Source organism: Podarcis melisellensis (genome assembly GCF_964234715.1).
Source record: "Podarcis melisellensis genome assembly, chromosome: 4".
In the NCBI taxonomy this organism is placed as follows: Eukaryota; Metazoa; Chordata; class Lepidosauria; order Squamata; family Lacertidae; genus Podarcis; species Podarcis melisellensis.
This window is the reverse complement of record NC_138531.1, coordinates 97,947,893-98,518,434: the sequence shown is the minus strand read 5'-3', so window position 1 is coordinate 98,518,434 and position 570,542 is coordinate 97,947,893. Positions and strand designations below refer to the sequence as shown.

The 570,542-nt window shown below is 46.6% G+C and overlaps 17 protein-coding genes and 4 long non-coding RNA genes across 31 annotated transcripts; 12 read left to right on the top strand and 9 right to left on the bottom strand.

Annotated features, from left to right (window-relative positions):
• The first annotated feature begins 8,344 nt into the window (after positions 1 to 8,344).
• Positions 8,345 to 92,405, top strand: LOC309369367. Its single transcript, XR_014168044.1, has 4 exons — positions 8,345 to 8,603; positions 10,678 to 10,792; positions 13,088 to 14,276; positions 92,391 to 92,405. It is a non-coding gene; the product is annotated as an uncharacterized lncRNA (long non-coding RNA).
• Positions 16,175 to 39,047, top strand: POLD3 (DNA polymerase delta 3, accessory subunit). Its single transcript, XM_081909971.1, has 12 exons — positions 16,175 to 16,376; positions 17,641 to 17,696; positions 17,945 to 18,047; positions 21,570 to 21,609; positions 24,312 to 24,444; positions 25,664 to 25,931; positions 26,460 to 26,532; positions 28,140 to 28,290; positions 30,258 to 30,364; positions 35,294 to 35,382; positions 36,729 to 36,807; positions 38,324 to 39,047. Exons 1-12 carry the CDS (start codon positions 16,317 to 16,319, stop codon positions 38,512 to 38,514), a joined length of 1,350 nt encoding a protein of 449 aa, XP_081766097.1. The 5' UTR covers positions 16,175 to 16,316; the 3' UTR covers positions 38,515 to 39,047.
• CHRDL2 (chordin like 2) lies at positions 72,643 to 117,959 on the bottom strand. Its single transcript, XM_081909983.1, has 11 exons — positions 117,513 to 117,959; positions 105,801 to 105,913; positions 103,678 to 103,771; positions 99,498 to 99,643; positions 98,291 to 98,384; positions 95,399 to 95,448; positions 92,015 to 92,183; positions 89,114 to 89,308; positions 85,000 to 85,173; positions 79,359 to 79,451; positions 72,643 to 73,118 (listed from the first exon to the last, which is right to left on the bottom strand). Exons 1-11 carry the CDS (start codon positions 117,586 to 117,588, stop codon positions 73,039 to 73,041), a joined length of 1,284 nt encoding a protein of 427 aa, XP_081766109.1. The 5' UTR covers positions 117,589 to 117,959; the 3' UTR covers positions 72,643 to 73,038.
• Positions 117,960 to 132,770: 14,811 nt separating this feature from the next.
• On the bottom strand, positions 132,771 to 294,116 carry LOC309369379. 2 transcript variants are annotated; one of them, XR_014168071.1, is made up of 5 exons: positions 294,055 to 294,116; positions 136,877 to 137,481; positions 135,472 to 135,576; positions 134,263 to 134,420; positions 133,446 to 133,712 (listed from the first exon to the last, which is right to left on the bottom strand). It is a non-coding gene; the product is annotated as an uncharacterized lncRNA (long non-coding RNA). The 2 variants fall into 2 exon arrangements; XR_014168070.1 differs by lacking the exons at positions 133,446 to 133,712; positions 134,263 to 134,420 and adding an exon at positions 132,771 to 133,433.
• RNF169 (ring finger protein 169) lies at positions 150,539 to 171,871 on the top strand. 2 transcript variants are annotated; one of them, XM_081909893.1, is made up of 6 exons: positions 150,539 to 150,719; positions 157,201 to 157,277; positions 160,153 to 160,299; positions 163,077 to 163,189; positions 163,945 to 164,041; positions 165,322 to 171,871. In XM_081909893.1, exons 1-6 carry the CDS (start codon positions 150,716 to 150,718, stop codon positions 166,525 to 166,527), a joined length of 1,644 nt encoding a protein of 547 aa, XP_081766019.1. In that variant the 5' UTR covers positions 150,539 to 150,715; the 3' UTR covers positions 166,528 to 171,871. The 2 variants fall into 2 exon arrangements, with proteins under 2 accessions (XP_081766019.1, XP_081766020.1); XM_081909894.1 differs by lacking the exon at positions 150,539 to 150,719 and adding an exon at positions 156,378 to 156,964.
• Positions 173,419 to 215,672, bottom strand: XRRA1 (X-ray radiation resistance associated 1). Its single transcript, XM_081909586.1, has 18 exons — positions 215,458 to 215,672; positions 204,834 to 204,946; positions 202,642 to 202,799; positions 201,121 to 201,192; positions 200,346 to 200,418; positions 197,479 to 197,576; positions 195,896 to 196,029; positions 194,766 to 194,864; positions 193,326 to 193,555; positions 192,191 to 192,231; positions 190,835 to 190,945; positions 187,668 to 187,761; positions 186,728 to 186,846; positions 179,778 to 181,382; positions 179,158 to 179,320; positions 177,620 to 177,735; positions 175,845 to 175,950; positions 173,419 to 174,048 (listed from the first exon to the last, which is right to left on the bottom strand). Exons 2-18 carry the CDS (start codon positions 204,928 to 204,930, stop codon positions 173,753 to 173,755), a joined length of 3,612 nt encoding a protein of 1,203 aa, XP_081765712.1. The 5' UTR covers positions 204,931 to 204,946; positions 215,458 to 215,672; the 3' UTR covers positions 173,419 to 173,752.
• SPCS2 (signal peptidase complex subunit 2) lies at positions 218,753 to 228,219 on the top strand. The gene is given in 6 exon segments (XM_081910052.1): positions 218,753 to 219,076; positions 219,078 to 219,170; positions 222,237 to 222,320; positions 222,533 to 222,693; positions 224,302 to 224,436; positions 227,961 to 228,219. Coding segments are annotated over 6 exon segments (969 nt in total). The 5' UTR covers positions 218,753 to 218,767; the 3' UTR covers positions 228,148 to 228,219.
• Positions 241,792 to 250,886, top strand: LOC309369220 (sialidase-3-like). Its single transcript, XM_081909998.1, has 3 exons — positions 241,792 to 242,093; positions 248,684 to 248,889; positions 249,852 to 250,886. Exons 2-3 carry the CDS (start codon positions 248,689 to 248,691, stop codon positions 250,833 to 250,835), a joined length of 1,185 nt encoding a protein of 394 aa, XP_081766124.1. The 5' UTR covers positions 241,792 to 242,093; positions 248,684 to 248,688; the 3' UTR covers positions 250,836 to 250,886.
• Positions 255,093 to 266,792, top strand: LOC309369207 (sialidase-3-like). Its single transcript, XM_081909978.1, has 3 exons — positions 255,093 to 255,425; positions 259,469 to 259,699; positions 264,559 to 266,792. Exons 1-3 carry the CDS (start codon positions 255,387 to 255,389, stop codon positions 265,606 to 265,608), a joined length of 1,320 nt encoding a protein of 439 aa, XP_081766104.1. The 5' UTR covers positions 255,093 to 255,386; the 3' UTR covers positions 265,609 to 266,792.
• LOC309368545 (sialidase-3-like) lies at positions 273,315 to 279,069 on the top strand. Of its 2 annotated transcripts, none has more exons than XM_081908690.1 (3): positions 273,315 to 273,425; positions 275,675 to 275,886; positions 277,183 to 279,069. In XM_081908690.1, exons 2-3 carry the CDS (start codon positions 275,680 to 275,682, stop codon positions 278,263 to 278,265), a joined length of 1,290 nt encoding a protein of 429 aa, XP_081764816.1. In that variant the 5' UTR covers positions 273,315 to 273,425; positions 275,675 to 275,679; the 3' UTR covers positions 278,266 to 279,069. The 2 variants fall into 2 exon arrangements, with proteins under 2 accessions (XP_081764816.1, XP_081764815.1); XM_081908689.1 differs by lacking the exon at positions 273,315 to 273,425 and adding an exon at positions 275,145 to 275,406.
• Positions 279,822 to 287,291, bottom strand: LOC309369412. The gene is made up of 3 exons (XR_014168107.1): positions 286,955 to 287,291; positions 282,565 to 282,688; positions 279,822 to 280,773 (listed from the first exon to the last, which is right to left on the bottom strand). It is a non-coding gene; the product is annotated as an uncharacterized lncRNA (long non-coding RNA).
• A 533-nt stretch (positions 294,117 to 294,649) lies between the features above and the next one.
• On the top strand, positions 294,650 to 333,709 carry P4HA3 (prolyl 4-hydroxylase subunit alpha 3). Of its 2 annotated transcripts, XM_081909900.1 has the most exons (13): positions 294,651 to 295,290; positions 299,907 to 300,049; positions 303,297 to 303,520; positions 305,958 to 306,107; positions 308,816 to 308,867; positions 310,949 to 311,112; positions 312,690 to 312,866; positions 320,867 to 320,931; positions 325,471 to 325,630; positions 327,080 to 327,142; positions 328,409 to 328,477; positions 330,003 to 330,099; positions 332,723 to 333,709. In XM_081909900.1, the coding sequence occupies exons 1-13, from the start codon at positions 295,106 to 295,108 to the stop codon at positions 332,791 to 332,793; spliced, it is 1,620 nt and encodes a 539-aa protein (XP_081766026.1). In that variant the 5' UTR covers positions 294,651 to 295,105; the 3' UTR covers positions 332,794 to 333,709. The 2 variants fall into 2 exon arrangements, with proteins under 2 accessions (XP_081766027.1, XP_081766026.1); XM_081909901.1 differs by lacking the exons at positions 308,816 to 308,867; positions 310,949 to 311,112 and having other exon boundaries at positions 294,650 to 295,290.
• On the bottom strand, positions 328,089 to 328,419 carry LOC309369457. Its single transcript, XR_014168151.1, has 2 exons — positions 328,365 to 328,419; positions 328,089 to 328,248 (listed from the first exon to the last, which is right to left on the bottom strand). It is a non-coding gene; the product is annotated as an uncharacterized lncRNA (long non-coding RNA).
• Positions 333,710 to 342,834: 9,125 nt separating the features above from the next.
• Positions 342,835 to 380,728, bottom strand: PPME1 (protein phosphatase methylesterase 1). The gene is made up of 14 exons (XM_081910000.1): positions 380,543 to 380,728; positions 376,648 to 376,741; positions 376,195 to 376,287; positions 368,219 to 368,276; positions 366,339 to 366,390; positions 362,973 to 363,127; positions 360,775 to 360,865; positions 359,198 to 359,263; positions 355,310 to 355,439; positions 353,384 to 353,513; positions 350,906 to 350,950; positions 348,483 to 348,547; positions 347,395 to 347,462; positions 342,835 to 345,519 (listed from the first exon to the last, which is right to left on the bottom strand). Exons 1-14 carry the CDS (start codon positions 380,641 to 380,643, stop codon positions 345,501 to 345,503), a joined length of 1,167 nt encoding a protein of 388 aa, XP_081766126.1. The 5' UTR covers positions 380,644 to 380,728; the 3' UTR covers positions 342,835 to 345,500.
• Positions 380,729 to 382,033: 1,305 nt separating this feature from the next.
• Positions 382,034 to 440,851, top strand: C2CD3 (C2 domain containing 3 centriole elongation regulator). Of its 5 annotated transcripts, XM_081909506.1 has the most exons (34): positions 382,034 to 382,192; positions 383,571 to 383,840; positions 384,776 to 384,933; positions 385,145 to 385,359; positions 387,665 to 387,903; positions 388,070 to 388,199; positions 389,011 to 389,133; positions 389,374 to 389,518; positions 390,853 to 391,010; positions 393,331 to 393,549; positions 393,951 to 394,063; positions 395,422 to 395,540; positions 396,879 to 397,001; positions 398,956 to 399,441; positions 401,190 to 401,341; positions 403,705 to 403,948; positions 405,474 to 405,651; positions 406,813 to 406,999; positions 407,848 to 408,020; positions 409,127 to 409,250; positions 409,474 to 409,742; positions 411,188 to 411,277; positions 411,428 to 412,048; positions 413,389 to 413,688; positions 415,966 to 416,104; positions 417,777 to 417,841; positions 420,793 to 420,998; positions 421,372 to 421,502; positions 422,510 to 422,674; positions 423,893 to 424,101; positions 427,562 to 428,480; positions 428,577 to 428,591; positions 432,813 to 432,921; positions 440,686 to 440,851. In XM_081909506.1, exons 1-34 carry the CDS (start codon positions 382,129 to 382,131, stop codon positions 440,836 to 440,838), a joined length of 7,011 nt encoding a protein of 2,336 aa, XP_081765632.1. In that variant the 5' UTR covers positions 382,034 to 382,128; the 3' UTR covers positions 440,839 to 440,851. The 5 variants fall into 5 exon arrangements, with proteins under 5 accessions (XP_081765632.1, XP_081765631.1, XP_081765629.1 ...); XM_081909505.1 differs by having other exon boundaries at positions 405,477 to 405,651; positions 427,562 to 428,591; XM_081909503.1 differs by having other exon boundaries at positions 427,562 to 428,591.
• Positions 440,852 to 448,320: 7,469 nt separating this feature from the next.
• On the top strand, positions 448,321 to 466,981 carry LOC309369285 (putative mitochondrial transporter UCP3). Of its 2 annotated transcripts, none has more exons than XM_081910096.1 (8): positions 448,321 to 448,517; positions 452,758 to 452,974; positions 455,031 to 455,235; positions 458,317 to 458,514; positions 459,151 to 459,252; positions 462,042 to 462,222; positions 464,181 to 464,664; positions 466,769 to 466,981. In XM_081910096.1, exons 2-7 carry the CDS (start codon positions 452,849 to 452,851, stop codon positions 464,293 to 464,295), a joined length of 927 nt encoding a protein of 308 aa, XP_081766222.1. In that variant the 5' UTR covers positions 448,321 to 448,517; positions 452,758 to 452,848; the 3' UTR covers positions 464,296 to 464,664; positions 466,769 to 466,981. The 2 variants fall into 2 exon arrangements, with proteins under 2 accessions (XP_081766222.1, XP_081766221.1); XM_081910095.1 differs by having other exon boundaries at positions 448,321 to 448,522.
• An 8,738-nt stretch (positions 466,982 to 475,719) lies between these two features.
• Positions 475,720 to 492,568, top strand: LOC309369283 (dicarboxylate carrier UCP2). The gene is made up of 8 exons (XM_081910093.1): positions 475,720 to 475,875; positions 478,310 to 478,464; positions 482,357 to 482,592; positions 484,055 to 484,262; positions 485,958 to 486,152; positions 486,592 to 486,693; positions 488,581 to 488,761; positions 491,755 to 492,568. The coding sequence occupies exons 3-8, from the start codon at positions 482,467 to 482,469 to the stop codon at positions 491,867 to 491,869; spliced, it is 927 nt and encodes a 308-aa protein (XP_081766219.1). The 5' UTR covers positions 475,720 to 475,875; positions 478,310 to 478,464; positions 482,357 to 482,466; the 3' UTR covers positions 491,870 to 492,568.
• A 1,973-nt stretch (positions 492,569 to 494,541) lies between these two features.
• Positions 494,542 to 506,989, bottom strand: DNAJB13 (DnaJ heat shock protein family (Hsp40) member B13). The gene is made up of 8 exons (XM_081910082.1): positions 506,829 to 506,989; positions 503,615 to 503,718; positions 501,412 to 501,573; positions 500,940 to 501,097; positions 498,828 to 498,941; positions 497,764 to 497,877; positions 495,599 to 495,675; positions 494,542 to 494,782 (listed from the first exon to the last, which is right to left on the bottom strand). The coding sequence occupies exons 1-8, from the start codon at positions 506,894 to 506,896 to the stop codon at positions 494,629 to 494,631; spliced, it is 951 nt and encodes a 316-aa protein (XP_081766208.1). The 5' UTR covers positions 506,897 to 506,989; the 3' UTR covers positions 494,542 to 494,628.
• A 5,774-nt stretch (positions 506,990 to 512,763) lies between these two features.
• On the bottom strand, positions 512,764 to 528,218 carry PAAF1 (proteasomal ATPase associated factor 1). The gene is made up of 12 exons (XM_081910136.1): positions 528,062 to 528,218; positions 526,110 to 526,150; positions 525,444 to 525,547; positions 524,722 to 524,811; positions 523,305 to 523,403; positions 522,051 to 522,201; positions 520,345 to 520,539; positions 517,833 to 517,924; positions 517,086 to 517,201; positions 516,110 to 516,192; positions 515,447 to 515,529; positions 512,764 to 513,427 (listed from the first exon to the last, which is right to left on the bottom strand). Exons 1-12 carry the CDS (start codon positions 528,106 to 528,108, stop codon positions 513,350 to 513,352), a joined length of 1,179 nt encoding a protein of 392 aa, XP_081766262.1. The 5' UTR covers positions 528,109 to 528,218; the 3' UTR covers positions 512,764 to 513,349.
• A 69-nt stretch (positions 528,219 to 528,287) lies between these two features.
• On the top strand, positions 528,288 to 531,201 carry COA4 (cytochrome c oxidase assembly factor 4 homolog). 2 transcript variants are annotated; one of them, XM_081910235.1, is made up of 2 exons: positions 528,288 to 528,450; positions 530,689 to 531,201. In XM_081910235.1, the coding sequence occupies exon 2, from the start codon at positions 530,699 to 530,701 to the stop codon at positions 530,960 to 530,962; it is 264 nt and encodes an 87-aa protein (XP_081766361.1). In that variant the 5' UTR covers positions 528,288 to 528,450; positions 530,689 to 530,698; the 3' UTR covers positions 530,963 to 531,201. The 2 variants fall into 2 exon arrangements, with proteins under 2 accessions (XP_081766361.1, XP_081766360.1); XM_081910234.1 differs by having other exon boundaries at positions 528,289 to 528,445.
• A 778-nt stretch (positions 531,202 to 531,979) lies between these two features.
• MRPL48 (mitochondrial ribosomal protein L48) lies at positions 531,980 to 556,727 on the bottom strand. Its single transcript, XM_081910170.1, has 8 exons — positions 556,571 to 556,727; positions 550,948 to 551,000; positions 548,092 to 548,135; positions 544,614 to 544,699; positions 541,162 to 541,328; positions 536,006 to 536,108; positions 532,843 to 532,932; positions 531,980 to 532,217 (listed from the first exon to the last, which is right to left on the bottom strand). The coding sequence occupies exons 1-8, from the start codon at positions 556,589 to 556,591 to the stop codon at positions 532,143 to 532,145; spliced, it is 639 nt and encodes a 212-aa protein (XP_081766296.1). The 5' UTR covers positions 556,592 to 556,727; the 3' UTR covers positions 531,980 to 532,142.
• Between the last annotated feature and the right edge of the window lie 13,815 nt (positions 556,728 to 570,542).

Here is a 570,542-nt window from a genome sequence, read left to right as displayed (position 1 = left end):
AAAATGATCTAAAAGTAGCTTTTACTGACCATTTTGCAGATAATAAAACTTCACTTGCGGAACTTCCAGTCTAAGCTGGTTCTGGGGTGAGCCTCACGCATGCCCTGATGGTGCTTCTTTCAAGAGACTCACACTGTGCACTCCAAGATAAAACAAACAGGAGCTAAGCCAGGGGTCAGTAACCTTTTTCAGCTGTGTCCCTCAGACCTTGTGGGGGGCCGGACTATATTTTGAAGAAAAAGAATATGAACAAATTCCTATGCCCCACAAATAACCCAGAGATGCATTTTAAATAAAAGCACACATTCTGCTCATGTGAAAACACGCTGATTCCCGAACTGTCCGCGGGCCGGATTGAGAAGGCGATTGGGCCGGATCCGGCCCCCGGGCCTTAGTTTGCCTACCCATTAGCTAAGCAGTGTTCATTATCCCATGCCGTACTGTGGCTCTCTGGGTCCCGTTGATTCTTCCAGTCTGCAGATAGCGCAGATTGCAGAAGGGCAATAGCTCAGCAGGACCTTCTGCATCTGCTTTGCAGGCAGAAGTTCCCTGGTTCAGTGCGTGGCATTTCCAGGTAGGGCTCTAATGTCCCCTGTCTAAAACCATGGAGCCCTGCTGCCTGTCAGTGTTGACAGTACTAAGCTAGATGTTAAAGGTAAAGGACCCCTGAATGGTTAAGTCCAGTCAAAGGCAACTATGGGGTTCCGGCTCTCATGTCGCTTTCAGGCCGAGGGAGCCGATGTTTTTCCACAGACAGCTTTCCGGGTCATGTGGCCAGCAGGACTAAACTGCTTCTGGTGCAATGGGACACCGTGACGGAAGCCAGAGCGCATGGAAACGCCATTTACCTTCCCGCTGCAGCGGTATCTATTTATCTACTTGCCCTGGCATGCTTTCGAACTGCTAGATTGGCAGGAGCTGGGATAGGGCAACGGGAGCTCACCCTGTCACAAGGATTTGAACCACCGATCTTCCGATCAGCAAGCCCAAGAGGCTCAGTGGTTTAGATTATTACGTTTCTGTATACATCTGCCCTGTGCCACTAAGAGGATTACTTGCATCATAGAAGCCATAGGATTGGAAAGGGACCCCAAGCATGGTTTAGTCTAGCCCCTAATCACAGCTAAAGAATCCCTGGCAGATAGCCATCTAACCTCTGCGTAAAAACCCGCAATGAAGAGGCCTTCACCACCTTCTGAGGTACGTAGTCTGTTCCACTGTTGAATGCAAACCTGGAAGTAGTACCTCGGGTTAAGAACTTTGCCCCAGGATTAGAACAGAAATCGTGCGGCGGCAGCTGGAGGCCCCATTACCGAAAGTGCGTCTCAGGTTAAGAACGGTTTCAGGTTAAGAACGAACCTCCGGAACGAATTAAGTTTGTAATCAGAGGTACCACTGTACTTCCTAAAATACGTAAACCGTGTCGCAGACTGCAACAAGCATAAAGGAATACGCTTCTGTCCATTGTTTACTTTCTCACTCATTAAAAAAAGTAGGGGAGAAAGGACCGTAAGAAAGACTGTTAACTATGTTTATGAGAAAAGCGTTGTCCAAGACAACACCGGTAAAACTCATTGTTCCTAGTCAAATCTCACATAATACAACCAGGGCAAGGCCTCAGATACATCATTTGACACCCTGTTGAGTTATGGATCCAGATAATGTTCGTCAGCGTTTCTCACAATAAACCTTGATGACCTTTGTGCCAAGAGACAAATTGCCACCTGCCCTGCGGAAGTCCTGTTGGGCGAAAGGAAACTCTTCCAAAGGAATTTTCGCCATTCATTTGTATAGAGGCAGCGGCACACCCCTTTCCTTTCTTCCTGGTTTCTGCTTCTTGGTCAGGCTGTAAGCAAGGTGGGGGCCTTAAAAATCTCTCCACCTGGGGGCAAGGTCTGCTTAGCACCAGCTTTGGACAGGTAGCCATGATTGCGCAGGGCCATTCCAGAGGGTCATCCTGGCTTTACGTGATTTTGTAAGGATAGCCAGGAGTGTAACCTCCACATAAGATGAGATCTACCTATAATAAGGTGTTGGATGGCCGCAGCTCTTGGCTGAGACACCTTCCAAGCTTTGCTTAGTAGGAGCAGCGTGGGGTAGAGTGTGGGGGCATTGCCTGGGAGCTGTCCAGGGTCCTGATATGCTTCGTGCTCTGCCCTTTTGTCTTGTTTCCACTTCTCCTGGGAATCCCAGGGCAGCCGGGTGCCAATTTACCGTAACTGCTATCATGAATGAATAACATTTCTTACATCAGCCCATGGATCACAGCAGATTGAAACAAAAAAAAGCAAACCCAAGTGTCCGATTTCCCCCCCCAAAAAGTGCAAAGGTTGCTCTAAAACGAATATATAAAATGTATTAATATCCTTAGAATAAACAGAACTTTTAAAACAGATAAGCATTGCTATGAATGTTAGAAGGATGCTGGAATGAAGTTATATGGCTTTAGCAGAAATGTTATAAAGAATTAAGTAAAAATAGATTGTTAATGGGTCAAAGAGGAAAAAAAGTAAGGTTAGATTGTGTTAAGATAAATTATAGGACAAAAACTGAGAATGAGGGAAAGGATTTGCTGAAATAGCTAATTGAACTAGAATACAAAAAAGGGAGGTGCGAGGAGGTCGATGAAACAAGTAAATGAAGGATAAGATATGGAAATATTGGATGTGTTTTTAATTTTTTTTGTTTTTGCTTCTGTTTTGTTAAGATAAGTAGTGTTTTTTTGCTTTTTTATGTATTGTAATGTATTGTTTTGTTTAACTTTGTTTTCTTTCTTCCTTCTGTAATTCTTAAACTTTTAATAAATATTACTTTAAAAAAAACAGATAAGCATTGCTATTGCATAAAAAATTTAAAAAAAACCCAGCGCAAGATCAGGTGGCATTCAGGAATTGTTTCCAGGACACATTTAATACTCTCATGTTATACTACCAGTTTGCAGAAATGGAGTCCCAAGAATTTCCCTGTTATCCGGTGGCCTTTGCTGCAAATGAAGTAAATGAAACAAGCGCATCCCGGCTTGTTGCTTGCAACAGAAATCCCACTTTCTCCTTCTCTCCCCTGTACTTCATTCTCTTTCAAGAGGGCTCCAGAAAGTGTTCTCTGATATCAGCATAAACACACAAGTTGGTGTGCTGTGGAATCTTCCTGACTGCAGTCACTGATAACATTCATTCGGAATGCCATTTTGTTTGAAAGCTTTTCAATATTCCAGCTTCCTGAAGCCAGGAGGAAATGAGGCCACACACACCTCATTAGGCAGAGAGTTCCACATGCAAAGAGTTTGTTTTCTCCAGCTCAGATAAGGTTTGTGAACACGCACAAATACGAGCCAACCCGCCTCGTTTCATTTGCGTGTATTTATCGCCCAGTTATTTTCCTCCTTTCTGGAGGAAGCACCACATTTCATTTCCAAATATCAAAGGCCAACGCTTTTCCTCCCTGGCTGGCCGGGGGGGAAGCAAGGACCGGACGCAGCAGCAGGAAGGTTGCATGATCCAAACAGGTCAGGGTTCCTGTTCAGAATAGGAAGAGGGGAATGTTGTGGTCAGTTTACTGCCAACATCCTGCTTGCTATGCAGAGAGAGGTCTTGGTTCCAAGTCCTGCCGCGAAAGAGGCAGTTTGTTGTTCCTAAAAATGTAAAGGCACAGATAGGGCTGTGATGAGTCCCTCCATTTAGATAAATATTATTTTAAAGGCATCAAGGAGAGGCAAGTTCCAAAGATGACTCGGTATGCATTCTGCAGCCTGCTTTCCCCCTACCTTTTATTTCTAATAAAAGTTTCACTATTTGACCACCAAAGTGTGTACAATTGCCAGTTTCAGGGTTCTCAATTAGGAACCAGTGTGGTGTAGTGGTTAAGAGTGGTGGACTCGTAATCTGGTGGACTGGGTTCGATTCCCTGCTCCTCCACATGCAGCTGCTGGGTGACCTTGGGCCAGTCATACTTCTCTAAAGTCTCTCAGCCCCACTCACCTCACAGAGTGTTTGTTGTGGGGGAGGAAGGGAAAGGAAAATGTGAGCCGCTTTGAGACTCCTTAAAGGGAGTGAAAGGCGGGATATCAAATCCAAACTCTTCTTCTTCTTCTCAATTCCTTGCCTGTCTAGATGCTTGAAATCCAGCTTACTGAATGAAATCTACTCGGAGTCGAGAGTGGATTTCATGCTCTTTATTCAGCTCATAGTGGTGAGGAGGAATGGATGTTCCCCCAGAATGTCTGCCTTATATACATTATTTACACAATGGGCCCCAGGTGATTGGCTAATTCTGGGATTCACCTGTAGGTCAATCAGGTTGCGGATTCCCTTCCACCTGGAGCTGGATTGGGTGGCTCCTGTGGACCAACAAGGCTGCTGCATTCTGGATCCTATTGTTTTAGGACCAATCAGACTACTGCATTCTAATCTTATTCTAGGACCAATCAGACTGCTGCCTTTTGGATCCTATTCAACTCAGTACATAACACTGAACGTATAGGATCAGAGTTGTGGGACACCGGCATGCTCTCCTGAGCTCTGGATGAGACTTGGGGAACATGGGCTGCCTTTACATTCTGTGTAAACTGTCAGGGAGCTGTCAGGAAAAATTCCAAACAACTCTCAGTTCCCAGGATGCTTTGGGAGAAGCTACAATTGCTGAAAGCAGCGCAGCACTGCTTTAAATGTCCCGTGCAGATGGGGCCACACCAACAAGGATTATCCATGAGAAAAATGTACTTGGCACCTTCTGTAGAAAACAATATGGGCCAAGGAGCAGCTGAGGCTATGCGCCAACATGAACTGTGCAACTGTGGCCTCCATGCCTTGCCAAACCACCAGGAGGAATTCTGGATCAACTTCCTTCATGGTTCTTACAGGGCATGAAGATGAGAAGTCGGACGCAAACACGAACTTCCTCGCATTTCCTCTCTTCCCATCACTGTCTCAGGAGTGTAATTTGGGGTCAGCAAATACGCACATGGACCAGGGGGCATGGTGGAGAGGAGCAAAATCATCATAATTATTCTAGTAAGGAATCCAAGGGCTTCCGCAGCCCAGAGGACTGAATGACCCTTCTCTACCCAAAACAGAACAGCATGATGCACAAGGCGTTGGCAAAACGGTGTGACACCCCTCCTTCCCGCCTAGCTCCCCTAAGCAGATGGTTATCTTGAATGGCAAGGTGCCATTTTGCTGGTATTTCTCAAGCTAGTTTGCTGATACAGTGTTTTAGAAGATGCAAACGATTGCTGCGAAGTACGTTTCTAGGCACAATTCAAAGTGCTAGTGCTGACCTTTAAAGCACCAAATGTCCTTTCCCCTGTATACCTGAAGGAACATCTCCATAGTCTAGCCCAGACACTGAGGTCCAGCGCCAAGGGCCTTCTGTTGGTTCCCTCAGTATGTTTCCGGGCACAATTCAGAGTGTTGGTGCTGACCTTTAAAGCCCTAAACGGCCTCAGCTCAGTATACCTGAAGGAGCGTCTCCACTACCATCGTTCTGCCCGGGCACTGAGGTCCAGCACCGAGGGCCGTCTGGCAGTTCCCTCACTGCAAGAAGCAAAGCTACAGGGAACCAGGCAGAGGGCCTTCTCAGTAGTGGCGCCCGCCCTGTGGAACGCCCTCCCACCAGATGTCAAACAGATAAGCAACTACCTGACATTTAGAAGACATCTGAAGGCAGCCCTATTCAGGGAAGTTTTTAATGTGTGACATTTTAATGTATTTTAAAGCTTTGTTGGAAGCCACCCAGAGTGGCTGGGGAAACCCAGCCAGATGGGCGGGGTACAAATAAATTATTATTATTATTATTATTATTATTATTATTATTATTATTATTATTATTATTGCAAGAAGTGAGATTACAGGGAACCAGACAGAGGGCCTTCTCAGTAGTGGTGCTTGCCCTGTGGAACGCCCACCCATCAGATTTCAAGGAAATAAACATCTATCTGACTTTTAGAAGACATCTGAAGGCAGCCCTGTACAGAGAAGTTTTTTATGTTGTTATTGTTGTTGATATTTTGCTGAAAGCCACCCAGAGTGGCTGGGGCAATCCAGTCCGATGGGTGGCATATAAATAATAAAATGTTGGACAATATTGTCGGACAATAACCTCCACAATCAGGGCCGGCCCAACACACTTTGCTCCCTGAGGTCAAAGAACAAGATGTTGCCTCTCTCCATTCCATGTGCAAAAGCTGACTAGACTGGCAACTGCGGTTTCAAGCACATGACTCCCCCCCAAAGAATCCTGGGAACTGGAATTCACTGAGGGTGCTGGGAATTGTACTTCCGTAAGGGGCAGGTGAGGGACGCGGGTGGCGCTGTGGGTAAAACCTCAGTGCCTAGGACTTGCCGATCACATGGTCGGCGGTTCGAATCCCCGCAGCGGGGTGAGCTCCCGTCTTTCGGTCCCAGCTCCTGCCCATCTAGCAGTTTGAAAGCACCCCTAAGTGCAAGTAGATAAATAGGGACCGCTTTATAGCGGGAAGGTAAACGGCGTTTCCGTGTGCTGCTCTGGTGCCGGTTCGCCAGAGCAGCTTTGTCACGCTGGCCACGTGACCCGGAAGTGTCTGCAGTCAGCGCTGGCTCCCGGCCTCTAGAGTGAGATGTGCGCACAACCCTAGAGTCTGTCAAGACTGGCCCGTACGGGCAGGGGTACCTTTACCTTTACCTTTAAGGGGCAGGTGACACTTCCTAGAATTCTTTGGGGGGAAGTCATGTGCCTTTAAAGCATCGTGCGGATGTAACCTGAATCTCACTTCGGCATCCACCATTGCCTCTGAGGGGAGCAGGGGAGCTTCAGGGGCCCAGGAAAGACTTCATGGCACACACTCAAGACCTCTGTCCCCTCGCCACCCTTCAGCATTTACTGCCTGAGGCAGCTGCCTCACTTGGCTTCCTGGTAGGGCCAGCTCCATCTACAAGTTAGAAGAACACCTTGGTGGACTTGGACCACATTCTCCATGCATCTAAAATGATACAGTATGATACCACAGCATCATCGAGTTGGAAGAGACCCCAAGAGGAATCTCAGCTAAAGCATCCAGGACAGATGGCCACCCAACCACCTGAAACTGTCATGCCCCACCCCTCAAGGATCCAAAAAATTGTTAGGAGACTTCCTATCCCCTCGCAGAGCTGGAGTTCCCAGAATTGCCTGGGTAGAGAGCTTGCCTATTCAACCATAAAGGCTTCCAGTGATGCAACTGGGCAGGTGCCCCAGATTCTGAGCTTTTGCTTTGAAAAAAGCATGTCTGTAGCCCTGCGAGAAATAAAAATTTGAGCCAAAGTGTGCAGCATCTTCTAGGCCGTATCTGTGAAAGGAGTGTGGTGTGGGAACGTTGTGATTTGTTCCTGGTACTGAGGAATGCTCCCTGTTGTTATTACATACACAAAGTATCAAATGTGGTGACAGTAATAATAATTCAACAAGACAACAACACCACAAACTGGCTTATAAGTATAAAACCAAATTTACTAGAATAATAGCTAGAATAGAGATAGACTTGTAAGCATTCAAACAACAAACATACTAAGGTGCCATGTGCAAGACAAAGCCTGGAGATACTGTAAACATGGAGTGGATCAATGTACAACTCTATCTTAACAAGTTACATGTGCAGTAAACGTTATACAGACTGGGTAAATGAACCCTTCAACAAGTAGCGTAAGTCCAGTCACAGGACGGCAACCCCGTGCCGCCACAACGGAAATGAAAAACTGCTTTGAAAAACTTTTTCATATTCTCCAGTGTGCTACCCTTGCTGTTGTGGCTTTGTCTTGCACATGACACCTTAGTACTGGTATGCTTGTTGTTTGAATGCTTACAAGTCTATCTCTATTCTAGTTATTATTCTAGTAACTTTGGTTTTATACTTATAATCCAGTTTGTGGTGTTGTTGTTTTGTTGCCCTGTTGTTCTTAGACAGCAACATCACCTATGTGTGTGTGTGATCTCCATAATCAGGACATAGCTGTCTTCCCATTGTAAATATAAGGCTGTCAAGAGTGGTTGTCTCTCTCATTTTGGGTTATGCCGTTCCCCACAGCCAGCCATTTTGCATTGTGCCATGCCTCCTCTCTGGAAGCTATTATGTGAGGGGCGCTCCCAGCACTCTCAAAATTCAAAATGGGTCCGCTCTTCCAAAAAGTTGGCAGCCCTCGGGCTGATCCATAGGGACTCTAGTGTATGTTTCTAACACTAATTGAAATCCTTACCCACCGAGTCAGGCAAAACCTCTTCCTCGCCTGACCCCAAACAGGGGTTCTCTTCAGAAGTCTCCAATAGGTTTCTTGTGACCAGGCCAACGGGCCAGCTTTTTAATTTCATTAACTGTGTGTCATAAGATACACCACCCGTCATTGGCTCCTCAATCCATACAGCTCTTTCCCCCTCTACACACTACAGATTTGCTCTCCTAGGGACTCCCTTGTCCTGTGGGAATACCAGTTCAAAGGGATCCCATTGCAATTGTCCCCAGTGGATTGCTAAGCAGAAGGAGTTTGTGGAGCCAAGTCGGTCTGCTTCATCTTGAAGTCTCTCCAAGGAAATGGCTGCCTTTGTGAACCTTAATTTCTTTTTGCTGGTGCTGTTCCTGGCTATAGCTGCTGCTGTTTGTGAGTATGGGGCAATATCCCTCATCCCTTAATTTGTAGAGGGGTAACTATCAGTATCCCTGATCCCTTGACCTTAAAAAAACAAATCAACCCCCTTTCCTCAAAGGAACTAGGAGTGGCACGCACAATTTTTAAGCAGAGGCTGGTAGGGGGTTGGACTGAGGACCCTTAGGGGTAGCTTCCCACTTGACAATTCTATGATTCTGCCATTCCTATTTTATCCCCACAATGTGAGATAAGTGAGGCTGAGGTGGCCCAGGTCACCCAGTGAGCTTCACCGCTGTCTAGATGCAAAGACTGTATTGCTTTGAAATATTTTAATTGCAAGAAGGGTCATTTAGTCCAACCCCCTGCAATGTAGGAATGCGTAGACAGAGTTTGTCCCAGAGTTTGTCATTGGCTCCCAGTACGTTTCTGAGCACAATTCAAAGTGTTGGTGCTGACCTTTAAAGCCCTAAATGGCCTCTGTCCTGTATACCTGAAGGAGCGTCTCCATCCCCATCGTTCAGCCCAGACACTGAGGTCCAGCGCCAAAGGCCTTCTGGCGGTTCCCTCCCTGTAAGAAGGGAGGTTGCAGGGAACCAGGCAGAGGGTCTTCTCGGTAGTGGCACCTGCCCTGTGGAACGCCTTCCCAGCTGATGTCAAGGCAATAAACAACTATTTTACATTTAAAAGACAACTGAAGGCAGCCCTGTTTAGGGATGTTTTTAATGTCTGACGCTGTATTGTTTTTAATATTCAGTTTGGAGCCGCCCAGAGTGCCTGGGGAAACCCAGCCAGATGGGTGGGGTATAAATAATAAATTATTATATTATTATATGTGTACAGTGGTATACCTCGGGTTACATACACTTCAGTTTATATACGCTTCAGGTTACAGGCTCTGCTAACCCAGAAATAGTGCTTCTGGTTAAGAACTTTGCTTCAGGATGAGAACAGAAATCGGGCTTCGGCGGTGCGGCGACAGCAGGAGGCCGCATTAGCTAAAGTGGTGCTTCAGGTTAAGAACAATTTCAGGTTAAGAACGGACCTCCGGAACGAATTAAGTACTTAACCCGAGGTACCACTGTACAGTGTAATGTGTGTGAAGAAGTCTGCCGAGTCCCACTGGGCCAGAGATGTGGGTTATAACATACAATTTGAGGACTGGGAAAAACTATGGAAGGAAGGCTTAAAATTTACTGCATGTATGACGTTAAAAGAAAATGTTATGAAACTGTTTTATAGATGGTATATGACACCCGTAAAATTAGCAAAAATGTATAAGACATGTAATAAGTGTTGGAAGTGTAAAGATAAAGAGGGTACTTTTTATCATATGTGGTGGGAATGTTAGTGAAAGACTTCTGGGAAAAGATATATAATGAATTGAAGAAGATTTTAAAATATACATTTATAAAGAAACCAGAAGTCTTTCTGGGGGAAATTTGTGGAATATCTGGAACATATAAGTGAGGGACAGATAACGCTAAAGGGATTTAAAGAAGCACTGTGAAAAATTAAAAAATATTGTCTAAAGGGAATAGAAAGAAAGATATAAATAATGTCAATATAAAATGAAGAAATGCGTAATTTAAATAATAACTATGGATGATTTGCGGAAAAGCTGAAGGAAGTCCTGAAAAGGAATAAGTTGTGAAAAATTTGATGTGAAACTAATATGTTTTTTGTTTTTTTGGATGTAAATTAATAAAAAAATATTTTTTTTAAAAAAAGAAGTCTGCCGAGTCCCGCCAGTGGTCCACGCATCCCAGTATTGTCTGCAATGACTTGCAGTTTCCCCCTTCCCTGCTTGGAGATGGCGGGCATTCTGCACACAGTTCGGAACCTTCTGCACACAAATGCTCTGCTGCTGAGCCACAGCCCTTGCCCAACACCTGTGCATTATGCTTCCCCAAAGGGAGAAGATATAAAGGGAAGAATGAAATTCCCTGTTGCTTGCAGCAGACAAAAAGCATGCCACAATGATTTAGCCCCCCAAAAATCTCCCTCTCTGGGCAAACTGCAACAGAACCTATCTTTTCAGAGGGCATTTATGTGCTTGGTTTTTCCTTTCTGCTGTTGCCGTTCACAGGTCTGGATGTTCGCACTGGAGAATGGGGTTGCGGAAACTTCCGAGGCTACTGCCGCAAGGACTGTTTCCCCCAGGAAAAATCTCTGGGACCCGAAGACTGTGCTGAAGGCTTGGTGTAAGTCTCCTTTCTGTGCCCCCTTCCCTGTTTTGATCTTTCTGTCGTCGAGATGATAAATAATTCTCAGAGCGCAACAGCCTGGTGGGAAATAAGGGAAACCAAACTTAAATGGCAGTGAGAGATTTTACTTCCTTGGGTTCCATGATCACTGCAGATGGTGACAGCAGTCACAAAATTAAAAGACGCCTGCTTCTTGGGAGAAAAGCAATGACAAACCTAGACAGCATCTTAAAAAGCAGAGACATTACCTTGCCGACAAAGGTCCGTATAGTTAAAGTTATGGTTTTCCCAATAGTGATGTACGGAAGTGAGAGCTGGACCATAAAGAAGGCTGATCTCCGAAGAATGGATGCTTTTGAATTATGGTGTTGGAGGAGACTCTTGAGAGTCCCATGGACTGTAAGAAGATCAAACGTATCCATTCTTAAGGAAATCAGCCCTGAGTGCTCACTGGAAGGACAGATCCTGAAGCTGAGGTTCCAATACTTTGGTCACCTCATGAGAAGAGACTCTGATGTTGGGAAAGATGGAGGGCACAAGGAGAAGGGGACGACAGAGGACGAGATGGTTGGGCAGTGTTCTCCAAGCTACCAGCATGAGTCTGACCAAACTGTGGGAGGCAGTGGAAGACCGGAGTGCCTGGTGTCACGAAGAGTCGGACATGACTAAATGACTAAATGACAAGAAAACTTAAATGGAAACTAGGCAACAGAACCAAACTTCTGTAACGCGATGGCCGAAATGTTCTTTATTTGTTACTATTTATTTCTTGCGTTTATAGCCCAACTTTTCTCTAAGGATCTCAAGGTGGTGTATGTAATTCTCTCTCCCCCCCTCTTTTAATCCCCACAACAACCCTGAGAGGTAGGTTAGGCTGAGAGTGAATGACTGGCTCCAAGGGGAGCCCCACAACTGAGTGAAGATTTGAACCCTGGTCTCGCAGGTCCAGGACTCTCAGCGCTACACGGCACTGGCTTTTGGTAGGGTGTGCAAGTGTCCCACTTGACAGAGTGCAGTCCTCTCGTTGTCTGATGCAAGTCCAGTTTAAAAAGAGAGAGCGCTACATGCCTGGGAGAACTTTCATGACACACTGAAAACCAATTTTCAGTTTCTGCCAACATCCAAAAAACTACAGAATTGGGTAGAACTTCTTAAACTGCATGTCACTTTGTGGTAACGGAAATCTAAAATTCTGTGAACCACCCTGAGACCTCCGAGTATAGGACGGTATATAAATTCAATAAATAAATAAATAAAATAAAAATAGTAGTTGCCCATCGATAGTTTGAAAGTGACCTGGGTTGCCTTGCCCGGTTTGGTGAAATGCATCATAAGCAGTTTAAATCCCAGCAATCATTTCTAAATTTGCATCTATCTATCTATGAATTAGGGACACGGGTGGTGCTGTGGGTTAAACTAGAGCCTAGGACTTGCTGATCAGAAGGTCGGTGGTTCAAATCCCTGCGACAGGGTGAACTCCCGTTGCTCGGTCCCTGCTCCTGCCAACCTAGCAGTTCAAAAGCAAGTCAAAGTGCAAGTAGATAAATAGGTACCGCTCCTGCGGGAAGGTAAATCGTGTTTCCGTGCGCTGCTCTGGTTCGCCAGAAGCGGCTTAGTCCTGCTGGCCACATGACCCAGAAGCTGTACACCAGCTCCCTCGGCCAGTAAAGCTAGATGAGCGCCGCAACCCCAGAGTCGGCCACGACTGGACCTAATGGTCAGGGGTCCCTTTACCTTTTATCTACGAATTAGCACGTGCAGAATGTATTCAAATCTGTAAATCTTTTGTCCTTTTTGGCAAACGCACAGGTGATCACCCTAAACTCCTGCGATGTCTCAGTGTGGTTTTGTTAAAAAAATTAATGCACTAGAGGACCATCTTTTGTCACTACTAGCTGTGCGCACACACCATCCCTTTAAAGCACATTCTTTCCCTCAAAGAATTCTGGGCACTGCAGGTTTGTTCAGGGTTGATGGGAACTGTAACTCTTTCATCGCTAAACTACGGTGCCCAGAATTCTTTGAGGGAAAGAATGTCATTTGATTGAATTTTAAAGGCATAGTGCATACACAGTCTTCTTAGTATTGTGTATTGTGTTTTTAATATTCGGTTGGGAGCCGCCCAGAGTGGCTGGGTATAAAAAATAAATTATTATTGAATTATTATTAGTCATGATGACTATATATGGTACGTATATCTTGGACACTGAAGTTCAGGTTTGCTAATAATTTGCTAATAATTTGGTGTGCTAGCATTGCTTTCTCTTAACCATTTATTCTTTCTGTTTACAGCTGCTGCATATCAGGCATGCTGGGATAGCAATTTGGATTAATAACCGAGTGACTGGGCTGTGAAGAGAATTTCTTGAGGATGCTTGCAGGAGGGCAGGCAACAAAGAGAACAAAACGACAGCCCCTTCATTGCAGCAAACAGCTTGCAAACAATAAAATTATTTCTCCTCGGCTTTTGCTCTGACTTATGATGAATCGTTTCTTTATCATTAGTTATGGTAGCTTCGCTATCCAGACCTGGGAGCGGCCAGGAAAAGACAAGATGGTTGGGGGGGGTCCCTTCTGTCGCACTTTTGAGCTCAGGGCACCTACAGGTGCTTCCAGATTATCAGTGTTTTGCAGGACAGACTTGGGTGCATGGCGGCACTCTAGATTTGCACATTTAAAGTGGATTAAAGCACTCTAACACAACAAATACACTTCTTTTAAGGTGCCTTTTTGTTTTTTGCTCTTTGGAAAGTAACAGGGAAGTGCATTGAAAAGTCTGGGTCGAAGAAAGATTAACAGGAAGATGTGCAAACACTCCCACAGAGAAATCAGAATGGGTGACCGTTCCGCCCAGCACACTGGGCCGTTTTCTGAACCTCTTCCGACTGTACATCCTTTAAAAAATAAATAAATAAAATTATGCATTTCCCATAGTTTGATAACATCCAGTTTATAATCATTTATCCTACATTATTTTACTTCCCCACACACCGCTCCATGGGTTCATATTTAATCCTTGTTGAGCTGCATTTCCTTAATTACTACCCCTCTTCTGGTTGTTTTTAACTGCTGCTCATATGTCTTGTCCTACTTGGGAATTTATCTGGCTACTGTAATTATTTAAGTATTCTCCATTTTATTCCCACTCCTCAGACTCATCCTGATTTCTTATATTTACAGTCAACATTGCTAGCTCCGCATATTCTATTCACTTATTCTGCCAGTCTTCTTCTGTCCTTCCACCTTTGTGCACAGATTATTCTGGTCGCTGCCATTACACACCCTTTTGTAGGTGAGGCGACTGGAACTGTACACAATACTCCAGATATGGTCACACCACCGATTTACACAATGGCATCATGATATTGGCATATTTATTTTTGATTCATCCCGGACACTGAGGTCCAGCTCTGAGGGCCTTCTGGCGGTTCCCTCCCTGTGAGAAGTGAGGTTACAGGGAACCAGGCAGAGGGCCTTCTCAGTAGTGGCACCTGCCCTGTGGAACGCCCTCCCACCAGATGTCAAAGAGAAAAACAACTACCAGACTTTTAGACGACATCTGAAGGCAGCCCTGTTTAGGGATGCTTTTAATGTTTGATGCATTATTGTATTTTAATATTGTGTTGGAAGCTGCCCAAAGTGGCTGGGGAAACCCAGCCTGATGGGCGGGGTATAAATAATAAATTATTATTATTATATTATTATTTCTAACGAGCCCTAGCATGGGGCTTGCCTATATCATAGCAGCGTTTCTCGCTCCTGGACTACAATTCCTACCATCCCTTATCAATGGTTGGGACTGATGCAAATTAGAGTCCAACAACATCTGAGCCCCAGTCCTGGGAAAAGGCTAATACAGTGGTACCTCTAGATGCGAATGGGATCCATTCCGGAGCACCGTTCGCATCTAGAAGCAAACATAACCAGCGACAGCACGTCTGCACACGTGTCGCTTTTTGCCGCTTCTGCGCATGTGCATGACGTCATTTTGAGCGGGTTGCCATGGAGCGCAACTTGAACATGCTCATCCTGAAGCACATTCAACCCGAGGTATGACTGTAGTAGTACCTTGAGATATATTAAAATATTGTCCAGTAGCACCTTAGACAGAGACCAACTAAGTTTGTTCTTGGTATAAGCTTTCGTGTGCATGCACACTTCTTCAGATACGTACCTTGGTTTTCAAACACAATGTGTTCCAGAAGTCTGTTCGGCTTCTGAAATGTTCTGAAACCAAGGCATGTCTCCTGATTGGCTCCCAACTGCGCAAGGGCACAGGAAACAATAGTGGAAGCTGCATCAGACGTTTGGCTTCCAAAAGAAGTTTGAAAATCGGAACGCCCACTTCTGGGTTTTGATCGTATCAGTATTAAGGCTCTGTATTCAGGCAGGTAGCCGTGTTAGTCTAATGCAGTAGAAATAAATAAATAAATAAATAAAATTTAATTTATTTATACCCCACCCTGCCCAGCCAAGACCGGGCTCAGGGTGGCTAACAACCAATAATAAAAACAAGTTGATTAAAATACAACTTAAAAAACAAGATTAAAATACAGCATTAAACATTAAGATGCAGCCTCTTCAGAGGAGGAGAAGGAAAAAAGAAAGAGAGGGGAGGGAATTAGAGAAAGAGGGGGGAGGGAATTAGAGACCAACTACGTTTGTTCTTGGTATGAGCTTTCGTGTGTATGCACACTTCTTCTGAAGGTGCTACTGGACTTTGTATTATTATTTTATATATATATATATATAGAGAGAGAGAGAGAGAGAGAGAGAGTACCAAGGCGTTTGACAACCAAGGTACGACTTATACGCCACCAGCCAAGCATAAAAAACTAAATGTTTCCCAATACAGGGCTGCCTTCAGATGTCTTTGGAAAGTTGCATAATCAGATGTCAGAGAGGCAGGGATGGCGCTCCACATATTATTATTATTATTATTATTTTGTATGCCGTTCTCAACACATAGCACGGGCTGCATACTGTGGAGGAAATGACCATGGGGATTCCTTGGTTATAAAAGCTACCGAATGGAGCCTCCATGTCCAGAGACAGTCTACCTCTGAATTACAAGCGGCTGAGGGAGGGTTCAAAGCAGCAAACCTATTGGGAAGGCATTATGGCCTGCCCTAGCGGGGGCAAAAATCTACGCCAGCAAGACGCCACAACCTCGATACGCCGAGGGCCGCCTTCCCTGGAGACCCGGCGCCCTCCCTGGAACCTTCTGGACTACAACTCCCGTCAGCCCCCGGGAGAGCGGCCGAAACGCGCGTGCGTGCGCGCGCAGCGGGAAGCGGAGGCTCCTCAGCCGCCTTTGGCCCGGTGCGGCTTCCGTAACGCGCGCGCGAGAAAGACCGCGCTGAGCGTGTCCCCGCGCGGCCGCCGTAGCGCGCTCTTTCTAGGGAGGCCTCAGGTTGCCATGGCGGCGGCGGCAGTGGCGGTTTCCTTCGTCTCCGCTCGGCGCCTGTGAGGGGGAAGTGGGCGAGTGGGGCCTAAGTTGGCGCTGCCGACCCGGCCGGCCATGGACGACGAGCTGTACCTGGAGAACATCGACGAGTTCGTCACGGACCAGAACAGAGTCGTGAGTGGGGGAGGGGTGCGAAAGCGGGGGGGGCTCGCAGGTGCTTCAGAGGGGGAGGGGCGGGAGGAGGGGGGCTGTTGGGGGAGGGGAGGGGGGTTGGGCGGAGCGGGGGGGGCCGAACTCACAGAATATTTTATTATTATTTTTATATATAATTTTTTATTAGTTTTTTTAACATATCATTTTCAACAGTAATTAAACATACTTTTACATCTTATTCGAATTTTTGACTTCCATCAGTCTTGTCTGATAATTTTCCAATCTAATCTCTCAGTATGCATTTCTTATCTTCCTCATTACATTTCAAACTCATAACCAATATCTCTTATCTTTTTCTGCTTTGTAACACATCATATATTTCTCCTTGCAAAACTTCTTGTAGTCCTACTGGCGTGATTTGTCGGTGACAGTTGCTCTGCAAATAGTTGGTATACTTCTTCCAATCTCCTGTAAATCTCTGGTCCCGCAGGTTTCGAATCCTTCCTGTCATTTTGTCCAATTCTGCATAGTCCATTAATTTCGTCTGCCATACTTCTTTCGTGAAGGCTCCCCGCTGCCTTGAAGAGGCTTCGCACGGCTAAGCCAGAAGCTAGAACAGTGAGAGGGATCATTGCGCAGCGATCCCTCTTGCTGTTCTGGCTTCTGGGATAGCTGCGCAGCCTGCATTCGCTCCATAAGACCCACACACATTTCCCCTGACTTTTTAGGAGGGGGAAAATGCGTCTTATAGAGCGAAAAATACAGTACAGTGGTGCCCCGCAAGACGAATGCCTCGCAAGATGGAAAACCCGCTAGACGAAAGGGTTTTCCGTTTTGGAGGTGCTTCACAAAACGAATTTCCTATGGACTTGCTTTGCAAGACGAAAATGTCTTGCGAGTTCCTGCGGGTTTTTTTCCTCCCCCCCCCTTTTCCCCAAGCCGCTAAGCCGCTTATCAGCTGATCCGCTAAACTGCTAAGCCACTTAACAGCTGAGCCGCTAAGCCACTTATCAGCTGATCCGCTAAGCCCGCTAAGCCGCTAATGGGCTTGCTTCGCAAGACGTAAAAAAAGCAAGACGAAGAGACTCAAGGGACGGATTCTTTTCGTCTTGCGAGGCACCAATGTATATCCTACCTTTAACCTAATGGCAGTGGGTTAAAAGAAATTGGCACAGAAATTACGACCTTGGCTCTCTATGGGCGATTGCAGTAATGATGGTTGGCAGTTTTTTGGGGGGCTGCTGGCGCTTGTTGCATGTTGAGATTGGATTGTTCTCCATTGCAGGTAACATACAAATGGCTGAGCTATACACTAGGTGTTCACGTCAACCAAGCTAAGCAGTAAGTATTGATATATTGATTGAGAGGAGCAAGTCTTCTCAACTGTAGCTTCAGTTCTCTTAAGGCTAAATAATTCTCCGTGGGATTTTTTAAAAAAAGATTGAGTAGAATAATTATTTGTTGGACTCTTGACCCACCAGGCCACCTCCAAGGTGTGTGGTCTGCATTCGCTAATAATAACTTTATCAAGGAACGTAAGGGATTAATCTTCATTTTAGTGTCTCTGTCTCTTGCCCTCATTTGCACAGAATGTTGTATGACTATGTGGAACGAAAGCGGAAGGAGAATTCGGGAGCCCAGTTGCATGTCACCTATTTAGTGGCCGGAAACCTCGTTCAGAATGGACACACAGTGAGTGCACAGCTTTTTCCATTACAAGTACAAATGCAGTGGAGTTCAGTGGGTTACACAGGGAAACAGAGCTTTCTGTTTGGATTTTCATTTGGAAAAGAAACCAGAATCCTTTCTCCTAGGTATCATGTCAGAGGAAATAAAAAGAACAGTCAGACCAATATTTATGTATGCAACTACGGCGGCAAGGTTATTGATTGCCAAAAATTGGAAAAGCAGCAGTGTCCCAACTAAAACAGACTGGTTATCTAAAATGATGGAATACTTCCATATTGCCGAAGTAACAGGGAGGATAAGAGGAGATATGGTACAAAAAGTGAATAAGGAGTGGGCTATCTTTAAGGAATCCATCAGAATTTATGTGGAAAAAGTAGAATTTCTGAAAGATATTGAGTGAATCCAGAAAATGATTAGAACGAAAGGAGAGTAAAGTTAAGATAAAAGAAGAGATTAAAGAAATAATGAAATCCATTTAAGCTAGTTGGGAAAATAGTAACAAGAATGGCTGGAAGTCAAGTCACTTAGTGGGTGTTCATGTGGGGTAGGTGTGTAGGTATGTTGATATGTATAGTATAAAGGTAAAGGGACTCCTGACCATTAGGTCCATTCGTGACAGGCTCTGGTATAGTATAGGTAGGTATTATATAGAGTATAGTATAGTATAGTATAGTATAGTATAGTATAGTATAGTATAGTATAGAATGTATAGTATAGGTAGGTATTATATAGAGTAATGTAGGTATGTTTTATGTTATGAAAATTAGGTAGTGTGTTGTGTACGTGTATTGTGTAAGTGTATATGTATGTGTTTTATATGTTAATAAAATAAATAAAGTATATATAAAGGGAAACAGAGCAGATGGGGCTTATCAACCTGGGAAGGTAGCCCAACCAGGAGAAGGAAGACTCTGATCCTAAACATCCACTGCCTTCTGGGATATCTACCTTCTGGGAACAAACCCTACACAAATCTGTAGTGGAGTCCCTAAGATGGTTGGATGGCACCTTGGGCACTTCCTTCCAGAGACTTCGGCAGCCAAGCTGGTGCCAAACATATTGCTCTGTTTTTCTTTGGACCCCATCCATGAGGGTGTGTGTGTTTCTTGTCGTCTGGGAGGCCTCGGACCTCCGTACACACGGCCCAGGCTTGCACCCCGAGGAGGTCACCTCAGTGCTGCTAATGCAGCTGTTTGACCTCACCACCGGAGGCACACTCCATTGTTAGGACAACGGGCTAAGGAAAGCGCACATTGCTTCTGTTACTGAACAGTTACTGAAATTGTGTCTTACCGAAACATTAAGTGTTTGGGTTAAAACCAAAGTGGCTAAAAATATTTGCACTTCCAACCAACTTCGCTCAGTGTGTTAAGTGTGCTACTTTCCCATACATTTTAGAGCAGCGTTCCATGCAGAAAAAGTACGAACGCTGTCATGTCTCTACAGGAGGGGTAACCAACACAGTGCCCTCCACATCAGGCACTTCCACACTCGGCCCTCCAGCTGTTTTGGGACTACAACTCCCATCATCCCTACCTAACAGGACCAGTGGTCAGGAATGATGGGAACTGTAGTCCCAAAACAGCTGGAGGGCCGGGTTTGGGGTTGTCTGCTCCAGATGCTGCTGGACTACAACTCCCATCATCCCTCACCATTGGCTTTGCTGGCAGGGGCTGATGAGAGTTGCAGTCCACAACATGGGACTGCTCTTACTCTACAGCATCTGAGGTCCATGGTCATAATAGAATCATAGACTTGTAGAGTTGGAAGGGACTCCAGGGGTCATCTAGTCCAACCCCTTCCAATGCGGGAATCTCAGCTAAAGCATCTATGACAGATGCCCATTCAACCTCTGCTTAAAAACCTCCAAGGAAGGAGAGTCCGTCATCTCTTGTGGGAATCTGTTCTTATTGTCAGAAAGTTCTTCCTGATGTTTAGTCGAAATCCTCTTCCTTGTCACTTGAAACCGTTGGTTCAGGTCCTCTCCTCTGGAGCAGCAGAAAACAAGCTTGCTCCATCTTCCATGTTGAACCTGATAAGGACTTGAAACAAGGAGCCTATCCAACTGAACAAATAGAGAAAACGGAGAGCTTTGACAATATGGAGCAGGTGACAGATGCTGTCCCTGAAGAAAAGGAAGGAGGAGCTGAAACTTTGCAGAAGTTAAAGGAGAACAGCATTTTGAAGCCTGACATGATGACAAAAAAGGAAAATAAAAATCTGATGTGGAGAGCCTGGCCTGAATTGGAGGTGGAAGCTGGAGCTTGGGGGACATTTGGACTTGAAAGGAGTATAAAACAAGATTTGAAGTACCCCATAAGCTTTATCTTTAAATATGGAGGCCTGGCTGGTAGAAATATGGATCCTGTTGAGCTGGAGCTTCTTCGAGATTTGGAGTTTAACATTAAAGACTACCAAAAAGACCGGCAGAGAGGAACTGAGAGAGAATTGAGAGCCTCGGATGTGAGATCTCCAGGCTAAAGAGTATATTGAGACTGATGGATTTTTGCTGAGTCCTCTTGGTTCCTTTTGGCATAGTAGTCCTCTTCAAACTTCATTCAATCAGATGATTTATTATTTGTGAGAGGGCAGCAGGGAAGAGCGTGCCCTCTATGTGTGTCTGTTTTCAATACCTTCCAACAGTGAGTCTTGTATCCGAAGGCTTTCCACACATTTTGGAATCCTGGACAATGAATGAGCAGAAGGTGATGAAAATGGGCACTGGGGGCGGGGGCATGCTTACTCGGCTGCCCTCCTCATGAGTTGTTAACTGAAGAAGAAATAAATGAAATGGCAACTTTCTTGTAGTAATGAGCTTGGTCCAGCAGAGGGCACTACTGTGCTGCGAAAGGAACATTCCTGAACCCTGGGTGTTTGAAATACAGTATAGGCTTTTCAAGGTTGTGGGAGGTGTTGAGCTGATACTGTTGTCTGTGATGATTTATAACTGATAATTTTAATTGTTTTGTACAATACATTTTGCAGTATGTTGTAACCCACCCTGGGAGCATAGGGTGAATGGTGGATAGTTAATAATAATAGTAGTAGTAGTAATAATAATAATTATATATATATATGTCTGGCATGCTATATGAGAGGGCAGGCCCGCCCGCCCCCCCGAAATAGGATCACTGCCTAGTACTACAGTGGTGGGCAAGGGAAACCAGAGCTTATGGCACCTAATATCAGGTATCTTATTATTCACACAACAAGAGAAATTCACACAAGTCCTTTTGAAATACTTAAGCTAGAAGTTGGGGAACAAGACTGAGGCTGCAGTCCTAAGTTGCTTTCTTAAAAGTGAGTTTTACTGAGATCTAAAAGATTTTGTTGCAGGTTAAATATGGTAAGGATCAGAATATTGCTTTACTAGCTAGAACAAAGATCTCAGGGTCATGAGTTTGAACCCCACGCTGGGCGAAATATTCCTGCACTACAGGGGGTTGGACTGGATAGCCCTTGTGCCCCCTTCCAATTATATGATTTTATATTTTGCTTCTTTAATAAGTTGCCATTTCTTTACAGTGCCACAAGGTTGCAGTAGTGAAAGAAGAAAAGCTGGAAGGTAGGTCTATTGAGAGCAGTGCTTCCAAAGAAGCTTGCTCTGTCTTTGTAAATAATCCTAACATCACTTTTTTTCCGTTTGCAAATTTATGAGTTTGGGTAGTATTGCTGGTTTGTCTGGAACACCTTGCTTCCATGCTATTTTCTAAGGATGCTCCCACATTTGTTGCCAACTCACCTCTGTGTCGTAGTAATGCCTCTAGAGGGAGGAACGGAAAACACAACATTTAACATTGGTTTGGAATACTTAATGCAACTATGGTGTGAGAGTGAGGAAGAGAAATTAGACAAGGCTACATAGGACTTCACCTTCACATACCTTTGGAAAGGTGTCTGCCGCAGCATACTTTGTAGCTTTGTATTTAGGCACTTTGTATCTGAGGGAAGAACTGTAGCCTAGTTGTAGGGCATCTGTTTTGCGTCCAGAAGTCCCCAGGCACCTCCAGATAGGGCTGGTTTTTAGATCGCTGTCTGGAAACATGGAGAGTCTCTGCCAGCCAGTATAGAAAATACTGAGCCAGGGGGACCAGTGTTCCTACTCTGTCTAAGGCAGTTTGCATGCAGGTGAGGGAGTGGGCTGGAAAATAATGCAAATAGCCACCTTCCCCCGCTGACCCTCTGATTGCTCTTGGCGCGGAGATTGGTTGGCTGAAATGTGAGAGGGTTAAGGGAGCTTGTACGTGTTGGAAGTCAATTATAATAAAGAGGTGGATGAAGGTTACCTCTGGAGAGGCTCGGCATGTCTTGCCTTACATACTTAACCATAAACTAAAGGTAAAAGTTAAAGGGACCCTTGACCACTAGGTCCAGTTGTGGCCGATTCTGGGGTTGCGGCGCTCATTTCGCTTTATCGGCCGAGGGAGCCAGCATACAGTTTCTGGGTCATGTGGCCAGCATGACTAAGCCGCTTCTGGCGAACCAGAGCAGCGCACAGAAACACAGTTTACCTTCCCGACGGAGCGGTACCTATTTATCTACTTGCACATTGACGTGCCTTTGAACTGCTAGGTTGGCAGGAGCAGGGACCAAGCAACGGGAGCTCACCCCGTCGCGGGGATTCGAACCGCCGACCTTCTGGTTGGCAAGTCCTAGGCTCTGTGGTTTAACCCACATTGCCACCCGTGTCCTGTGAACCATAAACCACTGTATCCCAAAGACTTGAGGGAAATAACTTAAAAGAGCACAAACTCCTTTAATGCAGAATAGAACCTAGACTGAATGTTAACAAGCCACATACCTGGTTTAAACTCTAATTTCTGAATGCTCAGTCCTTTTTCATTCCTAAGGGGACATTGCCTACATGTCAACTTTCCCCTACCCTGTTCTACTTGCTCCTTTCATCCAGTTAAACCTCTGTGTTGTCTGACCTTTCTCAGGGGGAGTTGTCATGCTTCCTGTCCCCTCTTGCCTTTTCCTCTTGACGGGCTCCCCTTACCCCCCTCAAGCCACACAAACAGTATTCAAGGACTAGACTCTCAAACAACTTCCCAACAATTGTCAATTTGGTGCTCCAGTTGCTGCAGTCCCTGAGGTCAAGCACGGAGGAGACAGATGATCAGGTGTTCCCTGAATGAGTTGTCCTGAAGCACTCTCCTTGGAAGTCTCCTCTTCCTGGTTTGAGCACATGCTATTTTCACTTGCGGTCGGGACAGTATCCCTCCCTGCTTTGAGGACTATGACAAGCACCAGACCCAAGCCTGGGTGGAGAGCTAGGCTTGTCTACATTGGGCTGTGCTGTCCTTTGCAGGGACATGAAGCACTTCTGAAGCACAGCGTGATTGCAGGGAGAATCCTGCCCCATCTCCAAACACAGGCAGTTAGAGCTTCAGAAGCGTGGTGCAATGCGTACTAGTCCCAGCCCTCTTCCTGAGCTTGGAAAAGGGGATCCATTCCCAGTCTTGCACTTAGACAGCCTCTGAGATCCAGCGCGACACCAGAGATAAAGATCCCATCCCAGGCAACAATTCTGGCCAGAATCAATGTCTGTCCTGCAAAAATTGTGCAACCTCAGCCAGTTGTCCGCATGGGGTGGGGGTGGGGAAGTGTGATGCAGAAGCGAAAGCATCTGAGATTACAGCCAGCTACTGTAGAGGTGAGGCAGACATTCCTCCAAACTTCTGTTTCGACCAAACTCTGCTTCGTGTGATCTGATACAGCCTTGGCAGAAGCGCTTGGGCTGCAAGCCCTCAGATTGTTATCGCAGGGCTAATGTTTCTCCTTCCCAGGGGAGAGGTATGTGGGCTAGACATTTTGACTACAAATGCTTTTGTAGCCATAATTCAGCTGTATGGTAGACAGTCTTACATTGTGTGTCTCTTGACAGCCAAACGTTCAGCTGCCAAGAGCATGATAGTTTCAGAATAGCCGCTTTAGGTACTGAGTGAAACTGGCAAGGAGCAATGCAGGCTTCTCATGAGAGTCTTCTAAGGTGTCCTGGGATCGGTTCGTTTGTTGGGTTTCCATTCTCGATTTTAAGAGTTATCCCCTCCCAATATTTACCCCAGTTTTGTGCCATGATCATACACATATTGCCATTGTATATGGAGGCACCAGTTTGCACAAGCTTCACCTGAGCATACAAGTGTGGCCTCCCAGCAGCCCGGTGCACTCCCAGATCGCTTGTCGAGTTGCGAACCATCCCACTGAGAAATGGTTGCTTTTTATAAGGTCCTTTCCATTTCACAGACCTGTCTTCCTTTTCAGCAATGAAGTCGAAGCTGTCCACCATTGCCAGCGTGCATGTCTACAGCATCCAGAAAGCCATGCTCAAGGACAGCAGTCCGCTCTATAACACGGACTATGATGTCATCAAAGCAAACCTGCAGAACTGCAGCAAGTGAGTTCTGTCTTGGTAACTGATCTGCTGGTCATCCAGATAAGCCCACCTCTATCTTGCCATCATTGTAGATTGTGCTCAGGCTGTAAGCGATCTCCAAAACCCATCCCAGAGGGTTCCTTCTTGTGCCCCTGCAGTAGTGGTTTCCCCCCACTCTGCTAGGAAAAGTTTTGAGCTGTTTCTCCCCCCCTCACAATGCTGGTTTTTCTTTTGCTTACTGTTTCAATTCAGAGTCGGCAACATGCAAAGTGTTCCAAACTTTTCCTTTCTGACATTCCGTTGAAGTTTAATTGCTATGTTCTCATTTACCGTATTGGCCCGAATATAAGCCACACTTTTTTTCCTAATTCCAACCGTGAAAAATTAAAAGTGCAGCTTAAATTTGTTGCCTTGCAAAAATTGACTTTTTTACAATATCGCTGCTGAAACAGACATACAGTAAAACGGAACGGGTGTGAGTGCCTGCAGAATTTTAAGGGAGTGGCTTATATTTGGGTATTGTCTTTTTTTCTTCCCCCCCCCTTGAATTTTAAAGGTGCGGCTTATATTCAGGCCAATACAGTATTGCTTCACTTGGATTGACTGAGTGATTATTATTTATTTAATTCATAAAAACTGAACATATCTTAATTGGTAAAAAATCTCAAAAGATGTTTACAAAAGATGAACAGTAAAATCAAGAAAAAATTACAACCCTACTTTAAGGCATGCAGAAGCTAAAATACTAAAACAGGTTAAAATCACCTCAACTTTCTAAGCAGCTGAGTAGGCTTGTCTAAACAGGAATGTTTTTAGCAGGTGCAAAAAGAGTACAGTGAAGGCACTACTTGATCTCAATAGGCAGGGAGTATTTCATATATTTATATCCTGCCTTTCCCCCAAGTTGGCATGAAAATAATTTTGTTCTTCTGGCCAGTTCTCTTCAGTGAAAAGAGATTCCCTTGCTTCCTGTCCACACTGCTGTGCTTGGGCAAGTGACTCTTAGGACAAGTTTAAAAGACATTTGTATAAAAAGGAACAGAAACCTTTCTTGGTCTACTCCCATCTTATTGGTCAGTATGACATAACGTTGCTTAAGGAATGCATGAGAAATGAAACAGGAATTGTTTTCTCAGGAAACACCTTTATCCCAAGGCTCTTTGAGAGTTTTTGGCATGGACGTCAAATGATAAAACTTCCATGTTGCGCTAACTGAAGTTTTTCCCCTCCTGCTACCCAGGTTTAGTGCTATTCACTGTGCTGCTGCAGTTGCTAGGACAGCCGCTGAAATGTCTCGCGTCGAAACCCCGGCCCAGGTGGATCACCAGCCACCTCATGGCATGGATAAAGCTGCTACTCCTGTGGTCAACGGCCATGCCCCAAGCGCTTCTTCAAAGCAGATCTCCCAGCAGGCCAAGGGCATTATGGGAATGTTTGCGGCCAAGTCTTCCACCAAGTCCCAGGAGACCCCGAAAGACACCAAAGTGGAAGCTAAAGAGTTGTCAAGTGTAAGTTTCCAGGCTTTGGCACCCTTTGTCATTAGCTACCCTCTCCCCCCCCTTCGGGACGCGGGTGGCGCAGTGGGTTAAACCACAGAGCCTAGGACTTGCCGATCAGAAGGCTGGCGGTTCGAATCCCCGCAACGGGGTGAGCTCCTGTTGCTCGGTTCTGGCTCCTGCCAACCTAGCAGTTTGAAAGCACATCAAAGTGCAAGTAGATAAATAGGTACCACTCTGGCGGGAAGGTAAACGGCGTTTCCGTGCACTGCTCTGGTTCACCAGAAGCGGCTTAGTCATGCTGGCCACATGGCCTGGAAGCTGTACGCCGGCTCCCTTGGCCAATTAAGCAAGATGAGTGCCGCAATCCCAGAGTCGTCCGTGACTGGACTTAACGGTCAGGGGTCCCTTTACCTTTACCTTTTTACACTCCCCCCCCCAACTTCATCTCAGGGCTGCACCGTAAAGTGCAGCTTTGGACACAAAGGCATGAAAGGGAGAACAAATACAGTTCGCTTTGAATATGTTCATTCCTTCCAGGCCTCCGCAGCAAGTAGCAAGGCACCTGCTAAAGGAAATCTGCTGAACAACTTCTTTGGAAAAGCTGCTCTGGGTAAGCTCCTGCTTGTGTTGCCTGCCCCGTTGTCAAGGGCTAAATACAGCTTACGGCATTTACATTCAAATCCTTGGCTCCAAAGGGCTTATTATAGCTAGATAAAGGATAAACTAGCAATTTGTTCTTAAGCATGTCTCTTCATTTGCAAATCTTAAGGAGTTCAGCGGGGAAATATAGGTAACAAAGGCTTGCTGAAACAATTACAGATAGGTAGCCGTGTTGGTCTGCCATAGTCAAAACAAAAAAAATCTCTTCCAGTAGCACCTTAAAGACCAACTAAGTTAGTTCTTGGTATGAGCTTTCGTGTGCATGCACACTTCTGAAGAATACACTTCTGTATCTTCAGATACACTTCTGTATCTGAAGAAGTGTGCATGCACACGAAAGCTCATACCAAGAACTAACTTAGTTGGTCTTTAAGGTGCTACTGGAAAGGATTTTTTTTGTTTTTGCTGAAACAAAACGTTTTCAGCAGGCTCCTTGAGGATGCCAGCATAATGTCAATAGGCAGGGATTTCCATGGCACAGGTGCTGCCATTTTTTGGCTCCTCCACTGAAGGTCTGGAGGGTGGCAACACGAGAAGAGGCCTTTCCAGTGTTGGCTTCTCACTTGTGCTCTACCCAGAGGCTCACTTGGTGCCTTCATTACTTATCTTTAGGCACCAGGCAAAAAGATGTAATTTCCCCAGGCCTGTGGCTTTTAGTTATCTGTGGGTAGGTTTTTTCAACCTTTAAAAAATATGAATGAGTTTTATATTTTTCTCTTGTTTGAGTTTTATGCTGGTTTCAATGTGTGTGTTACTGATTTGTTGTTGTAAATCACTTTGAATTATTTTGTTGAAAAAAAGCGACAAATAAGTCTACTTAAAAATAAATAAATCCTGCTGTTCATGCAGACCAGGCCTGAGTATGCTCAGGACTGCTGTATTGTGTGTGATTTATTACACTGCTCCAGTAGCATCTGTCCAGATTTTCTTTTGTAGGTTTTTTTTAAAAAGAAATATTTATTAAAGTTTTACAAAAACATAAGTACAAAAATACATGAAAATAAAAATACAACATACAAAGGACAAAGGACAAAAAGAAAATAAGAAAAAATTAAAAACAAATCCGTTTTTCATAACTTTAAACTCATTAGCTTGTTTCCTTGACCTCCTCACACCTCCCCTTTTTGTATTCCCATTTACATAATCAAATCAGCAAATCCTTACCCTCTTTCATTTATCTTAACTCTATATCTTAACATTTTATAACTCTATATTTTCATCCATTATCAATTCATTTTTGCATATTCTTATTAACTTTGTTGCTAATGCCACTTATTTTCAATCCAACATCATTTTAACATTCATTAATTTTACAGTGTTTTTGCAGATAGTCTTTAAATTTCTTCCAATCTTCTTCCACCAACTCTTCTCCCAGGTCTCGGATTCTGCCAGTCATTTCCGCCAATTCCATATAGTCCATCTTTTGTAGTTTTGCCACATACTTCTATCCCTTCCCCACCCTTTGTGAGAGTGGAGCCCCTTGTTGTAGCCAGATCCTACCATAGGGAGCAAACTGGTAAACGGCAGCCTTCCTGCTTTCCCTTGTGACAAATGCAGGCAAAGCGAGTCCTGAACCCGAACAGCGGAAGGAAGAGAAAGCTGCAGCCAAGTCCCCAGTGGAACCCAAATCGCTTCCGGGTGCACCAGAACGTGAGAAACCCAGCAAGAAAGCTGACCCTGCAAGAGGACAGCAGAAGGACAAAAAAAGGTAGCCCTCCCCATTTAAGTTTGTGGTTGTCTAAGGCTTTGGGGGTATAAATGACCAGCTTGGCTCATTCATTTGCAGACGTTCATTGTACTGTAACGGAGTGCCTGGAAGGGGAGGAAGCAGGCACACAGGTTTTTAAAAGGCCGAGTCAAGCACTGAATTGCATAAGAAGTCTTGAACTCCATTGACTTTCTTCTAGACTGATTGCACTTTTAAATGCTCAGAAACTGGAGGCAGGATTGCAAATGACATCAGTATTAAAGCTGGGGCTCGTTGCTGTTTTCCATCCTAATTTTTCCTTTTAAAAACCACTCAAGTAAAATGTGCACACACAATGCAGTGTTTCGGTGTAATACTTGAGTATTACACAAATAACAAACAGTCCAGTGATTCAGCTTTAAACTAGCTGCAATTGTCATCACTTCTCTGATTCTGATTTTGAGAGCAGCAGAGCAAAAGCTGCTAGATATTCTGCAACTGCTAAACCTAAATTTGTGTCCAGAATAAATTTTTCCAATATTGTAGGCTTCTTTGAGTTTCTGGAGCTCAGATACTTCTCTTCAGCGCTAGATTTGTATGTGTATAGAGTGCCTGGAAGGACTGAGGTGCAGGTGGGGAGCATTGTAGGGGCGGGGCGCAGAAAGGAACGGGTTGTTGAAAGATAGAGCAAGACAAGAAAAACGCATGCATGCATGCACACACCCCATATTGCATTTGTATATTTTAGCTTGGTGCCTAATAGAAATCTATCACAGGATGACAGGAGTAGCTGCTTCACCAGAATCATATAATATCCGAATTCTGGACTGGTATCCTTCTGTGCTTACTTTTAATTTTAGCTCAAACATTTGTCTGCAGCCTGGTGTGGGCAGTTTCCTGTTGTGGAGGCCCCCTCCTCGCTTGACTTTTAGCCAATCAGCTGAGTCTAACTAGCTGCCTTGTTTTTAGCCCCAGAGGCCAGGAGAAAAGGATGCCCCTTTGGCAGAAGAGCAGAGGCCGCAGTGCCCAGAGTTGTCTCTGCCACCAGCGCTAGCTAGCTGGCACCTTCCCATCAGTGCTGAAAGAAGCCATTTAATTAATTTTTTTCCCACTAGTAAAAATATGATCGTGCTAAAATGTATTTCAAAGCCACTCCAGACATTTGAGACACTACCTCATAGCGACTCCACTAAAAGAGTATTGATTGGACGTTTAGAACATGAATTCTTGTAAAAACTGTGCTTTGGGGACAAACTTGTTTAGACCCCCTGAGGCAGGATGAGATCCCAGGTCTGGTGGATATTAGCTTTCACAGCTCTGCAGTCACTTTGGTAACGTGGCATTGTGCATCTGAGATGTCATTGATTTTACGTCCTGCCCCGTTCAAGGGTTCAGAACAAGTTGATTCGTTTTGGGGGATCTTGGGTGGGCTGCTGGTCGATGCTGTTTTTAATAACATATTGTTTTGTTGGCCTCAAGTCAGAGGGTGCTGGCTGGTAGTTACCGTGGTGGTACTGTGGTCTAAACCAGTGAGCCTCTTGGGCTTGCTGATTGGAAGGTCGGCGGTTCGTATCCCCATGACGGGGTGAGCTCCCATTGCTCTGTCCCAGCTCCTGCCAACCTAGCAGTTCGGAAGCATGCCAAAAAGTGCAAGTAGATAAATAGGTACCACTCCAGCGGGAGGGTAAAACGGCGTTTCCATGCACTGCTCTGGTTTCAGTCTTCCGTTGTGCCAGAAGCGGCTTAGTCATGCTGGCCACATGACCCGGAAAAACTGTCTGCGGACAAACATCTGCTACCTCATCCTGTAAAATGAGATGAGTGCCACAACCCCAGAGTTGTCCACGACTGGACTTAACTGTCAGGAGTCCTTTACCGTTACCTTTTCCAATTGCTAGGAAACCAGTGTCCTCTGGATAGAATCACTACCTTGGTTTGTTCTGTTCGTTCCAAATACATTTGAAGTGACGAGCCTTATTTGTTTGCAGAACAAAGAGGCTGGAGATGTCAGATGAGGAGGAGAAAGAGGTTGAGAGCCTGAAGAGAAAGAGGCGTCGGATCAAACAGCCTCAACCCGAGAGCAGCGATGATGAGGGTAAATGGAAGATGGGGGTTGGAGGTTTGATGAGATTGCAGTTACATTGAAGCCAGTATCTCTAGTAGATCCTGGTCTTCTTGGAAGTGGGTACAGCAGTGCTAAGCACCTGCCCTGAATAAGTGCAAAGTCACGTCCAACGAGGTTTATCTTTCTATAAATGGTTATTCTTTCTGCTCAGGCATACGACCCTTTGTCTTACCACTAGTGAAATGCAGACTTCCATGCTGAAAAGAGATCAGCTCTTTGCAGGTGTTTTATTTATTTCTGAGTTGCAGAATTCTTCCCCATCATATTGGTTTCAAATGAGTCCGGGGGAGGGGGAGGGGCTTAACAAAGAGCTTCCAATAAAATGCAGCTCATGAATAGAAGATGCAGCAGAAATTAAAAATCAAATATATACGATATGTGATTAGCAAAGGAAGCTTAATTTCTGCAGAAATTAACAGAAATTAAATCTGCTTTGTTAACTAAAGCAGTGGCAACAGAGAGGTTGTGGCAATAAGAAGTCTGTTGTAACCAACTAAGTTCTGCTCTTGAGTAGAGCTATTGAAAGGAATGGATTTAAGTCGTAACCACAAATATAAGTGGATCTGCTCTTGAGTATGGCTAATGTTGGAGACAACCCTTCGTTACGCGAGATACACAAATACCCATAATTCACTTTCTCTATGGAATCCATGATATTTCTTTTGCAAGAAACTTGGATCTTTTTCTTTTTAGCATAACCTTGGAATTCTGCCTGGGTCAGAGGAATGTGCCACAACGTAGGCACCGGCAGATATTCCTTGTCGACCTCCCCGCTGCTACTCCCGGCAGATAAGCAGGCGAGGTCTCGGCGATTCTTCCCAGATGTGAGAAGAACACACCGTTCCTTCTCTCTCCCCTTTGGTATCCCCAGGGAGGGGAAAGAAGCAGTCAGAAATCTATTTACATCCCTTATTTCTGTCTCTTACATCAGTACAGAGAAACATGTCTGCACTCAACAGCAGTAAGAAAAAACTCCACTCATGTACTTCCAGTACGGGTCATATGACACACACACTGAGCTAACATCCGGCGCTCAGTACAGAATGGACTGCCCCTTTGTTCCCATGGCAACAGTCACAAACATCCTGTTTGGCTTTCCAGCCACCAGCAGCTGACTTGGCTGCTATAGCCTTTGCTTGCTGCTGCATTGGTGCTTTATGGTAACAGATAATAGGTAAGCGAAGGGCAATAGGAACTGTGTATGGAAGACAGCATCCCAAATGAAAGGCAGGATGTAATTTAAAAACAAGTAAGGGGAGGCAGGAAGACAAGTACAGCACTGTAGCTCCCACCCCAAATACTGACACCCTCTGCAGGTATCTGCAGTCTCTCTTTCAAATGCATCTCTGCAGCCCTCTGGACCAGCAGCTTTCTGGGTGATTTTTTTTTAAAAGAAAGGTAATATTTTTTAAAAGACATTTCTTGCAGAGTGAGACTAGTTGGTTCCCTCTTGGAGCCGAGTTCTGTTTCTTGGCAAGAGCCTGCTGCCACGAGTCTCCCCAAAGCTTTTGTTCTGTCTTCTGGGAGCAGCAGCATCCAGCTAGGCTCTTGTAACTCACCACAGCTACCTTGTCTCAATGAATAAGCCGGGGTTTGTTTTGTGGAGAGTCGTAGGATTCAAAATTGTTTCTAAAATGGTCCAAGTGATGGCACTGAAAGCCAAGCTGCCAAGACAATGGATACGTCACCAGGATGCTCACCTGTAACAAGGACTTCCGTGTTCCCATTTGGGCAGATGCAGGGCTGCTGTCTGTAGTAAATTGCCATATCGTAAGTTGGGAACCAGATGTAGTGGGAGTAGTAATAATAATAATAATAATAGTAATAATAATAATAATAATAATTTATTTATACCCTGCCCATATTGCTGGGTTTCCCCAGCTGCTCTGGGCGGCTTCCAACCGAATATTAAAAACAATACAGCGTCAGACATTAAAAACTTCCCTAAAGAGGGCCGCCTTCAGTTGTCTTTTAAAAGTAAAATAGTTGTTTATTGCCTTGACATCTGCTGGGAGGGCGTTCCACAAGGCAGGAGCCACTACCGAGAAGGCCCTCTGCCTGGTTCCCTGTAACCTCACTCTGAACCTGCGCTCTGAACACAACAGGCATCCAGCAAGCCAGGCAGCAGAAGAAATTTGGGAGGCCAAAGTTAAAGTGTAATTAGCAGCATCACAGAAGAAAACAAAACCAGATACTGTGTTGGTTTGTCCCAGGAAGGTTGGTAATACACAGTTAAAGCTGTTCTTCTGCCTTAAAGGCCGCATGGTGGAGATTGTCATCGTAACCTTTGCTGCTGCCGTTTAGTATTTGTATACCAACATCAAGGTACAAATGGTACCTTGTCACCTTTTCCAGTTCAGGCATATGAGCACCTGGTGGACTTTTTCAGTAGCACCTTGCAAGTTACAAAGGGTCTTGCTGGAGGGGTGAACCGGATTTTTCACCTCGACCCCAACTGCATTTATTCTCACAATCAGATAACCGCGAGAATTTGGCATTTAAGCCCTTAAAGGAACCTCTTGGTTGCTCCATCACTCCTCATCAATACGAGGACAGCACACCTTGGCTGCTGCCACCGCTTGATCTGATTGGGCAACTTGAGGTGTATATTTTTGTGCAATGCCCCATGCGCTGCCATCTACCTCACTGCTCGTGTTTCCACTCCTCCCCTGACAGAAGAAATCAATTCATTCTTCTGTGGTTGGAAGCCGTCCACCAGTAGATCTCAGCCCTGCTTAACCTGCGAAAGGTCACTTGGCCTGATGCCTGGCCCCGACGCAGCATTCCTGGTATTGACCTAATAAGCTGGGCTGGTTTCACGTCCAAAAAAACACAAGTCGCAACTATGGTATGAGCACAGAGTTGCCGCCAGCCAAATGTGGATTGAAAGGGAAGCTTGGCTGGTGTTCTGTCCAACATTTCCGTTCTTTCTATTAAGCAAGCAGGTTAGCAGGGCAAGTCCCTTCTCTGCTTGCTTACCCTGAGAGAGACTCCCCATGGCAGTTGTTCTCCTTGAACTCAGCAGGGCTTCCTTGCAACCTTTCAACTAGTCAGGGTGACGCAGCGGGGGGTTGAATGATAGAGGTGCCGCTGCTAACGCAGTTTCCGCATTCCTGTCAGCTCAGGGCAGCATTAAAATGAAATCTGCCTTGTGATCATCAGTGGCTTTCGCCATTCTCTTTGGCAGAATAGGTTGTAACTTGCTGCCGTAGCTGAACCCAAATAGCGCAGAGTAATCAACGCGAAATGCCCAGGGTTTAGTCGGGAAAGGATCTGAGGACCAAAACATTTTTGAAAGCATCTTGTGGAATTGAGGAGAGGTTAGTAACCTCTGTATTGATGTGGTTTTTAGACTGCTTGATTGTATCAGGGTTTTTTTTAAGCCACCTCTAGCCATTAGAAGGGATGCGGGTGGCGCTGTGGGTTAAACCACAGACCCTAAGACTTGCTGATCAGAAGGTTGGCGGTTCGATTCCCAGTGACAGGGTGAGCTCCCGTTGCTCGGTCCCCGCTCCTGCCAACCTAGCAGTTAGAGAGCACATCAAAGTGCAAGTAGATAAATAGGTACCGCTCCGGCGGGAAGGTAAACGGCGTTTCTGTGTGCTGCTCTGGTTCGCCAGAAGCGGCTTAGTCATGCTGGCCACATGACCCGGAAGCTGTACGCCGGCTCCCTCGGCCAGTAAAGTGAGATGAGCGCCGCAACCCCAGAATCGGTCACGACTGGACCTGATGGTCAGGGGTCCCTTTACCCCTTTACCAGCCATTAGAGATGCATTTTCCCAAAGCCAGTGTCGATGCTTCCAGTTTCGTACATTAAACTGCATTCATGGGTATGGTTCCAGAGGAACACACTTTTGATAGGTTTTGCATTCCAGTAAACTGAGGATGGTCTGGTGCAAGGACTGGTTAGATAGTCAAGCTGCCAAGAACTTATCTAATGGCACAGCAGGCCTGAGATGTAGTGGGTACATCACAAGGGAAAGCGGAGTATTTCTGGGAGCCTTTAGGAATTCGTCTTCTTACGATCCAGCTCATATAACGCAGCTCCTGCAAAATCTCAAATCAGAGCTTTCAGTACTGAAGGATATGTTTTTATTTGTGCTTGTTGCAGAGAACGTCTTAAATGTGTGAATTTACAGGAGTGTTGGGCTATAACATGAGTTTTTCCAAGGGGGTTGTTAGAAAAGTTGCTTTTGAGTCCATTCTACCACACTTTGCTGTACCCTCTCGCCCAAAAAATCAAACACATTTAAGAGCCCTAAACGGCCTCAGCCCAGTATACCTGAGGTCCAGCGCCGAGGGCCTTCTGGTGGTTCCCTCATTGTGAGAAGCAAAGCTACAGGGAACCAGGCAGAGGGCCTTCTCGGTAGTGGCGCCCGCCCTGTGGAACGCCCTCCCACCAGATGTCAAAGCGATAAACAACTACCTGACATTCAGAAGACATCTTAAGGCAGTCCTTTTCAGGGAAGTTTTTAATGTGTGACATTTTAGTGTATTTTTTGTCTTTGTTGGAAGCCGCCCAGAGTGGCTGGGGAACATTTTTTTTTTTTAAAGAGCCTATAATGTCTGACCAAAATGGAGCGTGTACACTTTTGCTTTTGAAAGGTGCCTCACTGCTTCATTTTCCAAGCTGGCATCAGGTCCCTTATGAAGATCAGGCCTCAAATACGCATTTCAGTGGCTGATTTAGAAATGAGGCAGGTTTGCCCTGGCTTGAACTAGACAAGCAGTAATAAATATCCAGCGTGCCATGTGGAGGCACACGAGGCTGCTACCATTCCTTGGGTTCTGTGATGGAAGCAAGGCAAAATGAACAGAACAGAATGACATAATAATGCTGCAATCTCTCGTTGGGCCATGGTTCCAAACCTGCAACTTAACTCCTCTTTTCCCCTGCAGATGTCCCGGAATCGCCTGTAACTCCTGAAGTGAAAGACCTTTCTCCTGAGCCAGACCCGAACCCAGAGCCTGATCATCTGCCCATGGAGGTAAAGACTGGTTTTGCATGCATGTTTCAGACATTAATGGGCGAAAAACCTCCTTCTGATTAATCGGTCGGAAACCCCACATTCTGAACATGGGGTTGTCTTTTATGCAAACATCGCTCACTTGGCTTACGTAATTTTATGGAGTGGGCAGCGTTTTTGTGGGGTTGGAGGCAGAAGGAATTAAGGAGGAAGTCTTACCTGGGTCTAAACTACATTTCTAAGGTCTCAGTAGAAGCTCCACTTGCTTCTTAATCTTGCTTAACAATATATATATAAATGTATCTCAAGCTGTTGCTTCTCATATACAGTGGTACCTCGCAAGACGAATGCCTCGCAAGACGAAAAACGTGCAAGACGAAAGGGTTTTTCGTTTTTTGAGTTGCTTCACAAGACGATTTTCCCTATGGGCTTGCTTCGCAAGACGAAAACGTCTTGCGAGTTTGTTTCCTTTTTCTTAAAACCGTTAATACCCAGGGAATCCGCGCTTCACAAGACGAAAAAATCGCAAGACGAAACAACTGGCAGAACGAATTAATTTCGTCTTGCGAGGCACCACTGTACTAGATCACTGGCCCAAAGTGGCATAATTTGGAATGTACTGCAAGATGAGTGATTCTCAGTTCAGCTGTAATTGCTTTCAGCGCCTTCTTGGTGACGGATGGGCTTAGTGAGAAGTGAATTCTTTGTGGCCACAGACTCCGTTACAAATGATCCGACCCAGTCATGCAATCACAAGCAGATCCCACTTTGCTCTTAACACTTGGCTGAAAACCCAAAGTTTGGCAAAGAGACAAAACCTATTTGCGTTTTTGTCGGAGCCGGTTAACATCTCCAGGAGCCCAAAAGGTTTCACTTCAGAATCAATTCAGCAAACTTCTCTCTTCAAAGTGGGGTGAATGAAGAAATTGGATGTATTCTGGTTGTTATAAAACGCCGCCCAACTTCCAACTTTCCCCAGTTATGCACTTTGATTTTAAAAGCTGAGCTGAAATTTCTTTTTTCCCCCTTTTTTCTTTTTAGGGGTGCTTATTTCTGAGTAAATATGCATTGATCCAACTTGTAAAATACAAATGAGGAGGATAATAATAATAATAATTTATTATATGCTGCCCCTTGGACTGGGTTGCTCCAGTCACTCTGGGCGGTTTCCAACAAATGAAAACATCAAACACAGTAAAACATTGAAATCTTCCCTGCTTTCCGACCAATGGCTTCTTCCATTGGTAGCACATTGAGCCCCTCCCCGGGTCCCAGGCAGCTACTAGAAAGGGGCAAAAAAGTAGATGCTGTTTGTCGCAACGTTCACTGCACACCATCTTCACAGTCTGCACTGTCCTCTTTTTCAGGCATCGGCAGGAGAGAAAAAACGGAAGCGGAAGCGAGTGCTGAAGTCCAAAACGTTTGTGGATGAGGAAGGCTGCATAGGTGAGGCTTAGCTGTGGAGCTGTCCTGGGATTAACCAATGAACCGTGTTCGTTTTAACTGATCGATTAAGTAACGTAAACAGTAGCAAAAACAGCGAGCTGCTGTTGGATACGGGAGGGCAAATCCCTTTGGGCTCTGTATTAACGGGAGCGGTGCAATTTGTGTAGCATCCTAAGTTACCCTGCCAAGCTCGGGACGCGCTGTCATTTCGTGTAGGACCCCTTTCTCAAGATCCGTTGCAAGTGGGGGCCCTGGGAGCCTGGGGGAAAGTGGGGAAGTCTGTCCGTGTGTTGATGAGAAACCCTTGGTGCACATTCGTCATGCAAGCCTCTAGCCTGGGTTTTGTCAAGGTAGAAATGGATTAAGGATTTGACTTTCCAAGTTTGGCCAAGTGCTCTGGCCTCCACTTCAGGCGCCTCTGAAGAAACAGGCTCTTTCTTTTCTGTCTATCCTCAGCCAACCTTCCCCCACCCCTCCGAAAGGATGCACACAGAGCTTGCAATAACAAAGATGGACCCCCCCCGCCCCTTCCAAAGAAAGTGTGGGTTTTACTCTTTAAATTAACTCTTTTCTAAACATGTCAAGAGTGGGAAGTTTTCCTTCACCACTTGGAATAAATAGTCCTCTGTGGAATGCTGACATTACCGATTTGCAGTCCAGATCCGGCCCGGTTCATTGCTACCCGCACTTCTGGTGTGTTCTTGGCAGGCGGTCTGGTGTAGCAAAGAAAGAACGGAACGGAATCGTGGTGAGAATTGTTTGGGTGGGAGAAGAGGCCTAGCCATACATTCAAGTCAGAGATCTGAATGTTGCCTTTCCCGAACTTCCAGAATGTTTGTATTTGTATGTGCACATCTGTCAGGGGTTGGGATGAGGGGCATTTGGGTCGTAGGTATGTAGAGGATTTCTAGGTGTCCAATCCAGAGAGATTTCCCACTCCTCCCATGTTTAACTTTGGGTTCCTGTTGGGAGCCAAGCTATTATGGCTTGCGTCAGGGGTTTCATACTACAGTCATACCTTGGGTTGAATATGCTTCACGTTGAGCGCATTCGAGTTGTGCTCCGCGGCAACCCAGAAGTAACGGAGCGCGTTACATCCTGGTTTCGCCGCATGCACAGATGCTCAAAATGATGTAACGCGCATGCGCAGAAGTGGCAAAAAGCGGCGTGCGCAGGTATGCAGTCACTGGTTGTGTTTCCTTCTGGATGCGAACAGGGCTCCGGAACAGATCCCGTTTGCATCCTGAGGTACCACTATATATGGATTCAGTCTAAGGGTGAAGAAAGGCCAGCAGGCCCAGGAATATAGTTCTCCAGGAGAAGAACGGTGAAGGAAAGATGGGAGTTGGGTTGGGCAGCAATCAGGAGTCCGTGCCTTGCTTGCCTCCTTTGGTGGCCTTCAGAATTGGGGGGTTGATCTGGGGCAGTTTTAAGAGACTGTTGGGTAACCCAGAGGCTGCAAGAATCAGGGACTTTCCAGTGGTGCAACCAGTTCACGCCACCCTTTTGTTTCCAGTGACCGAAAAGGCTTACGAGAGCGAGTCCTGCACAGACAGCGAAGGCGACTTCCGCTCCAAGCCCTCCGCGGCTCACAAGCCGCCTGCTGGGGCTGCCAAAAAGGAGCCCAAGGAGGAGAAGAGAGGCGCAAAGAGAGCCACGAAGGCCAACAAGCAGGCCTCCATCATGGGCTTCTTCCAGAAGAAATGAGCTCCAGCCACTGCCTGGTTTGCAGAAGCTGCATCAGAGCAAGCCGTCACCCTTTTTGAGGCACAAATACTTACCGTGTAAGTGGGCTTTCTCCAGAACCAGGAAACGAGACTCGCCACGCGCGGGAACCTTTCTGTTCCAAAGCTGCTTAGAAAGCAGCCACTACAGGCAACAGAGCCGCTGTTCGAGAATCAAATTAATTTGCTTTGTGCCGGCCTGTTAAATATGTATATGCAAAGGCCAATTGTTTCTTTTAGCCGCCCCGTCCTGCGGCAAGCCCCGCAGGTGGGCTGGCTTCTCCCACTGGCTCAGGTCAACGAAATGTGATGCGACTCAGTGTCCCCACCAGCTATCGCTGTCCACCCCCAACCCTTTCCTCTTCACAGTGATGCCTTCAGAGAGCTTGATGGAGTCTTCAAGGTTTCTCTGGGGCCAGGCAGCTATTTGGAAGGGAAATCTCGCGGGCCCTTCACACAGTTGCCTGCTCTTGTAGCTATGCGGAAGGGCAGCGATAGCTTAAGAACCTTGGTGGCAGCTTTAGAAATGTCGAAAAGAGTATTCTGGCCTTGAGTCTTGACGCAGGCTGCCTCTGTTGTGATAAACACTGGAAATGAGAAACAATTCAGAACCAGCCCGGACTGCCCTCTTCGCTCCATCTGTTTGTATGGGGCTTTTCCCCAAATTATCTTTTGCCCTCCTCGTCTTCCTCCTGTCATTCAGAAGGGGAGCCCAACCAAAGACCGCCTGTAGCTGCTGCCTTGCATGGGGTTTGTATCAGTTTTAGCATAAACAAGGTGGATTGGGGGAGGTCTCTTGACTGGTTGGCTTCCTTGTTCAACTGCCAAGCAGGGTATGTGTGTCCCGTCCCCCCCACTTTAATGGAGAAACCACTTGTTAACGAGGAACCAAATGACGAGCAACCTCGTTTTGGAAGATCCAACTCTTTTTTTTAAAGTTAGAATGAAAGGAAGGGAGGAGGGAGGAGACTGGCTATTCTTCTCACAATGCTGCAGTTTGGACAGATCCGTTCAGTGAAACATTGAGAGAGGGCAAGAATTCCATTCTGGTTTAGTTTAGGTCTAGCGGTGGAGTGGGCGGTCTTCCACAGCCACTCACTAAACCACAACCATTATAGAGTAGCAGGTAGAGCTGCTGGTGACATTAAAAAAAAAAGTCATTTGCCTATTATAGATGGCGCCCAGGCCAAAGGAGAAACAAAAGGGGTTCATTATTCAAACCCTGTATTACAGAAATTATATTTTTATTTTGAGGCTTAGCAGTGGAGGTTTCTCAGCCTCCCCAAGCCCCTACTGAAACTACAGCCTGGTTTCTGAAGTCCGTTATTTGAAGGATCAGAATCCGTTCACGGCTGTTGCAGATGCACGAACTGGCCTGCTCCTCTGGCTGGCGTCCTTGGGGGTTTCCCGTTCAACATGGTGTTCTTGTGGTTGCTGATTTTATAAGGAAGTGCATTCAAGCCTTAGCCCAGGCCTGCAGCCTGACCTTCCCGCTTGGCCTTCTCATCCCAGGTTTTCCCTACACATGGGAAGGTGGGTTTGGCAGTATCCTCGCCTCCGACCATTCCTTCCCCAACCTTGTACCCCTCAGGTGAATTTGTCTATTAACTCTCACCAGACACAACCAGCAGGGGTGTTCTGGTGAGAGAGTTACAGCCCAAAACATGGAGGGCACAATGTTGAGTGAGACTACGCTAAGGAGTTCAGGCCAACAGCTGAGTAAGGCTTCACATCCTTGGGTTAGCGTTGGTTGTTTTTTAATATGAAATAGGAGGCCTCTGCTGGAAAGCCTTACTCCATTTTTTGCCAATCTTTTTTTAAAAAACTCTTTCCCAATAAAATAACACTTTCCCCTTCCTGTGCTGAGATGTTTATGTTGGGGCGAAAAAGCAAAATGTTAAATAAAGATGCGGTCTTCTGCTAAACATCTTTTTTTTAATAAATAAAAAAAAATCTTGCTGAAGAGATGTTTTTGTGTCTGAACTTGTGATACTACCGCTTGGCTGAAGCATTTTCATTGAGCTTTGAAGGTTTTTCCATGCAACTGAATACTTAAGGATGGAGTCGTCCAAGAACAGTCTCTATCATGTTCAGAAGTACAAATACACATATAATTTAAAAGCCAGCTGGAATTCCTCACCTATCGCAGGGCAGCCAGGGATTTCAGAAGGGGCTTTTGAGCTGCTGAGCCTGCTGTCGACCTTTTCCTTTGGGTGGAGGAAGCAGTCACATGACAGCTGGGCTCATCTTGCTCGCCCATCAGCAACATGCAGGCTGGGGCTGATGGGAGTTGTGGTCCAGAACATCTGGAGGGGCACCAGGGGGGCATAGGTGCCCCAGAACCTGTACTACTCTGTGATTGGGGGGGCGTGGCACTGTGGTCTAAAACACTGAGCCTCTTGGGCTTGCCAGTCAGAAGGTCGGCAGTTCGAATCCCCACAATGGAGTGAGCTCCCGTTGCTCTGTCCCAGCTCCTGCCAACCTAGCAGTTCGAAAGCATGAATTATAATAATAATAATATAATAATATTAGCAGCAATTATTATTATTATTACCTTGCCCATCTGGCTGGGTTTCCCCAGCCACTCTGGGTGGCTCCCAACAGAAAAAAAATGTGATAGAACATCCAAAGTTAAAAAGCTTCCCTATACAGGGCTGCCTTCAGATGTCTTCTAAACGTCAGACGTAGTTGTTTATTTCCTTGACATCTGATAGGAGGACATTCCACAGGGCAGGCACCCATACTGAGAAGGCCCTCTGCCTGGTTTCCTGTAACCTCACTTCTGACATCCCTGACCACTGCTCCTGTTAGCTAGGGATGATGGGAGTTGTAGTCCCAAAACAGCTGGAGGGCTGAGTTTGGAGATGCCTGATCTGGAGGGCACCATGTTGCTTACCCCTGTAACTTCACTTCTCGCAGGGAGGGAACCGCCAGAAGGCCCTCGGAGCTAGACCTCAGTGTCTGGGCTGGACGATGGGGGTGGAGATGCTCCTCCAGGTCTACTGGGCTGAGGCTGTTTAGGGCTCTAAAGGTCAGCACCAACAATTTGAATTGTTCTCGGAAACGTACTGGGATCCAATGTAGGTCTTTCAAGACCGGTGTTATGTGCTCTCAGCCGCTCCCAGTCACCAGTCTGGCATCCGCATTCTGGATTAGTTGTAGTTTCTGAGTCACCTTCAAAGCTAGCCCCATGCAGAGTGCATTGCAGTAGTCCAAGCGGGAGATAACCAGAGCATGCACCACTCTGGCAAGACAGTCCATGGGCAGATAGGGTCTCAGCCTGCGTACCAGATGGAGCTGGTAGCCAGCTGCCCTGGACACAGAACTGACCTGCCCCTCCATGGACAGCGGTGAGTCCAAAATGACTCCCAGGCTGCGCACCTGGTCCTTCGGGGGCACAGCTGCCCCATTCAGGACCAGGGAGCCCCAGGGAGACTTCAAATCTGGTCCAAAATGATTTGACAGCATTTTCTCCCTGTAATGCTGCACAATGTCTCTAGATGGAGTTGTGCCTTTATTTGCCTTTGCATCCCATTCACATCCACTCAGTGCTACCTGCAGCTGGAACATAGGAAACTGCCTTTGCTGAGCAAGACCATCTCGCAGGAGGGCCAGTCTCCGAGCAAAGAAGGTTCCTGCGTTCTTGCTGCTCAGAATCAAAATTGTTTCGGTTTGCAGGCAAGTCGTTAGAACTCAGGACATAATAACATTTCAACCCACAGCTCTGCCTTAGGGCATGTGGAGCTACAGAGTGCCTCTGAGCCTTTGCAGGCAGCCAGGAACCTGTAAAATGATGCATTTTGCCCTTTTCTGTTGCAAACCGTCCTGCGACCTTCGGATGAATGGCGACATAGAACTTTAATTAACAATTAGAAGAAGAAAAAGCATCCAAACTTTGGCGCTTTCTACATCCAGGCCTGCAAGGAAGCTGGCTTTCTCATTAGCAGAAAGGTCAAGCTGTTTTGCTGCTTTGAGGTCTGGGAATGGCTCCAAATTAACCTCTGTGCATGATATTAATAAGGAGAGAGTGAAATGCCACCGTTTCAATGGGGAAGGAAAAAGGCAGGCTGGCAGCTTCTGAACCCCAGGCTGGGAGCAGCAGGTGGCTGGCTCCCTGTTGGCGTCGCGATTGACGTACGCCGACCTTGGCGGAGGTATTGGGTCACAGATCAGGTACCCAGGTGGGTCTTGGGTCAGATCCAGCTCTGGTGCTGATGGGAGGTCAGAAGCGATGCACGTTAGCAGAAGTAAACTTGATGTAAGGAGGGGGGGAAAGAGATCTATTGGTCCAGGTGATGACAGATGCCTTGGAGGAACTGCAGGGTTGCAGGTGGGAAGGCAAATAGGGAAGAATAAAGTCGGCAGCAGCTCCTCCCAATATTGCTGTTGTTTAGTTGTGTCCGACTCTTCGTGACCCCATGGACCAGAGCACGCCAGGCACTTCTGTCTCCCACTGCCTCCCGCAGTTTGGTCAAACTCATGCTGGTAGCTTCGAGAACACTGTCCAACCATCTCGTCCTCTGTCGTCCCCTTCTCCTTGTGCCCTCCATCTTTCCCAGCATCAGGGTCTTTTCCAGGGAGTCTTCTCATGAGGTGGCCAAAGTATTGGAGCCTCTGTCCTTCCAGTGAGCTGTCAGGGCTGATTTCCTTCAGAATGGATAGGTTTGGTCTTCTTGCAGTCCATGGGACTCTCAAGAGTCTCCTCCAGCACCAGAATTCAAAAGCATCCATTCTTTGGCAATCAGCCTTCTTTATGGTCCAGCTCTCACTTCCATACATCACTGCTGGGAAAACCAGAGCTTTAACTATACGGACCTTTGTTGGCAAGGTGATGTCTCTGCTTTTTAAGATGCTGTCTAGGTTTGTCATTGCTTTTCTCCCAAGAAGCAGGCGTCTTTTAATTTTGTGACTGCTGTCACCATCTGCAGTGATCATGGAGCCCAAGAAAGTAAAATCTCTCACTGCCTCCATTTCTTCCCCTTCTATTTGCCAGGAGGTGATGGGACCAGTGGCCACGATCTTAGTTTTTTTGATGTTGAGCGTCAGACCATATTTTCCGCTCTCCTCTTTCACCCTCATTAAAAGGTTCTTTAATTCCTCCTCACTTTGCAAACCCAGAATACAGTTATGCAGGATAAGAAAAGCCAGGGAGAATCTGCTCAGTTTACATCACTGATGCAGGGTGCAGAATACTGTAGAACAAGGATGGAGAAATCTCGAGGCTCCTCTGTCTTGGGACACCCCCAAAACACTCTCCCCTGAGGCCACACCTCTCCCTCCCTCCCTTCCTTCCTTCCTTCCTTCCTTCCTTCCTTCCTTCCTTCCTTCCTTCCTTCCTTCCTTCCTTCCTTCCTTCAACAATAGTGTTTATTAAATATCTTCTGTTACAAAACAAACAAACAAGGAAAAGTACACATTGCGTCTCCATTTTTTATTCATAGTCTTTTTCACCGTTTGTGTTCGGTATGAGACAAGGTTACCTAGGAGGAAAGGTTGAAAATCGTCCCCCCTCCCACCCTCCCGCTGTAGGATTTGTGCTCCACGACTGCGAGATTTTCACTTTAGCGCTGACCGCAGACAGCTGTGGCTACAAAGCACCTCTGTCTATCATGGATTATACAGCCGTGCTGTTTAAAAATAAGTTTTGCACCGTCATACAATAAAGTCCTGCCCGTACCTTGGATGCGAGAAGGGATTGTTTTCTTTCAGGGGCATAAATACATAAATCATTCTCCTCCGCCGCCAATTGCCGTATAAGTCATAAACCCAAATCTCCGAATGGTGTTTGGCCAAGTTTTTAGCAAGGCTCCCCAGAGAACGAGTCATCTCAATGGGGTCCCTCTGTTTTATATCCCCGCTCCCCGGTTTTACAGTCCTGAGAGGTCAAGCTAATATTTGCTGAACAAATAAGGTTTCTGTCTTCGGTTTAATAGACTGACACTCGGGTGAAAAGTGTCAGTTCTGATGAAGAAATCAGGTAATGGCTCATGGCTGGGGAAGCAAGAAGCTGCTGGTGAATGTGCAGAGAAAATATCTCGCACCGAGCCAAAGAAAACACAGAGGGCTATTAAAGGGTGAGGAATTGAGTGGCACAACAGCCGTGCAGAGACGTAACTTTTCATGAAAAAGGAGTGGACCACTTTTCTGGGATTTCTGAGCACCTTGTTATTTCTGATTGGCTTCTTAAAAAGTTTCGTGAAACAAGAAGAGGGGAAAGAAATGGAGCAGATGGAAGATAATGAGTGAAAGCATCACCCAAAGTTATTAGTGGAGATTGAATTTGGTGCTGCGCCCCCTGAGCTACGGTCCTACAATAGATTAGCCAACAAGTCATTTTAATATTTGCACACCAGTTTGACCTTCAACAAAATGTTGCAGCGTAAAGTGCTTCTGGTCCAAGGTCCCGGCCAAACCCTATTCCAGGATACTCCACCCCATTCCTGTTTTCTGTGGCCTCAACAGCAAGCATTTGGCACCCACTGAGCATGCTCAGTCCTGGACTGTTTTGGGTGGCATCCACCCCTTTACGGTGCCCCATCCTTATTATGCCAGGGGTAGGCAACCTAAGGCCCGGGGGCCGGATCCGGCCCAATTGCCTTCTCAATCCGGCCAGCAGACAGTCAGCATGTTTTTAGATGAGTAGAATGTGTGCTTTTATTTAAAATGCATCTCAGGGTTATTTGTGGGGCATAGGAATTCGTTCATTTTTCTTCAAAATATAGTCCGGCCCATCACAAGGTCTGAGGGATGGTGGACCGGCCCACGGCTGAAAAAGGTTGCTGACCCCTGACTTATGCAAACCTTGATGTTTCCCTGAGCCAGCTGATCCCTTCTGCTTGTCCGTGAAAGACCGTGTTGATTGGCTGACGCTCTGGCAGTTGGTCACCTTCTGCTGGCAATGGCTGATTTATTGTGTGACCGAGCAATTTTAGGCAATCCCCCTAGAAAAAGCTCAACAACCCTGCGTAATCCCCTCCCCAAATAAAGCTCAACAACTCTGTGCCATCTCCCCTCATTTTCTTAAATTAGAGTCCCCCCGAATGCATGGGGGAGTGTTATAGACGGAAAAGTACAGTATATTGTTATGCTTGTATAAGGATCCACATATATAGGGCTGGATTCAGCTAACCTGTTCCACTGGCAGAAGTTAGCACAAGGAATCCTGCTATCTTGAAAGAGCTTTCCCCCTCCTCACCCAACACCTTCCCCAAATCCACTCTAGGAGGTTGGGGGAAACCCCAGGACAGCATATCAGGGAGAGATTAGGCAAGCAGAACAATCTCCTTCGCATTTTTAGGATGAAATGGGGTCCAAATATCTCCTGATTCACTCCTGTCCTTTCCGTCCTTCAAACCTCCCAAGAGTTTCCTTCATCTTTTTTTGAAATATTTTTTATTTGATTTTACAACTATAAAATGTTAACAGTACAAAATACATAACCACCTTCAGAGATTTCTCCGAATCTAGGGACCCCTCCATGGGTCCTATTGTCAACCTTTTCAACTGCATGCTATTTTGTCATCCAAACTTTATATCTCTCCATTTTCATCCGCAATATTTTCTACATTCCAAGTGTCACTTTGAGTTGGGCCCGGAAACTAATTTTTAGCCAGTGCAGTCGGTGTAATATGCTCAGACTGTCTTGCTCCAGTGAGCAAACTGGCCACTGAATTCTACACCAGCTGACATTTCCGAACCCTCTTCAGAGACAGCCCTACGTAGAATGCAACGAGAGACTGAGATCCATCCATGAACCGAAGGTCTGGTTCAAGATCAAGCGGCCGCAAGAGTGCAGGGAGAATTGTACAACTTCGGTTTCCTCAGGGTCAGAGGTCCTTAGGGCGGTTCTGCCAGGTTCTGTGAGTCATCCCAATAACTCCCAAGAAGACCACCTGGATCCTTTGCTCACGACATCCCTTCCCAGCCAGCCATAAAACCCTGTTCCGGCAGCCAAACTCTCAGCATCTTTACAAGCTGCCCTGACCATGGTCCGTCGAGCGGCAGACAGACCCTTCCCTTCGCAGCCTCTGCCCAACCTGTTGGGTCTTCTCATTTATCCTTGTCACACATGCACAAAGACATCCCTTCCAAAATCTGGTTGCTTCTCCTCAGTGGAAGTGCTCCAAGCCACAGACCCCCCCCCTTCTTCCCCGTTCCACCTCAAGGCTGACGTTCTCAGCTTGCTTCCAAAGGCCCATTTTGTGCTGGGAGCCCGACTCTCACTTGGCGTGTGATTTTAATTAGATTCTGGTTACGCCGCCTGGCAGATGTGGAATGTAGCGTGCTCTCTCTGTCCAGGTGGGGTAGAAAAACAACGCAACCCTCTTATTAAATCCTCCTGTCGTAAATGGGGAGGAAAGTGTGTGTGGGGGGGGTGTGAGAGAGAAAACTCTTGTTTCCTAAGCCCCTTAAACACAACCACCTTTCTTAAGTGCTTAAAGGTAAAGGTAAAGGGACCCCTGACCATTAGGTCCAGTCGTGACCGACTCTGGCGTTCATCTCGCTTTATTGGCCGAGGGAGCTGGCGTACAGCTTCCGGTTCATGTGGCCAGCATGACTAAGCCGCTTCTGGCGAACCAGAGCAGCGCACGGAAACGCCATTTACCTTCCCACCGGAGTTTTACCTATTTATCTACTTGCAATTTGACGTGCTTTCAGACTGCTAGGTTGGCAGGAGCAGGGACCGAGCAACGGGAGCTCACCCCGTCATGGGGATTCAAACCGCCGACCTTCTGATCGGCAAGTCCTAGGCTCTGTGGTTTAACCCACAGCGCCACCCGTGTCCCTCTTAAGTGCTTAGTGCCTTTTCATTTGATTATACATCCCGTTTGCCACGTATAAGGCCCATAAGCTGAGATACAGCTGTGTTTGACAGGCAGATGTTTGGTTTGCTATCCTAAAACTGGCAGAGAACAACCCAAAGGGGAGTTAAGGTGCTGCAAGGGTACCAAAGTCACTCTCCTCTTCCTTGCGTGGAGGTGAGTCCCAGTATTAGAGGTTACTGCCCACACACTTCCACTGCGCTTTCTGCTTGTGTGGCGACACCTCAGTCAAACCACCTCTTACCGTTTTCTAGCAGAGTTTTCCCTGGAGGCAGAGGGCAAGAACAGGAGTCATACTCAAATTCACAGTCAAAAGCTTCTTTATTGCTTGACTAGTAGCACAATCATTTCTTTTACTATTATATACAAGCTATTTACTTTCCTTCTTTATCTGGTCTGCCCCGCAGAGGACCTTAACGTCCATGAATAACCATAGTTTAGAGGTCCCGGTCCCTAAGGAAGTCAGACTATCCTCCACCAGGGCCAGGGCCTTCTCAGTGATGGCTCCAACCTGGTTGAATGCTCTGTCCCATGAGACTAGGGCCCTTCAGGATTTAACCTCCTTCCGTCGGACCTGTAAGACAGAGCTATTCCGCCTGGCCTTTAATTTGAATTCAGCCTGATATTTTATTTCCCTTCTCTTCTCTTCCCTCCCCCTCCCCTTTTATGAAGACCACCCACTCTGAGACCCCACAGCTAATTCTCCCCTGGCCTCCTCGCTGGCCCAAGTAGGACCAATTCAGCCAGCTAGCCCTGGGGATTATCTAATTGATTTTTGAATTTTATTGTTATTCATGTTTTTATAGCGCATTTCATGCTGCTTTTATAATTGTTTTAAAGTGTTTTAAATTTGGTATTATTGTTGTTGTTGTTTGTTGTTTGTTGTTTGTTGTTGTTGTTGTTGTTGTTATCTCTCCAGCACGGTATAATCTCAGTCCAGTAATTAACAATCCTGAGGCAGCAAAACTCGCAGTATCCGTGTGGCTGTCCCATGCTGTTTTATCAACCTGTGGTTGAGGCTGAGGGTGGCCAGAAGGGGGCACTGCCACCACCCCTTCTGTTCCCGGGGTGCGGGCACCCTGCCCCTCAAACACAAGCCCTGCACCCCTTTGCCAACTGAGTCAAAGCTTTCCATTCCCTGAGGGCTCCTGTCAACGATAGCAAGAATTCTGTTTCCTCCGGGCAAGTTCCAACTATTGGAAAATTAAAAACCCACCCAATAGAATGAAATTAAATTAAAACGTCCCAGAGTGCCAAGGCTTTGTGATTGCACAGTGCGGGAAGATGCTGGTTGAGGGCTTCCAAGAAATTAGAAAGAAGAGTGGCAGGTGCCAAAAACATTAAAGGAAGAATCCTGTCTCTCTCCTGCTTAGCATTACACAACCAGCTGGGGGTTGGCATCTCTGGAGGGTGCAGGTATCACGAGAAAACCTCGTGGTCACAGGCCTAAGGCCCAAACCAGCCCCAAAGCCTCACAGACCCAGAAATTTCTTGCTTTCCTCTGCCCTTGCCATTCATAGCTGTCAACTTACAGATTTGAAAATAAGGGACCAGCAGCCTCGAAAATAAGGGGTCATCAGCCAAAATAAGGGATTTTCCTGGCACAGGTATGTTCAACTTCTGACCCCCTCCAAGCCAAAGGCAGAAAGCCCAGCCAGCAGCCAAACAAAGCCTCATCAATAAGGGACAGCAGCGGGACATGGTGCTGGGATAAGCGACTGTCCCGCCAAATAAGGGACGCTTGACAGCTATGTTGCCATTGGATCCCTTCCAGTGGGGATTCAGGCCTCATCATGGGACTGAAACTGCCTTGGTCGCACTGGTTGATGATCTCCGGCGGGCTAGGGACAAAGGTGAGAGCTGTTTCCTAGTTCTGCTGGATCTCTCAGCGGCGTTTGATACCATCGACCATAACATCCTTCTGGACCGTCTTGAGGGGCTGGGAGCTGGGGGCACTGTCATACAGTGGTTCCGCTCCTTCCTCCTGGGCCGTGTTCAGAAAGTGGTGTGGGGGTGAGTGTTCAGACCCCTGGGCTCTCACTTGTGGGGTGCTTCAGGGTTCCTTCTTCTCCCCCATGCTTTTCAACATCTACATGGAGCCGCTGGGAGAGATCATCAGGGGGTTTGAGCTGGGTGTTCATCAGTATGCGGATGATACCCAGCTCTTTTTTAAATCAGAACCAGTGAAGGCGGTGAAGGTCCTGTGTGAGTGTCTGGAGGCGGTTGGAGGATGGATGGCGGCTAACGGATTGAGGTTGAATCCTGACAAGACAGAAGTACTGTTTTGGGGGAACAGGTGGCGGGCAGGTGTGGAGGATTCCCTGGTCCTGAATGGGGTAACTGTGCCCCTGAAGGACCAGGTGCGCAGCCTGGGAGTCATTTTGGACTCACAGCTGTCCATGGAGGTGCAGGCCAATTCTGTGTCCAGGGCAGGTGTTTACCAGCTCCATCTGGTACGTAGGCTAAGACTCTATCTGCCTGCAGACTGTCTCGCCAGAGTGGTGCATGCTCTAGTTATCTCCTGCTTGGACTACTGCAATGCGCTCTACGTGGGGCTACCTTTGAAGGTGACCTGGAAACTACAACTAATCCAGAATGCGGCAGCTAGATTGGTGACTGGGAGCGGCCGTCGAGACCACATAACACCAGTCTTGAAAGACCTACATTGGCTCCCAGTACGTTTCCGAGCACAAGTCAAAGTGTTGGTGCTGACCTTGAAAGCCCTAAACGGCCTCAAAGGCCTAGTAGACCTGAAGGAGTGTCTCCACCTCCATCGTTCTGCCCGGACACTGAGGTCCAGCTCCGAGGGCCTTCTGGCAGTTCCCTCATTGCGAGAAGCCACATTACAGGGAACCAGGCAGAGGACCTTCTTGGTGGTGGCACCTGCCCTGTGGAACACCCTCCCACCAGATGTCAAGGAGAAGAACAACTACCAGACTTTTAGAAGACATCTGAAGGCAGCCCTGCTTAGGGAAGCTTTTAATGTTTGATGTATTACTGTATTTTAATATTTGGTTGGAAGCTGCCCAGAGTGGCTGGGGAAGCCCAGCCAGGTGGGCGGGGTATAAAGAAATTATTATTATTATTATTATTATTATTATTATTATTATTATTATTATTATTATTATTATTATTATTATTATTATTATTTCCAGCTTTCTCAGGCTCTGGCTGGGTCCTGTCACAACCTTGCAAAAAAATTTCATTCCAAGGTGTTCCGATCACACCCAATATTGTGGGTCTGTCCAGGCTCAGGTTGGCACCTCAGGTTCTTCTGTTTTTGTTACGAATTTTGTGCTTTTATGTTGTGACTGCCCCGAGACCTGTGGTTTAATCTAGGTCGTTTGACATGCCTAACTTCTTACGTATCGCCCCAATCCTTGTACATGTCATTACAACGTTTGGCATGACTCAGAAGGGCACGGCGGAGGTCTGTAAAACCATTAGCTATGCAAAGCGAAGGCGTCAGAAAGAAATTCCTCTCTGTGTGCATTCATAGAGTCGTATAATTCTCACACCTGCAAGATTGCCTTACCCAACATGTGACCCACACAACCACTTCACTCTGCAGAACCAGCAGAACTGTTATAGATGCCACATAATAACCGTTCTGCGTTTGTAAAAACTGGATATTTTAATGTGGCAAAACCTGCCCTCTGGAACTCCCTGCCACTTGACACCAGGCAGGCACCTTCACTGTACTCTTTTCAGCACTTGAGAGAAAAAAAAACTTGTTTAGTCAAGCCTGCCCAGACATTGGTCTATGTTTTAATCTCTTTTTCATTGTTTTGGGTTTGCTTCTTCTGTTAAATTGCTTTTAAATTATTGTTTTTTGAAATATTTTTAAAATATATATTTTATGGTGTTATAACTGTCTTTAACCTACATCCTGTGCCCTTTTAAAATGTGTCGGGGGAGATTTGGGTTGTTGTTGCTCTTATTTGATTACGTACGGTACTTTGTGGATTTAAATTCAGATTTCATCCTGTGAACTGTCCTGATACCTGCAGGTATAGGGAGTAATAATAATAATAATAATAATAATAATAATAATAATAATAATAGTTTTGCACAGCGTTTTTTACAATTTTATTGTTTTATTTTCTTGCTGTAATCTGCCTTGTGTGTAGCTTTTTTTAAAAAATATATATTTATTGAAAGTTCAAAAAGTACATAATTATATGTGCACTAAACATGGTGAGATGTAAATAAGAGAGAGAGAGAGAGAGAGAGAGAGAGAGAGAGAGAGAGAGAGAGAGAGAGAGAGAGAAGAGAAACAGAACTCATGTAGAAGGGAAAATAAAGGAGACCCCAAAATTATTTATTTTGCAGGGTTGTTATTGTAGTTCACCAGATCTTAACCTATTACAGTATTTGAAAGAATGGATTCCGAATAACACTGAATTTGTCCATGGCAAGTCTGCGTTTATATGCAAGTTGTTCATATGTTGCAAGTTTGTATAAGTCTTCGATTCAATCATGGAAGGGAGCTGCATTTTTCTTTTTCCAATTCATCAGCATCAGTCTTTTTGCTGTAGTAAACTGCCTTGTGCGTAGTAATATTGAAAAGGTAAAGGTACCCCTGACCGTTAGGTCCAGTCACAGACGACTCTGGGGTTGCGCATTCATCTCACTCTATAGGCCGAGGGAGCTGGCATTTGTCCGCAGACAGCTTCCGGGTCATGTGGCCAGCATGACTAAGCCGCTTCTGGCGAACCAGAGCAGCGCACGGAAACGCCATTTACCTTCCCGCCGGAGCGGTACCGATTTATCTACTTGCACTTTGAGGTGCTTTCGAACTGCTAGGTTGGCAGGAGCAGGGACTGAGCAACGGGAGCTCACCCTGTTGCAGGGATTTGAACCACCGACCTTCCGATCGGCAAGCCCTAGGCTCTGTGGTTTAGACCACAGTGCCACCCGCGTCTTTGCTGTGGTAAACCACCTTGTGCGTAGTGATATAGAAAAGCAGTACACTACAGTGGTACCTTGGGTTAAGTACTCAATTCGTTCCGGAGGTCCGTACTTAACCTGAAACTGTTCTCAACCTGAAGCACCACTTTAGCTAATGGGGCCTCCTGCTGCCGCCGCACCACCGGAGCACAATTTCTGTTCTCATCCTGAAGCAAAGTTCTTAACCTGAAGCACAATTTCTGGGTTAGCGGAGTCCGTAACCTGAAGCGTATGTAACCTGAAGCGTATGTAACCCGAGGTACCACTGTAATCAAAAGTGGAATGCAATGCAACTGAGATGCCTGCTGGCCACAATGGCTTGGTTCAGAGGCAGGAGTCCTTGAAATACCAGCTTCTTGGAGCGAAGAGAATTGCTGCTTTCTCACTCAGGTCCTGCTTGCCCGATTCCCGTCAGGGCATCTGTTTGGCCAGAACAAGATGCTGCATTAGATGCCTCTGGCCTGATCCTGCAGGGCCTTTCCTGATCTCTCAGGGGTGATGTCATTTCTGCAAAGGATGCGCCAGGGCTGCTTTCTCTTTCCTGTATCTTTGTAGTATCTTGCAGTGGTTTGTTGTTGTTGTTGTTTTGAGGGCATGACAATCCCTCATTTTCAGTTTCCAGGATCTTTCATCCCTGGCACCGCGGAAACCTTTTGACGCTCACCATACGGCAGGATGTTGCTGCGCTGCGCTCAGGAATGACAGCAGAAGCCGAAAGCCGTTCCCCGGAGGGGGAAGGCATTCCAGAAACAGCCACCCACTCAGTGCCAGAAACGGCTCAAAGCGCCCACGGCCGGGCAAGGTCTTCCAGCACCCAAGAGCTGTCTTTTCTCATCCCACCCACCCACCTCGGGCTGCCAAGCATCTTGCTTTTCCTTGCTGGTGAGACGCAGTCAGTTCGGGGAAATCAAAAGGTTGGAGCCGATTATTAAAAACTGGGTTCCGGGAAGCAGTGACAGCTCAGCGAAAAGGTCAGTTCCCCTGAAGGAGGAGAGCAAATAATTAAAGGATAGGAGCAGTGCCGGATTGACGTATAAGCTAAACGAGCTATGAAGGGATGCGGGTGGCGCTGTGGGTTAAACCACAGAGCCTAGGGCTAGCCGATCGGAAGGTCGGCAGTTCGAATCCCCACGACGGAGTGAGCGCCGGTTGCTCGGTCCCTGCTCCTGCCAACCTAGCAGTTTCAAAGCAAGAAGTGCAAGTAGATTAATAGATACCGCTCCGGCGGTAAGGTAAACGGTGTTTCCGTGCGCTGCTCTGGTTCGCCAGACGCAGCTTAGTCATGCTGGCCACATGACCCGGAAGCTGTAAGCTGGCTCCCTCGGCCAGTAAAGCGAAATGAGCGCCGCAACCCCAGAGTCAGCCACGACTGGACCTAATGCTCAGGGGTCCTTTTACAGGGAGTCGCGGGCGGGTGGCCATTCCCCAGTTTTTTAAAACCTCTGCGCATTTATGTTTCACAGGGTGTGAAAGAAGGGCTTTGCACCTTTATACAATATGCACGTTGTCAGAGCTGCCCAAGGTCCCAGCTCACAGAGGACCAACGCCAGTTCTTGTTATATACAAAAGTCTTTATTAAGGTTCAGTTTCGATTCCAAAGCCGCGGCGCGCAGCTCTACATCTCAACCCTAGACCGCTGAAGTTCCGTCTGAATCTCCTCCCCCCAGACACCAGTTCAAGACCCTAGCCTTGCTCCACCTCCTCCTTTGCTCCTTTCTCCTCTGGGTCCGTCTGCCCGCTGGGGTGTTGCCCTTTCTGGACTCTTCTGATGCGGAAGAGTCCCCGGATTCTTCCCCCTGCCTCCGGCATGCTTTAGGACCTGGCTCCCAATCCGCGCTCCCGGCTGTCCCGCGCGCCTGTGCATTTGAACTTGGCGCGCGCGCCCAGCCGGCAACCTTCCTCCTGACCGTTACACTGCTCCTGTCACTGCTTCCCCCTTCGGGGGGGGGGCTAGCTGGATCTGACTTCCCCTCTATTCCCTCACTCAGCGATAGGGGCGTGGTCAGCCCTGACTCATCCTCTCTTTCCCCTGGAGGGGAAGCCGGTCCTGACACATGGGACTCTTCCCCCCCGCTACGCTCCGGTGGGGAAGCTGGTCCCGATCTCCAGCTGCTGCTTTGGGAGTCACCGCTGGCCCCTTGCTTCTGGTGCGTCCCTCCCGGGACCCCCCTTGCTCTGGCTATCGGTGCCCCCTTCTGGGAATCTTCCGAATCACTGGACAGGCTCATGGAATCTCTTGCCCCACTGTCATCCTCACCTACGCTGCCCTCGGATTGTTCCCCTTCGCTCTCCGCTTCCTCCTTCCCCTGTGCCTCTGCTCCTGAACCCCTGACACACATGTGCTCGGGCCCAGGGTCTTTTGCCTCCCCATCCCCACTACTGACTCCCTGTTGCTACTCAGGGGGGGGGAAGTGCCCCCACATTCATTGAAAAAAATCTGGTAACCATACCATGAATGTAATGAAGGAATAAATAAATAAACCCTGCAGTGAAAGGGGATGATGCAGAAAGGGAGCTGCTTCTGCCTCGGTTTTCCCTGGAAGCGGAGGAAAAATCCACTTGGCAACCTTCTCCAATCCACCCCATGCCCCAGGCCTTGCGTTCTGTTTTTTCATTTGCAGGTGCAATGTTGCATAATGGACGCCTTCCTTGCTCTGCCGAACTGCACTGCAGATGGTCAGCATATCGAGAGAAGCCAGCAGGAGAACACTTCAATCTCCCAGGACATTCAACACAGGATCTCAAAGCAGCTGTCTTATTACAAAAGAATTTCAGACTTGAAAGAGAAGTTGCTGATTTGGGAAATGATATGCAATGAACTGGACACGGGTGGCGCTGTGGGTTAAACCACTGAGCCTTGGGCTTGCCGATCAGAAGGTCGGCGGTTCGAATCCCCGCGACGGGGTGAGCTTCTGTTGCTCGGTCCCTGCTCCTGCCAACCTAGCAGTTTGAAAGCACGTCAAAGTGCAAGTAGATAAATAGGTACCGCTCTGGCGGGAAGATAAACAGCATTTCCGTGCACTGCTCTGGTTCACCAGAAGCGGCTTAGTCATGCTGGCCACATGACCCGGAAGCTGTACGCCGGCTCCCTTGGCCAGTAAAGCGAGATGAGTGCCACAACCCCAGAGTCGGTAACGACTGGACCTAATGGTCAGGGGCCCCTTTACCTTTACCTTTACACAATGAACTGGCCTCCACAGTCATTTATGGGCTCCACAAACCGTGTTTATGGAAGACAATCTTACTGGGCTAAGAGTGATCGCCAACGAGAGAAGAAAGAGACCTGTTCAGACACCTTTCGGCACCTGAAAACCTGGCCAATTAAACCGTGCGGAAAACCCGCAATGAGGTGGCCCATTTTATGAAGAAAAAGTTTGCATAATGATTAGCAACATGACCTGTGATGTCAAAGCTGCTGGCGATGACTCACTGTTGCTCAGAAAAGCAAGTTTGGGAACTTAAGAACAGCAGGGAACGTTCCTTCAAAGGTGGAGGACTTGTAAAAGGGTAAAAGAGTATTAGGAAATGATCCATAATGAATTGAAAAAAAATGTTTAAAAGTGCTTTCCCCACCAAAAAAACAGAGTCCTTTTTTTGTTGGGGGTAATTCAGTCTGAAGTTCCCAGGTGTCAAAAAAGGTTGTTTATGTATGCCACTACCACGGACTGTGTTTTGTTAGCCCCCAAATGGAAAATGAGAGAGGTCCTAACTAAAGAAGAATGGCAACTTAAGTTGACAGAATATTCACAACTCGCAGACTTAGCATATCGAATAAGAGACCAAGAAGAAGATACGTTTAAAGGAGATTGGAAAACATTTATTAAATATATGGGAAATAACTGTATGTGGCTGAAAACGCTGGCAGCATTAGGAAAAATTCAACAGTGTAATCAAGTTTTGATTTGATGCAATAATGGAATACTTAAAGGTATAGTTTCTGTAAAATATTCAGGGATTTATGATATGTAAAATGAACCATGGAAAGAGAAGAAGGGAAGTCACTGATATCTTAAGGATGTAAAATGAGTATTTGAAATTGTAAAACAGAAAACTTAATAAAATTATATACAACAACAGCATGAGACGAGCCTGGTGGATCAGGCCCGTGACCCATCTAGTCTAGCATCCTGTTCTTACAGTGGCCAATCAAATGCCTGTAGGAAACCCGCAAGCAGGATTCAAACACAAGAGCAACTCTCTCAGCAACTGGTACCTAGAAGCATTGCTGCCTCCAACTGTAGAGTCAGAGCTGCTTCTCCTCCTCCTCCTCCTCCTCCTCCTCCCCCTCCTTCTTCTTGTAATTTTGTACCTTAATAATTAAACATTCAATCTTATATATCTGCTTAGCTTAGTTTAGCTTAGCTTAACTTAACTTTGTGAAATCAGTCTATACATATCAATACATATCTATACATATCAATAGCTCACTGGAAGGACAGATCTTGAAGCTGAGGCTCCAAGACTTTGGCCACTTCATGAGAAGAGAAGACTCCCTGGAAAAGACCCTGATGTTGGGAAAGATGGAGGGCACAAGGAGAAGGGGACGACAGAGGACGAGATGGTTGGACAGTGTTCTCGAAGCTACCAGCATGAGTTTGACCAAACTGCGGGAGGCAGTGGAAGACAGGAGTGCCTGGCGTGCTCTGGTCCAGGGGGTCACAAAGAGGCAGACACGACTAAATGTGTTATGTACTGAAGTTCTCACCCTGGGCCAGCAGGGGGATACTGTAGATAGTTATGCAAATGAAGGATCGAAAGTGACATTCAGTGATTGGATAGTTTTAGAAAGTTGCTACGGTAACGTTGTACTGGAGCTCTATATAAGCAGACTGACTGAGCCCTTCAGTTCTGTTCTGGCCTGTGAATAAAGAAGAGCTGTTTGAAGAATCGCTGTGCCGTCTGATATGTTCACCCACAACTTAACAAAATGACTAAACAACAACAACAACAACATATCAATAAACTCTTGTTGGAGCATCTTTTGGTCATGTATTCTTCCACAAATTTCCATTCCTGTTTAAGATTCTGATTGGATTGCATTCTAACTGTTGCCGTCATTTTTGCTAATTCAATCGTTTCAAAAAATTTATTTTGCCCATCTTTCAATGTTGGTACTTCTTCTGTTTTCCAATTTTTTGCAATCACTAACCTTGTGGCAGCTGTTGCATATAAAAAGATTCTCTTCATGTCTTTTGGGATGTCATTTGTTATAATTCCTAAAAGGAATGTTTCCGGCTTCTTACCAATTGCTATTTGAAACATTTTTTTCAGTTCCTCATGTATATTTCCCCAAAATTTCCTAATTTTATCACATTCAAACCATATATGATATAAGAATCCCTCTGATACCTTACATCTCCAACACAGATTCGATGTTAGTTTATAAATTTTAGCCAGTTTTACAGGGGTTAAGTACCAACATTAGCCAACATTCATACCTAGAACTTGGCTCCGATGATGATGGCGATTGCCAAAACACCCAGAAACATGCCGTAACTTAAATGCATAGAACAAAACCTCTTTTGAAGTCTAGTTCTGGCAAAATTTGGAGATTGTGCCTTCTGTGCCAGCTTTTGTAGGGATACTAAATCTGATTGAATTGTGTGTTTTTCAAACGTTCTATGCCTAATGGCAGTTCCTGGTACCTGTAGGGGCTGGGGGGGGCATTGAAAACCTTGCCTGGCGTTCTTCTTTTCTTTTGCAAAGGTGCCACCCGCATCCTCGACATTTACTGGCAAAACCATCAGAGAGGTTCCCAGACTCACAGGTGCAAGCAGATCAATAGAGACTCCTGGTTGGTGCTTTTGATCACACAATTCACCATGGGCGAAAAAAGTAAAAAGGGGAAGGGAGAAAAGGAAATCGCAGGGAGGGTGAATAATGACTGCAGAACTGGAAGCGACTCCAAAGGAGAGGTTCAAGGGCTTTCACAAAGCAAGGCTGTTGTTTGGCTGGCAAATCTGGCTTCAAATTCCTCCTGGCAGCAAAGCAGATACAGAGGAGATATCTGGGGCAGGTGTTATAGCTCTGCTTTACGGAAGACACTCCTCTGTTTGAAGGGCTGTTGGAGGCAATCCTCATTTGAAAGCAGCATTAACACATTAGCTTAGGGCCCTCGTATTTACGGGACTGCCTCTCCTGGTCTGCCCCGCAGAGGACCTTAAGGTCCATGAATAATCATAGTTTAGAGGTCTCGGGCCCTAAGGAAGTCAGACTATCCTCCCCCAGGGCCAGGGCCTTCTCAGTGATGGCTCCGACCTGGTAGAATGCTCTGTCCCATGAGACCAGGGCCCTTCAGGATTTAACTTCCTTCTGCAGGGCCTGTAAGACAGAGCTATTCCACCTGGCTTTCAATTTGAACTTAGCCTGATTTTTTATTCCCCTCCCTTCCCTCCCCTTTTTATGAAGATTACCCACTCTGGGATCCCACAGCTAAATCTCCCCTGGTCTCCTCGCTGGCCCAAATAGAACTAATTTGGCAAGCTAGCCCTGGTGATCATCTAATGTTTATTGGATGGTTTATTCCCCTAAACTGATTTTTGAATTCTGAATTTATTGTTATTCACGTTTCATGCTGTATTTCATGCTGTTTTTTGTTGCACCAATTAAGAGTTTTAAATTTGTTGTTAGCCGTCCTGAGCCGGGTTTTCTGAACCGGGAAGGGCGGGGTATAAATAAAAAATTATTTATTATTATTTATTATTAACACACAGTGGCTGACCAGATACCCCAAAGGGAAACCAACAAGCAGGATTCAAACTGCAGAGGCGGATCATAGCCAAGACGATACGTCCGCTCACCTCCCTTGGTGCGGTGGCATTGCGGGACGGAGGAGGCTTCACTGGGGCCCCGACGGTGGAATTCAAACTGCAGTGCCATTCCTGATCAGGAACTGGATCCTAGCCTGCACCCTGCATTGGTGAATGCTTGGAAATGTACTGGGAGCCAATGTAGGTCTTTCAGGACTGGTGTTATGTGGTCCTGGCAGCTGCTCCCAGTCACCAGTCTAGCTGCCGCATTCTGGATTAGTTGTAGTTTCCAGGTCACCTTCAAAGGTAGCCCCACGTGGAGCGCATTGCAGTAGTCCAAGCGAGAGATAACCAGAGCATGCACCACTCTGGTGAGACAGTCTGCAGGTAGGTGGGGTCTCAGTCTATGTACCAGATGGAGCTGATAAACAGCTGCCCTGGACACAGATTTGACCTGTGCCTCCATGGACAGCTGTGAGTTCAAAATGACTTCCAGGCTGCACACCTGGTCCTTCGGGGGCACAGTTGCCCCATTCAGGACCAGGGAGTCCCCCACACCCGCCTACCTTCTGTCCCCCCCCCCAAACCATACAGTGGTACCTCTGGTTGCAAACAGGATCCGTTCCAGAGGCCTGAAAAGAATGCAACCCGCGTCTGCGCATGCGCAGGTCGTGATTCACTGCTTCTGCACATGCACGTGACATAATTTTGAGTGTCTGCGCATGTGTGAGTGGTGAAACCCAGAAGTAACCCTTTCCAGTACTTCCGGGTCACCGCGGGATGCAACCTGAAAACCTGCAACCTGAAGCAAACGTAACAGGAGGTCTTGTCAGGATTCAACCTCAATCTCTTAGCCGCCATCCATCCTCCAACGGCCTCCAGGCACTCACACAGGACCTTCACCGCCTTCACTGGTTCCGATGTAAAAGAGAGGTTGAAAACATTGACGGGGGTGGAGTGGGCAGAGATGCTGACTCTTTTTACCTGAGAGTTACTGATTTTCTTCCAGAGGAAATTGGGTGGAGCAGCGAAAGCAGCCCAGCCTGTGTTGCCTCCCTCCCTCCGGGTGGTAATGTTCACCAGTCATGTTGCCTCTCCCCTGATCAATATGTTTGCTTCTACGCTTTTATATTCTTGCCGGGGCAGGGAACAAGCCCTGAGAGGCATATGCAAACCCAGCGCGTGATCCTCCTCTTGGATCTTCCCAAGAGGACTTTGCATGATAAGACGGTTCTTCGCACCTCTGAGGGCGCAGCTGGCTGTGGCTGGCCCTGTGCCGGCTTCGAACTATAAAGCATTGGAACCTAGAAAGGGGAGAGAAACAAATTATTATTTATCATTTCACGCGGTGCCTCCTGCCATGGCTTTTGATCGTGGGCTTTCAACATTACATAACATAACATTGCACCTTTGATATTAAACGAGCTCTGCTGCAAAATAGCAAAACGCCTTTTTAAGGTTGGAGCCGATTTATTTGGTGGAGCATTGAACTGCTGTTATATAGTTCCTTTTTGGGCCAACCAGAAGAAGGTGAAAAGGTAAATGACCCCTGAACGGTTAAGTCCAGTCAAAGGCGACTATGGGGTTGCGGTGCTCATCTCGCTTTCAGGCTGAGGGAGCCAGCGTTTGTCCACAGACAGTTTTCCGGATCACGTGGCCAGCAGGACTAAACCGCTTCTGACGCAACGGGACACTGTGACGGAAACCAGAGCGCATGGAAACACCGTTTACCTTCCCGCCACAGCGGTACCTATTTATCTACTTGCGCTGGTGTGCTTTCAAGCTGCTAGGTTGTCAGGAGCTGGGACAGAGCAACACGAGCTTTGTCTTTCTGTTATAGTGCAGAACATCAGGAACTTTAAAGCCCTAAACAGCCTCAGCCCACTATACCTGAAGGAGCGTCTCCATCCCCATCGTTCAGCCTGGACACTGAGGTCCAACTCCGAGGGCCTTCTGGCAGTTCCCTCCCTGCGAGAAGTGAAGTTGTAGGGAACCAGGCAGAGGGCCTTCTCAGTGGTGGCGCCCGCCCTGTGGAACGCCCTCCCATCAGATGTCAAGGAAATAAACAACCACCTGACTTTTAGAAAACATCTGTTTAGGGAAGTTTTTAATGCTTTATCGTGTTGTTTATATTCTGTTGGGAGCTGCCCAGAATGGCTAGGGAGGCCTGGCCAGATGGGTGGAGTATAAGTAATTATTATTATTATTATTATTATTATTATTATTATTATTATTATTATTGAGTTGATCTTCTTAGCTGCGTTTCTGCTACCCTAACTTCAACAAGTGTTTCGTCAGAGGCGAGTCATTTCAACGGTATCTCATTTCCACTCCTCCTGCAAAGTGTGCCCTGATCCAAATTGACAGGTCAACCTGCGAAGGGTGGCGTTGCTAAGCCAAACCCTTTTATGGGAGGCAGTTCGGTCCATGATTAATGGGCCCACGTAGGTGGCATGTCCTTTGCTGGCCTTGCCTCGGAGTCCGCTGCCAAAGGAACGTCAGCCAAAGAGGACCAGTTTTACCACTGAAATGCATCTTAAGTGGCATTTGGACAAATGGAAAGCAGATCACAGACATCTGGCACCAAAGTCTAGGCAGGACAGTTGCTGGGGCACCAGCAAGGACAACGTGCATTTTTATTTTTTATTTTTTTGCTGCAGCAGGGGGTGGGGGGGTGGAATCGAGCAGAAATTAGAGGCAGGAAGAATTTGGAGAGAGGGGAGATGTAGAAATGAAGATCTGGGAGGAGATAAGGAGAAGCCTGGCCATAAATGGGAAAGACAGGGAAGGAGATGTCACTTCAGGGAAAGAGATATTGCTGGGGATTGTGGGTGCAAGATTTGGACATTTGGTGGTCATCCAAACTGGATGACATTTGCTTTCGGCTGTGATCCACATGTTTTCGTTCCATCTTGAAACAGGAAAGTTAAGCGGGGACTTTTCTTCTGGCTTGAGGGCCACCTCCCCTCCTGAGCAAAGTATTGTTATAAGAAAAATACTTCTCCTTTTCCCTTATGGGGTATCCAAGAGCCTGTATAGAGTCCTTAAGTGGGTTCCCTATTGGAAGGGGAAATGACAGAGGCCAACCAGAGAATATTGAGAACCAAAGCGGCTACAGTGATACCTCAGGTTACATTTGCTTCAGGTTACAGACTCCGCTAACCCAGAAATAGTACCTCGGGTTAAGTACCTTCAGGTTGAGAACAGAAATCGCACGGTGGCAGCAGGAGGCCCCATTAGCTAAAGTGGTGCTTCAGGTTAAGAACAGTTTCAGGTTAAGAACGGACCTCCGGAACGAATTAAGTACTTAACCCAAGGTTGTTGTTGTTTAGTCGTTTAGTCGTGTCTGACTCTTCGTGACCCCCTGGACCAGAGCACGCCAGGCACTCCTGTCTTCCACTGCCTCCCGCAGTTTGGTCAAACTCATGCTGGTAGCTTCGAGAACAGTGTCTAACCATCTCGTCCTCTGTCGTCCCCTTCTCCTTGTGCCCTCCATCTTTCCCAACATCAGGGTCTTCTCCAGGGAGTCTTCTCTTCTCATGAGGTGGCCAAAGTCTTGGAGCCTCAGCTTCAGGATCTGTCCTTCCAGTGAGCACTCAGGGCTGATTTCCTTCAGAATGGATAGGTTTGATCTTCTTGCAGTCCATGGGACTCTCAAGAGTCTCCTCCAGCACCAGAATTCAAAAGCATCCATTCTTTGGCGATCAGCCTTCTTGATGGTCCAGCTCTCACTTCCACACTACTGGGAAAACCAGAGCTTTGTTGGCAAGGTGATGTCGAGGTACCACTGTAGTAAGTCTTTATTAAACTGTTGCAACAGGGTCGCCACTCACCACACGCAGGAGGGGAACCCAGAACAATGGTGTGCAAGCCCTTATATAGACTTTTGAAATTGCCCACCCAGAGCCCAAGACCTCCCCCCAAAACATCATACATACATCACAGAAGGAGGCGGTCTACAGCAGAAATCCTGTCTGCCAGGATACCTGACAATGTTCACTGATTGCTTTACCAGGGAAGCCTTGCCATTCTTTTGTGATGGCAAATACTTTAATTCCTGAAACCAGGTCATAAGCTCACCCTGTTCACACACAAATACACCCTTAAGACGGGTAAGCAAATGACAATGGAGAGGCATTCCCATTTCCTTCCTACTTGCAGAGAAATATTCGAGGTCAATTTGGGAGAGTCAATGTTATGGACTGAGTTGAATAGGATCCAAAATGCAGCAGTCTGATTGGTCCTAGAACAATAGGATTCAGAATGCAGCAATCTGACTGGTCCTAGAACAATAGAATCCAGAAGGCAGCCGTCTGATTGGTCCACAGGAGCCACCCAGTCCAGCTCCAGGTGGAAGTGAATCCGCAACCTGATTGGCCTTCAGGAGAATCCCGGAATTAGCCAATCACGTGGGGCCCATTGTGTAAATAATGTATATAAAGCAGACATTCTAGGGGAACTTCTATTCCTCCTCACCACTATGAGTTGAATAAAGAGCATGAAATCCACTCTCGACTCCGAGTATATTTCAGTCAAAATGGCTTCAGGATTGCTTTCCTGTACTATTTCGGACACATGGTTTATAAAGTTATGTATGTGTTTGCCTTGTACATTTATGAACATTTATTTTATATTTGGGACCTTAGAATTCTTATAACAGTATCATATAACCCCCATTCTGCTGTTAAAAAGGGGGACACAGGCCTCAGGTTCCTCTTCTTCTTCTTCGGCGTTCCCTCATAGCCCAGTAAGATTGTCTTCCATAAACACAGTTTTAACAGCGAATCCGTAAGTGACTGTGGAGGCCAATTCTGGATCCACACGTCCTTCCACAGTGGGGACATAGGTTTCCAGACAGGAGTTTATCACGGTGAGGGTTTGCCAAGCGTGCCTTCCTCTTGGCACGTTTCTCCCTTGCGTCCTGAGTTTGAGTGTCTTCAAAGCCCACGACACCTTGGGTAAAGGCTGTTCTCCAACTGGAGCGCTCGCAGGCCAGTGTTTCCCACCTGTCGGTGTTTATACCACATTTATTTATTTATTTTTTAAAAATATTAAATAATTTCAACATACCAAATTATCAAACCATATTACCACAGACATTATTTGGCGAACTTCCAGCTGCTTTGACTATTACTCCAATCATTCCCAGCCAGCACGATCAATTGCATCTGGCCGTGGCGGACCTAAATTTTTCGGGCCCTGAAGCTTCAACTGCCATGGGGGCCCCTTCGCAACCAGCAACATTGAGTGCCATCAATATCATCTTGAATGGATCGCCACCCCCTTTACAATATCTGTGCTGCAGCCCTGTTTAGGGAAGTTTTTGATGCTTGCTTTTTTATCAAGATTTTAACACTCGATTGGAAGCCGGCCAGAGTGGCTGGGGAAACCCAGCCAGATGGGCGGGTTATATTTAAATAATAATAATAATTATTATTATTACCGTTGCATGAGAAGCAATGTCTGCAAAAGGCGGAGGTTTCTACATCTTCCCGACGCATCTCCCCCACATCCCTCCAGACGATATTGCAAGTGGCGCTATCCCACATCCCAGCCTGCCAAAAGCCAGACTGCAGTCTGTAATCCGTGCCCACCGGGCAAGCTTAGTGCTCACCTGGCTGTTTTGCCAATTCTCTCTTGTTTGGGGTTTTCCCCAGCACCCACTCCATTTTGTTTCTGCACCGACTGTCGATCCGAGCTGCATTATAATATTGGATTTCTCCTCCATTGATGGGCAGCTCTATCGATTTCTATCCCTGAAGTCATAAAGGTAAAGGGACCCCTGACCATTAGGTCCAGTCGTGGCCAACTCTGGGGTTGCGGTGCTCTTCTCACTTTATTGGCTGAGGGAGCCGGCTTACAGTTTCCGGGTCATGTAGCCAGCATGACTAAGTCACTTCTGACGAACCAGAGCAGCGCACGGAAACACCGTTTACCTTCCCGCTGGAGTGGTACCTATTTATCTACTTGCACTGTGTGCTTTTGAACTGCTAGGTTGGCAGGAGCAGGGACCGAGCAACAGGAGCTCACCCCGTCGCAGGAATTCGAACCGCCGACCTTCTGATTGGCAAGCCCTAGGCTCTGTGGTTTAACCCACAGCACCACCCGTGTCCCTATCCCTGAAGTCATAAATGGGTATAAAAAAGGATGGGACGTAGGTGGCGCTGTGGTCTAAATCACTCAGCCTCTTGGGCTTGTCGATTGGAAGGTCAGCGGTTCAAATCCCCGCAATAATAATAATAATAATAATTTATTATTTGTACCCCGCCCATCTGGCTGGGTTTCCCCAGCCACTCTGGGCGGCTTCCAACAAAGATGAAAGATATACTAAAATGTCACATATTAAAAACTTCCCGTTGCTCTGTCCCAGCTCCTGCCAACCTAGCAGTTCGAAAGCACGCCAGTGCAAGTAGATAAATAGGTACCACTGTGGCGGGAAGGTAAACGGTGTTTCCATGCGCTCCGCCTTCTGTCACGGTCCTCCATGCTCCAGAAGCTGTTTAGTCCTGCTGGCCACACGACCAGGAAAGCTGTCTGTGAACCAACGCCGGCTCCCTCGGCCTGAAAGCGAGATGAGCGCCGCAACCCCACAGTCACCTTTGACTGGACTTAACTGTCCAGGAATCCTTTACCTTTACCTTACCCTGAGATACTTGACAGGCATGATGGCAACTGGATGTTGTGGATTTGGGAGTCAGGATGATGCCCTGCATCCCTCCCCAATTCTTGGGGTCCTGGAATCTAAGAGAGGTTTCTTTTGCTGAACTGGTCTGACAAATGAGAAGTCAATGACCTCACCTGGCCCCCTGAGTGTCCTCATGAGCATCCCAAAAAGATGAGCCAGGTTGGGAGAGATACAGCTAATAGAGGGTGGGCTAATGGGTGGGTTTTTCCTCCAGCCCCCTCACCTATCTGCTGGGTAGCAGAACAAGAGCGAGAGAGTTGTGTGATAGCTGAGTTGAAGGATGGGAGCTGGAGACACAGAGTCCTGGTTGCTCTGTGGTGGTCCCAAAGCTGCGACTAATGGAGAAGCGTGACCTGTTTTGGTGCTGATGCTGTGAGCCTCTCTGTCTTATGCTCAGGCTGTTTATACTAGGGGTAGGTCCAGGAATCAGCATGTTTTTTACACGAGCAGGATGTGTGCTTTTGTTTAAAATGCATCTCTGGGTTATTTGTGGGGCATAGGAATTTGTTTATATTCTTTTTCTTCAAAATATAGTCCGGCCCCCCACAAGGTCTGAGGGACAGTGGACCGGCCCCCTGCTGAAAAAGGTTGCTGACCCCTGGTTTATACAGTGGTACCTTGCTTCTCAAATTAAATTGGAACGGATTAAGTTCCAAAACCAAACTCTGTTCCAAAACCAAAGCGTTCCAAAACCAGGGCGCACTTTCCAATATAAAGCAATGCAAAAGGGAATAATCCTTTCCAGACTTTAAAAAAACAACCCCTAAAACAGCAATTTAACATGGATTTTACTATCAAATCAAGATGAGCAGGTGACAGCAAAAACGGCAAGGTTTTCAACGGGGCAATTAGAATAAGATCTATTATTGCTGTAAACCCCCAAAATGTATTTTCTATAGTTAAGTTTTTACCTCTATCTTCGGTACATTTTATTTTATCATGGCGGCTAGTGGCTGATGCACATAAATATTATTCTGCTTCTTCATTTCAAGGAAACTAAACCTGCATAAGCACCTGAAATCCCAGAGATCAGGGTGGTGTAGAACAATATGATTACAGGTCAAGGAAGACATTATTTTTATTCCCCCTCCCGCACAGTTTTATATTCTTTAATATACAGCCACAGTATAAAGAGTATAATGAGAATGATTGGAAGACTTGTTTTGCTAGAAGTCTTTTTTATTTAAGTGTTTAATTAAGTATTAATTAGGAAGATTTTTTTTAAAAAAATGTACGTAAATTTGCTTTTTCTTCTTTCTTTTTTTCTCTATTTTCTTCTTTCCTTTTTTCTTAATTTTTTTTCTTTAATTTTCTTTTTGTAGTATGAGTTTGTAAATTCTTTGTATAAGTGTGTAATTTAAATTAATAAAGATTATTATTAAAAAAAGGAAGACATTATATATATAAAATAGCAGGAGGAGGATGCTTGGCTTCAGAAACCAGTTTATTCCAGTCTATGAGACAGAGACACGCATCTCCAAATAAATAGATTTCTCCCCAAACACCCCCAATCAAAACAAGCATAAATACATTTATCAGATTGTGAACCTTTTCCCCAAAAAACGGACAGGAGTGAGTGCAAGTCCCTTTGCACGCTCTCCTCTTGTGACAAATGGACCACATTTGGTTCTTGGGAAGAGGCATCTTTCGGTTGAGTTGAGTGCAGCGGAGAACGGTGTGAGATACATTATAAATGTGATATAACCATGTACTAAACCACTACTGTAGTGCACAGTGTAGACAGTCTGCGCGAGACCCGTGGCGCCAAAACCGCCATCATTCCAGGCACAGGCGAGCGATGGGGGGAAGTCTGGTTTTAAACAGCTGAAAGGGTTTTCTAGCAGTCATGAAATTAAAAGACGCCTGCTTCTTGGGAGAAAAGCAATGACAAACCTAGACAGCATCTTAAAAAGCAGAGACATCACCTTGCCAACAAAGGTCCGTATAGTGAAAGCTCTGGTTTTCCCAGTAGTGATGTATGGAAGTGAGAGCTGGACCATCAAGAAGGCTGATCGCCAAAGAATGGATGCTTTTGAATTCTGGTGCTTCAGGAGACTCTTGAGAGTCCCATGGACTGCAAGAAGATCAAACCTATCCACTCTGAAGGAAATCAGCCCTGAGTGCTCACAGGAAGGACAGATCCTGAAGCTGAGGCTCCAATCCTTTGGCCATCTCATGAGAAGAGAAGACTCCCTGGAAAAGACCCTGATGTTGGGAAAGATGGAGGGCACAAGGAGAAGGGGACGACAGAGGACGAGATGGCGGGACAGTGTTCTGGAAGCTACCAGCATGAGTTTGACCAAACTGCGGGAGGCAGTGGAAGACAGGAGTGCCTGGCATGCTCTGGTCGATGGGCGGGTTGATGGGAGTTGTAGTCCAACAACATCTGGGGACCCACAGGCATAGCTGTCAACCTTCCCTTTTTTTGCAGGAAATTCCCTTATTCCAGTGCCGTTTCCCGCTGCTTCCCACTGCTATCCCGGATTGTTAGATATCCCGTAGACTGTCCCCGGGACAGGTGTGGCTACTGATCCCTTATTTTCGAGACTGCTGATCCCGTATTTTCAAATCTGAAAGTTGACAGCTATGCCCACAGGTTGAGAACCGCTGGGCTAGAGGATCCTTGAATTCCCTTCCAACTCTGAAATTCTACGGTTCTATGGTAAAACGTTAGAGGGTTTATTTTAAAACCCGTCTAGCTCGTTGGTTCCCAAAGTGGGTGATATCACTCAGTGGGATTACGTAGTGGCGGAGGAAGCCTCTCAGGCACTGGGGGCAGGGCACCCAGGGATGGGGCAAACCGGCCAGTGGGGTGCCCATATGGGCAGGAACGGACCGAGCTGCATGGTGCCCATAGGGATGGGCAGAGGCAGAGCTAGCGATGTCAGCGCACGCCCCAGGGGCCCGCGGCGATGTTACCCCCCTCAGCGATGGCACCTGGGGCAGACCACCTTCCCAGCCCTCACCCAGCTCCACCTCTGGGATTACGGAGAGGGCGCTAAGAGGCAAAGGAGTGGGGCTTCTGGAGGAGTAAACAGCCACCATCAGACTTTGAAAAACAGGTATCAGTGGGTCAAGGTCATCCATTTTGCTCATTTGGATATGCGGAAAATATTAAAAATAAATTGAAGGGACCGCAGAAAGAGGGGGAAGGAAGTCAGGTTTTGAAATGTCGGACTGATTGAAAAATGAGTGAAATCTGAGAAGTATACAGTGGTACCTCAGGTTACAGACACTTCAGGTTACAGACTCCGCTAACCCAGAAATAGTATCTCGGGTTAAGAACTTTACCTCAGGATGAGAACAGAAATCACACAGTGGCAGCGGGAGGCCCCATTAGCTAAAGTGGTACCTCAGGTTAAGAACAGTTAAGAACAGTTTCTGGTTAAGAACGGACCTCCAGAACGAATTAAGTTCTTAACCTGAGGTACCACTGTATATATATATATATATATATATATATATATATATATATATTTGCTTTCGTAGATTTTCACGGGTACAGGAATGCAGGTTTTGGTGTCCTCGGGTGTCTTCCCGTGTAAAAGTTGGGGTGTCTAGGCGACGTTTCGACGAGGTCTCACTCGTCATCTTCAGGCTGGTGCTTTCGGCTTCTTGTTACTGGAACAGAGCAGGATCTCAGTGTTTGAGTTCCTATAAATACTGTTGAGGGGGTGTGGTGTATAGCCTCCAATGTTCTGGGCAGAGAGGAAGTTCCCAGGCTAGTGTGCCTTTTCTTCTTTTGTTCCTTAATTACTTGAGGGATATCTTGAGTGATTTCTTGAGTGATATCCTGAGTACCACTTAGGTGGGTCATTAGGTGTGGATTAGTTGCTAAAGTCTTTGTGTCTTGACCTCTTGAACTTTGTGAAGAGTTTTTCTGAGAAGATGGCTGTACTGCACTTAGTTGTGCTCTGGCTTGGCTTCGTGTATAGGGGCGAGCTGTGGTTTTGTGGCCTGTGTCAGCCAGATCTGTGTAGGGATTGCAGGGGGGTGCAGCATCCGGAGGTGCCACCATGGTTTGGCTACTGGATGGTGTCTGTAATTTATCTGTGGAGAGGGTCTGGGTTTGGGTCTGGTGTGGTTGATTGGTGATGGCGTTCTGTGTGCCTCTGGATCTGGTGTCAGTTTTTGTGGGGAGGGCTAATTTCCAGATGTCTGGCAAGCGGGATGTGTCGTCATGCTTGTTCATGTTGTGAGGGTGTTTCTCTATCTCGATGGCTTCCATGATTATTCTCTTGTGGTGATGTTCCATGTTAAAGAGCAATTTGGAATCTGCAAAATTAATTTCGTGTCCTGTTTCTTTCATGTGTTGGAAAAGAGAGGAAGTTTTTTCTTCTTTTTTGACGGCATTCTTGTGTTCTGCGATACGTGCATTTATTCGTCTGTTTGTTTGTCCAATGTACGTGGCTGGGCAGACTTTGCAGGGTATTTCATAGACCCCTTGGTTTTCCAACTGGATTTTATCCTTGGGGTTTCTGAGGATATTGGCTATTTTTTGGTTGGTGCAAAAGGCTGTTTTGATATTGTGTTTATGGAGGATTTTGCTAATTTTATCTGTAGTGCCCTTGATATAAGGAAGGAGGGCCATGCCATTGTTTTCTTCTGTGTCTTGGTTTTTGGGGGGTGTTTCTTTTTGGATTAGCTTCGTAATACCAGCAAAACAGGGTTACGAAGCTAATCCAAAAAGAAACACCCCCCAAAAACCAAGACACAGAAGAAAACAATGGCATGGCCCTCCTTCCTTATATCAAGGGCACTACAGATAAAATTAGCAAAATCCTCCATAAACACAATATCAAAACAGCCTTTTGCACCAACCAAAAAATAGCCAATATCCTCAGAAACCCCAAGGATAAAATCCAGTTGGAAAACCAAGGGGTCTATGAAATACCCTGCAAAGTCTGCCCAGCCACGTACATTGGACAAACAAACAGACGAATAAATGCACGTATCGCAGAACACAAGAATGCCGTCAAAAAAGAAGAAAAAACTTCCTCTCTTTTCCAACACATGAAAGAAACAGGACACGAAATTAATTTTGCAGATTCCAAATTGCTCTTTAACATGGAACATCACCACAAGAGAATAATCATGGAAGCCATCGAGATAGAGAAACACCCTCACAACATGAACAAGCGTGACGACACATCCCGCTTGCCAGACATCTGGAAATTAGCCCTCCCCACAAAAACTGACACCAGATCCAGAGGCACACAGAACGCCATCACCAATCAACCACACCAGACCCAAACCCAGACCCTCTCCACAGATAAATTACAGACACCATCCAGTAGCCAAACCATGGTGGCACCTCCGGATGCTGCACCCCCCTGCAATCCCTACACAGATCTGGCTGACACAGGCCACAAAACCACAGCTCGCCCCTATACACGAAGCCAAGCCAGAGCACAACTAAGTGCAGTACAGCCATCTTCTCAGAAAAACTCTTCACAAAGTTCAAGAGGTCAAGACACAAAGACTTTAGCAACTAATCCACACCTAATGACCCACCTAAGTGGTACTCAGGATATCACTCAAGAAATCACTCAAGATATCCCTCAAGTAATTAAGGAACAAAAGAAGAAAAGGCACACTAGCCTGGGAACTTCCTCTCTGCCCAGAACATTGGAGGCTATACACCACACCCCCTCAACAGTATTTATAGGAACTCAAACACTGAGATCCTGCTCTGTTCCAGTAACAAGAAGCCGAAAGCACCAGCCTGAAGATGACGAGTGAGACCTCGTCGAAACGTCGCCTAGACACCCCAACTTTTACACGGGAAGACACCCGAGGACACCAAAACCTGCATATATATATATATATATATATGTAAAGTTCATCCATTTTTGCTGGTTTTGGGGGGCTGGAGGCAGCGGGAAGGGGGTTATCGTTTTGTTTTGCTATGTATTTGCTATTTTTATCTTGTGTTTTTATGCTGTGACCCGCCCTGAGGCTTCTGGATGAAGGGCGGTATACACATTTAATAAATAAAAATAATAAACTAAATCATTTCAATTGACTTTGGAATAAATGTGCAATTGCTACTGTTTTGAATTTTGTTGTGTTATTATCTTCCTTGGTGGGTTGTGCAAACTGCTTTTCTGAAGAACGCTTTTCATAGGGTAAGGTAGCGGAGGAATGGGGATGAGTTTGCAGAATGCCAAGGTGGGGTTAATTTTGGGCAACCTCTGAGCCAGACACCCAAACGAAAGGAAAAGCACTTGACAAAAAGGTTTACATTCAAAATTAAAATGAGAGGCAGAAGGAAAGGGGGCTTTTTAAAGCGCAGTTTCTCAAAGTATCCAGGGGAGATCATTTGAATTTTGGAAAACCTGTTCCAGTTCCTGAATTCAGATTTCAAAGTCCGGCATCGGATGACAAAACTTGCGAGTTTGGCGTTTCATCAATTCTCGGTTGCACCCAAAACCTCGAGCGACACAGAGACTCCGACAGAGCGGCTGGGGAGGCAAATGAAAAATATTCCGTTTCTGCAATGGAAACCCTCTTCCTATTTGCCCTTTGCTATCCCAGAATAGCAAAGGAGGAGACTCTTGAGAGTCCCATGGACTGCAAGAAGATCTAACCTCTCCATTCTGAAGGAAATCAGCCCTGAGTACTGGAAGGACAGATTGTGAAGCTGAGGCTCCAGTACTTTGGCCACCTCATGAGAAGAGAAGACTCCCTGGAGAAGACCCTGATGTTGGGAAAGATGGAGGGCACAAGGAGAAGGGGGCGACAGAGGACGAGATGGTTGGATAGTGTTTTCGAGGTTACCAGCATGCGTTTGACCAAACTGCGGGAGGCAGTGGAGGACAGAGGTGCCTGGCGTTCTCTGGTACATGGGGTCACGAAGAGTCGAACACGACTAAACGACTAAACAACAACAAACAAAAATCCCAGAATAGTCGGTGAAACAGCAGAATCAAAGCTCTGTTATGATGGTTTCCAACGTGCTCTATAGGAAGTGGCAGCCCCTCCGTCTCCCCTTCCCCGAAAAGGTTAAAGCATCTTTCTTGGTTCTCCCCCCACTACCCTTTGCAGATAGCAGGCGAAAGAGCCATCCATTCACTCTTGCAGCATTTGGAAAGGCTGGTTGCATCGGCAGGATCTAGGGCGTTGAAGTCAAGCAGCCATATTGGTCGTCCTCATTCCCATGGGTTAATTTGCTGGCATTGTCACAAAGCTGGTTGTAGATTGTCTTTCCCGCTTCCGCGACGATACTTTACTCAATAATGCAACTTTCCCCCATATATATTAATATCAATAGACTCCACCCCCACCCACCCCCAATTCTTTTACAAGTTCTTAATTTCTCTGTCCGGACTTTCAGAGATCTTCGCCTCTGGGCTTTGCACCAGGAACGTGTTCCAATAAGCTGAGAGAAGATAGAAGGATATTCATTACTCACTATTCCCATGAAACGTATACCCTATAAGGGCAATAAACTATTTATAGAATATTATCTCTCCCCCACCCCCCATCCTCAAAAAAAATAAAAAATGCTAGCAAAGAGAAAGGATTCTCTGGTACTTTAAATACTAATTTATTGCAGCGTGACTTTTTGTAAATGAGAATCTCCTTCTGTCCTCCTTTTGCGAAATGAATCTATTCCTTCACAAACCACACACCCTCTATAAGGAATGCAGGAAGATGACTTTGGCTAAGGTGAAACATTGAGTACGCCTAGCTTGGTACTGTCAACACCAGATTTTGGCAGCCTGGCCAAACTCCAGATGTCTTGACTATAACTCCTATCGTGTCCAGCCAGCATTGTCAATTGCATCTGGCCGTGGTGGACCTAAATTTTGGGGACCGTGAAGCTTCAATTGTCATGGGGGCCCTGTTCGCAAAGTTGGGTGCCATCAATATCGTCTTCAATGAAGTTGTTCCAGAACAGATCGCAACCCCCTCTAGAACAACTTTGCTGCTGGCTCTCAGACTTTGAGATTGTTGAAATCTTCACAACAACAGAAATAACCCATTCGAGTTGCGCGACTCAAATTGGGTCTACCAGCTCCAATTTTTTAAAGCAATGTGAGGTCAAGTTGCTTCTGCGGCCACTCCAGGATTATGGGCCCAGAAGCTGCAGCTCCATGAGTTTCTTAGTATATTCAGCCCTGGCACTTGGCAGGGCAATGGTAGTGCCAAACAGCTGGAGGGCACCAGGTTGCCAAAGGCTGGACCACGCTGGCAGTGGGTTTCCAAGGTTTCAGCCAAGGGCCTCTCCAAGCCTGCCTCTAGATTCGAGCTGACCAAAGACACCGAGGTCCAGTTCTGAGGGCCTTCTGGTGGTTCCCTCCCTGCGAGAAATGAAGCTACAGGGAACCAGGCAGAGGGCCTTCTCGGTGGTGGCACCCGCCCTGTGGATCGCCTTCCCATTAGATGCCAAGGAAATAAACAACTATCTGAATTTTAGAAGACATCTGAAGGCAGTTTAGGGAAGTTTCTAATGTTTGATCTTTTACTGTGTTTTTAATATTCTGTTGGGAGCCAACCAGAGTGACTGGGTAAACCCAGCCAGATGGGCAGGGTATAAATAATAAATTATTATTATTATTATTATTATTATTATTATTATTATTATTATTATTATTATGCAAACATTAAATGGAAACTTGCTGCAAGATATGGGAAGGTCATGGGCATCTGTGGGTTTAAAACAGATTCGTGGCAGACAGGAGGTCTTTCTGCAACACCTAAATCGAACCTCCACGTTAAGAAGGTGAGAAGACTAAACGGTCTTTCTGGTCCAGCGTCAAGTCCTCACCAACTTGACCAGAAGTTTTGGGGTGTGGTGTGGTGGCGCATGCAAAATTTAAAGCCAGTGTGGTGTAGTGGTTAAGAGCAGAGGACTTGTAATTTGGTGAACCGGGTTCGCTTCCCCGCTCCTCCACATGCAGCTGCTGGGTGACCTTGGGCCAGTCGCACTTCTCTGAAGTCTCTCAGCCCCACTCACCTCACAGAGTGTTTGTTGTGGGGGAGGAAGGGAAAGAAGAATGTTAGCCGCTTTGAGACTCCTTCGGGTAGTGATAAAGCGGGATATCAAATCCAAACTCTTCTTCTTCTTAAAAACTCAAAATCCAGGACATTTGCTTTAAAATGCAAAATTCCTCCCAAATGAGAATATAGGACCCTACCCTCCAGAAGAAGACATGTCTGGGAATTCCCCATCAGCCACTGAAGCCAAGCCACACTGTGATCAGTCTCCTCTGCAACAGACTGTTCTCAACATTGACCCCCCACCGCAAATATTTTATGGGGGGGCGGAGGGACCTAGGCCCCTTAGAGTTGGCACCTATGGTTCTCAGAGTGGCCAATCAGATGCCCAAAAGATAAAAAGGTAAAAGACCCCTTGATGGTTAAGTCCAGTCAAAGGCGACTATGGGGTTGTGCTGCTCATCTCGCTTTCAGGCCGAGGGAGCCGGCATTTGTCTGCAGACAGCTTTCCGGGTCATGTGGCCAGCAAGACTAAACCGCTTCTGGAGCAATGGGACACCATGACGGAAACCAGAGCACATGGAAATGCCGTTTACCTTCCCGCCAGAGCGGTACCTCTTTATCTACTTGCACTGGCGTGCTTTCGAACTGCTAGGTTGGCAAGAGCTGGGACAGAGCAACGGGAGATCACTCCGTCGCGGGGATTCGAACCGCCGACCCTCCGGTCGGCAAGCCCAAGCGGCTCAGTGGTTTAGACCGCAGCAGAGAATTCTTACAAAAAAGCCCTCTCCCCCCCCCCTGTATTTTCCAGCAAGGGGTATTCAGGAGCGTTTTTGTCTCCCGGCTCTGGTGGCAGAGCACAGCCACATCATAGCTAGAAGCCATCAATGGTCCTGTTCTCCACACATTTATCCAATTCTCTTTTAAAGTTTGGTGGAAATCGCTGCCTCCCGCAGGAGCATAGCTGTCAACTTTTCCCTTTGCTTGCGAGGAATCCTATTCGGAATAAGGGAATTTCCCTTAAAAAAAGGGAAAACGTTGACAGCTATGCACAGCAGCGAGTCCCAGAGTTTATTGACGCTCTGCGTCTTTCATGCTCCGGAACAGCCATGACACAATCGCTAACCTTAGAGAGGTATCTGTCTGCTGGCCTTTTAAGAAATCTTAACAAATGATTCCTACTGCAAAGCAAAGTGTGTCCTTGCAGTTTCTGGTAACAACACTTACATATCTTCCAGGAATGCTCCAGGAGCTATTTTTAATATGGGGGATTATTTTTAATATGGCGAGGGGGAATGGATTCGTCTGACACATCTTCCGCTTCCCAGAATGCCAGATGGATTGCATATTATTAGACACCAAGCAGCTCTACAGACTCGGGAAGGGATGCGATTCGGCGTGGGTGGGGGTTTCGTAACCCTCGGCCCGCCCTCGACGAAACGCGAGCGGGTGTCTCTGGCAGCTTCTGATGTCCCGTAAAGTGCAGAGACGGAAGAAAGACGTCCAGCAGTCCAGTGACTAAGAGGGTGCAGAACAGAACAAATTGTGAGCTTAAGGCGACGTGCTTTGAGACTGGAGGCAAGTCTCCCTTCAGTAGAGCTACAGTGGTACCTTGGGTTAAGTACTTAATTTGATCTGGAAGTCCGTTCTTAACCTGAAACTGTTCTTAACCTGAAGCACCACTTTAGCTAATGGGGCCTCCTGCTGCCGCCGCACCGCCGGAGCACAATTTCTGTTCTCATCCTGAAGCAAAGTTCTTAACCCGAGGTACTATTTCTGGGTTAGTGGAGTCTGTAACCTGAAGCGTATGTAACCTGACGCGTATGTAACCTGAAGCGTATGTAACCCAAGGTACCACTGTATGGACTTGGCAAATAACTCTTAACTTCTGGTTCCACCTAAACTCAAATCCCCCCGGTTTACTATCCCTAGTACTTCAAGACTCCCATAAAAGTGCCTGGCTTAAAACCGTCTATCAAAAACTTCACTCTTGCGGCCCATCCCCACAACACCTACTCACGATGGGCCCTACTAAAGCAAACAGTCTTAACTGGTCAACGTCTAAAAGATGTTGAGCATCGGAACAACCTGGCCACTATAAGGAAATTCTGCCCTTGGTATGTTCATTTTCCACCTCTCTGGCCCCATATCTGCACAAACCTATTATCCCAAAATACAGACGTGCTTTTACACCTGTGGTACTCGAGGGTCGATTCCAAAAGATCCCGCCTGAGAAACTTCTTTGCCCCTGTGGAGACGGTAGCATCGAAAACAGCGGCACACGTCCTCCTGTCCTGTACTCTCTACAAAGACCTGAGGAACGAGATCATCACCGCACTCGTACTAAGCATGCCAGGGCGCTCAACCACTGCCACAATGCCCTTTCTTCTATCAGATAACAGCAAAGGTTGCTAGGTTCATAGCAGGGGCAATCAGAATAAGGGCCACTAACTGACGGCTGATTCAGGACTTTAAATTGTGCTCTTATATCCAGTTTTCTGCATATGCTGTAATGTTTTACTGTTGCTATGGCCATTGGCTAATGCGAATAAAGTTTTGTCTTAAGGTGATGTGTTCACACCGGGTAAAGTCTGCAAGGGCAGCTGGTTTGAAGCTTGCCCCACATTCCTTTCCTTTACGGCGCTTTTCAGGTTGGGAAAGTGTTTATTTGGGAACAGAGAATGCGGCAGCTAGACTGGGGACTGGGAGCGGTCGCCAAGACCACATGACACTGGTCTTGAAAGACCTACATTGGCTCCCAGTACGTTTCCGAGCACAATTCAAAGTGTTGGTGCTGACCTTTAAAGCCCTAAACGGCCTCAGTCCAGTATACCGGAAGGAGCGTCTCCACCCCCATCGTTCTGCCTGGACACTGAGGTCCAGCGCCGAGGGCCTTCTGGCGGTTCCCTCATTACGAGAAGCCAAGTTACAGGGAACCAGGCAGAGGGCCTTCTCGGTGGTGGCACCCTCCCTGTGGAACGCCCTCCTGGCAGATGTCAAGGAAATAAACATCTGACTTTTAGAAGACATCTGAAGGCAGCCCTGTTCAGGGAAGCTTTTAATGTTTGATATTTTATCGTGTTTTTAATATTCTGTTGGGAGCTGCCCAAAGCGGCTGGGGAAACCCAGCCAGATGGGTGGGATATAAATAATAAATTATTATTATTTATTATTATTTTTATTTATTATTAGGGCGCCTGGACCATAAAGAAGGCTGATCGCCGAAGAATTGATGCTTTTGAATTATGGTGCTGGAGGAGACTCTTGAGAGTCCCATGGACTGCAAGAAGATCAAACCTCTCCATTCTGAAGGAAATCAGCCCTGAGTGCTCACTGGAAGGACAGATCGTGAAGCTGAGGCTCCAATACTTTGGCCACCTCATGAGAAGAGAAGACTCCCTGGAGAAGACCCTGATGTTGGGAAAGATGGAGGGCACAAGGAGAAGGGGACGGCAGAGGACGAGATGGTTGGATAGTGTCTTCGAAGCTACAAACATGAGTCTGACCAAACTGCGGGAGGCGGTGGAAGACAGAAGTGCCTGGCGTGCTCTGGTCAGGGGGTCACGAAGAGTCGGACACAACTAAACGACTAAACAACAACAACAATTAGGGCGCCAGGCTGACTAAGGCTGCCCTATCATAACATTCCCAGGCATCTTCTCCCCGCCCCCCCCCCCAACCAAAAGACTCTAAACTTTCTCTGGCGTGTTAGTGCTCTGTAGGCCAGGAGTTATTTTCCACTGGGGAGCATTCAAACACACAAGACACACACACCCCAACCTGGAATCTCAGTGGCAGACTTCCACGAGGGCTTTGCCTCGCATGGCATGCTTATTTTTACAAGAAGCCCCCGTTCGATGTTGTTAGCTGTACCAGAAAGTAAAGTGTCTGGGAGGGGTGTGCATTAATCTCAACAGCTAAGAAAGCCAAATGTTTCAAGGCATCTTGTCTTTGAATTTTATTGCATCCCTCTCCCCCCCCCAAAAAAAAACACCCCACCACTGGTCTTGCAATCCTACCTCATCTTTCCTGCTTCAACGCATAGCTGTCAACGTTTCCCTTTTTTTAAGGGAAATTCCCTTATTCCGAATAGGATTCCTTGCAAGAAAAAGGAAAAGTTGACAGCTATGCTTCAACGGAAGGGACGCGGGTGGCGCTGTGGGTTAAACCACAGAGCCTAGGGCTTGCCGATCAGAAGGTCGGCGGTTCGAATCCCTGCGACGGGGTGAGCTCCCGTTGCTCGATCCCTGCTCCTGCCCACCTAGCAGTTCGAAAGCACCTCAAAGTGCAAGTAGATAAATAGGTACCACTCCGGCAGGAAGGTAAACGGCGTTTCCGTGTGCTGCTCTGGTTTGCCAGAAGCAGCTCAGTCATGCTTGCCACATGACCCGGAAGCTGTACGCTGGCTCCCTCGGCCAATAAAGCCAGATGAGTGCTGCAACCCCAGAGTCGGCCACGACTGGACCTAATGGTCAGGGGTCCCTTTACCTTTACGCTTCAACAGAGAGGGGAGGGGGAATTAAATACATTTTTGTAAGTTTGGTTGTTCCTTCCGCTGGAGTTAACAACATTTTTACCAAACCACCACCTCTCTGGGATTCTGTGTTGGCAAAGCCCCAAACAGACCCAATCTGAACCGCCACACCACCTTCGAAAGTTCGGCTTGGGTCAGCCATACCTTCATTTGTCCTGGAAACCAGTCGGAAGTTCTGCACTTCTTGCCGGAACTCTTGTTTCTTCACCTTCTTGATCTGGATCAAATGAAAGATTCCTGCAAAAAACAACCACCAAGAACCAGACACAGATACATAGTTTAGAAAATTATGTGGGATGGAATACATAGATAGCAGTCAAGTACAACATTCCTTGTTTTCCTAGAGTGGACATGCAAGGCGATGTTTGGTCCAGCCAGTCAGAACTTCCTGTTTCCTCCAGGGCTGGGACTTACTTCCTCTTACATGTGATTAGAGGCGGGTGTGACCTGTCCAGGTAACAGAAAAGGAAAAGGCACCCTGCATACTCTCTCCTCTTTGACCTCCTCCATCGTTGGAGCAGCAGCTTTTTAGCTAGAGATGCTTCCAGCCAACAGAGGACAAAGGGACTCTCTCCATATGGGATAGATTCCACATGTATATACTTTGTAACTAAGTCTGCCTTCAGGGATCCATCTGTGAACTGAATGTGTGAGTAAAGTTCTTTTATATATACTTTACACAAGATTGTGGCGTGTCTATTCTTTTAAGAGGGATATAAGGGAAATTACCAGGAACTAAAGGGATGCGGGTGGCGCTGTGGGTTAAACCACAGAGCCTAGGGCTTGCCGATCAGAAGGTTGGCGGTTCAAATCCCCACAACAGGGTGAGCTCCCGTTGTTTGGTCCCTGTTCCTGCCAACCTAGCAGTTCGAAAGCACGTCAAAGTGCAAGTAGATAAATAGGTACCACTCCAGCGGGAAGGTAAACGGCGTTTCCTGAGCTGCTCTGGTTCGCCAGAAGCGGCTTAGTCATGCTGGGCACATGACCCGGAAGCTGTACGCCGGCTCCCTCAGCCAATAAAGTGAGATGAGCGCCGCAACCCCAGAGTCGTCCGTGACTGGACCTAACGGTCAGGGGTCCCTTTACCTTTTTAAGGTAAAGGTACCCCTGCCCGTCAGGGCCAGTCGTGACCGACTCTAGGGTTGCACGCTCATCTCGCTCAAGAGGACAGGAGCCGGCGCTGTCCGCAGACACTTCCGGGTCACGTGGCCAGCGTGACGAAGCTACATCTGGCGAGCCAGCACTAGCGCAGCACACGGAAACGCTGTTTATCTTCCTGCTAGAAAGCGGTCCCTATTTATCTACTTGCACTTATCTACTTGCACCTTTACCTTACCGGGAATCTAATATTGAGAAGCTTAAACAAGCCTGCAACAAGCTAACCGCTGTGCGTTTAAAAGGGGAATGTAAAATTCTGCTAAGTTTTAGAAGTTGCCGCTGGCAAACCACTATGTACAGTGCATGTGCGGCGTCACTACGTACAGATCAAGCATTGTACGTAGCGATGCTGCACATGCACCCTACGTAGCGATGCCCTGCACGGGTGTCACAATGCCTTGCTTCGCCCCTGGCCTGGCACACAGCTTAACACCTCAATGGGCCTCTGGTTAGCCACTGTGAGAACCACATGCTGGACTAGATGGGCCTCAGGCCTGATCCTGCAGCCTCTTCTCATGTTCTTATGCAGACTGAAGTGGCACAGGCCATGCTGCCTTGCCAGGATTCGACCACCTCATTCTGTCACGTGTGTGGACAACTCCCCGGCCTCAGGTATGTCGCTGGAAGCGAACCTAAGAACAGCCTCAAACCATTTCCTTGGAGGTTTTTAAGCAGAGGTGGCCATCAGTCATGGATGCTTCAGCTGAGATCCCTGCATTTCAGGGGGCTGGACTAGATGACCGCTGGAGACCCCCTCCAACAATCCTATGACTCTTTGGCTCTATTGTCGAACCACCTGGAGCTCCGGCCCTGCTGTAACACGGAGCATAAAAGGGACATTTATTTTATTTTGCCCGTTCATCCCTTCTCCTATCTAAGAGAAACCTTCTTCTCCTCTCTGCCCTTCCCTTTTTTTCCACAGCTCTGGCCAAACGTGGTACATATTTCATCCGTCCTGGCAGACACAGCAACTGGGTTTTGGGTTTCTGCTAATCCCCCGACGTTTTGAAACGTGGCTCAAACAGGAAATATAAAAATATTTGTCTGCAGATTTATGCGCCTTTCTGTGCCGCTGCCATTGAGTCAATTGTTTAAAGCGGAGAGGAAAACGGACTGAGGTGCCTTTTTTTCTGAGAGAGAGAGAGAGAGAGAGAGAGAGAGAGAGAGAGAGAGAGAGAGAGGGTGGGCGCCCACATTGAGTCACGGAGGCGAATCCTGCCAAGAGATTTAAGCAGGGGCAATCTGCTAGGCACATAAAAGATCTGGGGCTGCAGCCTCGGGGCACAACTTTGCATGGAATTTGCATATGCTAATTCCCACATACACAATACAGATCCATAATTTGAATGCCACAGAAGGCATGCCAATTGATATTTACATCCAGCCCTTTGCCAGATAGTCTCCTATTAATTGGGGCTCCACCCTGGATTACTTTAGTTCAGGTCCTTCCAATTAACTTCACCACAGATCCTGCTCCAAATAAACTCTGTTCCCCTTCAATTATCACCCCCTGAACAACACCCCACCCGCAACTCTAGATAAAATCATCTTCAATTAGTTTATTTCCTCGTGTAAATATCCTACCCGGTTACTCCCATTCGATCTCCCCAAAATTAATTACCTACTGAGAAACATCTGGGGCACTTAGAAATAAAGGTTTGGGGGTCTGGGCCCTGCTCTGAGAGACCCCTTTCCTGGACTTAAGGAAGCCCCCCCCCCATCCACACAGAGCCAACCTCCATTGCGGAGGGTTGGACTAGATGACGCCTTGAGGGCCCTTCCAACTCTACAATTGTGCGATTCTGTGAAATGGGTCCTCAGACTCGGGGTGGATCCAGAGATGATGATGATAATGAAAATGAAAATGATAATAATTTATTGGCAGAGGGGCTTTGGGATTACATCTCTGCACGAAGGCAGATGTAACCTAAATTAACCCGAGAACTTGAAATGTTTTCCACAGAGAACTTTCAGCGAAAAATAAATAAATTGGGAGAGCCCCCGACACCACCCACTCTTCCGAACACACTGAAATAAAAAAAATTAAGGTCTTATATATATAATAAATGTTCATAAATATACCAAGCAAACACATCAATATATAAACCACCTGTCTGAAGCAGCACAGGAAAACAGCCCTGAAACCCTTTTGACTCCCAAACTGACCAAATGATTTCTCTGCAAGGTTAAAGGAAAATGGAAAAGCCTCCTCATTGTCTTTCCTTTCACAAATCCTGTCTTAAGCGTATGTCTGTGTTTGAATAGGGTGAGCCTGTGACCTGGCTCAGGAACGAAGTATTTGTCATTACAAAAGACTGGCCAGGCTCCCCAGGGTATCCAATCAAGTGACCATTAACAGGTAACCTGCCAGACAGGAGCTAAACAACGCACTCAGATTTCTGTTGTAGACCGCCCTTTCTGTGATGTAGGTATGATGCATCTGGGGGGTGGTCTTGGACTCCAAGGCGGGCAATTTAAAATGTCCATATAAGGGTGGGCACACCTTTGTTCGGGGTCCTCCTCCTTCTGCGTGTGAAGGGGGCACCCTGTTGCAACAGATCAATAAAGATCAGACTTACTAGCTGCTTTGCTTCTCAATATTCTCTGGTTGGCCTCTGTTATTTTCTCCTTCCGATAGGGAAAGGACTCTATACGGGCACTTGGATACCCCATAAGGGGAAAAAGGCAGATTTTGTTTACAACAGAAGCCAGGGTTCGAATCCTCACTCGGCCATGAAGTTCCCTGGGTGGCCTTGAGAGCCTTCTCTCAGCCTGACCTACCTCTGAGGGTTGTTGTTGTTGTGGGGGTTAAGTGAAGAGGGGGAGAAACATGTACGCCACCTGGAGCTCCTTAGGGGGGAAAGATGGGGCACAAATGCAATTAAATAAATGTCATTAAAGAATAATAATAATAAAGGTTCTTTCCCGCTCCCCATGAGACTCCCGCATTGCGGGGCTGGACTAGATGACCCTTGGTGTCCCTTCAAACTCTGTAATTTTATGATCCTATTATCTATGGGCAGGCTTCTTAAAGAGACCTAGGCTGCTCCTCCTTCCTCTGTTTTATCCACACAACAACCCTGTGGGGTAGGCTAGGCCAACGGATAGTGAGACATGGAACGCCCCAGGGAGGGTTCGTGACCAAGCGAGGATTTTCGAACCCTGGTCTCGCTCGCCTTAGCCCAACCACTACACCGCAATGTGGCAGGGGGAGAGGGGCCGGTGCTCCATCAGCCTCCTGTCAAGCCCAGAGGGCTGTGTGGTCTAGCGGTTAGAGTGGCAGGATTGAGGAGTCCTGGGTTCAAATCCTGGCTCGGTCTTGAAGTTCGCCGAGTGACTTTGGAACAATCTCTCACACGGCAACCTTCTGCGCATGATTTTTTGGGGGGCCAATTCATTGGCAAGACCTGAAATTCAGTTCGGCTTGTTCCGCTGCCCAGAATCTTTCCTTCCATATCACTCCTTTTGGGTGGCTCCTCTCCTCTGGCCTCCAGCCTAGGGACCACCCAACGAACGCCGTATAAAACAGGCAACCCCCCTCAACATAGCGCCTCCACCGCTGACAGGTTGTAAGCGATATCACTGGTCAAACATGACAAGGAACTGGGTGACCTGCTCTCTCAGTCCAGAAAGCATTTGTTACTCTGGAAGTATTTATTACCCCCTCCTTCCGAGTAGCTTTGAGTTTGGACTCTCAAGTTGTGAAATATACTCGGAGTCGAGAGTGGATTTCGTGCTCTTTATTCAGCTCATAGTGGTGAGGAGGAATAGAAGTTCCCCCAGAATGTCTGCTTTATATACATTATTTACACAATGGGCCCCACGTGATTGGCTAATTCCGGGATTCACCTGTAGGCCAATCAGGTTGCGGATTCACTTCCACCTGGAGCTGGATTGGGTGGCTCCTGTGGACCAATCAGACTGCTGCATTCTGGACCCTATTGTTCTAGGACCAATCAGACTGCTGCATTTGGAATCCTATTGTTCTAGGACCAATCAGACTGCTGCATTCGGAATCCTATTGTTCTAGGACCAATCAGACTGCTGCATTCGGAATCCTATTGTTCTAGGACCAACCAGACTGCTGCATTAAAGGTGCGGCTTATATTTGGGTCAGATTCTAAGTAAGTAAATCTTACTTCCCAGGTTATTGCCTGATTCTCTATTAAAAGCAACATGATGGGCAGAAACAATAACAACGTGAAAAACTTTATGGAATAATTCAAAACATCAAAACTAACAAACTGAAGTCTCTGAAAGTCCTTAAATGAATCACAGTGCCAGACTTTACCCAGCGGAGAGCAGGCTGTGAAGCTTTGTATAATCAGCAAATGTCCAATTCTGATGTCTATAGCTATTCGAAAAAAGATTGGTTAATGAAGAAATTGCATATCTCTCTATTTACAAGTGTTGAACTAATTGGCTGATGAAGAATTCAATGAAACAGGCTTAAATGGAAAATTAATAATAATTATTATTTAAAAAAGAGAAAACGCTTTGGTTGAAAGACTGTGTATAAGTCCTCGAAATAGATAGATGGAACTCATAATACTGTACTCATTGAAAGCAAGGCCAAAACCCAGCTGCACAAAAGCGAGAGTGCTGCAGGTTCGAAAGAGCTCCTCACCTTTCACGAGCTTCCAGATGTAGATCTCAACATCTTCCGAGGATTCCCGCTCGATTGCAATCTTCCTCAAGTTCTCTTTGGGGTTCTCCGAGGCGGAGGACGGAACAAACATGTAGACGGACACTTGGCATCTGGTGGTATCGACCCCGCTGTCGGTGGGCGCCTCTTTGTCCTCTAAAAGCACACACAAACAGAGACGTCTTTACCACTGGGCGTAGTGGCGCGGTGAGCCAGGGTGCCAAGCCATGGAGGGCGCCAGGCAGAGAGTCCGGGGAAGGGAGAGCGGGGAGGTAAGCGAGGCGGAGCGGGGCCTTGGTGCCTGCGCGCCTCCAGTGCCCGTCACAAGCGGGAACGCTCTGGATGTTTTCCCGCAGTCTCTCCGCCAGCTCCGGAACACACCACCTCCTCGGCTGCGTGGTGTGTGCTTGCATCCCAAGCTCTGCACATAATAAACATGACTCTACCACTGCTCTCCCCGTCCACTCAACCTCCCCCGCGCTTGAGGCTACATGCTGCAACTGCTTCCCCCAGCGCCCCTCCCTCCTTCCCTTGCTTCTCCACTGCCTTGCACGGAGCCTGTTAGAATTCCTGCTCCATGATTGCAGTCATGGGATTGTTGTCTATCACATGACAGTATGCGTTTTGACTCCACAGAGTGGGACGTGAAGGAGACAGGATGTTTGCGTTACTGTGTTCCGTGAAGTGGGACTATTGTCCTTCGTTTCTTTTTCTTTTTTTTGCTAGAGAGAGAGGGAGCCATGTTGCAGTGCGCTGTGCGTGTTTATATGTAAATAAAGTAGATTAGCCAAAATGCTGAGTTGCTGAGGTCTGTCACGCAAGATGCGCAAACTCTGCAGATCCCTAAGTGTGCTGGTTTCTGTTGGCATCGGTCATTGTGATGACTGAAGAAAGCTTATGAAGCTCCTGAACGATCGACCAGGAGGGAGGGAACATGCCAGTCGGGTATGTGTCTCTGCCAGGGTCCTACTCGAGTGTAGGCTGAACTCCTGACAGAACCTGGCTCATCCCGCTGCCCACACCGCCTCTGCACTACCTCATATTGTGATGGGAATTTTGAGGTCTTAGATATATGGTAATGTTCATAAGCGTACCAACAAAGCATGTACATAGATCAGCACAGGAAGACCGACCTGGAACCATTTTGATTCCTAAACTGAGCAAATGTTTTCTTTGCAAGGTCAAAGTGGGAAACCTCCCCATTGTCTCTTTCCTCACAAATCCTGTCTTAAGGGCACATTTAAGATATGAATAGGGTGTGAGCCTGTGACCTGGCCCAGGAACTAAGTATTTATCATTACAAAAGACTGGCCAGGCTCCCCAGGCAATCCAGTCAAGTAACCTGCCAGACAGGAGATAAAAAATGACAGGAGAAAAACAACATTCAAATTTCTATTTTAGACCCCCTTTTCTGTGATGTAGGTATGATGTATCTGGGGGGTGGTCTTAGGTTACACCCCTTCTGTGATGTATGTATGATGTTTCTGGGGGTGGTCTTGATCTACAGGGTGGCAATTTCAAAAGTCTTTATAAGGCCTTGCGTGCCATTGTTCTGGGTCCCTCCTTCCTCCTGCGTGTGAGGGGAGCACCCTGTTGCAACAGATCAATAAAGATCAGGCTTACTAGCTGCTTTGCTTCTCAATATTCTCTGGTTGGTCTCTGTTATTTTCTCCTACCAATAGGGAACCTATGTAAGGATTCTATACGGGCTCTTGGATACCCCATAAGGGGAAAAGGGCAATTTTTGTTTACAACAACATGAACCACGCTAACTTCCCCTGCCCTGTTTCCCCACATAGAGCGCATTGCAGTAGTCCAAGCGGGAGATAACTAGAGCATGCACCACTCTGGCCAGAGAGTCCGCCAAAGCCTCAGGTCATGGCATGACCCCAGTTCCAGGACCCAAATGAGTGACACCCCGCTGGCTCCTTCGCACACCCACACTGAGGTGTCATTTACACTCTTCCCGGTTCCCCCTGCATCATTCCTGTTTTCCAGCCGCCTGCCATGTTTATCTTTGGCCTGCCAAGGGGCTCACAGAGAGACGTAGTCTGGCCCTCAGGGTGTTTCCTTCACCTGCCACTGGTAATGTTCTGTTTTTGCTTGCGGAGTAATTAATAAATTAAGTTTGGGTTTATTGTGTCTAGTCGAGGTTCTTGGACGCCCCAGCCGGCTGTGGCCTCTTCCTTCAGATTTTCTTCCTGGGGCACAGCTATAAATAAGTGGTGTTTAATTCAGAGGTGGCAGCTCTCCATACAAGCAACATGTCCCAAAGTTCATCCATCAGGGAACCCTGTGAAATTTCTCTTGGCAGAGATGTGGGAGCCAGATTTGCACCCAGTGATTTGTAGACTTCACATAACCGTGGTGTATCCTTGCATTAAAGGTAAAGGTAAAGGTAAAGGTAAAGGGACCCCTGACCATTAGGTCCAGTCGTGACCAACTCTGGGGTTGCGGCGCTCATCTCGCTTTATTGGCCAAGGGAGCCGGCGTACAGCTTCCGGGTCATGTGGCCAGCAGGACTAAGCCGCTTCTGGCGAACCAGAGCAGCGCACGGAAACGCCGTTTACCTTCCCATCGGAGTGGTACCGATTTATCTACTTGCACTTTGACATGCTTTCGAACTGCTAGGTTGGCAGGAGCAGGGACCGAGCAACGGGAGCTCACCCCGTCACGGGGATTCAAACCGCTGACCTTCTGATTGGCAAGTCCTAGGCTCCGTGGTTTAACCCACAGCGCCACCCGCGTCCCAACCCTTGCATTGGGATGGGCCAATCCATCCATTTTGTGAACTCCCATATTCTAATTTTTCCCACTTTCCCACTCTCCACATTTCCATTTTTAAAAAAATACTTTTTATTAGTTTTCAATTACAATAATCCAATAATAGCCTCATTATAAAAAGGTAAAGGTAAAGGGAACCCCTGACAGCTAAGTCCAGTTGCGAACGACTCTGGGGTTGCGGTGCTCATCTCGCTTTATTGGCCGAGGGAGCTGACATTTGTCTGCAGACAGTTTTTCTGGGTCATGTGGCCAGCATGACTAAGCCGCTTCTGGCGAAACAAGAGCAGCGCACGGAAATGCTGTTTACCTTCCCGCCGGAGTGGTACCTATTTATCTACTTGCACTTTGAGGTGCTTTCGAACTGCTAGGTTGGCAGGAGCAGGGACTGAGCAACGGGAGCTCACCCCATCACGGGGATTCGAACCGCCAACCTTCCGATCGGCAAGCCCTAGACTCAGTGGTTTAGACCACAGCGCCACCCCCAGCCTCACATTGCGAGAAGTGAGGCTATAGGAAACCAGACAGAGGGCCTTCTCGGTAGTGGCGCCCACCCTGTGGAACGCCCTCCCTTCAGATGTGAAGGGAAAAAGCAGCTATCCTATCTTTAAAAGACATCTGAAGGCAGCCCTGTTCAGGGAAGTTTTTAATATTTAATGCTGTACTGTTTTTAACACTTGATTGGCAGCCGCCCAGAGTGGCTGGGGAAACTCAGCCAGATGGGCGGGGTATAAATAATAAATTATTATTATTATTAATAATAATTATTATTATTATTCTGCATTCCAAGATCTTACAAATTCCAATTAGGCTCCAGTTGAAATAGCAATCCTTTATATCGCAGCTGCAGTTTTAACGACTTCCATTTGTATCGGCACATGAAATGATTTATACACCCACACATTAAGTACTCAAACTCTCTTCTGGTTCTTCCTGTGTGTGGCAATTATTCTGTCTGTAATGTTTCTTCCTGTCCTTGTAATATATGATGTCTATCCATTCTCCCTATTTCCACACCAGTTTGCGATCTGAGTGCAAATTCCTCCTAACGTACACATTTTCGTATTCAGTGTTGCCTAAAATTCACATTTTGGCATGCATATTTCCCCTAGTGATTTGGAAATATATGCATTTCTGTGCACGCCCCGCCTTAGTATTCTTCCTAGTCCTAGAATCCTAGAATTGTAGACTTGGAAGGGACCCCTAAGGTTCATTTAGTCCACCCCCCTTGCAATGCATCTGCCCCCCCCAGTCCTATACAGGAAAGGGGTAATACAAACAAGCATGAAATGCAGTCAGTGTGTCAGTTTATTACCTGGGCAGACTTTACAACATTTTCCTTCCACATTTTCGGGTTCCTCGCAGGGGTACTCCTTGGGGCACGTAATCTTCCGGCAATCCTGGCTCCCATCTTTGCACGTGCACAAGATGCAGGGCAGGAGCACGAAGTGGCGGATTGTGGGGTGCCACACTTCTCCGTGCGAGTAGGTCTTCCCGTTGTACACACAAGCTGGAGAGAGAGAGAGAGAGAGAGAGAGAGAGAGAGAGAGAGAGAGAGAGAAGACCACAGGTGAAAATACAAAAAAATAAAGAGTGCAGTTCAAGTTCAAGCCATTTGAGATGTGTGGGAAAGTTAAGGATAGTAGGAAGGTAAAAGGTAAAGGTGCTGGAGGAGACTCTTGAGAGTCCTTTGGACTGCAAGAAGATCAAACCTCTCCATTCTGAGGGAAATCAGCCCTGAGTGCTCACTGGCAGGACAGATCCTGAAGCTGAGGCTCCAAGACTTTGGCCACCTCAGGAGAAGAGAAGACTCCCTGGAAAAGACCCTGATGTTGGGAAAGATGGAGGGCACAAGGAGAAGGGGACGACAGAGGACGAGATGGTGGGACACTGTTCTTGAAGCTACCAGCATGAATTTGACCAAACTGCAGGAGGCAGTGGAAGACAGGAGGGCCTGGTGTGCTCTGGTCCAGGGGGTCATGAAGAGTCGGGCACAACTAAATGGCTAAAGGTAAAGGACCCCTGAATGGTTAAGTCCAGTCAAAGGCAACTATGGCGTTGCGGCTCTCATCTCACTTTCAGCCCAAGGGAGCTGGCATTTGTCCACAGACAGCTTTCCAGGTTATGTGACCAGCAGGACTAAACCGCTTCTGGTACAATGGGACACTGTGATGGAAACCAGAGCGCACGGAAACACCGTTTACCTTCCCGCCGCAGCAGTACCTATTTATCTACTTGCACTGGCATGCTTTCGAACTGCTAGGTTGCAGAAGCTGGGACTGAGCAACGGGAGCTCACTCTGTTGTGGGGATTTGAACCGTTTTGAATTACAAGATTGATTCCTTTTCGAGGTGGAACCGGCACCCATAACAGGGCCAGTTCCTTTGATCGAAACAATCAAGAAAGCATGTACAGTGGTATCTTGGGTTAAGAACTTAATTCGTTCCGGAGGTCTGTTCTTAACCTGAAACTGTTCTTAACCTGAAGCACAACTTTAGCTAATGGGGCCTCCTGCTGCCGCCGCGCCACCGGAGCCCGATTTCCGTTCTTATCCTGAAGCAAAGTTCTTAACCCGAGGTACTATTTCTGGGTTAGCGGAGTCTGTAACCTGAAGCGTCTGTAACCTGAAGCGTATGTTACCTGAGGTACCACTGTACTACGTAAGGCGCTCTCGCAAGCAAACTGGTCCCAAGTTGTTAAGGGCTTTGTAAGATAAAGTGCCCCTGGACGGTTAAGTCCAGTCGCAGACCACTCTGGGGTTGCAGTGCTCATCTCGCTTTCAGGCCGAGGGAGCCAGCGTTTGTCCACAGACAGCTTTTCGGGTCATGTGGCCAGCAAGACTAAACCGCTTCTGGCACAATGGGACACTGTGATGGAAACCAGAGCGCACGGAAACACTGTTTACCTTCCCGCCGCAGCAGTACCTATTTATCTACTTGCACTGGCATGCTTTCGAACTGCTAGGTTGGCAGAAGCTGGGACTGAGCAACGGGAGCTCACTCTGTTGTGGGGATTTGAACCGCCGACCTTCCAATCAGCAAGCCCAGGAGCCTCAGTGGTTTAGACTACAGTGCCACCCATGTCCTTAAGGATAGTAGGAAAGGATATATTGAATAAGTATTATCCCTCCTTCTCTCACGCTAGTGATATAGCAGAGCAGATTCCTGTAGCTGGAAGCTAGTTTGCAGATTTGTCTGAATCTCTTAGTTAAGATTATTTCCTGGTGCCCCCTTTAATCCTTCCTAAAAGAATAAAGACATAAGAGTCTTTCTGAGTAAAATGTAAAGAAACTGAAGGAACGTTCTTTCACCTCTGGTGGACCTGCCCTAGAGTTAAGGCTTTCTGGGAAATGATATATAATGAGTTGAAAAAGGTATTTAAGTATACCTTCCCTAAGAAACCAGAGGCCTTTCTTTTAGGCATCGTCGGCCAGAGGGTGTTAAAGAAGGACCGAACATTTTTTATGTATGCAACAACAGCAGCAAGGATACTTGTCACCAAGCACTGGAAAACTCAAGATTTGCCCACACTGGAAGAATGGCAGATGCAACTGATAGACTATATGGAACTAGCAGAAATGACTGGCAGAATCCGAGACCTGGGAGAAAAGGCAGTGGAGGAGGACTGGAAGAAATTCAAGGACTATTTACAAAAATATTGTAAATTGTATGAGTGTTAAGAAAGATGTAAGATTATAAATAATATGGCACCATTAAGTTAGTTGAAAGGAATATGAAGATAAGTGAAAATATAAGAAAAGATAAATTTTGGATAAATATTATGCTAAAATTAAGCTTTTAAGGTTTGGGTAAAAATATCTAAAATTAGGGACACAATATTGGAAAATTATAAAATAAGAATTGAAACAAGGTGATAAATTGCTGGGTAAAGTTTGATAAACTTGGAACGCAGGATCGAGAGATGCGAGGAAGTCCAAAGAAGCGAAGAAAATATGGCTATTGTAATGTTATATGTTATTTTGTGTGTTTTTTCTATTGTATTAAGAAAATCTTTAATAAAAATCTTTTTTTTAAAAAAGAGTCTTTCTGAGTAAAGTAACAAGAAGTTTACTCCCATTTCAGTTCACGATTTGGTGCCTGAAAGGCAGGCTTTTTACTTAGTGATTACATAAAGAAACTGTGAGTTCATCTCATAGGGAGACTGAACTCACGCGCTGCTGGCTGCGCATCGCAGTGTTCACCTGAACTGACGTTACCTTTTTTGTTCTGCTCCTTCAGGATGATTCTGACCGTCGTTCCGCCGCTCCCCACTTTCTGCTTGATGCTCTTGGGGATCAGTTCCAGCGAGGCCCCCGTCGGGGGATCAACTGCTCCGGCAGATCCTCTGCTCCCAGCGCCCACCGCGCAGTGGTAACGGGGGTGCCTCTGTGGAGCCAGACAACATGGAAATATGCCCAGTCAATTCAGCAGGAGATCTCATTGCACGGGGTCAGGCTGGATGACCCTCAGGGGTCTCTGCCAACTCTGATTCTAGTCTCATTCAGTTAAAGGTTCTTTAGAGTTACAGGGGACTAACAGGGGGGCAATGAAAGCGGATTCTGAGAGCCCTTACGGAGGCAAACAGATTTCAAGGTATAGCTATCAGCTTTTCCCTTTTCTTGCGCTGAATCCTATTCAGAATAAGGGAATTTCCCTTAAAAAAAGGAAAACATTGACAGCTATGTTTCAGGGTTGGGAGGATAAAGATCCACCACCTGTCACTCGGTGGTCTGAAGATCTCGCTGACCTTTCTACATTTGAAAGTACAGTACAGTGGTACCTTAGTTCTCAAACACTTTGGTACTCAGACAACTTGGAAGCCAAGCACTGCAAACCCAGAAGTAAGTGTTCCAGTTTGCGAAGCTTTTTCGGAAGCCGAACATGCTCTGTTTTGAGTGTTATGCTTCCAATTTGAGTGCCACACTTCCGTTTTGAGTGTTATGCTGAGGTCCGTTTGTTTTTGCAATATATTTTGCCTCTTTGCGGCTCTTTTTCTTTCTTTTTTTTTTGTGACTGTGTGGAAGTTCAGCTACTGATTGATTGATTGATTGTGTGACTGAAGTACCGTATTTTTCGCCCTATAGGACGCACCGTCCCATAAGGCGCACCTAGTTTTTTTGGGGGGAAATAAAGGGGAAAAAATTATTTTCCCCCCCAGGCGCGGGGCTGGGGCGGGGGCGGCCCGCCGGAGCTTCCCCTGACCCCAGCCCCCAAACAGGCAGCTCTCTGCAAGCCGTGGGAGCCCAGGGCTGGCTCCCGCCGCTTGCGGAGAAGTCCGCGAAGCCTGGACGTGCTGAGCTCAGCGTGCACAGGCTTCCGCATGCAGGCACCTCTCCACAAGCGGCGGGAGCGCTCTCCCCACTTGCGGAGAGGTCCGCAAAGCCTGGATGTGCTGAGCTCAGCGCGCGCAGGCTTCGGCATGCAGGCACCTCTCCGCAAGCGGCGGGAGCGAGAGGGGTCTGTGCGCACCGACCCCTCTCGCTCTCCAGGCTTCAGCGAAAGCCTGCATTCGCCCCATAGGACGCACACACATTTCCCCTTCATTTTTTGAGGGGGAAAAGTGCGTCCTATAGGGCGAAAAATACGGTACGTTGTTTATTGCTTTCATTTCATGGATCAATGGTCTCGTTAGCTAGCGAAATCCTAGGGGTTGTTTTTAAAAGTCTAGGACGGATCAGTCCATTTTGCATTACTTTCTATGGGAAAGCGCGCCTTGGTTTTGGAACACTTTTGGTTTTGGAACGGACTTGCGGAACAGATCAAATTTGAGAACCAAGGTACCACTGTATACCTTCCAATCATCAATCTCATTCGGATAGCTATTGTGATATATGGGCTGCCTATACTGATATATATTTTTAGATTGGGATTAATGGATCGTTGTGGATGTAGGCCAAAGTTCTTTCTTTCTTTCTCTTCCGTTTGCAATTAAAAATACATAAATAAATGGGACGGTGCTAGAAATCAGTTGAACAGAAAACTAAGCAGAACCTCCTGGATCAGACCAATGGCCCATCTACTCCAGCATCCTTTTTATTTATTTATTTATAATTTTTTATTGGAAATTTTATTTACAACATAACATAAAACCCCCCACCCATCCAATACAGAAATCTACCCTCATTAAACATGAGCATACAGTGAGCATAACATATAGCAATACAAACCACCAAATAAAAGACTTCCTTTATCCTGCATCTGGCCTCCTTATTTACTTCCTATAAACTGTTTCTTTTATGAATAATTATTGAGATTTTTCTAATTATAACTTAAATATCCACAAAGTCTCCTGCAGACATTAATCGAAACAAGTCCGGGTATGCATTTTAGGGGACTGTTTTGTGAAGTGTTCTCTGCATTTTCCCCATGCTTTTTGAAACTCTTGTCTAGTGTGATCTCTCATGGCCTCTGTTAATCTAGCCGTTTCAAGATACTCTAACAGTTTATCCTGCCATTCTGTTTTTGTTGGCACAGTTTCTTTTTCCCAGTTTTTAGCAATTAGGATCCTTGCCGCTCCTGTGGCATAAAGGAATATTTTCTGATCTTCTCTTGCTATACCTGTGTCCGTTATCCCTAATAGAAAAGCTTCTGTATTTTCCATAAAGTTATACTTAAATTTTTTTTAAGCTCGTCATATACTATGTTCCAGAAGCTTTTGATTTTTTCCACAGGTCCACCAAACATGTATAAGTGTCCCCTCTGTTTTACCACACCTCCGGCACAGATTTGTTTTTGTCTTATAAAGGTAAAGGTAAAGGGACCCCTGACCATTAGGTCCAGTCGTGACCGACTCTGGGGTTGCGGCGCTCATCTTGCTTTACTGGCTGATCCGGGTCATCTGGCCAGCATGACTAAGCCGCTTCTGGCAAACCAGAGCAGCACATGGAAATGCCATTTACTTCCCGCCGGAGCGGTACCTATTTATCTACTTGCACTTTGATGTGCTTTCAAACTGCTAGGTTGGCAGGGGCAGGGACCAAGCAACGGGCGCTCACCCCGTCGTGGGGATTCAAACCACCGACCTTCTGATCGGCAAGTCCTAGGCTCTGTGGTTTAACCTACAGCACCACCCGCATCCTTTACATTTTAGCTATTTTGGTAGGTGTTAAGTACCCTCTATAAAACATCTTGATTAGGTTTTCCCTCAATACTTCACAGGCTGTAAATTTCCAGTTCTTTCTCCATCCTCTTTTAAAGCCATCCAGATTGGTGGCCATTGCTGCCTCATGTGGCAAGGAGTTCCATAGTTCGATTGCGCGCTGTGTGAAGAAATCCTTTCTTTTATCTGCCCTGAATCTTCCCAAATGCAGCTTCAATTTCAATATTATGAGAGGGATGCTTCAGCTGGAATCCCTGCCTTGTAGAGACTAGATGGCTCCCTTCCAACTCTATAATTCTATGAATCTATTAAAAAACTATAAATCTATTTTAAAAAAAACACCTCTATCCACTTTCTCTATGTCACCTTTTATTACGGCAAATTCTTAGAACCTGTAACGTTTATTGCACATGAGGCGACCTGCTAGTGAGCGATGTCAGAAGAACATGCCTCTTAATGAATTGTGTATTTTAAAGAAATAAAAACTGAAAGCTTTACTTACGACGCCTCTGTTTAATTGGGGCTCTTCTATCAACCTCTCAAAGGAATTATCTGCAGAGAGAAAAGAAAAAGCATAGATCTAGGTGGGAGCTTCACATAGTAGGCATACATCTTGGTCGATCAGTTTAGCTTGTCCTGTTTATTCATTCAGATTCCTAAGAAGACCAAAACATTATTTGAGTGGTGGTGCCCCTTTGTAACACACTCACTATATTTTGTCCAGTTGAACCCTTTTCTCTCCAGGATCAAGTAAAGTGAAAAACTGGATCTGCAGCTTTAAGGAGAGGGCCACTGAGCACAGCACGGACTGGCTAGTGCCTGTGAATTCACGCACCCATTTTTCACTTATTGGCCTGAAAGCACTATTATGGTCCTTTTTAAATTCATCGAGTTTTCTTTCTTGTCTTTGTTTGAAAGATAGCAAATGAATGCTTCCATCTGAAATGTTTTACGTGTAGTTCTTTAAGAAGCGATTGCTGCATTTCAAATTTGAACGTTACATGTGCATAGAGTTAAGCCGGCTGAAAGTTAACTTTCAAATTGTGAGGGCAGCAAATTTCTGGGATCTCTGGGCTTAACAGGAGCACCCCGAGGTGAAATGCAGTCGACCACAAACACCCCTCCGTCATGACACCCTATTGCCCTCCACTCCCAAGGAAGTAACTATTCACTATATCAAACAGAGGGAGAAAGAAACTTCTTAAGGGAGAGAACTTGAAGAAACATTAGAGCATGGGTAGGCAAACTAAGGCCCAGGGGCCGGATCCAGCCCAATCGCCTTCTAAATCTGGCCTGCGGATGGTCCGGGACTCCAGATGTTTGGGACTACAATTCCCATTATCCCTGACCACTGGTCCTGTTAGCTAGGGATCATGGGAGTTGTAGGCCAAAACATCTGGAGGGCCGGAGTTTGCCTATGCCTGCTCTAGCCCACGGGTAGGGAACCTAAGGCCCCGGGGGCTGGATCCGGCCCAATCACCCTCTAAATCCGCCCTGCGGACGGTCTGGGAATCAGCGTGTTTTTACATGAGTAGAATATGTCCTTTTATTCAAAATGCATCTCTGGGTTTATTTGTGGGGCCTGCCTGGTGTTTTTGCATAAGTAGAATGTGTGATTTTATTTAAAATGCATCTCTGGGTTATTTGTGGGGCATAGGAATTCGTTCATTTTTCCCCCTCCCAACTTTTCCCTTGTCTTGTGAGGAATCCTATTCAGAATAAGGGAATTTCCCTTAAAAAAGGGAAACGTTGACAGCTATGCCCCTGCCATAGAATCCCTACTTCCACCACCCTATATAACCAAATGCAAGGAGTTCAGATGGGATGGGGAGAGGCAGGGCCGGCCCTTCCAGGAGGCAGAGCAAGGCAGCTGCCTCAGGCGGTAAATTCGGGTGGTGTTGGAATGCAGCTAGGAATGGGGGCCACATGGTCTGCCCTGCAGCCCCCAAACTAGCCTGCTGCCCTTAAGTTCTGCCTCAGGCAGCAAAACAGCTCCAGTTGCTCCAGGGTAGAGGAAAAATCATCTTCCTCTAGGAGGAGAACAAAGAGGCTTGAGATTGGCGCTAGAAAAACAACCAATTCCTACAAACGTTTTCAAATGTTTACAGTTTTCTTTCATGTAAAATATAAATTTGCTCCAGTCCTTTTGAAACAGTTCGTCTCGCCGATTCCGGATCTTCCCCGACAGCTTTGCCAACTCTACGTATTCCACCATCTTTAACTGCCAACGTAGGAAGTTCCTGCTGCTTCCATTTCTGGGCCAGAAGTATCCTTGCAGCCGTTGTGGAATACACAAACAAATTTACATCTTTTTCCTGAATTTCCTCTCCAATTAAACCTAACAAAAATGCCTCTGGTTTTTTTTATTGAAATTATATTTTAAAACCTTTCTTTAATTCATTACATATTATATCGCAGAAGGCTTTGACCTTAGTGCAAACGTTTGTAGGTTTGAGTTGAAATATTTTGTAATGTTAAAATAAGGAGCCGTTTTACATATAATGAGGTGAAATGTTAAAAGAAGGTATAAGGTAAAAAATGAGGTGAAATGTTAAAAGAAGATAGAAGGTAAAAAAAGTGGTTATAGAAACGCTAAGAATTTACCATACTTAAAGATGTTTGGAAATCAGAAAGAGGGAGGGAGGTTGATGCTCTGTTTGAGCAATGCTTAACGTTATAAAAGGTAAAGGGACCCCTGACTGTTAGGCCCAGTCGTGGCTGACTCTGGGGTTGCAGCGCTCATCTTGCTTTATTGGCCAAGGGAGGCGGCATACAGCTTCCGGGTCATGTGGCCCGCATGACTAAGCCGCTTCTGGCAAACCAGAGCAGCGCACGGAAATGCCGTTTACCTTCCCGCTAAAGTTATACCTGTTTATCTACTTGCACTGGTGTGCTTTCGAACTGCTAGGTTGGCAGGAGCAGGGACCGAGCAACGGGAGCTCACCCCATTGCGGGGATTCGAACCGCCGACCTTCTGATCGGCAAGTCCTAGGCTCTGTGGTTTAACCCACAGTGCCACCCGCATCCCAGATCAACGTTACGGATTTATGTAATAAAACGTGACTAAATATGGATGGTGTTCTCGAAGCTACCAGCATGAGTTTGACCAAACTGCGGGAGGCAGTGGAAGACAGGAGTGCCTGGCGTGCTCTGGTCCAGGGGGTCACGAAGAGTCGGACACAACTAAACGACTAAAGAACAACAAATATGGAAAACTCAACAAAAATTATTATGAAAAAAAGAAAAACAACCAATTCCTACACGTCAGCCCAGGAAATGTTAACAAAGGGCAGTGTTTGGCGGCAGACAAGATCTCTGGCTGCATTTCCCACCCCTCCAAAGGTCCATGTTGTGGGAGCGAGGGATTCGGCGAGGATCATGGTTCTTACATTACCTCTGCAGACTTGGCAGCAGGAGCCTGGCATGGTTTCGGGAGAAGCACAAAGCACCTCTGGGCAGGTCACCAGGCCGCAGTAAATGTGGCCTTCCTGAGAAAAACACAACAAATCCAGACACTTTGTCAATAGCATCACCTCCCCACTGGATGTGTTTTCAGGTAGCTAGCGTTTCCAAGCCGTCTTCAAGGGCAGGCCCGGCTACATCACATTGCAGTAGTCTAACCATCCGTTTCCCCAGAGCTTGTGTCCAGCTTCTGACTGAAAAGGCTCCTGCCTGTACACTCCTGCCTTCCCAATAATAATCATATCATAATAATTTATTATTTCTACCCTGCGCATCTAGCTGGGTTTCCAAGGTAAGGCGGATCAAATCTATGCTTCCAGGTGCCATAAGAAAGCTGCAGAGATAGTGCAGGATAGTGCGCACCCCAGAAATGATCTCTTCCAGCTTCTGCCTTCTGGAAGAAGGTCCAGGGTTATAAAGACCAGGACTTGCCACCTGAGAAACAGTTTCCATCCAAATGCGATTTTGGTTTTAAACGCAGTGTAAGGAGTCTCTCTCCTGCCAACCTAGCAGTTTGAAAGCACGTCAAGTGCAAGTAGATAAATAGGTACCGCTCCAGCAGGAAGGTAAATGGCATTTCTGTGCGCTGCTCTGGTTCGCCAGAAGCGGCTTAGTCATGGTGGCCACATGGCCCGGAAGCTGCCCACCGGCTCCCTCGGCCAATAAAGCAAGATGAGCGCCGCAACCCCAGAGTCGGCCACGACTGGACCTAATGGTCAGCGGTCCCTTTACCTTTGAGGTAGTCTCTATGGGAGTATATTGTATTTTAAAATGGGGCATCAGAGTTTTTAGGGGGCTAACCAGGCTGGGATAGCAGGCTTGTTGGTTTTGAATGCCTGATGTAGATTTTTTCAATTTCATTGTTCTGTATGGAACAATGACAATAAAGATTATCGTATACCCACCAGGCCCCTACCCTGATGTTAGTGTGTGCTAAGCAAATGCTTTCTTTCGTTTTCCCCTGGGCCTGTTGTCATATATTGCAGCTCCTCAATTTTGATACATGCTTGGGTTGCCCCTCTCTTCTGTCCTGTTCCGTGAGATTTGATCATTTGGGTTTCCCTCTTCCGAACCTTTCCCAACTCCTCAACATCCGTTTTGGGGCGAGGCGACCAGAACGGCCCTCCGAAGCTACTTACCGAGCAACTGCACTGGGTGCACTGGTTTGTCTGCCTGGAAGGGAAGAGCTCGTTGTGGGTGAAGATGTCGCCATGCCGGTAGGCCGTGCCGTTGTAGCGGCAGGAGGAATTGGCTGGCGTCTGGACTCCAGGCGGGGTGAGCAGCTCTGCGGAGGAAGAAGAAGACACAATTGAGGACATTTTCTCTCCCTACATCCCCCTGCGATGATTTTTCCAGGAGTGGCCAGCCGTGGCAAAACACATGTAATGATCTCTGGCAGGCAAGCAAGCCCCAGTAAGAAATAATAACCCTCTGGCAATTTTATGTACTGTGGTACCTTGGTTCTCAAACTTAATCCATTCGGGAAGTCCGTTCCAAAACCAAAGCGTTCCAAAACCAAGGCGTGCTTTCCCATAGAAAGTAATGCAAAACGGATTAATCCGTTCCAGACTTTTAAAAACAACCCCTAAAGCAGCAATTTAACTTGCAGCGAGGTTGAGAGGGGAGTCTTGTTGTCTGGGCAGCCCCAGATAGGTCACTTTGGTGCCGCTAACACAAACCAAGATGGCTTTACACACTGAAATATACTCGGAGTCGAGAGTGGATTTCATGCTCTTTATTCAGCTCATAGTGGTGAGGAGGAATGGAAGTTCCCCCAGAATGTCTGCCTTATATACATTATTTACACAATGGGCCCCACGTGATTGGCTAATTCCGGGATTCACCTGTAGGCCAATCAGGTTGCAGATTCCCTTCCACCTGGGGCTGGACTGGGTGGTTCCTGTGGACCAATCAGACTGCTGCATTCTGGATCCTATTGTTGTGGGACCAATCAGACTGCTGCCTTTTGGATCCTATTCAACTCAGTACATAACACACACACACACACACACCTGCTCTCCCTTCTTAGAGTCCTTCATCTTTAAACTGGGCTTCGACCAGACAGGCCCCCCCAATAGATCTGTGGTTTCCACAGTGGGTGGTGGTACCACCCCCTGTGGGGAATCACCTAGTGGGTGCTAAGAGCCAAGGGGAAAACAAGGGAGCGCTGGAGGTGTCAATGACTATCGGATTTTGAAAAGCTGGTATCGCTGAATCAAGTTTTTCCATCTCGTTGAGTTAATTAAACTAAATGGTTTTAATTGGATTTTGAGTAAGTGTGCCGCTGCTTTGGATTTTATTGGGTTGTTATCCCCCAGGCAAACCGTTGTTCCAAATATTGCTTTTTATAGGATAGGGGGGCACTGAGGAGGCGTTTGTGGGATCAAGGGGGCAGTAGCCCGGAAATGTTTGGGTGAGGACTGTCTACTCTAAACAGGGACACACAGCCACACTACCCACAACACAGAGAAGCCCCTGGGCTGAAAAGGGATTGTAGAAATGTTGGTATGATCAATAAATTTTGTAATGGGGATAAGAAACCTAGAATTAACAAAAAGTAGATGGTATAAACCCCAGAAAACAGGAGGACTCTGTCTCCCCAACATAAATTTATATTATATAGCAAATTGGTTAAGATATATCATAGATGGGATAACAGAGCAAGGAGAGATAGAATGGTTAGAGAGTGGTACAGTGGACCCTCTGACTATGAATTTAATTCATTTCTTTCTTTCTTTTATTTTCTTTTTAAACTTTATTCCAAAACCAAAAAAGAATTACAAACCTCAGATTCAAAATCCATAATCGTTTTGTAACATAAGCCTATTACATACAGTAGTTGACTAGATTAAAATATACCTAATTGCTATAGACTTCCCTTTGCTATATATAAATGCAACGCAATTAGAAATATTATATTAGAAATTTTTATAAAATTCCCCTATACCCCCCACTCCCCTTCACCCATGTGTGATCTCAATATCTTTTTTGTGTTCTTGTTGTGTTCTTGTAGATTAATAATTATTCAATTGATTCTTTTATTATTTCCTTGCTTAACCCCGCACGTTTTACACATTATCTATTGATATTCCAATTCTGGAACCATATTTTCTCATGTCTCCATTCCACTCTTTAATTATTCTCTGATTTGAATGGCCTCTAATGATTGCGGTCAATTTTGCCATTTCCACAAACTCACAGAGCTTGCTTTGCCATTCTAATAATGATGGTATTTCCCCCCCCCCTTCCAATTATTTGCAATCAATATTCTGACCGCTGAATTTAATTCGTTTCAGGGGTCCATGCACACCCAAAAAATCTGTAACCAGAGGTGCCACTTCTGCACATGCACACAGCGCAATACAGCACTTCTGCGCATGTGTGAATTGCGAAACCCGGAAGAATACACTTCTAGGTTTGCCGCTTTTGCAACCCGAAGATTACGTATCCAGATCAGTACGTAACCCGAGGGTCCACTGTACACAGGAAATGAGGGAGAAGTTAGCGAATATATTTTTTTATCAAACCAAGCAGGCAATGGTGGCAGAATATTGAAAATCCCTGATTAAGAAATATCACTGAGATGTGGGTGAAATATAAAGGAAAACTGATATCAGCAAATTCCCTTCTAACCCAGGTGGTGATGATAGAAGACTTCCCAGCAAATTTAAAAAAGGAAATGGAAAAAGAAATGTTGGTAGCAAAGCCTAGTGAGGTTGTGCCAGGGTGAAGCCTATAGTTTAGTGGTAGAATCCAGATGCAGTTTGGGACGTTGTCCAGAAATCCACCCCCAAAATTCAGAAGGCTGGGCTTCTCTCTCAGCTTTCACCAAATGCTACAATTAATGGGGACACAGGTGGCGCTCTGGGTTAAACCACATAGCCTAGGACTTGCCGATCAGAAGGTCAGTGGTTCAAATCCCCACGACGGGGTGAGCTCCCGCTGCTCAGTCCCTGCTCCTGCCAACCTAGCAGTTCAAAAGCACACCAAAGTGCAAGTAGATAAATAGGTACCGCTCCAGCGGGAAGGTAAACAGCGTTTCCATGCACTGCTCTGGTTCGCCAGAACATGGTTAGCTTAGTCATGCTGACCACATGACTCGGAAGCTGTACGCCGGCTCCCTCGGCCAGTAAAGCGAGATGAGCGCCGCAACCCCAGGATCGTCCGCGACTGGACCTAATGGTCAGGGGTCCCTTTACGTTTACTTTATCTGAAAAATAACATTGGCAAAGCGCTCACAAGACACAGTTTTAATCCCATATCCCTATCTTTGAGCAGAAGAGATTGCTACTGAAGTCACATTATCTTGCTTGGTAAAAATGCCTTCTTTATTTCCTCACTTAAAAAAAATAATTAAGTTCACTTTCGGGGGCTGAATTTATTCCAACCCTACGATTTGACGATTCTCCACATTTCCGCATCAGTTTTCATTTTGAAAAGTCATGAAAAGTCATCAGCCTTTTACTGGAAATTTCTCCTAGCAGAGACACTTCTTTTCCAGCAATTTTGTCTCTCTCCCCCCCCCCCCCCCCCGATGAGCATATTTCTCACCAGTGCATTCACACATACATTTCTGGGGAAGGGGGGTACTGCTATAAATAGCAGGATATTGATACGGGAGGGGGGGCATGTCTTCTTCACCTTCTTCTTCGCTACAATATATCAATTTATTTCCAATTGTCAATGTCAAAAGGGACTAAAATCTATAAAATTCATAGAAAATCAACGTGCCAATTTGCTCAATTTCTCTAGGACTCCATGACACCTCCCCTGTCCTCCATAATCCCTCAAGCAAGGTGTCAAGACCCTAATCCTGTCAAATCAATCTGCCAAGCCTTTCCTCCAGGCAATGCCAGTACATGGACCATTGTCTTCTCATCAGGATGTGCTTATCTGCGCATATCTCCAGCTCTGCATATTTCCCCCCTCCCTCCTCCATATGTTAATCCTGTGTAACCCAACCTCTTCTTAATGTATTCATGATGTAATCTGTGTAACCCAACCTCTCTTTAATGTATTCATGATGTAACTGGGATGTATTTTGCACTGTATTCTGGGACATGGAGGGAAGTTTCAAAAGTTTATGTCACCCCTTTCTCGCTGTTCAATCTCGCCTTGAACCTGTTGCACAGTAAACTTGGATCTTCTGCAGCTTGCTCCTGTCTCCGGCTGAGCTCATTTTCCTCCGCAGGGACCCGCGGACTTAGTCCGACGAGCTGGGTGGCAGAGCAGCCTCGCACCCAGATTTTTACCGTAACAATATAGATATGTATAAACTTTTTGTGTGCTGTCAGGGAAGGGGCATTCAAATCCACTCACCTGGGCACCTAGGACAGCATTGGTGTGGGTCGCGGATGGGATTCGGACACTGAAGAGGCGGGCACTGGATTTGGGAGCAGCTGACATTGGTATCCTGCAAAGAAAAGGGAAAAATCAGTGAGATTGAATTTTTGGCTCAATATCTATCAACAGAACAAATCCTCACCAGTTCTGCTCTCTGACCTGGAAGCCTCAGCCTTTTTCAAGAAGACAATTCTTAGTGCAGCGAAAGTCTTTAAACAGCTCCATGCCTTTTCATTTCCTTTGTTTGACTGGTCAACGTTTATCCAGATAGATCAATCAATCAATCAATCAATTGAATTGAATTTTATTATTTCAGTCACAGACCAGTTCCAGCCCACATCAAGGAAGTCAAAAAACATGTTAGGGATATATTTGAATTTGCAATTAGGTATAACCGGGACAATACAGATATAGCAGCAGTTAAAAAATATATAAATTAAAACTTAGAATCAATAAATAGATCGATAGACAGCCAAACCTGTTCTGTATTCAGTGGTCTGAGTTTGCCTGAGCTTGAGTCTAGGCTGAGAATTCTGATTCTGATTTGATACATGATGTCTAATCACAGAATATTTCAGGATTTGGGCCTCTGCCATTGGCCCTCGAACTCTTGAGTCGTGATTCGCAGTTTAGAAGTTTAGACAGCCAATCACGTTGGGAGTGGGAGTGGCCAAGGCTTTCAGGAATGTATATAAGCAGTTGCTTCACCCCCGTTTCTCAGTTATGTAGTTCAATGAAGGCTCTTGCTGTTCTCGCTGTGTCTTGCCTCGTGGGAACCCACCTATACTTCACTGGTGATGAGGATGGGATGCTAGGCTAGGTATGCAGTCCTGGCTAGCTTCCACAAGCTGAAATCACTGCTGGGCAATGGTCACCTCAGCCGAGCTGAAATCACTGACTGCAGCCACAAGGCAGATCTCACAGAGCAGACCCTCCAATCCTTACCCCATCATCTCACACAGTGCTGGATTTACGTATAAGCTAAACAAGCTATAGCTTAGGGCCCCACTCTCTTTGGGGCCCACAGAAAATATAAAGGGGAAAAAAACTGAATGTACATTTCTAAAATATAAGGTAAAGGGACCCCTGACTATTAGGTCCAGTCGTGACCGACTCTGGGGTTACGGCACTCATCTCGCTTTATTGGCCGAGGAAGCCGGCGTACAGCTTCCAGGTCATGTGGCCAGCATGACTAAGCCGCTTCTGGCAAACCTGAGCAGCACACGGAAACGCCGTTTACCTTCCCGCCAGAGCGGTACCTATTTATCTACTTGCACTTTGACGTGCTTTCGAACTGCTAGGTTGGCAGGAGCTGGGACAGAGCAACGGGAGCTCACCCTGTTGCGGGGATTCGAACTACCGACCTTCTGGTTGGCAAGTCCTAGGCTCTGTGGTTTAACCCACAGCGCCACCCGCGCCCCTAAAATATAAGATAAAAAACACATAAAATAAAACCTACATGCAGCAACAGTGTTTTGTGTTGTGTAGGCTCCTAGGATGTAAGTTGTGGGCCCCGCCTACTAGCCTGCTCCCTAAAATATCACTGGTTTCAGTTCAACAATTACTTTGATAAAATGCATATTTTGTTATGTGCATGGACAGGTTGCATGGCAATATGTGCAAATGGCTTTAGATACCTGTGAGGTCCATAAATTACCATATAGCATATATTCAACATGAAAAACAGGGACAGTTTGTTGTTGACAAAGGACAGCTGGACATGCAAAGGGCCTCATTACCTTCAGTAGCTTAGGGCCTCATCAAACCCAAATCCGGCACTGGTCTCACATCAAACACGAAATATCCTCAAGCCTTTGCCTCCCTCTGCATCCCTCCCTCCCTGTTTTCTTCAAACTTCTGCTGTTACTTAAAACCACAGATACATTTATTTGTGTTTTTTTGGTTTAAAATGTTGTATCACCTATACATTTTCATTTTAAAAAATTGTATTACTGTGCTTTATGCAAACCGCTTAGGGATATTGCACATTAAGCAGCATATACGTATTATTGATGGCGATGGTCGCTCAGGTCATCGTCGCTCAAAATATATCATCTGGAGATCCTGCCCCCAAGCCAGTTAAGGATTTTGCAAGGTACCTCAGAGCAGGTGCACCTGATGCAGTACATCACTCCTTGCGGCTCCAGGTAAGGGTGCCAGCTCTCTCCTGGCTTGTACTTCTTGCTGTTAAATATGCAGGAGACATCTGGACCTGGAAATCAAAACATGAGGGTGTCGTGTTCAAAGTGGGGAGGGGAAAAGTAACCAGGAGGTAAAGGTAAAGGGTAAAGGGACCCCTGACCGTTAGAGTTTGGATTTGATATCCCACTTTATCACTACCCGAAGGAGTCTCAAAGCGGCTAACAATCTCATTTTCCCTTTCTCCCCCACAACAAACACTTTGTGAGGTGAGTGGGGCTGAGAGACTTCAGAGAAGTGTGACTGGCCCAAGGTCACTCAGCAGCTGCATGTGGAGGAGCGGAGACGCGAACCCAGTTCCCCAGATTACGAGTCCACCGCTCTTAACCACTACACCACACTGGCATCCCAGTTAGGTCCAGTTGTGACCGACTCTGGGGTTGCGGCACTCATCTCACTTTATTGCCCGATGGAGCCTGTGTACAGCTTCCGGGTCATGTGGTCAGCATGACTAAGCCACTTCTGGCGAACCAGAGCAGCGCATGGAAACGCCATTTACCTTCCCGCTGGAGCGGTACCTATTTACCGTATCTACTTGCACTTTGAGGTGCTTTTGAACTGCTAGGTTGGCAGGAGCTAGGACCGAGCAACGGGAGCTCACCCTGTCACGGGGATTTGAACCGCCAACCTTCTGATCGGCAAGCCCAAGAAGCTCTGTGGTTTAACCCACAGCGCCACCCGTGTCCCTAATCAGGAGGTAGAATGATTAGGGACACGGGTGGCGCAACCTTTTTCAGCCGTGGGCCGGTCCACTGTCCCTCAGACCAATTGGGGGCGCAGGACTATATTTGGGAAAAAAATATGAACGAATTCCTATGCCCCACAAATAACCCAGAGATGCATTTTAAATAAAAGCAAACATTCTACTCATGTAATAATAATAATAATAATAATAATAATAATAATAATAATAATAATTTTATTTATACCCTGCCCTCCCCAGCCAAGACCAGGCTCAGGGCAGCTAACACCAGGTATAAAAACAACTGATTAAAATACAACTTAAAAGCAAGATTAAGTACAACATTAAAATGCAACCTCATTTCAGTAGAAACTCAAATCCAAAACACCAGGCTGACCCCACAAATAACCCAGAGATGCATTTTAAATAAAAGCACACATTCTACTCATGTAAAAACACGCTGATTCCCAGACCGTCCGTGGGCCAGATTGAGAAGGCGATTGGGCGGCATCCGGCCCCTGGGCCTTAGGTTGCCTACCCCTGCCCTAAAACAACATGTCCCTCACTGAGTATGGGGGAGCAAGCAACTCATATTTCAGTGAGAGTCTTTATGACCCATGAGGTCTAGAAACTTGCTTTAAAGATGAAAACTGAGATTCTCATAAATTCAGAGCTTGGTTCCCCATGGATAGTCAAACAATCAAGATTCTTTATTAGGCAAACCACACATTATCAAACAGACACCGTATACAAATTGTGCAAAATACTTAACTTAACATAACAAGGTTTGTCCCAGTCATATCTTTGACTCCAGAGAAAACCCATGGATAGTCCTGCTTTGTAGATCGAGCAAAAGTACTGAAATACTTTTATCCATCTCCTTCTCCTGAACATATTATATGGAGAGGGCTGGGGAAAGCTTAAGGATAAACCAGTAGCCTACTGGCCAATTTCCAGTAAGCCTCTTAGCTCTTGCTGGTGGTTGGGTGCCTGTGGCAATTGTTAGATATAAGAACCAGGGCCGTCTTTAGCATATGCGCTGCTGGGGTGCAAAGATCCCTCCAGAGCCCCCAAATTTAGTTAATTTCATGTGCATGGCGCCATTGCGAATGACAAGCGCCGCCGCTGGCGCAGCATGTCTTTGGTAAATGAGCGCACAAAGTCAAAAGTCCTTTAGCGAAACAATAGGTATACATTTCAGCAATATCTAGGTATATATGTATTTTGTTTTTCTAGCTTGATCAAAATTATTTCTTTTCCCCCCCAAAATGTTTTATTGATTTTCACAGAAATTTGAACACACAAACAAACAAACAAACACACATAAATCATAACCTTATTAAAACTAATACAATTAACCTTGTTAAGTGACTTCCTCGTATTCCCCCTGGTTGGATTTCAGTGTATATCATTTTAATGGTTTTCCAAATCAATATTCTTATAAAATTAAGTTGATCACTTAACATCTTTCTTTCTTCCCAATTCAGTATTAAACATATTAGTTCATCACATTACATATTTGAATCCTAAGCCTGTCCAGTATTTGCAAGCTTTTTCCAATTAATTTAACTTAACATATTTAAAGTGAGGAGGAATTGAAGAACCTTTTATTGAGGGTGAAAGAGGAGAGCACAAAATATGGTCTGAAGCTCAACATCAAAAAAACGAAGATCATGGCCACTGGTCCCATCACCTCCTGGCAAATAGAAGGAGAAGAAATGAAGGCAGTGAGAGATTTTACTTTCTTGGGCTCCATGATCACTGCAGATGGTGACAGCAGCCACGAAATTAAGAGACGCCTGCTTCTTGGGAGCAAAGCAATGACAAACCTAGACAGCATCTTAAAAAGTAGAGACATCACCTTGCCAACAAAGGTCCGTATAGTAAAAGCTATGGTTTTCCCAGTAGTGATGTATGGAAGTGAGAGCTGGACCATAAAGAAGGCAGATCGCCGAAGAATTGATGCTTTTGAATTCTGGTGCTGGAGGAGACTCTTGAGAGTCCCATGGACTGCAAGAAGAACAAACCGATCCATTCTTAAGGAAATCAGCCCTGAGTGCTCACTGGAAGGACAGATCGTGAAGCTGAGGCTCCAATACTTTGGCCACCTCATGAGAAGAGAAGACTCCCTGGAAAAGACCCTGATGTTGGGAAAGATGGAGGGCACAAGGAGAAAGGGACGACAGAGGATGAGATGGTTGGATAGTGTCTTCGAAGCTACAAACATGAGTCTGACCAAACTGCGGGAGGCAGTGGAAGACAGAAGTGCCTGGCGTGCTCTGGTCCAGGGGGTCACGAAGAGTCGGACACGACTAAACGACTAAACAACAACAACAACATATTTAACTAAATAGTCATTAAATTTCATCCATTCTTCCTGGTACTCCTCCTTCTTCTGGTCACGGACTCTTCCAGTCAGGTCAGCTAATAAAGAATTTTGATCAAGCTGACTGGACGACCTAGCTTGATCAAAATTCTTTATTATTTCGTAACAGGTAGATAAGAGCTTAGGCGGCTTCAGCAGCGGGCGCCTGGCACCCCCCCCGAATTTGGCACCCAGGTGCCCTGCACCCCTTGCACCCCCGGGTAAAGACGGCCCTGATAAGAACATAAGAAGAGCTGCTGGATCAGGCCAAACCCCATCAAGTCCAGCATCCTGTTCTGACCATGGAGGCCATGCTCGATAACGTCTAACTGACTGAGCTATGCACTGACAAATATGTTGCCGGTGTTTGAGATGTCTCTGTCATGGCCCGTTTTCAGATTAAATTCCCGTCGGGAAGTGCTCCTGTTTTCGTCCGGAAGCTGTTTCTGGCAAGGGAATCTTTCAAAGACAAAAGGCCACAAAGTTCCCATTCGCTGTGTACAAGAGAAGGGAGGGGGCAGGTGGATGGGTGGAAAATTAAGGATGGAAGCCTAATTCCAAAGAGGAGCCTTCAAAATTATGACCTCGAAGATTCCTCCAGATCTGATGAATCATCAATGTTTTTTACACACCTGTATAAAATTGTAGTCATTTGTAACTTTTTACACTTAAAAAGTTGCTTCTGAATTCTGGTGCTGGAGGAGACTCTTGAGGGTCCCATGGACTGCAAGAAGATCAAACCGATCCATTCTGAAGGAAATCAGCTCTGAGTGCTCACTGGAAGGACAGATCCTGAAGCTGAGGCTCCAAGAGTTTGGCCACCGCATGAGAAGAGAAGACTCCCTGGAAAAGACCCTGATGTTGGGAAAGATGGAGGGCACAAGGAGAAGGGGACGGCAGAGGATGAGATGGTTGGACAGTGTTCTCGAAGCTACCAGCATGAGTTTGTCCAAACTGCGGGAGGCAGTGGAAAACAGGAGTGCCTGGCGTGCTCTGGTTCATGGGGTCATGAAGAGTCGGACACGACTAAACGACTAAACAACACAATACTTTAAAAAAATAAATCAGAGTGTCTTCTGTTCACAGGGGACACATAAGAAATGTGTAATAGAAAAAGAAGTATGAAATTAGGTTAAAGGTGTGTGAAAGAAAGTAATAGAAGTGGAAAGAAATTGCAATTGAGTAGATTGGAAGTCTAACACAAAGGTGGGGTGAGGGGTGGTGGATGGTAAAGGGAAAAGGAATTATCTGTGGGAATGAATGTAGGTATGCCTGTATATATTTAAGGATTGTATGAAATGTATGTTTGTATGCTTGTATATTCACAATATGTGTGTATTTTCTAATAAAAAACAATAATAATAAGAAATTGAGATGTATGTAATGAATGAAAAAGAAAAATGAATAATTTTTTTTAAAAAAAAGAAATTATTGAGCTGATTTTCACAATCCTATGTGAGGCCAACGGAATGAATAGCTTCTACGAACATTAGGATTATTGGTTTCTTTCCTGAGAGCATTAAGTAGCCTGGAGATAGTCCGATGAAAACGACAAAGGGAAAGTCAGGACAAAAATGAGTATGTCACAGTCTTGCATAAGCTCATCTCTTCTTTTGGAACTAGTTGAAAAGGTGATGACCCTGTTAAAGCTAAACAAGTGTGTGCTGAGCTTGCAGGTTTCGGTTTAAATGCTGCTTAACTCTGCCGAATTTATAGTAAATCAGAAAAGAGCCCGCTGGATCAGGCTAAAACCCCATCAAGTGAGTGTCTGGAGGCGGTTGGAGGATGGATGGCGGCTAACAGATTGAGGTTGAATCCTGACAAGACAGAAGTACTGTTTTGGGGGACAGGAGGCGGGCAGGTGTGGAGGATTCCCTGGTCCTGAATGGGGTAACTGTGCCCCTGAAGGACCAGGTGCGCAGCCTGGGAGTCATTTTGGACTCACAGCTGTCCATGGAGGCACAGGTCAAATCTGTATCCAGGGCAGCTATCTACCAGCTCCATCTGGTATGCAGGATGAGACCCTACCTGCCTGCCCACAGTCTCACCAGAGTGGTGCATGCTCTGGTTATCTCCCGCTTGGACTACTGCAATGCACTCTACGTGGGGCTACCTTTGAAGGTGACTCGGAAACTACAACTAATCCAGAATGCGGCAGCTAGACTGGTGACTGGGAGCGGCTGCCGAGACCCTATAACACCGGTCTTGAAAGACCTACATTGGCTCCCAGTACGTTTCCGAGCACAATTCAAAGTGTTGGTGCTGACCTTTAAAGCCCTAAACGGCCTCGGTCCAGTATACCTGAAGGAGCGTCTCCACCCCCATCATTCTGCCCGGACACTGAGGTCCAGTGCCGAGGGCCTTCTGGCGGTTCCCTCATTGCGAGAAGCAAAGCTCCAGGGAACCAGGCAGAGGGCCTTCTCGGTAGTGGCGCCCGCCCTGTGGAACGCCCTTCCAGCAGATGTCAAAGCGATAAACAACTACCTGACATTCAGAAGACATCTTAAGGCAGCCCTGTTCAGGGAAGTTTTTAACATGTGATATTTTACTGTATTTTTGGTTTCTATGGAAGCCGCCCAGAGTGGCTGGGGAGGCCCAGCCAGATGGGCGGGGTATAAATAATAAATTATTATTATTATTATTATAAGTCCAGCATTCTGTTCTCACAGTGGCCAACCAGATACCTGGGTAAAACTTGCAAGTAGGATCCGAGCACAACCAACATTCATTTAGTGGATTTCCGCGAGTTATTGGGGGGACGGATGTCTCTTGAGTCACTTTCTCAACGCCATGCATCATTTTGCAAACTCCTATCATGTTCCTATCAGCTGTCACGGAGAGCTGATCTGACAGTCCGTGCAGACATCATGGGTCAATGGTTTGATTCACCACAAAGCGGTGAATCAGCTTCCTAATCTGGTATTCGCACAGGCAGATCAGCAAAGGCAGAGATACCCATCTGCGGTTGCACAGACAAGTTGTGGTTGTGTTTCTCATCCAGAAAACAAGTGTTTCCTCCCAGGGTGTGGCCTGCCCTCCAACATTTGTCAGGTGAGCACTTGATTTACATTCTGTGAGCTCCGTAAACACTGTGAATCAGAGGCGGTCTCCCATGAATACAGACCCTCCAAGTGTCCCTATTTTCCAGAGGCGGCTTCTGATTTGCAGCAGCCATCCTGGTTTCTGATTTGATCCTGAAATATCCCGCTTTTCCTTAGGACGTCCCTATTTTCATCAGAGAAATGTTGGAGGCTATGGAGTTATGTCAGCTCCCCAAGCCAAGGAGATAAGTAACCATACAACTTTCAGAAGACTTCTGAAGGCAGCCCTGTACCGTGGTGCCTTGGTTCTCAAACGCCTTGGTACTCAAACTATTTGGATCTGCCTGCAATAAAACTTCCTGGCGAGTCGTCGTTTTAGCGCTCTCCATTTGCCCAGCTAATTGGGCTAATTGGAAGGAGAATGTAAGCTTACAAGGGTACATGGGAACTTGAACCAGTTTTAGCGACCGGGAGTGAAGGGGCTGGTTGCTATTCTAGGCTGATTAATATGTGTGTGACCTTATGAGATCATTGGAGAAGAATCAAAGTGCTCCTGCGGAGGAGAGTTGGATCTTGGACCCAGGAGATCTGGGCTCAGATCCCACTGAGCAAGACATTTCTCTTTTGCTTTCAACACCGCTGCTACCCGGCAATAAAATGAGAAAAACGTTTAAGCGTGATAGATTTAACCAAATTGCAGTTTTCGATACCCCTGTCGATGTGGTGTGTGCTCGAGTCACCTGCTCCAAAATGCACCAGGGAGACTCATTCTTTTTTCTTTCTTTTTTTTGAAGAATATGTCTCGGTTAGGGACGTGGGTGGCGCTGTGGGTTAAACCACTGAGCCTAGGGCTTGCCAATCAGAAGGTTGGCGGTTCGAATCCCCGCGACGGGGTGAGCTCCCGTTGCTCGGTCCCTGCTCCTGCCCACCTAGCAATTCGGAAGCACGTCAAAGTGCAAGTAGATAAATAGGTATCACTCCGGCGGGAAGGTAAACGGCATTTCAGTGCGCTGCTCTGGTTCACCAGAAGCGGCTTAGTCATGCTGGCCACATGACCCGGAAGCCGGCTCCCTCGGCCAATAAAGCGAGATGAGCGCCGCAACCCCAGAGTCGTCCGCCACTGGACCTAATGGTCAGGGGTCCTTTTACCTTTACCTATGTCTCGGCTGGTTTGCATAGCTGTCAACTTTTCCCTTTTCTTGCAAGGAATCCTTCTTGCAAGGAATCCTTTTCTTGCAAGGAATCCTTCTTGCAAGGAATAAGGAAATTTCCCTTTAAAAAGGGGGAAAGTTGACAGCTATGCCCATTTGTGATGCCCATTTGTGATTCCAGTGCCTGGCGTGCTCTGGTCCATGGGGTCACAAATAGTCGGCCCCAATAAACGACTAAACAACAACAACAACAGGATTTTTCTGCTACCGACACAAATCTACTCTGTTTTTCAACTTGACCCCGTCATCTTAATTTGTTCTGCGCAAGTGAGCGGCAAAGCCTTGGTGATTCCTCAGAGATGGAAATCTTTACCACACTGTAGAATTTTAATATTCCTTGATGTCAACCAAATCCCTAAATATTTCACTTTATTATGAATATTTCTACCTATTTCTTGTTGAATTTTTTTCTCTATCATATTCTGGTATATTTTTAACTAATAATTTTGTCTTATTTTTGTTAAGTTTGAAACCTGCAACTTGTCCAAACTCTTGTATCTTCTGCTCAAGTGATTTTAATGGGTCTTCTACCGTAATTACTAAATTATCAGGAAATCTTTACCACACTGTTGAAGGGAGCAAACCACAATGCACAGCCTATCTCCTCCTGAGCACCTATATTCATTCCAGGTTCTTTTCTTAGGTGTACCTGAGTAAGAAAATGCGTCCATTTCTATAGGTACAACTATGGGTTGGACCCGATGGTTGGACAGAGAGCAAGGGAGTTTAAGCACCTGAAGGCTGCTGTGTTCTCCAGCAGAGCTCTTCAAGCTTGAGTCCCCAGACATGGTCAGACTACAACTCCCATAATCCACAACCAACAATCCACAATCGGACCAAAAATTAGTAAAAGAATAAGATTGTGTTGCAGAATATATGAAAAAAACATTGTTCTGGAGTAAGTATATCGGTATGTAACGAATGAAGCTTTGCAGGGTTAAAGAAAGTGAAAAATGGTGCAAAAAGCATAGAGATAGAGGTAATTTACATCAGACACAACAATTTAGAAAGATTAAAAATTTTGAGATCTCAAAACAAAGGAAGGAAGTCAATATGTGTGCAATGATTAGTATGACGATATGGTTTTCTTTGTAGATGTGTGTTCCTTTTTTGTGTTTTTTTTGTTTTTTGTCTTTTCTTGTTTGTACGGCTTTGTTTTGGACTTTATGTTTGTAATTTTTGTTGTAATTTTGCATTGGGGGGGAAAATTAAGTTAAAAAAAAAATCCGCAACCGACTCGGAAGATGGGATTTGTAGTTGAACATCTGGGGGCTACAGGTTGAAGAAGGCTGGTCTAGAGAATGTAAAATGGTATCTACAGGACTTAAAGGGAGCAAGAATCATCAAACTGTAGAGTTGGAACACATGTGGCAATGTAGTAGCCGCACCACCACAATAACAACCAAGAATACAGATACTCTCACACTTAGCCCAGGTCACTGTGGCCTCAGCATAAAAGCCGGAAGAAGCTTTTTACGTTCTATGATTTCCCAGAGGTACAACGCTCCTGGCGACTCATGCAAGTGAGCCAAGCCGCATAGTCCTGTGCCACAAATGAAGGAAGGAAAACCCAAGAAAGGCAAGGTCACACAATCCACTCTAACCAGAGAAGAACCTCATGAACATGATAGCCATGTTCAAATATATAAAAGGATGTCACATAGAGGAGGGAGAAAGGTTGTTTTCTGCTGCTCCAGAGAAGCGGACACGGAGCAATGGGTCCAAACTACAAGAAAGAAGATTCCACCTAAACATTAGGAAGAACTTCCTGACAGTAAGAGCTGTTCGACAGTGGAATTTGCTGCCAAGGAGTGTGGTGGAGTCTCCTTCTTTGGAGGTCTTCAAGCAGAGGCTTGACAACCATATGTCAGGAGTGCTCTGATGGTGTTTCCTGCTTGGCAGGGGGTTGGACTCGATGGCCCTTGTGGTCTCTTCCAACTCTATGATTCTATGATTCTATCTCTTTCAGCTTCTGCCTTCTGGAAGAAGGTACAGGATTATAAAGACTAGGACTAGCCGCCTGAGATACAATTTCCATCCAAATGCAATTTTGGTTTTAAACGCAGTGTAAGGTAGCCTTTATGTGAGTATATTACATTCAATTATGGGGTATCAGAGTTTTTAGGGGCTAACCAGGCTGGGACAGCTGGGACAGCAGGCTTGTGGGTTTTTGAATGCCTGATGTAGATTTTTTTCAATTTTGTTGTTCTGTATGGGACAATGACAATAAAGATTATCGTATCATCTCTCTTTTGTCAGTTTAATTTTCATTGCCCGCTGGCAACTGAACGACCATTTTTATGATGCGTTTTCCTCTTAGCAAGGTAATATGGGCATCTCAGCTACAAAAACCTGCACCCTGTTGAGTTGATTCAAAACAGATTCCTCCTGTAAGTGAGTCAGTTCACATACTGCCAGGGCAGGAGAGAGAGAAGGAAATCCCAGAGGACTGCAGAAAGGGCAATCATGTCAGCAAGTCCTCAGTGGGAACCCCTTTCAGATCCTGCCCATTAAATCTTTCCATTTAGATTGGAACATACATAGCAAAATAACACAACATCCTTCCTTTAAGTCTGCATTGAATCACAGAATCATGGTTGAAAGAGTCATAGAATCTTAGAGATGGAAGGGACCCAAGGGTCATCTAGTCCAACCCCCTGCAATCCAGGAATCTCATCCATGGCAGATGGCCGCCCGATCTCTGCTTAAAAACCTCCAAGGAAGGAGAACCCACCACCAATTGTGGGAGTCTGTTCACTGCCAAACAGCTCTTTCTGTCAGAAAGTTTCCCCCCGAATTAGTCACAATCTCCTTTCTTGAGACTTGAAGCCATGGGTTCGAGTCCTACCCGCCAGAGCAGGAGAAAACAAGCATGCTCCCATGTGACAGCCCTTAGTGCATTTCCTCATATCTCCTCTCAGTCTCCCCTTTTCCGGGCTAAACATACGCAGCTCCTTCAACTGTCCCTCATCAGGCTTAGTTTCCAGACCTTTGGTCGCCCACCTCTGCACACCTTCCAGCTTGTCAACATTCTTCTTAAATTGTGGTACCCGGAATTGGACACGGTATTCCAGGTGGGGTCTTGACCAAGGCAGAAGAGAGGTAGACTATTCTGCTTTGGTGAGAAAGGGACGGCTAGCAGCCATCGATAGCCTTCTCCTCCTCCACAAATTTCTCTAGAGCAGGGGCCAGCAAACTTTTTCAGCAGGGGGCCGGTCCACTGTCCCTCAGACCATGTGAGGGGCTGGACTATATTTTGGAAAAAATATATGAACAAATTCCTATGCCCCACAAATAACCCAGAGATGCATTTTAAATAAAAGCACACGTTCTACTCATGTAAAAATGCGCTAATTGCTGGACCGTCCGCAGGCCAGATTTAGAAGGCGATTGGGCCGGATCTGGCCCCTGGGGCCTTAGTTTGCCTGCCTATGCTCTAGAGCAGGCATAGGCAAACTCCAACCCCACCAGATGTTTGGGACTACAATTCCCATCATCCCTAGCTAACAGGACCAATGGTCAAGGATGATGGGAATTGTAGTCCCAAACATCTGGTAGGGTTGGAGTTCGCCTATGCCTGCTCTAGAGACATTCCCCCATTCATCGTTGCAACAGCGTCACCTCTGCTGCAAATCGGGAGCTGAGATTGAGAGGGAAAGAGCAATTTGATTGAATCCGGAGGCATGAGATCTGACACAGGATGGCTGGTGCGCTCCTGGCGGCGCTGTTGCAAAGGTGAGCAAAAAAAGTCTCAAATAGGGCACAATCTGCCCAGAGAATCTCCCTAGCGCAAGCCCCAACTAAAAGGAAAGGGGCCCCAGGAAGAACATCCAAACGGGTCTCGCATCAGAGGCACCCCCAGTCGATCATCGTGCTGTAGGCGTATTATAGAAACAGGTCAAGCAAACTCTTGCTGACTTTATCTCTCTTTGCTAGACGCAAATCTAAACACCTTGACAATATTTGCGCAGTCAAAATTGGCACACTGAGTCCTCAGGTTTATTTATTATTATTATTATTAATTTATTGAGTCCATCCCCAAGGTAGCTGAGAGGGTTCCCTCTCCCTATTTAATCCTCACAGCAACCCTGTGAGGTAAAATAGGCTGAGAGGGACTGTGACTGGACCCCCCCCCCTCAGGTGACCCAGTGAGCTTCATAGCTTCAAACCCTGGTCTCTGCCAGGTCCTTGCCTGGCACTCTAACCACTGCACCACACACCCTCCGTCAGCCAGCAGATCCTCCGCCTCCCTATCCGTTCACCTGGATCTTTCTATCGTTTTTGTTTAAGCCTTTCCATCGCAGTTTACTTACCGGCATCGGTTTCCAGAGTTAAATAAAGGAGCAAGCATCCCAGGCCAAAAATAACCTCTTGGACTTCTGCAACCATTCTTCTGCTCAAGATGCGACGCCAGGAGAGAGGGAGGGAAAGAAGAGGAAAAAATGTAGATGTAGCCCAATATCTATCTATCTATCTATCTATCTATCTATCTATCTATCTATCTATCTAATCTATCTATCTATCTATCTATCTGCCTCTCTTTGGAGAGTTTCTGGGCACCGGGATCAGAGAGAGCAGAGACCAGAATCGTCAGATTTCAGATGTCTTCTTGGCCATCCACCTGGGAGAACTACGCTGGTCCTTGCCAGCAGAACCAGGTGCCCTGGGCTCAGCAACAATGCCTCCTTCGGGGAAAGCAAGGAACCACTGGAGCACAATTTCTAAAAAATCAGCCTTTAAAAACCTCTCTCTTCTCCCCCCCCCCTTCCCAAGTTTTCTTAAGCAAAGCAGCGGGAGGGGCTGAAATCCGGAAAACCTTAACTCCTTCATTTCTGAGACTTCTCCTTCTTTCTTTCTTTCTTTCTTTCTTTCTTTCTTTCTTTCTTTCTTTCTTTCTTTCTTTCTTTCTTTCTTTCTTTTCCTTCCTTCCTTCCTTCCTTCCTTCCTTCCTTCCTTCCTTCCTTCCTTCCTTTTTTTGGATTCTTCGCTCGCTAAATGCCAACAACTATTCAGATGTTTCCATCCTCTCCTCCCTCCTGAGAAGAAACTTGGGAGATGAAGGAAATAGTCCAGCTGGTCTATCTTACCTTTTGAGGAAGCATCTCAGTCACGTTTCCGGAACGTTCTCTGAAGATGATAATAATTATGATGACAATTGCCAAAGCAACGTAGAGCAGTGGTTCCTAATTTTTTTTGCCGGGGGGGGACGGGGACTGCCCCCTACTTGCTTTCATAAACTCATTCCCAATGGGTGCTAGAAAAAGCATCATTCAGAACTGCTTTTTGCATGACCCACGAAGGAATATAATAACACAACTAAATTAAAAGCAGTAACAATTAACTGTGCATGTAGTCAAAATCCAGTAAAAACTAATAAATATAATTACTGTACTTTTCCATGTATAACACGCCCCCGTGTATAAGACGCCCCCTCTTTTGGGGGGGTTGCCCACATTTCCTGAGCTTTTTTGGGGGGTAGGGATTGCCTCGACTTGTTGAACATTGGGGGGGTTGAAAATATACATTTTTTAAAAAACCAGAAGCATTTTTACTTGGTATTATAGGTCAGGACATTAATAGGCAAGATGTTAAATTGTTTTTATATGCAACAAGTGCGGCAAGAGTATTGCTAGCCCAGAAATGGAAACAAGAAGAAATTCCGACGAATGAAGAATGGCAGACGAAATTAATGGACTATGCAGAATTGGACAAAATGACAGGAAGGATTCGAAACCTGCGGGACCAGAGATTTACAGAAGATTGGAAGAAGTCTATGAATTATTTGAAGAGCAACTGTAATCAACAAATTATGCTAGTAGGACTACAAGACGTTTTGTAAGGAGAAATATACGAAGTGTTACAAAGTAGGAAAAGGTAAGAGATATTGGTTATGAGTTCGAAATGTAATACGGAAGATAAGAAATGCATACTGAGAGATTAGATTGGAAAATTTTCAGACAGGATTGATGGAAGTCAAAAACCTGAATAAGATGTAAAAGTATGTTTAATTACTGTTGAAAATGAAATGTTAAAAAAAACTAATAAAAAATTACACACACACACACATATATATAATCACTCATCCGCAGGACCTCCACAGCCAAACTCATGCACATCGACGAAGCCACCAATCGCCTGCGTGCTCACCAAAAGCAAGCGCCAATCGCCCGCCCCATTGCCACCGCAGCCAATAGCCAGCGCACCCACCAATTGCCGGCAAAAACGCCACTGGCGATCGTCTGCTCGTGGCAGCCACCAATTGCCCGTCCCACCTCTCCACCATCCGTGTATAAGACAATCCCCAAATTTTTACATAATTTTAAAATAAAATAACCTCGTCTTATACATGGGAAAATACGGTAATTCAACAAAACCGATGAACTTTATCCACTGATATTCGTTTACACCTTCACCGCAGCTGCCACCCCCTTGACTCTTAGGCAGAGGGAGCCCTGACCATTAGGTCCAGTCGTGACCGACTCTGGGGTTGCGGCGCTCATCTTGCTTTATTGGCCGAGGGAGCCGACGTACAGCTTCCGGGTCATGTGGCCAGCAGGACTAAGCCGCTTCTGGCGAACCAGAGCAGCGCACGGAAACGCTGTTTACCTTCCCGCTGGAGTGGTACTTATTTATCTACTTGCACTTTGACGTGCTTTCGAACTGCTAGGTTGGCAGGAGCAGGGACCGAGCAACAGGAGCTCACCCCGTCACGGGGATTCAAACCGCCGACCTTCTGATCGGCAAGTCCTAGGCTCTGTGGTTTAACCCACAGCGCCACCTGCGTCCCTTGCCTCTTAGCAGCCACTAAAAATCCCCTGTACCCTAGGGAGCGATACCACCCACTTTCAGAACCACTGAGCTAGATGCTCTTTGAGGTCGCTTCCAGGTCTACGATTATACGAAGGAGTGACGGCATCTGCGCAGGCCTCCCTTATCTCTCACATCTTTGCAGTTTCTTAATTGGAACAAGCACAAGGGTAGCACGTGGGGCCAATTCAGACGGGCCCTGAGGACCACAGAGCAGCGAATTGAAGTTGTGCAACAGCTCGGCTCCTTTGATGGTGAACCTGTCACTTTGAAAAGATCTGCATCGACCTTGAACCCGGGATGGTTTTGGCAGCCGCTCTGGGTTCCTTGTTCCTCAGGCAGTACTCCTTGCTGTAATGATTACGGGTTCAGGATCCGCAGCGTGTGACTGGCACACTCCCTTCCCCAGATTCCAGCCCCCACCCTGCCCCACCTAGACGAGGCTGGGCAAGAGGCCAGCAAAAAGAGGTTAGATTCGCAGGCGCTGCTCCCATTGTCAAACGCTCTGGCCTGAGACAGCCACTTGGTCCTAGGGTGAATCTGTAGATCTCAGTATTTCTTGGTTTCTCGTTCTTCCAGTCTTAAATTCAGTTCTCTCCATTCTGCGTTTTGGAGGGGAAGAGAAGAGCCCTCGTGAAAACCCACCAGCATTTTGTTGTTGTTGTTGTTTAGTCATTTAGTTGCGTCTGACTCTTCCTGACCCCATGGACCAGAGCACGCCAGGTACTCCTGTCTCCCACTGCCTCCCGCAGTTTGGTCAGACTCATGCTGGTAGCTTCGAGAACACTGTCCAACCATCTCGCCCTCTGTTGTCCCCTTCTCCTTGTGCCCTCCATCTTTCCCAACATCAGGATCTTTTCCAGGGAGTCTTCTCTTCTCATGAGGTGGCCAAAGTATTAGAGCCTCAGCTTCAGGATCTGTCCTTCCAGTGAGCACTCAGGGCTGATTTCCTTCAGAATGGAGAGGTTTGATCTTCTTGCAGTCCATGGGACTCGCAAGAGTATCCTCCAGCACCATAATTCAAAAGCATCAATTCTTCGGCGATCAGCCTTCTTTATGGTCCAGCTCTCACTTCCATACATCACTACTGAGAAAACCATAGCTTTAACAATATGGACCTTTGTCGGCAAGGTGATGTCTCTGCTTTTTAAGATGCTGTCTAGGTTTGTCATTGCTTTTCTCCCAAGAAGCAGGCGTCTTAATTTTGTGACTGCTGTCACCATCTGCAGTGATCATGGAGCCCAAGAAAGTAAAATCTCTCCCTCCCTCCATTTCTTCCTCTTCTATTTGCCAGGAGGTGATGGGCCCAGTGGCCATGATCTTCGTTTTTTTTATGTTGAGCTTCAGACCATATTTTGTGCTCTCCTCTTTCACCCTCATTAAAAGGTTCTTTAATTCCTCCTCACTTTCTGACATCAAGGTTGTGTCATCTGCATATCTGAGGTTGTTGATAACCCCTTCATGGATCACTGCCTTGCCGTGGCGAAGGGGCTTGAATAATTCAGAGAAGCTATGAGCTATGCCTTTTTGGGCCACCCAAGATGGACAGGTCATAGTGGAGAGTTTTGACCAAACGTGATCCACCTGGAGCAGGAACCGGCAAGCCACTCCAGTATCCCTGCCAAGAAAACTCCATGGACAAAGACAACAGGCCACCAGCATTTTAGCGAAAATTTATTCCAATCTTCTCATGTTCACATGCAATATTGCAAAAAAAATTGCAAACCGATTTCCCCAAACATAATGCATTTCTGCAATGATATTTCCCCTCGTACATTCACTTTTACGTACCCTTTACCCCACTGTGCATTTCTGTACACACTGCTTGGCTGGTGAACTGCATTGCAAAATTCAGAGGAGTGCAATTTTTTGGAGGATGGCTGTGTTTTTGTTCACCTATTGTTTCAGAAAATGTAAACTATGTAGGTTTGCCTTATTCCCTCAGGCCTTTTTAAAATTCTAATTATGTTGTAAACTACCTAAGGAACTTTGTTTAGTAGTCAGGATATAAATACTGTAGATCAAATAATGTGTTTTTCCTCCAATGTTTTTCCCCCATTGGTTTTTTTAATGTTTTCTTTATGTTTATCCATTTTCATGCTGTGTGGTTTTACTTTATGCTGGCTTATGACTTTTCATGCGTTTTGTAATGAGGTGTAGTTTTTTTTTAAAAAAACCAACAACACTGAGTTGTGTTTATGCATTTTGTTGTTGTTTTTTGTAAAAGCCCCCAAGAGACTCTGGCAGCCTTGAAATTTAATAAATCAATAAACTCAGGATAATGGTGGCTTATAATGAGCATCCCCTTGCCAACAAAGGTCCGTCTAATTAAAGCTCTGGTTTTCCCAGTAGTGATGTATGGAAGTGAGAGCTGGACCATAAAGAAGGCTGATCGCCGAAGAATGGATGCTTTTGAATTATGGTGTTGGAGGAGACTCTTGAGAGTCCCATGGACTGGAAGAAGATCAAACCTCTCCATTCTGAAGGAAATCAGCCCTGAGTGCTCACTGGAAGGACAGATCCTGAAGCTGAGGCTCCAAGACTTTGGCCACCTCATGAGAAGAGAAGACTCCCTGGAAAAGACCCTGATGTTGGGAAAGATGGGGGGCACAAGGAGAAGGGGACGACAGAGGACGAGATGGTTGGACAGTGTTCTTGAAGCTATCAGCATGAGTTTGACCAAACTGCGGGAGGCAGTGGAAGACAGGAGTGCCTGGCGTGCTCTGGTCCAGGGGGTCACGAAGAGTCGGACACGACTAAACGACTAAACAACAAACAATACTGAGCCAGACCAATAGCTCTAGGTCTAGCTCAGAGCTTTAAGAGCATCAGAGCATAGCTATCTGGACTAGTAGCCATTGTTTACAATAATTGGCAGTGGCTCTCACTCTTTCAGGCGAGGGTATTTGCAAAGTCAGTGTTTCGCCACTAAGCCTTGTGCATGAGGGTGTTGAACACTAGACAGAACACTAAAGGAAAAGGAAATTTGGAGGGAACAGGATACCAATTCAGGCACCAATTCTGCACCATGCCATTCGGAACAGTGTTGCAAGGTTGCTTATCAGATTAATCAGCCAAAGCTTTAGTTAACTAGCAGAGACCCATTTTAATTAGTTTGGGGTAATTTTAATCCACGAAGAGCAGTTTTAATGAGGAAGGGCTGATTCCAACTGAGCTTTCATCCTTTTTTTTGGTTTTGATGTGCAACTTCAATGAGGAATAGGGGTGACGATAAGATATTGCAGAGGTCTTTTCACCTGCCAAGAATGTGCGGTAGGCTTTTCGACTGATCAAACTACAAGTTGTGGCACTCCCTTCAGTAGTACAGAAGGTGGTTTCTCTTGTTCATGACAGGTAAGTGCATTGTCGAGGACAAAAACAGGGGATCTGGCCAGATTTACAGTTTTGGTTTTCACCCGATGCTTAAATCCTCAATATGCAGAATGTGTTTGGAAACAGACAGACAGACAGACAGACAGACAGACAGACAGACAGACAGATGTGTTTCTTCACAACTGTCCACCAGGCTGTTCCTTTCATGGGGTGAACCTGCAGCATAGCTGTCAACGTTTCCCTTTTTTAAAGGGAAATTCCCTTATTCCAAATAGGATTCCTCGCAAGAAAAGGGAAAATTTGACAGCTGTGACCTGCAGAGAAAGCAAAAGGAAGAGTAGGAAAACAGAATTCAGTGATGAAAATGCTCCAAACTAAACATAATACCACCCAATGTCTGAAACGTTTATTTATTTTGATTTAATATATATTTTGCATAGCAATTAGCACCATAATCCGGTTGATGTCTATTCAGAAGGCAAGTCCCATTAAATGCTACGGGGCTTACTCCCAGGTAAGTAGAGCTAGGGTGCATTCTTAGGTGACAAATCTCAACTTCAGTTAGAAGAATAATAAGAATAACGGTCAAAACAGTTTTGTACAGATGGCCTCATGTGATCCGGCAGATTTTGGTTCTCTACTTTTACAGTGGTACCTCAGGTTACATATGCTTCAGGTTACATACGCTTCAGGTTAAAGACTCCGCTAACCCAGAAATAGTACCTCGGGTTAAGAACTATGCTTCAGGATGAGAACAGAAATTGTTCTCCGGCGGCGCGGCAGCAACAGGAGGCCCCATTAGCTAACGTGGTGCTTCAGGTTAAGAACAAATTAAATACTTAACCCAAGGTACCACTGTATAACTTAGGGCCTCTCTAGAACTCATTCCCCCCATTGTGGATTCATAATGATTTGTGGTCTTTATGCTCTTGGAGTGATCACACACCATCTTACTTCCACCCTCCTTCATTTGCAATCAGTGCTTATCCCCCGACTGAAATCCCGCACCTTTTTTCGCCACAAATGTTCCAGTTTATTTTTGCCCGGCTTTCGTTGCTCTAGAGCCCTCCAAAGAGCGGAATTGTGCTCGCATAGCGGAAGCAACGCAGATCAAAACTCAAACAGAATAAACCCACTGCTACTATTGCGTCGAGAACATGTTGCAAAATGCACCCCTAATAAAATACCAGTCTGGAGGGGCCCTGGAGAGAAGGTTGGATCCAGACTAATGGTCCAAATGGACTAATGGTCCAAACCATGCCTAGGACCCACGTACCTACGGGACCACCTCTCCTGGTATGCCCCGCGGAGGACCTTAAGGTCCACAAATGACAACACTTTGGAGGTCCTGAGCCTCAAGGATGTTAGTTTGGTCTCAGCTAGGGCCAGGGCCTTTTCAGTACTGGCCCCGACTTGGTGGAACGCTCAGTCACAAGAGACCAGGGCCCTGCGGGACTTGACATCTTTCCGCAGGGCCTGCAAGACAGAGCTGTTCTGCTTGGACTTTGGTTTGGACTCATTCTGACCCTTATGTCTCCCTCCCCTTATGGTTTTGATCTATGGGCTATTATTAAAATGAGGCTGCATTTTAAATTGTATTTTAACCTGTATTTTAAATTGTTTCCCCCCCATTATGTTTTTATTGTAATTTTACTGGTGTTAGCCGCCCTCCATGGACAGCAGTGAGTCCAAAATGACTCCCAGGCTGTGCACCTGGTCCTTTAAAGCCCTGGTTTAGGGCTTTCAAGGTCAGCACCAACACTTTGAATTTTGCTCAGAAATGTAAAGGGAACCAATGTAGGTCTTTCAAGACCAGTGTTATGTGGTCTCGGCAGCCACTCCCAGTCACGAGTGTAGCTGCCGCATTCTGGATTAGTTGTAGTTTCCGGGTCACCTTCAAAGGTAGCCCCACGTAGAGCGCATTGCAGTAGTCCAAGCGGGAGATAACCAGAGCATGCACCACTCTGACGAGACAGTCTGCGGGCAGGGAGGGTCTCATCCTGCATACCAGATGGAGCTGGAAGACAGCCATCCTGGACACAGAATTGACCTGCGCCTCCATGGACATACCAGCCATGAGACAGCATAGCCAGTCTGACGGGCGCTAAATACCACCTCAACACCATCCTGTTCGACAGCTGAATGGACTGTTTTGAAAGGTAGTGGACTTTCCTTCATGGAAGGTTTCTAAGCATCAGTCATGGATGCTTTTACTGTGATTCCTGCATTGCAGGAGGTTGGTCTAGATGACCCTTGGGGTCCCTTCCAAGCCTACAATGCTATATTTATATTTATTTTTTCCAATTTCATTTTTTTATTTTGTTTGCAACATAGTCCACAACAAGTCATACATACAAACCAACCCACCTCCATTGACAATTGAATTATCAAAATTAAACTCCTATCCCCCTACACAAAGAAAACATAACAAAATGATGAGTTGCGCAGAGTTGGCTAAATAGGCATACAAATTGTGGGACAAGGACAACTGTGACTTTAAGGAAGAATGGGAGCTTTTTACCAGTTATGTAAAAAGACAACAAAATGAATTGGACTCCTTTGCAGGTTTTGAATAAACATACACAAATTTATGGGTTGATAACATGGTAGATTGGTAATGTAAGGATATGTATAATTTTATAAGATGCAGAGAATAGTATGTGCTGAGAAATCAGAGAGAGGAGCTAAGGGAAGTCTTGGGGGGAGGGTTTGAAGGGGGGAATAATGAAAATAATATGTTTTGATAATTTGTTATGTTGAAATTGTTAATAAAAACTTTAAAAATAAATAACATAAAAATAAGAGACTTCCTTTATTCTGTAAATGGCCTCCTTATTTCCTTCTTGTGTACTGTTTCTTTTATATGTGATTATTACATTTTTTTCCTAATTATGACTTTAAAAACCGCAAAGTCTCCTATAGAAATCACCATATTTTTCGCTCTATAAGATGCACCAGACCACAAGATGCACCTAGTTTTTGGAGGAGGAAAACAAGAATATTAATAATATTCTGAATCTCAGAAGCCGGAACAGCAAAAGGGATCGCTGCACAGCGATCCCTCTTGCTCTTCTGGCTTCTGGGATAGCTGTGCAGCCTGTATTCACTCCATAAGACACGGACACATTTCCCCTTACTTTTTGGGAGGGAAAAGTGAGTCTTATAGAGCAAAAAATACGGTAATCGAAACAAGTCCAGGTGTATATTTTGGGACACTGTTTAGTAAAGTATTCTCTGCAGGTTGGTGCTGTTAGCAAAAGGCAAACTGAGGTTGGTGGGCAGTGCCCCTGTTTGCTTTAATGCAGGAACGTCCAGCTCCCAAGAGACTGTGATCTATAAAAAAACTAGCTGTGATCTACCCGTTGGGGGTTTTTTCAGCTTTTTTAAGGGACCAAGTCTAAACTGTCAACCTTTTTCTAAGGGTGCAGGTCAAAGTTTTTGACCTTTTTTTAGGGGGGACAGCTGATACTTCTGCCGCTTTTCTGGTGGGGCTGCGACATAAATCGATAAACAATAAGTCATCCCACTAGTGGAAACTCCATCTTCCATTCTTGAAATTGTGCGCGATAAAGGACAGAGGGAGGGCGCAAGGTCGAATGCTCCTTTCCGCCCCCGTGGACGAAAAAGAGCCAGCGATCGACCACGATCTACTTCTAACAACCGGGGGTCGACCTGCCAATCGCGGTCGACCTGTTGGACATCCCTGCTTTCATGGATCAGCCTCCAATGGGTTGAGCATTAGGAAGAACACAGGAGTGCTAAGAGCATTTGGACCGTGCAATCAATAACCCAAAGGTTCTGTCTTGCTGGTGTTCTTCGCAGCTATCTGCACTGAGCAGGAGGTTGGACTCTCGATAGCCTTCAGGATGAACCAAACTCCATAATGCTAAGGTTCAACCAAGTTTCACAGACACCTCTTCAATCTTTTTCTGCTTCCCCTTTCTTCTGTTGCTTCCAGAATGAAAGTATTCTTGCATGCCACCTCAATCTCTGAGCGGTGAGAGATCGCAGGGATTCTAGCGTTTGCCCAAGTTCAGTTTCCTTGGAATGAAGGTCAGCAGAGACTATGGCGTCTTTATGATATCTGGTGCTATTTACACATATATGCAGCCTGGGCATGTTAGTATTTCATTCCTCTGGTGCTGCAGATAAGATTGGTGTAAATCACATGCCTGTCTGGGAAGAGTGTGGGAATGGAAGACAGTCTTATCTCTTCCGCTGTATAATAATAATAATAATAATAATAATAATAATAATAATAATAATTTTATTTATACCCTGCCCTCCCCAGCCAGAGCCAGGCTCAGGGTGGCTAATACCAATAAAATTACAATAAAACATAATGGGGCGGGGGCAAACAAACAAACAAACAAAAACCCAGTTTATTAAAATATGAGTTAAAATACAATTTAAAATGCAGCCTCATTTTAATAGTAGCCCATAAATCAAAACCATAAGGGGAGGGAAACATAAGAGTCAGACTGAGTCCAAACCAAAGGCCAGGCAGAACAGCTCTGTCTTGCAGGCCCTGCAGAAATACATCAAGTCCTGCAGGGCCCTGGTCTCTTGTGACAGAGCATTCCACCAAGTTGGGGCCAGTACTGAAAAGGCCCTGGCCCTAGCTGAAACCAATCTAACCACCTTGCGGCTTGGGACCTCCAAAGTGTTGTTAATTGTCAACCTTAAGGTCCTCTGTGGGACATACCAGGAGAGGCGGTCCCATAGGTACAAGGGTCCTAGGCTGCATAGGGCTTTAAAGGTCAAAACCAGCACCTTAAACCTGACCCTGTACTCCACCAGGAGCCAGTGCAGCTGGTATAGCACTGGGTGAATGTGATCCCGTGGCAAGGACCCCGTAAGGAGCCTTGCCACGGCATTCTACACCCGCTGGAGTTTCTGGGTACTATCGTACTATACTTTTGCTTTTACTTGTTCCTGTTCTTCTCTCGGAGCTGGAGAGATAGAGGACGCCATGATTCCTCTGTACATAGTGTACGTAGTGTGTAAATAAATACGTATATTAGCTCTAAGATGTTGCACGCTTCTTGCTGTGTTGTGCTAGAAGATTACTGTGCATATATCATTTGATATGGGATGCGGGTGGTGCTGTGGGTTAAACCACAAAGCCTAGGGCTTGCCGATCAGAAGGTCGGCGGTTTGCATCCCCATGTCGAAGTGAACTCCCGTTGCTCTGTCCCAGCTCCTGCCAGCCCAGCAGTTCGAAACCACGCCAGTCCAAGTAGATAAATAGGTACTGCTCCGGCGGGAAGGGAAACGGCGTTTCCGTGTGCTGCTCTGCTTCGCCAGAAGTGGCTTAGTCATGCTGGCCAGATGACCTGGAAGCTGTACGCCGGCTCCTTCGGCCAATAAAGCGAGATGAGCACCACAACCCCAGAGTCGGCCACGACTGGACCTAACACTCAGGGGTCCCTTTACCTTTTTATCATTTGATATATGTCGGTGAAGCGCACTGAGGAAGAAGGGAAATGCCTTTTCCAGAGCTGTGCATACTGGAGGACTCTTGGAGTTCGGGGGCTGCAGAGGCACCCCAGGGCGTTTTCCAACAATTTACACATACTGTGGTACCTCTGGATGCGAACGGGCTCTGTTCCGGAGCCCCGTTCGCATCCTGAAGCGAATGCAACCTGCGTCTGCGCATGCACAGGTCGCTATTCATCGCTCCCGCGCATGCGCGTGTTGTCATTTTGAGCGTCTGCGCATGTGCGAGTGGTGAAACCCGGAAGCAACGTGTTCCGTTACTTCCGGGTCGCCACAGAGCACAACCAAAAAACCTGAACCTGAAGCTACTTCAACCCGAGGTATGACTGTACAGTGGTACCTCGGGTTACATACGCTTCAGGTAACATACGCTTCAGGTTACAGACTCCGCTAACCCAGAAATAGTGCTTCAGGTTAAGAACTTTGCTTCAGGATGAGAATAGAAAACGTGCTCCGGCGGTGCAGCAGCAGCAGGAGGCCCCATTAGCTAAAGTGGTGCTTCAGGTTAAGAGCAGTTTCAGGTTAAGTACGGATCTCCGGAACGAATTAAGTTCTTAACCGGAGGTACCACTGTATATACAACCTGAGCATAGGATGGAGGGTCTCACGGCATTGACAGCTCAACAGACCTTGCTTCTCCATCGCTCACAGCTTTGGTTCCAGCACAGAGCAAGCGAGTCTCTGTGTCTCCAGCTTCCAGCTCAGCTCACGCACAACGCTCTGGGCTCTCCTTCTTCTGCCTAGCAGCAAGGTGAGGGCGTGGAGGAAGAGCTAAGAGGGCCCCCTCACTTAGGTGTACCTCTTGCAAAGGAGCTCATTCCTTTTTTATATATATCAATTTTATTTTTAAAGGTTTTACATACATTAATATTTGCATTAGTCCACAAACAATCTCAGTATCTTTATGGGGGTTCTCCCAACCCCCAGACCTCCCCCTACGCCTCTCCCAGTTTTCCAATAATTATCTCTTCTCTTGTCTGTGTCTAAATACCTTAATCCAAACTATTCAATTTCCTTTTTAATATCCCTTGTCAAATTATATGACAAGTGCTAGTCCAATCCTGCTAATGTTTTGAGATATTTGCAGTGCTCCTTCATATATCCTATAAAGTTAGTCTGTTCTTTTTTAAATTTATTGTCCTCTTGGTGTCCAATCTTCCCAGTCAATTTTGCCATTTCGGCATAGTCCATCAGTTTCAATACTGTATCCATTCTTCTTTCAATGGAGTTCTTTCTTCCTTCCATCCCTGGGCATACAACATTCTTGCCACTGTCATCGCATATATAAATAGATCCCTTTTCAGCAAATGAGCTCATTCTTTTGGGATGACGAGGAGGACACTTAAATGGCCAGCTAAGGCCATTGTCTTGCTTGCCTGTCCGGTTCTGCAACCTCCTCAGGGCAACTTCCAGACTGACCCACCCAAGTTCCTAACAGTATGAGTTATGAACAGTCTCACACACGCACACACAAAGAATATTTTAAAGGTTCAACATTGGGCGGTTGTAATGGTGGTATATAAATTTAATAAATAATAAATTTAATAAATAACGACAACAACTGTGACTGTGTGGCGGGGATCTTTGTTTTGTTATTATTGTGTCATGCATTTTGTGGTTTTTCTATTGTAAACTCTCCTGTGATCTTTGGGTGAAGGGTGGGATATAAATTTAATAAATAGTAATAGAAAGAAAGAAAGGAAGGAAGGAAGGAAGGAAGGAAGGAAGGAAGGAAGGAAGGAAGGAAGGAAGGAAGGAAGGAAGGAAGGAAGGAAGAAAGAAAGGAAGGAAGAAAGGAAGGAAGAAAGGAAGAAAGGAAGGAAGGAAGGAAGGAAGGAAGGAAGGAAGGAAGGAAGGAAGGAAGGAAGAAAGAAAGAAAGAAAGAAAGAAAGAAAGAAAGAAAGAAAGAAAGAAAGAAAGAAAGAAAGAAAGAAAGAAAGAAAGAAAGAAAGAAAGAAACCTTCATTACAAATCTTTAGGGACTGGGGGGAAATATTTCTGTATAACCAGGCCTTTGGCTGATTAACATTATATCACATTTTAAATGTGTTTTTGGGGGGTTAGGGTTAGGGTTAGGGGTATTGGGGTTTTTTTTTGTTTTATTATGTATTTCCCCCATTTTGTAGTTTCATGTTGTGAACTGCCTTGTGATGTTCAGATGAAGGGCGGTATACAAATTTAATATATTATTAGTCATTGACCCTATGAAGGCAGCTGGAACTACGCAAAAGAATTTAATAGAATGAAGACTCAGACTGGACTACCCTACAATTAGACTCTTTCAAACAGAGGACTGTCCTTTCTTAAGTAGGACACCCAGCCACCCTATGATTATAAGCATTCAGATTTGCTAACAATGTAAATATTAAAGGGGAACTAATACTTGCTGTCCTGATCTCCATTGATCTGCATGTGTATGTGATTATTCCATGTCAATTAACACTCCAGTTGGAACAATTGTATTTCTGGGCAACAGAGACATCTGCTGGGAACTGTGGTGGAATGCATGCTGGTTACACATGGATTTTCATTCACACCTTTGGTAAATTACTATAAATTAAAATATCAGATATAAGAACATAGGAGTAGCCGGCTGGACAAGGCCAATGACCCATCTAGCCAACCTGTAGAAAACTAGCAAGCAGGAACCAGGAATTGGTTTCACCAGTTGTTTTTTATTATTATTATTATTATTATTATTATTATTATTATTATTATTATTATTATTAAAAAGATGAAAAGGGAAATTATTTTCACGAAATAAATTTAACTCTACTGACTTTGTCTCACCATGTGGAAAACAGACACAGCTGTATGCTTTAAACTGGACCTTTTACTTGAGATCTAATTTTTGGATACAACAGAAGCAAACGACAAAAGTGGAAGGGAGATTAAATAGATTACTCAGGAGTAGACCATTGGGCGTTCTGTTTTTGGGTGCACAAACCATTCAGTGACTGATTTTACCTCAGTACTGTTGCAGGAATTTATGAATACATTGGGGGGGGGGTTGCCCCTCCAGCAGATATCATGCACATGCAGCCCACTACCAAAACCAGCACAATCACTTTTGTGATTTGTCCCCACAAAGCACTTCATCACAGTTTCTTCCTATCTATTCAAAGGGCCTTTGCTGCACAATATACCAAATGTAAGAATTCACTGATCAATGTATCTATGTACTGGCTCACTGGGAAAACTTCAGAAATTCCTATAGACATGTGGGCTCAGCTACTCAGCAGCCCCTCTGCCTGAGTGATAATTCCTGGCATCCTGATACCTGAGTGCCAGACAGGTACTCATTCCAGAAATAACAAACCCAGATCAAGACAAAAGGATGTGATGAACTTGGCTGCGAAACAGGGAAATGTAAATATATTTTTTGTTACACTTGATGGGTGTTTGGTGGAGGGCAAGGAGAACCATGGGGCAGGGTCCAGGATGCTCAGATTACTGCCACCCTTAATCTCAGGGCAGTCCTTTGAGCCCCATGTAGAGCAAAAGATTCCTGCAGGGGCTGGATTTGAAGACGCTTGTGGTCCCGTCTAACTTTGCAATTCTATGATTCTGTAATCTAAGGGCATTGCTTTCAAGGGAAATCATTCTCTGCGCACTCACAGTTCAAACACATTCAAAAGTTTTAATAAAAAATAATCTTTATTAAATATTTTTCCAGATGAAATACATTGCTTCCGAGAGATTTGCATGGGGAAATCTTTTCGATTCCGCAATAATAAGGGGCAGTGGGGTGAGAGAGGCCAGGGCCACATCCACACCATTTCATGCGCTATGAAGCCGCTTTAAACACTCATGGCTTCTTCCCCCAAAGAATCTGGGAGCTCTAGTTTGAAAAGGGTGCAGAGAGTTGTTAGGAGACCTCATGTTCCCCTCCAAGAGCTACAATTCCCAGAGTTCCCTGGCAAAAGGGGAACTCTACCCCTACCCCCTAACCAGAGCTACAATTCCCAGAGTTCCCTGGCAAGAAGGGAACCCTACCCCTACCCCCTAACCAGAGCTACAATTCCCAGAGTTCCCTGAAAAGAAGGGAACCCTACCCCTACCCCCTAACCAGAGCTAAAATTCCCAGAGTTCCCTGACAAGAAGGGAACCCTACCCCTACTCATGACGCTAACTCTAACTCTAATGCTACCCCTTAACCCGAGCTACATTTCCCAGAGTTCCCTGACAAGAAGGGAACCCTAACCCTACCCCAACTCAACCCTACCCCTGCCCTACTCCTACTCCTAAGCCTAAGCCTAACCCGCCTAACAACTCTCTGTCCCCTTAACCACCTACAGTTCCCAGAATCCCTGAGGGGAAGCCATTCCTGTTCAAAGCATCTTCATAGCACTTCCTAATGTGGCCTAATGTTTCCTCCCTCTCTTTCTTCTCTCTCCCCACTGCCCCATCACTTGCAATGCAGCAGATGTCCGCCTGCAGTCTCCCTTCAAAGCTCCTTCTCTCAGGTACGGCCGCGGCCTTGTCCATTGCTCACTGCCAGTATTTCACATTCATTTCTCCGATGTAAATAGGGACGTCCTGCGGTTCTCTTCATGACTTTGGACTTGGGGAAACCCTACCAGCTCCGGACATCCCTGTAAGGCAAAGGCAAAGAGGTGAGTGGAATGGCCCCCATCCAACAGCATCCCCCCCCAGACTCCTCCTCTGTTTGGCTGCCTGTTCGCAAACAAGGCTTCCAAACCACTTTGCATCCATCTCAGCCAGCGTAACCTCGCGGCTTCCACTTGCCTGACCGCAAACTCTTCCAACAACCACCCGCCAGCTGCAGCCTCGCCAGGTCCATTTCCAGATATCAACCAGCTTCAGAGCTGAATATCCATCGCCTTCAGGTGGCGATCCCACCAGCAAGTAAACTTTGTACAGTGGTACCCCGCAAGACGAACGCCTCAGAAGACGAAAAACTCGCTAGACGAAGGAGTTTTTCGTTTTCTTAGCCGCTTTCGCAAGGCGCATTTCCCTATGGGCTTGCTTCGCAAAACGAAGCTTGCCCCGCAAGCTCCGGGGATAGCGGGGAAGCGCAGTGCGTCTTCCCCGCTGTACCCGCACCTCTTTTGAAGCAAGGGGCAGCGGGGAGAAGATCGCTTCTCCCCGTTGCCAGCCCCACAATCTCCAGGGACAGAGGGGAAGGGGCGCGCGCCTTCCCCTCTCTCCCCGGACCCCTTTTGAACCAAGGGGCGGCAACGGGGAGAAGCGATTCTCCCCGCTGCCCCTTCCCTTGCTTTAAAACAGGTCCTGGGACAGAGGGGAAGGCGCGCAACGCTTCCCCTCTGTCCCCGGACGGTCTCCATAGGAACGCATTGATTGATTTTCAATGCATTCCTATGGGAAACCGTGCTTCGCAAGACGAAAAACTCACAAGAAGAAAAAACTTGCAGAACAAATTAATTTCGTCTTGCGAGGCACCACTGTACTTGCCTTCTCCTTGCTCCACAGCATCCCAGCACCGGGCGATTGCATCCTTCCGCTCGCCAGCTTGCTGCCACGGGGCAGGAGACCACCAGGGCTGAGTGCCACCGAGCTGCCCATCTCTCTCTGGGGAGGGCAACTGCCGAGGCTTGCGCCTTGGCCCACATTTATACCCGCTCAGCTGCCAAATGCTTTTGTGGCATCACAGTCAATCCACAGACAATGGCAGCAGCTGGGAGGCATCACCATCACCCCCTCAGCCCTCACAATGGGGGGTGCAGCTCAACAGCCGCCACCCCACGTTGTGCCAATATCTGTGAAGGCCACACTGGAAACCCAAAGGGGCAGGAGGGGGCATTTTTCAGCCCAGGGGCTGCATTTCCCTCCACACAACACTAGTCAAATGCACAAGCCTTATCTTTGCACAGGAAGCTGTGCAAGGAATAACATATAGAGACAAAGTTAGCATCTCAGTAAAAAAGCACTTTTTCACCAATCAGTCAATCAATCAGTCAATCAATCAATCAATCAATCAATCAATCATTTATTGTATTTGACTAAAGGCCATTACAAATGCAGTTACAAAAGCATCAAACCCTATGACCCAAACTATAGCTCCCAGATTCATTTGCTCTTCCAATATCTGGACACTCCTTTTTCAGCTTCTCATAGTCTGCATTCACCGCATAGAACTGAAAGAGAGCAGCACGGTTAAGCGTTATCTCCAGCTTGGACTACTACCATGCGCTCTACGTGGGGCTACCATTGAAGGTGCCTTGGACGCTACAACCTTTGCCTCAGTGGGGGAAAGGATCTCTAATCATTCAACTTTAATGGGCTTAAAAGCAATTTTGCAGAAAGAACCACAAGTCAATGGCTGAAACTCAGGGATCTATCCTGCTTATTCAGTCAGAGTTTAAAAGATTGAACTGGAGAGGAGAATGAAGAATCATAGAAGGAACCCAAGGGTCATCTAGTCCAACCCCAAATTCTGTGATCACACACACCAGGCCTTTCAAAGCTGACGCTTATTATTCCTCCCACCAAATGGCCATTATTATTATTATTAGCCCATCTTCCGTAGATTTCAGGGATGGGGCTGATGGGAGTTGGAGTCCCAACAATCTCTACTGGACACCAGGATTCCCATCCCTGGCCTATAAGATAAATAGCATCATAACCCTATTTAAGTATTTCGTGCCATACCTCGTACTGGTCATTGGGTCACAGCTTGTTCCAAGGCTCTGGGTTGCTCTTTTTGTCCCAGCCAGGCAGAGAAACGTGACAAGAGGCAGACAGCAAGGAGTACATCTTTGTAAGAAGAAAAACATACAGTATAAAGCATAACACTCTGTCCAACTGTTGGCACGTGGTTCTCACCAAATTTAACAATCATGGCTTCCTCAGTGCCATCAGAAGAGCACACTTCTTTCATAATGTGGGATGTAAAAAAAGCCCATCGTACCAAAAGTATTTGTAAAAGCCCTTTAAAGCCAGTTAACGCATAGTTACCTAAATGCAAGGGCAGCTTCTCACTGCCTTTCACCAGAGACAGCAGCAAGTTTGTGAGGCAGTGCTGGACAGAACTCGATGCTGGTGACCCAATCCTACACTTTCTCCATGACAGGCCCCTGCTACACTTTGTGCTTTCTGCACACACAGTTCATTGGCTTTACTCTCTTCCCAAATACCCGGGTGGCACTGTGGGTTAAACCACAGAGCCTAGGACTTGCCGATCAGAAGGTCGGCGGTTTGAATCCCCGTGACGGGGTGAGCTCCCGTTGCTTGGTCCCTGCTCCTGCCAACTTAGCAGTTCGAAAGCACATCAAAGTGCAAGTAGATAAATAGGTACCGCTCAGGAGGGAAGGTAAACGGCGTTTCTGTGCACTGCTCTGGTTTGCCAGAAGCGGCTTCCACATGACCTGGAAGCTGTACGCCGGCTCCCTCGGCCAATAAAGCGAGATGAACACCGCAACCCCAGAGTCATCCACGACTGGACCTAATGGTCAGGGGTCCCTTTACCTTTACCGCTCATTGCAATGCCTTGGATACAACTTGGCTGAGGAATGGCTATGCTTATATGGTTGGTTTTCTTACTCTAAAGCTAAGAAGCTGATGCTCATGTTTTACTGTAGTTTTATAATTTGTTTTATAACTATTATTACTATTATTATTCTACCTCTGGAGCACAGCAGGCCATATTTTATTCAGGTGGTGCTTTAAGATGCAATACTTAAAGAAGTGGCAAAAGCTCTGCCCCCAAGGAGCTTGGAAGGGTGCTTATCAGGCTGGCCAACCAGGCCACCAGTCCCTGCCTCTGGGTCCCCAGACACTCTTCAGTGGCAGTGTCACTTCTGAAAAGAAGCCAAGCTCACTCCCATCCACTCAGGCCACGGATTCCTGTGGCTAATTCTGAGTTGCGTAAAGTGGTGGGCAGCTGCCACGGATGGGAGTCCAGCTTAGGCCCCATTCAAAAGCGCTGCCTCACATCCATCAGTGAAGGACACCCAGCGGCCACTGGGAGATGGGGAGCATGTGGCGTGGTTTTGCAGGGATGGCAGTTGTCAGCACCATGCCAAGGGCTGATCCTGCCCTGAGGGGTGGCACTTACCTGACATCAGGATTGCAAAGAGCAAGGCGCATGGTGCACAGGCCGGTCCCTCCGATTCCAGTAAAGACGAACAGAGGAATCAACTGTGATAAACAGAACGTTTTGAGATCAAAAGCCGAAGTTAAAAACTGGAATAAGACAGTGTGCGTGGGAGAGGTCAGCTACGAATGACACCAGATTCAGGTGGAAGGCCATGTTGATCTGTCATAGTCATAATAAATAACAAGATGAAAAAAATAATTTTTAATAATTCCAGTTGCACCTTAAAGATCAACTCAATATCAGTTTTCAAGGTATGCGCTTTCGTGTGTAATACACACTTCGTCAGATACTTCAGCCTTATAACTGTTGAGGACTATTTATGGCAGTTGGTTCCACAGGGAAGGGCAAGGGATTCTTAAAGGGATAGATGACCAAAATTAGCTTCTAACTTCATTCTATACAAGACCTTAAAGTAGCTGTCTTATTGCAGAAGAATTTTAGAAATACACTTGAAAGAGAAGTTGCTGAATTACAACTCATTACCAAACTAAAAACTATGGAGAGACCTGATCCGAATGGAGATATTGGATTCATGTCCCATTATACATACTAAAGCTAAATTACTGGAATTATTTAAAGCTAAATTACTGGAATTATTACTTTTCATCTTTCATCTTGTTATTTATTCCGAATGACACTGGGAAGTCTGCCATGGAGGGGTGCAGAACATCATATACCAAGAGTATATCTTGTGGCCCCTTTCATAGCTTCAGCAAGCTTGGCTCCGAAGTGGCGGTCAGTCGCGGCACCTGGTCTCTTAGTGCAACCTCCTCCAGCTAGTACTGAGATGGTTTTGCCCTTCGTTCTCTTCCTTTTCCCCATCATCTTTTGCCAAAAAGCCAAGCCTCCAGTAAAACAACACTTTTCCCTGTCACCTCACACACCTTGGCAAACCCCTGTTTTGCACAGACCTGAGAACCTTCTTAAATACGTAGATGACCAGCCATTGTTTCATCTTGGCTTGCATTCAGCCAGCTTGACCAGGCTGGTTTGAATAAGCTGGCTAGGTTCTGTAGCTTGCATTTTCCCTTACTATCCCAAATATTAGCTACCGTATATTTTGCTCCATAAGATGCACTTTTTTCTTCCCAAAAAGTAAGGGGAAATGTCTGTGCTTCTTATGGAGAGAATGCGTGGCCCCTGGAGCTGGATTGCCCAGGGGCGAAAAGCAGATTGTTAAGTTGTGGATGAACATATCAGACGACACAGCGATTCTTCAAACAGCTCTTGTTTATTCACAGGCCAGAACAGAACTGAACTGAAGGGTTCAGCCAGCCTGCTATATAGAGCTCCACTACAACGCAACTGTAACAACTTTCTGTAACTATCCAATCACTGAACGCAGTGGCGTAGCGTGGGTTATCAGCACCCGGGACAAGGCAAGTAATTTGCGCCCCCTAACCCGCACGCCTGGCACACCCCCCACAGTGGGTGGTGACCCGGCGGCTCGGATCGGATTCGCACAGCCAGCACTGCAGTGAGAGAGAGTGAGTGAGCCAGGTAGGGGCAGAGAGCTGCGAGTGTGAGCGCCCCCCCCAAATGTTGCGCCCGGTGCGGCCGGGCCCCCCTGCACCCCCCACGCTATGCCACTGACTGAACGTCACTTTCAATCCCTTATTTGCATATGTGGACCTGAGTGAAAACTATCTACAGTATCCCCCTGCTGGCCCAGGGTGACAACTTCAGTACATAACACAATCATGCTCTCCTTTTTTTGCTCTTTTTTTTTTTTTTGAAAGAGGGAAGGGGGTGTTGAAAGGAAGCCACTGATCGCAAACGATCGGAAGCGAGATAAGGGAGGCTAGCGATAAAGGAGGCTGCCTGGGGGGGGGAGGTAAAGACAGCAAACTTGCAAGGAGAGATGACAGGAAGACTAAAGCAACGAGGAGAGAAACTAGAAGAAAAGGAGGAGCAAAAAACTGCTCCAGCTAAAGAAAAGACACTAAGGCAAACAAGAGGGAAGGGGGTGTTGAAAGGAAGCAGCTGATTGGTGGGATCGGAAAAGATATAAGGGAACTAGCTGAGGCTGCCTGGGAGAGGGGAGGTAAAAGCCCATGGATCCTCAGGATTTTTGCATTGGGCCACCCCAAATTCACCATCAGGTCACATAGCATGTCCATGGCTACAGCCTGCACCAAAAAACCCACGCACCCACTGTTTCCTGGGGCTGCAGTGGTGCAAAAATGTGGTTACAAAGCATGGATCCACATGGATCCTCAGGATTTTTGATTGGGTCACTCCAAATTCACCATCAGATCACATGTCTGTGGCCACAGCATAAACCACAAAAAACATACATCCACTTCCGTTCAGAATATTTTTTTTCTTGTTTTCCTCCTCTAAAAACTTGGTGCGTCTTATGGTCAGGTGCATCTTATGGAGCGAAAAATACGGTAGATTCTGACATTCATGAATTTATTTATAACTATTTGAAGGAACACCTCTTCCCATGTACCAACTCCCCTCTGCTGCGTTTTCCTGAGGCCTTAGGCTGAATGCCCCCACTGTCAGAAGCACAGTAAAAACCCTTTGAGGTTTGGGGTTTTTGTTTTCTTTTGTTTTTTTAAATCAAGCATTATATAAATTCTTTTAAACAAATAAATAAATAAAATCCAGGGCCTTCTCAGTTGTGGCAGCAAACTGTGGGACTGCCCAGCTAGCTCTCTGCCTACCGTTAGAAAATAAATAAATTGGTACTGTATCTATATTTATGTATCGCCCATTCGCAAAATATCCAGAATGTGTGTACAGCAATATAAAAAAACATTCAGGAGAGGTCAAAGTTAGAAACAGAACTGTTAGAACCCAATACTAAGAACTTATCTAGAATGTACAACTTGCTGTTGAAATGGAATACACAGGATGAAACGGTGAAATCAGCTATGATTAAATGGGCACAGGACATCGGTCATGACATTATGTTTGCTGACTGGGAACAGTTATGGACCACCGGTGTTAAATTTACGGCATGTAATGCCTTAAAAGAGAACATAATGAAAATGATTTACAGGTGGTACATGACCCCAGTCAAGCTTGCAAAAATATACCATCTGCCCAATAATAAATGTTGGAAATGTAATGAGACTGAAGGTACCTTCTACCACCTTTGGTGGACCTGCCCAAAGATTTTTTTTTTTTTAACCTTTGCAACATTTCTTTTATTTACCCATTTCCAAGCAGAGCACATTGAAAGCAAAGAGAGATTCTTACAGCTGGCAGTGAATCTTGTTAACCCAAAGATCCAGATTTCGGGAAGCTTTTCCGATTCAAACTGTTCTTTCCTTTTTTTTAAATATTTTTATTAGTTTTTACACATATTAATAACAATACAAAACAAACACAAACATCAAGAACATACAACAAAAAATTGACTTCCCCATGCCTTCCCTTCGCCACATCCTTATTTTACCATTTTTTCGAGCAACTCATCAATCAGTCTTTGATTAAGTCCCCTTTTGGATTTCCTTAAAATTTAAGATTTACAGCTGTAGTTCTTTGTTTCCTACCCCTTAACATCTTATCAGTCCACAATTTTACAATAATTTTTTAGATATACTTTGAATTTCCCCCAGTCCTCCTCCACTGTCTCTTTCCTCTGGTCACGGATTCTGCCGGTCATCTCTGCCAGTCCCATATATTCGATCACCTTTGATTGCCATTCTTCCAGAGTAGGTAATTCTTGCATCTTCCAATACTTTGCCAACAGGATTCTTGCTGCTGTAGTTGCATACATAAAAAATGTCTTATCCTTCTTTGATACCAGTTGGCCGACCATGCCCAAGAGAAAAGCCTCCGGTTTCTTTACAAATGTCCACTTAAGGACTTTCTTAATTTCGTTATAAATCATTTCCCAGTAGGCCTTAATCTTTGGGCAGGTCCACCAAAGATGGTAAAAGGTACCTTCAGCCTCATTACATTTCCAACATTTGTTATTGGGCAAATGGTAAATCTTTGCAAGTTTGACTGGGGTCATGTACCACCTATAGATCATTTTCATTATATTCTCTTTCAGGGCATTGCATGCCGTAAATTTAACACCGGTGGTCCATAACTGTTCCCAGTCGTCAAACATAATGTCATGACCAATATCCTGTGCCCATTTAATCATAGCTGATTTCACTGTTTCATCCTGTGTATTCCATTTCAGCAGCAAATTATACATTTTAGATAGGTTTTTAGTATTGGATTCTAGCAATTCTGTTTCTAACTTCGACCTCTCCTTCTGGAAACCAAGTTTCCTGTCCTGCTTAAACACCTCATTTATCTGACGGTAGTGTAGCCAGTCTCGAACTTTATGCTTTAGCTTCTCAAAACTTTGTAGCTTCAGTCTTTCACCATCATATTCTAAAATTTCAGAGTACTTAGGCCAATTAGAGTCCATGTTAATTTTTTTCACTGCTTTCGCTTCCATTGGTGACAACCACCTGGGGGTTTTACTTTCCAATAAATCCTTATATCTATCCCAAACATTGTACAATGCTTTCCTGACAATATGGTTCTTAAAACTTTTATACACCTTTACCTTGTCATACCACAAATATGCATGCCAACCAAAACTATTGTCATATCCTTCCAGATCAAGAATGTCTGTGTCTTCAAGAAGTAGCCATTGCTTCAACCAGCAAAAAGCTGCTGATTCATAATAAAGTCTTAGGTCTGGCAGGGCAAAGCCCCCTCTATCTTTTGCATCAGTTAAGATCTTAAATTTTATTCTGGGCTTTTTGCCCTGCCAGACAAATTTAGATATGTCTTTCTGCCACCTCTTGAAACAGTCCATTTTGTCTAGAATCTGCAATGTCTGAAATAAAAACAACATTCTTGGCAATACATTCATCTTGATAACAGCAATTCGGCCTAACAAGGAGAGTTTTAACCTGGACCATATGTCTAGATCTTTCTTAACTTCTGTCCAGCATTTTTCATAGTTGTCTTTAAATAGATTCACATTTTTTGATGTCAAGTTTACCCCCAGGTACTTAACCCTTTTTTCTATTTCCGACCCAGTTTCACTTTGAAACCTATCTTTTTCCTCTTTTGTTAGATTTTTTCCCAGCACCTTTGTTTTCTGTTTGTTCAATTTAAATCCTGCGACCTGGCCGAATATCTCCATTAATTCTAGAACTCTTTTGGTACTAGCTTCTGGCTGTTGCAGAGTTAGCACTAAATCATCTGCAAATGCCCTTAACTTATATTGTTTAGATCCGACCTGTATTCCTTTTACCAGCTGGTCCTTCCTAATCATGTTTAATAAAACCTCCAGGACCGATATAAACAGTAAAGGGGATATAGGGCATCCCTGTCGTGTGCCTTTCTCTATTGGTATTTCATCCATTACCACATTGTTCACAATTAGTTTCGCTCTTTGTTCAGAATATATTGCACCTATACCGTTTTCAAACCCTTGGCCTACCCCCATCCCATGGAGATTCTTCTTCATGAATTTCCAAGAAATGTTGTCAAAGGCCTTCTCCGCGTCCACAAAAATCAGAACTGCCTTTCTATTAATGTCCACCTCTAACATCTCCAAAATGTCTATAATGTTCCTCACATTTTCTGACATATGTCTCCCTGGGAGAAAGCCTGTTTGGTTCTTATGAATCTCCTCCATCAAAACTCTCTTAAATCTTTTTGCTAAAACGTCTGCAAAAATTTTATAATCCATATTCAGAAGTGATATAGGGCGGTAGTTTTTAACTTGGTGTTTCTCAGTTTCTGTCTTCGGTATAAGTGAGATAAATGCATCTTTCCACGATTCGGGAGCCTTTTTCCCCTCTAATATCTGGTTGCATACTTCCTTCAATGGCTGTATTAGCCATTCTTTAAGATCTTTATAATATTTTGCAGTCAAACCATCTGGTCCTGGTGATTTCCCCAATTTCATATTCTGGATGGCACCCTCTATTTCTTGTTCTGTAACTTTTTCGTTCAAAATCCTTTTATTTTGCTCTGAAATCTTTGATAGTCCATATTTTTTAACAAAGTCTTCTATTTCTTGTTCATTTGTAGGCCCACGTGCATAAAGTTTTTTGAAGAAACTTTGAAAACAGTTGCTTATTTCATTTGGTTTGTTAATAATTTTCCCATCTATTTCCAGGGATGTCACCGTGTTTAACTTTTGCCTCTTTTTCAATTGCCATGACAGCAGTTTCCCACATTTATCTGCCGATTCAAATGTCCTTTGTCTCATTTGCTTTATCTTCCATTCTATTTCCTGATTCATCAGTTCCATATATTGCGTCTGGTGGTACTTTATTTCTCTTAAAATCTCATGAGACTTCGGTTTGGATCTCAATTTCTTTTCTCCTTCCTTTATCTGATTCAAAATCTTTTCCTTCCTCTCATTTTGTTTCTTCCTTTTTATAGAGTTTTGCTGAATTAGGAATCCCCGCATCACGGCCTTGCTTGCGTCCCATACTATTCTTTTTTCCACCTCCGTTCTCAAATTTATCTCAAAATAATCCTTCAATATTTTTTGGGCCTTTTGGTAAATTTCTTCATCTCTAAGTAGGGTGTCATTCATTCTCCATCTGAAGGTTCCAGCCGTTGTTAACTTCATTTCCATCTTGACTGCATTATGGTCGGAGCAGGTTTTTATGCAGATTTCTGTTTTTTCCACTCTTGGTGCCAGACTGCTAGAAATCCAAATTTGGTCAATTCTAGTCCAGGTCATTTTTGCTTCCGAGAAAAAGGTACCCTCTCTTTCCAGAGGGTTCCTAGTTCTCCAAATGTCAATCAAGTCCATGGTGTCAGTGAGTTCGAAAAAGGTCTTTGGTAGTCTCCCATCTTTAGATATTACTTGTCTTTGTGCCTTATCCATGTTTGTGGAGACCACTCCGTTGAAGTCTCCCAACATTATAATTTTAAAGTCCATAAAGTCCATTAAAGTCTCATGCAACTTCTTGAAGAACTCTGCCTTCCCCTCATTGGGTGCGTAAACTCCAACAATTAAGATCTTTTCTCCTTGAATTTGAATTTCTACTGCCAGGTATCTTCCTTCATCATCTTTGAAAATCATTTTTGGTTCCCATTTTTCCTTGGCATAAATCACCACCCCTCTTTTCTTAACTTTGTCCGAGGAAATAAATTCCAGTCCTAATCTCTTATTTATCAGAAGTTTCCTGTGTATCCTGGCAATATGAGTTTCTTGCAAACAAATTATATCTAATTGTTCTTTCTTTAATATATGAAAAACTTGGTCTCTTTTTCGGGGATGGTTTAGACCATTACAGTTCCAACTCAGAAGTTGCAGAGACATTTTTATTATTGGGTACTTTTCCCACCCACTGCTCCAAGTTCTTGTTCCTCGTCCGTCGGTGCTTGGTTCAATCCAAACGATAGGTTGGTAATGTCCAGTGTTCCCCCCTCTACAGTTCCTTTCTGAAAGTCCTCGAGATTCCTCTCCAAGAAGTGTTCTTTATCTTGAATTGTTTTTATTTTAGTTTTCTTCCCTTTGAAGTTAATGGACAATCCTTGTGGGAATTCCCACCTGAATTGAATGTTGTTTTGTTTTAAAATTCCGACTAAATCTTTAAATTGTGATCTCACCTCCAAAAAGTATCTGGGAATATCTTTGAAGATCTGTATCTGGGAATTTTTGATAACCAATGCCTTCTGGAAATGTAGGTTCAATATTTTATCTCTCTCTTCCTTGGATCTAAAAGTTATTAAGCAATCCCTTGGCTTCTTGCCTTGTTTTCTTCCAATCCGGAAGGCTGTAGTTATTGCGAATTCCTCTTCCTCTTCTCCCAACTCTTCACTCCAAAATTCTTGAAACTTGTCTGTAAGGAATTCCCCAAGCTTGTCCTCCTCCTCCTCAGGTACCAGTCTCAATTTCAAATTCTTGCCTTTCCTCTCGAGTTCCATAAGGGCCAGGGCTTCATCATGCTCATGTACCTTCCTTGCAATAGGGACAAATTTCCCTTTGGTTTCCTCGGCCGTGGTCCTCGCGTTTTCGGCTATTTTCCTCGTCTCTGCACTTTCTTGAATTAATCGATTTATAGAATCTGTATTAGTCTATATAATTGTCGTATTCAAATCCAGTCTTGTTGTCAATTCCGTCAGTTTTTTGGAATTCTCTGTAGATTGCCTAGTAAGCGATTCTAAAGATTCATTTATCTTGAGTAAAGCCTGTGTCATGGAATCCATTGATACCGTTGTTGTTCTGTCCTGTGTTGCTGTTGCTCCTGTCAAGGAGCCTTTTTTCTTTTGAGCCTGAGCCTGTTTTGCCTTTGATCTTGTTGATATTTCATCCAGTGGGCCGCTCATATCTCAAGGTCGTTCTCACAGGAACAGTTGCAGCTGGAAAATCCCACTGTTTATATCTCAATGCAACAGTCTCTCTTTTAAGCCTCTAGAGGGAGTACATTATATCCAACACGGAAACAAAGAAACAGGGAGAGAAATAGCCATGCAAAGTTCCAAAAGCGAAAGTCCAAATACAAGCCCTACTTTTTGCAGTTTGAAAGTTACAGTTTTTGTCCGCTAAAATCCCGTTATTTTGTATCAGACAAATCTTACTTTGTATCCTCAAATCAAGTTTGACAGCTCACTTCAGGCGCTCACTTCCCCGGCAGCCTGACCAGAGTATCGGCAGTGGAAGGTTTCCCATTCAAGTCTCCCTTCTTGAGCAGATAAAATTAAGTCAAATTTCTTCCCCCCCTCTTCTGCTCATTGGGGGGGGAGGTCCTCTTCCGATGTCAAGTTCAACCAATTTAGAAAGCATAAAAATGTCCCCTTTAAACACAGCTTGCTCTTTTCGTTGCTCAGTCAATCATGTAGCTCCGGGGGGCTGACTTCCTTACTTTTTGCCTCTCCCGTTTTCAGCCAAATCTTCTCAAATTTTAAAGTCCCGTTCCCTTTATTTATTGTTCTTACTCACGGGTATTGTTTCCAATCAGTAGTTTCAGGAAGGAATCGACGCTCTCCGTCAATGGCGACGCGGCTTCGCTCCGTGAGCTGGGTTGCGATCCTCAGCACCGCGCTCACACCCGATGCCGCTCCGGAGCCTTTAAAAAGGCTCTTTCGCGATACCGGGGGGCGCAAAGGTGCCCACCGAATCTCCTTGTTCACAGGCTTCAGCGCCTGTGATTTTAGGGGTCCCCCGCTCGCCGTAGCGGGTCAGACCCGAACTCACGGAGCAGTCCTGCTTCGGAGCTCCGAAGCTAGGACCGCCATTAACGCTGGCGCCGACCGGAAGGAACACCTCCTCCCATGTACTAACTCCCCTCTGCTGCGTTTTCCTGAGGCCTTAGGCTGAATGCCCCCACTGTCAGAAGCACAGTAAAAACCCTTTGAGGTTTGGGGTTTTTGTTTTCTTTTGTTTTTTTAAATCAAGCATTATATAAATTCTTTTAAACAAATAAATAAATAAAATCCAGGGCCTTCTCAGTTGTGGCAGCAAACTGTGGGACTGCCCAGCTAGCTCTCTGCCTACCGTTAGAAAATAAATAAATTGGTACTGTATCTATATTTATGTATCGCCCATTCGCAAAATATCCAGAATGTGTGTACAGCAATATAAAAAAACATTCAGGAGAGGTCAAAGTTAGAAACAGAACTGTTAGAACCCAATACTAAGAACTTATCTAGAATGTACAACTTGCTGTTGAAATGGAATACACAGGATGAAACGGTGAAATCAGCTATGATTAAATGGGCACAGGACATCGGTCATGACATTATGTTTGCTGACTGGGAACAGTTATGGACCACCGGTGTTAAATTTACGGCATGTAATGCCTTAAAAGAGAACATAATGAAAATGATTTACAGGTGGTACATGACCCCAGTCAAGCTTGCAAAAATATACCATCTGCCCAATAATAAATGTTGGAAATGTAATGAGACTGAAGGTACCTTCTACCACCTTTGGTGGACCTGCCCAAAGATTAAAGCCTTCTGGGAAATGATCTATAATGAAATTAAGAAGGTCCTTAAATGGACTTTTCCTAAGAAACCTGAGGCTTTTCTCCTGGGCATGGTTGGCCAACTGGTGTCAAAGAAGGACAGGACCTTTTTTATGTACGCTACCACAGCAGCAAGAATTCTTCTGGCAAAGTATTGGAAGATGCAAGAACTACCTACTCTGGAAGAATGGCAGACAAAGGTGACAGACTTCATGGGACTAGCAGAGATGACCGGCAGAATCCGAGATCAGGGGAAAGAGACAGTGGAAGAGGACTGGAAGAAGTTTAAATTATATCTTAAAAACTGTTGTAAAATTGAGGAATGTTGAGATGTCAAGGGGTAAGAAGTAGAGAAATACAGCTGTAATTATTAAGTCTAAAGAAATTTAATGAAAGGGAATCAATAGATAAACTGATCAAAGGGTTGCTAAAGAACTTTGGAATAAGGATGCAGCGAAAGGGAGGTAAGGGGAAGTCGGTATATGTTTAATGTTGTGTATGTTTTTGTTTTGTAATGTGTTTGTCTTTTATTATGTGTTTGAAAAATCAATAAAAAATTTTATTAAAAAAAATATATAAAAACATTCAAAGCAGTGCAGAAAAATCTGCAAAATGGCTGGGTAGTGGGAAAAAATGGTTCAAGCCACTGTTGCATAGGTTTGTGGGCATAAATAAGTCTTGATGAAGCTGGAAATTTAAGTCAGGGAAATTTAATTCTATATATAGAGAGAATATTAGCTACAATTGAAAGTATCTGAAGCATCCGTCCAATTCAGATCAACAGTCCAATTCAGCTGGACTTTAAAAGACAATCTCTGGTTCTGAATTAAATTTCCCAGGAGCTCAAAGGACAAGATCCATCTCTTTGTGGCTTCTGGATGCTTCCTCGCTTTTGACTTTCATGTGTAAAAAGCTTCATATATATATAACTGATACTTATAGTTGGTGTGTGACAGCAGTGGCGTAGCGTGGGGGGTGCCAGGGGTGCCGGCCGCACTGGGCGCAACATCTGGGGGGGCGCGAGTCCAGAGGGAAGGGACAAGTTCCTTCCTCCGCCGGGCTCCCCGCCGCCACCGCCAGCCTTGCGCCCTAGCGCGCGCGCGCCCCCCGCCGCCGCCGCGCTCCACTCACTGCTTGCAGGAGGAGCAGCCGCTGCAGCAGCGCAGACGCCGCCACCGATGCCGGGCACGGGCAGCCTCCGCACCCCGACGCCGACGCCATCCCCTCGGCCCAGCCACAGGCGGCGGCTGCTTCTGCCGACTGGGAGGGAGGAGAGCTCCGGGGGGCCTCGCCGCGCCCTGCGCTCCCCAAAACCCTCCGAGAGGAAGCCGGCGGGCGAGGGTCTCCCGGCGGAATGGGGCGCCACTGGCTCCGGCTCTCAGCGCAAGTCTCAGCCGCGGGGGGGGCGGGCGAGGACGGAGCGCGGCTGGAAGCCTCCGGACCCGGCCGGGAGGAGGCGAGGCGCTCGCCAAGCCCGGATCTGGAGCGCCTCGGAGAGCACACTCCACCTACAGCCCAAGGAGAGGAGGGGGCGGGGAGGCGCCCGAGGGGAGGGGGCTTCGGCTGCCTCGGCTCGCGGGGGCTCCGCAAATAATAAATTTAATAAATTCCTGCTGAGCCTTAAGGGGGGGTCCTTGGCTCCTTCGCTCGCCCCCAGCCCCAGTGGCGTAGCGTGGAGGGGGGGTGCAGGAGGGCCGGCCGCACCATCTGGGGGGGGGGCGCGCTCGCACTCGAGTGCTAAAATCCACGGGTTAGGGGGTGCAAATTACTTGCCTTGCCCCGGGTGCTGACAACCCACGCTACGCCACTGTGTGACAGACTATGCATTGCAAACAGGAAAAGTGAACCAAATAGGGAGCTGACCTGAGAAACAATGTTTTATATACAGGGTGAGTACAGTGGTGCCCCGCAAGACGAACGCCTCGCAAGACAAAAAACCCGCTAGACGAAAGGGTTTTCCGTTTTGGAGGCGCTTCGCAAAACGAATTTCCCTATGGGCTTGCTTCGCAAGAAGCAAGCCCATAGGGAAATCTCCGGGGACCTCTTTTAAATGCTAGTGGTGGGGACCAAAGCCTTTTCCCCCCCTCCGGCCTTCAGAAGAGGTCCAGGAAGGCCGGCGGGGGCCGAAAGGCTTTGCTCCCCACCGCCAGCATTTTAAAAGCAGTCCGGGATAGCAGGGAAGCGCTTCCCGCTATCCCCGATGGCTTTTGAAGGCGGGGGGGGGGGAGCAAAAGTCTTTGTCCCCCCTGCCTGCCTTCCCGGGGGCTTTTAAATTGCCCCGGGACAGCGGAGAATTCCTCCGCTGTCCCGGGGGCTTTTAAAATGCTGGGGGACGGCAGCGAAGGGTCCTCCGCTGTCTCGGGAAGGCAGGCGGGGGGGGGGGGGAAGCAAAGACTTTCAGAAGAGGTCGGGGGACAGACTTTTCCCGGACCTGGTCTGAAGGCGTTTTCCATAGGAACGCATTAATTGATTTTTAATGCATTCCTATGGGAAACCGTGCTTCGCAAGACGAAAAACTCGCAAGACGAAAAGACTTGCGGAACGAATTAATTTCGTCTTGCGAGGCACCACTGTACTTTAAAAGAGGCCCCGTGGATACTCTTTTAAAAGACTCACCCTGTATATATATAGAAAATCAGAAACTAGGCTAGCTTCTGTAAATCAGGGACGTCCCAGGCAAAATGAGAGCCTTGGAAGGTCTGAGATGGGTCTGAGTTTGAGACTTTATATCACACACACACACGTGTGCTATATAAAAACGTTGTTTTTGTAAATATCTGAGTGTTTTCTCTGCATACCCCGTTACACAACACAGAGAGAGATCCGTCTCTGTATTCTCTCCCTCAGTGATATGCGAGACACACGTTATATACACCCTTTTCGTGTAAATATGCGTATGTCAAGACACAGAGACACGCGTGTTTCCAGTCACTTTATTTGCGTTCATTGACAACGTGCAGCCGTGTAACGTGAGGGGAAAGCCGGGGCGAAAAGCGAACGACGCCTGTGAGGGCTGAGGCGGGGGGGGGAGGAGGGGCCTGCGGTGTCACTTATACAGCAGGAGGAGGAGCCTCCTTCCCGGCCCGCTCCTCTGACTGGGCGCGGCCGACCCACCCTCGCCTGGCTATTGGGTGGGGGGGAGAAGTGGGCGGGGCTCCGGCGGCGGCCGAGGCAGGCGCGGGCCTTTTCCTAACCGTCGTCCGCGGCGCGCGCATTAACGGACTACCTTCCCCCGCCGCCACCATTACAAACAAGCAGCTGCGGAGGAGGAGGTGGAGGGGCTCATGAATATGGAGGAGGTGGGCGTGGCCGACGCGGGGGCTCGTTTCCCTCCCCTCACGCCGTGAGAAAATGGCGGCGGCGGCGGCAGCAGCATCGGCGGCGGCGCTCGGCGTCCGGGCCGCGGGGTCTCCGCCGCCGCCTCCGCTCCTGCGACGGGGCCGGGGCCGGAGGAGGCGGCGCCAGGGCGGGCCTGAGGAGAAAGAGGCGGAGGGCGGCGGGTCCCGGTGCGCCTGCGGGCCGCGGCGCTGCCCGCCTCAGGGCCCCGGCCGCCCGTTTTGCCGCAGCCGCCTCGGCAGCTTCTCCTCGGTTCGGGCCCCGTCGGAAGGGGAGACGCCGCCGCCGCCTCCTCCTCCGCCACCGCCCGCCCAGGCAGAGCGAGGTGCGGCGCCCGCCCGTGCGCGACACGTATCGTGTGAATGGGTTACGTGTGCGTGTGTGAGAGTAGGAAATGCACGCGACTCGTTGACGTCTTCTGGGCGCGCGCGTGCCTGCTCGCGTTTCTGTCTACGTGGGCAGCGGAGCCTCAGGGTGTGCTTGGTTTTTTTGGACAGGCGCCCCAGTTGCCAGCGAAGCACGTCGGGATGCGCCCAGGCGCGGCGCGCGTGTGTGAATGGGTAAATTTCACGGGGGCGCCTGGGCCTGCGGGCAGGTGGCTGTTGTTGTTTGTTAATTAAATTTGCATTCGTAGATCTCGGGGCAGTTCGCAACATGAAAAACACAAGATGCAAACACGGAATGCCGTGGGGCTGTGTCACGCGGGGAGAGCAGCTCTGCGTGGGGCTTCGCCCGAGGAACGCAGTTGCATTTATTTCTAGCTAAATGGACACAGGCTTGAGATGCGTGTGGTGGTGGTGGCTGCGGTGGTTGTTGTGCAATACCTTCAGAGCAAATGAGAGAGCCGGATGATGTGTGTCGGCCCACCTTTCAGGTGACCCCAAAGACCCGTGTTTTCCACCTGCTTTTATCCACTCTCTGCGAGTCTTGCTGAAATCGATTCCTTCAAGCTTTATTTCCAGGAAGAATTGGTTAAATACCCAGAAATAATTGATCTCTTTCTTAATAAAAAATACAAGTTGGCTCCCAAAAAAGAATGGTTTTAAGGAATTTGCTAACCACAACATTGGAGTGTGTGTGTGTGTGTTTATTTGTTTGTTTGTTTTAAAACATCAGCAATGTGCTGGAGGTCCATGTTTTATACATCTTTGGTGCACTCAAAGGAGGAGTGTAACAAGCACATGTATTGTGCAGTCAGTTGCAATTGGCTGTGCGCCTTTGTGTTCGCGTTCTTATCTTTTGCATTATCCTCATCCTTTGGCACCGTTGGCATCAATCTGAAGTGTATCTTGTGAAATGAAGGAGTCCCGTGTGTGTATTTCTTCCTCGCAGGGGCAGGTCATTCAGGGGAACAGTCACCAGACATGCCCCGTTCAATTTTCTTTCTTTATTGCCTTTATACAGTCATAGGTAAGGGTAAAGGGACCCCTGACCATTAGGTCCAGTCGTGACCGACTCTGGGGTTGCGGTGCTCATCTCGCTTTATTGGCCGAGGGAGCCGGCGTTCAGCTTCCGGATCATGTGGCCAGCATGACGAAGCCGCTTCTGGCGAACCAGAGCAGCGCACGGAAATGCTGTTTACCTTCCCGCCGGAGTGGTACCTACTTATATACTTGCACTTTGACGTGCTTTCGAACTGCTAGGTTGGCAGGAGCAGGGACCGAGCAACGGGAGCTCACCCCGTCACGGGGATTCGAACCACCGACCTTCTGATCGGCAAGTCCTAGGTTTAACCCAGATGCTTCGGGTTAAATCTTTTCAGGTTGCGTCCCAGCACGACCCAGAAGTAACGGAACGGGTTACTTCCGGGGTTCGCCGTTCACGCATGCGCAGGCGCTCAGAATGACGTCACGTGCATGCACAGACGCAGGTTGCGTTCTGCTCATGATGCGAACGGGGCTCCAGAACGGATCCCGTTCACATCCAGAGGTACCACTGTATCCCACTTTCTCTCCCAAGTTGCTCAAGGCGTATTCTTCCTCCCCATTTCCCCCCCCCCCAACAACCCTGTGAGGTAGGTTAGGCTGAGAACTAGCCGAAGGTCACCCTGCAAGTTTCATGGCTGAGCTGGGATTTGAGCACTGGCCTCCCAGCTCCCAGTCTCTAACCACTACGTCATCTGTTGGCTATGGGGCATGGGCAGTGCAATGGGCGTGTTATTGTGCGGCTTTTCAAGTATGTGTTAACCAGAGGTACCAAAAAGTACAGCCTTTGTGGGTCTCGAGAGTTGTGATAAATTTAGTGCCTGATTGACTGGGTGTGTTGAGGTTTGCTTTGAGTCAGGTGTTGAGAGGAGGGGTGGACAGAGGAGAATGTAGCATTGAAAGCCCAAGAAATGTATTGTGTTGTACACATGGGCCACAACTGTGTAAAGAGAAATGGGATGCCTTTGGTGTGTGAGTTACAGATAGGTAGCCGTGTTGGTCTGCCATAGTCAAAACAAAAAAAATTCCTTCCAGTAGCACCTTAAAGACCAACTAAGTTAGTTCTTGGTATGAGCTTTCGTGTGCATGCACACTTCTTCAGATACCTGTGTGCATGCACACGAAAGCTCATACCAAGAACTAACTTAGTTGGTCTTTAAGGTGCTACTGGAAGGAATTTTTTTTGTTTTGGTGTGTGAGTTAGTGAGTTCTTGGGTGTGATAGTCATGCACATTGGGAAAAGGCGTATACATCACTAATTGTTTGTGGAGCACAGTATTATTAGAACAATATGACACTTAGTGAGGTGATGTTCCTAAGAACAAGAGGTCGGCTGTGTAATGATGTATATGCAACATATGTTTCTAAGTCTGCTAATTTCCTGTTCTTGGTTACTGATGGAACGATGGCCACTCCTTGAATCACTTACATGGATTACAATTGTACACAAACATAAGATGATTATTTTTTAAGTCACTCTGCCTGTGTATTTGAAAACATCTAACACTCATGGTGCTGAATTAGTCCCAAATATATTTTGCATGGTGTAAAGCAGGGCTTTGTGTATGTGTGTTTGAGAGTTTTACCATGGAGTGTGAATTTGCACCTTTTAAACATGCTCAGGAGATGAGCAAGTGTGAGTTTAGTTTTGTTTTTTGTGTTGGTCATATATTTCTTGACTTTGTGGGTAGATGTATTGAATGTTCTGGACATAGAATTAAATCATAGAATTGTAGAATTGGAAGGGACCACAAGGGTCATCTAGTTGAACCCTCTGCAATGTTGGAATCTTTTGCCCAACATGGGCTTTGAACCCACAACCCTGGGATTAAGAGTCTCGTGCTCTACCTGCTGAGCTACATAATGTATGCTGGACACATAATGCTGCCCAAAAGAAGATGATTGGTGAATTGAGACGGTGATAGTATGGGGAAAGATTTTCCTAAGGTGTGTATACAGGGAATGGCCCTGTCCCTTCTCTGGTCAAAGGTGCAAGGGTCACCTGGACTTACTGTTATTCTCCAATTCCTACCGCCTTCCACAAGGTTGTTATTCTGTCCTAAAGCAAGGGATTTGATGGGTTTTAACAACCACCACTACCTTGGGCGCTGAATCGGATGTCATGAGTAAATTCAGTTTTGTGCCATTTTCCTTTACTTGTCTGGGCTGGATCTCCACTAACCAGATTACCTTCACTTTGCCTACCATGTGTCCAGGGCTTAACCCTTCTTTTTTCTTGTTATTGAGAGAGCGTTCCTTGTGCAACAGGTCCCTAGATTCCAGTGTGCCATAAAACTTTGCATTATCTATGCTGAAAACCTTTTCATCTCTAAAAGCACTTCAGTGCCACTAATTTTATCGGCTCCCCCCCATAAATTGACATTTTCTGGTTGTTCTGGTCTGCTGTACAACTACAGAAAAGAATGAATAGCTTAGTGTTGGATGGAAAGTCTGGGTTAGGTGTAGTTTGACAGGTTTTCTGAAAACTGCTTTTTGAAATTGACTATTCAGTTCAGGAGAATTCCTCAGATAATGCTGTGTTGAGCTTTGGTCTGCAAATTGTACTTTTGCCACTCCTTGATGTCACCTGAGGGGGACACAAAGAGTTAAGGTGGAGTCTTGTGGATCTTCAGATCTCAATGGTTGGCTTTCTTGCTTTGAATAGAAGTCACTGTCTGATTCTTGAGCACACAAAATAGGGGTTGTAATTGTAGTGGGGGGTACACAGCAACATTCCGCTGTTGGTTTGATTTTGGGAAATTGCAAATGAAGCTTGAATTAATTTATTTTCTGTTATCGTATGTGCCAGGTTACATTTGTTTGCAATATCCAGCTCTTCTATCTACATTGGATTATCAGAATGGACAAAAGTGTTCTATGTCAAGATTGTGTATGGCATGGTTTCAGGTTAACTAAATGCAGTAAACTGTCACAAACATGTTAAGAAATAGTTTATTCAAAGTCAGTTTTTCTTCCCTAGTTTTAAGCATCTAGGCACGGACCCAAACTCTGACCTGCTAAACTTCAGAGGGGGTCTTCTGCTTTTAGGCCCTGCCCTGCCCTGTCATTAAACTTCCTCAAATAGGAAACTGGATTTTGTTTTGTTAATCTAGGAAATTCTGTCTAGTCTTGAGCAACAGTTCTGTCAGATTTCATGCAACCCAATGTTGGGTCGCTTCAGAGCAACATCTGCTGTGGAGACATGCTGTTTTGTCTTAGGGGAACCTTGTATGAGTACACAAAGTTGCTAGATCTGTCTCTCCATACACACACCACTACTTCTTCTTTGGCGATCCCTCGTAGCCGAGTGAGATTGTCTTCCATAAACACTGTTTTAACAATGAGTCCGTAAGTGACTGTGGAGGCCAATTCTGGATCCACATGTCCTTCCACAGTGGGGACACAGGTTTACAGGCGGGAGTTGATCACGGTGTGGATTTGCCAAGCATGCCTCCCTCCTAGCACGTTTCTCCTTTGTGTCCTGAGTTTGAGTGTCTTCAAAGCCCATGACACCTTTGGTAAAAGCTGTTCTCCAACTGGAGTGCTTGCAGGCCAGTGTTTCCCATTTGTCAGTGTTTATACTACATTTTTTAAGATTTGCCTTGAGACAGTCTCTAAACCTCTTTTGTTGACCACCAGCATTATGTTTTCCATTTTTAAGTTCGGAATAGAGTAGTCATACCTCGGGTTGAATGAGCTTCGGGTTGAATGCGTTTGAGTTGTGCTCTGTTACTTATGGGTTTCACCACTTGCGCATGCGCAGATGCTCAAAATGACGTCACGTGCATGCGCAGAAGTGTTGACAAGTGACGCGCACGTGCGCAGATGTGCTGTCGCTAGTTACGGTTGCTTCTAGATGCGAACGGGGCTCCGGAACGGATCCTGTTCGTATCTAGAGGTACCACTGTAGTTGCTTTGGAAGACAATCAGGCATCCATACAACATGACTAGTCCAACGAAGTTGATGTTGAAGAAACATTGCTTCAACACTGGTGCTAAACCATTAAATGGTTTTTTTAAAAAATAAATTAAAAATCCATGTGATAAATTTTGCTCACAGCTGACTGGCTGTGTTGCTTTGTGCATGCCTGTGTTATGGGTGCTGCTGGTGTGGGAATCTTGATGTGTGGGCACACGCATGCTCCTCCCCCATAGATTTATCGTGACCTTGTGCCAAGAAAGGCAAAATAACCTGTCTGGAATGTAAAAGATGCATTTTGCCACTAGAAAGGACTATTGAGAGGAAGACGTGGTTCCCTTTAAGCATTTCCACTCTGTTATACAATCATGCTCCCTTTCAAGTGATAGGGAAATTCAGGACAGGCTTCCTTTGTATAAAGGAGAGCACATTTAGAGACTCTTTGACTTTCTGGCAAATCCTGACTTTTCAAATGTTTGTTAGGGAAAGAATTGACATAAGTCCCATAACGCATGTATGATAATGTACATTCAATGCTGGATGCAGGCACCTTTTTCGGGTACTGTACACATGTCACCCCCATGTCATCTAGGGCTGGGCAATATGTCGATAAATCGTCCAAAACCAGTTTGAAGTTAATACAGTGGTACCTCAGGTTACATACACTTCAAGTTACATACGCTTCAGGTTACAGGCTCCACTAACCCAGAAATAGTGCTTCAGGTTAAGAACTTTGCTTCAGGATGAGAACAGAAATCGTGCTCCCGCAGCACAGCGGCAACAGGAGGCCCCATTAGCTAAAGTGGTGCTTCAGGTTAAGAACAGTTTCAGGTTAAGAATGGACCTCCGGAACGAATTAAGTACTTAACCCGAGGTACCACTGTATTGTGATAATGGCTTCATAATTTTTGACCTGGCAGTATATCACAAATGGGTGTTCGTAGTCCAAGCTGATGCCTAGAAGATGGGGCAGTGACAGAGGCACACAGTACATTTTTTATTTTTGCTTGTTGCACTCATGTCCACACACGTAACGTCTGAAAATAAACATGCCCACATGATACTGAAATGGGTCCTGTGTTTGGTAACTTAAATGTGGAAAGTTTTCTTAAAGCTAGCTGGTGGTATTGTGTGGGCACAAATTGTGGATTGGCTAACCTGTCCCTTTTCAGCTTCTTATCAGTGACTTATATTTGTTTTGCGATAGTCTCTTCTTTGCAAACATGATGAGATAGAATTGGATGGCTTTATGGATGACTTGGTCTTGAATTCCTTTGTAGAGAATCTCTGGTTCCAATGAGTGACTTGCCTGGGCATGTGTTTTGCCAAAGTGGGTGTGGTTTTTAAAGTTGCTGTTGAGCTTTTTACTAGAGATGGCACAGGAGGTAGTGCGACATTTTGCTCTCCAACAGCAGGACATCTATGTGCGCGAATCCTGCTTAGTTTCACTCAAGTTGCATAGGTAGGCTACCATTGTTGCACTTGATTTTTTAAAAAAAGTTTTGAGAGGCCAGGGGCTGTTTTTTGGATCGTTATTTTAGCATGCAGTTGCCAAGTGGATTCATCTCCTTGTGGTGAGCCCCAGTATGAGGAAAAAACACATTTCTGATATAGTAGTAAGAATAACCATGCTTAGCTGCATTTCTGTGAATACTCAAAAGGCTAAACAACTCATTCAACCCCTCTTTCTGCCTGCAGATTTTATATTCAGAGCACCCATCACATTAAGCAAGCCTGGAGAGCTGCATGAGGAATACAAAAGCCAGCTACGAAAGGTAAGACAGTTGGATTCTGTGATAAATTATTGCAGCCATATCATCAAGACCAGGATGGGCAATTGGTGGCCCTCCAGAAGTTTCTGGAGTCCACCACCCATCTTCCCCGACACTTTGGACCTTCTGGTGGGGCTTAGTGGGAGTTGGGAGTCCAACAACATCTGGAGGGCCAGAAGTGCCCTGCCCCTGTTCTAGGTCTATGGCTGTTAAAGTTTAAAGCAGTCAGTGCTACATGTGCCTAGTGTGTATCTGTCTCCAGCATAGAGCCGGTGTTTATTTTGTGCTCATCCTTTTGTAGTACTTACAGATATTCTTGGGGTTTGATAGGATCCATACCCTATTTTTAATAAGCATTTTGCATTCAGGGGTGTTAAGGCATGCCGTAGACTCTTGCAGATTTCTGTTGTCTTCTCTTTCTGAATGTCAGATCAGTTATCTATCTATCTGTCTATCTATCCATTTATTTACATCAAATTTATACACATCTCTGTAAATGTGAATTTGGGCAGTCTTTTACTACTGAGGGCGATTTAAAGTATGTTCATTGTTGTTCTCTTCCTTGACTAAGGAGGTTTGCTTGGGCACAGTTGAGAACTTTTGTTGGAATCTTTCTCAGCCTTGGTAGAGGATGAGAGAAAGAGATTAGGTGGAGCAAAGGAGATAACTGCGCAATGTTTTCCATGCTTTCTGCAAATTATTATTGCAAGAGCTCCCAACCCTTGTAGACCTGTGGAATGCTGAGAGTGTGCCAGAGCTGTACACCTTAGTTTCTCTTCTTCCCTTGCCACTCCCAGTGCTGTCATGACACACAGATGTTGATCCAAGTCATGGATCTTTGTGTCTCTTGCGTGATTTTTACATGGGGTGCCAACAAAATGACAGTCCACATCCATGGACGCGTTTGGGGGGATCCCTTGTAAAAATCACACAAATTGTATCATGTTTTTAATATTTGGTTGGGAGCTGCCCAGAGCGGCTAGGAGAACTCAGCCAGGTGGGCGGAGTATAAATAATAAATTATTATTATAAATTCAAGTTGCTTTGTTTTATTTCCATGAGATTATACTTTTGCCAGGCCCATGGAAAAGCAAGGAGGACACATGCCTGCAGGGTGCTGTGTGTGCCTTGTGTTGTGCAAGTGCTTTGTCTTTTGTGGGACGGAAGACATTGTGCAAACCAGGCTTGATCCCTACACCCTTAACTCATTCCTCGTTATCGCTCTGCTCATTACCCTCACCTCTTCCATCATTCTTTTTCCATCTCCATTGCTCTTTTTGCCCCTACCATCTCCTCCTTAAAACTATTTTCCCTGGGTGGTTGGACACACTGCAAAACAGTTCCCTAGCTACCCACCATTTAAATTTTCTCCAGAGGGACTCTAGGCCCCATGTACTTTCCTTGGTAAAGCACCCAGTTGCCCAGTAGAAATAGTTATTAGTTTTTAATCCTCCGTGAAGAGCCTTCTGGGTGATTCATTCAAAACTGCAGGATTATAAATAAGATAGCACAGTTGCCTACTGGCCACCAGAGGGGGGGGAAATAGAAATGTTATGCATGCAGTATCATAGAGGTGAAATACTGAATTCCTTATACAGATCTTGTAGTTTTAAAGCCTTCAGCAGCAGAAGCCCGGTGACTTTAGGAAAGGGAAGTTGGGAATTGCATATCCTACACAGCTTCCTTGTTGAAACTGCACTATTTTCTTCATGCTGTAGAAGCATTTCTGGCAATAGTTCTAATGATTTTCTTTACAGCAATTGAGGAGAAAATGTTCTCAAGTGTTTCTGGGGCTCTGACTCTGCCACGTGTGCAGTTTTTGTCCACTTCCTGTTTGGCTTGCTGGCCCTGCTCTTTTTCTTCAGACACACTGGCAGAGCTTAGATGTGCTTCCTCTCAATGTTTAAACATTTCTGAACTTTAAACTGTGGCCAAAGGAAGCAGATTCCTAAACCTATGCTCAGGTGGGACATATAGATTGTCCAGTGCCTAAATTCAGGAGTTACTGCCAAGTCTTAGGGTTTAGTCCTATGCTACACCTGATCTTTTCACTATAATTTTTGCACGATAGGAAAATAGGAGTCAGACCTTTGCTCCATCTTGCTCAATATTGTCGACACTGACCCGCCATCTCTCTCCAGGGTTTCAGACAAGACATTTTCAACTCTACCTGAGAGGACAGGGATGGGTCCTGAGACTTTTCTGCATGACGAAGAGCTTCAGCTCCAGTCTTCCCCATAATAACTGCCTTATTTTTTATTTATTTTTTAAAGAGCAGAACCTTGCAACACCAAAAATAAGTAATTATATTTCTAAAATGGCTACCCTGAGCCAACTTAGGTTCTCTTATGGGCCCCCCTGCCTTGAGTGGTGACCACAATAGGGGCCTTTTGATTGTGGGACCTGGATTTTGAAATGTTCTTCTCAGAGAGGCCTACATGTTGCAAAGTCTGAGACCTTTTCAGTGCTAGGTGAAGACTATCTTTATTTGTTTCCACCTTTTAGTGTTTTCAGGTTTTAATGATGTGTTTTATCTGGATTTAACGTTACCGTTGTTCAGCTGTTTTATTGTATTTCTATAGATTGCTTTGTTTTTAAGTTACGTTAACTGCTTTGGAAGGTTTTGCCTTAAAATCAGTGTAAAAGTCACTTCTCCAGGCTAAGGAGATCCAGGTCTTTCCATCATTTGTCATACAGTTTGGTTTCCAGTCTCCTCGCTATCCTGGTCGCCCATCTTGGGACACACTGCAGTTGGTCAGTGTCTCTCTTTAACTGTGGCACCCAAATGTAGCCGCAGTAATAAAACAGCTGCATTTTTAAAAAAGAGCAGCAGCCAAAGCAAGAGTAAACCAGGACATGAATTCTCATTTGCTTCTAGTTGAGGGATGAAAAACTGCAAGAAGAGAGAAGCTCTGATGATTTTATTCACAAGCTGATTGTTGAGGACACTACTGATGCAGGGAAAAGAAAAACAGAAGATCAGAAGAAAGAGGAGTCCTTAGTGGTCAAAATGACCCAGGAACGTGTAAGTAACTGTGGGTTGTGCTATGCTGCCGTGTCTCGCCACCACCACCAAAAAAAACCCCCCCTATATACCTACCTGCCATAGCCAGGATAGCCTGGAGGCATCAGAGATTGAACCTTTTTTGGGCAAAACATGTGCAGTGCCCCCCCTCCAAACTACTAGAATTTAGTTACAGTAGGGTTACCAGATGTCCCCGGATTTGCAAATCTGTCCCTGGGAAACGTGGCAGCGGCAGCCCGGAGCCAGCCAGAGCCAACTGCGCTACCAGGCTGACTCTGGGCTGCTGACTGCCAAAGGAGAACTGGGAACATCAGGCAGTAAACATCTCCTGCCTCCTTCCCCCCTTTGTTTTGACTGATCGGGGGAGGCTCGGGAGTCACGGGTGGGCAGCCGTTGCCCAGTTTTTAAAAAACTCTGCACGTTTATGTTTCACAGGGTGCAAAAGAAGGGCTTTGCGCCTTTATACAATATGCATGTTTGCTTGGGCCCAGGGTCTTTTGCCTCGCCATCCCCACTACTGACTCCCTGTTGCTACTCCGCTTCCCCCCCAAAAAAGTGTCCCCGGATTCATTGGAAAAAAGTCTGGTAACCATAAGTTACAGTCCATATGGTGGATGTAGGATAATAAAAAAAAAAAACACTGCTTTTAATGCAGAAGCCAATACAGTGGTGCCCCGCAAGACGAATGCCTCGCAAGATGGAAAACCCGCTAGACGAAAGGGTTTTCCGTTTTGGGGGTGCTTCGCAAAACGAATTTCCTATGGGCTTGCTTTGCAAGACGAAAATGTCTTGCGAGTTCCTGCAGGGTTTTTTCCCTACCCCCCCTTTTCCCCAAGCCGCTAAGCCGCTTATCAGCTGATCCGCTAGGCCGCTTATTTTTGTATGTATGTTATTTTTTCTTTTTTTTCTCTTTGATTTTTATTGTATTATTATTATTGGAAACTTTAATAAATATTCTTTTTTAAAAAACCAGCTGAGCCGCTAAGCCGCTTATCAGCTGATCTGCTAAACCCGCTAATCCGCTAAGCCACTAATGGGCTTGCTTCGCAAGACGAAAAAACCACAAGACGAAGAGACTCACGGAACGGATTCTTTTTGTCTTGCGAGGCACCACTGTAATTTGGGTGTTCCTCCTAGAAATATCTTGCAGACACTAGGGACTATGTCACGTGACGATGGCACACTGTCTTCTCCTGGGACTTTATTGTCAGGTTCATGCCAAACCAAATTCAGTGCAGAATTGAAGGGGGAACTTTTGAGACCTTGTTTCCTCTGGAACGTCTTGCCGTAGGAAGCCACAGATATTGTTGTTCAGCTGTGTGAACCAACACAGGACAAAGATTTCCACGAATATGGACTGCAGGGATTGAAAGCTCTGAGCAGGCTCCTCCTTCCTAGCTATAACTACATGAATGTGCGGACAGAATGCTGAGTGGGATGGGAGAACGGGGCATCTAACTCAGGGGTCAGCAACCTAAGGCCCATGGGCCACAAGTGGCCCATGGGGGGCGTTTAGCTGCCCCCGAACCGAGCTGCCTGCTCAGCGAGTCCCCGTGCACTGTGCTAAACCAGCACAGCACGGTGCCGGGACTTGCTTCCACAGCGCCGGAAATCATGTCTGCACAAATTCCAGAAAGCGCAGGCACGCTCTCTCTCACACACACGCAATTGGCCCACGGAGGAATCTCTGCTGGAGTGAACCAGCCCAAGCGAGGTAAACCTTGCCGACCACTGATTTAACTAGATGACAGCCTGGACCTTAAAGCTTTGCTCAAAAGAAAGCCAAGTTGATTTCAGTAGGACTCGCTTTCAGACATGTGTACCAAGAGGTACAGAGTAATCTCCCATGGGATGTTGATGCGCTAAGGATTTTAGGACCCAGGCATAGAAACTGGATTGGCTAGTATCCCTTTCCCTCTGTAATTCCCCGGTGACTGGTATTCAGAGGCATACTCCCTGTGATGTTGGATATAAATCTAGCCGTCATGACATATTAGTCGTGGATAGCCATAGCTGCCATAGTACAGTGGTACCTTGGGTTCCAAATGCTTCGGGTTACAAACTCCGCTAACCCAGAAGTAGTACCTCTGGTTGAGAACTTTGCCCCAGGATGAGAACGGAAATCGCGCGGCAGCGGGAGGCCCCATTAGCAAAAGTGCGCCTCAGGTTAAGAACGGACCTCCGGAACGAATTAAGTTCATAACCCGAGGTACCACTGTATATTAGTCCCTTAACTCTGAAACCATGGCTATATACTGGTCAGGATTTTACTGTTGTGAGGTTTTTTTTACATCTTAAGACTTTGCAGTGATGAGCATGTAGAAATCTATTTGACGATGACGTAAATCACCTTCAGACACAGAGGCAGTATCCCTTTGCATTCCAGCCTCTGGGGGAAAATAGCGGGAGAAAGAGCCGTTTGCCTCCGTGTCATGCTTTTGTGCTTCCCAGGGGCATCTAGTTGGTCACCAAGGGAAGCAGGATGCTTGACAAGATGGTCTTTGATCTGATCCAGCAGAAAGGCTCTTCTTTTGTTCTTCTCCTGTTGTCTCAAATTTGGTTACAGCCAACAAATCCCCCTCCGCTCGGCGCGTACTTCAAACGTAACTGCTCTGCGGAACGGAGGCTCAAAACACTGTTGGAAGAAGCAGTGAATTGCTAGAGTGAGGCTGTTTGTGGTCCACTGTATGCCACATTGGTACTTTTTGTGAGTTGGCAGTTTAAAATATTGTTATAAATAAGGAAAGTGTCAACTAATCTTTCCTTGATCCTTTCAGTTTCCGGAACGCCTCTCTGATTCCGAGAATGAGGAACCATTCCAGGGCAAATCTGCACATCGGTCAGCTTTTGTCTCCAAGGGAAGCACCTACTCAATAGCACTGGTGGCAGGGTAAGTCCTTGGTCACACTCTGGGTTGTCTTTAGGGGAAAGTTCCAGCTAAGACAACGGAGGTAGGTGGGGCAGGGAATATTAGGAGAGAGACTCTGGACTGTGTTATAGTGGCCCAGAATTTGTTCCTGGAATAAACTACAAATTAGAAGCCACTTCGAAATTGTGTGCACATTTATGCAGATGTGTTACAGGGACTGGGGCACAAGGAAGTTGTGACTCCTGGTTTTTGTGCAGCTGTAGGGGGGGGGCAGTGTTGCGTGAAGGAACAATTTAGCTGGATTTTGTTTGCCTGCTTTGCAATCTTCTTGGCAATCATGTGGACCAGAAATGCTGAACAGTTGGAGCTCCTCTCTTCACAGCCCCTTGATGTTCTGGGTGAGGCGGTTCTCTGTAGGTCATGGGCCATTAGTAAAAAATAAATGGTTTTTATACCATATCTGAAGTATCCTTATTACTAATGGGTTCACAACATTTAAAATAAAGCTCAGTCCATTAGAAGCAATAAAACTAAAACTAGTGAAATATGATTTCTAGATAGAGGGCATGTGGCTGAACCAGAACAGTACCTTGTTCAATACATGTAAGTCTACCTGCATATATACTGTGGGTCTGTGCCTCTACCTTCCCCCAGGCGAGACAAAGAGGAAGATATTGCGCAAAGATCAAACGGGTGTTTAATGATAGCATTATGTAGGCACTGTGTTAATTTATTGTGCTTTTCCCACTAAACTTTTGTTTTCTTTACTTTTTTAGAAGCTTGAGCTCCAAGGTAGAAAGGAGCCAGAGCTGCAACGATACCCTTCGCGAAAGATCCAAAAGCAGGCAAAGATCAGCTCCAGTCAGAACAAAGGTGATGATGTTTTTGAAAATGGTGGCTATCGTGTTGGGTTCCACTGCCTCAAAATGTCCTGAGCTATATAGTAAAGAGTCTTTGATTTGACCAGGGGACTGCTGCATCTGCTGGCTTTCTGTAATACTGACTGTGTGTTTCTTGACATATCCCTTTACTACCGCAGAGGGTTCTGTAGGTGGTTTTCACAGAGGTGCCATAAGACACCCCCAGGCAGGACCTGAGTGCAATAGTGCTCTCCCTAGTTGCAAATCCCAGCAGCTGGTTTTCAGAGGCATTTCAGAGGCTTTTACTGCCTCCTGTAGTGGAGGTTGAACGCAGCCTTCATGGCTAGCAACCAGTGGGAGCCTCTTCCTCTATGAATTTGTCCCTTAAAGTCACCTGTAGTTTGGGACATCGCTACATCATTTGGGAGCGAATGCCATAGTTTTAACTCTGCACTCTGTGAATAAGAACTTTCTTCTTCCTATCTTTTTCTTTTCCATCATCTAGCTTCATCAAATAACCTTGGGTTCTTACTATTGTACTGCACTGTTCTGTCTCTTTCACCATCCATAATAATTATACACCACTATCATGCCTCCCTCTTTATCCACCTTTTCACTGAATTAATCCCCAAATGTTGTGTAACTTTTCCTCTTTGGTGAATTGCTCCAGCCCCACAATCACTTCAGTTGTGTTTTTTTTTTAACCTTCCAGCTCTCCAATCTCATTTTTGAGGTGTGTTGACCAGAACTGCGCAGTACATCTAGTGTGGCTGTACCATAGTTTTGTATAACATCGTCATGATATTGACAGTTTTATTTCCCATCCCCATGTTTAATGATCTATAACATGGAATTTGCCTTTTTTTTGTAATGTGCTTGGAGGGCTGCATTACAGCTGTTTTCATTATTACCCTGAATCTGCCTTCCATGTTAATGTGCAGCAGTAGCAGTTCTCAACCTAATTGTGAAAATCGTTTTTATCCAGTGGTACCTTGGTTTGCATGCGTCTTGGTTTGCATACGTTTTGGATTACAAACACGACAAACCCGGAAGTGTGTGTCCCGGTTTGCAACCTTTTTTTGGATTACAACCCATTTTATTTGTATTGCGAAGAAATTTTTTTTTGGAGGCCCCATTGGCGAAAGCGCGCCTTGGGTTACAACCTGTTTTGGTTTACAAACGGATGTCCGGAACAGATTGTGGTTCTAAACCAAGGTACCACTGTACTTTGTAAACCCCTTTTGGCATTAAGCTGTGTGTAAATTAATAATGATACCCACTTGCTCCTTGCAGATAAACCAGTTATCTGGCGCGCCTGCTCCCCTCGTTGGAGTTTTATCGTCCACCCAGAACAATCGCTGCCTCTCCGCCCCAGACCTAACAGCTGATAAGCGCCTTGTCTTCCATGCAGCTGCTTCCTTCTCCGTCCTCCAGAAGCCAGAGCGCTCTATCAGCCCCGAGAGCAATGACAGCATTTCAGAAGAACTCAATCACTTCAAGCCCATTGTCTGTTCCCCCTGCACACCTCCAAAGCAGCTTCCCGACGGTGGAGTTCTCAGTCCTCTAATTATCAAGTCTACTCCGAGGAACCTAACGAGGAGTTTACAGAAGCCAACCACTTACGAAGCCAGTCCCAGGATCTTGAAAAAATGGGAGCAGATATTCCAGGAGCGGCAGGTGAAAAAGACGCTTTCTAAAGCCACCCTAACATCCCTGGCCCCAGAGGCGGGGGAAGATTTTCTGGTTCCTAGCGCGAACTCACTCGTCAAAGAGCCCCTGCAGATATCAAACGATGTGCTGCCGCCTGAAAGCATCACGCACGTGCAGGCAGCGACAGACTGTTCGCCTTCCGTCTGTGTTTCAAAGTTTGAAAGCTCTGGCAATATCAGGAGAGACTTGGAGGCGGTGGAAGATTACCCCAAAGCACCCGTAGCGAGACCCAACGAAAGCACCCTAAACACCAGGATTTCTGAGGTCCCCAGCGCAAAAGCAGCCTTGCGGCAGACGGAAACGCGTCTGAACATCGATGCCAAAATGGTGACCCGGAAAGTGATCAGAGTCAGCTCGGAGTTTCCAGAGAACGGGGCCCTCGGCCCATCGGTCAAAGCAGCCGGCAGGAAGCAGCTGAAGTACCTGAACGAAAGTGAGCGGAGCAACTTCCCCAACGGCGTCTGTATCGAGAAAGCCCTGGGCGACGAGGCCTCGCCTTTGAGGAGGGGCCGAAAGAGACAGTGCAAAATGAAGCACTTGGAACAGGCCGGCTCGGTCAAGAGACTGAGGCAGGTGGCCTGTCACCACGGGGCGCTGGCTGCTCCCGAACCTCCGAGGAAGAGGAGGAGGAGTGAGGTGGAGCAGAGGCTGAAGCAGGAGGAGGAAGACCGCCGGCTGGCCTTGCAGCTCCAGCGGAAGTTTGACAGCGAGAACAGGACAGTGGCGAGGCGGAAAGGGAGAGCAGATCAGTATTTCCTGCGGTCAAAGAGCACCACGGGTGCAAAGTAGCACTTATTGAACAATGTTGCCTTTTCTAGTTAATGTGAGGTTGGTCAAAATGATCTGGGAAGGAGGAAGACCTGTTTAGTTATCCTACCTCCCCCTCCCCCAATTGTGTTTCCTTTTTTTTATGGTAAGGTGAGTTAAATCCAGTTCACGCTACAGTCAAGGTCTTTGCACAGATGTAGGCTACACTTTATTCTTTTTACTGAAGTTGCTTCTGAGACTCTTCAGACCCACTCACAGGAATGCATTTAAATTTCACTGATCAGAAGGGCATAGACCCGTGTCTACAGCCGAGTCCCACTGGTATGCAAACTGCTTCCAGGTTGTGAGTAGATGACACTATTGGATTGGCATTTTTTGTCACTGAAACCAGTTGCTGTAAGTGATCTTTTAACCTCAGGAGCAGCCTTGAGAGGGAGGGAGGCCAGTCGCTTGAACTGTGGGATACACAGGAATGTATTTAAATATACAGTGTATTATTGAGCATTCACATATATGGAGGGCTGTTTATACAGAACCCAAACTAATAACCTTTTGCCAGATCTGTGGCTGCTATTTGTGCTGTCCATTTCTTAACATCTGGCACAGTCCGTTTGCATTGCCGTAGATTATTTTTTGATCCCAAGGCCATGTTAATAGGAGTCAGATTTGCAGTATACAGCTACAAGTCTTCCCACTCTGGCGAGACAGAACTGAAGGCAGAGAAATTGCACCTAGTCTCTCTCACTACATGGCGATTTGTTTGTTATCCCAAGCCTTTCTCTTGGTCCTCATCATGCACAGCTTTGGGGATATAAACTATGACAGCTGTGGAACGACTTCTGTGACTGGAAATGTGTGTGTGTGTTGTGTGAATGAGTCGACCGTGGAGAGTGGATTCTGTTGAACTCTTCCAGTGTCTGGTTTTTGAGATTGCTGAGTTGAAAGGCCCAATGCAGATGACTAAACTGTCCCAAAACCCCAGAGCACTGTGGGTTTTGAATTGGAGATAGGTGGTGTTGGTAGTATTTTCTGGACACCCGCCCTAACCAGTGCTCACTTGGTCAACAAGTTAAAGTTTCCACATGTGGAAGTGTGTCATATTTACAATCTCTTCAGCAATGTTTGTTGTCTAGTGTGCTGCAGAGGTTTGTTTTTTGTTTAATTTTGCTGTATCAGATAGGCTTTTCACAAGCCTGCTTTGTCGTAAGAATTTGAAGAGGATAAGTTGACTCATGATGACTCCAGAAGTGGCCACTGCAATCAGCTAGGTTTGTCCCACGCTAGGAGTAAGTGTTTTTAAGCCCCTTTGAACTACGTAGCATGATAGATTGACATTGAGGCCTCTGGGTTTGCTGCTCAAGGAAAGTTGAAAGCCACAAAAGGTGAAATACAGAGTAAATAGTCTATAAGTACACCGTCCTAGTATGGTTAGAGCCAAAGCAGCTCACAATGGGTGGAAACTTGTAATCTCTAAAAACAGGTTGCAGTTTAAAAATGCACTTAGCACTTCAACAGTCACTTGTAGACCCAGGTTTCTGTGTTGTGCTGCTGTATCCCTTTGGAGGTGGGAAGCTAAAACTTGGCATACTTTTCTCAAGGCTTCCTCAATCACTGACAAGAGAGCTACCCCCACCTGTCTTCCAGCCTGACTCGTTCATTCCAACTCTGCCTTGCGGAGTTTCCTTGGTTATCCTGCAACTTCCTCTCTACAGCTGTTTGCTGGAGGGGCAGAGCTCTTGCGGTCTGCACCGTCTAGCATCAGCCTTGACACTAGCTTGGACCAAGCAAATCCGGCACTTAAGAGAATTCTCTAAAAATTATGTGGAGGAAAGTGTTCAGGTGGACTTTGAACTAATTCCAGATTGGTTGGTTTTCCTGGCAAACAGAACTAGAATATGTTTTGGTTTCACTTTTGCTTCATTTCTTTAGGTCCTTACCATTTTATCATATTTAGTTAGAAGGAAGTGGGGCTCACTTTTTGGTAAGCTTGCGTAGAATTGCAACATTAAATTTTGCTGATCTGTTAGAGACAGAAAATGCTTATGTAAAATGCAATGTTTCCTTGCTGAAAACCTGGGAGCAATCAGTATTATTCTCAACATGCCAAAGACTGCCATTACAGTAAGGAAACCTTTATGGAGACCAGACCTTTTCAGGTCCTTGGTAAGAAAAGGGATTGGAAAGACACTTCAGAGGAGGAGAACTGGGCCTTAAAAACTTGGAAAGTATGAGTTCACTTCAGATGCTTATTTCAGCATAATCTCTGGTGAATGTAGAGCACTTTTTCCAAGTGATCGCACGTCAAGTAACATAATTTGGGTGAGCTGATGATAATGTTTCTTAATGGGAATTTAGGATCACCACTGGAAGAATTATGTGGATTTCCACATAATTTTTGTTGCACCACTGCACACAGGTAGTCAGGCTGTCTGTTCTGTGTTGTCCCAGTGCATGTTGCAGGGGCTCAGCGCTCAAGACCCATTTAGGGCCCAGTTCCCTTTGCCCCACAGGCCCTGGCAGGAGATGAATGCTAAAGGCTCCAGCTTAAGGCTGACATGGAGTAACAGAGAATATCACTCTGCCATGTCTCATTACTGGTAAGAATGAATGGGTGAGAGTGAAGGCCTCTTCACCCACGGATGTTAAGACTTTTGATCAGTACACCCTTGGGGTGTACAAGTGATTTAAGTGAGTGCCAGAAACACAGGGCATCTTCCAGGTACACCTGTTGGCAAACTGGGATGGCAGAAGCAATGGCGAAGTCAGATGTGTGATATGGCCCTGACTGAATTTGGAAAAGCATGTTCTAGGTCTTGACAGTCTGTGGAAAGGTAGGGAAGCAAAGCTTTACCCATGTGGTATCTTCACACCAGCGGTCTCCTTCCAGGATATGCTGTGAAAAGGTCTAGTGCCGTCCATGTGGTCTCAGACAAGAGACTGCCTATGGCTGCACTTTTCTTTGTGGGGCCATCAGGATTTCATGATAAGAGGCGCAAAGGACAACTCCACAAATTATATAGGAGCAATCCCAGATTTTTGACTGATTATGCGCTGGGAAGGAAAGCGAAGCCAATCTGAGCACCCTGAAGAATGTAATGTACCTGCATGGCACACCTGCACATAGCCAAAGTGATGTATCAGTTTGGTTCTTAACTTCCTTGCAGTGGACTATTGAAGTAGCCCTATAGCCTAAGGGGCGCCCAGTAGCCTTCTGGGACTTTCCTCCTTTTTGAAGGAAACACCCCAGTTGCAAAAGAGCTCTAGCCCTCTTGCAAACAGAGATCTGCTATATGCTCTTGTAATCCAGGGCAGTGTCTGGAAGTGGGAACAAGGAGCAATATTTGTTGTTTAGTCATGTCCGACTTTGTAACCCCATGGACCAGAGCACGCCAGGCACTCCTGTCTTCCACAATTTGGTCACTCATGCTGGTAGCTTCGAGCAATATTATCCCCTGCGATTTTGCTGCGTGAAGCTCCAAACCGAAGCACATTCTGAAAGTGGATCTGATCAGTGGGCGAGCGGCCTCAGCTTGGTGTTTCAAATGCAGGCATTCCGGAAGAGGGGTGTGTATGGAACGCAAACATGACTGTTTCAGGATGTGAACAAGATTCAGAAGTAGGAGGCCAAACAAGGCTCTTGCGTGTGTGCGTGTGTGTACACGTGTGTGAGCGAGAGATCACTTGATAGATGAAGTCATGGTTGTGAACCTCCCTGCCATGCATCATTAACTAGTGGGGAATGTGGCGATGAACACTGCAGGGATGTAATCTGACAAGAAGTAGCTGTGTGGCCCTGACATCCTCTGAACTGGCTCTTAGGTAGGGCAGTTGCAAACTACTACTAGAGTGCTTTTTGTCCAAGGTTCTGGCCGACCTGATGCCAAACACAAATCTCTTTGGACATATGAGCCTATTGGCCACTGAATGTATTAACGGGGCCCTTTAGTCTAGATAGATGTGGGGGGGCCTTAATCTTGCAAGGTTGGCTGCCCACCTCATAGCCTAAAAGCGTGCCCGGAGTTCTTGTGTTTTCCTTGCCTTTGAGAGATCTGCCCTCATTTGGTCAGAAAGTGACCCAGGCGTGCCTACTTATCAAGGAGAGCACTACCGTTGGGCCTGTTACGTACCCACAGAGGTCAAAGAGTGTCTTGCCATAAATGTCAGTGGGTGTGAACTTCCTGCTTACCGGCTCTTGCCTTTGTCAGACTTCTGGTTCCTGATGAGGTTTAAAAATGGGGTTCTGTTTATAGCTCAGTTGGGCGGGGGGGAGATCTTGACAGTGAGTGAATGAATGCAGCTGCCAAAGACACAATTTGACCCTGAAAATCCACCCTGACCCTCCTGGATATCCCTGTTTGGAAAAGGGAGCGATGCAAGTTCTTCAGTTGATTACGGATCTTGGTGGAAATAGCGAAGATGGGGAAAGTGCCAAAAGATTGGATTTTGTACGATGATTGTATTGCATTTTATTATATAACTGTCAGTATTCTTTCTCTTCAAATGTATTGTGGGGCATGTCATGGACTACAGGTCAAACCCAAGCACTTTGTTGAAGTTCTCTCAATGAAGGCAAAGGAAGAGGAAAGTACAAGCCTTAAAGACTTTCTATAATGCATTGATTCCCCACCCCCCAAAAAAAGACAAAAAACAAACCTGGACATTGCTTCAATGAGCACCTGCAACGCTTCTTGTTGGGCTTTTAAAAAAGGATCACGCTGGCATCTTGATTTTCATCTTTACCGGTTGATTAAGGTGGCCTTGCCTTCAGGAAGGTGCCACCCAAAACCAGTTTCAGCTCTCGGAGAGGACCAGATGCAGTCGCTTAAAAGTAACATTCCTTGCCCAAGAACTGACTGGATGTGAAAGTCCATCAATTTCGACGCTGGTCTGTGAGATACTCTGTGCTGAGTCTCCCCAGTAAGGTCAAAACTGCATTGCTGAACTCTGCAGCAGGTGCCGCCATCTTCCTAAATGTTGTGTTACTAGGAATCTGATGGAAAATATTGTTCCTTTTCCAACTATTTAAAACACTGCAAGCAGGTATAGAATTAGCTATCCACTATGCAAACAAAGAAAACACCTTTTTTTGGTTACCATTGGTGGGATTTTGTGTAAGCTAGGTTCTACTGGTGTTTACTGTCAGACTGTTCCCAGAAAAATTGATGTTGCTGCATTTATCTAATTCCCTTCTCTCAACACCCCCCACCCCCAGTATGCTTTAAATCATTTTGTGCTTTGGTGTGTATCCTCCGCTTGGTACTTGAAAACCAGTGCAGTACAAGACAAAGCATCATTTTTGAGATCGCAACTGAATCACTGTGGCTTCATCAGATTTTTTGATAAAACAAATCTGTTTACTGAGAAACGAATGTGTGTCTGTCTTTATGGGTAAAGGTACACAAGTCTCCCTCACTAAGTTGTTAGAAATGGATTTTGGGGGGTGGGGGAAGGGGATTTGCAACAGTAAAAAAAGAAAAGAAAAATGGATGTCCTTTAACCCAACCCAGCTACTGATTCTAACACAATGAAATTGCATGCTTTCCTCAATCTCCCTCTTTGACAAGCCCCTCCACCTAAAATAAGATAGTTGAGTTGACCAGAAAATGACTGTGGAGAGTGGATCATTTTTGTAGATATTCAACCACAACCTCCTTTAGTGTACCTTTACCTACATTGCCACCCTGAACAAGGATCAATACTTAACTAGCGGTCAGATAAATTGGAAGGGGGAGGAGACTTAGCCCATCTTCCATGCTGATCCAGCAGTGGTGATTTTAACACCTCTTTAGAGATGCTTTTATTTCTTCCATCTACTTACAAGTTTCTTAGAATTTTCCAAGGGCTACGCAAGACGCACATTCAGTAGCCTATGCATGCAAAAATTCGTTCCCTACCTCTGTCTAGTAGTCCCACTGTACCAACCAGGTAGAATGCAGCCCCAGACTGGCTTGGGTTTCAGTGAATTTTGGAGAGTTCTGTGCAACAAAAATAGATTTCGATCTGAGAGGGTAAAATGTGCTTCATGCTCCAGAGAGGGGGCTCACAGAGGAGACAGGCCGAGCTGATCTCTGTGCATGTACCTTCATGCTCCCATGTACATGCCCAGGGAATGAGTTGCAGGCATTCCCACGCACAGGCAAAAGAGAAGTGCTTGAATCTAGAGAAAACATGACGGTGACTCGGTGTGAGGAAGCCAAGCCATTCTGCCCGAGCTCGTGGGGAAAAAGCCATGGGACTCGGAAGTCTGGACTATGAGGAAGAATGGGACTAGGTGGGGTCCTGGGTGTACATGATAGACTGCCGCTGGGTGGCCATTGCTCTTGCCTCTCCCTCCCTGCAGTACTGTACTAATTTTAAATGGTTGCCCTTTGAACCTTGGGTGGTCTTAAGAGGGAATTCTGCCTTGGTAAAAGAAACAGCGAGGTTTGGCCCATGAATTGCTCCTGGGTGGGGTTTAGCTAACTGATCTGAAGGATTATTGGGTACATAAAGCAGAATATTAACTGCACAATTACCTTAAGGATTAAATATTTAATTCCTTTTTTCCCCCCTAGAGCCACAGCCTAAGGGGAAAGGAAAGAGTCGGGGCAAGCGGTCGTGAGGTCCCGGGGGCATTTTAAACCTGCAAAGCAAAAGAAGTGTGGAAGGGACAACATGCCCTTTTACCGACACCCCTGGTTTGGGGCAAGCAGAAGGGAAGTGGGGAAATGCCTAGCAAACTACATGGGCAATTGGGGTCTTACAATAAGGCACTGGAAGTGTGACAAAGCCTTTCTGTGCCAGTCATTGCTTCTATGGAAAGCTGTCTTGGCATGACTTCTTTCCCTCTCCCAACAGATTCTGCCAAGGTTCTTCCATCTGAACAATTGTAAAAGGGGGGACTTAGGCCGTAGTCATTTGATAAAACCGGAGGCCCACCATGACACATTTATTTCACTGCTTTTGTGGCGGCTGCCCGGGTCCAAGTCTCATGATTTAGATGGGAACTGCATCCTGAAACAGCCTTTTCGAGTGCGCCTAGCGGTTCCCGTCGGTTTTCTGTTACGCTTCTGAACGTCTGCACTGAAGTGGAGCCTGAGCTACTCTTAGCCTGTAACCCTGAGCGGGTCAAACCTTCGCAGAGGGTTTGGAAGTAGGTAACCTCCGCTCCTATGGTTGCTAGTTACACCACTATGGTCTCCTAGGACATGGGACTCTTCGGAAAATACAGCAAACAGCTCTATGTCTTGTAAAAAGAGGCGGTTCCTCAGCAGTCCGGTTTAAATTGAGCTTTCTTCGGATTGGATGGAGAAAGTCCTTTCTCCTCCATAGGGACCGAGGATTCTTCAAGCGACTGTCCACCCAACTCAGCCTCCGGAAGACCCTCGAGCATCAAGTTTTGGCTCGTCTCTGCACTGGTACCCTTCTTACTAATGGCTTTGGACTCAACCTGCTTGTTGCAGCTGGCCACTGCCGCTTTATACTCCTTCCGGAACTCCTTCAGCATCACCAGGGCCTGCCGGTACTCGCGCCAGTTGTCCTTCTTCCTCCGCAGGATGCACACTGCAAAGAATGCGGGGAAGAAAGAGCCTCTTCATGCCGTACACGGCTAAACTATGGAACTCCCACAGGAGGTAGCGATGGCCACCAACTGGGACACAGCTGTCAACTTTTCCCTTTTCTTGCGAGGAATCCTATTCGGAATAAGGGAATTTCCCTTAAAAAAAGAGAAACGTTGGCAGCTATGCAGTGGGATGGCTTTGGAGGACAATTAGACAATTAGAGGGCTATCGGGGGCTACGAACCACAATGGCTCTGTTCTGCTTCCAATGTTTCTGAATCCCAGTTGCTGGAAACCACAGCAGGGGAGAGGGCCCTTGTGCTCGGATCCTGCTTCCCAGTTTCCCACAGGCATCTGGTTGGCCACTGTTAGAACAGGATTTTCCATTAGATGGGCCACTGGCCGTGCAGCAGGCTCTTGTGTTCTTATTAACAGAACCAAACTGCAGCCAGGCAGGTCTATTTTTCATTGCATTTGCATAATGTACAGTGGTCCCTCGGGTTACAGGCACTTCAGGTTACAGACTCCGCTAACCCAGAAATATGACCTCGGGTTAAGAACTTTGCTTCAGGGTGAGAACAGAAATTGTGCTCTGGCAGCGCAGCAGCAGCAGGAGGCCCCATTAGCTAAAGTGGTGCTTCAGGTTAAGAACAGTTTCAGGTTAAAAACGGACCTCCGGAACGAATTAAGTACTTAACCCGAGGTACCACTGTATTCTGCTTCTGCCAGCTGCGAGAGAGGACCAAGGGAGGTTAGATGAAAAACAGGCTAGCGTTGCTGTGTGAGTGAGCCTTAATCTCTTCTTAGTCTATTTTTGTTTTAACTTTTCAGAAGGTTTCATAGAGTTGCAAGGGACCCTGAGGGTCATTCAGTTCAACCCCCTGCAAAGCAGGAAAGGGCAGCTGCCCCATACAGGGATCGAAACTGCAACCCTGGCATTCTCAGCGCCACCTTCTAACCAATGGAGCTAAAAAAGGTACAGTGCTGCCTCGCAAGACGAAAAGAATCTGTTCCGCGAGTCTCTTCGTCTTGCGGTTTTTTCGTCTTGCGAAGAAAGCCCATTAGCGGCTTAGCGCTATTAGCGGCTTAGTGGATCAGCTGATAAGCGGCTTAGCGGATCAGCTGATAAGCGGCTTAGCGGCTTGGGAAAAAAGGGGGGGAACTCGCAAGACATTTTCGTCTTGCGAAGCAAGCCCATAGGAAATTCGTTTTGCGAAGCACCTCCAAAACGGAAAACCCTTTCGTCTAGCGGGTTTTCCGTCTTGCGAGGCATTCGTCTTGCGGGGCACCACTGTAAAGGTAAAGGACCACTGACAGTTAAGACCAGTCGTGAACAACTCTGGGGTTGCAGCACTCATCTCGCTTTACTGGCTGAGGGAGCCGGTGTTTGCAGTTTTTTCCTGGTCATGTGGCCAGCATGACTAAGCCGCTTCTGGCAAACCCAGAGCAGCGCACGGAAACGGCGTTTACCTTCCCGCCGGAGTGGTACCTATTGATCTGCTTGCACATTTGACGTGCTTTCAAACTGCTAGGAGGGCAGGAGCTGGGACAGAACAACGGGAGCTCACTCTGTCGCGGGGATTCGAACCGCTAACCTTCCAATCGGCAAGCCCTAGGCTCAGTGGTTTAGACCACAGCACCACCCGCATCCCCCACCAACAGAGCTAAGTGTTGCTCATTTTTCTTAATTTTTCTCACTGATCCTTTCGTTGCTTTACCTTGTTTGTAATCCGCTCAGAGGTTTCTTCTGTCTTTCTGCAATCAAGTGGTGCGTTAATTTTATGAAATAAATAAATACCTAGCGGCATCTGTATGATATTCGTGGGGTTGCGCATCTTCAGGAGGATTTCTTCCAGCTTCTGCAGCCGGGTCTTTTCAGCTGGCGGCGGACGGACACTCAAGGCCTGCACAGAAAGCGGATCAAAATGAGAAGGCCACGGACAATCCCCACATCTTCACTTACCATTCCCTCTATTGGTGATGCTCAGGAGTGTGGGCCGATCCTTATACAGTGGTACCTCAGGTTACAGAACACTGCCCCTCCTCTCTGGAGAATCAGCAGACTCATCAGGAGATTCTTGGATATGGGAGGGGTGAAATCTCCTCACAGGTTACAGACTCTGCTAACCCAGAAATAGTACCTCGGGTTAAGAACTTTGCTTCAGGATGAGAACAGAAATCATGCTCTGGCGGCGCGGCAGCAGCAGGAGGCCCCATTAGCTAATGCGGTACTTCAGGTTAAGAACAGTTTCAAGTTAAGAACAGATCTCCGGAACGAATTAAGTACTTAACCCGAGGTACCACTGTATAGCCAAAATGGTGCCCGGGGTGTGTGTGTGCTAAAAAACAATGAGGCTGCTGGATGAGGACCGAGCATGCTCAGTGGCCACGGAATGCCCAGTGTCTGCTTTTTTTGGGGGGGGGGACAGGAGAGGAGGGAGGAATGCAAATGAGCATCCTGGAGGGTGTTGTGTCTGCCTGCCCCTCACGCTGCAACCATTTGCTGGGGATTGCCTACCGAGGTATAAATAAAGGTAAAGGACCCCTGACAATTAAGTCCAGTCACGAACGACTCTGCGGTTGCGGCGCTCATCTCACCTTCAGGCCAAGAGAGCCGGCATTTGTCCGCAGACAGTTTTTCCGGGTCATGTGGCCAGCAGGACTAAGCCGCTTCTGGAGAAACCAGAGCAGCGCAAAAATCTGTGCCTCCCCCCGCCTTCCATTCTACATCATAGTTGCAGTGTCCCTGAGGTTCTGCACCGAGTGTGACCGAACCGGTTGTTTCCCCCTAAATCCGCCTCTGTTGTCATCTTCCTTAGTGCTATTCTGAATGTTGCTTTTTAATGGAGACGGGCAGTGAGTTTACGGAACCTAAAGGGGGGAAGTTGGCTCCAAAAAGTCTGGAAGCCGCTAATCTAGAGGGTGACCCCAGTACAATTTAGCATTGATATTTTGCAAAGTATTTCACAAAGCACTTTCTTGATGTGCTTGTTCATTTGACAACACGCCCCCCTCCCTTTGTATCTTCCCATTTTAGAGATAGGGGACTGAGGCACAGAGGGAACCATTTGCCAAACACCCCTCCCCTGAGTAGAAGTTTGAGCTCCAACCTCCCAGGTCTAGAGGCAAGAGTTTTACTTCCCTGGATAGCATTTACCGTATTTTTCGCTCTATAAGATGCACCTTTTTCCTCCTAAAAAGTAAGGGGAAATGTCTGTGCGTCTTATGGAGTGAATGTGTGGTTGATCGCTGGCTCCCTTTCCTGCCCCGGCCCTTGCCCAGGCCTCCATTCTTGAATGTTCTGCAGATGGAGGCTGTTTGTTTCCCCAGAGACATGGGACTGGCTGATTAGATTATCCGTCTGGAAACTGTAGAAACGGCTCCCTTTCCTTTCCTAAAGAAGCTGCAGAACTGTGAGCTGAACCCCATAAAAACAAGATTTTTTCCCTTTGCAAAAGAAGCTGCACAACTTTGAGCTGATCTCAAAAAAACCAGGGGTTTTCCCCTTTCCTCCTCTAAAAACTAGGTGCATCTTATGGTCTGGTGCATCTTATGGAGCGAAAAATACAGTACCTTTTTCTCTGCAGGCACATAAGGCTTCTGGTAGCTGTCCAGCCTGGCCTTTGATTCGCGGTACACACGGGGATATCGGAGCGCCTTCTCCAGAGCTTGGACATTGTGCTGTATTCCTGGTTGAAATAAAAATGGGAGCACAGGGGAAATTGGGGGTGGGAACCATGTTAACGTAAACCCTGTTTAGAAGATCTCTCAGGAATCAAACTAGAAAATGAATTCCACCAGGACACCACAAAGCTCTTTAAAATAAGTAACAAGCAATAAGATACACCACCCATCTATTTCTGAATTATGTTAGGGTGGGAAAGAGCAAAAGACGACTGACCCCCTGCTTCCCCCTCCCCATACAAGATTATGAAGGGAAATGAATCCCTTTTACTCCCCCAACAGAAAGCCCTGGAGCTTTTCTTCTCTGCAATTGGGGAGGCTTAATCCGCTCTGAAGAGGCCTGCAAATTTAATCCACTTTATCCAAAAAGGGGGAAACTTACACAGTGGTACCTTGGTTTTCGAACGTAATCCGTTCCGGAAGACCATTCGAGTTCTGAAACGTTCGAAAACCGAAAACACAATACGGAAAACTCAATGTTCGACTTCCGAGGCGTGTTTGAAAACCGAAGCATTTACTTGCAGGTTTACGGTGTTCGAAAACCGAAACGTTCGTCAACGGAGACATCCGAAAACTGATGTACCACTGTAGTTGTTTTTAGATTTACCATTATAGTGAATGGGGACCACAGAGCTTCATTTTACACAGAGCAACTCAGCACCCGAAACACAGATCAAAGCAGAAAGTACAGAGTGACTCAAGAAATAGATGTGCATTTTTAAAAACATGAGTACATACACTAGGTCAGTGTTTTTCAACCACTGTTCCGCGGCACACTAGTGTGCCACGAGATGTTGCCTGGTGTGCCGTGGGAAAAATTGAAAAATTCGAAAGATTTTTTTTTTAAAAAAAATGTCAACTTTTCGTCCACCAGGCGGGCGCCAGACTGTGTCCCCCCTATTTTCCATCTGTCCTGGGTGGGGATCAGATCGGATGAGAGCGGACAGGTGGTCCGCTCTCATCCGATTCCCCATAGAGAGCAGCAGGGCTCTGACATCTCCCTCTCCACACACAGTGCGGGGACGGAGCTGTCATCCGCCGGCTCAGCGGGGATCAGCGGATCGATCCCCGCTGAGCAGAGAACGGTCTGCAACGTTTTTGTTTGCCATTAAAGAAAAAAATATTAAACATTTTCTAATGGTGGTGTACCTCGTGATTATTTTCATGAAACAAGTGTGCCTTTGCCCAAAAAAGGTTGAAAAACACTGCACTAGGTGAATCTTGAGGGCCCATGCGTGCGCATGGACACATGCGCAGTGTGGACGATGCAGAGACAGATGGACCTTTTCAAAAGTCAGATGGTAGCTCTCTGTGTGATGGGAGAGGAAAGTTCAACCATGGGCCCCAGCCAAGATCCTTTTGTCTACTGGAACAAAGAAGGTCAAAAGCCTACACTTGAAATTTCCAGCAGTCCCAAGTCAACTCACCCACTGGGTCAACGAAATCCACGCCAGGGTCTCCGCCGAGCAGCTCTTCGTAACCCTTGTATTTTTCGGGGACTGGCTGCGATTGTCTTCTTCCTTTGCCTGAGCTCTTACGTGGCGATGCCGCCCTTTCAGTCTTCAGCAAGGGACCAGACTCCTCGTCCACCTTCAGACCCAAGAAAGAAGTGGAGGTATGTGAGAGTCATGCACGAAACCCACACAGAAACATATCATTGCTTATTTCAACTCGCTTGTGGAAACAACTCAGAGGCCATGAAAGAAGGAAGGTTAACAACAGGAAGATTTAAAGGAACTATTGGAAAGACTATTCAAAGCAGCAGAGATATGAGATGATCAGAGTCCACCCCACCCCCCCGAACTTGAAGCATGGGAAGTCCCAACAAAAAAATATATAATTTAGGCAGAATATTTGGACTATTTGATATATATATGTAGTCCCAAAACATCTGGAGGGCCGAGTTTGGAGATGTCTGCAATATGGACTTCAAACCAGTTTTCGGACAATACATTGTCTAGTGTAAACTACAGGTTGGGATTCTAGAATGGCTTCACTGGTAAACATCTCTTGCTTAAATACCACGGCACTTTGCCAGCTCACATACCTGCGTCATGAAAATGGATTCTGTTTCCTCTGCCTCCACGAACTCCCCGCTGCCGCTAAACACCTCGCCCTCACTAGAAAGACTATCATATGTTTCAAAAATAGGCTTCGTGCTCGAGTGGACTTTGGCAAAGAGCATGTAAAGCTCCCTAGAAGACGACCCAGACAGGCCACATTCCACAGAAGTTAAGCTGGCTGGTCGAGATTCTGAAAACTCCTCTTCCTCTGATCCATCTTGGAGCTCGGAACCCGATCGGTCGGGTTCTTGGACCGGTGAGGTGGCTGGTGGAACGGGTTCCAGATGATCCTGCCCTCCTGGAGGGGATCCGGTTGGTTGCGAAGTCCAAGAAAGATTCCGTTCAGCTGAAGGAGGGCTTGGCTGGGCCAAGTCTTGCTCCCCTGGAGGGGATCCAGGTGGTGGAATGGTCTCTGGCGGAATCTGCTCTTGTGCAGGTGAGGTGGGCAATGGAGCAGATTCCAGGTGATCTTGTTCTGCAGGAGGGGATCCAGGTGGTGGAACAGGCTCAGAGGGAGCTGGTTCCTCCAAGCGGGGCATCGATGGAGAGACGGGTCCTGCCAGGTCCTGAGAGGGCTCCACAGGATCTTGCCCTTCTGGAGGAGAAGTGGTCGGCAGGAGAGTCCCAGACAAGTGTGGTGGAGCAGGTCCAGGCAAACCTTCGGAAGCTGAGCTGTGTGGCAGAGGTGGCTCCACCTGATCTTGACCTTCTGCAGGAGAAGTGGTTGGCAGGAGAATCCTCGGTGGACCTGCTGAGGTTGATCTAGTAGCTGAGACAAGTTCTGGCAAATCCGGTCCTGGAGGAGCTGAGCTGGCTGGTGGGATGGGTTCTGGGTGATCACCCTCCACTGCTGGTGGTCCTGCTGGTGGGGAGGCATCAGGAAAGCCCTGTCCCACTGACAGGGATCTGGCTGGAGACCCGGACAAGTTCTGCTCCCCTGCGGGAGAATGAGCTGGTGGAAGAGGTTCTGATCTACTTCGCCCTGGCAAAAGCGAGCTGCGGGGTGGAAACGGCCTCAGCTGATCTGGTTCTGCTGGAGGACCTTCAGAGAGACCCTGCTCTTGCAAAGGCAAAGGTGAGTTGGGAGGAGGAACCGGAGCGCCGTGGTCCTGGCCTGGCAAAGACAATGAGATGAACTGAGGCCTCCTGGGCAGGTCTTGTCCTTGTGAAGGTGCTGTGATCAGAGGGCTGGGTTCAGGCAGATTCTCTTCTGGTGGGAGAGGTTCAGGTGGGAGCTGCTCCACAGGAGGTTGAGTGGAAGCAACATTTCCAAACACTAAGTCAGCTAGCGAAGACTGGCCTTCAGGAACGTCTTCCAGCTGGTCTGCTGAGAGCTGGTCTGCTGAAGCATCACAAACACAACACTCCAGAGAAGAGGGTGCAGATATTTCCTCCTCCTTAAGAGGCAAGACGGGCTTCTCTGGTTCATACGGTAGTGAAAATCTCTTGATGGGTGGAAGAGGCTCGTCCAGACTTGCTCTTTTATTGGGATCCAGATCTGCACCTGTCCACAGCTGCCAGAAGGTGGTCTCCAGGTGGTCTTCTAGCATCTGAGGCCGCTTTTGGACCTTGGGCAGCTGTGCTTTCACCTGCAAAAGACACAGAAGGCCACGGTGCATTCTAGACCTGGAAGGACCACAGCGCAGCAGTCTCCTGTCTTTCCAAACCCAGCACCCATCCCTAGCCACAATCTACAGCTCTTAAAACCCTAACCATTAATCAGCAGAACTGACACTATTTCAGCTGCCCCATGATGTCCATTCCAAATTTGTAAGAACTTCTTGTAGTTGTTTTACAATCAAATGGTGCAAAAACTTCATGAAATAAATAACCACAAGTGTCCTCCTACTGCCGTTCTCCCTGCACCCCACCCAATCAACATTCCACTTTTCAGAAACTAAGCAGTGGGAGAAAACAGCACCCCCTTTTTCCACTGCAGAGGAGTATGTTTAGGAAGATTTGGGGAATGAACAGAGCTGAGAAAATGAGAAACTGGCTGGGGGAACTCAGGGCTTAAGGGATGGATGGAGGGATCCATAGGCCCTCTAGATGTGGTCAGGCTCCATCTCCCATCAGCTTCATCCAACGTGGCCAAGGGTCAGGGAGGATGGGAGTTGGGAGTTCAAAATCTGGAAGGTCCAGAAGTTCCTTATTCTGAGCCTAGAAGGCAATGCATCTGCTGCTGGCAGAACAGGAGTGGGCAGGACTTTGGAAGGGAATGTGATGGTTCAGAATTTATCTGGTTAAATTCCCCTGGTGTGTGTCACCTGCTAACGTCAGCTTACAGAAGCTGGGCGGAGACAGAAGCTTTTAGAAGCTAAGAAGGAGGAGTTTTTCCCTGTACTTTCACTTCTTCCCTCTGTGTATCTGTGAGGGAGACATGGCTGAAAGAAGCCCTGGACTTTGTTTGCTGTAATGTTTTAATAAAGAGCTGTAAATAGACGAACCTGTCTGTGTATGCTTGCATCGAAGCAAGACTGCTTTACACCGCTGTTCAACTCTGCTAAGCCGTGACCTGAAGGGAGCAACAGTGGCGCAGCTGTGAAGAAGTGTGCCGGACCCGTTATAAACTGCTGATTGACGATCATAAAGTAATCAGGTGTCACGGCAGATCGATTGATATCCCCAGAGGTTATGGAGTGTCAGAAAACGCTCGTAAAGCAGTCGGTGTGAGCCTCAGGAATGCTTTGAAGTCAGCGGTCTGCGGCTGAGGAGCGCAACGGGAGCTGACTGGGTGCTGGAGAGCAAGAATGATTAATTGCCTGCTTCCGAGAGACAGTGAGAGCTTCTGATACACAAAGAGCCAAAAAAAGCAGCTAAAAGCTGGGAGCTGAGACGCAGCTGAAATATCGTTTCTCCACGGAAGGGAAGGCCGGAGGAAGCTGGTACGGAGTAAGTACAGCTTGGGGCACCTTGGGAGAACGGGAGAAGATGGCTGAAAGCCAGAATATACCGCTGGAAAAGCTCACTCTAAAGAGTTGGGCAACGTGGTCCAGACAAATAAGGGGATGGTTCTTGGTTGAAGGGCTCTGGGCAGCAAACCAATGGGAGCCAAAATCACCACCCCTTGGCCGGCCAGCAGCTGGATCAGGTGAAGCAAGCTGTGGGGCTGTGTTGGCTGAAAATAGCCAGAGGCTGCTGCAAGAGCTAGAGATGCTCAAAGCATGCGTTGATGCGTCACTAAGGCCTCATTTGGAGGGCGTAACGACAGCGTGGGCTGCCTGGAATTTGCTGAAGGGCTTGTGTGAGGCGTCAGCGAAAGGCCGAAGCCCTGGAGAGGCTGAAGGATGCCCAGAAAGCCCAATGGGGGCTGGGACAGTGTTGGGGAGCTGTTGTAATGCTTCTACACGTCTGTGTGATGGACTGAGTCCTGGAGAGGCTGGACTGGCAGGCCCTGTTCCCGATGTCTTAGCCTCTAGGAGCGCTAGTGAGCAGATTGGGGGGGCGAAGAGTTCCAAAGGCAAGTTTAAACAGCTTTCGCTTTGTGCTGAAGCAGAGAGGAGCTTCAGGGGGGGCCAAGCTGGTGGAAGGCACCGTTCCAGAAGGAGGAAGGCCAGGCCAGCTGGGAGGAGCCCCGGGCAGTGTTTTTCCACTGGAGTTCAACGTCGGCGTGGCAGTTGCCCCCACCGGAGCAGAGAGCCGATGCAGGATGTTTGCAAAGATTTTTCCCATGGGAATCAGGGAGGTTTCCATGGCAACAGGCCTGGGAAGACAGGCAGGCGTGGAGCTGAGCCAGGTGGTCGTGGTAAACAACAGGAAGAGTCTTATCAAGTTTCTGCGAGTATGGCAGTGTTTGAAGACGGCGGAGTGGAAAATTTCCAGCTCAGCCTTGTAATTGACTCTGCAGCTAACCGCAACATGGTTCCAGAGATCCCTGCAGTCGAGAGGTGGAATTGCACAGCAGTTCCGAAGGGGCAAACTATTAAGTTCGCGAATGGACAGAAAACTAGAGTTCGCAAATGCACTAATGTCTTTCTTTCTATTTTACAGGAGTCGGTGGATTTTTGTGTTGTTCCGGAAATTCATCACTGTTTGTTATCTGTGCCTTATTTGTTAAGTAAGGGGTTCAAAGTTTGTTTTGAAAACGATGTCTGCACAATCTCCAAAGGGGGGAGGTTACTGGCCAAAGTGCGGAAGGGACAGAATGACCTTTTCATTCTTAAAACGTCTCTTGGGGGTGAGGGGAAGGTTGAGAAAGCACAAGCGTTGCGTGCTACAGTTCCCAACCAGCGTGCTACAATTCCCGCTCATAATGTTACATGTGCATGCGTATGGCATCAGAGAACAATTCATGGGTCGGTAGAGGACTTGCAGACTCTGCCCGAGGTTGCCACGGGGTGTAGGATTCAAAATTGTGGAAGTGCCATTGATTGTGACACTTGCAAGCAAGCAAAGGTGAGAGGGTGCAGTTACCCAAAGGTGGAACGTGTGGCCACTAAACCTTTTGAGTTGGTACACATAGATTTGGCCGGTCCTGTCAAGGAACCAAGTCTAGGGGGGGCCAGGTTTCTCCTAACTTTTTTGGATAATTTCTCGCAGAGTTCCTGGGCTCACGGTCTCAAATCCAGGGAGGATGCAGCACAGCTGATCAAGAGCTGGATTGAGGGGGTGGAACAGAGGTTCTCCACCAGGGTTCAAGCGATCATCAGTGACAGAAATGCTGAGTACACTGGTTCTGCGTTGCAGAAGTTCTTGCAGAAGAGAGGGATACGCCACACAGTTAATTCACCCCAGCAAGGGGGGGTGGCAGAGCTGAGGAGTGAAGCTCTGGTTAAGGCTGCACAGGTGATGCTGAAAGAAGCCAGGTTGCCTCCTGAGTTTTGGCTGGAGGCTACTAGGGCTGTGTCATTCACCTGGAATCGGGTCTACAATTCACTGGTAGGTGACACACCGTTTTCTTTGTTAAATGGCCGCAAACCCCAGGTTCACTTTCTGCGGACTTTTGGGACTCCTGCGCTTGTCGCTTTGCCTAAGGCTTTGCAAGGGCCAGATGGAGCCAAAGTCCAGAAAATGATCTTCTGTGGGTATGAGCCAGATGCCCGTGCATGGCGTTTTGCCTACCCGTCAGGTGATCAGAGTAAGGTGCTGATCAGTAAACACGCTGAGTTCTTAGAGGAGGAGGTAAAGTCAAAGACTCCTGTCAGGCGTGATGTTCTCTCAGATTGTCTCTCTGACCCAGAAGACAGTTCTGATGAGGCAGAGGAAGAAGGGGCTGAGGCTGCTGATGACGACCAGGTCACTGACCAGGGTCAGGAGCAGGATAGGGCATCTCCACAAGCTGTTAAGAGACTGCCCAAGAGTACGCCTAGTTCTCCTGTGAGTGTAATGGAGAGGATTCGAAGACGCTTTAAGTCAGAGGGTGAGTTCCATGATGCAGAGGATACACCTGCTGATCAAAGTGAGTCAGGGGGAACACCTGAGTTTGTGCCTAGGAGGTCCAGTCGCACAACTAAGGGTATCCCACCAGAGAGGTATCAAGCCACAGGTGCGTGGGTAAGTTTCGCACAGTGCGATTCTGAGAGCTGTGAGGTGGTTCCACAAATGCCAAACAGGTTTGCCAAGGGAGGGCACAAGGCATTGGGGAAGGGATCGATCTCACAAGGTGTTACTGAAGATGTTGCACAGGTACCACGCAGGGACACAAGGGGGGGTGTGATGGTTCAGAATTTATCTGGTTAAATTCCCCTGGTGTGTGTCACCTGCTAACGTCAGCTTACAGAAGCTGGGCGGAGACAGAAGCTTTTAGAAGCTAAGAAGGAGGAGTTTTTCCCTGTACTTTCACTTCTTCCCTCTGTGTATCTGTGAGGGAGACATGGCTGAAAGAAGCCCTGGACTTTGTTTGCTGTAATGTTTTAATAAAGAGCTGTAAATAGACGAACCTGTCTGTGTATGCTTGCATCGAAGCAAGACTGCTTTACACCGCTGTTCAACTCTGCTAAGCTGTGACCTGAAGGGAGCAACAGTGGCGCAGCTGTGAAGAAGTGTGCCGGACCCGTTATAAACTGCTGATTGACGATCATAAAGTAATCAGGTGTCACGGCAGATCGATTGATATCCCCAGAGGGAAGACACGAGATTGTGGATCAGGATTGCCAAATAACAATTTCTTCTTGTTGTTGTTATTTCTTACCCAGGATGGGGGGAGTGGGGGGTTACTGGCATGTTTTTGTTCTGGCTTTCATTACGTATTTAGTGTTTTTATCTCGTATTTTTATGCTGTGAACCGCCCTGATACCGGGTGATGGGGTGGCTTACAAATTTAATAAATAATAATGAAATAATTCATCCTAAGGCCCAAGAGCAGGTCATAGCAATTAAAAAATTCGATATTAAAACGAGTTTAAAACAAATGACCGCCACAGTAATTGGTCGGGTCCTGAAAATGCAACTCTCAGGTGTCGGGGCCGGGGAAAAGAGGCGTGTCTTTGGCTTATGATGGAAATTATGCAAGGAAGTTGCCAAGCGCACCTTTGTGGGGAAAGAATTCCACCTGTGCCAGAGATTGCATTCTCCCAGGCCACCCCCACCAGCTTGCGCCTGAGAGTGGAGAAACTACTAAGAGGGTCCCCCCTCTGCTGATCTTAACACCCGGGAGGTTCTGTAGGTGAGTAGCAGTAGGTAGGCAGAAGCTAAAATTCTTATATTAAATTGAACTCCCTGTGCCAGCAAAATCTTTGGGTTATGAGTCAGCTGCAGGGAGGTTCCTTGGCCCTTCCAAGTCTGACGAACAACAGTGGAAACATCATCTTCCTCTCGCCCCCTTCTCCTCAATAAACTACAGCAGAATCGTAGAGCTGGAAGGGACCCCACCGGTCATCTAGTCCAACCCCCTGCAATGCGGGAATCACAAAGAATTCCTAGGCACCCGACTTCTGTTAAAAGGCTTCCCATTCTGAAACGGACTTCCTTAACGGCCTTCCTAAAGGGCTCCTACCTTCCGGCTAGGCTTGTTGGGTATAAAGATACGTGGTTTTTCCAGTTTCGAAATTTTCTTCCGAACCATTTTAATCCCCAGCTTGTTCTGAAGGAAACTGGTGAGTAAAGGTGGGTCACCTGGAAAGGAAGGGAAGAAAAGGAAGGGAATCATCATTAAGCAACTGCGTGGTCTATGTTGCATAGATTAGCTTCATTTCCACGATGCATTTCAGCTAGCAACAAAGAGGAACCACAAGGCAGCACAGAGAGTGGAGGCAGCTGCAGCAGTGCTGTGCAGACTTGGGACTAAAAATCTGCACCCGGGTGCTCCAAATTCTATGAATTCTGCAACCTACATAAAATGTGTTGATTGAGGCAACGTAATTTTTTTCTGATGACTTTGCCCTCTTTATTCTGGCTCTCCTGGTCACAGGAAGAGGTGAGATCTGCAGAGCACAGAAAATCTAATTTAGGCACCTTCTGGTTTTTAAGGTTTCACAGCAGGCATTTTCATGCCTTATAACCACAGGGACGTGAGTGGCGCTGTAGGTTAAACCACAGAGCCTAGGACTTGCCAATCAGAAGGTCAGCGGTTCGAATCCTCGCGACGGGGTGAGCTCCCGTTGCTCTGTCCCTGCTCCTGCCAACCTAGCAGTTCGAAAGCACGTCAAAGTGCAAGTAGATCAATAGGTACCGCTCCGACGGGAAGGTAAACTGCGTTTCCGTGTGCTGCTCTGCTTCACCAGAAGCGGCTTAGTCCTGCTGGCCACATGACCCGGAAGCTGTACACCAGCTCCCTCGGCCAATAAAGCGAGATGAGTGCCACAGCCCCAGAGTTGGTCACGACTGGACCTAATGGCCAGGGGCCCCTTTACCTAACCACAGGGACTAGAAACTTTTTGCTGGCCACACCCATAACCACCGGGACTAGAAAATGGTTGCTGCTGTTCTTGTTTTACCGCTGCGCGATGTGGTGAAAGGGTTGCCGTGGAACGTCAGCTCAGTCAGCGATGGGAAAAGAGCCACGGCTAACAAATCTTCCTCATGTTCGATCTGCAAATCAGAACACAGCAGTGCTTTCAGGCTGAGAGGCGACTGTCTGTCTTGGCTGAGAAAAGGAGCCAGCATTAAAAGGACCGTTAAGATTTAGGCTTAGGAAGGAGGCAGGTGCATTGGGGCTACCCCACTTGACACAATCTATCCATCAATCAATCAATCAATCAATCAATCAATCAATCAATCAATCAATCAATTAATTCCTGGTCATAGAAAATGCACCCAGCATCAAGGAAACAATTCTGAAGATAATGCAGATATTGTATTTAACCTCAGGTAAACATCCATATGCACATAAACATACTCCACTGATGTGCTGGTGAGCATGTGGGGACAGAGGCAGCTATAGACACCTGTGGTGGACATGCACAAAAGTGGCAAATTGGGGGGAACAAGTGTTTAATGCAGTAAGTAAAATTACTCATCAGCATATCATGAAGTCTCCAGTGCCTACGCTACAGAGCCTGTATTTAAACGATGACTGAAATCAGGGCTTGGTATATGAAATCAGGGCTTTTATTTAGCAGCAGTGCATAGGGTTATAGCCACATTCAGAAGAGACTTAAAGGGTGCACATTTGAACACTTGGTACAAGGGAGGGTGGTGTATTGCCCTGAGGGGAAAATTGCCTCACAAATTAAGACTGGCAGGGGGAAGAAAGCAGAGAGGTGCCTCTGCTGGAACTTCATTTCATTCACATATTATCCATGAAACCGAAGACCAGAAACAAAGGCAACTTGTGGGTCACTTCATAAGAACATGTTTTACAGATGGATAGATACTATTTTAAGTTGTGGTGCATGTATAGGAATACAGGCCTTCGTAATATATACATTCCAAAAGAATATTTTAATATTCTTTTGGAAGCCGCTCAGAGTGGCTGGGAAAACCCAGCCAGATGGGCGGGGTATAAATAATAAATTATTATTATTATTGGGGGGGGTTCTTTTGAAGAAAGAAAGAAAGAAAGAAAGAAAGAAAGAAAGAAAGAACGATTGCATGTCAGGGAGAAGGGTTCTAGATTTCAGTCTGGAAGGTTGTTTTTTGGGGGGTGTTTTTTAAGAAGAAGAATGATGGGCAACTCTGAAGTGCCACAGAGATTTGCCACCTCTGTGAGAACTTGTTCTTAGTGGTGGCGTCTGAGTGTTGTCATAATATTTTCTAGGCATGGTAGAGCATCTTCTTAGCATGCAAAGGTGTTTCCTGCCCCACCCCATACTGAGTGTGGTCTCCTCTGCCACCAGAAGTACCTGCCAGGGAGGGGCTTTGAAGCCTGAGGTCCTCTAGACACCTGAAAGAGCGTCTCCACTCCCATCGTTCAGCCCGGACACTGAGGTCCAGCTCTGAGGGCCTGAAAGACCTACACTGGCTCCCAGTATGTTTCCAAGCACAATTCAAAGTGCTGGTGCTGACCTTTAAAGCCCTAAATGGCCTCGGTCCAGTATATCTGAAGGAGCATCTCCACCCCCATCCTCGTATGACAGTTGCTTATGCCATCTCAATTTGGGGGACTTTTGCCAACCTATCTCACCTGGAGGTCATTCAAAATCAGTTTTTAAGAGGGATATTGAAACTGCCCAACTGTGTAAGTAATACAGCGTTACGCATGGAACTTAATATTGTATCCCTGGAAAATGCTCTGTGGAAGCACATACTTTGTCACTGGTTATCTCTATGGCACAATCTCCCAAACTTGTACTTGATACAATGTATGTGGAGAGATGATTTCCAGAGCCCATGGGTAAAAAATTTACAGCTGAAAATAACGGCAATGGGAATCTCCCCATCCAAATTACTAGAGCAGGACATAGTTCCAGCTAAAAGAACAGTAACCTGTAAGCTAGAGGAGATGGACTTGCAGCAGAAAATGATCTTGGGCAATGGTACCTGCTCACCTCTAAATCTTGGTTTATTACCCCTCTTAAGGCTCCCAAACTATTTGAATTCTTTAACTTCCTCAGCTCATAGATATGCCTTTGTAAAGGCAAGATTCAACACCTTCCCATCGAACGTGCTGAGAAATAGATTCTCCAATGGACAGATATCGCTCTTATGTGATTGTAATTGTGGGGCACCGGAATCGTTGCATCACATAATTCTTGATTGTGCTTTTCACTTATTGGCTAGGAGCAAGTTTCTTGCTCAATATCTTAAGGGAATTGCCGATGATACGACTGAAGCCAAACTGAGATATCTATTAAATGATGATGACCCCCTAAGATCACTCATGGTTGCCAGATTCTTGATCAGCGTCCTATCCCTAAAGAAGAGAAACGGACTCCTGTGTGGCTCGGATAATCCCTTTAAACCATGATCTATGTTTTAGGATGTAATTAGGTGATATCACCATTGATGTCTTCTATTAATTTATGAGCAGAGGGCGATGTTTATGCTACAAATTTGTTGTAATGTATGATGTTGGTCTTTTGTTTTTGTTTTGCTTTGGTTCTTGTCTGTTTTTTTGTAAGTTTTGGCGGTTTTAAATTTGGAGGTTCAAGTACATTATGGTGGTATGGGAAACTGTCGTGTGACGGGCCAATGGCCGTAATAAAGATCAATCAATCAATCAATCAATCAAATCTCCACCCCCATCGTTCAGCCCGGACACAGAGGTCCAGCTCCAAGGGCCTTCTGGCGGTCCCCTCCCTGTGAGAAGTGAGGTTACAGGGAACCAGGCAGAGGGCCTTCTCGGTAGTGGCTCCCTCCCTGTGGAACGCCCTCCCATCAAGGAAATAAATAATCCCTGTGGAACGCCCTCCCATGTCAAGGAAATAAATAATCATCTGACTTTTAGAAGACACCTGAAGGCAGCCCTGTTTAGGGAAGTTTTTAATGTTTGAAGTTTTATTCTGTTTTCAGTTCTGTTGTGAGCCATCCAGAGTGGCTGGGGAAACCTAGCCAGATGGGCGAGGTATAAATAAAATTATGATGATGATGTTGAGGACTAGAAACCAGGTCCTCCAACGGGGCGATATAAGATTGTAGCAATTCCTAGACAAACCCGCCTCTACCATTTGTTGCAAAAGATCAGTGTGTCTCGTTAACAGTGGAAAAGGAAGGATCCAGTCACCTGGTTGTTGGCCAGGCTGAGAAACCTCAGCTCCGGTAGGGGAAGAGTGAACTCGGGGTTGAAACTGGCACAGGAGGCCTTAGAAGCGATCTGCGGCGAAGGAGAACTGTCCTGAAAGGAAGGCAGAGGAGAGGTGAGAAACAGAAACAGAAAGAGGACCTGCCCCAATGCATCATGGGTTGTCGTGATCCTCCCCCTTAGAATCTCTGCATATGGGTGTGTCAGTCTCTCCCTGGGACTGTCCAACTCCAGAAGGCATGTGGTGGCTCTGTGATGCCACCTGGCAATAACATATAATAATGATACCTTTATTGTCAATGTACAACCTGTGTACAATGAAATTAACCGAGCCTCCCCCCAAAAAACACTCAATCTCACTGCACTCTGTGTGCTTGTCGCACAACACGCCAACCCCAAAAGCCAGTTGCGCTATATTATTTTCCGTTCAGCAGCCTAACAGCCCACAGATAGAAACTGTTTTATAGCCTGTTGGTACAACTGATTATACTTCTATATCTCCTGCCCAAGGGTAGAAGATTAAAGAGGTGCTGGCCAGAGTGTGAATCATCCCTGAGAATTTTTCTCGCTCTCCTAAGGCATTGATCCTGTGCGATGTCATCTAGCTGGCTCAGGGGACAGCCCATGATATCATGTGCTGTGTTCACCACCCTCTGTAAAGATATGTGGGTAGTACCAGGCTTCGGGGAATCGGGTCCCTCCCCCAGCGGCAGTAAATAAGCAGATCAAACAAAAGGAGCGTTCTTACCAATTGAAAAAAGGTAAAGGACCCCTGACAGTTAAGTCCAGACACGAATGACTCCGGGGTTGCAGCGCTCATCTCGCTTTACTGGCCGAGGGAGCCGACGTTTGTCCACAGACAATATTTTCTGGGTCATGTGGCCAGCATGACTAAGCCACTTCTGGTGAAACCAGAGCAGCGCACAGAAACGCCGTTTACCTTCCCGCTGCAGCTGTACCTATTTATCTACTTGCACTGGTGTGCTTTCGATCAGAAGGTCGGTGGTTCGAATCCCTGTGACGGGGTGAGCTCTGGTTGCTTGGTCCCTGTTCCTGCCAACCTAGCAGTTCAAAAGCACATCAAAGTGCAAGTAGATAAATAGGTACCGCTCCAGCGGGAAGGTAAACAGCGTTTCCGTGCGCTGCTCTGGTTCGCCAGAAGCGGCTTAGTCATGCTGGTCACATGACCCAGAAGCTGTATGCCAGCTCCCTCGGCCAATAAAGCGAGATGAGCGCCACAACCTCAGAGTCGGCCACAAATGGACCTAACCGTCAGGGGTCCCTTTACCCTTTACCTAGAGCCAATGAGGATGACTTGAAAGAAAAGGAAAATCTCACCTGTGTAGGTAGGTCTGGGGACCAGGATGGAAAGATAACTTCTGTTTTTTGTAAAAATAAAATAGAGAAAGAGGAGTATCAGTATCAAGATGCTGAATACAGGGATAAACAAGACTAAGATGGCAGCCCTAACCATGGCTATATCCTATGAGATTCAGTGGGGCACTTCCAAAGAAACCGTGAGCTGTAACCAAGGGTTGTTCCTGACTTGCTGTTCATGGTTTGTTTTGGGGAGAAAAACTCTGAACTGCCTTGGCCCATCCAGCTCAGTTCTGTCTATTAGTGTTGTTGTTGTTGTTGTTGTTGTTGTTGTTGTTACCACCTTGCATTTCATTGCTCCCACACATACTGAAGAGCCTTCACTTTTCAATAAATTGATTAGATGGTCTTCCTTCTCTTCTCCTTACTAGGTCTGTCAGTTCTATCATTTGCACTGTCCCTAGCGTCTAATGTCAGAGTTAAGATTTTCACCCAATTAATAGCCATACGAGTGGCTATCAATACCGCATTGGCCCGAATATAAGCCTCACTTTCCCGCCCAAATACTGACCGTGGAAAAAGTGTGGCTTAAATTTGAGACTTTACAAAAATTGGCTTTTACGATATTGCTGCTGAAAAAGACATACAGTAAAATGGAACAGGTTTGAGTGCCTGCGGAATTTTAAGGGAGCAGCTTATATTCAGGTATTGTCTTTTTTTCTCTCCCCCCCCCCCCCGCCTTGAATTTTAAAGGTGTGGCTTATATTCGGGTGCGGCTTATATTTGGGCCAATACGGTAAATAATAATAATAATAATAATAATAATAATAATAATAATAATAATAATAATAATAAATTTATATCCCGCCCTCCCCAGCCGAAGCCGGGTTCAGAGCGGCTAACAACAGTAAAATGATACAACATTCTAAAATCATTTCATTATAAAATAGGTTCAAATCAGATTAATGGCAACCATTGGGCTAGAGTTCTGTGAGGATTGCCAAAATGTACTGTCAGTTCTCTTATCTTCTGATAAAACCTGGTCCTTAAGTTAAAATTTTATGCTGTTAATAAATGGCTTATTTTTTGTTTCCTAGGCTTGGTTCGCTTCTTTCACCATTGCACTACAAAGGAATAATATATAATTATGGCCCACCAGTCCTGTCTGGGTCCTTGCTGTTTTGGAAGACAATATACTCCGGCTGCCCACCACCAGCCGGAGACTTATCCTGGCGGATCTGTTTCCCAGCACTCTTGCGGCTGCGCAATCCTTCCCTGATACCCGACTTGGCGGATAAAGGATGGATGGAGAATCGGCCGCTGTCCAAGTGGTGGAGATATGGCACCTCTCGGATTCCGTTTCTGTCCAAGTTTAACTGCTTCAGGCTGAAATGGAAACAAAGAGGCCAGTGGTAAGGCCAAGGTTTGCAGAACTCCTGCAGGGCAAGGCGCAAGACTGTTTTCCAATCATTACAATATAATATTATTGCTAAATTTATTGGTCACTTTTTGCCACGTGACTTACAAGACGACTTACCTAAAAAATAATCATATATGAAAACTTGGGGTGGGTGGGGAATACAGTACAGTGGAACCTCGGGTTACATACGCTTCAGGTTACATACGCTTCAGGTTACAGACTCTGCTAACCCAGAAATATTACCTCGGGTTAAGAACTTTGCTTCAGGATGAGAACAGAAATCATGCAGCGGCGGTGAGGCGGCAGCAGGAGGCCCCATTAGCTAAAGTGGTGCTTCAGGTTAAGAACAGTTTCAGGTTAAGAACAGACCTCCAGAATGAATTAAGTTCTTAACCCGAGGTACCACTGTAATACATCCCACGCTCTGTAAAATGCCATAGATAGTTAAAAACCAAAGAAAGGCCAGGTTAACAAGGAACTGTTTTGCCTCTTGCCTGAAAATAGATAACAATGGTGCCAGGAGAGACACCCTGGGGAGAGCATAAGGGTCAGACTGAGTCCAAACCAACGGCCAGGCGGAACAGCTCTGTCTTGCAGGCCCTGCGGAAAGATGTCAAGTCCCGCGGGGCCCTGGTCTCTCGTGACAGAGCGTTCCACCAAGTCGGGGCCAGTACTGAAAAGGCCCTGGCCCTAGCTGAGACCAATCTAACCACCTTGCAACTTGAGACCTCCAAAGTGTTGTCATTTGTGGACCTTAAGGTCCTCCGCGGGGCATACCAGAAGAGGCGGTCTCGCAGGTAGACCTGAAGGAGCGTCTCCACCCCCATCGTTCAGCCCAGACACTGAGGTCCAGCTCCAAGGGTCTTCTGGCAGTTCCCTCACTGTGAGAAGCGAGGTTTGAAGGAACCAGGCAGAGGGCCTTCTCGGTGGTGGCACCCACCCTGTGGAATGCCCTCCCATCAGACATCAAGGAAATAAACAACTATCTGACGTTTAGAAGATATCTGAAGGCAGCCCTGTTTAGGGAAATTTCTAATGTTTGATGTTTTATCGTGTTTTTCATATTCTGTTGGGAGCTGCCCCGAGTGGCTGGGGAAATCCAGCCAGATGGGCAGGGTATAAGTAAAAAATTATTATTATTACATTATTATAGCAAGCACAGGAGGTCTTCCTTACCTGCGGAGGTTGGCGAGGCTGACAAATATGTTGGCATGGGAGAGGCGGTTGTCGTCCAAGAGCAAGACTTCCAGAGCTGGGAACCTTGGGGAGCTCTCACTGCCAAGGGAAACATACAGTGACTTTGGCTGTGCCACATCACTCAGGAAAAGGCAAAAGGGGAGAGAAGGGTGCAGTGTAAGACTTTGACAGAGAAAGGAAGAGATGTGGAGCCCTCGAGGTGCTGCTGAACTACAACTCCCATCATCCCCCAGCTAGCAGATCCTGTGGTTGGAGGTGATGAGAATCGCCCTGATCTGGCCACAGTGATCCATGTGACGGTCACCTCCAGGCTTGACTGCTGTATTTTGCTCTACGCGGGGCTGCCCTTGAAGCTGTCCCAGAAACTCCAGCGGGTGCAGAATGCTGCAGCAAGGCTCCTTACGGGGTCCCTGCCATGGGAGCATATTCATCCAGTGCTTTTCCAGCTGCACTGGCTCCCGGTGGAGTACAGGGTCAGGTTCAAGGTGCTGCTTTTGACCTTTAAAGCCCTTCACGGCCTAGGACCCTCGTATGTACGGGACCGCCTCTCCCGGTATGTCCCGCGGAGGACCTTAAGGTCCATAAATAGCAACACCCTAGTGGTCCCAGGCCCTAAGGAAGTTAGATTAGCTTCAACCAGAGCCAGGGCCTTTTCAACACTGGCTCCGGTCTGGTGGAACGCTCTGCCTCATGAGACCAGGGCCCTGCAGGATCTGATTTCTTTCCGCAGGGCCTGTAAGACAGAGTTGTTCCGTCTGGCCTTTGGCTTGGAGCCAATTTGATTCCCTCCCCCCTTTCTTTTTCCTTTCTCCTCCTGTGAGGAGGAGGAGGAGGGGCTGCATTTTAATATTTAATGTTTGAATATTTTAATGTTGTATTTTAATCTTGTTTTTAAGTTGTATTCATTGTATTCATTCAACTTGTTTTTATTATTGATTGTTAGCCGCCCTGAACCCGGCCTTGGCTGGGGAGGGCGGGGTATAAATAAAAATTATTATTATTATTAATGCACCACGTTGGCTTTCCCTGATCTACAGGTTCCACAAACCCCACGCGACCCGACCTCCCCCCCCAACAAATAAAAACTCTTCCTCTCCCCGTGAGCTTACCTCTCAGGGGCAGCCAGGTCGAGGGGAAGCGAAGTGAGCCCATTGGCGGTGAGATGGAGGGCTTTTAAGTGTGACAAAACTCCCAGGGCTCGGACGTCCTCAGGAGAAAGGTTGTTGTATGAGAGATCCAAGACCTGGAGCAGAGGCAAAGCAGGCAGTTCCATGGCTGAGGAAGAACCAGCGTCAAATCTAACCCAGCCACAGCAGGAAGAACGACACTGTGAGATGTTTTTATTGCCAATGGCTTTGGGGGTGAAATAAAAAATTTAAGGTCTTATATGTAAAATAAATGTTCATAAACGTACCAAGCAAACACGTACATAAATATCCGTATTTTTCGCTCTATAGGATGCACTTTTTCCCCTCCAAAAATGAAGGGGAAATGTGTGTGTGTCCTATGGAGCGAATGCAGGCTTTTGCTGAAGCCTGGAGAGTGAGAGGGGTCAGTGCACATCGACCCTTCTTGCTCTCCAGGCTTCAGGAAGCTATCCGCAAGCGTGGCAGGGGTGCCCGCCGGGCTCTGAAGGCTTGTGGATAGCAGCCTGCAGCCTGAAGGCCGGGGAGCGCAGCGCTGTGCACCCTGTCCTTCGGGCAGCTATCCACAAGCCTTGGGAGCCCGGTGGGAGTTCCTGCCGGGCTCCCAAGGCTTGCGGATAGCAGCCTGCAGTCTGAAGCCAGGGGAGCCCGCTGGGCTCAGAAGGCTTGCAGATAGCAGCAAGCTCCGGGAGCGAAGGTGAGGTTGCGCGCAACCTCGCCCCCGCTCCCGGACCCGTTCTGGCGGCTGGGGTCGGGGGAAGCTCGGGCTTCCCCCGCCCCAGCCCCACAGCAAAAAAGGAAGCCCCAAAGAGCAAAGAAGCCAAGACAGCGAGCGGGAAATTTTTTTCTTTATTCCCCCCCCCAAAAAAAAACCCCTAGGTGCGCCCTATGGTCTGGTGCACCCTATAGAGCGAAAAATATGGTATATAATCCACATGTATGAAGCAGTACGCAACCCAGTTGCCAGTTGCTTCGCCAGGCATCCTGGGTCGTAAAAGATAGTAGGCAGTTTCTCTGATGTACCCTTCCTTGGTTTTGTTAATCTTAGGGCCTGGAAATAGTTTCACAGGAAGGTGATAAAGATCCCTATCTCCTTGCCATCCTTCCTCTCGTGTTTATTGCTTGCTTATGACTTCTGGGGTTGCTGAATGCATTCCTGCTTTTTAGTCCTGTTTTATTTACCCTAGAAGTATACATGCTTAAATTAGCTTTTGTAGTGTAACTTTGTCCCCACGTGGAACAGAGGAAATCTGATTGGTTCTTACGAACACTGTGTAAAAAGTTCTTTTGTGAATAAAACGACCTGGGCTGAGGGGTGGAGAGGAATTATTATACCCACTCCTCCCAGAGTCTTGCTGGTCAAGCCTCTGGGTGTATTTTATTAATCAGAGTCCAATCCTTCCTTGCTTTGGGAATGCCACAACAAGGAATGGACCCGGGACATTCTGTAGGCAAAGCCGCTGCTCTTCCAGTGAGTTCCAGGCCCTTTCCCTACATGCCACGAGAAGCTAGCCCCTTAAGCTCTATCAGTCACCCCTCTGACTTACTTCCAAGTGTGGAAAGTCCCCGGCGTTGACTTTTAGATTCCTTAGGCCGTTCAAGGAGAGTTCCAGTTCCCGGAGCCCAGGAAATGTACGGAAAGCGTCTGAATGGGTGATAAAAGGGAAGGCAACATCAACCGAAAGAATCAGTGCCGATTGTTTTGGATTACTGGGCCCAAAGCATGTGAATGGTATAGCCGCCACCCCCCATTTAGGACTCCCCAGGTGTGCATGTTCTTTTAGGCAGCACTGAGTCTCCAAAAAAGGGAACCACACACACTTTCTAAGCAGTTGGAGGGCCAGCTCAAGGCATTTTGCTGCCCGAAGCAAAGGACAAGCCGGCTGAATCTCACTTCAACACTCGGAAAGGGGAAAGGTCCTCCAGTGTCCCTAAGGCCAGAGGTCTAGCTTATAGGAATGCCCTCCCACCAGATGTCAAAGAGAACAACAACCAGCAGACTTTTAGAAGTCTGTTTAGGGAAGCTTTTAATGTTTAACGGACCACTGTATTTTAATATTTTGTTGGAAGCCACCCAGAGTGGCTGGGGAAACCCAGCCAGATGGGCAGGGTATCAATAATAAATTATTATTAATAATAACATTAATAATAACATTAACATCATTAACATTAACATTAATATTAGATGCATGACAGGTCTATGGCACATGCCACTCTGATCTCCAGCTAGGGATGGGGGCAAAATTGGGTTCGGTTTGCAATAATAATAATTTTATTATTTATATCCCACCCACCTGGCTGGGTTTCCCCAGCCATTTAAATCCAAATTGACCAAATTTGCAGTTTCCAAAACAAGACGAGAACTGAAACACAGCCATCCTTCAGAATGTGCCCCTCTCGCTCTCCAGGCTTCAGCGAAAGCCTGCATTCGCCCCATAGGACACACACACATTTCCCCTTCATTTTTGGAGGGGAAAAAGTGCATCCTATAGGGCGAAAATTACGGTATGTTAGTGAAAGCTATATACAAATAAACATGCTATATCAGGGGAATGGGCTTGCAAAAATGTGTACGTTGGTCAAAGCTGCATACAGAAAAGGACTTGTTAAGGTGAAATTCAAAGAAAAAGGCTGGTTAATTTTTATGATTAGGAAAAGAAGAGTTTGCCAATTGCTGTAGAAATGTAAAGAACCATATTTAAGATTGGAAAAATGAGGAAACTGAGAGATGCAAAATCGGACAGCTCCTTTCATCCCTATCTCCAACAGAGGAGGCATGGGGGTGGAGTGCCTGGTGTAATTTTTAAAATGGCTGTGGGTCATCGCCAGCAGGCCAGATTGGAGCCATCAAGGCCAAGAAACACAGGGTAATGTAGTGTTGTGAGTTTGTGGGGTGCCTGGACTACCCTTCTACTTCCTGGACCCCCCCCTTCCTGAGTGCCAGTCACTGGATTTAGCACATTAAGATTTGGGCGAAACCAGCTTCCCGTGTTCAGGAAATCACCTGGGAAAGGAGCCATTGACTAAGAACAAAGTGGATGTGATGGCGCAGTAATAAAACCATTAAGAAGAAAACGTCTGATGCGGGTGGGACCCCTCCTCCAGCTCTGAGGAAGCCTAAATCTACATCCTTGTGCAAATGAATTGAAACAAAGCATGTTTTCTATCTAAGAGAAGCTTTGTGATTGCCACATTGATCAGTCTGTCAAGCACCCACAAAAGATGTTTTGAGGTTGCTTGTGTTATTATGGTATCGGAAGCCTGCAGCCAATAGAAGGAATGATGTGCTCACCACGATATATTGAGGTGCCGCAAAAGAGAGTTATTCCAGAGCTGGAAAAGAGGTATCCTGACGGTACTGGGGTATTGCAGCAGGATCTAGCCCCCTGTCACACATCGAAAGTGGTGAAAAAATTCACGACAGAGCAGCAAATACTTGATTGGCCAGGGAATTCCCAGGACGTAAATCCCACTGAGAATTTGTGGGCTGTATGCAAAAGTCGCCTGCGTTCTGCAGACTGTACGACTATGGAGAAGCTCATTCAGGGTCTGATTCAAGTGTGGTACAGGGATCTGACAATCAACAGTGACTGTTTGTAACTAGTACAGTAGACTCCATGCCAAAACGTGTTCAAATGCTGCTTAAAAATAGCGGAGGTCATATTGAAATACTTTATTGTCACTTGTACAACTTGTATACAATGAGATTACACGAGCACCCCCAACTCAGCTCTCTTAGTCTTAATTCCCCTCGTTTACTGACGCACACCCACCAAACCCGAAAGTCAGTTGCCCTGTTGTTATCTTTTCATTCAGCAGCCTAACAGCCCAGGATAGAAGCTGTTCTTTACCCTGTTGGTGCGACTAATCAGGCTTCTATATCTTCTGCCCGAGGGCAGGAGATCAAGAAAGTGCCGGCCAGGGTGTGAATCATCCCTGAGAATTTTCCTCACTCTTCTGCTTTTTCATACAGCGGATTCACGGGACAGCCCATAATATCTTCACCACCCTCTGTAGGCACTTCCTATCAGATGATGTCAAAGATGATGTCCGTTACTAATGTACGTATACGTGAGTTTTGTACAATAAGCTACTAAACTCATTGTTTGTTTCAATTAATTTGCACAAGGATGTACCCTAATAGCCGTTGTGCAGGCACAGATGACAGCTGAATCAAAGGGAGTTGCAGGAAGGCAGGAGAACCCAAAAAAACATGCATTTCAGGTGAAGACACCCCCATCCCCATTTTGATGCAAATGCGGAAAATGACCTCTGTGCAAATGCGGAAAATGACCTCTCTGCCTTTCAAGCCACCTGTGTGAACATGCCCGCTGATTCTTCATCGCCCACCCAACAGCCCAATTAAAAATAACATGCCAGTGCTGAAGCCCACAAACTGCCACGCATTCCTTACCCAAGGTCAAGAGATTTTCTGTGGCGTTGATATAGGCAACGCAGTCAAACTGCTCAAAATCTTCCTCTTTTGCCTGTAGAAGTCAAAAGGAAACAAGCTCCATCCACCCAGAAGTAGGGCCAAAATGGTTAGGCTTGCACCCAACTGCAGAGCAAACTGGAATCCTCTGACATTCATAACCATGGACGGACCCCAGACCCTCAACTAAGGCAAAGGTTAAAAAAACAACAACGGTAAAGGACCCCTGGACGGTTAAGGCCAGTCAAAGGCGACTATGGGGTGTGGCACTCATCTCCGCTTTCAGGCCGAAGGAGTCGGCATTTATTCGCCTAAGGCTTTCCAAGTCATGTGGCCAGCATGATTAAATTGCTTCTGAAACAACGGGACACCGTGACAAGTCCCAGAGCGCACGGAAATGCCATTTGCCTTCCCGCCGCAGAGGTACCTATTTATCTACTTGCACTGGCGTGCTTTCGAACTGATCGGTTGGCAGGAGCTGGGACAGAGCAATGGGTGCTTACCCCATCGCACGGATTCAAACTGCTGACTTTCTGATTGGCAAGCCCAAGTCTAAGTAGTTTAGACCACAGTGCCACCCGCATCCCATAGAAGCCCCCCAACTAATGGTTGCATAGCAACGTGACTTTCCAGGCTTGGACCATGGCTATATTCAGCCAGTTAGGTGGGTTGTTGTTCCATCCCATTTTACCATAGCTGCTGCTATCCCAGTACAACGCACACCAGAGTAAATTCACAAGGCAAGCCTCCTACTCACCATGACAAAATTTTGGTTACTGATGTCCACAGAGCACAAATGTGACGGGCTTTTCACATGGTGGAGCTTAATCTGCAAATAATAATAATAGTAATATATTATTTGTACCCAGCCCATCTGACGCTGGCAGCTTTCAACATAATATAAAAACACAACTAAGCATCAAGTGTTAAAAACTTCCTGAAACTTCCTTATTTATGTATGCTACTACAGCAGCAAGTATCTTACTTGCCCAAAAATGGAAAGAAGAAGAAGTCCCAGCAAAGGAAGAATGGATACAAAAATTCAGGGAATATGCAGAAATGGAGAAACTTACTGGGAGAATAAGAAATCAAGATAACAAACTGTTTATAAAAGAATGGAAATGGTTTATTGCATATTTACAAATAAATTGTAAACAGATAAAAACACTGGCAGGATTATTGTAATAACCTGCAGTTTCATAAGGGTATATATTTAAAGAAGATGAACAAATGAGCAAATTAAGACAATTAGGATATGCAGAAGATATTAAAAATAAATGTAAGGAACCGCAGAAAGAGGGGGAAGGAAGTCAAGTTCTGAAATGTCAAAATGATTATAAAATCAGTGAAATGTATAAACTTGAAAAGTATAATTTTTTTTAAAAAAGGAAAAAAAAACTTCCTGATACAACAAGCCAGAGAACAGGTTGTGGACACACACTGCCCAAGGAAGGCAGTGTGGCCTAGTGGCCGGGGTGTTGGACCAGGACTTTGGAGACCAGGGTTCAGTTCCTTGCTCAGCCATGAAATCTCACTGGGCGACCTTGGGCCAGTCACCAGCCACCTCACAGGGTGATGGGGAGAGCCATGAAGCCCACTTTGAGCTCTTGGGAGGAAAGGTGGGATTTAAATGCAGCAATACAGAAAAAAGAAAAATGCAAAATCCTCTACCAAGGAAAGCCAAGCTCTGGGCCTCTTCGAATGATGCTTGAGTTTTTCATGCTCTCAACCACCCCCAAATAGTACAACTAAAATGATCAAAGAGCTGAAGAGCCTAAATAATAATAATAATAATAATAATTTATACTCCGCCCATCTGGCTGGGCTTCCCCAGCCACTCTGCCCGGACACTGAGGTCCAGTGCCGAGGGCTTCTGGCGGTTCCCTCACTGCGAGAAGCCAAGTTACAGGGAACCAGGCAGAGGGCCTTCTCGGTGGTCGCGCCCGCCCTGTGGAACGCCCTCCCACCAGAGGTCAAAAAGAAAAACAGCTACCAAACGTTTAGAAGACATCTGAAGGCAGCCCTGTTTAGGGAAGCTTTTAATGTTGTATTTTAGTGTTTTAATGATGTATTTTAGTGTTTTGTTGGAAACCGCCCAGAGTGGCTGGGGAAACCCAGCCAGATGGGCGGGGGGTATAAATTTTTTTAAAAAATATTATTATTATTATTATTAACGTATTTGTGCGAGGATCGGCACCAGTCTCAAGCTGCATGGTCTCTTCCTTGAAGTCACTCCACACGCACAACAGAAAAACAGCAGTACCCCAATCACACTCACCAGCTGTGCGCCGTCGAGAGTTTTGTTGTCCAGAAGCCTGTAAGCCCCACTCGCCGTCTCTGGTCTTCTCAGCCTAACCTGGGGGGCTTTTGTCCCAAACAGCAACTCGATCTTGGTCTTCTCTGCTGTCCGGCGGGCCACTTGCCAGTGGCCAGCCCCTGAGGAGCCACAACGGAAAACAGCCAGCATCAAATCGGGAGAAAGCGCACTGTGGATTTGCCACATGCGACCTCATTCATTTATTCCTATTCATTTCGTAAAATTTCTACACCGCTCCATGTGAGCTTCGGTATATAAAGAGCTCTGACCTGGTTGCTCCAGCTGCATGGCTTCAATCATCCTCTTTTGTTTCAGACCAAAATGGAGCGTGAAATTTGTGTTTTTCTACACCAATAGTTCAGAAACTTCTACCGTTTGTAACTAAGCAATGTTTTAAACTACGTGTGCACCTTGTCTGACTGCTGCATGCAAAACCACATGAATCTGGCCTTTGAAGAGCTTTGTAAGTAAACCATGACTTACCGAATGTGTGGTCTATCTCGGTGCTGGGGAAGTGGAAAACCTTGGAGCGAGCTTTTAGAATGGGACACTTTAGGACTCACTGGAAGGGCACATTCTAAAGCCTGCATTTCCACGCTTTTCTGTGCTGCGTGTTTTGCAGTGCTAAATCTCTGCTGGGGTTCCCTCCCAAAAGAGTACTTGCCCCAAACTTGGCTTCCAGGTACAGTGGTGCCCCGCAAGACGAACGCCTCCCAAGACGAAAAACCCGCTAGACGAAAGGGTTTTCCGTTTTGGAGGCGCTTCGCAAGACGAATTTCCCTATGGGCTTGCTTCGCAAGAAGAAAGCCCATAGGGAAATCTCCGGGGACCTTTTTTAAATGCTGGCGGTGGGGAGCAAAGCCTTCCCCCCCCCCCGTCACCCTTCAGAAGAGGTCCAGGAAGGCCGGCGGGGGCCAAAAGGCTTTGCTCCCCACCGCCAGCATTTTAAAAGCAGTCCGGTATAGCAAGGAAGCGCTTCCCGCTATCCCGGATGGCTTTTGAAGGCAGGCGGGGGGGGGGGAGCAAAGACTTTTGCCCCCCGCCTGCCTTCAGAAGAGGTCCTGGACCTCTTCTGAAGGCCGGCAGGGGGCAAAAGACTTTGCTCCCCCTGCCTGCCTGCCTTCCCAGGAGAGCGGAGAAACGCAGCACGTTTCTCCACTGTCCCGGACGGCTTTTGAAGGCAGGCGGGGGGGGGGGAGCAAAGACTTTTTAAGTCCTTCGCTGCCGCCCGCCAGCATTTTAAGATCGCCCCGGACAGCCTCCGCTGTCCCGGGGTTTTTTAAAATGCTGGCGGGCGGCAGCGAACCCTTCGCTGCCACCCGCCAGCATTTTAAAATCGCCCCGGGACAGCGGAGGATTCCGCTGTCCCGGGGCGATTTTAAAGCCCCTGGGAAGGCAGGCGGGGGGGAGCAAAGACTTTCGCCCCCGGTGGCCTTCAGAAGAGGTCGGCGGGGGGCGAAAGTCTTTGCTCCCCCCCGCCTGCCTTCAAAAGCCGTCCTCTGCTGTCCCAGGGTTTTTTAAAATGCTGGGGGTGGGAAGAAAAGCCCTTGTCCCCCCCCCCCCAGCCTTCAGAAGAGGTCGGGGGACAGACTGTCCCCGGACCTGGTCTAAAGGCGGTTTCCATAGGAACGCATTGATTGATTTTCAATGCATTCCTATGGGAAACTGTGCTTCGCAAGACGAAAAACTCGCAAGACGAAAAAACTTGCGGAACGAATTAATTTCGTCTTGCGAGGCACCACTGTATCTAAAACAGGAACACTTTGGACCAGCTTAGCCTCGCCTGCTATTGGATTGCCTGCCTGCACCGAATCTGACCACAGATGGCTCTGACCTTGCCTCTTGCCTCACGCTTCTTGTGGTCTGTCCTAGCTTGGACCCTGACCTGGATCAGGCCCTGGATGTTACCCTATTGGTGTTGCATGAGTTGAGTCCTGTGTTTACCCAGAAGCCCAGGGAGAACAGGACATCTGATGCTCTCCCTATTCCTGCCTCTAGCCTCAACCACCACTGGGGTGCAGCACCCAGGTTGCCCTTGAGGTGGGGGAATGTGGCCCTCTTGCTGAAGAAGGCTCCCCACTCCTGCCCTAAGAGGGAGCCCTATTGATCTCCAGGAAATTTATTTCCACGTTATCAACGTCGGGATGAGTTACCTTCCTCGTATCTGGACCGCAAAAGGCTCCGGGCCGGAAAGCAGTTGGTGGGGCAGCAGTTTCCATCATCCAGTTTATACATTCCTTTGGTAGCCATGTTGTCATTCTAGCACCTAAAGGCAGCAGAGAAAGCGATGAAAGATTTCCTAGAACAGCAAGGCTCTTGCGGCTAAATCAATGGTTTTTTTTAGCACCCTAGGAAAACAGAAAGCTTCCTTATACTGAGTCACATCTCTCCTACACCAGCAGATCTCTCCAAGTGTCCCTATTTTCCAGGGACAGTCCCAGATTTACAGAAGCCGTCCCAGTTTCTGATTTGATCCTGGAATGTCCCGCTTTTCCTTGGGATGCCCCTATTTTCATGACAGGCTTGTCCCATTGATTTCAACAGGTCTACTCGAAGCACAATGAATAAGTCTGGATCCAACCCAACATGTATATAGACATGTTGGGTTGGATCCAGGCTCTCTTTTTATTTAGATGTTTGATGATATTTTAAAGCCTGTTTGGATTTTGTAATGGTCATTAGCTACGCAAAAGGATGACTGATGGAGTGATGCTGTTTTCTTTGTTCGGATAATATATATACTGCTTAGCTACAACTGCCCCCAGGGAGTGTTGACAATATTGCTCTGGGTGGGCCAAAGATTAGGCTCGTGTCATGAAGCTGCCTGCATCAGATCACTGGTTGAATGAATCCAGGACTGTCTGCTGTGACAACTTACTGGGGCTGGGCGATACCTGGTTTTCAACATCACAATATATCACGATGACTGAAATAAGGATGGAACTATGTAGAGGCGAACAGTAGTGCTGGGTGATATCTGGTTTTCAGCTTCATGGTATGCAGTGGTACCTTGGGTTGCATACGCTTCAGGTTACAGACTCCGCTAACCCAGAAATATTACCTTGGGTTAAGAACTTTGCTTCAGGGTGAGAACAGAAATCGTGCAGCGGCGGCACAGCGGCAGCAGGAGGCCCCATTAGCTAAAGTGGTGCTTCAGGTTAAGAACAGTTTCAGGTTTAGAACAGACCTCCAGAATGAATTAAGTTCTTAACCTGAGGTACCACTGTATCACCATCTAAACATTGTGATATACTGATGTATCACAGTGTCTGAAATAAGGATGGAGCTGGTTTTCAACTTTGTGATATATCACTAGCTGAACATCGCAATATCCTGATATATCACTGTCTGAAATAAGGATGGAGCTATGTAGAACCATTGGCTGGCTTCACGGTTTTTCCCACATTCCGATTTTTGCATAGCACACATACACGCACATCATTATTTGTGAGATATTCTCAGGTCAAGAATTATGAAACCGACATCACGATGTGGATTTCAAACCGGTTTGGTATGCTATATCGATATACGGACCAGCCCCACTGCCCAAAGCCTTTCCCAGCCCTGATGCCCAGGACCCTTCTTCTAAATGGGAGATACCAGGGATTTGCCGCTAAGCTGCAGACCCTCAAACCCACAAGTGCGAGAAAATGTGCATGGCACTGATTGAATCTTTAGGGGCCTGGCAAAGTGTGCACGTACTCGGGGTCCTCACGTTTGCATCATTCCCTTCTCGGAGAAGTGCAGGGTACAGATGGAGCTGTGCCATTCTTGTTGGGATACTGCCAGGGAGATGGAGGCAATAGGCCTCCACGTCGTCTCCGGACGATCTCCGGTCTCCCGTTGGAACAGCATCAGTCAATTAGCAACACGAGCCTCAGACACATTCCATGACTCGTGCACACCCTTTTCAGCAGTCTCCACAATGGAAGATTCAGACAGGAGAGCATATTTGCAGCTTTATTCAACGTAGATCAGAACAAAGGAAAAACATGACTGCTTGCATCCGTGTCGAGGAAAGAGCCGGAAGAAAAGCTATATACAAAACAGAAGTTCCCAGAGAGAACAGTGCTGAGAGTAAACAGGCATGTGACGCACAACAATCATGCCTGACTCTTTTAAGGAGGAACAGAACTATATCCTAACAATTCTTTGCCAAGGCAGCAAGAAAATGACTTGCTCCAGACCAGCCATGGAACTGCATGTCTGAGCAGGGGTTTGAATCCAGGCCTTCCAAATTCAAGTCCAATGCTCCGTTCCGCTATCCCACACAGGGCCTTGTCTACTGCCGGCCGTTCCAAAAATTGCATTACAATGCAAGAAGAGGCTGCTGGATCAGGCCAATGGCCCACCGAGTGCAACATCCTGTTCTCCCAGTGGCCAGCCAGATACTTACTGGGAAGACCACCAGTAAGGTAAAAAAGGTAAAGGACCCCTGGACGATTAAGTCCAGCCCAAGGCAACTATGGGGTTGCATCGCTCATCTTGCTTCAGGCTGAGGGAGCTGGCATTTGTCCACAGACAGCTTCCCAGGTCATGTGGTCAGCATGACGAAACCGCTTCTGGTGCATAGAGGACCGTGACGAGTGCCAGGGTGCACAGAAATGCCATTTGCCTTCCCGTCACAGTGGTACCTATTTATCTATTTGTACTGGCGTGCTTTCAAACTGCTAGGTTGGCAGAAGCTGGGATAGAGGAACGGGAGCTCACTTGGTTGCGTGGATTCAAACCGCCGACCTTCTGATCAGCAAGCCCAAGAGGCTCGGTGGTTTAGACCATAGCGGGATCAGTAGGAACTGGGTACAATGGACCTCTCCCCACTTGTGATTCCAAGCAACTGGGATTCAACAACATATGGCCTCTGATACTGGAAACAGAACAGTCCTTGTGGCCGGAAGCAGAATATTACACCTCTATTGACCTCTACACAAGCCCCATCATAAGGGCTTGCTACTTCTATATGCTGCTGCTGCTCTAAGTAAACCCGTGTGATGTCTTTGCTGAGCAAAGCAGCCTTGCTTCTGTGACACAACACAAAGGCCCCCTTCCCGCCAGCCCCCTCTGCAGAGGGGCAGAGCCCAGCAAGCACCATGGCATCGCGGCAGTGAGGACGGTCAGCGATGCGGGTGACACATGGGGACGTGAGGGTTAACATCAAGTTGAAGCCATGGTGCAACGTTCCCAGAGAACGCCTACAAGAAAAGACCTTCTCTTCACCGTTGCCTTGCACCAGCAACGGAACGAGAAGGAACCATGGCAGGGGATGTGAGGTATAGCCAGGAACATTGCAAAGTTCAGCCTTGTTTGTTTAGAAGTCACAGGCTGACCCCCAGAAATCACGTCTTGCCTTAATGGTTTGGGTTTTATCAGATTAGCACCCCATCTTTCCCCGAAGGCATGGCGGTGGGGCGCTGAAGGCTCATCCCCTCCCATATGCCCCTGTGTGAGAGCCAGTGTGGTGTAGTGGTTAGAGTGTCAGACTAAGACCTGGGAGACCAGGGTTCGAATCTCCACTTGGCCATGATGCTCGCTGGGTGTGTGACCTTGGGCCAGTCATCGCCTCTCAGCTGAACCTACCTCACAGCGTGTTTTGTGGGGATTAACTGAGGAGGGAGAGAGTCTTGTATGCCATCTAAAGGTCATTAAAGGGGAGGGGAAGGAGGGATATAAATACAATATATAATAAAATATATACGGGGTCCTTAAGGGACGCGGGTGGCGCTGTGGGTTAAACCACAGAGCCTAGGACTTGCCGATCAGAAGGTCGGCGGTTCGAATCCCCGCGACGGGGTGAGCTCCCATTGCTCGGTCCCTGCTCCTGCCAACCTAGCAGTTCGAAAGCATGTCAAAGTGCAAGTAGATAAATAGGTACCGCTCCGGCAGGAAGGTAAACGGCGTTTCCGTGCGCTGCTCTGGTTTGCCAGAAGCAGCTTAGTCATGCTGGCCACATGACCTGGAAGCTGTACGCCGGCTCCCTCGGCCAATAAAGCGAGATGAGTGCCACAACCCCAGAGTTGGCCACGACTGAACCTAATGATCAGGGGTCCCTTTACCTTATACGGGGTTCTTGCCGTGGGATCACATTCATCCAGTGCTTTACCAACTGCACTGGCTCGCGGTGGAGTGCAGGATCTGGTTTAAGGTGCTGGTTTTAATCTTTAAAGCCCTATACGGCCTAGGACCCTCGTACCTACGGGACCGCCTCTCCTGGTATGTCCCGCGGAGGACCTTACGGTCTTCAAACAAAAACATATTGGAGATCTCGGGCCACAGGGAGGTTAGGCTGGCCTCAACCAGGGCCAGGGCTTTTTCGGCTGTGGCCCCGATCTGGTGGAATGCTCTGTCACAAGAGACTAGGGCCCTGCGGGACTTGACATCTTTCCACAGGGCCTGCAAGACAGAGGTGTTCCACCAGACCTTTGGCCAAGGCACAGTCTGACCCCCTCCTTCTGTAAACCTCATAGAACTCTAGCCCAATGGTTGCCATTAATTTGATTCTGAATTGAATTTAGAATGAATTGTGGGACTTCCGGAGGCGGCGCGAACGGCAATGGCTGCCAGCTCCTGAACGGGAGAGGGTAGCTCCGCTGAAACGGGTCGCCCGCTACGGCGAAGCGGGGACCCATCCAGAAAAACCACAGGCAGCAGAAGCCTGTGGTCCTGAGACCCGGCGGGCGCCAAAAGCAGCCCCTAAAACGACGAAGGGACCCCGTAAGGGGCTCCGGACCGCGGAGGGGGTAGCGGCGCTGTGGGTCGTTGCGCGATCAACGGAGCGAAGCCGCGTCGCTGTTGCCGGTGAGCGCTGACCTTTCTTCTTGAAACTGCTAACTTTGGAAAGCAACAACCCGTGAGTAATTTGGACACTATACTTCTAAAGCCTCTAAAAATTGTGAATTTGGCTGAAAGCGGAGTGACGAAAAACAGGAAGTCCGTCTTCCGCTGACACTGAACTTGAAAGTAAAGAGCAGGAGGAGTGGAGACAAAGAGTAATTTTTTGCATTGACTGATCTGGCATCTATTTAAACTGTTGTTTCTGGCTGATTTAAAGACTTTAAGTGGCTGTTTTTTGGACCTTCATTGAGACAAGGGTACCTGTCTTCTGTTGATCTATTGGATTACAAATAAAAGTAAGAAACCCAGGTACTGGAGCTGCCTGAGTAACTGAGCAGTCAGCCTGCAAGCTTTGGATACTTTGAATCTGAACTTTGGAACATACTGAGTTTGAATTTGTTACTTTGAAACACTTGTGGTCTAAGCACTTTTGGAAACAATGTTTGGCTTTAAGTTTTAACTCTGCTAAAACTTATCTTTGTGAAGATCTTTGGAGATCAATTCAGACTTACTAACTTTAATTGGATTGGACTTCCTCCCCAAAGACATTCTAAGCTCCACCTAGAGGATTTTTGGATCTACAGCAGTGACTTTGTTTTACTTTCTCTTTCCCGGCCTCCTGTTTGAGTGTTACCATCTGGGCTCTTATTTTCTCATGGGAACAATTCAGTTTGACCTTGGCTTTTAGATAACTTTGGAATGAGTGGAACAAGAAAAAGGGGAAGAACCAGACAAACAACGTTAACTTTACCGACAGTCTCACAGCGTAGATCATCTGTGCCTGCTTTGCCTACTACTTTGCCTCCTGAGGCAGAAGCGGCCTCCCTGCTACAATCAGGGGAGGGAGAAACTGAGGAATTACAACTGGAAGATATGGCCTCAGGAGCAAGTGGCACTATTTTGGAGAAAATTTTTGAAAAATTGGAGGCTCTGGACAGAAAGGCTGACCAGCAATCAGCTAAAATTGACTTAAACACAGAAAGTTTAAATAGACTAACTGGACAAGTTGCACAGAATGTTCAATCTATTGGAGAATTGAAGGAGGCTGTAGGTGAAAATCGGAAACTGGCGGAAGACACTAGCCAAAGATTGGGACAGCTTGAAAAAGAAGTAAGACCACTCAGCAAACAAGTAGGAGAACACCAGATCTACTTTTCCATGACAGAACTTCGGAACAGGGAGGCCAATTTAAGGATACGCTCAATTCCAGAAGTGGAAGAAGGTAACTTAACTGAGTTCCTTACCAAGGAATTTTCCAAGTTTTGGAACTTAGAAGAAAAAGACTTTAAAATACTATCTGCTTTTAGGCTTGGAAGACTTATAAAGAAGGAGAAGCCCAGAGACTGTTTGATAATATTGAGATCAAAGGAGGAAAGGGACAAGATTCTAGGCCTGCACTACGGAAAGTCACTGGATATTTTGGACAAAAGAATTGAAATTTATAAGGATATTCCTAAACAGCTGTTGGATCTTCGAGCAGACTACTCGGAATTAGTAAAACTGCTAAGGAGCAACTCAATCATCTTCAGGTGGGAGTTTCCCCAAGGTTTGTCGTTTACTTTCAGAGGGAGGAAGATTAAAATTAGAACGCCGGAGGATAGAGACAAGTTTTTGGTGGCACACGGAGAAGATCTTCACAAGGGACTTGGATTACCCCCAGGGCCTGAACCTCCGGGGGTTCCTGCACCCTCGGACCCCCAAAAATCTGACAATAAGGTACCCCCACAGCAAGAATAACCAGATATATTCAGGATGTCTCTGCAACTTTTGAGCTGGAACATAAATGGCTGTAACATTCCAGGAAAAAGGAGAAAAATCTTTCACATTTTAAAAAAGGAACATTTGGACATTATTTGCTTACAGGAAACACATGTGACCAGGCTCCACAGAAAAGTGTTAATAAATAAAAGACTTGGTCAGGAATTTATATCTTCGGATACAGTTAAAAAGAGAGGTGTGGTAATTTATGCAAAAGAGAGCCTTTCACCTAAATTTCTGTTTAAAGATGAGCATGGAAGAATTTTGGCGATAGAAATACAACATCAAGGGGAAAAAATACTAATATTAGGAATTTATGCTCCAAATGAAGGAAAATCGGAATTCTATAAGAAGTTGCATGAGACCATGCTGGACTATCTGGACTACAACAACATCATTATGATGGGAGATATGAATGGAGTTGTATCAACCAATATGGATAAGTCACAGAGCCAAAAAATTTCTAAAGATGGGAGACTACCAAAGACCTTCTTTGAAATGACAGACAATATGGACTGGATTGACATTTGGAGAGTGAGAAACCCCTTGGGAAGGGAAGGAACATTTTTCTCTGAAGCCCAACTGACTTGGACAAGAATCGACCAGATATGGATAACTAGAGGTCTGGCACCCAAGATCAGAAAGGTGGAAATCTGCCCAAAGACATGCTCCGACCATAACGCACTGAGAATGGACATGACATTGATTCCAACCGGTTCCTTCAGATGGAAGATGAATGATGGCCTGTTTAGAGATCAGGAGATCACTAAGAAGGCCCAAAAAGCCCTAAAGGATTATTTTGAGATCAATATGAACACCACAGTGGAAAAAAGAACTATCTGGGACGCAAGTAAGGCCGTGATGAGGGGGTTCCTGATACAACAGAACACAGTAAAGAAAAGGAAACAAAACGAAAGGAAAGATAAAATTTTGGAAAAAATCAAGGAGTTGGAGAAGAAGTTAAGACTTAATCCGAAGTCCCAGCCGATTCTGAGAGAAATCAAACTTTACCAAGCACAATATTGTAAACTGATAAATCAGGAAATAGAATGGAAAATCAAATTAATGAAACAAAAAACTTTTGAGTCGGCTAATAAATGTGGAAAACTGCTAGCTTGGCAGTTGAAGAGGAGACAAAAGTTAAACACAGTGACAAACTTAGAGATTGAAGGAAGATGTATCCAGAACCCCGGAGAGATTAGAAAGTGTTTCCAGAGATATTTCAAAAAATTATACACTCAAGGGCCACAAGATGAAGCAGCGATTAAACAATTTCTAAAGACAAATGGACTGGCAAAGTTGTCAGAAGAAAATAGATCAATTCTGAATGGCAAAATAACACGACAAGAGATTGAGCAGGCCATCCAAAATATGAAACAGGGCAAATCACCAGGACCAGATGGGCTGACCTCCAAGTACTATAAGACATTGAAAGACTATTTGATACAACCACTGATGGAGGTCAGCAATGAAATTGTAGAGGGGAAGAAGGCGCCAGAATCGTGGAAAGAAGCTTTCATCACATTGATACCAAAATCGGAAACTGAAAAGACACAGCTTAAGAACTACCGTCCCATCTCCCTTTTAAATGTGGATTACAAAATATTCGCAGACGTTTTGGCAAGTAGATTCAAGAGGGTTTTAAACAAAGTAATCCATAAAGACCAGGCAGGCTTTCTCCCAGGTAGACATATGTCTGCCAATACAAGGAACATTATAGATATATTGGAGCTTTTACAAACAGACATAAATACTAAAGCTGTTTTAATTTTTATAGATGCGGAGAAGGCCTTTGATAACATATCCTGGAAGTTTATGAAAGGGAATCTAAAAGAAATGGGAGTGGGCCGGGGGTTTGAGAATGGGATTGATGCAATATATTCAGAACAAAAGGCTAAACTGATAGTTAACAATGTGGTTACAGAAGAGTTTAAAATTGAAAAAGGAACACGACAAGGCTGTCCGATTTCCCCGTTACTATTTATCTCGGTCCTGGAGGTGCTCTTGAACACGATTAGAGGGGACAGGTTGGTGGAAGGGATACAGGTCGGAGCGAAACAATACAAACTTAAAGCGTTTGCAGATGACTTAGTTCTGACATTACAGGAGCCAGAATCTAGTACGAAAAGAGTACTACAACTAATCCAGGATTTTGGTCGGGTGGCGGGATTTAAACTAAATAAGCAAAAAACCAAGGTGTTGGGAAAAAACTTGACAGATATTGAGTCGGAACGGTTTCAGAGAGAGACAGAGTTAACTGTGGTTAAGAAAGTTAAATACCTAGGGGTAAACATAACAGCAAAGAATTTGAGTCTGTTTAAAGATAATTATGAAAAATGTTGGTCTGAAATTAAGAGAGACTTGGATAGCTGGTCAAAATTGAAACTTTCATTGTTAGGTCGAATAGCTGCTATTAAGATGAATGTATTACCAAAAATGTTATTTTTGTTTCAGACATTGCAGATTGTAGATAAAACGGAGTGCTTCCGGAAGTGGCAGAAAGATATCTCCAAATTTGTCTGGCAGGGCAAAAAGCCCAGAATTAAGTTTAAGATATTAACGGACGCAAAAGAAAGAGGGGGCTTTGCCCTGCCAGACTTAAAGTTGTACTATGAAGCCGCAGCTTTCTGCTGGCTAAAAGACTGGCTACTTCTGGAGGACACGGATGTGCTGGATTTGGAAGGTTTTAACAATGCATTTGGATGGCATGCATATTTATGGTATGACAAGGTTAAGATCAACAAGGTCTTTAAGAACCATATTGTCAGAAAAGCAATATTTAATGTCTGGACAAGATACAAAGACTTATTAGAAAACAAAACACCGAGGTGGCTGTCACCTTTGGAGGCCAAGGCCCGAAAAAGACCCAATATGGAGGCCAATTGGCCAAAATATTGGGAAATACTAGAAAGGGATGGAGACAATTGGAAACTGCAGAGTTTAGAGAAAATGAAAGATAAAGTGCGAGACTGGTTACACTATGCTCAGATTAAGGAAGTGTTTAAGATTGATAAAAAGTTAGGATTCCAGGTGGAGAAATCGAAACTGGAGACAGAACTGCTAGAACCTAAGACCAAGGTACTTTCAAAAATGTATAACTTGCTGCTGAAATGGAACACACAAGACGAATTGGTTAAATCGGCTATGATAAAGTGGGCCCAGGATATTGGGCACAACATTATGTTTGAGGACTGGGAAAGGTTATGGACTATCGGGCTGAACTTCACAGCATGTAATGCTCTGAAGGAAAATGTAATGAAAATGATATATAGATGGTACATGACCCCAGTGAAATTGGCTAAAATATACCATTCGTCTGATAACAAATGTTGGAAATGTAAGGAAAATGAAGGAACATTCTTTCACCTCTGGTGGACCTGCCCTAAAGTGAAGGCCTTTTGGGAAATGATATATAATGAGTTAAAAAAGGTATTTAAGTATACCTTCACCAAGAAACCAGAGGCCTTCCTTCTGGGCATGGTCGGCCAGAACGTGTTAAAGAAGGATAGAACATTTTTTATGTACGCTACAACGGCGGCAAGGATACTTATTGCTAAGAGCTGGAAAACCCAAGATCTACCAACACTGGAAGAATGGCAGATGCAGCTGATGGACTATATGCAACTGGCTGAGATGACTGGCAGAATCCGCGACCTGGGAGAGGAGAGGGTTGAAGAAGACTGGAAGAAATTTAAGATTTATTTACAAAAGTACTGTAATTTGGTTGAATCCTAACAAGGAAGCCAGAGCAGAAATAACTGTCTACCATTAAATTATAATTTTTTATTTGAGTTTAACCTAAATATTGCACTTAAGAGTATAAACAAGATGATAATTTGCTTGGAAAATTCGTTTTTAATGATGAGAGTGGAAGCGGGAGACGTGAGGGAGTCCGCAATAGAATGAAAAGATGTTATGAAACCTATTTTGTTTGTTAAATATGTATCTGTAAAAAATCTTAATAAAAATTTTTATAAAAAAAAAAAAATGAATTTAGAATGAATTGATTTTAGGATGTATTTCAGTTAATTGACTGGGATTTTATGTAAATTGTGCTATTTTTGCTGTTGTTAGCCGCTCTGAGCCCGGCTTTGTCTGGGGAGGGCGTGATATAAATAAATTATTATTATTATTATTATTATTATTATTATGGCAGGGACAGGCAGAGGATTGTTCCAGATTTCATACCTTAAGAAATGCTGTAGGAATCTTCACATAAAATCCCGTTCCTTAAACTTCACACCACAGCTTTAGTGTTGGAAACAGAGTTCAGGAGCTGGAGGCTGCACAGACAGGAGCAGAGCTGATTCTTGATAACTGGGGTCAAAGCAGGCCAGGATCAGTGTTTCTGCAGGACACGCTGCGACTTCCTCCCGTTGCAAATCAATGGTTGCCATTCATTCCTTGAAAGAAAAGCAATGGTCTGCTCTCGGATACAGCATTATGTCCTCCACGCTGGGTCCTTAAATGCAGGGCTTTATTTTTTAGCATATAATGGGGGGCAGGAAGAGGAAGGGCCGTAGCTCAGAGGCCCAGCAACTGCTTTGCCTGCAGAAATCTATCCACAGTGGCATCTGCTTCCTATGTATGTTTTGTCAAGATTAGGGCTCTGTTTATTTACTTACTTATTGCATTTACATCCCACATTTTTCTCCAAGGAGAAAATGCTTCTCCCACTCATCATATAATTCCCAAAACAACCCTTCAAGGATGGGTAGGCTGAGAGGCAGTGAGCTTTGTGGCCATGTAGGGCTTTGAACCCCCCTTTCCCAGGTCATAGTATGACACTCTAGCCACTACACCACACTGCCTCAAGAATGGGATACTTGAACACTTTGCCTCTGCACCCCCCCTCCAGTCCTGATTACAGTGGACACTTGGATTGCGAACGTGATCCATGCGGGAAGCAGGTTTGCAACCCGCAGCGCCGTGTCTGTGCACACTTGGGTCGCAATTGGCGCTTCTGCACATTGCAAAGTGTGATTTAGCACTTCTGCGCATGCGCAAAAATCCGGAAGTAACCTGTTCCGGTACTTCCGGGTTTGGCGCAGTGTGCAACCCGAAATTGTGCAACCCAAAGCGTCTGTAACCCGAGATAAAAAAAAGCTAAAGGTACCCCTGCCCGTTCGGGCCAGTCTTGCCAGACTCTAGGGTTATGTGCTCATCTCACTCTATAGGCCGGGAGCCAGCGCTGTCCGCATACACTTCCGGGTCACGTGGCCAGCGTGACAAGCTGCATCTGGCGAGCCAGCGCAGCACATGGTACGCTGCTTACCTTCCCGCTGGTAAGCGGTCCCTATTTATCTACTTGCACCCGGGGGTGTTTTCGAACTGCTAGATTGGCAGGCGCTGGGACCGAACGACGGGAGTGTACCTCGCCGCGGGGATTCGAACCGCCAACCATGCGATCGGCAAGTCCTAGGCGCTGAGGTTTTACCCACAGCGCCACCTGAGATATGACTGTATTATTATTTTTTGAGGAGGGGCAACACGTCAGCAACCTGCACAGGGAAAATGCAGCCTCTCCCATTTGCTTCAGTTGCAATCAGCCAGGCACCCCTCCCTCCTTCCTTCTCACTCTCTCTCACACAATCATAGGATCGTAGTTGGAAGGGACCTTGAGGGTCATCTGGTCCAACCCCCTTGCAATGCAGGAATCTTCTGCCCAACAAGGGGCTCAAACCCACGGCCCTCTTTGTGCTCTGCGGACTGAGCTACTCATACCTCTCCAACTACAATTCTACCTTCCAGGCACCCCACAGCTGCCATGAGGACTGGAATTTTGCAAGCTTACAATCCTTGCCTTTCCATCTCACACACCCTCCAGTGTCCTAGACAATGATCCCAGCCCCTTCCCTTATCCTATTTTATCTTCTCAGCAACCCGGCGAGGTAGTGCCTTGAGCTGCTGAGAAAGAAATAGAAAGAGAGAAATATAGATATGACTGGCCCATTTTATCTTCACACTGTAAGGTTGCCACCTGTCCTGCACAATACAGGATTGTCCCGTATTTCGATGTAAAATGCTACGTCCTGTATTGATACAGTTTTGTCCTGTATTTCTCTCTCTCTCTCTCTCTCTGCCAAGTTAAGGATGCTCTCCAAATGCATGTGCTTGAAAGGATGTGCAAAAGGTCATGGATTTAAGTTCTGGATAGCCAAGCACAGGCACATTTACACATTCACGTGTGTGTGTATGTGTGACAAATTCCAGAGGGCCACCCTGTTGGCTGCAATAGATTGTACTTGATTGCTCTGAAGTCACTTCAGCACCAGGTGGGGAACCCCCCCCCCCCATGGGTGTAGTCAGGGGGGAGCAGGGGGGCAGATGCTCCCACCTAAATCAAGTAAATAAAAAAAAAAAATTAACTAAAAGTAGAAATTGTAGAAAGATTTTGACAGATTTTCCTGAGCCCTTGGGGTCAAAAGAAAGTAATTTAAAACAACTCTTGCTGAGACATTTCATTCTGAATCTGCGTATTTTCCCAGAACAAAGGTGACCACACTACTTCACAGCCACCCAGTGCCTGGGGCTGCTGAGAAAGAAATAGAAAGAGAGAGACAGAGAAAGAGAGAAAGAGAGATAGATAGATAGATAGATAGATAGATAGATAGATAGATAGATGAGAGAATGACTGGCCTGTTGTATCTTCACAGCAACCCTGTGAGGTAGTGTCTTGGGCTGTTGAGAAATAGAAACAGAATGGAAGAGAGAGAAATATATATATGGCTGGCCCGTTTTATTTCCACAGCACCCCTGCGAGGTAGTCCCTTGCGCTGCTGTGAAAGAAATAGAAATATAGATAGATAATAGATAGATAGGGAAATAGACAGATAGATATGGTTGGCCCGTTTTGTCTTCACAGCACCCCTGTGAGGTAGTCCATTGGCTGCTGATAAAGAAATAGAAATATAGATAGATAATAGATATGGCTGGCCCGTTTTATTTCCACAGCACTCCTGCAAGGTAGTCCCTTGGGCTGCTAAGAAAGAAATAGAAATAGAAAACATAGACATGGAAATAGATAGATAGATAGATAGATAGATAGATAGATAGATGATACCAGATAGATAGATAGATATGGCTGGCCCATTTTGTCTTCACAGCACCCCTGTGAGGTAGTCCCTTGGGCTGCTGAGAAAGAATGAGAGAGCGCCTGGTCCCCAATCCCCCCAGCCATCTTCACAGCTGAGTGGGGCCTGGGGGCAGGCCTGGGGCTCTGCACCCTGAGCCCGACCCCTCACCTGTCCGGGGTCACCTGTCCAGGTGTGAGGCAGCATTGGGGGTGGGGAAGCCATAGAGGTCGAAGACCTCCAAGGGCTAGAAAGGCGGCGACAGAGAAACAGAAAGAGGGGCGGTTGTTTTCATTCTCTACCACGCTTTACCTGGCCTTTGCCCCGCAGCAGTCAGTCTACTCCGCCCCCTCCGGAGCACGACCACCCCCCACCCCCCGCTCGCCTTCTTTCCCTTCTCCCTTTACGAGGAGGCCCCGGTTCCCATGTCCTCGCCCGGCCACGCGGTTGCCACGGTAACGAGGAAGCCGGAAGCCGGGAGAGAACTACGCCTCCCAGAATGCCACGCGGGGCGGCGGCGAAGGAGAATCCGGGCCATTGTCGCGCAGGGCACGCCTAGTTCTTCCCAGAATTCCATAGTCCATTTTACAACAGGCAAACCCCCCAATGCGCACGCGCATACACGCCGGCCTATCTCCCTCCGCGCCCGTCGCCGCGTTCCAAACTACCAATCCCGCCGTCCCTTGCGCGCCCCGTTCTTCCCGCTCCCGGCCAATCAGCGGCGAACAGGTCGCTAAGCAGGGAGGAGGAGGCAAGATGGCGGCGAAAGGCGGCGGCGCTGGAGGAGGCGGCGGCGGCGGCGCTAACAAGAACGGGATACTGGACAAGGTGGACCGGGCTAAGCGGGCAGGGGTCGTTCTGCTTCGAGGGAGCCGGGCTGGAAGGGCCTCGGCGAGGGAGGAGGGAGCAAAAAAAAAAAGAAAAAAACCACACGCGCGCGCCTGGACGAATGCAGTGGCGGGGAGTTCCGTAGGCTAAGGAACGTTTCTGAGCACAATTCAAAGTGCTGGTGCTGACCTTGAAAGCCCTAAATGGCCTCGGTCCAGGAAACCTGAAGGAGCGTCTCCACCCCCATCGTTCAGCCCAGACATAGCCCAGGAGGTCCAGCTCCGAGGGCCTTCTGGCGGTTCCCTTCCTGCGAGAAGTGAGGTTACAGGGAACAAGGCAAAGAGCCTTCTTGGTAGTGGCGCCTGCCCTATGGAACGCCCTCTCATCAGATGTCAAGGCAATAAACAACTAAGTGACTTTTAGAAGACATCTTGAAGGCAGCCCTGTTTAGGGAAATTTTTAATGTCTGATGCTGTATTGTTTTTAATATTCAGTTGGAAGCCGCCCAGAGTTATTATTATTAGACTCCATCCATCCATTCCCAGAGGAACCACAAGGCAGCTTTCACCTTCCCCCAGTTCCCGGTTCTTCACGCCGTTAGCGTGCGGAACTCGCTGCCACAAGAGTTAGGGGCGGCCAGCAATTTGGGTGGCTTTGGAAGAGGAGGAGGAGGAGGCAAAAGCACAGAGGTGCGGCAGCTGCGATGCCACAAGGGTCTTTTAGTCCAGCCCCCTGCAATGCAGGGATCTTTCACCCAAGGTGGGGCTTGAGCCCGCGACCCTGAGAGCAACAGCCTTGTGCTCTGCTCACTGAGCTCTCGTGTCACTGCTATCGTGTCCCTTTGGCCTGACCCAGCTGCAGGGCTCTTTGTGTGTTCCTTGATGTCGTTGGTGGCCACCAGCTGCGTTGGCTTTGAAAGAGGGGTGTTCATGGAGGAGGAGGCTGTTCTCTCCCTCCCCTGCAGCATTTATTTGCACAATATAATAATAATAACAATAATAATAATTTGTTATTTGTACCCCACCCATCTGGCTGAGTTTCCCCAGCCACATTGGTTGGCTTCCAACAAGGATTAAAAATACATTAAAATGTCACACATTAAAAACTTCCCTGATAAGCTGGTTATTGATAAGCTGGAAGGTGTGCAAGGAAGGGCGACCAAGATGATCAGGGGTTTAGAAACTCAGCCTGATGAGGAACGGTTGAAGGAGCTTGGGAAGTTTAGCCTGGGGAAAAGGAGACTGAGAGGAGATGCGTTAGTTGTCGTCAAATATATGAAGGGATGTCACGTGAAAGATGGAGCAAGCTTGTCTTCTCCAGCTTTGGAGAGTAGGACTCGAACCCATGGCTAGACGAGAAAGGCGAATCCTGACTAAACATCAGGAAGAACTTTCTAGTGGTGAGAGGTGTCAGTATCACCTACACTGATGGGCAGCTGCTCTAGACTTCCAGAGTCTTGAACAAATCTGAATTGTTGCCCTCCTGCGTAGGATTTTATCATATTATCCACAGGAAGGCTTGCTTTCTGTCTCCCATGTTGGAAAGGGATGGATTCAGAATTCCCTTTGAACCTTGAGCAGTTGAAACGCTCCCTCTGTCTCAAAAAGGATGATGTGTACTTTAAGAGGGGTGATGTGTCTCTCTGTTTTAGGGTTGTAGCGAGTAACAGGAAGCAACCTGCAGAAATGGAAGGAGGAAGGAAGTTCATGGCTTAGCCTCTGACCGCTAGGCCACATTAGCTCTTAGTATCTTTATTAGGCAGGGCAGGGCTCCATTCAGTCATACTCGGGAGTAGGAATTGAGGGATGTGACTAACTTCAAATTATTCATTACAGTAAGTAAAACTTCATTTAATGCAGCCTAGGGCTTATGCTTCAAGCTTATGCATCTTTTCAAAAGCCTGTGTTGATTCCTGCTACACTGTTCCACAAGCATATGTATCTTAACAACTGTTTATAACCAAATGTGAGGGAGAGTTTTTTGTTTGAACATGCAAAATGGATCATTTAGCCCCGTATTTTCTCTGTGCATGGGGAGAGGGGCTTTCACTCTTTGCCCTACCACAGTCCTGCTCCAATCTTCTTATTGCGTTGTGTGTGTGTGGAATGGTCCCAAGCTGGCTGTGCTCACAAGCAAACACCCTGTAGCATAAAATGAAGTGCATCAGGGCTGAAGACATCAACACCACATCTTGTTTGGCCCTGAGATGCTAGAGCAGGGGTTGGCAACCTAAGGCCCATGGGCCGCAAGCAGCCCATGGGGGTCATTTAACCGGCCCATGGATGCCCGCTCAGTCGGCTCCCGTGTGCCATGCTAAACTGGCACAGAGCAGAGCGGGGACCGCCTTCCACGACGCTGGCCGACTTCCCATTGGCTGCAGGAAGCTCCTGCAGCCAATGGGAAGCTGCGCTCGCATCCTCTGCGCCGGAAGGAGAACCAGCCCACGCCACAAAAACTTTGCCAACCCCTGTGCTAGAGCCTGGGATCTTGGGAAGACTTGTGATTTGCGTGCCTCTGAGCTGTGGCGTCTCCTGTTGTAATGGTCAGTGTAATAGGGGTCCCCATGACATGTGAGGTCTATCAAGCAACCCCTGACTGCAGGGGAAACTACTATGGACGTTTCACATGGGCTGTATCCAGCTAAGTCATACACGAGATAAGCCCATTGAAATCAATGGATTTGCATTAGTCATGGCTAACTTAAGCCCATTGGTTTTAGTGTGTCTCCCCTCGAGTATGACCTTGTTGGATGTAATCCAGTATATTTATCGTCACGTTTAATTGCAGGCAGAGGTCTTTGGCAAGCTGCACCTGGTGTTCCTCTCTGCAACACCCATTATTCCGTCGCTGTCGGCGTTGCACATTTCAGGAGCACTGCGCTGAAAACATTCACGGGCCCCAAATTGGAAATGGTTTGGGAGCCAACCAGACGCTGCTGTTGACATATAGAAGAGTTGGTTATAAATTTAACAGATGCACAGGATGACTGACCGCTTTCACCTGCGATAATTGAGGGGCACTCATTGATGCAACTCTTGCTTGTGTTTTTGTTCCTTTACCCCACAGTGGAAGATTGATGACAAACCTGTAAAAGTGGACAAGTGGGATGGTTCAGCCGTGAAGAACTCGTTGGACGATTCCGCCAAAAAGGTACCATTTCCCCTCCCTTGTGGAATAGCCGGGTATTTCCTTCATGGTTTTGTAGGCTTCGTTATTCCTCCTTGCTAGCCTCCTCATCAGTCTGTTGGGGAATACTTTGCTAAATTCCTGTATCTCTCCATTGCTCTGATCCTATGACTCCTCGAGGTCTAGATCGGGTTTGCTCTTTCCTTTGTTAAATGCTCTTCTTTCCCTCCCTCTAGGTTCTGTTGGAAAAGTACAAGTACGTGGAGAACTTCTGCCTGATAGATGGCCGCCTTGTTATCTGCACAATCTCTTGCCTCTTCGCCATCGTGGCTTTAATATGGGATTATCTTCACCCCTTCCCCGAATCCAAGCCAGTTCTTGCTGTCTGTGTTGTATCATATCCTTTTAAGGGGGCTGGGGCCTCAGCCTCCCCCAAGGATTCATTCCCCTTCATGGCTTGGTTGCCGAAATCAGATCTAGCCTGCCCTTAAGAGGGTGTCTTGTCAAAGCTGCCCCCACCCCGCTTGCACAAGATGGAAAGTGCAATTTTGGAAAGACCTGAGATAGCTCAACTGGTAGAGCATTAGACCCTTAATCTCAGGTTTGTGGGCTCGTTGGGCAAAGATTCCTGCATTGCAAACGGTTGAACTACAGTTGCAATCAAAATTATTCAGCTCCCATTGCAAATCGGGTTTATTATCAAAAACCTACAGGCTTTCAGCTGTTTGTAATGGGCAAATCAAACAAAAGCAATTGAAATACAGTGGTACCGTGGTTTACAACCATAATCTGTTCAGGAGGTCCAGTTGTAAACCAAAACAGGTTGTAACCCAAGGCGCACTTTCACCAATGGGGCGTCCCCCCCAAAAAAAATCGATTGTAAACCAAAAAAAATGGGTTGTAATCCAAAAAAAGGGACACACACTTCTGGGTTTGACGTAGTTCTAATCCAAAACAGTTGTAATCCAAAGCGATTGCAAACCAAGGTACCACTGTAACTCGACACAACAGATGCTTCAAGTGGTTTCCCCAGATTCAGCTGAAAATGCAACTTATACAGTGGTACCTCGGTTTAAGAACAGCCCTGCTTATGAATGATTTGGTTTACGAACTCCGCAAAACCAGAAGTAGTGTCCCGGTTTGCGAACTGTACCTCAGTCTAAGAACGGAATCCCAACAGTGGAAGGGCGCCGGCAGCGGAAGGCCTCATTAGGGAAAGCACACCTCGGTTTAAGAACACTTTCGGTTTAAGAACAGTCTTCTGGAACGGATTAAGTTCGTAAACTGAGGTGCCACTGTACGTTGATATGCACTAGAATGTAAAATACAATGGCATATAAAGCAAACAACAATGAAATATAAATTAAAAAGTTGTCCAGTAGCACCTTAGAGACCGCCACCCCTGAGTCGTCCGCGACTGGACCTAATGGTCAGGCTTCCCTTTAAGTTTGTTCATGGTATGAGTTTTCATGTGCTTGCACACGAAAGCTCATACCAAGAACAAACTTAGTTGGTCTCTAAGGTGCTACTGGACATTTTTAAAATATATTTCTACTGCCTCAGACCAACACGGCTACCTACCTGAATCAACAGCAATGAATTCATCAAGACAATTCAATAAAGTCATAGTAATACATGACTTCCTGATCACATGGAACCTTACTCCAGAACCCTGTCCACACAAGAGGAAAGGCCACACTGCTGGGGAAAACCCCTTGCTGATTTCTTGCGATTTTGTATAGGATTGCAGAGTTGGAAGGGATCCAGAGCGTCATCTAGTCCAAACGCGCCCCTCCCCCCATGCAGGCATCCTCCCATCCAATTTGAAACCATACTGGGCCATTGCTTAGCTTTGCAAACGCGCTGGCAGTTTTATTGCTGCTCCTGTCAAGTGGGCTTGAGCCTGGTGGCATTCCTCGTTTGCAAAACCGTCGGATCCAGACCCATGGCTTTTATAGGGCAATAATTCTCTTTTCCAACACTCTTTTCCTTAATGTCTCCCCACGTATTTTGTTATGATGGGGATTCTGACCATCTATACCTCGTATAAGGAGAAGAGCATCTTCCTGGTAGCACATAGGAAAGATCCAGCTGGAATGGATCCTGATGACATCTGGCAGCTTTCCTCGAGTCTGAAAAGGTACCAGCCTCTTCTCTCCCCTCCCGCCCCTGGGAGAAACCTTATAACGATGTACAGGGCTTTTGAGTATCCTCTCCATTTCTGTATTGTACCCCGCAGCTGTAGGGGATGGTTTCGGCTGTCAAATTTGGCGCCCTGAGAATCTCGCCGGTCATTTGTTTCTGGAGGAAACACAAGTTTCTAGCCCTGGATGTTGCACATGTAGCTCTGAGGCGAAGCACCTGTTTTGCAGGCAGACGATCTCTGCTTCCATGCCTGGCATCTCCCAGCAGGGCTCACCAGGACCCGTCTGAAACACTAGGGAGCTGCTGCCTGTTAGTGTAGACAGTACTGAGCTAGATGGACCTAGTAGTCTGACACTGTGTTCCTGCATAAGCTGAAACGGCGTAAGCCAGAGGTGGGCAGCTGAGCAGAGTTTCCAAGGTATAGGAGGGGAGGTTCCTGAGATTTGCCTATTTCCTTGGCGACCAGAATAAATTGGGCCAGGCATAGGCAAACTCGGCCCTCCAGAAGTTTTGACACTACAATTCCCATCATCCCTGACCACTGATCCTGTTAGCTAGGGATGGTGGGAGTTGTAGTCCCCAAACATCTGGAGGGCCGAGTTTGCCTGTGCCTGAATTGGGCCCAGTAAGCAAACGTGGTGCAGCTCTAGTTAATTCGCAGAGTTCGCTCTGGTCACGAATGCTGCTCCTTGGTGCAGAAGTAATGTCTCCCCAGCAGAGCATGCACAGCCGTGCCTTGCTATCCTCAGTTCCCCATTTCTGCCCTCTTCCCGTTTGCCACCTGTGCCACCTCATTTATTTATTCTATTTATTAAATTTATATACAGCCCTTCATCAATAGATCTCGGGGCAGTTCACAGAATAAAATGCAGGTTAAAGGTAAAGGGACCCCTGACCATTAGGTCCAGTCGCGGACGACTCTGGGGTTGCTGTGCTCATCACACTTTATTGGCTGAGGGAGCCGGCGTACAGCTTCTGGGTCATGTGGCCAGCATGACCAAGCCGCTTCTGGCGAATCAGAGCAGCGCATGGAAATGCCGTTTACCTTCCCGCCGGAGCGGTATCTATTAATCTACTTGCACTTTGACGTGCTTTCGAACTGCTAGGTTGGCAGAAGCAGGGACCGAGCCATGGGAGCTCACCCCATCGCAGGGATTCAAACCGCTGACCTTCTGATCGGCAAGCTCTAGGATCTCTGGTTTAACACACAGCGCCGCCCGCATCCCTTAAAATACAGGTTAAGAACAAATAAATTAAGTAAAACCAAACAATAACACCCACTTCCCACAGACACATTCATAAGGTTATAGAATATTAATCTGCCCAAGGCCTGGTTGAAGAGGAACATTTTTGCCTGGCGCCTAAAGATCAGTGGTACCTTGGTTTTTGAACAGAATGCATTCCAGGAGTCTGTTTGACTCCTGGAACCGTCCAAAAACTAAAGCACGGCTTCCGATTGGCCGCAGCCAATCGGAAGCTGTGCCGGACATTAGGCTTCCGAAAATCGTTTGAAAACCTGGACACTTGCCTTGGGGTTTCGATCATTCAGGAGCCAACGCATTTGGCCTCCAAGGTACGACTGTATATAGAAGAGCACTCCGCAAATGGGGAGCCACTGCAGAAAAGGCCCCGTTCCTGTGTTGCCACCCTCTGGACTGAAGAGGCACACAAGGAAGGGCCTTGTGATGAATGCAGAGTCCAGGATGGTTTATATAAAGAAAGGTGGTCCTTGAGGTATTGCGCTTGTAAGACCTTAAAGGAACCTTAACCTCGCCGTTGCAGAGTATAGCAGCCAAATGTTGCCCTCATAGCCCTGCAGACTGCCTCGCCGCTAATTATTCAGATTAAGCACTTGAAACACGATCACCGTTATCCCTAAGAAAACATAGTGACAGTTTGAAACAGATAGTTTTTGGCTTGCAGGATCACGCTGCTGAAAGCTTGTTCTTCACCACAGTGCTAAACTGGAGGTAGGAGGCTCTCGCCCAGGGAAAGCTGCATGCAGAAAAATTCCTTCCACGTACAGAGCTAGGATTTGCTCTCTCGGGCTAGTTTTCTATGAGGACAGTGGGAACTGCTTTTGGAAAATCATTTTGGCCATGGAGGGGTTCATCCTTCCCCAGTGAGATTCTGGCTGAACTATCACAAGTTATTGAGTGCTATTGGGATGGCTATGCCCTTTTTAAAAGTGTTGGAGTGGCAGGGGTGTTATTGGTTTGTTTTTAATTTTTATTATGCACAGTGGTGCCTCGCAAGACGAAATTAATCCGTTCTGCGAATTTTTTCGTCTAGCGAATTTTTCGTCTTGCGAAGCACAAAATCCCATAGGAATGCATTGAAAATCAATTAATGCGTTCCTATGGTCAAAAAAAGTCCAAACAAAGCCAAATTTGGTACAACAAAAGTTTATTAAGTGCTCTTTAAAGTCACACATACTGTAAAGAGCAGCTCAAAATTCAAACCCAGATTTTTTTTAAAAAAAACAGCAGAGTGGCCCAATGGTCACAGAAAATCATAAAAATGCAGAAAAAAACACAAGCTTCCAGTTTCTTGCAAACGCCTCCCCAACTGTTCCCCCAGCCACCCAGCACACAGAAATTCAAGTCCAGAATTTTTTAAAAAAAACAGCAGAGTGCCCCAATGGTCACAAAAAAAAGAAAAATGCAGAAAAAAACACACAAGCTTCCAGATTCTTGCAAACCCCTCCCCACACCAAGTCCTTGAATTCCAAACACCCCAACCCAAAATCCAAAACCCCCCAAAAAAGTTTTAAAAGCTTAACTTACCAAATGGCTGCAAAAGACGTTTTGGAAAAGCTTCAAAAATCACCAAAGTGATTTTTTAAAAACCTCAAAAAAGGCTACTATGTACCATGCGTTCTATGAGTTGCTCCTCGAAGTCAAGTCGCAACTGTATTAACGGTGTTAAGAAAAAGGAAACAAACTTGCAAGACGTTTTCGTCTTGCGAAGCAAGCCCATAGGGAAATTCGTCTTGCGAAGCAGCTCAAAAAACGGAAAACCCTTTCGCCTAGCGAGTTTTCCGTCTTGCGAGGCATTTGTCTTGCGGGGCACCACTGTATTTTGTATTTTTTTGTATTGTGATTTTATGCTGTAACCACCCTGAGACCTGGAGGCATAGGATGGTATACCAATTTAATAAATAATAATAATAGCAATAATACCAGTTTCTGGAAATCAGAATCCTGCTTGTGGGATTCCCAAAATCTCCTGATTTCCCAAAGTCTCCCGATTGGCCACTGTGAAAACAGGATGCTGGACTCAATAAGCAGTGCAGGGCGTCTAGTGAGATTCTGATCTGTTTAACCAGACTAATATAATAATAATTTATACCCCACCCATCTGGCTGGGTTTTCCCAGCCACTCTGGGTGGCTCCCAACAAAATATTAAAAATACAATAAAACATCAGAACTATTAGCTTCAGCTCTGTAATGCAGCTGCAAGCAGAACTTAAATGGCTTGACCTCCAGCTCTCTCTGCTCCTGCCACCCTCTCTCTAGGTTTGACGACAAATACACCCTGAAGATGACATTCATCAGCGGCAGGACCAGGCAGCAGAGGGAGGCGGAATTCACCATGTCCATCGCCAAATTCTTCGACTGCAACGGCACCTTAGTCATGGAGGCCTTTGAGCCAGAAGTCTCCAAGCTTCACGACAGCCTGCTCACAGAGAGGAAGATAAAGTAGGCTCCGTCCGGCGTCCACCTTACCCGCTGGGCTCATGCTGAGTTTAAGCCAATAAAGCAAAATAGCAACGAATGTTAGCCTCTGTTTTTGTCCTGAGATCTCTCTCTCTCTCTCTCTCTCTTTTTCTCTTTCTCTTTCTCTTCTTCCTTCCTTTCTCTGTCTCTCTCCAGAGGTGGGGAGAAACAGTGGCGTAGCGTGGGTTGTCAGCACCCGGGGCAAGGCAAGTAATTTGTGCCCCTAACCCGTGGATTTGCGCCCCCTTACCCTAACCCCTAGATGTTGCGCCCGGTGCGGCCGGCCCCCCCTGCACCCCCCACGCTACGCCACTGGGGAGAAAAGATTTTAAATTTCAGACATACAAAACAGATGCAAAGATCCAGCCAGGATTCGCTTTGCCTTGCTTTGAGAACGTCTTCAACCTGCTCCATCAGGTTCCTTTGCTCCTACGAAGGTGGACTTGCTAAGGACTCTCAGAAGCAGGGAGTTTGCATAACCCTCTGTAGTATTCTTTTTATTTTAAGCTGGCAACAGCCCTGCACCACGCGGCATTTATCACAAAAGCTAGGCTGAATTAATTAATTGTCTTGGCTGCTGGCTGCAAAAGGATTCTTAGTTTTTATGTTAGGGATTCAAGACAGGACTTCCATTATTAAGCCAACGTTGTCCATTTGCAAGCAAGTTTTGATTTTTTTATATATATTTATCAATCAGGCAGAAGGAAAATGATTTTTTTTTTAAAGAAAACCTTTTATTGGATGGGAGAGAGACCTGGGAAGAAAGCTGAGTAAATCTGCCAGGGTGTATTTCAGGACAAAGGCAACGGCAGGAGTTTTTAAAAGAAAACAACAAGGAGGGGCTTAAAATCCATTCCATCTGTTTTTTGTCCCATCTGGTGCATTTTATTTATGCTGAAAAATCTCTTCTATCCCTTCTGTGAACAGCCATTTTCTAAAATGACTCTATTCTCCAATAAAAGGAACAAATTTATGTCAAAACAGTGTGAAAGTGTTAATAATGGGGTTGAGAGTGGAATCAAAGCAGTCCTGTTGTCCCTCTCACAAATGTAATGTTTTATGTGACCTCAACACACTCAATAACAGATATGCGTAACACAAACATACACCAGCAGCCAAATTTGGAAACCTTTTTGAAAATATGTATTTCTGAGGTTTGATGGCTCATAACAGCAGCCTTTTAAAAGAGTAATACCATAAGATGATATATCATTAGAAAAATAATACAATGCAACAAACAAGGTAGTGACATCAGGAAGAAGATGAATTAATTTTAGTTGAGAAGCTGCCTTCTACTGAGTCAAGGACCTACTACATGCAAGCAGATGTTCTGCCACTGAGCTCCATCTCTTCTCCCAACCAACGCTTTTAATCTGCAGCCTTCTGGTAAATACTGTATTTTTCGCTGCATGAGACGCACCTAGTTTTTAGAGGAGGAAAACAATGAAAAAAATTCTGAATGAAACAGTCAATGTATGATTTTTGTGGTTCAAGCTGTGGCCACAGACATGATATGCGATTTGACGGTGAGTTTGGGATTGTTGATGATAAAAAGCAGCGTTCCGTGCACAGCGGAAGGATGAGGAGTACGAGCTACATACTCTATATTGCTTTATTTACAGTTCAAAGCTGGTATGTTACAGAAAAACATCTTGCCTCTGCCGGAGCAGAAAATGCATCCTCTCTCCTATAAAGCACGGAGAGAATCACAAAGTGAAACTGCAAAGAACAGTGAAAAACAGGAAACCAGTGTACGTCACATCCAGTCTCCTTTCCCGTGAGAAACCCAACAGTGCATTTACTGTGGAATGTAAACAACCTGTCTCGTGACAAGCACTTCGCTGCACAGAGAAGAAAGCAGAAACCAACATCCTCCCCCTTTCTGTGAATATCACTGGGCAGCGTGTTCGTACAATATCAGTACAAACCCAACTTCTGCACATAGGTACAGTGTTGATCCCTTGATACAATCTTGGACAATACATCAGCAGGAATTTCATTACCTGGCATATAGGACACCTTTACGAGTCCCTTCTGAATACATTCCCTAGCATGTTGCAACTTTAATTGCAAGTGCTTCGTGCTTTGCTTACAACCTTCAGAATTCAGCAAAGCCAAACATGCTTTGTTGTCCTGGTAAACCTGGATTGGACATTTGACAGGAATTTTCATGTCTTTGCACAATTGTAACAACCATTCACAATCCTTAAGTGAATAAGACAGTGCATTCAGTTCAGCTTCACAAGTACTTAAGCTAACTGTTGTTTGCTTCTTGCATGACCAATCAAATAGACCCTGATTGTACATGTAGCAAACTCCAGACGTACTTTTCCTGTCTGTAGTGTCACTTCCAAAACTTGCATCTGCAAATATCTCAAGACCACCAGACTTCTGATTGTTAAATCTCAGTCTGTAATGCATAGTGCCTTTCAAATACCGCGCTATGCGTTTCAGAGCTTTCCAATCCTTAACAGTAGGATTGTTGACTTGTCTGCTTAGCAAATTACAGCTAACAGCAATGTCTGGTCTTGAACATCTGGCAATGAAGTTTAGTTTGCCTAGCACACTTCTGTACAGTGTAGTGTCAGAAAATGCTTCTTCAGTGTCTTCTACCTGATAACCTGTTGTCATCGGTGTGTCTACAGGGTTAGCATCCATCAGGTTTAGTTTGCTTAACACATCAGCAATTTTCCGTGACTGGTGTACTAGAATGTTACCATCTTGATCTCTCTCTATTCCCAGAGATAGGTAGTTGTTTACCTCACCAAGATCTTTCATGTCAAAGTGCTCTTTCAGTTGAGCTAGGGCGTTATTGTACATTGTGACATCTTTCCAAAAGAATAAAAGATCATCAACATAAAACAAACAATACAATTTCTTTTGCTCCTCCTCTTTGACAAATACACATGGATCAGCTTTCCCTTGCTGAAAACCTAGAGAAAACAATACTTCAGTGAGTTTTGTGTGCCAACACCGTGCACTTTGTTTGAGACCATAAAGAGACTTTTTCAGAGCACAAACAAATCCCTGTTTTACCTGTACGCCATCAGGTGGAAGCATATAAAGTGATTCATTTAGAGATCCGTACAGAAAAGCTGTATTCACATCATGGTGACTAATGTGTAGATTCTCCTCTGCAGCTAGCTTGAGCATAAGCCTAATGCTCTCATACCTCACTGTGGGTGAGTAGGTCTCATGATAGTCTTCACCTGGTACCTGTGCAAAACCTCTGGCTACCAATTTGGCTTTGTGTCTGACTATCTTACCATTTTGATCAGTCTTTGCTTTGAAGACCCATTTGCTTCCAAGCAGTTTCATTCCTGGAACTACTGGAACAAGGTCCCATGTTTTGTTCCTTTCCAAGGAATCAAGCTCAGCCTTCATGGCATTTAACCATGGCTCAGCTTCCTTTGAATCCAAATCCTGGATTTCTTGGAAACTTGAAGGTTCAAATACCTTCTTGGAGCTTTTAACAGCTGTTACTGCTATCTTAGCAAACTCATCAGCAAATCTCTTTAGAGGTCTGCCTTTTGTGGCTCTCTGTGACCTACGAATTAGCCTTAAGTCTTCAACACTCTTCCTTCTTAGGAGAAAAACGACCTATTGTGAACAATGGTTCCTCCAATTCTTGATCAGAGCTTTCAGAGGGTCGCATAGAGGCTTTCGCACTCTTGAAATCCTCTGAATCACCCGATTCAGTTTCAGACTCAGAATCAGAACCTTCATCAGTGGGTGTGGGTTGTTGCGGTAGCTTTTGACTATCCTCAGTCTCATCACTGTCATCAGGATAACATTGGAAAATTCCCACATTCTCCCCCCACTTTGCATTGTACTCAACACTTCTTGTGAGCTTAATTGTCTTTGAGTCAGTCATCATTATTCTGTAAGACCCTTTCTGATAACCTAGAAAGATACCATGCAATCCACGCTTGTCTAACTTGGAGTTTTGTGGTGAGTGAACCCACATGTGAGAACCAAAAATTTTCATGTGTTTGATGTATGGCTTCTTGCCAAACATCTTCTCATAGGGGGTACAACCAATCGCTGAAGATAACCTGCGATTATAACTGTAAACAAAACACGAGAGAGATTCGGCCCAATAACTCTCTGGAAGATTTGCATCATGCAGCAAGGTTTTTAACCCTTGAAGCAATGTCTGATTTGCCCGTTCCGCAAGTCCATTCTGCCATGGCGAGCGAGGACTAGACAAATCGTGTTGAATTCCTTTCTCAGTCAGAAAAGCTTCAAACTGCTGAGAAGTGAATTCTCCCCCGCGATCACTGAAAAGAGTCTTTATCTTCTTACCACGCACATTTTCCAACCAAGCACAGAATTCCTTGAACCTTGGAAAAGCCTCTGATTTCTGCTTGAGATTGTACACATAAATATACCTGGAAAATGCATCAATGAGAACCATGAAGTACCTATTTCCACCCAAAGAGGGCGCTAGTGGTCCAACCAAATCAGCATGAACAACCTGGTATGGTTCTGTAGCTTGCCTACTAGACACCTTACCTTTCGCAGCCATTTTCACCTTGTTTGCTGCGCATGCCTTGCACTTCATGTGGTACCTGCAGGGTTTAATAGTCATACCTTCAACCAAGGCAGGCATTTTAGATACTGCCTCAAAATGCAAATGACCAAATTTTCGATGAAAATCGTGAATACATTCTGCATGCAAACTTTTGTTAGAACCTGCAATGCAACAAGTGTCATCCTGCACAACATCATCATAATACAAAACAAACAAACGATCAACATATTCAGCATGCAATACATAATCATTTTTCTTTGTGATGATGCACCTTTTGTTCTTAAAGGAAACGTCAATGTTCCGCTCATTCAGCTGTCCAACGCTGAGCAGATTATGTTTGGCATCCGGTACGTAAAGCACATCCTGTATCGATAAGTCCAAACTGTGAAGAACAACAGTTCCGTAGCCTTTACTGGGGATCGTGTGGTCATCCGCCTGGTGAATTGCACCCTCCTGCGGTGTAAAAGACACGAACAGTCGCTTATCGTTGCACATGTGGTGGGTCGCCGCTGAATCAACAACGAAGAAAGATCTAGACGTCTTCTGGACCTCTGCAACCTTTGGAGTGAAGCGTGAGACCATTGCCTTGTGCTGCGTTGTCCTGGACACCGGACCTTTGCCTTTGCCTCGGCCTTTTCCACGCGATGAGCTTTCGCTGCACTGCTCTGTCTTGGCTCTGGGATATCTGCATTCCCTCTTCATATGGCCTAGACGTCCACATGAGTAGCATTTCACTGCCTTCAAAGCTTTGGCGCCATCTGGTGGTTCCACTGCACTATGGGATGACGTCTGTGAAGTCTCCCACTTGCCCATGCAGCCAGCACCCCGGCGATCTGCTTCATTCTGAATCACGGCAGTAACATAGTCCACTGTCAGCTGAGCAGTTGGTTGTACAGCAATCTGAGTTGCAACAGACTCCCAACCTGAACCCAAAGATTGTAGTATCATGAAGGAATACACAGTCTCTGGAAAGTTGAGTCCTCTCTATTGCAGCTCATGTCTCAGATTCTGCATCTCCATCAGATGTATACGCACATCTCCACCTTCAGCAAGAGCCATATTATGCAGCTTGTTAAAGTAAAACATAGTGGATCCAGCTTCTGTCCTCAAGTGAGCCTCTCTCAGTGCGTCCCAAATTTCTCTGGCTGAGGTCTTATCACGCAATAGACAGAGCTCTTCTGGGGATACTATCAATGTAAGAGTTCCCCTTGCTTTGGAATCCTTAGCTTCCCATGCATCTGTAACTGGAGCTGGGGGGGTGTCTGTAATCACCTCAAACAGACCCTCTTTCCGCAGAATTGCCTCTGCATACAAAACCCAGTCCGCATAGTTTTTCTTATTGAGCTTAGGAATCCCACAAGCATCCTGAAGGGCCATCATGACTCTGGCATTCGCCTTCTGCGTCATCTCTGCTGCTTTAAATCAGGCTGCTTTATACAAGCTGTGTCTGTGCCGCTCTGCTTATCTGCAGCTGCTTTATTCCAAAAGCGCTTTTAAAAGTTACTTTCGATTTCCCCAGCGTAGGAGTCTATGCTTGTGAGCCTTTTTGCCTGTGCCCGGCAAAACGGCTTTAAAAGTTCAAAGTCCAGCCATAAAGCCTTTAATTAGAAGCTGGCAGGCTGCCCGGAGCAGTAGCACATACCTCATCAATCATCTTTACACGCAGAGCAGATTCCGATCCGATCTGTCCCTCTGCATTCCGATCCTTTGCCGGCACTCCGATTCGACTTCTGGAGCCCATGACCAAGTGACTGCGTTTTTCTGGGCCCGGAACCATGTGTTGATGATAAGAAGCAGCGTCCCGTGCACAGCGGAAGGATGAGGAGTACGAGCTACATACTCTATATTGCTTTATTTACAGTTCAAAGCTGGTATGTTACAGAAAAACATCTTGCCTCTGCCGGAGCAGAAAATGCATCCTCTCTCCTCTAAAGCACGGAGAGAATCACAAAGTGAAACTGCAAAGAACAGTGAAAAACAGGAAACCAGTGTACGTCACATCCAGTCTCCTTTCCCGTGAGAAACCCAACAGTGCATTTACTGTGGAATGTAAACAACCTGTCTCGTGACAAGCACTTCGCTGCACAGAGAAGAAAGCAGAAACCAACAGGGATAGCCCAATGCAAAAATCCTGAGAATCCATGTGGATCTGTGCATTGTAACCATGTTTTTGCACTATTGCGGCCCCACGAAACAGTGGGTGCGTGATTTCTTTGGTGCAGGCTGTAGCCATGGACATGCTATGTGATCTGATGGAGAATTTGGGGTGACCCAATGGAAAAATCCTGAGGATCCATGTGTTTTTTCTTCCCCTTCCCAGGCAGCCTCCTTTATCTCTAGAGTCCCTTATCTCCCTCCCAATCCCTTGCCGAGCAGCTGCTCAGCTGCTTCCTTTCAACACCCGCTTCCCTCTTGTTTGCCTTAGTGTCTTTTCTTTAGCTGGAGCAGTTTTTTGCTCCTCCTTTTCTTCTAATTTCTCTCCTCATTGCTTTAGTCTTCCTGTCTCCTCTCCTTGCAAGTTCGCTGTCTTTACCTCCCCCCTCCCAGGCAGCCTCCTTTATTGCTAGCCTCCCTTATCTCGCTCCTGATCGCTTACTGATCAGCTGCTCAGCGGCTTTGTTTAAACACCCCCTTCCCTCTTTCTTAAAAAAAAAAAAAGCACAATCTGCTTTTTGCCCGGGCAATTCGGCTCCAGGGACCACCCATTCGCTCCATAAGACGCACAGACATTTCCCCTTGCTTTTTAGGAGGAAAAAAGTGCGTCTTATGGCGCGAAAAATACGGTAATTAAAGAAGCGCCATCATTTTATTTGCAAGTCACCTTTCCGCCCACAAAAAAATCAAAGCAACTTGCAACAACAAAAACCAAAATCGATCTCGAGAACAATTTGGTAACAGGAATAACAAAACAACAATGTGATAGCAAATACGGTACGGTCACATCTTATGGAATCAGAGAATTGTAGCGTTGGATGTCAAGGGGCATCTAGTCTGACAGATTTTATGCACATTGCGCCTGAACAGTTTGAACCGCATGCGTTTGAAGGCAGGCTGGTTGAAATTGCGCATGTGGGTGCCTCTGCTCATAGATAGATGATGAGGCTTTCATGCCTTCACCATGCGGCAGGTAGACTGGTGACGGGGCGGCCACCAAGACCACATAACACAGTCTTGAAAGACCTACATTGGCTCCCAGTATGTTTCCGAGCACAATTCAAAGTGTTGGTGCTGACCTTCAAAGCCATCAACGTCCTCGGCCCAATAATAATAATATTTTTTTTATTTATACCATGCCCTCCCTGGCCAGAACCGGGCTCAGGGTGGCTAAAAGTAAAGGTAAAGGTACCCCTGCCCGTACGGGCCAGTCTTGCCAGACTCTAGGGTTGTGCGCTCATCTCACTCTCTAGGCCGGGAGCCAGCGCTGTCCGCAGGCACTTCCGGGTCACGTGGCCAGCGTGCCAAGCTGCATCTGGCGAGCCAGCGCAGCACACGGAACGCCGTTTACCTTCCCGCTGGTAAGCGGTCCCTATTTATCTACTTGCACCCGGGGGTGCTTTCGAACTGCTAGTTTGGCAGGCGCTGGGACCGAACGACGGGAGCGCACCCCGCCGCGGGGATTCGAACCGCCGACCATGCGATCGGCAAGTCCTAGGCGCTGAGGTTTTACCCACAGCGCAGGGTGGCTAACACCAGTAAAATTACAATAAAAACATAATGGGGAGGGGGGAAAACAATTTAAAATACGGGTCAAAATACAATTTCAAATGCAGCCTCATTTTAATAGTAGCCCATAGATCAAAACCATAAGGGGAGGGAAACATAAGGGTCAGACTGAGTCCAAACCAACGGCCAGGCAGAACAGCTCTGTCTTGCAAGTCCTGCGGAAAGATGTCAAGTCCCGCGGGGCCCTGGTCTCTCGTGACAGAGCGTTCCACCAAGTCGGGGCCAGTACTGAAAAGGCCCTGGCCCTAGCTGAGACCAATCTAACCACCTTGCAACTTGAGACCTCCAAAGTGTTATCATTTGTGGACCTTAAGGTCCTCCGCGGGGCATACCAGAAGAGGCGGTATCGTAGGTAGACCTGAAGGAGCGTCTCCACCCCCATCGTTCAGCCCAGACACTGAGGTCCAGCTCCAAGGGTCTTCTGGCAGTTCCCTCACTGCGAGAAGCGAGGTTACAGGGAACCAGGCAGAGTGCCTTCTCGGTGGTGGCACCCGCGCTGTGGAACGCCCTCCCATCAGATGTCAAGGAAATAAACAACTATCCGACTTTTAGAAGGCATCTGAAGGCAGCCCTGTTTAGGGTTGGTTTTATTGTGTTTTTAATATCCTATTGGGAGCTGCCCAGAGTGGCTGGGGAAACCCAGCCAGATGGGCAGGGTATAAGGAATAAATTATTATTAAATTATTATAGTAAGCATAGGAGGTCTTACTGCGAAGGTTGGCGAGGCTGACAAATATGTTGGCATGGGAGAGGCGGTTGTCGTCCAAGAGCAAAACCTCCAGAGCTGGGAACCTCAGGGAGCTCTCACTGTCAAGGGAAACATACAGTGCCTTTGGCTGTGCCACATCACTCAGGAAAAGGCAAAAGGGGAGAGAAGGGTGCAGTGTAAGACTTTGACAGAGAAAGGAAGAGATGTGGAGCCCTCGAGGTGCTGCTGAACTACAACTCCCATCAACCCCCACCTAGCAGATCCTGTGGTTGGAGGTGATGAGAATCGTAGCCTAACAACAACCAGAACGCACCATGTTGGTTTTCCCTGATCTACAGATTCCACAAAAATCCCTGTATAGGGAAGTTTTTAATGTTTGATCTTTTACTGTGTTTTTAATAATCTGTTGGAAGCTGCCCAGAGCAGCTGGGGAGACCTGGCCAGATGGGTGAGGCATAAGTAATAAATTTATTTTTTTTTATTTTTTTATTTTTTTTATTTTTTTATTTTACGATCCTCGTGATCCCAAATCTGTTAGTGAGGCAGAGCTTTATGGTTCCTGTCAAACGAGTTTCTAGATGATTATGATTGTCCTGATTATACTTCTCACCGGCTGCCCTGCCCTGCAGCTGTTACAGAACCTTCTTGTACCTCCATTAAAAAAATGCCTGGCGCTCCTTCTGGGATGGTGGCTCCTCATCCATCCTTCAGAATGGATCCGTTTGATCTTCTTGCAGTCCATGGGACTCTCTTTTTTTTCAAAAGATTTTTATTAAAATTTCAACAGATTTTATAATAACAAACAAGACAAAACAACACAACAAGCAATAAACAGTAAAAAACCAAACAAAAATATATAAGTTCAACTCTTAATTTCATATAACTTACTTTCCTGACTTCCTCATATCTCCCTTTTCTGTATTCAAATTTCCAATTTAGTTTCAGCAAATTCTTCCTCTATTTTGACTAATTTTAATATTTCTTAATTTCTTTTAAATTAACCATTCCCACTGCTGTCCACTTATCTTCTAATCCCCCATCATTTGATTAATTTAACTGTGTTTCTTTACTTGTACTTATAAAACATCTTTGCACATTCCTTTCAGCTTTGTCACTAATGCCACATTATCTCACTATCCTGCATCACTTTAACATTCAAATAATTTACAATGTTTTTGCAGATAATCTTTAAATTTCTTCCATTCTTCTTCTGTTTGTTCTTCTCCCGTGTCTCGGATTCTGCCAGTCATTTCTGCCAGTTCCATGTAGTCTATCAGTTGCATCTGCCATTCTTCCAAGGTGGGCAAATCTTGTGTCTTCCAATACTTTGCAATAAGTATTCTTGCTGCTGTTGTTGCATACATAAAAAAGGTTCTATCCTTCTTTAACACGTTCTGGCCAACAATGCCCAAGAGGAAGGCCTCTGGTTTCTTAAGGAAGGTATACTTAAATACCTTTTTCAGTTCATTATAGATAATTTCCCAGAAAGCCTTTACCTTTGGGCACGTCCACCAGAGGTGAAAGAATGTTCCCTCAGTTTCCTTACATTTCCAACACTTATTGTCAGGCAAATGATATATCTTTGCAAGCTTGACTGGTGTCATGTACCACATGGGACTCTCAAGAGTCTCCTCCAGCACCATAATTCAAAAGCATCCATTATTTGGCGATCAGCCTTCTTTATGGTCCAGCTCTCACTTCCATACATCACTACTGGGAAAACCAGAGCTTTAACTATACGAACCTTTGCCGGCACTTGTCTAGTAAAGCCGTCACGTCTTTGTGGAGGTATTTAATTGCTGTTAGGGGGGAAAAGCTGGTGTACATGTGATACATATCACTCTACCTTGCACCTGCAGGTCTTAGAATCATAGAATCATAGAATCATAGAGTTGGAAGAGACCACAAGGGCCATCGTGTCCAACCCCCTGCCAAGCAGGAGACAACATCAGAGCACTCCTGACATATGGTTGTCAAGCCTCTGCTTAAAGACCTCCAAAGAAGGAGACTCCACCACACTCCTGGGCATCAAATTCCACTGTTGAACAGCTCTTACTGTCAGGAAGTTCTTCCTAATGTTTAGGTGGAATCTTCTTTCTTGTAGTTTGGATCCATTGCTCCGTGTCCGCTTCTCTGGAGCAGCAGAAAACAACCTTTCTCCCTCCTCTATGTGACATCCTTTTATATATTTGAACATGGCTATCATCTCACCCCTTAACCTCCTCTTCTCCAGGCTAAACATGCCCAGCTCCCTTAGCCGTTCCTCATAAGGCATCGTTTCCAGGCCTTTGGCCATTTTGGTTGCCCTCCTCTGGACACGTTCCAGTTTGTCAGTGTCCTTCTTGTGGCCAGCGTTTGAAGGTCACTGTGACCCGGCAACCGGCCGAAGAACGAGAGAATTCTTGAGCTCCATCTGAGGAAGAGTGGCAAAATAAACCGATGGAATATGCGGAAATGGTGAAATACACCAGAAGAATAAGAGATCCAAATGTCAATCAAATACAGTGGTACCTTGGTTCTCAAACTTAATCCGTTCCAGAAGTCCGTTAGCGTTCCAAAACCAAGACACACTTTCCCATCGAAAGTAATACAAAACGGTTTGATCCGATCCAGACTTAACAATCCCTAAAACAGCAACATAACATGAATTTTACTATCCAGCGAGACTATTGAGTCTTAAAATGAAAGCAATAATCAATGTATTATATTATAAAGTAAATAAGACAGTATTGTAGATGATAAAAAAATAAAATAATAATAATTCTTACCTGCACTGATGATAGTCATTGTTTGGATGGGGGGCATTTATCCAGTTCCGCAGTCACACAGTCAATCAAATCAGTAGCTGAACTGGGTTCCACACAGTCACAAAAACAAATTAACCAAAAAAGCCTCAAAAACAAAAACGCAAAACAAATAGCAAAAACTAAAGCTCCAAACTTAATCTGTTCCGGAAGTCCATTTGACTTCCAAAATGTTCAAAAACCAAGGCGTAGCTTCTGATCGGTGCAGGCGCCCTGGAAAGAATAGCCGACAGCTGCATCGGACGTTCAGCTTCCATAAAATGTTCAGAAACTAGAAAACATACTTCCGGGTTTTCGGCTTTTGAATGCCAAGGCATCTGAGCCAGGCAGGAGCGATGGCAGAGACCTCTCCAACTGGCACAGGTCCGTGTGGTCAGTGGGATTCCCATCTCCTGTCCAGTTGGATATAGGAAGTCACAAGAATGAAGGTTAAAAAGCAACGACAAACCTAGACAGCATCTTAAAAAGCAGAGACATCACCTTGCTGACAAAGGTCCGTCTAGTTAAAGCTATGGTTTTCCCAGTAGTGATGTATGGAAGTGAGAGCTGGACCATAAAGAAGGATGATCACCAAAGAATGGATGCTTTTGAATTTTGGTGCTGGAGGAGACTCTTGAGAGTCCCATGGACTGCAAGAAGATCAAACCGATCCATTCCTAAGGAAATCAGTCCTGAGTGCTCACTGGAAGGACAGATCCTGAAGCTGAGGCTCCAAGACTTTGGCCACCTCATGAGAAGAGAAGACTCCCTGGAAAAGATCCTGATGTTGGAAAAATGGAGGGCACAAGGAGAAGGGGACGACGGAGGACAAGATGATTGGAGAGTGTTCTCGAAGCTACCAGCATGAGTTTGACCAAACTGCGGGAGGCAGTGGAAGACAGGAGTGCCTGGCGTGCTCTGGTCCAGGGAGTCACGAAGAGTCAGACACAACTAAATAACAACAGATTTTCAAACATTTTATTTAGCTCATTATATACCATTTCCCAGAAAGCCTTTTACCTCTTTACAGTTCCACCCCATGTGGTAGATTAGAAGAGACCTTCCCCTTCTTTACATTTCCAGCACTCATTACAGTGGTTCCCTCGGGTTAAGTACTTAATTCGTTCCGGAGGTCAGTTCTTAACCTGAAACTGTTCTTAACCTGAAGCACCACTTTAGCTAATGGGGCCTCCCGCTGCCGCACAATTTCTGTTCTCATCCTGAAGCAAAGTTCTAAACCCGAGGTACCATTTCTGGGTTAGTGGAGTCTGTAACCTGAAGCGTATGTAACCCGAGGTACCACTGGAGTTCATAGCTGTTCTTAACCTGAAACTGTTCTTAACCTGAAGCACCACTTTAGCTAATGGGGCCTCCCGCTGCCGCACAATTTCTGTTCTCATCCTGAAGCAAAGTTCTAAACCCAAGGTACTATTTCTGGGTTAGTGGAGTCTGTAACCTGAAGTGTATGTAACCCGAGGTACCACTGTAGTTCATAACTGTTCTTAACCTGAAACTGTTCTTAACCTGAAGCACCACTTTAGCTAATGGGGCCTCCCGCTGCCGCACAATTTCTGTTCTCATCCTGAAGCAAAGTTCTTAACCCGAGGTACTATTTCTGGGTTAGTGGAGTCTGTAACCTGAAGCGTATGTAACCCGAGGTACCACTGTAGTTCATAGCTGTTCTTAACCTGAAACTGTTCTTAACCTGAAGCACCACTTTAGCTAATGGGGGCTTCCGCTGCCGCCACGCCGCACAATTTCTGTTCTCATCCTGAAGCAAAGTTCTTAACCCGAGGTACTATTTCTGGGTTAGCGGAGTCTGTAACCTGAAGCGTATGTAACCCGAGGTACCGCTGTAGTTCATAGCTGTCAACGATTTCCCTATTCCGAATAGGGTTCCTCGCAAGAAAAGGGAAAAGTTGACAGCTATGCATTAGTTCTTGTCGCCTCTGCCTCTTTCCATCCCTTCCCAATTCACACACCTGCTTTGCTCAATTCCTGACGCAACACAGCGGGGCTCGGCAGGTGCTGCAGAGAGGAGGCGGGTGGAAGAAGAATAAACTCATCCTGCCCTGGTTTCTGGGGTGGAGAGGCTCAGCTCCCTCCCTGCCATCACTTGTGGGGTGGATCCTGCCCACGAAAAAGCTCCCTCTCCCCCTGATCTCGGAGGAGCTTGCTGCCTGGTGAGTGATGCAGATGAGAATGGAGGGGATGGCGGCGGGTGGGGGGGGGTAGGACAACCGAATTGGGCGGCTACCCCCGAATTATTCCCCCATTATTCTCACCCTTTATGCGAGGAAATGAACTATTTCTCCCCCCAGCACCCGCTCACAACAACAACCACAGCATCCCAAGCGTGTAAGGGGGTCGTTCCAGGGCGCGCTTTTAAAACTGCATTTTGCAGGCGAGGTGGGTGGAGAGGGAGAGATGGAAAGAAAGATGCGCGGAGCCGGAGGAAGAGTTAGGAGGGAGGGAGGCAGACTGCAGGGGTGCAGACCCACAATTATTTCTTTATTCCTGTGTGTGAGGGGGGGGGAGGAGGGAGGGAGCGAGACCGTGCTGTGAATTTGCTATCAGGATGCCAAGACCTTTGTTGATTTATTTAGGTACAGAGGCTGGATTTGTGCATATACTATACTATAGTTTTTCCCAGGACAGGTCCACGTGTTCATAACCCCCGCTGGTGGGGCTGGTGGTTTATTTAGTTTTTAATTATTTTTCTCTCTCTCAAAGAGAATGTCCCAACCTACCCTGAATACTGCTTTCTGCCGGAGGTGCAATTATAGATAATCATAGCTTTCTAGAGTCGGATGGTTTCTTTTTTTAAAAAAAAAATGTTTTCAGAGCAAAAAGAAAGGCGTGCCCAGTCCATAAAACTAGGGGGATAAAGAACCCCAGTCAAATCCCATTTAGAGAATATACCTCTTCAGCATCTTCAGCAAGAAATGATTTCCCCTCTGCACATCCTCAAATCTGAGATGCTTCGCAGCATTCCTCTAGCACAGAGTAACAGCAGATCCCCCTTCTCCAAATCCCAGAGCCGCCTTTGCAGCACTTCCTATGTGGTCCATTAAGCTGCAATAGATTCTTCTTCCCCCTTTTTGCGTGTCTTGCAAACAGTCCCATTTAACCAGGGGTAGGCAAACTAAGGCCCGGGGGCTGGATCCGGCTCAATCGCCTTCTAAATCCGGCCCACGGACGGTCTGGGAATAAGCGTGTTTTTACATGAGTAGAATGTGTCCTTTTATTTAAAATGCACTTCTGGGTTATTTATGGGGCCTGCCTGGTGTTTTTACCTGAGTAGAATGTGTGCTTTTATTTAAAATGCATCTCTGGGTTTATTTGTGGGGCCTGCCTGGCGTTTTTACCTGAGTAGAATGTGTGCTTTTATTTAAAATGCATCTCTGGGTTTATTTGTGGGGCCTGCCTGGCGTTTTTACGTGAGCAGAATGTGTGCTTTTATTTAAAATGCACCTCTGGGTTATTTGTGGGGCATAGGAATTCGTTCACCCCTCCCAATATAGTCTGGGCCCCCCCCCCACAAGGTCTGAGGGACAATGGACCGGCCCCCTGCTGAAAAAGTTTGCTGACCCCTGCATTAAACAATCTCCCCTCTTAGCCCCCTTCCCTCAAATGCAGAAAACCAGCATGCTCTTAAAGATCAACCTACTATCCAGTCCCCTGGTCCACCAAGTTTTGTATATGTAGCCCCCGCCCTTTCATCCACCCTGGGACCAGTTTCTACACTGACTGTTTTAAATGTACTTCTTTGTTTTACATATTTTTATATCCTGCGCTCCATCCATTCTGGAGCAGGATGTGCCCACAGGAGCAATAAAACAGCTGCAAAACAGAACACCAGTTGAAATTACTGTTAACAATATAAAGGGGCTCTAGGGGGTTGCCTAGACAGTCATCATTTATTTCTCCATCTCACCTGATGCACACACCTTATTTTGAAGTGTTATTGGGAGACAGAGTGCTGTCAGCAGAGAATCCAAGCCAACGACAGGAAGAGCAAGCTTCTGGATAACATAGAACTCTTAGGGTGCAAATTAGGAGATTCACTGGGACCAATCAGATTTGGGTGGCAGCACTACCAAATTCAGAGCAGAACTGCAGTAAGGGAATGGTTTAATCCTCCTCCCTCTGTGCCGTTTTCCTGATTGAACTCATTCCCCTATTCAGCCATTTGCCCCATGGGAGAAGCGTACAAACCGTGCCGGATTTACGTATAAGCTAAACAAGCTATATGAGGGATGCGGGTGGCGCTGTGGGTTAAACCACAGAGCCTAGGACTTGCCAATCAGAAGGTCGGCGGTTCGAATCCCTGCGACGGAGTGAGCTCCCATTGCTCGGTCCCTGCTCCTGCCAACCTAGCAGTTCGAAAGCATGTCAAAGTGCAAGTAGATAAATAGGTACCGCTCCGGCGGGAAGGTAAACGGCATTTCAGTGCACTGCTCTGGTTCGCCAGAAGCAGCTTAGTCATGCTGGCCACATGACCCGGAAGCTGTACGCCGGCTCCCTCAGCCAATAAAGCGAGATGAGTGCCGCAACCCCAGAGTCGGCCACGACTGGACCTAATGGTGAGGGGTCCCTTTACCTTTAAACAAGCTATAGCTTAGAGCCCCACTCTCTTGGACGCCCCCAAAAAAATTAAAGGGAAAAAACCACTGGATGTAGATTTCCAAAATTTAAGATAAAAAACAAATAAAATAAAACCTACTTACAGCAACAGTGTTTTGTGTTGTGTAGGCTCCTATGATGTAAGTCATGGGCCCCGCCTGCTAGCCTGCTCCCTAAAATATCACTGGTTTGCTCCTTTCTATATATAGGGTACCTCCATTCTGCATGGACTGGTTGCAAGGCAACATGTGCAAATGGCTTTAGATACCTATTAGGTCCATAAATTACCATATAGCATATATTCAACACACAAAACAGTGACAATTTGTTGTTGGCAAAGGACAGCTGGACATAGAAAGGGCCCCATTGCCTTCAGTAGCTTAGGGCCTCATCAAACCTAAATCTGGCCCTGCTCTCTTGCGATTCCCAGCGTTCAGAGGGATCGCTGCTTCTGGCAGTGGAGGTGAAACATAGCCATTGTGACCAATAGCCCTGAGTGCAAAAACACCACCCTCCTGACTACCTCTCTGTTTTCCCTTCTGGGGCAAACAGCTTGGGGTACTTAATTTACTGGGCAGCAGTAAATCTGTTTTGGGATTTCTGCCAACCCATTGATTTGGGATGGGTGCAGGGTACATGTGGGAGGGAGGAAAAGGGAGAAGTACTGTCTCTCGAAAAATAAATCCTTGCAGACCCTCCCAGAGTCCCTGTTTCCTAAGGACAGTCCCGGATTTACAGAAGCTGTCCTGCTTTCTGATTTGATCCCAGAATGTCTTACATCTTGGTAAAGTCATGGGCTTACAAAACTGAGGTGTAGGTCTTCGGAAATAGTCGCTGTTTCTAGTTAACTATAATCGGGTCCTCCAAACCTACCTCATTAGAAGAGCACAGAAAGCCTTCTGCTCCATTCAGACACTCGGTGCTTCTACATTCAACAGTTAGTGTGGAAAGATGTCATTTCATTCACTTAAAATTTTGGCAGATACATTCTGTACTTTCCCTGAGGCTCCTTCATCTTTCCTCAGACCACAGAAAGTCTGGGTTTTGGTGATATGATCTCTGCTGATGCGGACCCCTTTAGCACTACGCCTCCATCATTGCAAAAGGTGGGGTTTTAAATTCATTTTTTTTATTTAACAATATTTTTATACTGTGTGTGTGTGTGTGTGTTTACATATGCTTCAGGTTACAGACTCCGCTAACCCAGAAATAGTACCTCGGGTTAAGAACTTTGCTTCAGGATGACAACAGAAATCGTGCGGCGTGGCGGCAGCAGAAGCCCCCATTAGCTAAAGTGGTGCTTCAGGTTAAGAACAGTTTCAGGTTAAGAACGGACCTCCGGAACGAATTAAGTACTTAACCCAAGGTACCACTGTATAGGCATATTCTTCAAGCAGTTCCCCACTCCTGATACAGAGAGAGCTGGAAAACTTTTGGGTACCAGACAATTTCATACTGGGACCATCTTTTTACACACCCTGCCATTCTTCAAGGACTTGAGGAGAGTCCCAAGGGTCTTGGAAAGACTGGGACGAGAACGGAATAGTACTTTGTGCACAGAGTATTGGCCTAGTTAGCCTCGGCCCAGTATACCTGAAGGAGCATCTCCACCCTCATCGTTCTGCCCGGACACTGAGGTCCAGCTCCGAGGGCCTTCTGGCAGTTCCCTCCCTGCGAGAAGTGAGGTTACAGAGAACCAGGCAGAGGGCCTCCTCGGTGGTGGCACCTGCCCTGTGGAACACCCTCCCATCAGATGTCAAGGAAATAAGCAACTATCTGACTTTTAGAAGACATCTGAAGGCAGCCCTGTTTAGGGAAGCTTTTAATGTTTGATCTTTTATCGTGTTTTTAATATTCTGTTGGGAGCCGCCCAGAGTGGCTGGCAGTGGCATAGCGTGGGTTGTCAGCACCCGGGGCAAGGCAAGTAATTTGCGCCCCCTAACCTGTGGATTTGCGCCCCCTAACCCATGGATTTGCACCCCCTAACCCGTGGATTTGTGCCCCCTAACCCTAACCCCCAGATGTTTCGCCCGGTGCGGCCAGCCCCCCCTGCACCCCCCACGCTACGCCACTGGTGGCTGCGGAAACCCAGCCAGATGGGCGGGATATATATAAATTATTGTTGTGGTTGTTGATGATGTTTATTGTCTACACTGAATGTCAGTGGCTCTTCAGCGTTTGAGGCAAAGTTCTCTCTCTCAGCCTCCTCTGGAGACGCCGGAGATTTATCTCTGAGCCTTCTGGGGCTGCACGGGACTAAATGTTGGAGCCTTAAACCAGACCTTTGTGCCAAAATCTTTATACTCAGTTTTGAATTCTTGTGCCAAAACGCTTGCAATCTGCTGTGCTTCTGTTATGTTGGATGAACTCAGCTTGGCTGGAAATGTATTACGTGTCAAACGCTACAAATGTATATCGGTTTTCTACCAGTTTTAACTGCCATGGCTTCCCTCAAAGAGGATGCTAAGATAGGGCTGCAAGCAACTTTGCTGAGCTATTTTTAAACAAACCCCAATTTCGGTGCTGTCCTGGTTTCTACTTTTTGGAAATAATATTTTGGAAACATGGCGACCCTAGCTAAGAGCTTTCTTTGCTTTTTAAGCTAGCAGTGCTGCCAGCATGGGCTGTTTTCCTTGGGTGCCTTTGTCCATTTCACAGTAAGGTCTTATTGTGCTAAAATTATAGCTCCACCCTCCTGACTATCTCCCTCTTTTCCCTTCTGGGGCAAACAGCTTGGGGTACTTAATTTACTGGGGAGCTGCATTGTTCATTTATCTAAAAACAAAACAAAACAACCCAAGAAACCCTTTGATCGAAACAAGAATTCTCCATGCAGCGCATGTGAATTGATCCAGCTAAAACCCACAAACCCAGTTGCAAGCAAATGCCCACGAAGGATTCATTGAGAACAAAGAGAAATGTCAGCAAGGCAGGTGTCTAGGTGGGCCTGCCAAAACCGAAAGGTTTTTTCCAGGCGCTTAGAAGGAGGTTAGTGAGGGTATCTGACTAACGTCAAGAGCCAGGGAGTTGCAGAGAAAAAGATGTCGCCACATGAAGCGAATAACGTCGGGGGAATGTATGTGTCAGGGACAAGCCAGACTGGTTTTAATTACTCGAGAACCTAAAGAGTCTGTTGGCCAATGGTCCATCCGGTCTAGCATCATGTTCTCCAGTTTCTCAACCAGATGCCTTCAGGAAACCCGCAAGTAGGATTCAAACACAAGAATATTCCATCCCTCCTGTTTCGGATCATGGAGACACAGCGTTTGCTGTTGTGGACAGAAGCCATTCTTAAATTTGTCATCCAAGTTTGTGGCCATCACTGACTTGCTACAGAAGGGAGTTCCCTAGAACTATGTGTTGCGTGAGGAATTAACTTTCCTTTATGGCCACAGTTAATTTATTAAGTTGACTACTACCCTGCGGTGATTTACACTTAAGATTTACACGCAATTCAACGCACACAAGCATAAAGCGATGCATTTTGGGGCAAAAAAGTGTTTTTAATTAACACTCTTAATCCTGCCAACCTGGTGGTTCAAAAGCACACCAGCGCAAGTAGATAAATAGGTACCGCTGTGGCCCAACGGTAAACGGCGTTTCCGTGCGCTCTGGCTTCCGTCACGGTGTCCCGTGATGCCAGAAGCGGTTTAGTCCTGCTGGCCACATGACCTGGAAAGCTGCCTGTGGACAAACACCGGCTCCCTTGGCCTGAAAGTGAGATGAGAGCCGCAACCCAATAGTTGACTTTGACTGGACTTAACCGCCCAGGGGGTCTTTACCTACACCTACCACTAGTTCAGACATCATGGGAGCATATGTGGAAATAAGGTTTTTAATTTTTTTGCCCCAACATGCATCGCTTTACACTTGTTTGCGTTGAATTGCGTTTGCAATTTTACCGCCCATTCATGACGCGTGGAGAGGTCCTGTTGGAGCTCTTCACAATCTCTTTTTGGTTTAGCACCGTTGATTTAGCATCATCAGCAAACATGGCCACCTCACTGCTCACTCCTTTCTCTAGATCAATTATGAACAAATTAAAAAGCACCAGTCCCAATACCGATTCTTGGGGACTCCACTTTCTACATCTCTCCATTGGCGAAACTGTCCATTCCTCTGACCTCTCTTTTTCTACCACGCTCAGGAAACATGGCCCAAGTTGGTTCAGGGAAGACGGTTCTTTTCCACCAGGAAGACCCAAAAGGTCTCACCTACCGCATCCCAGCTCTGCTCTACCTGCCGTCTGAGTCTACTTTCCTGGCATTTGCTGAGGAGCGCTCAACGCCCAGAGACGAAAATGCCAAGTTCCTGGTGATGAAACGAGGGCAAAAGGAAGGAATGTCCGTTCAGGTAACACCAAGAGCAGAAAGCGTAACCGAGCTATATTTCATTCCATAATTCTCTTCTTTCTTCCTATATACATAAAATGTAAGGCTGTCATCACGCAGCAGTTCATGTGGCCAACAATATGTGGCCAAACCAACTCCAGTGTGAAAACAGGGTGGCAGGTGGCCCAGGTGAGCTGTTTAATGGTGCTCTGTGAAGTTCCTGGTGACAAGGTGTTCCAGGTAACACCAGGTGCAGGAAATGTAAGTGTGCTTTTCCTGATTTGTCATTCTGTGTAATGTCTGAGTTGGGTTCCAGGAACAAAAGTATTGCCAGGAAAGAGGACTGGCTTGGAACTGACCACCCAAGGAAGTGTCTTGAAATCGTTGTGGACAGCTTATCTGACTCCTTTCAATCTGAAATGTTAGTTGACCTGGCAATGATGTTTGTTTTAAACTCATCTTCTTTTTTATAAATGTTTTAAGTGGCAAATGTAACAGAGAATAAATGAATAAATGTTTATAAATAATATTAGTACCAATATTAGTACCAATAATCATTTGAACTGTGGCCAATTTCAGAATTCCATAAAATTCCAGAATGGCTTCATTGGTAAACACCTCTTGCTTAAATACTACGCCCCTTTGCCAGCTCACATACCTGTGTCATGAAAATGGATTCTGTTTCCTCTGCCTCAGGGAACTCCCCACTGCCGCTAAACACCCTCACACATCATGATTTGCAATATATTGCCAGGTCAAAAATTATGAAACCAAAATCAGGATATGGACTGGAAACCGGTTATTGAGGGTTTCCACCCAGCCCTAACACACATCATGATTCGTGATATATTGTCAGGACAAAAGCAATTAAACCGATATCACGCTATAGACTTCAAACCGGTTTTGGATGATATATGGATATATCACTAGTGAGCCCTAGTGAGAGAACCACCGGCTAACTACTCTATCTTTCTTCCCTTCTAGTGGGGTCCTCAGACGTCTCTGATGGAAGCCACGTTGCCCAACCATCGCACCATGAACCCTTGTCCCGTTCTCGAGAGGAAGAGCGGACGCGTTTTCCTGTTCTTCATCTGTGTGGAGACCCACGTGACGGAACGGCACCAGATCTCCACAGGGAGGAACGCCGCTCGGCTCTGCTACGTCGTCAGCCAAGATGGCGGCCGCACCTGGAGTCAGACGACCGACCTGACGGAGCAGGTGATCGGCAAACATTTGAGGAACTGGGCCACCTTTGCGGTTGGGCCTGGTCACGGCCTTCAGCTGAGTTCCGGGCGCCTGGTGATCCCGGCTTACGCTTATTACATCCACAGGCGATGTTTCGGGCATGCGCTCAACTGCTGGACCAGACCTCATTCCTTCGCGTTCTACAGCGATGACGGCGGGCAGAGTTGGGCCCGAGGACAGCTCCTGATGCACTTGAACACATCCGAGTGCCAAGTGGCGGAGCTGAGCCGCCGGGACGATAGCCCAGTGCTGTACTGCAACTCCCGCAGCCTGGACAGGTACCGGGCAGAGGCTTTCAGCACAGATGGCGGAGAACACTTTGAGGAAGGGTACCTGTCCGGGGACTTGTGTGAGCCGCCCAGTGGGTGCCAGGGCAGCGTGGTGAGCTTCTTCCCTCAGCCAGAGGGCAGCTCTCGCTTCTCTTCGGCCTCGCTCGGCGGCACAAAGTCCTGGCTGGTGTACTCGCACCCCACAAACTGCCACAAGCGCTTCGATTTGGGTATCTACCTGAACAGGTCCCCGTTGGAAAAAGACTCTTGGCGCCCTCCCTGGGTGCTGTACAAAGGTCCCAGTAGCTACTCGGACCTGGCTGTGTGCCAAGAAGGGGGGAACACACTGGTGTTTGGGTGCTTGTTTGAGTGTGGGGTGCACCATCCCATTGAAGAAATCGCGTTCCAGCTCTTCACCAGTGATGAGCTTTTGAGGAACGTGAAGGAAGGATGATGTTGCGACACATCTCTCCCTCTCTCTTTCCCCCTCCCTCTCTCCCTCTCTCCCCCCTCTCTCTCCCTCTCCCCCTCCCTCTCCCTCCATCTCCCCTTCCCTCCCTCCCCCTCCCTCTCTCCCCTCCCTCCCTTTCCCCTCCCTCTCCTTCTCCCCTCCCTCCCTCACCTCCCTCCCTCTCCCCTTCCCTTCCTCTCTCTCCCTCCCTCTCCCCCTCCCTCTCCCCTCCCTCCCTCCCTCTCCTTCTCCCCTCCCTCCCTTCCTCTCCCCCTCCCTCTCCCCTCCCTCTCCCCTTCCCTCCCTCCCCCTCCCTCTCCTTCTCCCCTCCCTCCCTCTCCCCCTCCCTCTCCTTCTCCCCTCCCTCTCTCCCCCTCCCTCCCCTCCCTCTCCCCCTCCCTTCCTCTCTCTCCCTCCCTCTCCCCTCCCTCCCCTCCCTCTCCCCCTCCCTTCCTCTCTCTCCCTCCCTCTCCCCTCCCTCCCCTCCCCTCCCCTCCCCCTCCTTCCCCTTCCTCCCTCTCCCTCCCCTCCCTCCCTCTCCTTCTCGCCTCCCTCCCTCCCTCCCTCCCTCCCTCCCTCCCTCCCTTCCTCCCTCCCTCCCTCTCCCTTCCTCTCTCTCTCCCTCTCCCACTCCCTCTCCCCTCCCTCGCCCTCTCTCTCTCTCCCGAAGTTTAAGCAAAACTTGAGAGGCCTTCTGCTCCATTCAGACCCTCGGTGCTTCCATATTCAACAGTTAGTGTGGAAAGGTGTCATTTCATTCACTTAAAATTTTGGCAGATACATTCTGTACTTTCCCTGAGGCTCCTTCATCTTTCCTCAGACCACAGAAAGTCTGGGTTTTGGTGATATGATCTCTGCTGATGCGGACCCCTTTAGCACCACGCCTCCACCATTGCAAAAGGCAGGGTTTAAAATTCATTTTTGTTTATTTAACAATATTTTTATACTGTGTGTGTGTGTGCGCGCACTATACAGTGGTACTTCAGGTTACATAGGCTTCAGGTTATAGACTCCGCTAACCCAGAAATAATACCTTGGGTTAAGAACTTTGCTTCAGGATGAGAACAGAAATTGGGCTTTAGCAGCGCGGCAGCAGCAGAAGCCCCCATTAGCTAAAGTGGTGCTTCAGGTTAAGAACAGTTTCAGGTTAAGAACGGACCTCCGGAACGAATTAAGTACTTAACCCAAGGTACCACTGTATAGGCATATTCTTCAAGCAGTTCCCCACTCCTGATATATAGAGAGCTGGAAAACTTTTGGGTACCAGACAATTTCATACTGGGGCCATCTTTTTACACACCCTGCCATTCTTCAAGGACTTGAGGAGAGTCCCAAGGGTCTTGGAAAGACTGGGACGAGAACGGAATAGTACTTTGTGCACCTAGTTAGCCTCGGCCCAATATACCTGAAGGAGCATCTCCACCCTCATCGTTCTGCCCGGACACTGAGGTCCAGCTCCGAGGGCCTTCTGGCAGTTCCCTCCCTGCGAGAAGTGAGGTTACAGAGAACCAGGCAGAGGGCCTCCTCGGTGGTGGCACCTGCCCTGTGGAACGCCCTCCCATCAGATGTCAAGGAAATAAGCAACTATCTGACTTTTAGAAGACATCTGAAGGCAGCCCTGTTTAGGGAAGCTTTTAATGTTTGATCTTTTATCGTGTTTTTAATATTCTGTTGGGAGCCGCCCAGAGTGGCTGGGGAAACCCAGCCAGATGGGCGGGATATATATAAATTATTATTGTTGTTGTTGATGATGTTTATTGTCTACACTGAATGTCAGTGGCTCTTCAGCGTTTGAGGCAAAGTTCTCTCTCTCAGCCTCATCTGGAGACACCGGAGATTTAACTCTGAGCCTTCTGGGGCTGCACGGGACTAAATGTTGGAGCCTTAAGCCAGACCTTTGTGCCAAAATCTTTATACTCAGTTTTGAACTCTTGTGCCAAAACGCTTGCAATCTGCTGTGCTTCTGTTATGTTGGATGAGCTCAGCTTGGCTGCAAATGTATTATGTGTCAAACGCTACAAATGTATATCGGTTTTCTACCAGTTTTAACTGTCGTGGTTTCCCTCAAAGAGGATGCTAAGATAGGGCTGCAAGCAACTTTGCTGAGCTATTTTTAAACAAACCCCAATTTCGGTGCTGTCCTGGTTTCTACTTTTTGGAAATAATATTTTGGAAATATGGCGACCCTAGCTAAGAGCTTTCTTTGCTTTTTAAGCTAGCAGTGCTGCCAGCATGGGCTGTTTTCCTTGGGTGCCTTTGTCCATTTCACAGCAAGGTCTTACTGTGCTAAAATTATAGCTCAGCCAAATTTGAACAAGCCTTCTCAGCAACCTTCTTCCCTCCCTGGTACAGCCATGGGGAGGAGATTGGAAGTTGAAGTTTCCATTTGTCTATTGTTTCCTGTGTTATGTTTGAACCTCGAGAAACTGTGGTTGGCCTTAACTGTGGTTTACTGAAACAACCGAACTTCTAAACGTTGTTTATGAAGTTGGCTTGTTTTCCTAAAGCAGTGGCACATTCCCTGTTGCCCACCGTCTATGCCTTTGCTTGGTCCAGCTGTATTGCCCAAGTTTCTGGCACCAACACCAGCCAAATCCCAGGACATTGCACTGTGAGCATGTGGGAAATAAAAGCGGAAGCTGTTAACGAACAATAACCTACAGGGAATGTGTTTAAATAAAATGATCTGCTGTCAGTTCCATTTTCCGCTTCCTTCTTTTTTTCTGGAGGGGTTTTTGCATACATCAAACACTGTAGCACGCGGAATGCACACTGTATGGCCCAACGCCATGTGATGAATCTAAAAATCCTTTTCATGCTACCGGTTAGGAGAAAAACTGGTTTCTTATCTGGGACAGGAGGAGGGAAAAGCATCATGAGGTTTGTGCCCCGCCCCAAAGCCTGCGGGGACAGGCAGGCTAAAAACTCATTTTTGTGGGCATCCCTTGTTTTATTGCCTTGTTCAGCTGCCCAATGTCAAGATTTCATTTTTATATATATATATAATATTTTATTGAGTTTTAAGAATAACAACATACAGAAAAAAGAAAAAACACAAAAAATACACAAAAACAAAAATCTCTCTTTTTAAATTCTCATCTTTGATTCACTTATTTTCCTGACTTCCTCACGCCTCCCTTTTTTGCATCCCTTTTAAAAATTGGTTCAGCAAATTTTTTGCATCCCTTTTAAAAATTTGTTCAGCAAATTCATATCCAATTAATTTATCTATTATCAATCCAATCTTATTTTTGACCTTGTTGCTAGAACCCCTTCAGTTCATTTCAATATCATCAACATTCAAAAATTTTACAATGTTTCTGTAAATAAGTTTTAAATTTCCTCCAATCTTCTTCCACCAACTCTTCTCCCTGGTCTCGGATTCTGCCAGTCATTTCCGCCATTTCCAAAGTCAAGATTTCAAACAAACGGTATCTAACACTTGTTTCACCGTCTTGCTTCACCAAATGGGGTGACAGACATCTTGAGTAGGGATGGAGGAGAATTGAATACAGTCTGTATTTTGAACTGAACTATGAATCTGGATATGGATTTAAGCAGGTATTTTCCTATGGATTAAAAAAAATAGAGAGTGCCACCAGTCACACTGTATAAGAAAGAGATTTTGCAGGCACCCCTGGTTTTGACATTCTCTTCAAATTCTTTTTTAAAATGCTAACAGACCTTTGCAGGTGTTTATTTTGTACTTTGCTTAACCCATCACCTTAACGATGGTCGTCTTCTTTTTTTTGGTAAATTGTGTTTTATGTATTATTACACCACACTAGTGTTTTATTATATGGCTGTACAGAAATATTCCCCCCACCCCCGCCATTATTCAAGCCTCCTAGTGATGCAGCAATAAAACTGTAGGACATTTGCAAAGACAAGCAGTATCTGGCGTGGTTTCAAAGGGGATGGGAGACCATGTATTGAGCTTCCTGCTTTGCAGGGGGCTGGACTATATAAATTCAATCAATCAATCAATCAATCAATCAAGGACCATTGGGTTTCTTTACAATTCGATGAAAGCCGTGTCTCTCGGTAAAACGTTAGCTCTCAACTAATTGTTTTTATCCCTTAACAATTCATAAATGGCTCATTTAACATACTCTGACGTTGCCTCTTGCTCATCTGCATGGGGCATAGGGAGAAAGAAAAAGGGTAGACTGACACACCGCCGCCAGCTTGCGGGTTGACTTTGAATTTCCTTCTGATGCTTTTGCAAAAAGCCTCTCCATGCTGGAGCTGCTAGCCATGCATCTTACCATGGACTAAATCTATGGCTTCTGAAAGAGATCCCTTCCCCTGATTGGCCAAGCGGGGAACCGGATCCCAGCAGGCTGGCTGGCAGCCTGTGGAAGCAGCTGCCGAGCATTTATTTATATTGATATTTCTTGTTGCAAGTTGCGCTCAGCTGTTGCCAAAGCTGGGCTGTGCGCGCCGGCGAGGAAGCGCCTCTCCTGGTCTCCCTTTCTCTCTCCTCGGCTTGCAGGGTCGGATCCTGCGCCTGCGGATCGCGCTTCCCAAAACCCCAACCCAACCCCCCCCCCCATGCTGGGTCTTTATGCACTGCGAGGAATCCGCTGCGCGGTGAGTGAGTGATGGATGGGGAAGCGGGCAGCGCAGGGCATGCAATCAGTGCCAGATTTAGGTATAAGCTAGACAAGCTATAGTTTAGGGCCCCACTCTCTTGGGGGCCCCAAAAAAATTAAAGGAAAAAAAAAACTGGATGTAGATTTTCAAAATATAAGATTAAAAAACAAATAAAATAAAAGCTACATACAGCAACAGTGTTTTGTGTTGTGTAGGCTCCTATGATGTAAGTGATGGACCCCGCCGGCTAGCCTGCTCCCTAAAATATCACTGGTTTCCTCCTTTCTATATATAGGGTGCCTGCATTCTGCTGTTTATAATTATTAGTAGTTTACATCCTATATTTACACCTATTATTGTTTCATGTTATAGCAAGTTTCTAGAGACTAGATTACGAGTCTTTGTAAATTGTGTTTCTCAAGGAACTTTTGTTATTGCCAAATGTGTTTGCATTATTAAGTTTGTTATGAATACAAAAATTTTAAGTTGGAGCTTAATAATTACCATATTTCACTGTTAATATAATTATTAATTGTATTTCACTATTAATATGCTGCCTCTTAATTGTATTTCAGTTCAACAGTTACGTTGATAAAATACATATTTTGTCATGTGCAAATGGCTTGAGATACCTATTAGGTCCATAAATTACCACATAGCATATATTCAACACAAAGAAGAATGACAATTTGTTGTTGACAAAGGACAGCTGGACATATAAAAGGCCCTTCAGTATCTTAGGGTCTTTCAGAGGAAGCTGTAGATCCCTCTCCCCACATTTTAAGATTCTTTAAAGAGTGGTGACCATCCCTTATTTTATTTTTATTTTATTTTTTACCACCATTTCTTATGTCCAAGAATTTCATGACTCATTTATGCGGCATGTGAAAAAAGTATTTTCATTTGGCTGTCCTGAATCCCATGCCAATCCACTAGTGTTATATGAGGAAAGAGAGAGGGAAATTCTCTCTTTCTAACATATCAGAGCCCTAATCAGTCAGTCCACCTTTGGAGCTGAAATCCTTTGAGGATTTTTTAAAATGGCTACCTACTTTTGGAGTGTTAAATCTGGATCTCTAACTCTTATCTATTTGGTGTTTGCACGTTTATTAACTATTTCAAAAAAAATTCCTTTTCTCCTTCCTTCATCCACAAATTACCTTCAGATTGAATACTATTCAGGAAGTTACTTCTACCCACCACATCAAAAATTAAAATTACCTTCAGCTTGAATACTATTAAAATTAAAATGATGTACCTGCCAAAGTTCAGAAACAAAAAGCCCCATACAGTATAGGGGTCAGCAAACTTTTTCAGCAGGGGGCCGATCCACTGTCCTTCAGACCTTGTGGGGGGCCGGACTATACTTTGAAGGGAAAAAATGAACGAATTCCTATGCCCTACAAATAACCCATTTTAAACAAAAGCACACATTCTACTCATGTAAAAACATGCTGATTCCCAGACCGTCCGCGGGCCGGATTTAGAAGGCAATTGGGCCGGATCTGGCCCCCGGGCCTTAGTTTGCCTACCCATGCCATGGACTGTGTGATCATCCTTTATTAGTCATATGCAGAGTCAGGCCCATTTGAATCAATGGACCAAACCAGCCATTCCATTGAAGTCGATGGGTCTGACTCTTTTGAGCGCGTCTTAGTTAGACGTCGCCCTTAGTGGAGTAATTCAAGGACAGGAATAGCAACTTATTTGTTTTGTTTTTATATGTTTGTTGCATCAACGCCCTACCTTTCCCTCCAGGGAGATCAAAGTGGTGTTTGGGGTTCTTCTCCCCCCTATTTGATCCTCACAAACAACCCTGTGAGGTAGGCGAGCCTGGAAGGGAATAACGAGTCTGAAATGACCCCGTGAGGTTATTATAAGGAAACGTAGCTGTCAAGCGTCCCTTATTTGGCGGGACAGTCCCTTATCCCAGCGCCGTGTCCCGCTGCTGTCCCTTATTGATGATGTCCCTTAAATTTCCCGGGTTTCAAAGGAAGCAGCTCCTCTCCCTCCCTCCCTGCCGGCCAGGGAAGAGGGAGGCTCCAACTGTGTTGCTTGGCTGCGTTGCTCACCCAATAAGGAGTCTAAGAACGACTGGGGGGGTGGAGCTTGCATGCCTTGTGCCGATCAAATCGGCCGCGTTGCCTGGGGACTCGCCTTTGCTCAGCGCTTCCCAGCGGAGAGGTGACGGTGGTTTCCCTTGCTGCATCCCCTTTGCCGGGTTGCTGCGCTGTGGGAACCACCGCTTGAGGCTTCGTTTGGCTGCTGGCTGGGCTTTCTGCCTTTGGCTCGGGAGCTGGTTGACTAAAATCCCTTATTTTGGCTGCTGATCCCTTATTTTCGAGGCTACTGGTCCCTTATTTTCAAATCTGTAAGTTGACAGCTATGTAAGGAAACTGGGGTTGGCTTTTACAGCCGAACTCCCTAAGAAGCTCCGATCACCGGTTTGAGAACAGAGGCAACCAAAGAACAGAGCTAGCCGTCTTTCAGACGTGTGGTTTATGGTGTGTTTATCTTGCGCACATATTATGAACATGCATTTTATTGATGTCACCTGAGAATTCACAGACCAAGTGGGTATTCAAACCCTGTCCTAGTCTGACACTCTTAACCACAGTGTCACACTGGCTTAATATTAATTCTATCATATTTTTTAATATTTTATTTCATCTAATGTTTATTGGATGAGTTTCCCCCCTAAATTGATTTTTGAATTCTGAATTTATTGTTATTCACGTTTTATACTGTATTTTATGGTGTTTTTTGTTGCATCGATTAAGTGTTTTAAATTTGTTGTTAGCCACCCTGAGCCCGGTTTTCTGAACCAGGAAGGGCAGGGTATAAATAAAAAAATATTATTATTATGTAGTCGACTTAGAAGTGAGGGACGCGGGTGGCGCTGTGGGTTAAACCACAGAGCCTAGGACTTGCCGATCAGAAGTTCGGCGGTTTGAATTCCCACAACGGGGTGAGCTCCCGTTGCTCGGTCCCTGCTCCTGCCAACCTAGCAGTTCAAAAGCACGTCAAAGTGCAAGTAGAAGAATAGGTACCGCTCCAGCGGGAAGGTAAAAGGCGTTTCCGTGCACTGCTCTGGTTCGCCAGAAGTGGCTTAGTCATGCTGGCCACATGACCCGGAAGCTGTACGCTGGCTCCCTTGGCCAGTAAAGCGAGATGAGCGCCGCAACCCCAGAGTCGGCCACGACTGGACCTAACGGTCAGGGGTCCCTTTACCTTTACTACTTAGAAGTGGGTGGGTGTATATTAAAAATAAATTAATAAATAGCTGTGTGTTTTTAAAGTCTATTCCCCAAAGGGTAAAATGTGCCCCTCCTCACTTTTTTGCATCTTCTCTCTCCAGAAAGAGGGTGGTCTTTCCCCTCTAGTCTTCCAAGCCCCTTACTTCCACAAAACAGTGTACTTTTAAACTTTGAAGCTGGCCGTTTTTTCCAAAGAAGGGTCAATAGTTTAGATCATCGGCTCCCAAATTTTGGGGGGCTACTCTCCAGCTTTGGTTTTATTAATGCATCCCCAGTACCTGGTACCCTGCAAAAAGCATCATCCAGAATAGCGGTTTGCACGGCCCGCTACGGGAGATAATGGCACGGTGGAATTCAAAACAGTAACAACTAATTGCACATTTATTCAAAATCCAAACTATTTTGTTAAATTAAGCCAAGTTGTATGGGTACCCCAAGGGGCCCCCAAATTGTGATATTGTGGACCCCTGGGAGGGACTGAGAAAAGGGAACTTCTAGTAGCCTAACGCTTTAAGACACTGTTAAGAAACTGCTGAGAAAGTATTTCACTTTGGGAAGAGAGGAGCTAAAACGCTTATTGCAAGAACACAAGTAGCAGGTTCACACAGGGATAATGCAAAGCACAATAGCCCTTGTAACAAAATGTATTGATGTAAGCTATGTCAGCAAATCAACCGGACCGATCTGAAGGCTTCTGCTTCTGCTAGAAGCGCAGGCGCGCTAAAAGGAAATGTAACTCAATAAGTTCTGGCTTTCAAGCTCTCTCCTTTCCCCGTCTCCTAGAATATTTCTGCATGCCCAGAAAACATGGCCGAGGCTCAGGCTGGCTCTGGGAAGGTGACTCTTTTCAGCCAGAAAAAACGAGGGGGTCTCACCTACCGCATCCCAGCGCTGCTTTACCTGCCTTCCGAGTCCAACTTCCTGGCGTTTGCAGAGGAGCGCTCATCCCCCCGAGACGAAGATGCTAAATTCCTGGTGATGAGGCGAGGGCGGAAGGAAGGAACGTCCGTTCAGGTAAGGCCAGGAGCAGAAAGCGTAACGCTGCTATTCTTCATTGCACATTTCTCTACTTTCTTACTATATACAATAAATGTAAGGCTGTCGTCACGCAGCAGTTTATGGGCCTGCCTATATGCGGCCACACCAACTCCAGCGTGACAGCAGGGTGGCAGGCAGCTCAGGTAAGCTGTTTAATGAAGGTGGGGATTTAGTGAAGCTCTGCACACTGTATAATGGGGGGAAATGCTCTCTGAAGCAAGTCCCCCAGCTGGGAAGGGAGGCTTCCTGTTGCCTAACTGAGAGATCCCTGCCCCTTCCTGCTTGCACGCAAGCTCTGATAGGCAGCGTGAAGCCTCCCTTCACAGCTGAGTTGCTGGGGTCAGGGAAGGTGGAGGCAGCCCAGAAGCTGCATCTTAGAGCACCTGCAACATCATCACATGGGGACTTCCGTGCAGCTCCTGAAGCCAGCCAGAGCCAACTGCTCCGGGCTACTGAGACTGCCACTGCTGCATTTCCTGGGGCCATTAGATGAAATCCGGGGACATTCCAGGGATGGAATTTGTCCGGGGACTTATTCACAAATCCGGGGACTGCTGGAAACCGGGACATCTGGTAACCCTACTGTGGAGGCCAATTCTGGGTCCACACATCCTTCCACAGTGGGGACATAAGTTTCCAGGTGGGAATTGATCACGGTGAGGGTTTGCCAAGTGTGCCTTCCTCTTAGCGTGTTTCTCCCTTGCGTCCTGAGTTCGAGTGTCTTCAAAGCCCATGACACCTTTAGTAAAAGCTGCTCTCCGATTGTAGTGGTTGCAGGCCAGTGTTTCCCAATTTTCTGTGCTTATGTTGCATTTTTTTTTGTCTTGAGAGTGCCTTTAAACCTCTTTTGTTGTATTTCCCTTTCAGAAAATGCTTTGTCCCAAATTACATTATGCCATTGTGCACAACCCTGTATTTATAATAATGATATGCACACATGGAACTAGATTTTTAAAAAAATCTACAGTTTTTGCTAATAACGATTTACAAACAGACAGTCGTCCCTTGGATCTCAAATGCCTTGGCTCTCGAACAAATCGGCTCTCAAACGATCAAAATCCAATAGGGAGTGTTCTGGTTTTCGAACCATATTCAGAAGCCGACCGTCCGGTGCGGCTTCTGAACCCGCACTTTGGTTTCCGAACATTTTGGAATTCAAACGGACTTCTGGAACAGATTCCGTTCGACTTCCAAGGTAACGACTGTACAGTGGTACCTCGGGTTACATACGCTGCAGGTTACATATGCTTCAGGTTACAGACTCCGCTAACCCAGAAATATTACCTCAGGTTAAGAACTTTGCTTCAGGATGAGAACAGAAATTGTGCTCCGGTGGTGCGGCAGCAGCAGGAGGCCCCATTAGCTAAAGTGGTGCTTCAGGTTAAGAACAGTTTCAGGTTAAGAACGGACCTCCGGAATGAATTAAGTACTTAACCTGAGGTACCACTGTACAAGGAAATTCAGACAAAACCTAAATTCAGATAAATTTGACTGGATTTGAGGCTGCAACAATCGGATCCAAGCAATTCAAGTAATTGTCCGATTAAAGCTGTATGGCTCCCTGACTTCATGAGCAACAGATACATGACATAGATTCTTCCACGTGTGGCTATGAAGAGTCTGTTCCATATCCCTTCTGCCCACATTTAGAAAAAGGGAATGGAAAGATAGGGTTAACAGCTTGCCAGTCTGGCTGAGCGACTGACAGCTGTTCCAGTCTGTGTATATTTATGCCGCTGACTCAATAAGTAACTTGAAGCCTTGCTGGGATCTTGCCCTGGTAACACTGGGAGTTTGGGTTTGAGTCCCGGTACATGATAGCGGAAGCAAGCAGACACTCCTACAAGAAAAAGGGCAAATTTCCTAATCCTGCATCAATTTTCCAGGGATCAAGTTTGAGATTGTTTTTAAAAAAACAATATCCAGGCAAGGCCTCTCAGATCTGTCCTCTCCAAATCCAAGCCACCAAAATGCTTCTCTGCTCCTTCCGGAAAGTTTCACTTTCCTCAACTCTATTAATTTACAAAGCCCTGAACAATTTCGGTCTAGGATACCACGGGGATCACCAGAACCCTGATATCTCAGCTCGATCACTGGGATCACTTGCAGGAGTGTTGTTCATCATTCCCCGAGACAGAGAGGCTCATCTGACAGCAGCAATAAACCTAGCTTTTAGTGTCAAATGTCCCAGTCCTGTGGAACTCTCTGCCACTGGAGATTCAGCAGAACAACTTTTAAATGGCCCCCGGTGATAGGACAGACGGGAGGCTGATTTAGTGACACAATCCCCCCTTGAAAAAAAGCTCAACCTTGGGAAATCCCCCCACAAAAAGCTCAACAACTCTGTGCCATCTCCCCCATTTTCTAAAATTTGAGTCCCCCAAAATAGGAGGCGTCTTATACATGGGGGCGTCTTATAGATGGAAAAGTACGCAGGGCTGTCTTAAGTATATGCAGCGCCAGGTTGCCTAGTCCCAGGCGCTTCCACTGACGGGCGGGCTCTTCCCCAGACTCAACTCTCGAGCCCTGGACTTTTGGCCTGGTGCCCCGAGAGCCCGGCACCTGGGTGCCCCGCACCCCTAGTGCCTATGGGGAAGATGGCCGTGAAAGTACAGTATATAGGAATAGGTTGAGGTCTGAGTGTTGGGTAGAGCTGCCCTCTTTGAACACACAGCCTGCGGGGAGTTCGAGAAGGGAGAGGAATTTAAACCTCTATTTAAAGCCACTCAAAAATAGATGGTGTGCTCACTCCATCGGCGCTTGACGCCCAAATTAAAAACCCCAAAGCCTTTTTCGAGCGCTGGGATGCCACTTGTATCCTCAGCAAAAAGTGCAATTATCCTCAGACAAGGATGTCCATTGTTAAATTTGGAACATATTTAAATCACCTATTGTCCATTCATTGTAAAATTACAAGTACTTTTAAAACCCTGCTAATGTATTCACCTGTGTACAATGCTCCTGTATATATATGCAATAAGCATCTTCCATTCTTCCTTGAATTTGTTGTCGTCTCTTCCCCTTACTTTCATTGTCAGTTTTGCCATTTATATAATAATAATAATAATTATTATTATTATTATTATTATTATTATTATTTATTTATTTATACCCCACCCATCTGGCTGAGTTTCCCCAGCCACTCTAGGCGGCTCCCAATCAAGTGTTAAAAACAATACAGCATTAAATATTAAAAACTTCCCTAAACATTTCAGAATATTCCATTAATTTAACTTGCCAATCTTCTTTAGCTGGGACACCTTCTTTCCAATATTGTGCTAATACTGTCCATGCAGCCGTAGTTGCGTACATAAATAGATTCTTTTGTTATTTTGGTAAGTCCACTCCTGGGCCGAGCGGGAATTTGAACCCCGGCCTCCCTGGTTCCTAGTCCAACATTCTAACCACTGCACCGCAGCGAAGAGAGGGAAATATCTGGGTTTACTCTCTAACTTGGAGGTTGTCAACCTAGTCTCTGTCAGGAGTAGGACCCTGGCAGAGAAACATGCCCAACTGGCATGTTCTCTCCCTCCTGGTCGATCGTTCGGGAGCTTCGAAAGCTTTCTTCAACCCGAACATCACAGCGACCGATGCCAACAGACACCGGCACACTTAGGGATCCACAGAGTTTGCACATCATGCACATGACAGACATCAGCAACTCAGCATTTTGGCTAATCTACTTTATTTACCTGTATACCTGAAGGAGCGTCTCCACCTCCATCGTTCGGCCCGGACACTGAGGTCCAGCTCTGAGGGCCTTCTGGCGGTTCCCTCGCTGTGAGAAGCCAAGCTACAGGGAACCAGGCAGAGGGCCTTCTTGGTGGTGGTGCCTGCCCTGTGGAATGCCCTCCCACCAGATGTCAAAGAGAAAAACAACTACCAAACTTTTAGAAGACATCTGAAGGCAGCCCTGTTTAGGGAAGCTTTTAATGTTTAATAGGTTATTGTATTTTAGGGTTTTGTTGGAAGCCGCCCAAAGTGGCTGGGGAAACCCAGCCAGATGAGCGGGGTATAAATAATATGATGTTGTTGTTGTTGTTGTTGTTGTTGTTGTTGTTGTTGTTGTTGTTAACACACACAGAGCACTGCAACATGGCTCCCTCTCTGTCTAGCATTGGATAGAGAAAGAACAAAGGACAATAGTCCCACTTCACGCAACACAGTAAGACAAATATCCTGTCTCCGTCACTTCCCACTCTGTGGAGTCAAAACATACACCGTCATGTGAAAGACAACAGTCCCATGACTGCAATCATGGAGCAGGAATTCCAACAGTCCCTACCACCCACTAGTGGCCGTTTAAGGATTCTAGGTGAGCGGTAAGGTGTTCTACGGCACAAGCCGAATCCTCCTTCCATTGAGCACTGGTGGGTGGTAAGGAAATTTTACCATCAAGAAAGATGAATTAGTGGGCAGTAGGTATTAAAAGCTTGACTACCCGTCCTCTAAGTGGGTGGCGCTATGGGTTAAACCACAGAGCCTAGGACTTGCTGATCAGAAGGTCAGCGGTTTGAATCCCCGCGACGGAGTGAGCTCCCGTTGCTCGGTCCCTGCTCCTGCCAACCTAGCAGTTCGAAAGCACGTCAAAGTGCAAGTAGATAAATAGGTACCGCTCCAGCGGGAAGGTAAACGGCGTTTCCGTGCGCTGCTCTGGTTCTCCAGAAGCGGCTTAGTCATGCTGGCCACATGACACCAGAAGCTGTACGCAGCTCCCTCGGCCAATAAAGCGAGATGAGCACCGCAATCCCAGAGTCGGCCACGACTGGACTTAATGGTCAGGGGTCCCTTTACCTTTACCCATGCTCTAACTCATCCTCTGCTTTGTATTTCAGTGGGGTCCTCAGGAACCGCTGGAGACAGCCGTCTTGCCCAACCACCGCACCATGAACCCTTGCCCCGTGTTCGAGAGGAAGAGCGGCACCCTTTTCCTCTTCTTCATCTGTGTGGAGAAATACATCACGGAACGGCACCAAATCAGCACGGGGAGGAACGCCGCCAGGCTCTGCTACGTCTCCAGCCAAGATGGCGGCCGCACCTGGAGCCAGACGACCGACCTGACTGAGGCGGTCATTGGCGGAGAGCTGACCAATTGGGCCACGTTTGCCGTCGGGCCGGGCCACGGCATCCAGCTCAGCTCCGGCCGCCTGGTGATCCCAGCGTACGCTTATTACATCCACAAGCGCTTGTTTGGGAACCCTCTGGAGTGCTGGATCAAGCCTCACTGCCTCACTTTCTACAGCGACGATGGCGGGCAGAGCTGGTCGCGCAGCCCTCTCCTCGAGGCCTTGCTGACCTCCGAGTGCCAGGTGGCCGAGCTGTCGTGCCCGGACGACAGCCGGATCCTCTACTGCAACGCCCGCAGCCTCCACAAGTACCGGGTCGGGGCGCTGTGCACCGACAACGGCCACCAGTTTGTCAGCCCTTCCCTGTGTGAGGAGTTGTGCGAGTCTCCCCACGGTTGCCAGGGCAGCGTGGTGAGCTTCTCCCCTCAGCTGGAGCCGTTGGATCTGGGCCGGAAGAAAGACGGGGCCAAGTCGTCGGCTCTTGATCCTTCCTCGGCCCCCCTCAAGGGCGCCCGGTCGTGGCTGATCTTCTCCCACCCCACGAAAAGGCATAAGCGTGTGGATCTGGGCATCTACCTCAACACCTCTCCGCTGGAGAAGGGGTGCTGGAAAGCCCCGTGGGTCCTGAACAAAGGGCCCAGCGGGTATTCGGACCTGGCTGTGTGCGAGGAGGGCGATTCGGTGATGTTTGGGTGCCTGTTTGAGTGTGGAGTGTCCTGTGAGTGCGAAGAGATCGCCTTCCAACTGTTCACGGGTGTCGAGCTCCTGAGGAACGTGAGGGAAAGCTGCTGTGGTCCCTCTTCTCCCTCGGAAGCATAGGTGCTCAGGGACGTTTAGCACCCCAGGACAGAAAATGTGGGTGCCCTCGCTTGCCTCTCCCGCCAGGTTCTGATATGTCACCGCCTTCGTATTATACGGTGCAGGTTTTGGAAATCGACCGTCGTTTTGGGATGACGATAAACAGGCCCTCGCTTCTGCCTCCTTGAAAGTAGCTAAACAAAAAAGAATTACAGTGGTACCTTGGTTCTCAAACTTAATCCATTCCAAAACCAAAGCGTTCCAAAACCAAGGCATGCTTCCCCATAGAAAGTAATGCAAAAGGGATTAATCCGTTCCAGACTTTTAAAAACAACCCCTAAAACAGCAATTTAACATGAATTTTACTATCTAACGAGACCATAGATCTATAAAATGAAATCAATAATCAACATACTGTACTATAAAATAAATAAGATGGTATTGTAGATGATATATTAAAAAAATCTTACCTGCAATGATGATAGTCATTGTTTGGATGGGGGATTTGGGGGATTTTTATACATTTCCACAGTCACACAATCAGTGTAGCTGAACTGGGTCCCACACAGTCACAAAAACAAATTAACCAAAAAAGACTCAAAAACAAAAACGCAAAACAAATAGCAAGAACAAAAGTGCCAAACTTAATCCTTTCTGGATGTCCATTTGACTTCCGAAATGTTCGAAAACCAAGGTGCAGCTTCTGATTGGTGCAGGCATCCCAGAAACAATAGCCAACAGCCGCATCAGATGTTCGGCTTCCGAAAAACGTCTGAAAACCGGAAAACTTACTTCCCGGTTTTCGGCGTTTGAGAACCAAGGTACCACTGTACTGCATCTTCTGCGTAATTATATTGATAAATCGAAAGGGGCGGTCTACAATTCAAGGTTGTTGTGATTTCTTTCTTTCGTTTTTACCTCAGGACTCTCTCTTTCACCATCGCTGACGGCTGCCTCCTGTTGGTCACAAGATACGTCTCACCCTTCCATGTCCTGGGGCCTAAAATGATATATAAACAGAACTGCATTGTTCCGAATCGGCTCATTGCCGCCTTTGCTGCCTTCTACTTCTGTACACGAAAGGAGGAACTTTTCAAAGTTCAAAAACGGATGGGCAATGCCATACCCTCTGGGATTTTTGGCACCGGAACTGGCACTCTTCATTTTTGCCTGAGCTCTTGCACATGCGCGAAAGCATGTGGACATCTGTAATTTTGGAAAAGATCAGAGTCACCCCAAAAGCAAGGCAGTGCTTGTTGCGATGTGCTTGTGGGGGGTTCCTAAATATGCGGAAATGTATATGTTATAGTTTTTTTAAAATAATAATAATAATAAGCCCTTGAGCTTCCAGGTTCTGTGGGGTGTTAAAGGCCCAGAGACACAGGAGATCTAGAGCAGGTCATCTCATTGTCCCTCCTGGTCTGCCCCGCAGAGGACCTTAAGGTCCATGAATAACCATAGTTTAGAGGTCCCGGGCCCTAAGGAAGTCAGACTATCCTCCCCCAGGGCCAGGGCCTTCTCAGTGGTGGCTCCGACCTGGTGGAATGCTCTGTCCCAGGAGACCAGGGCCCTGCAAGATTTAAATTCATTCCGCAGGGCCTGTAAGACAGAGCTATTCCACCTGGCTTTCAATTTGAACTTAGCCTGATCTTTTATTCCCCTTCCTTCCCTCGCCCTCCCCTTTTTATGAAGATTACCCGCTCTGGGATCCCACAGCTCCTGGTCTCCTCGCTGGCCTAAATAGGACTAATTTATCCAGCTAGCCCTGGTGACCATCTAATGTTTATTGGATGGATTTCCCCCCAAATTGATTTTTGAATTTTGAATTTATTGTTATTCACGTTTTATGCTGTTTTTTGTTGCATCAATTAAGTGTTTTAAATCTGTTGCTAGCCGCCCTGAGCCCAGTTTTCTGAACCGGGAAGGGCGGGGTATAAATAGAAATTTATTGTTATTATTTATTATAGAGAAGGGACTTCTGGGTTCGCAGCAAATGACAAGGCCAGGAGTTTCAGCATCTTCTGTTAGCTTTGCGGTGGGGGCACCACGTGCTTCTCCCCAACTACGCTGAAACCCTGAGTTTATAGACTTCCCCTCCCTTCTGCCCAAGAAGGGTGCAGAAAGTGAAGAAATTGGGAGGATGTCTAAAGAATGGAGCCCAAGTCTGTAGTTCAGGGAGACGATGAATGAGGGTGGTTGCAAAACAGAGATGTCTTGAGCCTGTCAGGAAGGATGCATAAAACGTCTACTGCAGCTCTCTGTCTCTCACCCAAATTTTCGTGCCTTCTAAAGAAAGGAGCTGCATTTGAAATAAGTCTCTCTCATTCCCAGTTGTGTGTTTTTCTGGTTATTTGAGTATCCTGTTCCCTGACTCCTGCAAGGTGTCGCTCAGTTTGGGCCCAGAGGTTCATTTTCCTGTGGCAATGAGATGGTGGCCTTTCATGGCTTTCTGATTTGTCTTGAGCAACAGTGCTAGAAAACAGAAAATAATATTTTATTATTATTATTATTATTATTATTATTATTATTATTATTATTATTATCAGCATCAGCATCACAGTCGTACCTTGGATCTTGAACATTTTGGCTTCCGAACCCCGCAAACCCGGAATTGAGTGTTCCGGTTTGTGGACGTTCTTTGGAACCCGAATGTCCAACGTGGCTTCTGATTGGACGTAGGAGCTTCCTGCAGCCAATCAGAAGTTGTGCCTTGGTTTCCGAACGTTTTGGAAGTCAACTGGACTTCCGGAACATTCCTTTCGACTTCCAAGGTACCACTGTATTATTATTATTATTATTATTATTATTATTATTATTATTATTACCACCACCACCATCATTTTACAGACATTTACATTTACTTACCTACAGTATTTTATATATATATATACATTTTTATTGCGGGTTTTTTACATATCATTTCCAACATTCATTTAACATAACTTCTTATCTTACGCAATATTTTTGACTTCCGTCTAACCACCTCTGACGATTTTCCGTTCTTTATCACTTATTCTGCATTTCTTAATTTCTCTATTACTCTTAATTGCCATTAACTAATAATTCTCTTCATGGTCTGGACCCCCCAGAGTGGCTTACGGAGATCTGTAGTTAACACAGATCCCGTCTTCAGGCTTGCATTCTGAAAGGCAATGGCACACAAGGAAAAGAGAGTGGGAATGGAGGAGGAATGAAAAAGAACTCTAGCACCAGTTCTTAAAGTTACATATCACATGTGCCGGCCTACAGGTTGGCTGGCACCATGTTGGCTTGTGAGTTCTGTCCCTCTTATTTGTGGGGGATAGCGTGATACTACCCAATTCTGCTACATATTGTATTGCATGCTGTTCCTGCCTCTGGCTCCGCGTGGCACTGTATGAAGTCCTGGCACATGTGCTGGCGATAACTTCGGATAACTGCTCTGCCCATGCTCCACCTCAGATCTCTCCCGCTTCCTGTTGCGGTTCATCTCCTTAAAAAACAACAACACTACTTCCCGTATCTGGAAATCTAGCTCATCAGGGGAGATAGCCTGTACTAAACCTCTTTCTTTGGCCCACGTAAGACCAGTCTGGATAGTTGGCCTCGGTGAAGATTTGACGTTTTCATCCCCAAAAAGCGTTTGATTTGAGTTTCTACTGAAATGAGGCTGCATTTTAATGTTGTGTTTTAATCTTGTTTTTCAGTTGTATTTGAATCGATTGTTTTATACCTGGTGTTAGCCCGGTCTTGGCTGGGGAGGGCGGGGTATAAATAAAATTTATTATTATTATTAGTAGTAGTATTAATTTATTATTTATTATTTATATAAATTTATTATTATTATTACATGAAGGGATGGGCAGATCAGATCAGACGCCTTCTCAATTCCATCCGTTTTGCCTTATATGTTTATTCAAGAGTTCAATTCTGTTTCTGTACTGATGTGCAGCTTTTTGGTTTTTTTTAAATAAATCTTTATGAAAAGGCTTATTTCAGTGTGCATTAAAACGTGTACTTTCAAATATATTTTGTGCTAAAATAGATTTACACACGCATACATATACAAACAAGAAATAGACAATAACTGCATTGCAAAAAGTCAGAGAAGTATATGTAACCCGGTGTTTACTGCTGAACAAACACAGACACCGGCAGGTTTTCCCAGGGAAAGAGATGGAACAAAATGAAAAGCTCTCAGAACTCTGCCTAAAAATTGTGGGACAACTGGAAGTGTGAATGAACCCTGAATCTCTCAGTTCAGGGAAGGAAAGTATGCCTAGTTTGATAAAAGAATTGCATGCTTTATTATAGGAATGAGCCTTGTTCAAACTAATGAAGGTGGAGACACAAGAAGAAGTAAGCCTAAGAGCAGGGGCAGGCAAACTAAGGCCTGGGGGCTGGATCCGGCCCAATTGCCTTCTACGATACGATATGATAATACGATACGATAATCTTTATTGTCATTGTCCTATACAGAACAACGAAATTGAAAATCTACATCAGGCATTCAGAAACTAACAAGCCAGCTATCCCAGCCTGGTTAGCCCCCTAAAAATTCTGATACCCCATTTTTAAAATACAATATACTCCCGTAGATACTACCTTGCACTGCGTTTAAAACCAAAATCGCATTTGGATAGAAACTGTTTCTCAGGCGGCTAGTCCTAGTCTTTATAACCCTGGACCTTCTTCCAGAAGGCAGAAGCTGGAAGAGATCATTTCCGGGGTGCGCACTATCCTGCACTATCTCTGCAGCTTTCTTATGGCACCTGGAAGCGTAGATTTGATCCAAGGTGGGAAGAGTGCGCCCAATTATGATCTCCGCAGTCTTTGCAACCCTAAATCTGGCCCGCAGACAATTCAGGAAACAGCATGTTTTTATCTGAATAGAATGTGTCCTTTTATTTAAAATGCACCTCTGGGTTATTTGTGGGGCAAAGGAATTCGTTCATTCCCCCCCAAAAAAATATATATATATATAGTCCGGCCCCCCGCAAGGTCTGAGGGACAGTGGACTGGCCCCCTGCTGAAAAAGTTTGCTGACCCCTGCCTAAGGGCATCAGAAGGAAAGTTAGCACAAGCTAGGTCAGATGGCTAGATGCGGATCACTGCAGATGGTGACAGCAGCCACGAAATTAAAAGACGCCTGCTTCTTGGGAGAAGGGCAATGACAGGCCTAGACAGCATCTTGAGAAGTAGAGACATCACCTTGCCAACAAAGGTTTGTACAGTTAAAGCTATGGTTTTCCCAGTAGTGATGTATGGAAGTGAGAGCTGGACCATAAAGAAGGCTGATCGCTGAAGAATTGATGCTTTTGAATTATGGTGCTGGAGGAGACTCTTGAGAGTCCCATGGACTGCAAGAAGAACAAACTGATCCAATCTTAAGGAAATCAGCCCTGAGTGCTCACTGGAAGGACAGATCCTGAAGCTGAGGCTCCAAGACTTTGGCCACCTCATGAGAAGAGAAGACTCCCTGGAAAAGACCCTGATGTTGGGAAAGATGGAGGGCACAAGGAGAAGGGGACGACGGAGGACGAGATGGTTGGATAGTGTTTTCGAGGTTACCAGTATGAGTTTGACCAAACTGCGGGAGGCAGTGGAGGACAGAGGTGCCTGGCGTTCTCTGGTCCATGGGGTCACGAAGAGTCGGAAACGACTAAACAACAACAAAGGTCAGATGGCAGCCTAGGAAACTTGATGGTTCCCCTCCTTACCTGCTTCCCTCCCCCCGCAAAACCCATCAGCCTTAAGACAAGCAGAATCGCACCCCAGCATTTCTAGCGTAACCCTGGTATATTATAAGCTGCCCGCTCATAATATACGAGTGCAGCTGTTAACACATAAAGGCTGGTTGCATTCTGAGCAGTGCCGGATTTACACATAAGCTAAACAACCTATAGCTTAGGGCTGCCCACTCTCTTGCCCCCCCCCAAAAGGAAAAAAACCTGGATGTAGATTTCCAAAATATAAGATAAAAAACAAATAAAATCAAACCTACATGCAGCAACAGTGTTTTGTGTTGTGTAGGCCAGTGGCGTAGCATGGGGGATGCAGGGGGGCCCGGCCGCATTGAGCGCAACATCTGGGGGGGCGCTCGCACTCGCAGCTCTCTGCCCCTACCTGGTTCACTCACTCACTCTCTCTCACTGCAGTGCTGGCTGTGCGAATCCGATCCGAGCCGCCAGGTCGCCGCCCACTGTGGAGGGGGTGGGTGCCAGGCGTGCGGTGCGGAGAGAGAGCGAGGGACTATCTGGGGGAGGGACAATGCAGCGGCCGCCCAGCGCAGCGCTGAGCGCGGGAGAGAACCACACCAGCCCAGACCAGGCAGCAGCAAGAAGAAGCTGGCAGCGGAGGCAGGTTAGGGGTTAGGGGGCGCAAATTACTTGCCTTGCCCCGGGTGCTGACAACCCACGCTACGCCACTGGTGTAGGCTCCTAGGATGTAAGTTGTGGGCCCCGCCTGCTAGCCTGCTCCCTAAAACACCACTGGTTTGCTCCTTTCTGTATATAGGGTGCCTGCATTCTGCATATGCAAATAGCTTGAGATACCTATGAGGTCCATAAATTACCATATAGCATATATTCAACACCAAAAAACCGCTACAATTTGTTGTTGACAAAGGACAGCTGGACATATAAAGAGCCCCATTACCTTCAGTAGCTTAGGACCTCATCAAACCTAAATCTGGCCCTGATTCTGAGCTACATAATAGTTTGTGTGGGTGGGTTAATTTGTTCCTTTTTAAATGGAAAAAAATAAAGGAATAAGAAACAAGATTGAGCAAGATCCCGGAAGGAAAAGCATTTGCAGCGTCAGGGCAGGCATGGAACACGAGGGCAGCATAAATATTGTTGTGGCTAAAAGAAATCCTTCTACTTATTTGGGACGAGAATAGACCATGGTAGTTGGACAGAGCACATTTGGATCAAGAAAACGGTCGGTTCCCTTGCTGCCTACATGGTAAGAATAATTTTTTAAAATGTCATATACAGTGGTACCTCGGGTTAAGTACTTAATTCGCTCTGGAGGTCCGTTCTTAACCTGAAACTGTTCTTAACCTGAGGTACCACTTTAGCTAATGGGGCCTCCTGCTGCCTTCATGCGATTTCTGTTCTCATCCTGAAGCAAAGTTCTTAACCCGAGGTACTATTTCTGGGTTAGCGGAGTCTGTAACCTGAAGCGTATGTCACCCGAGGTACCACTGCAGTGGCGTAGCGTGGGTTGTCAGCACCCGGGGCAAGGCAAGTAATTTGCACCCCCTAACCCATGGATTTGCGCCCCCTAACCCATGGATTTGTGCCCCCTAACCCCCAGATGTTGCGCCCGGTGCGGCCGGCCCCCCCTGCACCCCCCACGATACGCCACTGTACCACTGTACAGTATACTCTTTGCTTCCGCTTTGTTTGGAGCAATAAATCTGTTTATTCTTTTAGTGCACGAGCATCAAATAATCCTTGGAAGCCTTACTTCTGCCTGGTATTATCTCTCTAAAAAACAACAACAGTGCCTTTGATAACAGCTTGATGTACATAAATTGAGCAGGAGCTAAAGTAATGTTAGGCTATTGTCAACGGGAGGGGAGTGGAAGTGGCAACGGCAAAGGTTTCACACGAGCGTTTCACACGGGCAAACCTTCCCACGGGTCTGCGCTCTGGAAGGCGCAGGAGAGATGCTGTGGGATGTCTCTCCGGGATGCTGAGTGATGCTGAGTGGGCGTGGCTAAAGAAGGGGCGGTGCTTCGGAGGAGGACATCCTGATCTCGCCCTGCGCCCTATCCAGGGAGCTGATCCTGCGCACCGATCCTCTCCCGCGCGTATCCCTTTCACCTGCGCAGTTGGAAAAGCCTTTGCACGGTGAGTGATGCAGCAAGGACATTGCAGGAAAATCCCAGGGAGGGAAAACCCATAATTATCCCCCCCCCGCAAAAAAAATAGGGGAAGCTCCATGAAAGGAGGGGAGGGGACAGTGTGATGCATTTAAAGGGGTAAAATATAAACTAGGGAATAGATCTCTTTTATGGGGGTGGGGATATAACCCCCCCCCCCCGCCCTAGATGGAAGCGTCTCCCGCAGCCCCACTTATTTTTGCAGAAGTTTGCCCAGGGAGGAAGATCGATTTCAGTCCCCTGGAAGAGACCTCCTCGCATCAGGATTTTTTTTTGGGGGGGAGGAGGGAAGGATGAGTGCTGGAAATCCAAAGAGAGTCGTGTTTTTGTCCCCCCCCCCGTTTCCTGCAAAAAAAGGATGTGATGCAATCTGAGGTGTACCGCTTAGGAACGTTGCAATATTTTCAATGCATTATTTGTTTTTAAGGAAAAAGGCATTTTTCTCGCCCCTTTTCGGAGAAAGCGCTTGAGGATTTCAGCAGCCGAGTTCCTGTTTTCAAAACGCTTCTGCCAGTGACGGGAGGGGGGGGGTGGAAAGCCAGTCCTTTAAACAGAAGAGGCGGCTTCTGCATAGAGCCAAAGAGGTAGAGATTTAGGACATGGATCTCCCCACATCTTAAATGATAATAATAATAATAATAATAATAATAATAATAATAATAATAATAATAGCAGCTGGTGAGCTTGCAACTTGGATAAAGCATTGTCCAAACTTGCTGTTTTGTCTCCTGGGAGAAATCTTGCAAGGGTTTGATTCCTGGAAATGTTCCTTACCGTGAAAATAATGATCAGGGATACTATTTTAACTGCTGAAGTAGGAGTGCCATATGTCAAACTTCAGGCTTTTTCTCAAGAGAGCTCAACAACTTCCAGGTTTTTCTGGTTTTTACTTTGAAATGTGGCAACCCAGTAGAAAATTAAAAAGTCATTCCCCAGTACCAAGGTACTGATCCTGCCCCAACACCCCCCCAATGTCACGAATTCTCCGCTGCACTTTAGCAGAAATGATCAGAGTTCCAGGTTCTGCAGTGCAGTGCAGTATATTTATTATGAGCTACATATATATATAGAAATATACTCGAAGTCAAGAGTGGATTTCATGCTCTTTATTCAGCTCATAGTGGTGAGGAGGAATGAATGCTGCGGTGAGGCTCCTCACGGGGTCCTCGCAGCGGGATCACATTCATCCAGTGCTTTACCAACTGCACTGGCTTCCGGTGGAGTACAGGGTCAGGTTTAAGGTGCTGATTTTGACCTTTAAAGCCCTATGCGGTCTAGGACCCTCGTAGCTACGGGACCACCTCTCCTGGTATGCCCCGCGGAGGACCTTAAGGTCCACAAATAACAACACTTTGGAGGTCCTGAGCCTCAAGGTGGTTAGGTTGGTCTCAACTAGGGCCAGGGCCTTTTCAGTACTGGCCCCGACTTGGTGGAACGTTCCGTCACAAGAGACCAGGGCCCTGCGGGACTTGACATCTTTCCACAGGGCCTGCAAGACAGAGCTGTTCCCCCTGCCTTTGGCTTGGACTCAGTCAGACCCTTATGTTTCCCTCCCCTTATGGTTTTGATGAGGCTGCATTTTAACCTGTATTTTAAATTGGTTTCCCCCCCCTTATGTTTTTACTGTAATTTTACTGTTGTTAGCCGCCCTGAGCCTTGCTCTGGCTGGGGAGGGTGGGGTATAAATAAAATTTACTATTATTATTATTATTATTATTATTATTATTATTATTTCTGGCGATAACTAGCCTACTGGTCACCTTTAGCAAGCAGGAAACTTTTGCAGGTGACCAAGCTTCACAGCTTTTGTAAACTGGATGTTATTGGGGGGGGTCTGTTTGGCTGGTTTTCTTCCCAGGTTGTCAATTAGCTACTGGTTGCTCAGTACATGTCGGCAGGCAGATTTGCAACCTGGACTGGTTCCAGCCAGAAGTGTGAAATTTCTCCAGGTCGGAGACCCGGAGGCAAAATGTCCCTTACAGGGTGCAAATCCAGGATTTCTATACTTATGGGAATCAAGGAAGACAGTGGATTCTGGGTGCGACTTAGCTTTTAGTTCCCCCTGGTGAGGAATATGGGCTGGTGGTAGGAGGATCTTGGCACCTGGGCAGGTTTATAAAGGGAGAAAGGACCTTTCAGGTGATGCAACAAACTAATTGGATTCTTCATCTCCCTCTTTCCCTCCTCTCACCTCCCCAAATATTTCTGCATGCCCAGAAAACATGGCCGAGGCTCAGGCTGGCTCTGGGAAGGTGACTCTTTTCAGCCAGAAAAAACGAGGGGGCCTCACCTACCGCATCCCAGCGCTGCTTTACCTGCCCTCCGAGTCCACCTTCCTGGCGTTTGCAGAGGAGCGCTCATCCCCCCGAGACGAAGATGCTAAATTCCTGGTGATGAGGCGAGGGCGGAAGGAAGGAACGTCCGTTCAGGTAAGGCCAGGAGCAGAAAGCGTAATGCTGTTATTCTTCCTTGCATGTTTCTTTTCTTTCTTACTATATACAATAAATGTAAGGCTGTCGTCACGCAGCAGTTTATGGGCCTGCCAATATGCGGCCACCCCAACTCCAGCGTGACAGCAGGGTGGCAGGCAGCTCAGGTAAGCTGTTTAATGAAGGCGGGGAGGTGCTCTGCACTCTATGTATGGGGGGGGGAATGCTTTCTGAAGCAACTCCCCCCATCTCTTTTAGAAGTGGATGGGGCTTGGGGCGATGCCAAGTAGCTGGTGATGAGGCAAGGGCGGAAGGAAGGAATGTATGCCAAGATAAGAGCAAAGAGAAACTACAATTATTCCAGAACGCGGCAGCTAGACTGGTGACTGGGGGCAGCCGCCGAGACCATAAAACACCGGTCTTGAAAGACCAACATTGGCTCCCAGTACGTTTCCGGGCACAATTCAAAGTATTGTTGCTGACCTTTAAAGCCCTAAACGGCCTCGGTCCAGTATACCTGAAGGAGCGTCTCCACCCCCATCATTCTGCCCAGACACTGAGGTCTAGCTCTGAGGGCCTTCTGGCAGTTCCCTCACTGCGAGAAGCAAAGCTACAGGGAACCAGGCAGAGGGCCTTCTCGGTGGTGGCACCCGCCCTGTGGAACACCTGCCCGTCAGATGTCAAAGAGATAAACAACTACCTGAAAACATCTGAAGGCAGCCCTGTTCAAGGAAGTTTTTAATGTGTGACATTTTGATGTAATCTTTGTTGGAAGCCGCCCAGAGTAGCTGGGGGAGGCCCAGCCAGATGGGCGGGGTACAAATAATAAAGTATTATTATTATTATTATTATTAATGGTTAGGGGTCCCTTTACCTTTTATACATTTTAATCCGCTAACTTGCATCTTGTGATCCGCCCTGAGATCTGCAGACGAAGGAAGGTATGCAAATTTAATTAATGATGACGATTCCAGGTTGGATGTGAAGTGCGCAGAGACATCACCCCGAGAGCAAACCCTTTTGTCCCTTCTCTGTTTCAGAGCCAGTGTGGTGTAGTGGTTAAGAGCAGTAGACTCATAATCTGGTGAACCAGGTTCGCGTCTCCGCTCCTCCACCTGCAGCTGCTGGGTGACCTTGGGCCAGTCACACTTCTCTGAAGTCTCTCAGCCCCACTCACCTCACAGAGTGTTTGTTGTGGGGGAGGAAGGGAAAGGAGATTGTTAGCCGCTTTGAGACTCCTTCGGGTAGTGATAAAGCGGGATATCAAATCCAAACTCTTCTTCTTCTTCTCTCCAGTGGGGTCCTCAGGAGCCCCTGCCAACGGCCACGCTCCCCAAATACCGCACCATGAACCCCTGCCCGGTTCACGAGGAGAAGAGCGGAACCACTTACCTGTTCTTCATCTGCGTTCTGGACCACGTCACAGCCCGGCGGCAGATTGCGACGGGGAGGAACGCTGCCAAGCTCTGCTACGTCTCTAGCCAAGATGGCGGCCGCACCTGGAGCCAGTTGGTGGACTTAACTAGGCAGATGTTTGGGGGCGAGCGGAGGAAGTGGGCCACCTTTGCCGTCGGGCCGGGCCACGGCGTGCAGCTCAGCTCCGGGCGCCTGGTGGTCCCGGCGTACGCCTACCGCACCAGCAAACGTTGCTTTTGCTTCTGCCCGCTCTGCTGCGCAGCTCCCCATTGCTTCGCGTTGCTCAGCGACGACGGAGGGCGCAGTTGGGCGCGGGGCCGGCTCCTTGAGGACTTGCGAGCCACCGAGTGCCAGCTGGCCGAGATCAACTGCCAGGACAGAAGCCGCTTACTGTACGTCAACGCCCGGCATTCGGGCTGGAGCCGCTGCCGCGTCGAGGCCTTCAGCGCCGATAACGGAGGCCATTTCCAGAAGTCCTTTATTTGCAAGCAGCTGCCTGAGCCGCCCCACGGGTGCCAGGGCAGTGTGGTGAGTTTCGCCCCGGCACCGAAACCCTCAGATCGGGACCTAGAGGAAGGCGCTGGCGAATCGGCGTGTCTGCTGGGTGTCGATCCCTCCTCGGCCCCTCGCAAGAGGAGCACCAAGTCGTGGCTGGTCTTCTCCCACCCCACAAACAGCCACAAGCGTTCGGATCTGGGCATCTACCTGAACCCCTCTCCGTTGGAGAAGGGGTGCTGGGCAGCCCCTTGGGTGCTGAACAAAGGGCCCAGCGGGTATTCGGACCTGGCCGTGTGTCAGGAGGAGGGCAAGCCGGTGATGTTTGGGTGCCTGTTTGAATGCGGGGTGGCGACTGCGTGCGAAGAAATTGCCTTTCAGCTTTTCAGCGACGTTGAGCTTCTGAAGAACCTAAGGCCCGGGGATCGTAGAATCGCAGAGCAGTCAGGGACCCCTAGGGTCATCTAGTCCAACCCGCTGCAATGCAGGAATCTCAACTAGAGCATCCATGACAGATGGCCGTCCAACATCTGCTTGAAAACCTCCAAGGAAGGAGAGTCCACCACCCTCTAGAGATGGCCCCAGCCAGCAGCACCAACAGCCAGGAACGATGGGAGTTGTAGTTCAGCATCACTGGGGAAACCCAGCCAGATGGGTGGGGTATAAATACATTATTATTATTATTATTATATTATTATTATTATTATTATTATGGAGTGCCACAGTTAGTCACCCCCTGATCTAAGGGAAGGGTGTTCATGCCCTCAGAGGCCCTTTGACGGCCCAGTGATTTCTCCATAACTTCATGGGTTGTGCAAATCTTGGGTGATTTTTGGACTCAGTTGGATGAAAAGCCTTGGAACAGAACAGGCACCACTTCTGAATAGTGTCTTGAATCATAGGACCAGGTGCGCAGCCTGGGAGTCATTTTGGACTCCCAGCTGTCCATGGAGGCGCAGGTCAGTTCTGTGTCCAGGGCAGCTGTTTAGCAGCTCCATCTGGTGCGCAGGATGAGACCCTTCCTGCCTGCAGACTGTCTCACCAGAGTGGTCCCTTCTCTGGTTATCTCCCGCTTGGACTACCCGCTCTGGGATCCCACAGCTAATTCTCCCCTGCTTTCCTCACTGGCCCAAATAGGACTAACGTATTTTTTCGCTCTATAAGACGCACCAGACCATAAGACGCACCTAGTTTTTTGGAGGAGGAAAACAAGAAAAAAAATATTCTGAATCCCAGAAGACAGAACAGCAAGAGGGATCGCTGCGCAGTGAAAGCAGCGAAAGCAGCGATCCCTCTTGCTGTTCTGGCTTCTGGGATAGCTGCGCAGCCTGCATTCGCTCCATAAGACGCACACACATTTCCCCTTACTTTTTAGGAGGGGAAAAGTGAGTCTTATAGAGCAAAAAATACGGTAATTTAGCCAGCTAGCCCTGGCGATCACCAAGTGGGGATTAGAACCCTGTCCTAGTCTGACACTCTTAACCAATGTGTCACACTGTCTTAATATTAATTCTATCATATTTTTTTAAATATTTTATTTCATCTAATGTTTATTGGATTGATTTCCCCCCAAGTTGATTTTTGAATTCTGAATTCATTGTTATCAACATTTTATACTGTAAATTATCCTTTTTTTGTTGCATCAATTACGTGTTTAAAATCTGTTGTTAGCCGCCCTGAGCCCGGTTTTCTGAACCGGGAAGGACGGGGTATAAATAAATTATTATTATTATTACTATTGTTGTTGTTATTTTGCACAAGCTTTTCTTCTGTTGTCTGCTGGTGTGAAAATATATGTAATTTTTTTTTAAATCTCTTAGAACACAATGGACATGCACATCTCAGCCAGCAACATATATTTCCATGCAAGTTATCTTCCTGGTGTGTTCCCTTTCAGAGTTAGCGAATTTCCAGAATTTCCTGTTTTGCAGCAAAAACCAGCCAAGTTTATGCCTCGTCTGTGACTAAAACCCTATTGTCTAGACGGAAAGCAGTCGTGGGTGTGCATTTACTGAAACAGAACGTTCAAGATAAATGCATGTTTTAATCATTATTGCCAAACAATGAATTATCCACCATGCTTTTTGTTACGGCTGGTTACACTATGTGCTACATCTTTGTCTTGAGAACAATAAACAAGCAGAAAGTAGTGTTAGACAGTTGCAAAGCTTTAACTTTAGCCTTGTCAAACTTTTCAAAAGTTGTGTCGAAGCGTTTCCTTTAAAGAAAATTAAACAGTCGCATTCACCTTGCTGCAAGGCAGAAATAAGCAACTTAAAAACATATCAGCTTAAAACAAATTGAAGCCATATTGAATTGTTGGGAGGCGATAATTTCTGTGGCGATGTCAAATAAATAGATACAGTGGTACCTTGGTTCTCAAATGCCTTGGAACCCAAACACTGCAAACACCGAAGGAAGTGTTCCAGTTTGTGAACTTTTTCGGAAGCCGAACGTGCTCCCTTTTGAGTGTTACAGTTCCGTTTTGAGTGTTACACTGGGGTCTGTCTGTTTTTGCTATTTATTTTGCATTTTTGTTTTTGCAGCTCTTTGTTTTTTTTCCGTCTCTGTGTGGAACCCAGTCCAGCTACTGATTGATTGATTGATTGATTGATTGTGTGACTGCAGTACGTTGTTTATTGCTTTCATTTTTATGGATCAATGATCTCGTTAGATAGTAAAATCCATGTTGAATTGCTGTTTTAGGAGTTGTTTTTAAAAGTCTGGAACGGATTAATCCGTTTTGCATTACTTTCTATGGGAAAGCGCGCCTTGGTTTTGGAACGCTTTTGGTTTTGGAACAGACTTGCGGAACGGATCAAGTTTGAGAACCAAGGTACCACTGTATTGCAAAATGCTGTCTATAACAGGGGCCACTCTTCTTCTGATCAGCTTGTACCCGGAACATCCTTCCCTTCACTGGAGTGATGAAATTCCTTGACCTCCTCTCTGTGCTAGGTTCTCAACACACAGCATCTGGGAATGAAGAGGAAATGAGTCTTTTTCAGAATTGCAGTCACCAAGGGCAGTCTCAGAAGAACAAGGCTGCAGGTTGTTGAAAGGTCACCCTGCCTGGTGCCCAAAGCACTGCCCCACACCCTGCCCCACACATTGTCCTGAGCCTCCCAAATATTGGGCTATTTCGCTGGATTCAAAGTTGGAGAGGTGGAAAGAAGCCATGCAACAATCACAGAGACCTAAGTAGCGTTTGGACTTAATGTAAAGGGGTTTTCTCTCCTCGTAGCTCTTCCCCCCTGCTTTCCTTTCCCCCCAACGCTTAGCGGAAACTGGCTCCCACGCCAGGAAGGCAGCCCTGAACCAATGGGCGGTAAGATGGCAAATTCAATTCGACCTAAACAAGTGGAAATTGATGCATGTCGGAGCAAAATATCTTAGCAGCTGGTGGTGTGTAGTGATCAGGTGGGATTGCTATGAGGAATTATAAAAAATATGGAACAAGCCATTTGTGTCCGCGATGAAAGCGTTGCGTTGACTGGGTTTGAGCCATTTTGATACGATTTCTGATCAATCCATGTCTCTGCATCTATGTCCTATTTCTCTACACCTGACAGGCACGTATAAGCATTCTAAATACACAGGCCAGTTGCTTCATCAGGCACCCTGGGTCATAAAGATGATAGTTAGCTTTGATGTAGTTTAATCTTTAGGTAGATCTTAAGGGCCAGGAGGTGGGTGGCGCTGTGGGTTAAACCACAGCGCCTAGGACTTGCCAATCAGAAGGTCGGCGGTTTGAATCCCCATGACGGGGTCAGCTCCCGTTGCTCGGTCCCAGCTCCTGCCAACCTAGCAGTTCGAAAGCACGTCAAAGTCAAGTAGATAAATAGGTACCGCTCCAGCGGGAAGGTAAATGGCATTTCCGTGCGCTGCTCTGGTTCGCCAGAAGCGGCTTAGTCCTGCTGGCCACATGACCCGGAAGCTGTATGCCGGCTCCCTCGGCCAATAAAGCAAGATGAGCGCCGCAACCCCAGAGTCAGTCACGACTGGACCTAATGGTCAGGGGTCCCTTTACCTTTAAGGGCCAGGAAGAGAGTTCACAAGGAGATGGTAAATACTCTTCCCTTGCCATATTTCCTTCCTTTCCTGCCTGTTTATGACCTGAATGCCTTCCTCTAGTCCTGTTTTATTTACTTTCAGATTGTGTATGCATGCAGTTAAAAGAATGTCTTCTGATCTGACTTTGTCCCACGTGGGTTTTTTTTTTAAATGCTCAGAGGAAATCTGATTGGTTCTTACGAACACTGTGTGAAAACTTCTTTTGTGAATAAAACGACCTGGGCCAAGGGGTGGAGAGAGAATTATTATACACACCCCTCCCAGAGTCTTGCTGGTCAAGCCTTGTGTGTACAGTGATACCTCTGGTTACGTACTTAATTCGTTCCGGAGGTCCCTTCTTAACCTGAAACTGTTTTTAACCTGAAGCACCACTTTAGCTAACGGGGCTTCCTGCAGCTGCTGCCGCGCCGCCAGAGCACGATTTCTGTTCTCATCCTGAAGCAAAGTTCTTAACCCAAGGTAATATTTCTGGGTTAGCGGAGTCTGTAAACTGAAGCGTATGTAACCTGAGGTACCTCTGTATTCTATTAATCAGAGTCCAATCCTTCCTTGCTTTGGGAACGCCACAGTGGTGAGGGACCATGAACGAGACCTTGGGGTCACAATGGACGAAGGCAGGCGTTAACAAGCGTGATGAGATTTTAATGTGCTCACAAACAATAAACAATCAACCCACAAGGAGAACAGCCATACCTATAGTGACGTGGGCAGCCGTGAACACCGAGGTGGATCTCGTAAGCCAGGCAGGAGCGACGGCAAAGACCTCTCCAACTGGCACAAGTCCGTGTGTTCAGTGGGATCCCCATCTCCTGTCCAGCTAGGATATAGGAAGTCACAACAATGAAGGTTAAAAAGCGATGACAAACCTAGACAGCATCTTAAAAAGCAGAGACATCACCTTGCCAACAAAGGTCTGTATAGTTAAAGCTATAAGTTGCTCCTCCAAATCTCTGTCTGCCCCTCTCCAGATGTTCAGGCTCGCTGGCAGGCGACAACAGGAGTCTGCCAACAGCTGAAGAATCAGAGGTTCCCCATTCCCGCTTTAACTAGAGATGGCAGGGATTGGACCTGAGATGTTCTGAGAGCACGGCAGGCACCCAGTGCAGCCCTAATACAAAACTAACAAAACTGGCAAAATGGATTTCAACAGGGACAAATTTCAGATTCCGCACTTAGGCAGGAGTAACCAGATGAACCAAAGGCCTGTATAGTTAAAGCTGTGGTTTTCCCAGTAGTGATGTATGGAAGTGAGAGCTGGACCTTAAAGAAGGCTGATCGCCGAAGAATGGATGCTTTTGAATTCTGGTGCTGGAGGAGACTCTTGGGAATCCCATGGACTGCAAGAAGATCAAACCGATCCATTCTAAAGGAAATCAGCCCTGAGTGCTCATTGGAAGGACAGATCGTGAAGCTGAGGCTCCAATATTTTGGCCACCTGATGAGAAGAGAAGACTCCCTGGAAAAGACCCTGATGTTGGGAAAGATGGAGGGCACAAGGAGAAGGGGACGACAGAGGACGAGATGGTTGGATAGTGTTCTCGAAACTACCAGCATGAGTTTGACCAAACTGGGGGAGGCAGTGGAAGACGGGAGTGCCTGGCGTGCTCTGGTCCAGGGGGTCACGAAGAGTCGGACATGACTAAATGACTAAACAACAACAACAAATGGTTGGTAATTCTCCTTCCCTCCCACTGGACCAGCAAGATGATTGAATGGGGTGGGAGCAAAGCATCTGCACCCTTTTGCAAATTAATTGAAAAAAAGCATGTTTTCTATCTTAGTCCTAATCTTGTACTCAAAACAAACACGAAAAGTCAGTTGGTCATTGTGGTGTCGGAAGCCTGCAGCCAATAGAAGGAATGATGCGCTCGCCACAATATAGTGAGGTTCTATGAAAAGAGAGTTATTCCAGAGCTGGAAAAGAGGTATCCTGACGGTACTGGGGTATTGCAGCAGGATCTAGCCCCCCGTCACACATCAAAAGGGGTGAAGAAATTCACGACAGAGCAGCAAAGACAGGTACTTGATTGGCCAGGGAATTCCCCGGACGTAAATCCCATTGAGAATTTGTGGGCTGTATGCAAAAGTCGCCTCTGTTCTGTAGATTGTACGACTATGGAGAAGCTCATTCAGGCGCTGATTCAAGTGTGGTCCAGGGACCCCAAAATCAACAGTGACTGTTCGAAACTAGTAGACTCCATGCCAAACCGTGTTCAAATGCTGCTTAAAAATAGCAGAGGTCATATCTATTACTAATGTATGTATATGTGAGTTTTGTCCATGTATACATGAGTTTTGTCCAATAAACTACATTGCTTGTTTCAATTAATTTGCACAAGGGTGTAGGCATCAGTAGCAGCGGGACAAATGTCCCATTTGTGCAATGAGTGGGCCGGCTCACCATTTCATGTCACCAACTTTCTACTGAATCGCAACGTATTTCGTGCTTGCTTTTTTTACAGAGGTTGGTTTATTGTTGGTTTTGCGTTGTATAGGAATATTTTGTAAATCGGATAAACAAATAAAGCAGGCCCATCTTCACACAGAGGGGGATTGTTGATAGATCCTGAGTGCCGGAACTAATGTTGTGTCGCCCCAATTAATTCCTGCGGATTAGCTCACAAAGCCCAGACATTTTTTTCCGTTGCAGCTGCTCTTCCCGGCCAATGTTTTTACAAAGGATGGCTTGTCCGTGTCTCAAATGGTGCCTGCGGTCTAAACCAGTGTGATTCAGCTGGGCTTCTATTTGAGAGATTTATCACAGGGATGTTCTTAGAGTGAACACAACTGAGATCAAGCATGTGTTTAGCTATTCAGGTCACAAAATTAAAACTGAATTGGCACTTTTAAGCACTCCCCCCCCCCATAAAAGCAGAGTTTTTGTGATAAGGAAATTGCTGGGAAAATTGCAAAGGATATTGTGGGATACCATTTGTTTTGATGAAATGCCATCGAACCACCACACACACACACCCAGAAACAAATTAGGACAAATGCTCATTAAAGAGACAAGCTTGTCTAAACTCCCCACAAACTGCGCAAACAAATCAGGAAGAATTCTCAGTAAACAGGTCCAGAAGTATAATGATATCAAGGAGAGATTTGGACTAAAATGTTGACCAATTTTCGTGAGGGTTTAAAAATAAATAAATCACAGATCGCTGCAGAAATGCAAAGAACTGCATTTAAGTTTGGAAAAGTGAGAAACTGAATATTTTATTATTTTATTTATTCAACTTACGTATTTTTACGTCTATAAGATGCCCCCGTGTATAAGATGCCCCCTATGTTGGGGGACTCAGATTTAAGAAAATGGGGGGAAGATGTATCCATGTATAAGACGGCCCTTAATTTTTGACATTATTTTTTAGGGAGAAAACTACTGTATATACCGCCTTATACCCAGAGGTTTTAGTTTATTTGTTTTTTTATCTCATATTTTGGAAATGTACATCCAGGTTTTTTCCCCTTTAAATTTTTTGGGGGCCCCAAGAGAGTGGGGCCCTAAGCTATAGCTTGTTTGGCTTATACATAAATCTGGCCCTGATCCTAGCTGACAACATAGTGGTCTACAAGATCTCTCTGGTGGTCCCAAGGGTTGAACCTAATACAGTGGTACCTTGGGTTACAGACACTTCAGGTTACATACACTTCAGGTTACAGACTCCGCTAACCCAGAAATAGTACCTCGGGTTAAGAACTTTGCTTCAGGATGAGAACAGAAATCGCGCAGCGGCAGCGGGAGGCCCCATTATCTAAAGTGGTACCTCAGGTGAAGAACATTTTCAGGTTAAGAACGAACCTCCAGAACGAATTAAGTACTTAACCCGAGGTACCACTGTAATAATACCTTTATTGTCAAAGTACTACCTGTGTACAATGAAATTAACAGAGCCTCACCACCACAAACACTCAATCTCATTGCACTCTGTGTGCTTGTTGCACATCACACTGAAAGGCATTTGCACTATATTATTTTCTGTTCAGCAGCCTAACAGCCCACAGATAGAAACTGTTTTTTAGCCTGTTGTATGACTGATTATAGGGACGTGGGTGGCACTGTGGGTTAAACCACAGAGCCTAGGACTTGCTGATCAGACGTTCGGTGGTTTGAATCCCCGCGACGGGGTGAGCTCCCGTTGCTCAGTCCCTGCTCCTGCCAACGTAGCAGTTCGAAAGCACGTCAAAGTGCAAGTATATAAACAGGTACCACTCCAGCGGGAAGGTAAATGGTGCTTCCATGTGCTGCTCTGGCTCGCCAGAAGCGGCTTCGTCATGCTGGCCACATGACCCGGAAGCTGTACGCCGGCTCCCTCGGCCAGTAAAGCGAGATGAACGCCGCAACCCCAGAGTCAGCCACGACTGGAACTAATGGTCCCTGAGAATTTTTCTCGCTCTCCTAAGGCATTGATCCCTTGTGATGTCATCTAGCGGACTCAAGGGACAACCCATGATATCATGCGCTGTGTTCACCACCCTCTGTCTTCATGCTAAACCGATCCTGTACCACTGAGCTAAAATAACAGAGGCCGTCAGTGGCAGGGCACCCTAAAATGCAGGGCAATCAGACCAAAAAAACCCACACATTCCTATCCCTTTCAGCAGTGAAAAGAGGATCTTTCAGCAAAGACTATTTCTCCCATGACAAGTTGAGATATTTCCCTTTAAGACAGAGACTTCCTTTTGCATCTCGTCACTGGAAGATACCGTATTTTTCGCTCCCTGAGACGCACTTTTTTCTTCCTGAAAAGCAAGGGGAAATGTCTGTGCGTCTTATGGAGCGAATGCGTGGTCCCAGGAGCCAAATTGCCCAGGGGCAAAAAGCACATCATGCTTAAAAAAAAAAAATTAGGGCACAAAAACGTGGTTACAAAGCACAGATCCACATGGATTCTCAGGATTTTTGCATTGGGCTACCCCAAATTTCCCTTCAAATCACACGTCTGTGGCCACAGCATGAGCCACAAAAATCATACATCTACTGTTTCATTCAGAATACTTTTTTTTCTTATTTTCCTCCTCTAAAAACGAGGCGCACCTTATGGTCTGGTGCGTCTTATGGAGCGAAAAATACGGTACTTACTGATGAATCCTAGCAGCGCCAGCAAAAGCATCAGCTGTGGTCCGAACGCTTTCATGGTTCTGCGTCAATCGGGTGCTAATATTTCTGCCAGCTCCCATCCAACCATCCCAGCTGCCTGGACATTTATCCTTTGGGACCCCTCTGCAAAAAGGTGGACTTTGGCACACTCGTGCCGCATCGTGACTCAGAGAGGCCAGGATTTAGGAATTAGCTTCAGCATTGTATACAGCCTGACCGTATGCATGTTTACTCCAAACTCAATTCTGCTGAATTCATTGGTGCGCACACCCAAGCGGGCAGAGGTCAGCCATGAAATTTACTAGATGACCCCGGGGCAAGTCACTGTCGCTCAGCTTCACCCACCTCGCACAGTTGTTGTGAGGATATGAAGAGAGGGAGACCCAGGCCACCACCTTGAGCTCCTTGGAGCAGTGGGATATGAATAATAATAATAATAATAATAATAATAATAATAATAATAATATTTATACCCTGCCTGCCCTCCCTGGCTAGAGCCAGGCTCAGGGCACCTAACAACAGTAAAATTTCAGTAAAAACATAATGGGGGGAGGAACCAATTTAAAATACAGGTTAAAATGCAATTTAAAATGCAGTCTCATCAAAAACATAAGGGGGGGGGGGACATAAGGGTCAGACTGAGTCCGAACCGAAGGCCAGGCAGAATGGCTCTGTCTTGCAGGCCCTGTGAAAAGAGGTCAAGTCCCACAGGGCCCTGGTCTCTTGGGACAGAGTGTTCCACCAAGTTGGGGCCAGTACTGAAAAGGCCCTGGTCCTAGTTGAGACCAGTCTAACCACCTTGAGACTTGGGACCTCCAAAGTGTTGTTATTTGTGGACCTTGAGGTCCTCCATGGGGCATACTAGGAGAGGCGGTCCCATAGGTACGAGGGTCCTAGGCTGCATAGGGCTTTAAAGGTCAAAACCAGCACCTTAAACCTGACCCTGTACTCCACCGGGAGCCAGTGCAGTTGGTAAAGCACTGAATGAATGTGATCTTGCAGCGAAGACCCCGTAAGGAGCCTTGCCACGGCATTCTGCACCTGCTGGAGTTTCTGGGTCAGCTTCAAGGGCAGCCCTGCATAGAGCAAATTACAATAATCAAGCCTGGAGGTGAAGGTCGCATGTATCACAGTGGCCAGGTCAGGGCGAGAGAGGTAAGGAGCCAACACGAGGAGAGCCCCAAGTTGGCAATGTCTGGATTTCAACACTGCTGTCTGGGCATGCGTGAGCCCTTATTATATCACAAAGCAGAAATCGAGCAAATCAGCAGAATTGTGCTCTATTCACGCTTTTGTCTCCCCTTTCCTGGCCTTGGGCACATCCCATGACCGTCCTTGCTGCAAAGTCTGCTTGCCTTGTCATTGCCAGGCTTATTTGATTCAGGGTTAATAATAATAATAATAATAATAATAATAATAATAATAATAATAATATTTATACCCCGCTCATCTGGCTGGGTTTCCCCAGCCCCTCGGGGCGGCTCCCAACAGAATATTAGGAGTGGCTGAGGAAACCCAGCCAGATGGGCGGGGTATAAGTAATATATTATTATTATTATTATTATTATTATTATTATTATTATTATTATTATTATTATATTGACTGCGTGGAAGGTGTGCAGAAATCTGGAAATCAGGCCGCTCTGCTTACGTAATTTTCAGGGTACGTATGGACCCCCGGAACAAATTACATTCGTATCCAGAGGGTCCACTGAATCTGAAAAATATTATTATTATCAGAAGCAGTCCAACATTTTAGGAAATATTTGTTTATACTCTAAAAGGCAGCCTAGTAATTCTGATGATGAGCAGAGATTTAGGGGGCGGCGGAATCTTTCACACCTCTGAAAACCCTACTCTAATGCCCCCCACCCCAATGCACATATAGTGGTACCTCTGGTTACGAACTTAATTCGTTCTGGAGGTCCGTTCTTAACCTGAAACTGTTCTTAACCTGAGGTACCACTTTAGCTAATGGGGCCTCCCGCTGCCGCTGCACGATTTCTGTTCTCATCCTGAAGCAAAGTCCTTAACCTGAGGTACTATTTCTGGGTTAGTGGAGTCTGTAACCTGAAGCGTCTGTAACCTGAAGCATCTGTAACCCGAGATACCACTGTACATTCAGCCCAGGCCTACCAAATATGCTCTGCTTGTTCTGCAAGAGCTTCCCACGAGGGGGCACCCTAGGCATCCATGTTCGGATCCCAAGGATAACTGCCTGCAAAGTTCAGGGATATTTTTTTTGCTCAGAAATTCAGGGCATCGCCATGCTGTCCAAGCCTCCATCATCTGCACAGAGGCTTCTGCCTGTGTTTACCTCTGAGAAACATAGAGCGAATGAAAGCAGCTGGGAGGATAGAATCTCCAGCAAAGTGGAACATAAGAAGAGCATAAGAAGAAATTACTGTGTCAAGCCAATGACCTATCAAGTTCTGCTCCTCCTGCTCCGGAGGGTAGGACTCGAACTCGTGGCTTCAAGTGACAAGAAAGGAGATTCCAATTAAAAGTTAGGAAGAACTTTCTGGTGGTAAGAGCTGTTTGGCAGTGGAACGGTCTCCCTCAGGAGATGATGGACTCTCTCCTTCCTTGGATGTTTTTAAGCAGAGGTTGGACGGCCATCTGTCATGGATGCGTCAGCTGAGATTCCTGCCTTGCAGCGGGTTGGACTAGAACACTAGATGATCGTCAAGGTCCCTCCCAACTCTTAGGATTCTATGATTCTGAGTCCAGAATCCTCTTCCCAAAGTGGCCAACCAGTTTTCCCCCAAGGGAAATAGGATTTGAGCATAACACTCTCCCCTCCTGTGGTCAGGGCCAGATTTAGGTTTGATGAGGCCCTAAGCTACTGAAGGTAATGGGGCCCTTTATATGTCCAGCTGTCCTTTGTCAACAGCAAACTGTCCCTGTTTTTCATGTTGAATATATGCTATATGGTAATTTATGGACCTCATAGGTATCTAAAGCCATTTGCACATAACAAAATATGTATTTTATCGAAGTAATTGTTGAACTGAAATACAATTAAGAAGTATATTAATAGTGAAATACAATTAAGAAGTATATTGGGGGGGCAAGAGAGTGGGGCCCTAAGCTATAGCTTGTTTAGCCTCTTCTTCTTCTGTGGCGATCACTCATAGCCAAGTAAGATTGTCTTCCAAAACAGGGTTTTAGCAGTGAGTGGCTCTGGAGGCCAATTCTGGATCCACATGTCCTTCCACAGCGGGGACATTGGTTTCCAGGCGGGAGTTGATCACAGTGTGGATTTGCCAAGCGTGCCTTCCTCTTAGCATGTTTCTCCCTTTTGTCCTGAGTTCGAGTGTCTTCAAAGCCCATGACACCTTTGGTAAAGGCTGTTCTCCAACTGGAGCGCTCGCAGGCCAGTGTTTCCCAGTTGATGGTGTTTAGACTACATTTTTAAAGATTTGCCTTGAGAGAGTCTTTAAGCCTCTTTTGTTGACCACCAGCATTACGCTTTCCATTTTAAAGTTCGGAATAGAGTAGTTGCTTTACGTAAATACGCCACTGCCTGTGGTTTCCATCAATTGCAATTCAGAAGCGTGCACCTTGTACACTTCCTTCCGCCATTTCTGCAGACAAGCTGGTGCCAAACGTCTTGCTCTGCTTTCCCTTGGACCCCATCAGCAAGGCCAAGAGGGGGCGGGTCTTGTTGTCTGGGTAACCCAGGACCTCCAGACACATGGACCAGGCTGCCTTATCCATCTTGCTCCATAATCTCTGCACCAGTGGCTTCCCAATTAGCTAAGTACCGCAAAACCCCTGTTTTTCAAAACCAAGCCATGTGTGATGGCCTGGGACTCGGGCTCAGACTCGGAGCCGGAGAAGTCTCAGTCTGCACCGGATCCTTTGCCTCAGGCGGCATCTGAACCGAGTCTGGGGCCTGATCCTGAAGAGCCCCAGTCTGCACAGGTTCCCCTGCAACAAGCACCAGCTGGGCCGAGTCAGGGGCCTGAGCCTGCCCTGGCTCCAGATGCAGGGATGACCTCGTGGCCTCCAGCTGGGCCATCACTTACAGCTGCTCCACTACCAGTTGGGTCAGGGGAGGCTGAGGCAGCCCCTGGGTTTAGTAACCCACTGCAGAGACTCAGGTCTGAGAGAAGGAGAGACCTGAGTACTCGCAGGAGGAGTGCTCGCCTTCGGGTGAGACAGGGAGGTGAGTCGCCGGGGTTCAGGACCGGCAGCTACCCCAACAAAGATAAAAGGCTGCTGGACCCTGCCCCAGGTTGCGGGAGCAACATTGCTGCTTGCTGGAACCTGCCTGAGATCCTGTACCTGTCCTTGCCTGGTATCCTGCCTTGGCCCTGTTGGACTGACTCCTCGTGGAATCCTTGGATTCAGGACCGGACCTGGACCGCTTGGCTCAGGTTAACCCCCGGGCCCAGCACACCTTGGACCACCTCCTTTCGGAAACGTTGATATCTCTATGGTAGTTTTTGTTATGTGAATGGTTTCATGGACCCCCTGGGTGGGTTATGCAGACCTCCTGGGATCCACGGACCACCAGTTGGGATCTACTGCTCTACACTGTTGGCAGCATGCCAAGTTTAAGAATCTAAGGAACATCTGCTGAATCCATGGCCCATGTAGTTCGGCATCCCAGTCTCACAGAGCCTGTCGAAAACCAGCAAGCAGAATTCGAACACAAGCCTTTTTCCCTTGCTGGTGTTTTCCAGCATAGCTCTGTTGGTAGGGCATGAGACTCTAATAATAATAATAATAATATATATATATATATATATATATATATATATATATATATTTGCTTTCGTAGCAAATATATATATATATATATATATATATATATCATATATATATATATATATATATATATATATATATATATATATATATATGCAGGTTTTGGTGTCCTCGGGTGTCTTCCCGTGTAAAAGTTGGGGTGTCTAGGCGACGTTTCGACGAGGTCTCACTCGTCATCTTCAGGCTGGTGCTTTCGGCTTCTTGTTACTGGAACAGAGCAGGATCTCAGTGTTTGAGTTCCTATAAATACTGTTGAGGGGGTGTGGTGTATAGCCTCCAATGTTCTGGGCAGAGAGGAAGTTCCCAGGCTAGTTCCTCTCTGCCCAGAACATTGGAGGCTATACACCACACCCCCTCAACAGTATTTATAGGAACTCAAACACTGAGATCCTGCTCTGTTCCAGTAACAAGAAGCCGAAAGCACCAGCCTGAAGATGACGAGTGAGACCTCGTCGAAACGTCGCCTAGACACCCCAACTTTTACACGGGAAGACACCCGAGGACACCAAAACCTGCATTCCTGTACCCGTGAAAATCTACGAAAGCAAATATATATATATATATATATATATAAAATACAATACAATTAATTAACCGATACACCAAATTATTTCTTGTTACTCGACTTCCCTTCCACCCTTCCATAGTTTCCTCAAATTATCTCTTACTGCTGCACATTATAATAATTGCAATCGTTCTTCCAATCATTTTATTCTCATAACAATTTTTTTACTGCTGGGCTTACTCCAAACAGACTCGCGTTTTAACATGTTTGCAGCAATTGTTAAAGAAAACAATCCACAAATCGTTTCCAAATCCTCTTCAAGGATGGCCTCTTCTTCTTCTTCTTCTTCTTCTTCTTCTTCTTCTTCTTCTTCTTCTTCTTCTTCTTCTTCTTCTTCTTCTTCTTCTTCTTCTTCTCTGCAGAGCATGAGACTTCAGGGTCATGGGATTGAGCCCCACCTTGGGCGAAAGATTCCTGCTCTGCAAGGGAGGTTGGACTAGATGATTTTCAGGGGTCCCCCTTCCAATGCTACAGTTCTGCGATTCTCTGAACTGGGATTCAGAAGCTGTGGAGGCAGAGCGTATAGGGATCATGGCTAGGAGCCAGCCAGAACCCTCTCCTTCATGTTTCCAGGTGGGAGCCTTGAAGTCGTCAATACTTTGCAGGGAGAAATGTAAAGTATTGCACTTGGGCAAAAAAAATGAGAGGCACAAATACAAGATGGGTGACACCTGGCTTGAGAGCAGTACATGTGAAAAGGATCTAGGAGTCTTGGTTGACCACAAACTTGACATGAGCCAGCAGTGTGACGCGGCAGCTAAAAAAGCCAATGCAATTCTGGGCTGCATCAATAGGAGTATAGCATCTAGATCAAGGGAAGTAATAGTGCCACTGTATTCTGCTCTGGTCAGACCTCACCTGGAGTACTGTGTCCAGTTCTGGGCACCACAGTTCAAGAAGGACACTGACAAACTGGAACGTGTCCAGAGGAGGGCAACCAAAATGGTCAAAGGCCTGGAAACGATGCCTTATGAGGAACGGCTAAGGGAGCTGGGCATGTTTAGCCTGGAGAAGAGGAGGTTAAGGGGTGATATGATAGCCATGTTCAAATATATAAAAGGATGTCACATAGAGGAGGGAGAAAGGTTGTTTTCTGCTTCTCCAGAGAAGCGGACACGGAGCAATGGATCCGAACTACAAGAAAGAAGATTCCACCTAAACATTAGGAAGAACTTCCTGACAGTAAGAGCTGTTTGACAGTGGAATTTGCTGCCAAGGAGTGTGGTGGAGTCTCCTTCTTTGGAGGTCTTTAAGCAGAGGCTTGACAACCATATGTCAGGAGTGCTCTGATGGTGTTTCCTGCTTGGCAGGGGGTTGGACTCCATGGCCCTTGTGGTCTCTTCCAATTCTATGATTCTATGATTCTAAGGACTGAACCCGGGACCTTCTGCATACCAAGCCCTGTTTAGGGAACCTTTTAATATTTGGTGAATTATTGCATTTTAATATTTTGCTGGAAGCCACCCAGAGTAACTAGGGAAAGCCACCCAGATGGGCGGGGTATAAATAATAAATTACAGTGGATGCTCGGGTTGCGAAAGTGATCCGTGCGGGATGCACATTCACAACCCACAGTGGCGTGTCTGCGCGGGTTGCAATTCAACGCTTCTGCGCATGCACAAAGCACAATTTAGCGCTTCTGCGCATGCATGACTGCCGAAACCTGGAAGTAACCTGTTCCAGTACTTGCGGGTTTCAGCGGTCCATAACCTGAATAAACGCAAGCTGAAGCGTCTGTAACCCGAGGTGTTGTTGTTGTTTAGTCGTTTAGTCGTGTCCGACTCTTCGTGACCCCATGGACTAGAGCACGCCAGGCACTCCTGTCTTCCACTGCCTCCCACAGTTTGGTCAAACTCATGTTCGTAACTTCGAGAACACAGTCCAGCCATCTCGTCCTCTGCCGTCCCCTTCTCCTTGTGCCCTCCATCTTTCCCAACATCAAGGTCTTTTCCAGGGAGTCTTCTCTTCTCATGAGGTGGCCAAAATATTGGAGCCTCAGCTTCAGGATCTGTCCTTCCTGTGGGCGCTCAGGGCTGATTTCCTTCAGAATGGAGAGGTTTGATCTTCTTGCAGTCCATGGGACTCTCCAGAACCATAATTCAAAAGCATCAATTCTTCGGCGATCAGCCTTCTTTATGGTCCAGCTCTCACTTCCATACATCACTACTGGGAAAACCAGAGCTTGAACTATATGGAACCCAAGGTATGACGTTTATTATTATTATTATTATTATTATTATTATTATTATTATTATTATTATTATTATTAAAGCAGATGCTCAGCCTCTGAACCAAGGGAGGACTTCCCCGTCTCCCTCCCCCCCCCCCCATTTTCAATCCTGGAGTAGACAGGGAGAGAAAGACGGATTTCTGAGCAGCCCCAGCGAATCCTTGCCGGAGCTTTGCAGAGACAGGAGAGGGAAGGGAAAAACGCACAGCGGTTTTTACTGCCTCTTTCCCCATCTGGTTTCCATTCGGCTCATTTCTGCTGCTGCTGCGAGAGAAAGAGAGAGATTCAAGTCGGTGCTGGGATGCCGTTTTGGCTTTCGCAGCTCAGGGCGAGATTCCAGAGGAGGAGGAGGAGAAGGACCGAGGGCGCGCAACAGCCGCGCAAAGGGATGCTCCGCTTGCGCCCATGACACCACCGACGCACCCTTGGCTTCGGGAGAGGGACTGGGTGGCACTGGAAGAGCTGGGTGGGTGCAGGAGAGGGGAGATTTTGGATCCCAGCCTGCGGGAGAGGAAGGGAGGCGGAGGCGAGAGACAGAGGCATTGTGCAGAAGAGTAAGGCGATGCTGTGGCCCGCGGCGGCGGGGGCGGCAGTGGTCCTCCTGGCCGGTCTCTCGCAGTGCGTCCAGGCGGAGACCTACACTTCCATGCTGAGCATCCACCAGGCGCTCAGCACCGAGAGGGAGCTCCTGCGCTTTTTGCACACCTACCTGGAAGAGGAAGCCAAGAGGCTGGAGGACCTCAGGAGGTAAGGGCCGGGCTCTGTTGGCCGGGATCAAGCCCGGGAGGCTGGAATGGTAGAGGTGGAAGGGACACCCCAGGGCTATGTAGTCCGACCCCCTCCAATGCAGGGAATCGCAGCTGAATAATCCCTGCCGGATAACCTTCCATTCTGCTGTCAAACAGTTCTGACTACTCTTTTGCTTAGCCAGAATCTGCTTTCTGGCATTTGAATGTGTTGGTTCGGGTCCCACCCTCTGGAGCAGAAGAAAACAAGCTTGCTCCATCCTCCAGGTGGCAGCCCGTCAGATATTTATAATAATAATAAGGGCACAGGTGGCAGTGGGACATGGGTGGCTCTGTGGTCTAAACCACAGAGCCTAGGGCTTGCCGATCAGAAGGTCGGCGGTTCGAATCCCCGCGACGGGGTGAGCTCCCGTTGCTCGGTCCCTGCTCCTGCCCACCTAGCAGTTCGAAAGCACCTCAAAGTGCAAGTAGATAAATAGGTACCACTCCGGCGGGAAGGTAAACAGCGTTTCCGTGCGTTGCTCTGGTTCGCCAGAAGCGGCTTAGTCCTGCTGGCCACATGACCCGGAAGCTGTACACCAGCTCCCTCGGCCAGTAAAGCAAGATGAGCGCCGTAACCCGAGTCGGTCACGACTGGACTTAATGGTCAGGGGCCCCTTTACCTTTACTTTAATGATAATAATAATAATATAATTTATTATTTGTACCCTGCCTATCTGGCTGGGTTTCCCCAGCCACTCTGGGCAGCTTCCAACAAAGATTAAAAATAACATTAAAATGTCACACATTAAAAGCTTCCCTAAACAGGATTGCCTTCAGATGTCTTTGAAGTGTCAGGTAGTTGTTTATCTCTTTGACATCTGATGGGAGGGCGTTCCACAGGGCGGGCGCCACCACTGAAAAGGCCCTCTGCCTGGTTCCCTGTAGCTTTGCTTCTCGCAATGAGGGAACCGCCAGAAGGCTCTCGGTGCTGGACCTCAGCGTCTGGGCAAAAAGATGGGGGTGGAGATGCTCCTTCAGGTATACTGGCTGTCATATCCCCTCTCAGTCTCCTCTTTTCCAGGCTGAACATACTTAGCTCCTTCAACCATTCCTCATACGGCCCCATTTCCAGATTTCTGCACACCTTCCAGTCAGTCAATATAATTATTATTATTATTATTATTATTATTATTATTATTATTATTATTAATTTATTATATCCCACACATCTGGCTAGGTTTCTCCAGCCACTCTGGGTGACTCCCAACAGAATATTAAAAACACTATTAAACATTAAACATTAACATCAAACATTAAAAACTTCCCCAAACAGGGCTGCCTTCAGATGTCTTCTAAAAGTCACATAGTTGTTTACAGTATTTCCTTGACATCTGATGGGAGGGCGTTCCACAGGGCGGGCGCCACCACCGAGAAGGCCCTCTGCCTGGTTCCCTGTAACCTCACTTCTTGCAATGAGGGAACTGCCAGAAGGCCCGCAGAGCTGGACCTCAGTGACTGGGCTGAATGATGGGGGTGGAGACGCTCCTTCAGGTCTACTGGACCGAGGCCATTTAGGGCTTTAAAGGTCAACACCAACACTTTGAATTATGCTCAGAAATGTGGCACCCAGAACTGGACACAGGACTCCAGGTGTGGTCTGACCAAGGCAGAACAGAGCAGGACTATGACTTCCCTCAATCTGGACACTAGACTTCTGTTGATGCAGCCTAGAATAGCATTCACTTTTGTTGCTGCTGCATCACACTGTTGACCCACATTCAGCTTGTGCTCAGCTAAGACCCCTAGATCCTTTCCACATGTACTGCTGTCAAGTCTTATCTTTGTGCATCTGATTGTTGTTGTTGTTGTTGTTTAGTCGTTTAGTTGTGTCCGACTCTTCGTGACCCCATGGACTAGAGCACACCAGGCACTCCTGTCTTCCACTGCCTCCCGCAGTTTGGTCAAACTCATGCTGGTAGCTTCAAGAACACTGCCCAACCATCTCCTCCCCTGTCCTCCCCTTCTCCTTGTGCCCTCCATCTTTCCCAACATCAGGGTCTTTTCCAGGGAGTCTTATCTTCTCATGAGGTGGCCAAAGTATTAGAGCCTCAGCTTCAGGATCTGTCCTTCCAGTGAGCACTCAGGGCTGATTTCCTTCAGAATGGATCGGTTTGATCTTCTTGCAGTCCATGGGACTCTCCAGAGTCTCCTCCAGCACCAGAATTCAAAAGCATCAATTCTTCAGCAATCAGCCTGCTTTAGGGTCCAGCTCTCACTTCCATACATCACTACTGGGAAAACCAGAGCGTTAACTATACGAACCTTTGGTGCATCTGGTTGGTCCTGCCTAAGTGCAGAACCTGAAATTTGTCCCCGTTGAAATCCATTTTGCCCGTTTCGTTAGTTTGGGTTAGTGTTACAGTGGGTGCCTGCTGTGCTCTCAGAACATCTCAGGTTCATAGCTGTCAACTTTTCCCTTTTCTTGCGAGGAATCCTATTCGGAATAAGGCAATTTCCCTTTAAAAAAGGGAAATGTTGACAGCTATGCCAGGTTCAATCCCTGCCATCTCTAGTTAAAGCGGGAATGGGGAACCTCTGCTTCTCCAGCTGTTGCCAGACTCCTGTTGGCGCCTGCCAGCACGTCTGAAGATCTGGAGAGGGGGAGACAGAGATTTGGAGGAGCATCTGATAGAGACAAAGGAGAATGAATGGAGGTGCAAAAACTACCCACATTCATCGACAACATGAGGGAACCCTATATTGACTCAAAGCAAATGTTATCCCACAATTCCCAGTGCATTTTCTCACTGCTTTCCTGATCACAAAGTCTGGTATTTGGGGATAGCTGGTTTGTTGCACAAGAGCTCCAAATCACATTTACTTGCAGGACCTGAATTTGCCAGTATGTGATGGATTCCCACCCAAAACAACAACAGTCTGGAGGCTTCCCAGAAGGCCCTCTCCCAACTCTTCCTTGCTAGTTGTTTCCCACTCTCATCTTCTGTGTCTTTTAAAAATCCAGATCCACCAGAACAGGTGCCCAGAATCTGCCACTTGAGGCAGCCACCTTGCTCGGGTCCACGCCAGAACCAGCCACGAACATGTCCACTTTCAAACAGCCCCTCCTCGTTTGAGGTTTTCGCTTTGCAGTTTTCCGGGGATGGGTGTGGAGGGAAATCAATCCTTCTGCACCAAACTTCTGGACGGCAAAATTGGCAAGAGAGCATTGCAATTCAAAACAGTGTCTTGGCAAATATTCATCTGCCCTTTTGTAGGTGTTGGCTGTGTATGATAGAATGTGAACCAGAAGGGCTGGGTTTTTGTGGTTTGGGCTTTTTTTGAAAGGGAAAGTGCGTACAACATCTCCCCCCCCCAAAAAAAACCCTTATGGGAACAGCCCATAAAGAATTGGGTTTTCCTAAGTAAAAACATATTAGATATATATTTCCATTGGAAAAGGTTCAGAAAATTAAAATGATCCAGGGGATGAAACGTTGCCTGTATGAAGAAAGTTTGCAGAGTTTGTGACTTTTCAGTTTTAGGAAATATAGGATCAGGCCAATGACCCATCTAGTACAGCACCTGTATTTTAAATTATCCTCCCCCCCATTATGTTTTTACTGTAATTTTACTGGTGTTAGCTGCCCTAAGACTGGCTCTGGCTGGGGAGGGCAGGGTATAAATAAAATTTTTTTATTATTATTATTATTATTATTATTATTATTATTATTATCCTGTTCTCACAGTGGCCAACCAGAGGCTTCTGGGAAGCCTCTGGGCACAAGAGCAACTCTCCACTCCTGGGCCGCCCCAGCCACTCTGTTCAACTTCCTTGAACAGGGCTGCCTTCAGATGTCTTCTAAAAGTCACGTAGTTGTTTATTTCTTTGACATCTGATGGGAGGGCGTTCCACAGGGCGGGTGCCACCACCGAGAAGGCCCTCTGCCTGGTTCCTTGTAACCTCATTTCTCGCAGAGAGGGAACTGTCAGAAGGCCCTCGGAGCTGGACCTCAGTGTCCGGGCTGAACAATGGGGGTGGAGACACTCCTTCAGGTCTACTGGGTTGAGGCTGTTGAGGGCTTTCAAAGTCAGCACCAACACTTTGAACTCCCAGTCCCCAGTCCAGCTGCAGCATTCTGGATTAGCTGTAGTTTCCAGGTCACCTTCAAAGGTAGCCCCACGTAGAGCCCATTGCAGCGGGAGATAACTAGAGCATGCACCACTCTGGCGAGACAGTCTGCAGGCAGGTAGGGTCGCATCCTGCGTACCAGATGGAGCTGGTAGACAGCTGCCCTGGACACAGAATTGACCTGCGCCTCCATAGACAGCGGTGAGTCCAAAATGACTCCCAGGTTGTGCACCTGGTCCTTTAAACCCCTGGCTTAGGGCTTTCCAGGTCAGCACCAACGCTTTGAATTGTGCTTGGAAACGTACTGGGAGCCAATGTAGGTCTTTCAAGACTGGTGTTATGTGGTCTCGGTGGCCGCCCCGAGTCCCCAGTCTAGCTGCCGCAACTAGACTGGTATCGCTGCCCCCAACTGTGGAGCCTTCCATAGGAGCCTTCCATAGCCCTCTCCTCCTGAGTTTTGTCTAATTGTGAATAATATCCTTCTTCATGCCTTCCCCCCCAACCAGATTCTACAGGAAGATCCAGGCCTTGCACCAAGGAGCGGGCACCACCGTGGTTAACCCTTTACTGGCCTACACGCTCATCAAGAGGTTGCAGTCGGACTGGCTGAACGTGGTGTACAGCGTGGAAGCCAGCGAGAACGCCCAAGGTATGTTTGCCTGAAGGCAGGGCATACTGTTTAGCTGCTGGGAATATAACAGTGATAGCAATGGGCATTTGGAGAAGGTTCGTAGCATCGCGTGAGAACACCTGCTTGGCATGCAGAAGGGCCCAGGTTCAAGCCACAGTAGCATCTCTAGGTAGGAATGTTGCCTTCCTGAAACTCTGGGCGGCAGCTGCCGGCCAGTATGGGCAGCCCTGAGATAGATGGACCTTTTTTCTTTTTTAAAGGCACATTTAAAAAAATAAAAAAATGTACCTTTCCCCCCAAAAAACCAGGGTCCTTTTTATTGGGGATAATTCAGAGGGAAATTCCTAGGTGTAGAAAAAGACTACTCCCCCTTTTCCAATACAATATTTTATTGATTTTTTTCATATTACATCACAATATAAATAAACCAAAGCCATCATCACATCCTTAATAATAATAATAATAATTTTTTATTTATACCTCACCCTTCCCGGTTCAAAAACTGGGCTCAGGGCGGCTAACAACAAATTTAAAACTCTTAATTATAAAATGTGGTATAAAAACATGAATAACAATAAATTTCAAAAATCAAAGATCAGTTAGATAATCCCCAGGGCTAGCTGACTGAATATTCTTTTGCCCCTCCCCCTGCTTCCCTCCGCCCCCACTCATCAATTTCCTCTACATTCTGAGATTACATTTATCTTTGCATTTACAATCTTCTCAAATCTTCTATATGTTCTTATTATCTTTCCTTACTAATTTAGCTTCCCTCAGATACTTTACATTTTAATCTAGGCATATTAGCATATCTCTTTTTTTTTAGCAATATTTTACCATATATTCATCAAAACAGTCCCACTCCTTTTTTTTAATTTTTGATTCGATTGGTTTCTTGTAATAGCTGTTAGTTTTGCCAGAGTTAAGTATTCATTTAGTTTACAAATCCATTTCTCCTTTAAGGGAGAAATTAGCAGCAATCACTGCTCTAGCTGCTGTATTTGCATATAAGAAGATTCTTCCTCCCACCCCCATGTTATCTCTTCCTCTATCAATCCAAGGTGTTATATCTCTGGTTTTTTCATTATTGATATTTTCAAATTCTCAAAAAAGACTGTTTATGTACGCCACTACTGCAGCCCATGTTTTGTTAGCCCCAAAATGGAAAACCAGCGAGGTCCCAGCCAAAGAAGAATGGCAACAAACTGATGAAATATGTGCAGCTTACAGATTTAACATACAGAATAAGAGAACAAGAAGAACATACATTTAAAGAAGACTGGAAAATGTTTACTGAATATGTGGGTGGAAATTGTGTACATTTAAAAACACTGGCAGCGCTAAGATAAATTCAACAGTGTAAATCAGTTTTGATGGATGCAATAATGGAATACGGAATGGTTTAGTTCATGTAAAATATGCAGGGATGTACGGTAAGCAAAATGAACCACGGAAAGAGAAGAAGGGAAGTCACTGGTTTAAGATTGTTAAAATGAATATTTTGAAATGTAAATTTAAAAAAAATGATTTATTATGAAGGCAGGTATCTGAAGAAGTGTGCATGCACACGAAAGCTCATACCAATAACAAACTTACTTGGTCTCTAAGGTGCTACGGGAAGGATTTTTTTATTTTTTTACCCTATTCCTGTTGTTAAGGCTTGGTACCAAGGAGGGATTGGTATTGTTCTCAGCAGGAACGCAGGTGGCCCTGTGGTCTAAACCACTGAGCCTCTTGGGCTTGCCGATCAGAAGGTCTGTGGTTCGAATCCCTACGACGGAGTGAGCTCCCGTTGCTCTGTCCCAGCTCCTGCCTACGTAGCAGTTTGAAAGCACGTCAAAGTGCAAGTAGATAAATAGGTACCGCTCAGGCGGGAAGGTAAACGGCATTTCCGCACGCTGCTCTGGTTTCTGTCACGGTGTTCCATTGCACCAGAAGCGGTTTAGTCCTGCTGGCCACATGACTCGGAAAGATGTCTGCGGACAAATGCTGGCTCCCTCGGCCTGAAAGTGAGATAAGCACCGCAAACCCATAGTTGCCTTTGACTGCACTTAACCATCCAGGGGTCCTTTACCTTTTACCTTTATCTTGATAGGGACACGGGTGACCCTGTGGTCTAAACCACTGAGCCTCTTGGGCTTGCTGATCAGAAGGTTGGCAGTTCGAATCCCCGCGACGGGGTGAGCTTCTGTTGCTCTGTCCCAGCTCCAGCCAACCTAACAGTTCCAAAGCACACCAGTGCAATTAGATAAATAGGTACCGCTGTGGCGGGAAGGTAAACAGTGTTTCCCTGTGCTCTGGGTTCCGTCACGGTGTCCAGTTGCACCAGAAGCGGTTTAGTCCTGCTGGCCACATGACCCGGAAAGCTGTCTGTGGACAAACACAGGCTCCCTTGGCCAATAAAGCGAGATGAGCGCTGCAACCCCAGAGTCATCTGCGACTGGACTTAACCATTGTTATGTACTGAGTTGAATAGGATCCAAAATGCAGCAGTCTGATTGGTCCTAGAACAATAGGATCCAAAATGCAGCAGCCTGATTGGTCCTAGATCAATGCAGCAGTCTGATTGGTCCGCAGGAGCCACCCAATCCAGCTCTAGGTGGAAGTGAATCCGCAACCTGATTGGCCTACAGGAGAATCCCGGAATTAGCCAATCACGTGTGTAAATAATGTATATAAAGCAGATATTTTGGGGAAACTTTCATTCCTCACTACTATGAGCTGAATAAAGAGCATGAAATCCACACTCGACTCCGAGTACCGTATTTTTCACCCCACAGGACGCACCGGCCCATAGGACGCACCAAGTTTTTTTGGGGGGGAATAAAGAAAAAGAATTATTCCCCCCCCCAGGTGCTTGTGGGGCCGGCAGCGGGAAGTATTGCTCTTCTCCCCGCCACCCGCCTGCAGACCAGGTCCGGGGACAGCGGGGCTGGCGGCAGGGAGAAGCACGCGTCTCCCCGCCGTCAGCCTCCAAACCACACTGGGAGACAGCGGGATGGTGGCATTCCGCCTTCCTGCTGTCCCCCGACCTTGTGGGGCTGGCGCTGCGGCTCTCCTGAAGCCTGGAGAACGAGAGGGGTCGGTGCGCACTGACCCCTCTCGCTCTCCAGGCTTCAGCGAAAGCCTGCATTCGCCCCATAGGATGCACACACATTTCCCCTTCATTTTTGGAGGGGGAAAAAGTGCGTCCTATAGGGCGAAAAATACGGTATGTTTCAACCATCCAGGGATCCTTCACCTTTTCTTTACCTTTTGTTCTCAGCACTGAAGAATGGCTACCAACGATTGGAGGAGAAGCTGCCCATCTTTGAGGACCTGGAAGGAGCTGCCCGGGGGGTGATGCGCTTGCAGGATGTCTACTCCCTGAGCGTGAAGGGCTTGGCCAAAGGGAAATTCCAGAGGGTTAGCAATGCTCTGCTTCCGGACGTCTACAACCCCAGCCAGGATTTCTCCCTGTCCGCCGACGATTGTTTCCATATTGGCAAGGTGAGGGGGGCAGGTCAGTGGTTTCCAAAGGGGGCAGTAACAGACCCCCTGGAGGTCAGTGGGATTACCATATTTTTCGCTCCATAAGACGCACTTTTTTCCTCCTAAAAAGTAAGGGGAAATGTCTGTGCGTCTTATGGAGCGAATGCGTGGTCCCTTGAGCTGAATAGCCCAGGGGCGAAAAGCAGATCGTGCTTTTTAATTTTTTTAGAAAGAGGGAAGGGGGTGTTGAAACAAAGCCGCTGAGCAGCTGATCGGCAAGCGATTGGGAGGGAGATAAGGGACACTAGTGATAAAGGAGGCTGCCTGGGAAGGGGGAGGTAAAAGCCCATGGATCCTGAGGATTTTTGCATCGGGTCACCCCAAATTCACCATCAGATCACATAGCATGTCCATGGCTGTAGCCTGCACCAAAAAAATCATGCATCCACTGTTTCGTGGGGCCGCAATGGCGCAAAAACTTGGTTACAAAGCACGGATTCACATGGATCCTCAGGATTTTTGCATTGGGATACCCCAAACACACATGTCTGTGGCCACAGTATGAACCACAAAAATCATACATCCAATGTTTCGTTCAGAATATATATATCTTTCTTGTTTTCCTCCTCTAAAAACTAGGTGCGTCTTATGGGCAGGTGCATCTCATGGAGCGAAAAATACGGTACCTGGCAGGCATGCTAAGAGGCAGAGGGTTGGTAGGGTTGCGCTGTGCGAGCTATATTAATTGCAATTTATGCCTCCAGGCACCCAAGTGTGTAAGTTAAAAACCCCATCCTTGCCAACAAATTAAAAGCATAGGAATTAGGCTGCAAAATTAAGAAAAAGCTACAAAGTTGGTGCTGTGGGTTAAACCACAGAGCCTAGGACTTAACAATCAGAAGGTCGGTGGTTCGAATCTCCGCGACAGGGTGAGCTCCCATTGCTCGGTCCCTGCTCCTGCCAACCTAGCAGTTCGAAAGCACGTCAAAGTGCAAGTAGATAAATAGGTACCACTCAGGAGGGAAGATAAACGGTGTTTCTGTGCGCTGCTCTGGTTCGCCAGAAGCGGCTTAGTCCTGCTGGCCACATGACCCGGAAGCTGTATGCTGGCTCCCTCGGTCAATAAAGGGAGAAGAGCTCCGCAACCCCAGAGTCGGCAATGACTGGACCTAATGGTCAGGGGTCCCTTTACCCCTTTACCTTTACTCAACTGGTTCTCCCTTTTTCGCCCTGCTTAACAAAGAATCAGGCAGCAACCTCCCCCCCCCAAATTTGTTTATTCATTTTATAACACAAATAAACAATACAAACAGAAACACAAACAATACAAACAAATTCTTGTCTTATCCTTATTTTTTCTAAACATTGTTAGGTGAGCTTCCCCAAGTCCCCCCTATCTGATTTTCATTTTACCTCATATTTAGCAGTTTCATATATCATAATTTTTAAACATTCTTCTAATCACATTTACTTTTACCATAAAAATCTTCACATTTTATCACTTATGAATAATACTATTTTAAAATACGCTATCTTCTACTTCTAACCCTACAACCTATATCTACTTCCAAAGCTATTCTAAGATTTAAATATTAACATGTTTTTTCAGATATTCTTTAAACAAGAATCAGGCAGCAACTTGGGGGTTAAGTTAAAAAATATATTTTACAGTGGTACCTTGGTTCTCAAATGCCGAAAACCCGGAAGTAAGTGTTCCGGTTTTCAAACAATTTTTGAAGCTGAACGTCCATTGTGGCTGTCGGCTATTGTTTCTGGGGCGCCTGCACCAATCAGAAGCTGTGCCTTGGTTTTGGAACATTTTGGAAGTCAAACGGACCTCCAGAATGGATTAAGTTTGGTGCTTTTGTTTTTGCTATTTATTTTGCGTTTTTGTTTTGGAGGCTTTTTTGGTTAATTTGTTTTTGTGACTGTGTGGAACCCAGTTCAGCTACCGATTGATTGATTGATTGATTGATTGATTATGTACCTGCGGAAATGGATAAAAGCCCCCCATCCAAACAATGACTATCATCAGTGCAGGTAAGAAAACAAAACATCATCTTCAATACTGTCTTATTTATTTCATAGTGCAGCACATTGATTATTGCTTTCATTTTATGGATCAGTGGTCTCATTAGATAGTAAAATTCATGTTAAATTGCTGTTTTAGGGGTTGTTTTTAACAGTCTGGAACGGATTAATCCCTTTTGCATTACTTTCTATGGTAAAGCGCGCCTTGGTTTTGGAACGCTTTGGTTTCGGAATAGACTTCCAGAACGGTTTAAGTTTGAGAACCAAGGCGCCACTGTACTTACTTAAAATTTTGCATTGGTTCACGGCAACGGCAGCAGTAGAAATTATGCAGGCAAAAATCCTCATCTAGCCAGTGATTTTGCAGGTTAAAGTGGTCCCAAGTTCCTAAGGGCTTTCTCTTACCGTTCCTGGTTTCTTCCAGGTTGCCTACGACATGGAAGATTATTACCACTCCATTCTCTGGTTGGAAGAGGCCGTGAGCCTCTTCCGCGTTTCCTATGGGAGCTGGAACACGGAGGACGAGGGGAGCCTTGAAGATGCCCTGGACCACCTGGCTTTTTCTTATTTCAAGGTAAGATGGCATGCTGCAAGAGGACACATTGAGCTGCTGCCTTTACCGAGTCAGACTTTCTGTCCATCTAATTCAGTACTGTCTGCATGGACAGGCAGCAGCTCTCCAGGCAGGGGGGATGCCACACGGGAGATTGAATTTGGAGCCTGCCTCATGAACGCACATGCGCTGACACTGAGCTACAGTCCTCCTGCACAACTCCCGCTCGTCCCACACAACTTCCACGCTGATTCTGTGTGGGAATGTTCAGGGAGGCAGGAGAGGATATATTGTTTATTAATGCCCTTCCTAACTTGCCTTGCAATGACAAACCTAGACAGTATCTTTAAAAAGTAGAGACATCACCTTGCCAACAAAGGTCCGTATAGTTCAAGCTCTGGTTTTCCCAGTAGTGATGTATGGAAGTGAGAGCTGGACCATAAAGAAGGCTGATCGCTGAAGAATGGATGCTTTTGAATTCTGGTGCTGGAGGAGACTCTTGAGAGTCCCATGGACTGCAACAAGATCAAACCGATCCATTCTTAAGGAAATCAGCCCTGGAAGGAAACCACTGGAAGGACAAATCCTGAAGCTGAGGCTCCAATACTTTGGCCACCTCATGAGAAGAGAAGACTCCCTGGAAAAGACCCTGACGCTGGGAAAGATGGAGGGCACAAGGAGAAGGGGACAACAGAGGACGAGATGGTGGAACAGTGTTCTCGAAGCTACCAGCGTGAGTTTGACCAAACTGCGGGAGGCAGTGGAAGACAGGAATGCCTGGCGTGCTCTGGTCCAGGGAGTCACAAAGAGTCGGACACAACTAAACAACAACAACAACTAGCATTAGTGAGTCCCTTTACTTAGCAGAGTTTACATTCCCTGAAGGAATGAGCGCCGGGTGTGGAGCACACTTCCACCCGCAGACAAGCCACAGCTGTCTGAACATCATGCCCTCTATCTAACCTTTGGCTTTCTCAGTGGTCTGCAGTGCCCTGTCTGTGACCTTGGTCTCCTTCGTCATACATTGTTCAGGGGGAAAGTGGCGCGGGGGAAACAGGTCCCAAAATAACTTTGTACCACCACGACGATCTCATGATTGCAAGATGTGTAAAGGGCACAGTCCAAAATGTATCTGACTAGTTTTGCATATTGTGCTAATATAAAGAGCCTCAGCAGAGCTAGCTGGCAGCTTGCTTGTGCACAGCTCACCTGCATTGCCAACTCCTGCCTCACACCCTTCACTTCAATTCCCCTTTTAACACACGGGGGGTAGCTGGTTGCAGGCTTATGTAAGCCTCTCGCTATCATACAATTCAGTATTGAATTGTATGTTCCTGGTAAGTTCCCTTATTGTCCCTCTTAAAAAGAATAAACACATGACAATCTTATTTAAAGGTTTTAAAGAGAGAGGGTGCTGTGTGCCTTGTCCTTTTTTTGTCACCTGGACAGGTAAGGTTACAGCCACCTCTAGTCACATGCAAAGGAAGTATACCCCAGCAAGGAGGAAACAGGAAGTTTTCAACTGGCTGGACCAAACATCGCCTTGCATATCCACTCTAGGAAAACAAGGAATGTTGTACTTGACTGCTACTTACTTACATCCCACATTCTTCACAAGATGATTCACTCAATGAAGGGAGGAGGTTGGGATAATAATAATTTATTATTTATACCCTGCCCATCCCACAGGGCGGGTGCTGCTACCAAGAAGGCCCTCTGCCTGGTTCCCTGTAACTTGGCTTCTCGCAGTGAGGGAACCGCCAGAAGGCCCTCGGAGCTGGACCTCAGTGTCCGGGCTGAACGATGGGGGTGGAGATGCTCCTTCAGATATGCTAGGCTGAGGCCATTTAGGGCTTTCAAGGTCAGCATCAAAACTTTGAATTGTGCTTGGAAACGTACTGGGAGGCAATGTAGGTCTTTCAAGACCGGTGTTGTGTGGTCTTGGCGGCCAGTCCCAGTCACCAGTCTAGCTGCTGCATTCTGGATTAATTGCACTTTCCAGGTCACCTTCAAAGGTAGCCCCATGTAGAGTGCGTTGCAGTAGTCCAAGTGGGAGATAGCCAAAGCATGTACCACTCTGGCGAGACAGTCTGCGGGCAGGTAAGGTCTCATCCTGCATACCAGATGGAGCTGGTAGACAGCTGCCCTGGATACAGAATTGACCTGCGCCTCCATGGACAGCTGTGAGTCCAAAATGACTCCCAGGCTGCGCACTTGGTCCTTCAGGGGCACAGTTACCCCATTCAGGACTGGGGAGTCCTCCACACCTGCCTGTCCCCTGTCCCTCAAAAACAGTATTTCTGTCTTGTCAGGATTCAACCTCAATCTGTTAGCCGCCATCCATCCTCCAACCGCCTCCAGACACTCACAGTGTGGTACTCCCCTCTGCCGTCACACTGGTGGAACTCCCTGCAGGGAATATTCAGCTGGCCCGGCAATGGAAGACTGAATTGTTGACTTGGGACCCTGGGTGACACTTGACAGCATGCCCTGCCTCCCTATGAACCATCTTTCATCTTTCTCTCCTTAAGTCTAAATCAGGTGTTCCTCTGAGCATGTGTAGAGTGCAACCCTCCCCATTCGCTGAGTAAGAATAGCCTCCACACACACACACACACACACACACACACACACACACACACACACACTTTGCTTTCCTGTCAGCTTGAGTGTCTATTTCCCCCCCAGAAATCTAACTTTTTGCTCTCTCCCTTCTTCATTTTTTAAAGGCAGGAAACATCTCTCATGCCTTAAGCCTTTCCCAAGAATTTCTTCACTACGGTATGTGCTTCTTGTCCAGATCCTGTCAGACTGAAGAATGTTACTTAGTCACTCCAAACATCAAGCTTTGAAGGATTAGACGCACTCCTCATAAATTGCACAATCGTCAGTGGGCCTTCATAACTAAGGGGGAAACAGTTTCTGTTCAAACCAGCCAGGGCATTTTCCTCCCAGGGAGTAAGGGATTCTGGGTTGAACATGGGGAAGTAAATATCAGAGGAACATTAAAACGAGGTGGGCATGTAAACAAAAAAATACTGCACCTTTCATAGCTGTGAAAATGGACTTTCAGCAGATATGACTTGTTTCCTACTGAAATTCCCTACACAACTAAGAACCCTCCATTTGAAAAAGGAGCAGCGATTCCACATTTATTCTGGGTTACCTAACTGGAAAGTAATGCTGTCTCCTGGTAATGGTTTCACGTATCAGTAACGGACATTGAAATCATCTCTCTCTCTATTGCAGAGATTCTCAAATAACTTTGAGAATCAGAAGGTAAAAGGGAGTTGGCTGCAGCCGGCCAAAGACCCACCTAAGTCTACCCCCTATATTGATTTTTTATTTTATTGTTATTCATGTTTTATACTGTATTTTATGCTGTTTTTTGTAGCATCAGTTAAGTGTTTTAAATTTGTTGTTAGCTGCCCTGAGCCCAGTTTTCTGAACCGGGAAGGGCGGGGTATAAATTATTATTATTATTATTATTATTATTATTATTATTATTATTATTATTATTATTATTTTACCTGTACATAAACCACCAGAGCTGCTAGCTTTCGAACCACAGCCTCTAACTAACAGCCATTCAGTTAGCAGGTGATTGTGTTCAGTTTCTTGCCACAAAGCTTTTCAGCTGAATTCAGCTGCTCTTAAAAGTACAAGAGCATGACGGACTCGCTCACAAATTTATTGACAGCTGCACGCATTGTTATAGCTAGGAAGCGGAAGGGGAAAGCAGAATATAAAATGGAATAATTGTATAAAGAGGTGTGGGATATAGCTATTCATGATAACATGTGCCATTAAGATAAGACGGGGAATATGCAGGAGAAATGATTTTGAGGCAATATGGAGGGTGTTTGTAGAATTTTGTACTGTTGAAACGGAAAGGGGTCAAACCATGGCAAGAGGTGTTGAAATTTTGGGAGGTTGGATAGTTGCAATGGAATGGTCTCAGTGGTGGGGTAAACATTTTTATTTTATTTATTTATGATTATTACAGTGGACACTCGGGTTGCGAATGTGATCCGTGCGAGATGCACATTTGGAACGTGCAGTGGCGCATCTGTGCACACACGGGTTGCGATTCGGCGCTTCTGCGCAGGCGCAAAGCGCAATTTAGCACTTATGCGCATGTGCAAAACGCGATTTAGTGCTTCTGTGCATGTGTGACCGCCGAAACCCGGAAGTAACCCATTCTGGTACTTCCAGGTTTTGGCGTTCCGTAACCCAAAAAAACGCAACCTGAAGTGTCTGTAACCAGAGGTATGACTGCACGTTGTCAAAATAATAAAATAAAATATAAAATAAAATGGGGGGGAGCGCAACAGCAGGCCAGTACATTTTTTACAGTCAGTTGGCAACCCACCCTTCGGTTTACACAAAGTGATCAAAAGACAACAACCCCCCCCAAAAAAAACAAAGCAAAACCTTTGTTTCAATGTCATTCTCATTACTTACCATGCTTCAGTACTGCTCTGCATAGATGCCAACTCTCTGGGGCGCTGGGTGCCCAAGCACCCACAAAATTCCCCATGAAGGGACCAGGCACCCACAAATTTCTATGCCAGGGATATTCACGCTGCATGCCCCCCCCACGGCCCCCACGACCGAAGGGCCAAGTTGGCACGGTAACGGGGCCAAGTTGAAAAGCTACAAATAATTAAAACCGGGTTGCCAACTTTTTCTTACTGGCTCTGCGCCTTTGCCTTCAGTGGCAACCTGGCGCATGGGGCGAACTTTCCTGGACCTGGGCGACCGCTTCATTTCTGCATGCTAGATGGCTATTAAAGGGGCAGGGGGGGCTTTTAAAAATGTATATCCCCTTTTGGATTCAGACCACCTCTTATCTTGACCAGATCCGAGCAACAAGAGGATGGCGAGGAATGTTCTCAAGTACGAGAAGCTGCTGCTGGTGAACCCCGAGAGTGGCGAAGAAGTGGGGTCCCTGCAGAGGCCAAACGTGACCCAGCTGGAGACCAGAGATATTTACGAGAAGCTATGTCAGACTCTGGGGTCTCAGGTGGGGCCGCAGAAAAGGCACAGAATCCAACCTTGGCGTTTCGTTTTTATGAAATAGTGACAAACCCCAGCAGTGTTAGGATGATGTTACCAGACGGGTGTTAATTGTGGAATGAGCGTCGATGCACTTTCGATGTCTTTGGGATAGAAATGCCAAATTTCCATAGGGAATCTGATGAGCTTTTAAATATATACAGTGGTACCTTGCAAGACGAAAATAATCCGTTCCGCGAGTCTCTTCGTCTAGTGGTTTTTTCGTCTTGCGAAGCAACCCTATTAGCGGCTTAGCGGATTAGCGCTATTAGCGGCTTAGCGGCTATTAAAGGCTTAGCGGCTTAGCGGCTAAAAGGCTATTAGTGGCTTAGCAGCTTAGAAAAAGGGGGGGGAGCGAAAAAAATTGCAAGACTCGCAAGACGTTTTCCTCTAGCGAAGCAAGCCCATAGGGAAATTCATCTTGCGAAGCGCATCGAAAAACGGAAAACCCTTTCGTCTAGCGGGTTTTTCGTCTTGCGAGGCATTCGTCTTGCGGGGCACCATTGTAGATACAGTGGACGCTCAGGTTGTGAACGTGATCTGTGTGGGATGCATGTTCACAACCCGCAGAGTTCGCAACCCACAGCAGCGCATCTGCGCACATGCACAAGTTGTGATTCGGCGCATCTGCACATGCGCAGAGTGTGATTTGGCGCTTCTGCACATGTGTGATTGCCAAAACCAGAAGTAACCCGCTCCAGTACTTCCGGGTTTTGGAGGTCCGTAACCTGAAAAAATGCGACCTGAAGCGTCAGTAACCCGAGGTATGACTGTAACACCAATGATCTGCTTGTGATATCTGAGAGACAAATTTGCAATATTAGCCCCCCTTAGAGGAAAAAAAACCCACCCATCACCAACCCTCCTTGTTTTTCCTTTTGCTGGTTCATCATCCTGTATGATATTTTGGTGGGTGTAAAATACAATTTTTGTTTCTTTGAAAAATAGAATAAAACTGATCTTTTTAAAGGAACTACCACTGAGCCTCTAGGGCTTGCCGATCAGAAGGTCGGTGGTTCGAATCTGCTCGATGGGGTGAGTTTCTGGGTCACCTTCAAAGGTAGCCCCATGTAGAGCGCATTGCAGTAGTCCAAGCGAGAGATAACCAGAGCATGCACCACTCTGGCGAGACAGTCTGCGGGCAGGGAGCGTCTCATCCTGCGTACCAGATGGAGCTGGTAGACAGCTGCCCTGGACACAGAATTGACCTGCGCCTCCATGGATCAAAGTCCAAAATAACTCCCAGGCTGCGCACCTGGTCCTTCAGGGGCACAGTTACCCCATTCAGGACTGGGGAGTCCTCCACACCTGCCCGCCCCGTTCCCCCAAAATAGTACTTCTATCTTGTCAGGATTCAACCTCAATCTGTTGGCCACCATCCATCTTCCAACCGCCTCCAGACATTCACACAGGACATTCACCTCCTTCACTGGTTCCAACTACTGGGCTAGGGCCTTTTGCCTATAACTTGGTGCAATAGACCTATTGATGTTGGTTGGTTGGTAGGTTCCCTTGCGTCACCCTCTCTCTCTGGTCTTCCTCCAGCCATCCCAGTATCAGCAACAACACCTCTACTGCTCCTACGAGACCAATGGGACCCCCTTCCTGATGCTCCAGCCTCTGAAGAGGGAGATTGTCCACCAGCAGCCCCACATCGCACTCTACCACGACTTCGTCAGCGATGCCGAAGCGGAAAAGATCAAGGAGCTTGCCGCTCCACGGGTAAGCAGCTCAGGGGCATTGGCGCGTCAGGAAATGGGGTCTTGCAGGGCCGGCCCATCCACGAGGCAGACTGAGGCAGCCGCTTCAGGCGACGGAACTGAAGGGGCAGGCCTGCTGCGGAAGTGACTGCGGCAGCGGTTTCCAGGTTCTGGCGGGACCTCACAAAATCCCTACGAGATCTTGTGGGGCTCGAGCAATATCTTGCCAGAGCCTGGAAGGCGTGTTATGCGGCAAAACGGGCTGGGTCACTCCTGGGCTCTTGTGATGTTTTTATCCCCCCCCCCCCAATCTTTAAAATTAATTTTCCAAATTTATAACAAATACAACATAACACGATAAACAAAACATATAAGAAGAAAAACAAACATATAAAATTTCTTCCAGTTAAAAATCCAAATTAATTTCCATTATTAAATGACTTCCTCGAATCCTTCCTAACGGATTTTCATTGAATCTCATTTTAGCAATTGTCCAATATTCACTTTCTAATAAAATTAACTAATTCAAATTACTAACTTCCTTTCTTTTCATCATAATCTCTTGCCTCCTTGGCTTCAGGCTACAAGAAGGGAGATTCCAGCTAAGCATCAGGAAGAACTTTCTGACAGGGAGAGCCGTTCAATGGTAGAACGGTCTCCCTCGGGAGGTGGTGGACTCTCCTTCCTTGGAGGTTTTTAAGCAGAGGTCGGCTGGCCATCTGTCATGGATGCTTTAGCTGAGATTCCTGCATTGCTGGGAGTTGGACTAGATGACCGCCAGGGTCCCTTCCAACTCTAAAATCCTACAATTCTGTGAATACCAACACTAATAATAATATTGATTGATTGAATTTATATACGTAAAGATTTAGTGAAATAAACTGCAGAGAGAGATGGGGTCTGAACAGCCCAATCTGAGATGGAGGGAAGTCAATTATTGTTTTAAAGTAGATTCGTCTGTTAATTGTTACGTGTGTTAGTTTTTGGTCATTTCTTTCTGGTTTTTTTCTCTTTAGTTTGTGTGTTGTTATGTTTTATTTCTAATGTTTTATGTCTTTTTTTGTGCAGTGAAGAATTCAATAAAAAGATATTTATTTATTTTTAAAAAAAGAATTTATATACCGCCCTATACCCAGGGGTCTCAGGGCGGTTCACAGAACAAGATCAATATAAAAACCACAATATACAGTGAGGGGAAAAAGGTATTTGGTCCCCTGATAATTTGCCCGTTTGCCCCCTGACGAAGCCTTGGTCATGGTGGCAGTTTTGGAATCTGCTGGTTTGATTGCTTCCGTTGACAGGTGCCTTTTGTACAGGTACTGTAACGAGCTGGGATTACAGGTAAGACCTTACACCAGGTGCTTCTAATCTCAGCTCGTTACATACAGTGAAGATAGCAGGTAGCCTGACATCTGGCTGGTTGATAGGGGATCAAATACTTATTTCACTCATTATAATGCGCATCCATCTCTGACTTTTGTCTTCTGGGTTTCTGGGCTTTTTTCCTGTTGTTATTCTGTCTCTCACAGCTACAATAAACCTACCATTAAAATTATGGACTGGTCGTTTCTTCGTCAGAGGGCAACCGGGCAAATTTAGCAGGGGATCAGATACTTCCCCCCCCCTCACTGTATATAATCAAAATAAAAACAACAACCCAATAACACCCCCCCCCCAAAAAAGGACTACATTTTAAAAAGGCATAGGATGTCAATAAGATGAACCAAAGACCTGGTTGAAATGGAACGTTTTTGCCTGGCGCCTAAAGGTGTGTAATGAAGGCGCCAGGCGAACTTCCTGGGGGGAGCATTCCAGAGACGGGGAGTCACCACAGAGAAGGCCCTGTTCTTGTGTTGCCACCTTCCAGACCTCTCAAGGAGGAGGCACACAAAGGTGGGCCTCAGAAGGTGATCTCAGGGTCTGGGTAGGTTCATATGGGAAGAGGCGGTCCTTGAGGTATTGTGGTCCTGAGCCGTTTAAGGCCTTATAGGTCAAAACCAGCACTTTGAATTGGACCTGGAAACTAATTTTTAGCCAGTGCAGTTGGACCAGGATCAGTGTAACATGCTCAAACCGTCTTGCTCCGGTGAGCAACCTGGCCGCTGAATTCTGCACCAACTGAAGTTTTCGAACGGTCTTCAGAGGCAGCCCTACGTAGAACGCATTGCCGCAGGGGTCAGCAAACTTTTTCAGCAGGGTGCCCATCCACTGTCCCTCAGACAGTGGTCACATAGAGGATGTCACATAGAGGAGGGAGAAAGGTTGTTTTCTGCTGCTCCAGAGAAGCGGACACGGAGCAATGGATCCAAACTACAAGAAAGAAGATTCCACCTAAACATTAGGAAGAACTTCCTGACAGTAAGAGCTGTTTGACAGTGGAATTTGCTGCCAAGGAGTGTGGTGGAGTCTCCTTCTTTGGAGGTCTTTAAGCAGAGGCTTGCCAACCATATGTCAGGAGTGCTCTGATGGTGTTTCCTGCTTGGCAGGGGGTTGGACTCGATGGCCCTTGTGGTCTCTTCCAACTCTTCTATGATTCTATGATTCTAGACCTTGTGGGGGTCCAGACTATTTTTTTTGGGGGGGGGGGGTGAACGAATTCCTATGCCCCACAAATAACCCAGAGATGCATTTTAAATAAAAGCACACATTCTACTCATGTAATAATAATTTTTTTTTATTTATACCCCACAAATAACCCAGAGATGCATTTTAAATAAAAGCACACATTATACTCATGTAAATAGTGATAATAATTTTTATTTATACCCCACCCTCCCCAGCCAAGACCCGGCTCAGGGTGGCTAACACCCGACATAAAAACAATTGATTGAAATACAACTTAAAATCAAGATTAAAATAAAACATTAAAACATTAAAATACAGCCTCCTTTCAGTGGAAACAACAGTGTAAAAACACCAGGCAGGCCCCACAAATAACCCAGAGGTGCATTTTAAATAAAAGCACACATTCTACTCATGTAAAAACACGCTGATTCCCGGATGTCCGCTGGCCAGATTTAGAAGGCGATTGGGCCGGATCTGGCCCCCGGGTCTTAGGTTGCCTACCCATGCCTTGCGGTAACCAACCTTGAGGTTACCAGAGCACTTGATGGATCGTCATTTATTTCGTACCTTGGGTGTCTTTCCTGCCCCTCTTCCTCCCATAGGAGCCACAAGACGGCTATCCTGGGCCACAAACTTGTTTTTTAACTGCTGCTGTGGTCGATGAGATTTCTGAGGCTTTCTCATGGGTTTGGAGTATTGATGACTGGTTAGTAAGTCCCCCAAGGACAACTAATAAATCATAGAATCATACAAATACCAGTAGTGCGTTCTAACCAGGTTAGTCTGCTGGAGAATTTCGTTCCCTCCAAATTTTGTTATACTAGCAACCCCCCCTAAAAATGTGGGGGGGGACCACCCCAGTTTGCATTCCCAACCCTATTTTGTTTTTTTTAAATAATCTTTATTAATTTAAATTACACACATATACAAAGAATATACAAAGAATTTACAATCTCACACTCCAAAAAGAAAATTAAAGAAAAAACCATTAAGAAAACCAGAAAACACAGAAAGAAGAAAGAAGAAAAAGCAGATTTACATGCATAAAAAAAATCTTAAACTTCCTAATTAATACTTAAATAAAAAAGACTTCTGACACAACGAGTCTTCCAATCATTCTCATTGTACTGTTTATACTGTCATCATTCTCCCCGCACAGTTTTATATTCTTTAATATTGTTTTAGAAGACATCTGAAGGCTGCCCTGTTTAGGGAAACTTTTAATGTTTGATGTATTACAGTATTTTAATATTTTTTTGGGAAGCCGCCCAGAGTGGCTGGGGAAGCCCAGCCAGATGGGTGGGGTATAAATAATAAATTATAATTATTATTATTATTGTTGTTCCCGTCTACTCCACAAACGGTATTTGTTGTGTTTACAAGTATCACTCAAGTTCTGCTAACATGGTGTGCCCAACCCTACTTTGAACAAGAGGGCAGAAAACTTCCTTTTTGGTTATTCAGATTCCTTCAGCAGCCGAGAGAATTAAGCTTAGAAATTGCCACCTCGAGACAGAGGAGAAGGAGGAGAAGATCCTGCGATCCAGCTCCTCCACACTTGGCCGAAACAATTCCTTCTCCATCCAACATCCTGGCCGGTTGCCTTGGCAACCGCGCAAACAGGCCCACATGGAGATTATTAACCTAATCCACGGCGTGGATGGGACATCGGTTTTGCGGTTCTCCTGCTTCCCAAGGCCAGACGGCACTTGGCTCTGGCTGCCAATCCATCACAATTTCTCTGGGCATCTTCCAGACATCCTGGCATCTCGGCCGAGTGTGTCATCGTGGCCGCAGTTCTCTGGGCTAGACGCCCTTCCGCCGGGTGCGTTGCTCCTAACAACTGCCTAGGGCTGTTTTCCTTAACTACAGTGGATGCTCGGGTTGCGAACGTGATCCGTGCGGGAAGCACGTTTGCAACCTGCAGCGTTGCATCTGCGCACGCACGGGTTGCAATTTGGCGGTTCTGCGCATGCACAAAGTACAATTTAGTGTTTCTGTGCATGTGCAAGGCCCGAAAACCAGAAGTAGCCCATTCCAGTACTTCCGGGTTCAGCGCAGTGCGCATCCCAAAATCGCGCGTCTGTAACCCGAGGTATGACCAGAAATGCAAAGGCGAAGGCAGACATTAGCTTTGCTAGGCAGCTGGAAGCGTCTTGAGAGTGGCGCCTTCACCTTTAACAGGTATGCGGCCTTGTGGGAATATCCTTCTTGGATACCGAAGGTCCCCACATTCAGTCTCCAATGGCAACTCCAGGCACAGCTGTGGGAATGTTGTGGGTAGTAAAAAAAGTAAAGGGGACCCCTGACCATTAGGTCCAGTCGCGGATGACTCTGGGGTTGTGGTGCACATCTCGCTTTATTGGCCGAGGGAGCCGGTGTACAGCTTCCGGGTCATGTGGCCAGCATGACTAAGCCACTTCTGGCGAACCAGAGCAGCACACGGAAACACCGTTTACCTTCCCGCCAGAGTGGTGCCTATTTATCTACTTGCACTTTGACGTGCTTTCGAACTGCTGGGTGGGCAGGAGCAGGGACTGAGCAACGGGAGCTCACCGCGTTGCAGGGATTCAAACCGCCGACCTTCTGATCAAGTCCTAGGCTCTGTGGTTTAACCCACAGCGCCACCTGCGTCCCTGTTGTGGGTAGTAGGAGAGTATATATTGATGAAATATTATCCTTCCTAACTTACGCTAGTGAGTCACACATATATAGCACAACTCGTTCCACTTTACACAGCAAGAAACTAGTTCCAGATTCGTTTGAATCCCTTTAGTTAAGCAATCCAATCTGGCATCCCCAGATTGGGGTATATTCCTGGTAAGACCCCTTAGATTCCCTCCTAAAAGAATGAAGACACAAGAGTCTTCCTTATAAAGGGCCCCATTACCTTCAGCAGCTTAGGGCCTCATCAAACCTAAATCCGGCCCTGATTAAGCTGTGTGCTAGACACTGCCAATCCTCTGAAATCAGCATGTGTTAAAGGCTTATTAACCTAGGCTGGCCTCCTGTGTGAAGTGAAAGCCTGGGGATGGAGCATTAGGAAGGACACAAAGCATCTGTGCGATCTACAGATAAAGCGATGGGAGTTAGAAACCTGCGAAGGAGTCATGTTTAAGGGATTCAGGAAGGCAGAGCATGGTGTCTGTCTGAATCTAAGGCTGTGGGTAGGGCAGAAGCAAGATTCTCTTGGAGTGCAGTTCTGTGGATCCCTGCATCGTAGGCCAAAGGTCCATATAGTTAAAGCTCTGGTTTTCCCAGTAGTGATGTATGGAAGTGAGAGCTGGACCATAAAGAAGGCTGATCGCCAAAGAATGGATGCTTTTGAATTGTGGTGCTGGAGGAGACTCTTGAGAGTCCCATGGACTGCAAGAAGATCAAACCGATCCATTCTTAAGGAAATCAGCCCTGAGTGCTCACTGGAAGGACAGATCCCGAAGCTGAGGCTCCAAGACTTTGGCCACCTCATGGGAAGAGAAGACTCCCTGGAAAAGACCCTGATGTTGGGAAAGATGGAGGGCACAAGAAGAAGGGGCCGACAGAGGACACAATGGTTGGAGAGTGTTCTCGAAGCTACCAGCATGAGTCTGACCAAACTGCGGGAGGCAGTGGAAGACAGGAGTGCCTGGTGTGCTCTGGTCCATGGGGTCACGAAGAGTCGGACACGACTAAACGACTAAACAACAATGTGCAACTAAACCATATATCCTAAAGACACCACAGTCCCCACTGTGCCTCATTCCAAAAGGAAACTGCTCAGCACTCCTGGGACCCCTGGGATTTTGCACCGCTGTGAGATTGGGGTGGTGTGCAAACTATGTCCATAATTTTCAAATTATTATTATTTATTTATATATAATGTTTATTTGTTTTCCATTTAATAATATACATTCATATCATTGCTATCCACTTTACCTCCCTGCCTCTTTAGAGCCTATCGACTTACTTCCCTCCCACCTCATGGCTTTCAAAATTAATCTTTATATCATTTTGTACGTTTTCCAATTCCAATTCCAAAATAGCTCAAAATTTGAATAAATATAGAAAGGTAGAAAACTTCTCATTACAAGTCTTCAGATAACCCTGCTAGTGATGTCAATTGCTTACAATAGTCTTTCAGATATCGTATAAATTTGCTCCGGTGCTTTTGGAATACTTGATTGTGCTGGTTTCGGATTTTTTCCTGTCAGCTTCACCAGTTCTTCAAGGTCCATCATCTTCATCTGCCACTCTTTAATTAATTATTATTTTAAAAATACTTTTATAAGATGTGTTTCTTTGCTTCTCAATTTGACCCTTTTACATGGTTTTGTATGTTTCATGGAATTTTATGCATTGTGATTGCTGTTCCTTTTACAGTGGTACCTCGGGTTAAGTACTTAATTCATTCTGGAGGTCCGTTCTTAACCTGAAACTGTGCTTAACCTGAAGCTCCACTTTAGTTAATGGGGCCTCCTGCTGCCGCCACGCCGCCGCCGCGCGATTTCTGTTCTCATCCTGAAGCAAAATTCTTAACCCGAGGTAATATTTCTGGGTTAGCGGAGTCTGTAACCTGAAGCGTATGTAACCCGAGGTACCAATGTACCCATTATAGATTGGTAATTATTTATTGCGGTCTGATGGATTGTTGAATGTTGCTTTGTTTGATATCAGTTGTTTATTTTAAAGGTATTGTGACTTTTATATTGGATCAGATGGTTACTATTAATGTTTGATGTTTTATTATGTTTTTATGTCTTGGAAGCCGCCCAGAGTGGCTTCGGTAACCCAGCCAGATGGGTGGGGTATAAACAAAATATTATTTTAACTAATACTTGCTTGGTTATTTTACGTATTTGGGGCACTCCCACCACATGTGGAGGTATGTGCCTGTGGAGGTACACCGTCTCCAGCATTTTGGTGAGGTTCCTGGGCGTATTAGCGCTTGATAGATAGATAATTTATTACGGTCGGAGACCAGCTTATAAAACCCACTTGGGGGTACAATCCCAGAAGGAAAACAAACATTTAAAACAAAATTTGACCTTTTCCTGTTAGGCAAAGATCATAAGACGACCTGGATGGTCGCCAGATTCTGTGTACAGATCTGTAGGCATAGACCATCCCCCGACCCAAACTAGTTCATTAAGAAAATCCCCAAACTCGGTTCCATGGGTGACTCTGGGTCATCTCTCTGCGGTAGCTTATTAGCGCTAGTTTTCTTGGTGTTAAGTACCACCTGCAGGTGAGTTTCAGAGTGAGTTCTTTTCTTTTCTTGATATGGATTTAAAGGGGGGAGTTAGACCACATTCTGGTCCATTGAGTGGGATTAATCTCAGAGCCTATGTCATCCTCCCATTGTTTTTTGATTATTATAACTCAGCCAAACATCAGAAGCGAAGCCCATCTTGTCTCCCTTCCACTCCAGATTTGACACTGCAACCTCTTGCATTTTTCTCTCTCTGTTCCCCTCTCCAGTTGCAGAGGTCGGTGGTTGCCTCGGGAGAAAAGCAGCAGAAAGCAGACTACCGAATAAGCAAAAGGTAAAGTGTGCTGGCCCCGGTGGGAAGGTTACCGTTGGCGTAGTCAAAGTCCGGTCCTGGGTCACTAGCCTGGAAACAGTTCACAAGGAGCGGGGCGAGGTCCGAAGCAGGAAGCCGGGCGGGGACAGGAACAGTGGAGGGTCAGGTCTGGGTCCGGGCAGGAACAGGTACTCAACAATGATGTTGCTCCCGCAACCTGGGACCGGGCTGACTGGCCTTTATCTTCTCTGAGGCCAGGGGCGGTCCCGGCCCCCAGGAGACCCGCCTCTCCTGGCCTTAAGGCGAGCACTCCTCCTGAGAGAAACCAGTTCCCTTCGCCTCTCTGCCCTGAGCCTCTGCAGTTCAGGAGAGGCTGAAGGGTTACTTGGCCCAGGGGGAGATTCACCTGTAGGCATTGAGTCCTCAACCACCTCTGGAGCCAGAGTGGACTCACCTGGTGCCTGCTCCTGAGGATCCGGCACAGGTGCAGGCGCTTCAGAATCAAGGCCCTGCCCCAGTTCAGCCGGCCCTGGAGGCGGGGACTCCTGTGCAGGCTGGGACTCCTCAGGTTCAGCCTCTGAATCGGATTCCCAGGCCATCACATAAAGTCTCTTGCTAGCAACACACAGAAATCTCAGGGAACAAAGGAGCTACATCGCTTGATGTACCAACAGATGTGCAAGGAGCTGGCCCCCTCGTGAAATTTAGGGGTGCCTCCAGGGACACCCCACACCGCAGGGTTGAGGTTGCTAGCCTTTTTGTCACGTTTGCAGGCTAGCTCAATCAATCAATCAATCAATCAAAACATTTTATGCCCTAAATTTCCTTCAACCTTATGTTAGCAAGAATGCATAAACAATACTTTTCATGCAATATTATTTGCTGGATTTTATTGCGTTGTGATCTTCCTCAGTGGGTCGTGCAAACTGCTCTTCCGAATAAATCCTTTTCATAGGGTCTTCTTCTTCTTCTTCTTTGGCAATCCCTCGTAGCCGAGTAAGATTGTCTTCCAGAAACACGGTTTTAACAATGTAAGTGACTGTGGAAGCCAATTCTGGATCCCCACGTCCTTCCACAGTGGGGACATAGGTTTCCGGGCAGGAGTTGATCACAGTGTGGGATTGCCAAGCATGCCTTCCTCTTAGCACATTTCACCCCTTCGTCCTGAGTTCGAGTGTCTTCAAAGCCCATGACACCTTTGGTGAAGGCTGTTCTCCAACTGGAGCGCTCGCAGACCAGTGTTTCCCAGTTCTTGGTGTTTATACTACATTTTTAAAGATTTGCCTTGAGAAAGTCTCTAAACCTCTTTTGTTGACCACCAGCATTACGCTTTCCATTTTAAATTTTGGAATAGAGTAGTTGCTTTGGCAGACGATCATCAGGCATCCAAACAACATGACCAGTCCAACGAAGTTGATGTCGAAGAATCATTGCTTCGACATGGGTGATCTTTGCTTCTTCCAGTACACTGGCATTAGTTCGCCTGTCTTCCCAAGTGATGGGTAACAGTTTTTGGAGACACCGTTGATGGAATCTTTCATAGGCCGGGCGTGACACTGGGGATGAGTTTATGGAACCATTGGGACAGTGGTCCAAAAAAGTTTGGAAGCTGCTGCTAAATGTACATGGGCTTCTCCCAAAATCCTTTTTTCTAACTGGAGAGGCTGGGGAGCGGACCAGGCGTTCTGTTTGGTTAAGCTGCCACCTTCTGCAGGCCAACCAGGTGTTCTGCCACTGAGCAAAGGAATCTGAGCAAGCAATCTAGAGGTGAATAGTTCAGGATCAGGCCTCCCATCTCCCTTGTATACTACAATCCAGGTTTCAATTCTCCTGCCAACTGCCAAAGGGCAGGATTTATAGCCAACAGCTGCGTTTATCATTCCAGGCTTCCTAGGCTGGGAAAAAATGACTTCATTGAGTCGTCTTGCAATGCAGAGCTAGATATGGAATTTCCACACAAAGGATGACGGAGACAGAGGCTGCGGTTGCAAAGCAGCCTTGGCAAATATTTTCCAAGATGATCTCAGCGCCGGGTTTTGCAATCTGGGTTTGAGAGACCCCCACTGACTGCCGGAATTCCATTCTCTGCAGGGTGGGGGGCTTTGAATTATGGTTGAATGAACGAGCGATTAACTCTTCCCTCACCTCTGGCCCCGTTGGGAAAAACAGAAGGAAATTGGCTTGAAACGGCAGCGGTAAAATGAACAGAATCGTATGCCAGTGAAGCTATTTTAAATCGATTAATACTCTGGCCTCATCTGCACTATGCATTTAAAAGCAGCGCTGTACCACTTTAAATAGGGACGCAGGTGGTGCTGTGGTCTAAACCACAGAGCCTAGTACTTGCAGATCAGAAGGTCGGCGGTTCGAATCCCCGTGATGGGGTGAGCTCCCATTGCTCGGTCCCTGCTCCTGCCAACCTAGCAGTTCGAAAGCACATCAAAGTGCAAGTAGATAAATAGGTACCGCTCCGGCAGGAAGGTAAATGGCGTTTCCATGCGCTGCTCTGGTTCGCCAGAAGTGGCTTAGTCATTCTGGCCACATGACCCGGAAGCTGTACGCCGGCTCCCTCGTCCAATAAAGCGAGACGAACACTGCAACCCCAGAGTCGGCCATGACTGGACCTAATGGTCAGGGGTCCCTTTACCTTTTACCACTTTAAATAGCCATGCCCCCCCAAATAATCCTGGGAGCTGTAGTTTGTTTAGGGTTCTGAGCAGGCGCGCTGACTCCTAGGGGCCAAGGCAGTTTCGGGCCCCTCAAAGTAGTTTTATGAGCCCTCTCAATAGTCAGGGGGCGTTGGGTCAGCAGACTGGCTCTTCACGGCATTGCTCTCATAAGGTCACGACATCGTGCAACATCGCGAGGGGAAGCGGGACATTCTGGCATCAAATAAAAAACCGGGGTGGATCTACACACAGGGAGAAACCCCGCTACAATTATGTCATACATTAGATCGTTATAACAAAAGGGGGTAAAAGCTATGTAAAAATCACATGGGAAAGTTTTGTGCTCTGCAGCGCCACCTGCTGTTGCGTGTTTATAACACATTTAAAATGTTGGATTTTTTTTTACTAATGTAGCTGAGTCCCAGGATGGCTTCTGTAAATCTGGGGCAGTCCCTGGAAAATAGGGTCTAACTAGGAGGGTCTAAGTTTCATTACATTTATAGTGAATCCACTCCTGGCCCTGACCTTCTTATCTCTCTCTCTCTCTCCCCACCCCTACCCTGCCACAACTGCACTTCTTTTTTTCTTTTTTTAAAGTCATGGTAATTTTTATTTTATTTTATTTTATTTTATTTTATTTTATTTTATTTTAATTTTAATTTTTTGACAAAGTAATACTCATACATAAATAAGAATGAAAATGTGCACCCCACCACTGGGACCATTCCATTGCAAACTATTCAACCTCCCAAAATTTCAACACCTCTTGCCATGGTTTGACCCCTTTCCGTTTTAACAGTACAAAATTCTACAAACGCCTTCCATATCTCCTCAAAATTCCCCGTCTTACCTTAATGGCACATGCTAATTTATCATGAATAGCTATATCCCACACCTCTTTATACCATTCTTCCGTTTTATAGTCTGCTTGCCCCTTCCACTTCCTAGCTATCGTAATTCGTGCAGCGGTCAATAAAATTGTGAGCGAGTCCTTCGTAGCCTGCAAACATTCCACCCAATGGTAAATTGATAATAATGCTGCCTCTGGACTTTTGCTCAGCTTTAACCCAGGGATTTCTGTTATCTCCTCAAACGTCCTTTGCCAGAAAAAATGTACATATTTACAGGACTGCACTTGAGCTCAGAAGTGCAGTTGTGTAAATATCATAGCTGTCAACCATCCCTTATTTGGCGGGAAAGACACCCCCTCATTTTTGACATTTTTAAAGAAGAAAATCTAGTCTTATACCTGGAAAAATATGGTAAAATTTTAAAATACCCAAACGTCTGCAGGTATCAAAGGTTTAGCCAGTACAACATCAGAGCATAGCTGTCAAGCGTCCCTTATTTGGCGGGACAGTCCCTTATCCCAGCGCCGTGTCCCGCTGCTGTCCCTTATTGATGATGTCGCTTAAATTTCCCGGGTTTCAAAGGAAGCAGCTCCTCTCCCTCCCTCCCTCCCTGCTGGCCAAGGAGGAGGGAGGCTCCAACTGTGTTGCTTGGCTGTGTTGCTCACCCAATAAGGAGTCTAAGAACGACTGGGGGGTGAAGCTTGCATGCCTTGTGCCGATCAAATCGGCCGCGTTGCCTGGGGACTTGCCTTTGCTCAGCGCTTCCCAGCGGAGAGGTGACGGTGGTTTTCCTTGCTGCATCCCCTTTGCTGGGTTGCTGCGCTGTGGGAACCACCGCTTGAAGCTTCGTTTGGCTGCTGGCTGGGCTTTTTGCTTTTGGCTCAGAGGGGCTCAGAAGTCGAACATACCTGTGCCCAGAAAATCCCTTATTTTGGCTGCTGATCCCTTATTTTCGAGGCTGCTGGTCCCTTATTTTCAAATCTGTAAGTTGACAGCTATGGTAAATATGTACAATTTTTCTGGCATTGTGCCTTGTTTAGTGCCTGGCTGAAAGACACCTTGGATCCAGCAATCGTGGCTTTAGATCGACGGGTCGCAGCCCTGACCGGCCTCAACACCCAGCCCCCTTACGCAGAATACCTGCAGGTGGTAAACTATGGATTGGGCGGGCACTATGAGCCCCATTTTGACCACGCGACGGTGAGTAAACCTGTTGCTGCAAAGTCCGGCAGGGCATGAAAGCAATTTGATACAATGGTACCTTGGTTCTCAAACGTAATCCGTTCCGGAAGTCCGTTCCAAAACCAAAGCGTTCCAAAACCAAGGCACGTTTTACCATAGAAAGTAATGCAAAATGGATTAATCCGTCCCAGACTTTTAAAAACAACCCCTAAAACAGCAATTTAACGTGAATTTTACTGTCTAATGTGACCATTGTTCCATAAAATGAAAACAATAATCAATGTACTGTACTATAAAGTAAATAAGACAGTATTGTAGATGATAAAAAATAAAATTATTACCGTATTTTTTGCTCTATAAGACTCACTTTTTCCCTCCTAAAAAGGAAGGGGAAATGTGTGTGTGTCTTATGGAGTCAATGCAGGCTACGCAGCTATCACAGAAGCCAGAACAGCAAGAGGGATTGCTGCTTTCACTGCACAGCGATCCCTCTTGCTGTTCTGGCTTCTAGGATTCAGAATAATTTTTTTCTTGTGTTCCTCCTCCAAAAACTAGGTGCGTCTTGTGGTCTGGTGCATCTTATAGAGCAAAAATACAGTATTTTTTTCTTACCTGCACTGATGATAGTCATTGTTCAGATGGGAGGCTTTTATCCATTTCCGCAGTCACACAATCAATCGATCAGTAGGTTCCACACAGTCACAAAAACAAATGAACCAGAAAAGCCTCAAAAACAAAAACGCAAAATAAATAGCAAACACGAAAGCACCAAACTTAATCCATTCCGGAAGTCCGTTTGACTTCCAAAATGATCAAAAACCAAGGCACAGCTTCTGATTGGTGCAGGCGCCCCGGAAACAATAGCCGACATCCGCATCGGATGTTCGGCTTCCGAAAAACATTCGAAAACCAGAACACTTACTTCCGTGTTTTCAGAGTTTGGGAACCAAGGCGTTTGAGTACCAAGGCATTTGAGAACCAAGGTCCCACTGTATTTTCCGAGATGTAAACACTTGCATTTTTTGTTGGAAGCAATCTAAGTCTTTCTGTCTTTTTAAACTTCTCTTATTTATAATTATAATTATATTTATATTTATAATTAATTATATTTCCTGCTTCCCCTTGCCACAAGCACAGTCCTAAACTCCACCTACACTTTAAAATTTAAACCGGTGTGTGTGTGTGTGTATTTATATAGTTTTTATTAAATGTAAATTGTACATATACATATATACTTGTTTGCTTTACAGCATAGATTCTTAACTGAATACTTGTTTTTCCGTACAAATCTTTTTCCACCCGTGACTTCCCACCAGTTTGACTACAGACGTTCTGCTCTTGTAGGACAACTTGTAGTTATGCTCAGGTCTTGTGGTAGATAATCCCAGTTCTGGAAGTACTAAAACTCGATGAATGCAACTACTTGGTGTTCCGTAATCTAGGAATTCTCTTTTTTTTCCAATGCAGTCGAGAAAAAGCCCCCTTTACAGGATGAAATCCGGAAACCGAATTGCCACGTTGATGGTCTATGTGAGTCTTCTTCTCTTTGCTGGGATCTGCAAAAGTATATTGTGGTTTTGCTAGGGAACTCTGTATATGCTTCAAGAAGGAAAGGGCTGCTTTGAAATATACCGGTACTCAAGAGTTGAGAGTGGATTTCATGCTCTTTATTCAGCTCATAGTGGTGAGGAGGGAATGGAAGTCCCCTCAAAGTATCTGCTTTATATACATTATTTACACAATGGGCCCCACGTGATTGGCTAATTCCGGGATTCTCCTGAAGGCCAATCAGGTTGCGCATTCACTTACACCTGGAGCTGGATTGGGTGGCTCCTGCCAACCAATCATACTGCTGCATTGTTCTAGGACCAATCAGACTGCTGCATTTGGATCCTATTGTTCTAGGACCAATCAGACTGCTGCAGTTTGGATCCTATTCAACTCAGTACATAACACTGATTTGGGAGATGTTTTCACGGGAGGGAAGTGTAACTGGGGCAAAGAATGATTTGGAGAATGGAAAACAGGGTTGAGCAGACCTCCCCTGGTATTTCTAAATGCTCATTGCACCAGCCAAAGCAGCTACTATATTTAGTTTCTTTAATGGCAGTGAGGATCAGTTCTGCCCATTTTGCAAAGTAGCAAGAGCTGGGTTGCAGGGAACCGGGCAAAGGGCCTTCTCGGTGGTGGCGCCCACCCTGTGGAACACCCTCCCATCAGATGTCAAGTAAATAAACAACAATCTGACTTTTAGAAGGTATCTGAAGGCAGCCCTGCTTAGTGAAGTTTTAAATGTTTGATGTTATATTGTATTTTTAATATTCTGCTGGGAGCCGCCCAGAGTGGCTGGGGAAGCCCAGCCAGATGGGCGGGGTATAAATAAATTATTATTATTATTATTATTATTATTATTATTATTATTATTATTATTATTATTATTGCATGGGGTTCAGACTCATGACCCTGAGATTAAGTCTCATGTTAATTGGATGTTTTTTATTGGAAAAGTAATAAAAACGATTTAAAAAAAAAAGTCTCATGCTTTATATCCTAGCACTGCCATACATCTGGCAACCCAGGTTGGAAGTGTAGATTTTGGTGAATTTCCTTGAAAATAGCTCCAAAACTTTCTTTTTCTGTGCAAAAAAAAAACAAAAAAAAACTCAGCATGGTTCTCCCTGTCCTCTTTTAAACTCCACAACAACCCTGTGAGGTAGTTAGGCTGAGAGATATAGAGAACCACATATGCCACCTTGAGCCGAAGGATAACGTTGTCCCATTTCTTTTCCTGCTCAGCTGAGTTTGGTAGAAGCCGGAGGGTCCACAGCCTTCATCTATGCAAACCTCAGCATTCCTGCTGTCAAGGTGAGTCTGTGTGTTGTGAACTGCAGAAAGAAGGGTTCTCCGTGGCGTGAAAAGAGGTATCAAAAGTAACAAGATCAAAAGAGAGAGAGGAACAAGTCATCAACTTCCTTGCAAAATTAAAAAGAGGCACTTGAGGCTCAAATTTATCATCCTCTCACCCCTTTGGCAGCTGTGCCAACACACCCCTTTGTGTTCAGGGCGCTGTCTTTTTTTCTGCAAATGCTTTTTCAGGGAAACTGCCCCTCTGCACATGCTCAAAGGAACGGGATTTGTGCATTCAGCTGGGGCCTGGGTTATTTCTCTTGCAGACATGCCATGAAGGTTCTTGTTCCCTAGGGACGCGGGTGGCGCTGTGGTCTAAACCACTGAGCCTCTTGGGCTTGCTGATCAGAAGGTCAGCGGTTCGAATCCCCACGATGGGGTGAGCTCCCATTGCTCAGTCCCAGCTCCTGCCAACCTAGCAGTTTGAAAGCACGCCAGTGCAAGTAGATAAATAGGTACCACTCCAGCAGGAAGGTAAACGGCATTTCCGTGCGCTCTGGTTTCCGTCACAGTGTCTCATTGCGCCAGAAGCGGTTTAGTCCAGCTGGCCGCATGACCCGGAAAGCTGTCTGTTGACAAACGCTAGCTCCCTTGGCCTGAAAGTGAGATGGGCGCCACAATCCCACAGTCGCCTTTGACTGGACTTAACCGTCCAGGGGTCCTTTACCTTTACCTGTTTTCAACACGTTTTTTCAGGGAAACTGCCCCCTGTTCAAAGGAACGCGATTTGTGCACTCAGCTGGGTGCCTGTGTTGTAAACAAAAAATCTGCCCTGTTCCCCTTATGGGGTATCCAAGAGCCCATATAGAGTCCTTACGTAGGTTCCCTATTGGTAGGAGAAAATAACAGAGGCCAACCAGAGAATATTGAGAAGCAAAGCAGCTAGTAAGCCTGATCTTTGTTGATCTGTTGCAACAGGGTGCTCACTCACCACACGCAGGAGGGAAGAGGAACCCAGAACAATGGCGCGCAAGGCCTTATATAGACATTTTAAATTCCCTGCCCTGGAGCTCAAGACCATACATCATACATCCATCACAGAAAAGGTGGTCTATAGCAGAAATCTGAGTGACGTGTTTATCTCAAATGCCAGGTTACCTCTTTAATGGTCACTTGATTGGATACCCTGGGGAGCCTGGCCATTCTTTCGTAATGATAAATACTTAGTTCCTGAGCCAGGTCACAGCTTCACATCCTATTCATATCTTAAATGTGCCCTTAAGAGACAACGGGGAGGTTTCCCACTTTGACCTTGCAGAGAAATAATTGAAGTCAATTTGTTCAGGACTTGTTTCTGGGGGCGTTTTCAGACATGTGGTTTATAGATTTATGTACGTGTTTGCTTGGTACATTTATGAACATTGATTACAGATCTAAGGCCTTAAAATTCTTATCACACCTGCCACGCTGCTCAGTCTGGAGCCTGGGTTATTTCTCTGCAGACACGCCATGAAAATTCTTATTTTTCTGGTCCCCTTTCCAGAACGCAGCTCTCTTTTGGTGGAACCTTCGCAGGAACGGGGAGGGGGACGACGACACCCTCCACGCTGGCTGCCCGGTCCTTGCCGGAGATAAATGGGGTAAGGAGCTGAGCTTAGGGTGCAGGAAGGAAGGAACTGACCGGCTAATTTCAGCCGCCAAGTTCCTACGAGGGTAGCGGGCTCACACAAAAAAGGCCTTGCCGAGGAGCTCGGTCAATTTCACTGCTGTGCCATCAAAAGCTGGGAAGTGAAATAGGCATGATTAATAATAATAATAATAATATTTTTTTATTTATACCCCGCCCTTCCTGGTTCAGAAAACCGGGCTCAGGGCGGCTAACAGCAAATTTAAAACACTTAATTGATGCAACAAAAAACAGCATAAAATACAGTATAAAACGCGAATAACAAGAAATTCAGAATTTAAAAATCAATTTAGGAGGGAAATCCATCCAATAAACATTAGATGATCACCAGGGCTAGCTGGCTAAATTTGTCCTAATAAATAATAAACAATAAATTACTATTATATAACAATAAATTATAAATTAGTTTTGACTTCAGTTGTGGCGAGGGATGCCTAAAAAGGGGCGAACGTCCAAAAAGTGACTCCTGGGCAGCGCTAAGATAAATTCAAGAGTGTAAATAAGTTTTGATGGATGTAATAATGGAACAAGGGTACAGTTTTTGTAAAATATGCAGGGACTGGTGATATGCCAAATGAGCCATGGAAAGAGAAGACGTCATTGAGATCTGAAGGATATAAAAATGAGCCCTGTACTTTAAATTGTATAGCAGAGAATTTTATAAAAATTATATAAAAAATAAAATAAAGTGTGACCCTGGTTGCCCTCTCTTCAAAAAGCCTGCCAGGAAAAGACCCAGGCAGGGGAATTGCTATTTTTTGCTTGTGTTTTCATGGCACACGGCAATCGTTTCCAGTTATGCCGATCTGTGGCAAGAAAAAGCGACGAATAAATGTAATAATAATAATAATAACTTCGGCTGGCTCAAAGAGCTGCAGTTAGATTTCTGACCGAGGGTGGTTATGGCGAGCAGACGATTCTCGTGATAAAGCAGGTCTTTTTTCCTGGCACAATTCAAAGGGCTGGTTATAACTTATAAAGCCCTATATGGGTGGCGCTGTGGGTTAAACCACAGAGCCCAGGACTTGCCGATCAGAAGGTTGGCAGTTCGAATCCCCGCAACAGGGTGAGCTCCCGTTGCTCGGTCCCTGCTCCTGCCAACCTAGCATTTCGAAAGCACGCCAGTGAAGTAGATAAATAGGTACCACTCCGGCGGAGAGGCAAGTGGTGTATCCATGCACTGCTCTGGTTTGCCATAAGTGGCTTAGTCCTGCTGGCCACATGACCCGGAAGCTGTATGCCGGCTCCCTCGGCCAGTAAAGTGAGATGAGCGCCGCAACCCCAGAATCGGCCACAACTGGACCTAATGGTCAGGGGTCCCTTTACCTATATGGCTTTGGTCCAGATTATCTGAAGGACTGTATTTCCCCATAAGAACCTGCCCGAGTTTTGAGAACTTCCAAGGATGCCCTTCAGGGAAAACAGGGTCTTCTCAGCAGTGGCTTCTCCCAGGCAACTTTGGAACTCCCTGCCTGGAGAAGTCAGAATGGCTCCCTCCTTGCTGTCCTCCTGCTAGCAAGTGAAGACCAACAGGCTTTGGGGAACTGACTGTTTTGAATGAAAACAGTCTGGTGGGTATCATCATAATGGTAATAATTTATTCTTTATACCCCGCCCATGTGGCCGGGTTTCCCCAGCCACTCTGGGTGACTTCCAACAAAATATTAAAAATACAAGAGAACATCAAACAGTAAAAACTGCCTTTAGATGTCTTCTAAAAGTCAGATAGTTGTTTATTTCCTTGACATCTGGTGGGAGGGCGTTCCACAGGGCAGGTGCCACCACCGAGAAGGCCCTCTGCCTGGTTCTCTGCAACATCACTTCTCGCAGGGAGGGAACCGCCAAAAGGCCCTCGGAGCCTCAGTGTCCAGGCAGAATGATGGGGGTGGAGACGCTCCTATCATACTGCTTTTATCATAATGCTCTCTATATTTTAAGAGATCTCATCTATATATCTGTATCTATATCTATATCTAAATTGCTTTTCAATTTAACTTGAAAACATCAAGCTAGAAGTAATAATAAAAAGTGTCATAAGAGCAGGAAGAATAAAAGCGCAAGATAATAGAACGATAATCGCAATAATCAAAGAATGCTTGAAATAGAATGAGTGGTGTAAAATATATTCGACAGTGGAATGAATACAAGGTTCCTCTTTGTAACAAACATATCGAATAATCACGGAAGTTCCCAAATAGACTCATATTTGTTTTTTAGATACTGCTTTTTCATCTCTGTGATTTTAGCTGTTTCTATTTTAACTGTAAGCTGCCTTGAGTAGTTCCTATCGGGGGAAATGAGGGATATTATTATTATTATTATAGTGGTACCTCAGGTTAAGTACTTAATTCGTTCCGGAGGTCTGTTCTTAACCTGAAACTGTTCTTAACCTGAAGCACCGCTTTAGCTAATGGGGCCTCCTGCTGCTGCTGCGCCGCCGGAGCACGATTTCTGTTCTTATCCTGAAGCAAAGTTCTTAACCTGAGGTACTATTTCTGGGTTAGCGGAGTCTGTAACCTGAAGTGTATGTAACTTGAGGTACCACTGTATTATTAATCCTCACCTCTCTTTAATAGTGGCCAACAAGTGGTTTCATGAACATGGACAGGAATTTCGGAGACCGTGTGGCACCAGCCCAGAAGACTAAATAGTTCAAGTGCTCTCAGCTGGGTTCGGCGAATGCCAGGGGCTCAAGTGTGGGGAGAGATTCTGGGCCCACTCCCTATCCCAACACAGCCTGGTCCGGAAAGACCACCTCGGAGTGAACCACGGCCAAACCACACCTTGGCAAAGGTTTTCTCAGGCATCCGAGAAAGAAAGGACCTGTTGATGTAGCACATCGTTAAACTATGGAACTACCTGCCACTGGGCGCAGTGACTGGCCACCAACCTGGACGGCTTTAAGAGGATGGGGCAAATTCGTGGAGGAAAGGGCTGTCGGCGGCCTCTGGCCGCAGTTGGAGGCGGTAATGGTTCTGAATCTCAGTTGCTGGAAGCCACAAGAGGGGATAGTTGCTCTTGGGTTCGAATCCTGATCGCAGGTTCCCCATGAGCCTTTGGCTGTGACCATCTTGGCTGTGAGTCTTGGAAGACCTGCTCCCTGCCTTGCAGGTCTTTTCCCACCTGGCCTGGGAGAGCAGGGCCCGGACTGACTCCAGCTGCAAAAGCTGAGGCTGAACAGACAGGGTATGTTTTTTTGTTGCCGGTACAGTGGTACCTTGGTTCTCAAATGCCTTGGTACTCAAACAACTTGGAACCCAAACACTGCAAACCCGGAAGGAAGTGTTCCGGTTTGCGAACTTTTTCCAGAAGTCAAACATGCTCCGTTATGAGTGCCACACTTTTGTTTTGAGTGTTAGACTGAGGTCTGTCTGTTTTTGCTATTTATTTCGCATTTATGTTTTTGCGGCTTTTTTGCTTCGTTTTTGTGACTGTGTGGAACCCAGTTTTTTTTCCTTTTTGTTTTTTTAAATTATAAATTTTATTAGTATTTTCCACACAACAACCCGAAAAATATCAAAAAATAACAATAAACAAAACACAAAAACCAACATTAAAAAAACACACACAAAAAAAATCCATATCAGATTGATTGATTGAGTGACTGCAGTACATTGATTATTGCTTGCATTTTATGGATCAATGGTCTTGTTAGATAGTAAAATTCATGTTAAATTGCTGTTTTGGGGGTTGTTTTTAAAGGCTGGAACGGATTAATTCCTTTTGCATTACTTTCTATGGGAAAGCGTGCCTTGGTTTTGGAACGCTTTGGTTTTGAAACGGACTTCCGGAACGGATTAAATTTTTTGTACCTTTCTTCTTAGATCTTGTTATGATTTATGTGAAAATAGTTGCTTTTGTTTTTGTATTTTTGGGTGCCTTTTATTTATTGTTCATGACAACTTTGCGACGTTTGTGATGGCATAAAACTTTAAGTCTTGTAAGGCTCCCCGAGCGAAGTCTCAGCTCTGGGGAGATGGAGTACAAATAAAATCATGACGGCGGTGATCTGCTTGGCCACTGTGAGACTAGATAATGTTGTTGTTTAGTCGTTTAGTCGTGTCCGCCTCTTCGTGACCCCCTGGACCAGAGCATGCCAGGCCCTCCACTGCCTCCTGCCGTTTGGTCAAACTCAAGCTGGTAGCTTCGAGAACCCTGTCCCACCATCTCGTCCTCTTTCGTCCCCTTCTCCTTGTGCCCTCCATCTTTCCCAACATCAGGGTCTTTTCCAGGGAGTCTTCTCTGCTCATGAGGTGGCCAAAGTATTGGAGCCTCAGCTTCACGATCTGTCCTTCCAGTGAGCACTCAGGGCTGATTTCCTTCAGAATGGATCAGTTTGATTTTCTTGCAGTCCATGGGACTCTCAAGAGTCTCCTCCAGCGCCATAACTCAAAAGCATCCATTCTTCGGCGATCAGCCTTCTTTATGGTCCAGCTCTCACTTCCATACATCACTACTGGGAAAACCAGAGCTTTAACTATATGTACCTTTGTTGGCAAGGTGATGTCTCTGCTTTTTAAGATGCTGTCTAGGTTTGTCATTGCTTTTCTCCCAAGAAGCAGGTGTCTTTACATTTCGTGACTGCTGTCACCATCTGCAGTGATCATGGAGCCCAAGAAAGTAAAATCTCTCACTGCCTCCATTTCTTCCCCTTCATAGATCACTGCCTTGCAGTGGCGAAGGGGCTTGAACAACTCAGAGAAGCTATGAGCTATGCCGTGCAGGGCCACCCAAGATGGACAGGTCATAGTGGAGAGTTTTGACTTAATGTGATCCACCTGGAGCAGGAACTGGCAAGCCAATCCAGTATCCCTGCCAAGAAAACTCCATGGACAAAGTAGCACCTTAGAGACCAACTAAGTTAGTTATTGGTATGAGCTTTCGTGTGCATGCACACTTCTTCAGATACACTGAAACAGAAGTCACCAGACCCTTCTATATAGTGAGAAGGTGGGGAGGGGTATTACTCAGAAGGGGAATGGGTGATTCGTTGTGGGAATGGGTGATTCGTTGATCGGGGTGGTAAACCTGTTGACGACTGTCGAGGACTGCAATTGGTCTTACAGGAAAAAGCAAGGCGTGAGATGGCTAAAAATAGCTGTATCGTGTATAATAAGAAAAGAATCCAGTGTCTCTATTCAGACCAGGTCTCTCCATGGTTTGAAAGCCCTAAACGGCCTCATAGAATCTTAGAATCATAGAGTTGGAAGAGACCACAAGGGCCATCGAGTCCAACCCCCTGCCAAGCCTCGGCCCAGTATATCTGAAGGAGTGTCTCCACCCTCATCGTTCTGCCCAAACATGGAGATCCAGCTCCGAGGGCCTTCTGGCAGTTCCCTCGCTGCGAGAAGTGAGGTTACAGGGAACCAGGCAGAGGGCCTTCTGGGTAGTGGCACCCACCCTGTGGAATGCCCTCCCATCAGATGTCAAGGAAATAAACAACTGTCTGACTTTTAGAAGACATCTGAAGACAGCCCTGCTTAGGGAAGTTTTTAATGTTTAATGTTGTATTGTGTTTTCAGTATTCGATTGGGAGCTGCCCAGAGTGGCTGGGGAAACCCAGCCAGATGGGCGGGGTATAAATAAATAAATAAATAAATTATTATTATTATTAAATTCTTTTGCAATCCGAAGGTATAGACACCTGATTTCTTTCATGAATGGAAGCTGAAATTCACCATCAAAACATACACATGTCCTTGCTCAGAAGCTGCCCAGCGCCACAACATGAAGCTTTTCCCGACACATGGAAGCACTAATGGGAACAGCTTCGCAGGTTGATTTCTGCCTGGTCTGCTGCTATTAAAGGCACCCAGCCCACCAAAAGGCAGAAAATCTCAGTGGCAACCAAACTGGTGCAGCATACATGCGCGGGGGCAGAAGAAAGCTGCTTTCTTCCCAAGGAGCTGTGGATCCACACACCTCCCGGTGGCCTGAGGCCAGCCGAGTCAATATTTGAAAAAGTGAAATTGTGGTTAACTGGAGCAGAAACGGACTGTGCCTCTTCTTTCAGAGAGAGCCTCCTGGGAGACAAAAGAATGATACACGGTCTCTCCATCCCACACAAGCCCCCTCTCTTTCCCTCTCCGCCTGTATCTCACACGTCCAACCGTCCACAAGCCCCAGACATCGATGGAATTTCCCCCACTAAAGAGCTTAAAAATGTGAGTGTCTCTTTTAGAACCAAAAAAAGTTGATTAAAAGTTAAAAGAAACAAAACAGTTAAGTGCTTTGTTGGAGCAGACTGAGATTCATCTAGTCCATTTGGTCCTCCAAATGTTGTTTTTATTATTATTATTATTATTATTATTATTATTATTATTATTATTATTATTATTTTATTTTATATACCATCCTTCACCCAAAGATTGCAGATGGTGCACAACATAAAAATACAGAAAGAGGATCTACAATAAAATAAAAACCAACAACGCACCCTCCCACAAGCACATTTAAAAGGCCGTAAAATGATGATGGACTACAAATCCCATCACCCTTGACTATTGGCTGGTGCTGATGGGAGACCTGCTTTAGCTGGCCTGTTGAAGCCATTTCCTGGGATTGTGGCCCATAGCTGTCAACCATCCCTTATTTGGCGGGAAACTCCCTTATCCCAGCGCCGTTTCCTGCTGCTGTCCCGGATTGATGATGTCCCTTAAATTTCCCGGGTTTCATGCTCGCCCGACTCAGGAGGGAAGCAGCGGCTCAGGGTCCTCCGCCGTGAAAGAGCGCACACAAGTTGCCGCATCTCCATCTCTGCCTTTTCCCCCTCAGGGGCGTGTGGTGAGGAGCCAGGTGGCGGCGGGCAGGCAGCCCCTCTCTTGTGAGACTTCCGCCGCGCTGCCAGGGGAAGCCGGAGGCGGCTGAGGAGGCGGCTGAGGAGGCGGCCTGAGAGAGGAGGAAGAGGAGGGGATGAGGAGGAATGCAGAAGGGCGGCGCTTCAGCGGCCGGCGTGGCAACCGCCTCATGCCAGGCTCGCGTGTGGCGTGGGCGAGAGTCTCTCTCCCTCTCTCTCAGGTGGGGAAGGGCCGATGGAACTCCTCGCGCCAGGACAACGGCAGCCCCAACATGCTGCTTAGCATCCCCTCCAACCAGTGCAACATCTTAATGTAGTGATTTCCCCCTCTGCATCCCTTTCATAACTCTATTTTTATAAATCATTTGTCCATCCATGGTTCAAATTTTTACTACAGGTTTCCTGTCAATCCTACCAATGTATGTAACGCTTTACAATAGCTTTTCAACTAAATTATAAACTTTCCCCACTCTTTATTAAAGAGGTCCTCTTCCTGGTTTCTAATTCTGCCTGTAAGCTTTGCCATCTCGACGTCGTTCATCAGTTTTGTCTGCCACTCTTCTTTGTCAGAGTTGTAGACCCTTAGGATCATCTAGTCCAACCCCCTGCAAAACACAGTCAGTCGCAGCAAAAGCAGCATGGCTCCATCAGTGCTGGATTTCTGTATAAGCTAAGCAAAGTCCCTTATTTTGGCTGCTGATCCCTTATTTTCAAATCTGTAAGTTGACAGCTATGTCTCAGAGTGGGCAACAACCTTGGACCAAAAACAGAATAAAACGGGACATGTCCACGTTGTAGGTCTGCAATGGTGGTTTAAAAAACACACACACACAAAACCCAACAAGATTATTAGCAAAAGGGCGATTCTCCCGTTTATCGGCTTAAGGAGACTATCAGAAGAGATCATAAAGAAAAAAGAGAAAATATATGAACAAGTTGTGATGTGGAAACAGCAAGATAAGATGGGATAGAATTACGAACTCTGTCCGGACTGATTTGGATATTAACGCAGCAGCAAGAAGATGATCAGAATTCCCCTTCGGATCTTGAAGTATGGGACCCCCCAACAAAATTCAAAATTTGGCTTTGTAATTCGGAATTTATGTGATGTGATTTAATTTGATGTGATTGGCCAGTTAATAAAAATTATTATAAAAAGGGTGATTCTCCCCCAACCTGAAAACTCCCAACTTCTCAGTGCTGCAATAAAATTGCTTTTCACCAGCTGCTTCCAAAGAGGCCCCTCCCCCGGTCTAGGGGGGGGGCAAAGCTGGTGGCTGAGTTGTGTGTTTGATAGATCAGAAAAGAGAGAACAGCCCTGCTTGAAGCAGACCCAGGTGTCTCCTGCACGTCCCAAACTCCCCAGATTTGGCATTTATCCGCGCACTTATGCCGTTTTCGCATGGAGGTGTGAGAAAACTCTCTGCCAAAGGCATCACATTGCAGAGACACACGGATCGCTATTCTGCGCCCAGATTCCCTGAGTTGTTGTTAATTGTTACTCTTTTATTACCCAAACAATCATACTCAAAGCGAGTTCTCAGGGAAGGGGGGGTGAGCATGGGGGGAAAGCAACACTGACCCACCTCATAGGGTGGTTGTGGGGAGGGATAACGAATCTAAAACAACATTATGCACTAGAAATACTAAGCATCTAGCATTAAAATCTCCGCAGTGCATAACTGAGAGTACAGTGGTACCTCGGGTTATAGACGCTTCAGGTTACAGACTCCGCTAACTCTGAAATAGTACCTCGGGTTAAGAACTTTGCTTCAGGATGAGAACAGAAATTGTGCGCGGCAGCGGGAGGCCCTACTAGCTAAAGTGGTGCTTCAGGTTAAGAACAGTTTCAGGTTATGAACGGACCTCCAGAACGAATTAAGTTCTTAACCTGAGGTACCACTGTATATGACATGTTTTATAAGAGCATATTTCATGTAAAAATAAAATAAGCAAATGCAGGATTCTAATTACCGTAATTGAACTTATTGTTTGCTATGTCCATGGAGTTTTTTTGGCAGGGACACTGGAGTGGCTTCCCGGTTCTAAAAGCAGAGACTTCACTTGCCAACAAAGGTCTGTATAGTTAAAGCTCTGGTTTTCCCAGTAGTGATGTATGGAAGTGAGAGCTGGACCATAAAGATGGCTGATCGCTGAAGAATGGAGGCTTTTGAATTCTGGTGCTGGAGGAGACTCTTGAGAGTTTCATAGACTGCAAGAAGATCCAACCTCTCCATTCTGAAGGAAATCAGCCCTGAGAGCTCACTGGAAGGATAGATCCTGAAGCTGAGGCTCCAAGACTTTGGCCACCACATGAGAAGAGAAGACTCCCTGGAAAAGACTCTGATGCTTGGAAAGATGGAGGGCGCAAGGAGAAGGGGACGACGGAGGACGAGATGGTGGGACAGTCTTCTCGAAGCTACCAGCATGAGTTTGACCAAACTGCGGGAGGCAGTGGAAGACAGGAGTGCCTGGTGTGCTCTGTTCCAGGGGGTCACAAAGAGTCGGACACGACTAAATGACTAAACAACAAAAACAAAATTGTTTGCTATACACATGCTCCTTCCTAATGAAGGAGCTCCTTTATGTTTTGTACAAACATAAAGCATTAAAATAAAAATGCACTATAATAATAATAATAATAAAAAATCGGGGACGCGGGTGGCGCTGTGGGTTAAACCACAGAGCCTAGGACTTGCTGATCAGAAGGTCAGCGGTTCGAATCCCCATGATGGGGTGAGCTCCCGTTGCTCGGTCCCTGCTCCTGCCAACCTAGCAATTCGAAAGCACCTCAAAGTGCAAGTAGATAAATAGGTACCACTCCAGCAGAAAGGTAAACGGCGTTTCCGTGTGCTGCTCCGGTTTGCCAGAAGTGGCTTAGTCATGCTGGCCACATGACCCGGAAGCGGTACGCCGGCTCCCTCAAGATAAATAAAGCGAGATAAGCGCCGCAACCCTAGAGTCGGCCACAACTGTACCTAATGGTCAGGGGTCCCTTTACCTTTATAATAAAAATCTATGAGAGTTACAGACAGTCCCCAGCAAGATGGCAGCAAAAGCTTTGGCAAATCTGCAAATTATCAGGAGGCGTCAGGATGATAAAACCTCATTTAGCAAATTGGCATGAGCCACTGGTCCAAACTTGCAGCTGCTACAGAGAAGTTTCAGTAGGTCTAAGATATTGAGGGTGCTGCCACCCAGCGGCCTCTTGCATGTAGCACAGAAAGAATGATAGACTCACAGAATTGAAGCGTTGGAAGTGCCCCCAAAGAACATCTAGTCCACCCCCCATCTTGCTGTCAGAAAGTTCTTCCCTTAGTCAGAAGGCAAAAATATGGCCCTCCAATGAAACTGAATGTTGGAAGCGTCAGGAGAGACCGAATAAAGGCCTTTATAGAGCATAGAATAAAACTGGTGGGGTTTGCTATGCAATGCATCTGTCCTGTGTTCCAGCCTCAATTATATTTGACCTTGAAATGCAATCGTGCCTCTCTGCTTGCCTGGACAGTGAGAACTCTGGCTCGGTGTGTTGTTACACCACTCCAAAAGGGACGTGGGTGGTGCTGTGGTTTAAACCACTGAACCTCTTGGGCTTGCTGATCGGAAGGTCGGCGGTTCAAATCCCCGTGACGGGGTGAGCTCCCATTGCTCTGTCCCAGCTTCTGCCGATCTAGCAGTTCGAAAGCACACCGGTGCAAGTAGATAAATAGGTACCACTCCAGCGGGAAGGTAAACAGTGTTTCTGTGCGTTCTGGCTTCTGTCATGGTGCTCCATGGCATCAGAAGTGATTCAGTCATGCTGGCCACATGACCCAGAAAGCTGTCTGTGGACGAACACCGGTTCCTTCGGCCTGAGAGTGAGATGAGAGCCTCAACCCCATAGTCGCCTTTGACTGGACTTAACCATCCAGAGACCCTCTATGCCACCCCAGAGGGCTGAGATGCCAGCAGCTTGCCCCATTTGGTCCCCTTGGAATGAAGATTGGCGGAGACTTCTGGTGTCTTTAGGATATCTGGTTTTATTTACGCGTATATACAGTGGCCACTTGGGTTGTGAACATGATCTGTGCGGGATGCACGTTCGCAACCCACGACAGCACATCTGCACAAGCGTGGGTTGCAATTTGGGACTTCTGAGCATGCACAAAGCACAATTTAGCATTTCTGCACATGCGCAACCGCCAAAACCCAGAAGTAACCCGTTCCGGTACTTCTGGGTTTCGGCGGGTCCGTAACCCAAAAAAAAGCAACTTGAAGTGCCTGTAACCCGAGGTATGACTGTACAAGTTGAGTATTAATTTAATCTCAGAGCATTAATAACCCCAAAGTTCTTGCTTTTGCGTTAATCATAGCTTTGACTCCAGCACAGAGTAAGCAGGTCCAGCTTCCAGCTCACACACAACTCTGCCTTTTGTTCTCCTACCTAGCAGCTGGTGGTCATGGCGAGATGCCCACCCATTTGTTCTATGGCACTGAGCAACTTCTTTAGTTAAGCTAATTGCGATTCTTAATTCGCCAGCCGAATCCATTCAAAGGGCTGCTTTGGCAAAGTTGCTCTTATACTAGTGTTTCCCAAACTTTGGTCTTCAGCTGTTTTGGGACTCCAATCTCATCATCATGGGAACTGCAGTCCGATAACAGCTGGAGAATCAAGCTTGGGAAACTTTGTACATTCCACCTCCAGAGACACATGATCCCAAGAATCGGAAGGGACTCAGGGCATCATCCAAACTGACCCCACTCTTGAAACCCGTAACTACGTTTCCGATCACAATTCAAAGTGTTGGTGCTGATCTTCAAAGCCCTAAACGGCCTCGGCCCAGTATATCTGAAGGAGCGTCTCCTCCCCCATCATAGAATCCTAGAGTTGGAAGAGACCACAAGGGCCATCGAGTCCAACCCCCTGCCAAGCAGGAAACACCATCAGAGCACTCCTGACCTATGGTTGTCAAGCCTCTGCTTAAAGACCTCCAGAGAAGGAGACTCCACCACACTCCTTGGCAGCAAATTCCACTGTCAAACAGCTCTTACTGTCAGGAAGTTCTTCCTAATGTTTAGGTGGGATCTTCTTTCTTGTAGTTTGGATCCATTGCTCTGTGTCCGCTTCTCTGGAGCAGCAGAAAACAACCTTTCTCCCTCCTCTATGTGACATCCTTTTATATATTTGAACATGGCTATCATATCACCCCTTAACCTCCTCTTCTCCAGGCTAAACATGCCCAGCTCCCTTAGCCGTTCCTCATAAGGCATCGTTTCCAGGCCTTTGACCATTTTGGTTGCCCTCCTCTGGACACGTTCCAGTTTGTCAGCGTCCATCTGGAACTGTGGTGCCCAGAACTGGACACAGTACTCCAGGTGAGGTCTGACCAGAGCAGAATACAGTGGCACTATTACTTCCCTTGATCTAGATGCTATACTCCTATTGATGCAGCCCAGAATTGCATTGGCTTTTTTAGCTGCCGCGTCACACTGTTGGCTCATGTCAAGTTTGTGGTCAACCAAGACTCCTAGATCCTTTTCACATGTACTGCTCTAAAGCCAGGTGTCACCCATCTTGTATTTGTGCCATCGTTCTGCCCGGACACTGAGGTCCAGCTTCGAGGGCCTTCTGGCGGTTCCCTCAGTGCAAGAAGCCAAGTTACAGGGAACCAGGCAGAGGGCCTTCTCGGTAGTGGCGCCCACCCTGTGGAACACCCTCCCACCAGATGCCAAAGAGAACAACTACTAGACTTTTAGAAGACATCTGAAGGCAGCCCTGTTGAGGGAAGCTTTTAATGTTTGATGCATTACTGTATTTTTATTGGAAGCTGCCCAGAGTGGGTGGGGTATAAATAATAAACTATTATTCTATAGACAAAGAACCATTAAACACACACACACAGCCGCACCACGGCAGGTAGCGAAATATTTATTTCATAAAACAAGGGTGGTCGTCATCATCAGCAGGGAGTTGACAAAAAAAATATCTCACTCCCCCACAGAAAAAAATGCCAACAGTACAGTATGTATTATTTAAAGGGGGCAAGGCTAAACGAGGACTCTAGTCTTTGTTGAACCAGATATGGTTTGCCTCCCTCCCCCCCCAGAAAAGGAGAAGCAAATTATGCTGAAGGTTCAGAGTTTGGGGTGGGAAGGAGTGTTTGGGGGTGGGGTGGGGGATAATCTAGGGACGCTTCCCAGCCCCCGAATGTAGCAAGTGACCCACAGACAGAGTACCTAACCGAAGGGGGGCTGTCACCTGTCGACTCTGCGTTGCGTTTTGTGATATACGCCATGGGAGATCGTTTTTCAATCTGGTTCAAAGAAAACCGCCAAAGGGAATTGGCAAAAATTGGCATCTAATGAGCAGGCAGACGGGCAACCTCTTTCTAAGGCAGCTCATTCAAAAGCCAGGAGAAGAGGGGTAAGAAAGGAGACCCCCCCCCAAAGCCATTGGAAGCACTGTCATTTTAAACATCTGACTGAGTGGCGATTATCCAAGGGAAGGAAGGGAATACCCCCGGAAAAAATTGAGGGGGGGGGGGAAATAGTGCCCTCCCTGCCAAAACAAGGGATGCATCCGGGTCAGGTTGGCCTGTCTGACTTCCAGAGGCGGCTCCTTAATTTTGGGGAGCTCCCCAGTAAGAGGAGAGCATCCTTGGGTACCACTGCCAGACTTGAGCAGGGGGAAAAACAAAGGCGACCATGACGTGTTGGTGGAAACTTGGAAACTGCACTGGGAGGAGTCTTCCTCTCCTGGCTCCTCACTCCAGCTGGTGATTGGAGTCTGGGTGCCATTTCCAGAGATTGGGCAGCAACTGTGCGAGTTTGGGGTTTTTTCCTCCAGTCCTTGGAGCAGAATGGGAGACTCCCATCTTAGACGCAAGGGCCATTGTGGCAGAGAAGGTAAGAGACCGCAAGGGCAGGCTGCTCAAACAGATTTATTTATTTATTGGCAGGGCTGTGACTACGCATTAAATTCCAGAAACTTTTCCAACCGGAAAACGTTCGGGGCATCAGTGTGCAGGGTGCGTCTTCCAACATGCCTCGCTCATCTTTCCTGCGTGAGGAAGAAGTCGTAGCCCCTATTCCTCAGCTTGGGACATGGGCACAAAACCAACCCACCACCCCCCAATCTGGCAAAGGGTTTGGGTTTTCTGGACCTGACAGGGCCCAATCCACCAGGAAGGGCTCTGGCCAACACCCCTCTGAACTGAACAGGAGCAGCACAAGGAGTTTGCAAGAGAACTTCCCAGGGGATGGCTGGGGATATTTCCCAAAGTCCCTCCTCCTTGCTTATTGCGTATTATTTCACATTGCTTCTCTTCACCTGTTTTTGTTGTTGTTTTTTGCAAGAGAGGCTGGAGAAGGATTTGACTGCAGCACGCGGTGAAAACTATCAAGGCTCCTGACACAGCCTCTATCCCTGCCTCTAAGAGCCATGGACCACAAACCCCAATGCAAATATGCTCCTCTCTCTCCCCTAGTATTGAAAATATTGCTCAGGGGGCCAACTCTCCTGTTCTCAACCGGAACTTGGAAGTGCGAACGCATGAGAAACGCCTCCTCAAATACACAGAGGTCTGGGCTCTAGGACGTTATCCCCACCAGAGACCCGGAACTGACCAGAGCCATAAAGGCGCTTTAAATCTAAGGGTTGCTTCCTTGAAATTTAGCTGAAGGATGCCCAAACCGTCGTTTGCAGCCCTGAAGCAAAGGAATGGACTGCTCCCCATTCCCATTTCTGTAATCCTAAAACAACACTGCCCTCTTTTTGCTTGCTGATGGTTGGCGCAACTGCACAGCGCCGTGTGAATCTGAACCGCCCAATTCTGGCAGCTGTTTCAATGCCACTGGCCAGCAGGGAACATCTGGACTACCTGCCGGGCTGGGCTCTCAAACATCAGGCTTGGGGAAACCTCAGAAAACCCCCCTGCTTTTCAGCTCCCCTTGGTGGACACAGGTGTGTCAACCAAACCGAAGTGCAGCCCCCGTTCGCTGGGGAACACAAACACAGGAGGTCGGTCAAGGAGGCGACAGGCCACAAGCCATGGATGGAGCAATGCGTTTCAGATTTCTATGCATCGTGGCAGCCTGCGCTACTGAGAACTCGCCAGGAGGAAGAGGGTGGGAGGAAGACTGGCCCAAGCAACCCAAAAATGAAAGCCCTGCTCTGGAGGAGCGAAGCGGAGAGCCCAGCTTTGAAATGGTGGAATCCTGCATGCTTAAGAAAAACCAAAGGGGAGAGGGGGCTTTGATGGGGTCCGTCCGGGCCAAGGATTTTCTAAAACTTCCAGGAGGGGCTGCGCAGAGAATCCTTCACATCCACCCGTGATTTCGCAGAGAGCCAGCTTACTTCCTTCAGGGCGGCGGGAAGGAGGCCGCCTCCCCCACCGATCCGGGGATGGACCAGGCTGGGGGTCCGGCGGCAGAAGGTCTGGCCACGGACTGGGCCCTGGCGCCAGTTGGTCCGAGTTGGCAACTGAAAGGGATGGCCGAGGAGGAGACAGAAAACACCACAGCCCTCTGGTGCAGGTTTATTTACAAGGGAAGTCGGTGCCGGGAGGACCGTCGGGGCATTAACAAGCAGGAAAAACACTGCGGAGGAAAAAAGAGAGAGAGGTAAACTCAGAGCAGGATTACGGCGCCATGCTGCCCGAATCAGCCAGCCCCTACACACTCAACCAACGGGTCACAGGCACCACGTAATACTTGCTCCGCATTTGTGAGAATGAGTCGGGCCAGTCCTGGTTTCGCCTAGTTGCCCACGAGCAACAGGTGTATACCGTATTTTTCGCTCCATAAGATGCACTTTTTCCCCTTCCTAAAAAGTAAGGGGAAACGTCTGTACGTCTTATGGAGCGAATGTGTGGTCCCTGCTCAGGACCAGAGATTTACTGAAGATTGGAAGAAGTACAGTGGTACCTCGGGTTACAGACCCTTCAGGTTACAGACTCCGCTAACCCAGAAATAGTACCTCGGGTTAAGAACTTTGCTTCAGGATGAGAGCAGAAATCGTGCTCTGGCGGCGCGGTGGCAGCAGGAGGCCCCATTAGCTAAAGTGGTGCTTCAGGTTAAGAACAGTTTCAGGTTAAGAATGGACCTCCAGAACCAAACCAGTAATTTTTTATATAACTGTAAAAATGACTCTGAAACTTTATTATTCCAGAAATGAAACCTGGACAGCATTGTTTTTTCCCTGACCGTGCAGCTCCCAAACCACACACAGAGACCATAAGTTAATATGCTCTCAACAGTACAATGGTAAAATGCCTTTGAAAGATTATTTTTCTGGAGGATTCTCAGAAAATATAACCTCTGCTGTGCTCTCTTCATCAGGTCTTTACTGTTTTCTCCCCAGGTTAGGTCATCTCTCAACTCCATTCCCAGAAATTGAAACACCGAGACCTGTTCCACGCACTTCCCCTCCATAATGAGTGGCTGAATATTCAATTTACGTTCCTTAAATCTACAATAATCTGTTTTCTTTAAGTTAAGGAGTAAGTTGTTTTTCCTGCACCACTCCCCCAACTGCTCAACTTCCTTCCTTATAGGCTGCCTCCTCCTCTCCAGCCGTGATTAAACCAACCACCATTGTATCATCTGCAAACTTAATGATCTTAAACGTAAAGGTAAAGGTAAAGGGACCCCTGACCATTAGGTCCAGTCTTGACCAACTCTGGGGTTGCGGCGCTCATCTCGCTTTACTGGCAGAGGGAGCCGGCATACAGCTTCCGGGTCATGTGGCCAGCATGACTAAGCCGCTTCTGGCGAACCAGAGCTGTGCACAGAAACACCGTTTACCTTCCGGCCGGAGCAGTACCTATTTATCTACTTGCACTGGCGTGCTTTCAAACTGCTATGTTGGCAGGAGCAACGGGAGCTCACCCTGTCACGGGGATTCAAACCGCCGACCTTCTGATCGGCAAGTCCTAGGCTCTGTGGTTTAACCCACAGTGCCACCCACGTCCCTTAATAATCTTATTACTGGGGTATCTGGGGGCACAGTCAGCTGTATAGCGCGTATATGATCTTATTACTGGGGTATTTGGAGGCATAGTCAGCTGTATAGAGCGTATATAAAAGCGGGCTCAACACACACCCCTGAGGTGTCCCCGTATTCATGATGAGATCCGCAGAGACGTGGGAACCCATCCTGACCCATTGGGAATGGTTTGATAGAAAATCTAATATCCACCTGCACAGACCTCTTTGGCAGGCCTTGCCTTGCCATCCCAGCGGGATCGATAATCAAGGCCTGATCTGCCACAGCCGCGCCAGCCAACGGGGTGCCTCTTCCAGATGCCCGTCGGACTACATCTCCCATCATCCGTGGCTACTGGTTACGCCAGCTGGGGCTGATGGGAGTTGTGGTCCAGGGACAGATGGCGAGGGCAGGAACGGCGCCACGCAGGCGACTTTTGTGCAAGGGAAGAGACCAGCCTGGGGCTGCTTTTGCCTGGCGAGCCTCACCATTGGAATCCACCGATGGGCTCTGTAAACCTGTGACGGATCAGGAACGTGGCGACGGCCTCGGCAACCTGGAAGAGAGCGGCCAGAGATGTTAGAAGAGAGAACGGAAAGGCTTGTATGCGAAGGGAGCCCTGAATAAGCCCTGCCTCCCTGCAGACTATCAAGGGCACCATATAAATTAATTTATTGATTAATTGATTAATATTCTACAGTGTTTGCAGGAGGCGGATGCTATTGCGTTGCTGTTTGTGCTTTAACTATTTGTGTTTTCATCTAGCGATAGCTAGACCGATGACTGGGAGCGGCCGCCGAGACCACATAACACTTGAAAGACCTACATTGGCTCCCAGTACGTTTCCAAGCACAATTCAAAGTGTTGGTGCTGGCCTTGAAAGAACCTAAACGGCCTCAAAGGCCCAGTATACCTGAAGGAGCATCTCCACCCCCATCGTTCTGCCCGGACACTGAGGTCCAGCGCGGAGGGCCTTCTGGCGGTTCCCTCAGTGCGAGAAGCCAAGTTACAGGGAACCAGGCAGAGGGCCTTCTCGGTAGTGGCGCCCGCCCTGCGGAACGCCCTCCCACCAGATGTCGAAGAGAACAACCACCAGACTTTTAGAAGACATCTGAAGGCAGCCCTGTTTAGGGAAGCTTTTAATGTTTGATGCATTACTGTATTTTAATATGTTGTTGGAAGCTGCCCAGAGTGGCTGAGGAAGCACTGTACTATTTTCGGCACCCGCTAAAAACAACCTGACCTGGCTGCTTGGAAAGTTGACGCGAGTCGCAATAATGATTATACAACAATAATTTATTATTTATACCCCACCCATCTGGCTGGGTTTTGTGATCCATTAACTTTTTCCAAATGTCCTCAATTACCGTTGCTGATTTTTCTCTGGGATCATTTTACGGTTTTATCTTTTTTGTTCGTTTTGTTTACCGCTTCGAGGTTGCTGGGGTTATTTTTCTACACCCCATTCAAGAAGGGTATAAATAATAAATAAATACAGTTTGCAAAAAAACAAAAACCAAGGGGGTGAACTGTGACTCTGCTTTCAAAGTCCCAGGTGTTCCAAAACGTCACTCACTTTGTCTGGAGCGTCTTCGTGGACTGCGTGGCCGCACTGCGGAAGGACTTGCATCTGGAACTTCCCTGCAAGGGCGCAAGAGAGGATGAGGCAAGACTCCCAGAATCCTTTGCTCCTGGCCTTCTGCTTTTGACTCCATGGTTCATAGGCAGGGAGAAGGCGGCGGCAGCCCAAGACATGGTTTTTTCCTCCTTAGGTAAAGTACAGTGGTACTTTGGTACTCAAACAACTTGGAACCCAAACACCGCAAACCCAGAAGTAAGTGTTCCGGTTTGCAAACTTTTTTGGGGAAGCCGAACATGCTCCGTTTTGAGTGCCACACTTCCATTTTGAGTGCCACACTGAGGTCTGTCTGTTTTGGCTATTTATTTTGCGCTTTTGTTTTTGCAGCTCTTTTTTTGTGACTGCGTGGAACCCAGTTCAGCTACTGATTGATTGTGTGACTGCATTACATTATTGATTGCTTTTATTTTTATGGATCAATGGTCTCGTTAGATAGTAAAATCCGTGTTAAATTGCTGTTTTAGGGGTTGTTTTTAAAAGTCTGGAACGGAATAATCCCTTTTGCATTACTTTCTATGGGAAAGCGCGCCTTGGTTTTGGAACGCTTTGGTTTTGGAACATACTTCCGGAACGGATTAAGTTTGAGAACCAAGGTACCACTGTAGATGGATGCCACCCTGCATCCCACATTCAAAAGCCGACTGAACCAACAGTGGACCCCACTGTGACGTTAACATATGAGTGCCGGAGGAGAAATAGTTAAACAGGTAACCCAATCAGAACCCAGGGGGTGGAGTCAGTGGGATTATAAAACCAGCTCTGGGAGTGGCAAAGGGGGGAGTTCGTTGGGAGCTGGGTGGTTGGAGTGGGAGTGAATTGGGATAGAGTCTGTGGGTAGGTTGAGTTAGTGTAGAGAAATAAGCTGAGTCAGGAACAGTTAGGAAGACAAATAAATATCTGAGAGGTGGTTTAGTGAGGGAGAGCAGGTAGCGGAAGTTATAGGTCTGGATAGGCACCCTATGATTGTAATTGACCGATACCGTTTATGAAACCACACGCTTGTTAAACTGCAATAAATAAACAGAAGTTTATGTTCCAATTTAACCCTGACTTGACTCAGTATTGTCCCAGGTAGGGCCTGGGTGGTGGCAGCGAGAAATAAAGTGGTGGCACAGGGATCACTAGACGGTTAAATGTCCGGGGACCCTGTGTGATCGCCACACCCACTAGCAATGGGATAGCATCCTCCAGCACACCTGGGGAGCAGCAGCAGCCGCTTGGCTGAGGAATCTCTGCGGGAGAGGCTTCAGAGCTTGTCTCACTTTGCACCCAAAGCGGCCTGAATTCTGCAAACCCAAATGCTGCAACGGTCTACATGCAAGTTACGGGGATTTGCATTATGGGTGGGGCCAAGCACCCAGGAGGAGTGCCAAAGCCCACCCACAACTGACGGAAACTTCAGTAAAGCTTTCTCCCAGGCTTTTGGGATTAAATGCACTTCCAAACGTATCAGAGCAGGCTTAAGGACTAGGAACTTGTCTCGATTCCTTTAAACCAGGCATGTCCAACAGGTTGATCGCGATCTACTGGTCTATCACGGGATGTCCCTGGTCGATCTTTGTTTTTTGTTTGAATATTTATTAAATCCTGGTTGATCTTTGGACCCCCTGAGAAATCCCCACCAAAAACAAAGAAGAAAAAACAAACAACAACTCTGGCTCCCCAAAAACAGCTCAACAACCCTGGTCAATCCTTCTATGACAATGACAATGATCACTGCCAGTTCTTTTATACTGGGAGTAGATCGCAGTCTCTTGGGAGTTGGACGTGCCTGCTTTAAATAATCCCAATTAAAAAGCAATAGCACTTTGGAACGACAGCATGCATTCAGACAACACCCTCGTCCCCACCTCCCAGCTTTAAGAACTCTAATTCCCAAGCAAAGTGGTGATCTATCGGAGGTCATTGTTAGAATGACATTACAGTGGTGCCTCGCAAGATGAAATTAATCTGTTCCGTGAGGCTCTTCGTATAGCGGTTTTTTCGTCTTGCGAAGCAAGCCCATTGACAGCTTAGCGGATTAGCGCTATTAGCGGTTTAGCGGCTTTTAGCAGCTTTTAGCGGCTTATCAGCTTAGCTGCTTAGAAAAAGGGGGGGGAGGGAAAAAACCCCACAGGAACTCGCAATACATTTTCGTCTTGCGAAGCAAGCCCATAGGGAAATTCGTTTTGCGAAGCGCCTCCAAAACGGAAAACCCTTTCATCTAGCGGGTTTTCCGTCTTGCGAGGCGTTCGTCTTGCAGGGCACCACTGTATCCACAACCGGCTACCACTGTCCCTGCCTCCTGTTAGATCCCTCGAAAGACAATCCCCGTGATCCTCTTGGAAACCAATCAGAGCCCAGGACGTCAGCATATTTACCTTGCATCTGGCCAATGGTTAGATCTTTATCCAGTCTGTCGACACCTAAAAAATGATTCCAGGGCACGGGGAAAGAGAGAGAAGGACGAGAAGGGTTTTTTTTAAATAAAAAAAAAATCAAGTTATTTTGCCCTGCTGGAAATCCCGCAAAGGGGGGTGGAGGAGAAGAGAAGGGGCGAAGTATAATCCAGAACTTGCTGGAATTGCTGTTTGTAGTGGTCATGTGGGATTGCTATGAGGAATTATGTAAAATGAAGCAAGCCATTGTGTCCGCGGTGAAAGCATCGCTTTGACTGGGTTTGGGTCATTGACATGATTTCTGATCAATCCCACAAGCCTCTCCATCTCTGCCCCATTTTCTCTATGCCTGACAGTAACGCATACTATCACAGACCAGTTGCTTACCAGGCATCCTGGGTGCATAAAAATAAGGAGGTAGCTTTGAAGGCACATTCTTTCACCTTTGGTGGACGTGCCCAAGAATTAAGGCTTTCTGGGAGATGATATATCATGAACTGAAAAAAGGTATTTAAATATACCCTCTTGAAGAAACCAGAGGCCTTTCTCCTGGGCGTAGTTGACCAATCGGTATTATAGAAGGATAGAACTTTCTTTATGTATGCCACAACAGCAGCAAGAATACTTATCGCAAAATATTGGAAGACACAAGATCTACCCACTTTGGAAGAATGGCAGATGAAGGTGATGGACTATATGGAATTGGCGGAAATGACCGGCAGGATTCGAGACCAGGGAGAAGAGTCAGTGGAGGAAGATTGGAAGAAATTTAAAGGCTATTTACAGAGATATTGTAAAATTAAGGAATTTTAGAATAATGTTGGATTGGAACTAAGTGGTTTCTAGCTGTGATGGGTTAAAAGAATATAAAAAAATGGGTTTATATAAGTAAAAATCTAAGATTGTAATAATTTAAGAATAAGATCTGGGTAGTAAAAAGAGGGAAAGAAATTGTTGAATTAATAATTTGATTTGGAATACAAAAAAGGGTGGTATGAGGAGGTCCGAGAAACAAGTAAATGAAAAATAAGGAGATGGAAAGATTGTTTTTAACAATTTTTGTTTGATATTTTTTCTTTTTTCTGTGTTTTTTTCTTTTATTTTTTGTAATGTAAAATCCTTAATAAAAATTATTATGAAGAAGAAAAAAATAAGGAGGTAGCTTTGAAGGAGGTAGCCTTGATGTAGCTTTTGTTAATCTTTAGGTAGAACTTAGGGCCAGGAACAGAGTTCACAAGGAGGTGGTAAAATGCTACTGTGGGTTTATTACCTCCGGGGTTTGCTAAATGCATTCCTCCTTGGTTCCTGTTTATTTAGCATAAACATGTATGGATGTTTAGGCTAAATAAATATAGTGCCTGGCGTGCTCTGGTCCATGGGGTCACGAAGAGTCGGACACGACTAAAGGACTAAACAACATGTATGCATGCGCAAATAATACGTAGTTCTTTGTAGGTAAGAGGGTTCCTCTGATCTGACGTGGGGATTTTTTGAAATGCTCAGAGGAAATGGCTCTCACCTGGCTTGAGAGCAGTACATGTGAAAAGGATCTAGGAGTCTTGGTTGACCACAAACTTGACATGAGCCAACAGTGTGACGCGGCAGCTAAAAAAGCCAATGCAATTCTGGGCTGCATCAATAGGAGTATAGCATCTAGATCAAGGGAAGTAATAGTGCCACTGTATTCTGCTCTGGTCAGACCTCACCTGGAGTACTGTGTCCAGTTCTGGGCACCACAGTTCAAGAAGGACACTGACAAACTGGAACGTGTCCAGAGGAGGGCAACCAAAATGGTCAAAGGCCTGGAAATGATGCCTTATGAGGAACAGCTAAGGGAGCTGGGCAGGTTTAGCCTGGAGAAGAGGAGGTTAAGGGGTGATATGATAGCCATGTTCAAATATATAAAAGGATGTCACATAGAGGAGGGAGAAAGGTTGTTTTCTGCTGCTCCAGAGAAGCGGACACGGAGCAATGGATCCAAACTACAAGAAAGAAGATTCCACCTAAACATTAGGAAGAACTTCCTGACAGTAAGAGCTGTTTGACAGTGGAATTTGCTGCCAAGGAGTGTGGTGGAGTCTCCTTCTTTGGAGGTCTTTAAGCAGAGGCTTGACAACCATATGTCAGGAGTGCTCTGATGGTGTTTCCTGCTTGGCAGGGGGTTGGACTCCATGGCCCTTGTGGTCTCTTCCAACTCTATGATTCTATGAAATCTGATTGGTTCTTACAAACACTGTGTTAAAGTTCTTCCTTTAACAATCCTTCCTTTGCTTTGGGAACGCCTCAGTACCTGGCTGCAGAATGCTACCTGTAAAAAACACCCCTTCCTCCCTCACAGGGCAGACTAAGCCAGGGCAATCTCACCTGTGAACAGTGACAAGGAGACTCTCCACAAGGAACTGGGGGGCGGAGTGTCTTTGTGGGGCTTGCAGAAGAAAGCGAAGCCAGAAATACACTTACCGGCCAAAAGCAGCAGCTTGGGAACTGAGCAGTTGAGGAAGAGGTTCGAGAGGCCCCGGAACCAGCCATCCCAGTACGTTTCCGTTTTCGCCAGCTCAATCCGCCATGTGTAGGCCACATCCTTCTTGGTCTTTTTTTTCGGGGTGGGATAAGGGAGACAGAAGATGTCCGCTTTAAAACACCGGAAACGCAACATGCGAGCATTGGGTTGCAGTCCTCCAGATCCCGGAGGACTACAATTCCCATCATCCCTGACCGTTGGGGCAAGGCTGATGGGAGATGGAGCCCGGATGTGGCGGAAGGCTGCAATGTTTCCCCCAGCCCTGCTGTATCCCAGTTTGGATCCATGGAAGATTAGGAGGAGGGAAAACTGCCATTAATATTATTCCGAGCACAATTCAAAGTGTTGTTGTTGACCTTTAAAAGGTAAAGGACCCCTAGACGGTTAAGTCCAGTCAAAGGCAACTATGGGGTTGTGGCATCCATCTCACTTTCAGACTGAGGGAGCCATCGTGTGTCCACAGACAGCATTCCAGGTTGTGTGGCCAGCAGGACTAAACTGCTTCTGGTGCAACGGGACACCATGACGGAAACCAGAGCGCACAGAAATGCCGTTCACCTTCCTGCCGCAGCGGTACCTATTCATCTATTTGAACAGGTGTGCTTTCGAACTGCTAGGTTGGCAGAAGCTGAGACAGAGCAACGGGAGCTCACCCCATCGGGGGGATTTGAACCTATACAATGGCTTATGCCCAGTATACCTGAAGGGGCATCTCCATACCCATCGTTCACCCCAGACACTGAGGTCCAGCTCCGAGGGCCTTCTGGCCGTTCCCTCCCCGCGAGAAGTGAGGTTACAGGCAACCAGGCAGAGGGCCTTCTCAGTGGTGGTGCCCGCCCTGTGGAACGCCCTCCCACCAGATGTCAAGGAAATAAACAACTATCTGACTTTTAGGAGACATGTGAAGGCAGCCCTGTTTAGGGACATTTTTAACGTCTGATGTTTTATCGTGTTTTTAATATTCTGTTGGTAGCCACCCAGAGTGGCTGGGGAAACCAAGCCCGATGGGCAGGGTATAAATAGATTATTATTATTTATTATTATTACAGCGGTACCTCTGGTTGCGAACGGGATACGTTCCGGAGGCCCATTCGCAACCTGAAAAGAATGCAACCTGCGTCTGTGCGGGTCGTAATTGGCCGCTTCTGCGCATGCCCGTGACGTCATTTTGTGCGTCTGCGCATGCGGCCAAACCTGGAAGTAACCCTTTCTGGTACTTCCGGGTCGCCGCAGGACGCAACCTGAAAATGCACAACCTGAAGCAAACGTAACATGAGGTAAGACTGTATTAGGCTGCTGAAGAAGAATTCAGAGGTCGTGGGGAAAGAGAGAAGAGGCAGCCTGTGGGTCAGGGATGGGGAAAATCTGTGATTCTCTAGATGTTGCTATACTCCGTCGGTGAAAGAAGATTGGAAGGAATTTAAAGTTTATTTACAGAAACATTGTAAAATTAAGGAACGTTAGAAGGATGTTGGAATGAAGTTATGTGGTTTTAGCAGAAATGTTATAAAGGATTAAGATAAATTAGACTGTTAATTGGTGAAAGGAGGGAAAGTAAAGTTACATTATATTAAGATAAATTATAGGACAAAAACTGGGAAAGATGGAAAGGATTTGCTGAAATAGCTAACCGAACTAGAATACAAAAAAGGGAGGTGTGAGGAGGTCAAGGAAACAAGCAAATGAAAGATAAGTTATGGGAAGGTTCGTTGTGGGTTTTTTTTTAATTGTTTCTATTTTTCTGTTTTTTCCTTATTGTGATATGTTGTCTTGTTTTTGTGTTATGTGGTGTTTTCTCTTTTTTTATCACCCCTGCCCGACAGCCCAACAACAGCCAGAGGCCCACGGTTATTCTCCTTCCTCACCTCTGCGTCGTCATCCTTCTTCCTTTTGTTCACGGATTCTCCGTTTTCCTCTTCCTCCTCCTCTTCCTCCTCCTCTATGATCCCCTCCACGATGGTTTTGGGACCCCCGGGGCTGGCCGCAACTTCGCACCTGGTTCAAAGGAACAACAAGGAGTGAAGGAGACCTGGACAACAAGACCCCCAAGTCAATTTGAAACACTCCACCTTGGCCTTAATGGGAGGGCGAGAAATATCAGCGCGTTACATAGGAAACTGAAGTTATCGCACCCGATGTAGCTCCCAGAATTTTTAGTTTTGGTTTCCGGGCAGAATACATTTCCTCCTTCCCCGGGCAAGGATGTGGGATTTCTGTAAAACTCATTGATTCCCTCCCCCTCTTTTTTTTCCCTTTCTCCTCCTGTGATGAGGCTGTATTTTAATGTTTTAATGTTGGAAGGGCCAAGAACATAATCAAAGAAAGACTCAGGGACATTGAAGCCCAAAATGACTTTAACCAACTTTCGATAACTTATATAGTGGTGCCTCGCAAGCCGAAATTAATCCGTTCCGTGAGGCTCTTCGTATAGTGGTTTTTTCGTCTTGCGAAGCAAGCCCATTGACAGCTTAGCGGATTAGCGCTACAGCTGTCAAGCGGCTTCCAACGATCAGCTGTTAAGCGGCTTATCAGCGGAACAGCTGATAAGCGGCTTAGCGGCTTAAGAAAAGGGCGGAAAAAGCGGAAAAAACCCGCGGGGGGATGCAAGATTTTTTTGTCTTGCGAAGCAACCCCATAGGGGAATTCGTTTTGCGAAGCGCCTCCAAAACGGAAAACCCTTTCGTCTAGCGGGTTTTTCGTCTTGCGAGGCGTTCATCTTGCGGGGCGCCACTGTAAACTCCTGTACAATTCCCAAAGGCCCCATTTAGCAAACTATCTCAAAGTTCTAGACAACGCTAAACACCGATGGGCATTTTCCAGGGCCCGCTTTAACGCTCTCCCTTCAGCTCTTCTAGAGGGAAGATACAACAAAATACCGATCAAACAAAGATTATGTCCCTGTAACAGCAACGAAATCGAAACTATCGGGCATGTCATCTTATACTGCCCATTATATCGAGACTCAAGAAAAGAGCTGATCGAACCGATTCTGAGGAAAATACCTCGTAGTACAGACGACACCTGTATCAGACACCTCTTAGCTGATAAAGAGCCCGAAATTAACAGGCCTGTGGCAAAGTACTGCTACATTGCAACAAGAATAAGACGAGCAATGAGTTCAAATAGTAAACATCGAAGGAACGATAATAAACATTAGTGACATTTGAATTCAATTTTTAAAACCTTTAAAGACGAAACCTGGCATAAATATAAGCACCAATTCTGAGAATTGACCATATTTCCACTGGTATTTGTAGCATAATACTACTTATAATGTCATATTTTTATAAACTGCTTTCTGGTCATTGACCGTATTAAAGGTATTTGATTTGATTTGAATGTTTTAATGTTGTATTCTAATCTTGTTTTTAAGTTGCATTCATTCAACTTGTTTTTATTATTGGTTGTTAGCCGCCCTGAGCCTGGCCTTGGCTGGGGAGGGTGGGGTATAAATAAAATTTATTATTATTATTGTCGGCGAGGCCAGCGTCACGGACACAAGACTGCAGTCTGACCACAAAACTGGTAAAAGCCAGTTGAGCAGGGAACCTAACAGCAGAATGCTAGAGTGAAAAACAACTCCAGATAAGGTACAGGGAGAGTTCTGATAAATACAGTCGTACCTTGGATTTCAAACTCCTTGGATCCCGAACAAATCAGCTCCTGGACTGACTTGTGAGTGTTCCGGTTTTCGAACATTCTTTTGGAAGCTGAACGTCCGACGGGGCTTCTGATTGGCCGCAGGAGCTTCCTGCAGCCAATCCGAAGCCGCACTTTGGTTTCCAAACGTTTTGGAAGTCGAACGGACTTCCGGAACACATTCCGTTCGACTTTCAAGGTTCGACTATACAGCAAAAAAAATATATCGGTAGAATAAAGTTGATTTTCGAGGATTGTGGTTGGGTGAAGAGATGGAACAGTGCGGATTATGTATATTTTTCCTATACAGTGATACCTCAGGTTAAGTACTTAATTTGTTCCGGAGGTGCGTTCTGAACCTGAAACTGTTCTTAACCTGAAGCACCGCTTTAGCTAAGGGGCCTCCCGCTGTCGCCACCGCATGATTTCTGTTCTCATCCTGAAGCCAAGTTCTTAACCCGAGGTACTATTTCTGGGTTAGAGGAGTCTGTAACCTGAAGCGTCAGTAACCTGAAGCGTCTGTAACCCAAGGTACCACTGTATAGAGTGAATCTCACAGATTCTCTGGTCTCTGTCCTGTAAAGCATTTCTGAATAAAGTCTGACCGACTGGATAAGTGATGTGAGCCTCTGTACTTGAACGCCCAAGGGAAATTTCTCCCAGAATGGGATAACAAGGATTAAGGGGCATGGAAGTATTGAAAGATAAAGGTTTGGATTTGGAAGACCGCAGTGTGGTCCCACTCAAAACATGGCTTTCAAGCCCCCCCCCCCCCAATATTCCTACTAAGCTTCAGGAAAAGTCACAGCACCTAGCAAAGGTGAGGCAAGTTCCGAGTCAGAATTCTATGTATTGTTAAAGTATTTTTTGGTTGTGCCTTTTAAAAACAATGCCCGCATAATAATAAAAAATAATAATATTTTTTTATTTATATCCCGCCCTCCCCAGCCGAAGCCGGGCTCAGGGCAGCTAACAACAATAAAAACATTCTAAAATCATTTCATTAAAAAATTACTTCAAATCAAATTGATGGCAACCATCGGGATGGAGTTCTGTGAAGATTGCCAAAGGAGGGAGTCAGGCTGTGCCCTGACCAAAGGCTTGGCGGAACAGCTCCGTCTTGCAGGCCCTGCGGAAAGATGTCAAGTCCCGCAGGGCCCTGGTCTCTTGTGACAGAGTGTTCCACCAGATTGGGGCCACAGCCGAAAAAGCCTTGGCTCTGGTTGAGGCCAGCCTAACCTCCCTGTGGCCTGGGACCTTCAGGATGTTTTTGTTTGAAGACCGTAAGTTCCTCCGTGGGGCATACCAGGAGAGGCGGTCCCGTAGGTACGAGGGTCCTAGGCTGTATAGGGCTTTGAAAATTAAAACCAGCACCTTAAACCTGATCCTGCACTCCACCGGGAGCCAGTGCAGCTGGTATAGCACCGGGTGAATGTGATCTCGCAGCGAAGACCCCGTAAGGAGTCTCGCTGCAGCATTCTGCACCCGCTGGAGTTTCTGGGTCAGTCTCAAGGGCAGCCCCACGTAGAGCGAGTTACAATAATCCAGTCTGGAGGTGACCGTAGTGTGGATCACAGTGGCCAGGTCAGGGCGAGAGAGGTAAGGAGCCAACTGCTTAGCTTGGCGGAGACGAAAAAATGCCGCCTTTGTTATAGCTGCAATCTGCGCCTCCATGGAAAGGCAGGTGTCGAAGATTACACCCAAACTCTTAACGGACGGTGCTGGCACTAATTGCACCCCCACAGAGATGGGAGTTGCCCCCCCCAATCCCATATCGCCCCGTCCCAGCCAGAGGACCTCTGTCTTCGAAGGATTTAACTTCAACCGGCTTTTGCTCCTTCTGCTGTGGCTGATAACCCTATGCTGCCTATGATGTTTATTATCTACAGACTCCCCAAAAGAAAATAAAAATCTAAACTACCTGACTGGGGTTCCTCAGAGGGATTTTGGGGAGAGCGCGCACACTGTTAAGTTGCAATCCAAACCCCAGAAGATCGGCTCCTGCGGGAATGTCACAGCCATGATGAGAAGCTCCCACCATCATTTCACACATCCATGTACGAAAACAGGGCAGAAACACGCGATAAAAGGCAACTGAAGAAGGCAAGACTTACTGTTTGACTTGGCCAACCATAGAAACCCTGGCAGATTCAAGATTCCGGATCTGCCCGCTCTTTACGCTAGAGAAAGAGAAAAGGAAACAGCCATTAGATGGGGGTTAGTTACTGCCAAGGTAGATAAAAATCAATTTATTTATTTTTATTTAATTTTTTTGGATTTAAATTGGATTTTTTTGGATTTAAATTGGATTTTAAAAATAAAATGCGTTTGGAGGGAAAATCTTTCTAAAGATAGTTTTCTATTTAAGTTACATTATAGTCCAAAGGCTATTCTTCAGGAAATAAGGATTTGTTTAAAGTTTAATGTGCGTTAAAACCCAGTCTAAGGTTAGTTTGTTTTTAAATAAAAATTTAACATCGTTTAATAAACATGGATACATATGCTATAATGTTGTTTTAGTTACTGTATTTTTCGCTCTATAAGACACACTTTTCCCCCTCCAAAAATTAAGGGGAAATGTGTGTATGTCTTATGAAGCGAATGCAGGCGCCATGGCCTCAGCGATAGCAACGCGAAGCCTCCGAAGTGCAGTGGGAACGCGCCCACTGCGCTCCGGAAACTTCGGGTTCCTTTCGCTGAAGCCTGGAGAGCGAGAGGGGTCGGCGCACACCCAACTCAAGAGGATGGGAAACTCAAGTTGACGGAATATGCAGAACTTAACATATAGAATACGCAAACTTAACATACAGAATAAGAGAACAAGAACATATATTTAAAGAAGATTGGAAAACATTTATTGAATACCTGGAAAATAATTTTATGCAGCTGAAAATGCTGGCAGCATTAACATTGCAAAATTTATGAATGTTAAAATGATGTTGGATATAAAAATAATGTGGCATTAGTGACAAAGTTAGAAAGAGTATGTAAAAATGAATTTTAAAAAAGGGTTATATTATGTCAAATTTAAACAATATGGTATAAGCGACTAAGTTAAAAGGAGAAAAATTGGAGGCATAATAGGCAGAATTATATAATTATCAATGAGATTTGAAAGAGGGCAAGGATTTGCTGAACTTGATTGGGTAAAAAGGAACACAAAAAAGGAGGTGTGAGGAAGTCAAGAAAGAGGTTTAAATAAGTATGAAGTTAAAAATTGGGTTTTTTTCTTTTTTATGTTTTTTATTATCTTTTTGATGACTTTTTTGTGTATTTTCTGTTTTCTGTATTTTTTCTGCATTTTTGTCTATGTTGGTTTTTTCTTTTTTCTTTTTGTTATATGTATGTATTTGTCTTTCCGTAAAACTCTAATAAATATTTTATTTTAAAAAAAATGAAAACGCTGGCAGCATTAAGACAAATTTTTGATGGATGTAAAAATGGAAAACTGATTTGAATGCTTATAGTAAAATACTCAGAGCTGTAGGATATGTAAAATGAACCATGGAAAGAGAAGGAGGGAAGTCGCTGGATATTTTAAAGTTTGTAAAATGTTTACTTGAAATTGTAAAATAGGAAATTTAATTTAAAAATTATATATATTTAGAGAGAGAGAAAATTGCTTTCCTAGTAGAGGAGACTGTAAATGACTGTGATGGGCTGCGTAAGATGCCCAAAGTTCCCCCTTTACCTCCATTCGATGGCGTTCTCCAGAGATTTGAATGTCTTTGGGCGACTCCGAAGGAAATTCTGCATGCTGTTGAGGGCATCCATGGCTGTGCCTATAAACAAGAAGGGAAAACCTGGCATGAAACAAACCAGTGTTTTACAGAAGAGATGATATCCAAACCTACATAACTGTGACTGGGATGAAACCAAGGGTGCCAATTCATAGTCCCCCTATCCTTATACCCCCATAGCAGTTTTTCTTTTTGAATCATTAGGTCTAGAAACTTACTTGCTTTTTTTAAAAAAAAAGGTTTCTAGACCTCATGATTTAAAAAGAAAAACTGCTGAAGTCCCAACCAAAGGGCAACCAAAATGGTCAAAGGCCTGGAAACGATGCCTTATGAGGAACAGCTAAGGGAGCTGGGCATGTTTAGCCCGGAGAAGAGGAGGTTAAGGGGTGATATGATAGCCATGTTCAAATATATAAAAGGATTTCACATAGAGGAGGGAGAAAGGTTGTTTTCTGCTGCTCCAGAGAAGCGGACACGGAGCAATGGATCCAAACTACAAGAAAGAAGATTCCACCTAAACATTAGGAAGAACTTCCTGACAGTAAGAGCTGTTGGACAGTGGAATATGCTGCCAAGGAGTGTGGTGGAGTCTCCTTCTTTGGAGGTCTTTAAGCAGAGGCTTGACAACCATATGTCAGGAGTGCTCTGATGGTGTTTCCTGCTTGGCAGGGGGTTGGACTCGATGGCCCTTGTGGTCTCTTCCAACTCTATAATTCTATGATTCTAAAGAAGAACCCAACTTAAGCCAACGGAATACGTGCAGCTTTGCAGACCTAACATATAGAATAAGAGAACAAGCAGAACATACGACTAAAGAAGATTGGAAAACGTTTATTGAATATATGGGGGGAAACTGTGTGCACTTGGAAACGACGGCAGCATTAAGATAAATTCAACAGTGTAACAAGTTTTGATGGATGTACAGTGGTACCTCAGGTTAAGTACTTAATTTGTTCCAGAGGTCCGTTCTTAACCTGAAACTGTTCTTAACCTGAAGCACCACTTTAGCTAATGGAGCCTCCCACTGCCGCTGCGCTGCCGAAGCACAATTTCTGTTCTCATCCTGAAGCAAAGTTCTTAACCCCAAAAAAGCTGAACAATTCTGAGTGCACTACACCCCCCTTAAAAAAGCTTGACAACTATGGGCAATCCTGCCACCCAAAAAAGTTCGACAATGGGTAGATCACTGCCAGTTTTATTATACTGGGCGCAGATCGTAGTCTCAAGAGAGTTGGATGTGCCAGGTGTACGTAAAATATGCAGGGGTTTAAAGGTAAAGGTAAAGGTACCCCTGCCCGTTCGGGCAAGTCTTGCCAGACTCTAAGGTTGTGCCTTCATCTCACTCTATAGGCCGGGAGCCAGCGCTGTCCGCAGACACTTCCGGGTCACGTGGCCAGCGTGACGAAGCTGCATCTGGCGAGCCAGCGCAACACACGGAACACTGTTTACCTTCCCGCTGGTAAGCGGTCCCTATTTATCTACGTGCTTTCGAACTGCTAGGTTGGCAGGCGCTGGGACTGAACGATGGGAGCGCACCCCGCCGCGGGGATTCGAACCGCCGACCATGCGATCGGCAAGTCCTAGGCACTGAGGTTTAACCCACAGCGCCACCCGCGTCCCATGCAGGGGTTTACGATATGCAAATTGAACCATGGAAAGAGAAGAAGGGAAGTCATTGACATTTGAAGATTGTTTAATGGCTATTTTAAATTGTCAAACAGAAAACTTAATAAAAATAATACACAAAAAGAAAAACTGCTGTCTATGGGCATGCCTGCAGGTTTGCTTTAGTGGAAAGAAAAGAGAATGGCTGGCGGTTGGTGTTTTCGCAGAAGGCTAGCATATATAGAGGCAAATGCTGACCTAGTATATTCCGCAGTGGGAATAATAATAATATTAATAAATTTTATTTATACCCCGCCCTCCCCAGCCAGAACACGGCTCAGGGCGGCTGACACCAATAAAATCACGGTAAAAACATAATAGGGGGGAAAGGGGGGGGGAATATTAAAAGACATGTTAAATTGCCATTTAATATGCAGCCTCATTTTAAAATAGCCGATAAATCAAGACCATAAGGGAAGGGAAACATGGCTGAGAAAGAGGAAAGGAACCGAGGGAACAAGCGCCAAGTGACGCCAACTCTTACCTTCCACTACGTCAATCATGCAGAGGCCCAGCAAACTGGGCACCAGGTTGGACGCTGCCGTGTGCACGGCGATAGCCCCGCCCATGCTGTGGCCAATCAGCATGATGGGCGGGGCGAGGTCCCCGTACATGGCTTCCACCACGCTTCCGACGTCCCTGCAAAAAAGAGAGGCAGAAGCTGGTTGCTCCTTCCTTGCACACAGGATAATGCTTGGGATCACAGAATTGTCGAAGCGGAAGGGACCCCGAGGGCCATCTAGTCCAACCCGCTGCAATGCAGGGATCTTTCGCCCACGGCGGCGCTCGAACCCGCAACCCCGAGATTAAGAGTCTCCGGCTCAAGCCCCTGTGCGATCCCTTATTTACTTGCATGGGCCAGAGCTCAGAGACAGAACATCTGCTTTGCAAGCGGGAATCCTCTCCCAGTAGGCGTGTCTGAAACTCTGGGGAGCTGCTGCCGGTCAGTGTTGGAGACACAGAACTAGATTGGCCAACGGTTTGCATGTCACCTTGAGCTCCTTGGAGATAAAGCTGGGAGCCACTGTTTCAGCTCAGCTGGTCGCAGCAAGGCACTGGCAATGCCAAGGTTGTGGGTTCGATTCCCATATCGGCCACCTGCATATTCCTGCATTGCAGGAAGTTAGAGTAGATGACGCTTAGGGGTCCATGAATGATTCATTCCTATAAATTAGCATACAAATACAATGGTCCCTTGGTTCTCAAATGCCTTGGTTCCCAAACACCGAAAACCCAGAAGTAAGCGTTCCGGTTTTCAAACGTTTTTCAGAAGCCGAACGTCCGATGCGGCTGTCGGCGATTGTTTCCTGCACCAATCAGAAACTGCGCCTTGGTTTTCAAACATTCTGAAAGTCATACGGACCTCCGGAACGGATTAAGTTTGGCACTTTTTTTTTTGCTATTTATTTTGCGTTTTTGTTTTTGAGGTTAATTTTTTTTTTGTGACTGTGTGGAGCCCAGTTCAGCTACTGATTGATTGTGTGCCTGCGGAAATGGATAAAAGCCCCCCAGCCAAACAATGGCTATCATCAGTGCAGGTAAGAAAACAAAATACTTTTAATTTTTATCATCTACAATACTGTCTTATTTATTTCATAGTACAGTACATTATTGCTTTCATTTTATAGATCAATGGTCTCGTTAGATAGTAAAATTCATGTTAAATTGCTGTTTTAGGCGTTGTTTTTAAAAGTCCAAAACGGATCAATTCGTTTTGCATTACTTTCTATGAGGAAGCGTGCCTTGGTATTGGAACGCTTTGGTTTTGGAACGGACTTCTGAAACGGATTACGTTTGAGAACCAAGGTGCCACTGAAATTCCTTTTCGTTTGGCTGCTTTCAAGGAGGCAGAAGCGAGGGCCTGTTTATCATCACCCAAAAACGACGGTCGTTTTCCAAAGCCTGCACCGTACAATACAAAGGCGGTGACATATCAGAGCCTGGCGGGAGAGGCAAGCGAGGGCACCAACATTTTCTGTCCTGGGGTGCTAAACGTCCCTGAGCACCTATGCTTCCGAGGGAGAAGAGGGACCACAGCAGCTTTCCCTCAAATTCCTCAGGAGCTCGACACCCGTGAACAGTTGGAAGGCGATCTCTTCGCACTTTGGTTTTGGAACGGACTTCCAGAACAGATTAAGTTTGAGAACCAAGGTACCACTGAACAGAAAACTCCCATTTTAGGCAGGACCGAGGCACAGCACTGAACCCAGAAGTGACCCAGAAACGTCATAAAGACATCACTGAAACGACACTAAAAGGCCGATTGGGGTGTTTGCCACCTTTTTTAAACGGATTTCCGATTTCATGCAAATGTCCAATGACTTGGAACACAACCCCTTGTGCATATGGGGAGGTGCCGGTAAATCAGAAAATACTAGATAAGTGCAAACATCCTTTCCCGTTCCATTTTTTGGAATAAGTTGGCAAAAGCACCATTACCTCCCTATAAACCTGTACCACGTTGGATTTAAGATACTGCATTTGTCTCTTACACAAAACCCGCTTTGCCCTTGGAAAACAGACACTTTGATTTAGTCCAGAAAGATGCTCGGACGAAAGGTAGGCTAGATTTTTTTTTTTTAAGCGAGTTAGCAACAGCCGTCTGTCAAAATCTCTGGCTCCAGGCCGTTATCGGGGGAAAGTCTTTGCAGAAGGGATCTCTCCAAGACCCCGGTGCCGACGCACAAACATCGCAAACTGCTGTGTTGGGCAGAGCTGCTGCCTTAAGACCAAAACAGAGCAAGTGGCTGCTGGTGGCTTCACAGATGGCCGCCCTGCAAGGAGGCAAATGTCCCTGCCAGCGGGAAGGACTCTGACACCTTCGCAAGGCAGCTATCTGGAGACTCAAGAAAATAAATTTGCAGGGTGGGTAGATGATTGCATTTCAAAGAGCCTGGCCCAAGAACGGTTGGGCTACAGCTAAGGACTAGGTAAAGGACCCCTGGACGATTACCGTATTTTTCGCTCTATAAGACACACCAGACCATAAGACGCACCTAGTTTTTGAAGGAGGAAAACAGGGGGGGGGAGGAATCTGAATCCCAGAAGCCAGAACAGCAAGAGGGATCGCTGCGCAGCAAAAGCAGCAATCCCTCTTGCTGTTCTGGCTTCTGGGATAGCTGCGCAGCCTGCATTCGCTCCATAAGACGCACACACATTTCCCCTTACTTTTTAGGAGGGGAAAAGTGAGTCTTATAGAGCAAAAAATACGGTAAGTCCAGTCCAAGGCGACTATGGGGTTGCGGCTCTCATCTTGCTTTCGGGCCGAGGGAGCCAGCGTTTGTCCACAGACAGCTTTCCGGGTCACGTGGCCAGCAGGACTAAACCGCTTCTGGCGCAACAGGACACCGTAACAGAAACCAGAGCACACAGAAACACTGTTTACCTTCCCGCCGGAGCGGTACCTATTTATCTACTTGCACTGGCGTGCTTGGACGCCTGACCATTAGATCTAGTCATGGCCGACTCTGGGGTTGCGGCGCTCTTCTTGCTTTATTGGCAGAGGAAGCCGGCGTACAGCTTCCAGGTCATGAGGCCAGCATGACTAAGCCGCTTCTGGCGAACCAGAGCAGCGCATGGAAACACTGTTTAACTTCCTGCCGAAGCGGTACCTATTTATCTACTTGCACTGGCGTGCTTTCGAACTGCTAGGCAGACAGCCAAATGCCCAGAACCAAGACACTTTTTAGCATGGAGAGTTTTATCGCTTTGACGGATGCTTAAGGGCCAGTCTCAGGTCTTCCAACTTCACTCTTAAGTCCTCGTCAAAATCAAGGGCACCTCGGAATGGGTTTTGTTTATACGGCTAAGAAAACCAAGCACAACAAGGTTAGATTACGGAACAACCTACTTGGACATTGTCTCCGCAGAGAGGTCTTCTGGGTTCCTAACTTTCGTCTCACCTGCAAAGGAAAGCGGATTTCTTTTACTTGATCCGTTTGACAAAAATCATATGCTGCTTTATTCTAACAAAGCCTCGAAGTACGACTCTCGATATGACATTTTGGTTCCTGAAATTCATCATCATTTCATTTCTATACCGCCTTTCCATAATTCAAACTATGCTCAAGGAGTCTTACAACATGACAAGATTGACATAATTACAAACATAACCGAAGTCATAAACAATAAATAAAGCACACAACCAAATGGAAACAATTTGGTCTAAAATCATAAGGTCTAAAACTAAAGAGACAACAATAATATCAATAACAGCAACAAGCTCTCTCAACCCCCGGTGAACAAATACACCAGCCCAAGAATCTGTTTGACAGCCTCAGCTTTTGTAGCTGGAGTCAGTCCGCACTCCCAGGCCAGATGGGAAAGCGCCAGCAAGGCAGGGTGTGGGTCTTCCAGGGCTCACAAGGTGGTCTCATTTAAAACAACACAGACAGAAATCAAAAACAATTTAAAAGAGGAGCCCTGTTATAAGAATGTTAAGGTCTTAGATATATAATAAATGTCCATAAATGTACCAAGCAAACACGTACATAAATATATAGACCACATGTCTGAAGCAGCACAGGAAGACAGTTCTGAAACCATTTTGACTCCCAAGCTGACCAAATGTTTCTCTGCAAGGAGGGAGGAGGTGAAAAAACCTTCCTTGTTACAGGAATTTAGTAATCACCATTTCAAAGGAATGGCCAGACTACGGGGAAAGGCAATCAGATAACCTGGCAGACAGGAAAAACATCACCTTGCCGACAACGGTCTGTCTAGTTATAGCTCTGGTTTTCCCAGTAGTGATGTATGGAAGTGAGAGCTGGACCATAAAGAAGGCTGATAGCCGAAGAATGGATGCTTTTGAATTCCGGTGCTGGAGGAGATTCTTGAGAGTCCCATGGACTGCAAGAAGATCAAACCTCTCCATTCTGAAGGAAATCAGCCCTGAGTGCTCACTGGAAGGACAGATCCTGAAGCTGAGGCTCCAATACTTTGGCCACCTCATGAGAAGAGAAGACTCCCTGGAAAGGACCCTGGTGTTGGGAAAGATGGAGGGCACAAGGAGAAGGGGACGACAGAGGACGAGATGGTGTGACAGTGTTCTCGAAGCTACCAGCATGAGTCTGACCAAACTGTGGGAGGCAGTGGAAGACAGAAGTGCCTGGCGTGTTCTGGTCCAGGGGGTCACGAAGAGTCGGACACGACTAAATGACGAAACAACAACAACAAGAAGGGCTTTCAATTGTGCTCTGCCGGAGGCCCGGAGAAGGACCCCTTTTAACTCTTATTACACCTGCCTCCTATGGGAGTTCCATAATTTAAATAGGAGCTAACTTTATTTACTTTATTTATTAGTGTGTGTGTTTTTTAAAAAAGCACCTCAAAGTGGTGCACAAGAGGGCTGGCTGTTGTCAAAGGCTGATCTGAACCTTCCCATTTAGGAAAGCCTTTGACCAACTGAGCTGTTGCTGAGACCTGCTGCCTGCATTTTGCAATGTTAATGTCTACTTGTTTTATTGAATTGTTGTGTGCATAAAAACAAAAGACTTCCTGTGTCTTGGCAATCGCAAGAGCCTTTTGGGCGAACGGCAGAGTAAAACGTTTTTGGGCTAAAATAATTTAACCACACTAGGTGGGGCTAGATGGCTCGATATAATCCTTCGGAGAGAACTGCCATTTATATTTAAGGTCAGGGAGTAGAGGGGGTGGTTGGCTGTGGAAAGAAAAACCCACAGCAGTAACAACAACAAAAAGTCGCCGTTTATTTCTGAAAGGATTCCTTACCATGTCCTCTCAGATCCAAAGCCACGATCCGGCACTGGACACGGCTGATGATGGCAGACTGCAAGGAAGGAAAAGATTTCATTTATCAGTTTCATTTAACAGGGCTTACATACGGCTTAATCACCAATACCTGTAAGGCGTTTACAAAAGTACAATATGAACTATTGGGAAATAATTTATAATGCATTGGGGAGGGGGAATGTTTAAAAGCACTTAAAAAAACAACCAACAGAGTCCTTTCTTTTGAGGATAATTCAGGTGGAAATTCCCTACTGCGGCCTGTGTTTTGTTAGCCCCAAAATGTAAAATGAGCAAGGTCCCAAGCAAAGAAGCATAGCAAATTAAACTGATGGAATATGTGCACCTTGCAGACCTAACATACAGAATAAGAGAACAAGAAGAACATACGTTTAGAGAAGACTGGAAAACGTTTATTGAATATATGGGGGGGGAATTGTGTACATTTGAAAACGCTGCAGCATTCAGATAAATTCAACAGTGTAAACAAGTTTTGAGGGATGTAATAATGGAATACTGAATGGTTTATATAAAATATGCAGGGATTAATGTTATGCAAAATGAACCAAGGAAAGAGGAGGGAAGTATTGAAATTTTAAGGTTGCTTAAATGAATATTTTAGATTGAAAAACAGAAAAAAATATTTTATTTATATATAGAACAATATGAACTATCCACTCAAAATAATGATTATAAAAAGATCAGGCATTAAGCCGACCTTAAAAAGTGAAAATGTAAGTAAAAGTACACCCACACACCCCTGCATTGCAGGGGGTTGGTCTAGAACCGTGGGGTCCCTTCCAATTCTACAATTCTATGATACATGTTGAAGCACTTGTCAAAATTACATGCAAGGGAAACTTGCCTGAACAATAATAGATTTTTTGGAAGGTGCTGTAAACAGCATAGCGAAGGCATGCTTAATATCAATGGGCAGGGAGTTCCAGAGGATTGGTTCCTTGCAAGCGAGGAACGAATATTACGTGGTGTTATGAGAATCATAAGGTCTAAGACAGGGAACCCCAAACTCGGCCCTCCAGGTGTTTGGGGACTACAACTCCCATCATCCCTAGCTAACAGGACCGGTGGTCAGGGATGATGGGAATTGTAGTCCCCAAACATCTGGAGGGCCGAGTTTGGGGGTACCTGGTCTAAGTTATAAAATAAGTGTTCATAAATGTACCAGGCAAACACATTCATAAATATATAAACCACATGTCTGAAACAGGATGGGAAAACAGTTCTGAAACCATTTTGACCCCCCCAAATTGACCTCAAAACGTTTCTCTGCAAGGAGGAAGGAAATGGGAAAACCTCCCCATTGTCTCTTTGCTCATAAATCCTGTCTTAAGGGCATATCTGTGTATGAATAGGGTGAGCCTGTGACCTGGATTTAGGAACTGAGTATTTACCATCACCAAAGAATGCCCAGGCTGCCCTAGTAAAAGCAATCAGTGACCATTATCAGGTATCCTGGCAGACAGGTTTTCTGCTGTAGACCAGCCTCCTTCTGTGATGTACATATGATGTTTTGGGAGGTGGTCTTGAGCTAAGGGAAAGGTAAAGGGACCCCTGACCATTAGGTCCAGTTGTGACCGACTCTGGGGTTGCGGCACTCATCTCGCTTTATTGGCCCAGGGAGCTGACGTACAGCTTCCGGGTCATGTGGCCAGCATGACTAAGCCGCTTCTGGCGAACCAGAGCAGCGCACGGAAATGCCATTTACCTTCCCGCCGGAGCGGTACCTATTTATCTACTTGCACTTTGCCGTGCTTTCGAACTGCTAGGTTGGCAGGAGCAGGGACTGCACAACGGGGGCTCACCCCGTCGTGGGGATTCAAACCGCCGACCTTCTGATCGGCAAGCCCTAGGCTCTGTGGTTTAACCCACAGAGCCACCTGTGTCCCAGGTCTTGAGCTACAGGGTGTCAATTTCAAAAGTCTATTTAGGGGCTTGCGCACCATGGTTCTGGATTCCTCTTCCCTCCTGCGTGTGGTGAGTGGGGACCCTGTTGCAAGAGTTTAATAAAGATCAGGCTTACCAGCCGCTTTGCTTCTCAATATTCTCTGGTTGGCCTCTGTTATTTTCTCTTACTGATAGAGAACCTACATAAGGACTCTTGGGTACCCCAAAAGGGAAAAGGAGCAGTTTTTTTCTTGTAACGGCGGCATCTGTCAGTTTGCGATGTGCCCAGTCTGGAAAGCCATGCGCAAGCGCTTCACCTGCCCCCTGGGAAGGGAAAGGGCTGCCGGCCAGAGGGAGTGCTCTGGTCCCATTGACTAGCCAGGGGTGGCCTCGGACAAAGAGGGCAGGCGGCTTGGAGCAGCGTAAAGTAACAAGGAGGCCCCACCAGGAATATGAATGAAGCTAAGTGGGTTAGGAGAGAGAGAGGGATTGGGAGAAGGGCCTCCGGTCTTTTAAGTAGCGGAAGAGGGGGTGTGCAATGGGGACAAGGCGACCCACTTAAAGAAGAAAAGGCTGAAATCAGGACAAAGTGACCCATATCCCCAGAGCAGGGGGAAAACAAATTCTGCAGACCCAAGTTAGAAGTAAACACAGGAGTCATAGAATTGTAGATTTGTCCAACCCCCTGCGATGCGTGTCACCTCCTGTCTGGAATAATTTATTCTGCAGGTTTTAACAGCCTGGTATTGTTTTTTAGCTGCTCGCGCTACTCAGGGGGAGCTGTAAAAAAAAAAAAGGGGAATACTGTGGTACCTCTGGATGCGAACGGGAACCGTTCCGGAGCCCATTCGCACCCAGAAGCGAACGTAACACACGGCTGCGCGTGCCACGTTTTGCCGCTTCTGCACATGACATCATTTTGAGCGTCTGCACATGCACGAGTGCTACAGACGCCAAGCAGACCCGCCCCGCCCCCCGAGATTTCAGCAGGTTCAGCCAGGATTGGGCGGGCTAGAAACCGGACGAAAAATTAAATCCGAAAGCCGAGGTGCTCCTGAAACCAAATTCTGTGGTGAAGAAATTTTGTTCATCACCATTTCCTCCCCAAGGTGGCATACGTGGATCTCCCCCCCCCATTTAATGCCCACAACAACCCGGTGAGGTAGGTAGGCTGAGAGGCAGTGAACAGGCCCAAGGTCCGTGTCCCCCCCCCCACAGTGAGCTTCACGGCCAAGGGGGGATTTGAACCCTGGTCTCTCCCAGGTTCGAATCTGACACTCTCACCAATACGCCATCCTGGAAATGCCACGGTCTGCGGCTCCAGTGGAACGCCAGTAAATGTAAAGCTCCTGGTGTGAAGGTCTTAACATTGATTTTACTTATTTTAACAGTATGCACAGTCATAGATCATGTTACGTTTGTTCCAGGCTGAGCGTTTTCAGGTTTCGTCCCGTGGCAACCCGGAAGTACCGGAAAGGGTTACTTCCGGGTTTCGCCGCTCACGCACGCACAGACGTGCAAAATGACGTTAAACGCATGCGCTGTGGATCGCAACCCGCACGTGCGCAGACGCAGGTTGCGTTCTTTTCAGGTTGTGAACGGGCCTCCGGAACGGATCCCGTTCGCAACCAGAAGTACCACTGTACTGCTTAACCATTTTTTAAAAAAAACTCTATGCAATTACATAGTGTTAAATATTCATAAAAAAACGCCAACAAATTTAACAAGTAGGCGCAACAAAATGTCAGGGGTCAGCAAATGTTTTCAGCGGGGGCCAGTCCACCGTCCCTCAGACCTTTTGGGGGGACGTACTATATTTTGAGGAAAACAAAAATGAACGAATTCCTACGCTTCACAAATAACCCAGAGATGCATTTTAAATAAAAGGACACAATCTACTCATGTAGAAACACACTGATTCCCGGACCGTCCGCGGGCCGGATTTCGAAGGCGATTGGGCCGGATCCAGTCCCCAGGCCTTAGTTTGCCTATCCATGGTCCAACTATGGCTTAGGACCCTCATATTTACAGGACTGCCTCTCCTGGTCTGCCCCGCAGTGGACCTTAAGGTCCATGAATAACCATAGTTTAGAGGTCCCGGGCCCTAAGGAAGTCAGACTATCCTCCAGCAGGGCCAGGGCCTTCTCAGTGATGGCTCCGACCTGGTGGAATGCTCTGTCCCAGGAGACCAGGGCCCTGCAGGATTTAACCTCCTTCCACCAGGCCTGTAAGACAGAGCTATTCCGCCTAGCCTTTAATTTGAATTCAGCCGCTCTGAGACCCCACAGCTAATTCTCCTCGCTGGCCCAAGTAGGACCAATTCAGCCAGCTAGCCCTGGGTTATAATCTAATGCTTATTTCCCCTAAATTGCTTTTTGAATTTTATTGTTATTCATGTTTTTATACTGTATTTTATGCTGCTTTTATCATAAAGTGTTTTAAATTTGTTGTTAGCCGCCCTGAGCCCAGTTTTTGAACCGGAAAGGGCTGGGTATAAATTAAAAATTATTATTATTATTATTATTATTGATGCAGGTAGAAATAAGGGGATCGTGATCTACTGGGTGAGTGATCCAGTAGAGATCGGGTCAAGAGGATGGTTGGGGCTGATCCAAAAACTGCCCCTCCTTCTTTCCTGACTGCTTACAAATCCAAACAACCAAACAGGAGGAAGATCTTTCTGGGGGTAGGAGCTGTTTGACAGTGGACTCAAATCTTCATGGAGGTTTCTAAGCAGAGGTTGGATGGCCATCTGCCATGTATGATCTAGCTGAGATTCCTGCATTGCTGGGGGTTGGACCAGATGACTCTGGAAGTCCCTTCTAATTCTACAATTCTGTAACTTTCGACTCGTGGCATTTACTGAAGACAACCATCTACATGCCTGCTCCTCCTTAGACCTGAACCTAGTACAGCGATTGCATCCTATAGATAGTGTGCAGGATCGAAGTTTCCTTTGCACTGGGTGGGGAGATGTGTGAACTCTCAGTCGGAAGGGTGGAAATAGGGAAAAAGCTCCAGTCTTTCCCAAAATAAGGGGGGGTGGGGTGGGATTTGCACCAGGCACACTTATGAAAAATAAGAGCCCTGCTGCAAAGACGATGACGCTTTGTGATTTGTCCCTGCCACCTAAATAACATATTTTTGGAATTGCAGTGATTAAGCGGCATTGAGGCTCCAAGACGCGTTTTAAAAATAGGCCTTTTGTTCCAGGAAAATCGACTGGGTGGCAAAAAAACCAGGCGCACCCGGCAGCGGCGGAGAATGCCTGTTGAAAAGGCTCCCAAGAGCCAAGGAGACAAGGGATGCCTGCAATTGTGGAAGCCATTATGCCCTCCAACTTTTAAGCCAGGGATGGGGAGACTGTGGCCCTGTGGATGTAGCTGGACTCCAACTCCCATCATCCCACAGGCCACGTTGGCTGGGGCTGATGGGAGTTGGAGTCCAATGGCCCCTGGAGGGATCCAGGTTCCCCTTTTCTTGTGCTGCAGGAATACAAGGAAGAACAAACAGGGGCTGGGTTGAGGGAATTTCTGCAAGTGGGTAGCAGCAAAAACCTAGGCATGTCTGCTCAGAAGAAAATCTCGTGCAGGGCAATGCGGCTTGCTACCCAGGTAAAGGGGACACCATAGCTGTCAAGCGTCCCTTATTTGAAGGGACAGTTCCTTATTCCAGCGCCATGTCCCGCTGCTGTCCCTTATTGATGGATGTCCCTTAAATTTCAAAGGAAGCAGCTCCTCTCCCTTCCGGCCAGGGAGGAGGGAGGCTCCAACTGTGTTGCTTGGCTGTGTTGCTCACCCAATAAGAAGTCTAAGAATGACTGGGGGGTGGAGCTTGCATGCCTTGTGTGTGGCTAGTTAATGCAAGCTGAGGATGTTTTTGAATGCTGGACGCCATTTTGTTGCACGTGCTGCTGCAAACTTTGCAGTGCAAAGCCAGGCCGGGGAGCCATCTTAAGTTGAGGCTGCATAGGCCTTGGGGTGCATGTGATTCAGATTCTATTCAGTTGAACCTCTGGTTACAAAGTTGGTTGGACAGTCTTCTTGAAGCTACCCAGCATGAGTTTGACCAGACTGCAGGAGGACAGGAAGACTGAAGTGCCTGGAACAGGTGAGGCTTCAGGTCCCTTATTTTCAAATCTGTAAGTTGACAGCTATGGTGGACACAGGATTGCTGCCTTAAGCCAGTTCGGAAGAGCCATGCTGAATAAGATTTCCCACGCAGTGTTCTGCTTCCATCAATGGTCCAAGCAAACAGGAAGCCGCCTGCAACCAAGTCAGGTCATTGTTCCATTGAGAGCTGTATTGTCTTCCCTGGCTGGCAGCAGCTGTCCAGGGTTTACGACAAGTCTCTCCTAGCTCTACTAGGAGATACAGGGGAGAGTGAGGCCATTGGTCCATGTACTCTAGACTTCCCTGACCTGGGACACTTCTGGCTGGGGCTAATGGGAGTAGTAGTTAGAAAACAAATGAGGACACTAGGTTAGGGGGGGAAACAGGGATAGCTTAACTGGCAGCAGCAGCAGCTTACAGAATTGGAGAGTTGGAAGAAGGGGTCACTAGAGTCATCTAGTCCAACCCCATGCAATGCAGGAATCACAGCTGCAGAATCCCTGAAAGGTGACCACCGAACCTTTCTCTCACTTGGACTACTGCAACGTGCTCTACATGGGGCTACCTTTGAGGGTGACCCGGAAACGACAACTAATCCAGAATGCGGCAGGTAGACTGGTGACTGGGAGCGGCTGCCAAGACCACATAACACCGGTCCTGAAAGACCTACATTGGCTCTCAGTAAGTCTCCGAGCACAATTCAAAGTGTTGGTGCTGACCTTGAAAGCCCTAAATGGCCTCAAAGGCCCAGTAGACATGAAGGAGCATCTCCACCCCCATCATTCCGCCTGGACACCAAGGACCTTCTGGCAGTTCCCTCATTGCGAGACGTGAGGGAACCAGGCAGAGGGCCTTCTCGGTAGTGGTGCCACCCTCCTATCAGATGTCAAAAAAGTAACAACTATATGATATTTTAACAACTATATGACATTTTAACTGCTGCCATAATTGTATTGTTTATCGTTATATTGATTGTTAATTTAAACTTAATTTTATTGTGTTTCTGATTTGTTTAGTACGGTATGTGAGTCTGGCCTGGGACCGTAATAAATTCAATTCAAATATATGACGTTTTGGGAAGCTTTTAATGGCTGTTGTTTTAGTGCATTTTTGGCCTTCTATTGGAGGCCGCCCAGAGTGGCTGGTGATACCCAGCCAGATGGGGAGGGGTAGAAATAATATATTATTATTATTATTATTATTATTATTATTATTATTATTACTACTACTACTACTACTACTACTACTATTATTAAACCTCCAATGAAGGAGAGCCTGCCGCCTTCTGAAGGGGCCTTTTCCTCTGTCAAATGACTCTTGCCGTCACAAAGTTCTTCCCGGTGCTTAGTTAGAAAAAAATATGCCCCTCACCACGAAGCTCAATATTGGAAGATGCAGGACAAACTGAAGAAAAGTCTTTTTCATGCAGCGCAGAGTTAAAAGGGTGGGATTCTGTGTTCCTGCCTGACTGGAAGGCTTCTGGGAGTGCAATAATGCCTCTATGCCTGCCTGGACGGAGAGGGGTGCATGTGTCTGTCTCTGTATAGTGTTACACACCAACACAGAGTGGTAAGATTCCAGGGAGTTCAACCATCTTTCCTCCTTGGAATAAAGGTTAGTGGAGACTGTGGTGTCTTTAGGATGTATGGTTTTCTCTTCAAGTCCTATTGTAGCCCTGCAACCAGATCTCCTTCTCACTGGAGATGCTTCTACATTCACAGCAGGTGCCCTGCTCTCCGCCGTACCCTTTAAAAACAAGGCAGCTATTGTGCTGGAAATCCACAACGCATTTCCTTGCGGCCATCAAGCCACAACATGAATTCTCATCCCGAAGGAAGCTTTCCGGATTTATTCTGTAAAGGTGCTTCGCAAGCAGAAGGGGCTCTGTAAACAACGAAATATTAACCACAGGAAAAGACGTACAATCAGCTGTTCACTTACGGTAAACACAGCCCAGGAAAGGGCAGAATGGCCTCCACCGTGTAGAAGGAGTAATACGGGACCCTCGGAACCACTCTTGTAAATTCGAAAAGTGTATGAACAGTTAAGGACATTGTAACCTTCTCAAAATAAAAAAGAGTTAAGATGCAAGCTGCAACATCGTCTGTGCCTCCCAGGAACACATCGCCGCTCAGTCAACAGGACATTATTTTATTGTTTTACGCCCAGAAGACTTTGGCACTGTCCTTTGGCAGCGCTGAATCGGTTCAGTGCCACCCAAAGCGAGCTCAATCAGGGAAACATTTTGCAAACATCACCGCCCAAGGCCATCTGCCGGGAGCCACGCCGCGTGGAGGGTGGCAGCTTCTAAGCAGGTGGCCTTATGGCTACGTGCGCAACAGAGGACCCTATAAATCGGGCATTTTTTTTAACAAAGGAGGGGGGAAAGGATATATCCTTGCCAGAGTCGCTCTCAACCACAACATCCTCCATGGACTCGAAGTACTGGCTCCACGGGACAGCAGAATAATCACGCTTTCTTCCAGGCCTGGAAAACAGAGACACGATGCTTAAATATTGCAAATGGGTGGATTCAGAAGTATTTTGCTGTGTGCAGGAAGGCCCTTTATGTGCAACGACAGCCTTGTTCTTGCAATTTAAAAGAAGGAGAAGAAAGTTACGGCCATTCCTTTCATTAGATTGGATTCCCCTGGGGTACCACAAAATGATCCAGGCTCCATCACTGTACATCTTTTGCCAGCAACTCAACATTTTATTTATTTACCAAATAAAGCTTTAAAAATCTATACTGATGGAGGGTGGAGTCAGGCAAGAGAAATAATATCACAGGTTGGCAGACAGACATTTCACAATCATCCTGGGACTGAATATAAGGAAGACTAAGATCCACATCAGGCATAGGAAACCTCGGCCCTCCAGATGTTTTGGGGACTACAAATTCCCATCACCCCTGACCACTGGTCCTGTTAGCTGGGGATCATGGGAGTGGTAGTCCCAAAACACCTGGAGGGACGAAGGTGCCTATGCCTGATCTACATCGAGCAACCTGCAGCCTTCCAGATGTTGCCAGACTACAACTCCCATCATCCCTTGCTGCTATCCATGCTGACTTAGGTTGATGGGAGTTGTGGGTACATAAGAAGAACATGCTGGATCTGACCAATGGCCAATCTAGTCCAGCATCCTGTTCTCACAGCGGCCAACCAGATGCCTGTGGGAAACCTGCAAGCAGGATTCGAACACAAGAGCCTCCTCCCCTGATGGAGGGATGCATCAGGGGCTGAGAAGGCCAAACACATTCCATACAAAGAAGGTGTTCTATGAGATTACTAAAAAGGGACGCGGGTGGCACTATGGGTAAAACCTCAGTGCCTAGGACTTGCTGATCGTAAGGTTGGCGGTTCGAATCCCCGCAGTGGGGTGAGCTCCCGTCGTTCGGTCCCAGCTCCTGCCCATCTAGCAGTTCGAAAGCACCCCTAAGTGCAAGTAGATAAATAGGTACCGCTTATCTAGACCCGGAAGTGTCTTCGGACAGCGCCGGCTCCCGGCCTCTAGAGTGAGATGAGCGCGCAACCCCAGAGTCGGTCACGACTGGCCTGTATGGGCAGGGGTACCTTTACCTTTACCTATGAGATTACTGGAACATGGGTTTGGGGGCTAAATCTCCTTCTCTCACAACCAGATACAGTGGTACCTCAGGTTAAGTACTTAATTCATTCTGGAGGTCCGTACTTAACCTGAAACTGTTCTTAACCTGAAGCACCACTTTAGCTAATGGGGCCTCCTGCTGCTGCCACGCCACCAGAGCACAATTTCTGTTCTCATCCTGAAGCAAAGTTCTTAACCTGAAGCACTATTTCTGGGTTAGCGGAGTCTGTAACCTGAAGCGTCTGTAACCCGAGGTATGACTGTATTCCGAAGCTTCACCTGAAACTACTCCAGCCAGGAAAGTGGTGCTTGCCTAATTTCTCCCCTACAACAACACCAAAACAGTCTCGCCTCTTTCATTATTTTTACCGTGAGGACAGAAGCCGAGATTATTGGTTCAAGGTGGCCTCCGTTCTCCGAAAAGCTGCTCAGATCTGCCAAAAGCATAGCCAGATGTGCTGCAGAGCAAACTTCCCCAACCTGGTGCCCTCCAGATGATTTGGACTCCCACAAGGCTGCTGGGATTGAAGCGTCGAAAACATCTGGAGAACATGAAGATTGGGGGAAGGCTGGTCCAGGCTGGTTAGCTGTTCTCACCGCAAAGTCTCGGGCGGAGATCTCAGCTGACTCCGCTGCCAGTGTTGTTGTTGTTTTATTGCTTCCACTGGGGAGCGGACCTGGGACTTCTGCGTGCAAATGGTGTGTTCAAGCAGCGAGCGACGGCCCCTCCCAGAGAGACGCCTTCCGCTGTCACTTTGCATCTTCTATGCACAGCAGGTTTCCTTCAGCGATTCCCCACCCAGCCTTCCCTGGCAAATGGCCAGCAAGCGCCACAATCTGGTAACACCGTCCTCTCCTTCCCCCAAACACCACCTCTTTGAAAGCAGAGTTCAGGTCCCTCCTTTTTGCAAACAGCACACCCCGCGATGAACATCACCTACCTCTAATGGAATCTCATGCACCAGCATCAGGCACAACCCCCCCCCCCCAATTCTCTGAGCTGGTTGCCGTCTTGAGGTTGCCCCTATTGCAATGTGATTTTTACAACACATACAATGACGGGACGTGGGTGGCGCTGTGGGTTAAACCACAGAGCCTAGGTGTTGCCGATCAGAAGGTTGGAGGTTCGAATCCCCACGACGGGATGAGCTCCTGTTGCTCGGTCCCTGCTCCTGCCCACCTAGCAGTTCAAAAGCACGTCAAAGTGGAAGGAGATAAATAGGTACCGCTCCGGCGGGAAGGTAAACGGCGTTTCCGTGCGCTGCTCTAGTTTGCCAGAAGCGGCTTAGTCATGCTGGCCACATGACCCGGAAGCTGTACGCTGGCTCTCTCGACCAATAAAGCGAGATGAGCGCCGCAACCCCAGAGTCGGCCACGACTGGACCTAATGGTCAGGGGTCCCTTTACCCTTTACAATGAAGAGAGAAGCGCATTAAGCTTTCACATCACAAACGACAGCCTTCAATTTCCAGGAGAATCCCTTTCTCTATCCTTTCTCACCGGGCAAAAAAAGGGACCCCTTAAACCCTTTGGGTAAGGGTGAAGAAACTGCAATGCCCCATGCCATAAGCCCAGGATTCCCCAGGTGGCCTCTGTCCATGTCTGCAACCCAGGAGCAGTGCTTTTTACGGGGCGCACTACTGCCTCCAGAGCACCTCCTGGCATGCAGAAATTCAGTCCTGCTCATGAACCAACCTTGGAGAGCGGGTGAGGGTTATTTCTCGCACGCTCTCAGCCAACTGGGGCGGGGGGGGAGTGGGGAACTAGGGTGGCCTACCCTGCAGGGCTGTTTTGCAAGCAATGCATTTCAGAAAACACCATCATGAGCACCGCAGCTGTTGTTATCCACCCTTTTAAAGCAGGCACTTTTACACACTTCCGCCCTGTCCTTGGGAACTGGACCCCTCATTAATATAACCCCCCCCCCATATTACACATCACATAACTCCTATTTGCTGTTGGGATCTGTCTGTTTCAGGAGACAATGGAGGAGTGTGCCTTTATGTCAAACCCCCATGATACACACATACATATATACACGCATATCCACATTATATATATGTAAAGGTCCAGTCATGGCCGACTCTGGGGTTGTGGCGCTCATCTCGCTTTATTGGCCTAGGGAGCCGGTGTACAGCTTCTGCCAGAACACAATTTCTGTTCTCATCCTGAAGCAAAGTTCTTAACCCGAGGTACTATTTCTGGGTTAGCAGAGTCTGTAACCTGAAGTGTCTGTAACCTGAAGCGTATGTAACCTGAGGTACCACTGTATATTTATATACATACAAACATATAGATATATGAAAATACATATATATGAGAATATACACAGTGTATGTATAGATAGGACACACACACCAGGCTTCCATTGAAAGCAGAGATCACCCCCTCCCCCCCTTCAGAGCCCCCCTTCATTTTGCAGACATCCCCCCCCCAAGACTCCCCCACCCACGCGTGTTCTGGAAAATCCCCCCACCCACCCACCCCCAAAATAAACCCTAGGCAAATCCCGCCCCGCCCCATTCATCCTCCCCAAAGCCACGCCCCCTCCTGCACTCGGCACCCCCTTCCCCACCCCAGCCGCATGACGTCACGCCACCTCCCTGGTCCCCCGCCGCGTGACGTCATCTTCCCTCCGCGTGACGTCACCCGACTCCCCCCCCGTCTCCCCCTCGCGTACCCCATGCGCATCTTGGGGAGGGCCTGGCCGCTTCCCCCGGCGGGTCCCGGCGGGCGAGGGGGCAGGCGGCCCAGCTGCAGCTGCTTCTCCAAGGCGGACATGGCGAGGGCGGCGGGGAGAGGCGAGGCGGCGGCGGCGGCGAAGGGGCAGGATCCGGCCCCCGCCCTCCCAGAAGGAGCCGCCGGCCAAGCCGCTCCCAGCAGCCTCTGCGCGCCGGAAGGACGCCTCCCCGCGCCCCAAGGCCCGCTGGGAAATGGAGTTTCTGAAAATTCCACACGGGAGCGGCCGCGGTGCACCCTGGGAGGCGCGGTTCCGTTTTCGGGAGTCGAGCCAGGCGGGGCGGCGCCGTAGAGATAGTAAAGTGTAGAGTCGCTCTTTAGTTTTCCATGATTAAAAGCTGAAATGTATTTATACTTTTTCCATTACAAATGTTCCTATTCCATTCAATTTACTCATGCAGTCATAATCATCGCTTTCCCTTGCCCTCCCTTCCGCGATTCTGTATATTTACCCATTGTGACTGCATATTCTAATGGCTCCATAAGTTTTATTGTCCTCCTTCCTCAATCATATACTGTACTTTAATCCGCTCCATCCCTGCTAACGTTTCAACCTGCAAACATTTCCCACTCTCCTTTAAATACTCCACTCTTCCTGATTTCTTACTCTATAACAACAACAATTTATTATTGTTAATAATAATAATGTTGATATTAATATCACTATTAAAATTAATAGTGATTATTTATGTAGACAAGGATTAAATGTAAGGTATGTGTTTAGAATAGATGAGAAATTTTAAAAACTTATTGATTAGAATATTTGTGTGAGATTGTATGGGGGAAAAACAGAATAACAGATACAATCTTGTTTAAAATGTATCTAGGAAGTGCAGTGTAAGCGATGGAAGTCAATCAATGAAATTTTATCATTATTTTCGTATTGAGATATTTGTAGAATTAAGTTGGAAGAGATTCTTCCAATTTTTCTTTTTTTCTCTTTATTTTTTCTTCTTTACTTCTTTTTCTCTCTTTTGTTCCTTTTTTCATATATGTATGTGCTTAGTTGTAATATTTTGCTTATATTTTGTAACAATTATGTTAAATAAACAATAAATGTTAAAAATAAATAAAAATAAATAAAACTCTTAATATTATTTAAAAATCTAAAATTGTTTTTAATTCTAATAATCATAGTAATTATAATAATTACTAAATTCGTTGAATTTGCTAAATCTGAATACTCCACCCGTTTCACCCGCCGTTCTTCTTTGCTGCCATTATTCCCTCTCTCCCTTGCTCTCCATCCCTGCGCTTTTGAGAGAAGCAGAGCCGCAGCACCTCAACTGGAATGCTCCTCTACCATCTTATCTCTACGGTGCTAGCGAAGGTCCCCGCGAGGACGCCTTTCCTTGGCGGCGCCTGCAGCCCCGCAGCGCCCTCCGGAGGTCGGAGGTCGCACCGGAGGCGGCGAAGTGCCCGCCGGGCTTTCCTCCCGCCGTTGGCGCCGGTTTCCCAGAAGGCCGCGCGGCGGCGGCGGCCGTTGCTAAGCAGCGGGAAGCGGGCTCGGGGGGCCTAGTCGGGAGGATGAAGCAGAGGAAGGCCAAGGCGGCTGGTCCGGCCCGGCCGGGGTCCGGCCGCAAGAAGAAAGGTGAGGAGGGGTCTGGGGGGGGCGGGGACCCCGTAAAAGGAACGGGGCGCGGCGGGGTGTCATTAGCGGCCCACCCCGAATTGGTGGGTGAGGCGGGCAGGGAAGGAGACGACAACCCCGCCCCCCGGGCTCACCACATACCTTAAAATTATTATTATTATCATTATTATTATTAAAACGACAACCCCTCCCCCCGGGCTCAACACATACCTTAAGTTGTTGTTGTTATTATTATTATTATTATTATTAAAACGACAACCGCTCCCCCTGGGCTCACCACATACCTTAAATTATTATTATTATTATTATTATTATTATTATTATTATTAAAACAACAACCGCTCCCCCCTGGCTCACCACATACCTTAAATTATTATTATTATTATTATTATTATTATTATTATTATTATTAAAACGACAACCGCTCCCCCCCCCGGGCTCACCACATACCTTAAAATTATTATTATTATTATTATTATTATTATTATAATGACAACTGCTCCCCCTGGGCTCACCACATACCTTAAATTTATTATTATTATTATTATTAAAACGACAATTGCTCCCCCCGGGCTCACCACATACCTTAAATTTATTATTATTATTACCAGGCTCACCACATGCCTTAAATTTATTTATATTATTATTACTATTATTACCAGGCTCACCACATGCCTTAAATTTATTACTATTATTATTACTATTATTACCAGGCTCACCACATGCCTTAAATTTATTAATATTATTATTATTACTATTATAACCAGGCTCACCACATGCCTTAAATTTATTAATATTATGATTACTGGGCTCGCCACATACCTTAAATTTATTATTAGTATTAGTATTACTGGGCTCACCATATACCTTAAATTTTATTATTATTATTATTATTATTATTATTATTATTATTACCTTAAATTTATTATTATCATTATCACTACTACAACTACATTTATATTTATATGCCGCCTGGTAAGGGACTCGAGGTGCCTTGCAGACAACAGCAAGAACAGCTCAAAACAAAGAAAGAAAAGCAACCGTCAAAATACAATTTAGCACTGATAGAATTTGGGAATTATTCTAGGGACAGAAGTACCTAAATTGCACAGCTCCATTTTGTAACAGATAAAATTGAAATAGAAGGAATAGGAGAGAAAATAGAAAACATAAGGGGGGGGGGAAGAGAAGTTAAAACAATGAACTATGGACCGGGGGCGGGGAGAAGAGAAGCCAATGTTTTGTTGTGTATTTGGATGTTATTGGGTTACTATGTAATAATTGAAAGATGATAAATAAAGTTTATTTTAAAAAAGAAATAAACTAACTGGCCTGGGTTGGATAAATAGTAATGCTGCGCTCTACCTCTTCTCCACAGACGTCAGTGATATCTCCCCCTCTACAAGTTTGCCTCCTCTTGTAGAAGGACAACTGCGCTGCTTTCTGAAGCTGACCATTAGCAAAATCTTATGGATGGTTGCCAAGCCACCTGCTTCCTTCCTTATCCGGGTGAGATGGTGGGGAGAAACATCGGACGGGACAGCCTTTGTTCCCCGGGATACCTCGCAGGCCGAGCAAAAAACCCTCAAAACTACGACCCGCTACCCAGTTCGGTGTGGACCAAAACAGTTTGTCTCCTATCTGACAGGTACAGCTACTTCTTTGAAGTGTGAGCATGCGGTTTGTTAGTTTAGGGTTGGACAAGCTGCCAAAGCACAAATCGGCTACTTTTAAAATGAGACTGCATTTTAAATTGCATTTTAACCTGTATTTTAAATTAGTTCCCCCCCATTATGTTTTTACTGGGTGGGGAGGGCAGGGTATAAATAAAATGTATTATTATTATTAAATGAAAGGCAATGGATGTGTTTTGCCCCTTCAAGGCAAGTCCCAGTGAGTCAGCTTAGAATGAGATGTAACAAACAGTGAAATTATTCTGCATTGCCGGCAGATAATTCTCATAATCGGTGGGCAACTTCTGCTTTTTCAGAGCCTTATAAAAGTTGCTAGCTGATGGTCCCTCAGTTTGATGCCTGCATTAGAAGGATTTTATTTATTATTTTTGGTGGGAGGGAGACCCCTTCCCATTGCCCCTTTCACTTTCTCCCCATTTCAGGTCCTTCCATCACCCCTTGTTCCAGGCCCCAGCCTGGGCCACCTCCATACCAGTATCCAGCCATGGCTAAGAGATGGAGGTGAGGAACTGGTTTTCATATACAGTGGTACCTCGGTTTACATACGCTTCAGGTTACATACCCTTCAGGTTACAGACTCCGCTAATCCAGAAATAATACCTCGGGTTAAGAACTTTGCTTCAGGATGAGAACAGAAATCGTGCTCTGGTGGCGCGGCGGCAGCAGGAGGCCCCATTAGCTAAAGTGGTGCTTCAGGTTAAGAACAGTTTCAGATTAAGAACGGACCTCTGGAACGAATTAAGTACTTAACCAGAGGTACCACTGTATAGGGTAGCTTGAATAGCTTAGCCACTTGTTTTTGCATCTTGAAGTAAAAGCACCCATTGTGCTGTTTCTTCACGTTTTGTTTATTGAGCTCGTTTATTTTTGTTTGTTTTGCCTCCTACAGATATGGGTGCTCTTGTCCTGGAAGTAATGGCCAAACCAAATCACCTTCCAATTGGCCGGGTGCAAATCAATGGGCTGGCGCAGCTCTCTCCAAGTCACCCAATCAGCGGTTTTTTCACCATTGTCTCACCGACATCTGAGAAGATGGGAGAGCTGCAGGTAATTCTCAAACCTTTCCCTGTTTAATGGTCATCCCCACACCACGGCAGCCATGTGCTGCAAGTTCAACACATGGCGAGGTGGGCATGGAAAACGCAAGATAAAGCTACTAACGAATTTAATAAATAATAATAATGTGTGAAGCGATTAAAAAACTCGCTTTCCAAATGCTAACTACTACTGCTGAGCCCTTTCAAACTTTTTCTTTCAGGTATCGCTTGTTCTCGAACCGCTGTCTGAAACCTATGACAGCAACAGCTCCGTCCCAAACACAGACGTCAGCTTCAGTGCTGGTTTGTCAGTCCGGGGAACCAAAGATGCAGCTGACTCTAACACATTCCTCGCACCCTCGCAACCTCACAGGCCGGCTAGCACGAATATTGTTGGAAGAGAGTCCGCTAGCAGTAGTAGGGCCACCACACCAAGGTGTTTTTCTCTTTTTTTGTTTTCCATTTTGATCTCAATGAATGTTTTAAGATGAAGAGACAGATAAATACCGTATTTTTCGCCCTATAGGATGCACTTTGTCCCCTCCAAAAATGAAGGGGAAATGTGTGTGCGTCCTATGGGGTGAATGCAGGCTTTCGCTGAAGCCTGGAGAGCGAGAGGGGTCGGTGCGCACGGACCCCTCTCGCTCTCCAGGCTTCAAGAGAGCCGCAGCGCCAGCCCCACAAGGTCGGGGGACAGCGGGGAGGCGGAACACTGCCATCCCGCTGTCTCCCGATGTGGTTTGGAGGCTGATGGCGGGGAGACGCGTGCTTCTCCCTGCCGCCAGCCCCGCAAGCTCTGGGGACAGCTGGGAGGCGCAGCGCATCTTCCCTCTGTCCCCGGACCTGGTCTGCAGGCAGGCGGCGGGGAGAAGAGCGCTTCTCCCCGCTGCCGGCCCCACAAGTGCCTGGGGGGGAAATAAATTTTTTTCCTTTATTTCCCCCCAAAAAAACTTGGCACGTCCTATGGGCTGGTACATCGTATGGGGCGAAAAATACGGTACATTTGAGCCGCACATTTGTCAGGGTTGAGGCTTTTGTTTCCGTTTTGAAGCCTTTTAATATGCTTTTGTCGTTTTATCACCTGTTGTTTGCTGCCCTGGGCTCCCTTGGGAGGAAGGGTAAGGTAGAAATTAACTAAGGGATGGCAGGGATGGGGAACATGTGGCCCTCCAGAGGTGGGACCCTCAAAACTCCCATCAGCCCACTGGCACAGCCAAATATCGGGGATGATGGGAACTGGAGTTCAGCAACGTCAAGAAGGCTTCATGGGGTCGTATCAACTGCCATTTTTCTTGTAAGCTCCATTCACTTTCCCAAAGCATGTATTCAAGGGAAAAGGAGGCACCCAAGGTCCTGTGGCTGTTCTGGGTATAGTACCCCATTAGGTGGGTTGGGGAGCTGCCTCCAAGGCCTTTGGCTCTCGCGTATTCAAGAGACCCAGTAAAGGGTGCTGGCCACTTTTGTTTTGGTTTAATTTGTAAGTGGAGAGCAGCTGGAGCTCATCTTAGATGGAAAGAGAGGTCATATTGTCGCGCTCAAGAGACCCAGTAAAGGGTGCTGGCCACTTTTGTTTTGGTTTAATTTGTAAGTGGAGAGCAGCTGGAGCTCATCTTAGATGGAAAGAGAGGCCATATTGTCTTCAGTTGGTTCCTTGTCTCATAATCTCATATTGATGGGAAGTTGGCAACCCACTGGTCTGGGAAAAGCACTCTCCACTCAAGATTGCACATCTCCCTTGAAGAATGGCGTGGTCTAGGTTTTCCACTGCTGGGAAGGAACCAACCTGATTGTGTTCTGCATTCTCATGTATCTGGTTTGGACAGGACTATCGGCTACTAGGAAGTCTTATGCCTGTTTAAAGTCCTTTTTAAAAATGCTAATGGGCTTAACTCTGGCTTCCATTATGCACCCAGGGAGCTCAGTATTCCTCGGGAGAGCTTATTTTAGCACATGGGTAGGCAAACTAAGGCCCGGGGGATGGGGCCGGCCCAATCGCCTTCTAAATCCAGCCCGTGGACGGTCCGGGAATCAGCATGTTTTTACATGGGTATAATGTGCCCTTTTCTTTAAAATGCATCTCTGGGTTATTTGTGGGGCCTGCCTGGTGTTTTTACATGAGTAGAATGTGTCTTTTTGTGTAAAATGCATCTCTGGGTTATTTGTGGGGCATAGGATTTCATTGTTCTCCCCCCCCCCAATATAGTCTGGCCCCCAACAAGGTCTGAGGGACAGTGGACCGGCCCCCTGCTGAAAAAGTTTTCTGACCCCTGTTTAAGCAGATCAGAAGCTGCATAGGTGTCTGTTATGCACATCAGAGTGGATTGCGGTCATTACCCATAAGCATTTCAGGGTGGGTGGGCGTGCCAGTCTCTTCCCAGTTCATGTGAAGCCATGACTTGAACATCCTGGGTTGCAAAACGGCTCATGAGCCCTGTCTCTGTGTCCCTCAGTGACGATGACCTCTGTCAGGTAATGCAGAAGGAGACTGCACTCCTCAATGGAATTTAGGAGAACATATTGCCAAATGTCTCAGTGCCCAAGTAACTCTGCAGGCCAGAATGTCCCCTAGCCTTTCACTCTGCAGTGCTCTGAAGGCAAGGGTGTGTTTTCTGTCCCCATTATTCAGCTCTCCCTGTCAGTTATACTGGTACCTTATATGCATGCCCAGAACAGCATTAGGGGCATTTTGGAAAAACCATCCTTGAGTTAAACTTTGTGATGGTGCTTGTGTTTTGGAACAGGGGCAAGGATCACTTGTACTTTCAAGAGAACTCTGAGAACCTAAAAGAAGGGTTTTTTCGACCTCAGCACCACCACCTCCAAGGGCACAATGATTCTGTCAATGCAAATGATCCAAAACAACAAGGGTTGTTTTCCGGTGGCTCTGATCTTGAGGCTCAAGTGAGGTTGGCTAAGGAAAGTCCCAAACCTGCCCATGTTCTTTCTTTCAACAACCCACCCACAAAAGATCTCCTTTCAGGTATGTATATAAACAGTTGGGTTTCATCTACGATGTTATCATTTTAAAAAGTTCTGTCACGTTGCACTTTCCCCTATAGGAGTGGTCAAGGAATGACTCGCCCATAAGTCAGTATATACAGTTGTTATTTTAAATTCAGTGTTCACTCCTGTCCTCTTTTCCCCAGCCCTTTTGGATAGAGGCAATAGACTCCGAAACGCTATGGTAGTGTCTGCAATGACATCAAATCCAGACCCCGATATACAGCTTTATGAACTTCAGCCCATGAAGCAGGACGTCTCCAAACTAGTTGAAAAGTGAGTTTGGGAGAGTATGTGGGAATGTTTGTGTCATGGATATAATGGCGTTCAGAATGCTTAGTAAAAGCAGTATGTATCAAATCGCTTTTTCAGAGTAGCTTGGGGCCAACAATTCTATAGACAGAGACAAAATAGTTATGGTTCTGTCTCTGACATCTGCTGAATTAGGAATATGCAAGTTGCCAACTCTGTATGAGAAAAAACCATGAAGTGTGTACATTGACATCTCATTTCAAAGATATATGATCTAACTTTGTATGTGTGTGTGTATACTAAATTGAGGGAATCAGTGGATTGGTACAACAGTCTGTAATCATCTTTACTTATTCGGTATCCTGTTTTCCGAATTCTTACTCAAATGAGTGAAAATGGAAGCCTGTTGAACTAGAGAGGGGCTCAGATTGTTTTAAGGGTTTTTTTGCTGCAGGAACGAAACATAGCAAAACACTACAATCCTATATATGTCTGAAGTCCAATGGGATTTATTACAAGTTAAATGAATTTGGGTCTGCAGCCTATAGCAATAACATTTGTTAAAATGCCTGGTGCCTAAATGATGCTAATGTTGGCACCAAGCAAACCTCATTGGTTTTGGTAATTTATCCTTGCTTACTTTCATAACCCCCCCTCTCCTAGTTCAGCCTTACCCAACCTGGTGCCCTTCGGCTAAATTGGACTACAACTTCCATCATACCTGGCCATTCACTATGACTTCTGGGGCTGATGGGAGTTGTAGTCCAAAGCATCCAGAGCGTACCATGCCTGGGAAGTGCCTAGTTCATCTTTATTGGCATATTTTCTTATCCAGGAATCTTAAAAACCTGCACCCTGGCCTCATATCTGCCGTTGAAGAGCCTCTTCAGCCACTGCCTGATGGCTCAGAATTTGATTTACATGCTGAAAACAGAGCAATCCAGCTCTTGCTGGGCAGGTAAGATGTGAACTGTGTGGGGAAACCTCCAGCAACAAGGGTCATCAGAAATACAGTAGATTCCGTCTAACACAGCTAGAGACTCAGTCTCATTTGTGTTCTGTACATCACCTAGCAGAGCGGTGCTGGATAAAAACCAAAAAGCTAGGACAGTGCTGAATTCAACGTTACAGTGTGCATGCGCATGTCTGTGTATGCAGCTAGATGATGTGCATATTTACCTTCTTTCTTTCCCCACAGTTCTGGCTCTTCTCCTATGCGCCTTTTGGATGGTACAGGCTCTCCCCTGGAATGTATCTCTCCCGGGAGTGAGGTGTACGACAGTGAGCTGAACGACCCCCACTATGACCAGAGCCTGCTGGAAAACTTGTTCTACACGGCTCGAGTAAGCGCCAGAGGCGTGTAGGTGGTTTGGGCATGTTATTGTGACTAGGCTTTCCATGAACCAAGCCAGTCTTACCACAGTCATCTTCCTGGCTAGAAAACATTATTTGTACCTAGTCTTTTATCCTGTGTTTGAAGAAGGGGCCTTGCTCAGTGGTAGAACCCATGCTTTGCCTGTGCAAGGTTCCAGATTCAACCTCTGTCATCTCTAGTTAAAAGAGTCTCAAGAGGGGCTGTGAAATACTTTTCTGCCTGAGATACTGGAAGGCTGCTGTCTGTACTGGGCTAGAATGAACCAGGCAACAAGTCTGCAAATCAAAGCCTGCTTTGCTTATGTCAGCATGCCCTAACCTGGCACCCACCAGGTGTTTTAGACTACAATTCCCAGCAGCCGTAGGCATTGAAAGTTATAGTCTAAACATTTGGGGAGTGGGGGGCAACAGATTGGGGAAGGCTGGCTTATGTTCTTCCTCTCTGCCTCTTCTTTCATTCCATCTTACCTCTCTTGCGCTTGGCATTGTCCAAAAGACAAGAGCCGCAGAAAGACAAAAACGTTTGTTTTAGGTGTGCAAAAGACTTAAGTGAAGTTTAAAACACTAGCCCCCTCCTAGGTCAATCAGATTTATGTGGTCCCCCCCCCCCATAGAAGATTAGCACAGCTCGTCCACAGAGCGTTCTCCTGAGAAAATAATTTTGGGTTCTCACCATGAAGATTCTTTTAGTGTGAGGCATCTGTATCACACCCTTGGCAGCTAGAGGCATCCCCCAGAAAAGAAGCATTCGTGTAGGAACACATCAGATATGCCACACCTCTCATTTGTGCCGGGACTTGCTGGAGGAGTAGATGAAGACCGGAGGTTCTGCCTCCGCTCCTTTAACTTCACACCTTTCCAGATGCTCCTCATATCTCTCTGTCTAGCTTGGCCACAAAATAGAACTTGAGTAGAGATTTAAAAAACTTGCAGTGTTTGTAAAAGGTTACCATCTTTTTTAAAAATAATAATTCTATGGTTCCTTTTATTAATCCAGCAACGTGCCTACTAAAACAGATCATGTATTTCAGCAACTGAGTTTGAATTCTATACTGTAATTACATTTTTTTATTTAAATATTTTTTATTAATTTTCCATTTTTGAAAATATCACATCATATCACCTTTTACAAAGTTTTAGCTCTGCCGAGCTTTTGACTTCCCTCCGTTCCATCATCTGGTTTTTTATTGAGATCTTTAATCTCAATATAAGGAGAACTTCCTTTTGGTAACTGAATCATTAATTCCTGAGTGTTTTGTGACTGTTGAATGTTTTTTGCTTTTCTCAATCTTTTTTTCCTTAGAAATCTGACAGCAGCTTAAGTGACTTCCTCAGTGACGAGGAAGATGCTGTTGCTTCCGGAAAACTAAACAAGTCGCAGAACAGCAAGTGTCGGAGATCAAAAAAGGCTTCAGAGTCTAGCCCCTTGGGTCAGAAAGGGACTCGAGACACAAAACCCAGGTAAACCAGTTGTTGTGGGCTTCATTACACATGACTCAAGCAGCTCAGAACTGTGATACCTTAAGGACCGCTCCTCTCCATATGAACCGACAAGGACTCTGCGATCACCATCCAAGGCCCTTCTTTGTGTGCCCCCTCCAAGGGAGATCTGAAGAGCTGCAGCACGAGAACAGGCCTTTTCTGGAGTGGCCCCCCATTTGTGAAATGCTTCACCAGGGAGGCTTGCCTGCCACCATTGTTATACATCTTTAAGCACCAGGCAAAAACTTTGCTTTACAACCAGGCCGTGGGCCTTTAACTATCTGTGGCCTTTTTGAAGTGGGTGGGATGTTTTAAATGTACAGTGGTACCTTGGGTTACAGATGCTTCAGGTTACATACGCTTCAGGTTACAGACTCCGCTAACCCAGAAATAGTACCTCGGGTTAAGAACTTTGCTTCAGGATGAGAACAGAAATTGTGCTCCGGCGGCGCGGCAGCAGCGGGAGGCCCCGTTAGCTAAAGTGGTGCTTCAGGTTAAGAACAGTTTCAGGTTAAGAACAGACCTCCGGAACGAATTAACCCGAGGTACCACTGTCTTTCTTTTTCCTTGTGGTTTTAATGCACCTATGGGGTGGGGTAGAATTTTCCAATCTTTTTGAGTCCACGGCTCCCTTGACCAACTGCATTCTTTCTCCGGCACCCCTGTGGGGCTCAGGAGCCCAGTTAGGTCACCCCTTGCCTGCAGAGCTGGCCGCCCCTCACCCCTTTTTGAACACCCTCCCTTGCGGAGTGTTCCCTCAGCCTCCTCTCCTCTCCCCTCTCCTTGGGAGTCCTCTGGGTATCTGCTGGCGGCATCCCTGGTCTCTGAGCTCACACACACACGCACACACATTGCCCCAAAGAGGTGCCTCCTCACGCTGCCCCGCAGGAACCTAGGACTTGTCAGTCTGTTCCCAACAGCAAGGGCTGGCAGACTGACTGGCTGGGCTCCCTTGCCTGCTTGCTTGCTTGCTCTGAGGTCTCCTCCGATCCTGGCAGCCAGCACACCCCGAGCAGCCCCAGAGGCACCATTCGCCCGGGGAGCTTGAAGCCAGGGCTGCTGCAACAAACTGCTGTGCAAGCCTTTGGGAGACAGAGACGTGAGAGGGCATCCAAGGAGGGAGGGAAGGAAAGAGGGACAGAGGTCAGTGTTGCCCATGATACCCCTGACCATCATTCAAGGCACCCCCGGGGTGCCACGGCACACTGGTTGAAAACTACTGGGGTAGGAAATTGTCCACCTGTTTGGTTGGGTTTTTGGTTTTTTTTAACTTTTATTTTGCTTTAAACAAATACAGTGGTACCTCGGGTTACATACGCTTCAGGTTACAGACTCCGCTAACCCAGAAATAGTACCTCAGGTTAAGAACTTTGATTAAGGATGAGAACAGAAATTGTGCTCCGGCGGCACAGCAGCAGCAGGAGGCCCCATTAGCTAAAGTTAGTGCTTCAGGTTAAGAACAGTTTCAGGTTAAGAACAGACCTCCAGAATGAATCAAGTACTTAACCCGAGGTACCACTGTACAGAGAAATATAAACAACCAAAATTACCAAAAAAAAATCCTTCGTAATAATAATAATGAAAAAAGCTAAAAAACTACCAAAAAAAATCTAAGTGCATGGCATAGAACTTAAGCTATTATGGGAAAGAAAAAGGAGAGGAGGAGGAAAGAAAAAAAGGGAAAAAAAGAAAAAAAGAGGAAGATGAGCCAAAACACAAGAAGGCTCATCTATTGTATGCTTCCGTCAAGGTGACAACAGATCATTATTCTTATCAATTCTCTCTATCTGCTGTTTGGTTGGTTTTAACTCCCTTTGGGTTGCCCTGGGCAAGAAAAATCACTAACAAATTTAAGAAATAATAATAATGACATCACAACTCCTGATTTCCTCTGAACATCAATTCCGTTCAGGTGTTTTTCCCTACACAGAATTGGTGCATTTGTATCAAATGTGTGAGCATGCAAATTCATGGAGGGTCAGACGATTAGTGGCTGCTCACAACAATGGCTAGGTACCATCTCCACTGTTGGAGACAGTATGTAACTGAATGCCAGCTGCTGGGAATCACAACTTCATAGGGTGCTATTGCACTCTGGTACTGCTTGCATGCCTCTTGTGAGTTGGCCACTTTGAAAACAGAGTGCTGGACTAGTTAGGCCACTGGTCTGATCCAGCGCAGGCTCCTCTTAGGTCCTTATGTGCAAGAGATGTAATAGAACAACTCCTTGGAACACCTTTCTCTTTCCTTTTTATGAGGAAGGTTACCGTAGCCTGCTTGTTTGTATTCCCCTTCTCAGCCATTCTCCCGCTGGGTCGCTTCCTCTTCATGAGGCTTCCACGGAATCTACCGAGGAAACACGAGCTGTCAACTTGAGCCTTGACAGACTGGCAGTGCTGGGCCGGGTCCGATTAGCTAGAGCAGTCGTGGAGAGCCTAAAGGTGCCCCCTGAAAACATCACTCCAGGCAAAAAACGTTCAACTGGAAAGCCGCCCAGGCCAGTGTTGGCCAAAAAGAGGTAATAATTCTTCCTTCTCACTTAGGGGTGAGGCATGTAAGCTCATTGACTTGATCCAATCTCAGCAGGACTCATTAGAATCATTCATTTTATCACAAGAGCAAAGATTTGGGGATCATGTAAAATCCCTGTTTATACCAAGTCAAATCCGTTGGCCCATTTAGTCCCATGCTGCCTCCACTAACTGGCAAATGGCTCTCCAAGATTTCAGAAAAGGGTGTTTCCATGCATTTCCTGGGGATCCCAGAGATTGAATCCAGGACTTCCTGCATGCAAAGCTATCACTCTGCCACTGGGCTTGAGCTCAGTGGCTTGTGTTGATGCCCTTTCCACTTTGGCCCACTATATTAAAAACAGCTGATTGATTCACCCAATGCCCTTTCTGTTTCTCCCATTCACAGGACATTCTTTGTCGAGTTTCACTTTCCGGTGGGAGCTTCGAAGATTGGAGCAGGGCAGGCTGCCATAACGACAGAAATAGTTCGGGTAGCGTCAAGTAAAATCTCAGGGGAAGGTAAGCCTTGCCTGGGGGAAAGGGGCCTTTTCTCCCATGGATGGGGCAGCTGATTGCATGGTGCCATGCCCAACGCCACTTTCTGGTCCTGTCCTTTTAGGTGTAGCATCCATTTTGTTCTATGCCACACTGCACCTGGCACTTCCTCAAAATCCCAAATGTCCCCATTGACCCCAAAAGGCTGCCAGCCCCTGCTATAGGTGGAGAAAGGTGCTGGGATTGGATCTTTCTGATAAGGAAAAGTAAGCTGTTCAGCTCCCCCCCCCCCAACCCCCCGCAACTACAGTGGTACCTCGGGTTACATACACTTCAGGTTACAGACTCCGCTAACCCAGAAATAGTACCTTGGGTTAAGAACTTTGCTTCAGGATGAGAACAGAAATCGTGCTCCAGCGGCACGGCAGCAGCAGGAGGCCCCATTAGCTAAAGTGGGGCTTCAGGTTAAGAACAGTTTCAGGTTAAGTACGGACCTCCGGAACGAATTAAGTACTTAACCTGAGGTACCACTGTAGAGGCAAAGGACTTTATAAGACAATTAGAAAATGAAGAGTGGCAGTCTAGTTAACTGGAATAGGATTTGTTGTTGTCGTTGTTTAGTCGTGTCTGACTCTTCGTGATCCCATGGACCAGAGCACACCAGGCACTCCTTTCTTCCACTGCCTCCCGCAGTTTGGTCAATAGGATTTAGTTACTAGTAAATTAAGGGATCGCCTTCATGGATCACTGTCTTGTTGTGGCGAAGGGGCTTGAATAACTCGAAGAAGCTATGAGCTATGCCGTGCAGGGCCACCCAAGACAGACAGGTCATAGCCGAGAGTTTAGACTAAATGTGATCCACCTGGAGAAGGAACTGGCAAACCACTCCAGCATTTTGCCAACAAAACTCCATGGACGTAAAAAAGGAGAAGCTTTGAGAAGAAAGTGAGAGTTTCCAAGGCATGCTCTGATTTATGGGGTTATGGAGAGTCGAACATAACTAAGACGACTAAACAACAACAACAAAATGAAAGGGAGTGAAAGAACCTTTAGATAGTTAAGAAAAAGTATTTATTGATAAGGTTAATAAAAATGGATTTTAAATGCTGAAATCCTGGGAGACAGCCTCATAGACTTCCTTTGGAGTGTGTGTGTGTAGGGGGAGGAGGGAGGGGGAGAGAGGATCACACTGTAAATGCAAAAAGCCTAAATAATCTGCCAGAGAGGAGTGGGGTAGTTAAGTAGTTAGTTCTGTTCTTCTTTCATTGTGCCTTTTCCCTCACAAGCCTCCGGAGACCTTTCTTCTGCCATATCCTTGAAATTTTGACCAAACATCTTTTTCTTCCCTCTTCCATCCAATCCCTCTCAATTTACCTTTCCAGTGGTGAAGTTTCAACAGCGGTACGTCTTCCCCGTTCACTTCAGTGGCACAATGATAACCCACTGGTGGAACTCGGACCTTGAGTTTCACGTCTACTCAAAACAAGGCACACAAAGAAAGGTATTCGTTATTGTTTTTCTGGATGAAGCAGGTTATCTAGAGCCATTTCAACCCACCTTTAAGCCCTGCTTATGGGACTGTTGGGTATTAAGATCTGCAGCTAAGGCTTCACACTTTGTCCCACCAGTGTTGGGTGTCTGTGTGGCAAGAGCCAACAAGGAGACCTTTTCACGGGCTCCACTGCAACCACTCCTTTGAGAGGCATAGCTTGGCATTCCGCTGTTGGAGGAGGGCAAAAATGCTTCTTTTTCAGTTGGCTTTCAGCATATTAGGTAAAGGTAAAGGGACCCCTGACCATTAGGTCCAGTCGTGGCTGACTCTGGGGTTGTGGCACTCATCTCGCTTTATTGGCCAAGGGAGCCAGCGTACAGCTTCTGGGTCATGTGGCCAGCATGACTAAGCCACTTCTGGCGAACCAGAGCAGCGCACGGAAACGCCGTTTACCTTCCCGCTGGAGGTAATAGACCTATTTATCTACTTACATTTTGACGTGCTCTTGAAATGCTAGGTTGGCAGGAGCAGGGACCGAGCAACAGGAGCTCACCCCGTCACGGGGATTCGAACCGCCGACCTTCTGAGGAGCAAGTCCTAGGCTCTGTGGTTTAACCCACAGCGCCACCCGCGTCCCTCTTCAGCATATTATCTGGGTTTAAATGGATATTTTAAACCTTGTCTGCTTATACATACCGTTTTTAGACCTGTTTGTGTGTAATTTATGATACATTTTTAAATACGTTTTGTTTTGTAATTTAATTTTTTTGTTTTACTGTTAGCCACTTAGAGCACTATTTTGTCAGAAAGTCAGGATTTTAATGTTCTTAATGCCGTATTGGCCTGAAAATAAGCCTCACCCCCCCCCCATTCTGACCATGAAAAGTGTGGCTTATATTCGCAACATTACGGTATACAGACAGGAGCGTGGGGCAAACAGCGCCAGGAGTGCGAGAAAGTGGCACCCGCCCTGTGCATAGTCCCCCATCCAAGGCCGGTAAGGGAGACAGCAAGGAAGGGGAAAGGCCGCCAGAAACTCACCCCCGCCAAGTATGCAGCCAGGAGCAGCGAGGAATGGAGAGGCTTATATTCGAGTATTTTTTCCTTTCCCCCCCTCCAATTTTAAATGTGTGGCTTATATTCGGGTGCGGCTTATATTTGGGCCAGTACAGTACATATATTTTCTTATTGATTACTTTTCCTTGAAGACCTTGGCAGAACCCCAGCCCCCAAACCCTACCAGAGGCTTTACGACCATGAGCACAATACAGTATAGATTATGTAATATTGAAAAGTGAAATGCGCAATATTACCCTCTCCTTCCACATTGTGTTCTCCTGTCTTCAGCCCCTGCTGATTGGCTCAGCCGTTTTCCCGCTGCGAGACATAATTCAGTCTGAACAACTAACGGTCAGCCGTGAACTGCCTGTGAAAGAAGACGGAGGTCCAGCCCAGCTGGGGCCTTTAAAGGTATACACAACCTGCTTCTATACCGTTCTACACACAGGTAGCTTGTCTTAATGCAACACTTGGGTGTCATACACTCTCGTCATTGAACTATTCGGAACTGGTATTGTTCTTGTTGGGTGTTAATGGCATATCAGGATATATTCTATGCCGAGGATTTGCCTTGGCTTTTGTGCTTTAGTTAGCACTGGATGAGCCCCTGCCCTGTGGCCTTTGGGAATTGGATATTTTTTTACTGTGAAATCTTATCAGTAGCTTCCTTTTCTCTGCTCGTCTCAGTTTCATGACGAATACAGTGGTACCTCCTGTTGTGGACGGGATCTGTTCCGGAGGTCCGGTCAGATCCCGAGGTTTCTACAACCTGAGGACCACTTCTGCGCATGTGCGTGCGGCGAAACCCGGTAAATATACTTCGGGTTTGCCACGTGCGCATCCCAAGGTTTACGTAACCAGAGGGAGGAGGTACGACTGTACCGCCTGAATCTGTGAGGGCATGAATTGCCCACAGGTTTGTTGCCAAAGGAGACTAAAGAATTGGCTTGTATCGTTGCCTCTTGCTTTGGCCATGGAATTTTTTTTGGGAGGCTGCTTTCTGCATTGGAGCTCATTCAGGTGTCACGTTTACATCTGGGAAGAGAAGGACCCCAGCTCATTCCCAAACAAAGACTTCCTATATTTATATCTAGAGTATTTATTATATCTAGACCAAAGCAGTCACCTAATGGTGGGAATATGTATTGAGTGGCTGTGCTGGGGACTGCTCAGTTTTTTAGGGCCACCGCCATTCCTGACCCTTTGCTTTCCAGGCCCGTTGAAGGTGATCTTTGCTCTTTTTCTTATTCACCTCTGTGAGGTCTGTTGCCTGCTAATCTCGCAGACGGGGTTGGAGATGAAAGTGGGGATTGGAGGGATGGTTCCTGATTTCACCATGGTGTTGGTGGTTCTCTAAGGCAGTGGGAAACAGAATGATACCCTTGGGGGCAAGCAGATTGGGGGTTGTTTCTCAGAATGTCTGCTGAAGAAGCTTTCCATATTGCAGAGGGTTCTGTGGCATCTTTCAAGGTCCACACTGGCAAGGACTGCCTGGGCTCTCCCTGTACCTCTTCTGAGTGGATGGTGCAACCCAGAACAAACTCTCCTGTGGCTGCACAAGGGAATGGAAGATGGGTAGGAATAGTCACAGTATCTTTCAAGGAAGCTTGTCTCTGCTGTTACAGATTGTCTGGGTGGCTGGTGGGGAGGGGTGTTACCGCACCCCTGTCCTCCCATCAGCAGTGTTGCAATGCTTACTGAGAAGGGCAAGGTATCAGGTAGGTCAGCGCAGTGCAAGTGCAGTAGCACTGTGCCAGCCTCCCCGGGGCTTTGACCCTTTCCCTCCCGGGAAGTGCAATGATGCCACCGACTGGAGCCCATTGGTGCACTGGTTCTCTTTCCTGTTGCACATGCGCGCGCGCACACACACACACACACTGATTTTGCTATTGAGGAAGAAGCCCTATAAAGCTTCCAATAATAATAATAATAATAATAATAATAATAATAATAATAATAATAATTTATTTATACCCCGCCCATCTGGCTGGGTTTCCCCAGCCACTCTGGGTGGCTTCCAACAAAACACTAAAATACAATAACCTATTAAACATTCAAAGCTTCCCTAAACAGGGCTGCCTTCAGATGTCTGGTAGTTATTTTTCTCTTTGACATCTGGTGGGAGGGCATTCCACAGGGTGGGTGCCACTACCGAGAAGGCCCTCTGCCTGGTTCCCTGTAACTTGGCTTCTCGCAGCGAAGGAACCACCAGAAGGCCCTCGGCGCTGGACCTCAGTGTCCGGGCAGAACGATGGAGCTGGAGACATCATGGTTCACAGGAACAGAGTTTGAAAAGCACAGCTACAGAAGGTTGTGCTCTTAACAGACAGCAGGTAACGCGTTATTTCTAACTTTCTTGTGGCAGGTGTCATTGGAACTTGCTGCTGATAATAAAGTTTTCTCCAGCACCAGTGCCAAGGCAGCGAATGGGGCACCACAAGCTCCAGTCCACGCCATCAGGAGTCCCGGCGTCAAGTTTCAAGAAGTTGGCAGGAGCACCACTCCTGCTGGAAGCCCCCCAGTCTTGAAGCAAACTAATTGCCAGCTCCCAAAGAGGAACCAAGAGTCTTCACCTGCAGTATCAGAAAGGGCCAACGTTGGCGTGAGTCAGCTGCCAGTCCCCATGCCCGTCTCCCGTAACCTCCTGAACCAGCTGTGTGCATCAGAAGAAGAAGGTTTGCTGTTGCACGTACTCTTGATGGTCCCAGAAGGGAAGGTCTTTGTTCCCAAAGATGCTGGATTTCATGGCTCTTGTAACGTGTATCTAAACTGCAAGCTCTTCAGCACAGAAGAAGCCACAAGGTCTGCTGTGATATGGGGGACCACGCAACCCATCTTCCAGTTTTCTCAGGCAAGCTTCAGTTTTCTCATGTGCGCAGTAATCCTGATAACATTAGTTCCTCCTCAGTGTTTAATGTCACATCCTTAAAATTGTGAGGTCAGAGAACAAAATTCAGGCCCAAAACTTTTATTATTTGCCCACTGCTTTACAGCAGGAGGGCCAGTTTCTGCATTCCAAAGTAGTTGTCAGACTGGCCAGGAGGCAGAATGTGTTTTGCTGCCCTTCATAATAATAATAATAATAATTTATTATTTATACCCCGCCCATCTGGCTGGGTTTCCCCAGCCACTCTGGGCAGCTTCCAACTGAATATTAAAAACAATACAGCATCAGACATTAAAACCTTCCCTAGACAGGGCCACCTTCAGTTGTCTTTTAAAAGTAAAATAGTTGTTTATTGTCTTGACATCTGCTGGGAGGGCGTTTCACAGGGCAAGCACCACTACCAAGAAGGCCCTCTGCCTGGTTCCCTGTAACCTCACTTCTCGCAGCGAGGGAACTGCCAGAAGGCCCTCGGCGCTGGACCTCAGTGTCCGGGCTGGATCATGGGGGTGGAGACGCTCCTTCAGGTATACAGGTATTCATAGTTGGCTTGGCCCCATAATTAAAGTCACCCAATGCCCAGGAGCAAAGGACGTCTCAGTCAGAGTCAGACCCCACCTGTATCCAGTTCTGGGCACCGGAGTTTAAGAAAGATATTGAGAAGCTGGAATGTGTGCAGAGGAAGGCAGCCAGGATGATAAAGTGTCTGGAAAACAAACCTTATGAGGGTTTTGGGGATGTTTAGCCTGGACAAGAAAAGACTGGGAGGTGGTATGAAAGCCGTCTTCAGATATCTGAAGGGCTGTCATTTGGAAGATGGAGCGAGCTTGCTCGGGTAAGATTAGAATTACAAGAAATGAGATCCTGACTAAACATTAGGAAGAACTTTCTGACAGCAAGAGCTATTTGAAAGTGGATCAGTCTCTTTCAGGAGGCGGTGGACTCCCCTTCCTTTGAGCTTCTCAAGCAGAGGTTGGATGACCATCTGTTGGGGATTCTCCAGCTGTGATTCCTGACCCTCGGGTTCCCTGCCCACTTTTCAATTCTATGCTTCTCTGGGTGCTCAGGCATGCCCAAGTCACCCGCATACAGAACCCCACGAGTGACCAAATATTAAAGTGTGTGAAACACATCTTTTATGGGGCAGCCTAGAACAGGAGTAGGCAAACTAAGGCCCGGGGGCTGGATCCGGCCCAATCGTCTTCTAAATCCAGCCTGAAGACGGTCCGGGAATCAGCGTGTTTTTACATGAATAGAATGTGTCCTTTTATTTAAAATTCATCTCTGGGTTATTTGTGGGGCATAGGAATTCGTTCATCCCCCCCCCAAAAAAAATAGTCCGCCCCCCCACAAGGTCTGAGGCACAGTGGACCGGCCCCCTGCTGAAAAAGTTTGCTGACCCCTGGCCTAGAACATCACTAAACAAAATCAACTTTTGAAACTCGTTTTCTTTTCCTCACAAGGAAAACTTGTCAGCAAACATTTTACCTGCAACTGAATCAAACCTGGTAAGCTTGCAAGGGGACTTAATCCCCCCCCCCCCCCCGTTAGCTGTATTGGGTCCAAGGACAGTTTACTGTGGATTTGCTGGTTTACATGCCATCCTCTTTATTTTTATATTTGCAAAGGCTGAGATGAAGGGCTGTGTGTGTGTGTGTGTGTGTGTGTGTGTGTAGGCCTGCTTCTCTGATCAAAGAGTCTGATCAAATCTCTAGGTAACTCCTATTTCACTGACATCAAAACATCTGGAGAGGCTGAAGAACAATGTGATGGTCATAGAAGCCTGGAACAAGGTGTGCATTCCGGGAGGAGACGCCCTGCTAGGACTGGTGAAGCTTCCACTGCATCAGTTCTACGTTTCATTCAAGTAAAAACTCATTCTTTGTTTTTAAAATTGTTTTTATTTTACTGTGTTGTGGCATATTTACTCAATTTTCTTCTTCTTTCAGTGCTCAAGGAACACTGATAATGCCCCCCCCCCACCAAGTCAGATTAAAAAACCAGAAATCAATTCCAGGCAGTGATTTTTAATTTCCATCCCTATCTTAGTGGCTCAGACTTGGGCTACATATGATATATTGCTGTGAGTTCATCCTAAAGTAAGCTAAGGGGCAGTATGCTGCCCAAAACATCCACCACCCAGTTTGCTTTGTTTAATTTTTTTTCTTTCATTTCTCATATATATAATCTAAACAAAAACAGAGAAAGAGAAAATAGTCTTCTTTCAAAACTAGTTGTTAACCCTTGTCTCACACAGAAAGCCATGGACCCTCTCAGCTCTCACTGGGAGCTTTCCTTCCTTATCATCATCATCACTTTTAATTTGTATACCGCCTTTCTATCTTACAATACTCAAGTCGGTTTACAAGCTGAAGAATCAAGGAATGTATACCTTATAACAATCTAATGCAATACAAAAATGTGATAATAAAACGGCTTTAAAATAAGCAATCTACATCAAATAAAGTAACATTGAACAATCATTAGAATAGCATAAACTAATAATATCAGCATATAAAAATTAAACAGAAACCCACTCTTAACAATTGCAATAAATAATGTTGAAACTACAATCAATAAAAGAAGAAGAAGAGTTTGGATTTGATATCCCGCCTTTCACTCCCTTTTTAAGGCGTCTCAAAGAGGCTAACATTCTCCTTTCCCTTCCTCCCCCACAACAAACACTCTGTGAGGTGAGTGGGGCTGAGAGACTTCAAAGAAGTGTGACTGGCTCAAGGTCACCCAGCAGCTGCATGTGGAGGAGCGGGGAATCGAACCCGGTTCACCAGATTACAAGACTACCGCTCTTAACCACTACACCACAACGGCAAGCCACAGTGCATAAAATAATACAATACAATTTGAGAAGCAGAGACTGGAAGGTGGGGCTAGGTACGTGGAAGAAGGCCTTGCCTGATGGAGTCTCTCCCCTCAACAGTTCTTCCTCCAGGACCAGCTTCCTTATGAGGACTCCCAAGGCTAGGGGGTCTCTCACCCTGGAAGGCCTTCCCTTCCCTGCCTCTCACTCAGAGGGTCCTGCCACCAACCACCTGCCACCTTCATGTGCGAGTAATCCGTGGACTCCCGTTTCTTGCATTTCTCACCCTGAGGTTCCAGAGTATGGCACATAAACTGAAAACACAATCACAGAAAGATTGAGTGGGAATTTGAGCCAAGGGGACTGAGAGTCTGAGGGTCAAATGTGGCCCTGCATTCCTCCTAGCCCCTTGGCACACTGTCAGGACACACACACTCAGCAAGGCCATTGCTCCATGCCCTCCTCAAGTGCTTTTGACTGGCTTGGCTGCCCTTGAACTGTCATTCAATTTGACAAATGATGGAGGGAATTCCAGCAGTGAGTAAAATTCCTCTGGCTGGAACGTGCCCTACCATACAAAAACACGTCACAACTTCCTCCATCCACTCTTGCCTCTCACCTCTCCTGTGTGACATGCAGCCACCCTTGGAAAGGTTGCCCATGAGAAAATACGACTCTAAAGCTGGAAAAAGGGACGCGGGTGGCGCTGTGGGTTAAACCACAGAGCCTAGGACTTGCCGATCAGAAGGTCGGCGGTTCGAATCCCCGTGACGGGGTGAACTCCCGTTGCTCGGTCCCAGCTCCTAGCAGTTTGAAAGCACGTCAAAGTGCAAGTAGATAAATAGGTACCGCTCCGGTGGGAAGGTAAACGTTTCCGTGCGCTGCTCTTGTTCACCAGAAGCGACTTAGTCATGCTAGCCACATGACTGTACGCCGGCTCCCTTGGCCAATAAAGCGAGATGAGCGCCACAACCCCAGAGTCGGTCACAACTGGACCTAATGGTCAGGGGTCCCTTTACCTTTTAAAGCTGGAAAAGGTCTCCCTTCCCCTGGACTTACGCTCCCCCCAGGTATCCAGCAGCATTCAGATGAGTGATGAGGCCTTGAAGGCTCACAGATCAGATTAAGTATGCAGGTTGCTTGAGCAGAGAGTCTAGGAACTGCAGCATGAACTACAGAATATAATCTCGCATGTCAAATTCATAGAAGCCCAGCTTTCCTGCATTTTAAAATGCCTAGCCTCCATGAAAAAGTTGCCGGTCTCTGCTAAATGCGAAGGTGGCAAGGAGAATCATTGGTAGGGAAATTGGACTCTTCTGCGTGTTTTAGTTAGTTAATTCACCACTTCATGCGTCAACAGGAATCACTACGCAGTTTACATAGCATGACTGTCTCCCTCCCTCGCTTCCCAGAGACCCCAAGATTTCCAATCTGCTGCTTCAGGCTCAGTATCCGGTGCTGGCTGTAGATGGCTCCATGCCCGTGGTGGACGTCTTCACCGGCAGCAAAAAGGGGAGTCTGAAGGTCATTCTGGCCATGGGCTCCGCAGAGCAGATCGCGGCACTGCAGAGGCTCAAGAACGAGGAAGGAATGGCACCTCCTGTGGCAATGCGCCCTCCACATGCTCTGGACTCTCTTGCCATGCCTCTTCCAAAGGTATTTCCATCAAACGTATCTTTGTGTTTGCTGAGGCTGCCCCCCAAAACTAGCACTTTTTTCACCTAGAGCAGGCATAGGCAAACTCGGCCCTCCAGATGTTTTGGGACTACAACTCACATCATCCCTGACCACTGGTCCTGTTAGCTAGGGATGATGGGAGTTGTAGTCCCAAAACATCTGGAGGGCAGAGTTTGCCTGTGCCTGGCTTAGAGACCCACCAGAGACCGCACCTGGTTGTGTCTCCAAGAGCTTTGTTCTTGGGGTGGTGTTGATGGGGAAGGAGTTTAGAACATTTAAAGTGTGTGTGTGTGTGTGTTTTGTGTTGTGTTGTGTTTATACGTCAGTGATTGTCTTGTGTTGTTTAGTCGTGTCCCCCTGGACCAGAGCATGCCAGGCACTCCTGTCTTCCACTGCTTCCCGCAGTTTGGTCAAACTCATGCTGGTACCTTCAAGAAAACTATCCAACCATCTTGTCCTCTGTCGTCCCCTTCTCCTTGTGCCCTCCATCTTTCCCAACATCAGGGTCTTTTCCAGGGAGTCTTCTCTTCTCATGAGGTGGCCAAAGTCTTGGCACCTCAGCTTCAGGATCTGTCCTTCCAGTGAGCACTCAGGGCTGATTTCCTTCAGAATGGAGAGGTTTGATCTTCTTGCAGTCCATGGGACTCTCAAGAGTTTCCTCCAGCATCATAATTCAAAAGCATCAATTCTTCAGCGATCAGCCTTCTTTATGGTCCAGCTTTCACTTCCATACATCACTACTGGGAAAACCAGAGCTTTTACTATACGGACCTTTGTCTCTACTTTTTAAGATGCTGTCTAGGTTTGTCATTGCTAGTGATTGTGATTGTCTTACAGGTGTGGCAAACCTGCAGTATACCTGTGAGATCACTATACCCAATATACACCCACTCAACCACTTTAGTTTGCAGAACTGGCGCTGTTGCAAGTGCCATACAAAATCACCCCGCATTTGTGAGCAATCAGTCTTTTAGTACAATAGCATCTACTCTCTGGAACTCCCTGCCTCTGGACATAAGACAGATGCCTTTGCAGTGCCTCTCTTTGGCACGTTGTGAAAACCTTTTTGTTCAGACCATCCTACCCAGATGTTTAGAAAACTGAAGCGAGCTTTTATGGTTTCAAATATTGTTGTTTGTTATTTTCATTACTTTCTTTTCATAAGCCGCTTTGAGGTTTTGTTTTGCTTTCACAATCAGCTGGTGTATAATTTTTATGAAATAAATTATGATGGTGGGTTATTACCCCAACCCTAATCTGCGGGTTGCCATCTGATTGGATTTTATTCTGATCCTGATCTGATTTTAGGATGTATTTTAATTGATTGCCTGATTTTATGTTGTGTTATACATTTGATGTTAGCCGCTCTGAGCCCAGTTTTGGCTCAGATAATTATTATTATCTGCCCAGAACATGCTGAGATTGGGCATTTTGTTCACTGGAGATGGGGTCTCTCTCCCCACAGGGATTCCCCTCTTTCACAGGGATTTTGTCTATTATTTTGCAGTCAGGCAGAGAAAAGGAAGGTATGATGGAGCATGTTTTTGAGATCCACATTGAGAGCGTCAAAGGGCTCACTCCCCTCCAGTCCACGGTCTGGGGAGAGGCTGACTGTTATGTGCAGTACCACTTTCCCGTTCAGGAGTCCGACGTACTGCATGGGACAGAGTTCTGTGAGAATGGTAAGTGCCGTTTGCCCTTCAGGATATTCCGGGTGCTCTTCCCCGCTTCTGAACCAAAGTGGCTAGAGTGCCATGGTGGCTAGAGTGCCATGGTGATGGACAAATATGTATTCAAGCTTCCAAAATGAAACAAGTTTGCTTATCTATAATAGGCCCAGCAGTGGCTTGCTTGCCAGGGCTTGCTTGCTGATGGTTTTACACTCAGGGCACCTGGCTCCACTCCTGTTTGGAGGGTAATTGGACAGGATTGGAGCATGGAACCGCTTCCTGGCTAGCTTGCACATGAGAATGTTGCCAGAAAACTGAGTTATCGCCTGCTGGCCTCCCCAGGGTACAGAGCTCCCACATCCGATATACTATATGTTCCGCTGCTCTACCCCTTCAGCTGAATGTAGAAAGTAAGTGGCCAAGAGACAGGAAGTGACAACTGCAAGCATCCCAACCTGCTGAACGTCATTGTCAGCCCAAGTCAATGTGCTGGATGAGCAAGGGCCCACAAACATGCCAGGCTGAGCTTAGAAACTGGTAACTGGGAACGGCCGCCGAGACCATATAACACCGGTCTAGAAAGACCTACACTGGCTCCCAGTATGTTTTCGAGCACAGTTCAAAGTATTGGTGACCTTGAAAGCCCTAAACGGCCTCAAAGGCCCAGTATACCTAAAGGACCATCTCCACCCCCATTGTTCTGCCCGGACACTGAGGTCCAGCGCTGAGGGCCTTCTGGTGGTTCCCTTGCTGCGAGAAGCCAAGTTACAGGGAACCAGGCAGAGGGCTTTCTCGGTAGTGGCACCCGCCCTGTGGAATTCCCTCCCAGCAGATGTCAAGGAAATAAACAGCTATCTGCCTTTTAGAAGACATCTGAAGGCAGCCCTGTTTAGGGAAGCTTTTAATGTTTAATACTGTATTGTGTTTTTAATATTCCATTGGAAGCCGCCCAGAGTGGCTGGAGAAACCCAGCCAGATGGGCGGGATATAAATAATAAATTGTTGTTGTTGTTATTGAAACAAGCCAATATGAATGCCCAAAGACAGGCCTAATGTGAATAACAGCCGTAGGAGCAGCCTTGGGTCCTCTTGGCTAGTGAGTCGGCTTGGGTGGCACGTGGGTCCTTGTCCCTTACATCACAGGTCTTTTCTGGCTTTGCTTTACCTCCTCAGGCCTTGTGTTAAAGCCTTTCCGCTCAACAACCACCTTGTGCGTCCCTGACCCCAACTTTGGCGACGAGCGTCATCACTCCTTGATGGTCCCTGCTGATGTCCCTGTCCAAAGGCTGCTGCTCAGCTCTTTCTCTGCCCAGAGCTTAGGAGGAGGAGGAGGAGGGATCCAGTTTGAAATCTGGTGCAGGTATTTCTTCTGGCGTCTCTCGCCATCCCTACAATTCCCCCTACTTAGCAGCACTCGCAGCCAAGGCAAACACCCACCTCTCCTTTCTGCTGGCGTCAAGCCGTGGTTAGGGCTTGGCCCAGTATACCTAAAGGACCATCTCCACCCCCATCTTTCTGCCCGGACACTGAGGTCCAGCTCCGAGGGCCTTCTGGCTGTTCCCTCCCTGCGAGAAGCCAAGGTAGAGGGAACCAGGCAGAGGGCCTTCTCGGTGGTGGCACCCACCCCGTGGAACACCCTTCCACCAGATGTCAAAGAGAAAAATAACTACCAAACTTTTAGAAGGCATCTGAAGGCAGCCCTGTTTAGGGAAGCTTTTAATGTTTAATAGGTTATTGTATTTTAGTGTTTTGTTGGAAGCCGCCCAGAGTGGCTGGGGAAACCCAGCCAGATGGGCGGGGTATAATAAATTATTATTATTATTATTATTATTGGATGAGCATGCGAAGGATCCTCCTCAAAGCGGGGCACAGAAAGTCCTAAAAGAATTGAGTCCTCTGTACTTGATCTCTTCACTCTCAGAATTATCCCTTTCAGACTCATTTCTTTGATCCTGTAACAAAACCTTAAGAGTTTGCATGCAACTGGGCCAGGTGATGAGAGAGGCCCTTTTCCCCTGAGACCCTGGAGAGCGGCTGGCTGCCAGTCAGAGCAGGCAGCCTTGCTTTAGATGGACAAGGAGTATGACCTGGCATAAACCAGCTTCCTATGACTGGGGCTGTCGGGATACAATACATGGCTGCAGTTGGCTCTTTGCATTCAGAAGGGTTTACCCCTAACGTTTACTTCCGTTTCATCTCTTCTTGTAGGTATTACTACCCTAACGTCCGAGACCAGATGGTAGCCAGGGGGACCTTGCCGCTGTCCCGCCTGTGTGCCATGGTGACCATGCAGTACCGAGAGGACGTGGGCATCCAGACCTTCAGTCTCCCCTTAATCCCAAGGACTGAGAGTGCAGGGGAACCCCATCCCCGTTCCTCAGGTAACAGAAGACATTGGCCCAGAGCAAGTCTGGAGTTTGGTCAGGTTTTACTATACTGGAGTGCAAGGCATAATTTTTCAGGACTTTAAATGAGCTTCACCTTCCTGGTGATCCTGTACTGGAGGTCCTATTTTACAGGTGACACAGGGCAGAACTTCTTATATTAGCAGACAGGTTTGGAGATTAACAGTAAAACAGGGGTGGGGTGTGTATGTATGTGTAAGATAAATCAAGTGGAGGCAGGAAGGCTTCGTCTTTCTCTTGACCTCCAGTTTTTTCTCACAGCTGAGCCAATTTTGGTCTTATAGCTATCTGGGGAAGGGGGGAAACAGGCCCAGGGTAGAGGGGTTGAAAGAATTGGTGCAAGAAGGACCAGTTGGTTATACAGCCTCTCCTGAAATCCCCACCACCACCACCACACACACACACATTGGAATTAGAAGGCAAACATGGTATTGGGGAACCTTGTGTTTACCTTATGATGTCAGGTCCCACCCTGAGGCTAAGAAAGAGCATCTTGCATTCTGTCCTCCATATCATTCTGTTTCTACCTTCCTTAAAAGTAAAGGTACCCCTGACCATTAGGTCCAGTCGCAGACGACTCTGGGGTTGCAGCGCTCATCTCGCTCTAGAGGCCGAGGGAACCGGCGTTTGTCCATAGACAGCTTCTGGGTCATGTGGCCAGCATGACCAAGCCACTTCTGGTGAACCAGAGCAGCGCACGAAAACACTGTTTACCTTCCCGCTGGAGCGGTACCTATTTATCTACTTGCACTTGACGTTCTTTCAAACTGCTAGGTTGGCAGGAGCTGGGACCGAACAACAGGAGCTCACCCCATCGCTCGGATTCAAACCACCGACCTTCTGATCGGCAAACTCTAGGCTCTGTAGTTTAGATCACAGCGCCACCTGTGTCCCCTTTCTACCTTCCTTAGATGCTTCCAAGTATTAACCTTCATGTGGTTGACAAGAAGGACCGGAGTGTCTGTTTTCAGGAAGGTCTTCAGCTATGACTTCTTGTCACATCAGCCACGTGCAGACCTTGCCTGCAGTTTCAGCAACGGAAAGCTTAAATAATTATTCCTTTTTCCTCCCCTTCTCCCCAGGTTTTCTTGATGTGAGTGTAAAATACAGGCGCTCCCTGAAAGCGACGGAAGGCATCCTGGCAGCTCAAGCAGTTTCTATCTCTGTTCAGATACACTTTGCATCCGGTTTGCAGGCAGCAGCCAGGTAAGCGCACAGCCCAAGAGTGTGTTGAGTGCTGCTGCCAGTCAGAGCTGACTGCCCTAGGCTAGATGGTCCAGATAGTTTGTATAAGGGCAGCCATCCTGCTTTCCTGCCCCTATTAAATACGGCAACGAACAATCAACACAAACCCATGTGCTTGCCTGTCTAATTTTTTTGTAATCGCTCCTTATATGCGTCTCTGGGATATTTTCTTCTCTTTGCTAAGAGCTGTGGCAGAAAAGAACCCTTCGCTCCAATGCAGTGCAGAGGTTGGAGTGAACGCTTACGTCTCCGTGCACCTGCCCTTCCTCCCCGAATCCGAGAGGCGCAACACCCGAGCCGTGGCTCGCACTTTCTGCCCAGAATTCGAGCACCACACAGAGTTCCCGTGCAACCTCGTGGTCCAGAGAAGCAGTGGAGAAGCCTGTTCCCTGGGGGAGCTGTTGCAGATTTCGGAGATAGTCTTTTCCGTCTTTCACAAGAGCCTGAACTCAGGTATGTAAAATACACGGGGGCAGCCCATACTTTAGCTGTGCCGGTGACAGAACCTGCATCACGCCATCACTCTGAGCTGGGTGGGCAAGGGAGTGGACCCAACGAGCTACCAATGGAGGATCCCTTAGGTAGCAAACCCACCCAGCACTCCCACCTGCTCTTTTGCACAGCATCCATCAACTTCCATCAGATTTGTGCAAGAGACATTTCCAGGGCTTAGATGGTGCTCTGGCAGCAAGCACCAGCTCTTTCTAGCCACCCAGCTGCCATATTCTACTGTATTTTTAAAGCACAACACATTGGCTTTGAACAGTCAGCAGCTGGCAGCCTTTGGGACCAGTCCAGTGATTGCCTTCTAGCTTATAGCCAGCAAACAGTCCATTTACTGGGGGCCCTCAATTTCCATTACAAAGGGATCAATATGTGCTTCATTTCCTGGATTTGTATGTAGCTTTCCTAGACTAAATCACTTGAGCTCCTTTCATGCTTTTCAGTTTGTGTTCTGATGAAATGGAGGCCATGATGCTTGTGGTGGTGATGACATTATTATTATTATTATTATTATTATTATTATTATTATTATTTGTATTATTTATATGCCACTCATCTACCTAGGTTGCCAGTCATTAGGCTTTGTACACCAAGAATGAGGAAGCAGTGGTAGATTATCATCCAATGACAGAACAGGGAATTACCCTTCATAGAACAACCAACCACTGAGCATAGAGAATTGCCCCAAAGAATTGCCCCACAGTTAACTGCGGCAAATGTGCCCAGTTCCAAGGGATAGCAACTGAAATCATTTCACATAAATAAGCAACTATGTCAGGAAAAGGACCCTTGGACGATTAAGTCCAGTCAAAGGCGACTGTGGGGTTGTGGTGCTCATCTCACTTCAGGCCGAGGGAGCTGGCGTTTGTCCACAGACAGCTTTCTGGATCATGTGGCCAGCATGACTAAATCACTTCTGGTGCAATGGAACACCATGACGGAAGCCAGAATGCACAGAAACACCGTTTGCCTTCCAGAGCAGTGGTACCTATTTATCTACTTTCACTGGTGTGCTTTCAAACTGTGAGGTTGGCAGAAACTGGGATAGAGCAACGGGAGCTCACCCCATCACACGAATTTGAACCGCCGACCACAGCTGTTTAGACCACAGCACCACCTGTGTCCCTAAGCAACTATGTATGCAGGAGAGGAAAGACGGGAAGCCACATGAAAGAGGATTCAAAGAACTCCCAGCTGTAGGAAGGACAATTTTTGCCCACACATATCCGATCTTATAGATCCATCCTAAAATAAGGCAATTGCCAGTAGCGCAAGAATTGCTTTTCCCTTGCACCTTTTCTACACTCGACCATTTTGAATACCTTCCGGATGGATGAACAATGATTTTTTATTTATTTCATATTTATGCTATGTCCTTCATTTTGATCTTACAGCACCATATGGAACAAAAACCCAGGCTTCGCGGGATTACCTCCTGGGAACTGCCAAGATTCCAACCAGAGACCTGTTGAACAGAAGATCAGGTAAAGATACCTGTGTTACCTTTGGTGTACGTAACAGAGTCGCTTTCTGATAGGGAGGTGCTCAGTAAATGAAAATGTTCTGCTCCCCCCCCCCCACTTTCCATTGAAAGGTGATAATGACACTCTTTTCCTGTGTGTGCTCTGTGAAAGGTATCCGAGGCTGGTTCCCAATAACTCTGCCGGAGGATCTGGTGCCTGCTCATTGTGCAAACATCCTGCAAACCATAGTTGGAGGCCTGGAGCTTTCTGTCACCTTTGCCCATCCTGGGGACCGGCAGCGTGTCCTGGATGCGGCTAAACTTTTAGGCTGGAATTTGAAGGAAGCCAGCACTGAGCAGGACGACAGCGAGGGCGAATGCCAGCCTACTCCAAACACTGCAGCCGTGGCCATTTCCATCCCTCGGCTGTGGCTACCAGTGCAGTGTGTGCTACTTGCAGGAGAGACGCACTTAAACAAAAGCGTCCATTGCTACCTCCGCTATAAGCTGTATGACCAAGAAGCCACGTGGACGTCTCTTAGGAGGCCCAAATTAGCCGAAGACCAGAAGCACGTGACCGTGAGCTTCAAGAAGAGCAAAGAAATGGATCTTCCCTTGAGCCAAGCCTTACTGTGGTACTTCAAGGAGGAGAGGCTGGAGGTCCAGGCGTGGCGAGCCTATGGGAACGAGAGCAACACCGAGAGGCCGCTGGATACCGATCGACTGATTGGGTCGGCCTACGTGGACCTTGCCGCGCTCGGGGAGAGCTCAAGGGGGAAAAGGACAGTTAGTGGTATGTTCACTAGCAGCTTAAAAAGCGTTGGGCAGCTTTGGGGCTCAATCCATCAATTGCCATCCAACCCGTAGTCTTTGCATTTTCCTTTTTAACCCCATCACCAAGCAAAGATTGTAACAGCCGTGCCCCTATTGGCATATTTATGCGACACCCACTTACCATATGGAGTTTGCTACCAACAGATGTGGTGATGGCTGCCGCTTCAGATGGTTTACAAAAGGTATGGGGACAATTTATTGGAGGAGAGGTCTAGCGCTGTCCACTGGACGCAGGAAATAACTTCCCATGTTCAGAGTCACATACAGTGGTACCTCGGGTTAAGTACTTAATTCGTTCCGGAGGTCCGTTCTTAACCTGAAACTGTTCTTAACCTGAAGCACCACTTTAGCTAATGGGGCCTCCTGCTGCCGCCGCGCTGCTGGAGCACGATTTCTGTTCTCATCCTGAAGCAAAGTTCTTAACCCGAGGTACTATTTCTGGGATAGCAGAGTCTGTAACCTGAAGCGTATGTAACCCAAGGTACCACTGTACTTTCGATCACCTGGTGCTGGTGGCCAACAGGGATGGCTGGCTCCAGCCTAGGTGGAAAGGGAAGCTGCCCACACTTTTTTGCCTGAGCAGGAGTGGGAGGCAACAAATGAATGAATTAAATAATAATTGTTGTTGTTTAGTCATGTCCGACTCTTCGTGACAACAACAACAACAATAATAATAATAATAACTTTTATTTATACCCCGCCCTCCCCAGCCGGGCTCAGGGCGGTTAACACCCGATATAAAACAAAGTGATTGAAATACAACTTAAAAGCAAGATTAAAATACAACATTAAAATATTAAAATACAGCTTCATTTCAATGGAAACTCAAAACTTTTGGGGGGGATGAAAACGTCAAGTCTTCACCAAGGCTAACTATCCAGACTGGTCCTACATGGGCCAGAAAAAAGCCAGGGAAGTCCCCAAATAGGAGTTCCATCACAGGAAAGAGGGGAAGGGGATCAAGCTGATTCCAAGCCAAAGGCCAGGCGGAAGAACTCTGTCTTACAGGCCCTGCAGAAAGAAATCAGATCCCGCAGGGCCTTGGTCCCATGAGACAGAGTGTTCCACCAGGCCGGAGCCAGTGCTGAAAAGGCCCTGGCTCTGGTTGAGGCTAATCTGACTTCCTTAGGGCCCGGGACCTCTAGTGTGTTGCTATTTATGGACCTTAAGGTCCTCCATGGGGCATACCGGGAGAGTTTTTTTAATACCAGCAAGATCTCAGAGGAGATTACAGAACCAGGCACTTGGCCCCCAGCCTCTCTTCTCCTTCTTGAAATGTGCCTTCTCCCATCATTGCAGGTGTCTTCCCCTTGTTCCGGCGCAATTCTTCAAACTTGTTGGGAGCCGCCGTGCGAATCCACATTGTGGCAGCTCCCAAAAGCCCCTCCAGACCTGATGTTTCCGAAGATGGCAGCAGTGGCATCAGTGACCATGAGGAAAGACGGAAGGAGCCTGAGCAAGATTTGAAACCTGATCAGACCTCCGTTGTGGAAACCCTCAGCGAGAAACCATCCAAGGAGTCTCCCCACACAGTGGGTCATGAGCAGACATTTGCCGTCAGCATCCTTGTGGAAAGGGCCATGCACTTGAGCTTAAAAGGTGAGTAAAACTCTGGGCTCCCTGGGGTCTAGGTTGGAAATCCCACAAACGGGACATAAAGCTGATGGCCTGTGTTACTTGTTTGCTTAGGTTTATATTCACCCTTAAAAACACCAGGAGGAATTGAACAAGGTGATTGTTTTGTCAAGGCAAACATTTCAGTTTTCCAGACAAAATGATTCCCCCCTCTTCTCTCCCTGCACTGTTCCAGAATTTATACCATCCTAAGCCAGTGTCAGACGGAGGAGAGTTGAGGAAAACCGCCCCACTTCACGAGTGGAGGTCCCTACACTGTGCTTCTGCTTACGGGACACATTACAGTGGTACCTCAGGTTACATACACTTCAGGTTACAGACTCCGCTAACCCAGAAATAGTATCTCTGGTTAAGAACTTTGCTTCAGGATGAGAACAGAAATCGTGCTCCTGCAGCGCAGCAGCAGCAGGAGGCCCCATTAGCTAAAGTGGTGCTTCAGGTTAAGAACAGTTTCAGGTTAAGAACGGACCTCTGGAACGAATTAAGTACTTAACCCGAGGTACCACTGTAGTTGAATTCCACCCATTATCAGGGTGACTTGACAATTAAACATTGGAAAAAGCATAAACAACTAATCTGTTACATGAGCACATCCGGTTCACCCTAAGAACTGTTCCCAGTGCGTGCATTTTTAAAATGAAAAGGTGCAGTCTGCTCCCAGGAAATTATTCACGCTGTAATAAGTCTTCGTTAAGGAGAAAGTTCTGTGTAAAATAATGATTTTTCCTTCTGTTAGTGTCTTTTTAGATTGTAAGAAGGAGCTCAGTGTTTGCTGCTGATGTTATTGATCTTATACATAAGCTGCTTCAGAAAGGATTTTGGAGTGAATAGCTCTGAGGGCAGGGGGATAAATAAATAAGCCAGCAATTTAGATATCGGTAACAGGAGTTTGGGCGGAAGTGTTCTGGAAGGGAATTTGCTTTCCGAAAGAACTGCCATCAACATGCCCTTTGTCCCGATCTTGATTTGGGCAGCCTTGGGCTCTGCATCAGCACCTTCCCAGGAAACTTTCCTGGGATTCATGTTCCACATTGTTTCTGTCTCTGAAACGGCATTGAGGCCCTTCCCAGAGGGTGACCTTGTTGTTCTGCGGGTGCACAGCAGCGACTTTGTGCTGAGCAAACTAGGTCAAGCCAATTAAACAATTAGCTAATCTCTATTCTCACAGGCTTCTTCCCATGCTTTTGAGATAAACAGTCCCAGGTTGGGGGGCTGGTAAGCTCTAGTCCTGCTCCAGCCATGAAAGAGATTATAGTAATCGGGGAGGGGAGCCTTTTATTTGTCCGTTCTCTTGCACCAAAGAACCCTCGGTCTCTCTGGCAGTTCCTAAAGGCCAGTCTTGTGTATTATATTGCAAGCATTTCTAAACATTCAGCAAATTCTATATTTGCACTTTCCCTCTGCATTTTCCCCTTGGGGTAAGACAGTGGGCCTTACAAAGACCTATCACCCAGAACATTCATCATCATCATCTCCTATCTGGCTGGTTTCCCCAGTCCCTCTGGGTGGATTACAGCATATCTAAAAACATAATAAAAACATCAAGCGTTAAAAACTTCCCTAAACAGGGCTGCCTTCAGGTGTTTTCTGTAATTCTTTATCTGCTTGACATCTGAAAGAAGGGCATTCCACAGGGAGGGCGCCACTACCAAGAAGGCCCTCTGCCTGGTTCCCTGTAACTTCGCATCTCGCAGTGAGAGAATCAGCAAAAGACCCTCGGAGGAGGACCTCAGAGTCCGGGCTGAGCGATGGGGGTGGAGAATCTCATTCAGGTCTCCTGGGCCAAATCCGTTTAGGGCTTTCAAGGTCAGCACCAACACTTTGAATTGTGCTTGGAAATGTACTGGGAGCCAGTGAAGATCCTTTAAGACCGGTGTTATATGGTCCAGGTGGCTACTGCCAGTTACCAGTCTAGCTGCTGCCAAGCCAATCTTCTCCCAAGATTGCTTATTGTCCAAACACGCCTGTGCATGAGCATGTGAGCGATGGGGCTTTGGTGCCCTCAGCCTCCTGCTTCTCGTTCGCATTGCCAGTTGCAAGGGTGTGCTTGCCCGCCTGGCAGGCTCACAGGAACCCGGGATCATGGAGTCATTCCCCCAGAACCATCTGGAAGTGCCCTTTCCTTTGGCCTCATGGATTGTGGCTCTTCTGGGGAGACTCTGCATTCTGTGGTACCTCCCAAAGTTTCCTCCGTTCTCATAACTTCAGACCAAGCCAACACCTGCCCAACTTGTTTTTCAGGGAGTCCTCTCACGGAACGTGGGGTCGTGGCACCCAGTAGCTACGTGTCCTTTGTCGCTGCCGATGCCGATAATCCCGTTGCCACGGAAATAGTTGAAAATTCCGACTCACCTGTTTGGGACTTTCAGCAGCAGACCAGGTATGCGGTGTAACCCTTTAACAAATGAGAATCTCAGAAGCCCCATCATCTGCTATGCAGACAATCAGTTGGGATAGCAGGCTTCCTACACAGGGAGGGATTTCTCCAGTCAAAACAACAGAAATGCATGTTACACATTTGGGGGGTTTTGTTGGTTTGTGTGCTTGCAATCAAGTGGTACGTAAATTTTTAGAAATCAATAAACCCTGAACAAGAGCACTCCCATTAGGAGGCAAAAATGCACTGCAAGTACCAATTAGGAGCAGTATTTATATAGCACCACCCAACAGAATTGTGCTTTAGAGAGAGAATCTTTTGCCCCAAAGAACTTGCAATCTAAATCTTTCCACAGCTATGACAGTAATAGGAAGGGGGTAGAATAAGTTAGGTTTAGTTTTGCTCAAGGATGAGGATTAAGGGGTTATAAGGGGACACGGGTGGCACTGTGGTCTAAACCACTGAGCCTCTTGGGCTTGCCAGTCAGAAGGTAGGCAGTTTGAATCCCCACGACAGAGTGAGCTCCTGTTGCTCTGTCCCAGTTCTTGCCACCTAGCAGTTCAAAAGCATACCAGTGCAAGTAGATAAATAGGTACCACTGTGGCAGGAAGGTAAATAGCGTTTCCATGCGCTCTGGTTTCCATCACAGTGTCCCATTGCACCGGAAGCGGTTTAGTCCTGCTGCCCACATGACCCAGAAAGCTATCTGTGGACAAACGCCGGCTCCCTCAGCCTGAAAGCGAGATGAGCGCTGCAACCCCATAGTCGCCTTTGACTGGACTTAACCGTCCAGGGGTCCTTTACCTTTACCTTCTAAGCAAAAGTCAGAAGTGTCAAAATGTACACACCAGTTTTCGCTGGAATGAACCTACATGGTCTTAGCAGAAAGGTTATAAAGAATTAAGTTAAAATGGATTGTTAATGGGTTAAAGTGTAAAATTTAAGGTTAAATTGCGTTAAGATAAATTATGGGGAAAGAATTTGAGAAAGAGGGAAAGGACTTGCTGAAACAATTATGAATTAAGAATACAAAAAGGGAGGCGTGAGGAAGTCATGGAAATAAGTAAATGAAAGATAAAGATATGAAAATATGGATGTTATTGTTTTTAAATGTTATTTCTTGGCTGTATTGTTTTTGGGGTTTTGTTTTTTTCTTAGCAGGGTATTTTCTTGTATTTTTGAAGTATTGTAATCTTTTCTATTATTATTATTACTGTTTGTTTTATTTTCTTTGTAATTGTTAAACTCCAATAAATATTTTTTTAAAAAACAAAAACAAAATGTACACACCAGTTTTCAGGCGCATGGGCCCTGCTGCTGCCACCCATGCCTACCTATTCACACATACCCCCATATGTATTTGGGAAGCGGCTATAGCTCAGTGGTTAGAGCAGCAGCTGCCTTGCCTGCGGAAGGTCCCAGCTCCAATCCCTGGCATCTCCATGCTGGGCTGTGAGACCCTCATGCCTGAAACCCTGGAGAGCGGCTGCCAGTCAGTGTAGGCAGCACTGGGCAAGATGGGGCAATGGTCTGACTCAGTTTAGGGCAGCTTCCTAAGTTCCTACGTTCTCATACCTCAGGGAGAGTTTTCCATATGACATGTAACTTGAATTTCGGCAATGTTTCATCCGACCACGATCAAGGCGCATTTCTGACTTTTTCTTCTTCTTGACAGACTCTCCAAAGAGCTTCTGTTGGATCCTCAGCAAACTCTGGTCTTTAAAGTTTGGCACAAAGCAGGTATTATTCTTCAAATGCAGTTACCGTATAGCCAACAACCCCCAAGCTCTATACCAAGGGGAACTGTTAATAAAGTGCCTTACGCAGCGGAGGACCAGGAAGCCTTTTCATTTCACTTGGGTGGACTGTTGAGCTCTTTCCAACTAAACTACAGTGGTACCTCGCAAGACGAAATTAATTCGTTCTGCGAGTTTCTTCGTCTTGCGGATTTTTTGTCCTGCGAAGCTCGGATGCACCCTGGTTTTAAGAAAAAGGAAACAAACTCGCAAGATATTTCGTCTTGCAAAGCAAGCCCATAGGGAAAATCGTCTTGCGAAGCAACTCAAAAAACGAAAAACTCTTTCGTCTTGCGAGTTTTTCATCTTCCGAGGCATTCGTCTTGCGAGGTACCACTGTAATGGTAAAGGGCTTGGACCTAACCTGGCAGGCTGTTTTCATGTATGTGTTCTAAGAAGACACACCTGTTGGATGCTTTGCATCGTGCCCAGAAGCAAATAGGTATCAGGACAGGAGTGGTAGGATCCTGTAAGCCAGCACCCACAGCATCCTCACTGCTGCATTCAGGACTACAGTGGTACCTCTGGTTGCGAACAGGATCCGTTCCGGAGGCCCATTCGCAACATGAAAAGCCCGCAACCTGAAGCGCCGTATCTGCACAGGTGCACAGCACAATTTGGCACTTCTGCGCATGCACGAGCGGTGAAACCCAGAAGTAACCCTTTCCGGTACTTCTGGGTCGCCGCGGGACGCAACCTGAAAAAACGTATCTTGAAGCAAATGTAACATGAGGTATGACTGTAGTTGGTGCTTCCAAGACTCTTCAAAGGTAGATGCAAGGAAGGCATGTGTCACTGTGGTCAGGTCTACCCTTATCAGGAATGGGCCCACCCAGACTAAGTTAGGCAATGCGCTCCTGGCCACAACTGTCACCTGAGAGATAGGCATGCAGGGATTTTCATCAGTCACTCCCCGCCAAGTTTGGTTTAAATAAAACAAAGCCAAATCAAGTTTCTAATTCTTAACACAGTGACTCCAAATGCCCCATGAGGCAGGGTCCTCTTATTCCCTTCATGGCTCTTCATCCTTTCCCCGCGGCCTTAATATGTGCAGCTCTTGTGCACGATTGCATCTGTTCCTGACAGGTTCTCCCACTTCCAACAACCTCAGGTTCTGCCTCATCTCAGATATTGGGGTCTGGCAAATGCCTGCAGGTCTGTGCGCTTCGAGAAAAGAATTTGAACTCCCTCAGGGCTTTGCTCCAGAATGCCAAAATCCGCTTGCAGGAGATAATCCAAACAATGGTTACTTTTGTGTTTGCCAGAAGGAATGGCTGTTTCTTGTTTGCACCGGCATCCGTGCAGGGAAGGGGAAAAACAGACAGATTGTTTCAAAGAAAAACTGCAGCAAGTCTCCTTTCAATGTCCTTGAATATTCAGAGGCCAGCTGGCAATGGGCAGAGATAGAAGAACGTACAGTATACAAACAGCCCTAATTTGGGGGCTGCATTCAGACAGCCTTGGGGCTTGTTTGTTTCCTTCTCTGCATGGGGGCACTCAGGTGATTTCTTTTCCAAAGCCTTGCCCACCCAAGAGATGGTTATGTTGGATATATTTATTCACCCTTTTTATCCAGGTATTTTAGAATTGTATTCCCCCAAAACCAGTAGCAAGGCTCAGGATCATGGGGTGGTGATGTTGTGCTCTTTCCTCTTGGACATGAAGGAATACCACAGCCAGGGGCAGAATATTGGGCAGTGTGAAATTCCACACAAGAAGATTTCACTCGGAATGCCTTCCTCTGCAGAGAGTGTGTGCCTTAAGGCTGTGGGCGACTGTGCAAAATGCTTTTTAGATTAGGAAAAATGGGGGTGGGGGGAGCATGATAGAGGTGCGTAAAATCATACACGATGCGGATAAAAGTGGATAGAGGTGTTTTCTCCTGCTTGCATAATGCTCAAGCCCGGGGGCATCCATTGAAGATCAGTGGTGGAAGATTCAGGAAAACTTCCTTTGCACAGTGCATAACTAATACAGTGGTACCTCTGGTTAAGTACTTAATTCGTTCCGGAGGTCTGTTCTTAACCTGAAACTGTTCTTAACCTGAAGCACCACTTTAGCTAATGGGGCCTCCTGCTGCTGCCGTGCCGCCGGAGCACGATTTCTGTTCTCAGGCTGAAGCAAAGTTCTTAACTCGAGGTACTATGTCTGGGTTGGCGGAGTCTGTAACCTGAAGCGTATGTAACCCGAGGTACCACTGTATTGGAATTTGCGACCTAAAGATGCAGTGTTGGCCACCAACTTGGATGGCTTTAAAAGCGGGTCAGACAGATTCATGGAGGAATTCAAAGTCGTCAGTGGCTGCTGGTCATGATGGCTGTGTACTTAACCTCTGGCATCAGAGAAGAGTGTGACTGCACTCATGTTCTCCGTGTGAGCTTCCCAGGCACACCTGGTTGGCCACTCTGAGAACAAGAAGGTATACTGTAGCTCAGGGGTGCCCAAACTTTTTTCAAAGAGGGCCAGATTTGATGAAGTTGTTGAGCCAGATTAAACCGGCAGGCCGGATTAGGCCCCCGAAACGGACTTTGGACATACCTACTGCAGCTAGTTAGGTGTGATTTTTGGCCATGTTTTCCTGGCTGACGCCTGTGTATTTTCCACCCTGCTTTCCTTACAGATGAGAGGCAACCATTGATATGAGAGCCAGTGTGGTGTAGTGGTTAAGAGCAGCAGACTCGTAATCTGGGGAAGCGGGTTCGCTTTCCCGCTCCTCCACATGCAGCTGCTGGGTGACCTTGGGCCAGTCACACTTCTCTGAAGTCTCGCAGCCCCACTCACTTCACAGAGTGTTTGTTGTGGGGGAGGAAGGGAAAGGAGAATGTGAGCCGCTTTGAGACTCCTTCGGGTAGTGATAAAGCAGGATATCAAATCCAAACTCTTCTTCTTTTACAGATGTTGAACGGGTGATAGGATTTGCCTCTGTGGATCTCTCCCCCCTCCTTTCCGGCTTCCAGTTAGTCTGTGGCTGGTACAACATCACAGACTTCAGCGGGCAGTGTCAGGGGCAGATCAAAGTCGCCGTTTCCCCCCTCGAAAATATAACTCATCTCAAAGAAGAAAGACAGGCAAGAAGCCAGACCAAATCTTCAGGATCATCAGTATGTCCATTTCCCAGTTTCTCAGGTTTCTGACTTCTGGACTGACAGAATTACTGCAAATATTCCATATTGGCTGCTTAGGGGTCGTGGGATGCAGCTGTCAGAAATAATACATGGCCTTTCTCACACTAACGTGACACAGGTGTTGGGCAAATATTATGCACAAATTAAAAAATCTAACCCAAGAGGCCTGTGGTAGTTTTATCTACAATCCCCTTTGATGTTCTGGCTTATTCATTCATTCTGTGAAGGAAAGCTAGAGGGGAAGCTTTCATTCCAATGAAATTGTGGCTTCCAGAGCAGCTACAGCTGCATGTTGGCTCAGCCCAAGAGATATTTCTTCCTTCCAGTTTCCCTCTCTGTTGTGTTGCAGATTCCAACCACCAGCTCTTTTGCCCTCCAAGCGCAGGACTTGTACACTGCGTTCCCCAGCTTCTCCACAAGAGGCACCAGCGAACATCTAAAGTCCCCATTGAAGGGCACTGATGCCACCAGTCTGGAGAGGTGAGAATAACATGGGGGGGGCAAATGAGAGGGGGCTGTGAAGTAACTGTGTAATTGTTTCAGATATTATTTGCCAAGATTACCTTCCACGGTGCGGCTGCCACACTTCCCAAAGCACTCAAACATCACTATTTTGTTGCCTCCCACCAGCCTTCAGCATATTTATGGCGTTTCCATGTGCTCCACGGGAACCTCTTGGAGAGCACCTGTAACATCACTGCTGACTGAGAACTCATCTGTTCTCCAACCCCTCAGTGCCAATACTGTGTGTTTAGCTAGACATGTTTTATTTAATGTTTGTGGACTGTGCACTCCACGTCTTCAGTGCTGGAGGGACGCTGCCCCATTTCCCCCCCCCCTTAAAAAAACTTAAATAGTTACAGTGGTACCTTGGTTCTCGAACGGCTTGGTTGACGAACAAATCGGCTCCCAAATGCCACAAACCCAGAAGTAAGTGTTACGGAAGCCAAACATCATTTTTCGGAAGCCAAACATCTGATGTGGTTTCCTCTTGAGCTCCTGCAGCCAATCGGAAGCCACACCTTGGTTTTGGAAGTCAAATGGACTCCCAGAACGGATTAAGTTTGAGAACCAAGGTACCACTGTATTTACCTTTACACCCACTTCCAACAGCAAGGTTATTTCCTGTGTACCATGTTCCAAAAGAATAACCAGCAAACTGGGCAGGGGCCAAAGGAGAACCACAAGGAGAAGTCAAAGATCTGATAAGGAAAGGCTGAAAGATCTGCCTGTGTTCAGCCCCGTGTTGACATCCGCATGCTTTCAAAGGAGGCCTCTCTAAGTGAAGGGGATCCTTAATGATTTTGAGCATGGAACTAGGGGGGTGGTTTTTCCAGAGAAAGTAGTGTGGTGTACTGAGCTGTGATTTTGTGCGTAAGGTGTTTGAATCTTTAGAAATGGAGAGAAAGATATTATTGCCCCTTGAGCAAGAGTGGTGGAAGGTGAAGCATGGAGCAGAGAATCACTAACAGTGTTTCTTCCTTTTGCAGGACTGGGTCCTTGGGGTCCCAGATGCCCCGTCATGAAGAGCACGTGAAGAACATCCGCCGATTCCACGAGTCGCTGCAGCAGGCAGAAAGCAGCACGTCCCAGTTGGGAAGGCTGGATTCCCTTTCCCATTCCTCACGCACTTCCCTTCTCAGAACTCTCAGGTAAAGCCACGTTGCAGGTGACAGGACGGCAAAACGCTCTGTGTCAGCAGGAGCTCTGTTAGAAAATAATATGATAGCTCTTCCCAAAAACACCTCCGCACCAAATCACAGCAAAATGCTTTGCAGGCTTGCAGTGTGGAGAGGAGGAGCTTAGGATGTTCCCTGGTTGCAGGCGAGATGGTCATTGATGGAGCTGAAAGCTGGTGCTGAAAGTTGGTGCTTTTGAATTCCACATCAGGAGTGCCTGCAGCTGGGTCAGGCCAAAAGCTTGTCTAGTCCCAGCCGTCTGTTTCCCACTGTGGCCAAGCAGATGCCTCTACAGGAGCCCACAAAGAAGGCAACCTTTCTGCAGGCTTTCTCCACTGTTTGATATCCAGGGGCCTCGTGCCTCTGACCCCAGATCTCCCTTCAGCTGACTCTGGTTGTTCAGTGGCAAGGAGAAGGCAGGTGGCACTCTGCTTTGAATCCAGGGGGGCCAGAGCTAACTCCTGGCATTGCAAAAGGGTTCTGGGCGTGCTGTTGTTGTTTAGTCGTTTAGTCCTGTCCGACTCTTCGTGACCCCCTGGACCAGAGCACGCCAGGCACTCCTGTCTTCCACTGCCTCCCACAGTTTGGTCAAACTCATGATGGTAGCTTTGAGAACACTGTCCAGCCATCTCGTCCTCTGTCGTCCCCTTCTCCTTGTGCCCTCCATCTTTCCCAGCATCAGGGTCTTTTCCAGGGAGTCTTCTCTTCTCATGAGGTAGCCAAAGTCTTGGAGCCTCAGCTTCAGCATCTGTCCTTCCAGTGAGCACTCAGGGCTGATTTCCTTCAGAATGGAGAGGTTTGATCTTCTTGCAGTCCATGGGACTCTCAAGAGTCTCCTCCAGCACCAGAATTCAAAAGCATCCATTCTTTGGCGATCAGCCTTCTTTATGGTGCAGCTTTCACTTCCATACATCACTACTGGGAATAGCTGTCAACTTTTCCCTTTTCTTGTGAGGAATCCTATTCGGAATAAGGGAATTTCCCTTAAAAAAAGGAAAATGTTGACAGCTATGGTTCTGGGACATAGCCCCTGTTAAGACCTAACTAGAACTGAGACCCAAGGGCAAAAGGATTCGCTAAGGAAGTGGAAAATAAAATGGATTTTGACCTCCAACTGCTTACCCATTGCTGCACATAAGGCCCTTTATGTGACAGGGCTCTGCTTTCTCTCTGACATCTCTTCCCTTCCAGGAAAAACCTGAGTGAGCTGGATGAGATTCAGAGGTACTTCGGTCAAAAGCTCACCAAACCTCACCCCGACTTGGGTTCTCCACGGAGAAACACGGATGATCTGGGCGCCAGTCACCAAAGCCCCGCCTCCATGGTGGCAGATTCGGAAGGACGCCATCTGCTGGAGAAATCCAGTCACCTGGTTTCTCAAGTCAGCAGCCTGATTGCTGGTGAGATGTTGGAATTGGGGGTTGGGGGGTGGCAGTAATGGGAGGAGGGGAGGATGCAGCTTGACAGGCAGAGAGGAGAAGACCACTTCAGGCAAATGGAGAAGCCTAGCAGAAGGCGCAGAGGAGGGACGGAGACAGGGAGGGCAAAGGAGTACGTTGATAGATGAATCTGTGCAGGGTAAAGCTCTGCGGAGCCCAATGAAAGTGTATGGGGCACCTGTTCATGGTGGGCAGGGTGCTGCACAATGTTGGTTTCAAATGAAATAGAAGAGTGCATGGGGAACAGGAAGCATGACTCAGCTGTTGCTCCTGCCTCCATCTTCCTGCCTTATCCACTTATATTGTCTATGTTGTTGTTTTCAGCTTGTAAACTAGCTTAAAGGTAAAGAGTAAAGGGACCCCTGACCATTAGGTGCAATCATGGCCGACTCTGGGGTTGCAGCGCTCATCTCGCTTTATTGGCCGAGGGAGCCAGCATACAGCTTCCAGGTCATGTGTCCAGCATGACTAAGCCGCTTCTGGTGAACCAGAGCAGCGAACCCTCCCGCCGGAGCGGGACCTATTTATCTACTTGCACTTTGACGTGCTTTTGAACTGCTAGGTTGGCAGGAGCAGGGATCGAGCAATGGGAGCTCACCCCGGCGTGGGGATTCAAACTGCCAACCTTCTCATTGGCAAGTCCTAGGCTCTGTGGTTTAACCCACAGCGCAACCCGCGTCCCTGTAAACTACCTTATGTATAGTAATATAGAAAGGCGATATACAAAGTGAAATGAAAAATGAAATGGAACGTATCGTCCCATTCAGAAACAGCCCTGAGAAGATGAGAGAGAGAGAGAGGGGGGGGGGAAACAGGAGTGGGAAGTTGGCAAAACTTTCCTTGCCATTTACTACAACCACTTTGATTACCAGACTCTTTGCTCCTGTTTCCCTGCCTTTCCGCTTGTTTCTTTCTCCTCCACAATCATTGTGGGATTGCTTGGGTTTTTTTTAGTTAAGTGGTCTTCTCTAAAACCCTTTCTCAAAACCGCTCCACATGCTGCTTTTTCCAACTCAGGAATGAGCCCCTATGTTGGAACAAAGTTACACCTCAAGCAACCCTGACGCTCTTTCCCTTACTGTTTTCTGCTTTTGTTCCCACAACATGTTACCATCACATCTTGTCCCCAGATCTCTCTTTGAGCTCTTTCTTTTTCCAGTGACCTTTTTGTTTTCCTTTTAATCTTGCCCTCAGCCGGATGAGTGCCAATTTTCGAACGCTCAGAGGAACTGAGGCTTCACCTAGCAACAAAACAAAAGACTTTCCTGCTTCTCATTCAGTTGTGATGTAGCTCAGGTGACACAATATTGCAGGGCCATTTCCTAGGCAGCCAGAGTTTGTGTTCCTCTTTTGCAGAAAACGAGTGATGCTGTGCGTCATTTCCTTTTCACTGCAACGTCTTGTTTTTTCTTTCTGTGCCCAGTATATGTACGTAAAGGGTTTGACTGGCTTCTTTCTTTGGACACAGCCTGCCCAGTATCAGGCAAGGCACGGAGTTCATAACTGTGAAAAATAAGCCTCCCTCTCACTCGCCAGGAGCAAGTCAACAAAAGTAGGGATTGAACTAAGTGCCATGCATTTTGTGTTGACTGAATGGTGTAGCTTAATATTCATAGGCTTAATGCAATCCAGGGAGGGCTGCAGTTCAATGGGGTGTTTTGCATGCAGAAGGACCAGGTTCAGTCTGCACAATCTCAAGGCAGGGCTGGGAAAACGCTCCCTGTCTGAAATCCTAAAAAGCCCCTTCCGGTAAGTGCAGACATTTCTGAGCTAGGTGCACCAGTGAGCCAACCTGGTACACTTATACCTTGGTTGTCAAACGCCTTGGTACTCGGACGTTTTGGCTCCTGTACGCTGCAAACCCAAAAGTGAGTTTTTCAGTTTGCAAACATTTCTCAGAAGCTGAACGTCCGACGTGGCTTCCACGGGTTCCGATCGAGTGCAGGAAGCTCCTGCAGCCAATCGGAAGCTGTGCCTTGGTTTTTGAACCATTCCGGGAGTCAAACGGACTCCCAGAACGGATTAAGTTCGACAAGCAAGGTACCAGTGTATAAAGCAGAATCTTTTGTGGCTCAGTGTGTACAGACACACACACACACACACACACACACACACACACAAACAGTTAGTGAAAGTACTGCCACTTTTGCAAGGGACTTGCCTTATTAAAGCCCTAATGTCCCTTGTTCTTCATTGGTTCGTACCTCTCAGCTGTGCATGTGGGAGAAAAGCCTGCTACATGAAGGGTAATGGAAGACAAAAATCCCTTGAAATGAAGGGCTTCGGGGGGGGGGGTTACATAGAAAGCAAAATGAAACAGTACGGGGTAAAGATTTGAAGGTCTTGGACTTCACCCCATCAACAGAGCTCAGCTCTCCTACAACAGCTCCAAAACGGATCAGCTGCAGAGACTGAAATAATGACCTTAAATAATATCCAGTGAGGGTTAAAAAAAATGCTAATGGTGTTAGGCATAGAGATATATGTCCATTTCTTTTTAGTATTGTTGTTGTTGTTTAGTCGTGTCCGACTCTTCATGACCCCCTGGACCAGAGCACGCCAGGCACTCCTGTCTTCCACTGCCTCCCGCAGTTTGGTCAGACTCATGCTGGTAGCTTCAACAACACTGTCCAGCCATCTCGTCTTCTGTCGTCCCCTTCTCCTTGTGCCCTCCATCTTTCCCAACATCAGGGTCTTTTCCAGGGAGTCTTCTCTTCTCATGAGGTGGCCAAAGTCTTGGAGCCTCAGCTTCAGCATCTGTCCTTCCAGTGAGCACTCAGGGCTGATTTCCTTCAGAATGGAGAGGTTTGATCTTCTTGCAGTCCATGGGACTCTCAAGAGTCTCCTCCAGCACCAGAATTCAAAAGCATCTATTCTTCAGCGATCGGCCTTCTTGATAGTCCTTCTTTTTAGTATTATCCTGGTGTCAAAAAGAAGGTAAATTAATTGTCAGACGTGCCGCTCTAGGAAGAGTAGTCCAAGACTCCCTGCTCTGGAGTTGCCTCTTTCTAATCGAGAGGCATTGCCAGAAGGGTGGCTCTGCAGAAATTGTAAGCAGGGTGTGTGCATTCCACTACTAAGGGTAGGTGAACTCTAGCTCATGCTCCAGCTACTCAAAATTTAGGAGAGGTAAACCGTGATGTAATGCTAGTCAAAAAAGGGGGTGGGAGGTGCTCTGCAACCCTGAGGCTGGATCCCGATTCGCAGGCCCAGCTCCTAACTTTCAAGGAAGCCTGTGTCACACCTGCACTGGGCCAGATGCACCACCCAGCGACACAAATATCATTCTTCCACTCCTTGTGCACTGCAGAAACAGCCATGGCATTATTGACCTCTGCATGAATGTTGAAACCCTGGTCTTTTTTCCCTTTGGTGTTTGTTCATTTTTAGCAACGCCCTGAATCTGTTTTCCTTCCCACAGACTTGCAGAACAACATGGGGAAGAATGCCGAAGGATCTGTGAGTGTCTGTGTGGATGGCAGCCAGTGCTCAAGCGCTACTGCCTCCCACGGCGAGGATGGTCTTCACGAAACAGAAGGTGCTGCCAGGGCTGAGGTTCCCAAAGGCCACCCCAAGAGCGAACCTTCAAGCACCTGTGTCGACAAAGAGCATTCGCTCCCTCTTGGCGAATCCCCTTATGGGGTAGGCATGCTGTACAAATTCCTTGGCCAAGCCAATTCCCAAAGCAGCCATCCCTTAACTGCTTGCTTTACCCAGAAAAGTGAAGGTGCTGCGCAGCCTCACAGTGGTGAGGAGGAGGAGGAGGAGGAAGAGTACGAGGAGGACGTCATAGAACCAAGAACGCTGAACGAAATCACCACCATGACGGACAGAACCAGCCCTTGGTCCAGCCTTGTCTCTGAACCAGAGCATGATCCTGCGATAATGAGCACTGGCCAGCTTGCAGGGACTGCTGAACATGCGCTGAAAGAAGGCAGCGTCAGAAGTAGCCCCGTGTCCAGCGTCACCCAAGATGACCCTCTGAGCGTGCCCAGCAGTGCCAGATCCAGTAACAGCCCCTTGAGAGAAGATGGGGATGATGGACATGTGAGGAGACAGGACCTGGAGGGTAGTCTGGAAGAGTTCTTACCACCTGCTCCCATCTCAACCATGAGCCAAACAAAGGATAGGGCTGCAGAAGAGCGAAGGGCAGATGACGGAAGAGTGCAGGAAATTGGGGGCAAGATAGTGGAAGGGGAACCGTTTATTCCATGCGACGGTGGCGGCGGTGGTGATGGAGAATCTGCAGCAGCTAAGCACTGTGCTCCAGAGATGGGTGCAGGCAGGCTGGACTTAGAGAGCGGCCCCCGAGGTGAGGAAGGAAGGCGTTTGAGCGAAGACACTTGCCTTAGAACAGTGGGAGCCGAACAGCATTCTGGAAGCTGCTCTGACAAGAGCCACGAAGACTTACCTGAGGAGTCAGAGAAGCCTCTGGAGCCCAGTGTAGTCCTGTATCCTTTTTCACCCGGCTAACTGAGCAAGCCCCCTGGGCTTCAAATAAACAGTGAAATTCTCCTAGGATGACTCTTCCTTTCTCTTGGTCCAGCTTTGCTGTGGCCAGCGTGAACAGGCAGGTCGCGTCCAAGGCCCTCAGCGCCATGCAGCCTGATGGGGTTATCTAAGAGCAGAAGTGGCTTTTCAAAAGGAGGCGGCTGCTGGCCATGTTGCCCATAAGTGCTGCCTCCATTCAGAAACAGCATCTCAGTGACCAGGTTCCTTCTTTGCTGCCTAATGTGCGCGCCCCCGCAAAAAAAAAACCTTTGTGCTCTCCAGGTGTCTTGGACTCCACTTCCCATCAGCCCCAGCCATTTGAAGACATCTGGTTGGCAACAGGTTGGGGAAGGGAGAAAACAGGACAGGCTGTGGCAGACACAGCTTCCATACAGGAAAGGTTTCATGGAGCAGAATTCGGTGGTAGGGCTGGCCACAACCTCTGCCCCACATTAGACAGGGGTCAGAATCTCGGTAGCATTTGCCCTACAGGCCCAGGTTGAAGCTTGTGCTTTTTTTTTTTTTATATAAAAATTTTTATTAAGGTTTTTTACAGATACATATTTAACAAACAAAATAGGTTTCATAACATCTTTTCATTCTATTGCGGACTCCCTCACGTCTCCCGCTTCCACTTTCATCATTAAAAACGAATTTTTCCAAGCAAATTATCATCTTGTTTATACTCTTAAGTGCAATATTTAGGTTAAACTCAAATAAAAAATTATAATTTAATGGTAGACAGTTGTTTCTGCTCTGGCTTCCTTGTTAGGATTCAACCAAATTACAGTACTTTTGTAAATAAATCTTAAATTTCTTCCAGTCTTCTTCAACCCTCTCCTCTCCCAGGTCGCGGATTCTGCCAGTCATCTCAGCCAGTTGCATATAGTCCATCAGCTGCATCTGCCATTCTTCCAGTGTTGGTAGATCTTGGGTTTTCCAGCTCTTAGCAATAAGTATCCTTGCCGCCGTTGTAGCGTACATAAAAAATGTTCTATCCTTCTTTAACACGTTCTGGCCGACCATGCCCAGAAGGAAGGCCTCTGGTTTCTTGGTGAAGGTATACTTAAATACCTTTTTAACTCATTATATATCATTTCCCAAAAGGCCTTCACTTTAGGGCAGGTCCACCAGAGGTGAAAGAATGTTCCTTCATTTTCCTTACATTTCCAACATTTGTTATCAGACGAATGGTATATTTTAGCCAATTTCACTGGGGTCATGTACCATCTATATATCATTTTCATTACATTTTCCTTCAGAGCATTACATGCTGTGAAGTTCAGCCCGGTAGTCCATAACCTTTCCCAGTCCTCAAACATAATGTTGTGCCCAATATCCTGGGCCCACTTTATCATAGCCGATTTAACCAATTCGTCTTGTGTGTTCCATTTCAGCAGCAAGTTATACATTTTTGAAAGTACCTTGGTCTTAGGTTCTAGCAGTTCTGTCTCCAGTTTCGATTTCTCCACCTGGAATCCTAACTTTTTATCAATCTTAAACACTTCCTTAATCTGAGCATAGTGTAACCAGTCTCGCACTTTATCTTTCATTTTCTCTAAACTCTGCAGTTTCCAATTGTCTCCATCCCTTTCTAGTATTTCCCAATATTTTGGCCAATTGGCCTCCATATTGGGTCTTTTTCGGGCCTTGGCCTCCAAAGGTGACAGCCACCTCGGTGTTTTGTTTTCTAATAAGTCTTTGTATCTTGTCCAGACATTAAATATTGCTTTTCTGACAATATGGTTCTTAAAGACCTTGTTGATCTTAACCTTGTCGTACCATAAATATGCATGCCATCCAAATGCATTGTTAAAACCTTCCAAATCCAGCACATCCGTGTCCTCCAGAAGTAGCCAGTCTTTTAGCCAGCAGAAAGCTGCGGCTTCATAGTACAACTTTAAGTCTGGCAGGGCAAAGCCCCCTCTTTCTTTTGCATCCGTTAATATCTTAAACTTAATTCTGGGCTTTTTGCCCTGCCAGACAAATTTGGAGATATCTTTCTGCCACTTCCGGAAGCACTCCGTTTTATCTACAATCTGCAATGTCTGAAACAAAAATAACATTTTTGGCAATACATTCATCTTAATAGCAGCTATTCGACCTAACAATGAAAGTTTCAATTTTGACCAGCTATCCAAGTCTCTCTTAATTTCAGACCAACATTTTTCATAATTATCTTTAAACAGACTCAAATTCTTTGCTGTTATGTTTACCCCTAGGTATTTAACTTTCTTAACCACAGTTAACTCTGTCTCTCTCTGAAACCGTTCCGACTCAATATCTGTCAAGTTTTTTCCCAACACCTTGGTTTTTTGCTTATTTAGTTTAAATCCCGCCACCCGACCAAAATCCTGGATTAGTTGTAGTACTCTTTTCGTACTAGATTCTGGCTCCTGTAATGTCAGAACTAAGTCATCTGCCAGCCATTTGAAGACATCCGGTTGGCAACAGGTTGGGGAAGGGAGAAAACAGGACAGGCTGTGGCAGACACAGCTTCCATACAGGAAAGGTTTCATGGAGCAGAATTCGGTGGTAGGGCTGGCCACAACCTCTGCCCCACATTAGACAGGGGTCAGAATCTCGGTAGCATTTGCCCTACAGGCCCAGGTTGAAGCTTGTGCTTTAAGTCTCTGGCTAACCTTGTTTTGCCTCCTTGCAAAAGCTACATCAGTGATCAGTCAAGAACAAGGTACGGTGATCGTTCGTTACGGGTGGCGGCGCCTGTCCGTTCCACTTACCTGTTTTTATTTTGTGTTCTCTGGGAGGAGGCGTTGCGTAACATAAGATGATTCTTCCACCTTATATAAGTTAAATTTTAACGTTTTGTTGAAGCAGCACCACGTGTGTCCTCAGGGTTGCAAGTGATAAAATAGCCCCATGCAGCCAAATGACCGCAGGGTGTAACAGGATTGGGATTAGTTCATGCAGCCCCAGGACATCACCCTGGTACCCTTAAAATTCCCCGACAATGAGCTTTCTCACTGCTGAGATCTTAAAGATTCCCATAACTTGCCTTCACAGGAAGCTAATGTCAAGGTGGCGCAGATTTTTGTTACCACACTGATTTCTTCGACGGGGGTGGGGGGGTGGGATAGATTTGGCTCTTCCTGTTACGCCAGGTTCTGCATCTAGGGGTACGCAAGATGAAGGGCCCATAGGTCCTTTCCATTTAAAATGATCTCAGACACAGAACCTGAGATACTGAAGAAATGCTATCTGGGTGGCAGACAACCCCGGCTTGTAAAGACCCAGCTTAAAGTGAGTTGCACAGAAGTCTTCACCAGAAAAACAGTTTGGAGAGGCACTGTAGATCATTGCTAGAGCACTCACTGTGCAGGTGGAAACCCCCAAAACTCAACCCCTGCCCCTCCAGACATAAAAAGTTTGGGGTAGCAGGCAACAGGGAGAAGACCTGGGCTCGGGTGGGGGGGAAGGCACCAACAGTTATACGATACAGTGGAACCCTGGTTCTCGAACTTGATCCATTCCGGGAGTCTGTTTGACTCCCGAAAGCATTCCGAGAACCAAGGCACGGCTTCTGATTAGCCTGCAGGAGCTTCCTGCAGTCGATCAGAAGCCGCGTCAGATGTTTGGCTTCAAAAAAAAGTTTGCAAACTGGAACACTTCTGGATTTGCAGCATTCAGGAGCCAATTTGTTTGGAAGCCAAGCCATTCGAGAACCAAAGTACCACTGTACTAGGCTAGACAGGCAAATAGCCTGAGCTGCTACAAGGCAGCATCTTGCTGTCTGCAAAAATTGGAGGCATATCACTCCTGGGCCCAAGGGGGAAGATACATTGGCCTTTCAGGTAAGAAAAGAACTTTAGTCTTACAAAGAGAGGTGCCAGATACATTTGGCACCAGCTTGGCTGGAGGAGTTGCTGGAAGGAGACGTATAAGGCCTCAGGGACTCCACTCTATCCAGCTTGAGATTAGAGTCGCCCCCCTCAGTGTTGTTCTCCACCTGTCCACCCAAAAAAGTTTTTTTGCAGAAGGTATTGCTGTGGACATGCACACAGAGTGGCTGCCTTGCACCAACAGGCCCAGAGCAGCAGACACAGCAGCTACGCAGCTTCTGCCCTTTCCCAGTAGGGCCTTGCAGAGGAATTCGTTCCAGTGCGGCACCAGCAGGAGTCCCAACCTGCTTCCAGAGTCTCTTCCTTAACGCTGCCTTGCAGATCTGACCCCGTGGTCGTCCCCAACTTCTTCCTTCCACCGCAGCATCTGGAAGCCTCCATGCGGCTGCTCAGCATCACGCCTCCTACTCCACTGGCCGCTGCTGTTAAAGTAAGTAGAATCGCCTCTTGTGCTTTCTCCCCCGCCTTTCCTTCAAGCAGGGGCCTAGGCAGAGGGCTGATTTGTTTGTTTTCCCCTTGAATTTTATGGGATGGCCACCAAGACCGTTTAACACCGGTCCTGAAAGACCTACATTGGCTCCCAGTACGTTTCCGAGCACAATTCAAAGTGTTGGTGCTGACCTTGAAAGCCCCAAACGGCCTCGGCCCAGTAGACCTGAAGGAGCATCTCCACCCCCATCATTCAGCCCAGACACTAAGGTCCAGCTCTGGGGGCCTTTTGGCGGTTCCCTTGCTACAAGAAGTGAGGTTACAGGGAACCAGGCAGAGGGCCTTCTCGGTGGTGGCACCCGCCCTGTGGAACGCCCTCCCGTCAGATGTCAAGGAAATAAACAACTATCTGACTTTTAGAAGACATCTGAAGGCAGCCCTGTTTAGGGAAGTTTTTAATGTTTAATGCTGTATTGTGTTTTTAATATTTGGTTGGGAGCCACCCAGAATGGCTGGGGAAATTATATTATTATTATTGATGTTGTTCACCCAGGTATGTGGTGGCTTTACAGGGGAGGGGGATAGAGGAAACATGGCCCTGCCCCAACAAAGAAAGAAAGAAAGAAAGAAAGAAAGAAAGAAAGAAAGAAAGAAAGAAAGAAAGAAAGAAAGAAAGAAAGAAAGAAAGAAAGAAAAGGGGGGAAAGAGAGAGGACCTGGGTCCAATGCTGTGGCCCGTAGATTATAGTTATAAAAAGGTAAAGGACCATTAGGTCCAGTCTTGACCAACTCTGGGGTTGCGGCACTCATCTCACTTTACTGGCCAAGGGAGTCAGCGTACAGCTTCCGGGTCATGTGGCCAGCATGATTAAGCCGCTTCTGGTGAACCAGAGCAGCACACGGAAACGCCGTTTACCTTCCCGCCAGAGTGGTACCTATTTATCTACTTGCACTTTGACATGCTTTCGAACTGCTAGGTTGGCAGGAGCAGGGATATGATTATATAATTATAGGGATATGAACCCACTAATAGAGCCCAGTTACCCACTGCCTTGTGGGATATCTTTGGGAGAAGAAAAGGCTAAGGAGATCCAGAGTGGAGTCCCTGAGGCCTTGTACGCCTCCTTCCGGCAACTCCTGCAGCCAAGCTGGTGCCAAATGTATTGCTCTGCTTTCCTTTGGACCACATCAGGGGGGTCTTGTCATCAGGGCAGCTCAGGACCTCCAGACAAACCTCCCAGGCTTGTACCCCAGGGAAGTCACTAAAACATTGCAGGAGGCAGCAGTTAGAAGTTACCGGTCTCTGCAACCACACCAGGCACTGTGATTCTTCAGCAGTTTGACTTCACTGCATTGTCTCTCAAGATGGACAGATGCCAACAACTAGGGACTTTCAAGTACAAATGGACAGGCTGAGCCTGGCAAGGGAAAGGGCTTTGCAGAGTCAGAGGCACTGGGGGCCCCACAGGCAGAGTTGTGTGCGTGCAGGAATACGGTCCTCACAATCCTGGAGTCTAGTCCCAGGCCCAGCAGCCAGAGGACATTTCTAAGAAAGCAAGCTTTTAGCCATAAATGCTGTGAAGATGGGCTTGTGTTCGGTGGAATCTAGGAAGCAGGGTTGAGTGGAAGAAGGAATTCCATTGATCCAAGAGGTGCCCTTTCCCATTAACATAAAAAAGGAGGAGTTATGCACAGTTAGCAAATTATGTGCAAACAGGTTGCCTTTAACGGTTGTTGACCCACGACAGTTAGGTAGAACCTTTGTGCTCAGGGGCAGTCAATATTTCTGAATGCCAAACGCTGAGAAATTGCAACAGGGAGGCCTGTGGCCAAACCGCTTCCTTCCCCTGCTTCCTGGAGGCCTGTGGCCAAACTGCTAGAGGAAACCAAATGCTGGGTGGGCTCTAAATTTGATTCCGCAGGGCACTTGGTTCTTTTTGTTTTTCGGTGACTTGATTGGCATAATTTGTAAGTTGCACAAGTTGGGTTTTTTCTTGACCCAGAAGATTCTGTGCTGGTGTGGGGTGGAGAAAGTGGGCAGAGAATATTTAAAACTCTGTTTAAGGGATCTAACTGTGCTGGGCCCGGGGGTAACCCGAGCAACGCGATCCAGGTCCGGTCCCGAATCCAAGGATTCCACAAGGAGTCAGTCCAACAGGGCCAAGGCAGGAAACCAGGCAAGGACAGGCACAGGATCTCAGGCAGGATCTGGCATACAGCAATGTTGCTTCCGCAGCCTGGGGCGGGGTCTGACAGTCTTATCTTTGTCGGAGTAACAGCCGGTCCTAATCCCCCAGCGACTCACCTCCCAGTTTCATCCAAAGGCGAGCACTCCTCCTGCGAGTACTCAGGTCTCTCCTTCTCTCAGACCTGAGTCTCTGCAGCTCGGGAGACGTCGGTGGGTTACCAGACCCAGAGGCCGCCTCAGCCTCCCCTAACCCAGCCGGTAGTGGAGCAGCTGTAAGTGATGGCCCAGCTGGAGGCAACGAGGTCATCCCCACATCTGGAGCCAGGGCAGGCTCAGGCCCCTGACTCGGCCCAGCTGGTGCTTGTTGCAGGGGAACCTGTGCAGACTGGGGCTCTTCAGAATCAGGCCCCAGACTCGGTTCAGATGCCACCTGAGGCAGAGGATCCAGTGCGGACCGAGACTCTCCCGGTTCCAAGTCAGTGTCCCAGGCCATCACACTAACAGAGCAGTTCAGATCCCAAGTGCACCACCATGCTGGAAGGAATTTGGATGTGACGGACGCGCCCTGCCAGCAGGGGAGCCTTACCAGTGAATGCCCAAATGGCGGCCAGCAGGATCGCCCTGGAGTGTTAAGGGGATGGGACCAGGTCAGCACTGGATCCGGAAGATCCTAAGACAGCTTTGCTGCCATCTGATGATGGAAATGGACCTAATCCAGGTTTCTTTGCTAGCCTGGATGCTGGCACAGCAAAGAGGCGCTTCCTTCCCTCTTCTCCCCCCACCTCCTTTCAGCTCTAGCCACTGCAAACTGCAGCGCAGTCGATACAATGGCAGCTAATCCACTCCATCAAGCCCCGCCACCCCCAGCCATTGGCCAGAGATTTGGGTTGTGCCCTAAATCAGTCTGTTGAGTTGTGATGGCCCTGAAAAGTCGATCTGGATGAAGTCCACACAACTCGCTCCTTCGCACAATCGCAGGCAGCAGTGTCATCACTGCAGTGGGGTGGGTTTCTGGTGTATTCACGCTGGCACGAACGACACTGGGGGTTGAATCTAGAGCCGAGAGGTCTGTGGTTCAGAGATCAGTGAACGAAATGAGGGCAGGGACTTGCAGAAGCTGCTGTTGAATTTTCAGGAATTGGCAGGAGACGCTGGCTTAACAAATGAGCTTACGGCTAAAAGCTGCTGAGCGAGAAGGCCAGGCGGGCTGTTAAAGCTGAGAGAGCACTAAAAATCTTAAGAAGGGATCGGTGTGCATAAATAATACATCAAAATACATTTGGTTGCTAATTTATAAGTGCACAAATGTAGCTATTGCAAACTGGTTGCTTTGAAAGGGAATGCTAGCTTCTTTAGAAAAAGTATCCTTAAAGCGTCAGGTGTTTGGGTTTTTTATAGCCTGGTCTCTAAGTGCTGTTTACACCGTCCCCATAAATCCACGGAGCTGGTGTAAGTTTCACCAGGCAAGTTCTTGTTGTTATGGTAGCCAGACCTATCAGCTGCTGGTCGTCAAAGCAAGTTTAATGGGTTCATTCCCCCCTGCCCTATGGCCTATGGAGGTGAGTGGTGGGGGAACTCTATAAAGAACATCTGCAAAAGAGGGAACATCTTGCTTGGATAAAACTGGAGGCAGACCCTTGTGAGCCTGATAAAATGAGCAGGATCTGATATTAAATAAGGCAGCCATGGAATTATCCTCAAAAGGATATATATACTCAAGTTCCAATCACACCACCTGGTTTAGCCAGCCACTTGAAGCTGTTCCCAGGATGTGGCTGCTGTTGCATGCTGACAGCTTCTGCAGTGGTACCTTGGTTCTCAAACTTAGTCCGTTCCAGAAGTCCGTTCCAAAACCAAAGCGTTCCAAAACCATATAAGATAAACCAGATAAGATAGCTGCTTATTACCTTCACATCTGAAGGGAGGGCGTTCCACAGGGCGGGCGCCACTACCAAGAAGGCCCTCTTCCTGGTTCCCTGTAACCTCACTTCTCGCAATCAGGCCGTAGAGTCCCTGTACAGTGGTACCTCAGGTTACAGACGCTTCGGGTTACAGACTCTGCTAACCCAGAAATAGTACCTCGGGTTAAGAACTTAGCTTCAGGATGAGAACGGAAATCGCACAGCAGCGGCACGGCGGCAGTGAGAGGCCCCATTAGCTAAAGTGGTGCTTCAGGTTAAGAACAGTTTCAGGCTAAGAACAGACCTCCAGAACGAATTAAGTTCTTAACCCAAGGTACCACCATATGACTGCATTTGGCAGCAAGCCTTGTAGAAAAAGGATGAGGCAGGCGTGGGAGGTGTTAACTGGTGTTTGCACACATGCCCTGAGCTGAACCTGCCCAAGCGCTTTTCCCTGGCAAGGGACGGCGTAAACACAACGTGAGTGCAAAAGGTGCCCTGAAAACTATGCAGAGTGAGGGCTTTCTTCCCAAAAAAGGGTGGAATGGGTGTAAATCGAAGCTGCTGGGAAAAGCAACCATCTGGTGCCATGGCGAATTTTGAGTGATCTTCCTTAGCTGGTGCCATTCGCTGATGAAATGAGTGCAGAGGTTGTACAGTTCCCATCGTCACTGACCACTGGCCCTGCTAGCTAGGGATGATGGGAGTTGTAGTCCCAAAAAAGATGGAGACCCAAATTTGGGAAGCCCTGCCAAAGAGTCTCTGTCCACCTAGTGGCCTCCGCATGTTTAGGAGTACAACTCATATCAACCTCAGCCAACTGGGGCGGATGGGAGTTGTAGTCCAACACATCTGGAGGGCACCAGGTTGCAGAGGCTGCTATAGAGCCTTCGTTCTTGAACCCTTCAGCTGATCTGATTCGACTTCTTTCCCTTTGGGATGAAGCTCCTAGTTCATGCTCCGTCACTACAAATGAAAATTATCGCACAGACGGAATCATGCAACTCTTCAGTTCTAGCTTGTAAAGTTGGCTTTGCCTGGAGGCATCCGTGGCTTTATAGACCCCCTAAATCAGGGGTCAGCAACCTTTTTCAGCCATGGGCCGGTCCACCTTCCCTCAGACCTTGTGGGGGGCCGGACTATATTTTTATTTGGGGGGGGTTGAACAAATTCCTATGCCCCACAAATAACCCAGAGGTGCATTTTAAATAAAAGGACACATTCTACCCATTTAAAAACACCAGGCAGACCCCACAAATAACCCAGAGATGCATTTTAAACAAAAGGACACATTCTACTCATGTAAAAACACACTGATTCACAGACCGTCCGCGGGCCGGATTGAGAAGGTGAATGGGCCGCATCTGGTCCCTGAGCCTTAGTTTGCCTACCCCTGCCCTAAATGTTGCAAGTTTAAGATGCTTTCTGCTGCGAGGGGCTTCAATTTTGGCCTTTCCCACAGCCGAGACACTTGCATTGCAAAGCTTACTCGAGAGATTCCTTGACTGCGATTGCATTGCACGGCGTTAGACTAGATCAGTGTTTTTCAACCACTGTTCCGTGGCACACTAGTGTGCCGCGAGATGTTGCCTGGTGTGCCGTGGGAAAAATTGAAAAATTCAAAAGATTTTAAAATAAAGTATTTTATAATTTTTCATATTTCTGTTTACTTACTATTACATAATAAAGTAATTATAAAATACTTTCTTTGTGTTTATTTGATTCCTATTCAAGAGAATTACTTTATATATAGTCAATATAGGCACAGAGTTAAATTTTTAAACATTTTCTAATGGTGGTGTGCCTCGTGATTTTTTTCATGAAACAAGTGTGCCTTTGCCCAAAAAAGGTTGGAAAAACACTGGACTAGATGACCCTTTGCATCCCTTCCAACACTAGCATTCTGTGAGTCGCCCTATTATGAAGCCCGTGGGGCTGCTGTGAATTGCTGCCTTACAGCACTAGGCAGCTGCCCGGGCTGGACAGCTGCCAGCTGACTTATCTTTAAGTGACCCAGAAAGAGCAGGCGAGTGTTCTTGAATACCAAGCCCGATCAGCCTGAATTCACAGGCCTGGTGTTGAAACAGGAAACATGCTAAGCCGCTCTCAGGCATGTCAAGTTGGAAAGGTGGGCAGACCCTGTGGCAAAGGAGACGCCCAAGTTCACATTTCTCATTTTCTGTATCCTGCATTGCTTGCTAGCTAAAGCTGTACAGAGGTCAAAAACACGAGCTCCAGGCCGGCTGCGGCTGGCTGCAAGTTCTGCAACTTCAGCGTTCTCAACCGTTTCGACAGCAGCCACTCGCCTTGGAAGATAGCATGGAGAGAAAGAACAAGCTGCTTGAGAGCAGCATTAACGTTTATGTGACTCAAAGTTAAGCATACAGATAGATATCGATATGTAACAGGCGTTTAAAAATGACGCAAGTGTCATCTGTTTTGGATTTTGAACTCGTCCTTTCAGCAACAGCTCAGGACAGGTTGCAGTGCTCAGAATCGGTGGCTAAGATCACCAAACATGGGTTCTCAAGGGCAGGAGGTGTCTTGTGGCAGCAGGGTGTGTGTGTGTGTGTGTGTGTGTGTGTGTTAATAATAATGATGATGATGCAATAAATTTTATTATTTATAAGCTGCTCATCTGACTCAGCAACTCTCAGCAGCTCCCAACAAAATATTTTTTTAAAAAATAAAACATCAACATCCTTAAACAGGGCTGCCTTCAGATGTCTTCTAAAAGTCATATAGTTGTTTACCTGTTTGACATTTGATGGGAGGGCATTCCACAGGGCAGGCGCCACCACCAATAAGGCCCTCTGCCTGGTTCCCTGTAACTTTACTTCACACCATCTCCCTTGGCCTGAAGTGAGATGAGAGCTGCACCCCAGAGTTGCCTTTGACAAGATTTAACTGTCCGGGGTTCTTTAATTGTTTTTTAAGCTTGCTACTTCTCGCAGTGAGGGAAACACCAGAAGGCCCTTGGAGCTGGACCTCAACGTAGTTACAGCGGTACCTCGGGTTAAGAACTTAATTCATTCTGGAGGTCCGTTCTTAACCTGAAACTGTTCTTAAGCTGAAGCACCAGTGGGGCCTCCCACTGCTGCCACGCGATTTCTGTTCTCATACTGAAGCAAAGTTCTTAACCCGAGGTACTATTTCTGGGGTAGCGGAGTCTGTAACCTGAAGCGTCTGTAACCTGAGGTACCACTGTATTTGTTTGTGTGTGTAAAATATTGCATTCATCAACCTTTGCAGTCACCGTTACAGACTGAAGAATGAACAACCCCTTATTCTTCTGCAACTAGATATTATTATTCTTGAAAATAAATAAAAAAAATACACCCATGGCTGCTCAGACAGGACTCTTGACACCTAGGTTTCCCTGAAGGCTTGAATAAAAAGAAAGGGCCGTAAGGTTTCATTTTATTCTGCTCTCAGGAGCTAAAGACTGTGGGACACTGAAACTGGGGGAAGGGGGCATACCTGGAATCCCACCAGGCAGGTTGGAGAATGGAAGGGCAAGGAGGAGCTGCCAGACCAGCAGCCTTTGCATTCGGTCCCTGACGTATAAAACCTGCTGAGAAAGGCCCCCTGCAGCTTCCCACATTCTTATGATTAGCAAAGATCTGCAGTTTCTGTGTCTTCAGAGGAAGTTGGTGCAACGTCACTCTCTGTTTCAGGCTGGAAGTGGCGCCGCCGTTGCTGCTGCTGGGAGAATCCCTAACCGAAGGCCGGCCCGTCACAACCCGAGCCTGACGCCAGACGAGCTCCCGGAAAAGGAAATGAGAAGGATCGCTCGGATATTTTCAGCCCAGTTCTCCAAAAAGCAGTAGCGGAATGGGGGGGGGGGAGCAGGGAGGCCCAACAGTGACGGTTGAAAGGCTGTGAAACTTCCAAGAATGGCGGCTCGGGCTTGCTGTAAACCTCTGGCTTGTTTGGGCTGCCGTAGCAAGCACGCGTCCCAAGGAGCCCCGGGAGAAAAATGATTCTTGAGGAGCAGCACAAGACCCCTTCTGCATTTGTATGGGAATTCTGCTCCCGGTGTGAAAGCGGGAGACCCGTCTGTCGCTGTATACCAGAGATGCAGCCTGCCCTCTTCCTGAGCCTCATACGAGGTCTGTCCATTCCTCCTAGAAGGACGCGTGGCATTAGTCACATAAGCCAAGGAATTAGGTTACAGGTAACGGCAGATCCCTGCCTACCCTCTGGAACCGAGCTCTGCCACGAGCTAAAGTTCCTTTCTCCTTCCTGCGTTCAGCTCCTTCTCCTAGCCTGTGTTCTTACCCCAGGAGCTGTTGCAGCAGTGCTGCTCCTTCCCTCTCTATACCAAGTAACGTGAGAGGCCCTGCACCATTCTGGAGATTTGCCCTGGGTGTCCTTCCTATCATTGTGCCGGGTGCCCAGTTTCCCAGAGGGCAGTGCTGGTGTGGGGAAGGAGCTACAGTAAAGTCTGGAGCTGGTCAGACTTCCACCCTGTGCCACTCTTGTAGGCCTGGGATTCGTGTGACATCTCACCTGCTTGTTTTCCGAGTGTTCAAACAGGACAGAATCGCCTTTCCGAGCAGAAGCAGACAGCACCTGAGAGTCTGGTGTGAGCGATGAAAGTTGCCGCGTTGCGTTTCTTATCCTCGTAGTCCTTTACAACACAGCCCAGGGTTACGGGTCTCATGTATATCTGGGTACACTTGACAACATGCAAAAGGGCAATGCAAAGGACCCTGGGCTCAGACTAAAACCTTGCTGTAGCTGCTCTTTCCTGCTGAGTTTTGTGAACCGCCCTGTGAACGTGGGAGACTTGCCCAGCATACGCCCTCCGTTTGCAAACTTGGCTAAATGCACACAAAATAGGTTGTGCAAGTTGTCCACCAGGATCAGAACTGTTTATATGCAAATAAAATTGTTGCACTTTTTTGTGGCAATATTGTGGATATAAATATCTTCACGTATTTACATATATATATTTTTTAAGTCAGTTTTTTAAAAAGCACACTGGGCCTTGAAAAGTATCTGCCCTAAATGGAAATCATGCTAATTTATTTGTAAAGAGTTTTTTAAAGACTTGCGAGTCTCTCTGTCTTTTTTTACAATAAAAAGCATTTATATTTTTCTGACCTTGAGCGTGTTTCTTCAATAAGTGATGCTTTGTGCAATAGTTGTTCATATAATGCTGGAAGCTCCTAGGAAGCACTGGAGATGTTGGAGTGAGCAGAAGGTAGATTGTTATCTGCTTAGCTGATAACTAAGGTAGGAGTGGGAAACCTCAGGCCTGGGGGCCGAATCCAGTCCTCCAGATCTCTGCACCCGGCCCCTGAAACTCTTTCCAGGCCACACACCTCTCACTGGTCATACTTCACAACCCAGGTGTTTTTGCCTCGCTGGAAATGTCCCCATGAACTCTGATAATGCCTCTCACTTGCCTGAATGGGGGACAGAGAGGGGTGTAGAAAATAGCCTGGCATATAATACTAAAATTTACAATCATTACCCACTTTTACCTCTGGTCCGGCCAGAAGGTGGTCCAAAAGAGATTGCTCCCCTCAAGCTCAAAAGCTCTCATTTCCCCTCTCTCCATTCTGGTGATTTTCAGCCAGTCATCAAATATTTCCAACTCCCAATTCATAGAATTGTAGAGTTGGAAGAGACCATGAGGGTCATCTCATTAATCTGATTGGAATTAATTTTATAATGAAATAATTTTAGAATGTTTTATCATTTTACTGTTCTTAGCTGCTCTGAGCCTGGCTTTGGCTGGGGAGGGCAGGATATAAATATTATTATTATTATTATTATTATTATTATTATTATTATTATTATTATTATTATTATTATCTCGTCCAACCCGGCAACGCAGGAATATTTTGCCGAGCATGCAGCTCGAACCCATGACTCTAGAATTAAGAGTCTCGTGCTCTGCCGACTGAGCAGCAAAAACATGATTCTTCCCCTTCTTCCAAATATAATGCATAAACGAAATAAGCAGGGCAAGGTGCTGTCGGCCCAGTTCCATTGCGGTGCTCAGAACATGTCCCTGGGCTCAACATTATGTTTGTTCCCTGTTTCCATCAGGGCTTTTCATCTGCTGTGTTGAAGTTACCCTAGATGGACTACATAAGAACAGCCTTTGCTGGATCAGGCCCTGTCCAGTCCAGCATCCTATTCTCAGAGTGGCCAGTCAGGAAACCAGGCAGAATCTGAGCTCAAGAGCATCTCTTCCCCTGCTGTGGTATTTTCAGCAAGTGGTATTTGGACTGTGGCCTGATCTCTAGCAAGCTAATCCCTTTGTTAAACATTTTGACCTTGCCGGACCGAAAAGATAGATAGCTCCATTATGATCCTTACACTCCTCCAACAAGTTTTAATTTTCCACACTGCTGGACACACACACACCCCAACACCCCCGGTGTGAATTTTCTGCTATATTTTGTGCGAATGTGCCACTGTCAGAGATACTGATGGATCCTTTCCTCTCTGCCCTCTGCAAACTCCCAGCCCTTCAAAACTGCAGCTGTAACATTTGGCACTTTTGCTATGCCCCTTTGCCCATCCTTGGACCACCTCTTCCATCCATCCAACATCACATTAAGTGATTCTCACTCCCCTCCCCTCCTCTTTGAGCTCAAACAATGGAGCAATTTGAATTTGCTGCCTCATCAGATACAAGGCTGGGTTGCTGTGAAGCTATCAAATATCACAGAGTTCTATAAACAAGTTATGACGCCTTCTCCTGGACTGGGTGTCCCAGAAATCCAGTAAGGGGTTGGTTGGTTGGCTGGCTGGCTGGCAAGCCGAGCCTCAGATCAGCCCCTTCCTGCCTTTTGACCGCAGGGCCACGATCCAAGGAACACGCTTGCAACACTGTTCCCGAGAAAAGGAACAGATAAGCTGTTTTGCAGCGAGGTCTGCAATGATGTCGCTGCAGATTAAAAATAAGGACCAGACACTTGAATGGTGAGAAAAAGCCAAGAGTCAGGGCCACACAGAGATGGGAGAGAGGGAGGGAGAAAATGGGAGGAAATCCATTCCAGGGCAGGGAGATGGAAACCTTTAATGGCGAGGACTAGCACCTATCCATTGTCCCACATCTCACATTTCGGTAAAAAAAAACAAAAAAACCTGCAAGGCCATATACGACATCCAAAATTGCAGCAGTTTTTTTGTTTGTTGAATGTTTGTTAAGTTTCCATTTTAACATATTTAGACACATCTTCATTATCTACTTTACTTCCTTTGCTCATACGAGCTTGTCGACTCCCTCCGGCCTCCTGATTTTCAAAATTAAACTGTATATCATAGCATTTATTTGTTTTTGTTTAGTCGTTTAGATCTCTTCGTGACTCCCTGGACCAGAGCACGCCAGGCACTTCTGTCTTCCACTGCCTCCCGCAGTTTGGTCAAACTCATGCTGGTAGCTTCAAGAACACTGTCCCACCATCTCGTCCTCTGTCGTCCCCTTCTCCTTGTGCCCTCCATCTTTCCCAGCATCAGGGTCTTTTCCAGGGAGTCTTCTCTTCTCATGAGGTGGCCAAAGTATTGGAGGAGCTTCAGGATCTGTCCTTCCAGTGAGCACTCAGGGTTGATTACCTTCAGAATGGACAGGTTTGATCTTCTTGCAGTCCATGGGACTCTCAAGAGTCTCCTCCAGCACCAGAATTCAAAAGTATCAATTCTTCGACGATCAGCCTTCTTTATGGTCCAGCTCTCACTTCCATACATCACTACTGGGAAAACCATACCTTTAACTAGACAGACTTTGTCAGCAAGGTGATGTCCCTGCTTTTTAAGATGCTGTCTAGGTTTGTCATTGCCCTTCTCCCAAGAAGCAGGCGTCTTTTAATTTTGTGGCTGCTGTCACCATCTGCAGTGATCATGGAGCCCAAGAAAGTAAAATCTCTCACTGCCTCCATTTCTTCCCCTTCTGTTTGCCAGGAGGTGATGGGACCAGTGGCCATGATCTTAGTTGTTTTTTTTATGTTGAGCTTTTATACATTTATTTTATACATTTTCCCATTTACATTTCACTCCTTTAAGATTTCACAATTTTTAAATAAATATAAAAGGGTCAATACAGTTATCTTTACAAGTCCTGTTACAACCCTGCTAGTGTTGGTAATTGCTTGCAATGGTCTTTCAAAGGGAAATGTAAGGATCTCTTTTGTTACAGTTGTGGTTGTTTGGTGGAGGGCAAGGAGAACCATGGGGCAGGGTCCAGGATGCTCATATTACTATCATCAGACCTCCCCTTTCATGATGTAACCATGATGTATTAGTGATGTAGTTTGGGGGGTGTAACATGGGGATTAGCAGCTAATAAAAGTTTGGGGGCTCGTTTCTTCACGGCGTCCATCTTGTTCCACCTTCTGGCAGGTGGGACTCCTGTCGCGACAGCCTTCCATAAAGACCAAGCCTACTGGCTGGTGTCCTTATTTTTTGTCCAAGGGAGCCCTCAGATTTCTCTGTTAACATAGCAAAACCATTTTCTTTAACTCATTATATATCATTTCCCAGTAAACATTTACCTCTTTACAGGTCCGTCACATGTGATTAAAAACTTCCTTCCTTTTCTTTACATTTCCAACACACTTTAGCTCTTGTCCTGTACATTTTAGCAAGTTGGGTTGGTGTTAGATACCCAAAATTGCAGCAGATTTGATCCTTGTGAGGTTGGAACCAGAGGCTGTGCAAGGGATCCTTGCCACATAACAGATCCCAGGAAATCCACAGGGCTGTTCCACCTCCAAGCTCTGCTGTCTGTCAAAACTGAGCAACGTCCCTGAACTAGCGATTAGACGTCTCAATCAGTGGCCTGCAAGCAAATTGCCCTAATTGCAAAAGAAGCTGCAGCATGTGCCCCCCGAAAAAAACCACATGACACACATGAACTATCTGGTGCAAAGGCCACATTTCCCTCCCTCGTTTCACCGAAGCAGCTTCTCTAAATAGCAGAAGAGCAGGTGGACAGCCCCGGGCCCTGGTCAAATTCCAGGCCCTCTCAATGTTTGTCAGTATCTATTTTTAATGTGCCAATATCCAGACCGGACCACCAGGTCCTCGGTTTACAAGGAAATGAGGGGGACGTAAACTTCGGAGTCGTCAGCAAAGTTACGTAGGAGAGCTGGCTTCCCTCTGCAAAGCTTATAACAAGTTCCCCAGGTCAAGTGAGGACACGAGATAAACGCCTGTCGCTGCTAATCTCGTAAACTTGGTGCAAGCAAATCAGGAAAAATCCTCCCCCCAAAAATCTGATTATTTGGAGGAGCTTGCTAGCGTAGACTTTTGGGACTGCAAAGCTGGAAGGGGCCCATCCAGTGCCCCCTTGCAGGAGTCACAGCAATCTGTAAAATGGGAACGACAGGGTCCTACCTTGCAAGGCTGTTGTAAGGGCAAGGACAGCCAGACTTTAAATCGCTTTGTAAGCTTAAAAGCCAGGTTGTAAGCAGTAATGGGCTCCTACTTTCTCCGCAGATACATTTGCAGGCCAGGCCACTGTGTTGGGGACTTTGGGGGGGTATACTTTTTATTAAATTTTTCTGTTTTGCATTTTAGAATATTCAATTAAACAACCTTAAAATATCAATGGCTTCCCTCCCTTCTTCTCTTCCCATGGTTCATTTTGCACACCCTAAATCCCTGTGTGTTTTACATAAACTAAACCATTCAGTTTTCCATTATTACATCCGTCAAAACTTACGTACACCAGGCATAGGCAAACTCGGCCCTCCAGATGTTTTGAGACTACAAATCCATCATCCCTGACCATTGGGCCTGTAAGCTAGGGATGATGGGAGTTGTAGTCCCAAAACATCTGGAGTTTGCCTATGCCTGATTTACACTGTCAAATTTATCTTCATGCTGCCAACGTTTTCAAGTGTGCACAATTTCCCCCCATATATTCAATAAACATTTTCCAGCCTTCTTGAAACACATATTATTCTTGTTCTCTTATTCTATATAAGTCTGCAAGCTGCGCATATTTCTTCAGTTTAAGTTGCCATTCTTCTTTGGTTGGGACCTCGCTCGTTTTCCATTTTTGGGCTAGCAAAACACGGGCAGCGTTAGTGGCATACATAAATAACCGTTTTTGACACCTGGGAATTTCAATATGAATTATTCCCAACAAAAAGGACTCTGTTTTGGGGGGAGAAAGTACTTTCAAACATTTTTTTCCAATTCATTACACATTATTTCCCAATAATCTTTTTTTTAGCCTTTTACAAGTCCGCCACATATGATAGAACGAACCCTCAACCTCATTGCATCTCTAGTAGGGCATGGCTTTTTACCGGGTGGTGCTATGGGTTAAACCACAGAGCCTAGGACTTGCCGATTAGAAGGTCGGCGGTTCGAATCCCCGCGATGGGGTGAGCTCCCGTTGCTTGGTCCCTGCCCCTGCCAACCTAGCAGTTTGAAAGCACCACAGTTCAAGAAGGACACTGACAAACTGGAACATGTCCAGAGGAGGGCAACCAAAATGGTCAAAGGCCTGGAAACGATGCCTTATGAGGAACGGCTAAGGGAACTGGGCATGTTTAGCCTGGAGAAGAGGAGGTTAAGGGGTGATAAGATAGCCATGTTCAAATATATAAAAGGATGTCACATAGAGGAGGGAGAAAGGTTGTTTTCTGCTGCTCCAGAGAAGTGGACATGGAGCAATGGTTCCAAACTACAAGAAAGAAGATTCCACCTAAACATTAGGAAGAACTTTCTGACAGTAAGAGCTGTTTGACAGTGGAATTTGCTGCCAAGGAGTGTGGTGGAGTCTCCTTCTTTGGAGGTTTTTAAGCAGAGGCTTGACAACCATATGTCAGGAGTGCTCTGATGGTGTTTCCTGCTTGGCAGGGGGTTGGACTCGATGGCCCTTGTGGTCTCTTCCAACTCTATGATTCTATGATTCAAAGTGCAAGTAGATAAATGGGTACCACTCCAGCGGAAAGGTAAACGGCGTTTCCGTGCGCTGCTCTGGTTTGCCAGAAGTGGCTTAGTCATGCTGGCCACATGACATGGAAGCTGTACGCCAGCTCCCTCGGCCAATAAAGTGAGATGAGCGCCGCAACCCCAGAGTCGGCCACAACTGGACCTAATGGTCAGGGGTCCCTTTAGCTTTTACCACAAATAGTACACCCCACCACCACCAGGGATATTACCAAACAGAAGTCGCCCGTTTCTATTTTAATTCACATGAGGACACGGCGACTGGGGCATGTGCTCTTCTTGAACTGACTGACCCCGAGGAGACCCGATCTCTGTTTTCACCCGTCTGCTCCCTGCCGAAATGCCAACCGCGGCAAACCTTATAAATGAGAGTCTCAATGAGAAGATGCCGAACAGAGTAGCTTCGTGAGCAGCGGGTGGTTGAGCTGAACGTAACTTTCACTGCTGCTGCGATTCCTAGGCTGTCAATCCAACCCCCTGATTTAGTAATACTTTTCTCTGCAAAATTCACATCACCGCCTTTTGGCAGGAACGTCTACGGATCAGACCGCAAGGGATTCAAGCAGAAAACATCTGGGGCCAAGTAAGGTGTTTTTTTTCTGGGGTTTTTTTTTTGCTTGCATGGAGTTGGTTGGCCACATTCAGGGCTTTTTGTTCAGCCAGGACTTGGTTCCGGCACCTCTCTGTTTGGGGCCATTGCCATTCTAAGAGCAAAGGAGGCGTTCGTAGTGAATTCCAGCACCTCTTTTTCTAGAAAAACAGCACTGGTTGGATTGAAAGGTCTTCTTTGCAAGAAGCAAAGTTACAGGGAACCAGGTAGAGGGTCTTCTCAGTAGTGGCACCTGCCCTGTGGAACACCCACCCGTCAGATAATTATTATAATATATTACTTATACCCCTCCCATCTGGCTGGGTTTCCCCAGCCACTCTGGGCGGCTTCCAACCAAACAATACAGAGTCAGACATTAAAAACTTCCCTAAACAGGGCCGCCTTCAGTTGTCTTTTAAAAGTAAAACAGTTGTTTATTTCCTTGATGGGAGGGCGTTCCACAGGGCAGGCGCCACCACCAAGAAGGCCCTCTGCCTGGTTCCCTGTAACCTCACTCCTCGCAGGGAGGGAACTGCCAGAAGGCCCTCGGAGCTGGACCTCAGTGTCCGGGCAGAACAATGGAGGTGGAGACGCTCCTTCAGGTATACTGGACCGAGGCCGTTTAGGGCTTTAAAGGTCAGCACCAACACTTTGAAGTGTGCTCGGAAACGTATTGGGAGCCAATGAAGATCTTTCAGGACCGGTGTTTTGGCAGCCGCTCCCAGTCACCAGTCTAGCTGCCGCATTCTGGATTAGTTGTAGTTTCTGAGTCACCTTCAAAGGTAGCCCCACATAGAGCGCATTGCAGTAGTCCAAGGGGGAGATAACCAGAGCATGCACCACTCTGGTGAGACAGTCCACGGGCAGATAGGGTCTCATCCTGCGTACCAGATGGAGCTGGTAAACAGCTGCCCTGGACCCAGAATTAACCTGCGCCTCCATGGACAGCTGTGAGTCCAAAATGACTCCCAGGCTGCGCACCTGGTCCTTCAGGGGCACAGTTACCCCATTCAGGACCAGGGAGTCCCCCCTACCCGCCAACCTCCTGTCCCCCAAAAACAGTATTTCTGTCTTGTCAGGATTCAACCTCAATCTGTTAGCTGCCATCCATCCTCCAACCACCAACAGACATTTCTTTAAGTTTGTCATAATTCGCTTTTTTGCAACATGTGCTAAGCAGCTATGAAGTGGGAGCGTTGAGAAGCAAACCTTTGGGCAAGCACCAGCTTCACGCAACTAACACTGTTAATTCCCCCTAAAACGACCCCCAACTCTTGTTGCCATCGGCAACATCCAATTTGTTTCTCTCCGAAATTCTCTTAGCACTCAGAACTGGCAAAATATTTCATTTCCCAGTCTTGGCAAGCGGTCTTAATTCTCAGGTACGTTCCAGGAATCTTCATGCAAATAATTGCTGGCTTAAATTACTGGCCCTCAAGCTCAGGCTAGTTTCTGTTGTTTCCCGTCACCCTACAAGTTCCACCTTGCCCAGAGATTAAATGATTTGGCATTGTGAGAAGCACATTTTGTCATAACAATTCTTCCCATCCTCCTTGTTCTCCTTCTTCCTTTCTTCCTCTTTCCAACAATAAAATAACACATTGTCGTAAGGCAATGATAATAATCATAATTTTATTCTTTATACCCCACCCACCAGGCTGGGTTTCCCCAGCCACTCTTGGCAGCTTCCAGCACATATAAAACATACTATACTAAAACGGCAAACACTAAAAACTTCTCAATACAGTCATACCTCGGGTTGCGCACTGTGGCGAACCCAGAAGTACTGGAACTGGTTACTTCCAGGTTTCGGTGCTTGCACATGCGCAATAAACGCTAAATCGTGCTTTGCGCATGCACAGAAACACCAAATCTCAACCCATGCATGCGCACACACGGTGCTGTGGGTTGCCAATGTGCTTCCCGCACAGATCACATTCGCAACCCCAGCATCCACTCAACAGGGCTACCTTCAGATGTCTTCAAAAGGTTGTGTAGTTCTTTATCTCCTTGAGATCTGTAGGGAGGGCGCCACCACCGAGAAGGCCCTCTGCCTGCTTCCCTGTAACCTCACTTCTCGCAGGGAGGGAACCACCAGAAGCTGGACCTCAGTGTCCGGGTTGAACGATGGGGTGGAGACGCTCCTTCAGGTATTCTGGTATATTGGGCGATTGACCCAGTCCTGTGGAACACACTGCCACTAGAGATTCAGCAGGCACCTCCTGTGTCAACTTTAAAATGCCTGCAGGAAACTTTTCTATTCTGCCAGGCCTACACAGGCAAGGAAGAGTATACACCCCACAGTGGTCTACTGGTGTCTGTTTTGGTTTTAGTTTTATGTTTGTGCTGGTCCTGAGGGCTAACCGTGTGGCAAGGTCCAAGTCCAGTCCGAGATCAAGGGTGCCGTATGGAGGCAACCGATCAAAGCTGAAGCTGGGTCCAAGGCAGGGAGTTGGGTGGGGTCAGGAACTCTGGCAGAAGAGCAGGACAGGGTGCCAGCAGGAACAGGCTACCAACAATGTTGCTTCTGCAACCTGGGACTGGGGCTGGCCGGCTTTTATCTGTCCCGATCCTCAGGTGACTCGCCTCTCCTGGCCTGGAGGCGAGCGCTCCTCCTGCGGGAACTTAGTTCCTTCCGCCTCTCTGCCCTGAGCCTCTGCAGCTCAGGAGAGGCTGGAGGGTTACTGGACCCAGAGGCAACCTCAGCTTCCTCTGACGGGGCTGAGAGTGGAGCACCTGTAGGCAATGGGGCCTCCATCCCCTCAGGAGCCAGAGCAGACTCACCTGGTGCCTGCACCTGAGGATCCAGCACAGGTGAGGACCCTTCAGGCTCAGACCCCAGCCCCGGCTCAGCTGGTTCTGGAGGCGGGGACTCCTGTGCAGGCTGGGATTCCTCAGGTTCAGCCTCCGAGTCCGAATCCCAGGCCATCACAATGTTGTTGATATCAGGTCTACCAACAAGCCTGATAGATAACTGGGGAACTCGCTGTCACAGGAAGCAGTGATAAGCAAAATCCTAGAGACAAATTCATGGAGGAGAGAGGACTTTCAATGGCTACTGGTCACAGTAGCTCTGCTCTGCCTCCACAGCTGGAAGCAGTAATACGTCTGGACCCCAGTTGGTGGAAACCACAGAAGGGGAGACGCGTCTTGTGTTCGAATCTTGCTTATGGGTTCCCTGTTGGCTACTGTGAGAACAGGATTGTGGTCTAGACTGGCCATTTTGCAGATCCAGGAGTCACTTCTTAGGCTCTCAATACATGTGGACTGTTATCCATTCAGTGATGATGATGATGATGATGATGATGATTTATTTATTTATACCACACCCATCTGGCTGGGTTTCCCCAGCCACTCTGGCTGGCTCTCAACAGAATATTAAATATTAAAGGGACCCCTGACTCTTAGGTCCAGTCATGGCTGACTCTGGGGTTGCGGCACTCATCTTGCTTTAGAGGCCGAGTACAGCTTCCAGGTCATGTGGCCAGCATGACTAAGCCACTTCTGGCGAATAAGAGCAGCGCCTGGAAACACCGTTTACCTTCCCGCCGGAGCGGTACCTATTTATCTACTTGCACTTTGACATGCTTTCGAACTGCTAGGTTGGCAGGAGCAGGGACCGAGCAACGGGAACTCACCCCGTCGTGGGGATTCGAACCGCCGACCTTCTGATCGGCAAGTCCTAGGCTCTGTGGTTTAACCCACTGCACCACCCGCGTCCCATAACAGAATATTAAAAACACAATAAAACACCAGACATTAAAAACTTCCCTAAACAGTGCTGCCTTCAGATGTCTTCCAAAAGTCAGGTAGTTGTTTATTTCCTTGACATCTGATGGGAGGGCGCTCCACAGGGTGGGGGCCACCACCGAGAAGGCCCTGTGCCTGCTTCCCTGTAACCTTACTTCTTGCAGGGAGGGAACCGCCAGAAGGCCCTCGGAGCTGGACCTCAGTGTCCGGGCAGAACAATGAGAGTGGAGATGCTCCTTCAGGTATACTGGGCCAAGGCCATTTAGGGCAGGCACAGGCAAACTCGGCCCTCCAGATATTTTGGGACTACAACTCCCATCATCCCTGACCACTTGCCCTGTTAGCTAAGGATGATGGGAGTTGTAGTCCCAAAACATCTGGAGGGCCGAGTTTGCCTATGCCTGGTTTAGGGCTTTCAAAGTTATGAATTGGACAGGACCGTGAGAAAGGACAGGAATTTTGAAAATTTATTTCCCCTCCCCAGGCTCATCTATATTGCCAAGGACATCAAAGCCTCCTTCTCGGTGTTGGCGGACATCTTCCGGGGCTGAAACGCCTCCGTCAACAGTGGCACGATGGTCGGCTTGAAGCCCACAGACATCCCCCCCTCAGCGACCGTCAAGTTTCTCAGCGCTGGGACAGCCGCCTGCATTGCTGACCTCTTCACCTTCCCTTTGGACACGGCCAAAGTCAGGCTGCAGGTGAGAACCGCTGGGTTAGGGTGCCGAACTCGGACCAGCGAGACCAGGGTTCGAATCCCCCAATCAGCCATAATGAAACTCGCTGGGTGACCATGGGAGCCAGTCTCTGCCTCTCAGTCCAACCTCGCAGGGTTGTTTTTGTTGGGATTAAATGAGGAGAAGGAGAACTATGTGTGCCAGCTTGACCTCCTTGAGGGAAAAGGTGGAATATGAGCACAAGCAAGTAGCACTCTCAGTGCTTAAAGTGGTATGAATGCAGACTTTTTTAAAAAATTATTTATTCAGATATATACATTTCATTGATTTTACAATCATTTGGACATTTTAAGACTTCACTTCCTTCCCGCTCTTTCTGCGGTTCCTTAAATTTACTTTTAAAATATCTTCTGCATATCTGGATTAACTTAATTTGCTCATTTATTCATCTACTTTAAATATATAGTCTTATGAAACTGCAGGTTATTACAGTAATCCTGCCAGTGTTTTTATCTGTTTACAATTTATCTTTAAATATTCAATAAACCATTCCTATTCTTTTATAAAATGTTTATTATCTTGGTTTCTTATCCTTCCAGTAAGTTTCGCCATTTCTGCATATTCCATGTGATTTTGTATCCATTCATCCTTTGCTGGGACTTCTTTCCACTTTTGGGCAAGTAGCATTCTTGCCGCTGTTGTGGCAGACATGAATAAATTTCTATACAATTTAGGTAGTTCTGTCCCTATAATCCCCAAAAGAAAAGCTTCTGTTGTTTTTTTACAAAAGTTATTTTGAACATCCTTTTCAATTCATTATATATCATTTCCCAGTAAGCTTGAACCTCACTACAAGACCACCACATATGATAAAAAGAACCTTCTTTCTCTTTACATTTCCAACACTTGTTTGATTTACGGTAGATTTATACATTTTTGCCAATTTACTCAGTGTTAGATACCAACGATAATTTTCATGTAATTTTCCCTTAGACCATAGCATGCTGTAAATATATCCATATTCCACAATCGTTCCCATGCTTTCATGTCTATATTTTTTATTAACAATTTCAACATAACAAATTATCAAAACATATCGTATTCATTATTTTCCCCCCTTTTTTCCCACCCCCCTCCAAACCCTCCCTCCCTCCCTCAGCTCCTCTCTCTGATTTCTCAGCACATATTATTCTCTGCATGTTATAAAATTATACATATCCTTACATTGTCTATCTACCATGTTATCAACCAATAAATTTGTGTATTTTTATTCAAAACCTGCCAAGGAGTCCAATTCATTTTGTTGTCTTTTTAGGTAAATTGTAAAAAGCTCCCATTCTTCCTTAAAGTCACAGTTGTCCTTGTCCCGCAGTTTGTATGTCAATTTAGCCAGTTCTGCATAACTCATCAATTTTTCTTGCCACTGTTCTTTCGTTGGGATTTCCTCATTCTTCCATCCTTGTGCTATCAAGACTCTTGCCACTGTTGTAGCATACATAAATAAGTTCTTTGTTTTTCTTAGCAGGTCTTGTCCTACAATCCCTAACAGAAATGCTTCTTTTTTCTTTACAAATGTCATTTTAAACATTTTTTTTCCAATTCATTATATATCACTTCCCAAAATTTTTTAACTTCTGTACATTCCCACCACATATGCTAAAAAGTCCCTTCTTTTTCTTCACATTTCCAACATGTGTTTGACCCGGGTTTTTTCCATGACCATACAGTGGTACCTCGGGTTAAGTACTTTATTCGTTCTGGAGGTCTGTTCTTAACCTGAAACTGTTCTTAACCTGAAGCACCACTTTAGCTAATGGGGCCTCCTGCTGCTGTCGCACCACCGGAGCCCGATTTCTGTTCTCATCCTGACGCAAAGTTCTTAACCCGAGGTACTATTTCTGGGTTAGCGGCGTCTGTAACCTGAAGCGTATGTAACCCGAGGTACCACTGTATTTTGACCAATATCTACTGCCCAGTGTATCATAGAGGATGTCACTTGCTGAATGCAGACTCAGTCTGCTACAAAACGGAGCTGTGCCGTGTGATGAGTGGTTGATTTCTCGTCAACTTCTCCTTTCAGATCCAGGGGGAATGCAAGGCTTCCAGGACAACGAAGAAATACAAAGGGGCGTTGGGCACCATCACTACCATGGTGAAGACGGAGGGGCCAAAGAGTCTCTACAACGGCTTGGTGGCCGGCCTCCAGCGCCAGATGAGCTTTGCATCCATCCGGATCGGCCTGTATGACTCGGTGAAGCAGTTCTACACCCCCAAGGGGTCCGACAGTAAGTTCTCCACTGCCTTTGGAGGCCCCAAGCTCTGGCGGGGGTCTCATTCGGTAACACGGCAGGCTTCCAAGCGTCTCCACCCCCATCGTTGAGCCCGGACCCTGAGGTCCAGCGCTGAGGGCCTTCTGGTGGTTCCCTCACTGCGAGAAGACAAGTTACAGGGAACCAGGCAGAGGGCCTTCTCGGTAGTGGCACCCACCCTGTGGAACGTCCTCCCATCAGTTGTCCAGCAAATAAACAACTACCTGACTTTTAGAAGACATCTGAAGGCAGCCCTGTTCAGGGAAGCTTTTAATGCTTAATAGGTTATTGTATTTTAGTGTTTTGTTGGAAGCCGCCCAGAGTGGCTGGGGGGGACCAGGCAGATGGGTGGGGTATAAATAATAAATTATTATCATTATCATCCTCATCATCATCATGAGCTATCCCATTGACAGAACATCGGCCTGTCATCCTACGCTACACTATCAAACCTATAGTTATGTAAATTCAACTAACAAATATACCCACAATGCAACAAGCTGTGTTTAACTATATGAATTATTTATACATCTGTCAGAGCTGCCTCCAGGTCCCAGTTCACAAAGGACCAACGCTAGCCGGTAGTAATGTACAAAAGTCTTTATTGAAGTTCAGTTTCCATTTACAAGCCGCAGCATGCATCTCTACGTCTAGAACCTAGACCAGCGAAGCTCCGTCTGAGTCTCCGCCCCCTGTACACCAGTTTAAGACCCTGGCCTTACTCCACCCCTTCCGTTGTTCTTTCCTCCTCTGGGTCCTTCTGCCCCCCGGGGTCTCCTCCTTTCTGGACTCTTCTGACGCTGACCCCCCCTGACTCTTGTCCCTCCTTCCGGCGGGCTTTAGGACCTGGCTCCCTATCCGGGCTACCTGCTGTGCCGCTCGCCTGTACATTTGAACTTGGCGCGCACGCCCAGCCGCCAACCTTCCTCTTGACCGTTTCCGCGCTCTCCGATGGAGGCGTGGTCCATCCTGACTCATCTCCTCTCGCTGGTGGTGAACACCCTGGTCCCGATACCTGGGACTCCTCCCCCCCACTGCGCTCTGGTGGGGAAGCTGGTCCTGATTTCCAACTGCTGCTCTGGGAGTCCCCTCTGGCCCCTTCCTTCTGGGGTATCCCCCTTGGCACCCCCCTTGCCCTGGCCATAGGCGCCCCCTTCTGTGAATCTTCCGATTCGCTGGAGAGACTCAGGGAATCCCTCGGACCACTGTCATCGCTTACGCTCCCCTCGGATTCCTCCCCCTCGCTCTCCATTTCCTCCCTCTCCTGTGCCTCTGCTCCTGAGCCCCTGACAACATCATATAAACATACCTCTTTTCACATTATCAAATTAAGTAGAAGCAAGTAAAGACCAACATTTTGAACAGGAAATACAAATATTCTTATATGTGTAATGTTCCACGTATGTCTTTACGAATACATGTGTCAGACGCGACAACTTTAAGAAGCAGTACCTGCAGAAAATAAACTTGTTCCTTGTAATGTTCCACATCTGCCTTTGCAAAGTATAGTTGTTGTATGCAGGTATCAGATGAAAGATACGAAAGATCTTCACATCTGCCTTTGCAAAATATAGTTGCTGTATGCAGGTATCAGACGAAGGAACTTAAGACAAGGGTTCCCGGAATAATACCTTGTTTCACCCTGCTGGGCTTCGTCAGCCATGCATACTCTAAATAATACAGATAAACATAATAATGTAGTTTTTTAAAACAAATTAGGAAATAAAACACATAACACGCATCTTGAACAATGGATCTACATACTATATTTTGTGTTTATCTATATTATTTAGAGTATGCACGGCTGACAAAGCCCAGCTGGGCAAGACAAGGTATTATTCCGGGACGGGAATGATCCAGTTGGAGTAAAAAAGGTGGGATGGGAGGTAGAATAAACAAGGATAACAAATAAATAGAATAAACATGGCAGTTAACAGCTAGGGAAACATAATCAGGGAAATGAAATAAACTGCCTGGTGAACACAGCCCAAATTGTATAACTGGGGGAAGAGATGGAACAAGGATAGCAATCCATTATAATGACAAAAACAGCCTCTGTCTCTCTGTCTGCCTCGCTCTCTCACTCTCTTTTTAAAAATTAGTTTTGTTTGGTTTTACATATTTAAAATTATAATCGCACCACAACATAGCCACAGTTTAAAGATTCCTCCAAATCTCTGAACTTCTCCCCCATAGGTTCTGAGGTTAAACCTTTTCTATTGCATCTTTTTTCAATAATTACCCCCCCAAAAAACAAATTAACTCCCTTATACCATATTTCTCGTTACGTTACAAGTGTTATTATAGTCCTGCTAATGTTTTCAGCTGCTTGCAATAGTCTTTAAGGCAGAGGTTATATTTTCTGAGAATCCTCCGAAAAAAATTTACCATTGCACTGTGGAGAGCGTATTAAGCTATGGTCTGTGTGTGTGGTTTGGGAGCTGCACAGTCAGGGAAAAAACAATGCTGTCCAGGGTTGCAAAGACTGCGGAGAGAATAATTGGGTGCACTCTTCCCACCTTGGATCAAATCTACGCTTCCAGGTGCCATAAGAAAGCTGCAGAGATAGTGCAGGATAGTGCGCACCCCGGAAATTATCTCTTTCAGCTTCTGCCTTCTGGAAGAAGGTCCAGGGTTATAAAGACCAGGACTAGCCGCCTGAGAAACAGTTTCTATGCAAATGCATTTCTGGTTCTAAATGCAGCATAAGGGGTCTCTATAGTATAGTGTATTTTAAAACGGGGTTTCAGAGTTTTTAGGGGTTTTTGAATGTTTTATGTAGTTTTATAGTAGTTTTATGTAGTTTTTATGTAGTTTTATAGTAGTTTTATGTAGTTTTATGTAGTTTTATGTAGTTTTTCAATTTCATTGTTCTGCATGGGACAATGACAATAAAGATATCGTATCGTATATATATTTTCCCCCATTCCTTATTAAAGTTTTGGTCTTCCTGGTTCCTGAGCTTTCCAGTCGGTTTTGCCATTTTGGCATAGTCCAACTTGGTTTCCCCTTCTTCTCTGGTAGGGACTTTATCTTCCACCTCTTTCTCTCTCTTAGGTGCCAGCATCCCCACCCGCTTACTCGCCGGTTGCACCACCGGAGCCATGGCCGTCACCTGCGCCCAGCCCACGGACGTGGTTAAGGTCCGCTTCCAAGCGCACATCAGGTTGGTTGGTGGACCAAAGAAGTACAATGGGACTGTGGACGCCTACAGGACCATCGCCAGGGAGGAAGGGGTCCGAGGACTCTGGAAAGGTGCGTTGTCTTCCGCCATTCATTCCCTTTTTGCATGATATTTATTATGATTGCCCTATTTATTACCGTATTTTTTGCTCTTTAAGACTCACTTTTTCCCTCCTAAAAAGTAAGGGGAAATATGGGTGCATCTTATGGAGCGAATGCAGGCTGCGCAGCTATCCCAGAAGCCAGAACAGCAAGAGGGATTGCTGCTTTCGCTGCGCAGCGATCCCTCTTGCTGTTCTGCCTTCTGGGATTCAGAATATTTTTTTTCTTGTTTTCTTCCTCCAAAAACTAGGTGCGTCTTATGATCTGGTGCGTCTTATAGAGCAAAATATACGGTGATTTTATTTCCTACCTGCCTCTCACCCTAAGGTCCCAGGGTGCGGGTGTCAGATGCCGCAGAATGAAAATGCAAAATTATAATTGGTTCAAGCGATTTAAAAATCAGAGCCTAAAAATCTCTCTGAAGAGTAGGTGGGTTCCCATGAGGCAAGACGCAGCGATAACAGCAAGAACATTTATTGAACTACAGTCGTGGAAACAGATAATTCTAGCCACCAAGACCTCCTGGTCAGCTCCTGGGATCCAGCCAGGAGATCACAATCCACAATCTCTACACCCACACCAACCCTTTGCTTCCGCCCACTACAGGGACCCTGCCAAACATCATCCGAAACTCTATCGTGAACTGTGGGGAGATGGTAACCTATGACCTCATCAAGGAAACGCTGCTGAGATATCGCCTGATGACAGGTAAGGAAGCCTCTCCCCAGATGCTGGAAATCTAGGCCTCAGATCTAGGTCTGCTCCAGTTACCTAACTTGCGGTCTTAAAGATTATGGAGTTTCCAGCCAATGAAGGAGGCGGGATTCAAAATGGCGGCTCAGTCTCTCTCCTTTTCCGCCTGAAATATTTTTATTGCTTTTTACAGATACAACTTTATATCAACAACATTTATATACTCATTTCATGAGATTCTCTGAATCTCATTACTTCCCCCCTCCCTTCCAGGGATCCTTCTATTATTATTAGTATTAGTATTATATATACACACACACACACACACACACACACACACACACATATATATATATATATATATATATATATATATATATATATATATATATAAAATCAAGTTTAACAAATACAGAAAAGAGAAAAACAAGCAATAAAGAATTACAATAAAAAGGAAAAAAGAAAAAGTACTAAAGAAAAAAGAAAAACATTTTTAAAACAAAAACATTAAAAAAGGAAAAGAAAAGACCCCTATTTTCATAACCTTAACTTTCATTTACTTATTTCCTTGACTTCCTCACACCTCCCTCTTTGTATTCCAGTTCTATTAGTTGTCAGCAAGTTCTTTCCCTCTTTCTCTAATCTAGTTCCATAATTCATCTTAACACAGTTTAACTTCAAATTTTACGCCTTTACCTATAGTCAATCTATTCTTACTTAATTCTTAATAACATTTCTACTAAAGCTGATTAATTTCTTTCCAACAACCTTCTAACATTCATTAATTTTACAATGCTTCTCCAAATATACCTAAATTTTGTTCCAATCTTCTTCCACCAACTCTTCTCCCTGGTCTCGAATTCTGCCGGTCATTTCCGCCAACTCCATGTAGTCCAGTCCATCAGCTTCATCTGCCATTTTTCCCGAGTAGGTAAATCTTGTGTCTTCCAGTACTTTGCAATAAGTATTCTTGCTGCTGTCGTAGCATACATGAAGAAAGTTCTATCCTTCTTTAAGTATTAGTATTATACTACATATCAATACATTCTCCACAATTCCCATTTATCTAGCTTAACAATAAACTGCTTTACAAGTGATTCTTAGAGTCCAGCTAACGTTTTGATTCCAATAATCCCTTGGGTACATTACAAAATTTCCCCATTCTTTTTTAAAGTCCTTATCTTCTTGGTTCCTAAGTCTCGCAGTTAATTTTGCCATTTTGGCATATAGCCCAGCAGTTTGGCAGCTCATTCTCTCAGCCGCTCCGCGGTACAAGCTGTCAGGACGTTACCTCCGTCAGCTTAATGAAACCTCCATATCCAAGACTAGTCTATCACTGACCATCACTCTGGCCATCGCTCTCAGACACGTTTTGAGCTCCCCAGCATTTTATTGGCTGGCAACTGGTGAAAAAAAGGACTTGCCGCGTCACACGAAAGGAGCAGCTAAGTCAGAACCTGTTCCCAACCCAACAGATGTTGCCGGCCTAAAGCTCTCATCCTCATCTCTGACCCTCAGCCAGGCTGTCTGGGTTCGAGACCCACATTGGGCGAAAGATAGCATTGCAGGGGATTAGATTAGATGACCTCCAGGGTCCTGTCCAACCCAATGATTCTATGATTCTATTGTTGTTGTTTAGTCGTTTAGTCGTGTCCGACTCTTCGTCACCCCATGGGCCAGAGCACGCCAGGCACTCCTGTCTTCCACTGCCTCCCGCAGTTTGGTCAAACTCATGCTGGCTGCTTCGAGAACACTGTCCAACCATCTCGTCTTCTGTTTTGTCCTCTTCTCCTTGTGCCCTCCATCTTTCCCAACATCAGGGACCTTTGTTGGCAAGGTGATGTCTCTGCTTTTTAAGAAGCTGTCTTGGTTTGTCAGAGACATCACCTTGCCATCAAAGGCCCATCTAGTTAAAGCTATGGTTTTCCCAGTAGTGATGTATGAAAGTGAGAGTTGGACCATAAAGAAGGCTGATCGCCAAAGAATTGATGCTTTTGAATTCTGGTGCTGGAGGAGACTCTTGAGAGTCCCATGGACTGCAAGAAGATCAAACCTCTCCATTCTGAAGGAAATCAGCCCTGAGTGCTCACTGGAAGGACAGATCCTGAAGCTGAGGCGCCCATACTTTGGCCACCTCATGAGAAGATAAGACTCCCTGGAAAAGACCCTGATGTTGGGAAAGATGGAGGGCACAAGGAGAAGGGGACGACAGAGGACAAGATGGTGGGACAGTGTTCTCGAAGCTACAAACATGAGTTTGACCAAACTGTGGGAGGCAGTGGAAGACAGGAGGGCCTGGCGTGCTCTGGTCCAGGTGTCACGAAGAGTCGGACACAACTAAACGACTAAACAACAACAACGTTTGTCATTGCTTTTCTCCCAAGAAGCAGGCGTCTTTTAATTTCGTGACTCCTGTCACCATCTGCAGTGATCTATTATATGATTCTATTATCCAGACATATAAATTAGCATTTGCAATTCCTGTTTCTCACCTCTGACCATGCATGGTGCCCCTCTTTTATGATGTGTGGCAAATTAGACTGAGAGAGAGAAACTCAGGGTTACCAAGTGTGTGTCATGGCTGCAGGGTGGGATTTGAACCCAAGTCTCCCGGTGTCCTTCATCAGACAATATAACCGCTGCACCAAACTACCTCAGAAGCCTAGATCATTCAACCAGCCTTTGGCCTTGGCGCCCAACCCTCAAAAGGTAGCTTCTGGAGCGGCTTTCTAAGGAAGGAGGCTCCCAGTTTGGGGGCTGTTCCAAACCTGAACCATCTCGATTCTGTTCCCTGCTGCCAACAGACAATTTCCCCTGCCATTTTGTCGCCGCCTTTGGGGCCGGATTCTGCGCCACCATTGTGGCATCTCCCGTGGATGTGGTCAAAACGAGATACATGAACTCCATCCCAGGACAGTACAAGAATGCTCTGAACTGTATGTTCACCATGGTGGTGAAAGAGGGACCTACGGCTTTTTACAAAGGGTAAGCAATAACATCCGAAACACCCCCTTCTGTTCTTTTTATTATTAATTAGATCTGTAGACCGCCCTCTACCCAAAGATCCCAGAGCAGTTCACTACCAGGCAGAGGGCCTTCTTGGTGGTGGCTCCCTTCCTGTGGAACACCCTCCCATCAGATGTCAAGGAAATAAGCAACTATCTGACTTTTAGAAGACATCTGAAGGCAACCCTGTTTAGGGAAGTTTTTAATGTTTTCAATATTCTGTTGGGACTTGCCCAGAGTGGCTGCGGAAACCCAGCCAGATGAGCGGGGTATAAATAATACAAATTATTATTATTATTATTATTATTATTATTATTGCCATCATCTATGCTTTTTTGGTATAGGTTTCCTTATCTTAAACGCATTTTTATGCCACGTTTTAAATTGGCCTAAAAGCAGTATACAGCGGACGCTCGGGTTGCTAATGTGATCCATGAGGGATGCACGTTTGCAACCCGCAGTGTTCGCAACCCATGTCTTCATGTCTGCGCATGCGCGGGTTGCAATTTGGCATTTCTGCGCATGCGCAACTGCCCAAACCCAGAAGTAACCCATTCCGGTACTTCTGGGTTTCAGCGGTCCGTAACCCAAAAAAACGCAACCTGACCTGAGGTATGACTGTACAATTTAAACTATATATATATATATATTAAAACAGAATAAAATCATAAAGCAAAGTTTCAAAATGCAGCAATTAACAAAAAGACTATTATTATTATTATTATTATTATTATTATTATTATTATTCCCATCTGACTGGGTTGCCCCAGCCACTCTGGGTGGCTTCCAACATAAACCAGTAAAAACACAATAGGACATCACACACAAAAACTTCCCTATTCAGGACTGCAGTCAGGCATCTACTGAAGGTTGTATAATCGGTTGTCTGTCTGGCATTTGACGGGCGGGTGTTCCACAGGGCGGGCGCCACTACCAAGAAGGCCCTCTGCCTGGTTCCCTGTAACCTCACTTCTCACAGGGAGGGAACCACCAGAAGACCCTTGGAGCTGGACCTCAGTGTCCGGGCTGAATGATGGGGGTGGAGACGTTCCTTCAGGTCTACTGGGCTGAGGCCGTTTAGGGCTTTCAAGGTCAGCACCCACACTTTGAATTGTGCTTGGAAACATACTGAGAGCCAATGTAGGTCTTTCAGGACTGGTGTTATGTGGTCTCAGCAGCCGCTCCCAGTCACCAGTCTAGCTGCCGCATTCTGGATTAGTTGTAGTTTCTGGGTCACCTTCAAAGGTAGCCCCACATAGAGTGCATTGCAGTAGTCCAAGAAGGAGATAACCAGAGCATGCACCACTCTTGTGAGACAGTTTGTGGGCAGGGAGGGTCTCATCCTGTGTACCAGATGGAGCTGGTAGACAGCTGCCGTGGACACAGAATTGACCTGCGCCTCCATGGACAGTGGTGAGTCCAAAATGACTCCCAGGCTGTGCACCTGGTCCTTTAAAGCCCTGGTTTAGGGCTTTCAAGGTCAGCACCAACACTTTGAATTGTGCTCAGAAACGTACTGGGAGCCAATGTAGGTCTTTCAAAACCAGTGTTATATGGTCTTGGCAGCCGCTCCCAGTCACCAGTCTAGCTGCCGCATTCTGGATTAGTTGTAGTTTCCGAGTCACCTTCAAAGGTAGCCCCATGTAGAGTGCATTGCAGTAGTCCAAGAAGGAGATAACCAGAGCGTGCACCACTCTTGTGAGACAGTTTGTGGGCAGGTAGGGTCTCATCCTGTGTACTGCATTCTGGATTAGTTGCAGATTCCAGGTCACCTTCAAAGGCAGCCCCACATAGCCAGAAGCTTGCAGAGCTGGATTTGGCCCCCAGGCCTAAGGTTCCCGACCCCTGGTCTCTACAATGCTCATGGGAGCTTCTTCCTATGTCTTTCAAGGGAGGAGAACAGCCCATGTCTAACTGGGTGTCTCTGTCCTCTTCAGTTTCATACCCTCCTTCCTGCGACTGGGATCCTGGAACGTGGTGATGTTTGTGTCCTTTGAGCAGCTGAAAAGACTGATGGTTCTGGCCCAGGTGACCTGGGAATCCCCTTTCTGAAACCGGAAGCCGTCTGCGGAAAGGAGAAGGTGGAGCGCGCCAAGGTCTCCCCGAGAGGAAAACACGGGAGAGGAAAACACGAGAGAGACAGCTTTGGCCGGGGAGCTTTTAGGAAACACTCTTGTCGCGGCGGCAAGGCACAAACGGCAATGGTTTTAATTGCTTCGAAATGGGCTTGTGTGGCTCCGTGGCGCATAATACTCAAGCTGAGAAAAGGAGGCTTTAAAAAGGACAAATGTGCCCGTGACGTCTGGGCGCTGATACCCCGGCAAAGGATTGCCGTGAGACTCTAATGCTTCTTTGCCCAGGAGGTTTATCCGGATTTGAATGGGGTCTCGCGTGGCCTGGTCCAAAGGTTCTGACTGACAGGTAAATATGTAATGGGAAATATTAATAGCATTGCATTGTTTTCGGGAGAAGGACCTAATTCCACAAGGAAAAAAGTGATTAGTTCAATCTTACTGCAAAGAGACCTACAGAGTAGCAGTGATGTTACCCGTACAGTGGTACCTTGGGTTAAGTCCTTAATTCGTTCTGGAGGTCCGCACTTAACCTGAAACTGTTCTTAACCTGAAGCACCACTTTAGCTAATGGGGCCTCCTTCTGTTCTCATCCTGAAGCAAAGTTCTTAATCTGAAGCACTATTTCTGGGTTAGCAGAGTCTGTAACCTGAAGCGTATGTAACCTGAAGCGTATGTAACCCGAGGTACCACTATACAGTTCTCAAACGCCTTAGAACCCAAACACTGCAAACCCAGAAGTAAGTGCTCCAGTTTGCAAACAATTTTCGGAAGCCAAACGTACTCCGTTTTGAGTGCCACGCTTCCATTTTGAGTGCCAAACTTTTGTTTTGAGTGTTACGCTGAGGTCTCTCTGTTTTTGCTATTTATTTTGCATTTTTGTTTTTGCAGCTCTTTTTGGTTTTGTTTTTTTGTGATTGTGTGGAACCCAGTTCAGCTACTGATTGATTGTGTGACTGCAGTACATTGCTTATTGTTTTCATTTTATGGATCAATGGTCTCGTTAGATAGTAAAATCCATGTTAAATTGCTGTTTCAGGGGTTGTTTTTAAAAGTCTGGAACGGATTAATCCATTTTGCATTACTTTCTATGGGAAAGCGTGCCTTGGTTTTGGAACGTTTGGGTTTTGGAACAGATTAAGTTTGAGAACCAAGGTTACCACTGTATCTAAGACTGTGTTGCCCAAACTTGGGTCTCTGGCTGTTTTTGGACTACAACTCCCATCATCCCTAGCTGGCAAGACCAGTGGTCCGAGATGGTGGGAACTGTAGTCAAAAACAGCTGGAGACCCCAAGTTTGGGAAACTCTGGTCTAAAAGATCTAGAAGCACCAGGTTAGCCACACCTGACTTAAGCCATAATACATTTATAACGGCGCTTCCAGACATCCTCGTTTACAGAACCTTCGTCCCGATTTATTCTCAAGGAAATTTGACAATGTTGGCTCTTTTTTGAGCCTTCGCTCTGAATTGTTTGTAGGGATCTTAGGTGATGCATCAAAGCAAGCATTATCCCACACTTTCCATTGCATTCCTCCTCCCCCAATCTCTTTCCTTATCACTAAAATTTGATCTTGTGGAGAAGCAAGTTTGTTGCACAAGACCTCCCGCTCATCCATAATTGTGCAACCTAAATTTGCCGGCATGCGACTGAATCTCACCTGAAAATGGCAACAGTCTGGAAGCTCCTTTAGTCTTTAAAAAGGTAAAGGTACCCCTGATTGTTAGGTCCAATCGCAGATGACTCTGGGGTCGCGGCGCTCATCTCGCTTTATTGGCCGAGGAAGCCAGCGTACAGCTTCCAGGTCATGTGGCCAGCATGACTAAGCCGCTTCTGGCGAACCAGAGCAGCACACGCCGTTTACCTTCCCGCCAGAGTGGTACCTATTTATCTACTTCCACTGGTGTGCTTTTGAACTGCTAGGTTAGCAGGAGCAGGGACCGAGCAACGGGAGCTCACCCCATCGTGGGGATTCGAACCACCGACCTTTTGATCGGCAAGTCCTAGGCTCTGTGGTTTAACCCACAGCGCCACCCGCGTCCCTCTCCTTTAGTCTTTAAGGTGGTACAAATACACCTTGTTTTTGCAATCGTTATGGCACTGAACAGGGAGGAGTCGCAGGCAAAAATGAGGACGGGAAGAAGACTTTCCTCTCCTAGAGGAAAATGTGGCTAAAGGGAGTTTTAATTCCGGGTGATGGCTAGGAAAAAGTGGACCAGTAAAACTACAGTGGCTATAGGTTGCAGGAAACGGGACAGCAACACCATCAGAGTCTACCAGCAAACGCTTCTGATAATACAACATTTTACCGGCATTCTGCAGCCTGAAGCAGGTTGGACAAGAACAGACAAGGCTATTGTCTGAGTAGGAACATTAAAGAGATATCTGTGCTTGCAGACTGCTGCAGAACCTCTGTCCCAGTACTAACTTAAATTTCCTTCTCCTTTGCCTAGAGATGGCTTCTGCAACACAAAAGCGCCTGCCCTACTGAACCCACGGAAAATCTGCTGGCAGATGGAACTCCTGCTGTAAATACAGATTGGATGAAGAAGAAGCAATTTCCCCTCCACCCCCCTACTCAAGAGGAAATCAACGCTCTTCTGCCATGTTCCCATTTTTGTAGCATTCCCCCACCCCAAATAAAGCTTTTCTTTTCTATTTTGCAGAACTTTCTCTTTCAGATCTACATCAGCTTCATTTAATTCAGCAGCTGCCCCACAATTTGACATTCTCCAGCCGGGACTGAATGCAAAATAATTAAAAGATATCTCTGTCTTCCATCAATGCCCAGATTCTCAAAGCAATGTGGTCCCCAACTGGGGAAGGGTAGGATAGTTGTGGCCTGGGTTTGTTTTTCTCAGATTTGTGACTCCAGTTGACAAAATGGTATTATTATTATTATTATTATTATTATTATTATTATTATTATTATCACTGTGGGGACTTTCAGAAACAATTGTAATCTGGGTGGTGGAGGTAGGAAGTCTGCTATTCCCAGAAAAAAATATCAAAAATCCCCTACTAACACCTAAAGACGCTCTGTGGGACACCTGATGATAGAAATCTTCACATTTCTCTCCTCTATGTCTACTCAAACGTAAGCCACATTGAGTTAAACAGGGCTGAGTAACTGTGTACAGCCGTACCTTGGTTTTCGAACAGAATGCGTTCCGGAAGTCCGTTTGACTTCTGAAACATTTGGAAACCAAGGCGCAGCTTCCGATTGGCTACAGGAGCGTCCTGCAGCCATTCGGAAGTTGCGCCAGACATTCAGATTCCGGGGCAAAGCTTGCAAACCGAAACGCCTACTTCCGGGTTTGTGACGTTCACGTTCCAAGTCGTTCGTGAACTAAGCTGTTTGAAAACCAAGGTATGACTGTATAGGATTGCACACTGATTAATCATATAAGCGTTAGTTAGTTGATTAATCCACTGGTTAATTGGTCAGATTTGCATATTAATAATAATTTTGAAACAATAATTGTTTCCAGTCTCCAAGCAACGCGAGATTCCAGGAGTTCTCAGTGCTTACTCAGAGTTCAAGTTGTCTCTGGGAATGAGGCGCAGCTGAGACTGCAGTGTCCTTAGAATACGTGGCTTATTTAGAAGAAGAAGAAGAAGAAGAAGAGTTTGAATTTGATATCCCGCCTTTCACTCCCCTTCAGGAGTCTCCAAGCGGCTAACATTCTCCTTTCCCTTCCTCCCCCACAACAAACCCAGCAGCTGCATGTGGAGGAGCAGAGACGCAAACCCGGTTCCCCAGATTACGAGTCCACTGCTCTTAACCACTACACCACACTGGCTCTCACATATATACAATCTGAAGATGAAACATTGGTGGGCCTACCTGTCATGGATGCTTTAGCTGAGATTCCGGCATCGCCGGGGGTTGGACTAGATGACACTCAGGGGTCCCTTTCAACTCTTAAGATTCTATTATTCTATGAAGTGAAGTTACAGAGAACCAGGCAGAGGGCCTTCTTGGTGGTGGCGCCTGCCCTGTGGAATGCCCTCCCATCAGATGTCAAGGAAATAGACAATTATCTGAAGGCAGCCCTGTTTAGGGAAGTTTTTAATGTTTGATGTTTTACTGTGTTTGCTGTTTTCCTTTATAATAATAATAATAATAATAAGCCTAACCATACCAGCTGCGTCTCGCACAGAGCCCCTTATCTTTGTTCTCTTCAATGGCCCATCACCCAGGCAATCACCACACTGGAAAGCTTGCCTGGCTTATGTTTTAACCTCACACACAGGCTGCTTCCTCCCCGCTAAACTCATGACGATACTTTATTTTAGACTACGCTTGTGTGTTTTTCGTAGCAGCATCTCAGAAGGGCTCTAAAATAGAATTTATTTGTTTTTATATAATATCTGCTTCCTGGGGCACCTGCAGGAAGTCTGCAATCAAACTTCCAGAAGGAAATGAAACACAGTCCTAGTTAGAAGTGCTTCCCAAATCTTGCCCATTATTCCCCCACCCCCCCAAAAAAAATCGCCTGACCCTCTAATGGCCATAATACAGAAGGGTCATTCTATTTTGTTCATCACCTTCGTCATAGGCCTTTTTTTAAGGAATGCCCTGCTGAGCTAATCAGGAAGATAATTGGATTTAGGCTAGGATTTATTCCTACCAGCTCCAGGGCCAAAGATGGAGATGGACATATACGTCGAATTCAGCCTGTATCTCCATTTCTCATTTTTCCACCTTTAAAATTCAGTTCTCCAGATTTCCACACCAGATCGGGGGGGGGGGGGAGGAGTCCTCATGAAACTTCAGCATTGTAATGAGAATTTCTCCTAATATACACCCATAGAATAACTCTTAGGAACACACACAAAAAAACACCACTAGACTGTTAATAGCCTTTTTAATTATCCAGGTGAAAGGCTAGAATTTCGAGGGGAGGCAGGCAAGGAAGAGAAAGACAACGATCTCTCCTTGCACGTAGGAGGAAATGAAAAGCATTTCTCATTTAGCAAGAACTTCCCGAAACATTGGTTCTTCCTAGAATGCGCTGGACGACTAGCACTAAAAGCTTTTCCAGGCCATTAACTTTCTCCTTGTCAGATCAGATGCAGAAACTTTGCCAGAAAAAGAGAGGGGAGAGAGATATAGAGAAAAGCTGGCACACCTTTCTGTGGGAGTAGGGGACAGGATCCGGCCGGCGGGGCCTGCCCACCTGTCAATCACCCGGCACCAAAACAACCGCAGGTGACCCAGATGATCGGAAGCCAAACCCCGAAAATGCACAGCCCACAAACTTATTTGCAATGGTGGGGGGCCTTGCAGAGCTGGCCCGGGACATTTTGCCGCCTGTGGCAAAACACAAATTGGCACACCGTGTCTCCTCCATGTTTAGAAGGTGACTGGACTGAGAGCTGACTCAGGATAGCAGCATCCGTGGTACCTCAGGTTACATATGCTTCAGGTTACAGACTCCGCTAACCCAGAAATAGTGCTTCAGGTTAAGAACTTTGCTTCAGGATGAGAACAGAAATCATGCTCTGGTGGCGTGGTGGCAGCAGGAGACCCCATTAGCTAAAGTGGTACTTCAGGTTAAGAACAGTTTCAGGTTAAGTACGGACCTCCGGAACGAATTAAGCACTGAGAGCCAGTGTGGTGTAGTGGTTAAGAGCGGTAGTCTTGTAATCTGGTAAACCAGGTTCGATTCCCTGCTCCTCCACATGCAGCTGCTGGGTGACCTTGGGCCAGTCACACTTCTCTGAAGTCTCTCAGCCCCACTCACCTCACAGAGTGTTTGTTGTGGGGAGGAAGGGAAAGGAGAATGTTAGCCGCTTTGAGACTCCTGAAGGGGAGTGAAAGGCGGGATATCAAATCCAAACACTTCTTCTTCTTCTTCTTAAATGCCCACTGACCCCTCTTGCTCTCCAGGCTTCAGGGATAGCCGCCGCTGGGAGAGCAAGACTCTCTTGGCTTCAGCAAAAGGAACCCGAAGCCTGCGGAGTGCAGCGGGAACTCAAACTGTGCTCCGAAGGCTTCAGGGATCTTTGAGGCTGGCAGTTCCCCCCACCACCTTTGCGCTGCTCCCTGAGCTTGTGGGGCTGCTTTCCCCCATGCCAGCCTCAAAGACCAGGTCAGGGAGCAGCGCAAAGGCTGCGCACAGCTTTCCCGCTGCCCCCCAAGCTTGTGGGGCGGGCGGTGGGGAGGATCTCCAGAGGCTTCGGGTTGCCTTCACTGAAGGCGACTGAACGCACCTTGTTTTAGAGGGGGAGAACAAGAAAAAAAATTCTCCTCCTCTCTGCGCAGCACCCCTTCAGCGAAGCGGGAGGAGAAATGGAAGGGGCTCTGTTTCTCCTGTTGCTTCGCTGAAGGGTCGCTGAGCAGAGAGGGGGAGAATTTTTTTCCTTGTTCTCCCCCTCTAAAACAAGGTGCGTCCTATGGTCGGGTGCGTCCTATAGAGCGAAAAATACGGTAACAGCTACGGCTCCGGTCCTGGGACCCGGCGTTGATCAGCTGATGCAGCAACGGCAGAAAAACCCTTTAAGCATTCGGACAAGATTCCCACACCTTGCCGCCAAACGGCTTTGTGATATTTTGTGGACAGGAAGAAAGGTCAATGCATTTTATTCCAGACTCGGCTTTGTTGAATCGTTGGGAGAATTTCTGATAAAACAGGGCTGAGCAGGCGAGATTTCTCGCCGGTGTGGGTGGGCGACCTTCCAGAGGCCGGATTGTCCCAGATCAAAAAGTACAGCACACCGAACTGCAAACCTGACCAAGCAACAGGCAACGTTCCAGCAACATGCACGGTTGGGAGATTCCTCAACCCCCCCACATCTCTGGATCCGGCGAAGCAAAGGCCACTATCTCTGCTCAAGGACACCATCCGACGCAAGAAAAGGAGCTCAGGGAAAGGGCAGGATGTTGGGGTTTTTTAAAAAAATAAATTTATTTATTTGCTTTTTAAGATTAAAATTTTACAGTCACATAGAAACAAGATTCTAAAGGATCTCCTGGACTTCTCTCCTCCCCTTTGTAATAATAATAATAATAATTTATTATTTATACCACGCCCATCTGGCTGGGTTTCCACAGCCACTCCAGGCAGCTCCCAACAGAATAATAATAATGATGATGATGATCATGCAACAAAACATCAACCATTAAAAACTGGCAGGGAGGAAGCAGAATGTGTATGAAGTTAAAATATAAGCCAGGCTAGCTTTCCGGTGAGGTGATTGCCTGGGTGATGGGCCATTGAAAAGAACAAAGATAAGGGGATCTGTGTGAGATGGCAGCTGGGTATGGTTAGGCTCATATTATTATTATTATTATTATTATTATTATTATTATTATTACTACAGTGGTACCTTGGGTTAAGTACTTAATTCATTCCGGAGTTCTGTTCTTAACCTGAAACTGTTCTTAACCTGAAGCACCACTTTAGCTAATGGGGCCTCCTGCTGCTGCTGCGCCGCCGGAGCACGATTTCTGTTCTCATCCTGAAGCAAAGTTCTTAACCCAAGGTACTATTTCTGGGTTAGCGGAGTCTGTAACCTGAAGCGTATGTAACCTGAAGCGTATGTAACCCAAGGTACCACTGTATTATTATTATTATTATTATTATTATTATTATTATTATTATTCCGCCCATCTGACTGGGTTGCCCCAGTCACTCTGGGAAGCTTCCAACAAATGAAAACAGCAAACTCAGTAAAACATCAACCATTAAAAACTTCCCTAAACAGGGCTGCCTTCAGATGTCTTCTAAAAGTCAGATAGTTGTTTGTTTCCTTGACATCTGATGGGAGGGCGTTCCACAGAGTGGGAGCCACCACCGAGAAGGCCCCCTGCCTGATGCTCAACACTTGGTTTTAAACATGCCAATATCTGGTGCATGGATAGGAATCTGTCGTTTTAAAAATCCGCTACTGCATTTATCTCCCACCTCCTCTCCCAAGGAAGTTCGAGGCAGCGATTCCCCACTGTAGCCTTACGACAACCCTGTGAGGTAGGTTAGGCTGAGACAGGGACTGGACCCAGGTCACCCAGCGAGCCCCATGGCCAAGTAAGGATTGGAAGCCTCGTTTTCTCGGTTCTAAAATCCAGCCCTGCAACCACTGCACCACACTGCCACTGCACTCAGGGAACAAGTTTGCTGTGGGAAGGTGCATGCATTCAACAGCAATTTGCTCCGCCAGTGGTCACAGGTGTTTCAGAGGAGAGGTCCAAAGGATTGACTAATTCCCCAAGAAAGCCTTAACTGCTGTTATAAATGAGAGTTTTGCAGAGCTGCTTGTTTTGCCTCCTTGTGGCTAATTGTCGGTAACGGTGATGGAAGGGAGCCTCACAGTGTATAAAGTGAATTTCACAACAGATGGGATGGGATTCAGCTCGCCTCCAGAGCTTGTCAGGACCAGTGCCGGATTTATGTATAAGCTAAGCAAGCTGTAGTTTAGGGCCCCACTCTCTTAGGGGGGTCCCAAAAAAATTAAAGGAAAAAAACTGGATGTACACTTCCAAAATACAAGATAAAAAACAAATAAAATAAAAGCTACATACAGCAACAGTGTTTTGTGTTGTGTAGGCTCCTGTGATGTACGTCATGGGCCCCGCCTGCTAGCCTGCTCCCTAAAATATCACTGGTTTGCTCCTTTTCTATATATAGGGTGCCTACATTCTGCTATTTATAATTATTAGTAGTTTGCATCGCATATTTACACCTATTATTTCATCTTATAGCACGTTTCTAGAGACTAGATTATGAGTCTTTGTAAACTGTGTTTCTGAAGGAACTTTTGTTATTGCCAAATGCCAATGTGTTTGCACATTTTTTTATAAATAAAAAAATCATTTTAAGTTAGAGGGTTAATAATTATTTCACTATTAACGTACGTCTTCTTAAATGTATCTCAGTTCCACAATGACTTTGATAAAATGCATATTTTGTTATGTGCAAATGGCTTGAGATACCTATTAGGTCCATAAATGACTATATAGCGTATATTCAACACAAAAAAACCAGGGACAATTTGTTGTTGACAAAGGACAGCTGGACATATAAACGGCCCCATTACTTTCAGTAGCTTAAGGCCTCATCAAAACTAAATCCGGCCCTGGACTCAGCTGTGGAATACAGCTGGAGAAAACCACTGTTGAGTGTTTCCTAGAAGCAAGCGCTGGAAGCATTTTGCGAAATAAATAACACAAAGGAATTAGGCAAGAGGGCTCCTGAGCATGTGCAGGTTCCAGAGAGGAAGAAGCCATGTTAAGTCAAGCAGCAAGGGGCGGGGAACACAATGAAAGAGTTTTGCGGCAGGCACATACCAAATTCAGGTAGGGAGAAGCAAAGCAAAGAAAAAGAAGGGGCAAATCATTGAAATCAGAAAGACTGCAAATAATCTTAGTGAGGTGGAACCAGTGCTTTTTTTTCCCTGGGGGGACGCAGGCGGCATGCATAACCCTAAACATTTTGTGGATCTAAATTTGGCCTTATTAAGGGGCAGTATTTCAATAGGAGCAGGAAAATGAGAGTACCCCTAAACATTTTTTAAAGGAAAAAAAGCACTGGGTGGAACCTGCCCTGTGCAAACTCTCCCCCTTTGCACGTCTTTATGCAACACCTTCAGCAGCCCTTTTAAATGGATTCGAAATTGTTTTCAGCTCTGACATTGCTGTCAATTCCACACGGAGCTGTTTTTAATTGTTTTCCCTCTGTGGAATTGCTTTCACTGTGGTTTTGTTTTTAATTGTTTTTCTTGCTGATGTTTTCCCCCGCATTAGGATGCAAGCCTAGCCCCGCTTACCTGGGAGTAAGACCCATTGGATTCAACAGGGCTTACTTCCGAGTAGACATGGTTAGGTTAAATGCATGCCAAAAATGAGGTCCTGGGTCGTAGGGGAGGGGCTCTTGTCCATAGCTGCCAACATTTCCCTTTGCCCTTATTCCGAATAGGATTCCTCGCAAGAAAAGGGACAGCTATGCTCTTGTCTTCCCACCCAGAAAGATGCTGAATCAATCCTAAATTTTGGTTTTTCTAGAAAGTGGGTCACGTTGGTTTTGAGGGTGTCATGTTTGGGAGACGATGGAGGGTTGTTGCGCCAGGGATTTGCCCAATCCTGCTTCCCCCGACTGACTTAAACAGGGCCTACTCGTGAGTCGGTGGGCTCACGAGCCAGGCATCTTCTCCCTCGTTTTTTTTGGCAGCAATCCTCTCTGCGCAATGGGGCTGGCAGCTCCTAACCCTTGAATCAGTGGGGTATACTAGGACTCCCCCAGCTGGTCTGGAATGCAGACTCCAGCGCTGGCCTGGAAACGCACTCTGCACATGCTCAGAGGCCCTCCCGCCAGCTCACAACCCATTTGCAGCTGGGCGCAGGGGGCTGGGATATGTGCAGGGCCAGATTTAGGTTTGATGAGGCCCTAAGCTACTGAAGGCAATGGGGCCCTTTATACGTCCAGCTGTCCTTTGCCCACGACAAATTGTCACTGTTTTGTTGTTGTTGAATATATGCTATATGGTAATTTATGGACGTAACAGGTATCTAAAGCCATTTGGACATAACAAACAGGAGCCTACACAACACAAAACACTCTTGCTGTATGTAGGTTTTACTTTATTTGCTTTTTATCTTATACTTTGGAAATGTACACCCAGCGCTGTAAACATCTGAAAACGTTTATAGGTTTGAGTTGAAATGTTATGTAATGAGAATATAAGGAACCGATTTACATTTAATGAGGGGAAATACAAAAATAAGAGAGAAGGTAAAAAAAAAAAGTGGTTACAGAAATGCTACGAATAAAGTACCGTAATTCTATACGGAAGTCAGAAAGAGGTCCATGCTCTGTTAGAGCAATGCTTGCGTTTATTGAACTATGTACGGAAACTGTGATTATGAAAAAATGGAAAATGCAATAAAAATTACTACAGTGGTACCTCGGGTTAAGTACTTAATTCGTTCCGGAGGTCTGTTCTTAACCTGAAACTGTTCTTAACCTGAAGCACCACTTTAGCTAATGGGGCCTCCTGCTGCCGCTGTGCCGCCACCGCGCAATTTCTGTTCTCATCCTGAAGCAAAGTTCTTAACCCGAGGTGCTATTTCTGGGCTAGCGGAGTCTGTAACCTGAAGCGTCTGTAACCCGAGGTACCACTGTATTTTTAAAAAAGGAAATGTACATCCAGTTGCTTTTTTCTTTAAATTTTTAGGGACCCCCAAAACAGTGCCCCTCCCAAGCTACAGCTCGTTTAGCTTATGCGTAAAACATGCGTGCGCCCTGGGGCTTTTGCTCCGGCGCCCAACCGGTTCCTCCTCTGCTCCGGGCGGGCTGGATCCTGCGGGCGCTTGGGCTCCGCACGTGCGGAGGGGGCGCGGACCGGCAAGCGGGCGGGTCGTGGGCGCGGCCAGCGGGCAGGAGGCGGCTCCGGAGGCGGTATAAAGAGGCGGCCGCTCCTGCCTCGCTCTGCCTTCGCTCGCCCGGCTTCTCCATCGCCCTTCCGTGCGCATCCATCACCGCCGCCGCATCTGGGCGCTCGCTGCCGACAGCCGCCTCTGCTTCCCTCGCGGGTGTTTTGTTCTCCCCCTCGGTATAAGGTGAGGGGGTGGCTGGGTGGGGGGTTATTTGGGTGGGGGTGGTCCTTTTCCCTTCTACCTGCTCCCATGGGTGGGGTGTCCTCTCCAGGGTCCCCTTGATACCCGGGGGTGCGTTTTCTTCTCATTCATTCATTCATTCATCTTCCTCTGCGCCCCCCAAATCCTTTTTCATCCTCCCGCCGCCGCCGCCTTTATTCTGCCTTCCTGCCAGCAAACATCTCTGTGCGCCTTTGTTAGGGGGCTGGCCTTCCCAAAAGCTTTACGCGTATATATTTATAATTATTTGTGTGTTTGTTGTTGTAAATCGCTTTGACATTATCTGCGCAAGTATTTTATTTGTATTTGAGATGCGCAAGTATTTTATATGTAGACTTGTACATCTCTTTTTTTAAAAAAAACCCCATAATTTTTATTGAGTTTTCCATTTTTCGTTACACAAATCCATAACGTTAAACATTGCTCAAGCAAAGCATCAACCGCCTTCTTTTCCTCTTTCTGACTCCCCAACATCTTTTACAAATTCTTCGCATTTCTGTAGCCACTTTTTTACCTTGTATCCTATTTTGATACTTGCGCATCTCAGTTGCACAGAAAATATCAAAGCAATTTGCAGCAAGCACGCAAACAATAATCACACACATAATGATAATAATGATAATTAATAATTTGTATTTATGCCACCCATCTGACGGGTTGCCTCAGCCTCCCTGGGCTGTTTCCAACAAAGTATTAAAAACACAGTGAAACATCAACCATTAGAGATTTCCTTGAGCAGGGCTGCCTACATGAAAACCACATAGAACTGTAAAGTTATTTATTTTTAAATGCATCTTTTTTTGCTCCACGGAGCTCAAGGGGGGGTTCTTGGCTCTCCCCTCCCTCCTCATTTAATCCCCACAACAGCCATGTGAAGGAGGCTGGGCTGAGAGAAGAAAAGGACTGGCCCAAGGTCACCCTTCTTGGTCAAAGTGGGGAATTGGAATTCGAACCTGGGTCTCCCTGGTCCTAGTGCCAGGGGTCAGCAACCTTTTTCAGCCGTGGGCCAGTCCACCGTCCTTCAGACTATGCCATGGGCTGGACTATATTTTGAAAAAAAAATAATGAACAAATTCCTATACCCCACAAATAACCCAGAGATAATAAAAGCACACTTTCTACTCATGTAAAAACACCAGACAGGCCCCACAAATAACCCAGAGATGCATTTTAAATAAAAGGACACATTCTACTCATGTAAAAACACACTGATTCCAGGACCGTCTGCAGGCCAGATTTAGAAGGCAATTGGGCCGGATCCAGCCCCCGGGCCTTAGGTTGTGTCCTGTGCAGCCAGCACTGCTGGGGCATAAGCTCAGTTCTCTAGGACAGGGATGGCAAACCAGGGGTTCTTCAGATGTTGCGAGACCCTTGCCCCCCCAGTCCACTCTGGCCCTCATCTCGGACCACTGACCATCCTGCTGGTTGGGTCAGTAGAGCTGCAATCCAAAACATTTGGCAGCTACCAGATTGAGCTGTAGATTCTGCTCTAGATAGGGTTATTGTTTTTGCAGGATGGGAGTGTGTGTGTGTGTGTGTGTGTTATTCAATTCCCATTTAAAGGCAACTTTACCTAATTGTCATTTTCCAAAACAATCCCTGAATCAAATCACCCTCATCCTTTGGCGCTTGCATCTCTCCAAATTTTGGCACTTGCCTGTTTCCCAAATCTGTTACTTTTTTTTAAGCAATTGATTCTAACTTTTGTTCCTTGCAAATTACCAGATCCATCTGCAACCCCAAAAGGGTGACCCAAAAGTTCTCTCCTTGGCTAAAAAGAAAAGCTACAGTTCTACCTAACTCGGAAAGCTTGCCAGTTAATTTTATTTTCCGTGTTGCCAATGGAAAGAGGCTTAGCAAAGCTTGCTGGGGCCTGTTTTACGCCTCTTTTCATTGGGACTCATTGCAGATTATGGCCTGGTTTGGTGGAGATCTGCAAGATCTAGTTGCCTTCCTCCCTGGTGTGTTAAAGCGTGGCCAGCACAGGTGTGTCTTGCAGAAAGAGGATTCCCTTCCGCAAGGGCGATTGCGATGCTTCTTGCTGTTACATGTCCTCTCGTTGCAAAGTTCGTCTAAACGGTTTTTAACTGGGTGCTGCTTTGCATCGGTGGACTTGAAGATGACTTGTTTTTTCCCGGTGCTTCTGCAATTATTGGGTGCCAGTCTAAACCGGTTCTGTCTTTGAGGCTTGCTGGACGCCGGTGAGCTGTGAATTAGAAGCTGTTGGCGTCTAATGCAAATCTGAGGTGTGGCAAGGCCAGATAAGGGATTGGCGTTGGCAGGCTGGCATCTTAGAAGTCGGCTGCTCTCTGGCATTCTTCTATAATCCTGACAACCTCAAGCTGAGCTGTTGCCCCAGTTTCTCAGACAGCTTTTCCTCTGTTCTTCTTTTTCGCAGGATAAATAGTATGATTATTAGGTGTCGTCTTTCAAACCGTCTTTCTATGGAAAGTAAAGGGACTCAGACTGTGGTGGTCTTGAGCAACTTCGACGAACGGGACACCTTTAGAGAATCCTGATCGACCTGCCGGCATCCTGAAATACTTGAATAAGGTGAGGACGGCTTCTCAGGTTCAAGCTACGACTTTGAGAACGACTATGGCGTAAAATCACAGCTCTCTCTGTGTTGCAACAGTACACAAGTTCGGGAAAATAGGGTGCTGGGTGCAATACTGCTCTTCCGAAACATTTGAGTTTTTGAATAAGCTTTAAGTTTCTAGTCCTGTTTGGTTGTAAAGATACGCTTGGTAATACATGGAAGAAATCTCAAAAATGGTAGAGGGCCTGCATTAATGAGACTAGACCTAATGGTCAGGGGTCCCTTTACCTTTACCTTTAGGTATATTAACTGCATTTCTATCTGACCACGTTGGTTCTCAATATATTGCGCAAGTTGCAGAAATTGGTTTTGGTTCTTGAGAATTCTGAAAACAGCGTTCCTGCTTTGATTTTTAGCAATGGTGCCCCACCCATGCAATACCAGAGTGAGAGTTGTAAAACTATATATTCCATTCTGTATTGCACCAGTCGGGTGATATAGAAAGACAGGGAAGAAGAAAGTGGAGGGGGTGAACCGACTCCGGTTTGCCGTGGGGGAAGGCTGTTCTGTGATTTCCTTAATCTGGGGAGGGTATCTGAAATATACTCAGAGTCTAAAGTGGATGGCGCTGTGGGTTAAACCACAGAGCCTAGGCCTTGCCGATCAGAAGGTTGGCGGTTCGAATCCCCGCAACGGGGTGAGCTCCCATTGCTCGGTCCCTGCTCCTGCCAACCTAGCAGTTTGAAAGCACGTCAAAGTGCAAGTAGATAAATAGGTACCACTCCGGCGGGAAGGTAAACGGCGTTTCCGTGTGCTGCTCTGGTTCGCCAGAAGCGCCTTCGTCATGCTGGCCACATGACCCGGAAGCTGTACGCCGGCTCCCTTGGCCAATAAAGCGAGATGAGCGCCACAACCCCAGAGTTGGTCACAACTGGACCTAATGGTCAGGGGTCCCTTTATCTTTACCTTTTATTCAGCTCATAGTGGTGAGGGGGAATGGAAGTTCCCCCAGAATGTCTGCTTTATATACATTATTTACACAATGGGCCCCATGTGATTGGCTAATTCTGGGATTCACCTGTAGGCCAATCAGGTTGCGGATTCACTTCCACCTGGAGCTGGATTGGGTGGCTCCTGTGGACCAATCATACTGCTGCATTCTGAATCCTATTGTTCTAGGACCAATCAGACTGCTGCATTCTGAATCCTATTGTTCTAGGACCAATCAGGCTGCTGCATTTTGGATCCTATTCAACTCAGTACATAACAGGATCCTTGTTGAGATCGAGGGCCTCATAACTTCCTGGGGGCCACATGCCAGCGGCAAAGGGGGGAAGCAGAAGTTGTGATGATGGACGTGACAACAAGGCTGCGTTTCAGCCGAGCGAAAGCTGTTGAGATGGGAGCAGAGGGAGGGTTGGTGAGGGTTGCAGCCTGAGCTTCCTAGATAAAGGATAATAAAGGATAAATTGCATCCCCTCCCAGGCTCTCCAGTTAGTCTGCTCAGCGAGAAAGCTGTAAAATGACATGGGTGGGCTGTCCCTGCTTCCCACGCGCAATGTGTGATTCAGCCGGGTTCCGGTTATCGCTGACTCAGTCCAGGCAGTAAACAGAAGAAGGAACTTCGGCAAAGGTCATTGCAGCAGAGTCTGTCTCCTTGCTAGCAACCAGGCTGCTGTTGCAGCATTTTGAGGCAGCATTCGGGTGCGGCTGCTTTGACCTGGGCGGACTGGAGTCATATCTCTATTATCTGGAGATGGCTTCTACTTATCAGATTTTCAGACCTGTGAATCAAAGGTCAGCAGGCCAAAGTTCCTTGCCTGAGTGCCTTTTTTATTCTTCTTTTTGCATAAGTCTCAGCTGCATCTTCTTCACCCACCAGGTTTAGGATGGTAGTTGGCTTGGATGCAAACCAAATGGTCCCTGGGTTTTTTTGTGTGTTGAATATGTGCTGTATGGTAATTTATGGACCTGATATGTATCTAAAGCCATTTGCACATAACAAAGTATGTATTTTATCAAAGTAATTGATACAGAAATGAGCAAACCAGTGATGTTTTAGGGAGCAGGCGTGGCCCATTACTTACATCATAGGAGCCTTCACAGCACGAAACACTCTTGCTGTATGTAGGTTTTGTTGTTTTTTATCTTATATTTTGGAAATGTGCATCCAGTTTTTTTCCCTTTAAAGTTTTTTTTGGGCCCCCAAGAGAGTGGGGCCCTAAGCTATAGCTTGTTTAGCTTATATGTAAATCTGGCACTGAAGGAGTGACTCCACCCCCATTGTTCTGCCCGGACACTGAGGTCCAGCTCCGAGGGCCTTCTGACGGTTCCCTCACTGCGAGAAGCCAAGTTACAGGGAACCAGGCAGAGGGCCTTCTCGGTGGTGGCACCCACCCTGTGGAACGCCCTCCCATCAGATGTCAAAGAGATAAGCAACTACCAGACTTTTAGAAGACATCTGAAGGCAGCCCTGTTTAGGGAAGCTTTTAATGTTTAACAGACCACTGTATTTCAATATTTTTTTGGGATTATTATCATTATTATTATTATTGCACTGTACTGACTCCATCGCTCTAGAGGCTGCAGTGCTTTCAAATACCAGTTGTTGAGCTATTCTGGATTAGATTAGAAACAGTAGTTGAGATTTCTTAAGGAAATCTGCCAAAAAAAACCCAACACTTCGGATATGGGTTTCCCCAGACACTTTAACCGATTATAGAAAATTCCGCCCGGACACTGTTTTTGATGGAAGAATCCTGGATATGTCCGTACGTCTGGCAGCCCTAGTTCTGTTATTGTGGAGGAGACAGGAAGCTTTTGCCTCCGTTCTAGATGAATTGCAGATTGTTGTGTTGTTCAGTCTTGACAAACAGTGATTAAAATTAACTGTGCCTTGATCGAAACTTTGAACCATCATTTGGCTTTTCAGAAAGCGTCATGAAGATGAACCACAGTTTAGGGAGTGGACAGCATGCTGAACTCTTAACCTAAATAGGAAGCCTCGAATCTTATTGTGTATCAGACAAGGCGAGGATCAGGAATAGGCTATAGCGAGTGAGCTCAGGCAGCAGCTAAGCTGGTTCTGTTATCTCCAAATCAGCCGAGACAGCAGGATTTCCCAAAGTTGGGTCTTGAGCTGTTTTTGGACTACAACTCCCCTCCTCCCTGACCACTGGTCCTGCTAGCTAGGGATGATGGGAGTTGTAGTCCAATAACAATTGGAATTTGCTGCCCTGACTTTTAGAAGACATCTGAAGGCAGCCCTGTTTAGGAAAGTTTTTAAAGTTTGATGTTTTGTCACTTTATTATTATTATTATTATTGTTATTATTATTCTGTTGGGAGCCGCCCAGAGTGGCTGGGGAAACCCAGCCAGATGGGTGGGGTATAAATCAATAATAATAATAATAAATTTTTATTTATACCCCACCCTTCCTGGCCCCAAAACGGGGCTCAGGGCAGCTAACAACAAATTTAAAACAGTGATAAAAGCAGCATAAAATACAGTATAAAAACATGAATAAGAATAAAATTCAAAAATCAATTTAGAGGAAATAAACATTAGATAATCCCCAGGGCTAGCTGGCTGAATTGGTCCTACTTGGGCCAGCGAGGAGGCCAGGGGAGAATTAGCTGTGGGGTCTCAGAGCGGCTGAATTCAAATTAAAGGCTAGGCGGAATAGCTCTGTCTTACAGGCCTGAGGGAAGGAGGTTAAATCCTGCAGGGCCCTGGTCTCATGGGACAGAGCATTCCACCAGGTCGGAGCCATCACTGAGAAGGCCCTGGCCCTGCTGGAGGATAGTCTGACTTCCTTAGGCCCTGGGACCTCTAAACTATGGTTATTTATTATTATTATTCCATGTTTTGTACCTGAATTTTAAGGGTGTCTTCTCTTCTCCCCAGACAGGGGCAGAGTTCATTGGTCTTGTCCACTTCCTACATTGGCACCCAGTAGCGACCCTCGCTGCTTCCTTCATCTCCTCTGAAAAAAACAGGCTTGAGGCTACTTTAAAATGGTTGGATTCAAGCCCACCGACGTCCCTCCGACGGCTGCTGTGAAGTTCGTTGGAGCCGGGACGGCTGCCTGCATTGCAGACCTGATCACCTTCCCCCTGGACACGGCTAAAGTCCGGCTGCAGGTGAGCCCCAGCAGATGCCACGCCCAGAGGTCGTTGTTCCATGTCTTTTCCAACTATTCCTTTGTGGGCAGGGAGCAGCTCCCCAAAGTTAGGTTCAGGCACCCTGAATTAACGGTGCCCACTGTCCGCTTAGGAACAGCTGATATGGGATTTCTGCAAAACCCGTTATCGGTGAGATCGGTGTCATGTATGTAAAACTGGTGGGAACCAGCATAAGAGGAACTTGTTGTTGTTGTTGCTTAGTCGTGTCCGACTCTTCGTGACCCCCTGGACCAGAGCACGCCAGGCACTCCTGTCTTCCACTGCCTCCCGCAGTTTGGTCAAACACTGTCCAACCACCTTGTCCTCTGCCGTCCCCTTCTCCTTGTGCCCTCCATCTTTCCCAACATCAGGGTCTTTTCCAGGGAGTCTTCTCTTCTCATGAGGTGGCCAAAGTCTTGGAGCCTCAGCTTCAGGATCTGTCCTTCCAGTGAGCACTCAGGGCTGATTTCCTTCAGTATGGAGAGGTTTGATCTTCTTGCAGTCCATGGGACTCTCAAGAGTCTCCTTCAGCACCAGAATTCAAAAGCATCCATTCTTCGGCGATCAGCCTTCTTTGTGGTCCAGCTCTCACTTCCATACATCACTACTGGGAAAACCATAGCTTTAACTATACGGACCTTTGTTGGCAAGGTGATGTCTCTGCTTTTTAAGATGCTGTCTAGGTTAAGAGGAACTTAGCACTCTGTTAAAAGTGAAAAACAGATCGAGAAATGTACAAGGAGGGCTCTGGATGTATAGTAAAAAAAAAAAAAAAGTTGAGGAAATGTTTTCAAGGACTGCAGTTGGGTGGAGAGATGGGGCCATGGGTGGTGGAAGCGTGTTGGCCAGAGGATGAATAGCTACGATGGCAAATATATTATTCCAATATAGAGTGTGTCTCAATGGAAAGCTCTTGCAGGCTGTCTGGACTCTGTCCTGCAATGCACTGCTGAACAAAGCCTGACCAGCTGAGAATTTGGTGTGAGCTTCCGTACTTGAGCCCCCAAGCGACGTTTTTCCCTCACAGCCCAGAACTCCCCTTTCCTTTGCGAAGGAGAAGCGCTGATGCAGGTTTGTGCTAGGAAGCCCCTCCAGGGAGTTGTGTATAACCCTGCAGGGAAATTGCCTAAGTCAGCCGGCATCTGTCATCCAGAAGTCAAGGTCAGGCAGCAACTTTGGTGTCAGAAGTGGGACGCTCATTGCTGAACGCCTGCCATAACATACAGCGTGTGCAAAGTTCGCTGGACATACGTGCAGGAGCTCTTCCTAGCTGGCAAAGCCCCCTTGTAGGGAAAAGGGAGCATCAATTCTTCGGCGATTGGCCTTCTTTATGGTCCAGCTCTCACTTGTTGAACCTGTTCACTCTTAAGTTTCTTCATCTTCTCTTCTCTTCTCTTCTCTTCTCTTCTCTTCTCTTCTCTTCTCTTCTCCTCCTGAGCAGATCCAAGGGGAGAACAAGGTGGCTGTGGAAGCCAGGACGGCGCAGTACAGAGGGGTCTTTGGCACCATGGCGACGATGGTGAAGAACGAGGGGCCCCGGAGCCTCTACAACGGGCTGGTGGCCGGCCTGCAGCGCCAGATGAGCTTCGCCTCTGTCCGCATCGGGCTGTACGATTCGGTGAAGCATTTCTACACCAAGGGCTCCGAGCGTAAGTGGGCCTCTGGGGCCAAGGGTCGTGGAGTTGGGAGGGGGATCCCCAAAGGCCATCTTGTCCAACCCCCTGCTGTGCAGGGACCGCAGCTAAGGAATCTCTGACAGAAGAACCGGAAGGCCAGCATGGGGGTCTGCCTTCCTAACCCCAGAGACAGTGGTTCTCAAAGGGTGGGGCAGGAAAGGGTGGCGGGAAGATTCAAGGGCAATCAAAGAAACATCTAAACATTTCAGTGTGGTATAGTGTATAAGCTTCAGAAGGTCTAAATTTCTTGCTAAGGCCTTACAAATCTGTGCTATAAAAATTAAAGGGGGTATGGGAAGTGATTTTAAAGCTCAAGGAGAATAAATGCAAATCACCGTTGTTGTTATTATTATTGCTGTCATTTTCATGTGTATAATAACTGTTTGCTAAAACATAATAAAACGACTTCCAGAACGGATTAAGTTTGAGAACCAAGGTACCACTGGACTTAGTACAGTGGTCCTTTGGTTCTCAAACTTGATCCGTTCCGGAAGTCCGTTCCAAAACCAAAGCATTCCAAAACCAAGACACGCTTTCTCATAGAAAGTAATGCAAACGGATTAATCCGTTCCAGACTTTAAAAAAACAACCCCTAAAACAGCAGTTTAACATGGATTTTACTATCTAACGAGACCATTGATCCATAAAATGAAAGCAATAAACAATGTACTGCAGTCACACAATCCGTCAATCAGTAGCTGAACTGGGTTCCACACAGTCACAAAAATAGAGCCGCAAAAACGCAAAATAAATAGCAAAAACAGACAGACCTCAGCGTAACACTCAAAACAGAAGTGTAACACTTATAATGGAGCATGTTCGGCTTCCGGAAAAAGGTTGCAATCCGGGACACTTACCTTCGGGTTTGCAGTGTTTGGGTTCCAAGTTGTTTGAGTACCAAGGCATTTGAGAACCAAGGTTCTCAAATTTCCGTAGTACTGTATAGAATTTTTTTGGGGGGGGGGGATATACAACCAGAAACAGTATATCTAAGCCTCTCTTCCAGAGCGTTGGCTATTCTACAGTTCTCCACGACTTTTTGTTGCGAACAGGGATTTCCAACTCTGTGACAAATGTTGTTGTTGTTGTTGTTTAGTCGTTTAGTCGTGTCCGACTCTTCGTGACCCCATGGACCAGAGAACGCCAGGCACCTCTGTCCTCCACTGCCTCCAGCAGTTTGGTCAAACTCATGCTGGTAACCTCGAAAACACTATCCAACCATCTCGTCCTCTGCCGTCCCCTTCTCCTTGTGCCCTCCATCTTTCCCAACATCAGGGTCTTCTCCAGGGAGTCTTCTCTTCTCATGAGGTGGCCAAAGTACTGGAGCCTCAGCTTCACAATCTGTCCTTCCAGTGAGCACTCAGGGCTGATTTCCTTCAGTATGGAGAGGTTTGATCTTCTTGCAGTCCATGGGACTCTCAAGAGTCTCCTCCAGCACCATAATGACAAATAGGAAAGATCAGCAAACCAAGCAAGGCTTCTTTGGGTCAATAAGAAGTTTGTTTGCCTCCAATTAGACCTAATATAAATGAGATTGCCCGGCCAAAGCAAGTGCACACCTCTCAGTGACTTTGTACATTTATGATACACATGAAAGAGGCTCATTTATAATTCTATTTTGGGGAATGAATCCTGTTCTTACGTGGCTGCGTTCTCTGATTTTGGCAGATGCTGGTATCGGCAGCCGACTTCTCGCTGGCTGCACCACCGGAGCGATGGCTGTCGCCGTGGCCCAGCCGACTGATGTGGTCAAAGTGAGATTCCAAGCCCAAGCCCGGATGGAGGGCGGCCGGCGGTACCAAGGGACCCTCGACGCCTACAAGACCATTGCGAGAGAGGAAGGGGTTCGAGGCCTCTGGAAAGGTCAGTAAATTTGGGTTTTGGCAAAGGGGGAATCGACACTTCCAAAGTCCTCCAAGCCATTATTATTTTGCTTATTGCTCCGAGCGGCTCAGCGTGGTGTAACACACTGGGGATTTGAACCCTGATGTCTCCCAGGTCCAAGTCTGGCACTCTGAATACTATATCACAGTGGCTCAATTCAGAGTAGCTAACTCATGCCCTGTTACAAAGAGATCTCGCCTTGGTGCTTCTTTCGCTTTGTTATTATTTTTTTAAATTCTATTTTACAATTTAAAATATTAAACAACCTTAAAATATCAACGACTTTCCTTGGTTCATTTTGCATAACATGAATCCCTGCACATTTTACATAAACTGAACCATTCAGTTTTCCATTATTAATCCATCAAAACTTACACTGTTGAATTTATCAAATCATTTTTGCTTCCGCTTTGTCTAGGTACCTCCCCTAATATAACCCGGAACGCACTTGTGAATTGCGCTGAGCTGGTGACCTACGACCTGATCAAGGATGCTCTGCTCAAGTACAACCTCATGACAGGTGAGGAGCGATGGACAGGTCCGGGCTGTTGCTCGAAGGAGCTCCTGGATTTTGAGATGCATGGAGGGTCCACCTCTAGCGAGTCACCCACACTGTGGTGGATCCTTGCTGCAGATCACCAAAGGGTTCTGACAGTTTAATTTAGAAACATAGAATCATAGAGTTGGAAGAGACCACAAGGGCCATCGAGTCCAACCCCCTGCCAAGCAGGAAACACCATCAGAGCACTCCTGACATATGGTTGTCAAGCCTCTGCTTAAAGACCTCCAAAGAAGGAGACTCCACCACACTCCTTGGCAGCAAATTCCACTGTCAAACAGCTCTTACTGTCAGGAAGTTCTTCCTAATGTTTAGGTGGAATCTTCTTTCTTGTAGTTTGGATCCATTGCTCCGTGTCCGCTTCTCTGGAGCAGCAGAAAACAACCTATCTCCCTCCTCTATGTGACATCCTTTTATATATTTGAACATGCCTATCATATCACCCCTTAACCTCCTCTTCTCCAGGCTAAACATGCCCAGCTCCCTTAGCTGTTCCTCATAAGGCATCGTTTCCAGGCCTTTGACCATTTTGGTTGCCCTCCTCTGGACAAATATCACCATGTAAAATTGCATATTGCTGCTTACCTGTTTGACATCTCCCAGGAGGGCGTTCCACAGGGCGGGTGCCACCACCGAGAAGGCCCTCTGCCTGGTTCCCTGTAACTTGGCTTCTCGCAGAGAGGGAACTGCCAGAAGGCCCTCAGAGCTGGACCTCCGTGTCCGGGCTGAACGATGGGGGTGGAGATGCTCCTTCAGGTATACAAGGCTGAGGCCATTTAGGGCTTCAGCACCTTTAAAGCCCTAAACATGGACTGGAGACGTGCATTTTTTCTGCAATAGCTAAAGTCTGTAAGCTCATACAGACAAATGTTGATTTTTCAGGGTTCTCCACACTGGGCTTTTTCTTCTTCCTGGCGATCCCTCGTAGCCGAGTGAGATTGTCTTCCATAAACACGGTTTTAGAAGTGAGTCTGTAAGGGACTGTGGAGGCCAATTCTGGATCCACATGTCCTTCCACAGTGGGGACATAGGTTTCTGGGCGGGAGTTGATCACGGTGAGAGTTTGCCAAGCATGCCTTCCTCTTAGCACGTTTCTCCCTTGCGTCCTGAGTTTGAGTTTCTTCAAAACCCATTACACCTTTGGTAAAGGCTGTTCTCAAATTGGAGTGCTCGCAGGCCAGTGTTTCCCAGTTGTCAGTGTTTATACTACATTTTAAAAGATTTGTCTTGAGAGAGTCTTTAAACCTCTTTTGTTGACCACCAGCATTACACTTTCCATTTTTAAGTTCGGAATAGAGCAGTTGCTTTGGGAGACAATAATCAAAACCTAAAATAGAACAAAACCTTTAAGGAAGAAAATTAGGTTTTTCTAATTTTTTCCTTAAGCTTTTTGATTTTTATAATTTAGTGGATTTCTACAAGATAATATTTACAGTGGTACCTCGGGTTACATACGCTTCAGGTTACAGACTCCGCTAACCCAGAAATAGTGCTTCAGGTTAAGAACTTTGCTTCAGGATGAGAACAGAAATCATGCTCCGGCGGCGCGGCAGCAGCGGGAGGCCCCATTAGCTAAAGTGCTTCACGTTAAGAATAATTTCAGGTTAAGAACGGACCTCCGGAACGAATTAAGTACTTAAGCTGAGGTACCACTGTATAGTCGATTACTTCTCGTTCCAGGGATTTTAACGGTATTTCATTTGTTTTGTGCAACTTCCACGTCACGAGCTTTCGGCTTTAGCTTTTCCGTGTTGCTGTCCAGCCACATATTCCGCAATGGCTAGTTTTGGGGAAGCGATTTGGTTTTCTTCCCGGCTCACGATGCCTCCCTCCCGCTTGTCCTTGCAGACAACCTCCCTTGCCACTTCACCTCTGCGTTTGGAGCCGGTTTCTGCACGACCGTCATTGCCTCCCCTGTCGACGTAGTGAAGACCAGATATATGAACTCTGCCCCCGGTCAATATGGAAGTGCCGTGAAGTGTGCCCTCGCCATGCTGCGGAAGGAGGGGCCCCTCGCCTTCTACAAAGGGCGAGTCTCCATCTCCTTGAAGGCCCCACGGGGCAGGTGGTTGGGGAGAGCTGGGAATTAGGGCGAGGAGACTGGGCTCTCCGCAACCATTTGGGGCTGGAGACCCCTGGGCAACGGAGGCCAGTGCCGCCGCCAGCCTCAACCCGCCTTCATCCAGCCCCTGCTGGCATGTCTTCTTCCTTGCACCCAGCCAGTGCCAGATTTACGTATAAGCTAAACAAGCTATAGCGTAGAGCCCCATTCTCTTGCCCACCCCCCAATGTAAAGGTAAAGGGACCCCTGACCATTAGGTCCAGTCACGGACGACTCTGGGGTTGCGGCGCTCATCTCGCTTTATTGGCCGAGGGAGCCGGTGTACAGCTTCCAGGTCATGTGGCCAGCATGACTAAGCCGCTTTTGGCGAACCAGAGCAGCGCACGGAAACGCCGTTTACCTTCCTGCCGGAGTGGTACCTATTTATCTACTTGCACTTTTGACGTGCTTTCGAACTGCTAGGTTGGCAGGAGCAGGGACCGAGCAATGGGAGCTCACCCCGTTGCAGGGATTCAAACCACTGACCTTCTGATCGGCAAGCCCTAGGCTCTGTGGTTTGACCCACAGTGCCACCCGCGTCTCTCCCCCAAAATATACTTCTTCTTAATTGTATTTCAGTTCAACAATTACTTTGATAAAATACATATTTTGTTACGTGCAAATGGCTTTAGATACCTATTAGGTCCATCTATTACCATATAGCACATGGGTAGGCAAGCTAAGGCCCAGGGGCCGGATCCGGCCCAATCACCTTCCAAATCCGGCCGCGGACGGTCCGGGAATCAGCGTGTTTTTACATGAGTAGAATGTGCCCTTTTATTTAAAATGCATCTCTGGGTTATTTGTGGGGCCTGCCTGGTGTTTTTACATGAGTAGGATGTGTGCTTTTGTTTAAAATGCATCTCTGGGTTATTTGTGGGGCATAAGAATTCGTTCATTATTTTTTCAAAATATAGTCCGGCCCCCCTCATGGTCTAAGGGACAGTAGACCGGCCCCCTGGTGAAAAAGTTTGCTGACCCCTGATATAGCATATATTCGACACACAAAACAGTGACAATTTGTTGTTGACAAAGGACAGGTGGACATATAAAGGGCCCCATTGCCTTCAGTAGCTTAGGGCCTCATCAAACCTAAATTCGGCCCTACAACCAGCCCAGGGGGCGATTCCGCCTTTCAGCTTCCTCCTCCTCCTCCTCCTCCTCCTTAGTTTTGATGTTCCCCTTTGTACAATGTGGGAAACAGGAGGAGGAAGATGGGGACAAGACAAAGAATTGCCATATTTTCCCATGCATAAGACGATTTTTTTCTTTAAAAAAAATGGCAAAAATTATGGGTCTACAAGTGAAGATCTCATATAAATTTAATGCGTTAACACGAATAGAAGTTATAAATATTGTAGCTGGTGCATAAGGGCTTGCTATTACGACTGTAATGGAATTGAAATCAATAAGGTTTTGGAACGCTGAAACAAAGTGAATCATCAAACCGTCAATTCTAGCATGCGGCGGGCCACCTAAATTATATAATTTGGCACCTGAGTGATTTTGTATTAGGGAATGGTATTTTAATTCGGCACTGTTATTTTGAAGCCATCATTGAATTATTGTAATTGAAAAACAAATAAAAATTATTATCAACAATTGGGGGGGTCGGCTTATACACGGATAGTGAATGTGGGGGGGGGGTGATTGGCATCAAGTGAAGGAAAATCTCCCCCCCCCAAAAAAAAAAGCTTGACAACTCAAGCAATATTGATTTATTAATTTTGGGTTCAAAAATAGAAGGGTCGTCTTATACATGGAAAAATGCAGTAGTTGGCTCTGCCTCTCCTGGGCTCTGCTGCCACCAAGTGGCAGGCTACTTACCTTCTGCCCTACCAGTCTCAATGGGCACCAGCCATCATTGCTCATGGCTACCTGTTCCTTATGGGACGTGGGTGGCGCTGTGGGTTTAACCACAGAGCCTAGGACTTGCCGATCAGAAGGTCGGCGGTTTGAATCCCCGCGACGGGGTGAGCTCCCGTTGCTCGGTCCCTGCTCCTGCCAACCTAGCAGTTTGAAAGCACATCAAAGTGCAAGTAGATAAATAGTTAGAACTCCGGCGGGAAGGTAAACGGCATTTCCATGCGCTGCTCTGGTTCGCCAGAAGCGGCTTAGTCCTGCTGGCCACATGACCCAGAAGCTGTACGCCGGCTCCCTCGGCCAATAAAGCGAGATGAGTGCTGCAACCCCAGAGTCGGCCACGACTGGACCTAATGGTCAGGGGTCCCTTTACCTTTTATCTCATTTGCTAAATTCCTTTGTCAGCCTTCATCCGAGGCTCACAAATAATAAATAATAATAATAACAACAACAACAACAACAACAATAATAATTTTTTATTTATACCCAGCCCTTCCTGGCCCAAAAACCGGGCTCAGGGCAGCTAACAACAAATTTAAAACACTTAATTGTAAAAGCAGCATAAAATACAGTATAAAAACACGAATAACAATAAAATTCAAAAATCAATTAAATAATCCCCAGGGCTAGCTGGCTGAATTGGTCCTACTTGGGCCAGTGAGGAGGCCAGGGGGGAATTAGCTGTGGGGTCTCAGAGCGGGTGATCTTCATAAAAGGGGAGGGGGAGAGAAGAGAAGGGAAATAAAAGATCAGGCTGAATTCAGATTAAAGGTCAGGCGGAATAGCTCTGTCTTACAGGCCCTGTGGAAGGAAATCAAGTCCTGCAGGGCCCTGGTCTCCTGGCACAGAGCACACCACCAGGTCGGGGCCATCACTGAAAAGACCCTGGCCCTTTATAGGCAGTTTGCAATATAAAAAAACCCAAAAATAAATCTCTTAGTAACAAAAGGAATAACGCCCCTTGCCATCCATCAACAGGATCGCCTTTCTTTTTCCATTTGTTCTAACACCAGCTCTGTTTTTCTCCTTTGCCTGGTCTCTCTCTCTCCGTCTCTCAGCTTCACTCCCTCGTTTTTGCGGCTGGGATCTTGGAATGTGGTGATGTTCGTGACCTACGAGCAACTGAAGCGAGCCATGATGGCGGCCCGTGGATCGCGGGAGGCCCCCTTCTGAGCTAGCGAGCCGGCGCATTTCACAGATCTCGCGCATATGCGCGCGCAACGGATCCTCAATCTAGATCTCCCCCTCAGCAGAACCTTCTCCCTCGTCTTTTCTCCCTTATTATCATTTTTTAAAACTACTCCTGTCTTAACGTTTATGTGGCTTCCGTTTCGTTACAAACAGAAGCTCCTGGCTGCTTTTACAAAGTGATTTGTTCTTAACGTGTTACGGTCCTGTCTACCTTTCTCCTTTTCAACTGCGGGACACGAGTGCTTTATTAAGCTCTGAGGAATTTAGACCACAGGGGCTCAACTTGCAGTTCCCTTTTTCTATCTGTAACATCCGCAGAGTTATAAATTTGTGCTTTAGATATTCTATACTAGATAACGTCAGTTACCCCCGTTACCCAGGGCTGTGCTTTTTTTCCCCAAGCAGAGATGCTTGGAATAATTCACAAGTGACTAGTCCAGCCTTGCCCCAGCCTGGCTTGGCTCATGATGGGAATTGTAGTCCGAAACAAATGGAGTGCACCAGGTTGGGGCAAGGCAGTGCTTGCTGCTTGCGAGTAGCTCTGACCAAGCAAGGTGCAGATTCCTGCCAATTTATTTATAAAGTGCTGGCGATTTGCAAGCAGAGTTTGGGCTGCCTAGCAATCTTCCCGTGCTTTTGCATTTCAATAAACTTTTGTTTTTAAAAGTTGTTTATTCCGTGCAAGGAAGGGGAGGAAAAAACCCTCCGTGCGGCACGGTGTCTCCCCACTTTATAGCGAGTCAGCAAGGGACCTTGTCTTGCTTGCACACAAACATCTGCCACTGCCACTGCCACTGCTTTGTCCCTCTTGAGTCAAGGTCAGTTTCAGGCAAACTGGGTTTTGTTTGGAAACCGTTACGCATCTCGCAAGGCTGTTGGCATAAGCCCTGTAGCTCCAGTTAATTGTGTGGCTGTCCCATTGGGCAGAGAGGAAAAAAAGTAGACCTTTCCTAGGCTCCCCCAAAAGCCTGTATTTATTTAATTTTTTTAGGGTTGCCTGTTTGCGACTTGGCAAAGCCTCCTGGCCAGCGGTTCTGTCTCCCTGGCATCAAGCTTGCTGGTAGGAGATGCTGGCTGGTGGAGAGGGAATCTGGCGCCCTCACCCTTCTTGGCTGAAGGCACCTCTGGCAAACAGGAAACCTTTCGGGTCCCAATCCACCAGCCCAGGTTGTCCTTGCAGTCTGCGTTCTGTTCTGGGAAGCGACTCCCTCCTTTAGGATTTTCTGCAGAGCTTAATAAAGCACCTCGTGTCTCTGTTAACGGTGCACAACTTTAAAAAACTTTCCAAGCAGAGAAAAATGCATTGTGAGGCTTATGTGTTTTAACGTTTCGGTGGCGCTGTCTGTGATGGTGGAAAGTGGCGGTGGATTTTTATTTTAAGCACCTTTTGTGTCGTGCATGACTTGTTTTTTAAAAATAAAGCTAAAGTACAAAGCTGCCCCTGTACTCGTTCCTGCGGCGTCTTTGGGTTTTTCCATCGTGGGTGCATATCTGATTCCACAAGGCGGCTCAAATCGACCAAGCAAATATGAACCTCTCCCTGGCCCATGGACCAGGTCTTGATCTGGGAAGAGAGATCTACAGGTGGAAGCAACCTTCAAGGTGGTACCTTGGTTCTCAAACTTGATCCGTTCCGAAGTCCGTTCCAAAACCAAGTCGCGCTTCCCCAAAGAAAGTAATGCAAAAGGGATTAATCCGTTCCAGACTTTTAAAAACAACCCCTAAAACAGCGATTTAACATGAATTTTACTATCTAGCGAGACCATTGATCCATAAAATGAAAGCAATAAACAATATACTGCAGTCACACCATCAATCAGTCAGTAGCTGAACTCGGTTCCACACAGTCACAAAAACAAAAACACAAAATAAATAGCAAAAACAGACAGAACTCAGCGTAACACTCAAAACGGAAGTATGGCACTCAAAACAGCATGTTCAGCTTCTGAAAAAAGTTCGCAAACTGGAACGTTTACTTCTGGGTTTACAGTGTTTGGGTTCCAAGCTGTTTGAGTACCAAGGCGTTTGAGAACCAAGGTACCACTGTACTGCAGATCTGTAAATATGCCTCTGCATTGTTGGCCTCAACGTGTTGTCATTTAGTCGTGACTCCATGGACCAGAGCACGCCAGGCACTCCTGTCTTCCACTGCCTCCCGCAGCTTGGTCAGACTCATGTTTGTAGCTTCAAGAACACTGTCCAACCATCTCGTCCTCTGTCGCCCCCTTCTCCTTGTGCCCTCCATCTTTCCCAACATCAGGGTCTTCTCCAGGGAGTCTTCTCTTCTCATGTGGTGGCTAAAGTACTGGAGCCTCAGCTTCACAATCTGTCCTTCCAGTGAGCACTCAGGGCTGATATCCTTCAGAATGGAGAGGTTTGATCTTCTTGCAGTCCATGGGACTCTCAAGAGTCTCCTCCAGCACCAGAACTCAAAAGCATCAATTCTTCGGTGATCAGCCTTCTTTATGGTCCAGCTCTGACTTCCATACATCACTACTGGGAAAACCAGAGCTTTAACTAGGCGGACCTTTGTTGGCAAGGTGATGTCTCTGCTTTTTAAGATGCTGTCCAGGTTTGTCAGCAATTGTGCGGGTTGTGGGGCTGTGGGTGCTTCTCCCTGGACCAGCAGTTGCAAAAAAGGGAGGACCAAAATCTGGCAAAAATAGTCAGCTTTTATTTCTTTGAAGAAAAGGGGGACAAGGAAAGGAGCAAAGGGATGGGCTTTCGGGGGGTGGCATTGCTCAGGTCAGGAGGGCGTGTCTCAGCATCTCCTTCTTGGCCGGGGTGAGCCTTTGGGGGAAGAGGATGTCGAAGTACATGATGAGGTCCCCCTTGCAGGTGGGGTCGCTGGCCAGGGGCATCCCCTCTCCTGGCACCACCTTGAAGTACTTGGGGCTGAAGGGAAAAGAGAGGCCTGAGTCAGATTCAGCGGGGGGGGGGGTAGAAAAGGGGAGACACCACTGGGGATTGAACCAGGGGCTTCTGCATTCGAAGATGGTGCTTAATAATAATAATTTATTATTTATACCCCACACATCTGGCTGAGCTTCCCCTGCCACTCTGGGCGGCTCTCAACAGAATACCAGACTTTTAGAAGACATCTGAAGGCAGCCCTGTTTAGGGAAGCTTTTAATGTTTGATGCATTACTGTATTTTAATATTTTGTTGGAAGCTGCCCAGAGTGGCTGGGGAAGCCCGGCCAGATGGGCGGGGTATATATAATAAATTATTATTAATATTATTATTAAAAATAGAATCAAAGATTAAAAACTTCCCTAAACAGGGCTGCCTTCAGATGTCTTTTAAAAGTAAGATAGTTGTTTATTTCCTTGACAACTGGTGGGAGGGCGTTCCACAGGGCAGGCGCCACCACCGAGAAGGCCCTCTGCCTGGTTCCCTGTAACTTGGCTTCTCGCAGCGAGGGAACCGCCAGAAGGCCCTCGGCGCTGGACCTCAGTGTCTGGGCTGAATGATGCGGGTGGAGACGCTCCTTCAGGTATACAGGGACAAGGCCGTTTTAGGGCTTTCAAGGGCTTTCACACTTTGAACTGTGCTTGGAAACGTACTGGGAACCAATGCAGGTCTCTCAGTACTGGTGTTATGTGGTCTCGGTGGCCACTCCCAGTCACCAGTCTAGCTGCCGCATTCTGGATTCCAGCTCTACAACTCTTAGGATTCCTGGGATAAGGACTGTGGGCTGCAGGCACTTACTGTACGATGTCATTGAGAGGGATGTTGAGCAGCCTTTCGTCGAGGGTCCTCACATCCACGGTGCACCCGGTCAGAGCCTGCAAAGCAAAGTGCCAGAGGCTGAGAGCAGGCAATATTTAATAGATCTAAATATTGCCTTTCATCGTAAGATCTCAGGACGGTTCACAGAATACCAATGTTAAGGTAGCCTAAATTTTGGGCAGCTGAGGCATGCTTAATTTCTGAATTACAATGGGAGTCTCCTGTATATGTGGTCAGGGAAAACAAAATGCTGTCCAGAGTTGTAAAGACTGCAGAGAGAATAATTGGGTGCACTCTTCCCACCTTGGATCAAATCTATGCTTCCGGGTGCCATAAGAAAGCTGCAGAGATAGTGCAGGATAGTGCGCGCCCTGGAAATTATCTCTTTCAGCTTCTGCCTTCTGGAAGAAAGTACAGGGTTATAAAGACTAGGACTAGCCGCCTGAGAAACAGTTTCTATCCAAATGGGATTTTGGTTTTAAACGCAGTGTAAGGTAGTCTTAAGGCTGTGGGTGGCGCTGTGGGTTAAACCACAGAGCCTAGGACTTGCCGATCAGAAGGTCGGTGGTTCGAATCCCCGCAACGGGGTGAGCTCCCGTTGCTTGGTCCCTGCTCCTGCCAACCTAGCAGTTGAAAAGCATGTCAAAGTGCAAGTAGATAACTAGGTACCACTCCGGCAGGAAGGTAAACGGTGTTTCCGTGCGCTGGTCTGCTTCGCCAGAAACAGCTCAGTCATGCTGGCCACATGACCCGGAAGCTGTACGCCAGCTCCCTCGGTCAATAAAGCGTGATGAGTGCCGCAACCCCAGAGTTGGTCATGACTGGACCTAATGGTCAGGGGTCCCTTTACCTTTAAGGTAGTCTCTATGTTATATTTAATTATGGGGTATCAGAGTTTTTAGGGGGCTAACCAGGCTGGGATAGCAGGCTTGTTGGTTTCTGAATGTCTGATGTAGATTTTCAATTCCGTCGTTCTGTATGGGACAATGACAATAAAGATTATTGTATTGTAGCGGAGTCACACTTTGACTCCTGCGTACAGAGAAGTCTGGCTCTCGGCTTACGTCCAGCGTTTTGAGGATGGCTGGCTCTGTGGAGGAGTCCTTACTCCCTGTCCCTGCGTGAGTGCTGGGCCTGCCTCTGGAAGCAGAACGGGGCTTCACACAGAGAAGCGATGGGAAGCCTCCTTGGAGGGGTGGCGCGACTACGAACCTAAGAATAAATGGGCTCTGCAGTGACACTGAGCATGCTGATGGAAGAGGATGTTGGGAAACTGTGTACGTGCAGCTACTCACACAGAGTCAATTAAGGTTTGGCAGACAGCCAGAAGGCAATCTGAAGGAGTAAGTCTGCCTGGTGATAACAGAGACATGGAGATCGCTCCCTGATTCGTCAAGCTCTCTCAATGGAGTGATAATTAATGGTCTACTAACTGGAATGTGTTAGTTCAGTGTTCAGAGGTTCAGTGTTTGAGTTCAGAGTTGTGTGTCAGTGTAGGAGTTGTGAGTTGTGTCAGAGAGAGCTAGCATAAGATCCGTGTTCTGTTCCTGTAAATAGTCCACTGTATATAATAAACATCTAACTACAAGTTCCTGGTTCCTGCTTCGTCTATCCTGTCTGCAGCCAAGTCGCCAATTGCTTCCGTGGATTCTGCGTTTACTCTGCTAGGTCTGGCTAAGGTCCTGCAACTAGTCAGAAAGTTGCGAAACACCAAATAGGTTTTACCAATAGAGGATTGGCAACGTCGACAAAAGCAGGGACACACACTTCTCGCCCCCCATAGCACTTCCCTCTATGCAGGTAGGCTGCGGGGATTCAATTCTAGCTGTGCTCTTCAAACATGGGACTGAAATTCCCCCGTGAGACATTTCGTTCTCAAGCTGCCAGGGCTCACTGGTGAGAAAGAAAGGAAATTGAGGCTGGAGCTGAGGTGTCGGCCTTCAGAAGAGGCTGCCCACTGCCCCCTTTGCGAGTCTCTGCTGGGCAGTCTTCCGTTAGCTCAGGAGGGCGGGTCTCTGCATGGATCCTGAGACGAGGGTTAGTCTGCTAGACTTCCCAGTAACACATAATAAGCGGAAGGGGCATTATTAGTCAACCTGGGGAGGAAAAGGGGGCTAGTTTGGCTCCCGGAATGCCTTCATTACCTTCCCCAGAGGAAGAGGGGCCACATAGATCAGGTTATCGTCTTCTCTTTTAAACCTGGGATGGATCTTCTCCTTGACGATGAAGATGATGTCTGCCGGGATGATGTTTGGGCCCTGGAATGAAATGCAGGAAGAAGCCCAAAGGGCCAGGGGGGGTTCAGACCCAATGGTTATCCCTGGCATCTGCAAGGAGGGCAGAAAGTAGGGCCCACTGACCCCTTTGCCCACCGCAAGGTGGGAAGCGTGCCCACACAGGGGCAAGCCCGGTCCCACCTCTCCACCCCCAAAACAACCAAGTGCTGCACCAGTTGGATTTCGACCTGACGTTATAAAACCCGTGGCTGCAGTCCGGAGAAAAACTGCTCATGCTACAGCTATTGAGGCTGCGGGCAGGAGCGTTGCCCCTGCCCGGAAGCAAACCTTGTGAGAATAACCGTATTTTTCGCTCCATAAGACGCACCTAGTTTTTAGAGGAGGAAAACAAGGAAAAAAATATTCTGAACGAAACAGTGGATGTATGATTTTTGTGGTTCATGCTGTGGCCACAGACATGTGATTTGACGGTGAGTTTGGGGTAGGTAAAGGTAAAGGGACCCCTGACCATTAGGTCCAGTCATGGCTGACCATGGGGTTGCGGCGCTCATCTCGCTTTACTGGCCGAGGGAGCTGGCGTACAGCTTCCGGGTCATGTGGCCAGCATGACTAAGCCGCTTCTGGCGAACCAGAGCAGCGCACGGAAACGCCGTTTACCTTCCTGCTGTAGCGGTACCTATTTATCTACTTGCACTTTGACGTGCTTTCGAACTGCTAGGTTGGCAGAAGCAAGGACCAAGCAACGGGCGCTCACCCCGTCGCAGGGATTCGAACCGCCGACCTTCTGATCAGCAAGTCCTAGGCTCTGTGGTTTAACCCACAGCGCCACCTGTGTCCCCGAGTTTGGGGTAGCCCAATGCAAAAATCCTGAGGATCCATGCTTTGTAACCACGTTTTTGCACCCCACGAAACAGTGGATGCGTGATTTTTTTGGCAGCCTCCCTCCTCCCTCGCACCCAAGGTGGCGTTACCTGGTCTCCCTCCTCTTGAAAGGTGATCCTGGTTCCTTGTTTCCACCCTGGGCGCACATCAATGGTCAAGATCTTGTCTTTGATGGTGGAAGCATGGCCGTCGTCATTCATGACCTGAAGGGTTTAGAGAGGAATCATGGAAGTCCCTGGCTGAGTGGCTGCCGAGACCATATAACACCAGTCCTGAAAGACCTACATTGGCTCCCAGTACGTTCCCGAGCACAATTCAAAGTGTTGGTGCTGACCTTGAAAGTCCTAAATGGCCTCAAAGGCCCAGTGTACCTGAAGAAGCGTCTCCACCCCCATCGTTCTGCCCGGACACTCAGGTCCAGCTTCGAGGGCCTTCTGGCGGTTCCCTCACTGCAAGAAGTAAGGCTACAGGGAACCAGGCAGAGGGCCTTCTTGGTGGTGGTGCCCTCCCTGTGGAACGCCCTCCCAGCAGATGTCAAGGAAATACAGTGGTGCCTCGCAAGACGAAATTAATTCGTTCCGCAAGTCTCTTCGTCTTGCGGTTTTTTCGTCTTGCGATGCACGGTTTCCCATAGGAATGCATTGAAAATCAATTAATGCGTTCCTAGGGAAACCGCCTTCAGACCAGGTCCGGGGACAGTCTGTCCCCCGACCTCTTCTGAAGGCTGGGGGGGGGGGACAAGGGCTTTTCTTCCCACTGCCAGCCTTCAGAAGGCTGTTCTGAAGGCTGGCGGTGGGAAGAAAAGCCCTTCTTCCCACCTCCCGCCCCGCAAGCTCCGGGGACAGGAGGGCTTTGCTGCCGACCGCCAGCATTTTAAAAGCCCCTGCTGTCCCGGGGCGATTTTAAAATGCTGGCGGGCGGGAGCGAAGTCTCCGCTGCCCCGAGGAGATTTTAAAATGCTGGGGGTCGGCAGCGAACGCTTCGCTCCCGCCCGCCAGCATTTTAAGATCGCCCGGGGCAGCGGAGAAGTCTCCGCTGTCCCGGGAAGGCAGGCGGGGGGAGCAAAGACTTTTGCCCCCGCCTGCCTTCAGAAGAGGTCCAGGACCTCGTTCCGATGCCCGGCGGCAGGGTGCGAGGTTCCCGCCCCACCGCCCGGCATCGGGGCATCGTTCCGATGCCCGGCGGCGGGGGGAGAGGTTCCCGCCCCCCCGCCCCGCTTCGGAGCAGCGTTCCGAAGCCGGGCGGCTGGGGCAGGTGTTCCCGCCCCCCCGCCCCACTTCGGAGCAGCGTTCCGAAGCCGGGCGGTGGGGGCAGGTGTTCCCTCCCCCCCGCCCGGCTTCGGAGCACCGGGAGAAGCGATCTCCCCGCAGCCCCTTGCTTCAAAAGAGGTCCGGGGGCAGCGGGGAAGAAGCGCAGCGCTTCTTCCCCGCTGCCCCCGGACCTCTTTTGAAGCAAGGGGCTGCGGGGAGATCGCTTTTCCCCGCAAACCCTTGCTTCAAAAGAGGTCCGGGGGCAGCGCGAAGCGCTTCCCGCTGTCCCCGGACCTCATTTGAAGCAAGAGGCGGTGGGGAGAAGCGATCTCCCCGCAGCCCCTTGCTTCAAAAGAGGTCCGGGGGCAGCGGGGAAGAAGCGCAGCGCTTCCCGCTGCCCCCGGACCTCTTTTGAAGCAAGGGGCTGCGGGGAGATCGCTTCTCCCCACCGCCCCTTGCTTCAAAAGAGGTCCGGGGGCAGCGGGGAAGAAGCGCTGCGCTTCCCGCTGCCCCCGGACCTCTTTTGAAGCAAGGGGCTGCGGGGAGATCGCTTTTCCCCGCAAACCCTTGCTTCAAAAGAGGTCCGGGGGCAGCGCGAAGCGCTTCCCGCTGTCCCCGGACCTCTTTTGAAGCAAGGGGCGGTGGGGAGAAGCGATCTCCCCACAGCCCCTTGCTTCAAAAGAGGTACGGGGGCAGCGGGAAGCGCTTCCCGCTGTCCCCGGACCTGGGGCTGCGGGGAGAAGATCGCTTCTCCCCGCTGCCCCTTGCTTCAAAAGAGAAGACCCGCTGTCCCCTGGGCAAGCTTCGTTTTGCGAAGCAAGCCCATAGGGAAATTCGTCTTGCGAGGCAACTCGAAAACGAAAAAACCTTTCGTTTTGCGAGTTTTTCGTCTCGCGAGGCGTTCGTCTTGCGGGGTACCACTGTAAACGCCTAAGGAGTTCCTTTCCTTACCCTGCGAGAAATCTTGATTTTTTTGGTGCACCCGTAGAACAAGTCCTCCAGCGAAAGGTAGAGATCTCTCTCGATCGGAGGGTCCTTCTTTTTCACTCCCTTCCCTCGCAGCCCCCCAAATGCCATGTTGACCTCAGCCCCTTCTGCAGTGTAGAACTCTAAGCAAGAAAAAAGTCAGTGTCAGGGTTTGTGTGTAGTGATTATTTTTACACATTGCTAACTGAAAAAGGAGGAAGATGGCTGGGTGCCACCACTAAGAAGGCCCCTATAAATACTCAGAATTGTGGCAGCCTACCTTAAATGAAAGAAAGCAAAGGATGCCGGTGGCATTTGCAAGTTGCCGTCTGGCTTTTGATAACTGCACCCTCCGCCCCATACCCCGTGGAAAGGGCTCTGATCTGGAAAATGCTCGAAAGCAGGGGAGATCTGAGATGAGTGGAGTATCTTGACAAAACGCGGTGCTTGGGCCTACCGGCAAAGGGGTTGTCTCCTCCAAAGAAGTCCCGGAAGACCTTCTCGGGGTTTCCGTGGAACACATAGCCTTCTGTCCAGGGGGTGTCCACCGTGAACTCCAAAGGGATCCCTCCTTTGAGGCCTTCCTCGGCAAATTTGTCGTAAATGCCCTTCTTCAGTGCTAAGGAAGGAGGAGACAACAGGTGGGGAGGGGAGGGTTTTATTTATTTATTTTTTTTAAAAATATTTTTATTGCTCAATTTCCAATAACAAATTATCAAACCATACAGTCACCTGCATGATCCCCCCTTCCCTCCCCCCCCCGGACTTCCCACAGCTCCTCTCCCTGATTTCGCTTACACATATTTTCTCTGCATATTATAAAACTATATATATCCTTACCTATCTGTCCTTTATGTTATCAACACTAAATTTATGTATGTTTATTCAAAACCTGCCAAGGAGTCCAGTTCATTTTGTTGTCCTTTTAAATAATTTGTAAAAAGTTCCCATTCTTCCCTGAAGTCACAATTGTCCTTGTCTCGCAATTTGTATGTTAATTTGGCCAGTTCTGCGTATTTCATCAATTTTTCTTGCCACTGTTCTTTTGTCGGGGTTTCCTCATTCTTCCATCCTTGTGGTATCAAGACTCTTGCTGCTGTTGTAGCGCACATAAATAAGTTCCTTATTTTCCTTGTCCTACAATCCCTAACAAAAATGCTTCTTCATTCTTTGCAAATGTCATTATAAACATTTTCTTCAATTCATTATATATCATTTCCAATTTTTTAAAAATTTCTTTACATTCCCACCACACAGGATAAAAAGTCCCTTTTTTCTCTTTACATTTCCAACAAATATTAGAGCCGGTTTTATACATTTTTGCTATCTGTACTGGTGTTATATACCATCTATACATAATTTTCATATAATTTTCTTTCAGAAGGGAACGGTCTGTACATTTTAAATCTGTTTTCCAGTTTTCCCCAGTCCTCAAATTGTATATTATGTCCTATATCTTGTGCCCATTTGATCATGACCGATTTTACCTCCTCATCTTTTGTTTCCCATTCTAGCAAGATGCTATATGCTCTCTTCAGCAGCTTCACTTCTTCTGTGACTTCCTTTTGAAATCTTGTTGTTGTTGTTTAGTCGTGTCCAACTCTTCGTGACCCCTGGACCAGAGCACGCCAGGCACTCCTGTCTTCCACTGCCTCCCACAGTTTGGTCAAACTCATGCTGGTAGCTTCGAGAACACTGTCCCACCATCTCATCCTCCGTCGTCCCCTTCTCCTTGTGCCCTCCATCTTTCCCAACATCAGGGTCTTTTCCAGGGAGTCTTCTCTTCTCATGAGGTGGTCAAAGTCTTGGAGCCTCAGCTTCAGGATCTGTTTTTCCAGTGAGCACTCAGGGCTGATTTCCTTCAGAATGGAGAGGTTTGATCTTCTTGCAGTCCATGGGACTCTCAAGAGCACCAGAATTCAAAAGCATCCATTCTTCAGCGATCAGCCTTCTTTAGGGTCCAGCTCTCACTTCCATTTGAAATCTAGAAGTGGTGTAACTAAATCTTTTCTTATTATCTTCCCTTTACATCCCATGTAATTGTCTATAATGTAACCAACTCTGAAAATTATCTTTGGCATGGGAGCAGACGGGAGACAAGTTGGGACACGGAAGGTGGACTGCCTGATGGTCTGATCTACAGAGGGCAGTCCAAGCCAGTTTGAAGGTGAAGAACCCCAGGAAGGAAAAGGAGAAGGGGCCACAAAGTTTGCAGGTCAGCAGAAAACTGAGCACACAAACAGCTCAGCTGGTCACAGTCCTCCCCACAATGGTGAGATGTACACTGTAGTTCTCATTTCTCAAATTTGCATCTATGCATATAAATTAGCCAATCTGTGTCTCTTCCTGCGTTGAAAGCGCGGCTCAGTTTAAGAATGGTTTCGGTTTAAGAACAGACTTCTGGAACGGATAAAGTTCATAAACCGAGGTACCACTGTCCTTGCACCTCACTCATCTGACTGGGTTTCCCCCATCCGCTCTGGGCAGCTTCCAACAGAATATAAAAGAACACAACAAAACACCAGACATTAAAAAGCTTTCTGATAAAATAAACGACAGCCAAAGAGATGCGACATTAAATACTCAGGCAAGCGTCCTTGGCCGAGGGCCGTTCCAAAGAGTGCAGCACACACAAATGAAGCGAATCCCCTCCTACTCACGATCGCTCAGGACATCGTAGGCTTCCGCAAGCTGCTTAAACTTCTCTCTGGCCCACGGCTCCTTGTTCTTATAGGGGTGGAACTTCAAGGCCAGCTTCCGATAGCTGCAAAAACACACACACAAAGAGGTCGCTGCAGTCACAGAGTCAGGGGAAGTGGTCTTGTACCAACCAGTGGCGTAGCGTGGGTTGTCAGCACCCGGGGCAAGGCAAGTAATTTGCGCCCCCTAACCCATGGATTTGCGCCCCCTAACCCTAACCCCCAGATGTTGCGCCCGGTGCGGCCGGCCCCCCCTGCACCCCCCACGCTACGCCACTGGTACCAACCAAGCTGGCCCATTGAGCTGAGTACTGTCTACAGTGCCAGGCATGGCCAAACTTGGCCCTCCAGATGTTTTGGGACTACAGTTCCCATCATCCCTGGCCACTGGTCCTGTTAGCTAGGGATGATGGGAGTTGTAGTCCCAAAACATCTGGAGGGCCGAGTTTGGCCATGCCTGGCACAGACAACAAGCATCTCTCCAGGGTTTCAGGTGTAGGATATTATCAGGCTTACCTGGAAATGTCTGCCTGGAGTCTCTCTCTCTCTGTGTCTCCCCTGCTCCCCTAAATATATACATTTAAAGACTCTTTCGCTAAGTGATTTTAACAGGCCTGAAAGCACCGGCCAAGTGTGTAATCCTTCCATTCAACTAAAAAAATTTACAAATCATTGTTCACATTTTACACTGGCATTGTCTCTGGGCAAGGAGATGGGGGTGGGGGCACTGTCTTTTGGTTTGGGTTACCAGCAATTGATACACAAAAACACAAACACACATCCTCCTTTAAGACCAACTGGGTTGATTCCAACCAGGGGTCAGATCCACACACCCATTGACTTCCATCTGTGAGTGTGATTCCTCCGCCGAAATGAATGTGAACGAGTGGCCGACCAGAGAACATAGTAATAATAATTGCGTATTTATTTCTATACATTGCAATAATAATAATAATAATAATAATAATAATAATAATAATAATAATAGCAGCAGCAGCACTGCTGCATCAGGCCAGTGGTCCACCTGATAGCTTTCGCCTCCATAAAATTGCCTAATCCCCTTTTAAATGAGCCCAGCGATACATTAAAAAGCAGCACAACAGAAGCAGCAGCAACAACACCGTTAAGCCCTAAGCATAAAAGGGACCCCTGACCATTAGGTCCAGTCGTGGCCGACTCTTGGGTTGCGGCGCTCATCTCGCTTTATTGGCCGAGGGAGCCGGCGTACAGCTTCCGGGTCATGTGGCCAGCATGACGAAGCCGCTTCTGGCAAACCAGAGCAGTGCACGGAAACGCTGTTTACCTTCCCGCCAGAGCGGTACCTATTTATCTACTTGCACTTTGACGTGCTTTTGAAGTGCTAGGTTGGCAGGAGCAGGGACTGAGCAACGGGAGCTCACCCCGTCACGGGGATTCGAACCGCCAACCTTCTGATCGGCAAGTCCTAGGCTCTGTGGTTTAACCCACAGCGCCACCCGCGTCCCAAGCCCTAAGCATATGTGTGTACAAAAACACACAGGGGATATGGGTATCTTCAGCAAGTTGTAATGTGCTGGACTAACACCTGGGAGACCCAACAGCTTTGCATTCTACCGGTCCACAATAGAAAATGTCCTCTCATATTGTACCACAGTGTGGTACATTGGCTTGACAGCCACGGAGAGAAATTATTTACAGAGGGTGGTGAACACAGCGCATGATATCTTGGGCTGTCACTGTCAGCAGAAACCGCCCCCCTCCTCTCTGGAGAATCAGCAGAGAACATCAGCAGATTCTTGGAATGGGAGGGGTGAAATCTCCTCAGTCACCTGAGCCCACTAGATGACATTGCAAGGGATCGTTGCCTTAGGAGAGTGAGGAAAATTCTCAGGGACGATTCACACCCCGGGCAGCACCTCTTTAATCTTCCACCCTCGGGAAGGAGATATAGAAGTATCATCAGTTGTACCAACAGGCTAAAAAACAGTTTCTATCCATGGGCTGTTAGGCTGCTGAATGGAAAATAATATAGCGCAACTGGCTTTCGGGGTTGGTGTGTTGTGCGACAAGCACACAGAGTGCAGTGAGATTGAGTGTTTGGGTGGGGAGGCTCAGTTAATTTAATTGTACATAGGTTGTACTTTGATAATAAAGGTATTAAAGAGAGAGAGAGAGACAGACCCAGCAGGGCTGGATTTTGGGGTGGTTCCCCTGGACAGGGTGCTGAGTTGAGTAGGCACAAAACGGAGGAGATCCCTAATTGAGAAGATCCTTTGGGAGGGGCATCAAATGTCGGCCTTTCCTAGGGTGGGCTGCTGCCAAAATCACCCAGGTTAATAGGTTAACTGCATTTATTTTTCCCAATTTGAACTACAACATGGTGCTTTTCTTAAGTCAGAATGACCCCTATGGTGTGTTTTTTTAAGAAAGAAAGCACTGGTGGTATACAAATTTAATTAATAATAATAATATTATATCACTGAAAATTAGGGATGCCATATGTCCGGGTTTTCAAATGCGGAATTGCTCAACAACTTTCGGGTTAAGAAAAGCTCAACAAAACAAAACAAACCAACAAAAGAAAAGCTCAACAACTTTTGGGATGTCCTGGTTTTTACGTTTTGAAATATGGCAACCCTGCAAAGTATCGTGCATCAAGGAGACATCTCCATCATTACACCTCCAGCATCTTCTCAGCATCAGAAAATGCCTTCCTGCAAAGACCCAATAGACCCCAAACATCCGTTTTTGCTGGGACAAAAGGAGTTTCCCGCGTGCAGCGCATAGCAAGTCCTGGCAATCAGTTTGTCCTCTGCGTGGGGGGAAATTCTATGATTGCTATGAAATGGGTACCTTGATGTGATGGTGATTGACAAGGTGCGTGGCCTGGGGAGGACAGGGGAAGGTAAGGATCCAGCCCTCTGCTCTCAAGCGGATCTGTTTGCAGAGCTGGGAGGAGAGGCAAGGAGAAGGGGCTGGCAGGAATCAGGGGCCAAACATCTCCTGGAAAAGCGGTGCGCAATGTCAGGTACCCCAAACATAAGGCAAAAACGCACAGGTAATAATAATAAGTGCATCGCGCGCATAGATAGGGGAACGTGTGCACGCAAACGCCACCGCGTGGATCCCGCATGTGCCCCAAACACACACACACACGTGCAGGGACCCGTGTCCCGCAACCCCTCCCGGGTCTCACGCCTTCTTGATGTCCGCATCCTTGGCGCTGCGGGTGAGATCCAGGACGGCGTAGTAATCCTGACCCATCGCGGCGCTTCCTCCCGGGCCAGGCCAGGTCCGGCCCGCCTGCTCTGCCCACTCGACCCCGCTGCCTCGCCCGTTGCTAGGGACGCCGCCCGGCCCCGCCTCCCCCGCCCGGCGCGGTGCATGGCGGGAGTCGTAGTCCTTTTGCGCAGCTGGCCATTCTCTGCAAGCTTTCCTATTGCTGCGCCGCCGCCGCGTGCATTTGCTGCATGCTTGCAATTGCTGCGCCGCCGCACGCACGCACCCACCACATGCACTTGCTGCGCGCTTGCTTTTCCCGCACTGCTGCATGCTTGCAATTTTGTGCAGTCGCATGTTTGCGACGGCTGCACCCGCCGCGTGCATTTGCTGTATGATCGCATTTGCTGCGCCACTGCACGCAACCGCCACATGCACTTGCTGCGTGCTTGCATTTCCCGCACTGATGCGTGCTTGCAATTTTGCGCGCCGCCGCGTGTTTTGCGATTGCTGCGCTGCCGCGCGCATTTGCTGCACGATTGCTATTTTGCGCGCCCGTCCATGCGTTTGCAATTGCTGCAACAAATGCGTGCGGCAGTGCAGCAAATGCAAACGCATGCAGCCCTTCTTCCGGCGCCGGCGCGTTTCGGGACGAGGAAGCACCCAACGGGGAAAGGCTGAGCTGGGTGGCTTTTGGAAACCCGGGCAGGCAGCTCCGCGCTTCTCCCTCTCCCAGAAGCAGCAGCGCTGGCAACGGGAGCTGTGGCTTTCTGCGGAGCTTCTCTGTCCCGACGCAAAGGGAGAGCAAGACCCCAGCGCGCGGGGCAAAGGAAGGGGAGGACTGTGTAACTGCGGAACTCCTTCCCGCAGGAGAAAGTGCTGACCACCAACCTAGCTAGAGATCTTTAAAAGAGAAGCGCACCAATATATGGAGCGGAGAGCTACAACATTGGCCTCCACTGGCCAGGACAGCTCTGCGCTCCAAAGTTGGAGGCAAGAATGCTTCTTTCTAAACGCCCTGTTGCTGGAAATTACAGAAGGGGAAGAGTTGCTCTTGGGCTCTGGTTTCCCATTGAAGGGGTACAGTCAGGGGCGCCGACTTATAAAAAATATTGGGGGGGCCCATACCGGGGTCCTGCCCCGGGAAGTTTTCTAAATTTTAGATGAAAATTAGTGAGTTTTAAAGTTTTTAAAAAGTATTTTAGAGTCATATGATCAACATTAGAACCCCGAAAACTCGACTCTCTATAACTCCACACTCCGGGAAACTCGACAAGCCTGAAACACTTTTTGGCTTTGAAAAAAGAAACAAAACATAAACACGCACGGTATTTTCGTAAAAAGCTAATTTAATTTACAGTAACAATTATGCTTATAGACTATTACAGAGCAGTGAATTTATAGCTCTGAAAAGACTGAAATGATATTTAAATAAATCCTAAACTATCATTAAAAGAATAAAACATAAAATATTGCTGTCGCACGGTAATAGCGCTTTGATTAATAAGTGAAATAGCTAATTTAAGCTTACCTTGAATAAGGCTGAGGGTTCATTAAATAAAAATAATATCTCAAAGTTAATGCTTTAATACAGTTAATAAAGTTAATACAGTATGTCTAATACTGTATGTAAATACTGTAATACTGTATGTAAATAACGGGCTTTAATTGGGTCTTACACCCTAAAAATATTTAAGTATTTGAAAATAACTAATACAGTACTATAGTAATATAGAAATACAGTACTAAACTAGTACTAATATTTTGAAACTGAAAATTTAACATTCTGTATGTATTTAATTCTCTATTTTATAAAGATTTTTAATATCTGACAGTGAGTTTGGACTACAGTTAGGGTTACCCCAGAAAGCCCTAAAAAACTGTTTGTGAATCCCCCCCCCCCCCGCCAGGCGTACGCATTTTAAAAACTGCATTTCCCTCTAAGACAAAAAGCATGAGCTAAGCAGTCCTCTCTGTAACAAAAACGCTGTAACAAACCCAGAGCTGAGAACAGTAAAGCTTTTCGCTTCCCAGATCCAAGATAACCTTGTCCTGGTACATTGACTTGCAACATACTTCCGGGAGCAGAGCCAGAGAACGAAAAGCAACATTTCTATGTAAGAAGCTGTGAAGGGGGAGAGGAAAAAAGGGGTTTGGAAAAAGGATAAAACCTGCTTGTAAAATGTTTTCGGTGCGGCCTGTCTTTTGTGAACTGAATCACACAGGTGCCTTCTGCCCCCACCCCCATGGCAGAATAAAACGCTCTTTCTCTGGATTAACCCCTTGGTGTTGTTTGACTCCTTTTGTCTCTACTCGGGTGCAACAATTATTCCTACCCATGGATTAAAAAGGCTACATATAAAGACATCCCTTTGGTCCCTGTGAGAACAGGATGCTCAGCTGGACCAGATGGGACATTGGCCTGATCCAGCAGGCTCTTCCTATGTTTCTTTTTGAAAGCCTCCGAAAACGTTCAAGAGGGAGGAGCAACTCCCAACTGAGGAAAGGTTTCAGGGTTTGGGACGGTTTTTAATTCAGCAAAATAATATATAAAATATATAAAATAAATTTCTTCCGACCATCTGCTCTCATTGAAGTTCCAGGGGAAGAGACTAAAAGCTAAATGTCATTTCACAAGTGGAATTAGGGACACGATTGCAGCAATAATGGCCAAAATGCTGGGTTTTTTGTCTCCACAGCTTGCTTTTCATACTTTCAAGAAGGGATTGGCAAATCTACATTGCTAGACCTTCCCAACAGCATATATTATGCAACATTTTAATGTTATTTGTATACCTAATAAAAAAATATAGAAGTGGAGTGAGTAGGATTTATGTTATTGCGTGAGCATTTTAAGCTTGTTGCATTATATATTGCTTTGAATTTCCTGGTTTCAATTGTTTCTGTCTGTTGTATTTTATCTTGTGAAGTTGCATCAGGGCGCTCCCACCCCCCACCCCCCATATGAAGGGACTAACAAATGCAATTATGAAGCATCTCAATATAGCTCCGGCTAAAAGAATCAGAAGGCCTCTGCTTCAAGATTCTGGAGAGCGGCTTTTCAGTCTGAACATCTTCTGATAAAAGGGCAGTATATAAATCTAATAATTCAGGAAGAGGTAGACTCCACCGTGGGAGCAGGGCCGGGGCAGGAGAGTGCTAGAGCCCCGTCTAGTCAAGTTGCGTGGGATCAATTCCAATCTGTTACCTCCGAGGATGTGGACAGGCTGCTTGGACGAGTGAGACCAACCACCTGTCTCCTTGAACCTTGCCCATCCTGGCTGATAAAAGTGAGCCGGGAAGGGCTAGGCGATGGGCTTTGTGGGGTGGTGAATGCTTCCCTGTGTGAGACTTCCCAGACCCGCTGAAAGAGGCGGTCATTAAACCACTTCTTAAAAAACCATCTTTAGTTGCTGCCAATATGGCTAACTATTGCCCAGTCTCAAATCTTTCATTCTTGGGCAAGGGGATTGAGCGAGTGGTTGCTGAACAACTCCAGGCACGTCTGGAAGAAGCGGACCATTTGGATCCCTTCCAGTCGGGATTCAGGCCTCATCAAGGGACTGAAACTGCCTTGGTCGCACTGGTTGATGATCTCCGGTGGGCTAGGGACAAAGGTGAGAGCTGTTTCCTAGTTCTGCTGGATCTCTCAGCGGCATTTGATACCATTGACCATAACATCCTTCTGGACCGTCTTGAGGGGCTGGGAGCTGGGGGCACTGTTATACAGTGGTTCCGCTCCTTCCTCCTGGGCCGTGTTCAGAAAGTGGTGGTGGGGGATGAGTGTTCAGACCCCTGGGCCCTCACTTGTGGGGTGCCTCAGGGTTCTGTCCTCTCCCCCATGCTTTTCAACATCTACATGCAGCCGCTGAGAGAGATCATCAGGGGGTTTGGGCTGGGTGTTCATCAGTATGCGGATGATACCCAGCTCTACCTCTCTTTTAAATCAGAACCAGTGAAGGTGGTGAAGGTCCTGTGTGAGTGTCTGGAGGCAGTTGGAGGATGGATGGCGGCTAACAGATTGAGGTTGAATCCTGACAAGACAGAAGTACTGTTTTGGGGGGACAGGAGGCAGGCAGGTGTGGAGGATTCCCTGGTCCTGAATGGGGTAACTGTGCCCCTGAAGGACCAGGTGCGCAGCCTGGGAGTCATTTTGGACTCATAGCTGTCCATGGAGGCACAGGTCAAATCTGTGTCCAGGGCAGCTGTCTACCAGCTTCATCTGGTTTGCAGGATGAGACCCTCCCTGCCCGCAGACTGTCTCGCCAGAGTGGTGCATGCTCTGGTTATCTCCCGCTTGGACTACTGCAATGCGCTCTACGTGGGGCTACCTTTGAAGGTGACCCAGAAACTACAACTAATCCAGAATGCGGCAGCTAGACTGGTGCCTGGGAGCGGCAGCCGAGACCATATAACACCGGTCTTGAAAGACCTACATTGGCTCCCAATACGTTTCCGAGCACAAGTCAAAGTGTTGGTGCTGACCTTGAAAGCCCTCAACGGCCTCAGTCCAGTATACCTGAAGGAGCGTCTCCACCCCCATCGTTCTACCCGGACACTGAGGTCCAGCACCAAGGGCCTTCTGGCGGTTCCCTCACTGTGAGAAGCCAAGTTACAGGGAACCAGGCAGAGGGCCTTCTCGGTAGTGGCGCCCTCCCTGTGGAATGCCCTCCCACCAGATGTCAAAGAGCATAACAACTACCAGACTTTTAGAAGACATGTTTAGGGAGGCTTTTAATGTTTGATGTAGTACAGTATTTTAATATTTTTGTTGGAAACCGCCCAGAGTGGCTGGGGAAGCCCAGCCAGATGGGCGGGGTATAAATAATAAATTAGTAGTAGTAGTAGTAGTAGTAGTAGTAATAAAAATCTGGCTAAACGGACAAATGTTCTGACCTGTCCTGTCTTCCACTTCAAACACATTTACTTGATCATGTTGAAGTAACTGGACGTGGTAACATTCATGAGAGTAAATCACTCAGTGGATGAGCTAATTGTAGGTACCCTGCAGGCCAAGCCAATTGCTATGGTAGCCCAGTGCTCAGTCTCCCATCTGGTTTCAATGCATGTCAGCTCAGTAGTCTTTCTGTAAGTCTGGGTTGTCAGTCTGTTGGTATTACCTGTCCAGTGTTGTACAGTGAATTGCTAGGATTTATATGGAGGAACATATATACTTGTATGTATCTGTGTATGTCTGTATCTATATCCAGAACTGTTTGACTGAGCCTTATCTTCCACAATGGTAAACCATTTGGACCTTAAGCTGCTTCCATGAGGTGACACATACTGGGAGCAACTTCCACTGCCTTGGCATCTTGTATCAGATTCCCGACTGATTACTCTCTCCATCAACAAAGAAGTTACAGGAATTGGTGTTGCGATTTTGTCTTTGTTAAGTTACGGCAGGTGGTGAAGCCTTGGCCCCTTTAGCAAGATCTTGCTTAACCACCAACTCCTGTCAGCACTAGCAAACATAATGGCAGATTGAAGAATTTAATTCTCATATCTTTAGCTGCTTCATTTGAATTAACTATTTTGTTTCTTTTTATTTTGTTGTCATCTACTCTTGTCTTTTGTATAGGGCAGGGTATAAACATAGCTTAGTGAAAACAGAGTGTTTCGGCCCCACCAGACTGCAATAGACCCCACAAGCTGCTCTTCCTGCGTAGCTCCTGAAAAGTAATTTTTGCGCTCCGTGTTATGAGGTCAGATGAGAGAGCTGAACCCTAATTTCGTCTTGTCAAAGATGAAAGGAGGCCTGGCAAGAGCCTCAAATGACAAAAAATAACCCTCTGCAATTGGTTGTTGGGAATCAAAGATGAATGGCAAGCGAAGAACGGTGAGAGAAGAGGATTAAAAAGAAAATCAACGAGGGCTGATCCCGAGAGAATCAACTTAATTGGGCAAACAGCTTGAGATCAAAGCAGCTTTATTTGAAGATGGAAACTTACAACTAGCAGACTGCTTGCTGGTGGGCAGTGAGAATTGCCACAGAGGAGTAATTCTGGAAGGAGGGCATGAGATGGGAACAAAAGGTTGCTGCAGTTTGCAGCTCAAGACAAGAAGCAGGCGAGCCTGAGCAACACACCCCTTTCTACTGACATCTGCTGTCCTCCCTTTTCCTCGCCCACATCAGCTCCTTTCCCCTCACTTAGGAACAACCACCAGCCACACAGTGGATATCAAAAACACTTTTGCAAACACAAAAAGGGCACAATCGACCCAACAAACTTTCCGTGCTGTTTGGTGCAGGGAAACGGCGTTAAACTTTCAGAGCTGCCGTGTTCACATCGCTCGGCAGGAAGGTTACCTACAGCTTGGCCTTGGGTGCTGTCTCAACGTGGTCCCTACATCTCACGCCTGTGCGCTCCATTCACACTACCATACAAAGTCCTGGAAACGGGGGACACGGATATATGACTTGTTTCAGATAGGTGTTTAAGTAATCCCTGAAGTGCGTCCAGCATTCATAGCGCAGTGTTCATGGCTTTCGTAAAGTCAGAGGTCTGAAAGCTGGTATCTCCTCACTATTCCGTCTCTGCAACATGTGTACACCTGTTTTTCCCATGTGGCTACCTAAAAAGACGGTAAGAAAAGAGGTTTCAGAAGTGATATTATTACAATCAAATAAGAAGCTGGATTAGTTCATTCCTTAACACTGACGCCTTCCCATGCTATGATCTGTATATATATATATATTATGTATGTTATAGGGCTTTTTGTTTTACAATGCAAGGGCCTGGGAAGTTTAATCTTACCTGCTCTGATCTGTATTGCGTTAAGGAGGTTTAATTGTTATCTCGGCCTTTTACGCTCACCTAAATCCATAAATAAAGCAGGGACAGATGCATGGTTTCCCAGTTATTAGGCTGTCCGTCAGCATGTTTTTTATTATATTTTTATCATTGATGTTCTGTAAAGCATTTTTAATTGTTGTGCACTGCTCTGGGATCTTTTGATAAAGGGTGGTTTATTGAATGAATGAATGAAAAGAAGAAGAACCCCATCTTAAGCTACTGGTGGCAAAGATCTCTCTGTGTACTTTGAATAGAATAGACGCTATCAAAGGACACTTAACATTTTACGTTAAATTACAGTAATTCCTCTGATCTGGCCACACATATTCCCACTATAATTATTATTAATTAATTAATTATACATACATTGATACCCTGCCCATCTGGCCGTGTTTCTGCAGCCACTCTGGGCGGCTACCAACCGAATATTAAAAACACAATACACCATTAAACATTAAAAACATCCCTAAACAGGGCTGCCTTCAGATGTCTTTTAAAAGTAAGATTCAGGTAGGTAGCCATGTTGGTCTGACGCAGTAGAAATATATAAAATAAATAAATAAATAAATAAATAAATTGTCCAGTAGCACCTTAGAGACCAACTCTGAATATTCAATTTACATTTCCTAAAGTCCACAATGATCTCTTTTGTTTTCTTTAAGTTAAGGAGTAAGTTGTTTTTCCTGCACCACTCCCCCAACTGCTCAACTTCCTTCCTATAGGCCGCCTCCCCCTCTCCAGCCATGATTAAACCAACCACCGTTGTATCATCTGCGAACGTAATGATCTTATTACTGGGGTATTTGGGGGCACAGTCAGCTGTATAGAGCGTATATAAAAGCGGGCTCAACACGCACCCCTGCGGCGTCCCCGTATTCGTGATGAGATCCGCAGAGACGTGGGAACCCAACCTGTCCCTTTGGGAACGGTTTGATAGAAAATCTAATATCCACCTGCACAAACATGGTGGAAGTCCCAGGTCTAATAATTTGGGCACCAATCTATGCGGAAGAATAGTATTAAATGCAGAACTAAAGTCTACAAATAACAGTCTCGCGTAGTTCCCTTGCTTCTCCAAACAAGTCAGGACAGCATGTAAAGCCATTGCCACAGCATCCTCTGTGGATCTCTTTGCCTTGTACGCAAACTGGTAAGGGTCAAGTCCCACTGGCAGACAAGATAAGATGCGGTTCCTCACCAGTTTTTCGAAACATTTCATTATAATGGGTGTCAACGCCACAGGGCGAAAATCATTGAAACTCTGCATTAAAACCTCTGAGGAAGGAGTCAACAACCTCTTGAAAGTGACTATTAAACTGTCAAACAGCTCTTACTGTATGTTTAGTCGGAATCTCCTTCCTTTTAACTTGAAGCCACGGGTTCGAGTCCTACTCCCCAGAGTAGGAGAAAACTAGTTTGCTCCATCTTCCACATGACAGCCCTTGAGATATTTGAAAATGGCTATCATATCTCCTCTCAGTCTCTTTTCCAGGTGAAACATACTCATAAGGCTTGGCCATCTGTCATGTATGATCTATCTGAGATTCCTGCATTGCCGAGGTTTGGACTAGATGTCTCTCAGGTCCCTCCCAACTGTACTAATTCTATGATTCTGAGATTCTATGAATGAGCGTGTATGATAAAATAATAAGTTAAACATTTTATCATAATTTTATTCCCTGAGTTTTCCTATTCCCCTTCTTCCCTGGAGTTAAGCAGCAATTTCCGTGATTTCTCTAGGCAGAAACTCCCTTTGCCGAGACCAAGACCAAGACGGGCATTTCCCCTGGTACGGTACCTTGTATACGGGGTCACAGTCTGGCCCAGTGAGCTCAGCCACATGGTCGAGATCTTGCTGCATAATAAAGCAGGTTCCATCACCTGGAAAGAGATGCAGAACATGTGAAAGACAAGAAACTGCAGTTTACGTAGCAAGCCTTCACATTCTACATACCAATGTCATTATGATGCCCACCCACCGAAGCAAGATACTGAGAAATCAAATGTGAGAAACCTGTTGGATCCTCAAGTGCAGTGCTGTAAGGCTTTTTGTCTATGGAGAATACAGGCAAACCTTGGTTGTTGAACGTAATCTGTTCTGGAAGACATTTCCGAAACGTTTGACAACCAAGGATCAAAGAGCGGTTGGCAAAATCAATGTAGGGAAAAAAACCCCCGCCTGGAAGCCATTTGGCTTCCGAAAAACATTCAAAAACCGGAACATTTACTTCTGGGTTTTCAGTGTTTGGGACCCAAAATGTTCTAAATGGAGCTGTTCGGGAACCGAGGTTTGACTGTAGTGACTACTTCTTAACAGCTGAGAACTCACGGTGCAAGAAATTCAGGAGGGTCCGTTAATGGTTCCAACAATTTGACTCCCCCCCCCCATGCGCCCTCCTCCATTGTCTCCCAAGACAAGACGGATGCTAACTCGGCAAGTGAAAGAAAAGAGGAGCGCTACCTTGGCTGGCAATAAATCCATCTTTAAAAGGGAGCAGAGAAAGAACTGGTGCTCCTGATCTATGGACAACACGAACTGGAGCCCTAGAGAGAGCAGCAGGAACTTTTATCACAAAGAGTCACACTATAACAAGTTTGTCAGAATTCTTAAAGAGAGAAATAAACTGGGCCATGTTGTATAGGGAGCATAAGAAGCTGCCTTGAATCAGAGCCAGATCACGGGTCCACCTAGCTCTATATTGCTTACACTGACTGGCAGGAGCTTTCCAGGGTTTCAAGCAGGGAGTCTCTCCTACTCTTACCTCGAGATACCACTGTGACGTTAACATATGAGAGTGCTGGAGGCGAAATAGTTAAACAGGTTACCCAATCAGAACCCAGGGGTGGAGTTAGAGGGACTATAAAACCAGCTCTGGGAGGGGTCGAAGGGGGGAGTTTGTTAGGAGTTGGGTGGTTGGTTGGAGTGGGAGTGAATTGGGATAGAGTCTGTGGGCAGGTTGAGCTAGTGTAGTGACATAGGCTGAGTCAGGAACAGTTAGGAACTAGGAAGACAAGTCAATATCTGAGAGGTGGTTTAGCGAGTGACAGCAGGTAGCGGAAGTTATAGGTCTGGATAGGCACCCCATGAATGTAATAGACCGATACTGTTTATGAAACCACACGCTTGTTAAACTGCAATAAATAAACAGAAGTTTATGTTTCAATTTAACCCTGAATGGACTCAGTATTGTACCAGGTAGGGCCTGGGTGGTGGCAGCGAGAAATAAAGTGGTGGCACAGGGATCACTAGACAGTGAAACGTCCGGGGACCCTGTGTGATCGCCACAGCCACTGAGATTTGAACCCAGGGCTTTCGGTAGAGGTTCTGCCACTGAGCTTACAGCCCTTCCCCAGTGACATGCATGACTGGAGTAACATGGGCAGCAGCAACGATGCTCCTGAGGCCACGTTAATAGCTGCCCTTCAATGCTACTCACTTGGTGTTTCGCACATCCAGCTGGTATATATTTCCATCTTGCGTGCCGCCAAGGAGGTAGATGTTGGAGAGGAACGTGCAGCAATTAAATGCATCCGAGCCAACAAACAGAAAAACCTGAGGAGGAAACAAGCAAGAGGGAATGAAAAGGATATCGCGATGCTACTCTGAAAGAGAGAGAGAGAAAGAGCGCAGCTAGGAAAAACGGCAGTTGAAATTTCTGTTGAAAAAAGCATGTTCCTAACTGGCCTGACCAGAGGTAGATCTGGCTGGGTTGTTGCATTTTTTAAAAATTTAATTTTTATTAAGTTTTTCATATTTTATTACATTTCAATATCAAAAAATAATAATTCATGACTTAAGACATTGCTTAAATAAAGCATTGACCTCCTTCCTTCCCTCTAGCAGACTTCCATATCTCATTACCAATTTCTCCACAATCCTAAATTCACCTTTTTTACCTTGAATCGATCTTTTAACAATCACCTACTTATAAGTAAATCAGCTCCTTAGTTTCCCATTACCAAACATTTCAACTTAAACCTACAAACGTATTCAACCGTTTGCAATTTTCTTTCATATAGAGTATAAATTTGCCCCAGTCCTTTTGGAACAAATCATCACAGCGATTCCAAATCTTCCCCGTCAGCTTCGATGGCTGTGTTGTTGCATTGTGTGTCGGCCGATAGGCTCAAAACAGATAACAGCAGAAAAGGCAACATTAAACATGGTCATGGTGATATCTTACCGGCTGCCTGCTATGCAACCCCACCCCTTGCAGCTTTTTATCCTCTCGAGCCAACAACAGGAGTTTCCCTTCTGTTCCGATTTCACGCTCACCTGTGTTTAGAAAGAAACATGGTTAGGGTTAGCAGCTGCTCACCTTGTTGTTTGTTAAAGGCCAGAAACATGGTCAAACTAGGGGTGATGGGAGCAGCCATGTTTGCGTCTTACATGGTTGATTTTTATATAGGGACCCTTGCCTATTTTACTTCCCTGCCATCCCAGATTCAGAACCTCCCTAATCCCTGCTCCACATTGTCGGAAGTGAGCCAAACTAGGAGAAATGTTCCCGAAGCAACACTCTGTTTTTCGTGTATTTGGAACAGGACAGACACGTGAATGACCAAACCTAGTGAGTTGAATTTGCCCCTTCAGTTCTGCTCACTAAGCGCAGTGTGTTTATACCCAGATGCTATGGTCAAAGATTGACAACGTATTTTTTTGAACGGTAGGGAGTGAGAAGGAATGAGTGAGTGCATACATAGGTGTGCATAAGGTTGTCCTTGCTCTCAGTATGCTTTTTCAAACTTCATTTGATTGAAGGAATATATGTTGTCATTTAGTCGTGTCCGATTCTTCCTGACCCCATGGACCAGAGCACACCAGGCACTTCTGTCTTCCACTGCCTCCCTCAGTTTGGTCAAACTCATGCTGGTAGCTTCAAGAACACTGTCCAGCCATCTCGTCCTCTGCAGTCCCCTTCTCCTTGTGCCCTCCATCTTTCCCAACATCAGGATCTTCTCCAGGGAGTCTTCTCTTCTCATGAGGTGGCCAAAGTATTGGAGCCTCAGCTTCAGGATCTGTCCTTCCAGTGAGCACTCAGGGCTGATTTCCTTCAGAATGGATCGGTTTGATCTTCTTGCAGTCCATGGGACTCTCAAGAGTCTCCTCCAGCACCAGAATTCAAAAGCATCAATTCTTTGGCGATCAGCCTTCTTTATGGTCCAGCTCTCACTTCCATACATCACTACTGGGAAAACCATAGCTTTTACTATACGGACCATTGTTGGCAAGGTGATGTCTTTATTTTTAAACAAAGTTGGACCACAAACCTCTCCATAAAAAGTTAACAGGTCAGCATCAATGTTACCCTTCTGCCTTATCTTTAATATATTTTAATTATTACACTTGTCATATGAAGCTCTGTTTATACTGAGCTGGAGGACTGGTCTACCAGCTTTCCCCCAGATCTGGAGCCCTCTAGATCAGGGATGTCTAACCGGTCGACCGTGATCGAGAGGTCGATCCCTCTATATTGGCGGAAGTGAAAAGCAATGCAAGGGAATTCTCCGCCCCCCTGCTCTGCCACTGTGTTAGTCCAATGCGTCAAATGGGTTAGAAAATTAAAGTATCTGTCAGCACTGCATTGTTTTTTTAGGTGAGCAAATTCCTCTCCTAAAAAAAATCAACAACTTTGGATTGCTCCCACCCTAAAAGGTCAACAACCTTGGCATCCCACCCTCCCCCTTCATGGGTAGATCACTTCCATAATTTTTATACTGGGAGTAGACTGCAGTCTCTTGTGAGTTGGACGTGCCTGCTCTAGATGTTATTGAACTACCAACCTCCTTAAGCCGCAGCTTGCAAGGCCGTGCTGGCTGGGGCTGGTCGGAACTGTAGTCCAAAGCAGCTGGAGAGACAGAACCAGGTTGGGCAAGTCTGACTGAGCCCAATATTGTAAACATGGCCAATGCAGGGCTAAACTGCATTGAGCTGAACCTGGGTTCTCCTGTGCTCAAAGGGCAGTGGCACAGGGCTATAGTGCCACTTGGCGGCCGCCGAGACCACATAACACCAGTCTTGAAAGACCTACATTGGCTCCCAGTACGTTTCCGAGCACAATTCAAAGTGTTGGTGCTGACCTTGAAAGCCCTAAACGGCCTCGGTCCAGTATACCTGAAGGAGCGTCTCCACCCCCATCATTCTGCCCGGACGCTGAGGTCCAGCGCGAGGGCCTTCTGGCGGTTCCCTTATTGCGAGAAGCAAAGCTACAGGGAACCAGGCAGAGGGCCTTCTCGGTAGTGGCGCCTGCCCTGTGGAACGCCCTTCCAGCAGATGTCAAAGTGATAAACAACTACCTGACATTCAGAAGACATCTTAAGGCAGCCCTGTTCAGGGAAGTTTTAAACGTGTGATATTTTACTGTATTTTTGGTTTCTATGGAAGCCGCCCAGAGTGGCTGGGTAGGCCCAGCCAGATGGGCGGGGTATAAATAATAAATTATTAATTATTATTATTATTATTATTATTATTATTATTATTATTATTATAGCTCCTCCCCTGCTGGCCTGGCCCTGCCTAATCAGCCAATACAAAACATCCTCCGCTCTCCCAGCAATGAATTACAGCCAAAATAAAACCTGGAGTTATTTTCAGGTGTGCAACTTTTTGGCATGACTTTATGACCATAAAACGTGCCTCTGCTTTTTTTTTTTTTTTTTAAAGAAGAGAACGCTTGCCTAATGTTGTTAACTTACTAGGTATTTTTTCGGGAGAGCCCAAGTTTAAGGTGTTGTCGGCCTCACCCAAAGCGACACCATTGACTGGAGAGCCGCAATCTGCGACAACACCCAGGCAGGACGATGTCCCGCAGTCCCAGAGGCGGGCAGTGCCATCCCGAGAGCTTGAGACCACGTTTCTTCCCCGATCCACAATGGCTGTGTCCAGAATTCCTGCAGGACGGCAAAGGAAGCGCTCATGGGAAAGCGAAAAGAAGTCTATCTGAAGAAGTCTAACTCTCTGACACAATCCCCCCACCCCGGCGCGCCATAATCCTGACCAAAGCACACCACAAGGAAAAAGCAAGGAGTCAACAGCTAAGTCAGCCTCAGAGAACCAAAGAGAAAGTTGAAGATAGATAGATGGATGATAGATAGATAGATAATTTATTACAGTCGGAGACCAGCTTATAAAACACACTTGGGGGTACAATCCCAGAAAGAAAACAACAGTTAAAACAATGTACAACAATAAATTTAAAATTTATAAATGCGGTAAGCATATAGACACTTAAAACTTTAAGATAAGCTACCGCATAGGTATGACCCAGAGTCACCCATGGAACTGAGTTTGGGGATTTTCTTCACGAACTAGTTTGAGTCGGGGGATGGTCTGTGCCTACAGATCTGTACACAGAATCTGGCAACCATCCGGATCGTCTTATGAGGTTGAAGATTTGCCAGCTCATCTAGGTGACAACCACACTATACATTTCAAACGTGTGGCTTCCCCCTAAAGAATCCTGGGAACTGCAGTTTGTTAAGGGTGCTGGGAATTGTAGCTCTGTGAAGGGTAAGATACAGTTCTCAAGATACTTAGGTGGAAGCCATGTGCTTTCAATGTATGGTGTGGATGTGAGCCTAGTTTAGATGAAAATCCAGTCTAATCTCAGATATCTGGGGCCTCAAATGTCTTTTTTTTTTTTGTACAATTGCAAAATCCCATACTGTGTTAGCACTTAGCTCTAATAGGTCAAGAGCAAATGATTACAAGTGAACATAAGATCTTAAGAGGTCTGCTGGATCAGGCCAATGGCCCATCTAGTCTAGCATCCTATTCCTACAGTGGCCAACAAAATGCCTTTGTGAAACAAGCAAGGAAGAGCATTCACTCTTTTCCAATAACACCATTAATTCTAATAGACGCAGCTGTCCACAGCTGCTGATACATTTACGTATAAAACAAAAGAAATCCAACCTACAAATTCTTGTATCTGCTCAATTCTGCTGTGGTAAATCTCTCCAGCAAGAGACAGCTGGCTCTGATAACTGTGTACGTACGGTGAATTTGAATAATTTTGGCAATCTGTAACTTTGAGCTTTTCAGGACAGATGATCAGGAGTTTTTGGCTGACAGCTAGCTTGTATTCACCAGGGTCCTGCCAATGCCTTTATCCCTGACCTCACATTGTGCATATGCGCGAGGGGCAGGGACCATCCCATGCTGACTTCCTCCCCTCAAAGTCTGGAACTGGAGAGTAGAGTGGGAGCCATCTTTACAATCTACCAGGTACAACTGCCCTTGTCCTCCAAGTTCGTTTAGGTGGTGAGCTGCAGAGGTGCTCAGAACACCTTATCAGCCCAGCCACAAAAGAGAAACACTGGCCTTTTTCTCCAGCCTGGAGCTTAACTCAACTTCAGCTGCTATTACAACTGCATTTATTTCAGTTGCCAATTTCCTGTACCTGCTTTGTGACCCTGAAATGTTACCACGCATTTGGCATCTTCCGCAGACCAGATCTTTAGCCGGGCATCCATCCCCCCACTCAGGACCACAATGCCTGACGGGAAAAATCTGCAGCAATTCACATCGTAGACGTGGCCTTCCAGACATCTCTGGGAAGACAAAAGAATTGAAAGCTAGTTAAAAGCCTCATCTCATCCTCTGCCTTGTTACTTAGCAACAGCCATCTTATTTGCCAAGCACACTGGCTGGCTACACGGCCTCCATGACATCACTGCATCCTAGATTGTCATCATCTATTTTGTTTCTTTACAGAGATTATAACACTGAGGTTCTGGAAGTATCCTAAAACCAGAATCAAGGGTAATTAAATCTAGGCCAGCTGCCCAAACAAGGTACACATATGCCTGAGATTTCCAGGTCACAGCAGACCTATTTCTCATCATAGCTGTCAACGTTTCCCATTTTTTTAAGGGAAATTCCCTTATTCCGAATAGGATTCCTCGCAAGAAAAGGGAAAAGTTGACAGCTATGTTTCTCACTAAGATGCTAAACTTGCATCAACTTAAGACTGCAGGTGGGATCTTGATTTAAAAAACAAAACAAAAACCTACATCAACTAGCATGTCAGAAAGAAGTTTCATAGTCTAGCCTTTCCCCCAATATATTTCTCTTTGTGAGACTCTACCCGCTACCTGAAACTGTAGTCCAGACATAGGGTGAGCATCACAGTGAGAGTTGGGCCACTGTTAGAAAACTCATTATACAGAAAGCAGTCAGGCGGAAGGGGGTGGATCAGAAGTAAGATAATAGTTGACTTCCTGAACTGATTTTTATCCCGTGTTGTGACATGGAAGTCAGATGATCCTCAACATGGTAAGGAGACCAGATCCCAATTCCTTTATGGAAAGAAGTAGGGGGGGAATGGATTTCTCTACCCACTGAGAAGACAGAACATGCAGCAATAATACATTACAGGAAAGGAGGGTTAGGTTAAATATCAGAAACAACTTCCTTGCCACGATCCACAGGTGCACTCACAGGTATGCACATGCACTTAAGATTTATCGTGTTGTTTCTCTCTCTCTCTCTCTCTCTCTCTCTCTCTCTCTCTCTCTCTCTCAATGATATCAAACGACTATTAAAACTCTGGAGTTTGAACAGCAGTTTGAGGGGGGCAGGGATTAGTTCAACATTCAAGGATTTAGACTGCAGGTTTCTTAAAGGCAAATTTCAACCTCAATACTGGTCTTACTCTTATTTCTCCATTAGCAGCCTGCCAAATTTTCATAGCTCCATCAGCACTGGCTGATACTCCAAGTCCTCCGCCACTAGAAATGTCAAGGCAAGTAATCTAAGATGGAGAGGAAGAGAAAATGAATAAATGACCACAATCTAGAAAAGTGAAATATTGATGGGCACTGGCATGGACACTGGCATGTTATACAGTTCAGTCCATGTATTACTAATGTAATTCGATGTATAGGCTAATGAATTTATTGAGAAATCTCTATTCGATATAATTAAACTGCCAATTTGTAAAACATAGGCTATTCAAGGAGACATATAAAAGATCAAATCAAATAGTTAAACAATCAAAAATGGTTGCCAGGTTTTTGAGTACCTCTAATACAGATGATATACAACTGTGCATAAAATAGCAGGCAAAAACCATTTTGAACTTGCATGGGCTTATAGGGAGGAGGAATAATAATAATAATAATAATAATAATAATAATAATAATAATAATAATAATAATAAATATAAATATAAATATAAATATAAATATAAATTAATAATAACTTATTATTTATACCCTGCCTATCTGGCTGGGCTTCCCCAGCCACTCTGGCCGGCTCCCAACAAAATATTAAAAACACAATACAGCATCAAACATTAAAAACTTCCCTTAACATGGCTGCCTTCAGATGTCTTCTAAAAGTCAGACAGTTGTTTATTTCCTTGATATCTGATGGGAGGGCGTTCCACAGGGCGGGCACCACCACCGAGAAGGCCCTCTGTCTGGTTCCCTGTAACCTAGCAGTGAGGGAACCACCAGAACGCCCTCAGAGCTGGACCTCAGTGTCCGGGCCGAACGATAGGGGTGGAGACGCTCCCTTAGGAGCAAATGATGCAACAAAATCTCAGTCCCCCTGCCCCTTGACATGTCCTCCCCAGCCTTGACCACCTTCTTCCCGAGATGGCTTTGAATTTCTGCTGTCACTCATCTGACAGAAGAACATACCTACCTGTGTAGCATATAGACAAGTTTGTACTTGGGAGTTTAGCATTTGATGTGGTGGGATGGATAAGGTGTGAGACATTGTGAAACAGTCTGAAGAAGAGGGAACTGTGGGAAAGCCTGAAGACTTTGTGAAGAGTTGCAGGACTTCAAAGAAGCTGCACATGGAGCTTGGCTGTGGAATTTAACACAGCAAGGACTTTGAAGCAAAGAATCCTCTCTGGGCTGAGAGAGAGAAGACTTCTTGTACCATCTGTAACTAGTGTGTGTATGTAGTGTGGTGTACAGCTGTTTTCTGTGGCAAGCTTCCACAGCACATACGCCCAGCACTGACAAGTTATCGAAGAACACTGCAACTCATTTAATTAACTGAAGCTGCATCCTCATTTAAAGTCATCTTATGAAAAACCACTTTGTAAAAATACTTACGCTTTTTTGATGGATTCTACAAAAGGTTGTGTAGGGCGCCAGAAATTTGGTGGAGGCATTTTCACGAGGGCAGGAAACCAGCAGACTTTTCTGGAGTAGGTAGACCAGAAAGGAGAAGATAACATTTACTGGAAGCTGATTATGACCCATCATCACAAAACCCAATAACTAATATGGTGGAAACTCCAGACAATAAAGCAGGTAGCCACAATTGCTTTGGATGTTTCTATTAAATATCATAGATATGAAATAAACCATTGCAGTAATGAGTAATTTTGAGTGTTGCCTTGTACTGTGAGCCCCAAGAGGAAAAAATATTAATGTTTAAGAAAATGAGCTCTAAGTTGCTCTAAGGCCACCAGAGAGCATTTTATTCCTCCAGTAGAAGCCCAAACCCATAAAATATAATACAGTAATCTGAACTGGGGCTGTGACAGTCAGAAGGCACAATATAAATCCAACAAATAAAAAAATGCAGTTATGACAGAGGGCACTTCCACATAGCAGTTTCTTGTGAATTCAGTGCTACTCATGGATGTATGTTATGTGTAATCTGCATAGGACACCATCCTCCTCAAAATAACATCCCGTATCCCCCCACCTCAATTTAATCCAGATCAAGTTCAGATTATAAATCTGACATAGAAAACCATAGAGTTATCTTAGTTCTTGCTACGAGCCACTAGTTTGCCCTTCAACCCCATAGACGGAAGTGACCGTACCTTAGTTATTTCACTGACAACAAATCCTTCAGAGGCTACAACTTCAGGAATTCCATCTGAGCTCACCCCCTGACAAGTCAGATTACCATACAAAGTAGGTTTTCCTACAGCATGCAAAAAACACAAACGAAAGACTTAAAAGGTGTTAAATACTTTAGACAGTACTTTATAAAGCCATCCTTATCTATTTAGGTTTTATTTTTAATGGAGACCTTCAACAGGAGTTCCTCTAGCGAGAGACAAATGTGATCCACTTTTAGTTAATGATTCACAAACAGTTCTCTGTCGGGTTTATTATTCGACTCCCACTTGTAGCAAACTAACATAAATAAACAGTAATCAAATAAGAGAAAATCAGAAAACGAGGCTTGTTATAGTCTTAACACACTTGTTCACCAAGTACCAATGGCTTATAATTCTGAAGTTTTTTGTCCGTAGTACTTTCATCTAAAACTGATTTTGGCTTGTTTAAAAAATAAATTTGTTATTTCTGCTTCACAAATGGCATTAGCTGGTGGAAAAGCCAAGCCTCTCTAACTCTGAATATTGGCAGAATTTCAGAACTTGGTGCTTAAGCTAAAGTGTGGAGAGAGAGCTGGTTGGACACAAAGAGAATGGAACTGTACATTATCACCACAAAAGGGACAGAGGACTCTTCTTGTTCACCTGGGCTGCTGCAGCTTAGCCAAGCCTGCTCCTCATTCTTCCTGCAAAGATGAGAAACTCCAGTTAGCATAAAGCAGGGACAGTCAACATGGTGCCCTCCAAATGTTGCTAGGCTACATCTCCCATCGTCCCGTACCACTGACTTTGCTAGCTAGGGCTGAGGGAAGTTGTGATCCAACGACATCAGAAGGTACCATGTTGGCTATCCCTAGCATGAAGGATCAGATGCTCACTTGGCATCAGTTTGGAGGGGATCAGAGGACGTTGGATTTGGGGGTGTTAACTTGCAACCTGTTTCCTGTGTCAATTACTCAGTTTGTGGGGAAGCACAAGACACAGGGTTCACAGGCCAAAATGAGCACAAAACATTGGCATCCGTTTGAAGGGGGTGCAAAATTTTGGGGTTATACATTAATGAAACCGAAGTAGATGGAAGTTTGGAAAGGAGCAGCTATTGAGTTCATGCAAGGCTAAAGAGGAGGGAGGGCTCATTTCTTCATTATTATTATTATTTAATGCAGGCTGAAGTATTTGGGGGAGCTGGAGAGCATTTAAGGGACAACCCCCCCAAAAAAAATTTGGGGTGGGAGGAGGGAGGTTGCAAATGACAGATGGTGGAGGGCAGATAATGGGAGCACCTTGGCACCATACCCAAGGAGAGGGCAGTGAAAGAAAATGGGCTAGACCTTTCAAGTCAAAGCAGGCAACCCTTCTGGAAGGGGAAAAAAACCTCGAGGGGTGGGGGGCAAAGGATGGCGAAGGCAGGCAGGCAGGCTCCTTTGTGCTTGACTCAAAAAGGTGAGCCCAAGATGGAAACCCAACTCCTGGAGCCCCATGAATGGTCTGCTCCTACTTTGAGGTGGGGAGAATGACTGCTGAAAGGACCACCAGCAAGCAGGTGATGTGAAGAGGGCTGAAAAAGAAGTGAAAGTTCAAGGGGGGGAGGAGAGATTTATCTGAGGGGGCGCTGAAAATGGGGGACAAGGAGGTGGGGAAGAGACAAGTTTGAGGGGAGCACTGAAATGGGGGTCAAGAAGAGACATGTTTGAGGAGGCACTGAAAATGGGGGAGGGAAAAGGCAAGTTTGAGGGGGCACTGAAAATGAGGGACAAGGGGGGAGAAGACAGTTTGAGGGGGCACTGAAAATGGAGGGGCAAGGGAGGAAAAAAGCAAAGTTTGAGGGGGGCACTGAAAATGAGGGGCTGGGGGGGAGAAAAGACAAGTTTGAGGGGGGAATTGTAATGGGGGTGTCAAGGGGGAACAAGAGAGACATGTTTGAGGGAGCATTGAAAATGGGGGAGGGAAAAGGCAAGTTTGAGGGGGCACTGAAAATGAGGGACAAGGGGGGAGAAGACAGTTTGAGGGGGCACTGAAAATGGAGGGGCAAGGGAGGAAAAAAGCAAAGTTTGAGGGGGGCACTGAAAATGAGGGGCTGGGGGGGAGAAAAGACAAGTTTGAGGGGGGAATTGTAATGGGGGTGTCAAGGGGGAACAAGAGAGACATGTTTGAGGGAGCATTGAAAATGGGGGAGGGAAAAGGCAAGTTTGAGGGGGCACTGAAAATGAGGGGCTGGGGGGGGAGAGACAAGATTGAGGGGGCACTGAAATGGGGGAACAAGAGAGACAGTTTGAGGGAGCTTTGAAAATGGAGGGGTGAGGGAGGAAAATAGCCATGTTCGAGGGGGGCACTGAAAATGGGGGCGAGGGGTCCTGGGGGGAGCAGAGATAAGTTTGAGGGGGGCACTGAAACTTGGGGGCAAAGTAAGGAGAAGAGGTAAGTTTGAGGAGGAACTGGAATGGGGGGCAGAGCACTAGATAGGTTTGAGGGGGCACTGAAAATGAGGGCAAGGTGTCATGGGGGGAGCAGAGGTTGAGGGGGGCACTGAAAACGGGGGGGGCGGCAGGAGGTGCCGACACTTCAGGCGCCCCCGCAGAAGAGGCCCTCTCGCCCACCTCAGCACCTGGTCCCAGTCGCTCTGGATCCGCACCACCGCCGCCATCTTGCCCGGGGACCCGCCCCGGAAAGCGCATCCCGCTGCCCTCCCCCCGGAAGGCCCGGGCGCCGCCCACCAGGGAAGCAGCTTGGCCCGCTCGGAGGCCTCAGGGGAGCCCAAGGCCGAGGGGAGCCGGGCGGGCGTGGGTGGGCGGGCGGTGTCTTCTTTTTTTGCCTGCGTAGCTCGGTGGGCGGGGCGCGCGGCGCGCGCGGGAAGCTAAGCAGGCTCAGCCCCGGACAGCTTTCGGATGGGAGACCGGAGCGGCAGCGGCGGCGTCATTTCCGCGTAGCTCGCGCGTGCTTGGCCTCTCTCCGCAGAGCACCTCGCCAAAGACTCCTCTCGAGTAAGGTTATATATTTATTTTTTTTAAGAATATTTATTAAGGTTTTCAATAATAATACAATAAAGATCAAAAAGTAAAAAGACAAAGAAAAAAATAACAAAAATACAAAAACAAAAATAATTAAAAACACATAAAATTTCCATGGCTTATTTTTCATTAACTTATTTCCCAGACCTCCTCATACCTCCCTTTTTTGTATTCCAATTCAAATTATTAGTTCAGCAAATCCTTATTAATAAATTTTAGCCTATTTCTAAACCCTTTTCTTCTTCTTCCCATATTCTCTTAAAGCATTACAGCTGGAAACCACTTAATTTCTATCCGACATCATTCTAACATTCATTGAGTAAGGTTATATAGCCGTCCAGGAGTATCAGAGGAGCGGGTCCCCCATCTCCTCCTGCAGGAAGGCTATTTATAATTAAGACAAGTTCTCCGGATGATGTAGAAAGCGGAGTCAGCCTAAGGATCCGCAAGTGAAGTTTCTTCACATCAACTTGCCGGAAAAGCTTCAGTCATTACTTTTGACTTTAGTAATCCAGGAGAATTGTCAGGAAAGTGGGGGAGAAAGAAACTACGGCCTTTGAATGCAAAGTGTGGCAAATTCAGTATATTGCACATGCAAAAGACACTGTGGCATAGCTGTCAACTTTCCCCTTTTCTTGCGAGGAATCCTATTCGGAATAAGGGAATTTCCCTTTTAAAAAAGGAAACGTTGACAGCTATGCACAGTGCTCCCATCTTCTTTCTCATTCCCTCCATTCATAAGGCAAAATAACCATATCCGACGCCCTTTTAAATGTGTTGTGGCTGGGCGGATGATTGGTTTGTTTCTGTTCTTATTTTTAGGATGTATTTTGTGTTTTTTATATTATGTTGTGAACTGCCCTGAGATCTCTGGGTTTAGGGCAGGCTTCCTCAACCTCAGCCTTCCAGATGTTTTGAGACTGCAATTCCCATCATCCCTGACCACTGGTCCTGCTAGCTAGGGATCATGGGAGTTGTAGGCCAAAAACATCTGGAGGGCCGAGGTTGAGGAAGCCTAGTATAGGGCCTAACGATAACTACCGGCTTAGAGCTTTCCGTGCGCTGCTCTGGTTCGCCAGAAGCGGCTTAGTCCTGCCGGCCACATGACCCAGAAGCTGTACGCCGGCTCCCTCGGCCAGTAAAGCGAGATGAGCGCTGCAACCCCAGAGTCAGCCACGACTGGACCTAATGGTCAGGGGTCCTTTTCCCTTTACCTAAGAGCTTTGGTTGATCTGTTTGACATCCTATACCCTTTCAAAATGTGGTTCTTTTCGGGGGGGGCGGGTGTTATTGGGTAGCTGTTTTTATTCTGATTACGGTATATATGTTGTCATTTCTGTGAACCGCCCCGAGACCTCTGGGTATAGGGCAGTATATAAACTCAATAAACAATAAAAAGAGCTGACAAAGAGAAAGTAGGGCTGCATTTCAGGTCACAAAACACACAGCACATTGCTAACCATGTTTACTCAGTCCTATTGAATTCAATAGGGCATATTCCCAGGTAAATGGGGTTAGGACTGCAATCTTAATCTACTAATCATATGGCCCTTCCCTGATTACTTTCAGAAATGTGAATAAAACTCTGCATTATTTTATGTTTAAGAGGATAAGAGACATTGTACTGCTTTTATAAAATGCCTTTATCCAGCTCCAAGTCTTTAGTGTTGTTGTTGTTTAGTCATGTCCGACTCTTTGTGACTCCCTGGACCAGAGTACACCAGGCCCTCCTGTCTTCCACTGCCTCCCGCAGTTTGGTCAAACTCATGCTGGTAGCTTCAAGAACACTGTCCAACCATCTCGTCCTTTGTCGTCCCTTCTCCTTGCGCCCTCCATCTTTCCCAACATCAGGGTCTTTTCCAGGGAGTCTTCTCTTCTCATGAGGTGGCCAAAGTATTGGAGCCTCAGCTTCAGGATCTGTCCTTCCAGTGAGCACTCAGGGCTGATTTCCTTAGGAATGGAGAGGTTTGATCTTCTTGCAGTCTGTGGGACTCTCAAGAGTCTCCTCCAGCACCATAATTCAAAAGCATTGATTCTTTGGCGATCAGCCTTCTTTATGGTCCAGCTCTCACTTCCATACATCACTACTGGGAAAACCACAGCTTTAACTATATGGATGTTTACTGTTCAATCAACTGTAATGACACCAGGGCGATCTCTTTCCCTTCTCTCCTTTTTTTTAATGCCCATTTCCTTCTCTCTCATCTTCGCCGCAGATCCACCAGGATGTCAAGTGCCAACCCTTCGGGTCACAACTGGAACCGGAAGCCCGAAGCGGAGGAGGAAGAGGAAGACCCCTTCGACAAAATGATCTCCCGCACCGGTTGCGCCTCCTTCCACTATGCGGTGCAGGAGTGCATGGCTGAACACCAGGACTGGCGCAAGTGCCAGGAGCAGGTGAAGAGCTTCAAGGATTGCATGATGGAACACGAGAAGCAGAGGATGGCAGAGCTGCTCAGAAGACAGAAACAGCATCAAACCACAAGCTGACAAGAGCCAGCTTTGCACAAAGGGCAGTTCCCTTGCTTGGCGGAAGTATTTAAATAATGGCAGTGCAGCACAGAGGTTGAGCCCTGGGAAACAGTTGCTGTGGGAGGTGGTTCAAAGAGATGGGATGTAACTGCATGCATTGCTCTTGCAGTAATCCCCTGGCTAAATTCTTCTGGTTTTTTTAACAGAACAAGCAATACTTACTTACTTTCTTGCAAAAAAATAAAAGGTGGAATTTATATGTCTTCTTCATTTTCTCTGTCATTTAGGGGTTTTCTAAAGATGAAGTTATTGTAGAGATAGATAAGCACATCCTTATCACTCTCAATTATTTTCTGTCCCTTAATGCGTACAAACTTAACTGCGGTCCTGGACCAGACTGCTTAGTTGGCATTCATGAATCCTGCCCCTGTCCCACACTGGATTTGATAATTGCTTAGGAGTTTAGATTATCGTTCAACCAGATTTTGGGGGGAAATAGTTTAGGGCAGGTCAGACTGGTGTTGTATATGCACACGGAACTGCTTTTAAGACCAATTCACAGAATGGGGACGAAATCTGCTAGAGAGCTCTATTTGTGTTGATTTCAAAATCCAGATGTTGTCTTTGAGGCTACACTACTGGACAATTTGCTTTGGCACCCACAACCCAGGAGCCATGTGGGGAATTATTTTTCTATCCCAGTTTCTAACACTGCCAGAAGCTGAATATTTCTTCACGACAGGATGGGGCAGGTCCCCCACCAGATGTGAGAGCAGCAGCCCAGCTCAGGGGGCACATTACAGCTCAGGTCTTGATAACACCTTAATACACACACACACACACACACACACACACACACACACAAACTGGTTGGGCCTGCCCTGTACAGAGTGCTGAATTGCCAGTACTCTACCCAGAAAACCTGAGGATTTTGCTTCCAGATTCTGTAAGCAGAAGTCTAAATTGGTACAGGTGATGCAATGAACTTTTGCTTAACTCCAGCAGCAGAAACTGCGTCACTGCAGAAGCACGCCATAAAGATTAAACCATTTATTATGAAAAAACAGACTCGTCGTGACAGCGTTGGCTTTTGCAGCAAACACAGAGGTCCACTTCCACCGTGTCGTGGAACGTTGCGAGAAGGTCAACAATCAGCCACAAACCCCAATGTGAAACGGGTATTTGTAATGTGCTGGACTCAGCTCACTTGAGAAAGCAGGTCCTCCAGTTCTGGACGTGCCTTCAGCCGAACTTTGAAGTCTTCTTCCGTGTGCTGTGGAGGGACGGGGAGGGAAAAACAACAACAGCAGGACGTTATAGATATTAGCATATGGTTACCGGTTTTTTCCCCAATGAATCTGGGGATACTTTTTTTTAAGCTGAGTAGCAACAGGGAGTCAGTAGTGGGGATGGTGAGGCAAAAGACCCTGGGCCCAAGCACACATATTGTATAAAGGTGCAAAGCCCTTTTGCACCCTGTGAAACATAAATGCGCAGTTTTTAAAGAATGGGACAATGGTGTGCTGCCTGCCCATGACTACCGAGCCTTTCCTGATCTCCTGCCCCCTTCCCCCTTTGTTTTGACAGATTGGGGGAGGCTCAGGAGTCGCAGGCAGGTGGCCGTTGCCCAGTTTTTGAATAACTGTGCATTTATGTTTCGCAGGGTGCGAAAGAAGGGCTTTGCTCCTTGCCTGGCAGAGAAACCACATGCCTTGCGCCCCTCCTGGGCAACGGCCACCCGCCCATGACTCCTGAGCCTCCCCCCCCCCCCCGATCTGCGTGAGAGAGGGAGGTGTGTGTGTGTCCTGGAGCACTTCTCAGAACCTGCTTTTTAACAATAGTTTAAAAGCCAGGAGCCACAATGCTAAACCTGAATGCTTCAGTAAGAATCCACATACCTCTTTCACTAACAGATGGACTCCTTCCGGCCGATTATTCTGAACAATTTCCAAGAGAATAGGAGCGAATGCAGCATTCAAGCCGCTGATCTGAAGGGGAAGAGGAAACAAGAAGCGGAATGGATGGATCGTTATAGGGGAAGGGGAAGAGAGCAACACCCCCCCCCCAAAAAAAACAGGCTTATTATGTTATCAGCACACATCATTATGATAAGATGAAAGTAACACAAAGGCTTTCAGAATCATATAATAAGAAAATCAATTTTTAAAGTATGGGAAAAGTATAAAGACTTATTAGAACAAAAAATGCCATGGTGGCTTTCCCCGTTAGAAGCAATATCTTTGAAGAAAGTGAATATGAGGACTAATTGGCCAACATATAGAGAGCTGTTAAAGCAGGTAAAATTAAAAGTTTTTGAAGAGGTGAGAGAAGTAGTAACAGGTTGTTTACAATATCATCAATTAAATGATTTTTTAAATAAAATTGATAAAAAGAAAGGTTTTAGTTTTAGTTATCAGTTATTAAGATTTCAAAGAGAGATTTTAGAAGGTAATATGAAATTATGGTTAAAAATGTATAATTTGCTCCTGGAATGGGAAACAATAGAGGAACAGGTCAAATCTGTGATGATACAACGGGTGAAAAATGTGGGACATAATATACAAATGACAGACTAGGAGAAGTTACGGAAAATAGAACTGAGATTTACGACATTTTTTTAATTGAAAGATAATTAAATGAAAATGATGTACCGGTGGTATTTGACCTCTGTAAAACTAGCAAAAATGTACAGAACAAGTACCAATATATGCTAGTAATTTAAAGAAGAGTAACCTACCTTTTATCATATGTAGTGGACTAGTAATGTAACTAAAAAATGCTGGGAAATGATATATAATGAAATGAAAAAAAATATCAAAATAACTTTTGTTAAAAAACCAGAAGCCTTTTTATTAGGAATTATAGGCACTGATATCCCAGAGGACCAGAGGAAATTGTTCATGTATGCTACAACGGCTGCCCGGATGCAACTAGCTCAGAGATGAAGGAAGAGACAGTTCCGACCAGAGAATAATGGCAGATCAAGTTGATGGACTATGCCAAAGTGGCAAAATCAACTGGGAAACTCGGGAATCAAGAAGACCAGAAATTTAAAAAAGAATGGGAAATGTTTACAATGTACATACAAAATCATTGTAAACAGGTCAAAACATTAGCAGGCTTTTAAATACACTTCTAATGTAACAGAATGTATAGATAACTTAGGAAGAAGAAAAATTGGAGAAGCACTGATATGCAGATTCAGGTAGGCAGCCATGTTGGTCTGACGCAGTCGGGAAAAATTAAAACATCGTCCAGTAGCACCTTAGAGACCAACTAAGCTTGTTCTGGGTATAAGCTTTCGCATGCATGCACACTTCTTCAGATACAGATACTGATATGCAGTTGAAAATAGAATTAAAGGGACCCATGGAAGGGATGGGGAGGAGTCAGGAGATTCAGAGTCATCTCAATATCTGGATTTTGTACTATTTTATGTTGTATGTTTATATTTTGGAAAATCAAATAAAAAAGATTATGGGGGGAAAGAGCCGGTTTCCAGCAGGAAGCAAAGGCACAGTGTGAAACCAGGATTCTTATGTAGGTCTGCCACTGGCCTGAAAAGAGGCGTTTCTTTATTACTGTCATATCCAATCCTTCCTCTGAAGGGGATAGATGTGTCTTCCCCCGTTTTATACATGGAGAAAAAGACTTGACCTATGCCAGCTACTGAGCTCCACAGCGGCGTATCTCTGTTCTGGTCTCCCTTGTCCAACACTCTATTCTAAAGGTGGGGAATTGACCTCCCCTACCTGTGGGTTAAACCACAGAGCCTAGGACTTGCCGATCTGAAGGTCGGCGGTTCGATTCCCCGCGACGGGGTGAGCTTCCATTGCTCGGTCCCTGATCCTGCCAACCTAGCAGTTCGAAAGCACGTCAAAGTGCACGTAGATAAATAGGCACCACTCCGGCGGGAAGGTAAACGGCGTTTCCGTGCGCTGCTCTGGTTCGCCAGAAGCGGCTTAGTCATCTTTGCCACATTACCTGGAAGCTGTCTGCAGACAAACGCCAGCTCCCTCAGCCAGTAAAGCGAGATGAGCGCCACAAGCCCAGAGTCGTCCGTGACTGGACCTAATGGTCAGGGGTCCCTTTACCTTTACATGCTACTGTGGCGCTGTGGTCTAAACCACAGAGCCTAGGGCCTGCTGATCAGAAGGTCAGCGGTTCGAATCCCTGTGAGGGGGGAGCTCCCATTGCTCGGTCCCTGCTCCTGCCAACCTAGCAGTTCAAAAGCACATCAACGTGCAAGTAGATAAATAGGTACCGCTCCGGCGGGAAGGTAAACGGCGTTTCCGTGCGCTGCTCTGGTTCGCCAGAAGCGGCTTAGTCATGCTGGCCACATGACCCGGACGCAGTACGCCGGCTCCCTCATCCAATAAAGCGAGATGAGCGCCGAAACCCCAGAGTCGTCCGCGGCTGGACCTAACGGTCAGGGGTCCCTTTACCTTTACCCACTATTGTAATGTGTGCAGAGGAGTTCCACCAAGATGATCAAAGTAGAGCAGTGGGGCTTTCAAATGACTGCATCTCCAGCACTGCCCCTGCTGTTTTTAGTGTACTCCAAAGAAGAGGGAGGCAGGTGGTGCTGTGGTCTAAACCACTGAGCCTCTTGGGCTTGCCGATCAGAAGGTCGGCGGTTCGAATCCCAACGACGGGGTGAGCTCCCGCTACTGTATCCCACCTGCTGCCAACCTAGCAGTTTGAAAGCACACCAGTGCAAGTAGATAAATAGGTACCACTCCGGCGGGAAGGTAAACAGCGTTTCCATGCGCTCTGGCTTCCATCACGGTGTCCAGTTGCGCCAGAAGCGATTTAGTTCTGCTGGCCACATGATCCGGAAAGCTGTCTGTGGACAAACGCCGGCTCCCTCAGCCTGAAAGCGAGATGAGCGCCGCAACCCCATAGTCGCCTTTGACTGGACTTAACTGTACAGGGGTCCTTTACCTTTTACTCCAAAGAAGTCACAGAAAACTCAGCTGAAAGACTGCCGGGCAACATGTTGTCACCATACTATTAAAAAGACAAAAACGAAGAGGAAATTGGGCAGGTGAGACCTCCTACCTGAACAACACGTTGGTGGGTTGTAAGAACAGCATCCAGGTGTGCCTTGGAGCCTTGTTCCTGCATCAGCATCACCTCCATGGTCTTGGTGGGCATCGCATAGCTGTGGAAACAGCAGCTGTTATCAGCATTCCACAGGCACGAAAGGGGTGAGTGAGAGAAAGGAGACTTTTGCACTATTCAGCAGAAAGAACCGAACTTCCAGCCCCAGGGAGCGAGGCTCCTGAGAGGGAGCCTTCATGACAAATTAGCGATGCAGACAAGATTGGCTGCCTTCGTTAAATGGAGCACAGCCACCTGCGTTAATGAGGCCTGTTGGCACTAAACTCCTACCTCTGTGCCAGCGGAATTGGAAAATCTGCATTGAAAATAATTTCTGCAAAAACCAGCAAGGCGTATTTGTTTACAGGTCTCGTCCCAAAGGCTCATGGGGTGGGTGTAATGCAAGAAAAAGCAAGTACGTGCCCCGTAGGTTTATTTTCAAGATAACCAGTGTGCTGCAGGAGACACAGAGAGCTCGCTTGGGTGATTTCATGAGACAGAGCAACATTCCTGTTGGCTCTGAAGTTCCCTGAGTGGCCTTCAACCAGGAGAAAGTTCATTAAAATTTGATGCCGAGAAAGCTTGATTTTTGCAATTTGCAAAAACAATGCACATTTGCATATATTTTATAAAGTGTCTCTCTTTCTAGTAGCCCCGGAGAAGGAAAACTAAACTAAACCCAGATGCCCTGAACAACTTCCCCTCTGGTTTAAACAATCTGAACATGCTATCTGCCCCAGCATTAATGCCTAGGAACTTGACTTGAAGTGAAAGTTCCAATTCTAAGATGGCGAATCTCCTGCCATCTTAAAAAATGATGTCTGGGGTTTATTTATTATTTTACAAATTTATAGACTGATTTACAGTGTAGGGCAATCAAAGTGATACAGAAAAAGATAAAACTAAGATGAAATACAAAAAAAAAACCACCCATGCAAATTCTATAAGCAAGTGGTACCATTTTTACCAGCTTTCCAATAAAACCATTCCTGCAGATGTATAATTAATATGTCGTAAGTGACTGGGTCACAATACAGGGAAAGCCTCCTTAAAGAAAAACATATTCAGTAGATGTCTAAACACATGGGTAGGCAAAGTAAGGCCCGGGGGCTGGATCCGGCCCAACTGCCTTCTCAATCCGGCCCGCGGACGGTCCAGGAATCAGCGTGTTTTTACATGAGTAGAATGTGTCCTTTTATTTAAAATGCATCTCCAGGTTATTTGTGGGGCATAGGAATTCATTCATTTTTCCCCTTCAAAATATAGTCCGGCCCACCACATGGTCTGAGGGACAGTGGACCGGCCCTCTGCTGAAAAAGTTTGCTGACCCCCGTCTAAACATCACTATGCTGGGCAATTGGCTGGTATCTCATTCCAAAGGCCTGGAACTGCAACACTAAAAGCCCGGTTTCTTTTACACACTTAAGTGCACCTCTGGGGCAGGCAGTACTCTCAGCAGGTCCTCTTTTGAGGAGCACAGTTGTCCAGCAGGGATGTGTGAGGCGAGGTAACAACAGCGCATGTACTGTTCACCTGGAAAGGTCTCAAAGGAACAGACACCAATGTGCAGTTAGCTCAATGCACAGGCTGCAATTGGCTCAAGCAAGCTTCTGCTGTTTGTGAACTGGGGGAAAATGGGGTCTGTTAACGTGTGTGACCCATGCAGAAAAGTGATACCAAGCACATACAGTGGTACCTCGGGTTACAGACACTTCAGGTTACATACGCTGCAGGTTACAGACTCCGCTAACCCAGAAATAGTACCTCGAGTTAAGAACTTTGCTTCAGGGTGAGAACAGAAATCATGTGGCGGCAGCAGGAGGCCCCATTAGCTAAAGTGGTGCTTCAGGTTAAGAACAGTTTCAAGTTAAAAACGGACCTCCGGAATGAATTAAGTACTTAACCCAGGGTACCACTGTACTTAACCCAAGGTATCACTCTAAGCTGGATTCATGAGACGCTGCTAGCTTTCATTATTATAGAGACAGAAGTTTGCAAATATGTCTAGCATTCAAGAGGTTACAGATTCTGGGCCCTGCCCATCCATTATCCTCTCCAGTCACACTGTCCTATTACACCAATGCCTTCCAATGCACATTCTGCGAAAATAAAAACGCAATTTAAAGGACCGGGTAAAACACTTAGAAATCAAACACAATCAGGGCGGGGGGAAGAAACACTCCAATACGAAAAGTGCCTCGTCTGACACCCCGGAGAGCTGCTGCCAATCAATGTACAAAACCCTAAGATAGATGGATCAAAGGTCTAACTTCATATATATAGCAGGCAGCTTCCTATGTCCCATCTCACAATCCAGCGAGGCTTCCTTCCGATTTTATCTACCACCTTTAAAAAGCCCATTCCACACATTCCTTTAAAGATATCTTCTTTTGGGAGGCTTCTCGTTGCGGCGGAACAAAGCCAGCTTGCTGTTCTGCCTGATCTGATCAGCTCCTGGGATTTTCAAAGAGCCAAAGCAGAGGGAAAAGGTCAAGCTGCAGAGGGTGAACGGAGCCTTTGTCTCCGAACCCTGGGCAGGGTAGGAAAAAAAGACGTCCGTCCACACAACAGGATGAGCTCAGGAGAGAGAGAGAGAGAGAGAGAGAGAGAGAGAGAGAGAGAGAGAGAGAGAGAGAGAGAGAAAGAGAGAAGCAGGTTCATGCTGAACATAACCCTCCAGTCTTTTCTAAGATGTCCAGAATAGAGTACAAGAGATTTTTTAAAAAACCAACCACCCAACAGATATCAGAATACTACAGTGGAAGACAATCCCCTTTCTTCCTCAAAGATCATACAATGTTTCATGGACCTAGACCAGGGGTCGGCAACGTGCAGCCCACGGGACGGATGCGGCCCATGAAGACCATTTTACCGGCCCACAAGCCACCCCCAAACTGAGCTGCTAGCTCGGCGACTCCCCCGCATGCTGCGCTAAACCAGCACGGCGTGGGGACTCGCTGAGCACTGCCGAAAATCACGTCTGCGCACACGCAGATACCGGAAATCGCGCCTGCACACGTCCAGACACCGAAAATCACTTCTGCGCAGGCGCGGTTTTCGGCATCTGGGCATGCACAGATCATTCATTCATTCATTCATTCACTTCTGCGCAGGCGCGGTTTTCGGCATCTGGGCATGCACAGAAGCGATTTCCAGCACCGCAGACATGCGCAGGTGGGATTTCCGGCATCGCGCTGCGCCAGTCCAGCCCATGGATGATCTCTGTGGGAGTGATCCAGCCCATGGCCAGTAAACCTTGCTGACCCCTGACCTAGACACCACAGTGCATTTGTGGATTCTGAGTGCCAATAATAATAATAATAATAATAATAATAATAATAATAATTTTTTATTTATACCCCGCCCTCCCCAGCCAAGGCCGGGCTCAGGGCGGCTAACAAGCAATAATAAAAACTAGTTGAATGAATACAACTTAAAAAGATTTGAATCCAGTTTTGGAGGTGGCGGGGAGTGTGTGACTACATGCTATAGATGCAATCCAGCGATGATTTTTTGAGTTGCACAAGAACCGAAGAATGCAGTCATGTCATCAGGACAAATCGCAGCAGGTTAAGCAGCCATATTAAATGCATTTAGGTGGGGATGCCCTGCGGCATTCTGGGGTTTCCTCCAGTGACAAATCCTCTGAGAATAATTAAGATTCTTCACACTTCCAAACTCTTAACTCAGCAATTTGGCTTTCCCCCTTTTGCAGTTTCCTCTTCACACGTATTGAATGATCATCAAGGCGTCATCATGACCTTTGATCCGATAGTCTTGTACCTCCTTCATTACAAACTGTTTTCTTAGCCTTTCCCTCTTATGTGTGACACACCTTGCGAATTAACCCCTCAGCAGCTGGAAGCCTGGGCAAACTGCTTTTACTCTTAGGGTACCAGAAAGAGGGAAAGCCTCAAAAGGTAATTGCAGAAGAAGTTGCATGTTCCCAAAGTGCTGTTTCGAAGCACATTAATGGAAAATTATGCGGAAGGGGAAAGTGTGGAAGAAAAGGGTGCACAAGCAGCATCACAATGATAACAAATAAAGGCTTGACATAACTCGCTTTGCATGTCATGAACCTATCTCATATATTAGTTGCACCTTTTAAGTTGAATTACTGAAATAAACGTTTCCACAATATTCTAATTTTTCAGGTTTCACCTGCAGTTTGCCAACCCCTGCTCCATCACCTTGCCGACAAAGGTCTGTATAGTTAATGCTATGGTTTTCCCAGTAGTGATGTATGGAAGTGAGAGCTGGCTGATCGCCGAAGAATGGATGCTTTTGAATTCTGGTGCTGGAGGAGACTCTTGAGAGTCCCATGGACTGCAAGAAGATCAAACCTCTCCATTCTGAAGGAAATCAGCCCTGAGTGCTCACTGGAAGGACAGATCCTGAAGCTGAGGCTCCAATCCTTTGGCCACCTCATGAGAAGAGAAGACTCCCTGGAAAAGACCCTGATGTTGGGAAAGATGGAGGGCACAAGGAGAAGGGGAGGACAGAGGACGAGATGGTGGGACAGTGTTCTCGAAGCTACAAACATGAGTCTGACCAAACTGCGGGAGGCAGTGGAAGACAGGAAGAAGAAGAAGAGAAGAAGAGTTTGGATTTGATATCCCGCCTTTCACTCCCTTTAAGGAGTCTCAAAGCGGCTAACATTCTCCTTTCCCTTCCTCCCCCACAACAAACACTCTGTGAGGTGAGTGGGGCTGAGAGACTTCAAAGAAGTGTGACTGGCCCAAGGTCACCCAGCAGCTGCATGTGGAGGAGCGGAGACGCGAACCCGGTTCCCCAGATTACAACACTACCGCTCTTAACCACTACACCACACTGGCTCTCACACTGGAGTGCCTGGCATGTTCTGGTCAATGGAGTCACAAAGAGTCATACACAACTAAACGACTAAACAAGAACAACAAGCTCCAAGATGTTGTTGGACTACAACACCCATCCTTCCTGACCACTGGGCCCCAAGCTGGCTGGGGCTGATGGGCAGTGGGAGTCCCACTATCTGGAGGTCCTCAGACTTGCCAGCCCACAACATTCAACCACACGAGGCAAAACGTAGATCTCTCACTGGAGAACACAGCCAGGGATCCATCAGATATCTATACCTTTCCTCCACTTTGATGGAGTGTTGGTTGCAGAGCTTGTGGATGTACTGAGCATAGTGCTCAACCAAGGTCATGTCGTAGCCGGTCATGACGATGTTCAAGACTCCATACTCGTGTTCTGTCCCAGGGTCAATCTCCTTCATTTGTAACCTCCTTTTCTTGGGAACCTGAGAAGAAAGAAGCAGAATTCTCTCAAACGCAGCTGGGAGCACCTGCAAGTGTAAAAGCATCTACCTGAAGCATGGCATGGAGAAAGTGGATCGAGTGGAGCTTTTCTCTCTCCTAACGCTGGAACGTCCTCCAGCGAAGCTGAAGGCCAGAAGGTTCAGGACAGATAAAAAGGACAGATTTCTTCACACAGTGCATAGTGAAATTATGGAACTCCCTCTAGAGGAGGCAGACTTGGAAGGCTTTAAAAAAGGATTAGACAAATTCATGGAGGAGAGGGCTACTGATGCTTACTAGCCATAATAATTATTATTATTTTTATTTATACACCGCCCTCCCCAGCCAAGACTGGGCTCAGGGCAGCTAACACCAGGTATAAAAACAATTGATTAAAATACAACTTAAAAACAAGATTAAAACACAACATTGAAATGCAGCCTCGTTTCAGTAGAAAGTCAAATCAAAAACTTTTGGGGGGATGAAAACGTCAAATCTTCACCAAGGCCAACTATCCAGACTGGTCCTACGTGGGCCAGAAAAAAGCCAGGGAAGTCCCCAAATAGGAGTTCCGTCACAGAAGGAGAAAGGAAAGAGGGGAAGGGGATCAAGTTGATTCCAAGCTAAAGGCCAGGCAGAACAGCTCTGTCTTACAGGCCCTGCGGAAAGAAATCAGATCCTGCAGGGCCCTGGTCTCATGAGGCAGAGCGTTCCACCAGGCTGGGGCCAGTGTTGAAAAGGCCCTGGCTCTGGTTGAGGCTAATCTGACTTCCTTAGGGACCTCTAGGGTGCTGCTATTTATGGACCGTAAGGTCCTCCGTGGGGCAGAACGGGAGAGGCAGTCCCGTAGGTACGAGGGTCCTAGGCCAGGAAGGGCTATGCTTTGCCTCCACAGTCAGGGACAGCAACACTTCTGAACACCAGTTGCTGAAAACCACAGGAGGGGAGAGTGTCGCTCTTGTGTTCGAATCCTGCTTGCTGGTTTCCTACAGGCACCCGGTTGGCCACTGTGAAAATTGGATGCTGGACTAAATGAAACATCGGCCTGATCCAGCGGGCTCTTCTTATGTTCAGCTGATTCCCAGTACTGGGGCCAGAGGGGGTGGGGAAGAGCCGAAATTGTCTTGGAACAATTAAAATCTTTCCCGGCTCTTGACAAGCTAGGACAAACTGCTCCTATTTCAACTTCTGCCTTCAAGACATTCTGCCCAGATGAGTGATTGGTTCATTATCTTTCCAAATTGCAAAGGCCTCCCCTTTCAGATTTCTCGTTCTCCGAAAAGTTCCAAGGGTGGCAACAGCACACAACTCAATTTGTGCTACTTCGAGTGTGATCCTAATGCCCTTTTCTGCTACTGGAGGGTGTCTGGAGTCAGGCAGAACTGCCAATCTGGAACTGGTGCAGCAAAGGAAAAAGAGGAAAAAATTACCCTCACCTGCCATCTTGGACAGAGTGAGCAGCAAGGCTTGGGACTGTGGCAATTGTTGTATTGTTCCTTAATTGTATCCCTATTCCACTTTTCAGTGAGATTAATCCTAACGCGGTCGCCTGGGGCTTAGGATTGCTCTGCCCATATACAGTCATACCTCGTGTTGCGTTTGATTCATGATACGTTTTTTCAGGTTGCGTCCCGCGGCGACCCGGAAGTAAAGGAAAGGGTTACTTCCCGGATTCGCTGCTCGTGCATGCGCGCAAAATGACATCACACGGATGCGCAGACGCGGTGAATTGCGACCCACAGACGCGGGTTGCGTTCTGCTCATGTTGCGAACGGGACTCCGGAACGGATCCCGTTCACAACCGGTGGTACCACTGTACAGTCATACGTCGGGTTATAGACACTTCAGTCTGCGTTTTGTCGGGTTACGGACGAGCCAAAACCTGGACGTACTGGAATGGGTTACTTCTGGGTTTTGGCGGTCATGCATGCGCAGAAGCGCTAAATTGCTTTTTGCATATGCACAGAAGCACTGAATCGCAACCCGCGCATGCGCAGACGTGCCGCTGCGGGTTGTGAACGCTGCGGGTTGCGAATGCGTATCCCGCATGGATCACGTTCGCAACCCAAGCGTCTACTGTATTTTGTGTACAGTGGTACCTCAGGTTAAGTACTTAATTCGTTCCGGAGGCCCGTTCTTAACCTGAAGCACCACTTTAGCTAATGGGGCCTCCTGCTGCTGCCACGCCACCAGAGCACAATTTCTGTTCTCATCCTGAAGCAAAGTTCTTAACCCAAGGTACTATTTCTGGGTTAGTGGAGTCTGTAACCCGAAGCGTATGTAACCTGAGGTACCACTGCATGCAGTTTGCTACATGGAAAAAACATAAGAAGTGTCTGCTGGATCCAGCCAATGTCCATCTAGTCTAGCATCTTGCAGGGGCCGACCAGATGCTTGTGGGAAAGCTGAAAGGGGGACAACAGCGCTCCCCTCTCCTATAGTTTTAATGAACTCAATGAACTACTTGGCGCAGTGGGAAAACAGTGAAATGGACAAGAATAATGTATTACTAGTTTCAGATGAATAAATTCCTTCCCTCCAAGGAGTGTACAAAGCGTACTACGTCCATTCTTGTGAAATACAACAAGCTCACTTGGCTGCAAGTCCTCAAAGACCTGCTCCTTCCTGGCCTTTTCCAACCTGGCCTGGGAGGGCAGAGTCCGGACTGACTCCAGCTGCAAAAGCTGAAGCTGCTGAACAGATGCTTGGGTTGGGTTATTGTGCAGATTTTGGTTGCTGCTGCTATTGATATATATATTTTTTAATCTTTATTTCTAGATTTACATGGGAATTGTTCAATGGTGGTTGTGTACTTTTTAATGTCTTGCATTTCTTGTTTAGGACTGCTTTTGTTAGCTTTGAAATTGTGGAAATCTTTTCATGTTGTTAGCCGCCTAGAGCATGGTTTTATCTATGGAAAAGCAGCAAACAAACTAAATAGTGGTGGTGGTGGAGGATACTGTTATTTTTACATTATCTTTGCCATTTGTAAAAGAAATCCCCACATTGGTCAGTAAGTTATTATTCCTCCGGAGCTGTGCTGCACTTTTGTCCTTCCAGGCAGGTGATGTTTTGTGGTCTACATCTTTTGTTTTTCCTTCTTTTTATTAATTCTTGACATCAAACTCAATAAAAATATTTTGGGAGGGAAAGAAAGGAAATACAACAGGTGCTCCTCAACTCCACCAATCCACATCAAATAGTTTACACTGAAGGTTTTCCCATCAATCTCTGATTTTTTCTTTCTTTCTGCCCAGTCAGCAGAGTCCAAGATCAGAGGTGCTTACCTCTTTGGGGAGCAGGTATTTGAACCGGCCAATGCGATGAGTAGGCTGGGACCTGTACTGCCTGGGGCAGTCCAGCAGCGTGCTACCTTTGGGAAACAAAACAGACAGAGTTAGGTCCCTTCAGAAACCTTAAACCCACTAGCCAAGCGCTTTTTGAACTGTGCTCCAAGGAACCCAGCAAACTGGGTTCACCACGGCAAACAATTCAAAGTATTGGTGCTGACCTTTAAAGCCCTAAATGGCCTCGGTCCAGTATACCTGAAGGAGCATCTCTACCCCGATCGTTCTACCCGGACACTGAGGTCCAGCTCCGAGGGCCTTCTGGCGGTTCCCTCACTACGAGAAGCCAAGTTACAGGGAACCAGGCAGAGGGCCTTCTCGGTAGTGGCACCCGCCCTGTGGAATGCCCTCCCACCAGATGTCAAAGAGAACAACAACTACCAGACTTTTAGAAGACATCTGAAGCTTCAGGGAAGCTTTTAATGTTTGATGTATTAGAGTATTTTAATATTTTTTGGGGAAGCCGCCCAGAGTGGCTGGGGAAGCCCAGCCAGATGGGCGGGGTACAAATAATAAAGTATTAATATTATTATTATAAACATGTTTTCCTGAAAGACAGTGTCAGGCGGAAGCAGGAGCTGCTGCCTTCTGTGTCATTCGTCTCTCCAACCGCTCAAATGAAACCACAAATGAGCCACAGGTGTCACAACGGAACGGCAGAAGCTGCGCAGCATCGCCCAGGCGCTCACAGCAGCTGCATCAAGAAGCAAAGACACTGCCCAATATATTGGGAAACGATATACAATGAATTGAAGAAAATGTTGAAAACAACACTTATTAAACAACCAGAAGCCTTCCTGCTAGGTATTTTAGGTCAAGATATGCTGAAAGAGAAGAGGACGTTATTTACGTATGCTACTACAGCGGCAAGAATTTTGATAGTGCAAAACTGGAAGACTAGAGAAATTCCAACAAAAGAACCATGGCAAGAGAAATTGATGAATTATGCAGAACTGGCAAAATTGATGGATAGACTACGAGAAAAGGACAACAGCGACTCTGAAAAAGAGTGGGAACCTTTTATAATATATTTGCAGAAACAAAGAAAGGACATTGACTTGATGGCAGGATTTAAATACTCACATCTTTAGTAATAGAGAACATTTAAAATAATGAAGAAATGATATAGTGGATTGTAAGAAACAGCAGTATATAATAAGGGGGTAATAAACCAGAAATGGAAGCTGAGGGAAGCCCGGGAGGGAAGGGGTGAAGAGGTGTAATATGTATGTTATTGATAGGAGATGTTTGTAATGACAGAAAAGAAAGTGAATAAAAATTGATTTTAAAAAAAAGAAAAGAAGCAAAAACACTGGACACTGGGGAGAGGTCCCAAGGACATAGAAAGAGAGGGAGAGTGGATGGGTATTTGAAGGCTATTTGCTTTAACAAGCCCTTGCAATCCTATCCAATGCATGTTTATTCAAAACCCCAAGCTCAAGACCAGGGTGGATTTGATTTAAATCAAATCGATTTAAATCACGATTTAAATCACTAGTCAGTAAGACTTGATTTAAATCACTAGTCAGTAAGACTTGATTTAAATTACTAGTCAGTAAGACTTGATTTACGGTAAATCATTTTTTTACAGAAAGACTCATTCTTGCATATTTACAACCAGATGAAGGTTTCATTTTTGGAACAATAAATTTTCAGAGTAGTTCTTGCAGTTATATCAAAAACTACTGATTTGGTTATACTCTTTAGAAATACATAGACAGATAATTACGGAATTATTGTGAGGTTTAATAAGTTAACTGTTTATATTTGGACAACTTTTCCGCTGTGCTTTATTGGAAGGAGAAAAATAACCGTTTCCTTAATAACAATTGAAACCATTTATTTAACTAAAATAATAACATGATAGCATATGCATCCATGTTTGTTAACCGATGTGGTTAAACAATTAAAAGAAAAAAAGACTGCACACATGAAAAACTTAAAACAAATCCTTATTTCCTGATGAATAGCCTTTGGACTATAATGTAACTTAAACAGAAAACTATCTTTAGAAAGATTTTTCCTCCAAAAGCATTTTATTTTAAAAATCTGATTTAAATTTAAAAAATCCGATTTTTAAATTTTTTTTAAAAGAAATCATTGATTTTTATCCACCCTGTGATTAATGCACAACGAAACATGCACAGGATCAAGCAGCTAATATGCTTCAGCTTCAGTTATCACGAAACAAGGAGATCAAGTGAGGATGACTACAGACTGCTGTTAGAAGATAATAATAATAATAATAATAATAATAATAATAATAATAATAATAATAATTTATTATTTGTACCCCGCCCATCTGGCTGGGTTTCCCCAGCCACTCTAGGCGGCTTCCATAGAAACCAAAAATACACTAAAATATCACACATTAAAACTTCCCTGAACAGGGCTGCCTTAAGATGTCTTCTGAATGTCAGATAGTTTTTTATCGCTTTGACATCTGATGGGAGGGCGTTCCACAGGGTGGGTGCCACTACCGAGAAGGCCCTCTGCCTGGTTCCTGTAGCTTTGCTTCTCGCAAGGAGGGAACCGCCAGAAGGCCCTCCGCGCTGGACCTCAGTGTCCGGGCAGAACGATGGAGGCGGAGACGCTCCTTCAGGTATACTGGGCCGAGGCCGTTTAGGGCTTTAAAGGTCAGCACCAACACTTTGAATTGTGCTTGGAAACGTACTGGGAGCCAATGTAGGTCTTTCAAGACCGGTGTTATGTGGTCTCGGTGGCCGCCCCCAGTCACCAGTCTAGCTGCCGCATTCTGGATTAGTTGTAGTTTCCGAGTCACCTTCAAAGGTAGCCCCATGTAGAGCGCATTGCAGTAGTCCAAGCGGGAGATAACTAGAGCATGCACCACTCTGGCGAGACAGAGCAGGTAGGGTCTCAGCCTGCGTACCAGATGGAGTTGGTAGACAGCTGCCCTGGATACAGAACTGACCAAACCCCCTGATGATCTCTTCCAGCGGCTTTATATAGAAAGAGGTATACAGTACACCCCTACTCTTGAATCACTGTTCATGTGAGAAATGTTTAGGTTGCAAACCTGCAGGCAAGAACTTGTGAAGATTGGTTGGTATAACATCTAGCAAAACATTCAAACCATCATTATGCTTACATGTGCTAGACTAGCCTTCCAACCATCTCCTAGGTGTTTGGACTGCAGTTCCCATCAGTCTCAACCAACACTGGCTGGGGCTGATGGGAGTTGTAGTCTAAAACATCTGGGATGGTCAAAGGCTAGTCTAGCAATGTATTGTCATTTCTCGTCATTAATAATGATGTGAACGCTATCAGGGGAAAGCCTGCTCTGTCCATTCTCAGGCTGCCTTTGTACGCAACAGGGGGAAATTGTAACTTCCACTCAACAAAGCAGAGCACAGTACTCAGGCTACTGGCGCAGAAGTTCCTGGAAATCATTTCTTACCTACGGGACATACAGGATTCCTTCTGGACGTTTTTAAGGCAAGACTAAAGAAAAAGAAGAAGAATGTTCGTCACTACAGGCTCTTGTTGTCTCCGTCTGCAAAATGTTTTGAAAATTTCTTTCTTTTGTTACTGTGTCCATTTTATTTTATGTTTAATAATTTTTTTATTATTTTCAATTCATTCACATTACATGTTAATCGCCATACACCTTCAACACTGTACATAGCATGAATATATTATTTCTGCAAATTTCCTAACCCTCCAACCACCTCCCCTTATACCCTCGTGTGTTTTGTTTTCCTTCACCCACGTGTGTTTCGTTTTTCAAAACTTTCTTAAGGCTGACATTTAGCACCTTCTTAAGCATATCAATCAATCAATCAATCAATCAATCAATCAATCAATCTTTATTACAGTCCAGAGACCCAACAAATCATTACAAATCAATACACAGTTCATACAGCCTACCTCCAGGTTAATCAAGCATTTTGTTTAGAATATAGGGCTTATTTCTTCTTGCAACCACCGATAAAAACTTTGCCAGTGCTAATGTTCTAGCTTTTGTCCGGTCTTCCAGTAGGAACCTGACATAGTGAGCCTCTGATTTTCCCGGGAAAAGCACCAGCAAGGGTAGTATCAGTTCAGCCCTGGCCTGCTCATACTTCGCACAATGTAACAAAATATGATTTATGGAATTGATGTCTTGAGCACACTTAAGCATATCTATAATGACAGAAATGTTAGGGAAGGGCCCACAAGGTGTTGCCTGCAGATAGGATAGTGCAGGCATAGGCAAACTCCGGCCCTCCAGATGTTATGGCCTACAACTCCCATGATCCCTAGCTAACAGGACCAGTGGTCAGGGATGATGGGAATGGTAGTCCAAAACATCTGGAGGGCCAAAGGTTGCCTATGCCTGGGATAGAGCATCTGCTTTAGACACAAAAGGTTCTCCAGCGTCTTGGAATGTCCCCTGCCGAAAACCCTGGAAAGCCGCTTTCAATCACTCTAGAAAATGCTGAGCTGCATGGACCACTGGCCTGACTCTGTATAGAACAGCTTCCCATGTTCCCCATTGATCAGCATGGGGGATTTGGGAGTCAGCACAGGTGGCGGATGACACAAGCAAAAAGATTCTCAGTAGGAAGTCGCTGGCCTCCAAAGCCAAGTGTACATACAGCTGTACCTCGGAAGTAGAACAGAATCTGTTTCGAAGTCCATTCGGCTACAAAACGTTCGGAAACCAAAGCGCGGCTTCCGATTGGCTGCAGGAAGCTGCCGCTGAGCTCCCCGGGCTTCAGGCAGCTATCCGCAAGCCTTCGGAGCGCATCCCCAGCCCCGCAAGCTCCGGGAGCGGCAGCAAGGCTGCGCGCAACCTTGCCGCCGCTCCCGGACCTGTTCTGGGGTCAGGGCAAGCTCAGGCTTCCCCCACCCCAGCCCTGCGGCTAAAAATGAAGCCAAGACAGCGAGCAGGATGGATCCCACTTGCTGTCTTGGCTTCTTTGCTCTTTGGGGCGGGGTGAATAATTTTTTCCCCTTTATTCCCCCCCCCCAAAAAAAAACCTAGGTGCGCCCTATGATCCGGTGCGCCCTATGGAGCGAAAAATACGGTAAGTCCCATTAATCAAAGTACTGTACTCTTCTTTATATAAGACTAGCTTTTTTTTACTGAAAAGAGTGTTCAAATTCAGGGCTCGCCCGACACACGGATAGTGCAGAGGGGCGACTGGTTGCAGCCGTGAGCAGGAGGTTGTCAGTGGTGATTGGGCGGGTGAATGGTGGCTGCGGCAAGGGCTGCTTTGGACTGGCGGCGGCTGCTGCGGCAGTTGCAATGGTGATTGTTGAATGCAGCAAGGACTGCTGTTGATTGGCTTCCGCTGTGTCAATTGTGTGCGCGCTTGCCAGCCGCTGGTTGCGATTGGGCAGACTGTCTATGGCTTTTTTGATGCGTGTAATAGGCAGCACATGTTAGTATGGTGAGTGATTTTTGGCATTCCCTCTCCCCAAAAAAGCTCAAGGACTCTGTGCAACCCTTCCCAAAAAAGGTCAACATCTCTGGGCCCGTTTTCTTCATTTGGAGTCCCCCCCCAAAATAGGGGGGCGTCTTATACACAGAGGCGTCTAATACATGGAACAATACTGTATTTTAAAATTGTAGGCCACACTGGATTTCTTGGAAGAAAGGTGGAATATAAATGCACTCAATCAATCTATAAAACATCAAAATGGACTTAGAATCATAGAATCATAGAGTTGGAAGAGACCACAAGGGCCATGGAGTCCAACCCCCTGCCAAGCAGGAAACACCATCAGAGCACTCCTGACATATGGTTGTCAAGCCTCTGCTCAAAGAAGGAGACTCCACCACACTCCTTGGCAGCAAATTCCACTGTCGAACAGCTCTTACTGTCAGGAAGTTCTTCTTAATGTTTAGGTGGAATCTTCTTTCTTGTAGTTTGGATCCATTGCTCCGTGTCCGCTTCTCTGGAGCAGCAGAAAACAACCTTTCTCCCTCCTCTATGTGACATCCTTTTATATATTTGAACATGGCTATCATATCACCCCTTAACCTCCTCTTCTCCAGGCTAAACATGCCCAGCTCCCTTAGCCGTTCCTCCCTTAGCCGTTTACTTAATTCTGAGTAAACAGAGAGAGGGTCTGGGTGGGTCCCTTTTCCCTGGTTGTACATCTGACTATGGAATATGAGAACATAAGGATGCTCCTCAAGTGTAGACATGCCTTAAGACCAGGCCACAATCCCTGACCTTGCATATTTTGCTGCTACCACCCTACCGACAAGAATAAATTTCTTCAGGATAGGATGTCATGTTTGCTTCAACGTTATTCACCTTACCTGATAAGCGCAGGCGTCTGTTTTAAAAGGGGTTCCTTTCCCAGGTAGAAGGCCTAGTGGGATGGAGAAAGGGGGGGGGGAGGAAATAAAAATACCCTTAAAATGTCAAGAAAGACTGCAGAGAGTTTTTCAGGGCATCGATGGCTCTCTGGCAATCTATTCCAGTGTTCACCTCCTACTTCAAAGCTCCACATTTGCAAGCCACCAGCAAACTTCTCAACCTGTGATTAGAAGCCCTCAAGGCTGGTGTTCACAAAAGAACAACAGGAAGACAGATGAGTGCAATTTCTATTTTTGCATACTCTGCCACTTGTACTTGTGTATTTCCACAGCATAATCTTCAGGGGGATGGGAAACACGCTAGGCTGGATTTATTTTTGAAGCCACAGTCTCGTCTTCAGCTCAAGATGATACACATGCACTTAAGTCAATCTATTTCAAAATCTGCCCACGGGCTTTCAATCTTTAAAAAGGAAAGAGAAGATCTGGGAGGAAGTTCCCAAGTCTGCACCTGTCCCTAATCATACATTACATGCCAACAAACATGTCTACATACATAACCCTGGTGACATATTTTCAGAATAGTACAGAAGAGTTTTACACAACAGTTTACACTTAACTTGTTTTGATGATACGGACAGCGATAGATGGGAGGCTGGAAATCTACTTTTGCTGTACAGTGGTGCCTCGCAAGACGAAAAGAATCCGTTCTGTGAGTCTCTTCGTCTAGCGGTTTTTTCGTCTTGCGAAGCAAGCCCATTGACGGATTAGCGGATTAGCGCTATTAGCGGCTTTTAGGGCTTATCGGCTTAGCGGATAAGTGGCTTAGCGGCTTAGGAAAAGGGGGGGAGGAAAAAACCCCTCAGGAACTCGCAAGACATTTTTGTCTTGCGAAGCAAGCCCATAGGAAATTCGTTTTGCGAAGCACCTCCAAAACGGAAAACTCTTTCGTCTAGCGAGTTTTCCGTCTTGCGAGGCATTCGTCTTGCGGGGCACCACTGTATAAAGAATGAAATTAAGGAATGGGAAGGCTGAAATGGAAGCATAGATGCATCCAGGAAGCTTTGGCCAACCTGACGCCCTCCATCAATCCTGGCCATTGGCCAACCTGACTGGAGATAATGGGAGTTGCGGTCCAAAATATGAGGAAGGTGGCACGAGTTTGGGCCATGCGAGGGCAAATGAAAGGCGAGATTTACGAAATGGAGGTGATAAGAGAGAGAGAGAGAAAGAAAGAGAAAACGGAGGAGTCACTCTTAGTTGTTCCAAGGAGAGAGAAGGAGTGGTATACCATGACCCAAGAGCTTGGATCAAGGCAACAGAGTGTACTACAAAGGCTAGTTTGCAAAAGAAAAGTGTTCCTCTGCACCAATTGTCTCTGATCTGGAGCTCCCAAAAGGAACCAATTCTATCAGGCTTGCAATCGGTGCTGAATTTTAAAGGAGCCAAAGGCAAGCCGTGCTGGCAAAGCAACATTCAAGAGCATGCTTTACCGCTTTCAATTGTTCCTTTGCAGCCAAGGCTTTACCCATCCACACACGGTGTTTTATGGGGTAAGTGGGCATGGCAGAGTAAGGGTGGAACAGCTCTTTTTGGACCTACCACACTTCTGCTTGTCCCATGTCTAGGAAGCACGGTCTGAGCAGTTTTGCTTTTTAGACATGAGTCCAAGTGATTTCACCCTTGCCCCAGTCCTTTCCCAGTGAAAACCTGCTCTTTAGCTCTAAACTGGAACAAACAGCAATCCATGAAAAACCTGAATTGCCTTTTTGCTCCGACTGAGCGCTAAAGAGCAGTTTTCCCTGGGAGAAAGCAGCAGGACAAGAGGAACTGTAGACAAGCCCTAAACCAACATTCTCAGAGTGCGCAAATCCTTGGGTAGCTAGTTTGCCTCAATTTTCCTAGGTAGCAAGTTGCCCTTTGTTATCTATTTGCATCAGTGAATGAGGACAGGTTGGTTGTGGAGATAGGCAAACCTTTGTAGGTCACCTTTGAGTCCTGTGTTGCGTAAGCAACTTGGGTTTCTTATAAGGCTCCCAAGACAGTTCCAAAAATAGAAGAGGGAAAACACATGACTTCACGTCCCCTTGAGGTTTCTGCTAACCAGAGGAAAATAACAACAATGGAAAGGTGGCAAGGAAACAGCGGGAGAAGGGAGAAGGTGGAGGAAGCTACCTGGGGTTGAAACAAGCAATCAAAAGAAGGGTCCCATGAGGCTTGAACTTCCAAGATTCCTGGATGGATTAAAACAGCTTTGAATACCTTAGCGAGGACTCTGAAATGACCTACAAAGATCAAAAAGGCTAGGCCTGCCATACGTCAGGAAAACCCCTGACATGTCCTGGTTTTAGGGTGTAAAAATGGTGTTGGGGGATTTTGCCGAATTGGCCAAATGTCAGGGAATGTATGGCAACGCGATGGAAAAATCAGCGGAAACAGCTCAAAAAGCTTAAAATCACTATGTTTGGGGTAGGTTTCCCCGCGAAAGCTCAACAAAGCTACTTTTTGAAATACGGCAACCCTAAAAAAAGGCCGTCCCTTGGAGACAAAACATTTAAAGACCTAGCTTTCTGTTGGGAGGAGAAACCTGAGACAAAAAAGGCAACCAGCATCAGGCAAATACTGGAGGAAGGAAGCTTCATTAACTACAAACTCCAAAATTTGGGATCACCTCCAAACCGTTTGTAGGGTTTTGTAGTCATAGAATTGTAGAGTTGGGACCCCGAGGGTCATCTAGTCCAACCCCCTGTAATGAAAGAATCTCAGCTAAAGCATCCCTGATGGCCATCCAACCTCTGCTTAAAAACCTCCATGGAAAAAGAGCCCACCACCTCCTGAAGACGTCCGTTCCACTGTTGAGCAGCTCTGACCATCAGAAAATTCTTCCTGGTGTTTAGTCAGGATCTCCTTTCTTGCAAGCCATGGGTTCAAGTCCTACCCTCCAGAGCAGGAGAAAACAAGCTTTCTCCATCTTCCATGTGCCAGTCCTTTAGACAAGAGCTTTCCAAACTGTCACGACACATTCATGTGTCGGCTGCAATGTGTAGGCGTGTCACACAGATGCTCCCCGCACTCCTCCCAGGGCTGGAAGGGGTTAGTTTAACCTCCGGTTTGCTAGTAAAATTGAATTGCTGTGCTGCAAAATGATGCCTGTCTAAAAAAGAGTGTCGTCAGCATGAAAGGTTTGGAAAGCTTTGCTTTAGATATTTGAAGGTGACAAAACTAGACAGCATCTTAAAAAGCAGAAACATCACCTTGCCAACAAAGGCCTGTATAGTTAATGCTATGGTTTTCCCAGTAGTGATGTATGGAAGTGAGAGCTGGACCCTAAAGAAGGCTGATCACCGAAGAATGGATGCTTTTGAATTATGGTGATGGAGGAGACTCTTGAGAGTCCCATGGACTGCAAGAAGATCAAACCGATCCATTCTGAAAGAAATCAGCCCTGAGTGCTCACTGGAAGGACAGATCCTGAAGCTGAGGCTCCAATCCTTTGGCCACCTCATGAGAAGAGAAGACTCCCTGGAAAAGACCCTGATGTTGGGAAAGATGGAGGGTGCAAGGAGAAGGGGATGACAGAGGACGAGATGGTTGGACAGTGTTCTCGAAGCTACCAGCATGAGTTTGACCAAACTGCGGGAGGCAGTGGAAGACAGGAGTGACTGGCATGCTCTGGTCCAGGGGTCACGAAGAGTCAGACACGACTAAACAACAACAACAACAACGTATCTCCACTCGGGTCTCCTCTTTTCCAGGCTAAACATACCCAACTCTCTCCCAACATACCCAACTCTCTAATCAGCCGAGGTCCATCTTCTCATGCAGGTAAAGTGTCTAACTCACTGATGGTGTGAGACCCATCAGTTACCCTCACCTGGTTTAGCCGGCTAGTGGGAGCCGTTTCCCGGGGTGTGGCCACTGTCGCCTGGTGACAGCTTCTAGAAGCCACAGGTGAGTACTGAGTACAGGATGGGGACCAAAGGTGGAAAAACCGAAATCCCAAAGGAGCAGAATAGACCATTTATGTATATGACCATGGCTGCATGGTTGTTACTGGCCCAGAGATGGAAAGAAGATAAAAGTTCCCACCAAAGAAGAATGGCAGATGAAGTTAGTGGACTATGCTGAAATGTCTAAAATGACCAGAAATCGGGAGGACTAACATTTTAACAAGGAATGGGGGAAATTTACAACTTAAAGACCACTGTAAACAGTTAAAATCATTAGTAGGGTTGGAATAGCACTTTTAGTTTAAGGTTGAATTCCACACATAACAGAAGAGGTAAAGGTTTTGGATGATCATAAAAGATGGGGGAGGAAAGAATAAATAATAGGGACCCACAAAAGGGAGGAAGGAAGTCCAGGAGATTCCTTGGAATCTTGTTTCTATGATTTATGCGTGATATATCTCTGTTAAAATTTTAATTTGAAAAACCAAATAAATAAATTTTAACAAAGGTGGTCAAACAAACCCAAAGGAGCACCCACCAGAGGTACCACCGTTCCCCTAACACCCCATAGACCTCAACTCTGTGGCGCTGTGGCCTAAACCACAGAGCCTAGGACTTGCCGATCAGAAGGTCAGCAGTTCAAATCCTTGCAACAGGGTGAGCTTCTGTTGTTCGGTCCCAGCTCCTGCCAACCTAGCAGTTTGACAGCACATGAAAGTGCAAGTAGATAAATAAGTACCTCTCTGGTGGGAAGGTAAACAGCGTTTCCGTGCACTGCTCTGGTTCGCCAAAAGCGGCTTAGTCACGCTGGCCACATGACCTGGAAAAACTGTCTGTGGACAAACATCGAATCCCTCGGCCAGTAAAGTGAGATGAGCGCCGCAACCCCAGAATCGTTCATGACTGGACCTAACAGTCAGGGGTCCTTTAAAGGTAAAGGTCCTTTACCTTTTTTAACCTCCCTAAACCCTGCAAGTCAGCTCATTCCACTCAAGAGAGGATCCATGGCAAATTAAAGGGAAATTCGCAATGCAATCCTATACCTAACAAGGTGCCCCATAGAGAACATATGGGCACAGCTTAGAATCACTGGCACCGACCGAAAAGGATTCTGGGAATGGCAGAGAGCTATTGCAGGCATAGGCAAACTCAGCCCTTCAGATGTTTTGGGACTACAACTCCCACCATCCCTAGCTAAGAGGACCCGTGGTCAGGGATGATAGGAGTTGTAGTCCCAAAACATCTGAAGGGCTGGGTTTGCCTATACCTGGTTCTCAACCTGTGGGTCCCTGTTGCACTACAACTCCCATCATCCCTGACCACTGGTCATGCTGGCTAGGAATGATGGGAGTTGTAGTCCAAAAACATCTGAAGGGCTGAGTTTACCTATGCCTGAGCCAGTGGTTCTCAACCTGTGGGTCCTCAGATGCTATTGGACTACAACTCCCATCATCCTTGACCACTGGTTATGCTGGCCAGGAATGATGGGATTTGTAGTCGAACAATATCTGGGGACCCACAGGTTGAGAACCACTGGGCCCTGAGCTATTGCTTTGACCAGGGAGGCTAATGAGAATCGAGGAAGAAGCAAAGACTCCTGGGAGTGCAGTAAGAAGGTCAAAACGCCCCGTCTCTCTCCTCATCCCTCTGCCCACCCAAAAAAGCGTACGTACTCTGCCCAGAGCCGCGTTCATGCTCCCCAGCCGCTCCTAGAACCCCTCCAGGCGGTAACCACGGCGACGCAGCGGGAGAAGCACGAGTCTCTATGGGTCCACCGCCGACACACGCCCCCCAAGCCTCTCGCGTGCAACGACAAAACGGGTCCCCCTCGCTCACCCGGCCCGTCCGCACAGGGTTCCGCCGCAATTTCGTCCTTCCAATCCAAGTGGCCGAGACCGCGGAGGAGACGGCCGCCGCCGCCAATCAGCGGCGTCCTCCTCCCGACGGCTGCTCCGATTGGTTAAGGACGGGGGAGCCTGGAGACCGACAGAGGAAGGCGGGGCCTCATGTCTGGGTGGCTTTTAAATCAGTTTTTCTTTGCAAGGCTCAAGAGTTTCCCTGTTACTAAGAAGGAGGCTTGTATCCGTCATTACCCAAAAAGCAAGCCTCATCAGCACTACTGAATATTTTCCCACTTTTACTTACTAAATAGACGCATGATTCTTCTTTCCCTTCATTTTAATACACATGCCTATATCTATCAATCAATCAATCAATCATCTATCTATCTATCATGGGGTTATTGGGTTGTTTTTATTTTGATTATATATATATTTTTTATTTTGATTATATTTTTTTTGGTTTAATATTTTGATTTTGTTCTGCGAAGTGCCCTGAAACCTCTGGTATATAAATTCAATAAATAATAAAATAATAATAATCGTATAAAAGCCATGGTTGCTATGTGCCGAATCTGCATCTGGAATTTATTATTATTATTTACTAAATTTGTATACCCTTCTTCACCCGAAGATCTCAGGGCGGTTCACAGCATAAAAACACAAAATACATAAAGAAAACAAAAACAAAGCAAGCCTATACCTCACTACAGTGTACCTAGTGTGTTCAGGGATAGCCAACCTGGTGCCCTCCACAAGTGGCTGGGTTTCAACTCCCACTCTCCCTGACCATTGGCCATCCTGGCTGGGAATGATGGGAACTGAGAGTTCAGCAACATCTGAAGTGGCTTTAAAGAGCTTGTAAGGCTGGACTTGCAACTTATTTTGATTCTTCCGCTGGGATTGCTTTTCTTTTTGCCCTTTGCACCATCAGGACAGGTAAGGAAGGAAGGTTGCAAAATGTCCTTGTTGATTTCATAGCACCTTGTTTCATATGAATGAGCCAAGCTCCTTTAAAATTGAGGCTTAGAGACATCACCTTGCCAACAAAGGTCTGTATGGTAAAAGCTATGGTTTTCCCAGTAGTGATGTATGGATGTGAGAGCTGGACCATAAAGAAGGCTGATCACCGAAGAATTGATGCTTTTGAATTCTGGTGCTGGAGGAGACTCTTCAGAGTCCCATAGACTGCAAGAAGATCAAACTGATCCATTCTGAAAGAAATCAGCCCTGTGTGCTCACTGGAAGGACAGATCCTGATGCTGAGGCTCCAAGACTTTGGCCACCTCATGAGAAGAGAAGACTCCCTGGAAAAGACCCTGATGTTGGGGAAGATGGAGGGCACAAGGAAAAGGAGACGACAGAGGGCGAGATGGTTGGATAGTGTTCTCGAAGCTACCAGCGTGAGTTTGACCAAACTGCGGGAGGCCATGGAAGACAGGAGTGCCTGGCGTGCTCTGGTCAGGGGGGTCACAAAGAGTCGGACACGACTAAACGACTAAAGAACAACAACATATTCTTTGACATTGTCTTATCAGGAAATCGCTGAGCTCAGAGAAAGATAATCAGAAGATCCCAGACTCAAATCTGTTCTGTCTAAAAAAAGTCTATGCACCAGTTTATGGGGAAAGAACATTTCTTGGAAGCAGCCAGGAGATTTCCAGAAACCAGTGGGTTCCAGTATCTCTTTGACTGACATACCAGCTGGCACAAAAGACAGATCTCTCATAGGACAAATGCACTGTCTGAATCACCTTGCATGAGGCAGAGGCACAACTCAATACAATAGTGACTCAGCTGCTGCAGGAATGCACATTTACGCTGCTCCATCTGCTGGCCGACTGAACCATGCTGCAACACTATATATGCACCCCTACCTATTAAACTTTTATATATCTGTTGTCTTTGTCCATGGAGTTTTCTTGGCAGGGATACTGGAGTGGCTTGCCGGTTCCTGCTCCAGGTGGATCACGTTTAGTCAAAACTCTCCACTATGACCTGTCCATCTTGGGTAGCCCCGCACGGCAAAGCTCATAGCTTCTCTGAGTTGTTCAAGTCCCTTCGCCATGACAAGGCAGTGATCCATGAAGAGCTGGACCATAAAGAAGGCTGATCGCAGAAGAATGGATGCTTTTGAATTCTGGTGCTGGAGGAGACTCTTGAGAGTCCCATGGACTGGAAGAAGATCAAACTGATCCATTCTGAAGGAAATGAGCCCTGAGTGCTCACTGGAAGGACAGATCCTGAAGCTGAGACTCCAAGACTTTGGCCACCTCATGAGAAGAGAAGACTCCCTGGAAAAGACCCTGATGTTGGGAAAGATGGAGGGCACAAGGAGAAGGGGAGGACAGAGGACGAGGTGGTTGGACAGTGTTCTCGAAGCTACCAGCATGAGTTTGACCAAACTGTGGGAGGCAGTGGAAGACAGTAGTGCCTGGCGTGCTCTGGTCAGGGGGTCACGAAGAGTCGGACACAACTAAACAACAACACCTATTAAACATAGTGTGGGTTTTCATGGGGTTTATTCCTATTGGCTTCTGTGCATAAGGTTGCACTGCAATGCCTTCCCTATAAGTCCAGAGGATATCATATTTGCTCAGTCACAGGGCTGGTGCACAGCACTGGGAGACCTGCAGGAGGCTGAGAAAGCAGCAAATCTCAAACGTGGCAACAGCTTGCACGGTGCAGCCAAACTGCGGGGCGTCCTACCCTATTGGCAGGAATTCCCCGCCCATTCCTCAGTGATTGGGCCTCTCTGCTGCCCCTGTCACTGAGTTGCAAAAGCATCAATCAAAGGAACGGGAAACAGCCATATTGAGTGTGGCATTTCGGGGAGGGAAATCTGGTTTTAAAAGCAGAGTATATATCAGCTCAGTCTTTGCTCATTTAGAACTAGTTATGTCACTTTGGTACTGAATGCCTTCAATTTTTATTTGTTACTGTCTTCCCAATTTTTACCTGTTAATGTTTGCAACTTCTTCTTCTTCTTCTTATTATTATTAACGAATTACCACTTGCAAGGCACCTCTTAAGTGATTTGCAATGTGCTTAATGGTGTTCCAGCCATAGCTGTCAAAGTTTCCCTTTTTAAAATGGAAATTCCCTTATTCCGAATAGGATTCCTCGCAAGAAAAGGGAAAAGTTGACAGCTATGGTTCCAGCTGATTTCTGGAATGCTGTCACCTTGGGCTCTAGATTGCATGATTTTGGAGAGTTGGGAACTTGTATGCCCACATTCTGCAAAATATATATAAAAAAGCAAGGTCTCAAAATTTGAAGATGCATGTTGAGAACATGATGACGATATCTCACAAGGCAGCGGAGGTTTAGGATCAGAGTCTGCCCTCTCCTAGATGGGCTCCCTTCCCAGGTGGGCAAGCCCCCTCTGCCCCTCACTTTCCTCTGCAGCACGTGCAGAAACCGCCTGCGTGACCGTTGGACCCACTCTTGCTCTTGTCCACTCAGTTCACCGGAGAAATCCCTAACTCATCGAGGGTTTGAGACCCATCGGCTACCCTCGTCTGGTTTAACTGGCCAGTCAAAGCTGTTTCCCAGGGTGTGGCTGCTGTCGCATACTGACATCTTCTAGAAGACACAGGTGAGAGTTGAGTGCAGGGTGGGGACCAAAGGTGGACAAACTACCCCAGAAGGTGCACTACCAAAGATACTACGCCTCCCTAACATTCTGTAATAAATGAAAATCTGCCCTTATTCCTTTATGGGGGACACAAGAGCCCTTATAGAGTCCTTTGTAGGTTCCAGTGGCATAGCGTGGGTTGTCAGCACCCAGGGCAAGGCAAGTAATTTGCACCCCCTAACCCATGGATTTGCGCCCCCTAACCCTAACCCCCAGATGTTGAGCCCGGTGCGGCCAGCCCCCCCTGCACCCCCCATGCTACGCCACTGGTAGGTTCTCCAGCAGTAGCCGGGGGTACAGGTATTATTTTTCTGCAGGACAAAGGAGGAAGATATTCTAATATCAGTGTGAAGAAAATGACGTCCTTTCCATTTTGCTATTTACCAGTTCTTTGAAAACAGCTGCCTGATTACAGCCGTAATTTCACTTCTGTTATCTGTCATTTGTGGCCTGAAGCAGCCCTTGGAGACCCAGTTCATTACATCGAGGAACCGGGACTGAAAAGACCGAAAATAGAAACTATAGACTCCCCAGTCTGCAAAATAGCTATTCGTTCACTTCCTCCATTATTAATAGGCTTTCGAGAAACAGCAAGACCTGTGTGAAGAGAGTCCCTTAAGCAGAAGGGCTACTGCAGCCAACTTATTAATCAAGTGCCAACGGACTGGAAAGGAAAACGAGGAAGCCTAACGAAGGGTCTTCAGACATGACATTGGGCATCTTACGGGAGACCACCTGGCCCAAAGCTGGGCGGCAGATCACCACAAAATAAGTATTGTCTGTAATAAACGTAAATCTGCCCTTGTTAAGTTGTGGGTGAAAATAACAGTACATAACTTCAGTACATAACAGCCCTTATTCCCTTATGGGAGACACAAGAGCCCTTATAGAGTCCTTTGTAGGTTCTCCATCGGTCGGAGAAAATAACAGAGGCCAACCAGAGAATATTGAGAAGCAAAGCGGCTCATAAGCCTGAGCTTTAGTGAACTGTTGCAACAGGGTGCCCCCCTCACACACAGGAGAGGAGGACCCAGAACAAAGGTGTGTCCGCCCTTATATTGACATTTTTAATTGCCCGCCTTGGAGCCCAAGACCACCCCCAGATACATCATACCTACATCACAGAAAGGGCGGTCTACAACAGAAATCTGAGTGCGTTGTTTAGCTCCTGTCTGGCAGGTTACATGTTAATGGTCACTTGATTGGATACCCTGGGGAGCCTGGCCAGTCTTTTGTAATGACAAATAATTAGTTCCTGAGCCAGTTCACAGGCTCACCCTATTCATAGACAGACATACCCTTAAAACGGGATTTGTGAACAAATAAACAATGGGGAGGCTCCCCCACCTCCTCCCTCCTTGCAGAAAAAACATTTGCTCAGTTTGGGAGTGAAAATGGTTTCAGGGCGGTCTTCCTGTGCTGCTCCAGACATGTGGTCCACACATCTATGTATGAGCTTGGTTGGTACATTTATGAACATTTATTTTATATATATATATATATATATATATATATATATATATATATATATGCAGGTTTTGGTGTCCTCGGGTGTCTTCCCGTGTAAAAGTTGGGGTGTCTAGGCGACGTTTCGACGAGGTCTCACTCGTCATCTTCAGGCTGGTGCTTTCGGCTTCTTGTTACTGGAACAGAGCAGGATCTCAGTGTTTGAGTTCCTATAAATACTGTTGAGGGGGTGTGGTGTATAGCCTCCAATGTTCTGGGCAGAGAGGAAGTTCCCAGGCTAGTGTGCCTTTTCTTCTTTTGTTCCTTAATTACTTGAGGGATATCTTGAGTGATTTCTTGAGTGATATCCTGAGTACCACTTAGGTGGGTCATTAGGTGTGGATTAGTTGCTAAAGTCTTTGTGTCTTGAACTCTTGAACTTTGTGAAGAGTTTTTCTGAGAAGATGGCTGTACTGCACTTAGTTGTGCTCTGGCTTGGCTTCGTGTATAGGGGCGAGCTGTGGTTTTGTGGCCTGTGTCAGCCAGATCTGTGTAGGGATTGCAGGGGGGTGCAGCATCCGGAGGTGCCACCATGGTTTGGCTACTGGATGGTGTCTGTAATTTATCTGTGGAGAGGGTCTGGGTTTGGGTCTGGTGTGGTTGATTGGTGATAGCGTTCTGTGTGCCTCTGGATCTGGTGTCAGTTTTTGTGGGGAGGGCTAATTTCCAGATGTCTGGCAAGCGGGATGTGTCGTCACGCTTGTTCATGTTGTGAGGGTGTTTCTCTATCTCGATGGCTTCCATGATTATTCTCTTGTGGTGATGTTCCATGTTAAAGAGCAATTTGGAATCTGCAAAATTAATTTCGTGTCCTGTAGCCAAGACTCTCATCTCCAGAACCAAACGCCTGGCTGACAAAGACCACTTGACAACTGAGTTACAGAATCTCTCAAATGTGTTAATTGCCAATGGATACCAGCAAAACAGGGTTACGAAGCTAATCCAAAAAGAAACACCCCCCAAAAACCAAGACACAGAAGAAAACAATGGCATGGCCCTCCTTCCTTATATCAAGGGCACTACAGATAAAATTAGCAAAATCCTCCATAAACACAATATCAAAACAGCCTTTTGCACCAACCAAAAAATAGCCAATATCCTCAGAAACCCCAAGGATAAAATCCAGTTGGAAAACCAAGGGGTCTATGAAATACCCTGCAAAGTCTGCCCAGCCACGTACATTGGACAAACAAACAGACGAATAAATGCACGTATCGCAGAACACAAGAATGCCGTCAAAAAAGAAGAAAAAACTTCCTCTCTTTTCCAACACATGAAAGAAACAGGACACGAAATTAATTTTGCAGATTCCAAATTGCTCTTTAACATGGAACATCACCACAAGAGAATAATCATGGAAGCCATCGAGATAGAGAAACACCCTCACAACATGAACAAGCGTGACGACACATCCCGCTTGCCAGACATCTGGAAATTAGCCCTCCCCACAAAAACTGACACCAGATCCAGAGGCACACAGAACGCTATCACCAATCAACCACACCAGACCCAAACCCAGACCCTCTCCACAGATAAATTACAGACACCATCCAGTAGCCAAACCATGGTGGCACCTCCGGATGCTGCACCCCCCTGCAATCCCTACACAGATCTGGCTGACACAGGCCACAAAACCACAGCTCGCCCCTATACACGAAGCCAAGCCAGAGCACAACTAAGTGCAGTACAGCCATCTTCTCAGAAAAACTCTTCACAAAGTTCAAGAGTTCAAGACACAAAGACTTTAGCAACTAATCCACACCTAATGACCCACCTAAGTGGTACTCAGGATATCACTCAAGAAATCACTCAAGATATCCCTCAAGTAATTAAGGAACAAAAGAAGAAAAGGCACACTAGCCTGGGAACTTCCTCTCTGCCCAGAACATTGGAGGCTATACACCACACCCCCTCAACAGTATTTATAGGAACTCAAACACTGAGATCCTGCTCTGTTCCAGTAACAAGAAGCCGAAAGCACCAGCCTGAAGATGACGAGTGAGACCTCGTCGAAACGTCGCCTAGACACCCCAACTTTTACACGGGAAGACACCCGAGGACACCAAAACCTGCATTCCTGTACCCGTGAAAATCTACGAAAGCATATATATATATATATATATATATATATATATATATATATATATATATGACCTTAATTTTTTTTATTTCAGTCCATAAGAAGAGGCTGCTGGATGAGGCCAATTTGCCCATCTAGTCCGGCATCCTGTCTCACAGTGTCCAACCGGAGTCAAATCGGCTTCCAAACAATAAAGAGCAATAACATAACAAGTACAGCATAAATCATATATAATTAGCAGAACATCAATAAAACAACCTATAAAGCACTATTAGCAAAGCAGCAACAAAGAAACAGGCTAAACATCACAACTGCAGCATGTCCCATTATATGACTAACAAAGCATTGATAACGTGTAAAACCATTATGAACAAAATAGCAAGAAAAATTAAACTAAACACACACACAGGTTTACACACTCTCTTCTCCGATGACTCATAATCTTTCGCTCTGTTCAGCCTCTTCATTAAAATACACATTCACAGATGCCTGCAGGAAACCTGCAAGCAGGACCATTGCACAAGAGTAACTCTCCCCTCCTGTGGTTTTGAGCAACTGGGATCCGTTGGAGGCAGCAAGGCTTCTGAATCCAACCTTTGCCACAAGCAGAGCAGATCCGTTGAAATTAGTGCACATGACTAATTTAGGTCCATTCATTTCATCATCATCATCATCATCATCATCATCATAAATACCGTATTTTTTGCACCATAACACTCACTTTTTTCCTCCTAGAAAGTAAGGGGAAATGTCTGTGCGTGTTATGAAGGGTATGCCTACGGGTGGCATGCCTATGGATTTTCCTCCTCTAAAAATTATGTGCGTGTTATGGTCGGGTGCGTGTTATAGAGCGAAAAATACGGTAAATTTTTATTTATATCCCGCCCTTCCCGGTTCAAAAACCAGGCTCAGGGCGGCTAACAACAAATCTAAAACACTTAATTATAAAAGCAGCATAAAATACAGTATAAAAACATGAATAACAATAAAATTCAAAAATCAATTAAATAATCCCCAGGGCTTGCTGGCTGAATTGGTCCTACTTGGGCCAGCAAGGAGGCCAGGGGATAATTAGCTGTGGGGGCTCAGAGCGGGTGATCTTCATAAAAGGGGAGGGGGGGAGGAAGAGAAGGGAAATAAAAGATCAGGCTGAATTCAAATTAAAGGCCAGGCGGAATAGCTCTGTCTTACAGGCCTGAAGGAAGGAGGCTGAATCCTGCAGGGTCCTGGTCTCTTGGGACAGAGCATTCCACCAGGTCGGAGCCATCACTGAGAAGGCCCTGGCGGAGGATAGTCTGACTTCCTTAAGGCCTGGGACCTCTAAACTATGGTTATTCATGGACCTTAGGGTCCTCTGTGGGGCAAACCAGGAGAGGCGGTCCCGTAGATACAAGGGCCCCCGTAGATACAACAGACCTCTGGAACGAATTAAGTTATTAACCCCACTGTATACACGAAGCCCCATAGCATTAGGGGCACATAATAATAATATTTTTAAAATTTATACCCCCCCCATCTTGCAGGGTTTCCCCAGCGGCTCTGGGCAGCTTACAACATATAGTGGTACCTCGGGTTAAGTATTTAATTCGTTCCGGAGGTCCGTTCTTAACCTGAAACTGTTCTTAACCTGAAGCACCACTTTAGCTAATGGGGCCTCCTGCTGCTGCCGCGCCACCGCGGCGCAATTTCTGGTCTCATCCTGAAGCAGAGTTCTTAACCTGAGGTACTATTTCTGGGTTAGCGGAGTCTGTAACCCGAGGTACCACTGTATATGATACACAACAAAGCATCAAACATTTTTTAAAAACCCCAAATATCCTATATGAGCAACAAACAAATCAATAGAAACCAATAATAACAATAGTAATAAACAGTTTGCAGTTATGCCCAGATTAAAAGAACTGCCGGCCCCAACTCAACGACAAACATAGCACAAACCACCGGCTGGTTATAATGGGTTTGGGTGGGCAAAAGAACCAGCAAACATTTGTTGCCGCGGAGCGGACGTGCTTTTATGTTCTCGGGGACAGGTGCCTGGCAACCCGTGACTCAGCTCCGAGTCAGGGAGTTCCCCCGGGGTTGCACGCCTGCAATGGGAGGCGTGCAGAAAATAAAGAAAGAAATATAAAAAGCACAGGTCGTGTTCCTGAGTAGGAAGACAGGCGGCTCACATTCATTTCAGCTGGGCTGGGGAGGCAGGGGCTTATGAAACGTACATTCTCACAGCCGGTGCAAGGCTGGTTTTCTAGAAAGAGACACCAGCTACTCACCCCCAGCAGCCTCCCTCTTGCAGAAAGAGCCCTGCTGCCATTTCCCCTCTTTCCAGCCCACTGAAGCTCACTCACCACGACGAAAGCGCTTCCAGTAAGCCACTTAGAAAACCCTTAGTCACAAGATGATTTAAATGGATCCTATTCTGGCTGCCCTTTGGGAATGTGCAGGAGTACGGCAGAAAGCACAGCGGAAGCCCCTAATGCCAGCAGATAGCTTTAGGTACATATGTGCTTATTTATGGACAAGTCGCCCTTTTTATTGTTCTTTCACAGCAGGAATTAGGAACAGTAATTACTCTGGATGCATTCTACGTTCTTATAAATCAAGATATTGTTAGGCTTTTCGACTAGACTCGAGTCGGTGATAACTTTAGCAGAAGCTTGTGGCGCAGACTTAACAGATGGATTAGTGCTCCTTTGTGAAAATGTCCCCTGCCGATTCCTGCAAGTGAAGCTGCTGATAAAATAATAATAAATAATAATAATTTATTATTTATACCCCGCCCATCTGGCTGGGTTTCCCAGCCACTCTGGGCGGCTTCCAATAAAACACTAAAATACAATAACCTATTAAACAATAAAAGCTTCCTAAACAGGGATGCCTTTAGATGTCTTCTAAAAGTCTGGTAGTTGTTCTTCTCTTTGACGTCTGGTGGGAGGGCGTTCCACAGGGCGGGCGCCACCACCAAGAAGGCCCTGTGCCTGGTTCCCTGTAACTTGGCTTCTCGCAGAGAGGGAACCGCCAGAAGGCCCTCGGCGCTAGACCTCAGTGCCCGGGCAGAACGATGGAGGTGGAGACACGCCTTCAGATATACTGGACGGAGGCCATTTAGGGCCGTAAAAGGCAGAAAAGAGCATGTCATGTCAGCTTTTTCTGGTCAGTTGGTACACTTTCTTCACAATGTATGTCACTTCATTCGCCAGTTAACATAGAACAGGGGTCAACAACCTTTTTCAGCCGTGGGCCGGTCCACCGTCCCTCAGACCTTGTAGAGGGCCGGACAATTTTTTTTGGGGGGGAAATGAACAAATTCCTATGCCCCACAAATAACCCAGAGATGCATTTTAAATAAAAGGACACATTCTACTCATGTAAAAACACCAGGCAGGTCCCACAAATAACTCAGAGGTGCATTTTAAATAAAAGGACACATTCTACTCAGGTAAAAACACACTGATTCCTGAACCACCCGCAGGCCAGATTGAGAAGGCAATTGGGCCACATCCGGCCCCCGGGCCTTAACACTGGTTCTGAGAGGTCTGCAGTGGCTCCCAGTACGTTTCCGAGCACAATTCAAAGCGTTGGTGCTGACCTTTAAAGCCCTAAACGGCCTCGGCCCAGTATACCTGAAGGAGCGTCTCCGCCTCCATCGTTCTGCCGGACACTGAGGTCCAGCGCCGAGGGCCTTCTGGCGGTTCCCTCATGGCGAGAAGTGAGGTTACAGGGAACCAGGCAGAGGGCCTTCTCGGTAGTGGCACCCGCCCTGTGGAACGCCCTCCCATCAGATGTGAAGGAAATAAGCAGCTATCCTATCTTTAAAAGACATCTGAAGGCAGCCCTGTTCAGGGAAGTTTTTAATATTTAACGCTGTACTGTTTTTAACATTTGATTGGGAGCCGCCCAGAGTGGCTGGGGAAACTCAGCCAGATGGGCAGGGTATAAATAATAAATTTATTATTATTATTATTATTATTATTATTATTATTATTATTAGTTTGCCTGTTAGGTTTCTGTGTGTTGCCACTGTTCAGTGCTTGGAGTCACAAGACTCTGTTTTGCATTCCAGACATCCCAGACTGTTGGAAGTCTTTTGGAAGATGGATGTGATGTTACTGGTTTCCTGTTCGTTTGTTTTTCCAGTTGTCTCTCTGCTCTCACAGAGAGAAGATGTTTCTTTTCTGTCTGCGTAGTTAGAAATAAAACTCTTTGCAATGTAGCTCCTATTTCTCGTCCTTCCCTGCTGCTGGATACTCTGCGTAATGAGGGACCCTGCCTGGAGCCTTATCAGAGGCTCAGGTCGTTAATCATCGTCGGAGGCGATTCCAAAGGACTCGACCGGAGAATGAGCTTTTCCACGTAGCAGAGGCTCCGACATAGAACCATCGCTTTGTAAAAAACATGGTTATTGTGGATTTGTGCCGATTTGTTTGCAAGGACATTAGGTAAAGTTGGTTAATTATTGAGCATCCGTTATGAGTTCCCAAGGGATGTAAGATAATGCTGTCTTGCAATTTCCAGTACATTTCCCCATCAGTTTCCTTAGTGCAACAAGTCTGATCTTCTGGGGAAGGGGGTATAACCTGAATTTTACAGTATGTGATTGAATCCCACTCCAAAATAGTGACAGATTGGAAGGGCCCAAAGCGTGGTGTTGGGGTTCAAGCCTTATTGCCGGGGCATCCTTGCTTCCTGTTCCCATATTTGTTGGGATGGTGAAATATACTCAGAGTCGAAAGTGGATTTCATGCTCTTTATTCAGCTCATAGTGGTGAGGAGGAATGGAAGTTCCCCCAGAATGTCTGCTTTATATTTACACAATGGGCCCCACGTGATTGGCTAATTCCGGGATTCTCCTGTAGGCCAATCAGGTTGTGGATTCACTTCCACCTGGAGCTGGATTGGGTGGCTCCTGTGGACCAATCAGACTGCTGCATTGTTCTAGGACCAATCAGACTGCTGCATTCTGAATCCTATTGTTCTAGGACCAATCAGACTGCTGCATTTTGGATCCTATTCAACTCAGTACATACCACAGATGGACTGTACTTAGGGGTTTCTTCTGTCAGAGCTGCTGGGCCTTCAATAGCCTCAAAGCAGCCATATAGTTATCAGGGGAGCTTTTTCGCAGCAGTGGTGATGGGCAGAGCTTCCTTGTTAAATGTCCATCTGCCTTCAGGTATGCATATGGGGCCTATTTGAATAAAGGCTTTATCACAGCTGTGTCACTGAGTAATGTGTGTGTGGGAGGAGGAAACATGCCCAACCTGCACTCCATGGCTATATAATACATTCGTCATGCTCACTAAATGGAACCTCCTAGTTTAGTCTTGCTTTGGATACCAATTGCTGCTGAGCAACAACAGAATAAAATGGTCTGCCTTCTTAGGGGCACATGGCTGGACGCTGCGGCCAACGTGAAGCTGAAATACAGGGTGGAACTGTTGTTGTTTAGTCGTTTAGTTGTGTCCGACTCTTCGTGACCCCCTGGACCAGAGCACGCCAGGCACTCCTGTCTTCCACTGCCTCCCGCAGTTTGGTCAAACTCATGCTGGTAGCTTCGAGAACACTGTCCCACCATCACGTCCTCTGTCGTCCCCTTCTCCTTGCGCCCTCCATCTTTCCCAACATCAGGGTCTTTTCCAGGGAGTCTTCTCTTCTCATGGGGTGGCCAAAGTCTTGGAGCCTCAGCTTCATGATCTGTCTTTCCAGTGAGCACTCAGGGCTGATTTCCTTCAGAATGGATAGGTTTGATCTTCTTGCAGTCCATGGGACTCTCAAGAGTCTCCTCCAGCACCATAATTCATAATAATAATAATTCATAAACCATAATGCGGAAAGTAGGCACCCTATAAATAGGTAAAGGTAAAGGTACCCCTGACCGTTGGGTCCAGTCGCGGACGACTCTGGGGTTGGGCATTCATCTTGCTTTATTGGCCGAGGGAGCCGGCATTTGTCCACAGACAGCTTCTGGGTCATGTGGTCAGCATGACTAAGCCGCTTCTGGTGAACGAGAGCAGCACATGGAAACGCTGTTTACCTTCCCGCCAGTGTGATACCTATTTATCTACTTACACATGACGTGCTTTTGAACGGCTAGGTTGGCAGGAGCTGAACAACGGGAGTTCACCCCATCGCAGGGATTCGAACCGCTGACCTTTTGATTGGCAACCTGTAGGCTCAGTGGTTTAGACCACAGCGCTACCCGCATCCGTATAAATAGAAATGAGCAAACCAGTGATATTTTAGGGAGCAAGCTAGCAGGCAGGGCCTATGACTTACATCACAGGAGCCAATACAACACAAAGCATTGTTGCTGTATGTAGGTTTTATTTTATTTCTTTTTTATCTTATACAGTGGTACCTCGGGTTAAGTACTTAATTCGTCCCAGAGGTCCGTTCTTAACCTGAAACTGTTCTTAACCTGAAGACCACTTTATCTAATGGGGCCTCCCGCTGCTGCCGCCGCACAATTTCTGTTCTCATCCTGAAGCAAAGTTCTTAACCTGAAGCACTATTTCTGGGTCTGTAACCTGAAGCGTCTGTAACCCGAGGTACCACTGTATTTTGGAAATGTACATCCAGTTTTTTTT

Coding starts and splice junctions, on each gene's coding strand:
- PAAF1 (XM_081910136.1), bottom strand. CDS start 528,108: ATGGCGGCGGTGGTGCGGATCCAGAGCGACTGGGACCAGGTGCTGAG. Junction 526,151..528,061: donor GACTGGGACCAGGTGCTGAG/GTGGGCGAGAGG, acceptor TCATCTTTGCAG/GAAGAATGAGGAGCAGGCTT. Junction 524,812..525,443: donor TTGTCAGTGAAATAACTAAG/GTACGGTCACTT, acceptor TACCTACTCCAG/AAAAGTCTGCTGGTTTCCTG.
- MRPL48 (XM_081910170.1), bottom strand. CDS start 556,591: ATGAACGCGGCTCTGGGCAGA. Junction 536,109..541,161: donor TCCATCAAAGTGGAGGAAAG/GTATAGATATCT, acceptor CTGTTTCCACAG/CTATGCGATGCCCACCAAGA. Junction 532,218..532,842: donor TCCATCTGTTAGTGAAAGAG/GTATGTGGATTC, acceptor GTCCCTCCACAG/CACACGGAAGAAGACTTCAA.
- LOC309369220 (XM_081909998.1), top strand. CDS start 248,689: ATGGCCCAAGTTGGTTCAGGGAAGACGGTTCTTTTCCACCAGGAAGAC. Junction 248,890..249,851: donor AGGAAGGAATGTCCGTTCAG/GTAACACCAAGA, acceptor CTTCCCTTCTAG/TGGGGTCCTCAGACGTCTCT.
- XRRA1 (XM_081909586.1), bottom strand. CDS start 204,930: ATGGCTACCAAAGGAATGTATAAACTGGATGATGGAAACTGCTGCCCC. Junction 201,193..202,641: donor CTCTCGACGGCGCACAGCTG/GTGAGTGTGATT, acceptor TATTATTTGCAG/ATTAAGCTCCACCATGTGAA. Junction 194,865..195,895: donor GACCTGGCTGCCCCTGAGAG/GTAAGCTCACGG, acceptor TTCCCTTGGCAG/TGAGAGCTCCCCAAGGTTCC.
- P4HA3 (XM_081909900.1), top strand. CDS start 295,106: ATGCTGTGGCCCGCGGCGGCGGGGGCGGCAGTGGTCCTCCTGGCCGGT. Junction 300,050..303,296: donor AGCCAGCGAGAACGCCCAAG/GTATGTTTGCCT, acceptor TTTTGTTCTCAG/CACTGAAGAATGGCTACCAA. Junction 320,932..325,470: donor GACTACCGAATAAGCAAAAG/GTAAAGTGTGCT, acceptor TGCCTTGTTTAG/TGCCTGGCTGAAAGACACCT.
- LOC309369285 (XM_081910096.1), top strand. CDS start 452,849: ATGGTCGGCTTGAAGCCCACAGACATCCCCCCCTCAGCGACCGTCAAG. Junction 452,975..455,030: donor CGGCCAAAGTCAGGCTGCAG/GTGAGAACCGCT, acceptor TTCTCCTTTCAG/ATCCAGGGGGAATGCAAGGC. Junction 458,515..459,150: donor GGTCCGAGGACTCTGGAAAG/GTGCGTTGTCTT, acceptor CGCCCACTACAG/GGACCCTGCCAAACATCATC.
- COA4 (XM_081910235.1), top strand. CDS start 530,699: ATGTCAAGTGCCAACCCTTCGGGTCACAACTGGAACCGGAAGCCCGAA.
- PPME1 (XM_081910000.1), bottom strand. CDS start 380,643: ATGTCCGCCTTGGAGAAGCAGCTGCAGCTGGGCCGCCTGCCCCCTCGC. Junction 366,391..368,218: donor TTTGGATCTGAGAGGACATG/GTAAGGAATCCT, acceptor TTTCCTTTGCAG/GTGAGACGAAAGTTAGGAAC. Junction 347,463..348,482: donor ACGAAGACGCTCCAGACAAA/GTGAGTGACGTT, acceptor GCTCTCTTCCAG/GTTGCCGAGGCCGTCGCCAC.
- LOC309369207 (XM_081909978.1), top strand. CDS start 255,387: ATGCTGGGTCTTTATGCACTGCGAGGAATCCGCTGCGCG. Junction 255,426..259,468: donor TGCGAGGAATCCGCTGCGCG/GTGAGTGAGTGA, acceptor CCCGTCTCCTAG/AATATTTCTGCATGCCCAGA. Junction 259,700..264,558: donor AGGAAGGAACGTCCGTTCAG/GTAAGGCCAGGA, acceptor TTTGTATTTCAG/TGGGGTCCTCAGGAACCGCT.
- LOC309368545 (XM_081908689.1), top strand. CDS start 275,346: ATGTCGGCAGGCAGATTTGCAACCTGGACTGGTTCCAGCCAGAAGTGT. Junction 275,407..275,674: donor GAAGTGTGAAATTTCTCCAG/GTCGGAGACCCG, acceptor CTGCATGCCCAG/AAAACATGGCCGAGGCTCAG. Junction 275,887..277,182: donor AGGAAGGAACGTCCGTTCAG/GTAAGGCCAGGA, acceptor TCTTCTCTCCAG/TGGGGTCCTCAGGAGCCCCT.
- C2CD3 (XM_081909503.1), top strand. CDS start 382,129: ATGAAGCAGAGGAAGGCCAAGGCGGCTGGTCCGGCCCGGCCGGGGTCC. Junction 388,200..389,010: donor GTCTCCAAACTAGTTGAAAA/GTGAGTTTGGGA, acceptor TTTCTTATCCAG/GAATCTTAAAAACCTGCACC. Junction 424,102..427,561: donor AGTCAGCAGCCTGATTGCTG/GTGAGATGTTGG, acceptor TCCTTCCCACAG/ACTTGCAGAACAACATGGGG.
- LOC309369283 (XM_081910093.1), top strand. CDS start 482,467: ATGGTTGGATTCAAGCCCACCGACGTCCCTCCGACGGCTGCTGTGAAG. Junction 482,593..484,054: donor CGGCTAAAGTCCGGCTGCAG/GTGAGCCCCAGC, acceptor CCTCCTGAGCAG/ATCCAAGGGGAGAACAAGGT. Junction 488,762..491,754: donor CCCCTCGCCTTCTACAAAGG/GCGAGTCTCCAT, acceptor TCCGTCTCTCAG/CTTCACTCCCTCGTTTTTGC.
- RNF169 (XM_081909893.1), top strand. Junction 157,278..160,152: donor ACAAAAGCCAGCTACGAAAG/GTAAGACAGTTG, acceptor ATTTGCTTCTAG/TTGAGGGATGAAAAACTGCA. Junction 160,300..163,076: donor TCAAAATGACCCAGGAACGT/GTAAGTAACTGT, acceptor TGATCCTTTCAG/TTTCCGGAACGCCTCTCTGA.
- CHRDL2 (XM_081909983.1), bottom strand. CDS start 117,588: ATGGTTGCAGAAGTCCAAGAGGTTATTTTTGGCCTGGGATGCTTGCTC. Junction 89,309..92,014: donor GAAGGAGCAGAACAAAAAAG/GTAACGTCAGTT, acceptor CTCTCTCTCCAG/CTTGTGTGTACAACGGGAAG. Junction 79,452..84,999: donor CATCTGGAAGCTCGTGAAAG/GTGAGGAGCTCT, acceptor TGTTTTTTGCAG/GAATCTTTCATTTGATCCAG.
- DNAJB13 (XM_081910082.1), bottom strand. CDS start 506,896: ATGGGTCAGGATTACTACGCCGTCCTGGATCTCACCCGCAGCGCCAAG. Junction 501,098..501,411: donor AGGAGACAACCCCTTTGCCG/GTAGGCCCAAGC, acceptor TTTCTTGCTTAG/AGTTCTACACTGCAGAAGGG. Junction 498,942..500,939: donor AAATCAAGATTTCTCGCAGG/GTAAGGAAAGGA, acceptor TAAACCCTTCAG/GTCATGAATGACGACGGCCA.
- POLD3 (XM_081909971.1), top strand. CDS start 16,317: ATGGACGACGAGCTGTACCTGGAGAACATCGACGAGTTCGTCACGGAC. Junction 18,048..21,569: donor TCGTTCAGAATGGACACACA/GTGAGTGCACAG, acceptor ATTTCTTTACAG/TGCCACAAGGTTGCAGTAGT. Junction 28,291..30,257: donor CAGCAGAAGGACAAAAAAAG/GTAGCCCTCCCC, acceptor ATTTGTTTGCAG/AACAAAGAGGCTGGAGATGT.